This window comes from Crotalus tigris, unplaced genomic scaffold, assembly GCF_016545835.1.
Source record: "Crotalus tigris isolate CLP2741 ecotype Arizona unplaced genomic scaffold, ASM1654583v1 scf7180000024439.5362192, whole genome shotgun sequence".
Classification (NCBI taxonomy): domain Eukaryota; kingdom Metazoa; phylum Chordata; class Lepidosauria; order Squamata; family Viperidae; genus Crotalus; species Crotalus tigris.
Window position 1 is genome coordinate 4,330,282 of NW_024100609.1, and position 576,716 is coordinate 4,906,997.

At 39.4% G+C, this 576,716-nt stretch overlaps 6 protein-coding genes, 3 long non-coding RNA genes and 1 pseudogene across 23 annotated transcripts; 7 read left to right on the plus strand and 3 right to left on the minus strand.

Annotated features, from left to right (window-relative positions):
• Positions 1–8,633: 8,633 nt before the first annotated feature.
• CUNH2orf50 (chromosome unknown C2orf50 homolog) lies at positions 8,634–18,109 on the plus strand. Of its 3 annotated transcripts, XM_039331913.1 has the most exons (4): positions 8,634–8,768; positions 13,777–13,935; positions 15,310–15,349; positions 17,382–18,109. In XM_039331913.1, the coding sequence occupies exons 1-4, from the start codon at positions 8,707–8,709 to the stop codon at positions 17,571–17,573; spliced, it is 453 nt and encodes a 150-aa protein (XP_039187847.1). In that variant the 5' UTR covers positions 8,634–8,706; the 3' UTR covers positions 17,574–18,109. The 3 variants fall into 3 exon arrangements, with proteins under 3 accessions (XP_039187847.1, XP_039187846.1, XP_039187848.1); XM_039331912.1 differs by lacking the exon at positions 8,634–8,768 and having other exon boundaries at positions 13,633–13,935; XM_039331914.1 differs by lacking the exons at positions 8,634–8,768; positions 17,382–18,109 and adding an exon at positions 17,042–17,375 and having other exon boundaries at positions 13,633–13,935.
• LOC120302893 lies at positions 10,687–13,109 on the minus strand. The gene is made up of 3 exons (XR_005555261.1): positions 13,092–13,109; positions 12,771–12,869; positions 10,687–11,841 (listed from the first exon to the last, which is right to left on the minus strand). It is a non-coding gene; the product is annotated as an uncharacterized LOC120302893 (long non-coding RNA).
• Positions 18,110–20,626: 2,517 nt separating the features above from the next.
• Positions 20,627–39,961, plus strand: SLC66A3 (solute carrier family 66 member 3). The gene is made up of 7 exons (XM_039331911.1): positions 20,627–20,978; positions 24,984–25,066; positions 25,154–25,223; positions 27,064–27,121; positions 33,010–33,130; positions 33,942–33,983; positions 39,024–39,961. The coding sequence occupies exons 1-7, from the start codon at positions 20,830–20,832 to the stop codon at positions 39,110–39,112; spliced, it is 612 nt and encodes a 203-aa protein (XP_039187845.1). The 5' UTR covers positions 20,627–20,829; the 3' UTR covers positions 39,113–39,961.
• A 5,319-nt stretch (positions 39,962–45,280) lies between these two features.
• Positions 45,281–152,779, minus strand: ROCK2 (Rho associated coiled-coil containing protein kinase 2). 4 transcript variants are annotated; one of them, XM_039331839.1, is made up of 35 exons: positions 151,618–152,779; positions 104,790–104,871; positions 103,166–103,266; positions 101,562–101,699; positions 99,549–99,809; positions 90,949–91,093; positions 86,737–86,875; positions 85,086–85,177; positions 83,740–83,899; positions 82,268–82,355; positions 81,997–82,008; positions 81,014–81,102; positions 76,860–76,908; positions 74,180–74,315; positions 73,930–74,021; positions 73,498–73,744; positions 72,686–72,792; positions 70,850–71,009; positions 68,533–68,693; positions 66,868–67,052; positions 64,474–64,543; positions 63,431–63,534; positions 63,128–63,314; positions 62,284–62,377; positions 62,109–62,203; positions 61,785–61,964; positions 61,185–61,344; positions 60,697–60,879; positions 58,221–58,291; positions 56,881–56,969; positions 55,830–55,908; positions 55,097–55,358; positions 53,944–54,172; positions 50,024–50,158; positions 45,281–48,665 (listed from the first exon to the last, which is right to left on the minus strand). In XM_039331839.1, exons 1-35 carry the CDS (start codon positions 151,762–151,764, stop codon positions 48,662–48,664), a joined length of 4,533 nt encoding a protein of 1,510 aa, XP_039187773.1. In that variant the 5' UTR covers positions 151,765–152,779; the 3' UTR covers positions 45,281–48,661. The 4 variants fall into 4 exon arrangements, with proteins under 4 accessions (XP_039187773.1, XP_039187774.1, XP_039187776.1 ...); XM_039331840.1 differs by lacking the exon at positions 81,997–82,008; XM_039331842.1 differs by lacking the exon at positions 60,697–60,879 and having other exon boundaries at positions 151,618–152,777.
• Positions 152,780–183,120: 30,341 nt separating this feature from the next.
• Positions 183,121–189,432, minus strand: LOC120302873. Its single transcript, XR_005555251.1, has 6 exons — positions 189,300–189,432; positions 186,139–186,232; positions 185,942–186,027; positions 185,240–185,363; positions 185,098–185,144; positions 183,121–184,981 (listed from the first exon to the last, which is right to left on the minus strand). It is a non-coding gene; the product is annotated as an uncharacterized LOC120302873 (long non-coding RNA).
• E2F6 (E2F transcription factor 6) lies at positions 188,726–198,579 on the plus strand. 2 transcript variants are annotated; one of them, XM_039331887.1, is made up of 6 exons: positions 188,726–189,421; positions 192,174–192,390; positions 194,273–194,431; positions 194,591–194,705; positions 195,617–195,757; positions 197,810–198,574. In XM_039331887.1, exons 2-5 carry the CDS (start codon positions 192,179–192,181, stop codon positions 195,740–195,742), a joined length of 612 nt encoding a protein of 203 aa, XP_039187821.1. In that variant the 5' UTR covers positions 188,726–189,421; positions 192,174–192,178; the 3' UTR covers positions 195,743–195,757; positions 197,810–198,574. The 2 variants fall into 2 exon arrangements, with proteins under 2 accessions (XP_039187821.1, XP_039187822.1); XM_039331888.1 differs by lacking the exon at positions 188,726–189,421 and having other exon boundaries at positions 197,810–198,579.
• Positions 198,580–208,571: 9,992 nt separating this feature from the next.
• Positions 208,572–351,695, plus strand: GREB1 (growth regulating estrogen receptor binding 1). Of its 4 annotated transcripts, none has more exons than XM_039331931.1 (33): positions 208,572–208,648; positions 260,933–261,134; positions 271,728–271,853; positions 275,177–275,353; positions 284,458–284,640; positions 285,296–285,436; positions 288,927–289,040; positions 303,335–303,457; positions 306,992–307,132; positions 307,258–307,443; positions 308,629–308,979; positions 310,919–311,047; positions 312,023–312,148; positions 312,329–312,526; positions 312,608–312,788; positions 313,762–313,954; positions 317,354–317,490; positions 318,211–318,550; positions 320,678–320,793; positions 322,467–322,669; positions 324,239–324,328; positions 326,452–327,005; positions 328,930–329,032; positions 330,420–330,578; positions 331,334–331,476; positions 338,070–338,231; positions 340,864–341,068; positions 342,352–342,526; positions 342,717–342,935; positions 343,560–343,695; positions 345,090–345,290; positions 347,344–347,482; positions 349,051–351,695. In XM_039331931.1, the coding sequence occupies exons 2-33, from the start codon at positions 260,978–260,980 to the stop codon at positions 349,212–349,214; spliced, it is 5,772 nt and encodes a 1,923-aa protein (XP_039187865.1). In that variant the 5' UTR covers positions 208,572–208,648; positions 260,933–260,977; the 3' UTR covers positions 349,215–351,695. The 4 variants fall into 4 exon arrangements, with proteins under 4 accessions (XP_039187865.1, XP_039187866.1, XP_039187868.1 ...); XM_039331932.1 differs by having other exon boundaries at positions 349,078–351,695; XM_039331934.1 differs by lacking the exon at positions 312,329–312,526.
• A 273-nt stretch (positions 351,696–351,968) lies between these two features.
• On the plus strand, positions 351,969–461,534 carry LPIN1 (lipin 1). 6 transcript variants are annotated; one of them, XM_039331940.1, is made up of 23 exons: positions 351,969–352,334; positions 391,767–391,823; positions 420,399–420,599; positions 421,839–421,934; positions 422,680–423,011; positions 424,573–424,677; positions 425,481–425,588; positions 429,419–429,548; positions 430,856–431,171; positions 432,213–432,306; positions 433,158–433,348; positions 437,448–437,541; positions 439,745–439,814; positions 443,527–443,604; positions 443,755–443,847; positions 445,119–445,174; positions 445,822–445,942; positions 447,903–448,051; positions 450,860–450,946; positions 452,068–452,220; positions 452,871–452,985; positions 454,938–455,041; positions 456,804–461,534. In XM_039331940.1, exons 1-23 carry the CDS (start codon positions 352,275–352,277, stop codon positions 456,961–456,963), a joined length of 2,970 nt encoding a protein of 989 aa, XP_039187874.1. In that variant the 5' UTR covers positions 351,969–352,274; the 3' UTR covers positions 456,964–461,534. The 6 variants fall into 6 exon arrangements, with proteins under 6 accessions (XP_039187874.1, XP_039187869.1, XP_039187871.1 ...); XM_039331935.1 differs by lacking the exon at positions 443,527–443,604 and having other exon boundaries at positions 351,975–352,334; XM_039331936.1 differs by lacking the exons at positions 351,969–352,334; positions 443,527–443,604 and adding an exon at positions 370,240–370,259.
• On the plus strand, positions 392,216–392,329 carry LOC120302921 (annotated as a pseudogene).
• Positions 461,535–567,017: 105,483 nt separating the features above from the next.
• LOC120302862 lies at positions 567,018–574,423 on the plus strand. The gene is made up of 2 exons (XR_005555240.1): positions 567,018–567,163; positions 574,097–574,423. It is a non-coding gene; the product is annotated as an uncharacterized LOC120302862 (long non-coding RNA).
• The last annotated feature ends 2,293 nt before the right edge of the window (positions 574,424–576,716 follow it).

The following is a 576,716-nucleotide window of genomic DNA, read 5'->3' on the forward strand; positions in this document are numbered from 1 at the left end:
CCAGGTGAAGACCAAGTTCAGATTACTCACCACCTACAATCATCTTGTATGACTAATTTTGGAATGAACCCATTCCCAGCTTGCTTAGATTGCTTTGAAACAGCTAGCACAATGTTAATTATGTTATGATAATTATAGCTGGTCAAAGAGATCACTTCATCATCATGTTTCAAAGCTTATTAATATTGTTCTGATCATATCCTGCCACCTCACCCCCACTTAACATTCGAATTTTAAGCTTAAAGAAGTCCAAGCACATAACGGCGTTTAATTTCTCTGTCCAGTTCACAGTGATTTGCATATGTCCTCAAGCCCTGTTGATAGAAGGTTAACTGTGAAATACATTCCTCACAAAAAGAGAAATGAAAAGAGGAACAAAAATATCTTGCTGCCAGGTTAGTGTGTGCGTGTGTGTGTGTATTTTCCTCTTTGGTACCATTTTCCTTAGCCATTTTCAAAATAATTTCACATTTCAAAACAATTTCTCATCTCAAGCCATTGGCATATATCCTTTACAGCAGTGTTTTTCAACCCTGGCAACTTCAAATGTTTGGACTTCAGCTCCCAGAATTCCTCAGCTAGCATAGTAGGATAGGAGTCAGAATTCTGAAAGTTTCCAAGATTGAGAAACACTGCTTTGTAGAATGGGACTGTACAGCTTGTTCAGCTTTTATTCTGTGAAATCAGACCATTGACACAGATTGTACAGTAGATTTCTTGGTATAAATAGGAGAAAAGGGCCCACGTGATATCACAATTAAAGTGTAAGACTAGGATCAAGGACACCTTGGTTCATCTTAATCTACTTTGCAGGATTGTTTTAGAATAAACTGGGATTGTCTGTGGAGAGAGGCCTACGGAGCTTTCCCAGGATGGAACTGTACACAATTGTAAACAGTTTAATTTTTTATCTGTTTGAATTAAGAATGAAGGTAGACAACACACAAACTTTGGATAGTCCTGCTCCAATTTCTGATTTTATTTATTTAATTAAGCCGACTCTGGATCAACACCACTGAATGAATGAATGAAAGGGGAAGTCTAATCATAATTGTCAGACCCTTTGTCTTATGGGTGAAATTGTTCTTTTCTAAAAACTTTCAAATCAGGCCATATGTACTTACAATTACCTAAGTAAGAATCATGCACTATAGCAGAACAATCCACAATTATGTGATCATCTTAAAAAGTAACACCTCCCTTGTAATTGTTTGCAACTTCTTTGTCTTCTAGTTCTGCTTTTTCATGGTGAGGAGCAGATGAGACACTGATGAAATGAGATCCTTAGTTCCTAAACTTTGCAAATTTGCCTGGCCCAGCTTCTTGCCCAAGCACTAATTCTACAGAACTTTATCCTTACTTACGATAAATCATAACACAATGATTATATTCACTGTATTGCAGTGCTGGAAAAGCAAAAGTAACTGATTTACCACCATCACCCTCTTTGGGAGAGGCAGCTGAAATCCATGTACAATTGATTCACTAACAGAAATGCAATTAATAGAATACAAGCATTTCTTTTTGTAGTGCAATATACATAAATAATTAAAATTCCAAATGATTTGTTAAACTAGGTATGGTCATTAATTTTAATCAAGCCAACATGCCTAGAACAATTCTAGTGAATCTTTAATTGGTGTGAGTTCCCTGGGTTTATTATCTCCTTGATCAGCATTTGCTGGGAATCTCACATCACTTTTTTGACAGAAAAAATGACTGTGAAAGGAGACATTCTGTAAACATTTGAACTGCTGAAAGCAAATTGGGTGACCAACTCAATAATCAGTTGTCTTTTGGCCCAATGTTGACAGGGCTAAGAAATGTCATTTACTCCACAGTCTTAATTCAAGAAGGCAGAAAGGATAAGATTTCAAGAGCTTGGGTTGAAAAGTACTAAAGTCACCAACCAGCCAGACACAGTGATAATAAATCTGATGCTGAGCCTAAAGGCTTTGAAGTGATGAATATCCACTGCTTCCAGAGAGGAAATATTGAAATCCCAAGTTCAGGAATCAAAAGCGTAACATGGCAAGACCATTTCGTAAGTCACTATAATATGGTACTTAATTTAAATCTTTTAACTGTTTATAAATGTTTTCAAAGTGCTTTCCAGGAGGGTAAAACACAGGATAAAAATTAACAAAACATTTAACAATCTAATTTCCAGCCAAATAAATCCCCTCTCAGGCCTGACCAGTTTAGTGAATGATTGCTCGTTCTTTCAGCTTCATATTCCACACAAGGATTTTATGAGAATAAAATAGGCCATTGGTTTAACTTTTATTCTTCTTCCAAGAATTTGCCGCAGAATACATAAGTGTTCCACACCATTTGATTGTCTTAACCTGTGCAGCCCTGGAAGGGGGAATAACAACATATAGATCCTGATAGCGAACAAGTTGCATAAGTTGCACTCAGTGCAACTTACAGACTTGTGTCAGTTGTCACAACATGATTGACACAAATCACATAATTGTGATAATTGCCTGATGATATCACAATGGCCCGTCATTCTGATATCATGGCTTGTTTCAGATACCTATGCTTTTGTTCTGATAGTTTGGCTATGCATCAGTATAATGAATGATAAGGAGAGTATGTGGCTTATTATATCTATAAAGCCAAACATTAGTTATAAACCATAATTACAGGCTTATTGTAATGTATGAAATAGTCAACTTTTGTTTATTCACAATCCATGATTCAACAATCCATGGCACAGAAAAATCAGGTGAACATTACCACTGTCACTGTTGTAACATTAGTTAGCAAGCTTTGTGGCATAGTGGAAATATCAATCTAAGATTCCCTCATCTTCTGGCATATTAACCATTTATATCCATATTGTAACCCCATCTGACTCCTTCAGAGAAGAAGATGAACTAGGCAATCTCATTGAGGGTTCTGCAACAGAGCAGCCAAGCTTTTGTATAAGATCTGAACCAAAATTAGTCTTGCTTATCTATAATCATCTGGTTATAAGTTAATCTAAACTCACCAGTGTCACCACTTTACATTGTATCAGAAGATATCCTGATTGTCACTTTCTAGTTTTTGCTGTCTAGAATCTTGACTAGGATTTCTGCTGGTTGGATTTTTGGACTGACTTGTGGAATGTTCTTTTGCGTGTCACACCAGTAATAACCAATCACTGTTGTGTTAAGGCTCTGGATTGCAAGACTCTTGCCTTTCCTCATCCTTGAGATGACTCCCCCGGATGCATCCCCAGATACCTCTCCAGATGTCAGCTCAGAGGAGGATGAACCAGCCACTGAGTTGGTCAAAGGCTCCAGCAGCCATCTGAGAGGGAGTTGGTTGAAGCACAACTGCAGCAGGGCAACCCTGAGGCTTCAGGTGGGGAAAGCATGTAGCTGCAGCCAGTCAGTGACAAGGAGAAGGAACTGCCATCTGCACCTGATCCAAGAACATGTAGGGCAGAGAAAAGGCAGGAGTGGTGAAGGTCAGCCTGATTACTCATGAGGAGGCAGCCTCATTCTTATTGATGGGCTGCACCAGAAGCTGGCTATTTAGCACAACAGACAGATGGAGGTGATGCTGGGAACAACATGTTTATTTCCTAGCTGTGTATTTCCTGATCCTTGTGATTCCTGCCTTGCTTTAGATTGACACTCTGTCTTAACTTGGATCATGCCTTGTGAATTCTAGACTTTTCTTGCCTTGTGAACCCTCTTGTATCATGGATTTAAGTTTGCCTGATTGGTTTATCTTGTTTGGGAAAGGTCCAGAATGTATAATTAAGATGTTTGGATGCTTCCTTTTTCTGGATTTTGTTTGCACAAATACATGTGTGTGTTTTGCTTTTGCAGCAGTATGCATGCTTTACTTTATTTACTGTACAATAAACAATGATACAAAATACCAGGAAATCAGTCACCATCACAACATTGTCACTGGTTATCAAATGAACAAGAAGAATAAATTCTCCATCCTGGTTTAAGTTAAATGGGCATCTAATTCATCAGTACATCTATTATGGATTGAAATCTTTTACTCTGAAACCAGCTATATTTGTAAAAAAAAATATGAATTGCAGTAGTTATGAATTGTAATTCACAATACAGTTACTCTTTAAATAAGGACATACATTTAGTTTGTCAGATACAAAATACATTCCTGGTACAGCACAGTAAGATTTATTTCTCCTTAAAGAAGTACTTCCTGTTCAAATCATTTTTGGTTATTGGAATTCTTATTAGAGACAAAAATGTTCCTGTAAGAAAGGCATTCATTGTATTTTAATTTGCTCTAGCTTTAGTAAACGCTAGGTTTGTATCACAAAGCAGTTGTTTTATGTATGCCAAAAATCAGAAGTCTTGTAGCAGCTTTTCCAACTAGCAAATGTTATTAAAAGGCCTAACTTTCATGAGCTGCAGGTTATATGTGAGGCAGACAGATTCGATTAACAACTGTAATGTATTAAAATCTCATTGTTTGTTGAGACATACTGAGATAGTCTGAAACATTTTGATGAACACAAGTTCAGCCGTCTCTCATTTAATCATGCTGTTAAAGTCTCATTTTTTCAAAATGGTCACTTTGAGATCTTCACTGGGGTGTTCTGGGAAGCTGAAATGCTCTGATATAACTTTGTCCTTGTTTTGAGCCCTGGTGTCAAATTTGTATACATTCATTCTTTGTGCAAAGTTTGTCCCATCGATCCTATGTAGAATCTGGAAACATATAAGGATGCATGGCAATTGGTAGGTTACCTGTTGTGGGAAGTCAGCCCCCCAGAGAAGGAAATATTAAAAGGGCAGAAAAATATATTTCAGCAAAGGATCTTAAAGCGGAAGAAAAGCATGCCCAGTTTTTCTTAATAGCCCCAAGTCTCCCTCCCCCAAGCAGAAACCAGCTCTGTAGAAATGCAGATGTAAATCATTCAGGAAGGTTGGAGGCTCCCAGCTAGAAGATTAAGAAGACAAAGACACCTAAAATCTATATACCCCACCCAAACTCTAAGACAGGACATAATAGGATTAACCCACAGATGCCAAAGGGACAAAGGTCAAAATACATGACACAGGAAATACAAAGCCTCAAACAGGAACAGGAAACAACCTCAAGAGCCCCAGAGGGTATAAAAAAACTCCCTACATGTGCTCACTCTTTTCTTCCAGAGCCATCTTCCTGTCTGGCTCTCCTCTTCAATAAACTGCAACCTTCTACCTAAAGCAGTCACCATGTTGTTTATTCCTGGCTTGGACTGAACCATGATGAAGACTTTTCCCTCAACACTGTAAAAAGTGATGTGTAGGTCTCCATTGTGTAGTTTTACCATGATATCAAGATAGTAGACTTGTTCAATATGTCAACCTAAAGATGTTGACAAATTGTGGAAGCATGATGTATCCACAGGTATACTAGTGATTTGTAGGCATTTGTCATTGCCAAAAATGAAATAGTTCTGAGTGAGCACAGAGTCACACAGTTTAGTCCAAGGTGTGCTCTATAGGGATCAGCCATCATATTCTTGTTGGTTTCTCTGTATAGTGTCTCAATATTCACATTGAATACAATGGAATTATTAGGGAGACTGCACATGGAGTTCAATCTTCTTAGGAGGTCTATAGTGACTCTTGTGTAGCTAGGGAAACTTTTTGTAAGCATCAAGATTTTCCCCTTTGACTTTGTCCCAAACATTTAAGTTTTAGCTTTATTATTAGGAGGTCCAGTGAAGGCTCTTATGTTATGATTGGAGCATTGAATTTTTCTTCATTCAGTCTTTCTGATGATCCAGCTATCATAGTAAATAACATCTACTATGGCCTTGACAATATTTTACTCTGTTATCAGTGCAATGATTCTTCACCTTAATCTTTTATCTAGAGGAGTAGAAATGTACTCTATACTATATCATTATATTATAAAGATCAGCCTTTCTTTCCATCATGTGCTCTCACAATGTCTGTTTTGCAACTCTAATCATCCTTATCCAGCTGCTACAATTGATGTCAAATCTCTGCAGGTAGTACAGAGCAGCAAATGGCTCAGTGAAGATCTTGACACAATGGCTTTTAAGTTATCAAAAGACAGAAAAAGAATGCTCTTGGCTTTGAATTTTGTTATTATTTCAGCAATTTCAAAATCAGGCGGGGAGAAATTCCATAATTTTACTTACACTGAAATCATTTGACATTTGGGAAGTATGGATTACTTAGCATGGACTCAGCTCCAGTTCCTAAAGTCCTTCTCAGGGATAATTATAGAATGAAAGTGCTGAAGAATCCCGAGGCTGTTCTTCTTTTGGCTGTTACTTTTGTTACCTGTCCTAGATGTTATTCCTGAATGTCTCCCTTTGTGATACAGTATTTCATTTCTTTCAGTGTAGGATTGAGCTGCCCGACTCACTGACACATGCATGTAACTGTGGTTTAGTGAGTTTATTAATGTTCCCCAACAATTCCCTTCATCAAAAACTCAGAACTGTCCCAATTAAGTCCAGTCAGGAGCAGGCCAAGATTAGTCCACAGAACAATGGCTTACTAGTCCACAAAGCAATTGTAAATTGCTCAAATAAAATAAGTCCATCAGGCAAAACTTAAATCCACACACAAGAGAGCTCAAATAACAAGAAAAGTTCAGAGTCGTCAAGGTACAGTTCCAAACACGATATCCATCCAGAGTGAAGCAGGAGTCACGACAATCAAACAACTAGAAAACCAACACATTGTTCCCAGCAACGCCTCCATCTGTCTGCTGTGATAAATAGCCAAATTTCCAGTGCCGGCAGGGTTTTCTCCTCTTAAGTAGTCTGGCTGGCCTCCGCTGCTCCTGCCTTTTCTCTGCCCTTCATGTTCTCGGATCAGGTGCAGGAGGCAGTTCCTCCTCCTCTTCGCTGGCCGTCTGCCACTGCAAACTTTCCCCAGATGAAGCCTCCTCCACCAGTTCCTGATGTGCCAGGAATGGACTCAACCTCCCCTGAGCTGACATCTGAGGAGGAATCAGGGAGAGATCACAAGGATAACATTCTTCCAACAGGCTGAATTGTGGAGAACTTGGTGCTCTCTGTGCTTGGTTATTTGCTTGCAGATATTTCATTGCCCAAACTAGGTAACATCATCAGTTGTCTAATGAAACATGTGCAAATAATCAAGCTGAGAGAGCACCAAGTTCTCTAAACAAGTATTATTGTCTAAAGGCTGATAAACTCTGCCGAGATGCTTTCTCCAAGCATATATCAATAACTAATTTTATTGTGCTTCACCATACAAACAATTTTTGCCATATCTTAATTTTTTTAAAACATATGACTTTTACATCTAATTCCATAAAGGAATCTTCACTGTCGTCATATATAGAGAGAGAGAGCTTCTTTTTTTGCATCTTTACTTAATCATCTGCCTATTTGGAAAAGCCTGGAAAATAAACAAGCAAAGTACAGGAGAGGAAAGGAAAGGATACATTCTCTCCATCAGTTCATTTTTTTTCTGTCTTCCTTGAATATAAAGATTAATCTTCACTTTATTCTTGTAATATTATAAGACTGATAAAAGCCTGTAGAAGACAGACTCAAAAACAAAACATCAGACTCCCAATTCAGACAAAAGCAGTTATTTGTATGTATTTTTAGAATGCCTTCAAGGTGACCTACAACAGTAAAAATTAAAACGCTTATGTATTTTATCATTTACATAAAATATGGGAGCATATTAACAATATAGTGAAAAGAGATTTCACAGTGTTGAATTGTAGTTTTGAAAATAGTTTTGAATTATAAGCCGTCCAGAGTCATTGACTGGGGTGGTGGCTATAGCAATTGCATAAATGTGTAAATACATTCCAGAAAATGAAAGCAACATTCATTGTTGAAATCTCAGTGGAACGATACTATTTTGAGTAATCCCATTTTTTAGAAACAAAAAGGAAATAACTGAATGCCATAGACCAGGGTGAGGGCCCTTTGCTCTTAGTTTCTCTTGGGGTAATAAATAAATAAATATTGAGTTCTTGCTTTCCTAGTTAAGTTTGCTGTCACCAAAGAGCTCTGATTGTGTGGAAAGCTCAGCTCCCCTCTCATCCTTCCCCAAGATAGCCCCGATATAGGGAATGAGATTAGTCTTAAGGCATGGGTGTGAGAACCCTAATCTCCCTTTGAGAATCCTTCCCCCAATTTTAATTAATTAATTAATTAATTAATAATAATAATAATAATAATAATAATAATAATGTTGGAAGGGACCTTGGAGGTCATCTAGTCCAACCCCCTACTCAGGCAGGAAACCCTAGACCATTTCAGACAAATGGCTGTCCAGTCTCTTCTTAAAAACTTCCAGTGTTGGAGCATTCACAACTTCTGGAGGCAGGTTGTTCCACTGGTTAATATAAAGCAGCCCTTTCCTTCACGTAGGGAAAAAAAATAAATAACTGTCATGTACTAATGAACGTTGTAGTGCCTGCTGATTGCAATGTTTTTTGTTTGTTGTGTGACAATAGAAGTGGCTTATTAAGAAATATTGCATTGTCCCCATCTCAAGGGATTTGCATGTGAAGTAATTAGAAGACTTCCTGAAAGGTTCCCATTGATCCGTCAACCAATGGGGATGTATTTGAACTGTAAACAGAAGCTGAGGTTACCATGGCATACCCTTCTGCCAACCAGCAATTGATATTCTTGGCAAATAGTGTGTCTGGGGAAACACACTGTTTCTCTGACTCCTTGGAGCAAAGTAACTTTTCCTCAATATGGCTTTTCCAAGTCCTTTTTCCAAGGCAAAGGATTTGGATCCTCAAATTCACTCAAGGAGGTATGTTCCACAATTGGCTTCCATACATTGTTAGTGACTATGGGCGATGAGACTATTGATAGAATTTTGCTCAAAACGACCTCCCTACAGGATGTTCTCACAGGATGTAAGGCAGAGTTATAAACCTCTTGAGATGTATTTAATTTTTTTCAGATGTACTTGACTTACATCTTGAAGCCTAGAATTTGTCAGACTGTGTAATCTCAGATGTGCAACACAACTTGATGCTTCCAGTAGAAAAGCTGTCAAAAATAAACACAAAAAGAACATTGCAGGCCAGTAGGAAAGTCCTAAAAATGAATTTGTCATATTTTTGTGGTGCTATAATAGCTGCTGGGTTTTTTTTTATTTTTAGTATCTTTATATAACATGCTTGGTTTATTATCTCTGATCAGTTTGAATCTAATTATTGCGTAGCTTTATTTGGGCTTGTATTCTGAAAGGCAATCTAAAAGGATTCTTAAATACATGGTTGTTCAAATAACTCTGAACTTTAGAAATGGAATTTATAGTATATTTTATAGTCCCTGCTTCAGCTATCCTTAGAAATTCACTGGGCAGGATATGGAGATTCTCTGACTCAATAGCTCAGTGTCATAGTGTAGTTGAGCACACCAAGACTCTTATGAGATGGACATTATGAAAGACAATTACCTGCAAGAAAAATAGGAAGATAATACATGCCCATGAAATATCAGAAACAGGATCCCACTCCTATGAAGCTTCACAAAAACCACATATTTCCATGAAGGATTTGAGCCCATGTGCATACTTTAAGGCAGTATATTTACAAGACAATATAATGTTGAATTCAAGCTCTTTTAAAATGTGTTCTGCATTGTAATTTAGGCATTCCACAAACTAGTGCCTGTTAGATATATAAGGCCCACTCACACTTGACATCGTAGCTAAATCTATAATGGTTGGATATTTGTTTGTTTATTTATTTATTTCCCACCTTTATTGTTTTTACAAATAACTCAAAAATGGTAAACACACACTTTCTTTCTCCTTTTCAGCTGAGAGACAGTAACTAGCCCAAAGTCACCCAACTGGGTTTTATGGCTAGGGTGGGACTTGAACTCATAACCTCTAGCTTTCCCAGCCTAGTGCCTTAACCATTATACCAAACTGGCTGATGACAATTGTAGTCTTTCTCTGTTGGAGAGAGTTACTGTAACAGCTTTGCTATAGAAGTAACTTTATTTCAATTTGGGATTATTTGGAAGGGATATAACTGGATCATTCTTAAAGCTGACAGATAAATACAGGTACCCCTCAACTTACGACCACAATTGAACCCAAAAATTCTGTTGCTAAGGGAGACATTTGTTAAGTGATTTTTTTGCCCCATTTTACACCCTTTTTTGCCACAGCTGTCAGGTGAATCACTGCACTTGTTAAATTAGTAACACGGTTGTTAAGTGAATCTGGCCTCCCCGCTGATGTTGCTTGTTGATCACATGATCTCAAGACACTGCAGCTGTCATAAATATGAGTCAGTTGCCAAGCATCTGAATTTGGATCACATAACCACAGGGAAGCTGTAATGGAAAACCGGTCATAAGTCACATTTTTCAGTGACATTGTAACTTTGAACTGTCACTAAACGAACTATTGTAAGTTGAGGACTATCTGTAGATATAATAGATAAAACAATATAGAAGACAATCGAAATTTTTATTTAGTAAAGTAGCATTAAATAAAACATTGAAGTAATAAATTTTGACATTTATTTATTTATCAGTTCTTTAATAACATTGATACAGGTAGTCCTCGACTTATGACCACAACTGAGCCCAAAATGTCTGTTAAGTGAGACATTTATTAAATGAGTTTTGCCCCATTTTATGACTTTCCTTGCCACAACTGTTGAGTGAATCATTGCAATTGATAAGTTAGTAACATGGTTGTTAAGTGAATCTGGCTCCCCTATTGACTTTGCCTGTCAGGTTATAAAAAGGGATCACATGACCCCTAGACACTGAAACCATCATAAAAATGAGTCAGTTGCCAAGCATCTGAATTTTGATCGTGCAACTGTGGGGATCAGTCGTATTCTGAAAAACAGTCTTAAGTCACTTTTTCAGTGCTGCTCTAACTTTGAACGTTCACTAAACAAACTGTTGTAAGCCGAGGACTACCTGTAATTACAGAGCATCCCAAAGCGATTTACAAATTCTAAAAACCTTTTAAAATAAACCAGGTAAAAACAATGTATTAAAAGACAGTGTCAGCCATGTTCTGGAACATTTGGAAAACTGATTTATTCCCTCTGGTATTGGAGTGAATTCTGCTGTAGAGCTGTATAATGTCTTTTTGAAAAGCTTGGCACCATCGTTTAAATGTTGCTATTGTGGTTTTTATTGCAATTGCTATGTTGTATATGATGCTTTTTTAAGTGTTAGCTTTTCAGAAACAAGAGTGAGAGTGGAGAAAATCAGCATAGAATGGTGGTGTTACAAAAGTCTTGCAACTCTGTAATGGTATATGGCAGGGGTAGGCAACCTTGGCTCTTTTATGACTCGTGGACTTCAGCTCCCAGAATTCCTGAGCCAGCATGGCTCAGCTTGGAAACCTCTCCCTTTCCCCTCAGCATGGCTGGCTCAGGAATTCTGGGAGTTGAAGTCCACGAGTCAGAAAAGAGCCAAGGTTGCCTCTCCCTGGTATATGGGAAAGACCTTGGGAGATTGGGTGAGGAGACAATGCTAAGGGAGCAATCAGATAAGTTACAGCACAGCCCACAACTGCATAATGAGATGAGCAAGAAAATCAGAAGAGACCTTGCCTAGCTTCTCAGACGGTAAAGGAGATGGTGGGGGAAATTATACTTTGAGACTTGCAAGATTCTGTCAGTGTAGATTTACAATAATGTAGAATTAGCTCATCTAGCGATGATTCCTATCTGTTTTATCCCGCAAGACTGATAAAACCACACCAACATGGGCATGGGGCTTACTATCCTGCCGGAAGGCTATTCCAGGTGTCTTCATGTAGAAAGTTGCCCTTTGCCATTACCAAGAGGCAGCCTATGGCATGGGAGAACAGGAACTCCTCTGAAAAGTAAAAGTGCCTAGGAAAGAGATATAATTCAAGATGTTATAACACATATATTGATCCTGAATTAGTTAGGGCTTTACTTATGTCAACACTTTTAATCTGGCAGAGTCTAACCAATAGAAACCTGTTAACACTAGTATAACATATGGCGTTTTTTAGCTGTCCCCCCCCCACCCAAGGAGTAGCATAAACAACATAATTCAGCACTTAGTTGTAGCTTCCAGGCCAGACTCAAGACCATCATTGACTCATAATGTGAAATAGCATTAAATAAATCTGCAAATGTTTGGTATGAATCAGTGGTTCGCACCAGTTTGGCAGAACTGGTAGCTAATTTTTTGTTGCCAGGCCCAGAATGGACTTCCGGAAGCGGCATCCACACAGAGAATCGGTTGTTCCCATATTTGAATCCCACCACTGGTATGACTATAAAGTTAGCATTATAGAGATCTTTTGTAAAAGACACTGAGAAATTCATTCAGAGGTTAGCATGGATTGCTTTGTCCTACACCACCCTCTTTTGGCCAAGATCTGTCTCGCAGTTTGGGCTGTGCAATTAAAAGGAAGTTTATCTGAGTCTTTGTAAAAGAGGCTTTTGGGGACCCTCGTATGATTTTTCCCTTCATAAATGATTTTCAAAGTCTACATGAAACCGTCTCTCAATATCAACATGTTGGGAAAGATTTGGTGAGGATATGCTCTGGCAAATGCAGCTGCTTTTTTTCTATCCTAATCTCCATGTTTCAGACACTCACTTTCTCCAAATTGGTTCCCAGAAAACAACTGGACAGTGTGTTTTGGGAAAATTAAAATAAAAACTCTGTTTTTGTCCCTGTAATTCAGTCATGTTAAACTGCCGGCCCACAGGCCAGATGCGCCACGCCAAAACCGCGCCCACCTCATTGCCGGCAATGGGGAAAAAGTCACGATAGTTTGACATACCTTAATTCAGGGTAGAGTTGGGACGACTAGACGAAGCTTAGAGTTTATTGGCCAGATGTCCTTCCCGACGTCATGCAGCACATATTTTCTCTTTGTACCCTAGGAAAGAAACATCTAGGATTGAACTCTCAACCTCCCAAGAGGGAGGTGGGAGTCTTCACCATTAGGCCACCACGGCACTCAAACAGTGTTTCCCAATCTTGGCAACTTGAAGTCCAGGAGGAGGAGGAGGAAGAGGAGGAGGAGGAAATTAGGAGAAGATTAGCAGCAACTGAAAAAATTAGCCAAGCCCTCCAGCAGCTATCTTTATTGAATACACACCTTCTGTCCATGATGAATATTCATAGCAAGGAGTCTGGTCTCCAATGGAGACAGTAAACACACAGGGCTAATCTAGGCTCCCTGTGTCTTTTGTTTCAGCTCTGCAGGAAAGCTCAGAATTTTTTTTAAAAAAAATCCTTTTAGTAAAGGGTGAAATCCCTTTACCTGGCATTGTCTGTTATGTGTTCAGAAAGCTTTATGATGCGGTGTGGCTCTTAGAAACAACAAAGAAATACTACTTTTATTTCCGGAACACATACATATATACAGATTGCCAGTCACTGTTTCACAGCACCTGAGTCTTCTTTTTTTTAACACATTGAAACTTGTTTCAAGTCCTTGTGCAATGTGCACTGTCCAAAAATAGATTGCTGCGTCCTCTGACAAGTGTGATCCGAAACCGCTCAGGAAACTTCGGAATTAATCATGCATTTCTCTTGCTTATTTAACATTTATGTCAAAACATTGGGCAAGAAGTTGTTGAATTGGTGAACATACTGCATTCTGGCTAACACTTCCCCACATTTTTTTTCTGGGTTGATCCAATTTTAAGTAGTATAAACTTAATTTATACGATGGGAAGCGAAATAAACGGACTCAGAAGCACCACATCAGCAGGGACTCCGTTGCCGGCAACCAGCTCTGCTGGAGATTTAGCTTCATATTCTTCACTTTCATTGAGCAGCAGGTCTGGAAGAAGCCCAATTGTTATCTCCCAGAATCTGGTGAAGGCCTCAAGTAAACTCCATGGAGAAGAACAAGAAGCTCTCAAGAGGGACCAGGTCCAACAAGACAAGATCTGGAGAGAGGTTGTGGAGGCTGAAAGGAAGGCCACCAAATATTGGTGAGTAACTTGGTAGTGTCTCTCTCTTAAAAGCTTTGATGTGACTGTTCGTGTTTGATTATGCTTGGACTGACCTATGCAATGCGAGACTTGCCTGCGATTTTTATAGAATAAAAGCAATATAATCTTAGAAGAAAAGTTAAAAAAAGTAAAAGAGAAGAAAGAAAGAGAAGAGATAGAAAATAAGGGGGGGGGCGAAAAAAAGGCAGTAGTTATACAGGTACTCCTTGACTTACAACCACAATTGAGCCCAAAATTTCCATCGCTAAGCAAGGCAGTTTTTAAGTGAGTTATTTCCCATTCTATGACCTTTTCACCTGAGTTGTTAAGTGAATCTCTACAGTTGTTAAGTGAATCATGCAGTCATTAAGCTAAACTGGCTTCCACCACTGACTTTGCTTATCAGAAGCCAGCTGAGATGGTTACAGCTGGGGATCATATGATCCCGTCATAAATACATGCCTTTTGCTAAGGGCCCGAATTCTGATCACGTAACTGTGGGATGTTGCAATGGTTATAAATGTAAAAAACGGTTATGCCATTTTTTTCAGTGCCATTGTAACTTTGAAGGTCACTAAACAAATGGTTGTATGTCAAGGACTACCTGTAAATGCATCTATATCTTATCCTCTCTACTTAAAATTAGATCATAACTCCCCAGCTCCATTCTATCTTGAGGACTATGATTATCAATAATTTCCTACTGGTTGATGACATTTTGGAACAGAAACAAAGCAGGGGAAATTGAACTATTCCAGCCTAGATACACTTGGATATCTGTGCACGTACACTCACACACATATACATGCATATATACATATTTATATTCATTTTCAAACAAATATAAAATAAAAATGAATAATTCACCACATGCAAAAAACAAAAAGAAAACCCACATCAAATGAAAGCATAAAAAGGACAAAAAAATTATGTAATTACAAATATATGGCAAGTTCACCAGAATATACACACATAAATATACACACATAAATATACATATGTACTTATATATTCATTGAATGTGGGTGTTATGGTTATAAGGATTAAAATTTACCAGAATAAATGAATAGCAACATAAACTCTAATACAGTATGAGTGATTCACCTCTCACCCACTAGTTAAGAATTGAAGATTATCTGTCTAGTTATCTGCCTGCCTGCCTGTCTGTCTGTCTGTCTGTCTGTCTGTCTATCTATCTATCTATCTATCTATCTATCTATCTATCTATCTATCTATCTATCTATCTGGACTGGAATCAGTTTTAACACTGCATTTCTTTTAGCCCTTCAGATATCAGTTAAATTTTCATTTGTCTAGTTAGTACAATTATACTCACATATTAAATCATAAAAGATATTATCTTTTACATTGAAGGTATCAAAACTGGAGTTTCCTAAAGGACTATGATCCCCAGGTAAGTTAAAATCCAAACATGCATGTTAAAAATATACTGACATGTTTGAAACAGATTTTTTTCCCATATTTTTATATAATATATTCATCCTGAATTAACATAGTCATAGTTCAGAATGGTCAAGGATGAACAGTGATGATGCTTTACACTCATATATCATGTTAGACAGTGGCTTATTTTTACATGGAGAACAAGCTGCAATAGCTTGATTCACAAAAACAGCTTATGCTCTTATCCAGCGAAGGCTCAGCACAAAATATGGAGGGTTCTCTTGCCCTTTTTTGAATTGGGAAAGATGCTAAGAGAATCTCCCAAAACGCTATTCTAAAGGTAGGCAAAAATGAGGGATGCCAATTCAACAATGATAGACTTTATTGTCCTTATGCAGCCCCTTCTCATTTTTCATTTAAGCCTGCCTAGGATTTGGGCAGGGGCATTCTCAGAGAATTTTTTTTTAAAAAAGATACCAAGATGGTAGCCATTAACATGACAATGGAGCTCCACTCCTTTTTAAGGTTGCCATGACCTACTTTTTTAATGGGCTTTGATTGCATGGCTGTGGTCCCCATCTTCACTTTTTTCACCACCTCTGGGATTAGAAAAAATACAGAGTGGAAAACCCTTGTTCTTTCCTGAATAGGAAAAAACAAGATAATGTATTACCTCAGGAGATGGGAGCAAAAAGCCCTCCCCCCCCCCCAAGTTAATATCTCCATCAGGAAAAGTGGAAACAAAACGTGAGGACTTGCAAAACTGAAGAAAGTTGGAAAGGTAAGGAAAATATTTTCCTGGAGACTGAGGAAATGAAATCACTAACTTTGTCTTCAAATAGAGAGAGAGAAAAAAAAAAGTATTACAATAACGTTCCTGACATTTGAACAATGCTGCAAACACAGCATTTTTCTAAAGAAAATCAGGCAATTTATAGCTTGGAAAGAAATTGGTAGGGGTGGAGAGAACAGCATGATCTCAGCAGAATGTTGGTGATAACTGGAAGGTATTTTGGAATGTTCTTATCGCACAGTAAATTTACACTGAGATAGGCTCTTAAAATCTTAAAAGTTTTACAAAGTTAGAATGGTTCAGCTTTGAAATCAAGAATATGTCCTCTAGTCACTGCTAATGATTTCTTGTCATCCTATTTGGTTTCTACACATTAAGCCTAGTTTTATAGGAATATTTTAAATCTCAGATCAATATCATACTTGGTTTTTTGTTGGGTTAAAAGATCATCTGTGCTTCTATTCATGGACAGGACAAGGGAAACTCCCACTTCTGTACTGACCAGAAAGCAAGGCTTCCTTTTCTTTCCTCTGATTTCTGAAATTGTCACAAGATCTGGAAGCTGCCCACTATTGTTAAGGCTTAAAGAGAGGCAGGGTTTCTGTCTTTTTCCTGTCTCTCATCTCTAAAAACTAGCATCTACACAGCCTAAGAAGTGAATTCAATGTGCCCCAGCCAGTCATTCTGATTCTGACCAAATGACTTCTGCTTTAAGACAGGAGTAGATAATAAATAACCATGCATTAATAATATTTCAAAAGTATTTTAGACTATGAAAAATTGAATACTCTGATGCTATACAGACAACTAAATAAAAAGTATTGCATTAGAGTTGAGTGAACTGTGTTTTAAGATATTGCTAAAAGTCCCTTAAAAAGCAGGTACTTCATTGTATTATTTTTATTGCAGTGTTTAAGTTTTTTAATTAACTGGATTACCAGTTTGCTTACAGCCACGGAATTTTTCATACAAGATAAAACTGACACAAAAGCCATTAAAACAAGGTAATTTTCAGAATGATTGTAATTAATGCATGAAAGCCAGAACTATCAGTATGTTTTTGTTATGATAGCCAAATCCTGGAGTTATCAGAGCTTTGGTCTGCTCCAGTAAAATACTTCTAATGTTATTGTGTTCATTCTTGAAATCTTTCCTAATTCCCAATGGAATTGATTATGCATAATATGGCAATAGAAGCACTTCTTATTGAACTTTTATTCACATAAATAATTGATTTATATTTTTTTAGGGCAAGAAAAAAGTATCTGTCCAACTCCCTGAATATATACCAATATTTTCAGACAAAATTCCCAATACTACCAACCGTGTAATTGGGAGCAGAATGAACACTGATCTTGGTAAAACCCTGATAAAAATGGATTATTTCCTCAATTATGGAAGAAGAAAAACAAAAACTGAGCAAGAACTCCAGCCTTCCTAGAATCAAATAGAAATCTTGCTGTTAAAAAAGTGCTTATCTTTTTTGAAGATTATACTTTTTGAAATAGGATTAATGTCAAAAACTTTGTGCACCTACCCTTCCAGACTTAATTCTTCTGCAGACTAGTCAGCAATGATATTTAGCAAATTAAAGTTGATAGCAAAGTTTGCTAATATTATCCCTGAGAACGGTCACATGTAAACACCAGTCTTTACAATTTCCAACATTTAGAAAACAGTGGTGCTGCATCACATTCTACTTTTTTCACTAGTAGGAAAACTGTGTTTCTTCCACCAAATTAAGCCTGAAATTTCATTGCAGATGAGAGCGCTGGCCTGTTATACATTGCAAGACTCAGCTGGGGCATCAAAATATATGTAAGTGCCATAGTGGCACAGTGCTTAGAATGTAGTTTTGCAGGCTAATTTTGCATTCGCAATGCCAGGAGTTTGATCCTGACTATCTCAAGGTTGACTCAGCCTTCCATCCTTCTGAGGTCAGTAAAATAAGGACCCAGATTGTTGGGGAGAACATGCTGATTCTGTAAACCGCTGTAAACAAGGTGTAAACCACTGTGAAGCAGTATATAAGTATGGACAATATTTAATATTTATTTGCTATGTATATGTAGAGATGTGGGTTTATACATATGTTGTTCATAGTATGCTTAGATTTGTGTCATGTATGTGTTTCACTTTGAGAGCAGGCAACTAAATTTCATTTTTGATGTGTGCCATTGTGCCCACAGTATAAAAATGACAATAAAGGTTATCTTATCTTAATCTTATCTTATTTGGGTTTTGTGTGTAGTGCCAGCTACAACCAAGGGTTAGGGGCAGGGTAGGAGAAGGGACTGGACATCCAGGACACTCTGGAGATTGTCAGAGGCACTGCCTTGCAGATAGCCAGATGTGAGACCCTACTTGTGAAACTGAATGTTAGAATTCAGTTAGAATTGCTACAGCTATACCAGCCACCCTAGTTCAGAGCAGCTTCTTTGCCTGGGCTGCTTAATGCTGTGCCAATTGCACCTGTTCCTGGATTGGACAGGCCTGCTTGCAATCACTCATACCTTAATCAGACCCTGGTTCGATTGTTGTAACGTATTTTATATGGAGCAGCTCTTGAAGATTCTTCAGGAGCTGCAACTGGTCTAGAATGCAATGCTGTGTGAATTGATGAGCATACCTCAATACACTATACAGCACCATTTTATAAATTGCACTTGTTCCCAGGAGGCTTCCAGGATGTTGAGTATCATCTATAAAGGCTTACATGGCTCAGGACCGGATTATCTGCAACACTGCCTTTCTCCAATTATTTCTACCTGCCATGCTCTATTAAGATAGATACGCTTTAGGTCCCTTCCTTGAAACAATGCAACCTGAGGGGACCTAAAAGGCATGCCTTAGCTCAGCGGTTCTCAATCTATGGGGTCGATCGACCATTTTTCAGGGGTCGCCAAAGAAGGCGATCCGCCATTTTCTCCCCTCAGGGGGCGCCGCCGCGCATGCGCGCCACGCATGGGGGCAGCGCCGCGCATGCGCAGAACGTTTGTGTGACGGGGGTCGCCATCACACAAACGTTGAGAACCACTGCCTTAGCTGTTGCAGCACCTGACTTCTGGAATGATCTTCCCGCAATATATGGGCTGGTCATGTCCTTGAGTGCTTTTTGAAAAGCACTAAAAATGAATTCTTCTTTTAGTTGTTAGGGCTAGGATGTTAGAAGCAAATGTGATTCTCTAGATGTCCATTATTGTTGCAGTTTAATTATATTTGATTTTTTGTTGTTTTATATTATATACACTTCCCAGGGTCATATTTGTGTGAGTTGAGCAGTCTTATGCTGTACACTTCTATATAGATGCAGAACCATTGGAATAAATAAAAAATAAAACCCCATAACCAGCTTCATTAAATGCCTTTGAATGTTTGTCATCAAGGATCAATGTAGCTTTCAGAATAATTCAGAAATTTACTTTAAAGTAAGCCAATCTTTCCCCAAATATATTAAACTTTCAATGGTTTCCTGCAACAAAGAACAATTGTATTTATTAGAAAACTTGGCAATTGGCTTGAAATAAAATTCTCTTGTGCTTACTGACTTGGCCTTCTAGTCTGGTTTCTTCTTCTTTTTAGTTCATACATGCCAATCAAGATCAGAAATGTATCTGGCTTTGTATTGCCTATCTAACCAGAATGAGTATTTACATATAGGGCAATTCATTTGTTTGCTTGGCAATCTGGAAAAGCATATAGTTTACTCAGTTGAAATGCTCTGGACTAAAGTTATAGTCTTGAGCTTATAAAACCTGGATTAATGTAAGAGTATAGAAAACCAGGACTTTGGTAGCATCTTTTTTTACCAATTGTTTTTACCCATGTTGTCTAGCTGTAACATTATTATTATCCTTATCTTCTTTACTACAGATGTTGCTATGGAAACTTTCTACTGCAATAGCTCTTGGGCAACAAACCTCTTTTTGACCAGCATGGGGTACAATGCATATATTCCAAATGGCCAATTTCTCATTCTTTAATTTTGTCATTAGTTATGTTTTGTCCTGTGACCTGGGGGGGGGGCAGGAAAAGGAATATAAACCAATCGGCTTAAGCAGCAGACACAACATCCACCTACTGTTTACCAAAGAAGCCATCCGAAAACTTTTACTGCAAGACACCGGATGACAGGCGATTTCTGGGCATGCTCGATAGGCACACCGGAAACAGTAAAAAAGGCTTCCTTGCCGCAGATGTTAGTTTCGGGAATCGAAGCCGCTGTCTTAAGGAAACTGCTGAGGGCTGCAGATTTAAGCTAACCTAACGATGCCAGGAAATTGGAATAAAATTTAAATAAAATAAAATAGATCCTCCTTCTCTCCAACCAAAGAAAGTACAAGGCTTAATTTGGGGTTGGAACTCGGTCCAGAACCTGTCCTGGCACGTGCCGAGAGGGATTTTTAAAAAATGCCTCTGGGCATATGCAGAGTACAGCTGCTTCTGCCTCGAGTAAATAAGATCAAGAAGGGAGGAAATGGAGGAGGAAGAGAATAATTTCCCTAAATAAAGAGTTTTCATTGATTGAGGCGGCAAATAAACGGGCGCATCGAGGCTGGGCAGTGGTCCTCCACTCAGAACTCCGTCGTAACCATGGCAACCAAGCCTGCTCCTCCTACCGGCCATTGTTAACCCTCTCCCCGCCCTCGTCAGCTCCACTCCGGTCGCTCCCTCGCTGGAGGAAGCGGGAAGAAGCGATGGATGCGGGCCGGCTCTTGCTGGAGGCGGCGAACTGGAGCACCATCGCGGCGTGCCTGGTGCTCAAGTTGCCCCAGGGAGCCGCCTTGGTGGCCGCCAGATCCGCCCGAGGAGTCAGCCTGGAAAGTTTATTGCTGGAGCTTGGCGGGTAAGGACGGACTTCTCCGCCCAACGGCAGCAACAGCAGCAGCACCACCAACCTCCGCGCTCTTCCTCCCGCTTGCCCGGTCTTTGGGAAGGGGAAGGCTTCTTTTCTCGGTGTCCACGGAGGCGTTGAGACCCGCGGAGGGAATTGCGGGTCGGCTCTTCCCCGCGAGTCACCTCCCTGCTTGAGCCTGTGGCTGTTTTTGCTGGTCTTCTGAACCTGCCCCGCGGGCAAAGATACACCCATTTCGAGTCAGCTTCGGGTGCGGATACATAACGTACCCTCGAAGGAAGAAGTTGGCAAGCTCTGGCCGTCGTTTTTCGAAGAGGAGAGCCGGGCGAAGGGCCTGGGACACGAGGTGTCTTTGAGACTCCCCGGGCGCCTCATCTGGCCGTTTTTCCTTTCTTGCTTTGGCCGCTTTGCCTCGTTTCGTCTTCCCACAAGCGGTGCTTCTCTGCTTTCTTTCCGGGCGCCACTTCAAGCCACAGCTGCCCTGCCCTTTTATCTGGCTTGCTTGAGTTTGGCTTCGTCGTTGAACCCGAGTGCATTGTAGGCCTCTAAAGAGGAGGAGAAACTGGCAAAATAATCCATCGATTGGATTGTAAAGCCAAAGAAAAGAAATCAGCAGCAACTGCAACCAGGCTGATATCTAGTTCAGCCCTCAGTTGCCTCTCTGAAAAGGCTAAGATTGGACTCAAAATTCAGCCCCAAGCCCCTCCCTAGTTCATAAAATAAATACAATAAAAGGTAATCTCATGACTGCATTTCCCTTATGATCTCAAGAAACTTTCCTATCTCAGATACTTGAGGTTCCAGGCCAAAGCACTGTGAGTTCCCACATTGAAGCTCTTAGGAAACGAGTGTCTTTCTTTTCTTTAGAAGTGGACTTTACAACTTTTCCCAATCCGGTGTTGTTCAAGCATGTCAACCTCTTTCTCTATTTCTCCCGCCTAAGTAAGGTTGCTTTTCAGACTATTTACCTGGACAGCCACTCCTTTGGAATGGTATAGGGCAGGGGTGTCAAACTGCTGGCCTGCAGGCCAGTTGTATCATACAATGTGAAAAAAGTCACGATACATCGCAACACATCATGGTATAGGGTCTCCTGCTTGACACCCGTGGTATAGGGTCTCCTGCTTGAGCAGAGAGTTGGACTAGAAGACCTCCAAGGTCCCTTCCAACTCTGTTATTCCATTATTCTATAAGGCTGTTGCACTTCATGGATAGTTGTAGTGAAGCTTCCCCCATGGAAATGAAGAATTACATTTTATTGGGCTAATAGTGATAGTTCTGCAATTCCTAAGTGCCTTTATCAATACCTATCTATAAAGAAGCAAAGTGGGTTCTTGAGGCAGATAGTTGTGGCCAGAGAGCCTGTTCCTTTCATTAAGAAATGATTTTTATTCTGTCTTCTTTGTTCCTTACAGTTTTATAGCAATATTGCTACAAGTTTGTGAGTCAGTGACTCTGGGGGACTGGCATTTAAACCTCTCCAAAATGAAAGAAAGCCAAATCAAGCTACTGCGATGCCACAGGATAGGGGACTGATAGAAATCAGGGGACTGTGAAGGCCATTTAAATATCTTAACTTTGTTTCTATAAATACATGATAGTTGATTTGGAGGTATGTTTTAGAGTAGATCATTGTCTTGCTGAAATATAAATTCCAAAAGAAAGCCAAATCAAGCTACTGCGATGCCACAGGATAGGGGACTGATAGAAATCAGGGGACTGTTTAGGCCATTTAAATATCTTAACTTTGTTTCTATAAATACATGATAGTTGATTTGGAGGTATGTTTTAGAGTAGATCATTGTCTTGCTGAAATATAAATTCCATTTCCAGAGAAGTTTTTAATTTTTTATATGCCACTTAGTTTGGGGACAGTTGGCTCCTTATATTCTGATTTGAACAAGAAAAATCATCATTTTTCTGATCTCTTCCTTGCACACTTTACCAACTCAGCCAGTGTCCTCCAAATGGTTGATAAATAAGCTTTATTTCCCTCGTCCTGTGAATGCCAGATACCTTGAATTACATCTCCCATAATTCTCAGCCAGTTTTATTATTGACCTTGCTAGTTGAAAATTCTGTATATCCTGAAGATACTGGGTCGAAAAAGGCTAGCTACTACTTTTCATATGCAGATGACACCTTTGCCTTGTCCTTAGTGTTCTATGACATCCCTATTGTTGGCTTCCATAACTTTGGCATTGATATCTGCAGCAAGGAAACTTACATGTAGGTAGTTCTTAATATACGACCATAATGGAGCCTGCCCATTATGGTTGTTAAGTTGTGATGGTAAAGTGGCTCATCACATGACCCACCTGATTTTATGACCTTTTAATTGCAGCAGTTGTCATTTTAGTTATAGGAATTTTTGCCAAAAACTAGAAGTTAAACACTGGGTTTCAGCAAAAACATAAAAAAATGGTCAGATGATTGCAGGATACTGCAGATGGCCATAAATGCAGGAAAGTTATGTGGTTGAGATATGCATAATGAGATGCAAAGCGGATAAGATATTTTGGGTCCAGTGTGACCACTCATGTCCTCATTGGCACTCGTGGAAAACTACTTCTGGTCTCACGTACGAACTCTGCAGCTCAGGAAAGCATGCATTTGATATAAGGTGACAATGATTCTGTAAGATAAGATTCAAACAGGCATTTTCCCAAGTCTATGTTAGGTATTGCGCAGCTTCTTTAGGCACCGCAAGGGTCCTTCATAAGATAATGAAATATTTTCTCCTGTTTCATATCCAAGTTCTGCATGCCTCTGTTATATGGTATTGAAAGCAAGGTTGGCACGAAATAGGTTTTCTTCCTTTAAATTATATGGAACAGCCTTGTCTTGGAACTCTATTCCTGCGGCATATTTGGTGGGAATTTGGGGAATTGAACATCTGGAATTCTAGAGCTGTATCAGAATAGTGAAGTTTGAGGAAGAGCTTCTACCAGAATCAACCTAGAATGGGATCCAGATGAAGATTCCAGTTTTCTTTGAAAAGTTTCTTGAACAGAGGTATTCTAGCATTGAAATGGGTAGAATAGCATTCTTGAGAGATGAATGCCGCTAATGTTTATGCTTTGTTTTCAATATTTCCTGAGTTGATATTTTAAACAAGTGTTCCCTTTCAAAAGCTGTATTCCCAGGGCAGGCTGTACTTACATAAAAGTGGAGAAATTCTCTGAGACTTTTCTCACAAGATCAAAAACAACTGTATCCCAACGCTGCATATATTTCCAAGGGCATTTGAAGTATTCCCAGTCCAGGAGAAACCTCTCCCCACAAAAACTGTTTTTTGACAGGAAACCAGGCTTTCTTGTTATTTGTAAAGTAAATCCCAAGTGTAAACTAGAACCTTACAGAGGTTTGAATTTCTCCCCATGTGTTTTGTATAAAATGTACAGCTTCATTCCAAACATGGCACTGATTCCAAATGTGAAATCCAGCTGCCTCTCCTTTCTTGGCTCCTATTGTTTCCTGTTTTACAGGGCCATAATATCACAGTTAGTAAAACTCTCAATTGGTATAATTAGCCAATCTCAGCAGTGTATCAGTGTAAGATTCCAGGTGCTATAAATCCTGTGTCCCTGGCTTTTATTTGACAGCTCTTGGCCTGCTTTCTTTTCTGTCTCCTGCCTTGTTTTAAATGTTTAATGTTTTTAAATTTTATTATTTTAATTGTAAACCACCGAGAGTTGCCGTTCAAAGCGAGATAGGTGGCATATGAATTTAATAAATAAATAAATACAATACTTCTTCTTGGTTGCCCTGGGAAGATCAAATTCTGCCTTTATGCCTTGTTTTGGAGGTGCCTTTAAACTCATTGGCTTGGTCTGAATATCACGATAAATTATTTAAAACTTGAGGAATTATTTGATGTGAAATTAGGCACATGCAGAAATAGAAAGAGCAATAAAGCTTGCTCTCAGATTACTGGGTTGGATGGTTATGTCTGAACTGACCCCACTGACTGAAGTTACACTTTTTTCCCCCCAGTTTCCTTGTTTGCTTGAGATACATGAGTTACTACCGTTATCCTCAACTAACATATGTAGAATATCCCCTCATGATTCTGCAAGGTAGGATTTGTTCCTCATTTATTATTCCACCATTCTTTTGTTTTTCTCAATCATGCAGTAATGAACTTTGTTTTGTTTTTTTTTCAGATATCATTCTTTGCCTGCTTGTTCTGCATTTCAATGGCAAAATGAAGCATGCTTTGCCTTACACTGTCATGTATCCTTCACTTATGGATTTGTTCTTTTCCATTTATACAGCATTTCTGGAAGTTGTTTTTTTTTTTTGCATTCCATATTTAGAATAAGCTTCCCCCCCCCCCCATGTTTCTTGTTTGAGATTCACATGTCCAAACATTTTCTAATGTATTAATGTGCTTCATTGGCAAGTGAAGTTTCTTTAATGGGGTAGAAGGGCTTTGTGAGAAATTTTCAAGTGTAGCAGAATGGGCCTGCTTTTAATTCAGGGATAGAAGAAGTGGCTTTGCCAAGTTATTGGGCTATAAAATCTCTTATCAATTTAATTGTTGGGCATTCAGGCTGGGACTGGTGGATTTTGGAATCCAAAACTTCTAAAGAAGTTTGTATAGATGAATATGTATGTGATATTTTACATAACTTACAGTAGTGGCCAAAATTGTGGAAACCTTTTGGGGAAAGTATACAGTAGAAATGCCACCTTTGATTAAGTTTCCACCATTTTTTCTTCTAATTTCTTTATAACTGTAGCCTTGTTCACTTAACAGTACTATTTTACATCGCTTTCTGGGCAACCAGACAACTCTTTGCACCATTACTTTAATTTTATTACGTTTTACAAGCTCACTAAATGAAAGAACACAAAAAAACCAACCAACTTGATAGTGATCACATAACACACTGACAAATGTCCTCCTCTCAGCTTCAGTACATGACATCAATAACTGAATCCTACTGTGATCTGACTGGCTCATTGCCAAAACAAGATGACACCTGAACTGGCTCTGTAAACACTCATGCTTATTGGCTAAAATCAGATGAAGGAAAGCTACCTGATATCAACCTAAGCAAGTTGTGTTTCCTTTTTCTGGTTATTTGGCTATAACTTTTCATAGAATACAGTACAGATAATTGAACAAACTTTGTTGCATTACATTCTTGATTAAATTATCTTTCCATTGATACATAATTTTATGGTACTACTCCAAAAAAAGGGGTGTTATTAGCCATCAAACCTCGAAAATACACTTTTCCCAAAAGGTTTCCACAATTTGGCCACTACTATATTTAGGGTCACGCTTTTATAGGAAATTTGTATTCATTGGATTCTGAAATGAAACATTTTTTTTTCATTTTGCAGTTAGGATGCATGAGATCATAAAGACATTTCCCAAGTATCACCAGGGCCATTGCACAATAGTTTCTTAAATGGATCTGGCTAACAATGCAGTCTGAGGGTTAGAAATTTGGGGATCAGAGTATTGAGTGTGAAGTGAAAGCTAATATAAATTCATCTCTGCAAAATGTATGCAATGGAGCTATAGTGCTTTGGATTCAGATCCTTCACTACAAGTAGGGGCATGAGCGTAGCATTTGTCTGCAACTCTTTAAAGCAGCTACATCTTTTCCCAGGAGCAGGATGCAGCTGCATAAGCAGCCTTGGAACTCTGGGGAAAGGCAAACACAGATGCTTCATTTGTACACTCTGAAACCCTCCCCTGATCTCTTTCCGAACTGCTTCACAATCTTCATTTGTAATACACACTTGGATTTGCTAACCTACAGAGAGCTTTCCTGGGGATCCTGAGGGGCAGGTCGATGTCATTTTGCTGAACATACAAAGTAAAAGCAAATGGTCAGTGAATAATTCTAGACTTATTAGTTCAGTCATCTGCTCTTGATGAATAATTTAATGTAAGTGGATGTGAAGGTTAAAGATAATTGAAAGCAGCGGTATATCCAAAGGATTGCAAATAAGGAAAGGAGGAGAGCGCTGTAAAGTGACTGCATCAATTAAAATCAGATTTACAAGCGTCCTTTTCACCTGCACCTATATTATGTATCTTAACCTGAAAGGTTAGATTTGTAGCAGGATGGTATGCTATAACTCTGCAAGAATGGATATTGGACTTGAGTATGGTAAGGAGTTGAAAGAACAGGGTTATGTAATTAGTCATTCTAGATCAGTGGTTCTCAACCTGTGGGTCGGGACCCCATTTGGGGTCGAAGGACCATTTCACGGGGGTCGCCAAACAACGCAGTCCGCCATTTTTTCCCCCTTTTCCTTATCTGTGCTACTCCCTTTTATTCTATTGGCTTTTGAAAGCCAATAGAATAGACTCTCTTGAATAGAGTCTAATTCTATTGGCTTTCAAAAGCCAATAGGAATTGTCCAGGCTGTCTCTGCCCTGCTGAGCCCGCCAAAAGTCCCATTCTGCAAACGGTGCTGCACCAGTTGAGCAGTCCTTGACTTACGACCGGTTGAGTAGTCCTCGACTTACAACCGGTTGGGGGTCGCGGCATTAGAAAAGTTGAGAACCACTGGTCTAGATGTTGCGGTTTATAATGGGAAGCCACCATAAAATGTGTCGGGCAAGAACTTCACGGAAACGAAGAGTCAGAAGTTCATTGTTTTATCTTCTGCTTTCCTTCACTTGAGTTAAGATGCGTCATTACATGTGATGTGGCGTAGCTGTTGAAATCAAGTTCCTCTACATTTTGTGTTGGTTGGAAAGATAATGCTCTTTATGCCAGCGTGGGCCTCTGCAAGGGGGCAAATGGGGGGGGCAAGTGACACCATGTGGGTTTGGGACCCCAGTGTATTCCATGCTTACAAAATAGCTTGCTACTTCAAGCTCGAGAGACTATTAACAAAGAGAGCATCTAATTGTTTCCTTCAGTAATTTTGGTTTTCAATAAAAGTTTAGAAACGTTCTGTGGGTACACTGGTCAATATACAGTATATGTGTTGAAACACATTAGTATTTGCTTGTGTTGTTGGAAAGCCAGGCAGGCCAAAGTAGTCTAAAAACATGGAAATTTGGAAACCATAAGATGAATTAATTAGGGTAGAAGTTGTATCAGAAAATTCAAGTTCGTCTCGTTCTTAGCTTTGGGAAGAAATAAATATGTTAACGTGATCACTTGACCTCGGGAGTGATCACGCACTACTTCACTACACTGTTGATCAGCATGACTATTAATGAAGGCCATATCTTACGATACCGTAGAGCAGTGTTTCCCAACCTTAACAATTTTAAGGCATGAGGACTTCAACTCCCAGAATTCCACAGCCAGCAACGCTAGCTGTGGAATTCTGGGAGTTGAAGTCCACATGCCTTAAAATTGTCAAGTTTGGGAAACACTGCCATAGGGCAGACATCCTTCTGGGGGCTGGGCTGGGTATTTTTGCATGAGCCAAAGTGGGGAAGTGATACAAAACCGTGAGGATAGGCAATTTTTTCCTGAATTGGGAGAAAAATTCTTTTAAAAAATAAAACTACATCAAGTTTTATTTTATTATTTTATTTTAATCTTATTATTTTATGTATCTAAAGTAGTTGCCACCAATTTTTGCCAGTTATAGCTCTAATGGTGACTGGCATGCCCAGTGTAGTCCTAGGGTCTCAAGTTCTCCATCCCGAGGGCAGTAGAACACTAGCCTGCATCAGCTTATCAGTGTTAACTAAGTTCCTGGCTGACTAAATGGCAGCCTAGGCCAACATAGTCTGGCCCAGTTTAGGACCACCTGGTATCATGATAACTCCATATGTCTTGATTTCTTGTCAGCCCTTTTCTTATGTTGGGTCTGAAGTATGTCTTTAGGTATTACGTGAGAAATAAGATGCTTCTCATTTCTACAGTATTTGCTGCTTCTGCCATCAGATGCAAATTTCTGGAAAGGGGCTGCAAGTACTGTGGGGTTCTGTTTTTGAGCTACTGATTTTAGTTGCTGTTTTTACTGTTTTTTTTTTTTTTTAATTGTCTTGTCACTTGTATTATGTATACCACCTTGGAAGAGCCCCCAATTAAACAGGCTCTACAATAAAATATATTTGTTTAACCATGATTTGTTAACTAAGCCATGGTGGATGGATTATACCAGTGGTAGTCAACCTGGTCCCTACCGCCCACTAGTGGGCGTTCCAGCTTTTTTGGTGGGCAGTAGGGGTTCAATCGAGCCGTTTAAATTTTTGGATCCATTGAGCCCTCCGATCGGTTCACAGAGCTTTCCAGCAGGCGCGGGGTGTTAGCCACAGCTGTGCGACCCCCCACGGAGCTCTCGGAGGCCAGAGAGCCTCGCTGAAGCGCGCCATCATCACGAGGCTCCCGTCAACTTTCTTGACGATCCGGATCGCAGCAGAGGCTGTGCAATGAGATAAAACTGCAAGTGCCTCATTTTTGGCTTCGGGGGGTGGAAATTAAAGGCACAACGAACAACAAGCTTCCTCTTAGAGCCCCTCATGGCTGGGAAGGCCCAGCTGAAATACAAGCAGCCGCTAATTTTGGTGCGGCCGCCATTTTCAGAGCTGCACAGAGCCCTCAGTCATAGAGGTTTCAGGCATCTCTGAAACAAAAACAGGCTCTCTCTTCATCCTGCTGTGACAGGCACGGATCGGGGGCAAACCAGACTCCACTGGGCATTCCCTCAATACCAAGGTAGAGGCCATAAAGGCTTTCTCTTCATTCCTGCTTGCCCAGGACAGAAAGTCGGTGGCGCGGCCACCATTTTGAGAGCCACACAGAGCCCTCAGTCATAGAGGTTTCAGGCATCTCTGACAAGAACCAGGCTCTCTCTTAATCCTGCTGTGACAGGCACTGATCGGGGGCAAACCAGACTCCACTGGGCATTCCCTCAAGACCAAGGTAGAGGCCATGTCTCAAAAAAAGAAATACGCTCGTGGCTATTTGCCAGAGTATCTGAAGATGGGTTTCATAGAATCTGTTGTAAATAAACAACACCCAATGTGTTTATTGTGCCATAAAACATTATCCAATGAGGCAATGAAGCCAAGTCGATTGCGAGAACATCTTTCTACAAAGCATCCAAATGATGACAAGCCCATTGAATATTTTCAGGAAATATATAAAAAATTTCAAAATCGTTCAACAATCGTTGCATCATTTAAGAAACAACATGCAGTGAACGAAGATGGATTAATTTGCGCTTATCGCATTTCACAATTAATTGCAAAAAGTGGTAAAAGCTATAATATTGGAGAAACAGTAATAATACCCTCTATAAAAGAATTTATTTCAACAGTAATGCATCAGGATATACCTGAAAATTTAAAAACGTTGCCCCTAAGCGATAGCACAGTAAAGCGACGAATTGATGAAATGGCAGTTAATGTTGAAAAAAAACTGATAAGTATTCTCCAAAACACTTCATTTTCTATGCAACTGGACGAGTCTACCACTGCAGATAATAATGCTTTATTGATGGCATATGTACGTTATTTTGATGAAAACAATACATTACAAGAAGAAATGCTATTCGCAATAAATCTCATTACAGATACAAGAGAATTATCTATATTTAATACTGTGAAACAAAAAATAATATTCCTTTGAATAATATTGTTGCATGTGCTACTGATGGAGCACCATCAATGGTAGGTTGCTATTGTGGATTTGTTGCTTATTTGAAGGAAGAAGTGCCAAATGTTTTATGTATTCTTTGTGTGGTGCACAGACAACATCTTGTAGGAAAACATCTAAGTACAACTCTCCATTCATCATTAAATATAATAATTCGAGCCATAAACAAGATCAAATCCAAACCAAAAAATGATAGAATGTTTCGACAGCTTTGCCAGGACAATAATGAAGATTTTATTACGTTACTTTTGCACACAGAAGTTCGGTGGCTGTCAAAGGGTACATCTTTGGCTTGTTTTGTAGCATTATATGATAGTGTCATACAATTTTTTGAAAGTAATAATGAGACCAATTTGTGTCAACAGTTAAAAACAGTAAAGAATGATGCCTTTTATTTGGCAGATATTTTCAAGAGATTTCATGATGTCAATTTGCAGCTTCAGGGAGCTAATAAGACTCTTATAGGTTGCCAAAGTATTGTGTCATTATTTATTGACAAACTTGAACTACTTCGTTATAATCTATTGAAGAGAGAATTTCATCAGTTTCCTGAATTATCATCTATAAAAGATGATGTAACTCCAGAGGATATTGACAGATTTAGTAGCCACCTCAACGAACTTAAATTGGACGTGGAAAAACGATTTGAAGATATTTTGAAATTGAAGGTGTATGACTGGATGAAAAATCCTTTTACCGCAAATATTGAAGAGGCTGATATAACTTGCCAAGAAGAACTGTTAGAAATTAGATATGATGAAGAAAGTAAACATAAATTTGAAAGTGGTGGATATGAAAACCTATGGCAAAGTAAAAAAATGCCTGCCTTATATCCAAATATGTGGAAAATGATATTCAGTTTATTGATACCTTTCCCTACCTCATATCTTGTGGAATCAGGCTTTAGTGCTGTTAATCATATTATGACCAAAGAAAGAAACCGCCTGAATATTTCCGAAAGAGGAGACCTTCATTTGTTCCTTACAAAAATTAAGCCAGATATCCAGTATTTAGTTTCGCAGCATCAGCCTCAGGGATCTCATTAATAATTTAATTAATTAAATGTAATTTCATCAGACTTCCTGTTTCTACATTGGGGCAAAAACGTATTTAGTCAGCTACCCATTGTGCAAGTTCTCCCACTTAAAAAGATGAGAGAGGCCTGTAATTGTCATCATAGATAGACCTCAACTATGAGAGACAAAACGAGAAAACAAATCCAGACAATCACATTGTCTGATTTGGAAAGAATTTATTTGCAAATTATGGTGGAAAATAAGTATGTGGTCACCTACAAACAAGCAAGATTTCTGGCTCTCACAGACCTGTAACTTCTTCTTTAAGAGGCTCCTCTGTCCTCCACTCATTACCTGTATTAATGGCACCTGTTTGAACTTGTTATCAGTATAAAAGACACCTGTCCACAACCTCAGTCACACTCCAAACTCCACTATGGTGAAGACCAAAGAGCTGTCAAAGGACACCAGAAACAAAATTGTAGACCTGCACCAGGCTGGGAAGACTGAATCTGCAATAGGCAAGCAGCTTGGTGTGAAGAAATCAACTGTGGGAGCAATAATTAGAAAATGGAAGACATACAAGACCACTGATAATCTCCCTCGATCTGGGGCTCCACGCAAGATCTCACCCCGTGGGGTCAACATGATCACAAGAACGGTGAGCAAAAATCCCAGAACCACACAGGGGGACCTAGTGAATGACCTGCAGAGAGCTGGGACCAACGTAACAAAGGCAACCATCAGTAACACACTACGCTGCCAGGGACTCAGATCCTGCAGTGCCAGAAGTGTCCCCCTGCTTAAGCCAGTATATGTCCGGGCCCGTCTGAAGTTTGCTAGAGAGCATTTGGATGATCCAGAAGAGGATTGGGAGAATGTTATATGGTCAGATGAAACCAAAGTAGAACTGTTTGGTAGAAACACAACTCGTCGTGTTTGGTAAGTAATTATTATTATATGCTTTAACTTGCTATAACTCTGCTTTATAAATTTTATAAAGTAAAGTTATTTTCCTACTTTATAAATCACCATTACTGTGGAACCGGTGGGCGGTTAGAAAATTTTACTACTAACAGAGATACAAAAGTGGGCGGTAGGTATAAAAAGGTTGACTACCCCTGGATTATACAATAGCCTTAAGTCAAACAAATCTCAGTATGGCTTAACCTAGCTTGCAAAGGAATTACGTAATGCATCAGTGCAGACCCAAGCATTAAATGTCATCTTCATTAACTGGCAGCAGCTTTGTTAGATCTGAAGCCGAATCTGCCCTTTGGATCCTGGGACATGAAATAGGCAACATCAGTGATTCAGTATCTGCTTACAAAAAGAACTGAGTGATGGACACTTTCCACCTTTCAATGCAATCTTTACTTCAACAGTTTCATTCCTGTTCCCTCTCTGCAGATCTTGAGCACAGTGGTCAGTGCAGCAAGTAAACTTGCTCAGCTCCGGTGTCTTTGGCAGACTAAAGATTCTGAACAAGTGAGTGCCACAACTTGGGGATTAGCCACGTACACCTGTGCAGGTAAGTGATATCTATCCCATACTAACATGTTTGTGGAATTTCTCAGTATGTTTTTTTCCCCCTTCGGTTCAATTGTGTCTAATTCTCGGAGACTACCGTATATGCCGGTGTATAAGGCGACTTCCGCAAGCATTACAATCGGCGCCAAAGACGGGGGTCGTCTTATACGCCGGAAATACTGGTAGTTTCCGGCGTATAAGACGATGTTCTAGGAATGCGACTCGGCGCCAAAGATGGGGGTCGTCTTATACACCGGGTTGCCTTATACGCCGGCATATACGGTACCTGAAGTTTTTTTAAAAAAATGATTTGCCATTCCCTCTTTTTCTAGGTCTGAGAGAAAGTGCCTGGCCCAACATCACCCAGTTGGCTTTGTGCCTCAGCTAGGACTAGAACTCCTGACCTTTTGTGTGTAGCCTGATGCCTTAACCACTACACCAAATAAAATGAAATTTAAAATTATTGGAAGAATTGATAAGTTAACTTTTATGAACTACTGTTAAATGCAGTTTGCTGAAATAAGGCTTTGAGTCCTCTAAAAGTTGCTGATAAAACAAAAACAAGTGCTTGAAAGATGCTGTTCTTTGTTGAAAGATAATCTTTTGGGAGGATCAGGTGGATGCATACCAAAAGAAAAAAAAAAGGAAGATTTCAGGCAGATGCTTGACAAGATTTCTTTACCGGGCACGATAATAATTCTGCATATTTTGTTTACCAGGATTGAAAGGGAATGGAAATGAATTATCAGCTAAAATGTGAAACGGATTTATTTAAAATCTGCTAATTTTCATTCTTTCTCTCCCAAATAAAGCAAGAATATTTACAACATTGATGACTACAAAGGATACTACAGGTAATGTCACATTATTATTGGGGAGCCTTTTAGCAGGGATTCTAAACATATTCTGCAGAAAAAGTGCAAATGTAGAGGAAGGTAAATATAACATTGGCAAAGAACGCAAGAAATGTTAGCAGTCTCAGCTCTGGGAAAAGTGGGTGCCTCAGTCTCAAAGTAACCCTGCTTTGATCTTCTATGGGACAAGATGATTTCAGGTTCTGTTATTTATACTCTATAGCGGGTAGGCAACCTTGGCTCTTTTATGACTTGTGGACTTCATGGCTGGCTCAGGAATTCTGGGAGTTGAAGTCCATGAGTCATAAAAGAGCCAAGGTTGCCTACCCCTGCTCCATAACAATAAAATACTAGTACACAAAAGCAAACGGCACAACTCATAGTTAATGGGGGTTTATCAGAGGTGTTTTTAATAGAGAAGGGGACTAGACAGGGTTGTCCATTGTCACCATTGCTGTTTGTCTTAACTTTGGAAATTTTGTTGATTAAAATTCGAGAATCACAGCAAATAAAAGGAATAGAAGTTAATAAAAAAGAATATAAATTAAGGGCTTTTGCAGATGACTTAGTTGTTACTTTATCTCAACCTACTTATTCTGTAGTAGAGTTATTACAATTGATATATCAGTATGGACAGGTTTCGGGTTTTAAAATTAATAATAATAAGACTAAAATATTGCCTAAAAACATGACTAATTTGGATAAGGAGACCTTGGTTAAGTTGACAGATTTTGAGGTTGTCAATAAGGTAAAATATTTGGGGGTTATTTTATCTGTTTCTAATGCAAAATTGTATAAAAATAATTATGAAAGGCTGTGGGTTAAAATACAAAGAGATTTGGAAAATTGGGAGAAGCTGCAATTATCTCTTTTGGGAAGAATTGCGGCAATTAAAATGAATGTTCTGCCAAAGTTTCTTTTTTTATTTCAAATGATACCCATTTTAAAGAATGAGGTTAATTTAAATGAATGGCAGAAAGGTATCAATAAATTTATTTGGGCAGGGAAAAAACTAAGAGTAAAACTTAAAATTATACAAGATATTCGTGAGAGAGGTGGACTCAAGGTACCGAATTTGAAATTGTATTATGATGCTGTGGTTTTAACATTAATTAGTGATTGGGTTAATTTAACAAATGTAGAAATACTCCTCTTGGAAGGTTGGGATTTACTTTTTGGATGGCATGCCTATTTAATTTTTAATAAAAAGGTTGATAGGGTTTTTAAATCTCATATTATAAGGATTTCTTTACTTCGGGTTTGGAAGAAATATTATAGAAGTGATTTTAAAATTCCACTATGGGCCATACTGTGGCATGCGATAGAAGGGATAAGGAGAGGAGTCAAGATGGATAGTGTTTCTTATGCACAATTACTTAGATGGGATGGTAAAAACTGGCAATTAAAATCTTTGGAATATTTAACACAAGAAAATATTATTTATTCATGGTTTCATTATAGACAAATAGTGGAGAGGTGGAAGATAGATGTAATGTGGGTTTGCTTAGAGAAGATGAGAATTTGTTAAAACAAATAAAAGATCAAAGACGAATTCATATTAAGAGAATTTATGGGGTGTTAGTAGAATTGGATTCAGAAGCAGAATTAGTTAAAGAATGTATGGTTAAATGGGCACAAAATTTTGATGAACCGGTTTTATTAGATACCTGGGAAATTATTTGGGTGAGGAATGTTAAATTTACACAAGCCCAAAATTTAAGGGAAAATTTTTACAAAATGTTTTATAGATGGCACCTTGATCCACAAAAAATGTCTCGTATGTATCCTGACTTGCAGCCTAAATGTTGGAGATGTGGATGTTTGGATGCTACTTATTATCATATCTGGTGGTCATGTAAAAATATAAAAGCTTTTTGGATTAAGATATGGTGGAATATCCAAAGAATTTTTAGAAGAAGGGTAAAATTTACCCCACAATTGTTTTTGTTAGGTATCGTTTCTGATTGTGATAGTAAAGAGACTATATTGATGTTAAATTTAATTACAGCGGCCAGGTTGTTAGTAGGGCAATGTTGGAAGAAGGAATCTTTGCCTACCTTGCAAGAGTGGTTTCTTAAAGTTTCTTATTTGGCGGAAATGGCAAAGATTTCGGCTTTCTTGAAAGATCAATCGCAAGAGAAGTATTTTTTGGTATGGAAAAAGTGGATAGATTTTATACAATATAAGTTGGATATAAAAATATTATTTAGTTTTTGAATAATTTATATTTAAAATTTAAGATATTTTATAGACATTTTTTTCTTTTTTTTAATTTTCTTTTTATTTTTCTTTTTATCTGATTTCTTCTTTTTCTGTTTCTTTTTTCCTTCCTTCTTGTATTTTTTTTCTTTTTATATATATATATTGTTATTAACTATTTTATAATTTGTTTAATTAATGTATTTAGATTTGCTTATGGTTTATATGTGTTTTAGGATCTTTTTTAAAAATTTAATTAAGCCTGTATTCAGCTCTGGGAAGGTTGGGGGAGGGTTGGGAGGATTCGGGGAAGGGAACTGTTCTGTAAAACTTAAAAATTTTCAATACAATAAAAAAAATAAAATAAAATACTAGTACAGATAGTCCCAGATTAATGACCACTTCTTCAGCTATTGAAATTATCAATGGCGCTGAACGCATGGTAATTCCCACTGGTCCTTGAAGTCTCAGCCATTCCAGCACCCCCACACAGTCACAGTCACATAATCTCAATCTGGGCACTTGGCTGTCGGCTCACTCTTACAACAGTGGTAGCATCTCACAGTCACAGGGTTGCCGTTTGCAATCTTCCTGCTAGCTTCCCACAAGCAGAGTCAATTGCGAAGCCAGCAGGGAAGGTTGAAAGTCACTCTCACCTGGCAGTAGTTATCTCAACCCTTGCTGCACTCACAAAGAGCCATACCAGCCCACACACACACACACACACACACACACATGCCATCTCTCACCTGGCAGAAGCCACCCCAATCCTTGATGTGCTTGTAGCATGTGCCCTTCCCCACCTGCTAGGAGCCACATATCTGCTTTCCTAATCTCCTTGCCAGTTTACCAGCGCTTGCAACACCCTGCTGGCTTTCCCACTGACTGGTTGTTGGAAGCCAGCAGGAAATTGTGCTAGAGGTCCTTGCTTAATGACCTGTGAACGTCTCTTAAGGACAGCAGTGGGGACTGCCAAGATTGCCATCAGTAAGTGATGCAATCTCATATTGTTCTGCTTTATGTCCAAATCGCTTGGTGGACTACTATAGTACCTGCAGTTCTTGTAGTGTCTGTCTCCTCACCTGGCCTGCTTTGAAGGATGCCAATATTACCCCTATGTTCTTAATGGCTATGGAAAAAAAGAGAAGAATGAATAGGGAAGAAGTCTCATTAGAATAAAGGCTAAATAGAATAACACAAACTTTCCCATTCACAAGCCACTTTCTCTTCAAGAACCAAAAGGAAGATGTGAAGCAAGGCATCCTTGATTGCAAATTTTAGTCATGTTTGAGCAGTTGAAATAGGCAGTGAGAGGTATGGGGGAACACACTCCTTCCTCTTCATCATTCAGTCATCTGCTGCCCTTCATTCATTGGAAAATCAATGGAGGACCCTGGATTTCCACAGAGTGCTGTAAAGCCTGGGAAGGTGCTTCAGAGGATGGAGGATTCAACCCCAGTCTATGTCCTTCATAGGCGTCTAATCCTCCAAAGCTTTGAATAGGAGTGCTGAAGGGGTTCTCTTTGCAACTATGATCATACCTGGAAATTTGCCTTGCCTGTGCAGATTGAATTGTGTATGTTTACATGCAGACAAATATTGTATATTTTCTGGGAAGACAGGCTTTAAATTTACTATTAATTTGTATTTGAAAACAACAAAAATTAATTTTGCAAATGCCCCATCGAGACAGAAAAGATTTCTTTACCTTTATGTGCTGAAGCGATGATATAACTTTATGAGAGCTGACTTTAAATACTGCAATTGTGAGGGATTCTGTATAAGTCACACCAGATTCTACATAAGACGTGGGAATTCTTCTTATAATCTAGAGCAGGGGTGTCAAACTCGCAACATCAAGTGATGTGTCACGACGCATCACAACTTTTTTTGCCATTGCCAGCGATGGGGCGGGCACGGTTTCGCTATGATGCATCTAGCCCGCGAGCCGGCAGTTTGACACCCCTGATCTAGAGCATGTCAAAGGGTGGTGAGGTAAGCATCTGTCACAATGTCCTTCTGTTACTAGTTACATACTAATTGAGAGATGTGTGATTCTCAGTCTGCCCTTTGAAAGGAATCAGGCCATAAAATGGCCTAGGATCTTGGAATGTGCTTTTAATATGAGGAAGGTGTTGTAACAGAATCCTGAAAACCTGTCAGAAATTCTCTCTACTTCCACTTACACCTAGTCCAGGGATAGGCAACCTTGGCTCTTTTATGACTCGTGGACTTCAACTCCCAGAATTCATGGCTGGCTCAGGAATTCTGGGAGTTGAAGTCCACGAGTCATAAAAGAGCCAAAGTTGCCTACCCCTGAATCGCAATGTTATTTTGAATTTCTTTCTACTTCGCCCAGACTCAAAATTTATCTTTCTTTGTGATGGTTTAACATTGCCCTTCTCCTTTTCTAAGTCAAATTCATTTCTAAGAACAGACTTTACTTGACTGAAGGACTTGTTTTCAGTTTGTGACTGCTCTTGTGCCATTCTTGAAGCCCAAAGTTAAGTAGGACTGAAAGTTTTTTTTCATTTGTGGAGCTTCAGAGGCACAAGAAGGAATTCAGTTTATTCTATAAACCACCTCAAAATGTCACTTCTTTCAAAGGAACCCTGAAAGCGACAAATTTGGAGTTTGAAAGGAATCGGGGTGGGATGGGGAAAGGAACAACATAATGCGTTGGGATGAGGAGAAAGGTTCAGGAGTTTTCCTTCTACTAGCATGGATATTGCGCTATTAGTTTGAAAGCTACTGAAGCTATTTCCTAAATTTAAAATTGATTTGCTTGTTTTATTTTAAGATATGTAATTGCTAATGAATATTCTTCCCTCCTCTTCCTAGTTCTGATCCGTTTTGTAGTCATGATGGCTCTTAATGTTTGGGTCATCGCTACTATATTGAAATACCGGAAGACTAAGAAGCAAGATTAAGATGCAGATCCTGCTCCTTTTTAAATGACATGGATTAAAATGAGACATTCCATTAAATGAGAGCTAATGTTTACATACTGTACATGTACCTAACATTCAGTGCCCACATTTCAGTTACATTGTGATGGTTATACTTATTGTTTGTTAAAAAAAAGAATTGGCTAGATGTATGAAGTCTTTCATTTTATATTAGCAGATTGCATTATAGACTTCTACAACTGGTTGAGTCTTATTTGTTGGTTATCTCCATGGACAGTCCTACCCTTCTAGTGTGTACACACACCTCAGTAGGACCAACAACAGTTCAAGCCAACAAAAAACTAATGTTTTATATTGAATTGCTGGTTTTTCAGAACTGCGTTTCTGGCAACTCTTAAAGGTGAAATTTATCTTCTAAAGATTAATTAGCCTATATGAGGAAACCTTTCTCTGATTTCCTCATGCTAAATGGTCCTCTAAAAGTCTAAATCTTCAACTTAAAAAAGAACTGTGTATTTTATTTAGTTAAGGTTCAACTACCCAAAAAAAAAAATCTTGCATTTCAGTTCCTGCATTTTAAATATGTTAAACTTGATACTCTGTTTGGGTTTATGTGTCAGTCTATATTTTTTTGAACCAAATTTGTATCCTACTATTTTGAGTAGCTGTTAGCTGTAACAATGCTAACATTATACCTTTGGTTCCAAATATAAACAAATACTTAAAGAAACTTAAAGAACATCAATAATATTTCAACAATTCTGTGAACTTGGTTTAGTGGCCCCCTAGGTTTCAAGAACTATAAATGTATCATTAGTACTTAATTCTGAAAGTTATTTCAGCAATAAAGAATGGTGGCATTTCAAAAAACATTAGTAAAGCTTCTAAATCTATGTGTCTATTCTTTCTGCAGTTAAACTTAATTGAGAAAATAAAGTGCTTTTGTTTAATGTTAAGTGAAGGAGCTTAATTACGTTTTCAAAATTTCTTTAAGTCTTTGAATAATTGTGCATCTCACATGGGAATAAAAAAATATGGATGTGACCTGCTCTTATCGTGTGGGAAATTGTCAGCAGAGAAATTAAGTTCAACTTATCCTGAAGGATTTTTGTCAAATTAGAGATGCAACAGAATTTATTATAGGAGTGGGGCAAACTACATTTTGTTTAGCCTGGTTTGTCAGGATTTCTATAAGGATTAAAAGAGAAAAACATCTACATGCATTCCATCTGAGATGAAGAGGATGTTTATGTGTGTTTGTAAGTGCACCTTTGAGTCAATGTGGACTCCTAGCGACTATCTGGACTAGTCCCTGTAGTTTATTGGACAAAGTTTTGTGGAAGAGGTTTGCCTAGGGCTGAGGGAGTGACTGGCCCAAGGTCACTCAGCTGGCTTTGTGCCTAAGGTGGGACTAGAATTCAGAGTCTCCTGATTCTCACCTGGTGCCTTAACCAACTAGACCAGTGATGGCGAACCTTTTAGAGACCAAGTGCCCAAACTGCAACCCAAAACCCACTTATGTATTGTCGGGTGCCGGGTGGTTGTGGCCCATTGGGTGGGCAGGGCTGCGGTGGTAACAGCAGACAGGATGGGACTGAAAAGTTGAACCAATCAATTCCAATTTTGCAAGATCTTTTTTTTTCCCGTGAGAAGTTGAAATTGATTGATTGATTGAACTTTTTTTTTTTTTTTGCACACGGCAGCAGAGGCCTAAAGCAAAAAAGTTTTATAAAACCCAGCTGAAGGCCTAGGACTGGGGCGACGGCGCGCATGCCCACATAGAGGGCGCTGCGTGCCACAGATTTGCCACCATGGAACTAGACCAAACCGGCTGTGCATTTACATGCATTCATAAAAAATTCAGATCACCTTTACTTTTGTCAATTTTGTTATTGCTGCCACCTGATTCTACAGTTGTGGAAATTAATTCTTTTCTCATTAATCTACACTCAGTACCCAATAATGAGAAACTGAAAAGAGAAGCTTAGAAATATCTGTAAATTTATTAAAAAGAAAAAACTGAAATATCACATTGGCATTAAGTATTCAGACCCTTCACTCAGTATTTTGTTGAAACATCTTTGGCAGCGATTACAGCCTCGAGTCTTTTTGGGCATGACACGACAAGCTTTGCATGCCTAGATGGAGGGATTTTCTACCATTCTTCCTTGCAAATCCTCGCAAGCTCAGGTTGGATGGCAACAGTCGGTGGACAGCCATTTTCAGATCCCTCTAGAGATGTTTAATAGGGTTCAAGTCAAGGCTCTGGCTGGGCCACTTTAGGACATTCACAGAGTTGTCCCTAAGCCACTCCTTTGTTGTCTTGGCTGTGTGTCTAGGATCATTGTCATGTTGGAAAGTGAATCTTCAGCCCAGTCTGAGGTCCTGAATGCTGTGGAACAGGTTTTCATTGAGGATACCCCTAAACTTTATTCAGCTTTCCCTCAACCCTGATCAGTCTCCAGTCCCTGCTGCTGAAAACATCCCCACAGCATGATGTTGCCACCATGCTTCACTATTGGGATGATATTGGGCAGGTGATGAGTAGTGCCTGGTTTCCTACAGACACAACGTTTAGAATTGAAACCAAAGAGTTGAATCTTGGTTTCATCAGACCAGAGAATCTTGTTCCTCCCAGTCCAAGAGTACTTCAGATGTTTGTTTTTTTACAAACTTCCAAGTGGGCTTTCATGTGTTTTGCACTGAGGAGAGGCTTTATGTCATCTGTCTAGCCACTCTGCCATAAAGCCCAGATCAGTGGATAATTATCCTTCTAGAACTGTCCCATCTTCATACAGGATCTCTGGAGCTCAGAGTGACCACTGGGTTCTTGGTCACCTTCCTTAGTAAGGCTTCCTCCCCCCCCCCACCCCAGTTTGACCAGGAAACCAGGTCTTGGAAAATTCCTTGTTGTGCAAAACTTCTTTCATCTGAGAATTATGGAGGCCACTATGCTCTTAGGAACCTTCAGTGTAGCAGAAATTTTATTGTAGCCATCCCCAGATCTGTGCCTTGCAATAATCCTGTCTCTGAGCACTAAAGGCAGTTCCTTTGACCTCATGGCTTTTGCTCACTTGCAGTATACATTGTCAGCTGTGAGGCCTATAGAGAGGTGTGTTCCTTTCCAAATCATGTCCAATTTAATTTACCACAGGTAGATTCCAATCAAGATGTAGAAACATGTCAACAGTGATCAGGAGAAATGGGAGGCACCCGAGCTAAGTTTCAAGTATTGTTGCAAAGAGTCTGAATACTAATTCCAATTTGATATTTCAGTTTTTTCTTTTTAATAAATTTACAGACATTTCTAAAATTCTGGTTTCACTTTGTCATTATGGGGTACTCAGTGTACATTAATGAGAAATAACATGAATTTCAATACCTGTCGAATCAGGCTACAGCATAGTAAAACTGGCAAAAGTGAAGGTCTGAATACTTTCTGAATGCACTGTATGTCATTCTGTAAATGCATTCATTTCTTGAAGAAGTCAGAACAGGATACCTGAATACTATTGAGCAGGGCATAAAGAGAAAGCTCCACAGTTTTATTTATAGGACAAACTGTTATTTTCTGGTGGCTTTGTGTTCAAATGAAGAACAGATTTTTCTCAAATTTAGAGAAAGACTCTTTGTCACTTACTTATTTTGTTGTTGACACTTTCCTTAATACTGTCCTAGGAAGGTAATGAATCTTTAAGGGACAAAAGCCAGGATCCAACAGGCAAGACTTCTCCAAATTATGACTTATAGTAACAAATCCTACAGCTGAGTAAAATCCTATTAAATATTCAATATCCTACTAAAATCCTAATAAATCAGATTGGTCAGATTAAAATAAGACATAATCTTTGTTTAGTGATCACAATTAGGACTGTCATTAAGTGAAGCTGTCGCTGAGTGAGAAGTCACATGACTGTGACTGTTCCCTTTCCCCAACTACCCTGCCGTTTGGAATGTTCAGCCCAATACTGGGATAATTAGCAAGACAGGAATTGTTTGTATTTGGAGAGGAAGGGATTACAAGAGAGTTGGGAATATTCATCAAAAGAAATGTGGTTCCACAGCCGGGAAGGGGTCTGGGGGCCATGGGTTGTGAGCGCATTATACAAATAACTCCATTGTGTGTCTGCTCATTTTCTTGTAATCTCTGCTTTGGAGAAGGGAGAAAAAATGAGCCAGGCACAGGAGAGATTGCCTGCAGAAATCATGTATTTCTTTCCCCCTCGCAGAAAGCGAGAGATTACAAGAGATTAAGTGGGCTTCTAATATTTTCATCTAGACCTTCCAGAATCACTCTATATTTCAAACAGATGTCTTTCTCAATTCCTATAAATCTAAACCATCCAATTTTTCCAACTGTCTATCTTGGACCTCAGATTTACTCTAGAATTTTTGTTTTACATTGCCAGATATTTTTTCAATTTCCTGTCCTAATTTTACAAATCTTTCATCCATTCATTTCTCAAAATCATCAGTTTTTTCCCCTGGAGAGTTGCTTCTAGTGGGTAATGACATCCTGACTCATTCTAGAGCTCTCCAAAGTTTGGCAATATCTTTTATCTCTCTGGATCAAAGGAAGATTGTGGAATTAAATGTGTTCTAAACAGAAGTTCATTCTGATTAAATTGGAAAAAAATTGCAGATACTCTGAATTTTCTTCTGTTCTCAACTGCAACAGAGCTGATATGGACATTTAGTTTTGCTTTCTCCATCTCTTAACCTTTTAAGAAGCAATTAATTATACATGCAGAAAAGATAAGATTCCTTGCAGTGAGTTATACCTCCTTTTCAGATTATCAATAAGAGAGATGAGAGATTCAACTATTGGTGAGACCTAAAAAGTTTTTTAAATGGCTAAGAGCACAGAATTTTTCTGTTTCTATTTTTACTATGAAGTGAAAGTGGATGAAATAAGGGGAAAAGAAGAGAGGAGGTTTTTTTACTCTTACTCGGGAATTCTTCGGGGGGGGGGGGTTGCTTAAAAATAACTACTAGAAAAATGACCAAAGAAGACATTCATTGGAAGTACTTGCAATTACTCAAGATGTAATTTAGCAATTCTGAAAAAATGGTAAATTTGATCAAATATTCCTGCTTATTCTTTTATAACCCCTTTTTTCATTTTCTGCAAGGGGAAAAAATAAAAATGTCAGACCCAGACTATATACTGACTAATGATGATCATGTGACTTAAGAGACACTGTAGATGTCATAAATGAATGCATTGGTCATAATTATTTTTTTCAGCATCATCATAACTTTGAATAGTCACTGAATGAGGCAGTTAGTAAATTAGATCTCTTTACAGCTGATGCTAGCTTACCCAATCTAAAAATATACATCATCTCTCACTGAAGAATTTCACCCATCCATTTTTAAGATAGAACACTGGCTCATACTGAATTTAGTAATTACATGCTAGTGCTTAGATCTCATGATGGAATCTTAGATCAGATTGTTAAACTTATAATGGCAAAATATGAGGTTCTGAAGCAAAACAATTGGTCCTGGACGAAGCTTTAACTGAAGAAATCTTAAGATTTAGGTTTATACAGTTTCACATTAACTGATATGGTGAACCTTGCCAAGGTGGTTTGAATAGTTTGTGTCTATGGATGAATTACATCATTGTGTCTGGTAGAACTAAGTAAAGTTTAAAAACAAGAGTGCAACTTATGGTCAGTTTCAGAAGCAATGCGTACGTTGCACAGACAGCAAAGAATAATCCTGTATCTTTATTTTTTTTATCAGGTTTACTGTAAGTTCTTTGATTGTTATGATCTGCATGGTCCTTGAGAATTGGGTGGCTTTTAAATTTAATAATAATTATATGAACACTTAAGACCTAGACAGGTGTGAACATGAACAAAATAATGTTACATTTTTTTTAATTTTGGAATTGATGGAACACTTTTCTGACAGCAAACTTCATGCAGAATTCTCTTTATAAAAATCTTGATAAGCTTATCTAATTATTTTGGATAAAAAAGGAAATCATGATCAGGCTTCTTTCTAAAAGCAAAGTTCTGATCTGCATTTGAAAGCCTGAAAGGTACTAAGTAAAATTACTTTTTAAATATAGATTTTCCCATAACCATGTAAGAGCCAACTGAATCTATACAATGCCGGTTTCAAGTACAGTGTAGTTATTCACGTTATTTTTTTTAAAAAAAAATCAACTTGCTAATATTAATATCTTACTCAAATAGTTTATTTAAAAAAAATATATTTCTTCCAATTCAGATCATCCCACAAATAACAATTTATAATATAAAATATGTATGCCATTAGTGAATTGAAACAAGATTTATTGTTTACATTTTTAAAACAATAAGTTTTGTATGCAAAATATGCATTTCTTAAAATAATTTGTTGTACACTCACTGTTCAGAGCAAGCACATAAGACAATATTCTTTCACTGTGTCATGAAGTTGTAAAAATTAACCAAAATAGAAGTATATTTAAATGTGCAAGCCAGGATATGCACTATCAGACTAATTTATAGGTACATGATTTTCAGTCTGTGTCAGTGAAAACAGCCATGTTATAGGTCCAAGTGAATCACAATCTCTTGTGCATGATCTACTGAAGTGAACTCCTAACAAGTGAGGCTTGAATGAGAGACAATCTCAGTGTGTGATGAGTTCAGACGTAACTGCATACAACTGCACAAATAAATGGGTAATATGTAGGAGTTCTACACCAATTCCAATTTTTATGACAGTGGATACCAAATAGTTCCTGGTCCTCTTATTTTAAATACTTAATTTCTGTTACTGAAGCAAAAACAAAATCTAGTGAAATGTATCAGTCCCTTTGTTCAAATAATAGATTCTACATTCCACTGTTATTATCATACAACTGTGCATACATATGCATATTTTTTTAAAAAAAATCCCAAAGTAAAGTTTCCAATATTTCTTTTTTTTTTCTTTACTCTCATTGTGTTTAACATAGCATCCTGTAGTTTTATACAAAACATGCATTTGTGGGATAAATTATGGACAGGGCATGAATGAGTTTACAAATTATATTCTGTACAACATAAAAAAAATAGATTAAGTGCCTCCGTGGCCTTTTCCTTCCACAAGTTCTCAAAGACACACAACTGAGATTATTTTCCTGTTGCTAAAGCTATGTGCTTAGAGAATAGGACTGAAAGGTTTTTAAAATACATCTACAGTATTTTTCAGTTATTGTAAAATTCCTTGAACATTGTGCGATGAAAATGTAAAAATAGTTATATTTTTTCCAGAAATAAAACACACAGCTAGGGTAGTATGCAAAAAAAAAAAAAAAGTGAAAATCGTAGCACTTAGTAAAAATACAAAGTCAGTGTGACTAATACTGAGAATTGAACAAAGAACTGATTTCAAAATACCTATGCATGAAAGTTATATATTAGTTCTAATACTATCAGTTCATTGTTTCTGGAAGCAATGTTTAGCAGATTCCCCCCCCCCCTCCCCTCTCAAACCTATTAGGTACACATTCATATAGACTGACATTGATATAAACTATTACATGTAAACATAGTGCACTATTATTCTGCAACAAAGCAAAATTGCATTTAAGAGCTGGTAAACCTCTGCATTCTTTTATCTCTTAAATATCAGGAATGAGGATAAACTTTAAGGGAAAAAAATTAATTTAAGGCATTCACAACTGATAAAAGAGTAGGGACTGCTTGTTAGATAATAAGTACATACCTGGGACTTTTCATTATATTTAACTGCTGAGTGCAGACATGCTGAATAAACAAGTATGAATGATATAACTGTCAACATTATGGCTTTATACAAGTGCATAGTTGCAAACTGTATTAATGGAATATGAATAAATGTATAAAAATAAAATGGAAAAAAATTAAAAAAACACTTTTGCAGCATTACAATACAATGTATTTATTTAAACACCAAAATACATACAACACACAGTATAATGGTCACTTTTTAAGATGCAGTCTTCATCAATCTGATATGACCCTGCCACTCGCATTGCTTTCTTTTGGCAAAGTTGCTGGTGGCGTTTCTCTGCAAAAACTGAACAAGGATTGATTCTTCACGACTCCTCATCATTTTGATCCCTGTTGAGTCTTTGTGAAAAGAGCTTCAAGAGAATCCCCCCCCCCAGTGTTTAAATATATTTTTATTTCAAGAGGTCTACGAGTGAGACTTCATTGCTCGGGAGAACATTTTGGTGTTTTGGCTGCAGATGAGGAGTTGACGTTGACCAGAAGAAGCTGGATTTCCATACAAAGATGGTGATGGGGACATACATATTGGAGAAAAGAATAAGCCAAGACTTCTAGGTTTTTCACGGAAGCCAGATTTATATCTTTCTCGCATGAAAGAAGCCGACAAAAGGGACAGGTGAAGGTGGGGAGAGGAGGGGGGGAACAGGTGAAGGACAGCAAACATCACAGTAGCTCAGGCACAATATAGCAACAAAAGAGAGCAGATAATAAAACCAAAGCTCTGATTTTTATTAAGCATATAGTTGGAAACAAAGACCTGGCAGCTGCTCCTGTTTGGCCAGATGGAATATACTGACCTTGGCAGGCAAGGCCGCTGTCCAAAGCACACTTGATGTCTTCCTCCTGGGCATTCTTGAGGTTTTCTTTCTTACTGTTCCAGGCCTTCAGGGCAGAAGCTTGCAGGGCACGATGATCAGAGAAGGTCACGGCCCACGGCTTGTGCAGAGGGCACTGGTTGAGGGCATCCCAACTGATGGAAGTCTCTTCCTTGCTTTGACCTCCAGAAGGAAGGGGATGCCAGGCACTACTGGAGGCACAGGGAGGCGCGGAGCAGCACAGCGCAGCAACAGCGGTAAAAGGAATTTCTTCATATTTGGTGATACAGGAGAATCTTTGTAAATGCAGGTAGTCATCGAGTTACGACTGCAATTGGGAGAGGGACTGTGAGATTGGTAAAGCACAATGTCACATGATTGCTTGGTGACAACAATCCAGGCAGTCCTGGTTGTCCCTAGTAGTAGATAACCCAAGACGCAGCCTTACCGGTCATTAAGTGGGAAGCAGAGGGAATCCCAGGTAAGGAGTACAGAGGTGCTGGGGGGGGGAAGACCCTGGGTAACCCAGCGCAAGCCACGTGTGAGTTGGGGGAAGGAGAGCTCAGTGTGGTACAAGTTCAGAAGGCCAGGGAATGAGGGTGCAGGTTGTATGCAATCACAGGGAAGGAGGCCATGGAAACAGGGCACAGGGAGCCTGTGTGTATGTATGTGCGTGCACATGTACAAGTCAGGGAGGCCTGAGAGAATGGGCGCCGGGTGCACCTTTTCTTGGCCTCCCTGTGATTGCATGCAGCCTGTGCTTCTTTTCACAGCCTTCTTCCCATCACATGCCTTCCACACCCGCCTCCTACCCAACTGACTCCTGTGCCGGGCCTCCCCCTTGCAGCATATCCCCCATTCCTTTCCTGGGCCTCCTTCTGCTTCCCATGACTCCTGGGCTGCCTGATGCCAACTGCAGCCGTAACTCAAGGTATGATGTTTCAGTCTTGTTTCAGTGGGATGAAGATCACCTTGAAAACTGCATTCCCAGAAGGTGGTTAGCTGGAAAAAAAAAAAAAAAAGGAAAAGACCTCGGTCAGTTTAAATATAGTAAATTCAAATTCTTAATCTGTGGACTCTAAAGAAATAGAGGTAGGCAGCGAAGAAATGCTGGATCTCTCAGCCAGCCTGTTTCACATGAGCAAAGCAAAAGATTTCTTTGTCATCTTTGTTTGTGTATTTATTTAGAACTCGCAATCATAGATACTCTTTGTCACAAAACAGCCCAAGTACTAGTAGTACTAGTAGTGCTAGTAGTGCTGCTGCTGCTGCTGCTGCTACTACTACTACTACTACTACTACTAATAATAATAATAATAATAATAATAATAATAATAATAATAATAATAGAGTTGGAAGGGACCTTCGAGGTCATCTAGTCCAACCCCCTGCTCAGACAGGAAACCCTATACCATTTCAGACAAAAGGCTGTCAAGTCTCTTCTTAAAAATCTTCCAGAGTTGGAGCATTCACAACTTCTGGAGGCAAGTTGTTCCACTGATTAATTGTTCTAACTGTCAGGAAATTTCTCCTTAATTCCAGATTGCTTCTCTCCTCAAACAATTTCCATAGAACCTAGTGCACAATAGAAAGTCAGAAAATCTCTAGAGTTGTAGTGAAAAAAGTTACTTATTTTGGGTGATAGTGGGATGGGTATTAGAATAGAATCTAGTTTTTCTTTCTTTCTTTCTTTCTTTCTTTCTCTTTCTTTTTCTTCCTTCCTTCCTTCCTTCCTTTTCTTTCTTTCCATATCTATCTATCTATCTATCTATCTATCTATCTATCTATCTATCTATCTATCTATCTATCTATCTATCTATCTATCTATCTATCATATTTATATAGTTGACTATCTTTCTCCCAATCAAAAATGATTCAAAGGAAAGGTTATATTCCCTTCAAAGGTGATTTGGAAATTAGGAAATCCAGCCTAACTTTAAATAATTTGTTGGGGATGGAGATAAGAGGTTTCTTTCATTCCTATGCTGATTATCTAGTGTAATATATTTGCAAAGCAAGTTATACCACACTTTAGTACAAAGAAGGCACACCAAAGCACGGATAACCACGTTTTTACCTTTTCGCCTACATATAAGCTTGCAGCAACACATGACATAACAAAGAATAGATCTGAATGTTCAAAAGTGGATTTCCACAAAGGCAGCCATACATGAAAAGTCTACTAGCATGTGTAAATATAAGGGATTTTCACATTATAATTTCAAGGCAATAAAAATCATGCATGGATCAAATTATTATTATTAGATTTTAAGCTAGCACATATAGCTTTACTGGGGAAAACTGAAAATGCATGCTGTAATAAAACCAATGCATTCTCCTACAGATATTCATCCATTTACCTCTTTAGAATAAACACATTGTTATCATCATCGCTATCATCAAGATCGTCCTCAGCATCATCAATTTTAAAATCAACATCAAAATCAATATCATCAAATGACCAATCCCAGTCTCTACATGCCATATCAATCAATCTGGAAAATGAGGTTTTATTATGAGCCAAGTGAAGAACAATTCTGAATATAAAAACTACTGAAACATTCATTCCTTTTCTTGTGCATGTATTACCATTTCTGACACCGATTAAAATTTAAGAATCATATACACAAGGCTTGGGTGTATTCTTAAAATCGACTCCTGGATGTCAAAGTGTGTCTCATAAAGTATGGAAATATACACAAGAGTGCTTCCCAGCACAAACTGCCCAGGTTTTTCATTTATTGTCAGGGCTCACAAACTGGAATGATGAAGAATTGGCACTCGCAAATCTTACAGTCACCTCACCTTATTTCTGAAAGCATTTTGCTAGAGCTTCAGAATTTTTCCAAGGAGGAAGAACTGAGAAAAAAAGCAGCAGTTTCCCTGGAATACAACTTCCTAGCCATAAAATGTTAGACCATGGGTGTCAAACTTGCAACGTCACGTGATGTGACGTGTCATGATGTATCGCGACTTTTTTGCCATTGCCGGCAATGGGGTGGGCGTGGTTTCGCTATGATGCATCTGGCCTGCGGGCCGACAGCTTGACATCCCTGTGTTAGACAGATACTACCACTTAAAGCAGAGGTAGGCGACCTTGGCTCTTTTATGACTCGTAGATTTCAACTCCCAGAATTCCTGAGCCAGCCATGCTGGCTCAGGAATTCTGGAAGTTGAAGTCCACAAATCATAAAAGAGCCAAGGTTGCCTTCCTCTGACTTAAAGGCAAAAGTTTTGAGAGAAAAATACGATTTAACAACATGTGCTTTTATTTCCGTTGTAGAATGTATACAAGTTATAAAGCATATGCAAGTAAGGTTATGTACTTCATACTGAATTATCTCACTCTACAAATGTAGACTTGCTGCAATTTTAGGTGTCAAAATACAAAACAAAATTAAGATGCGGAAACAAATGGATGACTTGTGTAATTAAAACAACTGTGTGAATGTCATGTTAGGCTTGCATATCTGCATATCTCAGATGCAGTGCTAAACGGTTTGGATCTAAGTAAATGAATCTAAGGTTCAGTTAGTCCTGTGTGTTCTTCAAATTTTATTTTGATCACATAGAATTCCTCATAGTGGTTCTTCCTACAGTTACAGCTCAGTTGGGTATGTTATCTCTGCCCCTAGTCTCCACTGTGGCATCATGTGGTGACATCTCAATTCATTTGGGGCATCTGAGAGAAGCAGAACAAAACAAATGTCCATGCTGCCTGTTTTAAAGCTGAATATGTCCGAAGAAACCTCTCATGAGATTTTGATGGAAAGTTCAACAAAGGGGAATTCAGGTGCACCTCGGTAAATCGGAAGAACTTATTCAAGGATCAAGGGCATCCGTGATGACCTGACTCTGTAAATCTATCAATGAATTCTCCAACAGATATGTCATCCTCTTCAAAACTAAAGCCTACCCTTTTTCTATCTTTTGTAAGGATATTTCTGGTTTTGATTTTTGCTTTTTCAGATGCTGATTAGTTAACCAAAACTATTTGATTATGAATCAGAAGATTTTAAAATGTTGTTAAATCAATAGAGCTGTGCTGTCAAAACATATCAGCTGCCTTTGTAAGTTCTAGTACTGCAACGATAAACTAAAATACCATTTGGCAGTCAAAATGAAAGAACATCTCCATTATACCTTTTATCCACCTTTTTTAGAATAAGTTACATTGCTGTTTATCATATTAATCTATGAAGGAACAAGCTAAACCCAAAGCCTATTTTCTTAATAAGAAACATATATCTCCCAAACTTCGATATTTAAGTTGCAGTTGATAGCATTTATATTATGCACACCATGTATCAATTGTGTAACACTACATACATAGTATTCTATAGTTATGCATATACACACTTGCACACATATTGGAGTGCTATTGCAAATGGGAAAGCCCACCAATTACCCTGTGACCAAGATATGAGGTAAGTTAGATCTATTTGTAAGCATAAGGGTAGTGGGATAAACTGTGGACAGTGTGCCCTCTGATGCAAAATGTTAGGTGCAACCATTTAAGATGCTGCCAAATAACTGCTTCACTCACAGACTGTAGAATGATATGGTCCAGGAAAAGGTTCAGCATGACCCAGGAGGAAATGGAACTTTCCAGATTTCTCTGGAACTTTCTGTTCCTGGGTTGATTTTACACATCTCTACATCCTGTCTGAAACTTTAATTATGATTACTTGGAGAATACTGATTTTAGCACTAATAGTTTAAGTAAAACTAAAGGTTCGTATTTAAGAATTGTAGCACTTTAAAAGTATAGTTTTATCTGGATTAAACTAGAACACTTACTGCATTACGTTTATGTTTTTTTCCTGATATTAAAAGGAATTATCTATGATTCTGCAATTATAATTTATATGCAACAATTAAAAAAAACGAGGCAAAGCATGAAATGCACACAAAATGCTTTTCACGCCATTAAACATACTCAAAACTGATTTGTTATTAAATGACAATATTTTGGTTTTAGATTATAGCTCCCTAATGGAGTATGGACCATTACAGATAATAGCAGTTGGGCAATGCAAATTTAATACATTTTAAACTGCTTACTATTTTATATAAACTATTGAGCTAGTTATTATACAAATACTGTATATTTCAAAATATTGTCATTTACCCTTTATAGCCAAATTCTCACAGTTAGTTCTCACTTAACATGCATCTGTACTTGAACCATAATTCCCTATTACTTACTCTTGATATATTAATAAAAGAATATAGTACAGAAAAAACCCAATTCAGTGAAGAATAATTCGCAGGGCAGGCTCAGTACTAAAAAATAAAATAAAACTGTGGTGAAGTAGTGGAACTCAAAACACATCATGTCTTGATACACTTTTAACAAGTGAAAATGGCCAATATTTCCTATTGGGTTCAGATCTACAGGTAATTATTTATACCTTTCCATTGACTACTTATTCTATACTATTATCCTGAATTGAAAAAATGAGGAGGAAGGGGTGGCCCATCCAACAGGAATAAAACAAGCCAAAGAAAACTGTAAATCAGTTGGCCGGAGGGTACCTGGGGCATGATTTTAGAGAAAATGCAGCAGTTTCCATTTGTTGCAGGCAAGTGCTAATAGCTGCACTCCCAGGCCATTTAGATATTGCACATTGACTGTGCAGCCCTAAATCTGTATTCTGCAGGCTCCAAATAAGCAACCTAGTTCTTGCTAATAAAATTGATGCTTGTGTCAACCTTCCCTTGCATTATTGTTAACCTAGCATTCCATTGCTATTTTAACAAAGACATTTTAACACGTCTTCTTGACTGCATCAACAAAACTCCCATTTCTATCGCGCAGGTAAAAGAAGGTACCATGTAAAAAAAAAAATCCTAGATCCTATTTTAGTACAAACGCTAGGTGAAATGTTAATATATACTGCTACTCCACGTATAATATGCCACATGCTAAATAAATAAAATACAAATGCAGAACTGAAATATATTGTACGCCACATAATTTCCTAAGATTTAAGTTTCACTTTCTAAATCAAATAACCTTACTATAAAGGAGAGCTGTATAAACCAATAACTTTTCGTTCCCTCAGGCGCTGGATAAGAAAAGCAAAGGATCCATTGTTCCTAAGATCCCAATCCACAAGTCTGTAAGATTACACTATAAGAGACTAACTAAAGAGTGGAAGTAGAAGACTTTCGCAGGTGGATAGCTCTCATCAAATAAATACTTAGCATGACTCCCTCAAGCGCCCAGGGTAGTGCTCTAAAAAGTTATCACAATTTTGTACATATAACTTTTTACCTTGGAGGAAAGCCTTCTTTTTTATTTGGTGGAAGCTGTTTGCTTGGCCGCCTGAGAGACTGGCTTGGCTGGACCTTCATAGACGTTCTGGGTGAAGATCGTGCAAAAGGATCTGGTGCTGGAGGCTTTTTGGGAATTTTTTTTCCTAGACGGCTCACCCATTTTTGCTGCTCGTCTGTAGAATTGGCTAATAGTAATAGATTTTTTGCAGTCGAAATATCATAATTCACTGAAATATATTAAAAACAAGTAGTTTAGAACAGAATCGTATTAGTACAATACACTGTGTTTGAAGAGAAACCATATCTTATTTTAAAAAAATAAATGTGTTTAATTTTTCTTTTAAAAAACCCATACATTAAATTAGAGATTAAACAGTGTTTTTGTCCAGTCAAAACTAGCCAAGTTGAAAGAGGCAGTAGCTTTAAGCTAAAGTGTAACTTTCCAGCTGAAATTTGCAGGCAGAATTTTAGCAAGATTTTTCACAGCATTAGCCTTTGAATAATTTAGCCAAGTATAATAGCAATAGCAATAGCATTTAGACTTATATACCATTTCACAGTGCTTTACAGCCCTCTCTACGCAGTTTACAAAGTCAGCCTATTGCCCCCCCCCCAACAATCTGGGTCCTCATTTTACCAATCTTGGAAGGATGGAAGTCTGAGTCAGCCTTGAGCTGGTGAGAATCGAATGCCGAATTGCTGGCAGCCAGCAATCAGCCGAAGTAGCTTGCAGTACTGCATTCTAACCATTGCACCTCCATGGCTAATCAAGATAAACCATCTAAATTCTATTGCATTCTCTAATGCCGTGAGAAAGTGTATTTTGTCTAAAATCTCTTATTTTTTGCCTGAATGATACAGCCTAATTAAAGGACATCCTTGGCTCTTGCACATATCTGGGGTAGACTGCTACAGAATTTGAAAACTTGCATATTCTTCTGGGTCATTTTTGATTAATCTTAAGAAATTTTTAATCTAGCTATGGACTCACAAGTTTTCCAAGGATCAACTTACAATCAACTTGCATTTTATTTATTTATTATGTATAGCTGAGGGTTGATCATCACTGATGACGTTACCTAGTTTGGGTAATGAAACATCTGCAAGAAAATAACCAAGCTCAGAGAACACTAAGGACCTCTCAAGCTTACCTTTGCAAGGTGCTATTATTTCTTCTTTTTTATCCATGTGATCTTTATGGCATTTGATATGGCAACGGCGACATTCAAGAGCAGGAGGAGGTTTGAACATGTTCCACAAAGGCTTCATGCAAGCTTCACAGTTGGTTGGAAAATGATAAAGGGTGGGTATAAACTCATGTCCCTTGTGGCAAATATAATTTGATTTTTCCCCTGATGACTCTGCAGGAAACTCTTGTTCTTTTTTACTTTCACCTTCATTATCGTAGAGTATCTGGAATTGGGCGGGGGGGGAAGTCAGTAATACTGATAGAGAAAACCTATTTCTAATGATAAAAGATTAATTACGGGAAGGATTCAAATGCTTCTTAAATTTTGTCCTCCCCACAGTAATTCTTAGCAAGATTTTTTTTTCTCTTCTTAATTTGGGAAACCAATGATTTTCACCATTTAAATTGATAGCATGCATATGATAATTATTATAAAGTGATTATAAAATAACTTATTTCTGCTGAAGAAAAAGAATATTTCTCAATAAAAGATATGATGCCTCACAAAAACATCTGGAAAAATTGAGACAGAAAAGGCTTCTTCCACATTTTTCTTGGCAAGATTTTTTTTGGGGGGGGGGGGGAATCTATAGAACAATTGCCTCTCAGTGTATTTATTTCATGTTTGTCCAATAAACATGGTACCTCACTTTTGTCTACATTGGATTTGGTTAAAAGTTTTTAAATAGGGATACCTGGAAAATCCTGGGAATATCTTTAGAATCTGCTCTGTACACATCCGTTTGTGTGACAGGTCGAACATGGAAGAGTTTGCTGTGTAGTAGTAGAAATGCAGATATGAAACAAAAATGTAAGTTAATTAAGCATGAATCACTTAAACATGAAGCCTTAATCTGGAAACATTTCTAGTTTTCTCATTTACTTCATAGATGTCATCTTAGACTTTAAATAAGATTTCAATTGTATTCTTAATCCAAACTTTGATTTTTAAAGCTTTCTCAAGGTTCTCCCAAAGATGCTTTTTCACGAGGCAACTGGACTTTCTTGTTTTTCTTTGAAGACATTTCACTTCTCATCCAAGAAGTTTCTTCAGGTCTCAGACCTGAAGAAATTTCTTGGATGAGAAGTGAAATGTCTTCAAAGAAAAACAAGAAAGTCCAATTGCCTCATGAAAAAGCATCTTTGGGACAAATATGACCTGGATGACTGAGAATTTCCATAGACTTTCTTAAGGTTCCATCCACTTAGAATATATCTGTCTGTAGAATGGATTCTCCCACCTGCATCAATTTTGGACCAATGATCTAAATTTGATTAATGGAATAACCATTAAAATGTATTAAATTTATGACCATTTAAAATCATAAAACCCTAAAAACACTATTTTTAATGACACAAATTTCAAATTTGCTAAAGTTGCTCTGCATTTCTCAGTAGGTTGGCAGAATATGGAATACCGTAAATGCCGGCGTATAAGGCGACTTCCGCGAGCGCTGAAATCGGCGCCAAAGACGGGGGTCGTCTTATGCGCCGGAAATACTGGTAGTTTCCGGAGTATAAGACGGCGTTCTAGGAATGCGGCCCGGCTACAAAGACGGGGGTCGTCTTATACGCCGGGTCGCCTTGTACGCCGGCATTTACGGTACATACAAATTCATCAAAAGAGACCTAATTTATATTAACTAACTAACCCTACTAAAAGATAAGATTATGTTAACAGTGTTCCAGAATCACAAAAATATTGACCGTATTCAGAATGAAATCAAAACGTATTAAAATACTTACTCTATGTCCAGTACCATATATGGGTTGGATTGTTCTTTATCTTGTTCATTATGATAGAATAGTATCTTCTTGCTGCTGACTATTATATACTGTTAAACAATACAAATTTAAGTATAAGCTGCCAATTGATTTTATTTATACAATCAAATTGTGTATGGCAACTTTTTTACAGAATGAAAGTATGTAAAATGTTATTTTAATAAGGCAATTTAAGGACCAGGTATCTTCCAGATGGATAGTCAAAATATGAGAGTAGTCTCTCTTCCTACAAAACATATTTCATCTTAACTTGAAACACACAAAAAAAAAACCATCTTAGTCTCTAGTTATTTATTAAGCATATTTCTATACCACTGTAATAAAAACAACTATCAGCAGCTTACATAGAAAAAGATGAAACAAAACGAGTGCAGGCAGTTCTCGACTTACGACCATAATTGAGCCCCAGATTTCTGTTGTTAAGTGAGACATTGATTAACTGAGCTTTGCCCCATTTTATGACCTTTCTTAACACAGTTGTTAGGTGAATCACTGCAATTGATAAATTAGTAATCTGGTTGTTAAGTGAATCTGGCTTCCCCATTGACTTTGCTTGTCAGAGGGTCACTGAAGGAGATCACATGATCTAAGGACATTGCAACTGTCATAAATAGGAACCAGTTGCTAAGCGTCTGAATTTTGATCACATGATCATGGGGATGCTGCTAAGGTTGTAATTATGAAAAATGGTCGTGTCTCTTTTTTCAGTGCCGTTGTAACTTTGAAGGTCACTACATGAACTGTTGTAAGTTGAGAACCACCTGTACAAAAGATAAAAAACAGAACAACATGTGACACAAAAATGAAAGAAAAAAAATGGGAGGAGATAAGCAACTTGATACTTGCAGACGTTTTGGTCAACAATTGACATATTACTTTACCGCTGATCTCTGATCTGTGACAAACTAAAACTGAACATCTGGATGGAGGGCTATTGTGCACTCTTTTCTGCAGTACATCTTTTGAAAATTTTCTACACCTAGCACTCCCTGTGAAAAATTTACCCAAGTAAAAGAAAGCCAGCGAATAAAGATAAGGAACAACTCTCTGTGACTGTATAAGCTTATCTCATAGCACAATAGTATGGCATAATAGCTTCTTCACTAATAGCTTCTTATACTTATATTAGTGAATATATCTTATATTAGTGAAGCAGTCTCTTGATAATAATACATAGCCAGGCCCATAATTTCTCAAAAGCAGCGCAATAGCAGAAACAATGATTTGCTTTGTTTGTTTTTGAATAGTGCCTAATGATGCATATCATGTCAAAGTAATGTCCTAAAAATTATATTATTTACCTTTTTTACCCAACCAAATTTCTTTGTGTTATTTCTAGCTGGCAACGATAGCCATCCTTCAAGTCGTGACTCTGAAAGGGATTAAATTAATATTTTAAAACAGTATACACAGATATTCCATTGTTTTATTGTTATGTCTCATTAAGAAAAATGTATTGTATTAATCTATCTTTTAAGCAATAAAACAGCTGAAATTTACAAGCAAAACAAGCGAAGTTCTCTTACAGTTATACCACATCCTGTAACTATGTCACATTCTTATTAGTAAATATATTACATCCCAAAGCAGAAATACACAAAGCATTATTATTCCTGCCTTCCACTCATTTTTGTAAAAAATTAAACAGAGCACAGGTTTTGTACTGGAAGATATTCTGCAAGGGGTCTCAGTGCATCATCTGGCTGGCCTTCAGCTTGGGAGTTAGAATAGGGCCACCTGATTATTAGCTCAATACACAAAATTAAAAAACTTTTCTCTTTGGAACTGTGAAATTAGATTTCAGAATTGTGAGGAGCACCACATTTAATATACAGAATGTAGTGTGCTTTCTCCCGAAACCAATTACACCAATTTGTGTTTTGAATTATTATTTAGGAGGAAGTGCTTAAATTCAAATAAGCAAGCCCGTCTTCTTTAAAGAATTGTTATTTTTATAGATCTTTCTTAAAGTACAGCACTGGAAATAAAGGTGGAATTTAAAATTTATTGAATGTTAACTGGAGAAATATTAATATGTAAACTGGATAAGAAGTAGTTTGATTTTACCAATGAAAAAACAGGACTTATGTTTTGCATAATTATGTACTAATGACTATATTTGATTGCTAAGATGCATAAATTTAATGTTGCAAATGAATATAGAGGATGAATATGTCAAAGACTGTATGATCAAATGGACAAGATATTTAGGTAATAACATAATGCCTGATCAGTTGGAGAATATGTGGAGTAAAGGATTGAAATTTGCACTGAATTATAACTTGAAAGAGAATTTTTATAGGATGGTGTATCATATAAATGTATAAGAAAGTGTCAAATATATGTTGGAAATACAATCAATATGAAAGTACTTTTTATCATCTTTGGTGAATATGTAAGAAAGCTAAGAAATATCTAGACCAGATATTTACTTTATATATATATATCTTGATCAGATATATACTTTAGTTCAGAGAATTCTTAAATGTACAGTTGAAACCACAGGTTTTTCTTTTAAGCTTGATGGACAGACAAAAAACCCCCATCAACTCTTATACATGACAACAGCAAGATTTCACTATATGCAGAGATGGAAGGACTCAAATACACCTAATATATCCAGTACATGACTAAAAATTTATATATTTTTTTCAAAAAAACCAAAATCTTATTTTTTTCATCTGTCTTCCATGTGGTTAATTCAGACTTAGGGCTTTTGGAGAGAGTGAAATATTACAGAAAGTGTTTTTGAAAAGCACAAAGCTACAATTAGATGAACTAATTTAATCTGCATTTCTAATTGAAATTTCCCTTCACTAAATGGTCAGATCCCACCATTTCAGTGGAACAATTGAAGCTTGCAATAAGGGCCTCATTTATATAAGATACAATAGGTTAAAAATGTATTAGAAATATATATGTGTTTGAATAACATTTGTATTAGACCAATATAGAATTATAATTATTTATCGTTATAATGATATACCGTATTTTCCAGCGTATAAGGTGACTCAGTGTATAATACGACCCCCAACTTCGGCACCGATTTCCATGCCTAAAATGTCATCTTATACGCCGGAAACTACCGTAATTTCCGGCGTATAAGATGACTCGGCGTATAAGACAACCTCCGACTTCGGCGCCAATTTCCATGCCTAAAAAGTCGTCTTATACGCCGGAAACTACCGTAATTTCCGGCGTATAAGATGACTTGGTGTATAAGACAACCTTCGACTTCGGTGCGATTTCCATGGAAAGTCATCTTATATGCCGGAAAATACGTATTTCCGGCGTATAAGATGACTTGGTGTATAAGACAACCTTCGACTTCGGTGCTGATTTCCATGCTTTAGAAAGTCATCTTATATGCCGGAAAATACAGTATTATGTTTTTATTGTATTTTTCACGTTTTCATCAAAGCACTTTTTTTGTTTTGTTTATCTTTTTGTCAATGTATGTATTGATATCACTATTATTTTAATACTTTCCTGTTTTGTTTTTTATATTAAATAAATAGCAATAAAAATAAATTATTAAAAAGCTTGCAGTCCTAATTTTTTTCAGCAAACCAAATGCATAGAGGATCTGCAGATAAAGGGAAAACATGCATATCTCATGCACCTACATGAATGCAACAGCCACATTATTTAAGGTTAAAATTAGTTGCTGCTCCTTTCTCATGCGGGACATTCCTCCTTGGTATCTATTGCCCTCAGTGTTAGTAACGGGAAAAAAGGCAACAGCACTTTGTCACTACACATTTTCTGGAAGGTCACCTGGATCGTCAGGTTCTGAAGGGGTTTGTGAAGAGGACACTGCTTCTTCCTCAGAGTCAGAATCAGAGTCAGAATTGAGAAACACACAAGAGCTGGAAGGTTTAGTAGCAATACTGACAGAGGTGGAAGAGCGTTGATAGGTAAAAGACATAGATTCTGAAGTGTGGGACTGAGTGATACGAACTGAACACCCAACAGAAAGAGGGGGAGGGGGAAATGCAGAAAAGGATTAATGAAAAATAGATTTTTTTAAAAAAAAACATACACACAACTGCTTATTTTGAAATAAAACTATGCAACAGATCTGGATTTGCATAAGAACCATAGCCTACTTTTGACTTATTCAAAGGTAGCTTGATGCGAATGGATTAAAATTCTAGTGACAGAAGGATGAAGAAATGACATTTTCAATTGGAACTTCCCAAAATAGAGAGTCATCAATTGAAACATGTCTCTTTCTCTCCCCAAAAGAGAAGGACAAATCTTACCAGGGAAACCATCATCCGTTTCTACTTCACTAGGGCCACATATGCTGCTGTTGTCTATATGTATTGTTTGGAGCTGGGACCGAAGCTGTTCTATGTCGCTATCTTTGCTGTCCAGAGCCATTTGTAGTTCAATTCGTATCTGGCTCTCTTCTGCTATTTGCTGTAAAAAGAGATTGATGAAGCACAATCAGAATTAATCTTTAATGCATGATAAAATCTTGGTTACAGAGATGGTTCTAACAGCAATCTCTTAACTCAAACCACTAAAAGGAAATTAAATAACATAAAGACAATAAATAGATTGTCCTATTTCAGTACTGTTGGGTGAAGTAGTGAAATTAGGAGATTAGAAAGAGATGAGACAAAGTCTCCTCAGAAGTGTTATCACTAAAATTGTCATCAACCCCTGCCTTGTGACCACCAGTGAGTGTCCTGTCACTGGAGGGATACGAAATTGTGGGACGTTCTCTAATGATTTTCAATACAGGAAAAATTAAGATAAAGAATCACAATGTCAAATAAATGTGTAAATACCTGAAACTTCACGAACATCTTTCAACAACTATGCAATAGTTTCTTACTGTCACGGAAGGTACTTACAGCTTGCATTTCATTGATTTCTTTCTGATATTTAATCATCATCTGAGTTAATTTTTCCCGTTCGGTTTTCAACTCCATATGCAGTTTCCTGTTCTCCTTTTCTTTTCTTCGGACATCTGTGTCAGCTCCTCGTTGGATGGGATTTTTTCGATTCATTACTTCTGCCAACTTATTCACAGCCTGGAGGAAGGGAGCGTAAGAGAAGAATAAATGGGCAGCTATTTTATGTGATTAAAATTAAATACATTCCCTTCTCTCCTCCCTTATGTATAACACTGCAGGGATAACTGCAGTCGCTTTCCCATTACTTCATTTATGCGTTACCTGTGTTTTCATTGTTCTCTCATAAGCCAGCTGTTTTTCAAACTGAGTCCTTAGCAATCCAAGATCATTTTCTTCTTCATTCAGATGGGCTAGCCCTGTCAATACATAACAAAATAGGTAGCGTTTGTGAAGCTAGCATGAAATCAATCACTTTTACTTTTAAAATAATACTCACTTTCTTGAATTTCCTTCAGCTTGTTATTCAGCTCTTCCTTTTCATTTGCAAGGTTTGCCACATCACTAGTCAAAGTTCTATTTGCTTCTTCCAACTAAGACACAGAAATTATAAGAAGCGTAAGTCACAGAACAAAAAAAAAGCTAACCAAACATTTAAGTAGGAGTTGAGATTCCAAGTGAGGATGAGGGAGGAGGCAAAGAGACTCATGGCAACTGTGTGGGAAGCAGACAAAAACAGAAGGTTAAAAACAGGATTGTAAGGGAAACGTACCAAACAGTAGTAGGGTTTAAAGGTAAAACTAAGTAACAGGGTTGAAAAAAATTAGCACAGGTGGAATTTGGAAAGAGGAGTCACTTGCATCAGAAACTGTCATCATATCTGTGCTAGAAAAAAATGTTTCAACTAGAATCCTTCTAAACTACTTACAAATATATTGTACTCTCAAAACATTATTATACACTCTGATGATCATGTAACACAAGTACTGAAATCTATAAAAGGTCCTACTGTAAATTCTTGGACAAAGGAATTAAATTATGGTATGAAACATTTCTGATGCCATAATACATCTAGCCAAATTCAGAGCCAAAGCATTTAGTGACTGCAGTGTAACATTATACTTGGCATATTTATGGGACAGTGTCTAAATAAGTTTGGTCCTTGGAGGTTTTAAGTACTCTTGTCAGTTGCAATTTCTCATGCAGTTGTTTTTTTAAAAAAACAAAAACAAAACACCAAACAGGAATGTTTCATGTTCAAGGGACAAATTTGCACAGATCGACAAGCCTACGATCCAAGTTATATTGTCAAATCCCTTCGCTGTTTCGAGTGAATCACTTACTGAACCTATCGTGGCATCTTTTTCAGCAAGCTCCTGTTTGTGCCTTGCCATCATTTCTTTGATCTCCAGTTCTTTCATGATCTTCTCTTTTTCCAGGTCAGAATACTGTTCCTCAGCAATGGAGCGAGCCAACTGTTCGGAGTCTGCTTTTGTTAACGTGATCTCCAGTTGTGCTGCCAAGGAATCCCTGCAATAAATTAATATAAATTAAAATTGGCATCCTAATAAATTAGCACTATGGCCGATGATGCTATATAGGAGTTCTGTTACTGGCTACTATTATTTAAGCTAGCATCTTCTCACCTCTCTTCTTGTAACTCTTGTATCTTTTGTTGTATTTCCTTACACAGTTTGGCCTTTTCTTCACATTCTTCTTTAAGTTCCCGAACTTGTGTTTTATACAGCGTCTGAAATGTTTTAGAAGAGAAAAGCAATATACATATTATAGCATTGGAGCAACCAGATAAAATGGAAAAGAATTGTGTTAGAAAAACTGTCCGCTTTAAGATAAGGAATCTCTGTAACATTTTTGTCAGGATTAAAATATATGTAAAACACGGTTTTTTTTTTCAATATTACTTACAATGACCAGATAATTATCACTTGTCAATATGATAGCTATCAAATATTCTACCTGACTAAATTAATACATATATTAATATTTATTATTATAAAAGTAAAGGTAAAAGTTTCCCCTATCCAGTCGTTTCTAGGGGGCGGTGCTTATCTCCATTTCTTAGCCAAAGAAACCAGTGTTGTATAGAGACACTTTCTGTGGTTCTATGGCCAGCAGGACTATATGTACATTTATTATAAAATATATTAGGAATATGACAGCCAGTAAGATATAGTGATTAATGATCCAGACTAGGAATGGGAAGAACTTCATCTTTCAGTGTACTGATTTGGGCTAAGATGATAATAATAGGATTGTTACATTTTTCCTGTAAGCAATCATATTATAACCAATCATACCACTTAGCTGACTTTGATTTTCAAAAGTTAATCAGTGTTGGACCTGTCTAATATCTGGAGAGAATATTAGACTGATAAAAGGGCAATGTTTTATTATTGCCAAAGAAACAAACTGGATATGAAGTGAATCTTGTGGATATGAACTAAATCTTGTAACTTGAGGAGGGACACCACAGTAAGCCCATGCTGTTAATGGCGCTTTATGCACTCATGTAAAACAGTATGAGGTCAAACTTTTAGAAAAATATAATGCACAGTGACTAATAAATCAATAAAGCCCAGAATATTTATAACTGTTATGATAAATCCAGAAGATATGTAAGGCTTAACACTTAAGAACATAAAACTGAATATTCTGATATTCTACATACCGAAAAATATTGTTCTGCTTCAAGCTGATCTTGAATTTCTTTCATCTGCCCATCTGCATCTTGACGCTCTCTGACAGAGAATAAGATAAATGCAATTTTAAAATAATACTACTTCTATGACAAACGTTGCTGGAATGGACTATTATCTTTCTCCTTTACTTTTATCTGCCAATTGAGTGGATTAAGTCCATGAGTAGTATGTCAGCAATTTCTAAATAAAGACTGATATACTTTCAGAAACAATGTATAGAAAAAATGGTTAATTTATCTATATTTGGAAGAGAAAACATACTACTCATGGACTTAATTCACTCAATTGGCAGGACCGTGAAGGTTAGATAGAGGTGAATTGGGGACATACTGGGAGGAGATATTACTTCTGCCCTGATTGGAATGACTTTCACCGTCTTGATTGTCAAGGCTTAGTAGAAAATCCTTTCAATGTTTTGTCAGGTCACACTTCATTAAATGAGGAATTAGAATTCGAAGGAAGACAATGGGACTGTTGGATGCTTGTGGGGGGGAAGAGAATATTAGTCATGTCCTTTCTGATTCCTTGCTATATGATACCGGCCAAGATCAATGGTTGCAGGACTGTTTGACCCAAGCGCACAAATTATTTCTTTAAGACACTAAGTGAATAAAAAAAAAAAACCTGCTTTAACCTTGTCGATATTTTTGCACATTCTAGATTTTCTTATTTATTTGGACTAACTGAACGTACTGTTTCCTTTAGCAGAAAGGGTAGACAGGGCCTATTATGCTATTGCTTCATTATTATCCTCAGGGAGAAAAAAAAAACCCAGAAGTTAGCTCTGGAAAGAAGATTTTCCCTTTCACCCAGAACTGACTAAAGATAGTCCTTGCTTTACAACCAGAACTGAATCTGGCATTATGATTGTAAATCATTCTGGTTGTTAAGCAGGTCACCATAAGACTGCATCCAATTTTATGACTTCTTTAGCAGCAGTTATTGAGTAAATACCATGGTTGCTAAGCGAATATTTTGGTTGTTAAAGAGCGACTAAAATTTCTGACAAAAAGCATCATAAATTGCAGTCAAGAGAACTGCAAATAATATGATGTAGGCAATTTGCCAAGTACCAAAAATGTGACCATGTGACTAGCGGGGAGGAACAGACGGTCGAAACCCAGTCATAAGTAGCACTGGGGAGATACGTCATAACTTCAAAGCTTGAACAGGTTGCTAAGTGGCCAATCATAAGTCGAGGACTATTTGTATTTGGCCCCAGACTATTCCTTGTTCTTTTCTTGTACCTCTCTTGCTGTTTTGGCTGTATAGTAGATCTTGAGTCTCCATTTCTCTTTCTACCTAATCCTTATTGGGCTGAAAGACAAGAGGGAAACATAACAAATCCTATCTGTCTACCAAGCACAGTAATTCCTTAGTTTTTCCTGAATGGGATCAAGTGAAGTGATTTTCTGTCTGTTGCAGCGTGAAGAAAAGTGCTCTTTATGAGATGGAGTAAAAACACAAACACACACACACACACACACAGAGTTTTCCTATTTCGTTATACTTGGATGGATGTTCCCCAAGCAAGAATGGACAGGGAGACACCCTTTCCACCTGTTCCCACATAGGGAAACAAAAGACCTCAGAAACGTCCTTTGCTGTCCCAAATCTCCACCTCTGACTTTATCTGGCTTACAAGGCTGATGGGGGGGGAAACAAACCCAGATTCTTTTTTATTCCCTAAGCAGATGCGCAGCCACAAAACTGCCTGTGTTGATGAGGTTTTAAAGTGTACATTTTTCGAATAGCAATTTATGATACAGGTACATGCAAACTAGGCCTCAAGAGGGAGAAAAAGCAGTATATCAGAAAAATGCATTATTAACATTCAGTTATTTTTTTTTTTTGACTTATGGCTGTGAACAAAAGTAAAAATCAAGAACTCCCCAGTATGTGTAGAATGTCCCTTTGTCCCTGTGAAACACCCTATCATCCGAGGTGAGAATTGCTCTCGCCCTTTTGGTCTTCCAGAAGGGTATTAAAACTGGATTTTACCAATTGGATTGGGGCCCTGTACGTGCACTTTCCATTGGTGGTGGCTGATGGGGTAAGAAGACATTCCTATGCTGGCCACCTCTTGGCTCTAGTTTTTTTTCATAGTTTTGTTTTTAATTTGCATAGTTTAAATATTTTAATTGCTTTTATATTTATGTTTTTATGATCTGTAAGCACCCATTTGCCTGATAGCGGAGATGGACGGCATATAAATTTAAGAAAGAATGATAATAGTATCAACACTGCTGAAGAATTGATTGAAACCCTACGTGTTGGTACACCATAATGTAGCATTGCATAGCTCAGTTTTGAGTCACAATCAATTGTAATGGAATAGAACATTTATTCCTTACGGGACTTACTTGCGGAGCTCATTATTTTGCTTTTCTAGGCTTAGTTTAATTTCAATAAGATGGTTACTTTCTTGCTTTAGCTGCTTCTCTGACACCTTCAATGCATTCAATTGCTGAGTTTGCATTTTGAAATCATTCTGGATGAGGCAGCGCTTTTGCGTTTCTTGTTCAATTTTCAGAGTCAGGTTTTCCACCTGCAAAACAGATTGATACTTTGTAGACAGATTTTTACAATCACGCGCATGGGAAATAACGTATTTCATGCTCATGTAATTTAATTACACAACGTTAATCATGGACAATCTTTCTCCTCAAATCCCAGCTGCTTTGAAATAGAACTTAATGGTCCTATATAAAGAGCAGTTTTAATCAAGGAATTTTTTTCCAGTTTTTGTTCCAGCTGCAGAGTAGGATAAATTGTATCTAAACAGAAACTGTAAACAAAAGCTTTATAGCCATAATGAAGGGTTTCATTACAAAATTGATGTCCCATTCCTAATTGAAAGCCAGTCCCATTCTCCAGTCAAACTTCAAGAGTCCTATAAATGTACCCTTTCAGAACTACACTCTTACAGCCCAATTTTATAGATATTTACACAGAACTAATTGTCAATGTCCAGTGGGATTTATACCCAAGGCTAAGTTTAAGTCATTTTTATTATACATGGTTTGAAGCTAATATAATCAGTTATTGAACACTCTTCCTTGAATTGGAGAATTTTGAAACGAGTAAATGTGTATTCAAAATAACACATTTAATATCCAATAAAGCTCTTTAGCACTATAGGGAATGAAGATGGCAATTTTTAACATGTAGCCAAATATTTTGATTAATATTCCTGAAGTACAAATAGCTTTTGTTTTTCATTTAAAAATTTCACCATTTCAAGTGACTTGCAGAATGGAGAAATAAGAACCTAAAATATTCCGTACCGTTAGCTTATATCCTAGAATTCATATTCCTGATTTTTAAACTTTCCCTGTACTGCAACCTCTGAGCCCATGCTCAAGTACTATGATCATCAAAAGGTGTACCAATGGAGCATAATAGGCTGCTAGCATTTGACAAAGAAACATAGTAAAGGTAGTCCTCGACTTATAACCATTCATTTAGTGACCAGTCAAAGTTACAGACTTATGACTATTTTTCACACTTACAACCTTTGCATCACGTTATCAAAATTCAGGTGCTTGGGAACTGAATCATACTTATTATGGCTGCAGTAACCCGGGATCATGTGATCTCCTTTTGCCACCTTCGGACAAGCAAAGTCAATGCGGAAGCCAGATTCACTTAACAACTGCAGGGATTCACTTCACAACAGTGGCAAAAAAAAGAAAAAAAAAGATTGTAAAATGAAGAGAAATGACTTAACAACTGTCTCACTTGGCAACAGAAATTTTGGGTTCAATTGTGGTTGTAGGTCGAGGACTAACTGTACGTGCTCAAAATTACCTATATGACTCTTTGGATTCATTGATTCTCTCAATCTAGTCCACATTTAGTTTTGATTAAAAAAAGTTAAGCAAATATAAATTATAAAAGTGGAACAAAAACTTAGATCTTGATAGAGAATTGTTTTGTTGCAAATGTAATAAAAGAGGGGGAAAGCTGTAAGTAGATGTAGAGTAGCAAACATTAAAACTGATTTTTTTTTTAAAGTTTATACTTACATCTTCACTTAGTTTATCTTTCTGCTTAAGCAGCTCATTTATTTTCTGCTGGGATTGCTTCAGATCGCAGTCCAAAATAGAACACCGTTTTTCAACTTCCAGTAAGCAGTTTTCTACTTTTTGCTTTGTAGCTCTTTCTTCTGAAAGTTTCTTTTCCATTTCTGTGAAAGGAAAAAAAAACAGCTACTTTGTTATACGGAAATTCACATTTGCACATAATAAACAATTTTAAACAAACAATTCTTTGTTTAAAATATATACACGTTTTTGTAGAACTTGAGACTTAAGTAATATATTCAGGCACACAACCAAGGATGGAATAACTTTGAGAGGAAAATGATTAGAACTCAAGAAAGGATCTGCATATTAATAATAGTCCACAGAATCGATAAAAAGTTCTGTGAACTGTCCATTTTAGTCAAAAAGCTTGAAATGAACAATTATTTTAGTACTTTATTCAGGTCTCCCAAACCTTCCAATGCATAGTAAGCTTTTCTTTTTTTCCTCTAAAGACATTTTGTTCACTGTTTCAAGTATTCTCAATATTGCTTAAAAATATGATTCACTGTTTAACATATGATAAGCACACTTTCATTAAGCAAGCCCATAACCTTTTTGTGCAAACAAGTTAATATATATATACATTACTTGATCAAGAAATTTCATATATTATCTTTGTTACATAATTTAAGATTTTCATATACATTTAGAGCAGTATTATACAATTTATGAAATGGTTAGCAGCAGAATTCTCTGTATAACCCATGCAAGAATCAGTTCTACTGCTTGGTTTAAGTGTATACAGAAATCAAGCTCCAGTCAAGTGAGTCATATTTTGCCTAGATCTCTCCAATCCAATCCCCAATGTAGATGCAGACATATGTCTGAAACTAACTAAACACAGGCTAGAACACTTTTCAGAAGGCTTAGAGAAACTTCTGAAAAAAGTGATGTCAAAGCAAGAACATTCGAAGTTCTTTTGAAGACTTTCATCTGTCGGAACCATGACAAGTGATCCACGAAAGAAAGAGAGCGTGAACCAAGGAGCTCTGTTTGAAGGCCTTTATTGTGCTGATCATGTCAAGCTATAAGATATGCTTAGAATAGGAATCCCAGAGCCTTTCACTATCTTCATGCCAATCCTATATAGAGGTCAGGAAGCCATAGTATATAGAGAACACAGGAGAAGAGATGGGCTCCAGGATGGAAAACGAGTGAGACAAAACTGTATTTATTCAACCTTTACGCTGAATGTATTAAAGGAAGCTGGTTTGCAAATAGCCAAGAGTGGTTTTAAAATCAGAGAAAGAAGCATCAATAACTTGTTCCATGCTGGTGGTGCTATTCTGATGGCTGAAACGCAAAGGATCTGCAAGTTCTAGTAATAAAAGTTAAAGAACATGGTGAAAAAAAATGGGACTAAAATTAAATATAAAACCCACCAAGGAGGTAAAAGAACCAGCATTAGAATTGACAGTGAAGATACTTGTATTTTTGGACTGATGATAACTGTAAAGGCTCCATCAGTCAAGAAATGTATGCCACAGATTAGCACTTGGCAAAGCAGCCATGAAGGCCCTGGAAAAGACATTCAAATGTCTATACCTATAAAGATTATAATAGTGCAAGCAATGGTATTCTTTGTAACACTTTATGAAAGTGAAAGTTGGACTTTGAAGAAGCAGGATGGGAAAAGTATAGATGTTTTTCAACTCTGGTGTTGAAAAAGACTCCAAAGAACACCTTGGACAGACAAGAAAACAAACCAAGGGAGCACTGAACAAATCAACCCAGAGTTCTGACTTAAGGCACAAATGACCAGACTCAATTTATCCTACTTTGGACACATCATGTGAAGACTTAGGAAACTGGAGCAGACTCTAATGCTGGGAAAGGTGGCAGGAAAGAGAGGAAGGGGATGGCAGCAACCAACAGCAAGATGGATGGAGTCCATTGCTGTGGCATAGGTAGGCTGTTGGAAGACTTAAAGAACTAGATTGGGGCAGATTATCATGGAGAAAAATTATGTGGTCGTTAATAGTCTGACTGGACGGCACATAATCAAACAAACAAACAAACAAAATAAAGTTTTAAATTAAGATTAGCTTCTGAGTTACAACAGTGAAATATGTGGATTTATACACGTAGGTCTTTTTCAATCTTTCTTCTATTCCCGAACTGATAATATACCTTAATCAAATAATCATTTCTCTGTGAAGTCATCCTGAAGCTAAACTGTCACATTCATGTTTTTGAATAAGAGGCTGAATATAAATATGCTAAATGAAGTTACGAGCATGTGATATTAAATGCATACCTTTCATAGCTTCAGACTTAGCTTCCTCAATTGATTTATATATTTTGTTTTTGTCTGCTAGTCGGGCTTTTGTTGCTTTATGTTCAACCTCTTCTTGCTCCAGGTTTTGTTGCATGACTTTAAGCTTGTAAGTCATATCTATTTCCATGTTGCTCTTCTCCTGTTAGGCATAAATCAAAATATCTCATGATTAATATAAACCCCATGTAAAATGCTTTATTGGAACTGTTATAGAGAAGAAAAAAATGTAGGCTTTGACCTAGGTATTCAGTTTGCTACCTTAATTACTATGCAAGCAAACTGATATTAAAACTATGATGAAAAGCCTAACGTGAGATGATAGGAGCCACTGATCAAGGCAGCATGTTAAATTGAATAGAAACCAAAAGAGACAGTGATGTGTGAAAAGAGAATGAGGATACTATTCTGCCTGGTGCTGGTATTTTCTACTTGCATAAACTATAAACTGGTTAGGTGAAAGCTATATAAACCCATGTGCCCTCATCTCTGTAGCATGGAGAAGACTTATGATTCCTTTTTTAAAAAAAAATCTATATAGAAAAGAACACATCTAGTTACATATAAAATTTTGCTTTCCTAATAGTATTCTGGTGTGGACTTAATCTAGTTACAATAAATCCCTCCTAGCTTCTCCTTAAAATTTACAATCAAGATAGTTCATTAACATGGATGTGCACATTATTTTGCCCTCACAAAAACTGTTAAAAGCATTCTGAACATTTTATTTAAACCTCAATATAAAACTTAGATATTTCAAGTTTCCTAGTTTCTCTAGCAAATAAGGACATGTTGATATGAGAGTAAAATGTTAACAGGAAAGTTAACCAGATGGCCAAACAGAACATGACTGTTTACAGCTCTATGTATGCCATTCTGCCTCTTACATTTTTTTTTAATTGTTACAGGAAAAATAGAGAGAGTCTGTGGGTAGATTGCAGTTAAGAGTTCATATTGGCATGTTGTGCTAATTTTACTTTGCTGTTGGAAACTGCAAAGATGTGTACATGCTTTACTATGTTTTACAAGCACACAATGTTATTGCTATTGAGGTTTCATAAATGCTCAGACTATCACAATCTAGGCTTCGTTGATCTGTCTAGTCTTGGGACACAAATGCATTGTGTGCATGGACTTAGGCTTCAAGCCTGTTGCTGTTCTTTAACTTTATTTAAAAATACCAAGACAGAAAACAGTTCCTCTGAGATTTTTAGCGGATTCTACTCTTTCTGCTCTCCTTGTGCATTTCATTTTTGCTTTTATTTTGTTCCAAAGCAAAGGTGTAATTAACACAATATTCACTGAAAACTACCAACCAGTTCACTATGTATGGTTAGGACTCAAAATCTCGGCATTCGTGTAAGTTTTTAAGAAGAGACTGGAGAACCATTTGTCTGTAATGGTATAGGGTTTCCTGCGAACTTTATTATTATTATTATCGATCATCGCACAGTCAGCCAGATGTTCAGACTGGATTTGGCATTTTGTCTACCTATCGAGTCCTTACCCAGGACCTGGGATAGGCAGATGTGGATGTTTGATGGTATTACAGATATCGTCGCAGGATGGAAGCAGTTCATTATTATTATTATTATTATTATTATTATTATTATTATTATTATTATTATTTGTCAATAACTCTTTACAGAAGCTGCATCTTTTCCAGACTGGTATAGCTTGATTAAAGGAGCTGCTGACTCCGAATCATGCTTCCCCTTCAAATCTGGAGTGCTGCAGAGTTCTATTTGTAAGGCTATGAATAGGACCTTATTTTATCAGCTCAACTGAACAATATAGTTCTTTTTTTCTTAAGTTTACCTTTTCCAGGTCCGTCAATTTATCCTGTAATTGTCTTTTCTCTGCCTCCATTTTAGCTACTGTATTCTTCCCATTTTTTACTTCTTCTTCCAAATTAAGCACTCGGCCTGGGAATATTTAAAAGATTTCAACAAGGAAAAAAGCATTATCTACATATTAATTAAAGTGTAACACTTTGCATGCTTTGATTACAAAACCAAACCATTGATGACATATTCTGAAGGCAGAAGGAACATGAGAACAGCTGATTCCTGTGAATGTGGACATGTTGATAAATTATATATTTAATACCAATAAAAAATCCCAATTAAAATGGATAGTTACAATACCCTGCCCCTATGACGGTGATGGCGAACCTATGGCACGTGTGCCAGAGGCGGCACGCAGAGTCCTCTCTATGGGCACATGCCATTGCCCCAGCACACATGGTCTCTAAAAGTTCGCCATCACTGGCTTAAGGCCAGCCAGCCTGGAGCTGCCATTGGGGAGCCCACCATCCCACCCGCCAGAGACCCCCTGGATCTCCCCCAACCCTGCCCGGCTCCCACAGGTGTCCCTCCCCATAAGCAACATCAAGGTGGCCACGCCCACTCAATCTGCCATGACTACTGCAGCCACATCCATCCAGTGGCTACACCCACCCAGTCTGCCAAGCCCACTGTAGCTGCACCTGCCGAGTGGGCCACACCCACCAGGCACTTGGTGATACATAAGTGGGTTTTGGGTTGTAGTTTGGGCACTCGGTCTCTAAAAGGTTTGCCATCACTGCCCTATGATATGAAAATCACTTTTTAAGAGACTGGTTTCCATACCCTGTAGGTCATGGATAATTTCTGACCCATGAGTCCGATCTCTTCTTTCAGATTCTAGAGCTGACTGCAGATTCAGAAATTCCTTCTCCAGTCGGAGCTTAGTATTCTCTAAGCCACAGTTTTTATCCTGCAGATCTCTGTTGTTAGCTTCTAGCTGCTGAATTTGCTTTGTACTTTCTGTTTGGTTCTTTCTCAACCTGGTTGCTGTATCAGACTCTGTCCGCAGCAAGGCATTGGCTTCATCCAGCTATTCAAACACAAAAATGTATCACAGCATTACATACAAACTAAAAAAGTAAGCTTTTATAATGAATAGTATCATCCATTTACTGTAGCAATGCATAACATATAGCTTTTAATTACAAAGTTACTCAGAAATTAAAAGTCTTAGGTTCCACTGGGAGTCTAACTTAAAACAGAATGGTAACTTGCCTGTCTTTGTAGCTGAGTAATTTTTTCATTTGATATTTGGGAGTTTTGATTCCTCTTTTTCATATCCTCAAGTTGATCCTTTAAACTGTTCACTGAAAGAAAAACAAAGCACTAATTCCATCACACAGGTTTCATAACAATATGTCACAAGTTATTCCATGCAGCAAAGACAGAATGGGATTCATTAATGCTCTCCTCTTCTGGCACCACAAATAATGTAATTTTCCTTTATTGTTTTTGATGAACATACCGTCATTTTCTAGACTGCGTTTTCGATCTGCTTCGTGTTCTGCTTTTCGCTGATATTCTGCATTTTTATGCTGAAGAAGAGCTTTTTCCCTTTCCAACTGTCTGAATGAAGATTCTAGATGTTTCCTTGAAGATGTCTGGAAAAATCATGGAGGAAGAGAAACATGATGGGGACATTTTTCTAAAACAACAGTAAGGAATCGTACAAATTTTCTCAATGCAAAAATCAAAATCATTTCTCATTTGACTGCAGCAAATATACAATATAACGCTCAGTAGATGGGATTGTGCCAAATTGCTCCCAAACAGCAGAGCAGTCACAGAATTCCATGTGTTAGAGCAGTGGTGGCGAAATTATGGCACAGGTGCCAGAGGCGGCACTCGGGGCCCTCTCTGTGGGCACACGTGCTGTTGCCTCAGCCTCGCCTCCCCCCACAACCCCCTCCTCTCCAGCAGCCCCCATGAAGGAGAGTCATCCCTGAGTGTGGCCCACGCAGAGCAGCGCAGCCAAGGACATGGCCGCCAGGCAGCATAGACAAGACTCTGCCCTCACACCCCATCATGCACAGTTGATGCTACAGGGTGCGGGCAGAGGGTGTGACTGCCATAGCGCTGCTGGGCTGCCTGGGGCGATCTGAAGAGGGCCCTGGAGGCGGTGAGTGGCCCTGTGGGCAGGCGGGGTGGGGGATGGGGGATGGAGCAGAGGCGGACAGGTGGTGGAGCGGGGCGGGGCCAGTTTTTGGGCACTCGGTCTCTAAAAAGTTCACCATCACTGTGTTACAGCATTAGGGTTTGAAAGCATAAAGTAAGCAAAATGGATTTCTAGCTACACAAGCAATACAGGGGAGTCCTCACTTAAGAACAATACTTGGAATCAGAATTTCTATCGCTAAGTGACATGGTCATAAAGTGCAAGTTCATGCAAAAGCGCTGCTTAGCAACAGCAGTTCCGGCACTTTAAGTGAATTCTGCAATCATGTGAATGGGAATGTTAGATCATTTTAAGTACAAGGAGCGGTTATAAGTCCACCTATTCAGTACTGTTGTAAATTTGAATAGTTGCTGAATGAGTGATTGCTAAGTAATTGTCAGTTCTCTTAACAATTATCTCTGTTAATATAATGCCTCATGCCATTCTGAACTATCAGCCTCATTCTTAGAGGATGCAGGGGACGGATTTCTAGAAAGGGCTGTCAGGAAAGACCTCAACTTTCTCACACTGGTCTGGTTTGCACAGTATATGAAAATATAATCCATGATATATAAACTACAAAGACCAGAGTCAGGAAACATACTGAGCCAAAACCAAGCAATCCACAGCATAACAGAGCATGCTGTATGGACCTTGTGCTGCATTTTAAAAAACTTCAGATGATGGAGGTTTACTTGTACAAGCTATCTCTAGCACTAGTAACAAAAATCCCACTCTCCTTGTGCAACCTAGGTTCATTGACACAATGACTGAGGGTACCCAAGGTATAAAAGTTAGGGAGTAATCAATTTAGTGTACTTGATCTGCAGGATTGGCTACATCACTAAAACCAAAAGAGCTATTTGGCAGAATAAAAAATACCTCCTTTAAACTGACCTTCCCTACTGGAGGCTTTATAGGCAGGTTCATGAAACAAGAATGGTAAGAATGCAGAAAAGATCTGCCACTGCCTTGTTTTGCTATGTTTTTCGACTTCCTTGTGTAGCCATGGAGAATCCCATCCAAGCACTGGCCAGGGCCAACCCTGCTTAGTTTCTGAGTCCAGATAAGGCCAGCTAGTATAGCCATGGAGCTGAGAGATTGAACTGCCCCTTGGTACATTGCAAAGAGGACCTCTGATTTGTTCTCATTAGTAAGCAAGCGTCCAATAGCTAAATATCACATAAACGATTGGCATTTAGTTGACTTCCTACCAAAAGAAACAACAGATAAGCAACATATATCTTTTGCCTTTAAAAAGAATATATATATTCTGTATGCTTTTTCACTGACGCAGTGCCACTGCCTCAAATGTAAAGAAAACATGCTAAAGTAGATATGTAAATAAAATACATAGATAATCAAGGCTGAAATCAGTCCGCCTAAGTTCCAGAGGAGACTGCCCTTCCCTTCCCAGATACATTTCCTGTGGTATCAGGTGGCCCATTGCCTCACCAGATTGTTATTTATGCTTTTAAACTTTTTATTTATTTTTTGAAAAGAAAAGAGTTTAAAGTAATTTGATATACATTACCAATGTTCAGAAGACACTGCTATGTTTACACACTCTATTAAAGGCCAAATAAAGATAGTGTGACTTAGTCAATGAGTTGTGTGACTTTGGGGTTTTCCAAGTAAATGTTTTTACCCAAGATGCATCAAAGTGCATCAGTCAGAGTTAAACTGATTCCCCCCCCCCTCCAAAAAAAACAGGTCCTGCATTAATTCTGAAACCAAGTAGACATACCACTGAAAATTGTCATGGATGTAAATTCAAATGCTGGTTGTACAAAATAGTTTATTTTGTTTTCATAATCTTCCATAACAGTAATTTAATTGTTATTATTTATAACACTATTAGGTATCTCTATTTATTAACTTTTCATTAACTTTTTTTTGGAATACACTTGCAGCATCTCAAATTAAAATTCAAAAATTTCAAACAAGGTATTTAATTACACTCAAAATATAAAGCAAATTATTCATTTACCTCCTCATCCAATTCCTTCATTATTTTCTCTAGACGATTATTAATAGCTCTGTAGAACAATTAATGTGAGAGAGGGACAGAATTACAGATGGAAAAAAGATTTTCTTTAGTATAAAATCTTCTCCACAGTGAAAATGTAACCATTTATAAGTACAAGATCAAGGTCCTGGGCAGCAGGCTAAATTGCAAGTAATGCTTATCTAAATATGATTCCTACACACTTCTGTTTAGCAAGGTTTATTGAGATGGGTAGAGTCAGATTTCCAACAATTCTTATAAGAGCTGAAAAGTGAACTACAGTATTTCTAAGTTATAACCAATGTATACCCATATTATATGATTCTAACTGATACTTCTAGCTAATTCTAACAGCCTTTCCATAAAACCAACGAGATAGGTCTCTTCAACAATAATTGGCTAGTTTGCAGGTGGCTCTTTAAATAATGATCTCTTGAATCTCTATTAGTGCAGGAACCAACTCTTATATATGCAGCTGCTAAATTACAGATGGATCTAAACTTTCCAAATTCCCCTCAAAATTCACATTAGATACCCAAATTATAAGACATGAACAGTTGCAAAAAACTAAAGAAACAAGCAATGTAGTCTACAAAAGAATATTTATTTTGGATGCTTTTCTGTTCTCTATTTACTAATATTTGTTTACTTAACAACAACATATTTAGCTATAGAATAGCAGATGGAAGAATCTGAAAGAAGAGAAAGCATCCGTACTTAATACTTTGCTTTTGTTTGTTAAATTTGGAGATTTGGGTTAGAAGTAGTAGGATCTGCTAATTAAGCCAATCCCTATTAAACCTTATTTAATAAAGGATTATGTCCAATTTTAGACATATTTTCTTCAGGCCCCAGTATCCTCTTTGATCACCTCAGTATATTTTCCTGTCATTTTGTGTAAGTGTAAAAATAGGCTTTACAGAATTGAACTCCTCCACAAAAAATCATTCGCAATGCTACTGCCCCCCCAATCCTGGAAAACAAAGTCCAAGATCCAAAGAAGTGTCATATCCCTATCTACCGTAATCCCTCAACATCTCCCCCCATTTTATATGTTGTCCCCCAGCAAGCAGGACATTGCTTCAGCTTTGCTCTGTGTGAAACTTTCTATCCTCCAACTCAAAAATCACCACATACCAATACACAGTAGCGCTTAAAACTTGGGAACACTTTTGGATTTTTAGTATTTCTGCATAAATATGACCTAAAGAATGATATATTCTCCGCAAAAGTCCTAAAACTAGATAAAGAGAACTCAATTAAACAAATGAATTATACTTGTTCATTTATTTATTGAGGAAAATAATGCAAAACAATATCATGTGCAAAAGTATGTGAACCTCTAGGACAGGCATGTCAAACTCGCGACGTCACAGGACGTCGCGCAACGTATCAGAGCTTTTTCACCATTGCTGGCAATGAGGTGGGCGTGGCTACGGTATGATGAAACCAGCCCGCGGGCCGGCAGTTTGATACCCCTGCTCTAGGATTAACAGTTCATTTGAAGGAGAAATTAGAGCCAGGTGTTTCAATCAATGGGATGATAATCAGATGTGAATGTAGGCAATCCTGCCTTACTTAAAGAATTCTAGGTATTCACTATCACAGGCTGATCATTACAACCCAGGGATATAAAAGGATTTCATGACTAGAACAAAAGAGATTTCTTAGGGCTTCTGAAAAGCAATTTTGATATTCACCAGGCCAGAAAAAGTTACAAAATGGATTTGTAAAGATTTAAGACTCTACCAGTCCACTGCCAGGCAGGCTATGCACAAATAGAGGCAATTAAACACCATTATTACCCCCCAAAGTAGTGGTCAGCCAACCAATTTCATGTCAAAATCAAGGCATGGAATAGTCTGGGTGGCCTCAAAGAACCCCAGAGTAACATCTAAGGAACTAAAGGCCTCTCTTGCGCTGGCCAATGTCAATGTTTGTAAGACCATTACTAGGAGAATACTAAATACCAATAGTGTGCTTGGCAGAGTGTCAAAGAGAATGCCAATACTTTCCAAAAAGAACTCTGCTACCTCTCTGCAGTTTGTGAAAGACCACATGCATAAGCCAGAAAGTTACTGGAAGAATGTGAAGGGAAGAATTTAAAATAGAACACCCCCCTTTTTTTTTCTTGAATGAAAATGCTATCTTTAGCAAAAAGGCAAATCCTGCATTCTAGAGCAAAAATGTTGTGCCATCTGTGAAGCCTAGCACTATCTTGGCTTGGGCCAGCTTTGCTGCCTCTAGACCAGGCTGATTTGCTATTGTTGATAGAATGATGAAATTTTGAATTATACTAGCAAATTCTACAGGAAAATGCCAGGGTACCTGTCTATGAACTGAAGCTATGAGAAAACAGATCATGCAGTAAGACAATGACTTGAAACACACAATTTGCAAGAGCAAATAGCTAAAGCAGAAGAAAGTTAATGTTTTGGAAAGGCCAAACCAAAACCCTCACCTTAATCCTTCAGAAATGTTGAGGAAGGGCCTGAAGTGAGCGGTTCATGTAATGAAGTTCACCAAAACACATGAGGTGAAGCTGTTCTGTAAGAAGGAATGGGCTAAGCTCCCTCCAAGCCAATGCACGTGAATAATCGACAGCTATCAGAATCATTTAGTTGTACCTATTTCTGTCTAAGGGAGGCACACCAGTTATACTGAAAGCAAAAATTTATGTATTTTTGACACACACACAAGTATGTTTCTCTGGTTCGTTTTTCTCAAAGAATAAATGAACAATATAATGTTCTTAATTCAGCTGTTCTCTTCAATTTAGTTTTAGAGCTTGTATGGAGAACAGATTGCATTTTAGGTCAGATTTTTAGGTCATACTGCTCTTTCTGACTTCTCAGTGGCTTTCAATTCCATTGATCATGGTATCTGTTGGGACCAGTTCTGGAATTAAAGGTGGGCAACAAAGTATTATGTCGGTTCTCCTCTTTCATCCAGGGCTGGTTCCAGTTGGTAGATGGGCAAGAAAATCCAGTCCAAAGCCCCAAGTGCATGGGATGTAACAGGGCTGAACATTTTCTCCCCTCCTAACATCCACATGAGGCCACTAGGTAAGGTCATCCAATGGTTTGGTATGAGGTTATCACTAATATGCTTATGATACCCAGCTTCATCTCTCTACCCCAGGCTAGTTGAGTGACATCATGGACACCCTATCCCAATTTCTAGAGGCTGTGAGGGCCTGGATGTGGTGCTACAAGTTTTGACCCAGCCTGGCTCTATTGTTCTATGTTCAAGCAAGGTTGAAGAGCATTCAGAAAATTTAACTGGGGCAGAATGCAGCAGCATGGGCTCCAGTTACTTGGCACATGTAACACCACTACTCCATGAGCGCCATTGGTTGCCAATCTGCTTCTGGGTGCAATTTAAGGTGCTGGTTATCACCTTTAAACCCTTCACAGCTTATTAGGTGGGCCCTCAACTATGCACGGGGACCTGCTTCTTGGTTGTGTTAGTGAATTGTTCTTTTTCAACTGCCTCTCTTTTCAATTTTATAATGTTTTTGTTATTGTTTTTGTTCTATTTTAATTCTGTTTGTCACCCAGATTCGCTTGTTAAGATGGGCAGCCACATAAATTGGATGAGTAAACAAAAAAAAATATTCATGTGAATGTTAAAATAACTTGGATACGTATAAGCTAAAAATTATTGATAACTGTAAGAATGTTACTTTTATTCAATTGATATAATAAGAATTGTATTAGTTTAAATATGAGACAGTAAATGCTAAGGGGAAAAGAGAGGAAATATCTAATGTGGTACTTCAAGATTTCTGTTAAAGATATTTGTATGTTATCGAATTATCGGTTAACCCAGCTGCCATGTTGCTTTTTAAATAAATGTAAAATTAGGAAATTAATAAAAACTTTTTTTAAAAAAAATATATTTATGCAGAGATATTAAAAATTCAAAAGAATTCGCAAACTTTCAAACACCACTGTATATAAAATGTAACAGATGCAACTGCTTTTTGATATTACAGCTTTTAATACAGAAAAGATTCTTCATTTATACTACATATATTTTTAAGGAGTGCGTTTGGTCCATGTCTATACATTTTAACAAACTAAAATTATATTTTTAAGACTTTCTAAATTTTTATAAAGAAAATAAAGTTATACCTGTATTTTTGCTCGAGGTCATCTTTGGTTTGTATTTCATTACGGAGCTGATCTTCTAATTTGTTTATTTTTTCCTGAAACTGTATAAGCTGACAGAAAAAAATCCCCTGATTTTTAGGCATTTATAAGTGACAGAATTTACAGAAAATTAGCACATAAAAATACCTCTATTTATTTGGATTACATCAGAAGTTCCTAAACTGGGATGGCATAAAGAATTTGGGAGTGGTGGTGGTGGTGGGAGTATGTGAAATTTTTACAAAAGGTATAATTGTAGAAAGCAATGCAGTAACTTTCAAATGAAGGCCTAATCCAGGGATAGGCTGATGAGGTGATGGAAATGCTGAAGGTCGGTGGGTGAGTAACATAAACATCAGTGCTGTCAAGATGGTGGAAAGGGTGAGTTGGAGATCAATATGTACATTTACTTAGGCAAAATAAAGGACAGATCTAACATTATTCATCTAGAGGCACGATGTCTCCAAAATACAAAAAAGGCTTAAACATCTGGGAATTCCTGATTTATACTGATTGTTTCTTTACTAGTTATTTGCCAACATGAAAGTAAATTGTTTTTATGATTATATACAAAACATGCTGAACTTGCTGAAATACATATTAATGAATATATATTAACACTTCAATCAAAATCTTACAGATTTGTCTTATCATCGTTCTTAAATTTCCACAAGAGATTATGCTGTTACACTGTTAAATTTGATTTTAACTTTAAAAGCAGCAAAGTTTACAATACGTGTGAAGCCTCTTCCAGATCTCCTAAATTAAAACCAACCTAAATTTGCTGAAAAACTGCATACAGAAACAAGTCCTATGCTATGAAATGTCCATTTATAAAGTTTTTAAAAAAATTCTTAAAAACTGAGATATTTCATGAACAGAGAGAAAGAGAAAATTGTATGTGTGTTTGTATGTCGTGTAGCAATATATACTGATAAAAAAAATCTTCAGAATAATGTGCTTACCTCTTCATCATCCTGTAAAAAATAAAAATCAGATACATGCTTAAGAACAGGATACTTTTCCATCTTTTTTCTAATAACCTATATTGCTTGATTTAAATTATCCTTAAAAATCTACTTATCTAAAGCTTAAATCACATAATGATCAAAACACCTTTTTATTAAACTGGATCATTCACAAGATTCTAGATTTGTGCAATCAATTAACTATTGATGCACACATTTTCCATACATATGAAACAAATGTTTAGCACATTAAAATATGAGTACTTACCTCATTTTTCCTAAATTCATTTTTCTTTGTCCCATTGTTCTTACAAGGTTCAAGTTTCTTACTGAGCTCAGGAAAGTCACTTAGCAACCTGTTCAAAACAGAAGTTTTCAAAAACTCTAGCCACTGTGCCAATCAACTCATTTTAATCAATTTGCTCTAGTCCTAATCCCACTAGAATGTGCTCAGAATGAAGGCATTTATTTAGCGTTAGCTTTTTTAACAGACCCTGGAGCTTTTTGGTTAATGAGCCTAAGACACAGGTCGGCAACCTGCGGCTCCGGAGCCGCATGCGGCTCTTTGAGCCTTCCCCTGTGGCTCCCAGCCTCCTCTGCCTTTGCAGAGAAAGACAGAGACAGAGAGAGGCAATTGCACTTCCCTGCTTCTGTGTGTGTGTGTGTGTGTGTGTGTGTGTGTGTGTGTTTTGTGTGTGTGTGTTTTGTGTGTGTGTGTGTGTATGTGTAAAAGAGAGTGCACTCACAGTGTTCTCCGAGGAGCTGAAAAGCTTTCTGGGCGGAGCTCCTCCCTTTGCTGCGTCTCTGAAGGAAGCAGAAAGCAGGAAGGGCAGGAGAGAGCTAGCTAGCCCAGCTAGGCTGACTCAGGAATTCTGGGAGTTGAAGTCCATGAGTCATAAAAGAGACGAGGTTGCTTGTTGGACAACAGCTTGAAGCTGGCCAGGTGAGCAGCAGATAGGAGGGAGGGGAGAAAGAAAGAGAGAGAGAGAAAGAGAGAGAGAGGGAGGGAGAGAGAGAGAGGAAAGAGAGAGAGAGAGAGAGAGAAAGAAAGAAAGAGAGCGGGGGAAGAGGAGTGGCAGACCAAGGGCAGATAGAGAGGGAGGGAGGGAGAGAGAGAGAGAGAGAGAGACCCTTTAGACATCTAAAATGAAGATAACACTGCATATATCCTTTTTTTACCTGTGTGTGTATGTGTGTGTGTGTGTGTGTGTGTATACACATACATATATACACATACACACACAAACACACACAAACAAACACACACACACCTATAATAAAGGTAAAAAAGGATATATGCAGTGTTATCTTCATTTTAGATATCAAAAGGGTTTTGCGGCTCCCAGTGTTTTGTTTTTGGTGGGAAACGGGTCCAAGTGGCTCTTTAAGTGTTTTGGGTTGCCTACCCCTGGCCTAAGAGCCTAAGAGCTTCTTTTTGGTTAATGAGCCTAAGAGCCTAAGAGCTTCTTAAACCCATTTAAAATAGAAAGCTTCAAAAAAGGTCTATGCAAGTAGACATATTCAGATACAAAATGCAGGTCAGCATAACTGGTTATAAGAGCAATGCCTCTATTCTGTGTGTATTGTATTCTCCTTTCCCTGAAATAGTAGTAATAAATATTTTGGGAATTACAAAAACATAATCCAATGACATACATACATATATACACACACACAAGTAAGATCACTGCTGAAAAACAGATTAATTGGTATGTATAATTTTACATGTATGTTACATACAGGTTCTCTCTAAAGTAAGTAAATCCAATGAAAGGCAGTTGGTTTCCAACAAATGCTTTTGGGACTGGAAAGGTTTCAACATCTCCTTTGTCATCTTCAATATCATCAAAATTGCTGCTATCTATGTCACTACTCAGCTCAGGTACAACTGGTGCAGCAGCTAAAAAAAAGTATTAGAACAAAATTCAATGTTGTGATATTTAAACAGCATTTTTCTTTTGCCATTGACGTTTTAATTTTGTATCATTTTAATTCAATGTGTAATTAACACTATTTTACTTCAGAACAATCAAACAGCAAGGTTGCTTATTTCAAACTGGAACAAAATTTCAATTATTTCAGAACCCCTATTAAACAAATTAATCAATGTTATATATTAAGAATGTTTGACTATACAAAACTGACACAATAGAGGAGTAATTCCAAAAAGAATAATTGTATCTAAGATAAAATATGTAAGAGATTTAAGTTTCATTCAGGCTCCCATAATCTTTCCCCTTCAAAAAGCTTTCAAGTTGAAAGTTGGCTGCTTTATCCCGAAGGTGCTTTTCCAAAAGGCAACTGGAGTTTCTTTACTTTTATCCCAAAGGTGCTTTCCAAAAGGCAACTGGACTTCATTTCAAGAAAGCTACCTTTTGGAAAAGCACCTTTAAATCATCCATGATATGGATGATTGAGAATCTACGTAGACATTTGTTGCTTTAAGAATGAGACACATCACAATAGACTGTGAAAATGAAAAACTTCATAAAGAACCAAATATCTGCATTGTAGATTGTCCCTCTCCCTGAATCACATGGATATTAAGATGGTCTACAATAAATTTTGAAATCTCCTAATTTTTTATTTATGAGTTAGTACATTCCAGGGTCTCCACCTTTATAATCCCCCATCCCATCACTAGTCTCTTCTCCAATCCAACTCTTCTTTAAGCACAGAGAACATGGGAGTATTTATGGGGCTTTTCCTACCTCGTAAAGGGAAGGCCTCTGTGAATGTAATGGAAAAGCCTGCCCTTTCAAATGCATAAGACTGTGAGAAACGAGATTTCCATTAAATGAAATATTTACTTCAAGAAATATGCAAAAAATAACAAAACATTGAAGCTGATTTTAGGAGCATTTTAGCAACTTTCAATCTAGAAACTTTACTTTGGCATTTAGCTGGGAAAAAATGTAAGTAATCATAAACCTTTCACATTTGCAGAAAAGTATATATTTTTTTTAAAAAACTAATGTTTTTACACAGTAAATATCTTACATTTTAAATCCACATTAAACTAGTTTAGACACACACACATGCACACAAAAGGAAAAGGCATTTAAATTTTTTTAAAAGATACTTACTGTCTCGAATGTTATTCCAATCCCACTGGTCATTCTTAAAGAATAGATGAGATTTAATTTCTTCTACTCCACTCCTCCCTAGCCGCACCTCCCTAAACATGGCAATCAAGTCAAATTTTATTATAAGATCTACAATTTTCTATTCTGAAGCAACCTATTCACAGATTTTATTTCAATGCCACAGTTGCCTAAATGCATAAGATAAACAATAATGTTTAACTGTTCATTAACATTAACGTTGGAACCTGAATCCTCCCAGTGCATTTGCTACTAGATTTCTCAATACTCTCATATATACAAGATGAAATAACTGGAATTCTCAATATGCCACGTGTGGAGTAAGACATAATTCCAACTGCACTCAGTAGAAAAGGAATGCTGGAAAAAAGCTCTTTTTAAAAAAAAAAACTCACCCTACAAGTTTGCCAAACCACAGTGCAAATATTTCAACATAAGTGACAGAAGACCTGGCTTCCTAACACAGAAAGTTATTCAAACTTTACTGAAATAAGTATTTCAAAGATCACATCCTTTAAACTCACCCATACACGTATTCATATTTTCCTCAACAATGTATAATGGAATCATTATGTAAGCAGCAAACTCATTTCTTTTTAACATAACATTTTTGTGTTCCTAATTTCACCTAAGGAAATACTTTTCTATCAAAATTAGTCACATAACTAATAATAAGTATTACCTTGGTGACAAATATACATATATACACACACATACACACAAACATATAAACACACACAAACAGGCCTACATCATAGTAGAAAGGAATATAAACTCAAAGTCATTCTCTTTAACACTTCAAAATATTTCGTCGTGTATTTGTTTACTCCTTGCCCTCACATGGGGACAGAAAGTTATACAAAATGAAGGTCTTAAACTGCAGGTTTAAGTACAATAATTGGTTTAAAGTAATATGTGTAATTTCCTCCAATTCATATAGCCCTCAAAAAAATCAAGAAAATCTGGGTCATTAAACTGATTTTGAATATTAATAATAGTTAAGACAGAAGTTGAAGGAAATCAATTTTGTTTACATTACCAATATTTAAACTTGGTCTGAGTGGCCAGGACAAGTAGGAGGCAGCCTCTAGCACCAGAGGTGTCAAACTGCCAGCCTGCGGGCCGGATGCATCAGGGCGAAACCGCATCCATCCCATTGCCAGCAATGGAAAAAAGGTCGTGATACGTCGCGACACGTCATGTGACGTTGCGAGTTTGGCACTCCTGTTCTAGCACAAACAAGTAAGATGTATGTCTGGTGGAAGATTATGGCCAATGGGGGTTCTTTTTTACCTAAAATCTTTCCAAATTCAGTGACATATTTATAAGCTGGCAAACCTGATTGCTATTCTGTATGACTCCTAGGAAAACCTGATAAGTACTTCCTAGGAGTAAAGGACCTTGCCTAACCACGAGGGCTTGATCTCATGGAATTTCTCATAATTAAGCCAAGTTGAAATTACTGCCTGAAATAATGACAAATTTTAAAAATTAAGTTAGATTTTGTCTGCAAATGGAATCTCAAAGGTTGTATTCATAGATTGTATCGGTGAGATCTCCTAAATGCCTGTTTGGACAGAATAGTTTTCAATAACAAATCCACCCTAGTAAGGAAAAACATATGTTTGCAAACCTGTCTGTTAAAAAAGCACAGATGAGGTCCTTTGCCTGCTTTGAAATTTCTACATCTTCTGGGAAATGCAGTGAGTTCTTGTGATCCATTATTTTACTGTATGTTCCTACCAACGAATCAGCATAAAACGGAGTATCTCCTAAAAAGTCAAAATGTACAGACATTATTGTTGTAGTTGAATCTTAAAGATTAACATAGCATTTAAGATGGTAAATTGAGCATCCAGTGCTTAAAGATTCAAAACAAAGACTTGCTGGGTTTTTTTTTTTCCCCAGATTTGAACTGGGCCTCTATAATCTTCTTCCTCTCCTGTCTCTGCCTCTGCCAAGAATAAGTGACGTTAAAGGTTTTTCTTTCCCTTCTCATTTAAAAATTAAGTAGAAAAATGTCTGGAAAGCTCATAGTTTATACAGCTCTTATTTCAACAAATCCAGAATCGAATTATGGTTTACAATCCTGGTTTGTTCAAAACTGTAAGTTGAAATTAAATGTTTTGTTGGTCACATATCACAATGGTAGTTCTCCTTTTTTCCTTCCACCCAAAATACCTCAAATTCCCGTAATGTCCTTTGGAAAAGCAGATCTTGTAGAGGCATTGGAAAAAAAGAGGAAGAGGAAAAAAAGCATTCCATTCTATCAACAGAAACTGCTTCTCTTCATGCAGTGTAGCATTAAGTTCCAAGCTGTATTTCTGAGTCTGGGCATAAGGAGAAATCCTGGTTAGTTTTAGATCAGAAATTGTTTTTGAAACTGACTATTTCAATTGTTCAAGAGAAGAAGGGGGAAGAAACTGCAAGCTCTAGCTTCATGAAAACTGTACAGCCTTAACCCTAAACAAGATTTATCTTTTGCTGAAACTCACATGACAATTGTTTCTAGTATGCATAAATTGTATTTCCCCGTGCTTCAAAACAATGACTCTCACTGTATACAACATTCCTTATATTGGTTTATGTATTTAATTACAGTACCACTACCTTTTATACAAATGTTTAAAGGAAATACGTTACATCATAGACAGAAAAGAGAATTTGTCAAGGTTGAATTGCTAAGATGCCTGCTAACTTCTATCACTCAACTTGCCACAGAAATAGGGAGGAGGAGGGTAGAAAGTGGGAAGTTGGAGTCTAAGAAGCTGAGAATGAAAAACTTGCTATTGTGAATCTTCTATCTCAAAAAGTGCTTAGTGGGAGAGATTGTGCAATTTGTCTATGGGTATCTATAAGAATTTTTAAATAAGCAACAATTGTTTAAAAAATTTCCACCATATCAAAGGCATTTTCCACATCCGGAAAAATCACTGTGAACTTCAGTTTTTCTGAATATATACTTGGAATTACAATTAATAGTCTCATATTACTAGATACTTCTAAAAACAATGACATATAATTAAAGGTAATATCATATATAATGCATGTGACATTCTAAAATCTGAATGGTATTTGGTATAATCGATATAGAACACCAACGAATAAGATAACCATCTGGGCCGAAGGTTCTTATTTACATCGATTTAATGGTGTCAAATATTTCTCAGTGAGATAAAAGGGGCAACTAAGTCATGTACTGTATAATCTTGAGATATAATATATAAAAATGAATTAATTTGGTTCAGGATTAAATGTATCACAATATTATACAATCAAGAATTTAAACAGATTGTTGATTTACTGAGTCAGAACCACCATATATCTTAAACTGGATATCCTACATAGGAAATGTACTTATACTGTTGCAATGGTTTAAATCCGTAATTCATCAATTTTTTTTATCTCATTGTCAATATCTGTTCAGTGAATATTCTGCTTGGATAAAGTTCCTGTTTATCACACATAGATGCTTTTATATCCTAGTGGAAGTCATCTTTCGTGGTGAGCCATGGTTTGTGCAGTATTGCAGGCTACTTCTGCTGATTGCCAGCTGCTAGCAATTCGGCAGTTCGATTCTCACCAGCACAAGATTAACTCAGCCTTCCATCTTTCCAAGGTCGGTAAAACGAGGATCCAGATTATTGGGGGCAGTAGGCTGACTCTGTAAACCACTTAGAGAGGGCTGTAAAGCACTGTGAAGCAGTATATAAGTCTAAGTGCTATTGCTATCTTTCATACAGAATAACAGAGCTGAAAGGGACTTTCAAGGTTTTCTAGTCCAACCCCCTGCAGGAAACCCTATTCCATTTCTAAACCCTATACCAGGGATAGGCAACCTTGACTCTTTTATGACTTGTGGACTTCAACTCCCAGAATTCCTGAGCCAACCATAAAAGAGTCATAAAAGAGCCAAGGTTGCCTACCCCTGCCCTATACAAATTAAAAGTTTCTTTACCTTTTCCACCATTTTAATCTTTTGATTTTTCATGAAGCATAAACTATAATACAATATGTATTTAAAAAATATGCCAGTCAGGATGTAGAATGTCTACTTACTAAAAAAAAACTGTTCAAATTTTTGCAGAAAGTCTATTTGTAGAATGCCTTCACATTTTGGTTGTACCTTTTATAAATCATGGGTTCTTTTATAAAGATAATAAAGAAATACTTAAATACCATCAGTAAAAAAGGGGCAATACTTCCTATAGTAACTCTTAATTTTATTTGGGCACTGTCTGAGCTTGCTATCAAACCTATATTACATATATTAATACATTCATTTAGAATACTAGAAAACAAACTAGCTTAGAATAATTCTAATGTGAAACTTTAAAAAGGTATATAATCTTCTTGCAAAGGATTTAAAAGTTGTGATACATCGTGTCAAATAGTTCATAGATATTCTAGAAGCATCCTTAAAACAGGAGTATTTTCTGAAATGTGTAAATTAAAAAAAAATTAAATCATTATTTAGGATTCATCCTTTTGTATTTTGCCTGCCCTTCTCTTTCCTTATTCAATATGCAAGTTTGAAATATTTAGAAAAAATTAGATTGTAATGAATATTCCAATTGAAAAAGCTCATTTAATAAAATAACCTAATAAAAAGATGCCCAAAACATATATCTAAATTTCATAAATAAAAACTACATCTGAAAAGTTCCTGGTAGTAGAACCATTATAATTATTAAATTATTATTAAAGCACCTCCAGCACTAGTATTTAAAGCAACTTTCTGAAACATTTATTTCTTGCGCCACCATAAATTCTGAGCACATGTTATTCAAAGATACTCCACTCCTAATTTTTGACCAATCACCCCCTAATAATTTTCTTCCTCTTGAGAAAGAATGTGACTTCCTTCTAATTCAAAGGGGCCCACTTGCCATGACAAATGTAGATTATGGAACCACCACTCCCCTTCTATTTTAAGACTAGGTTTTTGGACCAAGTGAAATAGTAATCCTGATAAGTAGCTTCAATTTCAAAATTATGCAATGTTTGCAGAGATCAAAACCTCAGATATACATTTTTCCATCAAATCTGTTATAGGCTGCAAATATAATCTTTACCTAATATAATACATAAAGAAGAAATAGTGTTCTCTCTCTCTCTCTCTCTCTCTCTCTCTCTCTCTCTCTCTGTGTGTGTGTGTGTGTGTGTGTGTGTATTTGTGTGTAATTGCTATATAAACCCTGCAGTCAGATAATCTCGTCCTGAAGATCTTTGTTTTCAAAACATTTGCCATTGCTATGAAAAGTTGTTTTTTTGGAATTTTTAAGCTTGAGTAATTATTTCATTTGACTTTGTAACTAGCCTTTTTGGCTCTATTTTTTAAATCTAAAACATCAAATGTCTGACTTAAAAAGCTCTAATTTCTCCTTTCAATTATTTTAACAAGGATTTTATACGCATAAACTAGTCATTATAAAACTTTATATATAATTGGAAAAGAGCTTTTAACTGGTGAGAAACCTATTTTTGTTTTCTTTCCTTTTGGATTTGGGTTGTAGTCCAAAAAATAAAACTGTTTTGATTTAACTAAGAAATAATTAAAGTTGTAAATTCAGCATGTGGTCATGCCAAGTAGAAGCCCCAATTTTCCATAATATTTAGGGAAGGTCATTTTATAACAATCTAAAAAGCACTACTAAAAACCAGACTCATTTAGGGACCAGTATCATTAGCAGCAAGAGATACAGGCATGTGTGCATGCACACACACTCACAAATAGAGCAAATCTATATTATATATTTGCAGCAATTACATCACCAGAGCATATTAAGTACTATCAAGACAAAAATCTATATAGAAGCAAGGGGAGGGGGGGAACACTACTTACCAACAAGCATTTCAAACAGAAAAACTCCGACAGACCACCAGTCACATTCCCGTCCATAGCATCCATCACCGCCTTGTGATTTTAATACTTCAGGTGATATATAATCTGGTGTTCCAACAGCTGTATCACAACGCACCATGCCAGTCTATTCAACATAAACAATGACAATTAAACAAAATTTAGATATGATAGTTAACACTAAGCACCATGTTGTTGTTGTTTTTTCATTTTAATCATAATATTTTTTTCAAACCACCAATATGCCTTGTGCTTCTTTTTCATGAAGCTTAAGGCCTCAGTATAAAGAAATCTTGTTCAATGAAGTGAAGGAGTTGAACTTAAAGTTAAACAAAGTCAGACAAAGTAAACAAAAGCTGAGAATGTATGCTATGTCCATTTAATGGCTCACAGAATCAACTGGTTTGCAGTAAATTTCAAGAGAGTTTTGGAGCTGCTCCTAAAACAACAGAAAACAATATATAGTCACACCTCAATGTAAAGTAACTTGGTGGCTGAAAACATTCCAGTTATGGAATATAGCCCATATAAACTTATAAAGCAGCATATTTTTCTGATAGCATACCTATTAAATTGTACTACTAGTAATAAACTGTAGTGCAATAAAAGCTGTGAAAAAGAAGTTCCAGGTCCAATTCTTATATCTATTTGTCTGCTCGTTATCTGTGATATTTAACACTAAAAGAGTAACCAGTTATTAGTAGTGATCCACCCTGAAAGAAATATATATTTTGAAGACTGATAATTACAAGTAATGTGCAGCTGTTGCTTTGGACATTATTAAGACACAAGAATTACATAAATCAGATTTGTTCGTTGCTTCCACACTAGAACAATTAAAAACCACATTAATTCATAACTCAGAACTGTGCAAAGCAGCCTGTATCTGCAGCTGTCCTTGAAGAATATTTGGAAGCTTCAGATGGTGCAAAATGTGACATGGGCAGTTACGGTTGCTGGCCATTTAGCACATGTCATACCTCTGCTTTATGAACTGCATTATTACTATTATGCTTCTGGGTACAATTAAAGGAGTGATTGCTCACTTTTAAAACTCCACAAGGCCTGGGGCCAGATTACTTATAGGGCCGTCTCTCCTCAGGGTATCTACTCGTCTGGTATATATAACAGCAGGAGACATGCTCTGGGTCTCCTCTGTGAAAGAATGCCATCGAGAAGAGGGCCTTTTCTGCCATGGTTCCCACTCTTTGGAACACAATCGCTCTTTGAGATCAGAATTGTTCCAATCCTATTGGCTTATGCAAGGCATTAAAACTTTGGCTCTACCATTAAGCCTGGATCTCTAATAGTTTGGGTGCAACCGTTTGTGGTAGTCCTTGATATACAACCACAATGGAGACTGACCATTATGGTCGTATGTCAGAACAGTAGTAAACGGGTCAATCATGTGACCCACCCGATGTTGTGACCTTTTTTGTGGCAGTCGTTAAGCGAACAAAGTTTCGCTATGGCTGCAGTTTTATGTAAATGTGACCATGTTGCCAATATCTGACGTTCGGTCATGTAAGCGGAGAGATGGCCTGACTATTGGTTCTTCAAATATGGGACAAAACTCCCCCTTTTCAGGTTGACTATAGCTCAGGGATTACCTGTACTGATGGTGGGACACTATGAGTTTCTTGGTTTATATTTTTTATTATTTCTTTATTGCTTTTATCCTGTTTTAACTGTCGGGTATCTAGAATCACGTATAAGAGATGGGCAGCCACATATATTTCATAATAAATAAATAATTGCTCAAAAGCTCCAGTCTATCTCCAGCACACAAGATGAACTAACTGGAATACATTTGTTCATAGTTTACACTTTTGAATGTTCAATATTTCTGCATCAATCCAATCTAAAACAAGAACTGCTCTGTACAAATGAAACAGAAGCTAAAGATTGAGAAGTCTGTTCTTTAAATAAAGCAGGACTTCCCATACTCATACCTGATTACAATCCCGACTGAAACACCTGACTCTAATTTCCCCTTCAAATTAAGTGATAACCCTTGATGTTAGAATGGAATGGAACGGTACAGAACAGTGGTGGCGAACCTATGGCATGGGTGCCAGAGGCGGCACTCGGAGCCCTCTCTGTGGGCACACGTGCCGTTGCCCCAGCCTTGCCTTCCCCCGTGACCCCCCTCCTCTCCAGCAGCCCCCTGAAGAGATTCAACCTCGAGCATAGCCCACACGGAGCAGCACAGCCAAGGACACAGCAGCCAGGCAGCATAGACAAGACTCGGCCCTCACACCCCATCATGCAGTTGATGCTGCACGATGCAAGCAGAGAGTGTGGCTACCATAGCGCTGCTGGGCTGCCTGGGCAATCTGCGACGGGCCCTGGAGGTGCTGAGTGGTCCTGTGGGCAGGCGGGGCAGGGGATGGGGCAGCAGAGCGGGGGCGGGTAGGGGGTGGAGGAGGGGCAGGGCCAGTTTTTGGGCACTCGGTCTCTAAAAGGTTTGCCATCACTGGAATAGAATAACAGAGTTGGAAGGGACATTGGAGGTCTTCTAGTCCAACCTCCTGCTCAGGCAGGAAACCCTATACCATTTCAGACAAATGGCTGTCCATTCTCTTCTTAAAAATCTCCAGTGTTGGAGCATTCACAACTTCTAGAGGCAGGTTGTTCCACTGATTAATTGTTCTAACTGTCAGGAAATTTCTTCTTAGTGTTGAGAATCTGGAAGGGACCTTGGAGGTCTTCTAGTCCAGCCCCTTGCTCAAGCAGGAAGACATATACCGTCTCAGACAAGTGACTGTCTAGCCTCTTCTTAAAAATCTGCAGTGATGGAGCACCCATGATTTCTGGGGGTAAGCTGTTCCATTGGTTAATTATCTTCACTGGTGCTTTGGTGAATAACGTGACCCCCTCTTCTTTGTGCCAGCCCCTCGAATACTGGAAAACTGCTATCATGCCTCCTCTATTTCTTCTTTTCTTTAGACTAGCCAAACCCAAGTCCTGCAGCCGTTCTTCGCATGTTTAGAATCTGTGGCATTTTCTCCTCCAGGATCCACCTCTTTCATTAATTTCATTCACCTCTCTGGAGATGAAAAGGCTATAAAGGCTCTGAGCCTCAACACTGAAAAACCCACATGGAGAACCTTTCAGAATGTCAGTTTCCCCAGCGATTTTCTCTTCAGAGCAGAAAATGCTGGCAAATATCATCGTTTTCATGATAATTCGGAAGACTCCTCCGAATCACCCAAGAGATTTAAAAGAAGGAGCTTCCTGAACCATTATGGAATTCGGCCTGCACGCGGGATGGAGCGAGGCAATGAAAAGGTAAATGGATCCATGCGTGGTGGGGTAGTGAGAGAAGATCCAAGCGTTGGTGGGGCTAGTTTGCTGACGCATCTCAGTCCACTGCAGGTTTCCATGTGCCAGTGGGTACCGGACCTGTCAGGGACTCCCCCCAACCCGAGGCATGCATGCAATGGGAAGAGCTTGGATTGCTGTTGTTGAATAAAACAGTCATGTAGGTGCCTCATGTAATGACTGTAACAACTTAGAATCAAAATTCCAGCCTCCATTGTGGTCGTAAGTCAAGGACTACCTGTATTTGCACACATTAGCATCGCCTTACCAGCCATTATTAAATTAGTTAGAGGGAGGCTTATCTGAGAGGAGAGGTAAGATTCTGCATCATTTTACCACACTGTTTAGAAGAGTCTAGTGAAAAACCTGGAAAGAATTATTATGATTATAATCAAAACTTATCATAGCAGCCTTGTATGTATTTAGGGCTCTGCGAAAAGTATTTTAGGAAAATATGAAGCTTTAACAGTTGGCCATGAAAGGGATAGAACAAAAGAATTGTACGGGTCAGACAAAGAAAGGCTCAGGTGACAAGAAGTTGTACCTTTTAAATGAAGCAAGTTTGTTCATTTACACACACACACACACACACACACACACACACACACACACACACACACAGAGCTAGCTTTTCAAAGGAAGAATGAAGTCCAAGTCTAAACAAGTGTCAATTCTGTATGTTTTATTTTTCACCTAGAACTGTATCATGGAACAGCCTACGTAACAGAGTCAAAGGAAATGGTACAATGTATTCTGTTAGAGGCAGAGGGACTGCTTATATTTCTATCAATATGTTAACCATAATTTAGTTCAAAAGTTTAAAATAAGCTTGCAGAAAGAGGATCTTCTCTAATTAGGACTAACCAATTAACTGTCCAATGTACAAGTATCCTTATCTATTATTTTCAACCTGCTTTAGCAGTATTTTTTTTAATAAACCACTAACTGTACTAGTCATGACGTTTTTATGTACTGTACTTAGTTCATTTCAAAATCAGTATAAAAATATTTTTCCTCTGAAATTTTAATGCATGCATACTGTTCTCTGATCTGTGGAATCATAACTTCCTTTACAAGGTCAGTGATAAAGAACTATTAAGTATATAAAATGTTTGACGCGTTTATTGGAGATTAAACAACCTATTACTCACAGGGTCATCATTTGCCTTCAACAATGGCAGAGATTTTAATGTACTAGAAAGGTACTTCAAAAAATTCATGGAAATATTCAGAGGTGCATTTGCCCTGAAAGTAGTCCATGTTAAAATGTTTGTGCAAACAGGAGTTGACCACAGAAAATGTTTTATGGCATTTTCCAATGTGACATTTTATATCATGTTTTATAAAATTTTACTGTGTGAAATGTTTTATTCCACAGGGCTGCTCTACAATGCACAATTTCACCCAACTAAACATTATACACAGAGAACTATGGGAGATTAAAATTTAATGCATTCTCTCATAGGACAGGAAATGTTTTCACAGTTGACAGACATATTTCTGGCAACCTAGATATACACAAAGCCCAAAGGATGGGATTTCTGCTGATTTGGAGGGGGGAGGTGTTCATATTTTTAGATCTATTAAGCCTTTCCAAGTTTGTCTGTTCTTTTTTTTTTTTCCAAAAATGGCATGATTAAATATTTTAATAATTTATAAAAGCAAAAAAAGGGGGGGAAATCCATCCATTATATAAAGTTCCCTGATTGCTTTAGAACAATGATATCTACAAATCAAAACTTACATATTCTACTCTACCATAAAAAGATTTTTTTTAATTCAAAAAAAGACCTATTTGGTTAATTTTAAAATAAACCGAAAAGCCACTAGGGGATGCTAAGGGCTGCTTCTGAGTAGGAAATACATGATAGATACTGCTTTTATTAATACAAGCATTTATGAAAGAGATTTTTAAAATATTGAAATCAGGTCTCTGTATATTTTTCGATATCCTTTCTCAACCTTGTGTTCTTCCACACATACATGTAAGAACCTTGATAAAAAGATCATATCCATTCCACAGGAAGAAATCACGGATTGAAGAGAATTCTGAAAAGCAGAGCAGATAACCACAGAGGAATGAAGACCTAGCAAATACATCTTCGATAATTCCTCTGAGTAAGGAAAGGGCCTGAAATCACCCACAAGTACTTCAGACAGCTGCTCATCCTATGGCAACTGCCCATTTTTGATGAATTTAAGAGCTCTGGAGAAAGGGAATAGCCAACTTGCTCGAACTTCCTTTTCTAATCATCTTTAGCAAATGTTAATTGTTTTTCAGCTATTAGAAAGCTTTGAATGATCTCTGTTATTATTTTAGTGCTAGTTGTTAAAATGTTCGTTACATTATTTTCATATAAGGGCTCAATGAGCTGATAAATTTGGGATTCTGACCTATTAACAAAAAAGAATTTCTCTTATTTACAGGTGAGAGTTTGCTCTATATGAGAAATGTGTTATTGTTGCTTTAATCATCATGAGCAGCAATAACTGTTTCCCTTAAGTCAGTGGCCCCCAATCTTTTGAGTACCAAGGACCGGTTCTGTGGAGAAAAGATTTTCCACGGACCTGAAGAGGCATGGTTTTCCATGCTGCCTCCATCCCACAGATGGGGTTTCGCTTGTTTGTGCATGCTGGTTGCTGGCATGCCATGGCCCAGTGCCAGTCCACAGACCCGGGGATCTTGTTTTAAGTTATTGCTGCCTATAAAATACAACTGGGCATGAGCATGGGGAAATGACGTGTGTATCAATCCTTTTAAAGTGCCCACAGTACACAAACTATTGATGAGATTAAGATATTCTTACTAAATATTTATTTATTTATTTATTTATTTACAAATATTTATATGCCGCCCAATCCCAAAGGACTCAGGGCGGCGTACAAAATAACCCAATACCCAGGTGTTTTGAAGGCAATAGTAAAAATTCTATTTGTAGCTTTAGCTTATAGGAACCATTTGGACCCTTGTAGGCAGTTTTAACTTTATAGGGATTCTCAAATAAACAGAATGCTGCATTTTTTAAATTCTATGACTTAGTATTGGAGAGTAAATAAATATTTTTAAAGGAAAAAAAACATATTCATAATGATTCAATCAAAATACTATTCTAATTCATTAGTGCTACAAAAATTTAGTGACCACTAAAATGCTTTGTATCTTTTTGTGACAGCTAGTACTCTTCCTACATTTTGCAGTCCAAATAGGGTAGTCCTAAATTAACTGGTGAGGGTCCCATGTTAAATGTTCCTAAATGTGGAACTAATAAAATTTAACAGAATATAAAAAGATAGAGAATTTCCACTTCAGCTCCACACTGAATGACATCTTAGCTTTATCATCCTAGCAGCTTCTCTAAACTCACCCTGATTTGTGTTCTTGTAGGAATACATTTAAAAGGCTCACTGCCTGGCCAATTGTATTAATACAACTAAGGAAAGTGGGCAAGAAGAAAAGATGGGGCGGAATGGAAGAAAAAAAGAAAGAGACTACTGATGCCACAAACAATTTAGAAGGCAGAGACTCTACAACTCATCCAAATGCTGGCAAACTATCCATCTGTGTTTTTTTCCCCATGAATAGAAATATATATGTAATATGAATATATTTTTCCACATATATGGAGTGGCAGATATAAACATTTCTATTCTATCAGCTGCCAAATAATTCATCCTCACTACACTCTGAGGTAAGTTTGTATGGGAGAGAATGACTGTCTTCAGTTATCCCCTAATTTTATAGGTGACTAGACATTGCAATCTGCATCACTCTAACACAGACATGTCAAATTCAAGACGTCGCATGACGTATCGGACCTTCCTCCCCATTACCAGCAATGGGGTGGGCGCGATTTCCTGGTGACGCGTCTGGCCCATGGGCTGGCAGTTTGACACCCCTGCATCTAACACATCTAGACTAAGGTGTTAACTACTAGGCCACATTGGCTCTGAATATAATTTTTTAATCACTAGGATTAATCATTTCAAACCATTTCAATGTGTTGGCAATCCTAAACAGAAAACTTGTTCAGTAAGGAGCATAAACTATGGTTTCAAGGGCTATATATAATTTTTTTGTGTATTCTCCCCCTCCTCCTGCTTCCATCTCACTATACTGTAGAACTCCTTACATTTGACAGGTTCCTTCTGAAAATAAGGAAAGCCTAAAAAACAGCTACAGATCAAACAATTCTGAAAGAAACCTAAGTGAGAAGTAGTGTTATGTGCGATCACTGGATCATCACAGAAATACTGCCTCTTCTCAATGTCATTATTCTTTAGGATATTCTGAAAACTAGTAATAAAAGAAAGCAGACTATTTGATAAACCTTTCCTTACAATCAATACTGACAGCATAACACAGTTAGAACTTTACAGCATGGTACACTAGAGCATCCACCTTCCTTAAACAGATTAGGGTTACATCTCTATTACTTTTATTTTTTTACATCTTGTAATCCTGCATTTATTGTTCTTATAAATAACTTAAAGCAGGGAACATGCCTAATACCTCTTTGCTCTTCCTATTCTCCCCACAAAAACAAACCTGGAAGGCGGATTGGCCTGAGAGAGAGAGTGACTGGCCCAAATTCATCATGCTAGTTTTTCATGCCTAAGGCAAAACTATAACTCTCCATCTCCTGGCTTCTTCATCACTAGACCAAACTGGCTCTTTGGTTTTATAAACGTGAACCACAGAATTATGACCTAACTCATCAACTTTATACATCTTCCCATCAACTTCACTTCTCTTTTAATTTTCAAAATAGACGATTACATTATAATACACTTCAAATTTTCCAATCTCTCGAGAGCAGGTGTAAGACTGAATCGATTTGCAGTACAGAATGCTATTCCAAATCAGCAGTTCAATCTCAATTTTACAAAATAAAACAAACAAACAAGCAAATGGAATACTGAGCAAGTACCCTAAACCAATCCCAACATGTGTTAGAGACATACTCAAGAAACAGAAAAGTATAATTTTAATATAAAGAAGTTTAATTTACATACTACACATAGAAGGCAACAGCTGAGAAATAGTTGCTTGGTTGAAGAAACCAAGTTAATTCATGGCAATAGTAAGCACTGAATCACAAATCTTCACAGTAAGTATCTCAACCATTACGCTATGTTCAATATTAACCATGACATAATTAAAATCCTTTCACTAATATTCATATGCTGCTCAATTACAATGAGATTCTTTGGATGGTGCACACTGTTTTTGAAACAGACACAATGACCCAGATACTTACGTCATCCATTTTCATACAAGTACCAAAATCTGCAAGCTTCAGATGTCCGTATTTATCCAAAAGCATATTATCAGGTTTCACATCTCTGTGTATCAAGCCCATGGAATGAATTGCATCAAGAGCAAGGACCACTTCAGCTGTGTAAAATTTGGCCCACTTCTCAGGCACATCATAATTGCTCATGAGATTGACAAGATCACCACCTGGCATGTATTCCATTACCATGTATAGGTATCGGTCATCTTGAAAGGCACTAAAAAGCTGTTTCCAAAAGAAAGAACAATTCTAAAGACTGCCAACGTGTTAAACATTCAGCCAAATACACACACTGAATTTTAAGCTTTTCCCCTTAAGCCTCTAAAAAATCAGTTTTAATAAGGTATGCCCACTGTTATAACATTTTAGGCGTTCCAAAGTAATTTAGTTTAGTTTAGTTCAATGAAATAAAGGTTTTATGTGCCATTAAACATTTCAGTATAGCATTATCAACAAGTTTCTTCCCTCTATGTCAGGGGTGTCAAACTGCAGGCCAGTGGGCCGGACATGTCATGTGGAAGCCGTGCCCACCCCCTTGCCGGCAATGGCAAAACCGGCCCAATATGTTGCACAACGTCACATGACGTCGTGAGTTTGACATGTCTGCTCTATGTAAAGCAATAACTACATCTATCATTGCATAGGGTGGAAGGTGACAGCTATTTAGAGAATTATTACTGCATTTCTCCGAAATTAAGACCTATCCAAAAAATAAGCCCTAGCTTGATTTTTACACATACGCCCAATATAAGCCCTATCCCAAAAATAAGCTCTACTTAAGATCCCACCCATTCCATTGCACCTGGTTGTATGAGGTGGGGCGAGGCACATGGGTAAAAATCAAGTTAGGGGTGGGGATGGGGAGGAGCTGTACCACACAACCTGCGCCCACTTACTTTAGGGACAGTTGCAGCCAGCCTCCCATGCCCCGACCATCAGAGTCCTTCGGAAAGGCCTCTGCAGCCGAGAAGCGAGCTCCGGATTGATATGCACGATGCTCCCGGCCTCCATTTTACTGTCAGAGGCCCTTCCTGAGGGCCTCTAATGGCAAAACAGAGCCCGGGGGCAATGTGTGCGAGCTGCGGTGAGCAGCTGCAGAAGAAGTGGGCCGTTGAGACGAGGCAGATGTTGGGGCGTGGGAGGCCTGGCTACAGCAATCCCAAAGTAAGCGGGTAAGACATCCCCCCAAAATAAGACCTGGTGCCTCTTTTGGAGGCAAAAAAAGTATAAGACTAGGTCTTATTTTCGGGGAATAAGAATCCATATTATAATTATAGCTTTCAGCATTATGTTGTAATACAAGATTCTTATATATAGCAAAAATGTTAGATTTTTGCTTGTCCCAAGCCTTATTTTCTACTTTCCTAAGTAAAAATGTCACTTCCCAATTGACTTTACTTGTCAGAAGGTTACAAAAGACTCAGGACACTGAAACTAATAAATATGAGTCAATTGCCAAACATCTGGATTTTGATCAGATGACCATGGAGATGCTGCAACAGGCCTAAGTGTGAAAAACAGTCATAAATCACTTTGTCAGTGCCACTGTAACTTTGAACAGTCACTAAACGAACTGTTGTAAGTTGAGGACTACCTGCAATGGAAGGACTACCTGCATACAGAAATGTATGCATTTTAAATCAAAGAATTATATAAACAGCATACTACCTATTTATACCAAATTCTAAAGTCATCAGGTATCAAATACTGTCTAAATCTTTCTATTCTCCACCATCCAGTCAGAGCTGATGAAGCTTCTTGGGTGAGAAGCGAAACGTCTTCAAAGAAAAACAAGAAAGTCCAGTTGCCTCGTGAAAAAGCATCTTTGGGATAACTATGACCTGGATGGCTGAGAATCTCCAATAGACATCAGGTATCAAAACATAAAAATTGCTATTTCGCTTATTTATATTTTCCCCATTTATTTACATTTCCCTTCAATTACCATCGAAGTTTGCACACAAGAAATATTCATACCTGGACTACCCATGGACTGTTGGCAAAGGCCATTATATCTCTCTCTTCCCAGAAGAAAGCTGAATCTGACCTTTTGAGCATCTCAAATTTACTTAGCAGCTTCATGGCATAGGCTTTCTGCGTTATTTTATGGCGAACCTGTTAACAAAGTAGTAAGTTATTTTATAGCAGAATTTAAAATACCGAAAGTTGGATATGGAGAATCAATAATAAATACCAAAGAACGGTTATCTAAGCTTATCTGGATGCTGAAAATCAACAGCTTTCAAGAAATAGAATTAAGAGACCAGAAACCTGAAGGGTAGAACTCTTAGAAAGAAAGTATGATTAAATCATCAGCCAAAGGGATTCCACTTTTACAGGAGGATCAGCCATACACACATCACACACACACACACACACACACACCCTATTTCTTTTTAAAAAGCAGTTATTACAAAACAAAATAAATATCCATGATGAACAATCAGCGTTGGTACCATCATCAAGAAGTTAAGGACAGATCTAACATCTAATTGGCACAAAAACGAAAATTGTTTTTGTACCAATTCCTTCCATGCCTCCATAAGATGAAGAAAAGATGAGAGACAAAAAGACATTCTAGAAAAAATCCCATTCTTCAAGCTATTTATTATAAAACCACTGAAATGTTTCACACCTGTCTATATTGTATAACATTTATAATTCCTAAGCACCAATTGGGTTGGCACCATCTTTAGAACAGAAACACTTCTGATGTTAATAGTCAGAATTTGGTTCTTTTCTATGACCAATTAAATTAAAGTCCCAAAACAGCTTCAATACATATGCATCTTTCAGACCCATGATTAAAGCATGTGGTTCATTCTGAAGAATTCTGGCAATAACTGTGTTGTATTTATATCTCAAAAACCTGCTATGTCTAATAATATCACTATAATTTGCCAATCTTCTACATAAAAATATAAAAGAGCCTTGCTGAATTTGACCAGTCTTCTCTTGTCCAATAGTATTTTTTCAGAATAGTCAACAAAACTCCAACAGAAACTGCAAAACAAAACAGAATCACACAAACACACCAATACTCTCTCATAACTGGATTCAATAAACCAATGTGTCCATTACTGGAGATAATATGCAGTCATCATGACAAGAGACCACTAATTCCCTAATCATCCCACAATTTATCTAATATAGCAAGGTTGTTGGCCATTCTTAAATTTTGTAATGGATTCTATGTCAATGCACAACATGAAGCCATACTTTCTTTTATCTGCCTGTCTAATTATCTAGAAATGTGTTTTCTTTCTTTTTAAAAACATGACCATTCACTATTCTATAATCTTCACGAAGCTTTTTGTTAGCCCACTGGTAATCCATACTTAGTTCATACTTATCAGTGTAAATTAAATATGCACTTTTGTTCCAATGCACATTTTTTATATTTGCCTATGTTTTAATTTACTTTATGTATTCATAAGTTTAATTAAATTATTCTGAGATTACCCACTACCCCAAGGAACCTGCACCAAGTTAATATGAAACAGTGTGGTCATAAAGAAAAACATTTTTCTTAAGAAAATTAATGGAAACCCAGTAGCTTTATGTTGATATTACGTTCTTACCAATTGTACTTCACCAAATGCACCTCTTCCAATCACTTTAACAACATCATAATCTTCCACTTTCATTTGAAGATCACGAATTTTTTGTACAATTTTTTCATCTGAAAAAGTTTAAAGAGAAATATTTGTGCTATTAAAATATTCATAAAAGATAATACACAATTAAGCCACTAACAATACAGAAATTTAAGACTAGTAATTACAAATGGCATGGGCCATTTAATCTGCAGTGTCAGGTTGTATTTTCAGTGCAATGCACAAAGAAAACAGATCCTTTTAAAAGGTACAGTGCGAAGTATTTACCTTTATAAAATAAGAAAAAGCAAGTTTTAAATCCATAAATATAGGTAGCCCTCAACTTATGACCACAACTGACCCCAAGATTTATTTTGTTAAGCAAGACAATTAAGTGAGTCGTGCCCCATTTTGCAGCCTTTTTTGACAGTATTATTAAATGAATATGAAGCTGTGAAGTGAATCATATGGTGGTTAAGCGAACCTGGCTTTCCCCATTGACTTTGTTTGTCAGAAGTTCCCTATGAAGGTTGCAAATGACAATCCCAGAACCTCAGGGCGCTGCAACTATCATAAATACATGCCAATTGCTAAACATCCAAATTCTGATCCTGTGACTGTGGGAATGCTGCAATAGTCATAAGTGTGAAAATAGGTCATGTTATGGTTTTCAGTGCCGTTGTAACTCTGAATGGTCATTAAGTGAATGGTTGTACGTCAAACAGCAAAACAAAATAAAACCATATTTATTAAAACAGCATTTTACGCGCTAAAATCAGGGACACTTTAACTATGAAATTTAATTATAAGAAATGCTAAAGTACTGTACCTTAAAAAAATCATATTTTAACTTTTTTATCACTGACCCTTGAAATCAAATCATACTATTTTGGATTCCCCCTCCCGCCCCACTCTTCAAGTTAGTCTTGACTCCTGGCAACTGCCTAGACAAGTCAGTGCAGCTTTCTTGCCAAGATTACCTTTCAGAAGTGGTTTGTCACTGCATGTTTTTCAGAGCTGGCTGTGTGTGATGGCCCAAAGTCACCCAGCTGGCTTTGTGCCTGAGGGAAGACCAGAACTCACAATCTCCTGATTCCTAGCATAATACCTTTAACCACTACACCAAATGGTTTTCCCATTTTGTTGAGAACTAAATATATAGTTTCCAGAATATGATGATATTAAATTACTATTGACACAGTCCTTTATCATAATATTGTGACAGCAAATCTCTTTTAGAAATTAGGGGCAAGCTTATGTGGATTTTATGTGTGTGTGTGTGTGTGTGTGTGTGTGTGTGTATATGTAGGTCTTTGGTTGTTTTCAGCTTCGTGCTTGAGCAGCTGCTCAAAGCACGAAGCTGAAAACACCAGCCTGAAGATGACGAATGGGACTTCGTCGAAACGTCGCCAAGACACTTCCAATTTTACGCGGGAGAAAACCCGACCAACCAAAGACCTACATACAAATACCCGCGAAAACCTCAGAAAACATATATATATATAAAACCCACATAAGCTTGCCCCTAATTTCTAAAAGAGATTTGCTATATTATATAAATATAATATACTTCATCTACATAGAGATATTATACATAAGAAAAACTTACATCTGTTAAGGAAATTATCTATGTTTTTGTTCTTCCTCAGTGCTGGATAATCCAGATCAAGGACTAAGGACTTTAAACCATCCTAGAAAAAAAGAAAAGGGGGGGGGGGGGAAACAAAGGAAGATTATTTTAGAAATGTCACCTTTCCTTAACCCATGAATTATTTATTTATTTGTTTATTTGTTTGACTTATATACCGCTTTAAGTGCACTCTCTAAGCGGTGTACACCAGTAAGCAATGTATATATATATTTACATTGCCCCCAACAATCTGGGTCCTCATTTTACCTACTCCGGAAGGATGGAAGGCTGAGTCAACCTTGAGCCGGTGAGATTTGAACCGCTGACCTGCTGAACACAGTCAGCTAAAGTGGCCTGCAGTACTGCACTCTAACTGCTGCGCCACCTCAGCTCATATATTTGAACATATATAGAATCATGAGATGCCAAACACACAAGCTTCCCATTTGCATATGATGTTTATCCATACTTTATGAACAAATCTTTTAGAATTGTATTCATTTTCTTATATTTTACATAGTATTGTTTATTCTACATTTCACTCATTATAGTTCATATTATATATACTTTAGGCCAGTGATGGCGAACCTTTTAGAGACCAAGTGCCCAAACTGCAACTCAAAACCCACTTATGTATCGTTGGGTGCCGGGTGGGCATGGCCCATTGGGTGGGTGTGGCTGCGGTGGTAACGGCAGATTGGGTGGGACTAAAAAGTTCAGTCAATCAATTCCAATTTTGCGAGATCTTTTTTTTTCCCGTGAGAAGCTGAAATTGATTGATTGATTGATCCTTTTTTTTTTTTTTTTTGCACACGGCGGCAGAGGCCTAAACTGAAAAGGTTTTATAATATCCATCTGAAGGCCTAGGACTGAGGCGATGGTACGCATGCCCACAGAGAGGGCTCTGCGTGCCACCTGTGGCGCGCGTGCCATAGGTTCGCCACCACAGCTTTAGCTTATCAAAAAAACAAAATTAGTCAACTTCTGACTGCATAACAAAACATATTTTTCTTATCATCTTCATTGCTGCACCTTTTCAATTCTACCTCTGATGTATTCTGGCACAGATTTTGAAGGGCACTGGATGAGAATTGGGAATCAAATCTGCTGATGGACATCATTTCACTCCCACATAGACACCATCTGATATATTGTCATGTTTACTCAAAGGCAATTCCTGTAACATTTAATGGGATTTAATTAGAAAATATACCCTTGCTATAGATCAGGTTGGCCCTGACCCTGCTGGGTTTTTGTAAGTCTTTAAAGACCTGACTCTATATCTGGGGCTGGTCCCCAATGTGTGTAGGAACTGTTTTTTTAATTAATGATAATTAAATAATTTAATAATAACATATTTTCTCTGATGCTATGTATTTTAATTTTTGTATTATTGTATAGATTTTACTTTATTTTTTAACTTTTTTCACTATTCATAGTCACTTGTGGACGTGGGGAGTGGGTTCACAGAAACTGAATGAATAAATCAATAAATTTATTGCTGTGTTTTCAGCGTGACCCATTTCCAGTTAATGAGATTGTTTCAGATTATTAAAACTTCAAATTCCATCCCCATTCATTTCAGATGCACAGCTGAAGCCTGTCTACATATTTTTGAATCTTCTCACTTTCATCTAAACTATCAGCCACTTTTCAAGGCTTGTTCATCTGTACATTTTATAAGGCTCCCCAACAACTCCAACATTTGCATCACTGATAAAAAAAAATAAAAATGAAAAGCACAGAGCCTTCTGGCACTCCATGATGTCTGGATCATTCTAACAGTGCTGGCACCCAAACATCTATCATGAACTCATTTTGTAGGAGACCATCTTTTTTCATTACATTCTAGACTCCTCTTCACAAAAGGAAAATAAACTTCCAGATCCTTTTTGACCATGCCATTATCACTAAGCACCAGTGCAATGTCCTGTTTCTCTACTCAGACAACAGGAAGTTGATCCTAGTTCTTTTAAATCTGGATGTGAAATCATGCTATTTGTTACAAAGTTCACATTTTTTTCTTCCAAGTATCTAGCAGATTCGCATAAGGTAAAAGTAGAAAAAAAAATAGTAAAGACAATATAAATTGATTAAAGTATTTTTACTTATGACATTTGTCATATTCATCATGAACCGTAACAAATATTCTTCTAATCTCAGGTAAGTACATTAACTACTCTGATATAACACAAAAAAATAGAGAATTAAGTATCACCCAACTCAATCATTCTAAACTCTGCGCAGAGGTTTGCAAATTTTTTAAGATTTTCCAGAAACAGGAGGGTATCCATATTATTCTTTCAAAGCAAAAGTAAAAAACAACAAAAAAGAAAGGGATTTTAAATGCTATCAATTAATTTTCATCTAAATTTTCACTCATAACCTAATTAATACCTGGGAACCTTATAAACGTCTTCCCTACAAGACTGTGCATTCTTCTAATACTTGCATTTCTTTCCTGCAAATGAGCCATAAAATCCCAAATTCTTAGCTACACCACCTCCACAGAGAGCAAGGCATTCCGAGTTTTGTTAATAAACTATGTTGAAAGAGAACAGAATATTGTCCATTTTATGAGTCTTTATAATTAATTAATATCATTAGAAAAAAGCAAGGAAGTCCACATTCTAACAGCATACAACTGAAATGCTCATGTAATGCATCTTCTATTCATTTTGGTAATATTGTGGAGTGGTTGTTGTGAAGAAAGCAATTCATTCTAATCAATCTTACAAAATGTTTAACAGAATATATCCATGAACTGTTTGGAGTGCTATATCAAGAACCAGTTTATTAGTAATTTGCAATTAAATCATGAAGAAATAGAAGAACTATTACAAAACGATTACCAACGTGAGATCAAAACTTGCATATCTGATAACTATCCTAAAGCCTATTTCAGTGGCCTAAACAATTTACAGAAAAATAACTATTTTAGTTCTGACGCTGTTGAAATTTGGGAGAAAATGAGTACATCCTCAAAAAGACAAACAACACAAATTATACTACAAACACTACAAAATAAATTTAGCAAACCTTGTCTCCAGCTTATTTTTTTGCCAACATTCTCAGTTAAATGATCAATATCACGGCAAATCCTTACCTGCTAAAGAACAGGCGTTAGCTTTAAATGGGCCTATTAACAATCATCCTTCAAATAATGTCAAATGTTTTACCTATCTTTTTTTCCCACTGATGTACTGCTTTATCAGTCACAGACAGTCGTTAAATGAGTTTTGCCCCATTTTATGACCTTTCTTGCCACCGTTGTTAAGTGAACCACTGCAGTTGTTAAGTTAGTAACATGGTTGGTAAGTGAATCTGGCTTCCCCGTTGACTTTGCTTGCCAGAAGGTTTGCAAAGGTGATCACACGACCTCAGGACACCGCAACCTTCATAAATACATGCCAGTTGCCAAGCATCCAAATTCTGATCACATGACCATGGGGGTGCTGCAAAGGTCATAAGTGAAAAATGGTTTTAAGTTGCTTTTTTCAATGCTGTTGTAACGTCAAACGCCTACTAACCGAATGGTTGTAAGTTGAGACCTATATGTAGATCATAATAAAAGTGTAGGACAATGGCATTATAAATGGAACAAATTTAACAGTTAAACTTTAATTTTAAGAGGAAACTATTCCACGGGATGGGGGTTACAATGGAAAATCAGCACTTTGTGGCTTTAGTTCCTTTCAGTTTCTAGAAATGGTGTACAACAGTCAACTTTCTGGGATGAATATAATGAACAGGGTGTTTTGGTAGGAGAAGCAGGTCTTGTAAGTATCCAGGTATCAAGCCAGATGTGCCTTTATAAGTGAAAACCATCACTATGAATTATATCCAGAAACCAAGTGGTGACTAATGTAGGGCACTGAAATACAGGTGTAACATGCTCTTGGCAAGTTATACCTGCCAGGTATCAGGCTGTTGTGTTTCATACCAGTTGCAGTTTTTAGAAACATTCTTCAAATTTCAGAACCATGGGGAAAAATTTAAACCTTTAAAGGAAATTATAGTAGAAAATGCCCAAACTTTAACAGCAATACCTTGGTATAAAAAGAGTATTTTTATTTGGAGTAACTAAATTCATACGATATTAAGGATTTGGTAACAGAAAAAACAGGAAAGCCTCTTTGCTTTTCAACTATGAAAAAAATGGTGAAGACTGAACTGACCAGCCACCCAATGTTCAGGTTTTTTTGTGTAGACTGAAATTGCCTATCTCTAATTTAAAAGGTTTAAAAGTTTAAAACTCAATTAGCTGAAAATGCAGGCACTTGTTTTTTGTAAAGATACTACTTTTTACTTTGCTGAAGAAAACTACTAACAAAAAAACAATATTAATACCATTTTAAAATAACCTGGCAAAAATATATCTCCCAACCATCCATAACAACTAATTAAACTAGAGCTGATTTCATAAATGTGCACCTGTTTCCTTATTAAGATCATCATTCCATTTTTTGTTAAATTAACCTGGAAAAAAAATCTTAACAAATTGCTTTCTATGTTATATATTTTTCAAAAATGAACTTTCTCCTTCTCGCGAAGGACCACAGAATATGTATTCAGGTTATAATAAACAAGAATGCATTTAGAAATTATGACAGAAGCTTCTTCACTAGTGCATAAATCACTATTTAAATAATAAATTAAAATTCTATTTAAATAGCTAAATTTTGAAGACAAGAAAATCATATATATATTCCACTATAAATAGAGAATTATGGTCAAAACAATGATAAAGCAGAGAAATGGGGGGGGAGGTGCCCTTATTTGAGTGATTTGGGCACTGGTTTGTTTCCAGAGGACAATTCATGGTGTCTTCAAAGTTATAAATGGATTGTCGTCTGGGACTGAAGTATCTTGCAGATCATTTTCTTCTCTGTATCTATCATCATATGACCTATTCATTATGTAAGGCCCTGTTCCAAATTCCTCAGCAGTCAGAGGCTTGATGGGCAGCAACAACTTCGGCTTTTCCATAGGAAACACCCTATGGAATAACATTCATCATAGCTTGACAAAGACAACATTTTTCTTTTTCCAACTTTAGTCTATCATTTGGCTGTTTTTTGTTTTTAGTGTGGGATGAAGTTTTGGGTTTTCAGGGGATGTTAAGTATTTAAAAGCCTTTTAAATACATAAAGGGATGAATTATGAAACATTCAAAATGATACTAAGATAACTTCATCAGTAAACAAGAAGCAGGAAACCGTTCCAGTTAGAATTGTATAACATACAAATGTATGTCATTTTATAATTGCAGTCAAGATTACAGCCCACTTCTTTGCATGTTAATCATGAACCTTCTGGGTGGTTCATATTGTTCAAAAGACACTCTGCAAAGTGCCTTTGTACAAATTGACTGAAATTGCCTACCGCTCCTCCCTGAAACAGACACATCCTTTTCCAGAGGCAGTGAGGCTACCTCAAAGGATTTCCCAGATTGTTCACACATGTGTACAGATGCACAGGCAGTGCTTTCTGCCAGGACAAAATGAAGCAGCCATATGGGAATACGCATACACAAATGAACTCCTGAAGCCACCATACCTAGCAACCTGAAATGTGGCTACCTCAAAAAAGGGCACTGCACACTCACCAACATACTTTGCAAAATGACTCTGCAAGTACTTCAAAAAGCTCTAATAAGAGTTTATTATTATTATTATTTGATTTCCAGGATTGATCTCCTTTCTTTCTTTCTATGGGTCATACAATCATACTCAGATTGTACAGCATCCTTAAGAGAAAGAAGTGCTCATTCCTTCTGCATACTTCTTGTTTAATCCTATTCAAACGCATATTTGGAAGAATTTCCGTGATAAAAAGGAATATATTACTTAGAATAATGTTTTTGTTTAAAACTATCCCCCCTTTAAAAAAAATGATGTACCTTTTAAGCAATGGTTGAAAAGTTACTTTTTCATCACTGTTGCAAGATGAGTTAGTTAAATGAGACAACTGCTAAATGACGACTACCTGTAATTTTATGTAGATATCTTAACAATAAAAATTAAACAAAATTTGTTCATTATTTACTGCTATTTTTTCACATTCTATTATCAGCAGAGAATGTATAACCAAAAATTAACATTTAAACCTAAGTCCCACCTAGAAAAGATTTGACCAATCAGTATTAGCTACATAGTTGTTGCTTAAGAATCTCTAAGATTGCTTAATTCTCTTGACACCTAAGTGGTAAAAGAGGAAGTAAGGTAGAAGGAGCGTTGTCTTACCTGAATGCCTTTTCTCAGCATGATAATGGATAATCTACAGATGGGTTTCCTGTTGTCCTTTCTACCCAATAAACGAAGTCTGAGAGTTTGCCACGCCTCCCACTGGTCTATGCTGACCCAGTTCCGACGAAAGGTGAAGCAGCAGACGAAGTCTGACGCATTGGTTCCCCTACCCCTTACACAGGACCTGACGGCCACTAAAGGGGCAGGAGTGTATTATCCATCATCATGCTGAAAAAAGGTGTTCAGGTAAGATGCCCCTTCTCCAGCATGAGGATGGATAATCCACAGATGGGACATACCAAAGCCTGTTCTGTTCCTATGGGAGGGAAATAGTCAGGGCATGTGTCCCTCCAGACGACGCCACTCGTTGTAACACCATCCGGCCAAAGGAGGCGTCTGCAGAGGCAAATTTATCAATTTTGTAATGGCTTATAAACAGGGAGGGTGACGACCAAGTCGCCGTCCGACAAATCTCGTCAATGGGCGCTTGAGTCGCCCAAGCCGCTGAAGTTGCTGCACTGTGGGTGGAATGAGCAGTGATATGGGTAGGGATGGATAAAGACTGGGATTGATAAGCCGTGGAGATACAGGCCTTGATCCACCTGCCAATGGTGGACAATGAGACCTTCTGCCCCATGGAAGAGGGCTGGAAAGAAATGAAAAGCGCTTCTGATTTGCGGAAGACAGAAGTCCGCTTGATGTACTGTCTTAATGCCCTGCGTACATCCAAGGTGTGCCACTGGCGCTCCAGGTCATGAGACGGTCAAGGGCAAAAGCTCACTAGTATAAGTTCTTGTGATCTATGGAATAAGGTGTTTACCTTAGGAATGAACGATGGGTCCAATCTAAGGATCACACAATCCTTACAAAAGACGCATAGATCCTCCCTGACAGAGAGTGCTGCCAGTTCGGAAATGTGCCTGGCTGATATCACTGCTGCAAGAAAGGCCACCTTCATGGACAAGAGTCTCAAATCACAAGTCTTAAGGGGCTCGAATGGTGTCGCGATAAGATCCCATGAGGGGTATGTATGGACCGTGGGTGGTTTTGAGTTGACCGCTCCCTTGATGAAGGAGCGGATCATTGGGTAATGGGCCAAAGAAGAACCGTCACATGACAGCACCATAGCCAGGGCTGCTATTTGCCTTTTGATGGTATTTGGTGATAGGCCCTTGTCGAGTCTCTCCAGCAAATATTCTAAAATTCTAGGGATAGTGATGGATGAAATATCAATTTGGTTCCTGGTACAACAGGTGGAAAAGTTCTTCCAAGTGGAATCATAAATTCTGTTGGTAGAGGGGCATCTCGAAGCCTGGATCATGTTCATCACCCTCGTTGGGTAGGACTCCTGAGTTAGACGTTGCCGCTCAAATGCCAGGCGGTTAGCTGGAGCCATTGTGGGTCCGGATATTGAAGTGCGCCCTGACTGAGCGCAATGCGATCCGAAGGATCCTCCAAACAGTCAAGATGGAAAGACTCATGAGTTCGGCAAACCACGGATGCCTCGGCCAGTTCAGAGCAATTAGTATGATCTCCGTTCTCTCCTATAACAGTTTGTGTATGACCACTGACATTAGAGGGAGTGGAGGAACTGCATAAAGTAGATCCCTGGGCCATGGGCCGCGTAGGGCGTTCACCCTCTCTGCCCCCGGAGATGTATGGCTCTGAGCTCCAATCAGTTTATGTTGTGCTTCAGATCCCGTCGGGACCACCGTCCCTGAGCCCACTGGGATTGGAGATGAGCCCCCCATCCGAAGAGGCTGGCATCAGTGGTGAGGGTGAGTAGAGTCAGTTCCTTGAAATTGGAACTTCTGGCTGCCATTTGGGAGGTCCACCAGCGGAGCGATTTCAATATTTGAGATGGGACCTTTACTTTTCTGTTGGAAGAGCTGAGTTTCTGCCTTTGAAAGGGGAGAAGGAACCACTGCAGGGCCCTGGAGTGGAATCTGGCCCATGGCACTATGGAGATGCACGAGATCATCTTCCCTAAGAGTTGGGAGAGGGTGACTAGAGGAACAACCCGGTCATGTTGGACCTGACATATCAGGGTCCGGATACTGATCTGGCGGTCCGGGGACAAGTAGACCATGTACTGTTCCGTATCTATGACTGCCCCCAAATGAAGGAGACGAGTGGATGGAATTAACTGGCTCTTTAGGAAGTTTACAGAGAAACCATGGTTCTGAAGAACCTTGATGGTGAGTGCTACATCCGACCTTGCCGTTTGAACTGACTGGATTGTATAAGAATGTTGTCCAGGTAGCACTGGATCCGTATTGGAACCAGTCTCAGGTGGGCAGCCAGAACCGTCAGAATCTTTGTAAACACCCTCGGAGCAGATGACAGGCCAAATGGAAGAGCTCTGTATTGATAATAACAAGACTTGTAACAGAATCTGAGAAATCTGCGATGTTCAAGAAGTATTGGGACATGTAGGTACGCTTCCGTGAGGTCAACAGACGTCAGGAAGTTGCCCTTTCTGATGCTGGACAGAATAGATTGTAGCGTCTGCATCTTGAATTTTTTGTAAATTAGATAGGTATTTAGTCCTTTTAGATCGAGAATGACTCTCCATTCTCCCGAGGCTTTCGGCACTACAAAGAGGATGGAGTAGAAGCCTTTCCCTATCTGTTCGGCCAGGACTGGTTCCACGGCCTTTATCTCCAAGAGGTGATTTATGGCCTCATTCATGAGGTTTCTCTTGGTTGGGTTCAGGGGGGTTGGGCACGGCCTGAACTGATCTGGTTGTCTGGATAGGAATTCCAGCGATAGGCCATTCTCTATGGTGGATAGAACCCAAACATCTGTGGTGGTGGCTTCCCAGTTGTGAATAAAGAGGGAAAGCCTGCCACCAATGGGGGGTCCATCCCTAGAGTCGCTTATTCCTCCTAAAGGGACAGCCCCCGGAACCTTGAAAGGGCCGTTTGGACTGAAATTGCTGCCTGGGTTTGGATCCAAATCAGTCCGATTGACGATCGGCTCTGGGAGGGAAGGATTGGGGTTGTTGGGACCACTCCATCCCTGAAGTGCTGCGGAATGACTGTTTACGATAATATGGGCTAGTTTTCTTGTCCACCCGCCTGGTCTGGTGGACTAACACCTTCTTCTTATCCCGGTTCTCCACCAAGTAGGGATCGAGAGCTTCCCCAAACAAATGACTGCCAGTGTAAGCTGCTGTGGCCAGACGCCCCTTGGACTTTAAGTCCGTCGCCATTGTTTCAGCCAGAGCAGCCGGCAAGTTGATACATTAGTGGCAATTGCCCTGGCCGAAAATCTGGCTGCCGTGAAGTGTGGCATCAGCCGTGTATTCTGCCATCACGAGCAACTTACCCAAAGTTTGGTGAGCCCGTACCTGTTCCTGGGAATCATGGCCTGAAGCTCTCGAAGCCAAATGATGGAGGTCCTGGAAAAGAAAGATGCTGAAGTGGAAGCCTTCACTGCCCAGCCAGATGCTTGATGAGACCTGCGCAAAGAAAATTCTGATTTTCTTTCCTCTGGTCTCAAGGCTTCCTCCATATCGCCTGGTGGAGGGGGAAAAGATAGGAGTTAAGGATGTATCTACCGCCGGGACCTCTAGCAGATCTGTCAGTGATGGAGCAACTTTGAAAAGTTTTTTATCAGCGACCCCTGGGGCAGGGGGAGCACTGAGGCTAGCCCATTGTTTCTTTATGGTATTAAGGAAGAAGGGAGGGCACGGAATGTGTTTTTGGGTCACGGTTGGTTCGGAAAATAGAGGGTCTGGAGCTTGACTGGTGGAAGGGGTGGGTTGTGGTTCTTGGTCAGGTGCAATCTTGGCAGCTGTGGTGGCCTCAGATAGAAGGGATCTGAATAACGTGGGATCAAACAATCCCACAAAGGGAGAGGCTTCCTGGTGCGTTTCCTCGTCGTCTGACAAAGGTGGGTCCCGTGTTTCCTCAGCATCCAAATATGACTCTCTGTCTTGAGATGAATGATCAGAGGCAATGGAGTAGGCATATTCCGGGGGCTCGGAGTGGAAATGAGTGGAGGATGAAGGCTTGGGTCTCTGCAATGAAGCAATGCTCTGTGCTAACACCTGAGTGAGCATTGATTGGAGCTGTTCTGGCCATACCGCTTGAGGAACATCGGGACGGAGACCAGCAGCAGTGGGTATGAACGTAGCTGAAGGCCCTGGTTGAGTACTGGGCGAAGGGGCTACCCAATTGCTGTTTGGATCTGGAACCATAGGAATTATGGACCTCTGCCCGGTCTCTATGTCTGGGGACATTGGTCTGTGGCCTTGAATTGACATTGCTAGTTGAGGCCCGAAGAGGGAGCTGTCTGATGTAGCCATGGAAGGAAGGGGAATCTCCCTTGGAGTCTCCTTTTGGGCCTTCAGAAATTGTCTCTCTAGGGCCAGGTGTCTCCTTGTGGCCTCCTTTTCGGACGTTTTGGATGGGGCCTTGCTAGATAACACTTTGGCCTTAGCTTTCAGCTTCCCTGCCACCTCCAATTTGGAGGATTTCTGCCTCTTTTTACTTGGAGGGCTGGTAATAGACAAGGCAATCTGGAGTTGTTTGTCTTCAGCCATTTTGTTGGGAGATCCTTCAGTACAGGACTGAGAATGGACCTCAATGGGAATAGGAGCTGATGCCTGGACTGTTCACTGTTGAAAACTGGTAAAACCAGTGTAAGCTCCTGATAATTCTACTATGAATCACAGTGTATTATGAGACGCAAAATGTCCATTGGAATAGGAATATATTGGGCTGGATCACCCTGATGCAATTAAAGGCCTGAGATGCAAGGCAAGGATTGCAATTGGAGGAAGGATTTGAACTTCCAAATCGCCGAAAAAATTGCCAGAGGCAATGTTAAACCAATGTGGCCGGATATTTATGGGCCTGAGTGTTCTGGAAAGTAAAATTGAAGCTAAATAAAAATGGCGCCAAAAAAACCTGCTATTCAAAATGGCGACTGTCAATGTCTGAGGTGATAACAAGGCTTCCTTAAGGGACTCTAAATAGCCAATTTGCAGTTTGGTAAGCCCCCTATCAAAAGTCAGGCATTTATCCTGAATATCTCTCTCCCTCTCCGCTGTAAAAGCAGGCCAGAAGAAAAAACCTTTTGGATGGCTTCTATCAATGAAAGTGGCCATTTGCGGCTCCCAAAATAGCGGCTGCTATCCACGTGGCGGCCAGGGAATCCGAAAATCTTCGGGCCGAAGCCCAGCTGATAATCAGGCAATTTAGGGGCTCCGCGGAGGTCCGCCAATCAACTGAGTTGATTGGCAGAGCCGCGGCTCGGCTGCGCTGTCCTAAACTGCTGTTTGAGCTTGGGTAGCTCAGAAAGGCAGGGGGAGAGAAGAAAGAGGCAGATCTAAAATCGTAAGGGAAAGGAAAGAAATAGACTGGAGAAAACTAAAGCTTCTCAAGGAAAAGGAAACATAATTCACAGATAATATAACCTGTTGCCACTCAGAGGGAACCAATGCGTCCTGCTGGGTTATCAGACTAAGTCAGAACTGGGTCAGCAAAGACCAGTGGGAGGCATGGCAAACTCTCAGACTTAGTCTATTGGGTAGAAAGGACAATAGAAAACCCATCTGTGGATTATCCATCCTCATGCTGCAGAAGAGGCATTTTCCTAACCATAATCATGTACATCTTTTTCACACGTTTACACGACACTTAGTCCCATGTTATAAAACAGGTGTGTTCAACTCATAGTAGGGAAAGGGCCATGCTGTCCTATTTGCTGTCCTATTAAAAATAATCAAAGACCACAAAGGATTCAACAACAGTGTGGCAACAGTGATGGAATTACCAGGTTTGGTAAGATCTGGAAGCACTGGAAATGCTTGGCAGAGTGTCTTTTGAGGAGAAGCAGCTATGAAAACCTAGGCAGTGGTAGCAGATCCTTTCTAGCAGCAGTGATCTTTGGTAACAATGGATTGTTGAGTTTTCAAAAAAATGCTAGTGAACCACATAATGCTGTTTGGTGGACTACATGCAACCTGCAAACTGTATGTTGTATAGACACGTTATAGTGTATTTAAAATTATTGCCAAAACTTAGAAACCAATGCTTTTAGAATTATGGCTTCTTCTGTACTACAGTTCTGAACTCCTGATGAATGAATTGGGAGGGGCGGGGTGTCAAGAGAGTATATACCACAACAGGCCATCAATACTGAAAATAACTAATCCAGGAAATGACATATTCTCGGTCTAGGCCTCATAGATAGAAAATACTTCACGTAGAAAATATGTTATTAAAGTGATTTCACTGTTGACTTCCCCTTATCCCTTTTTGCAGTAGTTTGAAGTCTGCCAAAACTAAAAATAGCTTTATCTAACAAAACACATCTACAGGGTCAGCACAATTATATGCACAAGAATGTCCTTAGACCTCTCAGCCAAGGTGTCTTTTTTTTTTTTTTTTTTTTTTGTCCCCACAATATCTGAACTAGACTGTTCTGTTTATTTATGCTGCTGGAATCCCTTGTATTTGGGAGAGAAACCTTACGAGGTTTAGCCACAGTGTGAAAATATTTGCTGAGATTTAACAGCCCCAAGGGAGGGCCAACTCTAAATATTAAGTGTTTTCAGAAAAATCCTCAGTTCATTAGAAAATTTCACTAGGAACAAAAACCTGCACCCACCCTTCTTTCCAGCTTAATGTAAATTTTTGAGATGGCTAAACTAATAATAAATTTAACTGAAAGTTTATGTGGAAAGACTATCAAGCATTTCAACTTCAGATTACAAAATAAGAGTTAAGCTACTTGCCATCTTAGTATATTTACAGCCATCTATAATTTTGAATGTAGCCTAATTAACCTTATGTTATACTGAGATAGGCAGACATATATATCAACCCAAGCACATACTCTAGCATGTAGCACATCTGTTTCAACTTGTAATATATAAAAAGTATTAAATAAAGGCATGAATTTGCTGGGAGCTGCAGCCCAAAACTGGAGACTATTTCACATTAGAAGATGTTAGTTTACAATGGTTAGTACCAATCATCAGGGCTTTTTTTCTCATAGAACGCCCAGAATGGAGTTCCGGCACCTTTTTTGAATGGAACCTTATAGGGTAGGCAAGGTGGGTTGTATGACGTGTGTGAGTTCTGGCACCTTTTTTTTTTTTTTAGAAAAAAAGCACTGCCAATCATTAATATTTAAATGTATGTTCAATATATACTTATTTAGTCACCCGTCCCTGTGACTCTGGGTCATGCACCATAATTAAAAATATTAAAAACTCTAAAACATTCAAGCATAAATAAAACAGAAAAAGAAGAAACATAGAAAACCCAAATAGCAAGAGAACAACCATCAGATAACCACTTTGCCAGCTCTCCACAGGATTCCCAGAGTTGATGGAAAAACACATTTTAAGGACTTTCCAGAAGGCAAACAGGAATGAGGCCATCCTTATCTCAGAAATGAATAAATTAGAAAATATTCAAATCATATTGCAAGAATGTAATCCATAGTTGGCTGGCAAAACTTCCACCTGTTACAGAAATTAGATAAAAGTAAAATTTTAACATACTTCTATTTTTGTAGGCAACTGGAATAATTCAACCTATAGTATGTTCAACCATGAGTTCCATAAATCTCTTTACCAACAACCATGGTAGGTTGGGCTGATGGAAATTGTTTAGAACTATACTGGTTCTCAAATTGCTAATCAGGACATTGTTATCTTCAAGGCAGTAAGAAGTCAATCATTCTCCATTTATAATTTTCTTTCAGAAACTAATTGCAAAGGCTAGAAAACATTTTAAGTAATGTATCCATTTTTTGCTTCTGAGATCTTGCTATCATTAAATTAAAAATCTGAGATTTCAGAAGCATGCAGGCTTTCAAAGCAAAAGTGACACAGAAAAGCAAATGTATTTATATTTAGGCATTATGTGCATGGATTTGTTTTGGTCAATTTCATTATCCCATGTACACTGAAATTAGGCTTCTGATAAAAGCATCGAATAATGTTTTGTGTGTGTTGAGAAGTACTGGATAACAAACCTATTAAATCTATAAAAAATACCAATGATAATTGTAATGTAACTGTATATGTAAGTAGAAATAACTCTTGAGATTTTATTTCTTTTCATTTCTCACATCCCACAGTCCATCTGCTGTCTTTCTTCTTTTCACAGTCAAGAAACGTATGACATATTTTCTGTCTATGCTGCAGAAGTCACAAAGACTTAATTAGCTAATGTAATTTGCTCCAAGAAGCAAGTAACTATTTACAGATTCTCTAACTGTTTTTGATACTTGAAACAGTTTATTGTAAAATAAAAAGAGAAATAATTCCAAAAGAATTGCCCTAATTATCTGAAGTTTGAGATCTTGCCCTTACAAAATAGACTGAGAAGAACTGCACATTTATGGAGAATTATATTTTTGTTTTGAAAGGTGAAATATTTTTCTTCCATTTGCTACATTTCTCAAGAAGCCACATCTTACTCAGTAAGAATGGCCTTGCAGATCTGTATTCACTCTTCTTCAGTAAAATATGGGAGGTAACGTCTGCCTAAAAAATAGTTACATTCATCAAAGGTAGAACATGCTATAATTGTCTGATTACTGGGCCAAACTTCAGAATTCTCTCCTTAGGAATATAAACAAAATCTACAACAGATTTCTTAAAAAGTCTTATTTGTTAGTTCTAACTGTCATTGCACTGAAAGTTGTAAAACGTGCAGTCCATGGCATCTCTTGTTCTTTTTTCCAAGCTTCTATTCCAAATAGCATATTTTTGGGAAAATTCTAAATACATTAAGAAGTATGCAAGCAAGAGCAATCCTCAATGTGTCCTATACAAACATACTATCTTGCTCTTTTCCAAAACAGAATTGCAAAAGATGCCAACAATAATGTGCTGATATATCTCTGGATTCCTCTAATGGAAAATCAAGATGTCAACAACTGAAGTTATAGACATGTATGGGGTGCAAATCTGACGCCAGTTAGCATGAATCTGTAAGAAACCAGACTGAGTCTTCTATGGTTCTGACAGGAGAGTCAGTAGGAATCAAGATTATAAGGCAAATAGCATATCCTGGCAGTCAATGAACCCAAATTCCAAAAGATCTCTCTCTCTCTCTCTCTCTCTCTCTCTCTCTCTCTCCCTCTCCCTCTCTCTCTTCCCCCCCTCTCTCTCCTCCCTGCCCCCCTCTCTCTGTCAGTCATGGAGCTTCTCCCTTTCAAAAGAAAGGGGGAAAATCTTTACATCTGTTTCACTCTGCCACAAAGCCTGGAACTAAAAAAAAAAAATTGAAGAAAAGTGAGAGAAAGCAAAGCGGGCAAGACCCTCTTCTCCCCTGACCCTAGCAAGGATAAACAACTAACTAAGAGATAAGTGTGACAAAGGAGTTATGTAGGACATCAGACAGAAGAGTATGTGCTGGTTAGAACTGGTGGCTATGGTGAGAAAGTGCAGATGGATGGGGCATAAAGGAAGAAGCAGCCACGAGCAACAATGAAAAACTCTTCCTCTCCAATGTGAAAAGGCCTTGCACAAGCACAATTCTATTTACAGCTGCAACTTATCAAACAGAGGCTGCTCGCACATGCCTCCAAAATACCTTTCTTGACCTTTGGCTGCGCAGGACAAGTCTGGCCAAGGATAGGTCCTCCCTGCCCAACCTAGGGGAATATTTTCAGTGATGCCTCCAAAATTCAGCAAGAAATGTGATGGTTTTAGAAGCAATACCCAAGTGGCCTTGGGAAGTTTGCACGTGACTTATAGTCCATCTCTGCTCCCTGATATAAAAAACAATGTTTTCTGAGAAATTAACCCATGTTCCTCCTTTCTCTGGAAACACGATTAGTTGTACTTAAGTTTTAATTCTGCCATCAAGGTTTTTAAAATCAATTGAAGCATATTCCCATTTCCATAATAGCAGGAGGACATCAGGAAAGAATTTTAGCTCACTGATTTGTACCCAGTGTTTATTTTAGCTCAGAAGAAATGCTGTTTCATATTTGTGAACTTTCATTACTCTAATTTTTAAACATAAAAGTTTAGATAGAGATAATGTTACACAGTATACACTTTGGTTATATCAAACATTTGAAAAGGAAGAATATATTTGATTGTTTTGTTCATATATTAACAAGACTGCATATATTTTGTTCCTAATTTCTCAGATCTAGCTAGAAATGAGCCATCTAAAGTAAGCAGAATACATTTTTCGGTGCTTAAGCTTCAGTATAAAAATATGGATAACATGCAGTAGATGGAGAACATGTTACATATATAGACACACACAAACGATTAGTAGACACACACAAACGATTAGCTCACTTGCAAACTTTATATACAAACACACCAATATAAATATGCCAATGTGTAACCTTTCTTTCTTATATTTCATTATGCTTCACTAGATTATGCTTCCAGTGGCCAAAGCTATGCTATATTATGAATAGCCTCTCCCTTTGCTTGAGTCAATTCTAATTACAATGCTGGTGACAAAAGAAATGACAGATACTATTTGAAACAAACCAGGATCCTGGATTATTTTAAATCGTTCCAAAAATCACTGTTTTCTCATTTCATAGAAATTCACAAATACCCTTAATAATCAGAGTTATAAAGATTCAAGTGCTTATCAAAGGAACAGGTAGTGTCACAATCTGACCCAGAGGCCACAGATGGCCAAAAGATTTGGGATTCCCCACCCTTGATCCAGATTCTACCACACTCTGCATTACTCCTGCTAAGCAAGACATTTGTTAAGTGAATTTTGACCCATTTTATGATTTTTCTTGCCACAGTTATTAAGTGAATCATTGCAGTTAAGTTAGTGACACGGTTGTTAAGTGAATCTGGCTTTCCCACTGATTTTATTAGAAGGTCGCAAAAGGTGATTGCGTGGCCCCAGGGCACTGCAACCGTCATAAATATGAGTCAGTTGCCAAGCGTCTGAATTTTGATCACGTGACATGGGCATGCTGCAACGGTTATAAGTGTGAAAAAATGGTCATCAGTCACTTTTTTCAGTGCTGTTGTAACTGTTTTTTTTTTAAAAAAATTATTTTAGACCAACAAAACAAAACACAACAAAACATTACACACATACACACATAATATATTCCTTTTTTGTTGACAGCAATTTGTAACAATACTCTTCTATTCTTTACATTTCCCCCCTCATTCTTCTTTGAAATATTTGTCCTTATTGCCCCATTGTTTCTTATTTACGTTTTCCTTCTTTCATATTCTACTACTTACTAGGAATCCAACATTATTCATTGTAGTAACTCTCGGATTTTTTATAAGACTCGACCGGAATTCCATCTACGCCTGGTGATCATACAAATATTCTCATAGTTCAAATCCACTAGCTTCTTATATACCTTATTTTTTTAAAAAAGATTCACATTAATTATTATTTAGTGCATATACTGTTTTTACTCTAATACTATTTCCAACATTAAAATTCACCCCTTTTCATCCAAGTATATTGATTTTATTTTATTTTTTCTTTGACATATATAATAATTCCTCCTTTCTTGTTTTATGCTAATATTGTGTATAATGTTTCTAAATTTTACTTTCTCTAGTAATTTTCTATAATCCTATTTTATATAAACTTCCTAAAGATACATCACATCTCCATCCAATTTCCTTAAATTGTTAAACATTTAAACTCTTTTTCTTGATATATTTAATCCATTAATGTTTACACAAAAGAGCTTAATTACGTCTCCCATTTTTAACTTGATCTATTTTTTTGTTTTTATTTTGTTTTATGCTTCTTGTCTCTCTATAAGTCTTCCTTTTGCTTCTCTTTCTAACCTTTCTCTTTCTTGTAACTTTTGTATTTCTTGCTCTCGATAAACTTCCTCTAATAGATCTTCATCATAACTTTTACTCTCTGGCTCTTCCCTACTTTCTTGTTCTTCTCCTTGTGAAAAGTAACTCTCATAAAAGTCCTGTGCTTTCTCAAGTGTATCTATCTTGTATTTTTTTTTCCTGCCAAGTTAAAAGTATGCCTTCAGGTATTAATCAACGAAACATGACTTTATATTTAATTAATCGAGTTGTTAAAAATTGGTATTCTCGTCTCTGATTTCGTATACTACGTGGTATTTGTTTTAATACAATTATTTCTTTACCCTTATACATGACTGGTTCGTCTCTTGTTTTTTTATATATTTCATCCCTTATTGATCTTCTAGTAAACCTTATATGGACCTCTCTTGCCAATCTATGCCTTCATGCATAATTTGTGTATACTCTATATGTTTCATCTATGTCTCTTTTTACTTCCAGTTTTTCTTTGCCTAAAATCTCAGCCAACATCTCTGCCATCTTTTCTCCCAAATCTTCCTCCTTTTCCTCTACAATATTTTGAAATCTTAGAAAGAACAAAGCTTTGTTCATTTCCAGAAAAACAATAGATTCAGTCAGCTCAGATTTTTGTATCATCCCTTCTATTTTACTATCAACAATGCTGTTGTAACTTTGAACTATCACTAAATAAAGTGTTGTAAGTTGAGGATTATCTGTATTTACTATCGCTTTACGATTTGAACTGGCGGTAGCAGTACTTAGAAAATAAAATAAAATTCCCCTTGCTAATAATTCTTATACACCTGTTTCCTACAATCTTTCCCTGTCCTATAACTTTTGAAGAAAGTGATGAATTGAGAAATAATTGTTTAGAATTGTAAATCAGAACCTTACAGCAGTTCACTTAAAACCTGTGGCAATATCACCTTTACATACATTCAACCATCCTGGACTGGAAAGATGGTTTTAGCAACTGGCAGTCAGGAAGAAATACGTCCATCCTTGCAGATTTAAAGCTGAGTTTACTACTATATATAAAATTGGCATACTCATCATTTGCTAAAAATATAAGCACGAGTATTGTACAACATATCTTAGTGATTTAAAAAGTCACATCTTATTTTGGCAACGTATACTTAATCCAAAGTACATTTGTAATCAGCTACTTTAGATCATATAACCCTAGTAGAAATCCTTCTCCTGGATCCTTAAATAGGATTTCTAGAAATAAGTAATTAAACTGACTCATAACCTGAACCCTTCTTTGAAAGCAGATATTTATATCAATCACAGCCTCATGATGCAAGAATTTGATTTTCATCATCCAAAGCCCAGAACATTTTGTTTCAAAAACATTTGCTTCACCTATCTCCAGTCATCAAAATATGTAAGATAACTGTAATATCAATTGACCAGCATAGGGGTTGCTTTGCTGAATTTGCAACTTCTTTTAACTCATATGGGTTATTTGTGAGTTTGTGTACTGAAAACGTTTTACTGTCTAGCTAGCCAAATCTTTTAAGAGGAGACTTGGGAGTTTCATGCCTTCGGAAGAAGCTCATTTGCCCCCAGTCTTCTGTATGACTGCAAAGAACACACTACTTTATGTGGTTATAATCCAGCACTTTGCTTATGCTCTCAGCTTTTCCAAAGCACCCTTTGGAGCCTGAATTTGAAACCATGCACAGTCCTAGTAAGTGATCCAGTTTTCTTTCCTCTGAGGAAAGAATAGACTATTGCCCAGAGAGAGATGGAAACTAATGGCTGCCTAAGATGCATGCCTATCTATCTATCTATCTATCTATCTATCTATCTATCTATCTATCTATCTATCTATCTATCCATCCATCCATCCACCCACCCACCCACCCACCCACCCACCAATTTATATATAAACATCCTAACAAAATCTGCAGCTCCCCTTGTACCTTCAGAACAGAATTATTCACTAACACAAAAAGGAATAAATTATTTTGATTTTATAAATATTCCTACTACAAAGGGATGATACATTTTATGATTAGCATTTTTGTGTGTTACTTATGATTGCATTACTGCTTTTATAGTTTTTTTTTAAAAACAGGATTTTTATTAACTAAGAAAAATAATTATTAAAAAGCTGAACAAGGATCTATATTTATTTACATAAATCAATAAATTGAAGTCATCATTCACTAATTTTGATAAACTCATACTAGATGATTTGAGTTACTGAGTAGGCTGAAAAGGGAAAGTTGCCTTTTGAGTTGTGCTTGATTCCTGGTGACTTCATGAATATGCCCATGTTTTCTGCTATTCAGTTCAGTCTACAATTGTGGGATTTCCTGCTGGCCTCCTATCCACGTTCTAAGCAGGCACAATTCTGTTGCTTAGTCCTGTTAAAGGCCCATTACCTCAGCACTGTAAAACTTGATCTACTAGCATAGGAAACTTCAAGAACAGTAGGGAAAAGACTTAGCAAAGCATATCTCCCCCAAAAAGATACCCAATCTGTTTTTAAAAGGGGGAAATGCAACGCCCAAACTTCTAAAATAACAGGGTTCACACAACTAATGTTGCAGTATTTCTTCACACATTTCCAATTGCTTGGATTCTAAGATGAGAATTTCCATCCAATTTTCTTGTGCTCTCCTCTTCACTATAGCTTCCTACTATTCCACAAAAATTAACCCACTCAATAGTTATTGGATATTGGAAGTGGCAGTAGAAGAGGTTTTTGCAAGTGGCAGAAACACAGCAAACTGCAAAACTTAAGAAAAGTCCTGCTAGATCAAAGTCACTGCAGAGGACTCTATTTTCCAGTGACCAAGAATATGTCTCTAGGAAGCCCACCAACAGCATATGATGCCTTCTTCTCCTGTTCAGAGGCAATCTGTGACTGATCTGCAGTTGGTCTGCAGTCACAAAGATGACTTTGTGTAAACAGAAATGCTGTCTACCTCATTATAAGAAAATTCTGAGGTATAAACCTCTGTTTGCTTAGGGATAACTTAAAGAGCAAGACACAGAAGGAATTCTCATACAGCATTCTTCAATATTTTTTAAAAAATGTTTAAATGTCTTTAGATTTGCATTTCAAGTTCAACGTATGCAGGATTTCATTATGAGGGCATGGCACTGAATATATGCATTTTTCTTTAAAAATGTAGTCAGTTTGTTTAAAGTGGATTTTTGTGTGTGTGTTTAGAAGAGGTCACTTAAACTTCCATGCAACTAATCTCTGAAAGCATTTCTCAACTGAAGATCTTCTTTGGGAAAAGGCTACGTGGCAGCTATTGTTTTCATTTGTTCATGTTTTATTTGCACAACAAATACTGTAATATTACTTTTATCTGTTCACACACCTCACCCGTCTGTACATACTGTATCTCATACTCAAGACAGGATATAAAATATTATAAGAAAACAAAAATAAAGTATAACCATAAAGAAAAAGATTGCATAAAATATCTTCTATATAATGGAACAGATCTAAGTAATTTATTACCTCCTTGTATCGTGACAAAAGAAATAGCATGATTATTGATAATTAAATGTGGATTCCTACTTTAAAGGTTCTGGAAAGTAACAAAAATTCAAACAGTTTGATGGTGATATCAAAAGAGCTTTAAGACTTTACTTAGTAAGGCATTTGTTCATCTCTAACACATTCTCCAAATTTCTCAAGCAATTAGAACAACAATCCAAAAGAAGAACTTGTTCTGAAGTCTGTATACACTATTCTTGGGATAAAATGAAGCTTTTATCAGTAATCTGATCCCTAATAGAACATTTTAAAAATATCTTGAATCAATTTCCTTCTGTCTAAAGTTTTAAATACCTAAAGACTTTCAGGAATGGAATCTGCCTTAAACAAAGAGCTAAATACCACTAAATAACCCATGTTTTTCAAACTCATAAAATCGTAGACATTCCTATGCCCACCCCAACACCCCTTCCCCCATTCTATATAGTGGGAAACATGGTTGAAGTTCTTAGTCTTCATTAATAGATGTAATGGAAAATATTTTTTGCATTAGATACCAAAGTTAACTCATAGTCACAATTCCAGAAAGGAAGTTTGTCATTCCAATACTTTTAACAAAAGTGGATCATTTTTTAGAGCAAACAATTCCTTTCTTCAAAAACAGAAATATTTGTGGCTGGAAAGATCAACTATTTATATCACAGCAAGTCTCCAAAAACCTATACCTAATTCTAATAACTTTTCTCAAAATTAAGCCTCGTTGTTTTCACTTATCTCAAGGATGTAGCTGATGAAATTGTGATTACAGTACATTTCTTGATTACACACACAGATGTGCATGCACACTGAAAGCTAGATAGTGCCTTCCAGTCAATGTTGACTTCGGGAGACTTGCTTAGACTACTGGCAGTCCCTGAAGTTTTCTTGGCAACATTTTCTGAAGCGGTTTGCCTTTGCTTCCTAGGGCTGAGAGAGAAGACAGGCCCAAGCTCACCCAGATGGCTTCTCATCTAAGGTAGGATTTAGAAGTCACAGTTTCCCAGTTTCTAATCCACTGCCTAAAGTACTACACTACCTTTTTTGGCACACAATCACAGGATTTAGCAATCTTTTTGTAGCCATAAGCTGCATCTTTTAAAGAGCTCCAAGAGGAAGGATATTTGAAAAAAGTCACCCCAAAGGCTGCAGCCACTTTTTTTGTGCTGAGATGGACAAGATTAAAAAGAAGAATGTGACAACTCGCCATAGCCATCTTGTCATGGTCAGTTCATTGTGATCAACTCACCACGGCCAACTTGCCTCAGGACAACTCGTCATGGCCAACTCACCACAGGACAATTCAACAATTCAATTTAATTATTTAGGATGCATGATTTTGTTTTTTGTCATTCACATTTCATTTTGTTCGTTCTTTGGCATCCTTTAATGATTCTATTCCACCATTTCTTCGATATTAGAGTGTAACTCTTGTCCCACAGCAACTTTTCCTGAAACAAGTTGGCCAAGGCAAGTTGTCCTGCAGCGAGTTGGCTGTGACAACTTATCCAAGACTCAGATAAAAAGATGCACTGAGGTTGTTTTATTAAGGTGACCAACTTTTTACAATGAAAAGGAGGACACAAATAAATTAAAGAAAAAAATATCGTAAATAAAACAAACATTTTATTCATTGCAACAATAATACAGAATACACTATAATATGATAAATGCATAATAAAAAACATTTGTAACAATAACATTTTATATTGTAATTATACTTACATGCACGCCCCCCCCCCGCAACCGCCCTGCCAGCACTGCTGCCCCGCCGTGTAGAGCAGGCCCTGCAGCTCCCAAAGGACCAGCTGTGCTGGCTCCGGCCCCAGGGGGCAGCCTGCCGTCAACACATCCTGCCTGCAGCCGCCCCGCCAGCACCACCGCCCACCCTGCGCAGCCCCATGTAGAGCAGGCCCCGCGGCTCTCACAGCACGGGGGCAGTCGGCCACTGCTGCCCCTCCCACCCCCACCCACAGCAGCCCCACTGCCCCTGCCTCTTGCACCCGCAGCCATTATTGCCCTAGCAGGGCTGAAGATCAAGAGAAAGTTACCGTGGCATCGCCGCTCCAGTCTCCTCCAAGTATCTTCGGGACTAACTAGGAAATGGTGTAGTTGGGTAGCAGGGAGGGGTGCAAAGTTCCTGCCAATTCGCCTTCGCTGCAGACAACTTACATGTGCAAAGTTTGCTGGCCGGGTGTTTTGGCGGGCTCAGCAGCAATTCCTATTGGCTTTCGAAAGCCAATAGGGGGAGTAGCACAGCTCATGCAAAAGTTGAAAAAAAAAACCATCAAAAAAAGGTGCCAGAATGCCGTTCTGAGTGTTCTATGAGAAAAAAAAGCCCTGCAGATTAGTCTTCAAATATCGAAAAGGAGGACATGTAGGAGGACACTTTTCGAGGGAGGACAGAACTCACAAAAGGAGGACTGTCCTCCCTAAAGGAGGACAGTTGGTCACCTTAGTTTTATTATTTTGACAAACAGTGCCATCTTGACCTCACAGTTTGTGGCCCAATTTTAGTAGTACAATATCTTTGGAAATGCTGGGCCCAAAAGGAGGGGCCAAGAATAATAATGTGCAAACTGAGAGCTGACTGGGCCACCATGGGCGTGTAGTCATGCTGAAATCTGCCTGCAAGGGTTTCAGAACCTGCTGCAACTTTAATACTAAGACTGGACAGGTTACTGCGATAGTTCATGAAATATACATGGTGGGAGCAGGGCACCGCATGAGATTGGATGAAAGTTCCTGGGCATGGCGAGGCGCACGTTTACGATGTCATACGGTGGCCTGTAGCACAGCCATCACAGCCTAGCCTCCGAGGCCGCCCCCAGACGCCGAAGGGACACACAGTTGAGTCAGGAAGCATCCTGGAGTCAGGAAGCAGCGCAGAGACCGGGTGAGCCTGTTCCCTGAGTCCCTGTACAGATCGGCCTTGCCGGGCATGACACCACAAACAAGCAAAGCTCCATCTACAGGATGCAGGTAGCCTGTGAAACAAGGCCCCAACCGGTCTGTGGAAAAACCTCTCTCTACGGAACTGGTCCCTGCTGCCCAAAAGGTTGGGGACCTCTGACCTAGCTCCCCAGCAGCAATGTTACATGAGCTCTTGGACCTCTACTTCGGGGGGGGGGGTGGAGTTGAGTTTCATTAGGGACCAGCTCCAAATTTTCTTTCTACATTATACTAATCTCAAATATCTAAGTCAATCCAGGTGGTATAGAGAGCATGGAAGGTACTAAAAAGATTACCTTTGAGACTTAAATGCCTACAGGCCCTATTAGAAGCCTCTGTCTCAGTTCTTGTCAATTATTACTCAGAAGAGTATTCATTCTCTGTTGGCTGTGAATTCTAAGTACTGAAGCAACAACACACATAAAAGGCACAGGGTTGGGGAAAGCTTGCATTTTGCATGCTCCCATGTTATGCAGAAAAGTTGACTGAGGCACACAAATTTTAAAAATAAAAGATTTGGTTTTATTCATTAGAACAGTTATCTGTACAATCTATAATACAAAAATCAGGAGTTTATTAGAACAGTTAGATGCCCTGGATTTTTAAAGTTAGCTCTAATATTATTTTACTCCATTAGTGTTTGGTGCTTTGAGATCAGGTTAAGTGGAATCCCTAATGGGTGAACTATAGAAATTTTCAGCACTGTTACTTAGCATGTTTTAATGCACTGTGTTATTTTGCATTAATTATTATGATTTTTTTTTGTCTTTTGTCACCATCACATAATTTGAGCTGGACAGCCGTATAAACATATAAATAAAGAAAATAAATCTCCCAAGCTGAAATAAAATCCCTTATGTCTTTTAAAATTAAATGATACCATTCACAGATTTGTTGTTCAATCGCTAAGTTGTGTCCAACTCTTTGCGACCCCACGGACCACAGCATGCCAGGCCCCCTCTGTCCTCCACTGTCTCCTGGAACTTGCCCAAAATATTCACTGCTTCAATGACACTATCTAACCATCTCATCTTCTCTGATGCTGGGAAAGATAGACTTATTTTCCAATGAGCCCTGTCTTCTCAGTAGGTGGCCAAAGTCTTTGAGCTTTAGCTTCAGTATCTGTCCTTTCAAAGAACAGTCAGGGTTGATTTCTTTTAGGATTGACTGATTTGATATCCTTGCAGTCCAAGGGACTCTTGAGAGTCTTCTCTAACACCACAGTTCGAAAGCATTAATTCTTTAGCACTCAGCCTTCCTTATAGTCAAACTCTCATAGCCTCTTGACTTCCTACTTTAGCATTCCAGTCTCCTATACATTGTAGTCAGTTTGCAGATAAGTCTATTGCAACATACTATAGCATTTATTTGCCATTCTCAAATTGAAAGGGGGTAACATAAAATGTGTCTTGCTTTTCAAACGGTTTGCCTTTCTGTGGTATCCACTCAGCAAAGCTGCACCAGACTCTGGATTTTTTTTTTGTTATTATTATCAATAACAAAGTACTTTTCCAATTCTACAGCCTAAGTCAGGGCTTTTTAACCAGTGGTATACGTACACTGATGGTATGTCGGCACCTGGCAGGTGGTACGCTTATGATGGGTTGAAAAGCACTGTAAAAAAACCATGTAAAAATGTAAAAGTGTAGCATGGGGATGAACTGAAGCGGCGGCAGTGTAGCACAAGTCTGTGGGAGAGTCAGCTGGAGCCATGGATCTGTGCCGGGCTCCAGCTGACTGGCGCTTCCGGAAGCTGCATGTAGCCTGGGGAAAGGAGTCAGTTGCAGCTACACTGAAGACAAAAGGAGGAGGATGGGATAGATATGCCCGCGGGGTGTGTACATTTGGCCCAGGGCCGCCCTGAAGACAGCGAGGGGCCGGTTCCTGCCGCCTAGGGGCTGGCCCACTCTAGCCTACAACCAAAGAAAAACCCGAATCTAGCAGGCCAGAAGGTAGCCCAGCCACCACGTCCCTCCGTTTCCTTCTCCTCTGTCCCAGGGCACAGACGCAGTTAATGCTCCTCGCCATAGCTGGGGTGGGGCTTGCAAGTACCTCCATCCGCTTCGTCTTGAAAAGCGGCGCTTACCCGGCACTCCCACCTGCTGCCATGCCAGCAGCCCAACTAAAGGCCAAGCATTCCAGCCTCGCCCTGTCAAGGAAGGAGGCTATGTCCGATTTGCAACTTGTCAGGGACGCTCAAAGGCTGTCCAACTTTACTCTGGAATTTCAGGGTTGAAAAGCTGAGGGACAGCATTGCGTTTGCAAGTCAGGCGGCACCTGCTGGAAAGCCTCCTGCTTCCCCCTCCCCCCAGCTAACTTCTTCGGCGCCTTCCTGATCCCAACAGGCCTGCCAGCATGGGTCAGCTGTGTCCAGTGAGTGGCGTCGAGCAGGCCATGCCCACCTGCTAGGTGACTGGTGGTACATATCCTAAAAGTGGTACAATCTCTGAAAAGTTGAAAAGCCCTGGCCTAAGTATTGTATCTTAATTTTACCCTTCTAGTCTGCTTATCCCAACTAAGAGCCGAGGTGGCGCAGCAGTTAGAGTGCAGTACTGCAGGCCACTTTAGCTGACTGTGTTCAGCAGGTCAGCGGTTCAAATCTCACCGGCTCAAGGTTGACTCAGCCTTCCATCCTTCCAGGGTAGGTAAAATGAGGACCCAGATTGTTGGGGGCAATGTAAAATAATAATAATAATAATAATAACAACAACAACAATAATGGTGATGATGATAATATTGTATGTTCTGTCTTTAGGCCTGTTGGCCCTGCAGTCGCTTAATTTTTAGCTTTAAAAAAAATTTTTTTTAATTATTATTATTATTATTATTTTTAAAATTTATGTATCTATTTTTATTATTATTATATTTTGTCCTATTATTATATGTGTGTATCGGGGGTGGAGCGCTGGTTGTGTGCTCCTATTCCGCCTCTATCAGTGATTCCAGATATGATGTAGAGCTTCCTTAAGCTCGGTTTGCCTTTCTCTGGCAAGAGATGGCAGCCACAGCTCGTTTCTCCCTGAAAAAGGGCTTTGCGGATCCCAGGAAGGTTCTCTAGCCTCCGTTTCTTGGTTGGGGCTTACTCCCTTCCTGTGCTTCGTTTCCCTCTGAAAATAAGCTCCGCAGCCTCCCAGAAGCTGCTTGTGCCCGGGGATTTAAATTTGGAGCGCTGGTGACGTTTTAAGGGAATCCCAGTCAGGGATTGCCTTTATTGTCTGAAAACGGCAACTAAAATGGCGCCCGCGGTTGCCCTGGGCTGCTAGGGAATCTCCGATGATCCGAATTCAAGTTTGAATCCGGACCTGGAGATTGTTATTTTTTCCCCCAATTTGAGGAAAAAATCCCTTGGAAGGTTGGGGAGAAAAGCTCAGCAAGTGGTCTCTGCTGATGCCTTTCCCCCCCCCCTTTTCCACCTCCAGAGCCCTGGGGCTGACTGGGATCCGTGGGGAGTTTCCCCCCCCCCACGCCCCCTTTTTCAATTTTAATATAGGATCAGGGATGATCCCAAGGAAAACTTAGTGGTTGGGGAAAAGGTTCAGCAAGTAGTCTCTGCTGATGCCTTCTTCTCCCCCTTTTCACCCCCCAGAGCCCTGGGGCTGGCTGATATCTGTGGGGAAATTTCCCTCCCCACCAATCCCCTTTTTAATTTTAGGTTTGAGATCAGGACTGATCCCCAGAAAATTTTGTGGTTAAATTCCTATAGGTGGCAATTTTTTTTTTTTGGGAGGGGAAGCCAATTATCAAGGGATAATCAATCAATGGATTTCTTGTCTAACCTGATAAGCTGAGAGCCACGTCAAAACGAGTCTTCTTCGAGCAGAAACCAAGTTAAGAATGGACTCCACAGGAAGTGGGGGCGTGTCAAGCTTTGGCTACTTGGTCTCAAGAGCAGGCAGACAGAGAAAACCCATCCGTGGATTATCCATCTCCTGTACTGGAGAATATATATATACATTGCTTTCTGGTGTACACCGCTTAGAGAGTGCTTGCACTTAAAGCGGTATATAAGTCTCATAAATAAATAAATAAATAAATAAATAAATAAATAAATAAATAAATAAATGCTAATAAGTTTCATTCTGAGAGTACCAATATTATCACAATTTCATAATCTTTTATTGCCCTAAAATGTTTTATTTTAAAATACTTAATTTTAAAATACTTAAAATGTTTTAAGTATTTTGATACTACTTGCTAATTAATTGCATATTTTAAAAAGCCCCAAACGGATACCAACTTTGTTTGAACTGCTATAAATCTCCAGTAATCAACTACCAATATTTGGTTTACTTAAGTTCTGGGAGAGCTGTTTTCAAGAGGAAAGCAAACTACAAGTAGTTTATTTTTGTGTTTTCCTGCCCAAAGACTCAGGAACAAGCAGAAGGGAGAAAACTAAAAAAAGTCACATCCTGAAGCAGAATGAACAAATAAGGCTTTCTGGTTCTCTCAGACTTTCTCACATCACAACTGGAAGTAGTCCAGCGGTTTACATATAAATTTACAGTCAATATTCCTCTAATCCAACCCTAAATGAAATAAGCATAATATATCATGGTAAGGAATCAATGCCCTGTATTTAACTTAAAAGGCTATTAATTATTTACTTAAAGTTCAAAGACTATGCCACAGAAGATGCTTTCCACACATTAAAAAAATATTTGGTAGTGCAAAGTCAAACACACAAATCAATCACAGCTAAGACAGCTACGATTTCTGCAATCACAATACTGTTTTTTAAAACACCCAACCATGGAAATCGTTGCTAGATATGTTCACAATCAGCTACCTCATTACACTGAACACAAAATGTGCAACTTGATAGCCAAGGCCCACTTGTGTGTATAGGAAAGCTGAAACCTCAATTAACTAATCCCGACAGAATGACTAATCATTCAAATAACAAATTGAAATAATAGGTTTGGTGGTTCAATCAAGAACCAGTACAATCAAAATGGCCAAGCTAAAATAGAGAACATTTCCAAGGGAAAATCAACTTTCATTGAAAAGAGACTGCAATAGTCATGGCAGATTGGGCTGGCCATGGTCGGGGTGGGCGTGGCCATCTTGATGTTGCTTATGGGGAGGGACACCTGTGGGAGCCGGGCAGGGTTGGGGGAGATTCAGGGAGTCTCTGGCGGGTGAGATGGTGGGCTCCCCAATGGCGGCTCCAGGCTGGCTGGTCTTAGGCCAGTGATGGTGAACTTTTAGAGACCACGTGTGCTGGGGCCATGGCGCATGCCCATAGAGAGGGCTCCGCATGCCACCTCTGGCACGCGTGCCATAGGTTCGCCACCACTGCCATAGAAGGATCAAATGTCAGCCATCTATAACTCTGTAAGTCATTCTCCGAAAAATTAATTTATTTTTGCTTTAAAATAATCTTTCAATGATTGATTCCAACAGTACTTCCACAAAAACTGCTTTTAAAAATAAATGCCAAATTATTTTTTTTAATTGCTACTAATGGCACATTCCTAAGAAAGCAAATTAAAATAGGCTCTTTCACCAGTCATGATTTTTTTAAAGAGCAGGGTTGCCATGTAAATAATTATGAATAAACTTTTGTTTCCATATGACTCAGTTAAGTAGAGTATTTATTTATTTTATGTTTTATTTTATTGAAGAAGACAGGTCAATTAGGAAAGGTCATTATCAAATCATAGTCTTGGATCAGCAATATAATTATATTCTGGTGCGATGCAAAGTAATTGAATTCCAACTTTCATCTGATTATATCATCATTATGTTCAAGTGGTAAAACGTTTCCTAATTCTATCACTAAAGATGAGGGAGATAGGGGAAAAAAACTCCTAAAAATACAAAGGCAGGCAAGGCCGGCAGACAGGAAGGAAGAAAGGAAAGAAGGATTTTGCTACCCTTATTCCAAATATGGTACTTTAGACTTTGTTACCTTTAGAGATATTTCACTTCCAGAACAGCTGCATCTGTAAGGTTTGTTTTTAACCTAAGTGCCCTTAGAGAACACAAAATAAATTGTGTTTAATATTTGAATAGAACTGAGTAACTAAAACACTTAGGGAAAGAGCGCTTTTCATTTTGCTACCGTGATGTAGACAGGCAGAAAAATAAAACTTTAAAAAGGCATCTTTATTCTTGCATTGTATGGCAAATTATCTGCTTACCAGTGGCAAAAGTCTTTATGTAACTGAATAAACTGTCCTTTCCAAAGTTGAAAAACGCAGCCACATCTGTGGCTGCCTTAATTCTAGGCCAAGGGTATCAAACTGCCTGCCTGCGGGCCGGATGCATCATAGCGAAACTGTGCCCACTCCATTGCCAGCAATGCCAAAAAAGTCGCAATGCATCGTGACATGTCACATGATGTTGCGCGTTTGACACCCCTGTTCTAGGCTATATTTGGGACAGAGGCTTTCCTTGGGATTCAACATAAGTTTTCTACATACAACTAATTGTACATCATGCAGGCTTCATACGACAACTTTGTTTTCAGCAGAAATTCATAAAGAATATCCATGCAGCCCCCCCCCCCAGCCTAGCCTCACTCTGGTAGTAATTCCCAGCTCTTTAATTCTGGCAGTGTGTCTTGCTGGAAAGAATGGCAAAAGCATTGTGAGGCTTAAGCCAACAACTGTTTCACTCGTCACTGCTGCTTGTCCATGCTGCCATGTGGTCGCTATGGAATGTGAATAGCACTCTGCTTAATCAGCTGATACAAAGCAAGGTCACTCAGATATCTGGTAGCAAAGGGAATCTGACACGAACCACCTGGAGAAGAGAGAGAAAAATCCAGTGCTGGACTAATTCATTCTTTTTCCTTGAAAATAAAATAAAATATGATAGCATTTTGGAAACACCTCTGAAGTTGACCTTCAAAATCTTGGGTAGCTTTGGACAAGCGAATGGGGACAAGATACAGCATTCAGCCCTTTCTATTCCTGTCCTCCATATATTCACTAATTTGGAAGTTTGAAAAAAATCGTGTCCTTGCATTGAAATTCAAACATAGATCTCTGAAAATCTGAATCACATGGACCATTATATTCCCACTAATGTAAACATTATAACTTACTTTCGGACTTCAGGCTAAATGTATTACAATCAAGTAGATAGAGGATGAGGGCAGCTCTTCCCTATCTCGATCCCTTCACACATGAAGCTAAACATCTTGAGAAGGATATTCACCATGCGAACACTGGGTTTCTCTTTTCCTCATAGTAAGGACAGGTAGCAAAAAAAGAGTGTTTTATTTAGGAATGCAAGTCAAAATAAGCAAGAAAAAGGTAAAAGAACACCTAACCACTTTAGATGAATTCAAATCACCAGACCAGTTGGATCATACAACAATATTCTGAAGGAACTAGCAGACATGATCTCAGAACCACTGATCCAAATCTTTTGAAGATCTTGGAACACTGGGGAACTACCAGATAACTGGAAAAGGGCTGATGTAGTTGCCATCTTCAAAAAAGGGGGAAAGAATGGATCCAGGAAACTAAAACCTATCAGCCTGACATTAATATCTAGGAAGATTCTGGAAAAAAATCAAGCAACAAATCAGCGAACACCTAGATGCAAATATTGTCATAACCGGAAACCAACACAGGCTTGTCAAAAACAGGTCAGACAAATTTTATTACATTATTTGACAAAGTGACAAAATTACTGGACCAGAAAATGCTGTGGATATAATTTACTTGGATTTCAGTATGGCCTTTAATAAGGTAGACCATAACCTTATACTTGATAAGATAGAAAACTGTGGGTTAGACAGCATCACTACCAGATGGATTCGTGTTTGACCAACTGCACTCAACTTGTAGTCCTTAACAGAACTGCATCTACATGGAGAGAAATATGCAGTGGAGTACCTCAAGTTCTGTCTTAGGGCCAGTATTCTTCAATATCTTCATCAATGATTTAGACAAGGGGATAAACTCATCAAATTTGCAGACAACATCAAGCTGGCAGGAATAGCTAACACTACAGAACAGGGGTGTCAAACTCAATTTCATTGAGGGCCGCATCAGCATTGCGGTTGCCCTTGGGGGGCCAGGTGGGTGTGGCCAGGGTGGGTGTGTCCTATTGGGTGTGCATGGATGGAGTGGGTGTGGCCTATTGGGTGGGCGTGGCCTGTGGGGGTCTGGGCAGGAGTGGGACAGATCTGAGGGTCTCTGGCAGAAGGGGGTGGGACCAGGGCAAGTGCCAAGGCGTGGTCCACTGGAGAAGCCTCACCGTTCCTCTCAGGCCATGCGGGAGGCTAGATGGTGGTGCGGGCTGCCCAGAGCCCTGGGCAGCAGAGGTCAAATGCCCAGCCTGGCCTTCGAGCACCCGCAGCACCAAGCCCAGCCCCACTTCCCCAAGGGGGCGCCCAGCTGCACTTACCTCCTCCTCAAGGCTGCTACTACTGTGCTTGCTCTCCTTAGCCAGGTTACTCATGATGAGCACGAGGGCAAAGTCAGAGGGAGGCCCATTCCCTCTCCATGAGAGGAGACCTGGCTTTGTATCCAAAGCTTCCTTAGCAATAGGATGGGAGACCCCCAGGATAGGCAGGAGGAGGGAGTAAGGGGATGGTAAAAGGGCAGCAGGGCAGGACTAAGGCAGGACTTCCCTCAGACCCTCCTCTCCTTCTTTCCTTCTTTCCTTTCTTCCTTCCTAAGTACAGAGTGCTGGAAAAATATTTGAGACGAGGGAGGGAGAAAACAGACAAGAAATGCAGCTGGGGTGGTGTCATCCTTTGTGAGTAATGAAGAAATGCACCATTGCTTGGAAGTAGCCAGCACATGGCCCTCACCTACTTCACATATCTGGCTTGGTGGGCTCTGGGGGGAGGGGATGCTATGAGCAGCGTGAGAATCAACATTACCTGCACAATGCCGCCCAGGCGGCGCAAATCCAAAAACAAGTGCGATGCCACTCAGCCCCCAGCCTGCCCGGTTTCAGCAGGCAGCGGGATGCTCTCCTCACAGTGCCAAGAGGTTGAGCCAGGCAGTGCGAAGCTCACCAGCTTTGCATCTTGCCGCCTGCTGAAACTGGGCAGGCTGGGGGCTAGGCAGCATTGCACTTCTCATCAGTTTTGCGCCACCCAGCTTAGCTCTTGGCGCTGTGAGGAGAGTGCCCTGCTACCTGCCGAAACCGGGCAGGCTGGGGGCTGGGCGTCGTGGTGCTTCTTTTTGGATTTGTGCCACCTGGCTCAGCCTCTTGGCGCTGTGTGAATGCCTCGCTGCCTGCTGAAGCCCTTCCCCCAGAGCCCATCAAGCTGGATATGTGAAGTAGGCGAGGGCCATGTGCTGGCCACTTCCAGGTGATGGTGCATTGCTTCATTCCTCACAAAGAGTGACACTTCCCCAGCATGCACCCAGGGGGTGGGGCCAATGCGGCAGGGGCTGGTTCCTCGCTGTTTTCAGACGGTCTTCTGGAGCTAAGACTGAATGCGTTTCAGCATAGATGGCCACCACAAAATTGTATTGGCTCCCGGCCAGCCTGGGCCAGAGCCAAGGCAGCGGGGGCAGTTTCCTCACTGTTTCCAGGATGGCTTCACGGGCCACATGAAACCACTTCGCAGGCCGCATCCGGCCCCCCGGCCTTGTGTTTGACATGTCTGCTATAGAAGATAGGCTCAAGATACAGAAGAATCTCGACAGACCTGAACACTGGGCCTTATCTAACAAAATGAAATTCATTTTCTTGCCTACATTTAGGCAAGGAAAAAAACCAAATGCACAGCTATAGAATAGGTGGTATCTGGCTAAATAGTAGTAAGCAAGAGAGTCTTGGGATCCTAGTGGACAATCACTTAAATAGGAGCCAGCAATGTGGTGCAGCTGCCAAAAAAGCCAACACAGTCCTAGGCTGCATTAACAGAGAGATAGAATCAAAATCACGTGAAGTGTTAATACCACTGTATAATGCCTTGGTAAGACCACACTTAGAATACTGCATCCAGCTTTGGTCACCATAATGTAAAGTAAAAAAGATGTTGAGACTCTAGAAAGAATGAAGAGAAGAGCAACTAAGATGATTAGGGGACTGGAGATTAAAACATATGAAGAATGGTAGAAGGAATTTGGTATATCTACTGTAGTTTAATGAAAACAAGGACTACAGATGACATAATGGCAGTCTTCCAATATCTAAGGGGCTGCCACAAAGAAGAGGGGGTTAATCTATTTTCCAAGGCACCTGAAGGCAGGACAAGAAGCAATAGATAGAACCATCCTAGAACTAAGGAGAAATTTCCTGACAGTTAGAACAATTAATCAGTGGAATGACTTGCCTCCAGAGGTCATGAGTGCTTCAACACTGGAGGTTGTTAGGAAGAAATTGGACAACCTTTTGTTGAAATGGTATAGGGTTTTCTACTTGAGCAGGGGATTGGACTAGAAAACCTCCAAGGTCCCTTCCAACCCTGTTATTCTGTTTATTCTATAAACCCTTTCTTCTTATGGGGCAATGAGACATTCAGCACCTAGAAACAGAGCACATAGCATGTGACTAATTCTTATTGCTATGTTCCACTAGTAATGGATACTGATTTAGCCACAGCAGGTGACCATATTGCAGCCTAAGTTTTTAAAAACTCTTAGCAAGAGGAAACAGAAGCAAGAGGTTTCTGAGGGCATCTTGATTCTGAATTACAGAACAAGTTATATTTTTATTCTAATCTGACCGTACTAACACTACTCATTTATCCATTTTAGCAGACCCTCAATTTTCCAGTAGCCTTAAAAGTTTAACACAGTTAGACCTGGTTAGTATTCAGATAAGAGAATCAAGGAATGCCAGTTGCAGACAAAGGTAGAATAAGCTGAAAAATATTTCAAAACATGGCACTACCAAACCTCTCCCATACTGGTGATATCTCAATTGCTAAGCAGGTTTAGTCTGGTTAATACCTAATTGAGAGATTACCAGGAAATCCCATGGTTCTAGGCTAGACTGGGAAATCAAAATGTAGCCCTGAAGAAAGCAATGTTAAAGCATTTCTATAAAGTCACAAAGAAAACTGCAAGGGACCAGTGCTTTTTTTCTAAAAAAAAAAAAAAAGTGCCGGAACTCTCACACATCATACAACCGCCTTGCCTACCCTACGAGGTTCCATCCAAAAAAGGTGCCGGAACTCTGTTCTGGGTGTTCTATGAGAAAAAAAGCCCTGCATGGGACTATCCAAGAAATAATCAGGAACCAGGCTTAGCTTGAAGTAAATTTTACCTTTATCATCATGGGAACCATATTCATCAAATACAATTGAAAGCTAATTACTATGGCTTTAAAAGCATTAACCATCGTATAATAAATAAGACACTATTAGCTCTACTTTATATATATCATAAACTATGATTTACCAAGCACAATGATTACATTCAGATCATGGGCTAAGCCAAAACCGAATATCATATTAGGAAACAGTGTGATGTGTACATCAGGCAACCGTATCTTATTGCCCATGTTTTTATGCATTGGTGACTATAAGACGAGATTAAAACATAGGGCTTTCATTCAGATCTGCCCTCTGGTGAAGCCTTAGCAAATATCAGACTGCAGTTGTTACTCCCTTTTACATTTGTAAACACTTAATTACTAATAACTATAGTGCACTAAGCCCACTGGGAATATGAAACATTCTATCACTACTTAATACTATGTGCACTTGGCATGTTCTTTGTCTGAGGTTCCAAAATTAATATGTTTATTTTTTCTCTATCAGTGATCCAAAGCCGTAATGGAGAAAAGGATGGGATTCTTATCCCCAAGGCAAGTTACTTTTCATTATTTCAAACATAAAGCACTGACCTTAAATGTATCTACATTTCCAAGGAATTTTTTAAAAATATAGTAGAAAGCCATTGTTTCTTCAAAATCTGCACTGTTTGTTCATTTGAGTTTTCCAAAATTCCATATAGGGCCACTCTTCCTGATTGCCCGTGACTGCCTTAACTGTTCCGCCCTCTCTTTTTTGCACTCTAACATTGTATTTTCTTGCTTTGTCATCCTTGTACTGTCTCCCCCTCCAAGAAAATACAATGTTAGAGTGCAAAAAAGAGAGGGCGGAACAGTTAAGGCAGTCACGGGCAATCAGGAAGAGTGGCCCTGTCACGAGGGCAATGAGTAGGCAATTGGATCAGCAAGGGGATAAAAAGAACTTCCCACCCCCTAAGCCCCACTCTGAGGACGCTGGCAGAGGACCAGCGAAAGCTAAGTTGTTTTAATTCTTGTATATAACTGTTTTTATTGTTTTAAATGTGGTTTTAACAATAAATAACTGGAGTATACTCTTCCCGGAGATCGAAGATTGCATCATTGAACATACATATACATATACATATACATATACATATACATATACATATACATATACATATACATACATACATACATACATACATACATACATACATACATACATACATACATACATATATATATATATATATATATATATATATATATATATATATATACGGAATTTTAAACAGCTCTATACATATCCCTTAGAAACACCTCCACCTCTCGGTTAAGTTCTGTTTCCCTTAGAAACACCTCCACCTCTCTCGGTTAAGTGAATACAGAATTGCAGTCAACGCTTCATTTGAATGAGGAACTAGCTGATTTTTAAAATGTTTTTTACCAAACATTGGTAAAAAACATGAAGAGAAAATTAACAGATCAGATTTTCAAACTTTCTAACCAGGAACTGACCAAGCAGAATGTCTGATTAGAGATGAGGCATTTGCCTTCAGTTTGCTTACCTGTTCACATGGGGACTCCTTATCAACTATGGCTAGCAAACAAGATGTTAAATAAAGGCTTGCTTTCAAAGTCAAAGCCAAAAGAGTAACTCTGTCGTGTTCAGCTTAAAATAGTTCCACTCATGCAAATCAAACACTAATTTTAATAGAAAGCAGAATTGCTCTTGACCTTTTATTGCTTGTGACACAACTATGACACTAACCACTATGCGCTTCAAACCAGAGCTACTTTTAATGTTATGAAAATCGGACTTCTGGATTCTGAAGGTGCATTGCGTAATATATTTGACTAAAGATTTCATGCACGGTATACTAACTCAAATCCGACGATAAAACACACTCCTTACTAAAACAAATATTTGTCCTGAAACAACTTTAAATCTAGTGCTATGTTTTCATGTAATAAATCAAGATCACAATCTCATCTTTTGCACTAGCACAACAGCAGACCAGCACTAATGCATAATTTGAGAAAACTACTAACTTACTAAGTCAGTTAAGATTATGGAAAAATCCCACAGAATCCAGCAAATGTTAAAATAGATATCCCCAACCTGCTGTCCTTCTGATTTCTTAGACCAGGCATGTCAAACTTGCGACATCATGTGACGTCACGCAACGAATTGGGCCGGTTTTGCCAATGCCAGCAATGGGGTGGGCGTGGCTTCCACGTGATGCATCCAGCCCGCGGGCTGGCAATTTGACACTATCTTAGAGTAAATTATTTTATCAATTCTAACCTGTCTGTTCCTGGCCTTTCTGGTTACCCTTGACTGGCAGAGAAGCAGGCTGTAATTCAACATATCTAGACAATATTAGACAGAATGTAAGGTCTTATTTTTTTCCTATCTATATATTACTACAAAGGTTAGAAAAAATACTGAATAGAAGGCACAGAAGAACACCTTCTAAAAGGTATTTTTAGTAGCCATATCACATTGCTGACTAATATTCAGTTTGAAATGACTATTATAACATATTTTTCACAATCTCAAGTATTCCATATTATACACTAGCACGTTTGAGTTTTTCCTATGCATTCCTATTGACTTTTAAACAGTTTTATTAACTTCTCAAAATCATTTTCAATCATTAGCCATCCCACAGTTTTGTGTTATTTGTAAATATGAAAAGCAATATTTCTATTCCTTCATGCATATTGTTAATGAAAATGTTAAAAAGCACTGAACCCAAGAGTGAATGTTGTAGCATTCCATTCCATCCCTCTTTCCAGATTAATAAATAGTGATGAGGAATCTTTACATCAGCTGTATTTATGTCTCATTCTAACCCAAAATAAAGCATATCACATCATGGCTATGTATGAAATGAACACTTCAAAAAAAAAAAAAAGAAATGGAGATATTTTCTTTCTCTCTTTTGTTGCTATCCTGTTACTGACAACAAAAACTTTAAATATGGCTGTGGTTGCACAACATACACTTTAGCCTAACATATCAGCCTGTGTGATAAGTTTATGGCTCAATGTATTATGTAAATCTAGAAAATTGTACTGAGTAAGTCACTGTGAAATGAAACAGCTTATAATGCAAACGTAGCTTAACATATTGAGAAGAACACTGTACTAATAAAAGAGTAATCAGGTTATACACAGAATAAGACAGGCAACTCATAAATTGTCATTACATGATCACTAGAAATAAGTATTATGTATAAGTATTATAGTCCATCAATATTTGTCAGGCCCACTGTTGTGCAAGGCTGTGGTTGTGGGGATAAAAGTGGAACAAGAAATCCTAAGTGCCTTACTTCAAACCTCTTGAGAAAAGGCAGGATATAAGCCTATTGGTTAAATCAGCAATTTGATAAATTACATACTGTATAAGAGAGATGCAGATGCTGATGCTGATAGAATTATAATGCCATCCTGCTCTGCCAGAGGTGCCTTTGCTTTATCTTTACCAGAAGACAGAATAAAGGCAACCACTAAGCTGGAACAATCCACAGAGTTTTAAAGTGTTAGACTTGAGCATATCCTTTCATGTGTTTAACCACTCTGACTAATAACCATATATAATACTAATAATGATAAAGGGAAAGGTAAGTCACATACAGGAAAAAGTGTACAGTCCCTGTAACACTCCTATAACTAATTATTGTGAAGTTGGGAGGATTTCAATGAATATTTGAAATCATTAAAAATGCACAAAATTATCACCATTAATTTACTCCATTAAGTTAACATTCATTCTTGAAAGCACAAGCAGAACTAAATGCTGAATATTATTATTTCCAGCACTCTAATGATGTTCAGTAGAAAAATATTCCCACATATGGAGAAATTGGTAAAATTCTTCCCATTAAGGAAACTGATATAGAGCTCATTCATTAATTCCTGAACAAATGTGGATAAATACATATATAGGGAAAGCCCTGTTTCTGTTTAAACAAAATCCTATTCGCTGCTGTTTAATATTAATAACTAAACTGTATATTTTACAACTATTATTAATATGCCAAGCTATTTATGAATCGTGACTGTAATCACTACCTACTTTGTTGTAAAAACTGCTAATCACAATGAAATTTGAAATCTATCAACTTTTACAAACCTTTCACACATTAAATTGTCAAGTAACAATGAAAGGTCTTTTCTTTCTGGGGTCTGAGTAAAAGATACATTTAATTGTACCACAATGTCCATATTTGACTAGAAATCCATTTATTTTATATAGACTATGGGGACTCTCCACTTTAAACAAAGTTGTCTGAAATACTAACATACATGAAGCATGAAATTATTGTAAAGGACACATTCTCTTATGAACAAAACTGCAATAAAAATGAAAGTTATTTAAATTTTTCTTAAAATCAGTGCAGTTTTATATCAAGTAGATGATATTTATCATGTCTTCTGTCCTATGTATATCCAAAGAACTCAGTCACTGAAAAAATTAACTTATTTTATTTAAACAAGAGTTGTGCAATCATGCCTTCTGCTACAAAACCATGTAGTAAACTGAGCAAAGTATATTTTTCACAAAAGCACAAAAAAAAATCTGACACACTACCAGCTTTTCTTGGTGAAATTACTTCAAATCAATTGTACAGTACTAATATATAGCACAACTGTGCAGTTTAAAATGGTTCAAAATAAATACTTCAGACTTGCACAAGCATGCCATTTCTGCTAATCATTAAAACAGCTTTTTTTAAAGTCCCAAATCAGTCGGAAAACAATACCTCTGCTTTAAAGATCCAACTCATTAATACTTCTCTTAAAGCAGCTACAACTTTTTAGAGACTAAGGCAGAGGTCTGAATAAAATCAGACCGTTTTAAAGAACAGAAAAGACTTGTCATATTAATAAGAAATCATTCAAAATTAGTTTTTACTAAGAACAACTGAAAAGAAGCATCAGATCAGAATTACAGTAAGTATTTATTGGTTCTTTAAAGGGCAAAATGTTATAGTGCTTGTAATAGGGTTATTTTCTTCTGGGTACAAGCACTGAAATGTTTTGAAATATTTCTAACAATTATCCCTAGCAAAATACTTCAGTCTGATGTCTTCTAGGACTATCTAATTAGTTTTCCCAACCAAGACAATAACTGGCTATGGTGTAAGAAAGGATAAACCAAATCTAGGAAGAAGCCAGCATGATTCTCTTCTACTGTATGGGAAATTGTGTAATTCAAGTTAATGTCCTTCAAATGGAAAGCCCATCCTAATGATGAAAAAAGAAGCCAAATTCTTGTAGAAAAGCATGATAATAAGGGAAGAAGAGCATTACTACCATTACTAGAGGAGGGGTATATCTCCAAAACAGATTAAAGAGAAATGATAAAATCCTAAATTAAAACAAATTAGATAATTATATATCAAAGGACTGAAAGAGATGTTCAAGGAGGATATGAAGATAACAAAAAACTGGATGAATTATTTGTCTCTATAATAGAAAGATATCCCACTCACTTTGTATTAACTTTCTCAAGAGAAATTTGTATCAACTGAGAAAATGTGATTAACAGTCAACAATACCTTGAGTGATGACACAATAACAAATCATCAGATCATGATCACATCCATCTGAGAGTTCTTAAATACTCAAAGATGAAATTGCTGACAGTCTGGCAAAAATATGTGACTTGTCCGTCAGTCAGACTTAGTGCGAAATTGTATCCAATATGAAGCACAACTTTTTAAAAGATGATCCAAAGGAGATTTGGGAAATTATAGACCCCACTTAAGATCTGTTTTGTTCAAATGGACAGAAGTGATAAATAAAACACAAAACACATATATGGAAAAATATGCTGTGCTGAAAAAAATTAGCCTGGATTCTGCATAGATAAATTCTGCCTTACCATCCTTATAAGGATTTTTCAGAATATCAACATGCAAAAAACTGTTGAGGTGACTTTACTGGAATTGTTAAAGTCTTTTTGAAAATCAAATATGGGCCCTCTACAGATTGCTAATTGCAAATATAATTGCTAATATGTCCTGTAAGTAAATATATAAAATTGGTTAACAAAATAGAAATTAAGAGTAAGAATGCATAGTTTTTTCAATGAAGGAAAATAAGGAGTCCTTTAAGTACCTTGTCTGTAATGATGCTTTCTAACTTCATATTATTCACATGTAATCTTGACATAAAAGTAATCAGCTGTCAAATTTCCAGATAGGTGGTAAAATTCAAAAGTGATTGTAAAAAGTTCCAAAAAGAGCTCTTTCATCTGGAAGAATGGTGAATCAAACAGTAAATGCAGTTCTCCATGCTAGGGATTATTAGGAAAGCAACTGAAAATAAAATTGCCAATGCTGCAATGTCTTTCTACAAATGTATGTTATACTTGCATCTAGAATGTTGTATGCAGTTCTCGTTGCTGATTTTGAAAAAAATAAGTAACAGTTTTTAAAAATGCAAAATGAATAGAGGGTTTTATAACAGTTTCCTTTTGAAATAAAAACATAGTATCTAGAGCTGTTTGGCTTGGAAAAAGAGAGACTGAGCAGGGCTAATGATCAAAGTAGGTAAAGTGAAATTTGGCATGGATAAAGTGGAAGATTTTTCTCTTCTCTTACAATTCTAGGGTCAGGTGTTATCCAGCAAAGCTGAATGAAAGGATATTAAAAGAGGCAAGAAAATGTTTTTTTATACAGCACATTAATTAACCTGTGGAAATCAGTACAAGACATGGTGAAGGCTTTAACTTTAGATGATTTTAAGGAGGATTGGATAAATTCAAATCACCAGGACCAGATGGATTACACCCCAAGGTTCTCAAGGAACTGGCAGATGTGAACTCAGAACCACTGAACTATATTTTTCAAAGATCTTGGAGCACTGGGGAACTACCAGAGGACTGGAAAAGAGCTGATGTAGTTCCCATCTTCAAAAAAGGAAAAAAAATGGATCCAGGAAATTACAGACCTATCAGCCTGACCTCAAAACCTGGGAAGATTCTGGAAAAGATAATCAAACAATGAATCAGCGAACACCTAGAGGCAAACAAAATCACTACTAAAAGCCAATATGTGTTTGTCAAAAACAGATCATGCCAGACAAATCTTATTGCATTCTTTGACCAAGTGACAAAATTAGTGGATCAGAGGAATGCTATGGATATAATTTACTTGGACTTCAGTAAGGCATTTGATAAAGTAAATCACAATCTACTACTCGATAAGATAGAAAAACGTTGGTTAGACAGCATCACCACCAGATAGATTCGTAGCTGGCTGACTGGCCACACTCAGCGTGTGGTCCTCAATGGAACTGCATCTACATGGAGGGAAGTGTGTAGTGGGATGCCCCAGAGCTCTATTCTAGGCCCAGTGCTCTTCAACATCTTCATCAAAGATTTGGATGAGGGGATAGATGGGGAACTCATCAAATTTCGGATGACATCAAGCTGGCAGGAATAGCCAACATTCCAGAAGACAGGCTTAAGCTACAGGAGGACCTGGACAGACTTGAACACTGGGCGCTATCTAACAAAATGAAATTCAATGGTGAAAAAAGTATGGTTCTACATTTAGGCAAGAAAAACCAAATGTACAGGTATAGTATAGGGGGTACCTTGCTCAACAGTAGTAACTGTGAGACGGATCTCAGAGTCCTAGTGGACAATCACTTAAATATGAGCCAACAGTGTGCTGCAGCTGCCAAAAAAGCCAACTCAGTGCTGGGCTGCATTAACAGAGGGATAGAATCAAGATCACGTGAAGTATTAATACCACTTTACAATGCCTTGGTAAGGCCACACTTGGAATACTGCATCCAGTCTTGGTCACCACGATGTAAAAAAGATGCTGAGACTCTAGAACAGTGGTTCTCAACCTGTGGGTAGGGACCCCATTTGGGGTTGAACGACCATTTCACGGGGGTCACCAAACAATGCAGTCCACCATTTTTTTCCCCTTTTCCTTAGCTGTGCTACTCCCTTTTATTCTATTGGCTTTTGAAAGCCAATAGAATAGACTCTCTTGAATAGAGTCTAATTCTATTGGCTTTCAAAAGCCAATAGGAATTGTCCAGGCTGTCTCTGCCCTGCTGAGCCCGCCAAAAGTCCCATTCTGCAAACAGTGCTGCACCAGTTGAGTATCCTCGACTTACGACCGGTTGAGTAGTCCTCAACTTACGACCGGTTGGGGGTCGCGGCATTAAAAAGGTTGAGAACCACTGCTCTAGAAAGAGTACAGAGAAGAGCAACAAAGATGATTAGGGGACTGGAGGCTAAAACATATAAGTAACGGCTGCTGGGATTGGGTATGTTTAATGAAGAGAAGGATGAGGGGGGACATGATAGCAGCATTCCAGTATATCAGGGGCTGCCACAAAGAAGAGGGAGTCAAGCTATTCTCCAAAGTGCCTGAAGGTAGGACAAGAAGCAATGAATGGAAACTAATCAAGGAGAGAAGCAACCTGACTGTTAGAACAATTAACCAATGGAACAACCTGCCTCCAGAAGTGGTGAATGCTCCAACATTGGAAGTTTTTAAAAGACTGGACAGCCATTTGTCTGAAATGGTGTAGGGTTTCCTGCCTGAGCAGGGGGTTGGACTCGATGACCTCCAAGGTCCCTTCCAACTTTTTTATTTGTATTATTATTATTATTATTATTCAATCAAGACTTAGATCTTAAAGAGCCAGTATCAACTCTATGTTGGGAAAATATGCTTCTAAATGCCAGATGCAAGAAAACAAGGGAAGGAGAAAAATCTCCATTCTCCTGTTTCTAAGCACCCCAAAGGCATCTGAGAGGCCATTATGGAAAAGGAAATATTGGACTATGTGGGTTTTACCTTGATCCACAATCATTAGTATACTGTTGCTGAATACTGCACACCTGTATGGGGAATAAGTTGTCATACTAAAAAGATTGTTCACCTTAATGGCACAATGAGAATAATATCTGGAAGTCTTAAATCCACACCCTTCTCATGGCTAAATGTTCTAATATTGCCCCTCCTGATCTCAGGTGATAATCCAACAGTGGAATAAGATAAAATATTAGACAATCTACCTCTCACTAGGCTTAAGTCTAGGAAACCAATCTTATGATCGAGATGATTAAGATGGGAGACTTTTAATAACCATAACCAAACAAATCATGCAGATCCAACAAAACCACTTCCAGGAATGCAGCTGCCCCCCAAAATATGGAACCATCTGAATAGAATCAAGACAGGCCATGCCAGAACGAAGACAAAGCTCTTTAAATGGGGAATGGCCAAGAGCCTGTAATGTCACTGTGATGCTCTGGAACAAACTATAACACATATAGTTTAAGAATGTCTCCTCAGGAAATTTCAAGGCACCTGGGATGATCTCATCACAGCCACACCACAAACAGTTAGATCCTTAGATATCAAATTATATCTATCCCACTGCAGTTCTATGGCCCCATATTATGCTGCTTTTATTATGGTTTTATCTTAATTTAACGTTTTAATTCCTATGTTGTATTGCCTTTATTTAAACAAAATTTGTATGTCAGTGATGGCATGACCTTTGTAGATCTAATATGCTAAATAAATAAACTCTAATCCAGCATAGCTATTCTTAAACTGAGGCAGAGTAACAATTCTAAAACGTATCGTGCTAACATTACAGAAAAGAAACAGATTGGTAAATGCTATCCTGGAGGGTCTTTAATAAGCATATATTGCTGTAGCACAGAGATACCCATATTGTTTAGTCAATTCCTGTATTTGGGCCAAATAGAACTGAGTCATTTTTGCAGATGGCTCCAGCTGCTCCCCCCACCAAAAAATGCCTGCAGGAAAAAACTCTTTGGGGGGGGGGAACATTCTTTTTCTGCAACCTTGGTGTGAGGTCACTGCTATCTCAAAATATAGGCAGCAGACTGACTCTACTGCTCACGACTTCATGTTCAGAACTGGAAGAATTTCAAATGGTATTTCTTAATACGCTTTCTAGCAGAAATGAAGTGTTCTTTGTATACAAACATCTGTCATTAAAGTTTCTCTTCATTTTTTTGTGCAGCTAGTAAAGTTAATCATTCCTACTGAATCTACCTTCTCAAGATAACACTGGTTCATGAAGTATGACCATAATTTCTAAAGGGTCTTCATAGAGTAGGGGTGTCAAACTGCTGGCCCGCGGGCCGGTTTCATCATACCGGAGCCGCACCCACCCCACTGCCGGCAATGGCGAAAAAGCTCCAATTCGCACGACATCACGAGTTTGACATGCCTGTCATAGAGCATTCAACAAGTCCACATTAATTTCCCATTAACAGAAATCAAGTTCACTACAGCATCAATGAAAAAGATGACATTGAAAAGTTAGTGGCAAAGACTGACCTCCCAATTCAAGCAGCTTAAAAATGCACAATGTCTAAATAATTGAAAACTTCCATGATCGGAGTAAATTTTAAGAACTCTTATGTTGAGTTTTGACTCCCAAATAGCAAAATTCTGGGAAGAGGCAAGGGACACCCCTACACTGTGCAAATAATTATTTTTCACCACAGATAACGTTTTGTTCCAGAAATCTTATCTATACTCTCATTGGGAATTTATTTCGAGGATGGGGAAGGGAGGGGCAGAATCCTTCAGTAAGACCACCCCCTTCCCCTTTTCACCATGTCAACACACTTCCGTGAGAAAAAAAGTGTTCTTAATCATTGCCTCCTCCACTCAATCCAGATTCTCAAATAAAAATTCCTTCAGTGTTGAGCGTTTCGAGCGCAGGGAGGGAGTAGAGCACAGGATGGCCATTGTATTTTAGACACAAACGTCCACGAAATCGTTAAGTCTGCCCGGCCCTCCAGTCAGAAGTATTCAAACTCTCCATATTGAGAAACTGTACAGTACATCTTCCTCTCCCCGCCTAGCGCTTCCAACGCAAAAGTGCGAGCAGGCTCTGGTCTTCCCACCCAAGTCCTGAGCTATTCTCTCCTCTTTTCCCCAATCACGGAAAAGGCGGGAGCGGCATTCTTTTAAGTAATGTAGCTTAAAACATCCCAAAGGAGATACAGCTCTGCCCGCATCCTTGCTTGCCCTCAATCTGTTTTGGTTGGGTTTGGTTTTTTTTTTTTTTTTTTTTTTTTTGCACTTTCTGTAATCACACACTCACACCGCCGCCATCAGCTGAACTCACCAACAAACTTTCCACATTGACCGGAGATCTGGGGTCCCGGATCATGGACTCCAACTTCCTCTGCCGGCTCGTCAAATGCCCTTCCCCGGATACCGGCGGCGGGGAGGCAGACATTTTCGTTGCCTGTTGCGGCTGCTGATGGTTCATTTTCACGTCCTCGGCGGATCTTTCACCGCCTTTTTGTCCCTCTGGGTTTTCGGGCGCCAGACCAGATCCGGAGACCGTCGCCTGATTGGAAACGGAGCAGGAGGCGGCGGCGGCAGGAGCGGGCGGAGACTCTCTGCCGTCTCCAGTACCTCCGATTGCTCTCCACTTCGGGGTCTGCCGAGTTTGGGGTGAAGAAAGCAGAAAATCCGCCGGGCGGAGAAAAGCGGGGCTCAGTCCCGGCCTCACCCGGCCAGGCCTCTCTCCGGAGGAGAAGCCAGAGAGGAGCAAGCGGACGACCTCCTCCTCCTCCTCGCCTCCCAATTGGGGCGGGCACTGCTGCCGCTGCTCCACCCGCCCGCTTCCCAGGCATGAACAACCCAGAAAGGGGAAGGTGGGCGCCTAGAAGGAGAAGGAAAAGGGAAGCCTCCTAGGGAAGCCCCGCCGCGGCCTTCCTGTTTCTCCTTGGTCTCTTCGGCAGCGATAAGGCGGGAAGGCAAGTTACGACCGGGCCCCCCACGCTGCCTCAGCCATTTTGCACCAGGTCACTACCCGTCGGGGAGAAGACGAGGGAGGGAGGGAAGGCGGCGGCGGCGCCCGACTTCCTCCCTCCTCCTCTTCCTCTGTGGCTAGAAGGATGGGAGGGAGTGAGGCTGGGCCCGCCTCGCTGGGTCTCTCTCTGGAGGCGTTTCTCTCAAGGGAGCGGGCTGCCCCGCACTGACCTCTGCGAGTTGCAGCTTCATCGGCTAAACGAGGGATTGAAGCTGCTGCTGCTGCCGCCGCCTTCTCCCCCCCCCCCCTTTCTTTGCAATTACAAGCTTAATTATTGCGGCGGCGGCGGCGGCGGTTGCACGATTACTACTACCGCGATGGCTTCTTCCTCCTCTTTACCCACAAGCCTTCGCTGGTAGAAGGATCCCCACCAAGAGGTGGCCGAGGAGCAACGGGAAGGAAAGGACAGTACGGGGGAGTCTTCTGCCTCGCGTATCTGTGCGAGCTCTCGTCAGGGCTCACTAGAGCCCCTGAACTCGGGCGGGAAAGGCTGGCATTGGTGCTGCCGGGTGGGTGCGATTCGCTTTCGTTCCCTCTCCCCCCCCCCGTCCGCCCCCCCCCCAAGGGACTTGTTGACTGAGCTCCAGGAATGGCACGCGCGACAATCAGCTCAGGCGGATCTAGGTGCGTGCCTTTCTCTAGGTATAAGCTGCCCTCGGGCCATCCAAAATAAGCGGGTGACTCCTTGCGTGCTGCTCTCGCTCAGCCACCCTTCGCCTCCAATCGGCTGATAGCAAGGGCGGGGAGGGATAGCAACCGAGGTGGAACGTTTAGCCTCAGAGGCTGACCCGCCGGTGATGCTGGCGGGATGGCACGCAGACCATATAAAGCGCTGAGGGCGACTGAAGCGGGGGGGGGGGTGTGTGCTTAAAACTCCCGTCCGCATCCCTTGAATCAGCTGGCCTCTTCTTTTTTGGCCACGCAAGGGGGAAAAAAAAGCCGGCTTGGGTTCGTCATGGCAACAGTTAAGGTGCATGTGTGCAGCCCCATGAAGCAAAGTGCTTAGCCAGGTGAAGCCACTCTTAGTTGAAGTGACGCCATCAACTTATATCTTGATCGGAAAGACGGTGTTTATGACCTTTGTTATTGTAGATAAACGCTTATGAAGAAGCAGTCAAAACTTTCAGCCTTGATTATCCAAATAATTAGGCTCACAGTCCTGTACCTCTAGAGTCTAGAGGTACAGTACTGTGATTTAGACCAGGGGTAGGCAACCTTGGCTCTTTTATGACACATGGACTTCAACTCCCAGAATTCCTGAGCCAGCATAGCTGGCTCAGGAATTCTGGGAGTTGAAGTCCATGAGTCATAAAAGAGCCAAGGTTGCCTACCCCTGATCTAGACAATCTTCATTCCCTTTCTCTTCTGGCTGGGCTGGGGTTTGTTTTGTTTTGTTTTTCCTTATAGTATTTGCAGAACTGTAGCACAACATTTGCAATTCATGTGTTACAATATGTCTCAACATATCATGTGACATTGCGAGTTTGACACCCCTGCTCTACAGCAAGAAGCAGGCTCTGATCCAATGAGCCTTCAGTTTTATATCAATGTACAAGTATCATCCCGGTTGTCATTAATTCTCCCATTGAGCTGGCCAGCACATCCAAGCACGTATCACTCCAAAAGCACCCCAAAAAGACAACCACATATCACTCCACCATTGCCCTTATTTTTCTTTTATCAGCTTGATTTCTCCAGGGAACGAGAGTTGGACTGCCGGAACAATCAAGAGGAAGGATAGTGGCAAGATGCCACAGCATGTTGACTATAGGAGGGGGAAAATGCCAAAAAAGACAGGAGTTTCTATCAATGAGTTCTGCAGTTCCAAAACTGTCACCACTGCATTTCTTCTGGAGGAGGAGATGAGCTGATGGTTAATCAAATCAAGCTTCCAAGCTTTGCAGTGCTGCATCTATCACAGCACTGCATTAGTTGCATGTGAAAAGATGTTATAGCATTTTAAAAGACTGGTGGGTTTTGGAGGCAATTCATTATTGAATTCTGATTGTAAACTCAATTGTGGCTGTAACGTAACATGAGTCGCTTTACCCAAAGATATTATTGTGTCTCAGAGATATCTCCTTGCCATAGATATATATGCTTTATGGTGGCTTACAGCAATGAAAGTTCATGGTACTAGGTCTGCTTAAGCCTGGACATCTGAGATGAAAAAAAGAATGGCTGATTCCTTCATGCCACTGCAATTAAATTTCTCATCACAATTAAAAAAACCTTATATGGCACTGCATTTTAGGCCGAACTGGGAGGAGGTGGTGGGCCCAGAACTCCATGCTCTATCTCCATGCTGATGTTGGCCGGATCTAAAAATCTCATATATTTATTTATAGCTTGTTATCAGTGTGCATATTTTCCCCAACATCTTAAAGGGACTTTAGAGCCTTTATATCTCCCAAAGACTGCAATTCTTAAGTGGCCTGGGGTTTTCTTAAGAGGCTCTGCTCCATTTCCTTTCCTCCAAAATTTCAAGGCTTTTTAAAAAACAGGAAGGTCAAGTGTGGTGCAGAGGAAGGATTGCTCTTCTATCCCCACTCTTGCCCCAAATTCTCACACAAGGAAGATGGTTGGTTACTCACTATTCTCTTTTCTTTTAATTTCTGGAGACATCTGCCAAAAGAAGACATTTTGAACCCCTGGGGGAAACCAATTAAATGAGAGTACACTGATATTACAAACGGCAGTGTACTGTAGGTAGAAACCACATTGTCTCAAAACTCACTTTCAAAATAATATCTGAAAAACATTTACTTTCCAGATTCACAGGGCATAATTTGAAATACCAAACTGCCTTTGTCTCTTCCTGACATTTCCCAGTGTTGAATAGATCTTTATAAAGCTTTCTAATAACTCTGAAGTTTACTTCCCAAAAGAGTAATTAGATATAACTTATACAGATGAAATAATAGTGTAAAGCAGAATTGTATGTATTACCTCACAGGTGAATTTTCTAACAAAATAGAATATGAATCCTACAAGCATGACAATAATATAGCAATCTCTTTTATCAAAATTGAAACAAGTAATTCTAAAACTGCTGATTTGGAAAAGAAAAATTGCCAGAGAGATGAACATTTGCCAAGTTGTCAGGTAGTTGTCAACTACAGTAACAGAAAAATTAAGTTCATCTGTCTTTCAAAACTATTCAGCAAGCATGATATCGCACAATATTTACAAAGAGAAAGTCAATTTGTGATGGAGTGCTTGAAGTCTCAGTACACTGTAAACTTTGTAATCAAAGTATCTGCTTTGTGGAAGCAGCAGACCTGTGGATGTTGAACAGTAAGGGACCAGATAAACAACCTGGGCAGCTTTTGTTCCTTTAAAAGAAAATTAATATGCAGAAATCAACCCATTTGTTCTTGTATGAATTAACCCATTCTTGAACTATAGATCAAGTTTATTAAAGACAAAGCTACAAGACCTTTTTTCCCCAAAAGACAACCATTTCAAACATCAGTTCTGATCCCTGTAAAATATGTGTATGCATATGTATTAATGAGCATAATGTGAAAGCACGAACACAGATCAAACTTAACTATTTAATGCTCTTTGTGAGCCAAAATCACCAGTTTATGATGTACCATCCTCCCTGCCTATCTACCAAAAGGATTTTATGTTCATCTAGTTAAAATTCTCTCAATATAAGTTCCTCAATGAAAGATGCAAGCCTTCTTCAAGAATTCCATCAAAGGAAAACTCACCACCTTCTTGAGATTCCGCTCTTATGCTATTTTTATCATTAGAAAGTTTTTCCTAAGTTTGGCAAAACCAGCAGCTTTGCAGTCCAGCACATTTACTATAATCCAATCCTTTGGCGCCTACTCCTTTTTCTGCTAATATCCATCTGCATATTTGAAAACAGCTGTCAGGTTTTCTCTTAATCTGCAAGCTACATATATGCAATTTTAAATTTTTTTCATAGAAGTTTGATAGAGGCAGATCATGATGGAGAGAGCTTTATTCTTGGGTGGTGTCATACCATTGCAGTATGGTTTGGCTGCATTCTGCCCATTTGCTGTAAAGTATTTCACAATACAAGTAGTCCTTGACTTACAACAGTTCATTTAGTGATTGTTCAAAGTTACAACAGCACTGAAAAAAGTAATTTATGACTGTTTTTCACAGTGATGACCTTTCCAGCATCCCCATGGTTCATGTGATCAAAATGCAGATGCTTATCAACTGGTTCATATTTATGACTTGCTGTGTCCCAAGATCATGTGATCACCTTTTGTAACCTTCTGACAAGCAAAGTCAATGGGGAAGCCAGTTTCACTTAACAGCTGAGTTACTAACTTATCAACTGCAGTGATTCACTTAACCAACTGAGGCAAGAAAGGTTGTAAAATTGGGGGAAATTCATTTAACAAATGTCTCATTTAACAACAGAAATGTTGGGCTCAGTTATGGTAAGTTGCGGACTACCTTAGTTTGGAAAAATCTTTGGGCTATAAAGCCACATTTTGAAAAGGAACTATTATCAATTTACTTTGCAACATCTTTATGTACCAGTTTTTTTTACTAAATTCACACACTAATCAAAATCTATATTTTTAGTTGGGATAAAGGATGGTGAATTTAGATTTTAGTAGTAATCCTTAAACAGGCTGATTATAAATAAAACTACTGAGAATAATTTTGCTGCTCTTCCATCTATTTGTAAAAATCTGAAAGGAGTAAACATGTAATCCTTTAAGTAGAATTCTTAAAAACTATTAAGATATATAATCCATATAATTCTTCTAAAAAACTATAATATCTCAAAACTCTGATCTGGAAGGAACTTAACATTAAAATCTTATTTGAATTATGTGTGTGTGTGTGTGTGTGTGTGTGTGTGTGTGTGTGTGTGTATATATATATATATATATATATTTGTTTTCTGAGGTTTTCGCGGGTATTTGTATGTAGGTCTTTGGTTGTTCGGGTTTTCTCCCGCGTAAAATTGGAAGTGTCTTGGCAACGTTTCGACAAAGTCCCATTCATCATCTTCAGGCTGGTGTTTTCAGCTTCGTGCTTTGAGCAGCAATGTGTGGTCTTAGCTGTTTCTTCCTTTTAACTGCCAGTGGGGGTATGAACTGATTGGGTGGGAGCTTGGCTGTGTTCTGATTGGGTGGAGGTGTGTTCTGAATGGTTAGGGGCTTGGCTGTGCTCTGATTGGCTGGGGGAGTGTTCTGTTTGGTTGTGCTCAGGTTAGTCTGAGTTGCAGAGGGGTTTAAGATTTTGGGCTGCCTTGCTATTTTTTGGCTTCTCGTTCGTGGTCGTGCCTCCTCTTCATGGAGGGTGTCAGTTTGCTTCATGTATGGATTGGAGGGGTTTAAAGTGGCTAATGATGCAGCTGTGGTCTGGCTTCTGGTTTGTGGTCGTGCCTCGTCATCGGTGTGGCTTTGGGTTTGTTTTTTGCGTGGATGTGTGGTGGTGACCTCCTGTGTGGTTTTTGTGAGTGTGGGTCTGGTATCATTTTTTGTGTTAGGGAGTCGTTTGCTGGGTGGTGGTATGAGGTAGATGGTTCTTCTGGTAGATGGTGTGTCCTAGGGAGCCATTGGATTTCTTGTAGACTAAGATTTCTTGTAGACCATCTACCAGAAGAAAACACACACAAACCGCTATCTGCACGCTCTCTCACACCACCACCCAGCATAGATCAACTCCGTAGCCAAGACACTCATCTCCAGAACAAAATGCTTAGCTGACGAACAACACCTAAAAACCGAACTACACACTCTCACCAATGTACTAACATCCAATGGATTCCAAAGAAATAAGATTACAAACCTAATCCAAAAAGAAACCCCCACTAAAATCCAAGACAAAGAACAAGAAAACGGCAAAGCCCTCCTCCCATACATAAAAGGCACCACAGACAGAATCAGTAAGATCCTCCATAAACACAACATCAAAACAGCATTCTGCACAAACAGAAAAATATCCACCATCCTTAGAAACCCCAAAGATAAAATTGACTTAGAAAATCAAGGAGTATATGAAATCCCATGCACTGCTTGTCCCACCACATACATCGGACAAACCAACAGAAGAATAAGTGCACGCATTGAAGAACATAAGAACTCAGTCAAAAAAGAGGAACCAACATCTTCCCTGGTCCAACACCTTAAAGCCACAGGACATGAAATTGACTTTAAAAATACCAGAACCATTGCCAAAAGTGAACATTTTAATAACAGAATAATCAGAGAAGCCATCGAGATAGAAAAACGCCCACACAGCATGAACAAGCGAGATGATACCTCCCGCCTACCAGCCATTTGGAAACCCGCCCTTATTGACAAACGACTCCCTAACACAAAAAATGATACCAGACCCACACTCACAAAAACCACACAGGATGTCACCACCACACATCCACGCAAAAAGCAAACCCAAAGCCACACCGACAATGAGGCACGACCACAAACCAGAAGCCAGACCACAGCTGCATCATTAGCCACTTTAAACCCCTCCAATCCATACATGAAGCAAACTGACACCCTCCATGAAGATGAGGCACGACCACAAAGCCAAAAAATAGCAAGGCAGCCCAAAATCTTAAACCCCCCTGCAACTCAGACTAACCTGAGCACAACCAAACAGAACACTCCCCCAGCCAATCAGAGCACAGCCAACCCCCCAGCCAATCAGAGCACAGCCAACCCCCAGCCAATCAGAGCACAGCCAAGCCCCTAACCAATCAGAACACACCTCCACCCAATCAGAACACAGCCAAGCTCCCACCCAATCAGTTCATACCCCACTGGCAGTTAAAAGGAAGAAACAGCTAAGACCACACATTGCTGCTCGAAGCACGAAGCTGAAAACACCAGCCTGAAGATGACGAATGGGACTTCGTCGAAACGTCGCCAAGACACTTCCAATTTTATGTGGGAGAAAACCCGAACAACCAAAGACCTACATATATATATATATATATATATATATATATATATATATATATATATATATATACACACATACATATATATATATATATATATTTGTTTTTGTAGATTTTCACGGGTACAGGTATGCAGGTCTTGGTGTATTCAGGTCTTTTCCCGTGTAAGATTGAGAGTAACTTAATAAATAAAATTGATGAACTCCGGGATATAAAATAACCTTCTTTATTACTGAGCTTTCCTCAGCTAACTGTTGACATCATCAGAGTAAGGGCTGAAGATTAGGAGAACCTGTACATACACTTATATGACCCATTATAACAGTCAAGGTATAGAATGTACATATGGCATGCTCACAACCCGCTCACTCACATTTAGTCCCAATAGTTCTGGCTTCGATGTAAAAGTCGGCCTTTGGATGAGATTCAAAAATCCCACCTCTCAGCTGTTTAGCGCATAAGTCTCACTGTGCTGTGCGCAGTCGCACGTTGATTATTGGATTCCTCGTGCGATGTGTCAGGATGGATGCATAAGAACACTATTTAAAAGGGTTAGTACTCCTTGCAGCACAGAGATAGCAAAACCAAAGAAAAAGCATATCTCCACCATATATGGAAGCAAAATGGCTACCCAGCCAACTTTGTCTGGTGCTGTTGCAAAGATCGTGTGCCACGTTCAGACTGTGAGTTACCAACTACCACAACTTGGGCAACAATCCCATACATTAATGGGGTTTCTGAAGCAACTGTGAAAATTCTTATAACATCAACATTGCACACAGACGTAATCAAACCCTAAGTTCCAGGTTAATGCACCTCAAAGAACAGTTTACCCACAGGCGACATATCATCCATTATCTACAAAATCAACTGTAACAAATGCCATTGCAATTATGTTGATGAAACATCTAAACGACTCAAAACCAGAATATATGAACACATATTGGCAGTCAAAAGACAGGAACAACATTCCCAGGTGTGGGCGCACATGGCTGAACATTATATCCAATAAAGGTGAATGATGATGAGATCATGATCTCATTTGATGCAATATCCCTATTCACCTCTATTTCCCAAAATCTAGCTATCTCTGTTTTTAGAAATCTATTGCAGAAAGGAGAACTATGACATCCCAATTCTCCTAACACAGAGGACTACACCCAATTACTGGGTTTTTGCCTTCAAATCTGTTTTACTTTCAGACACAATATGTTGTTGTTGTTAATTGCGAAGTTGTGTCTGACCCATCGTGACCCCATGGACAACGTTCCTCCAAGTCTTTCTGTCCTCTACCATCTTCTGGAGTCCATTTAAGTTCACACCTACTGCTTCAGTGACTCCATCCAGCCATCTCATTCTCTGTCGTCCCCTTCTTCTATTGCCCTCAATCTTTCCCAGCATTAGGCCTTTCTCCAGTGAGTCCTTCCTTCTCATTAGGTGGCCAAAGTATTTGAGTTTCAACTTCAGGAATTGGCTTTCTAAAGAGCAGTCGGGGTTGATCTCCTCTAGGACTGACCGGTTTGAACGCCTTGCAGTCCAAGGGACTCGCAGGAGTCTTCTCCAGCACCATAGTTTAAAGGCCTCAATTCTTCGGCGCTCAGCCTTTCTTATGGTCCAACTTTCACAGCCATACATTGCAACTGGGAAAACCATGGCCTGGGCTATACGCATTTTTGTTGGCAGGGTGATGTCTCTGCTTTTTAGTATGCTGTCTAGATTTGCCATAGCTTTCCTCCCCAGGAGCAAGCGTCTTTTAATTTCTTGGCTGCAGTCCCCATCTGAGGTGATCTTGGAGCCCAGAAAAATAAAATCGGTCACTACCTCCATTTCTTCCCTATCTATTTGTCAGGAATTGAGAGGGCCAGATGCCATGATTTTGGTTTTCTTAATGTTGAGTTTCAAGCCAACTTTTGCACTCTCCTTCTTCACCCGCATCAAAAGGCTCTTTAGTTCCTCTTCACTTTCTGCCATTAGAGTGATATCATCTGCATATCGTAGGTTGTTGATATTTCTCCCGGCAATCTTAATTCCAACTTTTGTTTCATCTAGCCCTGCCTTTCTCATGATGTGCTCTGCATATAAGTTAAATAGGCAGGGCGACAGTATACAGCCTTGCCGGACTCCTTTTCCAATTTTGAACCAATCAATGGTTCCGTGTCCAGTTCTCACTGTTGCTTCTTGACCCGCATATAGGTTTCTCAAGAGACAAATGAGATGGTCTGGTACTCCCATCTCTTTAAGAACTAGCCACAATTTGTTGTGATCCACACAATCAAAGGCTTTAGCATAGTCAATGAAGCAGAAGTAGATGTTTTTCTGGAACTCCCTAGCTTTCTCCATGATCCAGCGTATGTTGGCAATTTGATCTCTAGTTCCTCTGCCTCTTCGAAATCCTGCCTGTACTTCTGGTAGTTCTCGATCCACATACTGCTGGAGTCTAGCTTGTAGGATTTTAAGCATAACTTTACTAGCATGTGAAATGAGTGCAATGGTGCGATAGTTTGAACATTCTTTGGCATTGCCTTTCTTTGGAATTGGAATGTAAACTGACCTTTTCCAATCCTGTGGCCACTGTTGAGTTTTCCAAATTTGCTGGCAAATTGAGTGTAGCACTTTTACTGCATCGTCTTTTATGCCTGTTATTCCGGTTATCTTTTGGCTTCCTACCTTAGCATTCCAATCCCCCATGATGATAAGGACATCATTTTTTGGTGTTAATTCTATAAGGTGCTGTAGGGGCTTCATAGAACCGGTCAATTTCATCCTCTTCAGCACCAGTGGTTGGGGCATAGATTTTGACTATTGTGATATTGAATGGTTTGCCTTGGATTCGAATTGAGATCATTCTGTCATTTTGGGGATTGTATCCCAGTATTGCTTTTCCTATTCTTTTATTGACTATGAAGGCTACTCCATTTCTTCTGAGGGATTCTTGCCCATAGTAGTATACCTGATGGTCATCTGAGTTAAATTCACCCATTCCTGTCCATTTTAGTTCGCCGATTCCTAAGATGTCCATGTTCAGTCTTGTCATCTCTTTTTTGACTACGTCTAACTTGCCTTGATTCATGGATCTTACATTCCAGGTTCCTCTGGAGAAAAAATCTTTACAGCATCGGACTTTCCTTTCACCACCAGATATATCCACAGCTGAGCATCCTTTTGGCTTTAGCCCAGTCGCTTCATTCTTTCTGGTGCTACTAGTACTAGCCCTCTGCTCTTCCCCAGTAGCATATTGGACACCTTCCGACCTGAGGGGCTTATCTTCCAGCATCATATCTTTTTGCCTTTTAGTACTGTCCATGGGGTTTTCATGGCAAAGATACTGGAGTGGTTTGCCATTTCCTTCTCCAGTGGATCACATTTTGTCAGAACTCTCTGCTATGACCTGTCCGTCTTGGGTGGCCCTACACGGCATAGCTTATAGCTTCATTGAGTTACGCAAGCCCCTTCGCCACGACAAGACAGTAATCCATAAAGGGGTCAGACACAATATATGAACAGGTAAAAGGCGCATCCATGGGGTCACCCATCTCAAGCATCATTGCTGAAATGGTATTACAGGATCTTGAGTGTGTGGTAATGTCTGATTATCAACCCAGTTTTTGGGTTAGGTATGACACCTTTGCAATCATCAAGCGATGTGACACCACTAAATTTTTACAAAAACTTAATCTATCCAGACATTCAATTTACAGCAGAAGAAGAGAGTAATAACACCTTACCCTTCCTGGATGTAATGGTCCACCGCCATCCAGATGGCAACCTGTCAACCATTGTCTATCGTAAAATCACTCACACCGATAGAATTCTTCACTATCAAAGCAACCATCCCATATCACATAAAACCAGCTGCATAAGAACACTATTTAAAAGAGTTAAGACCCACTGCAGCACAGAAACAGCCAAGTCTAAAGAGAAAGCATATCTCCACCGCATAGGCAAAGAGAATGGCTACCCATCAAGTTTCATCAGACATTGCTGCAAGGATAAGATACCACAATCAGACCATAATTCACCATCTACTACAACTTGGGCAACAATCCCATATATTAATGGGGTTTCAGAAGCAACCGCTAGGATTCTTGCACCATACAACATTAATGTTGCACACAAACCTAACCAAACATTACGTTCCAAGCTAATGCAAATTAAAGAACCATTGCCCACAGGCGATTTGTCTTCTATCGTCTACAACAGTGGTTCTCAACCTTTTTAAGGCTGTGACCCCCAACTGGTCGTAAGTCAAGGATTACTCAACTGGTCATAAGTCGAGGACTACTCAACTGGTGCAGCACCATTTGCAGAATGGGATTTTGGCAGGCTCAGCAGGGCAGAGACAGCCTGGACAATTCCTATTGGCTTTTGAAAGCCAACAGAATTAGACTCTATTCAAGAGAGTCTATTCTATTGGCTTTCAAAAGCCAATAGAATAAAAGAGAGTAGCACAGCTAAGGAAAAGGGGGAAAAAATGGCGGACTGTGTTGTTTGGTGACCCCTGTGAAATGGTCGTTTGACCCCAAATGGGGTCCCGACCCACAGGTTGAGAACCACTGGTCTACAAAATTAACTGCAACACATGCAAGTGCAACTACATTGGAGAGACATCTAAAAGACTTAAAACTAGAATACACAAACACATTTTAGCAGTAAAAAGACAAGAACAACACTCCCAAATCTGGACCCATATGGCTGAACATGGCCGCACCTTTGATTTCAAAGGAGCAAAAGTCATCGCTCAAAACTCCACTAAAGGTGGCTGTCTTTTAAAAGCTTGGTTTTCTGACCATCACTCTATCAACAGACGTATCGACTTACTACCTCCTTACCAAACTCTAAAAAGACATTTACAACAACACAGAATACCCAAACATCTCAATTTAGTCAACAAAGACACAAAAATACCACCCCACCCACAAGCCAAACCCCAAACCAACACAACAGATACCCTTACTTCAACACAATCTATTCCATTAAATCTAAATGAGAAACATAAGTCTAACACAACCATGATAGCTTGCATAACCAATACACTACCTTCTGACATTTTCACACACAGAAACACCACCACTTCTGACTACAACATCCAAGACACAAACCTCCAAAAAACAAATCCAACAACATCACAAGACATCCACATACAACAAAACAAGCAAACACAACACCCAAACAGCAATATAGTATTAAGACCAAGACCAAAACTGACCCTTACAAGGAAACCTAACTGACCACATTCAATGAAACAAGATATTATAGTCCAATTCTCACATTCCACAAAACCATCCACAGCTGACAAGCATAATAACTGGCCACACACAAACACACCAAGCTACCATACCCAACAAGACAGACACACACAACAATCTTACACTAAAAGAACTTTGCAATCCAAAAGACCGATTCTTACAGTGGAGAGGATTTCACAGCAACTGAAAAAGGGGGAGTGAGGGCGGGCGAGCCACTTACATGTCCCACGAGGGCATCTGCTTTCTCCACAGATCCAGTCCCACGGCACCTGCACACAATAGAGTGAGATGAACCTCCTGGCTGCACCTCGCACAAAGAATCCAGCTGGGACACAACTGCGGGCGGCACGATGTGACTCTCACGCCAAACAGCTGAAAGGCATGACGGAGCTTACACGCCAAACAGCTGATAGGCGCGACTTTTGAATTTCATCCGATACCATTGTGACTATATATATATATATATATATATATAATTTCCTTGATTTTCTCTTCTTCCCATATTGTTCTTTTTTGCAAATATTAGGTTAATACAGTTCTTAATATTTTAGTAACAAAGAGGTTAAATATAAACATTTTTCTAACATTTATCCAATTGGTAATAGCATCAATACAGAACTTCTTTTCTGTTAGTCCTCTTGGTTGAGTGATATGTCCAGTTTTCAACATTCTCGTTTAGACTTTTTCCCCTCAAAATTGAAATCATTTCTATCTGTTAAGATTTTCTCAAAATTGATTTATGGTTAAATATCTAAGCTGTTTCCCTTACAATAATCCTCCCAACAATTACATTTCTCATATCATAAAAAAATACAATACTACTCAGAAGAAGAAAGAAGAAAAAGAAAAACATATCTCTCTCAAACTAAAATTCATTTATATCCCCCATTTTTTCATTTTTAACTCTTCCGATATTTACTAATTAAGTAATCCATGTTTTATTTTAACCAAATTCAAACAGATACTTAATATTTAAAAATTGCGTCTGATAAGACAGTTACATTTCTCATATCATAAAAAAATATTTTAACTCTATTCCATTCAATAGTTACTGGTTGAATGGTCCATATTGTATTTTAACCATATTCAAACAAATGCTTAATCTTTAAAAATTGCTTCTGATAGGTCCAATCTTCTGATCCCGTGAATCTGATTTTAGTCTTTCACCAAATGACTTTTCTCATCCATCTATTCCACTTAGTTAAAAAGTCTTGCCATTTTCTTGTGAATGTTGTTAAGAATGGGAGAGGCAAATCAGATAAGATGTTGATTTCTTTTATCTTTTTTTGTCTCTCAAGTATCTCTGTGATCCATTTTTTCAGGCTTTTTTTCTTATGTTCGGCTTTGTTTTGTGATTCTGGGGTGTGCACTATCTCTTCCAGTTGCAGTGCTTCAATCATGTCTTGTATATTTTCCTCTATCTGCTTAACGCACAATCACAATCCCTTCCATTGGTAGATTCTTTCATTTTCTGAAAATTCTTATGTTGTGAGGTTAACGCAAAGATATGTCCATTTATGTCATCAAAGTTGTTTTTAATTTCATTGTGGTGTAGAGCCATTGTTGTTTGGATTAGTTGCAACATAGCAAGCATTTCCTCCTGGAAAGTATTTGTTTTTCTTGACAAGTTCTTTTTGCAAGTTCCATGATAGCTAAAACTCAAAAAAAATTCTTTCTCTGAAAATAGCTTTAAAGGCACAGTCAATAGGTGTTTATCATCCAGGAAGGTCAGTTATTTTTTTTTTGCAATTATAGTCTTTGCTTATTGTGGTTGGCCCAGAATGTTTTATTTAGCTCTTTTTAAAGATCAAAGAAGTAGGTTACCTCATTCTGGGCATCCTGCCAATACTTATAACAAAGCAGCTAGAGTTATATATTATCTTCCACCACTACATGTCAGCAACAGTGTGTTTCTGTCCCCCTTAATAATTGAATTTGCAGCTTCCTTCCGTAAGAGGGTGGGGCAAAGCTCTCCCTCCTTTTCACTTTTGAAAGCTTTTTTGCTTTTGGGGTATCTTTTCCAAAAGTTCAGGATATAGAGTAGGAGAGAGAAGATCAAATTTCTCACCCAGTTTCAGCACACTGTTCACCGATTTTCTGGTGAGTACTTGTGGACTTCGGCTGCAAGTAGCTTGGGCTGGTTACCGAGGTGGGACCAGCCTTTCTCCTGTCGGGTTAGAGGGAATTCCCAGATTGAATGGGATGACCGCCGTCATTCCCAGATCCCTGGGGCACCCCTCTTTCTTTGTCGCCTCTTCGGGGCAGCTTTAGATCCATTTAGGGTCCCCTAGCAGGACAAAAAGAGCCACGGGAAGCGGAGCTTCGTAATTCCGTGACCGTGCGCTACTGTGCAAAACTGGTGGTCCTTATTTGAATTCTAAACATGTATAATTTTTTGAAAATGTTTCTCCTTAGAAATAATCATAGCACAGGTCAATAAAACTGCTTGGTTTCACTTAGTGAAAAGGATTCATTTTTACCTGCTCAGTCTCTGCACCCAGCGGCACTTAATAGATTATTCTCTGTAAAGTACAGGGAGTCCTTGATTTACAACAACAATTAAGCCCAAAATTTCTGGTGCTAAATGAGACAGTTGTTAAATGAATTGTGACCCATTTTATAATCTTTCTTGTCAGCATTAACTGAATCACTGCAGTTAAGTTAGTAACATGGTTGTTAAGTAAATCTGGCTTCCCCATTGCTTGTCAGAAGGTTACAAAATGCGATCACAAGACCATGGGACACTTAAACCATCATAAATATGAACCAGTTGCCATGTATCTGAATTTTGATCACCTGACCATGGATGCTGCAATAGTTGTTAAGTGTGAAAAACAGTCATAAGTCACTTTTTTCAGTACCGTTGTAACTTCGAATGGTCACTGAATGAATTGTTGAAAGTCAAGATCTATCTGTATAAATCAGGCTGGTATGATAGGAGCTAAAAGTGGATTTGTTTGCATTTTTATTCATTCATTCATTTATTGGTGGGGGTGCCTATGTAGAAGTGGGAGTGAGAAAAAAAATAGTAGACTTTCACAGGCAACATAATTTTGCCAGATTGTACCATTTCTAGCCATCTACATAAAAGATCACAAAATAGAACTGTGATACTGAAATTTCTTTTCAATTTGCAGTACTGCATAAAATGAAAATGGAGCCAACACGTTAAAGAGATCGATGTCCTGGGATTAAGCTGTCAAAAAAGGTTACTGGCTTTGCTTACTTGCTTTCCCATCTTTCCAAAAGCCAAACTGACTAAAAATCAATATAACTCTTCAGTTATGTACAGGCAGTCCTCAGAATTACTATCTTTTGCTTAATGACGGTTCAAATTAATGATGGCCTTGGAAAGGTGCTTTATGGCCACAAAGCATCACATCATCACATCTTCGTCATGATCTGAGTGCTTGGCAATCGGTTTGCACTTACAATTGATTGTCAAACTCTCCGCAATCATGTGGTTGCTATTTGAAGATTTCTGTGCCAGCTTCCCCAGAAAGTTACTGGGAAAGCCAGCAGGGAAGTTGCTGCTCCTGCCAAGAGGATTCTTTCTCATCTCTGGGACTGGCAGAAAGAGCTGCCTGCCAAAGAGAGAGTTAACTGAAATCTAAGCTATTCACAGAGGTAGTGCTGTAAGGCAAGAAGCACAGGGTCCCTGGGGGGGGGGGGAGTTGGGGAGGTCCTGGAAGCAGGCAGCACATAAGTGTTTTTCGGTTCAGGAGTTGAAAATCCTGTTTGAATTTTGGCAGGGAGGATTTTCACTCCTGAGTGGAATGATAATGCATAAGGCTACACTAGGATTTCCAGGGCTTTTCTACCCATGTGAGGCACCCTGTGCTCTTTGCCTGTGATTCTGTTCACTTAATGGCCTGTGAGATTGCTCTGGGAGTGCAGGGATTGCAGTTGCTAAGCAAAACAATCACATGACATCTTTCTTAACCACCACTTCCTTCACTGACCAAGATTCTTGTCCCAATTGTGGTTGAAGGTTGAGGACTACTTGTAGAATGAAACATTTCACATTTGAATATAATAGGCTATATCTATATAATTGAACAATGAGAACTAGCAGCACATCCTGCAGCTTGCCTGTATTTCTGAGGAAATACAAAATATGCAGGCAGCGGTTTCAAAATGTGCTATAAGAAACCTGGCCTTACAGTTAACTACTCTCCCAATCCTATTTGTTTAAAATCATCCATACTGCTGCAGAAACATGCTTGAGTGGGAAGGACAATAATTTAGATGCAGAAAGGCAACCTTTATTCTACCCAGATTGCACAACATTTCTATAGCTGAAAACCACACATCACCCCATAATCCTTTTTCTTATAAAAAATATATCCTGAGGAAGGGATTTTAAGAAAGGTTTCTGAATTACACTCACATCTTCAAAGTGTACTGACTTCACTTATCTTAGCTTTCATTTCTATTATTTTCACCCTCTTTCCTTCCATTAGCTGCTTTTATTTTTAGCCTAATTTAGTTAGTGCAAAGGACTTAACGGGTTTTATAAACCATAGTGAGCCAGTTTGTACAGATATTCCTTGAGGTACAGCAGCTCACTTAACAAACATTCAAAGTTACCACAGATGCCCCCAAATCCCATGTGATCCTGTTTCAAAGTTGCAGTGGCTGCAGTGGTCATTCACACTTAACGACCAGCCACAGGGATGCTGTAGTGCTCCATATCTCTCACCCCTCACATCCCTCCAGGACCCACAAGCACTTGGGCCTGTTCCCCACACACCCATCACACTTACCTTTTGAAGTTTTTGTTGAGGAAGTAGGGCAGGCCATGTGTCCATGTCCCATGCAGCAGTAACCAGGACCCAGCCATCATTTTGTCCCTGCCCATTTCTGGCCAGGAACAAAATGGTAGACACCAGACAAACTTTTCTTTTGCTGCCTTAACCAGGTCTGCACAGCTGTGCAGAGTTTCTGAATGCTGCAGAAATTACTGAATAGACCTAATCAAGACAGCAAAACAAAGCTGTCTGATCCCAGGCCACACAATGATGACCCAAATGTGGCCACCATTTTGGAGGTGGGACAAAATGGAGGCTGCTTCTGGAATCGCCCTGGTCACACAAAGAAGCAACCCATTCCAGCACTTCGGAAGGCCTTGGAGGTCTTCAAAAACAAGGAGGAAGAGGAGGGTGTTTGGCCTGGTGGAGTGGGAATCAACCTAAGGGGGACCCAGTGGGAGTGGAAAAAGGCCTGTGGAACCCAAGGAGCTAGAAGCAGAACGTGGGGTGTCTTTGGGTGTAGGGAAACTTTGGGAGAGCCAGGGCAGGTGGGATTGAGCCTGTTCTAGGCCTCCAAGGGACTTCCCCACCCGAGGCATCCCATACTCTGCTTCACGACCAGGACATGCATTTAATGATTCATTGGGGAAAGCAGGTAAATGAGAACGCTTCACCTAATGACTGTCGCAACACGCAACCTTAATGTGCAGGGTCCATTACAGTCATATCTTGAGAACGACCTGCATAGCAACCTTGTGGTAGCCTAATTGCTCCTAATGCAGCCAATTTCATCATCTAGCTGGATGGAAAGAAATCTGTTTACCTGCCACTTTGCTTGGGATGCTCCTTTTGTATGACTGCTGTTGAGAAACCAGGATGCTGACAAATGACGAAAAGGTATGGTAAAGCACAGAAACCATTGTTTCCTGACCTTTCTTTCCTTCCCATTTTTGACTGTGCCTGTTTTTTCCATTTGAAAGTTTGAAATTTCTCTCTTTCCTTTGTTATTTGTCTATTTTTCTTTGGTTCTTCCTCATTTTTTTCACCCTGCTTTCCTTGCCATATGTCTTTTTACTTTCTCTTCTTTCTAATCTTCCTCTTTTTTTTTCTTGTCCATCTTCACCTTTTTTGGGGGTGATCTGGCAACACCTGGCTGATCTTGTCTAGACTGAGCACCAAGCAGAATTGGAGGAGAGACGTCCTACCAGAGCTGTTTGCTTGACTGAGCAATAAAAATAGAAAAAAGACAAATTTCAGAAGACAGTGGCAAGCCATTTTTGTACTATTGCCATGAAAATTACATGGATGTATCTGTGACACCCAACTGAAGGATAAATGGTTTTTATTTTATTTTCATTTTATTTTATTTATTTAAATCTGAGGAGGCAGAATAGTTTTATCAGCCCAGGAGCGAAGATGAGTGAGGATAAAGCAATTCTATTTAGATCTACTCAGAGATATCCCTGAATTGAGTGTACTTAATCCCAGGAAAATATTCATAAAATTGCAATTCTAAGACATGTGAGTGGAGGAGATGAAGACAGGACTTAAGTAGCATTCTGAATTAAAATATTTAATAAAGGTGGGATGTAAATAAATAAAATTGCTTTCAGATGTCCCCTCAAGCAGCAAAATATCTTGGATTGGTTAACTAACCCCTTATTGTTTCCTCACCTCTTCCAATTGGGATAGTGAACACGGGGCCTTTTTTGAGCCATTATGAAAAGAGTGCAGTGGCAAGACAAAAAATCCAGGTCGTCCTCAACTTATGACCACAGTTGCAACTAGAACTTCCATCACTAAACAATGCAATCATTAAGTAAGCACCTGATCTTATGACCTTTCTGCTGCTATCATTAAATTAATTACACATTTGTTAAATGAGTCCAGGCTTTTATTTGGGAGCCCCCCCCCCAGGCTTTTACTTGGAAGCCCCCTGGGAAGGTCACAGATGAAGATCATGTGACCTTGTGATGCTGCAACCATCATAAATGCATGTCAGTTGCCAAGTGCCCAAATTTTGATCACATGACTGTACAACACTGCAATGGTCACAAGTCTTTTTTCAATGCTGTTGTAACTCTGAATGATTGTTAAATGAATGGTTGTAAGTCGAGAACTATCTGTAACCTAAATACATGGTCTGCTGCTGAACTTTCTTAGGGCATCTCCAATGTACAGTTGGTATTTTACACTTTTTATTATTGTTATTGTCATTCTTGAAGGTTTTGGATTTTTTGAAATTATGGATTGGCACCATTGTGCTAAAATAGGATCAGGAAAGGCCCATCTGCAGATGTGCAGAAACAGAAGAGTGAAAGGATATCAGTTCTGGAGACAGTTTTGTTCCTGCACATAAGATGTACATGGCTCAACATTGGCAACTTTGAAGGCTTGTATACTTGTTTGATTATTTTTTAATATTCTCTTTCAAGATGTGCTTTTTCAATGTTTATCTGATGTAGAATTATATCTATTGGTGTCTCATATGACATTGAGCAAGTCAGGTGGTAACATATTTGGCACAGAATATTGAAATTAAAAACAAGTGCATTAATCTTTTGGCTGGAACTTCTAACAGGCATTCAGTGCCAGTTACATGTCACTCTGCATTTCTGTAGAGTTTTATTTGCCAGAAGGATAGTAATTTAATTAATCTTGTGCTTGATCTGATTCTCCTGACACAAGAATTAGATGGAGATATATTTGGCTCCCCAAATTTAGTGCCCCTAATTAATGGAGACGGAGGGAGGGAGGGAAACCCTCTAGTGACTACATGGATGCATATTTCCATTAATTCTTGTGATAGCACATCTGTCGATGGCTGGCCAATGTTTTCTTTCAGATGCCTTTTGAGTCCCCAACTCAGCCCAAAGTCCTAGTATTTCCTGAAGATTACCATCCAAATATAAATACTACCACATATATTGCATTGTCCACATGCAGATTCCCTCCTTCTTATCCCAGTCACGACCTCCAGTTCAAGCAATCCCTTGACACTGGGAGAAAAAGGTTTGGGACAGCAGAGCTGGAGACAAGAACTTGCTTAGCTCCAATTGGTTAGACAAGTGTGCTGTGGGATTGTCCCTTTCTGTCTGGTTCTGGGGCTTGGCACCTGTTCTGCAAGATGGGCTGGCTGCAAGGAAGACTGGCTTCTGCAGTCACCTTATCCTTTTTAACTGGGTTGACCACGTGACCTAGAAACAGACTGGCCCATCCCTGGCCTAAAGATGATAATTAGAAATGCAACTGAAAGGAGCAATTCTTGCATTTTCGTACATAGTAGGCAATTATCTTCACAGTCACTCTGATTCTTGACTTCATGCTTTCATATAACATCCATAGGATAGTGTATAGCTGTGGGGTCATTGGCGCTCTCTGAGCTCGGTGGTTTTCTTGAGGATATTTCATTATAGCACAATCCTTTCTCTATTTCCAGCTCTGCAACAAGACAGGTTCAAAGTTAGCAGCTAGCTGTGAATCTTTTGCACTTTTTTATTGTAATCATTAAACGATTTCAACAGCTTTTCTTCTTTTATGCTAGCACTGATGTTTTATTTTCTTGTTTTGAATGTGGATTAACTGCCAAGAAAAGTTAAGATATGTAAAAGAGCCTTGCGTGGTCTTCTACTTGACTGCAATGAGATTCTGTAGTACTATTCCAAGTCTAAGATCCTCATATTTTCCAAACACCCCATATCACCAAACTGGCAAATAGAAAAGCTCACCATCCAATAAGTCACAACCTTTAAATATGTAGGGATGGTTTTACAAGCTTCCAGAGCCGAAACTGCCCATCAGGATTAAGTATCTCAAAGGGCATAGAGAAGTCAGCAATGAAGAGCCTTTATTTTAATCCAGATGCACAGTTCATTCCAGCTGTTCTTAAGTTATTTACAATTTTGCCTAGTTCGGTTACATTTCTACCATGAGATGGCAACATGAAATAAAGTCCATTCCAAATTTTTGAGAAATATTTTCCAGGTCCTTTGCTGTGTCCCAAATATGAATCTGGATTATTATCTTTAATTTTGGGCTAAAATTATTACCTAGTCCATCTGGTGTACCCTTTAATTATAGTAGGCAATTCTGGTTCTACCTGGAAAAAGCCATTTCTGGAAAATTGCACTTCCAAGGCTTTTCTTGGAAAGGTCTTTTGCTGCTGGGGCCAAAGCAAACCAACTCAGTTTGGAAACAAACTATTCTAGACATAGAACACCAATTGGATTATGCAGCTGGCCCCCATGATAGAGTCATTAACAATCAATTTCTCAAATCCTAATCAGTCAGTTATCTGGAGAAGATCACAAGTTCAAAATTCAGAAGAGCTTTATCCTTGGCTCCTTTTAACCACAGTGTTAGAAGGAAAGTACAAGAAAATATTGTCAAACCATGGTGGAGGCAGGTGCAACCTCTACGATTCTATTATTTAAGAAAACCTACAGCCCATGTTTTGTTATGCAGCCAGTTCTACAGGAACATCCCTTTGCAGTTGATTTTCCTTCTTTTCTCAAAATTCCCAGGATATTCTTACTCATTTTACTCACATCACCTATTAAGCAACACAGACATGTTATCCTTAATTGCTGCTAAATTTTGTTATATGGTGTGTGAACTCCACCTATTATGAATCTTAATAGTTATACACTGCTTATTCATATACATTTTTCTGATTGTGATCATAATGAAGTCTAGCCTAGTCTAATCGTAGGATAGATGGCAATCTAAGCATATTTTAAGCAAATTTATATAAAGATATGATTATTTTTTATAATTACAGAACATCACACCTATGTGTCTTTCCAACTGTAGCCCCGAATTGTAAGAGAAACATGCTAGAAAGAAAAACAAACCTTTCTGTCTCTCCAGCTACATGCTGGAGAAGAGAATGATCAGCAGCAAGATGGAAGCTCAGTTACAGTGGCGAGGAGTGCACCGTAGGAGACTTGAAATAAGACTAGATTAGGGATAGGTTGTCATAGTTCAGAGTTTTTCCTTCTTTTTATGTTGTGCTAATATACCTCCTGGCTTTCAATTCCTGGCAAATTTTACATTCCCCTTCTCACACGTGGGCCCTGAATATGGAATTAAATGTAAGAAAATACCAAATGTTTACTTAATGGAAAATTATTGCATTATTCTCAGCAAATGGTAGATGCTTCCCTGGAGGTTTAAACAAATATATTCAGTTATATTAATAGAACATTCATGCTATAAATATCAGAAAGAAATATGGCAGAATTTCCCTGTTATAGAAAAGAATTATTACAGATAGCAATGTAAATAGATTAATAGGAACAGAAGTTCCATGGATCCCATATGCTAATTTTGTTTAGCCGTTTGAAATTAATCAAATCAGATTTAGACACTGAATCTCTTACTGTTTCAATAAGTCTCCAAAATCAAATGCACTGGAGTTTTATTTGCATATTAAAAACCTCAGCCTATCTATGTCTGCAGTGAGTTCCCATATGGGGAACTAATTCCGAGGTAAGAACAAAGAGTACTGTGTCTAAAATCAGTGCATCTACAAAATTATACTATTCTCCTTCAATGCTCCACTCTGTTGCAGAACAGATCACGTGCTAGTGCAATAGATCAAGGCTATACATGCTATTTGATGAGCAACCAGCCAAAGACTTTAAGCAAGATCAGAACAAAAATTAAATTTTGATTTAATTTAAATTAAACTCAAAAGGTTTTATATGACTCCTCTGTGTTTTAATGTACTGATCTCATAGTAAAAATTATAGTCGGTGGGACACCAGGTTTTGTGCACTTGCAAGTTCAGTGGTAATTTCTCATTCTGGGTAATTTTTAATTGTAATAGAGAAGTGGCAATGAAAAAACCTCCAATTTTAATTGCTTCAATTCTTCAATCTTATCACTAACCGAAATAATATCCATATGTATGAACACTGCATATATCGTGAACATGAAAATCACTTGCTGGTTCAGCTCCCTGGGCTAACATTGTATATACATATATCACTGAATCCTGACTCATCTAGGGCCTTTTGACTCCATGGGCCATATGTTGCCTCCCAACTTCAGGTTTCATCATGCCAAGTACAAGCATTACAGGCCAATGTTTGCAGTTCAGTCATTTCTGGGGGATAGAAAATCAAAATAATGGCCAGTGAGCAATTTCCCAGCCAACACATGATATTTGGAAAAGTAATACATATTGAGATATAACTATCTGCTTTTATAGGAAAAAGAAAAGTACAGTGGTTCAGTCTTAAGGAGCATTTGTTAGATGAGAATAATATAAAACCAAGGCCACATCAATAACAATAGCAAATTTGTGGATAATAGGACATTAATAAATAAGGAAACAGTGGTTCTTATCTTTTGGGATGAAGTGAATTACGTAACACCCCATTTGATATAAATGTGTTTATTCAAGTATTTTTTCTAGATCTGAATTTATTATTGGATTTAACTACACTTCTGCTTTGTATAATGTGCCACCCAAAAATTACCTTGTGCCCAAAACAGAAACATTTAGAAGTCTGAGAAAAAAGTAACACAAGTCTGCCACCTACAGTGGCACAGTAAAGTCTCCAATAAGGCCAAACAATGACTTTGATATCATGCAGTTGGATATATGTCACACTTTGCCACGTACATCAAAATCCTATGGTATATTTATGGACAAATCACATGGAGGCCAATGATTTTTTCCTCAAGCACCTTGTTTAATTTTTCAATGCAAAAGAAGAAAAAGGAGAAGTGTAGATCTCTGCCTAAAAGAATGGATGGATGAAGTGAATACTGTCTTAAAGGAAATCAGCTACAAGTAGTCCTTGACTTATGACCATAATTAAGCCCAAATTTTTGCTCCATTTTATGACCTTTCTTGCCACAATTGTTAAGTGAAACACTGCAGTTGTTAAATTAGTAACATGGTGGTTAAGTGAATCTGTTTTTGCCATTGACTTTGCTTGTCCGAAGGTCACAAAAGGTGATCACATGATCCCGGAACACTACAACAGTCATAAATGTGACTCAGTTCCCAAGCAGCTGAATTTTGATCACGTGACCACGGGGATGCTGCAACTGTCATGTGAAAAACAGTCATAAGTCATTTTTTTTCAGTGCTGTTGTAACTTTGAACAGTCACTAAATGAACTGTTGTACGTCAATGACTACCTGTACTTAATCTTTCTTTCATATTCAGAGGAGTTGTTCACGTTAACAATGCATTTGGTGTTGGCATTGTTCAGTCACTTTTCTCAGAAGGTGAACAGGATTCTACTTTGATGTTTTTGAAGGAGCTCTCTAGCTTCCTTGTAAATTAAGTATCTTTGAAGCTGCCACTTCTTCCTGCCAAATATATATATATATATATATATATATATATATATATATATATATATATATATATATATAGGTCTTTGGTTGTTCGGGTTTTCTCCCGCGTAAAATTGGAAGTGTCTTGGCGACGTTTCGACGAAGTCCCATTCGTCATCTTCAGGCTGGTGCTTTCAGCTTTTTGCTTTGAGCAGCAATTGCTGCTCAAAGCAAGAAGCTAAAAACACCAGCCTGAAGATGACGAATGTGACTTCGTCGAAACGTGCCAAGACACTTCCAATTTTACGCGGGAGAAAACCCGAACAACCAAAGACCATACAAATACCCGCGAAAACCTCAGAAAACATATATATATATATATATATATATATATATATATATATATATATATATATATGTATGTATATATATATTGCCCTGCCCTGAGCTCACGCAAAATACACTGACTGGACTGGAAATCAGTGCATCCCATGTGAAGCTCATGAGTTTTGGGAAGATGAGCTTTTAATTAGCAGCTCAGCTCCTACTCCCACTAGGACCACTCTTATTTTTTTCTGGATCTACAGTTTTCCATTGGAAGGAGGCCTCTCTTTCTCATCCTTCCTGGAATGTTCTCCTCCTTCCTGTAAGAAAGAGCCCTCCGTTTCTTTTAAGGAGCAGCTATGCTGCTTCCTCCGCACAGCAACTACAGGCAGTTCTCCACTTACCATCATTTGTTTAATAACACAAGTTACAATGACACTGAAAAAAGTGACGTGACCAGTTTTCACACGTGTGACTGTTGCACATCCCCATGGTAACATGATCAAAATTCAGATGCTTGGTAACAGGCATATATTTATGATAGTTTCAATGACCCAGGGTCTTGTGATCACCTTTTGTGACCACCTTCTGACAAGCAATGGGGAAGTCAAATTCTCTTAACAACCATGTTACTAACTTAACAACTGCAGTGATTAACTTAATAACTGTGGCAAGAAAGGTCATAAAATGGAGTAAAACTCACCTAATTGCCTTGCTTAGAAGTGGAAATTTGGGGCTCAGTTGTGGTCATAAGTAGAGAACTTCCTGTATCAGAAGGAAACTGGTGCATAAAGAATGAGGACCGGGGGAGGGGTACCACCTGGTGGCTGATTGTTTTGTGCGTGCATGCTTGCACATGTGCACACGCACACACACACAGCCATCTAGAGAAAGGCTGATCTGCTCGAAAGATGGAATTCCGAAGATGAGGATAATGGCTGTGTGGAAATATTAAAAACATTTAAAAAATTGTAACATTTAAAAGAGGCAAGTGATGTTAAAAAATAATTTAAAAGGCAGGGGAAGGAAGTTCAGGGTGCTAACCAGACCCACGATTGCTTGTTTTTTTTATGCACCCCAACCAAGGCTGCAGAGCTATGTCTTCATGCCTTTCTGGAAGGCTATGCTGTAGATATGTTTAAAATAGAATATATTAACAGAATTCACCAAGGAAAGGCCTGCAAGAATATGTATGTATGTATGTATGTATGTATGTATGTATGTATGTATGTATGTATGTATTTTTTTTAATAGTCAAGTTGAAAAGTCACAATTATGAAAAATTATTTTAAGGAAATTCTTATGTTGATTTGAGGCCTGCAGAAGAGCAAGAACCAAAACTTTGTATCTCCCTCCACATTGTCATTAACTGATCAACAAAATAATTCAAAATTGGCAGTAAACACAAACTATACATTATAAATTTTTAAACGTTGTGTAGTGGTGCTGTAAGCAAATTGGTACATATTAAGCACTCTAGTGAGATGATTCTTTTCTTTAGAAATTTTGAAAATCACCCAACATTTTATAATGAAGCCTAATGTTGGCTTGTTTTTAATAAAAAAAAATCTGTATGTACACAACACACATAGAAAATTGCTGAAAAAAAGTTTGAATATCCATAATGAAACACATTATTCTCAAATCTGGTCACCTTTATCATATTAACATTTCCTAACACAGAAATGTGTATGTATAAATGCCATTTTGAACAGAAATACGTTATTGTATATAGAAATTCAAAATGTTGACATTTCTCCCATTTATTCACATACATAGATTTGAAGAGAAGACAATTTGCTTCTTTTATATACTTATATTTTTGTTACTTTTTTAAAAAGAGAGAAAGAACGAGAACTATTTTTACTATTCATAAAATAAGCCAGTCATGATGATGCCTTTAATTCATACAGCACACTGAATCTTAATTATACAAGGTGGGTTCTCCTGGGTGGGCTGGGGCTTTTTTTTTTTTTTTGTAAACAACTCCCTCCCCCCCAAAAAAATTCGGCGCCTGCCTTGCTGTGCCGGAAGTGGTACATAAGGCAACCCTTCTTGCCCCACATTGGCTCAGCCTCTGCTGTGAATAGAGAGCCCCGTTTTTCCTTTCCTGCACATTCCCTCCAATTCTCGCCTTCCCATCTCGGATGGAGGGCAGAGTTCCTCTCCTCCAAGGCTGAGCCTGAGCGTTGCCGAAAGCAGAGCCTGCACAGCGGAGAAACAGCCGCTTTTGAGGCAGAAATCTTGGGAAAATCCCACTCGAAGAGTCCCGCGGGATGAGCGAGGGAGGCGGGGCAGCCAGTGCGTGGGTGGGTGGAATGGCTGGTGCGGATAGGATGGGCGGGCTGGCTGGCTACGCAGGCGAGCTGGGGGAAACAGGGCGGGCAGTGACGGGGGTGGGGGAAAAGGAACAGTTTGGCGCCTCCAGGTGGTGGCTGCGTTAGGTGCGTACAGCGGTTCAGATGAGGTGGGGAGCCTAAATGAACTCTTCATCACAGAAACAAAAATTTCCATTTATTCATTTATTTTTAATCTCCTCTCCTGCCTTTTCCTTACAATTTCTTACCCTGTTCTATACTTTTATAATATTACTCATCGGATTGAAACTAGCATGACATGTATCTATTTATTCCGGATTATTGCATTACTATGGCTAAATGGTTCTTCAGCATATTTTCCTATTCTAAAATAGTATATGTCTTAATTTTAACTTTTACAGTCAATCATATGAAGAGGGTTAATAAAAGTGAAGAATTTGATTTCTAAGCTTCAACTTCATGGATTTTTCAAGAGGTAAATTGCTGCATCAAGAGGTATTTGTCCTAAGTTTAAGATAAAAGAGAATGGAATCAGGGACCTCATGTTCAATACATGGAGGGGAAATGTTTTGTACTAGAAAACAAGTACAGGATATAAAGCTATAAAAACTATGCTCTACTTTATGTTGAGGCTCATAATAATCCAAGTAGTTCTTGATGTATGACTGTAATTGACTCCAAATTACAGTGGTAAAATCATGGCATTGGTTAAGTGGGTCACAGCCCCTTCTCGAATTTACGAATATGCAAAATGGCTTACAAGACTGAAAAAATTTTGTGGACCCCATCTATTCATTCAATCAATTTGTATAGCCACCCATCAATCAATTGTTTGTATGTATCATGTTTGTATGTATCAAATTTGGGAGACAGAACTGCACTCCTGCATCTGAACAGACTAAGGAATTGATATGCAAGCTGAAAAGCCATGTAAAGCAATATAGAGCTTCCTTTGTCAGCTGAGGTGCACTTGTGAGTCTGGTAAGTTGTATTTGCACCTACTGTAGTTTATATATAAGCAGGAGCAAGCATTTATTAATAGCAGAAACCATAAACTTTTCACACAAGATTTTGGAATCTAATCACATTCAAAATTAACAAATTCTGCATATAGATCCACTTGGGGTTTACTGGAATTTCTTTGTGGCATACATTATAAATAGCACTTAACTCCTGAATACAATTAGCCGTTTTTCTTAGGATTAAAACCCCTGATGGACCACAGACCTCCTTGCAGCTGCTCTTCAAGAGATTTAAAGAAACCCCCAGTGGTTGGATCATGGCGTCATCCAGCACTCAGTCCCAGATTGATCCATCAAGCATGGCCATGCACAGATCATATTCTAATTCAGATCATCCCACAAATAACAATTTATAATATAAATTACATGTGCCATTAGGGATTGAAAGAGTATTGCATGCAAAATATGTATTTCTTAAAATATTCTACTGTACACTTACTGTTAAGAGCAAGCACACAAAATAATATTCCTTTACTTGCCATGAAACTAAAAATGTACCAGAATAAGGGTGTATTTAAATATGTAAGCTACTATATGCATTTTAGATCAATATATAGGCATATTATGTTCCCACTCCCACTTTGCTGGTGGTTTTTCTCTGCAAAAGCTGAATAAGGATAGATTCTTCATAAATCCCCATCGTTTTGTTCCATATTGAATCTTTGTGGAAAGACCTGCAAGGTAAAAGTTTTTTTCCTCCCAATGTTTAAATGAAGAGCTTAAATAGGTTTTTATTTCAAAAAGTCTGTGAGTGCAGATGAGATTCATTCACCAGAAGAATCTAGATTTCACATACTATTCAAAGATGGTGATGGGGACAGGTTGGGGAGAGGAATAAGCTAGGACTTTTATGTTTTTCATGGCAGTAAAAAGATTCAAATCTTTCTCTTACAAGAGAAGACAGCAAGAACAGAAAGGTGAGGATAGGGAGAAGAAGAGAAGGTGAAAAAACAGACAGTATAGCATTAGTTCAGGCACAATGCTGTATAGCAACAAAAGAGAATAGACCAGGCATGTCATACTGCTGGCCTGTGTATCAGATGCGTTATGCCAAAACCGTGCCCACCCCATTGCTGGCAATGGGGAAAAAATCCCGATATGTCGCACAACATCATGTGACATCGCAAGTTTGACATGCCTGGACTAGACAATGTAATCAAGCCTATGATTGACATAAAGGCAATCTATTCTCTGCCCAATAAGATTGTGTGACATATTTCAATGGTTGGCCAATGTCTTCTTTCAGATTTATTTTGAGAAAAAGAAAAGGAGGCATTTCTGGGAAATTACACTTCCAAGGCTTTTCTTCAGATCAACTTTTGCTCTTAATCCTCTAGTTCTAAATAGATTTTTTAAATCAATATTAATCTTATGTGTAATCCATATAATCCTTATAAGAAACTATGATCTCTCAAAGCTGTGATCTGAAAGGAACTATTAAAACTTTATTTGAATTCTAAATATAAATAAATTTCTGGAAATGTTGCTACTTGGAAATAATCATAGCACAAGTCAAGAAAAACTGCTTGGTTATACATTAATGAAAAGGGTTCATTTTTATCTGCTCTGCCTCTGCAGCTAGCAGCACATAATAGATTGTTTTCTGTAAAGTTAAATCAGGCTCATAAGATAGGAGATAAAAATAAATTTGCTGGAGATTCTATTTATTTCTTTGTTCATTTATGGGGAGGGAGGATGTCTTTGTTGAAGTCAGTGTAAGAGAAAAATAGCAGATTTCCAAAGGCTGCACAGTTTGCCAGATTGAATGCATTTTAAAAGTATGTTATTTCTAACTCTATCTACATGATAGTTTAATAAATAGTACTGCAAAGAGTAATCCTGGAACTTGTTTTGCATTAAGAGAACATGATGGAGTCCATATGTTAAGAGATCAATGTCCTGGGATTAGGTTTTACAAAAAGCTGATCATCTTTGCTTACTTGCTTGGCTATCTTTCCAGAAGTTAAACTCACTAAAAATCAATATATATAACCTTTCATTTATATAGAACAAAATGTTTCAGATTTGAACATAACAGGCTATATCTATATAACAAGAAGTAGTTGCACATGCTGCCTCTGGCCTTCACCAAACACATCAACTCTGTGGATAGATACATTAAGTTCACACAAGAAGATATTAAGGAAAACAGTCTGGCTTTCCTGGACTGTGCAGTGCATATTAAAAAAGATAAAATCTTAACACTGAAGTTTGCAGGAAACCCACAGAGATCAGTATTTATATTTTGATTCTCATTACCCATTGGAATACAAAATGGGAGTGATCAGAACCTTACATGACAGGGCTGAAAGTAAAGAGGGAAAGGAAAAAGAACTAAAACATATCAAGGAATCTGTAAGAACTTGTGATTATCCTAACTGGGTCTTCATAAAATAAAATAAAATAAAATAAAATAAAATAAAATAAAATAAAATAAAAGACCCAGGATAAGCTCCTCCATTACAGACAAAGACGAGAATATAGCAACATTGTCACTGCATATGTTGCAGGAATATCTGAAAAGCTCAGGAGGATTTTCAACCAACACAAATACATACACACTTTAAACCAAAGGATACACTAAGTCAGAAGCTTGTCCACCTCAAGGATAAAACCCAGACACAAACTGAGCAATGTGATATATGCAATAAAATGCAGTGAAACGTATGGAGATCTGCACATTGGTGAAACAAAACCACTACTTCACAAGCGCATGGCACAAATAGGAGATCAAACCCAGATAAACAGATAAAGAAGACAAATTCCCAGGTGGCCTCAACAGCTCTCGGAGAGGGTGTTAACGACCAGTTACTGCAAAGAAATACAATCCTTCCATTCCCCCCCATCCAGCCTCAACTGTCAGTATCCCTTCCATTCCCCCCCCCCACATCCAGTCTCAACTGTCAGTATTTATTCTTCCATCCCCCCCCCCCATCCAGTCTCAACTGTCAGAACCTATCCTTCCATTCCCCCCAGTGTCACAGTTGATGACGCTTCTTGGATGAGAAGCGAAATGTCTTCTTCTTCTTCAAGGAAAAAGCACCTTGAGACAATTATGATGTGGATGACTGAGAATCCCCACATTTAGCCATACACTTTGCGATGAATGCCCTTCTTGAATGGTGCAGGAATATGAACGGATTTGCACTTCAATTTGAGATACAGATAACACAGACTCCAGCCTGCGCTTGTGTTCAACAGTGATAGGATACAGGACAGAAAACCTCCTACAGAAAGCACAGCTCCAACTTCTCAATGAAAGAATGACAGATTAATTTTACAATTGAGGTTTTGAAAGAGAGAGTAGAACACAAACTTCAAGAGCTGAAATAACTTATTCCAACAGAAATATTGGCGGAGGTCACAGAAGGCACAACTAGCACAACATTACAAGGGCAAAGAAAGAGAGAAAAGCAAATGTTCTACCCTACAGTTAGACAAGAAAAAGCACACAAAACAGAAGAATCAATCCAGATGAGGACAGTGACATGTCTTAGAGAACTGACTGATGGGTGAGAATGTTTTATCTAAAGGACTGAATTTTGCAGTAACACCAGAACAGCTACCAAATGCAGATCTCCTCACAGCCAGAGTCAGCCATCAAGAATACTAAACTGACAGAACTAGAGGCGGAACAGTTAAGGATGAAGGTATCAGCAACGCTTGCCAATGCCAAAACACTGCCCTCCAATGTGACAATTCAAGAAAGGAAAGCGTGGCATCCCTAGGAAGAGACCCAAAGTCACCATTTTGGCAGCTGATAAATGAAGATACACGGTTATCCTGAACACAGATGACTACAGTATCAAGATGGACCCTTTTCTGAAGGACACTGCTACATATAAGACTCTGAAGAGAGAATTATAAGAAAAAAGTCATCAATTTCCTGCAAAACAACTACTGAAGGACAATGCCGTTTACCCTAGGGAAGCCACTCCATGCATATATGGACTCCCCAAAATCCATAAAGACAGAACTCAGGCCAATTGTCAGCAGCATCAACTCTTGTCAACTACAAATTGGGAAATATTTAACCACCTTATTAGCTCTTCTGGTTGTCCACACCACCCATCACTTCAACAGTTCACAGGACTTTGTCAGCAAAGTTTGGAAACTAAAATTGGATCCAGATGAAACTATGGTTTCTTATGATGTGACTTCACTCTTCATCTGCATTCCAACAACTGAAGAAACGTCTGCTACAAGACAGCACATCCCCTCTCCCATAATCCTGTCAGAACCTATCCTTCCATTCTCCCATCTCAACTTATGATCCTTCTTGGATGATAAACGAAACATTTTCTTCTTCCTCTTCAACGAAAAACACTCTGGTTGCCTTTTGGAAAAGCACCTTTGAGACAACTATGACCTGGATAACTGAGAATCTCTACAGGCCTTCTGCCTCTGGCCTGTACACTCTGAGGAAATATGAAACGTACACAGGCAGCCCAGTTTTCAACAGAGGGGCCATGAGAAGTTTGGCCTTGCAGTCATTCTAAGTACTCTCCAAATCCTATTTTGTTTATGAATATCTATCATTCACTGCTGCTGAAAGTTACATTAGAAACATGCTTGAGCAGAAAGGACAGTAAAAATAATGGAGAAAATTTGTAGCTCAGGGTTGAAATGAGAGTTCTTGGTGCTCCCTGAGCTTGGTTGTTTTTTTGCAGACGTTTCATTGCCCAAACTAGGTAACATCATCAGTGCTAGTAAGGAGTGGGATCTCCACAACGATCCATGGTTGGGACTCGTCATTTTCTTGAGCGTGATGCAGAGTCACCTTGCATTTGACATCAAGATACTGTAAAAGCATAAACATTGTGTTGTGAAATTGATTTTATTTTTACTACCAAAGGGTTGTATGATAACTTTTCTACAGAAAAAAGAATCTAATGTCTTAAAAACTGTATCATTTACCTTTTACACACAGTCAGTTTTTTCTTCAGATTGGCTTCTCGCAGAGTCTGAAAAGTGTTAAACAAATATTTTAGAACAAAGTAGAGAATCTTTAATTGAAACATACCTATTTCTCTCCCAGAAACAAAAGGACAAATCTTACTGCCATGGTCAGTCATTTTTCTCCCAGAGAAGGGTAGAAACTGGAGGTGGGAGCAGAAGTTGTCGATCCCCTGCTCCTGAGCCATTATAAGGTCTCTGTTTCTGAGAGTCTCCTTTGAGACCTCCTGTAAAAAGAAATTGAGCAAGTACTAAAGTGGGAAAGAAATAGAATAACATAGAATAAAGAAGAATAAAGTATAATAATAATAATGATGATGAAAAATCACAAAAAGCAAAAATCATGTGTCTGCATAATCTCTGAAAGAAAGCTGTGTTAGCAAAAGCTGTATTAACAGTACGTGAATGACCTAATGCATATTTAGAAACATTGTATAAAAGTAAAAACTGCCTTCATTGTATTCCCATGAGAAATGGAGCTAACGTGTGAGAAACTATCTGAATGTTACACAAAAGTAGATTCCATATACAATGTAAGATTCCATCTATGCCTCCTTTGTTCCTGAGAAAAAGAAACCTATAAAGCTTTAGTTTAGACCCTCCCCCTTGTTCAGAAATTTGCTGATTGTTAAGTCACTTCTGAACCTTTTTGCGCAAAAATAAAATCTCTCTTTCACCTTCGGAATTTCGTGAAAGCCCTTTATTTTTTTAAGGCTTTATTTTTCCACAAGAGTACAGTTAGTACATTATAAAATCTGGCTTACAGAGGTTGTTCTAATTTCTTACTATCATGTAAGATACTTACAGCGATGAGTCGGCTGATTGCCTTCTGCTCCTTTTCCAATTTCTTCTTCAGTATTGCAACCTGCAACTCCTTTCGGTCAGCCTCTCCTGGCAAAAAAAGGAACAAAAAATTAAAACTCGTACAGCCAAGATGAATAAATCGCTTTTGTTTTTAAAATGAAAACAATTAAAATGTTGTTAAGTTAAAATAATACTCACTTTCTGGATCGAGTTTTAGTTTGTTCTCCAGCTCCTTATTCTCCTTTAGAAGCCGGGCCAGTTTGCTGGCTAAGCGCTCGTTCTCTTCTTCTAACTAAGACGCAGAAATTACAGGAAGCATGCATCAATCATCAAATATAAATATATTAAATATAATAAATAGATAAATAAATAATTAGATATATAAATAGGTAAATAGATAAATAGAGAAACAGATAAATATGTATAAACTAATCCAAATAAACAAATGTGATATTAAATAAGATAAATATGTATAAACTAATCCAAATAAACAAATGTGATATTAAATAAGATAAATAAGCAAATAAATACCGAAAAGTAAACAGAAGCTAAGCTATTGAAATGTTGTAAAATGCAACCAAAACCTGACTAAGCCACCAATACTCAACACCCACAAGAGCTTTCATTCAGCCCATCACAAGTTTTATTTACTTCTCCTTTGTGAGCAAATCTACCTGTCAGCACCATCACAAAGGAAAAGCAAAGCAAACTGATGGGCTGAATGGATGCTACTCAGAGTTTTATTTATTTTTGCAATATTTCAATATTTTTCAATATTGGGGAAAATGTAATTACAAAATCCCGTTGATGCATTTGATGGAATTGTAGGATGAAATAACAAGAAAAATACCTTAGAAAAATTAGTGCCACTGAAGAAAGCAGGGAGATTGCTGGAGAAATATGCACAATTTAAGCTGAAAATGTGGTGCAGAGGTGAAAGAGCAGAACTGGAGATATTCTTGCTCTTGATCCACCATACTGTACTTGCCTATCACTCTTGGGGAAAAAAATTCAAGACAAACACAGTATTCAAACTTAATTCAGCAACAGCCCTTTATTTTCTGCCTGAGCTGTCGGTATACATGCTGCAATATCTTGTGTGACCATTATTGCTGGGATTGTTTTCTTACTGTTTTTCCTGTCCACAGTAGAGCCTTTTTGATCAGAATAAATGACAAAAATCTATTACATTTAGAGAGGTTGTGTGTATTGAGTATTTGAACAGAAAACATTCCTACGATAAGCTGAGTCATGATGGGTGTGATTATTCAATCCATACAACACACTAAATCTTAATTACACAGGGTGGGTTTATGCAACAATCTGGACTTGTGTTTATTAACTAGTTTGTGGAACAGAATGTGATACCTATTCGTTGTGGTGAGACACAATAAAAATGCTGCCCAACCCACACCGAATTATGGAAATCTGGATGACCAATGATAGCTATTATTAACTGAATGTAAAAAAACAAAGAAACATACACAAAATTATAAAAGGGAGGGAAGAGTAAAATAGAAGAAACATACAAGATGTGTATTTTCAGACAATAAATTGATGCCATAATTCATTGCAGACATCCATAGCTGACCTATAGTAAACAAATTTTTTGGGAGTCATGTTTGTCTTTGTGGTGCTGAACAGTACATCTTTTGATTCTAAGTCCATTTTCTTTGTCCAAAAGTAAAAAAGAAAGTGTTAATTTCACTGCATTTTCAATTAACCTTTTGAACTCTCAAGCGTCATCCTTCCGTTATATATTCAAGATGGGCAGTATTTAATATTTATTTGTTATGTATATGTAGGGGTGTGGGTTTATACATATGTTGTACATAGTATGTTTAGGTGTGTCATGTATGTTTCACTTTGAGAGCGGGCAACTAAATTTCATTTTTGAGGTGTGCCATTGTGCCCACAGTAAAAAAGTGACAATAAAGGTTATCTTATCATTTGAAAACATTATGCTTGTTTGTGCCTCACTATGATGCGGTGACAGTCTGCCATGAGGAGGGGGAATGAAGGGAAGGGGTTGTTTAGGAGAAAACAAAAGTAGAAGCCACCTCAAGACCTCACTCAAAGGTCACCCAGCTGGGAGAATGAGGAGCCACAAACCAACCAGTTCAAAATGACCCTTATGGAAACATCTTGCAGTAACTTAGATTGATGGGCAGCAAGAGGCAGACAGAGGGGAAAAGTAGAACTTAGTGATTTTGGTGTGCGAATCTCAGTTTTGGCTTTGCATTATTGCTTTACACTTGATCTCTAATAAAATTATACCTTTCTCAACAAATGGAGACAAGGATTGTTTTTACTTAGCAATTTTTTAAGCTAGGACAGGTCTGACAGGATTCAAGAGCTGAGTGTGGTGCAATGGTTTGAGCACCCATTACTTGCCCCTGCTTCTACCAACCTAGCAGTTTGAAAGCATGCAAATGTGAGTAGATAAATAGGTACCACTTTGGTGGGAAAGTAACATGCACTTGTCGTATAGTCATGCTAGCCACAGAAGAGTCTTCTGACAACATTGGCTCCCTCAGTTAGGAAACGGAGATCACTTATCTAGCATGGGCAAATGAAATGTTTGCAAGAAAACAACCAAGCTCAGAGAGCACCAAGTACCCTGAGTTACAAGCATTCTCCTTTATTCAAAAGTCTTTTGATTTTAAGTCCATTTTCTTGGTCCAAAAGTCAAAACAAAACAAAACACTTCATCCCCAATAACAAATGAAATAAGGTCATTTCAAAACATCATTTGCTGTAATCTTTATTACCGGTTAAGACCTGTAAGCAAAGCAAAAAATATATATGCAAGTAACATATTTAAAGAATTTCTTTAAAAAATTGAAAACAAACAAAAGGAATTTTAAAACATAATAAAAAGGGCATTCTAGAAGCAATTCTCCCGTGAGAAACCTTGAAACCTCCAACTTGGAGAGTCCAGCAGGCAAAACGGGGAGGCGGCGGCCGCAGCCCCCAGACCCGAGCGGATCCTCCGGCCCATCGCATACCACCCTGAGCGGCTACTCGACGCCGCCTAGAGTCGAAGACCAAGGTCGAAAGAGGTGCCCTCAGCTCCTCCCGCTTTGCCCTGAACAAGACGGAGGCTCTGCGTCGCTCCGGGGTTCAAACTCCCAGCGGCGCATTTGCCCCCTTCGCGTTTTCGCCTGGAGAACCGGGACTTCCGCTCGGGATCCTGGAAGCGGCGCGGGGCCCAAGGAAGGCGCTATAAACCGGCTGCAGCACAGCCGGGGCGGTTCCCCGGAAGAGAACCGGGCGGCGCTTTGCTGTCTCTCCCTTCCACACACCCTCCCTTTCCCCCCCCCCAATTGAGGCTGAGAAAGAAGCGCTTTTTTTTCTACCGGGCCGCTGTAGAGGGAGAAGCTGGACCAAGATGGCCGCCCTGGCGTTGGGCCGGACCCGGGAGTGAGAGTAGGAGCAGCGGCAGCTGCGACTCCAGTCGCCGGCCTTGAATTTGCTGCCAGTGAGTGAGGCGGCGGGGATGGGCCAAAGCAGCCCGCGGGACTTCTGAAGGCCTCTATCTTGCCTTGCGCAGATAGGAGAAGGAACGGCGAAGGCGGCCTCTTCCGCTTCTCTTTAAAGGGCCTTGAGAATGAGATTGGGAGGTGGAGTTCCCCGGGAATTCAGGCGACCGTCTGAACTCCGTTCGCGCTTTCTGGGGGTTCCCCAGTTCGTCCCGAAGCTCGCAGTGGCCTGCGAGCTTTGGCGGTTCTGGGTGGGATAGGGCTCGCCTCGGGAAGATGCCGGTGAAATGCATGAAGAATTTCGGTTGGCGTTATTAGCCGGGCTTAATTCCCAGAGCTCCCAAAACGTTGACCGTGTTGCTACCCAGTACAGGTAGTCCTCGACTTACAACGGTTCGTTTAGTGACCGTTCATAGTTACAGCGGCGCTAAAAAAGTGACTTCTGACCGTTTTTCACATTTACCACCGTTGCAGCATTTTGATCACGGTGATCAAAATTGGGACACTTGGCAACTCACTTGTATTTATGAGGGTTGCAGTGTCCTGGGGTCATGTGACCTTCCGACAAGCAAAGTCAGTGGGGAAGCCAGATTCATTTAACAACCCTGCTATTAACAACTGTAATGGTTCACTTAATAACTCTGGTAAGAAAGGTTATAACAGGGACAAAACTAACTTAACGAATGCCTCACTTACCAACATAAATTTTAGGCTCAGTTGTGGTTATAAGCTGAGGACTACCTGTACTGGCTGCCAGGGTGCCAAATTTTGTGACTGGAGGGATGCTGCAATAGTTGTATGTCCAAGGACTGGTCCTAAGTCAGTTTTTTCAGTGCCATCCTTGCTATTGTAATGCTGTTGTGGAGCCTTCTAATGAATTTAATGGGTTGTGGGTGGTTTGTTTTTAACTGCCACTTACATCTTTAATACTATGGGAGATGCTGAGAGATGAAATCCTTTTTTTTTTTTTTTACTCCAAGCCCAGTTTTTAATTCCTGAGTTGCCTTCTATCAAGAGGTCAGCATTTTGTATTGAGATTAGTCTAGGATCTGCAAACCAATGCCTTTTTGTTTTTATATATTTTTTAATAATACATTTATATGGTCGCTTATCTCACTGAACATGACTGGGCTGTATACAACTAATGATTTATTGCTTATATCCTACTTTTCTGGAAGTTGTCCAATTAGAAAGAAATAAAATGAATGAATGGGACAGGTAATCTTTTGGGGGACATTAGATATTTAATCATATAGTGTTTTGAAGGGACGTTGGAGGACCTCTTACTTGGAGCTAATAACAATAATTAACAATAATTATGACATAATTATGTCAAGGGAAAATATTGTTATGCTGTTTTTAAAATCTCTCTTCTCACCAAACACATCACATTTGCTGTAAGATTATTCACATAGCCAGACTATCACAAGATCAGCAGTGTTTATTGAATTTGCATACAGCATCGTTCTTTTTTGCTCTTAAATACAGTACTATACTCTTCATAGGCACATATAAAAATTGAAGATGAAGTAAGTTGGGTTTTGCTAGCCATAAAATCGTGAAGGTGGAGCCTTTACAAAAGTTAAAAATTCTTATTTATTTTCTCATTAACATTTTCTGGAAACAACGTTTTTGAGTTGATAAATTTCATCTTATTTACACCAGCACATTCAGAATCCCATCCATGTAAAAGTAATTGTAAATATTTAAAAACAGAGGGAGAAGTGAATGTTGCTGCACTTGGCCAGTCTTGCACATAGAAATGCAGAGGTGGATGATGTGCTTGAATCCCAGCTAGCAAAACCCATTTTGCCTTCGTTCATTTCTTCCGTCAGGAGAAAAATATTCTGAGGAAGTAGAGAAACCGCTTTCCTTGTTTTGTCCTAAGCAGAGCAATTTTTTTTCTATAGGGCAAAGTGAGGTGTCTGGGTTGTCACTTTTTTCCTGGAGGGACCTGGAGCAGATAGCTAATAACACTGTGAGACTTCATCTTACATTAAACAATCTCAACCACCTCATGCTTTCTGTCAAGAGGGAATGTGCGGAGTACCTGAATCAAGACTGCCCTTGTAGCCATCCCTAGTAGAATACCCATCAAGAGTTTGTCCCATGCATTTCCCCCTCTGAAGAAGCAATGAGTGCCTGAGACACAGTCCTATTTCAGGAGTTCAAGCCACTCATAAGTTCACTTCTCAACTCAGAGAAATGAAAGAAGAACAGAGCCAAAGGGTAGAGGAGTCAAGATGAGGAATGGAATTCAAGTTAGGATCATATGAGTGGAATTTCCTCCTCCATGAACATGAGTTGAATCGTGCAGGAGTACTCCTATGCTATTCTTTACCCAGAGTAGGAAAGGAAACATGCACAGTATTTGAAAAAAATGCAGAATGAGCCAGTAAGGACAGTAGTGACCATTCCTGCCCATACTATAATATGGTAATATTGGATCAGGAATGTCAGTAAGCAACAGCTCTTTTTAGCACAGCACAAGTTTGAGTTTGCCAGTAATTGAAAGTATTTTATATATATGCCTCCATATGAATTTGGAGTTTTTTTAATCTGAAAGATAATGTATCTGGTTTAAGGAATGAACTTTTTAAAGGCAATGAAAATACGTTTCATTGTTGAACTGGTGCCTGTTAGATAGGGTGATTAGCTCAAAAGCTCTGGATGACAAATGTGAGAAGTTTTCCATGTTATACAACCCTGCTGCAATGGGTTAATCTGTACTTTTTATTTAAACCTATGCAGAATCAATGAAAGGCAGAAAGCCCCGTTATGATGGATCTCTGGTTCAGCTGACCAGAAGATTCATGGATCTTGTCAAAGCTGCTCCACATGGAGTCCTTGATTTGAATGAAGTATCTCGTTTGCTAGGAGTACGGAAACGAAGAGTATATGATATTACCAATGTATTGGATGGAATACATCTCGTTCAGAAAAGATCCAAGAATCATATCCAATGGGTGTAAGTTGACTGTTTTTTTTAACTTTTGTGCTTGAGATCCTAGATATTTAAACATGATGTAGCAAAAACACATTATTTCAAACTGTTAATTATTAAGAATGTGATACAACCTGGAAGGTTTCTTGGACAAAAATTCATTATTTTAAATGAATAGCCTCTGCTGTGGATAGAAGGATAGAAGAGCCGAGGTGGCGCAGCAGTTAGAGTGCAGTACTGCAGGCCGCTTTAGCTGACTGTGTTCAGCAGGTCAGCGGTTCAAATCACACCGGCTCAAGGTTGACTCAGCCTTCCATCCTTCCGAGGTAGGTAAAATGAGGACCCAGATTGTTGGGGGCAATGTAAATATATATATACATTGCTTACTGGTGTACACCGCTTAGAGAGTGCTTGCACTTAAAGCGGTATATAAGTCTCATAAATAAATAAATAAATAAATAAATAAATAAATGGGGTTGACCAAAGATTTCTACAATTATATATGTAAATATTTGAGCTTGGTCTAAGCATCATAATACTGTAATATGAGTGTCAAGCTATTGAGACAGAGACACTTCCTTGCTTCAGCTCTTACCACAATAGAATCTCAAGTAGAAAGAATCTGTAATAATGATGCAGAGCTTCTTATATATAAATATTATTAATGTAGTACTTGTAAAGATCTTGTATTGTAATGTAGACAACAATATATATACAACTTGATCTAATAAAAATGTCAGTTTACATTGCTTAAGTCTGTACAAGAATAGACTATTAGTATGTATCTTAGTGCGATGAAATGTGTAGCTGCCAGTGATACCTGATTTTAGAAGTTCAGACAACCTGTGCCCTGTTGGGTCATTGTTTCAGAGATATTTCATTACCTAATCAGTGAAATGACCAGGGGAAGGCAAAAAGCAGCAGGAGTGGGAATGATTACCGATTTCCTGATGGTTTCCTCATTGAGTTTCCTTTTGGGAAGCTGGCAGGAAGCACGGGACATTCTCCCCTTCCCTTTCTTTCCCTCCCTCCCTCCCTCCCTCCTTTCCTTCTTTCTTTTCTTCCCCTACTTCTCTCCCTCCCTATCATTGTTTCCCTTCCTTCCTTCCTTCCTTCCTTCCTTCCTTCCTTCCTTCCTTCCTTCCTTCCTTCCTTCCTTCCTTCTTCCTTCTCTTCTAGAATTCCTGCTGGTTTCCCCATTTACTTTGTTTCTGAGAATTTTGCAGTGAGAAAGTAGGGAAGCCAGCAGGAAATAGCAAGTCCAAGGCCAACAGACAGATAAGTGGTTGCTACCAGGTGGGGGAGAGAGCGAGAGAATGCACAGGGGTGAGGGTCGGGAATGATAGTAGGGAGGTGTAGGAGTCAGGGAGCTTGTGCAAGGGGAAAGTGCAGGTCAGGAAGGTGACTGGGGGGGTCGCAGGGAGCTGCATGGGTTAGGAGACGAGATTGGGAGGGCAGTTGAGGCCAGGAAGGGTGTGTGGGGTTCATTCCTCATTGTTCCTCCCACCCTTTCCTACTTCTTTTCCCAGAAGGCAGGTATGTAGGTTCTACTCAGTGAGGAAGGGAGCAAGGGATTACGTGAGTGTCTAGGAAGCTGTCACAGAACGTTGAAAATGAGGATTATGTGACCCCAGCAACCCGGCAGCACTGAAACAGCCATAGCTTTCCCAAATACCATTTCCTCAGGAGTAAAGAATCCCGGCGTTCTATAAGTTAGCCCATTTGAGGTATCTTTGTCGACAAAGTTGTGATGTACCATTTTGCCCAGTTCACGATTAGTAGTATATAGATATTTTTTTATGCTCTCATTAAAAATGATTTTGATATTGATAAATGATACAATGCTACCTATACCTTTAAACTTAAACCTTAAAACTTCTATCCTTTTTTAAAAAATTATCTTAAGGGGTTCAGATATTAAGCATATTACTAAACGAACACCAGAGCAACAGAAGTTAAGAGATGAACTCCGTGATTTGACAACAGTGGAAGCAGCAATGGATGAATTAATCAAAGACTGTGCTCATCAGTTGTTTGACTTAACAGACGATAAAGAAAATGCAAAATATCCTTTTTCCTTAATATTGGCAAATATTCTGAGTTGCTGGAATTGAGCAATATTAGCTTTTTGTGTAATTATAATATTTTAATAATCACATTGTATATATTAAAAGTAAGCAATACTTTCTACTACTGCTGTTAAAATTTCTTAACTGTTGCATACATTAGCTTACGTGAACTATCAAGATATCCATAACATTCAGACATTTCAAGAACAGATTATTATTGCAATTAAGGCTCCAGAAGGAACCAGAATGGAAATACCCCCTCCTAAAGAAGTAGGTACTTCCTGACTTGATTTGAAATTGCTGGGATTTGATTGGATGCATAGCTCTACAAAAGAGCTACCTACAAAGATCAACAGTGAAGTTTTCATTTTTATTTTAAATGTCACAGAAGGAGATTTGTCACATATACTGTACTTGTAAAGTAGCATAATGATTGAAAATTTAACTGTAGCTTAGGCTGCCAGTTTCTTCTACATGGAAATGAAATTACGGACATTTTTGGTTTCTCAGTCTAAAATACCTCATTCTAAAGTTTCAGAAGTATCTGAGCTAATTTCATTAGGATCAAACTGTAATGATTTGAAATGAAAATGACTTCGGCCCACTGATCTTAAGCAAAAATCCTTAACGAGAAGCTTATGAAGAGACTGGGAAACACATACATACCCACTGCTAGTTTCAGAGTTCAAAGCAGCATAAGATATTTGGGACTCTTCCTGAGCCGAGGTGACACAGCAGTTAGAGTGCAGTACTGCAGGCCACTTTAGCTGACTGTGTTCAGCAGGTCAGCGGTTCAAATCTCACCGGCTCAAGGTTGACTCAGCCTTCCATCCTTCCGAGGTTGGTAAAATGAGGACCCAGATTGTTGGGGGCAATGTAAATATATATATACATTGCTTACTGGTGTACACCGCTTAGAGAGTGCTTGCACTTAAAGCGGTATATAAGTCTCATAAATAAATAAATAAACAAACAAACAAACAAATAAATAAATAAATAAAGTGCTTACCTGGAAATTCTTGTTACATTTTACATTCTGGGGAATTCAAACACTTTCCTGTGAATATGCTGGCATCCTTTGAGTTTTGAAAACAACAAAAACTGTGCACCCTTCATCTATTAAAACATTTGCTATGCTTCAATTTGTTCCTTAATCTTTAAAACATATTGGTATTTTTCAGGACTGCATAGAAGTACACGTTAGAAGCACAAAAGGCCCCATTGACGTTTACATATGTGAGGTGTCGTTGGATAATCCAGACATTAAAGCTGAAAAGACAGATCAACTTTCATGCGAAAGACAATAGGCTGATTTGCCGGAGGTAAATACCATACTGGAAGACAGAAAGATTAAGGACTTGAAAGCAGAATAAAAGATGGCTCATATTAAACAGTGTAGGAAATGCTAAACAATAGAGTAGGGGAGAAAGTGTTGGTAATTAAAGAGAAGAAAGAAAAAAAGTACTGAACTGAAAAGAGATCAGCAGAGATGTGTGAAAAAAAGTAGGCTGAAGGTAAGGAGTCTAATGTCAAGAAATATTAAGAGTAGGTACAATTCCAAGGCCACATCCAATTCCCCTCTTTTTATTAAAATTAAGATGGGATTCACATTTTGATGGAAGTCTGACAAAAAAGCAAAATGTTTATATTAGCTTATAATTAGAGCATTTTGCTTTTTTCTTGAGAGTGTGTTGGAACTGCATGTTGCAATCTGATAGTATTCTGTCAGGATAAAAAAAAAATCCAAGTTGGAAACAGAGGCTGAGTGAACTTTTCTAGCCATTTATAACCTTATTACAAAAAAATATCACACTATAATTTATATCAGTGGTTCTCAGTCTGTGGTCTGTGGATCCATGGGGAGCTGCAATGCGAACGCTTAAAACAGTGGTTCTCAGCCTTTTACCCCCAACCGGTGGTAAATCGAGGACTACTCAACCGGTCGTAAGTCGAGGACTACTCAACTGGTGCAGCACCGTTTGCAGAATGGGACTTTTGGCGGCCTCAGCAGGGCAGAGACAGCCTGGACAATTCCTATTGGCTTTTGAAAGCCAATAGAATTAGACTCTATTCAAGAGAGTCTATTCTATTGGCTTTCAAAAGCCAATAGAATAAAAGGGAATAGCACAGCTAAGGAAAAGGGAAAAAAAATGGCGGACTGCGTTGTTTGGCGACCCCCGTGAAATGGTCGTTCAACCCCAAATGGGGTCCCAACCCACAGGTTGAGAACCACTGGCTTAAAAGAAATGTTATGATTTGAATCTTGAGTTAAGTCTTGGGCGGAAGGTCCGTGGTCATGATCTGTGGCTACAAAAGGTAATTAAAGGAGGTCCATGGTGAAGAAAACATTGATAACCACTGATTTCAGTGGCACCATTGAGTTGTTAATAGGTCTCCCCAAGGTCCATTGTTAAGGGAGGGTGGGAAAGTTTGCATTCTTGAACAGGTAGTCCTCAACTTATAATAGTGGTATTTATCTGAAATGCAGTCACAGGTCCACAGAGAAGGCAGTCATCAGAACTAGATTGTAAATGTCTTTTGGAGGGTCTATCATAACAGAGCAGTCACAAAATGACTGGTCATAAGTTAAGACTACTTGTTTTGGTATTGAGTTTTGGTGCTTCAAACAGATAAATTTTATGGCCATTAACTCTACAAATGAACTTGCTTTCTCTCATTCCCACCTAAGAAAAGAGTATCTTTATTCTTGAATATTGAATTTGTGGTGATTGCATTAAACGTTTTAATAAAGCTAGTGATTTGTTTGTTTGAAAGCATATGATACAGTTTAATTGTACGTTCATTGCTCATGCACATTATTTTAGTTGCATCTAAAGTAAGAGTTCCCTTATCCCATTTCTAAATATATGTATACAATTTATGAGGCAAACATATTGTGGGTAATAGTAGTTTCCTTCATTTAAAAAAGTGAGAGTATGTTATCAGGAGAAATATCAAAGGAAGTTGAATGCAATGGGAATGAGATACTTAAATAAAACAGAAAGAGAGAATATAAAATGAATGGAGAATGATTGGTTGGTTGATTGATTGATTGATTGAAGATTGTGTACAAAAGCGAATGAGCAAAATTTGTCTGGCCATATAGAGTGAATGAATGTGGATAAACAGGCAGTCATAGAAATTGAATTGATAATAATCACAGAAGAAGGAGAAATATTTTTTTGTTTATTTTTGTTAATCTCCTGCCTTTTTCTTACAACTTTTCACCTTGTTTTGTACTTTCATAACTTTGCTTTCCTACCATGATAGATATATATGCATGTATTGAGATTATTGCATTACTGTGGTTAAATACTTCTCCAGTATATGATCCTATTCTAAAATAATATATGTCTTAATTTTAACTTTTGCAGTGGGTCACACGAAGAATGGAAGAAAAATGAATGATTTGATTTCTAAGCTTCAGATTCAAGGATTTTCCAGGATTTAAATCATTATGGGCGAATGCAGGTGTTCCTTTTAATTTTGTTTTTTAAAAAGAATGAAATCGTGGACACTTCACCCGAGAACCTGCTTCCTGTTTCAGACCTTTCCAATGGCATAAAAGAGAAGAATTAAATGAACATCTTTCCTTTAACCCCCTATATCAGATTCAAGATTTATTTACCCTGGAAAAGTGACAGTTAACGTTAACACACAAATGCAGACACACATACTAAGGAATACAGTTTAAGTAAGTCAGGCTTAAGTTTTACAAAAGTGGCTTAGGTTTGTCTTCTGATACAAGGTTCATAAGTCCACATAGTAGCCGCCATAATTTATTTCATGTAAGTGGCTTTTTTTGCAGCTCAATGAATAATAGCATTTGGATTACTTTTATTGCTCTTTCAAAAGATATCTGTTTGGAATTGAAGAAATGTATTTACAGTTGCTGCACAATAGTTGCTCCAAAGTTGTTTTGAACATGGAATAAAATGTAAAAATCCAAAAGGGGAAATGTTTTGTACAAGAAAACTAGACTACATGAAATAAGGTTTTAAAAAACAAGTCCGTAGAAATTGAAATTGCATGGACCCAGCTTGCATACATCATGTTTAAATGGTCATTAAAAGAGAATTAGAGAGAACTGCACTCCTGAATTTGTACAGCAAATAATAAATGTGTAAATATGATAAGAATCAAATCCTTTTGTCTTCTGTAATTGAAAGTTTTTAAGTCAAAACTTAGCGTTTGTATTTACAGTACATTTATGCTGCAGTCTTACCAGTTAATAGCTTTAAAACTGAACTGAATTACCAACTCAGTTGTGAATGTCCATGCAGCTGCTGAAATCTTGGCTGTCTTGAGTGACAGTCAGGAGAGGCTATTGAATCCAACTCCTGCTTAATGTGGAAATCCAAAGAGATTGTGGGTTTCGACACATCTAGTAAAGGAGAATCTTGTGTGTGTGTGGGGGGGGGGAAATGATTCCACTGTGAACTGTTTTTGCAGGTCAGACATTTGTTTATTTGATCTGGAATGAGTGGGACCATGTTTTGATTTTCCACCTGACATCTTTTCAAGGAGTTGAAGAGTGTTGACATAATTGTAGACATTTTCAAAATTCTTTATGCAGTAATATATTTAATAGTTTATTAAAAATGACACAAAGCTAGTTAATACAGTTTGTTAAAAACGACACAAAAGAAAACCTGTACCACAAAAATAGTTGTTGGGGGCTTTTTTAATAGCAGTATAAATAATTTTATCATGTGGACCCCATCTTCCACGTCCACTTAACTGGCTCTCTCTTCTTGGATTTGACTTTTGGTTCAACACTCGCTAGCAGACTATCAAAGGAAAAATTGTCAGAATAAAATATCTGATATTCCCTTGAATGCTCAAAGTCTCCAATTGGACAGATTTTCTTTTCTGCAAATTGATTTTTACAACTTTTAAGATGGGTATTGAAAAACCAGCTGGGTATCTTTGGGCCACTTGTTCACTCTCAGCCCAGCCCACCTCATAGGTTTGTGGGGAAATGAAGAAGAAGAAGTATGAGATAGATTAGCCACCTTGAGTTACTCATGAAAAAAAATAAAGGAAGAATAAAATTAAACATAAAATCCATGCTGACATCCTGTTCAATGTACCGTTCAATGTATCAATTCATTAGTCTCAGTTCATGACTTTCATAAGAAATTGCACAAGTTTTACGGTGGCAAGGCAAACAGGTTCAGCTTGAAGTGGCTAAATCAGACTACTAGCCTCCTTGATAATGAGAAGCCAAAGATATATAAGGAAGGAATGATAAAAAAAATTGAGCTTGGCACAGCAGCTAGACTGCTTCCATGATGAAGAGAAACTATTGGCATAGTTTCAGTATCTGTATATGACAGAGGGCTCAGTGAATGGCCTGAAGCACCGTTAGAATGCATAGCATGCTAAACGTTCTTAGAATAATTGGAAATCTTGAATTTCTATGTTCAATTGAGGTTAGCAAAAAAAAAAAAATGATGTATCTATTCTGAAATAATTGGTAATGGGATGAAATCTACTGCCTTGCATCCTGACAGTTTGTCGAAAATATTTGCTGATTATACCTATGTCATAATTGTTAGGGATGGCATAGTTCCACTCACTCTGTGTATATGCTATTTGCATTATCCTAATGAGAGGTTAGACAGCTAGTTTAGTATAGAGCTTAAGGCATCATCGAACTAGAAACCAGGAGACTGAGTTCCAGTTGTACCTTAGACTAAAGCGAATTGGGTGATTTTGGGCCAGCCACTCTCTCTCAGCCCTAGGAAGGAGACAACAAATGAAAAACCTTGTGAAGAAAACTGAACACTTGTGCAGGAGACTCAAAATCAGGCAGAAAAAAAAGAGATCCAAGATGATAAATTTGCATTTTAATTTTAATTTCCCACTAGAGGGCAGTGATTACATTCCCTAACAACCTCTCAGGTCCTTATAGGGGACTCACAGAGCTGCTCACTTGCAATCTCAACATGTCAATTGACATCCGTGTCTCACTAAGCTCAGTAGATCCTATTCCCCAGTAGATCCCAACCAACTTGCATTTCCTCACTGTCAAGGGCGGGCTAAGCCCATGTAAATGCTATTTGTAACCCTTATTCAGGCATCATATTGACGCCAAGAAAAACATTTTTCTCATACGAAAAGTAGACAAAATTGTTTCTTAGAAGCATTCTGGACATGAGAGAGTTTTGTTCGTCCCTTATAGAACACAACAATCCAGGAAAAAAAAATGAGCTATTACAGATACTGTTTTTTAAAAAATCCATTTTATAGCTACCTTGAGGAAATATCAAAATAACTTTTCAGGCAAAATATAAATCATTATGCATATACAATCATACGTGTAAGTAATATGATTCACAATAAATTTACCACTTATCTTTGTCCAACTGGAAGAATTCACACATGATGTTAAGCCAAAATTGCTCCTAACTTCAATTCCAATTTCACATTCTGGCTCCTGCATTCTGAAAGGGCGCTGTTGCTTTCTGCCTAGTGGTTCTTGTACGGCAATGCTATAAGACAGTGAACTACTCAGTCCCTTACCAGGTTAATACACCAACTGAATCAAGATCCTAGCTTTTGTCTTCTTTACTAACTCAAGGGTTGGTGTTATCAGATCCAGTTACAGGAGCAAGCCATTATTCAGATTCAGATGTAAGATTTAAGTTTTTGTCCTTGTAAATTTCTGGTGAGTGTTTATGTTCATCTATGACTGTAATAAAGATTGGTTTTGATCTGGTTAGTTTTAACTGAATTGAAGTAGTATCTAAGAATGGCAGTTTGGGAGCAGGGTGGCATTCCATGGATGGAAAGAACCTGGGGTATGTTAAGCCTGAGAAAAGTGTAATATAAGTCTCTCTCTCTCTCTCTCTCTCTCTCTCTCTCTCTCTCTCTCTCTCTCTCTCTCTCTCTCTCTCTCACACACACACACACACACACACACACACATCAATTACTGATACCGATATTTTGCAGCAATACACTCTCAGCAAAATCATAAAAAAGAGATCATGAAAAAGAGGTAAACACAATTTGCCAGATGTCCATCCTAGCTAACAGCAATTTGTTTTTGACAACGAGCCAAAGAGAATGATTAGCTTATGAATGATTAGTCTATCAGACTATGTTTACTGGTCTTCACAAATCACAAATTCTTGGTAGTTCTCATGATTTTTTGTTTTGACTACACATCAGTGCAGGATAACAATGATGCATTTGTAGCTAGACTGTTTACAGACATTTGCAGGATGCTGTTTTGGGCTGGAAACTCATCATTTTCCCCAATGTAGTTTTGGAAGAAAAAACAACTCCTGATTATCCATCACTTGTTCTACATCAGGACTTCAGCAAGCCTAAACAATCAGAGGGGAATACCCCTCTGATCAGTGGTATGTTTATCTCTGGCGTAACTGGGAAACATTTCCTGAGGACAAATTTTAAGCAACTTAAAAATTAAAATGTAGGGGAAGACTGAAGAACTTTAGGAGAGACTGTCCCCAATACTTCTCCCTGGCTAATGGCTCATTATATAGCTTTTGCCCTTCGCAAAGTTTTGTTTTATTAGAATAATATTTTGCTGGTTTCCATTTTTCATTCAGTCTGAACATCCAGAATAGGAAGAGTTATTTATAGTCATTGGAAATGAATGAGCAATATGTTCTCAAAATTGTTGCATTGTTTTAATGAATGATACACAATTTACCTTCTAATTTATTAACAGCCATGACATATTTATGAGAATTGAGTACAATTTAGAAAGCCCACAAATGGCTTCAGGATTGATGATGGTTCGCCATCAATACGTAAGGTAGACATTCATTTAAAATATAGAGCAAGTAAAACTAAATATCGGTTCACTATCAAGATACTGATAATGGTACATCCAGAAATCTCTATTCTATCACTGGAAGAAAAAAAATTACAGGCCTTTGAAAGCATCGTTTAGCCTTGGGAATCACAAAATGCAAATCAGAAATTCCTCCTAGGTAAATTTTTCCCATTATTGTAATATATTGAGCACTTTTGATCCTCAACTTTTCTCTTCATGTTGTGGGGAAAAAAATAGTGATGTGTCTTACTGGATTGTTGGAAGCCACATTGAGCAATGTTCTTATAATTTCACTTTTTCCAACAATAGTAAAAATAGTCTGACTATTGGGATGCTTGAAGACAGAGATGCTATGCCTCAAAATAGCATATGAGGATTCCAGAGGCGTTTTTCTCTAAAACAGTGGTTCTCAACCTTTTTAATGCCGCGACCCCCAACCGGTCGTAAGTCGAGGACTACTCAGCTGGTGCAGCACCGTTTGCAGAATGGGACTTTTGGCGGGCTCAGCAGGGCAGAGATAGCCTGGACAATTCCTATTGGCTTTTGAAAGCCAATAGAATTAGACTCTATTCAAGAGAGTCTATTCTATTGGCTTTCAAAAGCCAATAGAATAAAAGGGAGTAGCACAGCTAAGGAAAAGGGGGAAAAAATGGTGGACTGCGTTATTTGGCGACCCCCGTGAAATGGTCGTTCGACCCCAAATGGGATCCTGACCCACAGGTTGAGAACCACTGCTCTAAAAGAACAATAGAGGGGGAGAAACATATAGGGGAACTTAGACAATTGTAAGAAAGAAGAACTGGATTTATTAAGGAAGGGAAAGGAGGGAAAAAATTCATAAAACAGAGTTGACTTCATGGACACATACATGTAATTATCTTGGCAAGATATGGAAGTGGCTTGTTGCTGTCTTCTTCTGGGATGTACTTTCAACTTCTTGGTATTTCTGAATGGTCCCCTATTGAAAAATTAATCACATCTGACCATTTTTTAGCTTTCCAAGATTGGTTAGATGCTTCCATTCTAGCTGATGAAGAAACAAACAGTACAATAAACACATTGACAGCAAACACATTGTTTTTTTAATATATTTTATTAGATTTTATATGGGTAGGGAAAAGGTGGGGTCGGTGCGGGTACAGGAAAATCAGGATAAAGGGGACAGGGTGTGGATAACTATAGTAAATACGTAATTCAGCGAACAAGCTGTCATCCGGGTCTTCATATTGAGTATTATTGTTTATATAATACTAGACATTTATAAGAATAAATCGGTATAGTTACAACTGACATTTGGTAAAACAGTAATATTCCTTTAAATAATTAACATAGTTGATAGCATAACAACTATTTCCAATCATCAACCTTAATACTTAATATAATAAAGCTCTAAAATCTCTTCTTATTTTAATGTGTTTCAAACCACTGATAGAATTTTCCCCAGGTTTTATAAAAGATTGAATCTTCTTTGTCCTTCATCTCTAACGTTAATCTGTCCATTTCTGCACAATCTAGGATTTTCAAAATTATAATCTGGTCTGATGGTAGGTTTTCATTTTTCCAAAATTGGGCAAATACTATTCTTGCAGCTGTTAATACATGTAATATTAAATAATCATTTTCTTTGCCATAATTAGGTCTTAATATACCTAACAGGAACAGTTCCGGTTTAAATTCTATCTGGATTTAAGGTGACCAACTGTCCTCCTTTTGTAAGTTCTGTCCTTCCTCGAAAAATGTCTTCCTACATGTCCTCCTTTTTGATATTTGAAGACTAATCTGCAGGGCTTTTTTTTCTCATAGAACGCTCAGAACGGCGTTCCGGCACCTTTTTTGATGTTTTTTTTTTTCAACCTTTGCATTAGCTATGCTACTCCCCCTATTGGCTTTCGAAAGCCAATAGGAATTGCTGCTGAGTGTGCCAAAACACCCAACCAGCAAACTTTGCACATGCAAGTTGTCTGCGACAAAGGCGAATTGGTAGGAACTTAGCACCTCTGCCTGCTCCCAACTACACCATCTCCTAGTTAGTTCTGAAGATAACATGCTGTGGGAGCCGCGGGGCCCTCTCTACACAAAGCTGCGCAGGGTGGGCGGTGGTGCTGGCGGGGCGGCTACATGCGGGTTGTGTTGACGGCAGGCTGCCCCCCAGGGCCGGAGTTGGCGTGGCTGGTGCTTTGGGAACTGCGGGGCCCGCTCTACATGGCAGGGCAGTGGTGCTGGCGGGGTGGCTGCGGGCGGGGGCACGGCAGGCGGTTGACCTTCCATGGGCCAAGCCAGTTTTTACGATATTTTTTCTTCAATTTATTTGTGTCCTCCTTTTCATTGTAAAAAAGTTGGTCACCTTATTTTCATCATCTTTTCTAACCATCTATGAATCTTAGACCAATATTTTTTTGCAATAGAACATGTCCACCAGGCATGATAATAAGTACCCGGTTTTTGCTTACATTTCCAACATGTATCCAATAAATTTTTAAACATTTTTGCTAAGCGAACTGGTGTCATATGCCATCTATAAAACATTTTATATACGTTTTCTTCGTATGTTACTGCTTTAGTAAGTTTGATATTTTTATCCCACAGTTTTTGCCAGTCTTCTAATTCTATAGAATATCCAAAGTTCTTCGCCCATACTATCATTGTCTCTTTTACTTTTTCTTCTTCCATCTTCCAATTTAATAAGTATTTATAAAGCTTCTTAATCAAATGTTAAAAGTATTTTATCAAGTGGAGTCAGCTCTTTATAAAATCCCATTATTTTTATGTCTTTTTCATATCTTGTTTGAATTTGCAAATAGGACCACCATGTTAAATCAATACCTTGTTGTTGAAGGGCTTGCCTGTCCTTGAGTTTTCCATCCTTGTCCAAAATGTCTTTATAACTAACAAGTTTATCATAATTAATCAGATTCGGATAAGCAAATGCTTCCATCGTTGAAAGCCACTCAGGAATTTTCATATACATTTTGTGTCTAACTTTCTCCCATTCAGAGAGTAAAACATTTCTTATAGCATGGTTCTGAAAGTATTTATGTATTTTAGCTTTCTCGTACCATAAAAAGGCATGCCAGCCTAGTTGAAGGTCATATCCCTCTAAATAGAGAATTCGCTTATTTCTCAGTGTAATCCATTCTTTAAGCCAAAGCAAAATAGCTGCTTGATAATAAAGTCTCCAATCCGGAAGTCCAAAACCCCCTCTATCTTTCGAGTCTTGTAGAAGTTTACATTTAATTCTTGCTTTCTTTCTTTGCCATATAAATCTTAATATCATTGCGTTTAAATCGTCAAAATATTCCTTACCCAGTTTTACAGGAACTGTTTGAAATAAAAAAATTAGCTTTGGTAAAATGTTCATTTTAACAGTTGCTATTCTTCCTAATAATGATAGTTGGAGATTTTCCCATTTTTCCAGGTCGATTTTTATTTGTAATATTAGTCTCTCATAGTTATCTTCTTTTAGTAATGAATATTTCGGCGTAAGATAGATACCTAAATATTTAACTTTTTTAGGTATTTGAAGATTTGTCTTTTTGGCGAGTTGAGTTTTCTGTTTATCAGTTAGATTTTTTGTTAACACTTTAGTTTTTTCCCTATTTATTTTCAATCCAGTACAGTACAATAAACACATTGACAGCAAACACATTGTTGGTAGGTGCTGGAAGGCCAAGTGTCCTTTTTTAGGACTGTGCAATGCTTTGGAGTAAAAGGTAAAAAACACTTTAAAGCAGCTGCATGTTTTCCTGAGAGGATCTGGCTCCCCCTTTGCAATGGCAGATCAATCTGACGGGCTTGGTTTAAGGCAGGGGTCTTCAAACTCTGCCCTTTTATAACTTGTGGACTTCAGCTCCCAGAATTCCTCAGCCAGGCACGCTGAGAATTCATATCCCTGAGTAGATGACAATTCAGCAAACACATTAGGGATTCTACATCCTTCCTCCAATGGCAGAAATGCTCTCTGCGTTGCTATTGGAGAACTGCAAACATTAACATTGGCACGGAAGGCATTATATAGGGACTTGGGACTTTCAGCCTCCATGACAACCATAGAGTTGCCTCAGTAAGGTTGACAAACCAGTATATTTTGTAGGACTTGTACTTGAGCTCCTGAAGGTCCAGACTTGGAGATATTTATTTTATGGCATCTATTTATTTATTATACTCATTTGCAATAAAAATCAACCCTCTGCTCCTCACATTTTGTAGTACTCCCTGACTGAGCAAGATTACAGATACGGGTTGCACAGCAAATTATTTCAATGAAGGTCAAGATGCCCTCAAAACATGCTTGCTATCTGTTGATTGAATCTTTCTCTTGGCAGTGTTAGAGATGTTTGTTATTGTCTTTTCCTAGATTGTTCTTCTCCCTTCCCAATCTGGCCAACACCCTGGAATTTCCTAACCAAAGCTTTTCCTACTTAATTACCAACATTGCCAAAGTCATTTGGATGTCGGCACCTGCCAATACAGCATTTTTAAAAAACCACAATAATCAAGCATGGGTATTGTCCACAATTACCATAGGAAATGCACCATAAATTCATTCTTGGATGCATATGCATATTTATTTAAAAATACTAGAGTGCACTCGTATCCATGTTTATACACAAGTACATTTGGCTTCTTAGCTCTAGGAAAAATGGCATAAGGAAATTGGCATAGAAGGTAGCTCTTTCCACACCATACTTCTATGTTGATAGAAGCACCATGCTTCTATGCTGAGGCTTTGTGCCATCACAGCAGAAGGTTGTTAGAAACTTGTGCAATAGTGAGTGGTTAATAAAACTTCCTGAGGAAATCTGAAATCCACTTATTTACATCTAAGGCTGAGGAGTTGCAAACACATTCCCATGGCAGGACAAACTGTAGGGACTGGATTCTGATTTCTCTGTAGTTTTCAAAGGGAGCCCCCACTCTCCTATCAACTTTCAGGAAAACGCATTGTGTTTTTCCAGCCCAGTAGTTCTCAACCTATGGTCCGTGGATTGCTGGGGGGGGGGGGCGTGATGTTGTCACAGACGGTCTGCGAAAGCTTGAACAAATGTTATGATTTCAATCTTGAGTTAAATCTTGGTGGTTCGCGGCCACGATTCATAGCCACAAAAGATATTTAAAGGGGGTCTGTGGTGAAGAAAAGGTTGAGAAACACTGTTCTGGTCTATTTCTAGAGCAGTGATGGTGAACCTTTCAGAGACTGAGTGCCCAAACTGCAACCCAAAGCCCACTTATGCATCGTCAAGTACTGGCTGGGTATGGCACTTTGGCTGGGTGTGGCCCATTGGGTGGGCGTGGCTGTGGTGGTAATGGCAGACTGAACTAAAAAGTTCAATTAATTTCAACTTTGCAAGATCTTTTTTTTTCCCCCAGCGAGTTGAAATTGACTGATTGAACCTTTTTTTTTTTTTGTACAGGGTGGCAGAGGCCTAAAGTGAAAAGGTTTTATAAAACCCAGCTGAAGGCCTAGGACTGGGGCAACGGTGCATGTGCCCACAGAGAGGGCTCTGAGTGCTGCCATAGGTTCTAGAGTCTGGAGAACCCGAGTAGCCCAAGCTGATAGAAAGTGCTGAATGCAAATAATGAATGGTCCAGAATTAGGATCAGATGTAACACGATTCCCAAAGGAAAATTATAATCCTTAAGAGGGGAAGGCAAGCCCGCCCCAAACCTCTCATCCTGCCCGCTTGCTCAGAATCTGACTTTTCCAGCAAGCCAAGTCTTCATCTCATCTCCATTACACTTAAATCGATCAGCCCGAGGAAATCCGCGAGCCTATTCGACTGAAATACACTGGCAGGAAACCATTCGTTAAATGGAGCTTTGAAATCCACTCGAAGTGGACTGACAGAAAAGGTCACCGACGCCGCCGGTTGCAAACCCGTCAGGAGCGGGGACCGGAGGCCTCGTGGGAAGAATTTGATCCCATGACCCAGAGAGCTCGGACTGACATTTTGCCCTCCCGGAGAATTCCTGGGAGGGTCTCGCTGTGAGAGATAAGCGAGGGAATAAATAAACAAACGTCCAGAGGTAACTGCTCAAACGGCGCGGGAGGCGGGCGGAGGGGCGAGCGGGTCAAGCCGGCGGGGGCGCGCCTCCGCGCGTGGCAGGGTTTGTCGGGATGCTGTAGCGTGGAGGGCGCGAGAAGCCTGCAAGTTGCACGGGCAAGCACAGCCTGGAAAGCAGGAGATCAATGGTAGTGACTTAGAGCAGAAGGTCAGCCTGCGCTTTCTTTCAGAGGATGGGTGGGAGGGAGCTGTCGAGGAGCAGAAGGAGGAGGGTCGGAGAGGAGGGAGGCGTGAGCATCCTTCTCCTTTTCTTTAGAGCACGCTGCTTTTAGGGAAAAGGAGGCGAATGCTTCCCTAACTAATTGTCATCTTTTCTGGTAACAAAGGCAGCCTCCGAGGTAAGATTTCTCTCCCTCTTCTTCCCCTTAGGAAAATCCCCATTCCCCCTTTGCAAAGCCTAAGCAAGCGAAGGAGAAGCTAGGGCTACAAAAAAAAGGAGAAAGAAATCGGAATATCCAGGAAGCAGGGGAGCGTGTAGTTCGTCTCCTCTGAACGGAGGCAGGAGCACCGTCCAGAAAGGAGTCTAAGTTAGAAAAAAAGTGAAGAAAAGGAGTGCATGTTACAGTTTCCAACAAGTTCACAGCAGAAAATACGGTCACCATCCAATGATTTGGCACTTCCAGAAGAAAAACGAATTGGCCCCCAATGGTTGTGAGGCTGACCTTCTTTTTGTAAGGGAGTTGTTGGATGGCTCCCCTTAACTTTGTCATACTGAAGTGTAAATTCTTGGGGACACTTAGGATGGGGTTTTTTTTTAGCAGCCTCTGGCATCTATCATTATTCAAACATTACTTGATGGGAAAGCTTGAGCAACCATTAAGGGATTTGAGCAGGGTGTACCGGGAAGGGTCTGCAAGTACAATGAATCATGCAGTGGTCTTTGTTCACTTTGGAACAAAGTTGTGGTTTAAGTGAGCAGAATTCATATCCTTTTGCTCAGAAGAGTTTTTACTCAGAAACCAAACCTTGAAAAAGAGGGGAACTTCCACAGGGTAAAGGAGGCATTTTGAAATTTCAGCAAGAGGAGTGGTAGAAGGCAGTTGTGGTTCAGCAGGCGAGGTTTGAGAGTTTAGGGTTTCAGAAGCTTTGTGGAGCTTTAGGTCCTTTTTCTTAACAAGAGGAAAAACATCTAAAGCCACTGCTATTATTTAATGCATGCATAAAAATCGTGTCAGAGTGTGCACTGGTTGTGGATCTTTTCCAGTCGTGTGTGAGCATCCTTAAAGAAATATATCCTTCTACTTGCTTTTTTTCCCTTCTCTTTGCAAGATTTTTTTCTAACATTAGTTGGGGCAGGGCTAAGATCATTGTCTCCTTTTTATGAAACCAGTGAGAGTTTTGAATTCATTCTGTAGAACAAGTCATAAAATCAAGCTCAAATATTGCCTTCTTGCTTATTCAACCTTAATGTGTCCTACTCGATCATATTTTGTTTATTTTACTTTTGTAAGTACAGGTAACACAAAGACATTCTTGGAAAACTATTTTATTTTCCTGCTTTAAATTATTTTTTCATGGAAGTATGTGCGTGTGTATAATATTTTACATAGAGTGAAAATAAATGAGGGAAGGAGTACCAGTTAATCTGCATTTGGTTTTTCTTTGTATTATTAATTTGAACACTGATATAACCTATCCATCTCCCCCTAACAACTTTTCCTGCTACTTTATTGTAAGACTACTGTTATTCCCAAGAAAGCTTTGATAAATATTTAATTATTGCAGATAATACTCTAATCCTAAATTCTGGTACAAGTGTTGTATGCTTATGATTTATTACATTTATTACATCGATTATATATAAAGTTTCTACATACCAGATGAACTTCAGAGCAAGACTGTGAAAAAGCTAAGCCAATAGTTGTTGGTGTAGTTACTGTGAGAGATATTTCAAGCTGAAATCAGAATTTAGACCTGAAAATTGTTTCATCTCAATTTCAGTCTTGTCACAAGGCTGGCTTGTACAGCAGGCCTTGGTTAAATATGCAATTATACTTTGAAAGAAGATGGGCACAATTTGTTCTTGCTGTGATCTTTTTCTTGTGCAATTCTGTTTGGACTTTACTGAGAAACTTCTTTGGAGGCAAGAGGATAATCTGTCTTTTCTATGTATGTCAAAGATTCTGCCTCCCTAGTTTACATAGTAGGGTACCATTTCTGAGATACCAGTTATTGTAAGAATTTGTGATATAACTTTGCCTTTTTATATAGGGGCCTATCCAGTAGGGAAAAACATAACAGTAATATATATTCAAAATCGCCATAAATACAGTTTCTGAAGTTATGAAAACACATAGCAGAACCATTTTGCTTGCTATACTTCAGTTCTTAAAAACTCTGGGGAATGGAAACTCTTCCCTTGATGGCAAAAAGCACTCAGAGGGACCTATACTTCCCTCTTGCATGCAAATGCAAGTAGATTAATAAGTATCACTTTGGTGGGAAAGTAACAGTGTGCCTTTGGCGAATAGCCACACTGGCTAAACAACCACAGAAATTATCTTTGGACAAAGCTAGGTCCTTGGGCCAAGAAACAGGATTGAGCATCGTGCCCTAGAGTCAGACATGAAAATCTTTAGCTTTAAAGATGTCACCATAGAAAGAGTCCTCCAGAGCTAATTTCATTTTACTTCTGGTAAATGAAAACATGAAACAAGGATATTTAAGAACTTCTTGAAATTTTCAGAGTCCAGATAACTAATAAATGAGACTTATTGGCTTTAAAAGATGCTGTCCAGAACAGAGGTCTCCAACCTATCCAGGCTTGTGGCCCGGAGGGAAGGAGAGCAGCTTCCAAATTGGTGCATGTGCACACCCAAACGTGGCCGTGCATGCTGGCATGGCACTAGCGGCCTCATTCATGCATACAGTATATGCTGAAGATGTGTGCCGCGCACCTCCCGCGGAGGCTAGCAGCCCTGTTTGCCCACAGCCACCCGCTCAGGGCTAGTGCCCCTGTTTGCATTCATGGGCATGTGCAAACAGGGCTGTGGGCATTAGCGCGAGTGGAGGGAGTGTACGTGCATATATGCGCGTGCATATGCGTGCGCACTGGCCAGTCATTTCCACAGCCCACTGGCCAAGAGGTTGCGGCCCGGTAGTGGGCCGTGGCCCATTGGTTGGGGACCCCTGGTCCAGAAGGTTAGTTGATAAACAGTTAAACTGATATGCTTTAGGCAACCCATCTTAAATTGGATCCTCCCTACTAGTAAGGAACATTATATGGCATTTAAAGTTAACAATAATCAAACTTTTTATTATGGTGCCCTTAATCTGGGTTGTGATGTTAAAAAAATATTTATTTATTACTTTTACCAGGATGTTGCCCAATATAATCCCCTTTGAATGAAATGAGGGGAAAAAAACATGAAGAATCTTTAAAAACATGAAGAATCTTTAAAAACATGAAAAATCTTTAAAATCATGAAAAATCTTTCATTCAATGGTGCTTGAAAGGTTATCAATAATCTTTATAGTGAATCTTGGTCTTCCTTTTCTGTTAGTCTTTATTAGTCTTTTTTCTTTTAGTTCCATGGTTAGCTCTTCTGCAGTTTTATTAATTTAAATCATATAGAAAAACATGCTTTTTGAATCCAAAGTGTATATATCTATATCCATTTTTCACTGGTATATTGTCAGTTACTGTCTTGAGCTTCTTAATATTTGATCTCCACTATGAAATTTAAAATTCCTAATGTAAAATAAAAAACATCCAACTATAATATGAAATTCCAATCAAAGCACATATCACTGTAAAACAAAACATGCTAAATCACAATTCTAAGCACAGGTAAAATTACTGTATATAGTGATGCATATTCCCCTGTAAATATATCTGGTATTGTGGTTTTGAATTACATTTATGCTTGGCATTCTGAAACAAAGAAACAACAACTTCAGATAAAAAAACTTGGAAAGAGAACACTATTATTATAGTAGGCAGAAGATTTGGAAGCAAAGTCATTGCTTTACTGATATGTTTTATCTTTAAGATTCCTTAACTTCTTTATATTGCTTTTGCCCCAGTAGATTAAAGGGGCCACTTTTCAAGAATTTACATCTTTGAAAAATGAGATTTTAAAATGCTTTCTAAGCAGCAGTGTCAGTGAGTCAAAATGCCTGAGGAGCTAAGCTAAAGAGACAAAGGATTGTCCTAGCTGTGAGACTGTGAGAAAAGAAGTAGCAATTTAGTGCAGTTATATAGTCTTAATTCTTGCAGGTAAAATGTGTATAGCTAGAATGGAAAGTTGCCTTCAAGAGATTAATCCTCTAGTGCACTAGTGACAGAAATAAATATCATTTTCTAATTTGTCCTCTTTCTGATGCTGTTTGGAATGAGCCCAAGTGAAGCCCGTGCATTGAATAGGTTCAACTTTCACTCTTTCTGCTGAAAAAGAGTTCAGATTCAAGGATGAGAAAGACCTGCACTTCAGCTCCTGGAGCTGTTAATGAACATGATAGTTCTTGGCCTCTATGAATCAACAAATGTTGCAAGGCCGCGACCTTGATCTTTTCCTTAGGATCAAAGGAATTGGGATTTTATTTTAATCCCTTTGAGAACTTTTGTTTTATAAACTGAACCTCCTGTTCTCCAGATTACATTTATGAGCTCTAAATCAACAGGTTATATTTTGTATTCCTTCAAACATTGTTAGCTTCTGTTTTCTATCCCTTGGCTTCCATGCTCTGCCTCCTTGCAATGGCTGGGCTCACATGTAAATCTTAACTGTGGTTACTATAGCTAGCCGAAATGAGCATATGAAAGTTATGCGAGTCACAAATCATCAATAACAAACCAGTCTAGCTGAGCATTCATATCACTTTAACTCAAATATGGTTGAAGTTACCAATTAAATGAAATATAATTCCAAATTCTGATGGAATCATTAGATGAACAAATCTTAATAGATATTCAAGGAAGCAGACCTGAAAGCAATCTCCATGGTCACTGTACCCCTAAAACCTCATGGATCTATTATCCTTTTTCTTTCTGCTGATCATCTACCTCAGAGGTCCCCAACCTTTTGGGCACCAGGGACCAGGTCCATGGAGAGATGTTTTTCCATGGACTGGAGGGGGCGTGGTTTCATGTACTGCCTGCATCCTGCGGATGGGGCTTTACTTGTTTGCGCAGACCGAATTCTGGTATGCCGCAACCTGGTGCCAGTCCACGGACCGGGGGTTGGAGACCCCTGATTTACCTTGCTTTCTCCTTTAGCTCAGCCAAGCAGAGGAAGGATCAAGGTGACCATGAAATGCCACTTAGTCACTGCCATCCAAACAAAAGTCAGCATTAAATGATGTTCTGGGCCCCAGCTGAGGGATAACAACATGGTTTCTGCACTTAAGAGAGCTCAGCTGTAATTTTTTCCAATAACCTGTAATACTTTAATAAAGACTTATTTATTGGAAGCTCTAATAGTATCAAAACTGATTAATGGAAGAATGAAAGATTACAGCAGAGGGCATGGGTTTTTTTTTTTTTTTTTGATAAAACAGGATTATTTTGAAGAAATAGCAGAAGCAGCATTTTAATCTAAATTTATGGCTAAATGGTAGAGATCCACTGTCTAATGAAGCTCAGGCAAAGTGTTTTTTACTGTTACTTCATGTGTTTTGAAAATTTTAAACATCCTTTTTGTAGCTCCAGATGTTTATTTTCTAATTATACAAATAAAGTTATAAAAGCGAGTCAAGTGAGACACAGAAGTGGGAGAGGTAGCTGGTTATTCTTGCTCAGCTCTGATTTTTGGTATCTTCGGATATAATTTTCAAATCGTACCACACAGTGCATTTGATGAGATTGTCATTGTATTTAAACTGGTACACTGTCATGATTTTATCATGTCAAAAATGATGTGGGGATCTCTGTATTTTTAAATGGATCAGAAATATAAAGATAAAACTTCAGAATTATAGAGTTGAAGTATAAGCTATGGAGGCAAGCAAATCTAAGACTGAGTAACTCAGTAGCAAACCCAGGACATTTCCTGATAAAGGAATTCTACTTCTGATTCTTAGAATCAGGAGACAGTGGGCAGCTATTTGTTTTTTGTCTCCTTAATGGATTTTCTGCGGTAAAAGGGATGGGAACACCTCTGCTCCATTCCCTCCTCACCTTTAAAACGAATAAAAAATGTATAACTGCCAGTAGAAAAATGGCAGGTAGTATGTAGTCCGTTGTAAGGAATATAATGTTTGTCCAAATAAATGAAAACGGCTATCTATGTTGTGAGCTTCTGCCACTTTGTTAAATAGTAGAGGAACTGGGTAAGTCAGGAGACACATAAAAATAAATTGGATGCAATGGAAATGGAGTTTGCCTGAAGAAGGAAAAAGAGACAGGATCGAGAACAAATGAGGATTCCATCCAATTTTTTTTTCACCAGTACAAAAGGAATATAGGTAGTCCTCATCTGACAACAGTTCATTTAGTGACCGTTTGAAGTTACAACAGCACTGAAAAAAGTGACTTACGATCATTTTTCACACTTACAACTGTTGCCTCATCCCCGTGGTCACATGATCCAAATTCAGATGCTTGGCAGCTGGTTCCTATTTATTAAGGTGACCAACTGTCCTCCTTTAGGGAGGACAGTCCTCCTTTTGTGAGTTCTGTCCTCCCTTGAAAAGTGTCCTCCTACATGTCCTCCTTTTCGATATTTGAAGACTAATCTGCAGGGCTTTTTTTTCCTCATAGAACGCTCAGAACGGCGTTCTGGCACCTTTTTTTGATGTTTTTTTTTTCAACTTTTGCATGAGCTGTGCTACTCCCCCTATTGGCTTTCGAAAGCCAATAGGAATTGCTGCTGAGCGCGCCAAAACACCGGCCAGCAAACTTTGCACATGTAAGTTGTCTGCAGCGAAGGCGAATTGGCAGGAACTTTGCACCTCTCCCTGCTACCTAACTACATCATCTCCTAGTTAGTTCCGAAGATATTTGGAGGAGACTGGAGCGGCGACGCCACGGTAACTTTCTCTTGATCTTTGGCCCTGCTAGGGCAATAATGGCTGCGGGTGCAAGAGGCAGGGGCAGCGGGGCTGCTGTGGGTGGGGGTGTGAGGGGCAGCAGTGGCCGCGGGACCTGCTCTACACGGGGCTGTGCAGGGTGGGCGGTGATGCTGGCGGGGCAGCTGCAGGCGGGGTGTGTTGACAGCGGGCTGCCCCCTGGGGCTGGAGCCAGCACAGCTGGTCCTTTGGGAGCTGCAGGGCCCGCTCTATACGGCGGGGCAGCAGTGCTGGTGGGGCGGTTGTGGGGGGGGGCACGCATGTAAGTATAATTACAATATAAAATGTTATTGTTACAAATGTTTTTTATTATGCATTTATCATATTATAGTGTATTCTGTATTGTTGTTGCAATGAATAAAATGTTTCTTTTATTTACGATATTTTTTTCTTCAATTTATTTGTGTCCTCCTTTTCATTGTAAAAAAGTTGATCACCTTATATTTATGACATTTGCAGTGTCCTGGGGTCATGTGATAAAATTTTGTGACCTCCTTACAAGCAAAGTCAATGGGGAAGCAAGAGACACTTTACAACTGTGTTATTTAACTTAACAACTGTAGCAATTCACTAAACAACCGTGGCAAAAAAAGTGGCAAAATGAGGGCAGACTCACTAAACAACTGTCTGGCTTAGCAACATAAATTTTGGGTTCAATTGTGGTCGTAAGTTGAGGACTACCTGTATGCTACGTTGTACTATATGGTCATATAGAGAAAATAAATGAAAATCAAACTGCAAAACCAATACGTGAAGGCAGAATGATTGTGTTGAGAGGAAGCAGAAGACTGAGGAAAATGGGTGGTTTTGAGGAGCTGGATGGAGTTAATGAAATCCTCAAAAAATATGAGAACTTACATGCTGTATATGAAGAAACATACAGAAGGGGTAAAAGAAAAGATGATTTTGTAAGGATAGGAAGTTATGGAAAGGTACCATGAAGGCTGTTCCTAGAAAGTAAAAACATAGACCTCAGAAGTCTTCTAGTCCAACCTCCATTTCAAGGCAAAAGACCTTATACCATCCTGGTGAAACGGTTTTGAAGTAAAATTTGATTTTAGTTCAATGTCTTATTTCTCATGTTTTGTCTTCATTTCATTTCGTCCACTCGTTTTCTGTGCTTTGAGTTGTATTGTTGACCTAAAAAAGCATAGTGTGATAGACATCTATATATGTAGATATGTACTGTATGCAGGTATGTGCTGAATATCCCACTACTGTACTAGCATGGAGGATCTTTGCTTGGGGTTTTGGTTGTTTCAGTAACTGAAACAACATATTGAAAAGAAAGGCCGTTTATACTTGCTCCGTCCTACAAGAAGCTTGGCTTATAGGAGATCGACCATTTTTTTCTTCAGCCTCTTTATGAAATAGATGTTGAACAGTAGCAACTCATCTGAGCTCATCAGATAAGTAGAAAGATGAGAAGATTACCTCATCTTTCTATAACACATTGATTCCCAAAGTCAAGGTTAATCTGACTTTCTTCTCCTTTTGTTTCTTTGGCTGCTCTAAATGAGACCTCTGGGAACATTCCTCCTTTCCCAATTTTCCTCCAAAGAAAGCTTTGTTCTTTTGCAGCTGCAACTTTTATAACTAGGAGTTGTCAGTTGTCATAGCCAGGAAAGTATTAAAATCCTTCCCTGAATCCTTCCCAGCTCTACTTATGAACTGGCACATAACCAGCCTGGCTGTCCTCCTGCTACTGTTTTGGCAATTATTTAAATAAATGTTATTGATTATAAGTTTAATAAAGTTCAGAATTGATTCTTGTCTGTGGGAAATGTTTGGTATGCAAATTAAAACAAGAAAATTGTACAACATCGAGATTGGGCGGTGCTTATGGACCAGAAATTTGTGCATGCGTAAGATATTTGTACTAGAATGTTTGATTGCATAATGTGCCACTAATGCACAAAGAAGACAATCCTACATGATTGGAAACTCTAAGGAAAAGATGCAGTTGTTGACTGCATATGGAAAGAAAGAGAGAGAGAGAGAGAAGGAGGGAGGAAGGAAGGAAGGAAGGAAGGAAGGAAGGGAGAAAAAGGAAGGAAGGAAAAAGAAGGAAGGAAGGAAGGAAGGAAAGAAGGAAGGAAGGAAGGAAGGAAGGAAGGAAGGAAGGAAGGAAGGAAGGAAGGAAGGAAAGGATGGAAGAAGAAAAAGGAAGGAAAGAAAGAAAAAGAGAAAAAGAAAGAAAGAAAGAAAGAGAAAGAAAGAAAAGAGAACATTTTGAAACCAAATGGCATTTTTTAAAAAAGAGTAGCAGTGTGAGAAAAGTAAAGAAATCCTTTGCTGGGTAGTTAGATTTGGAGAGTATTTTTGACATGGCCGATGGTTCTTCAAATGAGATCTTTGTGTCTCAGAGCAGAGGTCAGAGTATGGGAAGCTTTGGAGTATCAAAAGGCGGTGAGAAGAATGATGGGATTCCCAGCAACCCAAGAGCCTCTTTTGTATTCATTGGTCAGTTGCTGAGGATGATGCTTGTGGACATCAAAGTAACAGCTAAACGCTGTTATCTCATCCTCATCCTTTGCCCCCTGCCATGTAATTAGTCTCTTTTCAGGAGAAAAAAAAACCTGGGGAAAGCTGCGAAAGTTTCTTAGAGGTGTGACATTGTCCTCTTAATTTTTATAAGGAAACAGATAATAACATTTCTCCTCCCCAATAAAATAGTCTCTATTTTATTTTATTTATAAAATCAAAGAAGTCTCGGTGTGCAAAGAAACAAATAGAATATAATTTATTTATTTTATTTATTAGGCTTTCGTGCCACTTTGACTATGTTTATAAATAATTCAAGACAGCAAACACACACAATGCTCCTTTTTCTTCCTATTTTCCCCACAACAACAACCCTGTGAGGTGGATTGGGCTAAGAGAGAGTGGCTCAGCCAAAGTCACCCAACTGACTTTCATGCCTAAAACAGGACACTCAACGATCGCCAATACCTTCACCGTTACACCATAATGATTCTATTCTACCTGCAAGCTATTGCAACAATGGGAAAGTTTATGTTTGCAAATTATTTAATATAGATTTCTTCTACTCCACCTGAAATGGCAAGTATCTGGTGAACTAAGAATCATTCTCATCTAAGGTTCCCCTTCACATTTAGTTTGATAATTTTAAACACTTCTACTTGAATGGACACCCAGCATTTGGGGAATGTCCAAGCACAACATTGTCCTTTTTGTGGGGCGTGTCATGTATAAAAGGCACAAGATTTGGGCTGCAATGTTGAAGTCTGACCTCCTTCCACCCCTCTCCCCCCTCCTTCCAAAGCAGGATGATCTTGTCTGAATTGCAAAAACGCAGAGGTCTATTAGATAGCACCAAGAAGACTGACAAAAGTGTAGCTTTTCACTGCTGCCTGGTGCTTGTCCTGGTTTTTGCAACCCAAACCTGGTTGCCTTGGATCAGGGGTGTCAAACTCAATTTCATTGAGGGCCACATCAGCATTGCGGTTGCCTTAGGGGGGTGGGTGTGGCCAGGGTGGGTGCAGCCTACTGAGTTGGCGTGGATGGAGTGGGTATGGCCTACTGGGTGGGCGTGGCCAGCTCTACATCGTTCGCGCCAAGGGTACCTGTAGGGGCCTGGGCAGGAATGGGACAGATCTGAAAGTCTCTGGCAGAAGGGGAGGGGACCAGGGCAAGTACCAAGGCATGATCCACTGGAGGAGCCTCACCATTCCTCTCAAGCCACGCGGGGGGGGGCTGGATGGTGGCGCAGGCTGCCCGGAGCCCTGGGCAGCAGAGGTCAAATGCCCAGCCTGGCCCTCGAGCACCTACGGCACCAAGCGCAGCCCCACTTCCCCAAGGGGGCGCCCAGCTGCACTTGCCTCCTTCTCAAGGCTCCTGCTGCTGCTGTGCTTGCTCTCCTTAGCCAGGTTGCTCATGATGAGTACGAGGGCAAAGTCAGAGGGAGGCCCATTCCCTCTCCATGGGAGGAGACCCGGCTTTGTATCCAAAGCTTCCTTAACAATAGGATGGGAGACCCCAGGATAGGCCAGGAGGAGGGGGCAAGGGGATGGTGAAAGGACAGCAGGGCAGGACTAAGGCAGGACTTCCCTCAGACCCTCCCTCTCCTTCTTTCCTTCTTTCCTTCCTTCCTTCCTAAGTACAGAGTGGTGGGAAAATATTTGAGATTTGGGAGGGAGAAAAACAGGCAAGAAATGCAGCTGGAGTGGTGTTACCCTTCGTAAGGAATGAAGAAATGCACCATTGCCTGGAAGTGGCCAGCACATGGCCCTCACCTACTTCATATATCTGGCTTGGTCGGCTCTGGGGGAGGGGATGCCATGAGCAGCGAGAGAGTCAACGTTACCTGCACAATGCCGCCCAGCCTGCCCAGTTTCGGCAGGCAGCGAGGCACTCTACTCACAGCGCCATGAGACTGAGCCAGGCGGCGTGAATCTGAAAAGAACTGTGATGCTGCCCAGCCCCAGTCTGCCCAGTCTCGGCAGGCAGCGGGGCGCTCTCATAGCACCAAGAGGCTGAACCGGGTGACGCAAATCTGAAAACAAGCATGACACTGCCCAACCCCCAGCCTGCCATTCTCGGCAGGCAGCGGGGCACTTTCATCACAGTGCCAAGAGGTTGATCTGGGAGGTGTGAAGCTCATCAGCTTTGCACCTTGCTCTCTGCTGAAACTGGGCAAGCTGGGGGCTAGGAAGCATTGCACTTCTCATCAGATTCGCGCCACCCAGCTTAGCTCTTGGCACTGTGAGGAGAGCGCTTCGCTTCCTGACGAAACCGGGCAGGCTGGGGGCTGGGCGTCATCTGCTTCTTTTTGGATTCGCACCACTGGTTCAGACTCTTGACGCTGTGAGGAGAGTGCCCCGCTCCCTGCCAAAACCCCTCCCCTGGATATGTGAAGTAGGTGAGGGCCATTTGCTGGCCACTTCCAAGCGATGGTGCATTTCTTCATTCCTCACAAAGGTTGACACCTCCCCAGCATGCACCCAGGGGGCGGAGCCGATGCAGCAGGGGCTGGTTCCTTACTGTTTCCAGATGGCCTTGTGGAGCTAAGACTGAATACGTTTCAGCATAGATGGCCACCACAAAATTTTACATTGGCTCCTGGCTGGGCTGGGCCAGGGCCAAGGCAGCGGGGGCCGTTCCCTCACTGTTTCCAGGATGGCTTCACGGGCCACAAGAAACCATTTCGCGGCCGCATCCGGCCCCCGGATCTTGTGTTTGATATGTCTGCCTTAGATATTGAGATGATTGTCCCATGATAGTCTGCTACCTGAGGCATAAGGCAAGCTGCCATCTCTCCCATTACACATACAAATGGTCTTAATCTGGCTTCTTCAGCTATGGCTGAGTGGCAGTCAGATGTTCCTTCTAGCACTGGTACTAGCGCAGGACTGAGTGTCTGCCTCTCTGTGCTTAACAGCATTATTGACTCAAGAGGGTGATTTGGTGGCTCTGACTACATCTCATATTCCCTTACCAGCATCTTTAAGGTCATATATAAAGACTAGGAGGTTACCCTGGAAATCCTATGTCATAGCACACCAAAACAACTAGACACAAGGACAGTTTTTTCTGCCATTCTGCTAAACAACCAATTCCCACAACACTGTCTTAGGCCCCAGAATGTCAAACCACCTAGTAGGGCTGTATTACTATTATCCTTCTTATCCTTCCTATTACCTATTTCTTTAGCATCTTATGACTATAATTTTGTTGTTTCTTATTTATGTTGAATGTTTTTGTTCTGTATCCTATGACTATCAGTGACTATTGTACCTGATGATTTATGATGATTGTATTTTACGATTATGATCTACGACCTATCACTGTGCTGTTTGTATGTACCACCGGAGACAAATTCTTTATGTGCCCAATTCCACTTGGCCAATAAAGAATTCTATTTTATTCTAAAAGCCACATTTGACAATGTACTACTCCTAAGTTACATTACCTGCTATTCACAGGACAGCATTGTAAAACAGAAAGTGGTCAGCCACATAGATATTCAGTGTATTCAGACAATCCAGATTCTGCAAACTAAGATTCCAAAGTTGTTGTGTACGGCATGTGGTATTTTCCTGGCAGATTGACTGGAACAAGCACATGCTGTCATTAGGAAGATCAGCATTTGTCTTCTTCCAAGATATATGTGGTTTTCTTTTTTGCAATCTACCCACTTGGCTACCTTGGTAAATTCTTATTATTTAAGGTCAGCCTAACCCTTCCCATAAGTGATACAGTGATAATTTTTAAAAATCCAAATGGGTTTGTGAGCGCCTTTTTTTTTAAAGATGGACGTGTATTATCTGAGAATAAGCATTGTTCAGTTAGTTGGAAAGGGTAGGTATGAAAACCAATATATATTTTAATTAATTAAATTAATGTCTATGAAGGCATTATTAGTCATACTCATTGGATGTGAAGGACAGCATTAGCTAAAGAACTGGCAGTTGGGATTTTACATTGTTATGCATATAATAATAATAAAAGGGGCATATAATTGGGTCCATACTCACTGCCTGCCACCTGATTAGAAATATAGTTTGAAAATAAGAAGAAACAAAGGATACTGTGGTCAACAATGTCAGGCCAGCATCATACTGTGTTATATTGCAGCACTGCAGGGTAGTCAGACTAGAAAACCAAACATATAAAAACTAATATTACATTTATTATAAGGTTCAGTAAGAATATCTTGCAAATCTGAATGCGCTTCTCCCCTTTTCTCCATGAGAACTAAGGAGGGTCAAATCCAAAGTGCTTTCACAAATTACCTTTCTGCCAGGGACTTGAATTTTTTTTATCTGACCACTGTCTTGCTTGTGGCTCTTCTTCCTGTTTACTCTTACAAACCATGACACAGATCCAAATGTTGATATCGAGCCAATTGGATCCTACCATCTGCCAGTCCCTGTGTGTTTATTTATTTCCAGCCTGTGGGGTGCTGGGCTTCAATCCCAGGTCCAGCTCTGGGAGGGCCATTGTAAGATCAGAGGAATGTTTGGTCTCTCATGAATTAGGAAACACTTTGCAGTGGGGAGAAAAAGAATCTTTTGTCATTTTGGGAAGATTTCAAAATGATAAATAACTACCCCATCTGAGTCCTGGGGATTATTTGTTCCTTTCATACTGGGTCTTTATCCACAGGTAGGAAAGACTACCAAAAGACAGAGGACAACAGATATCAGCAAGGAGACAGAGAAAACATTTCATTTATTTTTATGCCATTTATTTATATCCTGCCTTTATTATTATTATTTCTATAAATAACTCAAAGTGATGAACATACCCAATAATACTCTTCTCCTATTTTCTCCACAACAACTCTGTGAGGTAGGTTGGACTGGGAGAAGGTGACTGGCCCAAGCTCACCCAGGCAGTTTTGGTGCCTAAGGCAGGACTAGAACTCACATTCTCCTGGTTTATAGCCCGATGCCTTAACCACTAGGCAAGGGGTAGGCAACCATGGCTCTTTTATGACTCATGGACTTCAACTCTCAGAATTCCTGAGCCAGCCTACCCCTGGACTAGGCCAAACTGGCTCTTAACTTTTAACTTTTCTTTTGTCTGTTTTAACTTTCCCATCTTCAGGCCCATGCTTGTGGGGTGATTTTCTTTCAGCCCGTGCTCTGTGAGATTTCCGTCATTCAGAATGACATTTTCTTCTTTTTGGTGTTGAAATCTGAAACTCTTTAGTCAGTACTCTTTCTAATGGACAGGATGAAGGGCTAAGCTTTGGTGTGCAAGGCAACACACTGTGCTGTACATGTTGTCTCTCCGTAACTCAATTTTGTTCTTGCCTCACACTGCTTTCTTGTATCCAAGAGACTGTTCTGTCCTAATTTGCTTCTCAGGCACAAGAAGTTTCCATTAAAATAAATGCTGTGGTGAATTTGAAGGCTTTCTTCAAGTTACCATTCAGTGACGATGCTTCATTAACAGAAGCCCAGGTCTTGAAGTCTCTGGTTGAGAATGCCGACTTGTCAGTAAGAAAAATTGCAATTCTGAAAACATATGACAAAAAGATGGGGCAAGAATCACAAATCTGGGATTCAGGCCTGTAATTTAGGAAAGCCTATAGAAGTGATTGACCAAAGTTCCTTGTGAAGCTTTTGTATCTTAATGATTTACTATATTCACATGTTATTATAACAACCATGCCATAATGTACTTACCTAAAAAAAAAAAGAATTTAAGACCTTCCCACCCCCTCAGAAGAGAAAAGTAGAAAAAAAAATCTTCTCCAGCAGGATGGCTGTAGAGTCCAAATGGATGGGTTCTATGACGGCCTTCCTGCCTGGCAGACTGGGTAAAAACTTCGGCCACACCCCTTCCTTTGGGCGTGACCCCAGTTTTGACTCAGTCTCGAAGCCTGGTAGAAGTGCGAGAGGCAGCTCTCAGAACAAAACTAATTTAACTCAAAAAAAAAAAAAAAAAAAGAGAGAGAGAAAAGGAATCCCCTCTTCTTCCAGTTGAAAGAAAAGTTTCCTGGCAGCTGATAAGACTTGAGAGATGCAGCCAGGATCGGCGGACTCGTGAGTGAGGCATCAGGGACTAACGGGAGGCTTGGAGCGGGGCCGGATCGCTCGCCGATTTCCGGTCCGCCGAGCAGCTGTTTGGCGCGGGGACCTCACACCGGGTTGCTCGTCGCCCTCCGGGTCCGCCAAACAGCTGAGTGGTTTGGCCGACAGAACGAGGCGCCGCTCAGCGCGAAACAGCTGAGCCGCGCGGGAAGCGGCAAACCGCGGCGCCGCTCGGCATAGATCAGCTGAGCGGCGCGAGAAGCAGCCCGACAAGAGCAGAACTAGCGCTAAATTTTCTTTCTCCTCAGAGGAGAGGCGCAGCCCTCTTAAGACTAAAGGAGTCTCCCTGATTGCTAAATTCAAAGATCCGCCATTGTTTTGAACCTCGTGGATTCCCGGGCTACCATTGGGAGGCGTGGCTTCTTCCCCATTCGCCATTTTGAACGAGCGGATCTACCCGCCGTTTTTTCCCTTGGGGGTGGGGCCACCACCCGGACTCCATTTCCCTGCAGACAAAGGGGGACCCCTCATGCTATGATCTGAGGTTATCTCAAGAAATTGAGACAAGAGGAAGGAAGAGGGAAAAGAAAGAGAACCGTTCTGATCGTGGTCTGTTGCCACAGCCACAGACTGGGGGAGAGAGAGATATAAACTGCACTTTGTCTGGACTAGGTGAGGAGGTGAGGAGGAGTATTTTTCCCTGACTGTTCCTATAGTGGCCTTTAGTCACTGCCTTGCAGGATCTTCTGTCCAAAGACTCCTGTCTGTCCGGCCATTGTTTGTATAGGCAGAGGAGGGCTCAGCCCCAAGCATCTGCATCTGATCTGCGTATCTTATTCCCCCACTCCAGGCATTACCTACTCGGGGTGTCTGGCACAATGGCAGACAATGTCTCGTATTCAGTCACGCAGGTCCCTCAATTGTCCCCCCCACAGCAACAACAAAAACGCAGATCTTCTGAATCAGAGGTGGGGGGGAAGAAGAAAGCTAAAACAAAGCACCTTTCTCAGAAGGGACAGTCTAAAACGGCTGAGCGAGAGGCTTTGAGGAGACATTTGGCTTTAGAAAGGCAAATTAGCAGGGCACAGAGAACCAATGCCAATGGGACAAATTTGGTTTCCCCTGTCCCAGCGGTGGCACCCAGCACAGAACCTACTGCCGAGGAAGTGCTCAAGACTTGGTCTCCTCCTGGGGAAACTGAACAGTTAGATTCCTCCAATCCCTCCTCACCAGCTTCTTCACCCGACCACTCTCCAGCGCCTCACCCCAGCGACAAGGCGCAGGAGAACATATGGTCGGCACAATTTCATGCATTCATGCAGGATGCATTCTCCCAGTTCATGGCTTCTAAGGGGCAAGTGGCCTTTCACACACCCCGTAAGGGACGGGCTAGGCCACCCCCTACCAGCACCTCTGAAACTTCCTCTCAACTGGGAGAGGGCGACTCAGTAGACCTTGACATGTCAGACATGCCCCTCTCGGAGGACGAGGAGACTGCACCTGAGCAGGCGACGAGCTCTGGCCTCTTTAACCCAGCGCTCCTAAAATCACTCCTGATAAAGGCAGTTTCCACAGTCAACCTAACATCAGTACAGGATGAGAAGCCCTCAACAAGCAAGGAGGCCAATCCTCTATTTGCCAAAAAGGTTCCACAAGATAAGTACATTCCATGTGCGGAGGTCTTTATGACCACGCTGGAGGAACAATGGTCCTCACTTGCAAGCCCACCGGCACCTAACAGCGCGGAAAGAAAGCTTTTCAACCTATCTCCCTCCTTCTCTAACATGTTAGAGGTTCCTACTGTAGATAACCCCTTGATTTCATTATTTTCTACCTCCGCGATTCCAGGAGACATGGCGGAGGTCTTGAGACCTGAGGAGAAGAAATTTGAACACTCCCTCCGGCGTTCCCATATGGCTGCAGCCTGGGCGGCCAGAGCAGCCACTTCATCATCATTCTTCGCGAGGGCCAGTATCATGTGGCTGAGGGAACTGCAAGGCACGGTGCCTCCAGACCAGGTCAGAGTACACCAAACATTGGCTAAGCTCCTCGCGGCCTCGCAATTCGTGTCTGACGCTTCACTGTACGCAACAAAGTATGCGGCAAGATCCATTGCGGCCACAGTGGCCTCGCGTAGGCTACTGTGGCTCAAAAATTGGAAGACAGACCTGAGGTCCAAATGGCGTCTTTCGACGTCCAAATACAGTGGAGTAGCCCTATTTGGTTCCATTCTGGACCCACATGTCAGCGAAGGCAGAGACAAGAAAAAAATCCTAGTACATCCATCAAAGAAGTTAGACAGGAGAGGCAGTCAGGACTTCCGGAGACAGGGCTCCCGCCCAGGAAGCCCCTGGGAATGGAGACAGCCCTTTAGATCAGGGCAATCCTGGGACTGGCCCAGAGGCTCACGATCCTTCTACCCGAGACAGGATCGAACCCAGGATCGCCAAAGCCCGGGAGCCAGGGGCCAGTTCCAGTCCAGACGCCCATATAGGGGAGCGGGAGGCAGATCCTTTAAGCGTACCAAGTGACGCCAAACAGGATACTCCCATTGGGGGTCGGTTAGGAAATTTCATCGAGGTCTGGGAGCAGACCACGACCGACGCCTGGGTTCTGGAAACGATCAGGCATGGCCTGACCTTAGACTTCTGTTCTCCCCCACCAAACCGGTTCATCAGATGTCCCATCTCCAGAAGAGTACACAAGACGAGGCTGATAACTTCGGCCATAGCCCACCTCCTGTCAATTCAGGCCATAGAGAGAGTACCAAAGGAAGAGGAGGGAAGAGGATTTTATTCTATCCTCTTCGTTATCCCAAAGACATCAGGAGGGTGGAGAGCAATCTTGGACCTGAAGGGCCTGAACTATTTCATAAAGTACAGGAGGTTCAAGATGCACTCCTTGAAATCCATCCTAGCCAGCGTCAGGGAAGACGATCTATTATCCTCAATAGATCTCACAGAGGCGTACCTACACATCCCCATCCATCCCAGCTACCGGAAATTCCTCAGATTTACCTACGCGGGTCGGCATTACCAATACAGGGCATTACCCTTCGGACTATCATCAGCACCAAGGGTATTCACCAAGATCCTAGCTGTAATAGCGGCCCATCTCAGGTTGATCCCGGTTCGCGTTCAGTTTTATCTGGACGACATCTTGATTCAATCCAGATCTCGGGAGCAAGCAAGGGCAGATCTCGAGACCACAATCCGAACCCTACAGGGGCACGGATTCTCGGTCAATCTAAACAAGAGCCACCTCATTCCCTCAAGGAGACTGCAACACCTGGGCGCGGTGATAGACACGTCACAGTGCAGGGTATACCTTTCCCAGGAGCGACTGATCAGCATATCCAAGCTAATTCACCAAATTCAAAAGATCAGGAGAGTGTCCTTGCTACAACTCTCGAAGCTCCTGGGGAAGATGATATCTTGCATGGGCATCATCCCATGGGCAAGGCTCCACTCGAGGGAGTTGCAGTGGTTCCTCCTACCCTACCAGAGGAGGAACCTCAGCACCTCCAACAAGAGTGTGCTGGTACCAGCACGGGTGATGAAATCACTAAAATGGTGGCTATCCCCCACGACACTCAAGGGGAGCATATTCAGGGAACCGAACAGGGTCACACTCACGACAGACGCGAGCCTGTTCGGATGGGGAGCCCACCTGGGAACCCAGATAGCACAGGGCCAGTGGGGACAGAAGGACCTGTCACACAGCATCAACTGGCTAGAGCTCCGGGCCATACACCTGGCCCTCCATCATTTCTCTCACCTAGTAACGAGGAGGCACGTCCTCGTGCTAACAGACAATGTAGCAGCCAAGGCACATGTAAACAAGGAGGGAGGAACGAGATCAGTGGAACTAATGAAGGAAGCATTGGCTCTGGCTCGGTGGGCAGAAACCAATGTGAGTTCCATCAGAGCGGAACACATCTCAGGGGAGACAAACACCCAGGCAGACTCCCTGAGCAGAGCCAAGGTGGACCAGTCGGAATGGCGTCTGGACCCGGCTCTCTTCGAGGAGATCTCCCGGAGGTTCGGACAACCGCACCTAGATCTATTTGCCAACCACAAGAACACACAACTCCCCAGGTTCTTCTCCAGATTCCCGTCCCCGGGATCGGAGGGAACGGATGCTCTCAGGTGCCGGTGGCCGGCGCAACTCCTGTACGCCTTCCCACCGCTGCCATTAATACCGGCGACCATACGCAAGATGATCCTGGAGGGCGCAGAGATGGTCTGCATTGCCCCTCACTGGCTACGGCGCCCGTGGTTTGCCGACCTCGTGGACCTTTCGATATCACCTCCGTGGAGGATTCCCCCGGACAGGGTAAAACTCAGTCAGGGCAAGCTTGTACACCCAGATCCCCAGTGGCTACATCTAGCCGCTTGGCATTTGAGCAGCAAAGCTTAACTAAACAATCTTATTCGGCAGGGGTGATATCGATCATACAGGCATCAAGAAGAGCGTCCACTAATAGGATTTACGACGCTACATGGAAGGGATTTTGTAGGTGGTGCGCTTCGCTTCACCTAGACCCGACCGCAGTATCTATCCCTAATATCCTAGATTACCTATTGGAGGGTCTTAATAAGGGCCTGTCAGTCAATACTATCCGCAGACAGATATCGGCCCTCTCAACTGTACTCTCCTGCGACAACTTAACTTCCCTAGCACAACATCCAGCGATTAGTGCCTTTTTAAAAGGGGCATCTAACACAAAGCCCCCAGTCATACACAGGTACCCGTCCTGGAACCTGCCTAAGGTCCTTCTAGCCTTGACATCAGCACCCTTCGAACCTCTTGAAACATGCTCACTCCATCACCTATCACTGAAGGTATCTTTCCTTGTGGCAATTACTTCAGCAAGGAGAATCTCAGAACTAGCAGCACTGTCAGTAAGGAAGGATCTGTGTACCTTTTTCAAAGATAGGGTCGTTCTTAGACCAGACCCGACCTTCATCCCGAAGGTAAATAGCATCTTTCACAGATCTCAGGAACTTACGCTTCCTGATTTCTGTCCAAGACCCAAACATAGGCTAGAACACAGATGGCACAAGCTAGACGTGCGGAGAGCGCTGTGTTTCTACGTGAAATGCACCTCGGCTTTCCAAAAGACTGAAGCATTATTTGTGTCCTTTCAACCAGCAACTATGGGAAAGAAGGTATCTCCTTCCACCATAGGCAGGTGGATCAGAGCCTGCATAGCACAGGCATACGTCTCACAGGATTTGCCAGCACCCACTCAGGTGACTGCCCACTCAACTCGGAGCGCAGCCACATCTGCGGCGTGGCTAACGCAAGCTCCGGTGGAAGAGATTTGCAGGGCCGCAACCTGGTCCTCACCTTCGGTTTTCATTCGACATTACCGTTTAGACTCCCTAGCAGCAGCAGACGCGGCTTTTGGCAGAAGAGTTCTTCAACAAGTCGTATCTGCTCAGAGTTCGGTAGCCTAGACATTCCCTCCCAGGGGGACATGAGGGCTTTGGTATGTCCCATCCATTTGGACTCTACAGCCATCCTGCTGGAGAAGGGGCGTTGTCTTACCTGAACGCCTTTTCTCAGCAGGATGATGTAGAGTCCAAGCCCACCCAGAGGATAGGTCTAGGCAGGGAGATAATAATGATATAATAAAGAGCTGCAATGTTAATTCCAACAAAGTTTCTCGCCTAAGTCAAAACTGGGGTCACGCCCAAAGGAAGGGGTGTGGCCGAAGTTTTTACCCAGTCTGCCAGGCAGGAAGGCCGTCATAGAACCCATCCATTTGGACTCTACATCATCCTGCTGAGAAAAGGCGTTCAGGTAAGACAACGCCCCTTCTCGTTACTGTATTCTCAGAAAATCTAAGATGGGCTTCAGATTTCAGAGGTGATTTATTACAGAAAAAAACCCTAACTATTAAAGTAATAAATACAGTAGGCATACTGATACACATTTAAAAAATGGCTCATTCCTTACCAGTATGTTGAACAATATTCCTGGCATATTTAACTGTATGAATTTCATTAGATTAAGGGATTACGTTCATATATCAACAAAAATAATACATTTCAATGAAAAAGGCATGCCTTATTTGCTTTTGTAGCTTTTTTTTAAAAAAGTGATTAATCTTATGTATACATATTTAGATAAGTATTAGCCCAGGGAATATAAATAAACTTCTTAGCAAATATATATACAATTGTGTTGCTGAAGTTTTATTACAAGATACGGTTAAAATGTACGTGCTGTTGCCTGCAGGTTCACAATCAAATTATTGTTTTGCTTTTTCTATGACTGATAACTAATACAATTGTAGGATGGGAGGTGGACAAAGAGGCATCATCTGCCAGTGTGGAAAAAAAGTAGCTGCCTCTTGCACTTCTTAATGTGGGGTGGGCCTATTGGTTGAGTATAGTCAAATGCTTGAAATAAAGTGTTTAGTTTAGCCGCTGGTTAAACTGCAGGAGCAGATTCCATCCCCTGCTTGCATCATCAAACAATTGTTGATGAAAAGTGCTAAATCATGTCTCTAACAAACATGGAGTTGGAAATGTTGCTTTGGAATAGCTAAAAGCAACTTAAAGCAACCTCATCTCTGGCCTGAGGGTGATATTGGCAATGCTAGGAAGATGTGTCATTTGAAAAAGATCACCAATGCATTTGAGTGGAGCAGTTCAAAAATGAGAGGAAGCACTAGACTAGGTGAATGTCTCAGTTCTTCCCTATAAGGCAGTGAATCTCAACCTTTTTAATGCCACGACCCTAACCGATCGTAAGTTGAGGACTACCCAACCGGTCGTAAGTCAAGGACTCCCTGCCTGGGAGCACCGCGCATGCGTGGTGCCTCCCCCTGTGCCGGCCGAGGTGTAGCTGGCAATTGGCAGAGACAGTGCAGGCCGACCACCGGCTGGGCCACCAGCTGGCCCAGCCCAAGGGAGGTAAGGCACCCGCCGGGCCCCACGCGCGCCCACCGGCCTCCCACCTCCCACCCCTGGCCCTCTTTTACTTACATTCTTAGTAGTTGCTCAGCAGGGAGGGGTGGAAACTTCCAGACAGCTCACTTTTGCTGCAGACAACTTGCAGCACCGTTTGCAGAATGGGACTTTTGGCAGGCTCAGCAGGGCAGAGACAGCCTGGACAATTCCTATTGGCTTTTGAAAGCCAATAGAATTAGACTCTGTTCAAGAGAGTCTAATAGAATAAAAGGAAGTAGCACAGCTAAGGAAAAGGGAGAAAAAATGGCGGACTGCGTTGTTTGGTGACCCCCGTGAAATAGTTGTTCGACCCCAAATGGGGTCCCGACCCACAGGTTGAGAACCGCTGCTATAAGGGATAGTCAACTTTCTTGTCCCCACAGTTGTATATAGATAGGGGCCTGCATATTTGTGGGTAAATCTACCTTTTCTCTTACACAGTTGAGATTTTAACTGCAGCAGATAAACAGGAATGCTGACCCCCACTCCTTTAACCTTTCCTCTCCATTGATTTTAGCTACATCAGGGTTGGTGGAGAATGAAGATTAAATCCTCAAAATCCCACTAGCCCTATAATTTCAGTACAACTGAGATTGCTGAGAGTGGGAGCTTTAGGTTTTTGTTTCCAGCAATCTTGGATGCATTAAGTTATTGAAGGCGATGGATTAAGCTGTTGAAAGGAAAGTAAGAATTGGAATAGGAATGTCACCAAGAAGGATTTTTCAGTTTATCAATGGGACAAACTGGAAGGGCTGGTCTTTACTGTTAAACAACAGAGGTTCCAACTGAATTTGATGCAAAAAAGCAAGATAATGTTTAGAGAAATTTAAAAAGGAAATAGAAGAAATGCAAAAAGAGGTGACAGTAGGGACTAAGCAAGAACGAAATTGAAGAAGAGGCTCATGGTATTGACTTTTCTAATTTTTTGATATAACTATGTAATTTAAATGCCTAACATGGAGCATAAAGGCTGGTTGTTCACTCCTGATTTACATACAGTGGGAATAATACAGAGTTTTAATGAAAGATTATGTGATCTGTGGCATTTGCTATACGTTTGGCTAGTAAATGAAATCATAATATACCATTGTGTTGTCTTCTATTAATGCTATTCTGTGTCTTCTTGTCATGACAAAGTTTATGAGGAGTACTTATGTATACACAAATGAAAGTTAAACCAGAAAGAAAATAGCACTCTGAATTACAGATCAGATTCAGCAGACTGTATGTTGAAAGTAGCTGTGGTTATTTGGTAGTGGTAGTAGGGGACACTAATTTGCCAAATTATGTCAAAAACAACTTGCTTTTGTAGGGGAAAATATTCAATTATAAATGTGGTCTTGAAAACAGGTTTTGGTATTTTGCCCACGGGTTTGGTACATGTACTTTATTTCTGCCTTGTTAGGCCATACTCCTACTCCTAATTTTTAGCCATGTATAGCAAATTTATGAGAGGCATATTTTTCATCTTGTGACTGAAACGACACTGTATTTTTAAGTTGTTCTTATTGATGCAAACTTTACATGAGTATAAGATGGATGTCTGTAGGGAAGCAAGGATGGAAAGAGGCACCAACTCAAGGTTGACACAGCCTTCCATCCTTCTGAGGTCGGTAAAATGAGGACCCAGATTGTTGGGGGGACAATATGCTGACTCTGTAAACCGCTTAGAGATGGCTCTAATGCACTGTGAAGTTGTATATAAGTCTAAGTGCTAATGCTATTTTGCAGTGCACACTTATACAAGTCATCCTCAACTTAGGACCACAATTGAACCCAAAATGTATGTTGCTAAGTGAGAAATTCGTTAAATGAATTTTTACGACTTTTCTTACATTTGTTAAGTGAATCACTGCGGTTGTTAAATTAGTAACACGGTTGTTAAGTGACTCTGGTTTCCCCATTAACTTTGCTTGTCAGAAGGTTGCAAAAGGTGATCACATGACCCTGGGCATGCATCCATCATAAATTGTCAAACATCCGAATGTAAATCATGTGACCATGGGAATGCCGCAATGGTCATAACTGAGGAAAATGGACATAAGTCAGTTTTTTCAATGTCTCTGTAACTTTGAACAGTCACTAAGCGAACTGTAGTAAGTCAAGGACTACCTGTAGTCTGAACCTTCAAGCAAGTAAGTATGCTGTGAATGGAACTTGTGTTGTGATATTATATTCATCATTCATCTCAGCTTGTTGCAGAAGTCTCAGGAGTGTGATGCTTGCTGGCAGCAGGTACCAGGAGCAACGATATTATCTTGGCACAATGATCAGATGGTCTTTTTGCAAGTATAATTATGCTGTGGACATTGGCTAGCCATGACCTCATTTTCATGTCACTGTAAGGAGCAATAATCAGAATAAACAAACAGAGAAATAGCAGTTCATGTAAGTGCTGAGACCACAGTGAACATTTTATTTAAAAATTGTTTTTCCAAAACCTTTCCTGTACCTTTTTTATTAAATACCAGCAAGGAAAAGGGAGAGGAGGAGGAAAAAGAAAAAATTTCTTGTGTACCTTATAACAGACAAAACAGATGTGGTGCCAAAGGTTTAAGAATGTTGATAGGATCCTGGCAGAGAGAAGTAAAATTGTTTTCCTGGTCCCTGATGGTTTGAGGCTACTTTCCAATTAATTATTATGGGTTTAGTAAAAACACATATATTGATTATCTAAGGTGCTAGTTTAACCTTGAGTGCAATTTATTAGTCATTGGGTGTAAATGTCTGTGGCAGCCGTCTATGTCTCTCTGTTATTTCTTATCTAGAAGTCATAATTCCACAAAGACCTTAGGAATGCAAATACACTCTTGAGTGCAGAAATATATGGTTGCAATTCAGAAACTAGATGCAGACATAGAGTACACTGGGTACATAGGATAGACAAATAGATAGATCTGAGAAGAACAGATTAATTGTTTTGTAGCTCTAAGCATTGCATGCCTTGATTAAAATTACCTATATTGTTACCTTACATTTATTTGGAAGAAATTTCAATTGGTTTAATATACATATAATTTTAAAACACTTTCTTTCTTTTAAATAAATTTTATTAGGATTTACAGATATAAGTATTAAAAAAAACTAATACAAACTAAGAAAAATGAAAAAGAAAAAAAGAAAATGCAGAAAAAAGAGAATGTTTTAGAAAAGAAAAATGTAATAAAGAAAATGTAACAAAGAACAAAGAAAAAAGACATATAAAGAAATGATTTCCTCCTTCACTAAGAGAAGTATAATACTTTCAATAACTTATCACGTTCTCTGATACTACAAGAAAAGATTTCCCCATATCTCATGTCTTATCTATAAAGAAATCTTAAAGCCTTGACATTTAGTCCTACTTAGCAAAGTCCACTAAAAGTTACTAGAATAGAATAGAATGGAATGGAATGGAGTAGAGTAGAGTAGAGTAGAGTAGAGTAGAGTAGAGTAGAGTAGAGTAGAGTAGAGTAGAGTAGAGCTGGAAGGGACCTTGGAGGTCTTCTAGTCTAGCCCCCTGCTTGAGCAGGAGAACCTATACCATTTCAGACAAGTGACTGTCTAGTCTCTTTCTAAAAATCTCCAGTGATGGAGTGCACACGATTTCTGAAGGCAAGCTGTTCCACTGGTTAATTGTCCTCACTGTTAGGAAGTTTGTCCTTAATTCCAGGTTGCTTCTCTCTTTGGTCAGTTTCCAACCATTGTTTCTTGTCTTACCCTCTGGTATTTTGGAGAATAATTTGACGCCCTCTTCTTTGACGCCCTCAAATATTGGAATACTGCTATCATGTCGCCACTGTTTCTTCTTTTCTTTAGACTAGCCAAACCCAAGCCCTGCAGCCATTCTTCGTATGTTTTAGTCTCCAGGCCTTTGATCATTTTAGTTGCTCTTCTCTGAACTTTTTCCAAGGTCTCAACATCTTTTTTGTAGTATGGTGACCAAAATTGGTTGCAGTATTCCAGTTGTGGTCTTACTAGGGTTTTATAAGGTGGTACGAATACTTCATGTGATCTTGATTCTATGCCTCTGTTTATACAACCCAGGATTGTATTAGCTTTTTTGGCTGCTGCTGCATACTGCTGGCTCATAGTCAAGTGATCATCCACTAGGACTCCAAGGTCCCTCTTACAGTTGCTGTTTTTGAGCCAGGTATTGCCTAATCTGTACTTAAACCTTTGATTTTTCCTGCCTAAATGTAAAACTTTGCTTTTCTCCACATTAAAACTCATTTTGTTGGATGGGGCCCATTGTTCAAGTTTGTCAAGATCTTTTTGGATCCTGAGCTTGTCTTCTGGAGTGTTGGCTATTCCTGCCAGTTTAGTGTCATCTTCAAATTTAATGAGTTCCCCTTCTATTTCCTCATCTAAGTCATTAATGAAGATACTGAAGAGTACTGGGGATAAGACACAACTTTATGGTACCCACTGCTTACTTCTCTCCATGTGGATGTAGTACCATTGAGAACTACTCACTGAGTACAGTTTGTCAGCCAGCTACAGATACATCTGATGGTGGTATTGTCTATCCCACCTTCTTCTAGGTTACTAAGCAGCAGGTTGTGATCTACTTTATCAAAATCTTTACTGAAGTCTAAATATACTATGTCCACAGTGTTTCGCTGGTCTTCTAATTTAATCACTTTATCAAAGAATGAAATAAGATTGGTTTGGCATGATCTGTTTTTGACAAACCCGTTTGGCTACTGATTATAATTTTGTTTGCTTCTATTGTTCGCAGATCTGTTTTTTGATTATCTTTTCCACGATCTTCCCAGGTGTTTGACTGATTGGTCTGTAGTTTCCTGGGTCTGTTTTTTTCATTTCTTGAAGATGGGAACCACATCAGCCCTTTTCCAATCATCAGATACTTCCCCAGTGCTCCATGATTTTTGAAAGATAAGGTGCAATGGTTCTGAGATAATATCTGCCAGCTCCTTCAGAACTCTGGTGTGCAAACTGTCAGGTCTCAGTGATTTATATTCATCAAGGTCGAATAGGTGTTCTCTTACCATTTTCTTGCTTATTTTAATTTTTGTTTCTAGTTTGCCTTTTGCAGTAATTTTTTTGGTATATTGGGCTATAATTTCTTTTTGTGTGAAGACTGAAATAGCAACATATATATTTTAACCATAATCAAATAAATCAGTTTTGTATTCCTTTCATTTTTTTAATAAAGTAATTTATCACTTTACAAGATATCTCTCCCTCCAATATCTTTTTTAAAAAACAAATCTTTAAAGCCTCATCATTCAGTCCTCATCAAGAAAAAAAACATTGAGCTACCAGATACAACTCTCTCTCTCTCCATAATCTTGTTCTCCTTCCCTTTACTTTTAAGAACTTTGATCTTCAATACTGTACCTTTAAATAGTGTGACAAAACTTGATTTTTGTTTTCCCCTTTTCTCTTCTCAGAAACTCCTTCATACATTTAACACATCCTTTCTATAAATCCAAGATAAGATAGTTATCCAAGTCACTTTCTACTTTGTTATTTGTACATTCCTTGTAATTATTATCAGTTGGTTTCTTTTGAAAATCCAGTAACATTGTTTTCAGTATTATTCTTGTAGTTTTGTCATTTTTAAATCCATATTCAAATCAATCTTGGGGTCAGTCTTGTCCTTGTCTATCACTTCTTTTAAATCCATTTTTTTAAAAAAATCTGTTTTTCCCAAATGTCCTTGATTCTTCCAAAGTCAGACTATTTTGCTCCATTCTATATTTAGACTCTTCATTTAATTATAATCTTTAGTTTTTTCTGGTTACCTCTAATGCCCAACCTTCAAAATCCCATTTTATTATGGGGTTTTTTTTTGGTTTTCTAATCAACAATTTTTCCTATGGGAAGATTTCTGATACTTAATTTCAAAATCTTCACTTTTTAAAATAGAATTTTCAAATTTTCCATTGCCTCCTTCCTGTAGCCGGAAGAGAATGACTGGTCCAATTAGATATATTATACAGGTAGTCCTCAAGTTACAACCACAACTGAACCTGCTACCCTGAGAAAGTTTATTTGAATGAGATCTTATGAATAGAGCTGGAATTTAGCATAGATTTGTGCTAAATTCATTCACCCATGCAGCTGTCTCAGTCTAACTGATTTTTATTAGTGACAGACTGAATTCGTTCTTGCTAATTTTTCACAATCTGTTTTGCTTCTAAGAACAAGGCAAAAATCTCATCCCAAAAACCATTGAACTTTATTCTTGACTACTAACTGAAGTATTCAACATAGTAAATTTCCACATTTTTAAAACCTATAATAAAACCAGATAATTTTATCAGAGTGAAGAAACAAAACAAAAAAATCAAGAAATAAGAGTAAAGAAAACATGAACGTCCATTTTGGAATAATATTATGTTACTGCATTATGACAAAAAGGATGACAACAGCAGTGACTAAGATGATAATGAAGGGAGAAAGAAGACCTTGTTACTGTGAAGTTACAGTATTCATTCCTAATAACATGGCTAAGATCATCTTAACTCTAGGGAGATCAGAACTTGTGATTCTCCAACTCTTATAAGAAGAACAATCATATGACCTTGTTGATACTCAGACTTTGGAGTTTGCACAAAGAATATTGGATACAGAACATTTTGTACATGTCAGATTTATCTAGTTAGCTACTTATTGTCAGGCCCCAAACCAAAAATGATACCTTGCAGTTCTTCCAAGCTGAGTTCTATTGTTTCACACGTATTGACAAAATCTCACCAGAGTAAAGATTCTACTATCTGCATCTACAATATACTCTGTAAACTATTGGGGTGTGTGTCTGTTTTCTCCCAGTTTTTCTGACACATCTGGACTAAGTTGCCTCTTACTCCTTTGAAATGTACGGTACCCATCTGTCCTAGGAATCCACTTCTCATTACATTCCATCACACTATACTAGAAATGGAGAACCAGTTTGGTGCAGTGTTGAAGGCATCAAGCTAGAAACCAGGAGACCGTGACATAAAGCCATAAACCCAGTCAGTGGTCTAGTCATTGTCTCCTAGCCCTAGGAAGGAGGCAATGGCAAAGTATTTCTGGAAAACATTTTAACATGTGCTTTTTATATAAATTATTTGGGGGCGGGCAGGGGGACAGACTGCATGTGTTAACTGTTCTATTGTTCTGTGGCTAGTGGAAGTCTGATCAACCTGAGAACTAGCTTTTATACTACTATAAATATTTAAATTTGCACATGGTATAACTGAACTACATACCAAATTGGTGATAGGAACATTCTGTCGTGAACTTAATAGTTTTCAGAGAATTTTATGTCCAGTATCTCTCTACAGTTTTGATAATTGTGCTTACTTTTGAAATATGTAATTTTTGCTTATGTTTCAGTTAATTTTCTTTTCTGCATGTCTTAAAATCTTCATACCTTTGCTGTTCCTGGTGTACGTTGAGGTATACATTGATTTATTTGGATTTGTTGGAAACATCAGATTGTACTGAAATACTTATATCCCATCTATAAATATTTTAATATATGGTTAATTTTAAAACAATAATATTAAAAGATAAAAGATGCCCTTGGCAACAACTAGTGTTGGCATTGTGCTTTACTGTTAGAAGTAGAATTGAAATAACCTCATTTCTCATTCTGCAATCCTATTAATCTTTCCAGATGAGGAATTGTATAATTGTCCTGTCTGTTTCATGGAATTTCCAAATAATTCTGTAATTCTGTTTTTCCACTGGTAATTTTCCAATGTTTATTCAGCACTTTTTTTAAAGCATCTTTCCAGAAAAAATAGAGAAGGCTTTGTCTTGAAGCAAAAAGAGGTCACTGCTAAATTCTATTGTGGAAGAACAGATCAAGTTAATTCTTTTATTATTCTTTTATTATTTATATTTATTATACTTCAGCTTTTCAGCTGAGTTGCCTGTGGGATTTTCTTTTGCTGGTGCCAAAATATCTCAGACAATCTGAAGGGAAAAATATGTTAGGGAGATGAAGTCTAACGGAGCATAAAGCCTTATTCACCACAGTAGCACAAATAACTGAATTTTTTCAAAAATTCTAAATAGATGGTAAAATTATATCTCTATTTGGACTATTGGTATGTAAGGTTCACAAAGTGAAGGATGAGCTTATGACATATACAGAATCTGTAAAACAATAGGCGAAGAGAAACAAGGGAAAATTATAACACAATATTCTGTGGCTTGTTTCCCCTCAAGATAGTATCTTGCAGACAAATCAATTAGGCTGAATTTTACCATGTGTGAAGGAGTTCATGTTACACAGAAGCAAGAACAGAAAAGCAAATAAAGGATTTTTTTTTGAGGGAGGAACAAACAAGAGTAAGGGAATGGGAGAGAGAAAGGATCATATAGGCTTTCAGGATCATTCTTTTGATACAATTTAAAGAATGATCTTATACTAAGATAAGTTAGAATAGTGATAGGCTCAAAAGCAGTTTTGAGGATTTTCTATTTTTGATCTTACTTTTTCCCTCCATTTTTTTTTTGCAGCCATCTCTCCAGATAGTTCTTAGGTTTAAGAAATCTGTGACTGAATCCAGAACTTTTTGCAAATTATGTTACAGGTAGTCTTCGACTTAACAACATTTAGTAACAGTTCAAAGTTACAACAGCACTGAAAAAAGTGACTTATGTTGGGTTTTTTTTTACATTTATGACCACTGCAGCATCCTTATGGTCATGTGATCAAAATTTGGACTCATATTTATGACGGTTGTAGTGTCCAGGAGTCATGGAATCCTTTTTTGCGACCTTCTGACAAGCAGAGTCAATGGGAAAGCCAGACTAGTTTAACACCATGTTACTAACTTGACAACTGCAGTGATTCACTTAACAACTGTTGCAAGAAAGGTTGTAAAATGGGGTAAAATTCACTTTACAAATGTCTCACTTAGCAACAAAAAGTTGGGCTCAATTGTGGTCGTATGTTGAGGACTACTTGTATTTAGTGCTATTTTTTATTAATTTTCCAGTTTTACATTCAAATATTTAGGAAGCAGCATGGTGATTGGGTAGTCAATAGTCCAGTAACAAAATCTTTCGTACATGTCTCAGGTTACATCATTAAAAATTCCCTCTCTATTTCCCTTGATTATTATATCGCATTCAAATTAATACATTTCTAATTATAACTCAATCAATTAGAGCATTTATCAATATATTTTAACTTATACATATCTGTGTCCTGTTTTTAAATTTTACCTAATTTCAATTGCAGTATTCCGGGGCAGCTTTTTCATTAACAAAAGCCATCTGGGTCTATCTTGAGATTAACTGTGACACAGTTTACACCTGGGGAAAAAAGAAGGCCAGATACGAGAAAAATCCTGTCAGTCTTAAAGATCTCACAACCTGTCTCAGGTCTGTCAGCTGAAGAACAGCAAAAGAAACCCCTGGACGTGATGCGAGCACTGTGGAGAGTGTTTCAGATCCTGAAGCAAAGGAAAGGGGAGGATTTGAGTAGAAAAAAATTGAGTAGGAGAAACATGGGTACTTTCACAGACAGCCTAATGAAGACGACTGGCTTTGTTAGCTAGCTAGAAATTACTGAAGTCCAACAATTTGGTCGGCACCAACTTGGTCTTATTCCTACATGTGACATTAGCTTTGGTATATAGCACTGTTCAGTTTAAAAGGGAGCATCTTTTTTCAAGTTATTGGTTCTGTAATGAATGTAGGCATGGATGGGGAAAACAAATCCCATTTCTGTCCTTGGCCTCCATTTTCACACCAGACTTTCCAAACTAGACATCTAATGGTGATGGTGTGTGGGCATTGCTTCACCTACACTTCCATCAGTTTCACCCAACACAGCTCGCAGGTGGGGGGCAGCCCTGGACCAACTTTATCAAGGGTTAGAAGTGAAGTATGGCTGACTGGTCATACATGGGTGGGAGACCACCAGGGAACTCTAGGGTTGACGCCTAAGTGGGAAAATTATGGAATCATTCTGGAAGAAGGCTATGGCAAATCACTTTCACATTGTTGCCAAGCCTGGGTGGGTCCTTATAATCACCAGAAGTCTGCATTTAATCCAGGCCTTGGCCTTTGCCTGATGCAATATGTTTTCTCAGGAAGACGTGCTCTGTTTTCCTGGCAAAGGCCCACTTCATTAGTTAAATAATCTGTCTAATTAATATTGCATGCTATTGGAAAGAACGAAAGAGCTTGCTTAAGTATGATTCATCCAGATCAGCCACCATAATTACATTTTTCTTGTTCCTTGGTCGAAGTGACCTTATATACATTTTTAAAATTAGCATTCAAATGTTCTGCTGAGAGTTTGAAAAATGAATTTAACAAATAAACAAAACCTATGTTCTGTAGACTTATGCAATAGCCTATATCCATGTTGGCGAACCTATGGCACATGTGCCACAGGTGGCACGCAGAGCCCTCTCTGTTGGCACGCGCACCATTGCCCCAATCCTAGGCCTTCAGCTGGGTTTTATAAAACCTTTTCGCTTTAGGCCTCTGCCACCATGTGCAAAAGAAAAAAAAGGTTCAATCAATCAATTTCAACTTCTCGCGGGGGAAAAAAAAAAGATCTCAGAAAGTTGGAATTGACTGATTGAATTTTTTAGTCCCACCCAGTCTGCCATTACCACTGAAGCCACGCCCACTGAATGGGCCATGCCCACCCAATGGGCCACACCCACTGAATGGGCCACGCCCACCCGGCACGCAATGAGTAGGTTTTGGGTTGCAGTTTGGGCACTCAGTCTTTGTGAATCTTGTCCCATTTTGTTGTTAAGTGAATCATTGTAGTTGATAAGTTAGTAACCTGATAGTGAAGTGAATCTTGCTTCCTTATTGACTTTGCTTATCAGAAGGTTGCAAAAGGTGTTCACATGACCTTGGGACACAGCAATGGTCATAAGTATGAACCAAATGCCAAGCATCTGAATTTTGATCACATGATCATAGGGGTACTAACTGTGAAAAATGGTCATAAATTACTTTTTTCAGTGCCGTTGTAACTTTGAACAGTCACTAAATGAACTGTTGTAAGTCGAGGACTAGCTGTACTCTACAGTGCAATCCTAAGTGAAATGGATTGGGTGGTTGACAGAGGGCTGTAGGCAAGTAGAGGATCTTCTGTTTCATTCAGTGCCCCATGAAATTAGACTGGATAGGATTGATGGTTTAGGTTCCATGCTTATAATTCCCTCTTGCTCTTCCTGTTAACACAAACCACAGACCCTGGAAGGAAGGGGATGGAACTTGACAAGCAGAATGTCAGAAAGATAGTCCTCAACTTACAGCTGAATTGAAGCTGGAATTACAATTGTTAAGTCATGCTGGTTATTAAGGGAGTCATCCTGCATCTGACTAGCTTTTATAACTTCTTTTTTTGTGACAGTCATTAAGCAAACATGGTGGTCATGAAGCAACCCATTGCTCATAATTGGCATCTTTTGCTGAAAGCCAAAAATAAACACTAGTTTTCAACAAAAAAAGTCATAAATCACAGTAATGTGACTGAGGATTCTACAAACAGCTATAAATACAGTAGCCAAAATGTGGTCATATGATCAGGAGAGGGGGAATGTTGGAACTCTGAATCCAGGTTGTAAATACCTTTGGGGGGGGGGTTTCATCATAACTTTAAACTAGTCATTAAGTAAGGACTACCTATATGGCGTAATCTGTTCTGATAGCCTTTTAATTTGCTGTATAGAACCTTAAATCCTTCAATTAAATAAATATTTGCCCAATACCTTTTCAACATCTTAATTATAAACATATATAATTATATGTAAGATATAATTAATTATAACTGCACTTTCTCTCTTTCTCGCTTTGGTGACCTATTCACCACTAGGGAAGCTCATCTTTATAACCAGTCTGTCTCTTCCTGCAGGGGCTCTGCATTAGAGATGGACAACTTTGAGAAAAGGCTATTTTTAATATTGCAAGACCATTTGTAGACTTCAGCCTTAGCGAGAGTTTAGGGAGGGTCTTTGTTTTTTAATTATAATATTTTTTGTAGGGCTTTCTGTACAGGTTTCATTTTCAGCAGTCATGGATAGAAAGGCTCTAGTCTAATCTGCTTGCTTCTCTTTTGACTTCAAGTGTTATTATGATTTTGAAAAGATTGGAAATAAAATGTAATTGCTATGGTATGAACTTTACACTAAAGCGAGGGTGAGAGTGAGAATTCAGAAGAGGAGATTTAATATACTGATTAAGAAAAATAAAAAAGGAGAGAAAAAAGTGTCTATAAGAAAAAGCTTCCAAGCAGCCTCCCCTTTTATTGTTTTTTTTCTTACTCCTTCCTCCACCCCCCTCAACCACTACTGCTACCTCAGTATTTTTATAGCATGCTTCAATTTTCTAAATCTTACAAAGGATGCATTTCAAGACATCTTCAGCTCCCAAATTTCAACTTGAATTGTACAGGGCGGCGGGGGGGGGGGATTCTCTAAAATCAATCTTTGCATGGAGCAGCCAGAACCCTCCAAAATCTCTACCGCTTTATAATTTTTTGTGATAGGATATAAAATGATTAAATATATAGCAACATCATCCAAAGGAAGCGGTGAAGTCACTTTTTTTGTAGAGTGCCTGAATAGCTTTTCTCCAGCATGATGAATGTAGAATCCACTGGATGGGTAGTTTCAGCTCTCTTGCTCAGCAAGAGACTAGGTCAGAACTTTGGCCACGCCTCCTTCTGGGTGTGTCCTCCCAGTTTTGACTTAGTCTCTGGCTCAGCTAGGTGCAAATTTCTTGGCTCTGTAGCTAGATTAGGTTAATAGATTTTATTTGTTTAGTTATTGAAGTTTATTGGATTTAATTGGCTTTTCATTCAATTGGTTACTATTCCAAATTGGTGTAAAATTTTGGATTGACAAATTGAGAGCTAGCTAGGACCATACTTGGTCTTTTTGGCCTCGAGCCACAGGCTCCTTTGTCAGAGGCTACTAGCCATTTACTCTTCAGACTAGAGGCTGCTAGGACACAATCAGCAGCACAGCGGAGCGGCGGACAGCCGAACAGCTGTTTTTCGGTGATTCGAGCTGCGGGCAACAAGGGCTGTTCGGAGGCTTCCCTTTGGCTTCATCGTCACAAGGCTTCTCTTCAATCGTTTCCCGGCGGAGGCGACAACCAAACAGCAAGTGTATTGAGGGGTTTTCTCTCTACTCCGGATTTCTCCCCAGAGTCAGTTTCTGACAGGGGGTTCCTTTCCGCTTCATTTTCCACCCTATTCTCCCTTCCAGAGCTGAACTTTCTTGGAGAAGCTTTTCAAAAGGGCGCAGTCACCATTTTGGCCGTGTGGTCTATAGGCAGTCACCATTTTGGGAGAGTAGCAACAACGGCCGCCATCTTGAGTGTGGCCTTGGGGCAGTCGCCAGTTTGAGAGTAGCTCCGGCACGGAGGTCATTGCGGGAGGGCTCTCATTGTGCCTTGCAGGTACGGAGACCTGACACTCTTTGCTGATCTGCCTTGTCAGCCCTATCATCAGGGGGGAAGCTCAGTTTTATCACTCAGAAGGCTGAGTTGGTCTGATTGAAGATTATTATTAATTTATCTACTTATTGTGCTTCTGCACTTATTTGTTATTTCTGGTGAGTTGAGCGAAGGGGAGTTGTTTATCCACCTGTTCAAATTAGGAAACTGCCTGACTGTCTTGCGCCATTGCTGTTGTGCAGAGTGAGGTTCGTCTTTTGTCCAATCTCTGTCAACTAGATCTGCATTCCTGGGTTCCCCCCCACCTCTGGATATTTCCTATTCGGTATATCCAGATAGCAATGGCAGACAGTGTCTCGCCTCAGGCATCACAGGGTTCCGGTATTCCCCCATCTCAACCAAAGCGCAGATCTACTGATTTGGCCACCGGGGGGGAGGAGAAAAAGGCCAAAACAAAGCATATTTCTCCCAGGGAGCCCTCAAAATCTGCCGAGCGAGAGGTCTCGAGGAGACATTTGGCACTGGAAAGGGAGTTTTCCAAAGCCCAAAGGCTCAGGTCCAATGAGGCTGAAGTGGCTTCCCCCGCTCCATTGGACATTACTTCTGAGCCTCATTTTACACCTCAAGACGTTACAAGGGCTTGGTCTCCTCAGGGAGAAACTGTGCAGGTTGGTCCCCCTCGCTCCTCATCTTCTTCTCCTCATCAAGGCCATGAGGCCACATTTATCCCAGCTGAGGCTGGCACTAATCATATGGAACAGGAGGAGAGGTGGTCTGCTGAATTTCAGTCCTTCATGGACAATGCGTTTAGGCAGTTCATGTCTTCTAAGGGCCAACGATCCTTCCATCCACCACAACCTCCTTCCATACCTCCTTCTCAAGCGGGACTCGCTAATGTCCCTGGTTCAGGGGTTTCTGAGATTTCTTCACAGCTAGGGGAGGAGGAGTCTGTTGACCTGGAGATAGCTGACACCCCCATGTCAGAGGACGAAGAGGCAGCGCCCGAACAGGCGTCAACCTCGGGACTATTTGACCCTTCTCTTTTCAGGTCTTTACTGTTAAAGGCCGTCACCACTGTCAACCTCACTTCGGTGCAGGAGTAGAAGCCTTCTACCTCCACCAGTCAGGAGTCCAACCCTTTGTTTGCGGAAAAGGTGGTGGAGGACATGCAGATTCCTTGTCCACAGGTTTTCCATACTTCAGTGGAAAAACAGTGGACTGCCCTTGCCACTCCGCCTTCCCCTAACAGTTCAGAGAGGAAATTGTTTAACGTTTCTCTTTCATTTGCCTCTCTCTTGGAGGTACCTTTGGTGGATACCCCATTGACTTCTCTATTCTCCACATCTGCTATTCCAGGGGACATGGCAGAGGCCCTGAGGCCGGAGGACAAGAAGTTTGAACTCTCTTTCCGTCGAGCGCACCTAGCCTCGGCTTGGGCGATCAAAGCCGCAACTTTGTCTTCTTTCTTCGCCAGGGCTTCTATCATGTGGCTTCGGGAGCTGCAAGCAATTGTCCCACCGGATCAGGTTCGAACACACCAGACCCTGGGAAAGCTAGTGGCCGTGGCTGAGTATGTGGCCGATGCTTCTCTGCATTCCATCAGATACTTTGCCAGGTCCATTACGGCCACAGTTGCCTCTCGTAAGCTTCTTTGGTTAAAACAGTGGAAAGCTGATTTGAAATCAAAGTGGCGCTTGTCCACATCCAAATATAGCGGGACACAGTTATTCGGATTGATCCTGGAACCACACATTATTGAGGGCAAAGACAAGCGCAAGATCCTTGCCCATCCTTCCAAATGGTCAGATAGGTGGCCCCAGCAGGAGTTCCGTAGGCAGGCCTTCCGTCCCAGTAGTTCCTGGGAGTGGAAACAGCCCTTTCAGGCGGGGCAGTCCTGGGATTGGTCAAGAGGCTCACGATCTTTCTCCCCCAGGCAGGATTGTCCACAGGACCGCTAGAACATTGGAGCCAAAGGCCAATTTCAATCTAAGCATCCCTTCAGGGGATCAGGCGGTCGCACGTATAGGTGGTCCAAGTGACGCCAGGGAGGGCTCTCCCATCGGGGGTCATCTGGAGCGGTTCAGCGACGTCTGGGAAAGGACCTCCGACGCTTGGGTACAGGAGACTGTCAAGTACGGTCTCACCCTGAAGTTTTACTCACACACCCCAAACTGCTTCATAAGGTGCCCGATATCAAGAAATGCAACCAAGGCAAACTTGGTAGCCACAGGCATCTCCCATCTGGAAGAAATTCAAGCCATAGAACCTGTACCAAGGGGTCAGGAAGGAAAGGGGTTCTACTCCATTCTGTTTGTGGTTCCCAAGACCTCAGGAGGATGGAGGGCGATACTGGACTTAAAGGGTCTGAATCACTTCTTGACATACAGAAGGTTCAAGATGCAGACCCTAAAGTCCATACTCGCCAGTATCAGAAAAGGTGATTTCCTCTCATCCATAGACCTCACAGAGGCGTACCTGCATATTCCCATACATCCAGAACATTGCAAGTTCCTCACGTTATGCTACGCACACCGGCATTACCAATACAGAGCACTTCCCTTCGATCTATCCTCAGCTCCAAGGGTCTTCACAAAGGTCTTGGCAGTCTTGGCGGTGCACCTCAGGCTGATACCAGAGCGAGTGCAGTGCTATCTAGATGACATTCTAGTCCAGTCCAGTTCCTTTCAGTCAGACCAGTCAGATCTACAGATCACGATACACACTCTTCAGAGGCACGGGTTCTCAGTGAACTTCAAAAAGAGCCACACTATCCCCACCAAATGACTTCTGCATTTTGGAGCAGTCATAGACTCGGATCTGTGCAAGGTGTATCTTTTCCAGGAGCGTCGGGTCAGAATCTGAAAGCTGGTACATCAGATTCGGAGAGACAAAACAGTACCCCTGGCACAGTTGTCAAAACTCCTGGGAAAGATGGTATCTTGCATGGGCATAGTTCCATGGGCCAGACTTCATTCAAGACTCCTATAATGGTTCCTCCTTCCCTTCCAGAAATAGAACCTCAGCGCCTCCAACAGGAGGGTCAGGGTTCCCCACCATACATTGTTATCTCTCCTATGGTGGACCTCATCTGCGATGACCAAGGGGACCATCTTCAAGGAGCCCCTCAGGCTCACCCTGACCATAGACGCCAGTCTATTCAGTTGGGGTGCCCATCTTCAAACCCATCTGATCCAGGGGCAGTGGTCCTGATCGGATCTAGCCCACAATATAAATTGGCTCGAACTCAGGGCTATACACCTAGCACTCCAAAAGTTCTTATCCCTGGAGAAGGGACAACATATCCTCATCCTGACAGACAACGTGGCTGCCAAGGCTCACGTCAACAAACAGGGAGGGACCTGGTCCTGGGCGCTCATGCAGGAGGCCTTGGATCTGTGGGCAGAGTCCAACTTGGGGTCCATCAGGACAGAACACATTTCGGGGGAGACAAATTGACAAGCAGATTCCCTGAGCAGGGCCACGGTGGATCACTCGGAATGGCGACTGGATCCGGCTCTGTTCAGGGACATCTCAATGAAGTTTGGGCTCCCTCATCTGGATCTGTTTGCCTCCCCGTCGAACACTCAACTTCCCAGGTTCTTTTCCAGGTTCCCGGCATGGGGAGCGGAGGGAACGGACACCCTCCGATGCCAGTGGCCGGTGAACCTGCTCTATGCCTTCCCTCCCTTTCCATTGTTACCGGCAACTATCCGCAAGATGATCCAGGAAAGAGCGAAGGTCATCTTGATTGCTCCACATTGGCCAAGGCATCCGTGGTTTGCCGACCTTGTGGATCTCTCAATCTCACCACCATGGAGGATTCCCCTGGACCAAGTGGCTCTCAGTCAGGGGAACCTTCAACATCCCGACCCTCAGTGGCTCCAGCTGGCCGCCTGGCACTTGAGCGGGAAGCTCTAGCTAAACAATCCTATTCGGACGGGGTGATCTCGTTGATTCAAGCTTCGAGGCGCCCTTCGACCAATAGGATCTATGATGCCACATGGAGAAACTTCTGCACGTGGTGTGCCAAACATAACCTCAACCAGTTTTCAGTTACGATTCCCAATATCCTAGATTACCTGTTAGAGGGTTTAAACCAGGGCTTAGCACCCAGTACTATTCTTAGGCAGATCGCGGCTCTCTCAACGGTCCTCTCCTGCGACAATTTGAGTCCATTGTCGCAACATCCAGCAGTTAGTGCCTTCCTAAAGGGGGCGGTCAATACCAGACCACCCGTGGTACACCATTATCCATCTTGGGATCTACCCAAGGTGTTGCAGGCCTTGACTTTTCCTCCTTTCGAACCTCTCAGTTCCTGTTCTCTTCACTTTGTGTCCTTAAAGGTGGCGTTCCTGGTAGCTATAACATCGGGTAGGCGAATATCGGAGTTGGCCGCACTTTCAGTTAGGAAGGATCTGTGTACCTTTTTTGAGGATAGGGTGGTTCTCAGATTGGATCCTTCCTTCGTTCCAAAAGTTAATACCTCATTTCATAGGTCACAGGAACTAGTTCTTCCCAACTTTTGCCCGAATCCCTCACATAGATTGGAATGGCCATGGCATAAATTGGATGTGCGCAGGGCTCTGCGCCACTATGTTAAGCGAACCTTGACCTTTCGCAAGTTGGAGGCTCTGTTTGTGTCATTCCAACCGTCTGCCATGGGTTGGAAGGTCTCATCTTCCACCATAGGTAGGTGGATAAGGGCATGCATTGCTCGGGCCTACATTTCCCAGTCGCTTCCAGTTCCCATGCAGATTACTGCTCACTTGACACGCAGAGCAGCGGCATCTGCTGCTTGGTCCAAGCAGGCATCGGTTGAGGAGATTTGTAGGGTGGCAATGTGGTCGTCTCCTTCCGCATTTGTTAAACATTATAAGATAGATAGTTTTGTAGCGGCATACGCTGCGTTTGGCAGGCGAGTCCTGCAACAGGTTGTTTCTTTTCAGGGGACACAAGCCTAGACTTCCCTCCCCGTGGGGACATGAGCGGCTTTGGTATGTCCCATCCAGTGGATTGTACATTCATCATGCTGGAGAAGGGGCGTTGTCTTACCAGAATGCTTTTCTCAGCATGATGATGTAGAATCCACACCCTCCTGTTATGATAGTCTAGGCAGGTGTCACAAAAATCGGAGCCATGTGCCGAACTTCGTCAGTGATGCTTCACCTCGTCAAAACTAGGAGGACACACCCAGAGGGAGGCATGGCCAAAGTTCTGACCTAGTCTCTTGTTGAGCAAGAGGGCTGAAACTACCCATCCAGTGGATTATACATCATCATGCTGAGAAAAGGCGTTCAGGTAAGACAATGCCCCTTCTCAGGAAAGTCTTTACATGGATTCCTGTGCTAAACAGGAAATTGACTTCGAAGGCCTAAGGCAGGAGTAGGCAACCTTGGCTCTTTTATGAGTCATAAAAGAGCCAAGGTTGCCTACCCCTGGACTAAGGGCTCCCTTCCAATTCTATGATAATTTTTAAGTAATGAACAGAAAAGGCTAGGCTCGCTTTTTGGAGGACAGCCCCAGACATGCCATTCAAGGACCAAATAGCAGGGTCTTCCACTTAGTTCCATTCTGTTTGGTTTGCCTCCTCAGTCTTTCCTTCTGTGTCCTCAAAAAGAGTTGTTTAAAACAGGCACATCTAAAGGGAGACCTTTAGCAAAATCTATAGGTTGTAGGGAGCTGGGAGTGGTTGACATTAACTTTGCTTTAGACTGACAGTCTGGTAAGCACCCGACCAGGAGCAAGATGACCCAGCGCAACACTTCAGTGTTAATAAGACATAAGCTGAGGTAAGGAAGCGTCGGTGGGGGAGGGGACACTGCTGTTTATTACCTAGCCCATCTTGAGGCCAAAAATTATTTGAGACCAAATTACTGAGTTGTGGCGCAGGCCTTATTTTGTTTCCGTTGCAAACGGAGATAACTGAATCCTTCCTCTGTTGTGCTGTCATAGAAGAATGTTTGTGTCAGGGTGACCTGACCAACACTTGCTGTTTCCAGCAGCTTACTCAGTCAAGCTGACAGCATCTCTGCTCTGAATCAAAGAGAGACAAACTCAGTGAAGCTAATGCTGGCACGGAGAGCAGCAGCAGCAGCTGGGATTAGCCGCCTTTGCAAAAGGCTAACTGGCAAGGCTTTGCCTGCTTGTGATGATTCAAACACAAGATTGACTTGCAAGCTTCACCTCTATAAGGTATAGTAGATTTTTACTTTGTGCAAGAGGAACCCATTAATGGCTCTTGTGATGATTCAAGCACAAGATTGACTTGCAAGCTTCACCTCTATAAGGTATAGTAGATTTTTACTTTGTGCAAGAGGAACCCATTAATGGCTCTTGAAGTGCCCCTAGTATTTTCAGGTCTAGCAAAGAGCAAAGTTACAAGATTAACTGGTCACCACTGTTAATCTTCACTAGACTGCCTGCAGGCACAATTTTCTTTTCTTAGTATACGTGGTCATTATTGTGTAAAATAGGGGTCTTCAACCCTGGCAACTTTAAGACTTGTGGACTTCTACTCCCAGAATTCCTCAGTCAGCACGGCTGGTTGAGGAATTCTGGGAATTGGAGTCCACAAGTCTTAAAGCTGACTTTAATAGGACTATAATAATTCAAAACGCACATGCATTGTTATACTGGCACAAGAAGCAGCATACTATTTAATTCCCCAACAATTTCTTTTAAAGATCTGTTATTAACAGTATTTATTTCACAATTACTCACAGAAATCTAGTCTGTTGCTTGGCTATATATACTAGGAAAAAACTGCAACATTTTAAGTCACAGGGCACTCCATTGTACTCAGAAAGTAATGTTTTTTTAATCTCATCCTTTTCTTTCATCCTGTGATTTAGTGGTTTAGATCCATTTAAAAGTAGATGAAATATGATTAAGGAAGTTTTTTTTCTGAGTCTCCCACTATTCTCTTTGTCTTTATACCATTTTATCTGCACGTTATCTGTATTAAATAATATTGAATTTGTGTGCAGACATGTTTTTTTCCACATTTAAAACTTTACTTTCAGGAAAAATTTGCACACTTTATACCTCTGTGATCCTGATAATTTTTTTTTTTCATTTGATAATTTGTCTTTTACTTACAGGGCAGAGCAGATACAGGGCAGAGCAGAATTTAATAATATGTCTCCCTTAAAGAATTAAGTTTAGTTTTCATGGTCCTTCACTTCATATATATATATAACCTCTTGGGTCTTTGGAGCCACAGAAGTACAATTCCCATGATCAAACTGACATTTTTATATTTTCCATGGCTCTTTGAGTATACGTGTGAAAAATTCAACAGACAAGCTAATGCACCCAGGTGAAATTCATTTTATGTAGAAGACTGTGTGATAGTTGGATCTTCAGCATACTTGTTCTGTGCTAAAAGTACAAGTAATAAAGGCAGCCTTGGAACACAAATTAATATCAGCATGTTTCTCATTTTGAATTATTTTTTGTCTGTGTGAAAGATTAGTTAAATGTAAGGAAAAAAAGACCAAAAAGTACCCAAAACTGAGTAACGTCTGGAATATACCAAATGAAGCATCTTAGGAATGTTATATTTGATTTATAACAGAATAATATTTTAATAATTTTTATTAGATCAGAGTTGTTTTATTCAAACAATTCTGTTTGCTGTGACTGCATTTAAGTCTTGCTTCCCATAAGTGCATTATGGTTCCAATCTAAATGTTGGCACATGAAATTGTAAGTCAGTTTCTTTTGCTTCAAGAATTTAGAAACTCAACAAGATAATTAAAAATGCCCATATTCGATATTTCAGTATTTAAAACAATATCATGGCTTGTAATTGTAAGTATTAATAACGTATACTTTATGATTATGGCTGACTAGTTTGTATTGATATGTTTTCTTTGGAGCCATCTTTTTCTGGTTAGTGTAACGTGTTACAATATAACATGGTTTGTTTGGTCTATTGCTTTGCATTTTATGTTAACCCAGGCAATTGTGCTTTATTTAATAAACCATATAGTAAACCACCACACCACTTAGTGTGATATATAAAATTTGTTTAATTATAATGTCTCTTACTTGGTTTTAACTGATTTGAGTTAAACAGAACTTATTCATGGAAAAATGAATGTAGGATTGTAGTCTCGTTTTACCCCACCCTGTTTAACCTTGTTTATAAATTGAACACAATTCTAATGGGGCTCATTCTAAAATGGTTTGCAGAATTGTAATTCCTATAGTGCATCCCTGGGTATAAAGTGCATTCTTGCAATACCCCTATAAGGCAAGATCATCAGCATTCTCCCACTTTTTTTTAATGAGTTTAAGAGATTCAGATTGAGAGGGACCTAAAAAAAACCCCACCACCATTTATGTAGACTCCGGGAAAGATATATTTGAAGGCATGTTGAAGTCTGCATAAACAAACCTGATAGCTCAAGAATTAAAATCGCTGTACTATTGTATCCCTTAATGCAGAAAAGCACCATCATTTAGGAGAAAGGAATTGGAAATGCTGCTTGAGATCTCACCAAACCTTGCTTGTGTTATATTGATTGCTTTTTGTCATATAGGGCTGGAAAAATACCAGGTTTTTCTGCTGGAAAATGATTCAAAAGTTCTGCCCCAAAGACTTGTATTTAAACTTAAATCTAAACAGCTATCTGTTAAAGCTAATTTAAAGCTAAGTGCATTGAGTTTGCATTAGATTTTATGGACAAACTTTGAACATGATACACTTTAAATTGCTCTCTGTTTTTTAAAAGCATGCTGGCCACTTTTCAAAGTGATAGTAAATCTTGTCAGTATAGAGGAGACAGTGATGTAAATACCGTGGAAAGAGTTAAGACCACCTCTCCTCTCAGGTATACAGATATATGTTTTATAACTTCCTTAAGTCCTTCCTTTCCAGATGTTTCTCTGCCATAATTTTAGATAACGGTGCTCATTTAGGGGTGATGGGAATTGTCCTCGATAAATCTGGAAAGGCACCAGTTTAGAAAGTCTACTGATTAATATAGAGATGGATTCATCTTTTATTTGCAATGAAGCAAAAAAGAAGTTTAATGCTTATAAAAACAACCTTGAGTTTAAATTCGGATGGAATGCAGTCCTTTGGTTAGTACCCACAGGATATGTCTGAGAGAGACAAAGCATTTTTCATTTTCTAAGATGGATTTAAAGTTTATGACTTCAGATATTTCCTCCTTGTCTTTATTGGCTATCATTTTCTACCCTGCTTAGGATTTCCGTAACTACTTCATAGTCTTTAAAGTGCACTGAGACTTTTAAATATAGTTTGAAGATAAATTTATTTGTTGTTTATCTAATAAAAATCTCCCAGGGGGATGGAGAAGATCAAAATAATATCCAGTATCCAGTTCGTGAATCTGGATTAACTAGATGCTGTTGACTCATGAACAGCAAACCATAGTATTTGAAGTTACACCTGCAGCTTTTATGAGATCCTGTAAGAAAAACCTATAAATCTGCATTGAAATACATTGTTTCCTGTAGGTGTTGAAAGACAAGGCCCTTACAGGATGTAATTCTACTGTCTAATGTATTTATTACCACATCGTATATTCCACTGTGGGCCACAGTGGTGTTTCACTACTTAATGGCCAATTGATTTGAAAAATGTTCTCCGGGACTCAAGGGATAAAATAAAGAACAAAGGCTAATATTAGAACGTCAGTGCTCATTTCTCAACAGAATTAATGCATCAACCTAGTTCAGTAATGCTTCTTACTGAAAATGTAATGCTAGAACGGGATACTGTTGAAAAGAAATGTTTCTGGACAGTTTTTTTCCCTTTCTGCAAGGGAAAGCAAATAGGAATTTTCTGTTACTGAAGCTTTCCAGCAGCCTAACACATATATTTTCTTTTGCAAACCAACATTTGGTGACATTTCATTTGGTCAGAATGTCTTTTAATCTGCAAGGGTCTCCAGTATGGTAGCTCTTCTGAGCTTTGTATAATAGCTCAAATTTGGAATGTCTTTAATTTCTAGATTGTTTAATGGAGATTATGGATTTTCATTGTTAACACTGTAGTAGACTGTTGTCGTCACTTTGTATTTTTTCCTCTTTGCATGCCCAGTTGATGTTTACTGCTTCATCTCCATATAGAGCAGAAAACTGAGGTACGGAGTGCTATATGATTTACTGATCCCTCCCACAATCACTGAAAGGCATCCTAACGTCTAATAATTTTACTTCTGCCTCCTGCTTCAGTTGCACTGCTGAATCATATAATCAACTTAAAACATATTTAACAGTTGAAGAATTTTTGTCTAAGCATGTTTGCCATGATCAGAATGGCAGTGAACTAGTGTGCCAGTTTCTTGATTTAGATCACCATATAAAGCACAATTGACAAGTTAAGCACAAAAAACATGCTTTGCAAACATAACATTCTACCTCCAAAGCAAATAAATAATATTACGGATTAATGACAAGGCCTTCAGCCTTAACTTTTATAACCGCATTTGCAACATGGGAGAATTAGTGCTACAGTAAAGATTTTGGTGATACCATGAAGCATTTTGAATACTTACCTATATCCATTATATGTTTTATACAGGCTGCTTATTATATACTGGCATTGAAAATACTGTTGTAACATCTTAATGTCAAATGTCTGCAAATGTGTAAATGATAAGCAATAATGAACCAATGTAGATGATCCCTTAGTTATATTTATGGTGAAAGTAAGCAATTTAAATTGAAGCTTCTTAAATATAGAGGGTGTTTCATATAATAGTAATTCTGTTTTATATATTAAAGTGATCAATGTGAATATTGTTCTGGAACTTCAGACTATTAGAAGTTTGATTCCCATTACTGAAAGGCTTTTTCTATCTGGTTCAAATATTTCAGCAGAATCTTATGCCTGTCTGCACCCAGTCAGAATGTCTAAGATCTCAACCTTAAAAGAGTTACCGTATACAGATTCTGTTGTTTTTTTGTGTAGGACTATAAGAATGTCCTTAAAAGTTAGTATAGTATGCATGAAATAAGCAACGGTGCCCCTTGCTTTGCTTATTTCATGCATACTATTTCACTTTGCTTATTTCATGCATACTCTCTGAAATACGAACATATTAAAACTCATCTAAAACTTTCAGCATTTTGTACAAGTGTATCTATAAGAAAAGCTACAAGTAGAGAGTTTATGTAATTGCACATGTACACTATATTCCCTTTATAGTAGTTGAGCCTAATCTTCTAAAGCTTCTTTTTTAAAAAAACAAAAAAACCCTCAATCCTCAATATGTAGATGCTTGCAAAGTTGAAATTCATCCTGGTGTGTATATTAAAGCAATATTGTGTGAATTTGAACAAACTAATGTTGCACAGTCCAGTTAGAGGTCAGTACTTAGCCAATCTTGGCTGATCTCAAAAATCTAAGCAGAAATGGACTTGGTTAATATTACAGATCTTCTGGAATAGGAAATATTGCAGATTTCCTGCCAGATCTCAGGAAATACCAGTCCTTTAAGCTAGATACGAAAGTTGAAAAAAAACTTTGTAGAAGAAACCATTTCTGTTTTGATGCAAAGGTAATAATATGGACATGTATAGAAGTCAAGTTCAACTAAAGCAGTGGTTCTCAACCTTTTTAATGCCACGACCCCAACCGGTCGTAAGTCAAGGACTACCCAACCAGTCGTAAGTCAAGGACTACCCAACCGGTCGTAAATCAAGGACTTTCCCTGCCCGGGAGTGCCGCGCATGCGTGGTGCCACCCCCTGCACCGGCCGAGGCATAGCTGGCAAGCAGCAGAGATGGCGCAGGCCGACCACTGGCTGGGCCACCAGTTCGCCCAGCCCAAGGGAGGTAAAGCACCTGCCGGGCCCCACACGTGCCAGCAACCCTCCCTGCGCCCGCCGGCATCCCACCTCCCACCCCTGGCCCTCTTTTACTTACATTTTTAGTAGTTGCTCAGCAGGGAGGGGTGGAAACTTCCAGACAGCTCTCCTTCGCTGCAGATAACTTGCAGCACCGTTTGCAGAATGGGACTTTTGGTGGGCTCAGCAGGGCAGAGACAGCCTGGACAATTCCTATTGGCTTTTGAAAGCCAATAGAATTAGACTCTATTCAAGAGAGTCTATTCTATTGGCTTGCAAAAGCCAATAGAATAAAAGGGAGTAGCACAGCTAAGGAAAAGGGGGAAAAAATGGCGGACTGCGTTGTTTGGCGACCCCCGTGAAATGGTCATTCGACCCCAAATGGGGTCCCGACCCACAGGTTGAGAACCACTGAACTAAAGGAAATTTCTCCATCTCTTTGAAAACCAGTGTTCTGCAGGAATTTGGGTGCTGTAACTAGGAGCAGGGAAAGCCAGGTTTTAGTCATTCTTTCAGCACAGAAGCCAGTGGGGTGACTTGGCCCTGTAATTCTCTCTCAACACTAAACTAGGACATTTAAAAAAAATCCATTTGCCTGACCCCCCCCCCTCCAGGACTAGCATAGTAGTTTACAGTCCATTACTGGAGCTTCACATAGAATTGTCAGCATTCTACAGCTTCATGCATGTTGATGTATTTTGAGGTTTTCATTTTGACAATATTCCCAAAATATTCGGTTTTTTTTTTTGCCAGTTTTGGGATTTACCCCCAAGCTTGCCAATGCTTCCCTCTTGTCAACTAATGGTGCTGGCTGTTTGGGCAGCATAAGGAACAGTATAGGTAGCTCAAACATTTGAAAGAGAAGGAATGGATTTACTTATAGCATTCTTCCTAGTGGCTCCATCATCCATTCAGGAGGAATAGGATCAGGTCCACCAGCCATTCATATGTCCACTGGCCTTGCTTTCCTTAGGAATGTGAAATGGACATGTGTATTTTGGTTTTTTTTCCCAACCCATCAGGAAATAAAACCTGTTCTATATACAGATAACTGTGTCCTTGCAGTGACTATTCTTGTTCACATAGGTGAAGATGCTGGAGATATGAGCTCAAGCCAGCTCTTGCTTATATTTGGTGAATGTGTGTTTATTTGAGGCAAAGTAGGAAAGAGGTCTTAAATAGCACTTTTGATACCCAAACTATAAGAGTAGTTCTCCCCCTCATTTGATGTTAATATGGACTTTGTGTGTTTTTATATTGAATAGGAATGGAACTGCTGTTTTCTTTATACAATTTTTTAATCACGTGAAGATTTTTAGCTCACTGATCTTAGAGGAGCTGAAAAGAGCAAGCTTGATTTTTCACTCCCAGTTTGGTTAGTTCAGGTTACAGAAGGAAGCCATCAGATTTTAAATTGCAGAGGATTAAGCAAAGAGGAATAAATTGAGATGTCTCCTTTTCTAACTTGAATAAAAATGAGGAGGGTGCTGTATGTTTTTTTAAAATTCAGATTTCTTTCCCATATAGTTCCCCTTCAAAAACCAAATTGAGTTGGCTAAGAATTGTGGTGGCTGAACTTGAAATTGGCTTCCATGCCTCAGTAAACGCACCACACCATAGTGACTCGCTTTACTTTATTATCTGTTTCTTCACTTTGCATACCATAAACATGGGGCCACAATAAACTAAATTTGCTGGAGTCTACTTCACTCTACCTCACATAATTCTAATTTGGGCACAGAAGAAAAACAAAGGACAGCACTTGGTATTTTCCCAATATGTTAGACTATAGCTTGGTAATTTCCTGTGAATGGGTTGTAACCCAAATCATCTGAATACCATCACAGTTGGGAAAAGCTGATCACCATATTTGTAAATTGCCATCCTGTCATCCTGGTATATTCTTCAACACGGAATCACCACCGTCTGCAGCAGGGATTAACTCTAGCGTGGCTTTCTTCTCCCTATCCTTTTATGATTGCGAAGTATTAGAAATATACTTCGTGTTCTCCTTAGCCCAAGTTTATAGAAGTCCTCCATAAGTCCTCTTGTTCTGCAGCAAGTAGTAAAATGCTGGGATTCCTTTCATCCATTGCTATGGGGAGATCAGCCTTTCTCTTGTCCCCACTTCCGGCTGGCTGGAGTTTTTTCAATAGAGATAGTCGGTTCTGATCATTGTTTGGAATTTCACAGACATTTGAAACAGCCTCCCCCATCTCCGCTTGTGTCTGAGAGCTCCTAAAAGACATAAATCTGATACAGAGTTCAATAGCGCAAGAAATCGGCCTGCCAAACTTCTGGGTGCCATTTTATGACCTAGCTGGCACATTCATGGCCACCAACATATATCTTTCTGCCTCTTGGACTGTTAAACAAGAGCTGTCCCAAATTTTTATATCGTGTAAGTGCAGGCAAATGCTTTGATGTTGTCATTAACACGGTTTGTGCTCCAGCCGGCTGCTTCCTGGGTCCGAAGTAGATGCAGACGATGTTGGATAATTACCGTGTCTGGAATTTATTTTAATTAGACCTTCTCCAAGCTTGGACATGGTAAAAGGTGAAATGAATCCAGTGAGCTCTTCATATCGAAGGGCTGCCCTGCATGCATCAGTTGCCTGATTGTTTTCCAATATCTCATTTATGGGTTATGAACTTGAATGTGAAGGTGGTAGATGGGTTTTGTTGGCAAACATGTTTGGGAAAAGGTTACCAAATGCCTTGAGGGAGGGAAGAGAGGTATAAATTTCAGAAATAGGTTTGCTTGCTTACTTGGTGTTTGGTGTAATGATGAAGAAACTTGTGGTTCTAGATCCATGAGTTCTAATCCTCCCTTAAAAGCTGGGGGTGAGTCACATTCTCTCAGTCCAACCCACCTCATCCAATGATTGTTGTAGAAAAATATAAGGAGGAAGTACTATGCAGGCTGCCTTGGGTTTTATTTTTAAAGATGAGATATAAATCTAATAAATACGTTTGTTTTTCCTCTAGGATTCAGAGTGACATGCCCACCCTTCCTTGCCATAACAACAATCCTGTGCGATAGCTTAGGATTAAAGTGACTGATGTGAGGTGAACCTCCAAGGTTGTGGCTGAACTTGAACCTGTGTCTGCTTAGTTCTAGTCCAGCACCTTAACCACCCTGGCTCAGTATTTAAAAGAAGTGATACCTCGTGCACTTGAGACCACATTAACAACACCTCTGTGTTAAGCAGATTGCCTCGAAAGTCTTTCCAGAGACTCCTTCCACTTGAATACACCTTTGCTTCCTCAACAAGAAGCAGTCTTGTTGTGCTGCTGTGACGTGCTTGGCAAGTGCCTCACCTTTACCTCCAGAAGGTAGCCAGGGCTTGTTCCAACTGTCCAAAGCATGAGCTAGCTGTGGCCATGCCCTTTCCTTATTCTTTCATTGTGCTTATTGGTCACTGCAAGAAAAAAAGTAAGCCACAAACTGGCTATCCATTCACAGCTTGGCAAAGATGCATTTCACAGCACTTGGAAAATAAATAGGTGGCCAAGTACCACAATGCCTTTATTTCAGGAGGGAAGGATAACCCCCAAGAGGGGAAGAGAACAGTGATGCTATGATTTCCACCAGTGGAAACTGACTTGGCAGTGGTTCCTCTAAGCCAGTGATGGGCTCAATGTGTCAAAAATTCAGAAAATTCATAAAATGCCTAACTTGACTTTGCTGGGGTACCCTCCCCTCTCCTCTCTTTCCTTCCTTCCTTCCTTCCTTCCTTCCTTCCTTCCTTCCTTCCTTCCTTCCTTCCTTCCTTCCTTCCTTCCTTCCTTCCTTCCTTCTGTCAAGAAATTCTTATATGTTCATTTATTTTAAAAAATACAGTCCAAGCATGTATGGTGCTATATATTATATAAAGAAATGTCAAATAATTGCAAAAATGAAATGTGAGTAAAACAAACTCATTTTCACAGGCTATGGAGGCCATACAAGAGCAGACCTTATTCTCACACGTCCTCTGCAGCCTCCGAAAATCATCTGAGAACGGGGTGTGCTTTTGAGAATAGTTGTGTGGGCGAATGCTGGCGTGTCACTCCAAACATCTTGGTATATCACCTCTGACCTCAGTGTCATAGATTCGCCATCACTGCTCTAAGCTGATGATCTTCTGAAGATGTGGCGAGGGGAGTGAATTCCGTTGGAAATCTGCCTGTATCGTGCAGATGGGCAGGGATGATTCTGATTCTTAGCATGGAAGATATAATGTTTTTAAATGGAAGATGTATTGCCTAAGGTGATATTTTAAAAGTATCAGTCACATATCCCCATCAGCTAAGGTTTGGCAGGTGATAATAGAGAGAGAACCCTCTTCATGGTACTAGCTGTAGAAATTGTCCCTCATAGAAATTAGTCTCATATTTATGGAGTTCAGGGAAGAATTTATTTTAAACAAAACTTCCAAAGTTACCTGCTTGCTTTCTGTTTAACTTTACAGCTATTCAGATGTATACTCTTATTCATTTCATATTTTAATATATCGTTTTGTTGCTTTATATGAATTACTCTAGAAATGTATTTGCAGGGCAGTATTTAAAATTAAATTTGTATTACTGAGGTAATAATTTGCCAAGAGACTATGACTATGTCCATTGTCATTTAATTTGATAGATAGTAAACAACATAATTGTATAATGCTTAAAAATACTGCTTTAAGAAGTGCTTTCCCCAGAGCCTAAAGGTAGACCAACAATTTGTTTTTATCAATATTAAGAATGCCTCTCTGATGAATTACAGAAACCTATTATCATAAGTTCCTAGCATGTACCGAGATCTATACAGTTCAAGCTGTCAGCTTTGCATCATGGTTTACTGGGTCAATTCACTGTTTTCTTAGAAGAAACACTTCTTTTGAAATTTCTAATGTTTCCAAATTTTATTAAAGCAAATGTTGATCTAGTGCCCTCTATTTTTTCCTGTTTAGGTAGAATAATTATAACCCACCCCTTCTGATTCATTCTTTAAGAAGATGGGAAATTCTTATGCGGGGCAACTTAACTCAACACGTTTTGAAGAAGTATTGCATAATTCTATCGAAGCTTCTCTCCGATCCAGTAATTTAGTCCCAAGGCCCATTTTTTCACAGCTATATTTAGAAGCCGAGCGGCAACTTTCGTCTCTAGATGGTAAGAAGTGTTTCTTTAAAGATAATATTTGTAGATCGGGGTTGGGTCCTTGGGTGACTTGTTCATTTTCTTGCAGATATTTCATTACCCAACTAGGATTGATGATGTTGCCTAGTTGGGTAATGAAATGTCTGCAAGAAAGCTATCAAGCTCAGAGAGCACTAGGGACCTCAAAGTGCTCCTTTGCTATTGCTACCTAAAAAACCCAGTTCTCAAGGGGATGGGCATCATCCAACAGTATGCCAGTGGGCTTTCAAACACAGAATGGAATGTTCCCTAGCTCTGTTCATCCTTCCGTTTTATGGAATGTGTCCCAATCCTCTAAAATAGATTTAGATATGGGTAAAGCTGTAAAATGGGCCTCCTAGTGAATATTTATTCACAAAAAATCGCTTTTAGAATACAATAGAATAGAGCTGGAAGGGACCTTGGAGGTCTTCTAGTCTAGCCCCTGCTCAAGCAGGAGAACCTATACCAGTGGTGGCGAACCTCTCTGTGGGCACGCATGCCGTGCCCTGAAGATAGTGAGGGACTGGCCCCCGCCACCCTGGCCCCACCCACCCAGTCTGCCATGACCACCATGGCCATGCCCACCTGGCACCGGTGGTAAATAAGTGGGTTTTGGGTTGCAATTTGGGCACTGGATCTCTAAAAGTTTCGCCATCACTGACCTATATCGTCTCAGACAGGTGAATGTCTAGTCTCTTCTTAAAAATCTCCAGTGATGGAGTGTCCACAATTTCTGGGGGTAAGCTGTTCCACTGGTTGATTGTCCTCACTGTCTGGAAGTTAATTCCAGATTGCTTCTCTCTTTGATCAGTTTCCAACCATTGTTTTTTGTCCTTCCCTCTGGTGCTTTGGTGAACAACCTGGCTCTCTTTGCCTTGTGGCAGCCCCACAGATACTGGAACACTGCTATCATATCTCCCCTATTTCTTCTTTTCCTTAGACTAGCCAAACCCAAGTCCTATAGCCATTCTTCGTATGTTTTAGTCTCCAGGCCTTTGATCATCTTTGTTGCTCTTTCTGAATATTTTCCAAACTCTCAACATCTTTTTTGTGATATGGTGACCAAAACTGGCTGCAGTATTCCAGGTGTGGTCTTACTAGGGTTTTATAAAGCAGTACTAATACTTTGCGTGATCTTGATTCTGTGCCTCTGTTTATACAACCCAGGATTGTATTAGCTTTTTTGGTTGCTGCTGCACATTGCTGGCTCATAGTCAAGTGATCGTCCACTAGTAGTCCAAGGTCCCTTTCACAGTTACTGTTTTTGCTTGTACCTAGAACAGTGGTGGCAAACCTATGGCACGGGTACCAGAGGCGGCACTCAGAGCCCTCTCTGTGGGCACGTGCGCCGTTGCCCCAGTCCTAGACCTTCAGCTGGGTTTTATAAAACATTTTCGCTTTAGGTCTCTGCGCCTGCGCCGTGTACAAAAAAAAAAAAAAAGTTCAATCAGTCAGTTTCAACTTCTCACGGGGAAAAAAAAGATCTTGCAAAGTTGAGATTGCCATGCCCACCAATTGGCCACACCTAGCCAAAGGGGCATGCCCACCCGGCACCCAACAATACATAAGTGGGTTTTGGGTTGCAGTTTGGACACTCGTTCTCTAAAAGTTTTGCCATCACTGACCTAGAAGATTAGTATAGGGAGATAAAAGCTTATCAAGAACCATTCTTCCAGATATAATTAGTGTATTCTTACAGGTTTTTTTGCTGATACAGGATTAGAATGTTGTACAGTCCTCCCTATGTTGATACATAGGCAAAAATTCTCACTGAGTTTTGTTTTCAACTAGTGAGAGCCAGAAAAAATGAATAAATAAAAAGGAAAACTTTACATGACCCATCAGTAAGACAAAAGCAAAGCCTCACCTCTATTTCCAAAGATCCCTTGTTTTTGTGATTATTGAACACATGGGAGCCTAGCCAATTTCAATTGGTCTCACCAGTATTATTCATTAATTCACCATATAGAAAGGGCTTTTGATACAGTATTAGATTTAAACTCGTCATCTGTATTAAGCCTGTAAATGTTATTGTTCAGAGTCTTTGAAATATGTCAGGGAGAAAGGATTCTATTTCTGTATGGAGATGTCTCCAACTGCCACTTTTTTTAAAAAAATAACTTCTACATATTTAACTGAGACTTATGCTGTATTGAGTGTATATCAGCTCACAGCTTTTTGGAGTTTGTAAATTTGATTTAGTGTAGTAAACCAGAAAGAAATATAACATTTGTGACTGGGATCCTACCATGCTTATGATAAAAATGAGCATAATTGGAACAAACAGGATTCAATATAATGAAATACATTGCAGATTGCAAACTTACCAATCAGTGTTTCAAACAACAATAATTTTGGTGATGAATAATATTGCTTAAGAGCTGATAATATTTTTAATATTATAATTTAATAATATTGCTTAAGAGCTGATAATATTTAAACACATTCTTATACTTCTTCATTTTGAACAAACAATATTGGGTTCTGGTTAAAGTCCAACCTATGAACTTCAAAAACATTAGAGTAGCTTAAAGTATCAGAAAATATACCATTTTATTTTACCTTAATAGACGGCACTTATATACAATATTTTGGGCCCTGTTATTATCCTATATTACTTCCTGTGAGGTGAAAATCTTAAGATAAAATGCGAATCCTGGGTATACTCATACTTAAAAGAAACAATCGAACACCAGGATAAAATACAAACAAACTGTTTAATACACTTAACTTTCGTCGGCTACCTACCGACATCATCAGAGTAAAATGCCGGTGTTTTGGGAGCTTGCTTATAAGGCCGGCCGTTTTTACGCTCTGCTCATGGCTGGCTAGTTCTGGTGGACACACCAGGGGAGAGAGGGGGGAGTGACAATGGAAGGAGACGCACAGTGTCGGATCGGGATACACAGCCCACAATGGTCACGGGAAGGGGAAGGTTGGAAGATAGATTGGCAGCAACACCATATGGCCGGGCGCAGGAAAGGCAGGCAGGGAAGACAAAGAAAGGGGGAGAGGGTCCCCCAGAACCGGCATACATGCCAGGAGATGAGATACAGCGAGGAGAGGCAGGACTGACCGGAGTGAGAAAGGCAAAGAAAGGAATGATGGGAGGAAAGAGAGCGACAGGACTAGAATGCGGACAAGGAGATGCGGGACAATTAGAGCAACTATGGTTAGTTAGAACAGGCGGCCCCATCACACGATCAATGGGTAGAGCACAGAGTCAATTGTGTTTATAAGCAAACTCCCCATTCCAAATGCTTACTCTGATGACACTGGCAGTGGACCAGTGAAAGCTAAGACAGTCAATTTTTAGGTTTTGTAAATAGTTGCTTTTATTGTTTTTATTGTTTTAACAATAAACAGTTGTTTCATACTTATCCCAGAGTTTGAGGACTTTATACCATTATACAAATATGCCTGGGATTCGCATTTTTAAAGTTATTAGGGACATATATATTACACCATTCAATGCTTTCTCTCTTCTTCCGGTAGTACACATTTTCCCACACTAGGTAAATACAATTCTTATTGTTATTAATAAATATACAATTGAATATCAACACCTTTGTTATATTTTCCTGATAATATCAATAATGTTCTTTTTTTTATTGAAAATTTTTTAAAAGTTTTACAAAAAACAAAAAAAACAACAACAAAAAATAAAACAACCCTCCCCAAAACCCTCCCAAACCACCCCCCTCCATCCCCCCCGAGCTTCCCAGAGCTGAATATAGGCTTAATTAAAATTTAAAAAATTCTAAAAAAAATTAATCAACTTATAAGGTAATTAACAATAAAATATATATAACAATAAAAACATATACATTAAAAAATACTTAGAAAAGAAAGAAAAAGAAAGAAAAAAAGAAATAAAGGAAAAGAAAAGAAAGAAAGAATACAATCTATAAAATATCAAATTTAAATACAAGTTATGAAAAAGCTAAATGGTATTTTTTTATAGCCAATTTATATTGTATGAAATTTATCCATTTTTCCCATACGGCAAAAAATTTCTCTTGTGATTGCTCCTTTAAAAAAGCCGAAATCTTTGCCATTTCCGCCAGATAAGAAACTTTAAAAAACCACTCTTGCAAGGTAGGCAAAGATTCCTTCTTCCAATATTGCCCTACTAACAGCCTTGCGGCTGTAATTAAATTTAACATCAATATAATCTCTTTAGTATCACAATCAGTAACAATACCTAACAAAAATAATTGTGGGGTAAATTTTACCCTCCTTCTAAAAATTCTTTGAATATTCCACCATATCTTAATCCAAAAAGCTTTTTATGTTTTTACACGACCACCAGATATGATAGTAAGTAGCATCTACATTTGTTAAGTTTACCCAATCACTAATTAATGTTAAAACCACAGCATCATAATATAATTTCAAATTCGGTACCTTGAGTCCACCTCTCTCACGGAAGTCCTGCAAAATTTTGAGCTTTACCCTTGGTTTCTTCCCTGCCCAAATAAATTTATTAATACCTTTCTGCCATTCATTTAAATTAACCTCATTCTTTAAAATGGGTAACATTTGAAACAAGAAAAGAAATTTTGGTAAAACATTCATTTTAATCACTGCAATTCTTCCCATAAGAGATAACTGTAACTTCTCCCAATTCTTCAAGTCTTTCTGTGCCCTGACCCACAGCCTTTCATAATTATAAAGCAAAATAATCCTTTAAACACTCCTTTAATTTTTCAACATTCCTTTCTTGTCTAAATAAGTTCTCATTCACCCTCCAGGATCTCCTCTCTTCTTTTTCATGAACTAGTTCCATCCAGACTGGACTATGATCTGTCAATGACCTAGGAAAGATTTTTACATTCTTTACCCTGTTATATAAATCAGTTGTAATCAAGAAAAAGTCAATTCTTGAAAAAGATTGATGTCTATCTGAGAAAAAGGTAAAATCTCTCTCCTCTTGGTTACGTTCACGCCAGTAATCCCTCAGCTCCCAGTCCTCTTTCAAATCAAAAAAAGCTTTGGGTAATTTAGCCTGTTTAAAAAAAATGGAAGAACCTTTTTTGTCCCTTTGTGTATCTAAAACACCATTCCAATCTCCCATTAATATCACAGATCTATAGTCCAATGAAATTATTTTCTGATGTAACAGTCTGTAAAATAGTTGCTGTTGTTGGTTTGGTGCATACAGTCCCACTATAAGTATTTTCTTACCATATAAACCCAGTTCAATCATAACATATCTTCCCTGAAGGTCTGATTCTACCAGACGAACTGGTAGATTTTGCTTAACATAAATAACCACACCCCCTTTTTTCCCAGGGGCAGGAGATACAAAGTGAGATCCCAAACGAGCATTGACTAAATATTTTTGATCTTTAAGTTGAATATGAGTTTCCTGCAAACAAATAATATCATTATTATGTTGCTTTAAATAGTAAAAGATTTTCTTTCTTTTCTGGGGGGAGTTAAGGCCGTTAACATTCCAGGTCAGGAACTTTGCCATCTCCCTTAACCAAAAGCCTGGAGAAGACTGCCTGAAGCTCTGCCATCGAGGAATGTGTTGCAGAACTCTTGGGTCTTGCTCCTCCCACCGGCATTGAGACACTTTCATGAGAAGATTCTTTAACTTCTTTCTTCTGTTGTTCCTTTTCCTTACGTCTATATGCTGCACGAGTCATTCTTTGCTCTTTGACCTCTGTTTGGCGCAGCCATTCCACCTGTGATTTTCCAGCAACCATCAAACCTAATCCTTCAGACTGCTGTTCCACCTCCTTGCCGCCCAGAGCTTTCTGAGTCATAGATGAAGATGAGCCTGCTCCCAGGACCGTATTATAGAACTCTTTGGCTTTAACAACTGTATTAAGTCTGTAACGTGTCCCCGCATGGCTCAAAACAATACCCATCGGGATCTCCCATCTGAATGGCATCAATCTTGTTTTAAGCTCATTAGCTAGAAAAGCGAAGTCTTTTCTATTTCTTAAAATTTTAGATGGGATTTCCTTTAAAATGATAACATCTTGGGCAGCAATCTGGAATCTCTTGTTATAAAAAGCTTGTATAATTTCATTACGCAGAGATCTCTTTGCAAAGTAGATCACCACATCTCTTGGCAGGTTCTTTTGTTTCGCAATCCAGGAATTAACTCTGTAAATTTTTTCCACTTCTCTACGTAATCCATCTTTATCCCTATTCAGAACAAGAGCTAGATCATTAATCACCATCTCCATCAGATCTTGATTCATGTCTTCTTTAAGACCCCTAATTCTCAAAGCATATTCCATTTGTCTATACTGAGACATAAGAATATCCTCTTGTGAAATTTCCATCTTTTTTTCCATATCTTGAAATTTGTCCTCAAGGAGGTCTACTTTTTCTGCAACCTCTTCCAGTCTGGAATCCAACTTCACAACCACGGAAGCCAAACCTGATAAAGCTGTAACTATGTCTTGCCTCAAAATAATATTATTCTCCACTAAAAGCTCCTTCATTTCCTCTTTAGTTTCAGATTTATTCTGTTCAAAAAGATCCTTCATTTCCTCTTTGCTTTCAGACTTGCTCTGTTCAAGAAGTTGCTTCATTTCCTCCCTGATTTGAGATACAGCATTTCCCATTATATCTTTAATGTCTTGTGCAGATAAGCCTGGCAAGGGAGGAGAAGGTGGAGGTGTAACCTTAGGTTGCAGCACTGGTAGTGTAGCTTTAAGTTGTTGTTGTACGGTTGCAATTGCAGGAGAGGAAACCACCTTAGAAACTATAGAAGCTGGTTGTCTCTTTGAAGCCATTTTTTAAAAATCTTATTCTCTCTTTCTTTCTTCTTAAAAAAAAGAAAAATACTAAAATCCTTAAAATTAAAAAAGAAAAACCAGGGAGAGTGCAAGAAAAGAACTTCAAAACCTCCAAAACACTTTAAAAGAAAAAGAAAACTTAAAAGAAAAAAGGACTGTGCTGTCCATACGTTTCATTTAAGTCCGTTCTTTCTTTCCGGAAAGAAAAAAAAAAAGCACTTTCAAAACGCCATCTTACTTTCACTCTCACTCTCCACCACAAAAAAAAAACAAAAGAAAAAGAATCTACATAAACTAAAAGAGAAATAAAAAGAAATAAAACTCTACACTCTAAGTAAAATCCTTTAAATAGTTCTGTCCGCTTTAAAAGTCACTCACCAGAAAACTTTAAGCGCGGAGATGGTAGCGGCGTTTCACTTTGTTTCCGAAGAAACAAAGACAGCTGGGAGGCGGAGAAAAATATCAATAATGTTCTTGATAAACTTTAGAATCTCCTACAATTCTGACCATCGCTGTGGGAATATTTCTTTCAATTCATTTCTGTTTTCCTTTATCAGTTTATGAAGTATTTCCTTCATATCCATTTGGCATGTACCTGTGATCTTCCAGATTATTGAAAGAATAAGTAATACCCTTATTTTAACATCCACTTATTTAGATATTTTCAGTGTGGAATACCTATGATCTTGGAACTTTGCACTAGCAATAAAATAAAGCGAATTGTGATATCAGATGGGGAAAGGCTGTTTCTGCAATTGTTCCAAGATGATGGGGTTGTCTCTTTTCATATGTGTGTAATATTTATTCGTTCGTTCGTTCGTTCATTCATTCATTCATTCATTTTATTCATTCAGTTTACTTATCATTGAATCAAAACAGACTCAGAGCAGATTACACAATAGTCAACACTAAAAGATTCATAAAAATATCCTTGGTACATATAACTAAAATTAAAATTATATAAAATATAAATGAAGTCACAATTCTGTTCAAATAGCCATAGCATTTAGATTTATATACTGCTTCACAGTGTTTACGGGCCTCTCTAAGTGGTTTACAGAGTCAGCATATTGCCACCCCCAACAATCTGGGTCCTCATTTTACCGACCTTGGGAAGATGGAAGTCTGAGTCAATCTTGAGCCGGTGAGACTCGAACTGCCAAATTGCTGTCAGCCAGGATTCAGCAGAAGTAGCCTGCAGTACTGCATTCTAACCACTGCGCCACCAGGACTCTTAGCTTTTAAAGCTTTTAAAAATCTTCAAAAAAAATATATAATCTTGGCAGCAGTATGAAAGTGGTTTGTCATTGCATTCTTCTGGATGTGGTTTAGGTAGCTCAGTCTAGCCTGTTTCCCAGGAATTAAAACACATAAACAAATAAATGTCCTTGAGGTCTTCCATCCAAGTATTTACTAGGCCTACTCTTATTTAGCTTGCAAACTCAGACAAGCAAATGAGGTGCCAAGTTCTTATTGGATAAATCAAACATCTGGAAAAAGTCCAGACAATTAAATCATTAGGGAACATGACTTTCTTTCATGGTCTGTTGGGTAAATGAAATTCTTTGTCTATTGATTCAGATACAATTTTTCTTAGGTGCCTAATTTTGGCTTAAGATGCTAAATATGCAATAGAAGAAATACTAAATATGATCTGGGTTTTTATTATTTGATTATTTTAAAAACTATCATAATTTTCAGTTTATTTATGTGCCCAGTTCAAAGTGCTGGCTTTGATAATGAAAGTTCTTAGTGTTTGAGACTAGGACTTGAAAAGATGCTTTCTTCTATAAATACCTATATGGACCTTGTTCCCAGAGGCCCTTATTCAGATGCCTTCATAGATCCCAGTAAGATTACTGGGTCTTGACATTTCAGTTGTGCCACCTTTATCTAGGTAGGTGAATTAATAAAAATATATTTGCTTCGGTATTTTCCCTTGTTAGCCTAAGTGCTGACTACTGTATATTGATTTTATTTTCTACTGCTCAAGTATCTACACAACCTTTTCCCCTTTGCATAAGTGGCTTATCCATAATTAGAGTAAAGAACAACTCATACAATTATTAGAAAATTTATTCATTTGATTTATAATGATCGATGTTTATTTTCTGGGTTTTACTTGGAGAGAGTTCACTCATGAATGTTTGTTACTCAAACACTGAAGCTTTGATGATTTCTTCCATGGATGAAGCAGCTGTCAGGGTTTGGAAGTTTTCCCAGGGGACTATATACCGTAGCTATGGATGTTCTGTGGTGTTTTGAGTGAGGAATGGATCAGGTGATATGATTGCTGCACATTGATTCTGTCTGTAAACTACAAAGATTGTTCTCAAAACGTATACCCCATGTATGCATGTTGTGCATTTTAATAATGTTCCCACTGTGCCATATACATTTGAAATTCTTTTTTTTATAACCATGTTTTATTAATTTTTTATAATCACAAATCCTTAATATTTTATCAGCAACATGTTGTCTGGGTTTGCAATATTTAGCTTACTAATACATGTTAAGCTCCTTTCTCTTTACCTCATTTTTCTAACCATTGATAAAATATATTCCATGTTCTAAAATATTCTGAATCTTCTTTCTCCTTCATTTTCAATGTAAGTCTGTCCATTTCTGCACAGTCCAAATTTTTCCTGATTATCTCTTTCTCCGCTGGTAATTCTTCATCTTTCCAATGTTGAGCAAATACAATTATCGCTGCCGTTTACATTTGAAATTCTTATTCAGTTTGATTTTTCATAATCAAGTGCCTTCAAAATATACAGGTCTAGTTTTCATTGATTCCAGCCTGTATGTATATGTATACTTCTGCATGTCTGGAAGGCGTCAAATGAGAAAATACTGAGTTTGCTCATGAAATGAATACAAATGTACTCCCCCCTCTCTCCCCCTCCCTCCCTCTCTCTTCTCTCTCTCTCACTATATCTATATCCATAGCCGTCTTGTCTGTCTGTCTGTCTCTCAACAGCTGTAAATATGGTACAGCTGTTACTAATACAGTAACTTGCTTGCTTATCAGAAAGTACAATTTATCTGAGTTCTAATGATAGTGCAACTATGAGAGGCATTTTGGAGTCCTAGTGGACAATCACTTAGATATGAGCCAGCAATGTGCTGCAGCTGCCAAAAAAGCCAACATAGTGCTAGGCTGCATTAACAGAGGAATAGAATCAAGATCATGTGAAGTATTAATACCACTTTACAATGCCATGGTAAGGCCACACTTGGAATACTGCATCCAGGTTTGGTCACCACAATGTAAAAAAGATGCTGAGATTCTAGAAAGAGTATAGAGAAGAGCAACAAAGATGATTAGGGGACTGGAGGCTAAAGCATATAAGGAACGGTTGCTGGAATTGGGTATGTCTAGTTTAATGAAGAGAAGGACGAGGGGGGACATGATAGCAGTGTTCCAATATCTCAGGGGCTGCCACAAAGAAGAGGGAGTCAAGCTATTCTCCAAAGTGCCTGAAGGCAGGACAAGAAGCAACGGGTGGAAACTAATCAAGGAGAGAAGCAACCTAGAACTAAAGAGAAACTTCCTGACAGTTAGAACAATTAACCAGTGGAACAACCTGCTTCCAGAAGCGGTGAATGCGCCAACACTGGAAGTTTTTAAGAAGAGACTGGACAGCCATTTGTCCGAAATGGTATAGGGTTACCTGCCTGAGCAGGGGGTTGGACTTGATGACCTCCAAGGTGCCTTCCAACTTTATTACTACTACTACTACTACTACTACTACTACTACTACTACTACTACTACCACCACCATCATCATCATCATCATCATCATCATCATCATCTCTTTAGCAGGCAATAGGGTAGATAATGAAGAGGAGGAGGAAGAAGAAGATGATGATGAAGGTTCAGAAACAAGTAGCCCTCCTGTTGCTTATCAGATGAAACCACCACCTGAAGGTTGTTGCACTACTGATGGTAAGAATTAATGCTATTTGGATGGTTAATTTATAGGCATACTATAGACCAGAATTCCCCAATCTTTCCGGCTCAGCAGATCTGCAGCGGTGGGGAAAGGAGGAGAGGGGAATGTTTCATGTGCTCACTCAGGCTGCAGACCAGGGATTGGGGACTCCTGTTATAGATGACTAAGATGTATTTTTTATATCAGCGACGTGGAATTATTTGTTTAGTATAAAATGGAACCAAATTGTAAAATCCAGCCAGAGCTTGATTTTACATGTAAAAATACATAATATTGATAAGGAGTGATTCCTTTTCACTGTTTCCATAAAATTTAAGGACTGGTTTTAGGTTTTATTATATTGTAGGTAAAGTTGTTTATTGTACTGCAGCACCCTAAGAGGCTCATATGATTTCTGCACACCAATTACCATATTATTTTTTTTAAAAGTAGTGGAGACTGCTTATAAGCTGATCTTTTTCCTACATTCCATTTTTTCCATTGTGAGGGAGTATATTTTCATTACTATTTCAGTTTTCACATAGCAGAGTATGTCCATTTTTTTAATAGTGGCCCAGTCATTAAGGAGTTCAGACTGAAATTCTGAAAATTTATCTTCAATAAAATTTATCCTTAATCAAAACCTTTTATATATTATGTCCACATATTTTATATCTTTTATTTATACACAATATGTGAAAATGTCTGTATATATTAAAAAATCATAGGAATAGAAAAATAGAATTTAGATCAAGTTTAATTTATGATCCATCTCCTCCCACACATTTTTCATGTTCTATCATGCCGATTATAAAAATGTTTTGTCAAATTATTGATTATAATCAAAATTCTTTTAGTTTGTAAATTCAAAATATTGGGGTATAACTGTAAGAAAAGAAGTATGTATATTGGCAGAATATATTCTAGATCATCTGTGAATGGTATCACTCATAGAAAGCGTACATCAAAGATTAATAATTGAGCCAGTTCCCATGATAGATTTTAAGGTCAAGTTTAGCGAATGATTGTGTGCTAATATTATTTGATCTGAAGCTCTTTATATTGATCAATGTCGTTATTTTTTTTTCCCTGGAAACCATTTGGAAATAGGTTATACTTGAGATTTGTATGTGCTGCTATATGGAAAGTGCATTTTTTATGTAAAGCTTTGTTTTATGTTTGGAAATGTCATGTTGGCACTTCTGTTGCCAGCATTAGCTTTAGGCATTAAAAATAATCTTATTTGTCACATTCTGTCACAATCTATTGTATAGTACAGCCTCTAATAAGCCCAGGCTGTCCACACACTGGGAGACAGCAATATATAGCTTTATACTAAGAAAGTTGGCAAGGCACCAGAGCCTGCATGTGGTATATGATTCAGCCTTCCATCCTTCTGAGGTAAAATGAAGACCTAGATTGTTGGGGGCAATTATGCTGACTCTGTAAATCCCTTAGAGAGGGCTGTAAAGCACTGTGAAGCGGTATATAAGTCTAAGTGCTATTTCTATATACCCAGGAAGACTTAGTGGTGTTCATGCTATTCACCCTAAATTTCATATAAGACTATACAAAACAAAGAGACTTTAAAGGTTTTTATGTATGCTAAGGGTGACTATGACAGAATCAAGCAATCATTCCTTATTGAGGAACAAAAGTTTGTTGTCAAATTTGTATCATCTACCCAATAAATGAAAATGTGTTTTTTTTAAAAAAGGAAATACCGTGCTAATGTGTTTCAAATAATAGATAAGTCCTTGACTTACGACTGTTCATTTAGTGACCATTTGAAGTTACAACAGCACTGAAAAAAGTGACTTATGACTGTTTTTCACACTTACGACCGTTGCAGCATCCCCACGGTCACGTGATCAGATTTTGGACATTTGGCAACTGGTTCATATTTATGATGGTTGCAGTGTCCCAGTGATTCCCTTTTGCAGCTTTCTGACAAAGTCAACAGGGAAGCTGTTGTCTAACTTAACAACTGCAGTGATTTACTGAACAACTATGGCAAGAAAGGTTGTAAATTGGGGCAAAACTAATTTAACAACTGCCTCACTTAGCAACAGAAATTTTGGGTTCAATTGTGATTGTAACTCAAAGACCAAAGTTCTGTGAACAGGGGCCCATTTGTCCCACTTTCTTCTACTGTTGCCAGTTGCTGAAAAGAATATATAAAACATGTAGGGCATAATTTTCTCAGGAAATTGCACGTTGCAGTCTTTGCACGTGGGATATGATAAAAACAATGATTGTGCAATATTTTGATGAGCAAATCTACACCCTTACGGAACATGGGAACACAAATACCCTATTATCCACTAAGAATGTTTTGACTCCAGTCCAAGGTTAAAATCATAGCCAGGTCATTTTGGCTTACCAATGCCTGAACTATACCTTGAATTACTAGATTATTTTTGCATATTTCCACTGCCAGTTTTTTTTTTTAAGTTGAACAGAGGTTTGCCAATAGATGCTGACTATCAGTATTTGAATTAAGGAGTTTTGCCCAAAGGTTAAAGAAAGGTAAAGACTTTCGAGCAAGTAAGTGAACCCTCCCTTTCTCTTTTTTAAATATTCCTTTTGTTTGTTTGTGCAGTTTTAAAAATGGTAAACAGAACTTTTGATAATGATGTGAGGAACAAATTTCTAAGCAGAATTTCCCTTTCATCTTCCCATTTTAAAGCAGATTTAATCATACCCAGCTATTTGTTACCTTTTCTTCGTTATTAGTTATTCTCCTGTTTACATTTTTTTTGGTAAACTTTCTATGCCAGTGGTTCTCAACCTATGTGTCGGGACCCCATTTGGGGTCGAACGACCATTTCACGGGAGTCGCCAAACAACACAGTCCGCCATTTTTTCCCCCTTTTCCTTAGCTGTGCTACTCCCTTTTATTCTATTGGCTTTTGAAAGCCAATAGAATAGACTCTCTTGAATAGAGTCTAATTCTATTGGCTTTCAAAAGCCAATAGGAATTGTCCAGGCTGTCTCTGCCCTGCTGAGCCCGCCAAAAGTCCCATTCTGCAAACGGTGCTGCACCAGTTGAGTAGTCCTCAACTTACGACCGGTTGAGTAGTCCTCGACTTACGACCGGTTGGGGGTCGCGGCATTCAAAAGGTTGAGAACCACTGTTCTATGCTGATTTCTTTTGCTCCTTTATGTTAATGCTTCTTTGCAATATATGCTGCTGCATGTTCCATTGTGGAATCTTATATCAAGCTAACTAAGTGGGTCTTACAGATAGATGAGAGCACTTTTCATACTCCCCAGCTTTAGTTTTGTTTTACTGGCAAACTTGATGACGCCTGTTGTCCTTTTTCTTCCTCTCCAGGTTTCTGTCAGACAGGTAAAGACCTCAGGCTAGCGTCTATATTAAATGAACCAATTGAAGTGCCTTCAGGATTTTTACTGGTTGGTGCAAAGTCACCAACCTTACCTGATCACCTTTTGGTGTGTGCTGTGGATAAGCGATTCTTGCCCGATGACTATGGGCACAATGCCTTACTAGGTAAGTGGGACTGGTAATTCCCTTTGTTGTCATTCAGCAACATTAGCTGAACAATCTAATCTTCTGCAGTTTGCTCTCTTATCCTTGAAAAAATACAATATGAGCATGAACACCAGTACAAATATCTTGACTCCAGTCTATGCTTAAAAACATAGTAAGGTCACTTTGGCTTACCAATGCCTGGATTATACCTTGAAATATTTTTGCATATTTCCACTGTCATTTTTTTTTTTAAGTTTGAAAGTTTAAAAAAGTTCCCTTTCTGCTGCCTTGGAATGATTTTATTTTAAGATATGATGTTGGTAAATTACTTATTGGTCAAGCTATGTTCTTAGGAATCCAGAAGTCATTGTACACTCTGAATATCATTTTAGCCTTAATTTTCATTACATTCTTTATATAGTTCATTGGTATGTTTGTTAACAACTGCTGTAAGTTACTCTAAATTCGGCCTCACCTTATTAGAAACTGCATCTCTTTAGTTTCAGTAGATCTTTTCAAATTTGGAATATACATGTCCTGCCAGGTAACCATATCCTTATGTTTAATGGATATTATTCTAAATAAATAATTAAGAAAATATATTTATTTTTATACAGCTATAAGACATACCAAGAGATACAATTTCCAAATCAGACTCATTTGTGATCATTTTAGGATGGATTAATAAGTCTTGTCTTTGTCACCTAAATCTACCCTACAAGTTGCCATTTGTGCATCTGACCTTGGAGGTTTAGTCAGTCTGACAGGAGCCAGTGGTTATAGATCTTAGAGTGGACTTGGACAGGGAAAAAAAGAAGGATGGCCTAGATCTAATTTGTGTCTTTCTCTCTTCTAGCTTGCTTTAGTTACAGAATTGCTGACTGGCAGGAAAAAAAAATGGGATAAATCAATCTCGAAGGAATGCAAAATAAAGATGGGATGAATAGATAGATGTTAGTCAAATTAATTTTGTGAGTGGACGAAGATGTCAATCCAGACTAAACTCTGAAAGAAACTAGGTTGGTGCTGAACAAATCGTTAATAAGACTTTTAACAGCTACAGCTCAGATTTAGTGTATAACTTCAGAGAAAACACAATTACTTCTCAAGTAAATTTACTCAAGTATATTTTGAAACTTTTGTTAGAAAGTTATTTTCCATACTGTATATAAGTCATCCTTTTACTGGACAGAAAAAGTGTTTGATGTTTGAATGGCCATTAGTCGTATTACTAGCAACAAAGATCTACAGAGGCCTGCCAATAAAAATAAAAGGAAAACCACAGTGAACCCATATAAATAAATTTAAGATTTTAGTTTATAGCCAGCTCTGTGGGAAGGGGCAGAGTAGATAACTTTGTCAAGCAATAATATGTTTTGCTGTAAGATCTTGCTGTCTTTGATGGGTTACAATACAATTGGGTAGCACTAGTAAAGGAATTAAAGGGACTATAAATTAGCAATGTGTTGTCATTTTAAAGATACAGGGAGTAGTGTTGAACCACTCAGCCCATTCATTGCTCCTGCTATTAACAGTTTAAAGTTCCTAGGGTTGTTAAATCAGAGGAAGTAGTATATGTGTTAATTGCATGCTAAACTACAGGAGAAAAGGATAATAAGAAACATTTGGTAATAATAACTAGTGCTACATTTGTATGTACATTTGTGAGTATGTTGAATTGAACACTGGTGCTGCAGTAACTATACATACCAACATTCTTCCTTACATCATGTACATATTCTTTACATTATTTACCCAGTGACCATTTTGAGTTCCCTTCAATTCAGTCTCTTTCTAAACTTTTGAATCTGTGATATCTGCAGCAAACCATGATGATACTAAAAGAACAACATCTACCCAGTGATGTTTTACTAGTGTTGCCCTGCATCTGATGTCTGATGCAAATTGTATCACTTGCATGATGAAACAGTCCCATGTTTTTCACCGTTTCCCTGTTAGCTCTGTCAATGCCCATGATTTAAAGAATTTGAAACAGAAGTTCATTTATTTACTTACAGGGCTTGTTGGGGGGGGGGCAGGGACTCCAATTAGATGTCTCTGAGACATATTCAATTCTCCCATCCATAACTGGAATTAAAACACTATAAAATCCAGTTTAAAAATAAATGATACCTTATAATAAATAATAACATAAAACTGAAAGATATACTCAGTTCCTTCTCAAGATTGATAGGTGTAGCAAATTGGCCCCTGTGCCTTGATGGAACAATTTTTTATTAATTTGTTGAAAGCCAGGAGGGAGGGAATTGTGCAAATGTTGGGGTTAATACTGTTCCATGCAGGGGGTTGGAAACTGCTTCTATGGTCTATGAGGATGGGAGTCCCTGAATGAGGAGACATATAAAGAGTTCTCCCTCCCCCCCCGGCCCTTTATTGGGTGGACAGTTGTTATTGGGAGACACTGGTTTTGCACATGTCTAAGTCAGACCCTGTAACACCCTGGCATCCTGAACTGCACCCAAAAACCAACTGGCAACCAGTGCAACTCTCAGAGTAGGAATGATACATGTGTGCCATGAGGTGCACCCAAAACAATTTAAGCTGCCGCATTTTGGACCACTTGTAACTTCTGAATGCTGAAGGTCCACCCCATTTAAAGTGCTTTGGAGTAGTCCAGTTGAGAGGTAGCCAAGGGGGAAAAAATGTCTTGCCTTCTGGTGTTTTCCAAAGACAGTAAGGAGAGGGTTGCTGAAACCTTTAAAAAATTAGACTGAGAGGAATAAGACATGAATGCAAAAAAATGGACAAATTATACAGAATGGACAAGTTGTACAGATTCAATGCAAAAAAAAAAAAATCAAAACATGTATCAAGAAATTTATTTGTGCACTTTGTCAGGAAGAAGACAAGGAACCAGGCCGAACAATAGTATCTTAGAATTTCTCCTCATGTTATGCCAGCAACACTCTAGGTGTCTTTTTGTTTGCTTCATTCCCCTGGAGCTAGGTTTGGAAAATGCATGACTTGCTTTAGTTATAGAGCTTAATGGTCACTTCTGTTTAACAGTGGTTTGTATAGAACTTGTGTAGAATTGCCACCTACACCCTTTCCAGCTCCATTAGTGAAGGTATCTTTTTTTTAACTAGCTCTAACATGCATCCATATCCACATCCCTGAACAGAATTTAGTTCTGAGTAATTCTAAGGATATGGCTAGGGCAGCTTCAGAGCCAACTTAAAAAGTGATATGTATAAGACCTTAAGTGATGCTGAGATGGAGTCACATTTTCCTATCTCCCCTGAACTCTTATTTTCAATATCAACATGCATGTTTCCTGAGGGAATTCTGCTTATTTGCTCTGGTTGAAAACTTTGAGGGATGATATTTGCAGTAGGAAACACGTGGGTTAGCCAAAAAAAAAGATCTTTGGAGCATTTCTTAATTGATTGCACTTTTGAGGGTGGATTTGCCTGGAGGCATCCAGGAGCTCTCAAACAAAATAACTCTGCATTTAGTAATTTCTTGAGCAATTTTTTGTCTTCCGGTTTCTATTTATGGCAAGCAATGATATGTCTGGAGGGCATAAATAAGGTTCATTTATTGCTTTTGTTTTGGTTACAGCTCACTGCCTCTGTGACTTGCAATGGTTATCTCTCTCTCTCTCTCTCTCTCTCTCTCTCTCTCTCCCTCTCCCTCCCTCCCTCCCTCCCTCCCTCCCTCTCTTTTTTCTGTTTGTATGTGTTCAAATGACTATTCTGGAGTTGGGTCTCCTGTTCGGCAAACCATATCCTATACTAATTTGTCTCTGAATCAATACACTCAAGTAGGTAAAGTATTGCAGTACGTGAAAATGGAATCTATCAAATGGCCTTTGTACACATCTCTTAAAATCGGAACAATTAGCACAAATAAAATTTTGAAGTTCTGCCTGTAGCATTTAAGACGTCATCATCACTTGTTTTCTTTATGTGTCATCTTCCAGGGCACTTAATTCATTATTTTTGCTGTTGTGACTCAAACACAGACATTTAAAACTTTTTAATATAATAAAAATAGCAATAAAAGAAGTAAAAAGTAAAATCAATAGTATTTGAAATTTGCTGTAAAAACCAGCCGAAGTATTAGAAGAATCATGAATGGAAATAATAGTTGTAAATAGCTGCCTGAATAAAGCTCATATTAATAGTTTTCTCACCTCTGCTACCATCAGTGATGATGCCCCAATAAGAGAAAAGTTTTCTTGACCTGTGAAAGTCTTCCAATTTCTCTTCAGTGTTTTTTTCTTTGTTTTTTTTTTCCCTTCTCCTTTTGGGTGCAAACAGCTCGACTTTTTCCTCCAATCCAAAAAGCTTCATTTTGATAGTTTACTTCCATTCTTCAGAAGACCTATTAATTTCTTAGGGCAAAATTAAGTACTGTAGTGGGAAAAGCTCGAGAGTATTTTCACATTGTGCATGGGGCATACTAGATGCTCATGCAAAACATACCCTCTTTAGTCAGTTTCTTGCTGTTTCTATTACGACTCCTAGCCTAATTGACCTTGGTTGATGTTGAAAAAGCTAAGTAGATTTGGACAAGATCAAGGAATCTTGGAACTGCAGACTAAACTGGCAAATTTAAAAACATCTTCAGAGGCAGTAGTAGTTGCAGATTTTTAAGGGAAAATAGGACTTGGCCTATCCTATGAAGGATTCATATAAAAGCAACTTTACCTTGTGTTGGTCTTTTAACTATCTCAGTAAAGGTAGCAGTAGATCATGTTACTTGTTCTTGTTAACCACAACAATAACATCTATTTCTGTATCATTTTTCTATCTAATTGTGAGTCCACATTGACTTTAACATCTGTAAAATTGATACAGATAAAGCCATAATGATGATTTAACAATAAAAATAATTTAGATTGCAATATAACGTAGCAGAGATCCTATTATATGATCAAAATGCCTGCTGTATTGATAAGTTATACATGTTCTCTGACTTTAAAGGTCATAATTTTAAATTTAATCTGTGAAGAAATTGATAACCAGGGCAAATGCAATATGAATTATTGTACCTAGTGCTAAATTAGAATCATGCATTTATGTTTTGGATCAACTGTTTTATCAAATTTAAGCTCATATGGAACACATTAAAAATATATAGTCTAAAAGATACATAAACAGTAGCTGATAAACTAGATTAAAAAAAAAAAAATCTGAGGTAGCAGCCAAAACTGAAAGAGTCAGTTAAATTGAAGCCACTAAAGCAATGATATTTGTCACATGGGGGAAAAAAATGGTGTGGCTTATTTCTGTGCATTTTGCACAATGTTAAGCTTTTCAGAGCATGAAGATATTTATTACTATCTATTAGACAAATAAATACACAGGCTGTAGACAAATCTCTGATTGATGTATAGAAGTGGACAATCAGTATGATTCCTCATGGTATGTTAAATATCTAAAATTAATTGAAGTTGCACATATGAAATAGTATTCATCCGTTCTTGGAATATAATAATAAAAAATATAATGATTCTCCCTAATCCAGGATCTGTTTTTTTCAGTGGGCATTTTAAGAAAAGTCATAAAGTAGGATTGTTTCTATTTACAAATGGGAGACTATTCATTAATCCTTTTTCACAAGTCTAAACAAGCATACAACATGCAAGCAGAAGGTGGGAAAGTATAGGTTTATGATGTAATATAAAGTAATCCTTTCCTACTTTCTCCCAAATTCTGGGGCCCTCTAAGTTGTGAACAGATTTGTTTGAGTAGAGTGATGTTATGTAAGGACATTAATTGCTTCCTATGTTTTCTTTGCTTAAAGGAGCTATTATTCACAGGTGTGCTGCCTCTGATCCTGGAGGTTCCATTTAGCTACTTAGTTAATTACACAATGTGTCCATAGAATGGACTTTTTAAGATTGTTGCTTATTGCCACATTCTAGCACAATCATTTCATCTGTTTTAAAAATATATTTTATTATATGCAAGAAATAAAAAGCCCACAAAAGCATATTTCTCCTAGGTGCTAGTCTTACATACATACTCATATCATATAGCACAGTTGAATTGGTAATACTTAAGTCATTTTACTTAAGAGGGGGAGAAAATAGGAAATTAAACATATCAATGGATAAATGCAGTCTGAGCGGTGTGGTGGCCTAGAGGTGGAGCTCTTGCCTCACAATATGGAGGTTGTCAGTTCGATCCTAGGTAGCAGCATATATTTCTCTCTTTCTGGACTCAGTGAGTAGTTGTGTGCTGCACACTCCACGTAGGTGGCAGGAAGGGCATCTGGCTAGTAAACTCAGTTCCAATCAGTCACCCTGACCTCATCTTGAAGCAAGGGTTTGCAGGGTCGTTAACTCCCCCCCAATAAATGCAGTCCAAATTTTGAATAGTTCTCCAAATGACATTCAAGTTTGTTCACATGTGTGGAGAGATGAATCCTTCACACTATTGTGTAATTGCCTTTCCAATATTGAACTATCTGGTTTTTAGATCATAAGATCCTAGTTTTAATGTCTTATATCAGCAGTTCTCAACCTGTGGGTCGCGACCATTTCACGGGGGTCGCCAAACAACACAGTCTGCCATTTCCCCCCCCCCTTTTCCTTAGCCTTTTATTCTGTTGGCTTTTGAAACCCAATAGAATAGACTCTCTTGAATAGTCTAATTCTATTGACTTTCAAAAGCCAATAGGAATTGTCCAGGCTGTCTCTGCCCTGCTGAGCCCGCCAAAAGCCCCAGTCTGCAAACGGTGCTGCAAGTTGTCTGCAGTGAAGGTGAGCTGTCTGGAAGCTTCCACCCCTCCCTGCTGAACAACTACTAAAAATGTAAGTAAAAGAGGGCCAGGGGTGGGAGGTGGGAAGCCGGCGGGTGCAGGGAAGGTTGCCGGCACATGTGGGGCCTGGCAGTGCCTTACCTCCCTTGGGCTGGGCCAGCTGGTGGCCCAGCGGGTGGTTGCCCTGCTCCATCTCTGCTGCTTGCCAGCTACGCCTCAGCCGGTGCAGGGGGCGGCACCACGCATGCGTGGCGCTCCTGGGCAGGGAAAGTCCTCGACTTACGACTAGTTGGGTAGTCCTCAACTTACAACTGGTTTAGTCCTCAACTTACGACCGGTTGAGTAGTCCTCGACTTACGACCAGTTGGGGGTCACGACATTAAAAAGGTTGAGAACCACTGTCTTGTTGTCAGGGCTGCCTCTGATCAATTCCTAGGAAAGAAAACCTTTGACTTCATAAATTCAGAGAAAAACTGCTTTTACTAAGAACAAACTGAAAGCAGCAAAAGTCAGGCAAAGTCTCAACCAAACATGTGTGAAAAAGACAGATTGAAAATTACTCCAGAGCCCACCCTCACGTAGTAAGGCAGATAAAGTCCAATCATTGGCCAGGATGATGTTTTGGGAACGTCTCTGGTCCAGGTGCTCCAGGCCGCCCTCGTGCATGCCTTTCCAAGGACAATTGGCTTTGAAGAAGTTAAACAACCCAAACTGGCCTCTCTGAATCCAAGCCTTCTCATCAGTTCTCAGCAATCCCACTCTCAAACCACCTGCACGCTTCCCCTCCGAAATGCCCATTGCTCCCTCCCTTCCCGTTTCCATGGCAGCTGGCAGCAGGCTTGAAGGAAAGTGATGATAGACAGGCTGACAATTGTTTTCCTGCTCATTTCAGAAGAGCATAAGCACCAAGACCCTTATAGTGCATGGCAGTTTCATAAGAACACAATATTTCCTGCAAAACTCAGCGGGGCAGTGAAATAGTAAAAGAGCCTGGGCACAGGTGGAGTACGTCTAAAACTAAAAGACTTATTTGGGTCTTTGGCCCTCCCTTGAAAGGTCATAGCACCAAGAGGAACCATAAGCCTCAGATGTGGTCTGGTAGAATTGGCCAAATAAAATTAACAGATTACTCAACCTTTGGTCAGGGTTGATATGGGCTGGTTTTGAACTGAAGACCTTGAGGTGAAAGGCCTTGATCAATCAGACTACAATATTGATTTCTAGTCACCTTGCCGGTCTCAGCCATATGACAGAGATAAATGGGAGCACCTTCTGGTTGGTTTGGCTTCAGTGACCTCTGATTTAACCACAATGCACATGGAAAATCTTTTTATTTAGTTTGCTTACAAGATGAGGCTATTCGTCTTGCCCTGTGCTAGTTCCAGATGCTTGTGTATAACTGGGCATGACGTAGGATTCACATTTACTTACTGAATTGCTTAAAAATGTCATTCCAGTACAAATTGGCTGTATAATAATTTTAGAAAGCGTCTGCAGACCCTCTAAACTGGGTCTGCAATTATTTGGCAGCATTTTTATTCTGCATGCAAGCTTGCAAAATAACAGTCCAAATGTGGGGAAAAAACCATTGTGCCGTTGTAGGAATTTTGGAAATGTACAGCATAATTCCACTTAGTTCTGCCTTTTAAGGCTTCTTTTAGGTGAACATTTTATAGGTCTATCCATTTGTTCTCATTAATTAAAAAAAACCCACTAGGTTCTTTGTGACATCACCTGACTGCCAGCCAGTCAGCTTTATTCACAGCCTGTCCTCTGTACAAATTTGCTTTTAAAATGTCTCAGCTTGTATAATAGGTGGTAAACAGATGAAATACCTGGAGTTAAACATAGAATCTATTTATCATGGAAATTATTTTAAATGGCTCCTGAACTCAAATTCTGTTTAGTATTTTTAAATTTTTGGCTGCAGTTGCATGTCTTTAAGAGAGTGTGTAAAAAATTCAAACAAATTAGTATCAAATCCTAGTAGTAAAAGAACTTTGGAGCAGCTGTATGTTGGCTATCTGCCAATGTCTAATAAGGTTTAATTCTCAAATTATCTACCTCGTAAACATCTAAAAAGTGTGATCAAACTAGTAGCAGTTTTGTGATATTAATTTCTTTCCTTTTCCATTTCCATTGATCTGCCTGGCTAGCCGTTTAAGAGACATGGTGTTTCCACCTGAATTTTATTTAAAAGCTAAATGAAAGAAATAAGATAGGCATTAAGTACATTTTTTTAATTTTGAAAAATCTGGTGTCTGTGTATGTTTCTGCTTGTGTTCAGAGCTACCATTCATTTTGTTAAAGCCATTCCAAACAGACTGAAGCACATTGTATGGACTATTTGATTTATTTTACCTCATCGTTGTTACTGTTTATTTCATCAGGTTTCTCTGGAAACTGTGTTGGCTGTGGGAAGAAAGGATTCTGCTACTTTACTGAGTTTTCTAATCATATCAATCTAAAACTCACCTCTCAGCCCAAGAAACAGAAACACTTAAAGTATTATCTGGTCAGGAATGCACAGGGCACACTTACCAAAGGCTCTGCAATCTGCTGGAAGGGGGCAGGTGAGATAATGTAGCTGTCCTTTTAAAAGGTCTGGAATATTTCTGGAAAGTTTAGAAGTTATTGACACAGAACTCCTTAGAAATAAATCTAAGATGCCAAAGATCATTGATATTTTGTTAAAAGCCCAATAAAACATTTAAAAAGTGTAAGTATCTACTACAGGGGTGTCAAACTGCCGGCCCGCGGGCTGGTTTCATCATACTGGAGCTGCGCACACCCCCTTGCTGGCAACGGCAAAAAAGCTCCGATACATTGCATGACGTTGCGAGTTTGACATGTCTGATCTACTATAAAGTCTCACATTTAAAAGTCCCTTAATAGATAGTGGGGAAGGCATAAACACCTATAGATTCCCAGTATGCCTTCAATATAAGTCTGAACCACAATGTATGAGCAGATGGTGCATCCAGTCTTCTGCCATTCTTGGAGGAGATAGGATTGGGCAAAATATTGATATGAAGACAAATTAGATGAAATAAATGATTCGAATAACATTTCTTCAGGAATGAATAATAACTCATGAGCTCCTTCTTTGAAGTAATAATGTAGAAATGTCTGACTATGTTAACATGTAAAATTCAATTTTTGTAGAAAAGGTTTGCAAAAACAAAGTGAACAGTTCTCACTGGATAACAAACATCTTGTTTTTTTTAGAATTCAGAAACCGACAATCCTCCCACAATTCTTCCCATACGTTGTTTCAGCCTCCAGAGAATACAGGTTCTTTGGCAACTGTTATGAATGAACCATTTCCAGCAGCACATCCGGTAGGTCAAGCCGGAATTCATCAAGCAAGTAAGTATTAAATTTTCTCTCAAATGTTCCGATCTGCATTTTCCTTTGCTTGGTATGTCAAATCATCTTGGCTGGATTGAAAAAATAGCATGCGTTAGCATTTTGTATGACCTTAAATTTCTTAGGGCAGTACATGAACCTTGCCTATTATTTATCACCACTGATTGAATAAATCTGATACTGAATTAATCCATTTTGGCAGCTTTGCAAAATATATTAAATCATAAACTAATCAAACTGGCTGGATTTGCACTTTAGGCAAGGGCAAAAATGAATAAATAAAACTAATAAAGGTTAACCAAAGCTAATGTGGTATCCCTATGTAGCTGGTGATTCTTTAAACCTAATTTAGCATATTATCTGAACGCAAACTAGAAGTGTTAAGAGGGTCAAACACGTGTGGGATGCATAATTCCCAGATTTCTGTTTCAGATAGTATTTATTGCCAGGAATAGTCTGATCTGCAATAATTTCTTTCAAATGTGAAATACTTCCACTTCCAATAATTTTTTTGACAGTTGGAAAGCAGTTGTTGATTTCTTTGGTCTTAATTTAAATCTAAATTAATTTCTAATTCTTTGGTTAGAATTGTAATTCTAACAAAGTTAGAGTGTTGAGTTAACGTATTTCTAGGTCAACCCTGCTATTGTTGAAGCTGCTTGAACCCAGGGCTTTTTGTATGCATATACGTATGAAAATGCTGTGACTTAGACTTTCGATCACCTCACAGCTTCATCTGACAGGAAGAAAAAGCCAAGCCAAACCAAGTCATGGCTGGTCCTATATTAAGGAGATGGGGACTAATTATATCTACATGAAAAAGAATTTTGTCCATTTTTTAAAATCAGGATCACCTTGACAAAATCTTGGCTAGTGGATTCTTTGATTTGAAGAATGATAATGGTGGTCGAGTATCAATTCTATAATTTCATAGCTGGGAAAGCCAGCTGGGTGATTTTGAGCCAGTCATTCTCTCTCAGTCCAACCCACCTCACAGAGTGGTGGTTGTGGGGGAAGTAGGAGGGGGAAGGAGCATTCTGTGTTTTTACCACTTTGAGTTATTTGTAAAAACAATAAAGGTGAGAAATAAATAAATAAATATTAAAATAAGTCCCATAGCTACTACCAGTGCTAAGGTTCTTTGGATCTGCACTGTGACGTGCCAATCACAGGACTGCTAGCTAAGAATTCTGGAAATGACAGTCCCAGGTTGCTAGATTGGAATAGGTATTATCAAATTTACATGGCACAGGTTGATAAAGACCACTTGGTTACTGGCCTGACAATGGGAATAATTATGGCGAGAACACTGTAAGCCAGGGGTCTTCAAACTTGGCCCTTTTATGACTTGTGGACTTCAACTCCTAGAATTCCTCAGCCAGGGCCAAGTTTGAAGACCCCTGCTGTAAGCCTTTCCACTGCATTTATTTTGACTGATGGCACCTTTTCTAGATAGCTACTTCACTTCTTAAAATACATTTTAAGTATTTATTCAGTCTTAGGAAAAGGTCTCCTGTCCTAGTAAGAGGTGCTTTCTTAGGTGACTGAAATAATCCTTGTCCATTCAGATGAAAGCCTCATAAAATTCAATGTGACCTTTTCACAAAGTGATTAAACAGGAGTGCAAGCCAAACTTTGATTGTGCTTTTAGCTAATCCATTCACTAAAGTATGATATTTAGACTTCATTACACCAATTGTGTTAAAGTTTAGAGAGTGGATTAAATAAAACATCACTTTTCCTGTTTTGTAGGGTTTTTTTTTTTAGAAATTTACAAATGTGAGAAAGTGTACAATTCTTTATTTATAGAAAGTGTATGATATTAAAATACAAAATAGTCTGCATCACTGTAGAATTAATGTTCGGTATTAAATGCAATAAAAACAGCATATAACAAAAGTGGAAACATCTGGGAGAATAAATTGGTGCTTAGTGAATGATTAACATTGGACAGAGAATGAACAAGAATGTAGGATGTTCTCTTGGTTGTTTAATATATTTACTAATAAAAAGTGGTGTTGTTAAAAGTTTATTGATTGGGTCTGTGAATGTTTATGTACCTTTGTGGGCAAATGCTGCATACGTTGCCTGAGAAACCTAATGATTTTCAATGAAATAAAATTGTATAATGCTGGAAGGAGTATGAATCTGAATCTGAGTAAACATAAAAATTAGTTAAATGCAGCATGAATGGATTATTAAGTAGATGTATTTTAAAACAAAAGCAAGGACTAGGGAGTGAGACTTGGATTGAATTCAAAAATGAACCACTAACATGGAAGAAATACATTGGTGATAGAATGAACGAGCATTGAAAAAGAAAATAAATATGGTGGAAGATGAAATGGCTGAGGGGAAAAGAAAATATGAAAAAATAAATGAATCATCCCTCATAAAAGAAAGATATGAGAAAACTAAAGAACAAGAGACAATATTTGAATCATGTACCAGACTGATGGAAACTAGAACATTTTTTGAAGCTATAGAAATATAATCGGGTACGATGAATGGTGCAATATATATTTAGCTACATTTCTCTTCCCTTTCTCTTATTTCACACTTTTAATTCTGTGGCTTACTGTTTCTTACAGCTATAATGTTTTTGTCCTGAAAGGGAATGTGGTACTTCTGTAAGTGATTATAATGAAAACAAAAGTCAAGTTAGATTATTAAAGATGGCTAAAATTAACCAAACTAACACTACTCTTATAAAATAATTCCCCATCTGTGGCTGTGGCCATTTTTTAATCTTTTTAACAGTTTTATTGTAATTTATTTGATTGTTGTGAGCCTCCCAGAGTTGTTTGGAGTCAATTGGCATACAGGTTTAATAAAATATTATTATTATTAACTAGCAGATTGTTACTGCTAATAAGAAAGAAAATCTTATCTTTTGCTACTTTTCTGAATTGGCTGGAGCAATGAACTTTTCTAAAAGCTCTAAAATATGAAGGAGAAAGTGCCATACATTATGTTGAAGACTTAGCTATGTATCCAAGTTCTTTAGCTATATGGGCATATAATAGTGGTTCCCTCAGCCAACTCACATTTCTTAGATGCCTGTAGTTTATAATCTGAAACTCTGAATGTCTGTTTAACAGATATAACTTTAGTGGATTTAGTACAAATGCACCATTGCATATTTCATAAGGTATGTTAAACACATGTTCTATCCATTTAGTTGTATAACTAGATGGGGTCTATATGACAACTCACCATGGCCAATTCACCAAGGCCAACTCGCCATGGGACAATTCAATGCGGGATTAGTTCTTTTTATTATTCATCAAAGCAGTACAAAAGCTGGTAGACACAGGAATGAGATACAATAATTTTGATGAAAATGTAGTCAACAAAAATAAAAGGAACTAAGTGAATCCTGTGGCGAGTTCGCTGCAGTGATTTGGCCGCGGCAAGTTCTCTCATTCTGACTTGATGTATGAAAAAGCACTAAACGGCTGACTGTTTTCTTTCCTTCACATTGATGCAGCTCCTGACCATCTCCCATCAGCTGCTTGCCATCCAGCCTACAATGGGAAAGACTCTTCCTATCAACTTTCGCTAAAAAGCAATTTACCTTCCACGACAAAACCATCAGCATTAGGTATTTTATTTTGTTTGTGCAATAATATGCTTGTCTATTCCAGGCACTGGACTTGTGTTCCGGCTAAACCGTGTGAACTTGCATTCACACAGTGGAATTTACCCCTTGCTCTATTAGAAGAAGAGGAAAAGCTATTTCTTCATCAAGGTCTTTTTCACCAGGAGACAAATATCTTTGGACTTAATATATAAATACTGTATATAAAAGTTATTCTGCTAGCCATCTGTTTTCAAGCACAGTTCAGTGAGAGCTTGCTTTTAAGACCCTATGTAAATTCCTACCCTTTTAGCCTTCTTTACGGCTGTGAAGACACGGCTCTTTTCCCAGTTGAACTGTGAAGATGCTTGGTCCTATGCTGGAGAAAATGGTACCTTTGTTTTTAACTATATTTTAAGCTGCCTAGAGTCATTGTATGAGATAGGCAGCCATATAGATCCTAGCCAATAAATTAATGAAAAATTGCTGTATAGTGTAAAAAAAAACCAACAACAATAGGCAATGTAAGGTCAGTATATTTAAATGTTAAATGCAAACATAAAAACTGCTCATCCTATATTCATGTTGGCAGTAGGATTTGCCAAGGAGTTAATATCATGTAACGAAGTTTCTAAAAACTTGCCACTGAACCGTAAAACTATTTCTCACTGCCTTTGATATTTTTTTTTCCTTTGGCCTATTTCATTTCCTTGCCTGCTCAGCCGTAGGTGCAAACAAAACTTTTGTTTACTTGAAAACTTATCTCAGATCATTTAATTATGAGTAAAAGTTTTTATGGAAACTTATTACTTCTAAACCAGCGGTTCTCAACCTGTGGGTCGCAACCCCTTTGGGGGTTGAACGACCGTTTCACAGGGGTCGCCAAAGACCAGGGCTTTTTTTTGCATAGAACGCTCAGAACGGCGTTCCGGCATCTTTTTTGATGGATTTTTTCAACTTTTCCATGAGCTGTGCTACTCCCTCTATTCTATTGGCTTTCGAATGCCAATAGAATAGACTCTTAATCTATTGGCTTTTGAAAGCCAATAGGAATTGTCCAGATCTGGCCATTAAAGACTGTTTCTGGAATGCTGAGCACACCAAAAGTCCCAGCCGGCAAATGTTGCTGCAAGTTGTCTGCAGCAAAGGCAAGTTTGCAGGAACTTTCCACCCATCCCTGCTGAGCAACTACGGAATGCCATCTTCTACTCTACTACTTGTAAGTAAAAGAGGACCAGGGGTGGGAGGTGGGCAGCAGTGCTTAACTCTGCCCTGCCGAAAAAGCATGCTCACCTCGTGCGGCATCGGTGTGGTGTGCGGGTGGTGCCGTGGGAGCCGCAGGGCCCGCTTCACACAGCAGGGCTATGCGGGACAGGCGGAGGTGGTTCTGGTGGGGCAGCAGCTGGCGCTGCATGTGAAAGTGGCGCGTGTGGGGTGCGGTGGATGGCTGAGCAGCTGGCTAGGTTCCATGTCATCCACGCCTGCAGCATTGGGGCTGCGGTCCTGGTGAGCTGGTGGCACAGGGCGGGCGCCCGGGAATCCCCGAGGGAGGAAGGCAGGCAGGCAAGTGCCGGGCCAAGGCAAGCTGGGTGTCCTGGGGCGCGAACAATAACTGGCCTCGGGCATCTCTAAGGGCAGCCCGGGGCAAATGGCACCGCTGACCCTAGAGAGAGGCCCCCTCGCTGAAGCCTCCGGGCTTTAAGGGTTTCGTCCAGACCCCTGAAGAGAGTGACGGGAGACTGGCCTAGCCGGTGCTGGACCTGCGCCGCCGCTGCCCCATCCTGAGCCTATGTGGCTGCCTGGGAGCGCCTGGCCCACAATGCTTGCTGCTGCCTGAGCCTGCCTGCCATCCGCACCCTCCCGCTGCCCCCCACTGATGTCCAGCTTGGGCGGCGAATTCAAGCGCTGCACCCATCAGTGTGGTGTGCAGGTGATGCCGTGGGACCCGCTTCACACAGCGGGGCTGCGTGGGACAGGTGGCAGCAGAGGTGGTTCTGGTGGGGCAGCGGCTGGTGCTGCATGCGAAAGTAGCAGCCGGCCAGGCTTTGTGTCATCCATGCCTGCAGCATTGGGGCCACGATCCTGGTGAGCTGACGGTGCAGGGCGGGCGCCCAGGAGTCTCCGAGGCATGCAGGCAGGCAGGCAAGCGCTGGGCCACAGTCCGCACCCTATAGGTGGAAAGGCTCTGCCGAAGAGTGGCGGCGATGCTGCTGCTGAGCAGCCACTGGCCATAGCTGGGGGGGCATCGAGGGGACCCCATCTGTGCCCCTCCCGGGCTGACAAAGCCGGATGGGGGTCCCCTCTCGGGAGCCCACCCGAGGCAACTGGGTGTCCCGGGGCACGAACAATAACCGGCTAACAATAACAATAACCCCCTCGCTAAAGCCTCCAGGCTTTAAGGGCTCCACCCAGACCCCTGAAAGGAGTGAGGGGAGGCTGAAGACCCCTGCGGGGCCAAGCCAAGCTTCCTGCAGGTGGCTGGGCGCTTCTCTGCTCCAGGGAGGTCCGAGGGGCTTCCGAGGCAGGCCTGGAGCAGACTTTGGCTTTCCTCAGTACAAGTTAAGATCAGGTTTCCTTGCAAGCAGAAGGGGAGGATATTTTAATTATGTTCAATTTGTAACAATGAAAATATATCCTGCATATCAGTTATTTACATTGCGATTCATAACAGTAGCAAAATTACAGTTATGAAATAGCAATGAAAGTAATTTTATGGTTGGGGGTCACCACAACATGAGGAACTGTATTAAGGAGTCGCGGCATTAGAAAGCTTGAGAACCACTGTTCTAAACTATCACATGAACTTTTCTGGCTTTTCTCTGTGAATTAGCTAGAAAAAGGCAAATGAATTCAATGAATTACAATATAAGCAGTGTATGCTGCCCTCATGAGGAAACGTTGTGAAATAAACAAAAGAGATTTCTTTTGTTTATGCAGGGAGCAAAACAACAGGGAAAATCTATGCTTGTGATGGAAGGTGTAATCTCCTGCTTTCTTCCCATTTAAATCAGAGGCTGGCAAATTAAATGACCCACCCAGCATCCTATTTGTTGCCTGAAGGCTCATTGAATGGATATGTCAAAAGTTTTGGAAACCTGCTGCCACTGCAAACTTTGGGCTGAAAGTTTAAGCCTCCTGATGTCATGACCTGACTGGCTGTGTCCCTTGTGAGTCTCAGGCAGGGACAACCCAAAACGATACTTATAAGCCCAAAAGTGATTACTTAAGAAGTTCTAGGTTGAACAGGATGTGCTTAAGCATTTTAAAAAATAGTTCTGGAAAGGCTGCAAATTTAAATGGCCTGTAGTCAAGGTGAAATTATTTTCAAAATTAAAAAGCATGGCTAGACAAAATCGTCTCCGCTCTCCTTTCTTTGGATTGGTGCTTGCAAAGCAGACATCAAAAGAGAAAAAGCTGGACTGCCCACTTGATGGAACAACCTGCCACAACCTGCCTCCAGAACTGGTGAATGTTCCAACACTGGAGGTTTTTAAGAAGAGACTCGACAGCCATTTGTCTGAAATGGTATAGAGTTTCCTGCCTGAGCAGGGGGTTGGACTAGATGACCTCCAAGGTCCCTTCCAACTTTATTATTATTATTATGGATCATCGCACAGTCAGCCAGATGTTCAGACTGGATTTGGCATTTTGTCTACCTATCGAGTCCTTACCCAGGACCTGGGATAGGCAGATGTGGATGTTTGATGGTATTACAGGTATCGTCGCAGGATGGAAGCAGTTCCTAATAAGGCCGCCTTTTGCAATTGACTAATAGCAAATTTGTCAATGCCAATGGTGTTCAAGTGGTGCTCCAGTTGTTTTGGGATTGCACCCAAGGAGCCTATGACTATTGGTACTACCCTTGCTTGCTTTTGCCACAGTCTTTCTATTTCTATTTGTAGGTCTTTGTATTTTGTTATCTTCTCCAGTTCTTTCTCTTCTATTCTGCTATCTCCAGGCACTGCCACGTCCACTATCCAGACTTTTTTGTCTTTCTTATCGACAATTGTTAAGTCTGGGGTGTTATGTTGCAGGTGCTTGTCTGTTTGAATTCTGAAGTCCCAGAGCAGTTTAATTTTATCATTTTCTATGACTTTCTCTATTTTATGATCCCACCAGTTTTTGCTTACAGGCAAATGATATTTTTTGCAGATCTTCCAATGCACCATTGTTGCTACTTTGTCATGCCGCTGCTTGTAATCAGTTTGTGCAATCTTCTTGCAACAGCTTACCAAGTGGTCCACTGTTTCTTCAGCTTCTTTGCAGAGGCGGCACTTACTGTCTGTTGCTGTCTTCTCAATTTTGACTTTGTATGCATTTGTCCTTAAGGCTTGGTCTTGTGCAGCCAGAATTAGTCCCTCGGTCTCTTTCTTCAATTTTCCTGCTCTTAGCCATTGCCAGGTTTATTATTATCTGCTTTCCCAGCTATTTTTTTCATGTATTGGCCATGTAGTGCTTTGTCTTCCCATGCCTCTATTCTGTTCTTCATTTGGTCTTTCTTGTAGGCCAGTTTGGTCTCTCCAGTAGTTAGTAAGCCTTCCTGATATACTAATTTCAGTGCATCTTCATCATTGTTCTTCAGATATTCTTCCAAAGCCATTTTTTCTTCTTCAACCATCTGATGTACTTGTAGCATTCCACGCCCACCTATTTGCCTTGGTAGATAAAGTCTATCAATGTCACTGCGTGGATGAAGGGCATGATTCATTGTCATTATTTTTCTGGTCTGCCTATCCATTGCTTTTAGTTCTGCTTGAGTCCAGTCCACTATTCCAGCTGTGTACCTAATGACTGGGATTGCCCAGGTGTTGATTGCCTTTATGGTATTTCCTCCATTGAGTTTGGACTTTAAGATCTTCTTCACTCTCTTGATGTATTCACCTCTAATCTTTTTCTTGACTTCAGTGTGCTTGATGTTGTCAGCTTGAAGGATACCCAAGTATTTGTAGTACTCTTCCTCATCCAGACTCTTAATGTTATTTTCGTGGGGCATCTTGATTCCTTCAGTTTTCACTATTTTTCCTTGTTTGATAGTAAGTGTGGCACATTTGTCCAAGCCAAACTCCATTACAATATCTTGGCTATATATACGGACAGTGTTGAGCAGCGATTCTATTTCAGATGATGTTTTTCCATACAGCTTCAGATCATCCATGTAAAGGAGGTGGGATAGTCTGGCAGATGTTTTTGATGTTTGATAGCCATGTCCTGAGTTATTCAGTATTGTTGACAGAGGAAACAGTGCAATAACAAATAGTAATGGTGATAATGAATCTCCTTGAAATATTCCTCTCTTGATATTAACCTCTCCCAGCCTCTCACCATTGATCTGCAACTGTGTCTTCCATTGTGCCATCGATCTTTGCACAAATTTTCTGATGTTTCTACTGACTCCTGTTATTTCTAGGCACTTTATTATCCAATCATGTGGCAGAGAGTCAAATGCCTTTTTGTAGTCAATCCATGCCACATTCAGGTTGGTCTTCCTTCTCTTGCAGTTTTCCAAGATCATTTTGTCTATTAGGAGTTGATCTTTTGTTCCTCTGCTATTGGGGCGGTTTCCTTTCTGCTCAGGTGGAAAGAGATTGTTTTCAACTAGATGCTGTTGTACTGCATCAGCTACCACACCAGTTAGTAATTTGAATGTTGTTGGTAAGCAGGTAATTGGCCTGTAGTTACCTGGTGTTGCCCCTTTTGCTGGATTTTTCATTATTAGGTAGGTTTTCCCAGTTGTTAGCCACTTTTCAATTTCTCCTCCTTGTAGTATATTGTTGAACTGTTTGGCAATGAGTGGGTGTATAACAGTTAGATGTTTCAACCAAAACCCATGCAGTTCATCTTCACCTGGTGCTGACCAATTTTTGATTTTCTTTGCTCTTTTTTCTACCATTTTTGTTGTTATTACTAGTTCTTTCATTTCAACTTCTGTTTTATTTGCATCCACCTCTTTTAACCAAGCCGCATCCTTGTTGTATTTCTTTGGGTTATCCCATATCTGCTTCCAGAACTGCACTGTTTCTTCCTTGTCAGGTACTGACTGATTCCTTGCAGTTTCTCCATTGATGGATTGGTAGAAACGTTTCTGATTGGATTGAAATTGGAGGTTCTGCCTATAGTTTGCAATTCGAGCTTCATATCTACTGATTTTCCTGGCTATAGCTGTTATTTGTTGCTTTATTATTTCCAGTGCTTCCTTGATCTTCCTTGTTTCTAAGTGGTATTTCTTGATTAGGTATTCTTTGGTCTTCTTGTTCTTCAGCTTCTTTTCTTTCATCTGTTCTAGCTTGCTTGCATGTGATCTTAACTTGCTGATCTTATTTTCTAGTCTAACCTTCCATTTTTCTGGTGCACTGTTTGTTTGTTTTTCTTCTTTGTTGATTTTGCATCCCAGGTATTCTGTTATAACTGCAGCTGTGCTGTACATTAGTTGGTTTGTTTCTTGCAGTGAATTGGTGCTTATACTTGATATTGCAGTATTTGCATCTTTTAATGCTTGTGCTAGCTGTTTCTTTGGAACAAGCTTCAATGCAGGTAGCCTTATTCTGTTGTTTTGTGCTGTTCTAGATGCTCAGTTATTCTTTGTTTCAATTCTTTTATTTCTTTAGTTAGAGGGTTTTGTTCTTCCTGAGGAAGAGGTGCCTGGTTTCCAAATGAGAACAGTTGTATATCTCTGCTGGATTCCTTCACTGCCAACTCCCCCTGGTTTGCCTCTACATTCTGAATTACTTCTGGTAAGGCTTTGATTTCTTTGCCCTGGGTAAACCTTTGCAGTTCGTCCAATTCTGTTTCTGTGAATACTTTATTTCGTGTGTTATAAATCGTTGTTCTTTCCAGAATTCGTGCATTCGTTTTAGATATCCTCGTCTTGTTGGACTTGATCTGTAGTAACAGATCATTATTTCTTTGTTTTCCATCCTGTGTATCTTCTGCGACGGGTAAAACACCTTTTCTTCAGTAGTTCTGCAGCTGCTGGCCCTGGTTGCTCAGGCACAGTCCCTGAGTCCTGTAACCCTTTTTCACCAGATATATCCAGGAACTCCCCTATCAGTGTGGGACCTTGTTAACCCGCGCGTCCCGAGGCCTGTATGGCATTCCTGAATTACGTCTCACCATTTTTTTATGGGAGAGCACTCTTTGTCTGACTCCGCGTGATGAGACCTGTCCAGTATGGTTTGAAAACCTCTGGCATAGCTCTCATCTTCCTCAGAGTACACAAGCCCCACAAACCACGTCAAAGGTAGTGCCTCACTGGGGGATTATTATTATTATTATTATTATTATTATTGATCCTCGCACAGTCAGCCAGATGTTCAGACTGGATTTGGCATTTTGTCTACCTATCGAGTCCTTACCCAGGACCTGGGATAGGCAGATGTGGATGTTTGATGGTATTACAGATATCGTCGCAGGATGGAAGCAGTTCCTAATAAGGCCGCCTTTTGCAATTGACTAATAGCGAATTTGTCAATGCCAATTGTGTTCAAGTGGTGCTTCAGTTTTGGGATTGCACCCAAGGAGCCTATGACTATTGGTACTACCCTTGCTTGCTTTTGCCACAGTCTTTCTATTTCTATTTGTAGGTCTTTGTATTTTGTTATCTTCTCCAGTTCTTTCTCTTCTATTCTGCTATCTCCAGGCACTGCCACGTCCACTATCCAGACTTTTTTGTCTTTCTTATCGACAATTGTTAAGTCTGGGGTGTTATGTTGCAGGTGCTTGTCTGTTTGAATTCTGAAGTCCCAGAGCAGTTTAATTTTATCATTTTCTATGACTTTCTCTATTTTATGATCCCACCAGTTTTTGCTTACAGGCAAATGATATTTTTTGCAGATCTTCCAATGCACCATTGTTGCTACTTTGTCATGCCGCTGCTTGTAATCAGTTTGTGCAATCTTCTTGCAACAGCTTACCAAGTGATCCACTGTTTCTTCAGCTTCTTTGCATAGGCGGCACTTACTGGCTGTTGCTGTCTTCTCAATTTTTTTTTCATTGAAATGTTTTTATTTTTTAAACATACAATCATTTATAAAAATACAATAAAATTTTAAAGTAGAGAAAAACCCCCCTTACCCTCCCTCCCACCCCCAACCCCCCTCCCTTCACTTCCCAGAGCAGAATACAGGGTTAATAAAAATATATATATATAATAATTAAGAAAAAAGAAAAAAAGAAAAAAAAATACATAATTAACCTTTAACTCCATAACCTATAAAACAATTCTCTGTAATATTTAATATTCATTCATAAAATAAATGAAACTTTTTAATTCCATACTTTTTCTGAATATAATCTATCCACCTTCCCCATACAGTAATATATCTTTCTTGTGTATGATCCTTTAAATAAGCAGAAATTTTTGCCATTTCTGCAAAACTAGATACTTTAAATATCCATTCTTCTAAAGTAGGCAAGGAATCTTTCTTCCAATATAAACCTATTAGTAACCTTGCTGCAGTTAATAAATTCAACATCAAAGTAGTTTCTTTTTCATTTAAGTCAACAAAAATACCAAGTAAAAATAGTTGAGGAGTAAACTTTATCTTTTTTCTAAAAATCTTTTGAATGTTCCACCAAATCATAATCCAAAAAGCCTTTACTTTTTTACAGTTCCACCAAATATGAAAGTATGTCGCATCATTGTTGCCACATCTCCAACATTTGGGCTGTATATTGGAATACATACAAGATAATTTTTTAGGATCTAAGTGCCATCTATAAAACATTTTATAAAAATTTTCTCTCAAATTTTGAGCTTGTGTAAATTTAACATTTCTTATCCAAATTGTCTCCCATAAATCCAATGAGATCGGCTCCTGTATATTCTGAGCCCATTTAATCATACAGTCTTTAACCAATTCTGTTTCCGAATCTAACTCTAATAAAACATTGTATATTCTTTTTATATGAGCCGGACCTTGGTTTTTAATCTGAATAACCAATTGTCTATCTTCTAGTGTTATCCCCTCTTTCTTGTCTACAGTCCATCTATCCATTATTTGTAAATATTGAAACCATGACTGTAGAATATTTTGCTGCCTTAATACATCTAGGGATTTCAAATGCCAATTCGAACCAGAGCAAATTAACAATTCTTTATACGAGATTTTGTCAAAATTTGTCCCCTTAGAAGTTCCCTCAATTGCATGTCTGGGAATCCCCCAGATAGGTATTTTATAATTTAATCTATAATAATACTTCTTCCAAACACAAAGTAAGGCATTCCTCAAAATATGTGATTTAAAAGTCTGATCAACTTTCTTACTAAAAATTAAATATGCATGCCAACCATATATTAAATCCCAACCTTCCAAAAAAAGAATATCCATATTTGTTAAATTAAGCCAATCACTTAACCAAGTTAGGGCGGCTGCATCATAATCTAATTTCAAATTAGGTGCCTTAAGTCCCCCTCTTTCTCGAGCATCCTGTAATATCTTAAATTTAACCCTTGGTTTCTTCCCGGCCCATATAAAATTATTGATACCCTTTTGCCATTCCTCCAAATTTGCCTCTTTTTTAAGAATAGGTATCATCTGAAACAAAAAAAGAAACTTTGGTAGAACATTCATTTTTACAGCTGAAATTCTCCCCAACAAGCTGTCTTCTCAATTTTGACTTTGTATGCATTTGTCCTTAAGGCTTGGTCTTGTGCAGCCAGAATTAGTCCCTCGGTCTCTTTCTTCAATTTTCCTGCTCTTAGCCATTGCCAGGTTTATTATTATCTGCTTTCCCAGCTATTTTTTTCATGTATTGGCCATGTAGTGCTTTGTCTTCCCATGCCTCTATTCTGTTCTTCATTTGGTCTTTCTTGTAGGCCAGTTTGGTCTCTCCAGTAGTTAGTAAGCCTTCCTGATATACTAATTTCAGTGCATCTTCATCATTGTTCTTCAGATATTCTTCCAAAGCCATTTTTTCTTCTTCAACCATCTGATGTACTTGTAGCATTCCACGCCCACCTATTTGCCTTGGTAGATAAAGTCTATCAATGTCACTGCGTGGATGAAGGGCATGATTCATTGTCATTATTTTTCTGGTCTTCCTATCCATTGCTTTTAGTTCTGCTTGAGTCCAGTCCACTATTCCAGCTGTGTACCTAATGACTGGGATTGCCCAGGTGTTGATTGCCTTTATGGTATTTCCTCCATTGAGTTTGGATTTTTAAGATTTATTTATTTATTTATTTATTTTCATTGTTTATATGCCGCCCAATCCCAAAGGACTCAGGGCGGCGTACAAAGTTAAAAATGATAAAACAATAAAATAAAGCAGTCATACGCGAGTCCGATCATATCCCGGCCCCCGGGGACATCAGCCCAGGCCTGCCGGAACAGGAGAGTTTTAATGGCTTTCTTAAAGGCCGGCATGGTGGGAGTAGTTCGAACCTCGGGGGGAAGTTGATTCCACCAGGTCGGAGCCACCACAGAAAAGGCCCTTTCCCGAGGGCCCGCCAGCCGACATTGTCTGGCCGACGGGACCTGAAGGAGGCCCAATCTATGGGACCTCACCGGTCTCTGGGAACTGTGCGGCAGAATGCGGTCCTGTAAGTAACCTGGCCCTATGCCATGAAAGGCTTTAAAGGTGATAACCAACACCTTGAATTGCGTCCGGAGACCCACAGGAAGCCAGTGCAGCTCGCGGAGGATAGGTGACACGTGGGCGCGCCTTGGCGCGCCCACAATCGCTCTTGCGGCTGCGTTCTGAACCAACTGCAGCCTCCGAACGCTCTTCAAGGGTAGCCCCATGTAGAGCGCGTTACAGTAATCCAGTCTTGAGGTGACAAGGGCATGAGTGACTTCACTCTGTTGATGTATTCATCTCTAATCTTTTTCTTGACTTCAGTGTGCTTGATGTTGTCAGCTTGAAGGATACCCAAGTATTTGTAGTACTCTTCCTCATCCAGACTCTTAATGTTATTTTCGTGGGGCATCTTGATTCCTTCAGTTTTCATTATTTTTCCTTGTTTGATAGTAAGTGTGGCACATTTGTCCAAGCCAAACTCCATTACAATATCTTGGCTATATATACGGACAGTGTTGAGCAGCGATTCTATTTCAGATGATGTTTTTCCATACAGCTTCAGATCATCCATGTAAAGGAGGTGGGATAGTCTGGCAGATGTTTTTGATGTTTGATAGCCATGTCCTGAGTTATTCAGTATTGTTGACAGAGGAAACAGTGCAATAACAAATAGTAATGGTGATAATGAATCTTCCTTGAAATATTCCTCTCTTGATATTAACCTCTCCCAGCTCTCACCATTGATCTGCAACTGTGTCTTCCATTGTGCCATCGATCTTTGCACAAATTTTCTGATGTTTCTATTGACTCCTGTTATTTCTAGGCACTTTATTATCCAATTCATGTGGCAGAGAGTCAAATGCCTTTTTGTAGTCAATCCATGCCACATTCAGGTTGGTCTTCCTTCTCTTGCAGTTTTCCAAGATCATTTTGTCTATTAGGAGTTGATCTTTTGTTCCTCTGCTATTGGGGCGGTTTCCTTTCTGCTCAGGTGGAAAGAGATTGTTTTCAACTAGATGCTGTTGCACTGCATCAGCTACTACACCAGTTAGTAATTTGAAAGTTGTTGGTAAACAGGTAATTGGCCTGTAGTTACCTGGTGTTGCCTCTTTTGCTGGATTTTTCATTATTAGGTAGATTTTCCCAGTTGTTAGCCACTTTTCAATTTCTCCTCCTTGTAGTATATTGTTGAACTGCTTGGCAATGAGTGGGTGTATAACAGTTAGATGTTTCAACCAAAACCCATGCAGTTCATCTTCACCTGGTGCTGACCAATTTTTGATTTTCTTTGCTCTTTTTTCTACCATTTTTGTTGTTATTACTAGTTCTTTCATTTCAACTTCTGTTTTATTTGCATCCACCTCTTTTAACCAAGCCGCATCCTTGTTGTATTTCTTTGGGTTATCCCATATCTGCTTCCAGAACTGCACTGTTTCTTCCTTGTCAGGTACTGACTGATTCCTTGCAGTTTCTCCATTGATGGATTGGTAGAAACGTTTCTGATTGGATTGAAATTGGAGGTTCTGCCTATAGTTTGCAATTCGAGCTTCATATCTACTGATTTTCCTGGCTATAGCTGTTATTTGTTGCTTTATTATTTCCAGTGCTTCCTTGATCTTCCTTGTTTCTAAGTGGTATTTCTTGATTAGGTATTCTTGTTCTTCAGCTTCTTTTCTTTCATCTGTTCTAGCTTGCTTGCATGTGATCTTAACTTGATGATCTTATTTTCTAGTCTAACCTTCCATTTTCTGGTGCACTGTTTGTTTGTTTTTCTTTTTTGTTGATTTTGCATCCCAGGTATTCTGTTATAACTGCAGCTGTGCTGTACATTAGTTGGTTTGTTTCTTGCAGTGAATTGGTGCTTATACTTGCTATTGCAGTATTTGCATCTTTTAATGCCTGTGCTAGCTATTTCTTTGGAACAAGCTTCAACGCAGGCAGCCTTATTCTGTTGTTTTTGTGCTGTTCTAGATGCTCAGTTATTCTTTGTTTCAATTCTTTTATTTCTTTAGTTAGAGGGTTTTGTTCTTCCTGAGGTAGAGGTGCCTGGTTTCCAAATGAGAACAGTTGTATATCTCTGCTAGATTCCTTCACTGCCAACTCACCCTGGTTTGCCTCTACATTCTGAATTACTTCTGGTAAGGCTTTGATTTCTTTGCCCTGGGTAAACCTTTGCAGTTCGTCCAATACTGTTTCTGTGAATACTTTATTTTGTGTTATAAATCGGCGTTGATCTACTAGTCTCTGTTCTGTTATTTCTGATTCTGGATGTTGTTCTTTCCAGAACTGGTGCATTCGTTTTAGATATCGTCTTCTTGTTGGACTTGATCTGTAGTAACAGATCATTATTTCTTTGTTTTCAATCACTGTGTATCTGCGACAGGTAAACATCTTTTCTTCCAGTGGTTCTGCAGCTGCTGGCCCTGGTTGCTCAGCCAACAGTCCTGAGTCCTGTAACCCATTTTTCACCAGATATCCAGGAACTCCGATATCTAGCGCGGACCTTGTTAATCCGGGCGACGTCCGAGCCGGTATGGCATTCTGCAATTTACGTCTCACCATATTTTTTATGGGAGAGACACTCTTTGTCTGACTCCTGATGAGACCTGTCCAGTATGGTTGAACCTCTGGCATAGCTCTCATCTTCCTCATAGTACACAAGCCCCACAACCACGTCAAGGTAGTGCCTCATTATTATTATTATTATTATTATTATTATTATTATTATTATTATGGATCATTGCACAGTCAGCCAGATGTTCAGACTGGATTTGGCATTTTGTCTACCTATTGAGTCCTTACCCAGGACCTGGGATAGGCAGATGTGGATGTTTGATGGTATTACAGATATCGTCGCAGGATGGAAGCAGTTCCTAGTAAGGCCGCCTTTTGCAATTGACTAATAGCGAATTTGTTTTTTATTATTATTATTATTATTATTATTATTATTATTATTATTATTATTATTATTATTACTGTTGTAACATAGTTCTGAAATCTCACCGGCTCAAGGTTGACTCAGCCTTCCATCCTTCCGGGGTAGGTAAAATGAGGACCCAGATTGTTGGGGGCAATGTAAATATATATATATATACATTGCTTACTGGTGTACACCGCTTAGAGAGTGCTTGCACTTAAAGCGGTATATAAGTCTCATAAATAAATAAATAAATAAATTATCAGTCCAAAGGCATTCTGCAGATGTTTTTCTGTTAAGAAAAAATAGAAGAAACAGTGAAAAAATAAAGGATGATTAGAGATTGAAAGTGATATCTTTTAGACTCCAATTAACATTACAGGAATAAATTTGGATAATTAAACCTCATTGAAAGCACCCTTATACTCAGCCTGAGGTAGAAATGAACTCTTATATATGAAGGAGGATAGATTTAAGAAGTATTATAACCGCTGTTATTTGGTTATTTATTATGGCACTTCTTTACTGCTGAAACTACATAGACTCCATATCATAAAACCATACCTCCATACCTATAACAAAAAAAACCTCCTATTAAAAATAGTATGATACAATCATTGTGCAGAATTTTAACATCTTACCTAATACTGTATGTGTTTGTAAATAGTCTTTTCTCTCTAGTATTTAAACTGTTTAAAATTGCTTGAAAGTCTTGAATTGATGTTGATTTTGTCTTTAATATGCCATTGTTTTTTACATACTCTCTTGTTCTTGTTGCGAAGGAGTTCAGAGGTTTTTAAGGTATGACATGCAAATTTTCAGCTATGTGCTTTCACCAAGGAAACAAAAAAAAAGTAGTTCTGGTTTTCTTATTGTTATCTAGGCACTTTAACAAACCCAGGACCTCCCAAAAAACGCCACAAAGGATGGTCCCCAGAGTCTCCCTCCTCCAACGAAGCCTGGAATTTGCAGTCCAACTCACAAATCCCAACTAGAAATAAAATTGGTAATCAAAGATATCTATATCTATATTTATATGTATATCTATATCTCTGTCTAGCTATATCTGTCAGTCTCTCTCTCTCTCCCTCCCTCTCTCCCTCCCTCCTTCCCTCCCTCCCTTCTTCCCTCTCTCTCTCTCTCTCTCTCTCTCTCTCCTTTAATATTCCACTACATACATACATTCTTATTGGATGCCTGTTTGAAAGTTAGCAAATTGTTCTGTAAAACTTCTTTACAAACCCTTACCTATATAATAAGCTGTGTGTACTATAGTCTCTGAGTGCAAACGAATAAAGATATGTATTGAATTGAAGTTCACTAAATTACACTCTGCAGTCCTTGGCGAAAAAATACATTATGTATCTGTTGCTTCTTCTTTTTTTGTTATACACATTTTATTGGTTTTTTTAATTTTAACATCAAAGTGCTCAGGAAAACACCATGGTGAAAGGGTAATCAATCATAGCAAAACAAGTCATATATTATAACTAAAATTAATACCTTAAAAATTCCCCCCTCTATTTCCTCACATGATATAACAAATTTAGTTTAATCTATTTCTTCTTAAAATTCAATCAATCCACAGAATCATCTCTACTATTACATATACAAAAATCACTCCTGCTTTTAAGCTCCACTAAGTTCAATTAAAATATTCCAATTGATCTTAAACAAACATATTAATAAAATTTTGGGTATCCCTTCTACAACATACATAAAATTCCAAGAATAACATTCTAATATTTTCACATATATTTCATCTCTTAATTTAATACATCATTTATTAATACCCTTTCTTCACTTATCATAGATCTTTCTAATTCTTATGCGATTACAAAATAGTTTTCTATATAAACAGAGTAAAAAAACAAAAAAGAATCATTTCGACCTGTTAAGTAAAATTTAACTCTCAACCAAATTAGCTATTGTATCTAAGACAAACATATTATTAAACCAATTATTATCTTACTGCTTTCATTTACTCAATTAGATTGTCAAATCAGTCCAAATCTCTAAAGCCTTTTTGACCCAATAATTAAGATTTTAAATTACATTTTTAATCTAACTGGCTTTTTTTCTATACCAGCTGGTTTCTGTAATGTCGCATCTATGTCATCAAATCTCAGTATTTGAGTACTAATGTTTATCAACAAATCAATCTGATCAAAATTCTCTTCCCCTTCTTCTAGTATCATGTAAGCAATATAGTCCATTTTATTCCATATTATAATTTCAGCTTGATTATCCAAGTTGTCATAACTTTTAATCAATCGCGTCTGGCTGTCAATTCCTGTTAATTTTAGCAATGGGAGAACTTCACTTATAGTCATTTTTTGATCTACAAAGTTCTCCGTTTGTACATAGACTTGTGAAATATCTACCTCTGTAGTAGTTAGTTGATTTATAAAATAGTTATTTAAGGTCCCCATCTGGAATTTTGAGTCCAGAATTTTTCTAAAGTTCAATTGATCAGTGAGTTCTTCCATCTCAAATTGTGTACACTGTTGCATATAAGCTTCTTGGCCTGTAGATTGGTCTTTTAAAATTTGGGACTCAGCTTGTGATTCTAGAAGATAGTTTTTCTCCATGACTTCATCTCCTCTGTCATTTCCAATATTTTTTCCAATATCAGCTCATAATGCAGTCCAGAATTCAGTTGATCAGTAACTTCTTCTTCTGTCTCAGATTGTGTATACTGTTGCATATGGGCTTCTTCTTGGCCTATAGGTTGATCTTTTAAAGTTTGAGGCTCAGCTTGTGGTTCTGCAAAATAACCTTTAGTTTTTCTCCATGACTTCATCTCCTCTGTCATTTCCAATATTTTTTCCAATATCAGCTCATAATCAAGCTGTGGGTAAAAGTCTTCTATTTCCATAATAAAAGAGTCTTTTAATCTTTTTGTGGAAACTATATTTATTAAGAGTCCATATACATCTGCCTCCACAATTTTTAAATCACAAACACAACCCACAGCTGTTTCCAAGCCTTTATCTTTTCTTCTTGTTAATTCCTGAAGGTCAAAAACATCTCCAAACACCAAAACAAAGAGATTAGAAGTGCAGTAAATATTTTCACCACAAGATGTCCTCAGTAAGCTATAAAAACTTTTTTCTTTGCATGTTAAAAGCCTTTATCTCATTAAGAATGACAAAGAAAGAGACAGAAAAAAGCAAATATCTTCAGTATAGTAAGTAAAATAATGCTCTAAATTACAAATCTTTCCAGGAATGCCCAATATCCAAAAGGTTCAAAATATAATAAGTAGTTTTGTTTGAAATATTTTTTTTCCATCAAACAGACAGCCGCTGCTTTCTTAGAACAGGGAAGTCATCCAAAAAGCAAGCTCCTTGCAGGAAAAATAGTTCAGGACGGAAAGAGGGAGGAAAGGTCTCACCCGGATTCACCATAGTGGTTCTTTATGCTTAGATGATTTTCTGACTTCAGCTGGCACAGCGAAGTGATCGGCCATTTTATTGACCAATCTTCTTCTCCATCGGCCCTACGGAGTTAGCTCGGACTGGAGGGGGAGCTGCCACTCCACCACAGCCAAGCAAAAGCCTCCTCATCGGTGTTCGCCCCTCCAGGGCGATTTAAGACCTGCATAAGGGTCTACCAGTAGAGAGAAAAACAGCCAACAAAGAGCGACAGCTCTTCGTATGGCGGAAGCTGCCGTGATCCGGAAGTGGAAGCCTATCTGTTGCTTCTTAAAGCTGAGCAAATGTCAGACTTTATTACAGGTAGTCCTCAACCTACAATCATTCGTTTAGTGACCATTCAAAGTTACAAAGGCGATTTTTTAAAAAAAATTGACTGTTGACTGTTGCGATGTCCCCCGTAGTCATGTGATCATGATCTGGGCACTTCCCAACCAGCAGTCACATGATCACCAATTGCAGCCTTTCCAGCCAGTTTCCAACAGGCAGTGCCAATAGGGAAGGTAGCAGAAAAAGTTGCAAGCCACGGCCACACGACCAGACCACTTAACAATGAATTTTCTTATCCCAGTGGTGGCTGTAAGTTGAGGACCACCTGTAAATGATACCTCAGGTAATTATCAGGCTGTCCCTGGCATTATCATATGTGATTTTTTTAAAAAAACAAGTTATTAAGAAATTCTTATTAATTAGTAAAATAATGTAATCATAATTAAAATGCATCAACTTTGCCTGGTCCTTCTGGTTGTTTCTCATCTTCTGTTGGGATAGAGACTGACAATGAATGCTATGTTAGGAGATCACAGAGCTGGGACTGAAGGTTGATAGAAGCCATATGGAATTGGTTGACTGGGATTTAAGAACAGGAGGAATGTAGTAGATACAGGAGAGAAGGAGGAAGATGATAGATTGCTAGGATCAAAGCTGATGACAAAGGCCTTAATTTTGTGTCCTCAATATGTGTGGGAACTGCATATTCCCAAACGATTCTAGTGCATGAATTCTGGAAAAATTAAAATACTTTTCTTTCCTCTCCTTGCTATTTTGTTTTGTTCTGTGTTTTTTGCCTATTCTTTTAAATCAAAGTTTAAACTGATTTTCAGATGGAGGAGGAGGGCTCTCCTATTTACCTCATGCTACTTTGGTAGGACCAGCATCTTCTCCAATAGTGGCTACTGGGGAGCCAGTTTCAGTTCCTGAAAATTTGCTTAAAATATATAAAGCAAAACCCGTCATATTTAAAGGTAAAACAATTATATGAAAAGGTCAATGCAATATCTGTTTTTTTTTTTAAAAAAAACTTGTAACACATTTATGCCTCTTTATATCGCACACTTGGGATCCACTATGTTATGTTTTGCTTCAACAGGGCATGGGAACTTCCCTTACCTTTGTGGGAACCTTAATGATGTCATAGTGAGCCCTCTTTTGTATACATGTTATAAGAATGCACAGTCTCTGTCTAGGTCTTATGAACAATATGGAGCCTCCACTGTACAGCCCATTTCAGAGGAAATGCAGCTCTTGTTAACAGTGTACTACCTTGTTCAGCTTGGTGAGTTTATTCAATCAACATCATATTTCAGATATTCTTAGAATTGTCAGTTCAAATTGTTAATGAAAAAGTGATTTCATAAACTGGCATAGAAACTTTTTTTTAATTATTTGAACTGGGTGCACATGTAATGAGTAGCCCCAATCAATATGACAGCCACCCTGTGCATGTACACTGATTGAATCCTTATCATTTCCTTTGATTTCCTGTCTACTGCATCCCTAATATTTTGGTTTAAAGTGTTGTGAAAAAGTGTAATTTATGGACTCTAATCTCATATTGCAAAAATTTAGTAGGATTTCCTTACTTAAGAAAATTCTGGGAAAATTTAACCATGGAGATACTCAATCATCCAGATCATGGTTGTCCCCGGTGGTGGGATTCAGCTGGTTCACACTACTTCAGCAGAACCGGTAGCTAATTTTTTGTTGCCCAGGCCCAGAATGGACTTCTGGAAGTGGCATCCACACAGAGAACTGGCAGCTCACATATTTGAATCCCACCTCTAGTTGTCCCATAGGTGCTTTTTCCAAAAGGCAACTGGACTTTCTTGGTTTTTTACTTTGAAAACTTTTAGCTTCCCACGCAAGAAGCTTCTTCAGTCTGGGAGAATGTGAAAAAAAGTAACCCAAATTATTTCATCAGCTTGAAGGACCATTTACACAGTTCATGTGTTAATAGTGAACTAATTTGTACACAAATAAGTGTGCTTCATTTATTGTGTATTATGTAATAAATATCATTTCATGGTAAGGGTAAAATAATCTTTTTATGCCAATAGTGTCTAATGTGAGTCTTGAAATAACTGCTCCCATAACTTCTGGAGATAAACAAGAAGTGTTCTCTCTAATGGTAAAGGTTCAAGTTAAAAATGCAATAATGCATTTATACTGTACATAAATTTATTTTTTTTATAACACTAGCCTTTTGCATGAGCAGTTTTTTCTTTTTTTTATTTGACAATATTTGTGTGTCTCATTAATTCATCTATGTTGGATGTAATTATAAGACTGTCAGTATTTTGATCATATGTAAAAACTGCAGCAATCTGCTGTTTGGAATACGTTTAGTGTAACCGTGATACCAGAGGAGAAGTGAGTAGCTTGGAATAGCAGATCAATCACTCCTGTTCATCATCATCATCATCTTTTTTTTTTTTTTTTTGCTTTTCTGATGTTTCCCTAGCTTCAGACCAGGTTCCTTTGATTGAGGATTTGGAACAGATCTTCATGCGTTCATGGCGGGAGATGTACCTCTCTGAAATCCGCCAGTATCAGCAGGCCATTCCCCAAGTTTTTCCTCACATTCCCGGCCCCATTGCCCCAGTCACCTCAGCTCAGCTCCCATGGCTAGCAGGCCTGGCAGCCAGCTCCTGCAATGACAGCGTCCACATCATTGAGTGCAGCTATTCGCTAGCTGAAGGGCTTTCAGAAATGTTCAAGATGCTCCTTGAAGGAAAGCTGGCAAAGACTAACTATGTGGTGATCATCTGTGCTTGTAGAAACAGAGCCATAGACTCTTGCATCGTGGTTACAGGTGAGCAAGGTAGAAATTGCTCCTTCTATCATCCCTTCTTCTTCTTCTTCTTCTTCTTCTTCTTCTTCTTCTTCTTCTTCTTCTTCTTCTTCTTCTTCTTCTTCTTCTTCTTCTTCTTCTTCTTCTTCTTCTTCTTCTTCGTCTTCTTCTTCTTCTTCTTCTTCTTCTTCTTCTTCTTCTTCTTCTTCTTCTTCTTCTTCTTCTTCTTCTTCTTCTTCTTCTTCTTCTCCTCCTCCTCCTCCTCCTCCTCCTCCTCCTCCTCCTCCTCCTCCTCCTCCTCCTCCTCCTCCTCCTCTTCCTTCTTCTTCTTCTTTTACTTTACATGCAGCCTCTCCAATCAGAGAACTTCATCTACATTCTCATCCAGCTACGCAAAGCAGCTGGCTTCAAGTGCATTCTGTCTTCTTGCCTTGAATTTCAGTGTTTGTCCTCTATCTAGATAAAAATAGGTATGACCTTTGAACAGTAGCCATGGAGGGATTTCATCCCTATTACCTAGGTTATGGATACACACAATATCAATTTTTTCTATTTTAGATAAGCGTAATCCTATAAGAATATTCTGTTTATCTCTCAGGTTCTCCTATAGCTGCATCTGCAGGCTCTTGCTACTTTCCACAAATGATGTGATGCATGCATTGTGGTTCAAGCTCTGTCTCTTATCGTTAGGTGCATGTGCAGTGTCACAATATACAGAGAAAATGGACACGGCTTGTATTATCACATGCTTGCATCAAGAGTTCTCCCTTGCTTATCTCCCCCACCCCAAAAGCATTGGTGCTCTCCCATAAAAAGGTCTTGGAAGCATTTCAGCTTAGCAGACAATCAATTGTTCTAAGACAGGGGTCTTCAAACTTGGCCCTTTTATGACTTGTGGACTTCAACTCCCAGAATTCCTCAGCCAGCATGCCTGGCTGAGGAATTCTGGGAGTTGAACTCCACAAGTCATAAAAGGGCCAAGTCTGAAGATCCCTGTCCTAAGATTTGTTTCAGAAGAGCTACAGAATGTAGATTTTCAGCATATACATGATGCAAAATACATCAACTACTGGCTTTTTATTGAAAGAACCATATTAATGCCCTGGGTGGTATTTCTTTTTTGGATAATTTGTCATGTTGTGAAGTCTCATTAAGATACATGCTAATAAATGTGACATATTATTTGATGGCTTTGTCATAAAATGAATTATTGACTGCATATTCACTTTGTAAGATTAGTGTGGCCAGAAGGTCATGCTACATACATATCTGGACATCAGAGTTCTTCCAAGGTAGAAATTTATCATGTCACCTTCTTGATGCATTCATAGTATTTTATGAATAAATTATCCTGTACAACACAGGACTAACTAAGTGGCATTTCTTTAGATTCACTAAAGAAGACAGTCTTTTCTGCAGAAATTAGATCCTAGGTTTATTTTTAGAAGCATTAAAATTGATTCAGGAACAGAGCAACACTATGAAGTAAACTATTTTTGTAAATTTACTGTTCCAAAATTAAACTGCAGATCTAAAGAGGCTTTTTTTTTTTTTTTGCTTTAAATACTCTTGGGCCTTGACCAACATAGATACTGCTGACCCAAATGTTAGTGAGAAAAAGAACTGGAGGGTTATTTACAATATATTCTGCCTTTCCTTCTTGGATATTTCTAATTTCTAGGTAATCACTATCCTATTATCAACCATATCCAGATCTATTTATTATCTGCATTTTTTTCACATTTTATTAGTTTTTTTTATTCCCCAAACCAGTATCCCTCCAATGCTTTGGACTACAATTTTGATTCTTACACATGAGAATATGGAAGTTATTCTTAGATCTGGAGGGTTTCCTGCTGCAGAAGGATATTTCATGCTCTTGGATCTGGGAAAAATAATCCTGATTTTGATTTAGTGGAATTGTGATTCAGAGATTTGTCTTCCTTTTTCTATCTTTTAGGGAAATATCAAGCAAGGATACTCTCTGAAAACATGCTCACTCCAGCAGAATATCAGAAAGAAGTTAGTTACGAGCTAGTTACTGGGAAAGGAGAAGTTCTTGGAGCATTTTTCAGTTCTCTCTGCCCAGGTATGCCATGGGACTTTTACACTGTCCTTGCAGGTAGATTTTTTTTTTTTCATGGTAAAAAGCAAATACGCTAAGAACAAAAGTAGATCTGGAGCTCTAATTGGCTGGCATTTTTTCGCACTTCCCATTAGCTGGCTGCAGGGGACACTGGCCAAGACAAAATATAGCAATGATTGTGGCACATACTAGTTGCCAGGGCTTTTTTTCTCATAGAACGCCCAGAATGGAGTTCCGGCACCTTTTTTGGATGCAACCTTGTAGGGTAGGCAAGGCGGGTTGTATGATGTGTGTGAGTTCCGGCACCTTTTTTTTTTTTTAGAAAAAAAAAAACCACTGCTAGTTGCCAAGAATTGCAAGTTTAAGGCCAGTAGTGGGAAGTGTTCCTTGGGATTTTTTTTTTTCAGTTCACATTAATCTTCTACTTACTGTGAGATAACATTATTTATTTGCCAGCTGATAGACAGGTGATAGTAAAGCCTGAAAGCCCTTTATATTTAGTTGCCATTTACAGGGCATCAGATTAAAGGCCAAGTAGCCTGTTATATTAAATGCCAAGCTGTCTGTCAGATTAAATGTCTGTCTTAAATGGGCATGTTTTCTTTTAAAATGCCTTCCTTCCTTCCTCCCTCCTCCCTCCCTCCCTCCCTCCCTCCCTCCCTCCCTTCCTTCCTTCCTTCCTTCCTTCCTTCCTTCCTTCCTTCCTTCCAATTGTTGGAACCAATTGGAAAGCATAAAATTAAAAATTAAAATAAAATGATTTTCTTTATGCAACATCCTAAGATAAATATCTGAATTTCAAATATTACACCCAGAAGCACCATTCTGTAATTGTACTCTATAGCGCCTTTCTTCCTTAAGAGTTGGAACGTTCATGAATATCCCACAGCTTTAATGCAACTCTGCTATTCCTGAAGCTCTATTACGGATCCATACAGCTTTAACACAAAAAAATTAAGATAATTTTTATTTCATTAGATGGTGACCTTGATGCTTTGTTGGATAAATATTATCAAGAAAACAGAGCCCACATATCATCATCTCTCTCTGCTTCTGCAAATAAACCGGCAACCCTCGAAGTAACTGGAGCAGCTGTGTGTACAAGTATGTGTGGTGCATATGTAACCAATAAAGATATCTTTTCATATACTGTATTTGTACCCCTTCCTACCATTTTTTCCAAGAGTCTTGACACTGAATGTTCACCTCACAATTTAGGAATCTTAAGTAAATAAAGAATTATATTTTTTCCCCTCACCATCTTTTTTGCTTTTTCCCCACTAGGTTATAACCTTGAGCGGCATCAGATTCATCCTTTCCAGCTCACTGTGGCCCAGAAATTGCTCTCTCACGTTTGCTCCATTGCAGATTCCAGTACCCAAAACCTTGACTTGGGCTCTTTTGAGAAAGTAGATTTCCTCATTTGTGTGCCACCTTCAGAAGTGACATATCAGCAAACCCTCTCCCACCTCTGGCATTCAGGTGCTGACTGGTGTCAATAGGTCGAAAAGAACCGCGACACAAATTTGTGTCAGTTAGCTAACACGCAATATCTTTCTTTAGGTGTTTTGTTAGAGCTTGGCTTGGAGAAGGAACACCTTACAAAAGAGAGGGTGGAGCAATATGTTGTCAAGCTTGACACCGATGCCCAGTTAAAGTTTAAAGCTTTTTTGCAAAACTCTTTGCAGAATCCACACACCCTGTTTGTACTCATCCATGACCATGCTCACCGGGACCTTATAAGGTAAGAAAAGTTGCACTTTTTAGTGAATGACAGTGCTGTTGTTGGGCAGTAGAGAACTACTGTGCTCTGCAAGCTCCTTAAGTATATCAATAAATATTCCTTCTGCACTGTTTGTATTAGCTCACCTAGAAGCTGCCGGTTCACTCATATTGGCATATAATATGAAAAAATAAGGAAGTACCAAGTCTTCATACCTGCACGATGGACTTAAGAGTTAAAGGCAGCAGGTTTAAGAATCAGTTGCTAGAAAATAGAGCTATTGTCTCTTGTACAATTTGATAGTTTTCTGGATGCAGTTGATAATCTACTACAGCTATCCCTCAACTTATATTCATTTGGCGATCATTTAAAATTACATAAGCATGGAAAACAGTGATTTACAATCAATCCTCACCCTTACAACTGTCACAGCATTGCCTGATCACACAATCAGATTTTGGGCATTTGGCAACCTGCATGTATTTTTGACAGTTGCAGCATCCTCGGATCATGTGATCGCTATTTGCAATCTTCTCAGCCACCTTCCGGCAACCAAAGTCAGTGGAGAAGCTGAATTTGTTTAACTACCACCTGGTTCATTTAACAACTGCAGTGATTTGCTTAATAACTGTGGCAAAAATATTGTAAAATTGGGTGCGCCTCATTTAACAGCCTTATCAGAATTTCTAGTTGCAGTTATAGTTGTAAATCAAGGACTACCTGTATAGGGCACAGAATATTGAATTGGACTCATCCAGCACTACTTGCCTGCCTGCCTACATGCGTGTGTGTGTGTGTGTATGTGTGTGTGTGTGTAAGTATATGTGTATGTGTGGATAGATAGAGATACCAATATATATATCATATATAGATATAGATATATCACATATATAGATATATGATATTTTAAATGTGTAAATAACAGATGGACATGCATCTATTTTACTCAGAGCATTTATATTCAACCCTTGACTGCACATTCTCTCTTTTACAGTGCAGTTCATAGCCTGTATCCTCAGTCAGATCCAGCTGTGGGACTCGTGGATAGACTGCTGAATTGTAGAGAGGTGAAGGAAGCTCCCAATATTGTCACTCTTCATGTGACTTCCTTTCCTTATGCACTGCAGACCCAATATACCCGCATTAGCCCTTACAATGAAATTCACTGGCCTTCGTTATACAACAATGTAAGAACTTACTTTTAGGATCAACATGAGCTTTTTTTTTTTTTTTTTACATTTAGTATGTCTGTAGTGATCGCATGACAGTTTAACAAAATAGATTTTCTTCTTGGTCCATCCATTCTTAGATTCTTCTGTCATATTTTCCTTGCTTTTTTGCATCAAAGGTGTGCAACAGGGCTAAGCAAAGCATTCAGAATAAAGCTGTTCAAAGTGAGTTGATGTGAGCAAACCACAGCTGTTGAGGCAAAAGGTTCTGCTTCAAAACTTTTTCCAAAGTGTCATTGCACATGATGCAGGCACATTGTACATGTGTGCAAGCTTCAGTTTGCCAGTAGTCACCCTGACAGTGTTGTCTATGGATGCATATCCATGTGCGAACAATTTGGGAAAGCTCTTGAAGTGACTACACTGAGCCTTCCAGAGGCCATGGCTGCTTCAAGACCTTGAGGAGGGATGCTTTACTTGTAACAGCATGATTTGCCCTTGGAACCGGGCCGCAGAAATGGCGTGCAAGTGTGCGCACATCCCCACTTGCATGAACAGTGGACGAGCGTGGGCGTGCATGCTCCATTTGTGTAAGCAGCAGTGGGCATGCTTGCCCATCACTCATGCAAATGGAGCTGCATGCACATGCATGCTCGGCTGCTGCTCTCGTCCCTCTTCCCCCTGCCCGCTGGTCCTCAAAGCCAGAAAGGTTGGGGAACTCTGCCTTATTGCTCCATTATTTATTGGCACTTTTATTTCAGGAGAAGTGAAATGGATGAGGTAAAGACATATTCTATGCTTGATTTGAAATAAATTCAATTCAGTTAGTTTATTTCATTGAATACCAATAATATGGTCAGTGCTAATATATATTAATACACTTTTTCATTTATTATATTAACATTTACGACTTCCGGTTCCGGAACGTGGTGACGTCGGTCGTGCCTGGAGACTTGTCTCCGTGCCGTCCGGAGTTTCCTTCGCCAGTAGACCCCCTAGGGGGTCGAAAGTCGCCCTGGAGGGGCGACCACCGAGGAGGAGGCTTACTGGTAGATAGGGGAGGGTGGCAGCTTCCCCCGAGTCTCCAGCTATCTGCTTAGGGCCTACGGAGCAAAGATCGGCCTGCAAGACGGCCAATCACCCTGGTGCACCAGCCGAAAGTCACACTGTCATCTAAGCATTAAAGATCCATCACAGATGATCTGGGTGAGACCTCTTTTGTTCCTCTCCACACCCCATGCTGTTTTTGCCTGTAGAAGCTGTTTGTGGTATTATTTCGCCGTCTGGAGAAAGCGGCTTTGGTAATCGTGGGAACAAATGCGTTTTACAAAAGAACAGAATAAATAAATAAATACCCATTTAAAGACTATATTCTATCTCTACTTAATTGAGCTTTAGAAAAAACTGTTTTTTGTGTTTTTTTGGAGCGGTATTATATCGGCAGAGTATTTCTTTTTCTATTCTTCCTTTAAAAAATAGAAAAAAGGAAAAAAAATGGTGTTTGAAGAAGTCTTTTTAGCTCACTGAGGACATTTACTGGTCAAAAATTAATATTGGATTGTTGTCTATCTGGAGATGAGATGTTTTGGCCTTCAAACTGTTTTTCAAGAGAAAGATAACTTGAGCTAGCTTTGTGATCTGTGGGGGTTGATAATGTTCAATTGTAACCTTCACTAAAAAGGAAAAGGATTTTTCTTCAACTATTGCTAAAATGGAGAAGCCACAATCACACTTAAACTGTAAACTTATACTGGAAAAGATCTATGAGGCTAAAGAAGAAATTTGTACTACAATAAAAGAGGCTACTGCAGAACTAAGAGCCAGAATCTCTATTTTAAAACTTAAAATTGACTCTCAGATTACACTTGGCTACTCCATAAAACAGATTATACAAGAAGAGGACTTAACTGAGGATAAAGAGAATTTTACTTTGCCCTACAAACAAGACCAGGAAAAAGCAAAGACTGAATTTTGAACTTCTGAAGCAACGAGGCTTTATGGACAAGAGAAACAGAGGACTAAATCAGAGATCAAGATGGTCTGTACCGAATCAAGTGACACTACAAGCAACAAAAAGAGACCCATCATCTGGAAGGGAAGCCTTGTTATGAAAACCTATCTGGCAAAAGAGGAAAGCTAGAATAAGATTGAAAAATGAAATTTAAAATTTCTTAAATTGGATTAAAGGCAACCTAGAATTACGGACTGATGTAAGGACTGAGATTCTGAGTTTGAAATAAAAAGATATCTTAGAATTGGAGTGAATTAATAGTAAATTGAATGTTAATTAAATAAGATGATTTGTTTGTTTTATAACATGGATGTTTAGCTATGATAATTAATTGGTTGAAATTTAAACTCTACTTAATGGATTGAAATGATTTAAGGTTTGATATTAATTTGTCAGCTCAAAGAGATTGATTAATTGAAGGATTAGATATCTATAGAATAGATTGATGAATACATACATTTAGATGTGTCTAGGATAGATTAATATTTTTGTTTAAAAATGAGATATTTTTTTATATAATGGATTAAAGACAATTTAGAATACTAAGAATGCTCCTTTTAGAATGTTAGGTTTATTTCTATGAAAATTATGATGTAATGGAATGACGAAAACTGAAGAGATGTTTCAGATTTGAAGTGAACTAGTCAACTGAAATTTAATATGATATGATTTTTTGACGATATGGATGTTATTAGTCATGATAATTAATTGGAGACTTGAATTCTGTTTAATGGAATGACATGATTTAAGGTATGATATTATCGTTTTTAGCTTGAAGAGATTGATTAATTGATGGATTTGATAGGTACAGGATAGATTAATATTTTACTCCAAATAAGGGAGATTAATGGAAGAAGAAGTAAACAAGATTTTGATAAAATTAAGAAAGTAGAACTTATGTGGAAGGGATATCTGAATTGAAAATGTTTTTTATTTAAAGTTAATTTGTTTATGGTATTGTAAATTAATGAAGCTTAAAAACAGGTTCAGGTTGAATAAATTCAAGCTAGAATTGGACATTTTAAATATACTATGCTATTTGAGGGAAAAAGAGAGGGAATACTTGATGTATTGATTGTATTATGTATATATGTCTTGTTTTATGATGTTTGATTACCCCAGCACCACAGTGTGTCCTGAATATGTTGCTTTAAGAAACTAAAAAACCAATAAAATTTGTTTTTTAAAAAAAAACATTTACAATTCAGTTGCACCTTTGGGAAAACTTCTGGAAGATGATCCCCAAATGTTTTCAGGGTACATGGAAGCTGTACACATTTACTTGAGAGATCCTTTTATGCCTTGTTTCTTTCTAAAGCTGTTGAACAATTAACTAATTGCTTGAATAGTTAGGGTAGTAAGGATCACAGGTGACTCAATACTGTAATCCATCTCATTTATTCTAGGGTATGGACTTATATCATGAAAACAAAAAGTACTATGGATTGCATGAATTCATTGAATCCACACTTTCTGGACACAGTCTTCCATTGCTTCGTTATGACAGCTCTTTTGAAGCAATGGTCATGGCTTTGGGGAAAAGGTAGAGTGAATGCTGTTTAATAATATTTAGTATTAAGCAGAGTTTGGAACTGCAGTGTTCCTTTTGTTTTTGTTATTGGCTTTAAAAAATAATAATATTCTTTTAGACTTACATATTTCCATATACCCGAAGGTTCCCTCAAATATACAAAAACCATTATTTTCTCTCTGGATCATGATGATAACTGCAGAAAAATTCCATCTTCCATTGATGTCAGATCTTTGTTTCCCATGGGAGTTGACAGAATTCAGCAGCATACATAGATGGTGGGAAAAATAATTTGACTTTTGAGAAAGGGATGGTACCTGAGGATTTTGTATTTTTTTTAAAAAAAAAAACTATGTACAGCAAGAGTTCCAGAATATATATGTTAATCAGTGGTAGTATTCAGTCAGTTCACATCGTAGCTAATTTTTTGTTGCCCAGGCCCAGAATGGACTTCCGGAAGCGGTATCCACACAGAGAACCGGTTGTTCACATATTTGAATCCCACCACTGATGTTAATCAGTCATGGGTTTTTTTTGTCGGACTTAAAAAAGCCAATTTGCTGTAGTATTAAAGGCCTGAGGAGACCTAGTAGCCAGCTGGGTGACTGGTTTAGTCACTCTTTTCCCTAGACTGGGAACTGAAAAATATTTTGGAAGAAGGCATTGGCAAACCTAGGGTTTAGGTATCTAAAGTATCCTCGTAAGATCATCTTGCTTTTTGTTTCCTTTCAGATTTCCTCGGCTGCATAGTGCAGTGATAAGGACATTTGTTCTTGTCCAGCACTACTCTGCAGCCATGATGGCAGTGTGCGGCTTATCTCAGATGAAAAATTACACTACTGTCGAAACTTTAGAGATCACGCAGAACCTCATCAATTCTTCCCAGCAGTGTCCCAGTGGACATGGGCTGATGGTGGTCTTAAGGATACCCTGCATGCCATTGGCCGCGGTGGCTTATGAACGCCTCAACCATGTGAGGGAAAGGCTTGCTTTGGAAGGCCGCTTTGAAATCATCTTGGGGAATCCCAACTCTGGAATGAACATAGGGAAGCACTTTGTGGAACAACTCAAGGTACCTTGTGGTGGAATTTCAGCTGCCGTAGCCTGGGCAGCTAACATCTGGTTAAAATAGTCGGCAGGATCAAAAAACATTTAGGATTAAATTTGACTAAAACATTGCCTTCATGACAGTAGTTGCATTCTTTAAATGGGAGAGGGCAACTTTTGGGAAACAGTACAGCACTTTCTTTAAAAAAGTGTAAATTTTAGTGGGCGATAACTGCAAGTGATTCTTTGTGTTTTTATAATGATAGTTCTACAAGATAGGGGAGAAGACTTTCAATCTCCCTTTTCATTCTCTTCAGTTCTTTCTCTCTAATTTCTAGGAGTATGAAAGGTATTTGAGGTCTATGTCTTTGCCAACAAAAATGGATGGATATTTGCCAGGGCTTTGACATTTTGCTTCTAATGTCAATAATCCAAAATCTCCTTTTTACATGAAAGATGATTCTGTTTATTTTAATTAGGATGACAAGCTTTCACCAATAAAAATATTTAAATCAGTGTAAATTTTAATCGTTTGAATTAAAATTTAAATAAGAGGGCTCAACAAGGCCTTCAAAGGAATTTCCATGTTTTCAGCCCAGCTTTTAATAATTTGTTAGTACCTTAAGTGGTTATGGATTTTATGAGGATTTTAATTTAATTTTATTTTACAATATTCAAATTAATCAGTTTTAAGATTAAACCACTCTAAATCATTTAAGAAAAATTAAAATAATCTAAGAGATAACAATAGAAATAACAACAAAATATATTTTTTAAATCTTTTAGGATATTTTGATTTGGTTAATGGGCACTTTTTTAAAAGAAAAATTGTAAATTTTATCACACCCTTTCCATAATTTAAAAAGAAAAGATAATCATGTTGACATTTTGATAATATGCAAATTGAGTCGAATGTAGCATCCAACTGTTATGAGTTAAATATTATTAATATTATTTAACAAAAATAATTTTAATTAATATTGAATTTGTTCTAGAATTACAAATTATACCTGTATTTTTCTAGAATGAGACACCCAGAATTTATTTGTACACACTCCCCTCATTTTATTTAGAACAGCCTTGTGAGTGAGGTGATCTTTCTGCTAATTTCCTGGCCAGCTTCCCCTGAGCTCTGAGGTTGATTGCAGGTGGGTCTGAAGCTGGATGTTGTGCTGGGCTAGAAAGCAGGAGATGGCTGTGTTCTAGGCTTCCCTCAGGCGAGAGAAAGCCCCTGGTGACTTTGGGCCAGTTGCTCTTTCTCTTCTTCACCCACCTCAGAGGGTTGTGCTTGGAGGAAAAGAGGAGGCAGGAGTATTAAGTATAGGTATTCCTTACCACAGTTCCCTTAGTGACCCTTTGAAGTTACAATGGCACTGAAAAGAAGCGACTTATGACCATTTTTCACACGACTGTTGCAGCATCCCCATGGTCATGTGATCAAAATTCAGACGCTTGGCAACTGACTCATATTTATGATGGTTGCTGGGTCCCCGGGGTCACGTGATCTCCTTTTGCAACCTTCTGACAGGAAAAGTCAATGGGGAAGCCAGATTCACTTGACAACTGTGTTGTTAACTTAACATCTGCAGTGATTCATCTAATGGCTGTGACAAGAAAGGTTTTTAAATGGGTCAAAATTCACTTTACAGCTGTCTCACTTAGCAACGGAAATTTTGTGTGTGATCAATTTGATTGTAAGTCAAGGATTACCTGTATATACACAGAATAAAATTATTATTATTATCATAGAGTGAAAAAATATAGTAATAACATCAGCAACGTTTAAGTCCACGTTCCAGATGACCTTAACAACTGTGTAAAGTATGCCACCACTTTTTTCTCTTCACCATGTTATAAATGAAGGCCGGAGTTGATTGACAGGAGCATGACCAGAATATTCTACATGCCCTCAGTTGAGCTGAGATCTGGAGCAGAAATTGATTGATTTGATTGATTGATTGATTTAAATCCCACCTTTTTATTTTTATACTTAAATATAACTCAAGGCGGCAAACATACTTTCCTCCTCCTATTTTCCCCACAACAATGAGGTGGGTTGGGCTGAGAGGGAGTCACCGGCCCAACACTTAACTCTCCCCCCTCTTGATTGGCTGGATATAGTCTAATTAGTTGTCTTAAATATGACTGACAGAACTGGCAGAAAATTGAAGATGCTGATTGGAGGCCCCAGACATATTTGGAACTGGAGGGTCTGCCTTGTATTTTGATTTTCACTGGAATGGATCCTCAAGGAGAATCCCTGCCAAGGTAATGAGTGTTATTAAAAATAAACAAACAAAAAAACCCCCCCAAAACCCAACCATGAAATAAAGCCTAGTAGCTTGTATTGACAATCTTTTCTTGTTTTTGCAATAATAATATGAAAATGACTGCATCTTAAAGCCCCCTTTTAACAACCTCTGCTTGTATTCTAAGTGCTGGATGTGAATTTTAGAATGTCACTCATTGTTTTATGTTTAATTTTTGGGAAGTCAAGGCCCAAAACCTTACTTGCTTTGTTGGTTGTGTTCAGCATGCTTACTGGCACAAAGTAGTCCACTCTACTCGTAGGAGCAGAAGGATTGAACTATAGTGCCTCCCTTCAGTTAAACAATTCAAAAGAGTATCATACTTGATGGCATCCAAAATCACCAGGAGCCCTCTGAAGGATCGTTGGAAGGAAGGATGTCCTCAACCTTTGGCAAACATTGAATAGTTAGAAAATAGGGATCTGAACCGGGTTGGTGCTTCGGATCTGATGTAGGTGTGCTTGCCTTATGTAGTCTTAATAGGTACAGCAAGTAGCCTCATGCTGTATCTGAAACATCTTTCCTGTTTTGGGTCAAACATTTGCACGTCTCTATTAGGAAAAAATGTGTTGGGAAGAGTACATTTCTCTCTTGTTTCTTATCCAGAAACAAATATTACCTTCCAGCAAAAGAGGTGCACTGCACACTGGGTCAGGGATACCTACCGGTTTGATAACTTTCACGTTTGGGATTTGGTCTAGATCAGTGGTTCTCAACCTGTGGGCCGGGACCCCATTTGGGGTCGAACGACCATTTCACAGGGGTCGCCAAACAACGCAGTCTGCCATTTTTTCCCCCTTTTCCTTAGCTGTGCTACTCCCTTTTATTCTATTGGCTTTTGAAAGCCAATAGAATAGACTCTCTTGAATAGAGTCTAATTCTATTGGCTTTCAAAAGCCAATAGGAATTGTCCAGGCTGTCTCTGCCCTGCTGAGCCCGCCAAAAGTCCCATTCTGCAAACGGTGCTGCAAGTTGTCTGCAGCGAAGGCGAGCTGTCTGGAAGTTTCCACCCCTCCCTGCTGAGCAACTACTAAAAATGTAAGTAAAAGAGGGCTAGGGGTGGGAGATGGGAGGCCGGCGGGCGCAGGGAGGGTTGCTGGCGCGCGTGGGGCCCGGCGGGTGCTTTACCTCCCTTGGGCTGGGCCAGCTGGTGGCCCAGCCGGTGGTCGGCCTGCGCCATCTCTGCCGCTTGCCAGCTATGCCTCGGCCGGCGCAGGGGGCGGCACCACGCATGCGTGGCGCTCCCGGGCAGGGAAAGTCCTTGACTTACGACCGGTTGGGTAGTCCTCGACTTACGACCGGTTGGGGTCACGGCATTAAAAAGGTTGAGAACCACTGGTCTAGATAATATATCTTAGGCTGAATTTTGGGACAAATTAAGCCCCACTTGTACATCATATATCAAGGAAAGGCAATGCATAAATAGTGTCTCGCAACCTTAGCAACTTTAAGATGTGTGGACTTTAAGTCCCAGAATTGCAACACACACAAAGTAGTTGAAATGCAATTCTCCATTAATGTTTATTATAGACAAACAATAGAAAGGGTAGGAATAGTTGGTAAATGGCATTTCTTCATTAATGTTACTGGCATGTTGATTTTGTTCGTTCTTTTTCTATCTACCTCTCCAAGATCCTTGAGATACTGTGATCTACGACTGATAAACTCCTCGTGCCTGGTGAGAACAGCTTTGGAGCAAGAACTTGGCTTGGCAGCCTATTTTGTCAATTCTGAAAGTACAGTAGAGAAAGGAGGAACCACAAACGATGTCTTGGAGAGTGACCCAGAGAAACTGAGCAGTACTGATAATGAGGATGAAGAAATAGTAACGGAAGGTAAAGGGACATCCTTTGGACCACAGCATTAAACCAATCTTCCCCACCCGTGGTCTTCCAATGTATTGAATACAATCCATTTTTATTTGTTAAACCTGCTTTCTATGAGTAGGATCAAGAGCTGACAAGGGCAGAAGTTCCTTCCAATCAATGACTATTGATAAATTTCAGTCACTGTTTTCTTTTAAACTTTCTTATATTGTAATATACTTCTGGAACTCTTTGGGAGGAAGAGTGGGACCTAAATAAATACATGTTTCTAACACCTTTCCTTGCTACTAATTTGCTCCCCTCCCCAAATTTCCCCTTTAAGATATACTAAATGTACATTCCTCCTCCTCCTCTTCCTCTTCCTCCTCCTCCTCCTCCCTTTTCCTTTTGTCAGGAAGCATTACAATCTGTGATAGGCACTGTTCCAAAGACATTACAATCTGTGATAGGCACTGTTCCAAAGGGATACATGGTTGAGGTTCATTCATTCATTCATTCATTCATTCGTTCATTCATTCATTCATTCAATCAATTTATATGCTGCCTAACAAGAGATTCTGGGAGGCTTGCAAACACATAGTCAGAGGTACAAACATTAGAAGATTTAAATATTAAATAAATGAAAAAAGTAAAAAACTACAATATTTATGGGGTGGAGGTGGGATTTTCTTCCACTAGCCCCCCCCAATATAGAACACCCCCACTGGGGCCCCTGACCTGTTGGCAGAGTCAATTTTTGAAGCTCTTATGGAAGGACAAAAGGGGGAGAGTTGTGGATCTCAAGGGACACAGTGTTCCACAGGGCGGGAGCTACGGCAGAAAAGGCCTCTCTCCTGGAACCCACCTGTTAGAATTCCTTAACTAATGGAGTATGCACCATGTCCCTTCCGCTGGTGTGGGTGGGGCAAGCCAATTCCATTGGGGTGAGATAGTTTTTCAGGTAGTATTTTCATAGTCATACCTTATCCTATTAATTTCATGTGTATATATGTATATGTGTGTGTGTGAGTGTGTGCGTGTACAGCAGTGGTTCTCAACCTGTCGGTCGGGACCCCATTTGGGGTCGAACGACCATTTCACGGGGGTCGCCAAACAATGCAGTCCGCCATTTTCCCCCCTTTTCCTTAGCTGTGCTACTCCCTTTTATTCTATTGGCTTTTGAAAGCCAATAGAATTAGACTCTATTCAAGAGAGTCTATTCTATTGGCTTTCAATAGGAATTGTCTAGGCTGTCTCTGCCCTGCTGAGCCTGCCAAAAGTCCCATTCTGCAAATGGTGCTGCATCAGTTGAGTAGTCCTCGACTTACGACCGGTTGGGGGTCGCGGCATTAAAAAGGTTGAGAACCACTGGTGTACAGTATATGTACATATGAATATAAGTATATATGGAAATGGTTCATGGCTTACTCCCATTGATCAAAACTACAAAAATATAATACCTATCATTTTACCATGTATTTTTGAGGGAATTGCTGAGAGGAACACTGATATCAAATAAAAGTCTATTTTGTATTTTAAGTTAGATCAGATTACGTCTATAAAAATATTAAATAAGATTTTCCTTCAATTATGGAGCAGGCTCAGCTTCCGAAAGAAGAAGCCCTGTGAATAGGGAGAGATCTGGCTCTTGTGATTCTGCCGATTCTTCTGTCTCTTCAAAAGCATCCAGTAAGACTTCCCACATGTTGGAATGTTATTTTATTTCTTGAAACCATTTATATCTCTCTTGTCCTTTCCATAGCAGTGTTTCTCAGCCTCCGCAACTTTATGATGAATGGACCTCAAATCCCAGCCAAGTGTGGGGATTTTCTGTGGGACGTCCAGATTCAGACAGGCACTAGCCCAGGGGTAGGCAACCTTGGCTGTTTTATGACTCGTGGACTTCAACTACCAGAATTCCTGAGGCAGCCATGCTGAGGGGAAAGAGAGGTTTCCAAGCTGAGCCATGCTGGCTCAGGAATTCTGGGAGTTGAAGTCCACGAGTCATAAAACAGCCAAGGTTGCCTACCCCTGCACTAGCCAATCAACCATGGTAGCAGATAATAATGGTGATAGATGTAGTAATGCAGCAACGTTAGGAAGAAGGATGTGAGAAACTGGAGGAGTGTTAGGAGGAATGAGGAGCTGAGGAATTCTGGAAGTTGAAGTCCACATACCTTAAAAGTTCCTGAGTTGTCAAACATTGTACTAGCATTTTAGTTCATGCTACTGTTGTTCTTAGGAAAAAAAGGAACAAAATGTCCATGTAAACCAGGGGTGTCAAACTGCTGGCTCTCGGGCTGGATGCGTCACGCAGAAGCCGCACCCACCCCAGCTCCGGCAAGGGGAAAAAAGTCACGATATATCGTGACATGTCACGTGACGCAGTAAGTTTGACACCTCTGATGTAAACTTTTAAAACCTATCTTTATAGAATTAGGTATATTTTTTTTATAATTTCTGATAGGAAAATATTTTCAACCAGTGCTGTTAAGAGTTTTGCAATTCATTTTGTTGGAATTAGTAATTTATAACATGGGAAGATATTTGGGCATGGAGACTTAAGCATGCATATAGGTAAAATCTCATGCTGAATAAATGATCTTTTTGTCCTAGAAATCCTTTCTTTACCTTCTACTGGTTAGTTATTATTAGAAAATGTTATACACTCTTAGAAGTGAGGAAAATAAAATAACATACGTTACCATATAACATACCATATAATATGGCTTCCAAATCTAAGGGACTGGTTTGGACAAAACTCAGCAGCACTTTTTCGTGCGGCTGCTGATTAAAAACAGGATTGACCAACATGATCACCAACGTCCGATAATGGATATGGCACAAAAGAAGAAGATAATATTACAATATATTTTTAACATCTTATTACATAGCAGTATTTCAATCTACTATATGTAGAATTCTTGTCTAAAAATAATGCATCATGAAGGAATTTAAATTTTGTCTGTCATTTTAAATATGTTCCAATAGTGTTCATTGTCATAATAAGTATAATTACGTTTTCTAGAACTGAAATAAACAACAGAGACAAACAAATATGACATCATTTGGAGAGTGGAGAAGAAATATAAATTTCGTCAGAATGCTTCCCCAATTTCCCAGCCCATGTACTCATAGGAAAATAAGCATTTGTTTCACATTTCACAAGCGATGGTACATAGATTAATCATCCTAATACACAAATACTCTTTCTTATAAGAAAGATCTGGAGGTGACCCTTAATATTTGTTCCTCAAGGGCTTCCTACTGGAATTTAAAATAAACCATGGCTCTTTTATGTGTATAAATATGTACATACATACATACATACATACATACATACATACATACATTCATACATACATACACACACATAAAAGAGCCATGGTTTATTTTAAACTCCAGTAGGAGTTTATATATACCGGTATATACTGTATATATTAGGGTAAGAGTTTGTGGATTGTAGAACAAGATTTTCATGTTGAATTTGTGCTGAGGCAACTGCTTTTTTTTTGCTTATATGAAACAACTGTTATACGTCACTGCATATTCAGTCAAGATTTTAAGATACTTTTGGCAATGTGATAAACTGAAATTGAGACATATGTCAAACAAATTCATTCTCATCTCTCATCATGACTCCACCCCATTGAAGGTCAGCCTTGCTTGTCTGTTTCTGCTTAATTTATTGTAGTCCAGGAATGATTTGTGGTGGCATTCTTATATGCGTGTGGGGAAGGGAGCAATATGATACTATGGAACTGGCACTAATCATTGCCATTTCACTGCTAAAGTATAGATTTTATCCACAGGCACACCGTTTTGCAGTGAAGCATCTGCAGGGGAGGTAGGAAAAAAATCCCCTCGTCAGATGTCCAACAGCAGTAATGAAGAGAGTGTGAACAGCACTGAAAAGCCAAGACCTAAAGTGGAGAAAGAGCCCAAACAGACCACGATAGCTGCTCAAGCTTCCATCTCTTCGTCGTCACCCTCTCCTTTCTCATCTTCCTTGGCCTCGTCTGCCCCCACCCATAGTTCCTTGCCTCTGCAGGGCTCTCAATGTTCCATGACTAAAGCATCCCAGCAACCTCCCATCGTTTACCTTCCCAAACTGATGTATGATATAGTGACCTCTGCAGACAGCACTGGCCTCCCCAAGTCCTCCTCCCTCTTGCCTTATCATTCAATAATGTGGGCAAGCTCTTTTCGTCCTCTCCTGAATAAAATGATGACCTGCACGGAGCAGTCCCTCTATTATCGCCAGTGGACCGTTCCCAAGCCAATCCACATGGACTACAACAATCGGAATGAAGGGAGGATGGATACTTTTCACCCAAGGAGGCTGCTGCTGAATGGGCCACCCCAGGTATGTCACAGGACCAAAAGTAATTTCTCCTAATATCCTCTGTTTATCATTTCCTTTTTACTCTCTCATTTTAAGAAAACAATTGTCTTGCAGGATAAAACTAGAAGTGGTCCCCGACTTAGTACAGTACTGATTTAATGACCTTTTGAATTATGATAGACAAAAAAAAGTTACTTACGATCAGTCCTCAAAGTTACATCTGCCGCACCACCCCCACGGTCAAGTGATTGCATTTCAGTTGCTGGCTCTCATTTATGACAGATTGCTGCATTTCATGGTTATATGATTGTGTTTTGAAGATGTTTTTTATCAGTGGTGGGATTCAGCCGGTTCGCACGACTTCGGCAGAACCGGTAGCTAATTTTTTGTTGCGCAGGGCCAGAATGGACTTCCGGAAGCAGCATCCACACAGAGAGCTGGTTGTTCACATATTTGAATCCCACCACTGGTTTTTATCATTTTCCAGCAAAACATACCCATTGGATAAGCTGATTTTGAACTTAAAATCATGGGATTTGTGTAATGAGCACTATGACTTACTTAATGATTGTCATAAAATTGAGTTCAGTCATATGAGGACCTGTGACCACAATGACCAAAATTCTGGGTTCATTTGTGGTCATAACCCTATAAAATGATTACCATAATTAATCACCAATTTATTATATAGTTCCAACATCAGCCCAAAGGCTCTGAAGATGGCCTTAAAATGCACTCCAATCTCTGCAGTCCTTTGAAATAATTTTTCTCCTTCAGGCTCTGGACATGGAAATAATCGATCCTTTTTTCCCTTCTTTTTCAAATGGTCTGCGAATTCCTGTTTCATGACCACAGTGGACAAATCCAGGGTTATAGATTATTTTAACTAGATTTAACTACAGTTTATCAAAATAATTTACTGTTCTTCCCCTTTGTCACTTTTGTGTTTCGGGATTCGAGGCATTGAAGCACGACACATCATAAAACAAGTTTCTTTATTTCACCTTAACTCCACTCCAAGCAACTGCAAAACGGGCACGCAGGCCTTTTATAGCTTTCCAACCCCTAGGCAGTCCAGCCAATAGGAATCCTTCTTTCTTCTTGCGCATGCGCAGTAGTCCGGTGCCAGCCAGTCTGGTCCCAGGCAGCTTTTAGATTGCCCGGGACCATTTGCAACATTTCTGGGCCTGCTGAGTTTCCTCATCAGGCCCAGGACACAACAGTCGCCATGCCTAATCAATGCCTTCTTCTCAGTTTCTGTGTGACTGAGTCTTGGAATAATAGTTGTAATAATAATCACCAGCACCACCATCACACAATGTAGCCAGTATATTTAATCCAATATGGGCTTATATCAGACCTGGACATTTTATGCCCTTCCCTTGGCCATATCTGACACTTTGTCTGGTCTGTGTGAGGACAATCTGAAATTAAATAAGCGCACCGCAGGGGACAAGAGAAGAAACCGAATCAGGTTCAGCTCTGCACAGTTGCGATGGGCTCCTTCAGTCAGCTAGTGGCTGCAGGAGGATGAGTAGAGAAAGCGCCTTCCTGCGCCTGCTCGTCCCTTGCCTGGAGCAGCCTGATGAGTTGAAGTTATGTAGTTTGAGGCCATCAGATCAGGTTATATTGATTCAGCCCTCCACAATGGTCTCAGTTTCTCATGTGGCCCCTTGCCTTATATATTTGCAGGATAATATTCTGAGTGCAGTAATGTGCAAGCTGTGAAAAACAGAAAACTAAAGATCAATAGGGACATAATGCTCCTTTGCATGCCGCCGAATTATAACTCCTAATGCTACAAGGCTGAGTCAGAGTAGGGCAGATTAGAGATTTTAGATTAATTTCAGATGAAATAGCAGTCATCATTTATATTGGCAGATTCTAAAATACCATATTTGAATCAAACATTGTTTGTTTACTATTCTGATTTATGTGTTTCCAGATAGGAAAGACTGGTGCTTATCTACAGTTTCTTAGCATTTTATCTCGAATGTTGATTCGGCTGACAGAAGTGGATGTTTATGATGAAGAGGAGATCAGTGTTGGTATGTCTCCCATACTTACTCTTTGGGAAACTATATTTAAGTTCCTTGTTATTTGATTTTCTTTTTTTTTTTTTGTATCCTTAAGCCTTATATTCCTTTTTTTCAGTATTTCATTAACAAGAGATCTTTTACAAATCCCTCTTTTTATTTTTTTAAGACTTTCACATTTACCACATTTTGCTCTTACTGTCCCTAATAACTATTGATTTCCCTTTGCCTTCTTTGCTGATTCAATTGTAGAATTGGAAACACCTCAATAAAAAATTACTTGTGGGAATATTCTTTTGAAACATTAATCTAGAAATGAACTTTTTCATGTTGTTTGGAAGCTGAGTGTTCAGACATGCTTTTCAATTAATTAAAAGCGTATCCAATGCTTGGGGAGCTTTCTACCATACCTGTGCACTGTTTTGGAGATTATCATCTGGATGTGTCCTAATTTCTACTACCTTTTTTGGATACTATAGAAATGACACGTATAGGTTGTCCTCATTTAGTGACTGTTTGCAGTTACAACAGTGATGAAAAAGTGTGTGACCAGTCCTTGCATTTAATGATCTTCACAGGTCTGTAAAATAAAGGAAGACTGAAGTAAGATAATAAGCAGAGTTGCAATTTTACTTATTGACTATTTCACTCAACGACCAAATTGGCGATTCGATTTGTGGTCACTAAAAAAGGACTGTCTATATCCTGAAACTGCAGGTTATAGTTTAAATTATAGGTTCCATGGCAGTGAGATCCAGTGAGTTCATTTATCAGAGCACTTTCCCTGACTTTCAAAATTTATGACTTGGGAAGTTCTCAACCTTTTATTTCAGCTGAATTAATTCATTGTTCCAATACTAGAACTTCTGAAGGGCTCAGAAGCCATTACTTCTCCCTTTTCAAACAGAAGATGTGAAACACAAAGCCAATTTCCATCTGGCTTAATTCTTTTGATGACAAAAGAATTTGTGTTTTGTTTACAGCCATCAAACAGATGGATGCTCTTCCTTCCATTGCAAGGGTAGTGATCTACAGAAAGAGAATAAAAAAAATTCACTGTTATTAGTTTGAACTAATCAATATTTGAGTTTCAGCAGGGGCTGCCCTGTGATATCAAGCATTGTAGTGAGCTATAGCTCAGGATGTTAAAAGTTGTACATGCTGATCCTCCCTAAAATATTTGATTTTTAAGTTGGATAGTGCTTGGAGGCATTCATGTAAAAACGGGGGTTTGGTCCCATCCTTCCTTCTACATTGAATAATTCATCATAAATGCCTGCATTCATTAAATGTGAAAAAGAATTACCTTGGTTGCGTTGTGTGAGTTTCTTCTGAAATCTAGCTTACCCCTTTTCTGTGTTTATATTTTTGGATTTCCTTTTTGTTGATAATACCACAGATCTGAAAGAAAATTCAGAACAATATTACCATCAGCCAGGAGATGTGTGGCCTGATTTAGAAACATTTAAAAAGATGCCTTTTGATTATACAATCCATGATCCAAAATATGAAGACGCAAGTCTCATTTGTTCAACGGTGCAGAAGACAAAGAGTGATGGTCAGGATATCTGTTTTCTTTATTTGAACAGCTTATTTTTGTACAATTTTTATAGAATAAAGTATTGCAGGAGAAATGGTTGCTCAGAATCTTGTTTTACATTCCAATCTTGGGAAGAAGTTTGGGTGGGATGGGGAAGGCAACACCACTCAATTTGGAAGGCAGTCAGTTATTTGTATTCTGGATTAAATAACGGTTAGCTTTAGTGACATAATTCATCTCTTGTTAATTCCTTTTCCCAATCTGACTTTGAGCATTTTACTCACACAGCTAATAGATGCTGTGTGTGAAAGATTGGGATCAAGAAAACAGAAAAATAGCTTGAAATTTTTGTTCATAGTTACTACTGAATTATTAAACCATTCACAATTACTTGCAACTAGCAGGTTATTAACTAAACCTGATACTAATTGAAATAAAACTGCATTATTTTAGTTCAGTTTTGGCAATAGTGTCCAGTATTTGGACATGTTGGCTTGGAAGTCTTTAAACAATATTCTGAACGCCTCTGAAAGACAGATAGATTGGATAACTATTCAGAACTATATTCTAAAAAGGCTTAGTATAGCATTAACAGAAGGTAATATTTTGACAGAATGGTTGACATTACTCTACTCCCATAAGGAAAATCCATTTTTAATCTTGTTTAATCTTGCTAGTATAGTTTTGCAGGAGCTAATGAACAAAGATGTGCTCATCCCTTTGTCGAAGTGGGTGCGCCTTTTAGCTGATACAGTCAAAATGCATTTGTGCAGATAGATCAACAAAGAGAAAATCGGAGGATCTGTACATGCGCCGTCAGACAACTCGGATGAGATTATCCAAATATGCTGCTTACAACACTTACCATCATTGTGAACAATGTCATCAATATATGGGCTTTAATCCCAGGTATCAGGTAAGATTTATAGAATCTGCAATTAGAAAATTCATTACATTTCAGGGACAGCAGAAATTACTGAAGTATTCATCAGATTAAAAAAACTGGGAAAAGAAGAAGCATGGTTTTATGCAATATTATATTGAATAGGATGGTCCATGTCCTTTTGTTGAGGACACAATATTATACCCGCTTTGCTAAAAATCTAGGAGTCAGCCTCATTAAACCAAATCACTTAGCAAATGAAAGCTTTTTTCAACTTCACAATGTAAGTCTAAAGCAGGGGTAGGCAACCTTGGCTACCAGGCTATGCTGGCTCAGGAATTCTGGGAGTTGAAGTCCACGAGTCATAAAAGAGCCAAGATTGCCTACCCCTGGTCTAGAGTGAAACCCCAGATTTCCTACTGGTATTATTTTCAAGTACTCAGTTCAGCCCTGCTTAACTTTTTCAAATACCTACCAACATGGACTTGGTCCTGCCATCGAATGAACTCATGAAACTGAAAGCATTTTTAAATACATACATACTATGGTGGGATTCAGCCAGTTTGCACCACTTCGGCAGAACCGGTAGCTAATTTTTTGTTGCCCTGGCCCAGAATGGACTTCCGGAAGCAGCATCCACACAGAGGACTGGTTGTTCATATATTTGAATCCCGTCACTGCATACGTATATATACAGCTAGTTTTTTAAAGAACTCATTCCTCAATAGCAATAGCACTCAGACTTATATACCGCTTCACAATGCTTTACAGCCCTCTCTAAGTAATTTACAGAGTCAGCGTAGTTGCCCCCGACAATCTGGTCCTCATTTTATCGACCTCGGAAGAATGGAAGGCTGAGTCAACCTTGAGCTGGTCAGGATCAAAGGAATCGAATGCCTGGCTATGGGGAGAGTTTGCCTGCAATACTGCAATTCTAACCAAAATCTGCATAAATTTCAAAATGCAGCAGATTCAGAAATGTATCAATTCTGATACCAGCTGAAGCTATTCTTCTTGATGTTCCATTTTATACCTTAAATAATCACCAGTTTAAGTAAGTGTATCTCTTGGAATCTGTTGAGTCCGTGGCGGGAAGCAGACACGAGAAGCAGTTGAAGTTCTCAGTTTTCTTTATTCTGCGTTCAGCTTACAAGTAGATGGCTTCTGCAGCTCCCAAAACCTCCCAACTTCTTATATAGACATTTCCCGGGTAAATGCGATACTTTTCCCGCGCCAGCACCCGCGCATGCGCACGGCGCTGGCGACAGCCTGTCTGGTCCCGGGCAGCTTTGCACCTGCCCGGGACTGCCTGCAAACGCCCGAGCCGTTTGCAAGGCTCGGGACATAACACCCCTTTCCCCCGGGCTAAAACTACTACCAACATATAATCATTTATTTTATGCAGTGTTCTGCTTCTCAGTGCTCCTATCGTTACCTGGCTTTTGTTTAGCCAGCAATGTTATGTAATCCTCTAAGTATTTAGGAGACTTCTTTGCTCTCTGTGACCTTCTCAGCTCTGGGTTACTAGCATGAGTTCCCTGACTGGAGGGAGATGTGAGCCTGTTCTCCTTATTTTGCCTTGGTGCCTTCCAAGGACTGTGCCCCGCTGCCTGGCCTGCTTGCTCGCCCACCGGGCTCGTCAGGCCAGGGCTTCTGTCACTTTGTGACCTGGTTGACCTGCCTAGCTGTAGACCCTCGGGCCCCTTGAAGTGATAGCCACTGCTGGGCGTCTCTGTTGAACCTCCTAGGTCCATCCAAGACCTGTCAGGAGGCTGTCCATTCCCTGAACCCCGTTCTGTGTCTGGGCTTGTGTGGGTTTCTGTACTTTCCCAAAACTCAGTTACTCCCTGATTTGGGCTAGAGGTGTTGTAGTCGGGACTTGGTTCCTCGACCACCTCCCTGTATGTTTGACCCCCTGTAGGATTTGGGGTAAGGTCAGGCCAACCTTGGGAATTGTGTGCCAGCTCTCTTGCGGGGAATGATTTGTTGGGATGCCCCCGGGTATCCTCCGTGACTGGAGTGCTGTGTGATGTGTGTGGAAGTGAGTATGCCCCCGGGGTGACTCCCTGGCTGGAGTAGGCGTGGATGCCTGGTAATTAGGTAGGCTCGTAGAATTCTTGTTCGGAGCTCTCGCGGAACCCTGGGATGGGCCGTTTGTAGCTCCATCAGTGGAGATGGGCAGCAGCTCGTGCCCTTCCCTTTGCTCCAAAGGGTCCCCCTCCCCCCCTGGAAAAGACCCAGGAGTCTCATCTGAAAAGTCCCGCCTAGGGCGGAGTTGGTCGATGTGCCGACGCAGGACACGACCGTTGTCCAGGGCAACCTCGTAGGAGAGAGGACCTGTGACCCTGGAAATAGAAGCGGGGACCCATGTATGACCAGGCCCGTAATTGCGAGCCCAAACCGGGGCACCTACAAGTAGTTGTCTAGGTGCCCTAGGATGTGAGGTAGATGAAGGCAGTCTGTCCGGATGCAACCGGTCAAGTTTAGTAGTAAGTTGACGCCCCCAGCGAAGTTCAGCTGGGCTTCTCCCTGTAGAAGTGGACGGTGTGGTGCGATAAGAAAGGAGAAAGTCAGCCAACCTGTGATGCCAGTCCCCGTAGGTGAGTCTTTTCAATGCGTCCTTTGTGATGCGCACCATACGTTCAGCCATACCGTTGGTGGACGGGTGGAAGGGTGCAGACGTGGCATGACGAATCATGTTTGCCTGTAAGAAAGCTTGGAATTCGGAGGAAGTGAATTGAGGGCCGTTGTCGGACACAATGACATCTGGCAGCCCGTGTGCAGCAAAAATCCCCCTCAGTACCTGAATAGTCTTTGCAGTGGTGGTGGATGAGACAGGTACAACCTCAAGCCATTTGAATGGCTGTCAACAAGGACCAAGAAGAACTGGCCCTGAAAGGGCCCAGCGTAGTCAATGTGCACCCTAGACCATGGGGACTGTGTTTCCTCCCATCTATGCACGGAAGCTTGGGGCATCTCTGGGCGAGATCGTTGGCACAGGTGGCATGCATGCACCTTAGCCTCAATATCTTTATCTAAACCAGGCCACCACAAGTGGCTGCGCGCAAGAGCCTTCATACGAACAATGCCAGGATGACCCTCGTGGAGGGATTCTAAGACCCTAGTCCTCATTGAGGTGGGAATGACAACTCTGTTTCCCCAAAGCAGACAACCCTGAGAAAGGGACAGCTCGTTCCTTTTGGACCAGAAACTCTGAAACTCAGGACTAGGGCAGTGCTCAGGCCAACCGGACAAAACCCAGGAACGGACACGTGAAAGTGTGTGATCTGTACCTGATTCAGCGGCAACATCCCTGGCACTAAGAGGGAGCTCGGGCAAGGCTTGGATTGATAGAATGTTGACAGCTGGCGCAGGGTCAGCTTCTACTACTGGCAGAGGCAATCTACTGAGGCCATCAGCATGGCCCATTTCTTTTCCAGGCTTGTGGAGTAAGGAAAAATCATATGCAGACAAAAAGATAGACCACCTAAGCATTCTAGGGGAAATGATTTGGGGAGTCTGCTTACGTGTGGTAAACAGTCCCAGCAGAGGCTTATGGTCAGTGAAGACCGTGAAGTGCCTGCCATATAGAAAGTCATGGAATTTTTTAATTCCAGCAACAACAGCCAGAGCCTCCCTGTCTATCTGAGCGTAGTTGCGCTCAGCAGAAGACAATGTTCTGGAGTAATATGCAACAGGAACCTGAGTTCCATCAGACCTGAGGTGGCTCAGGACAGCTCCAACCCCGTAAGGGGACGCATCACAAGCGATGCACACAGGAAGGGACTCGTTGAAATGTGCAAGTACACTGTTAGAAGTGAGCAAAGCCTTGACTTTGTTAAAACAACCCTCATGCGTTTGTGACCACTGCCACACTGCTTGCTTGTCTAGTAGCCTGTGAAGAGGCTCAGCTACACTAGCTTTTTGTGGAAGAAAAGAATTGTAGAAATTCAGGAGGCCCAGGAAGGCCTGAAGTTCGGCCTTGGACTTTGGCCTAGGTGCTTCTAAAATAGCAGTCAGTTTGGATTCAGCAGGGTGAATCCCAGCAGCATCAATTTTGAACCCCAGAAATTCAGTAGAAGGCACCCCAATCTTGCATTTGTGTTTTTTGAGCTTGAGGCCTGATTTCCTGAATCTTAACAGAACAGCTCTTAGCCTTTCAGCTAGAATGTGTGTGGAGTCTCCTGCAATTAAGACATCATCAAAGTAGGGGCAAACCCCCGGTATGCCCCGCAGTGTGTTTTCCATTACGCTTTGGAAAATCCCAGGAGCGACATTCACTCCAAACTGCAGCCTTTTTACCTTAAAGGCTCCCCTGTGGGTCACAATAGTCTGAGCTATAGCAGCATCATCATCAACAGGCAGCTGTTGATACGCTTGAGCTAGGTCAAGCTTTGCAAAAACGCACCCCCCTTGAGGGAGGCCAGAATATGACTGACCACAGGAACAGGATAGGCATGTTGCTGCAATGCCTTATTCAGAGTGCATTTGTAGTCAGCACAATGCGAATGTCCCCATTTGCCTTTAGAGGCGTGACAATGGGGGTCTCCCAAGGACTGGAATCAACAGGTTCTAGGATTCCCTGTTGGAATCAGTTTGTCTAACTCAGTGTCAATTTTACTCTTTAAAGCAAAAGGGACCCGTCTTGCTTTAATTCTAATGGGAGTGACAGTGGGGTCTAGCTTTAAGGACACAGGGGGTCCTTTGAATGTGCCCAGCGGGGGGCTGAAAACATCTGCAAATTCTTTGCAGACTTCCTGTAGGTCGAGTGTTTGTAAACTGTTGAGTCCTGTGACGTGTATCCCCAGGGCCTCAAACCAATCGAGTCCTATGAGACTCGTTCGTTCACCCCCTACTACTAATAAGTCTAGTGGACCTTCAAAACTCTTGTATTGCACGTTAAGGGTGGCCTCCCCCTTAACACACACTCTTGAATTTTGAAAATCTGTTAACACAATGTCAGAAGGCCTTAACTTGGCCTGAGTTCCACTACCGGAACAAATCTTCCTAAATGTATGCAAGGAGATAATTGAAAAGGCAGACCCTGTGTCTAGTTCCATAGATAATGGAACCCCTTGTAGCTTCACCTTGAGTGACAGCTTTTTCTTAATGGGCTTGTGTGTGCCTGTCCTAAGGATGTTTCTTCGCGAAGCGCAAAACCCTACCCTATTCTGGCTGGGGAATCTGGTACCTTTCAGGCGCAGTTCTTCCTGAGTTTGTACCTTTCGTCGGCCCAGACACACAGCTGCAATGTGTCCTTGTTTGCCGCATGCCCGGCAGGTAGCGGAGCGGAACTTGCAGTCGGTTCTCCTGTGGCGACCTCCACAGCCGATGCACTTGAGCGGAGCTGGAGAGCTTCCCTTCTGTTTTTCTTCCTTCGTGGGGTGGAGACGGTCGACTTCCTCGTCCGGATCCTCCTCGGAGTTTCTTTGGGACGTCTTCCTGGTGCACGGATGCAACCTCTGGACTGTTTCTGATCGGCCGCATGTTCTTGACAGCGCCGCCTGCTGCTTCTTCTGCGGTGACTTCCCTTAAGGCATCTTGGTAGGACAATTCTTCTTTAGCGAAAAGTCTCTGTTGTAGATCTCGATGCCTTAACCCGCACACGAATCGGTCCCTCAGTCGTTCTTCGAGGTCTTTGAACTCGCAGTGCTTGGCGGCCTTCCGTAATGCGGCGATGAATTCTTTGGCCGACTCACCGGGCCGTTGATCCCTCTGCTCGAAGGTGTGGCGCCATGCGATGACGGACATCTTGGGGTGGAAGTGCTCCTTCAGTAGCTTCTTCAGATCTGCGTAGCTTACAGACTCTACTGGAACAGGTGCTGCAAGGTTTTCTGCGATGTCGAAGGCGTCTTGGCCGCAAACACAAAGCAGGGTGGCAGCCTTCAAGCTCTCTTCCCTCACTTGGTTTGCCTTGAAGTAGTTCTCCACCCTGGCTACGTATGACTCCCACCGCTCTGGATGTGAGACGTCGAATTCCGAAAGCCTTCCGATTTTTGCCATCTTCAGGAGACGGGTCTATCAGCCAGCCTACCCCCGAATGCGCACTGGATTGGCGGGTAGCTGCCGAGTCGACGCCGTTCCGCCGCTCAGGACTCACTTGGGTAAGCTTACACTTCTTCCTTTCCAGGCGGTGTAAGGCGATCCCACCTTCGTCGCCAGTGTTGAGTCCGTGGCGGGAAGCAGACACGAGAAGCAGTTGAAGTTCTCAGTTTTCTTTATTCTGTGTTCAGCTTACAAGTAGATGGCTTCTGCAGCTCCCAAAACCTCCCAACTTCTTATATAGACATTTCCCGGGTAAATGCGATACTTTTCCCGCGCCAGCACCCGCGCATGCGCACGGCACTGGCGACAGCCTGTCTGGTCCCGGGCAGCTTTGCACTTGCCCGGGACTGCCTGCAAACGCCCGAGCCGTTTGCAAGGCTCAGGACATAACAGAATCTATTAAAAGATGTTGGGGGTTGGAACATAAAAATCTGTATTAATTAATGCAACCTGTTTATTGTATTAAGGTGTGGTTTGCTTTTCTGCCACTGTTATTATAGTCAACAGCATACAGTATATCAATATCCGCTGTCAAAAAGAGCAAATGTGGTATGTTGCACTTGTATTCTTTTTTTCCTCAGCTTTATGAATCTACCTTGCATGCCTTTGCCTTTTCCTATTCAATGCTTGGAGAAGAAATTCAGCTACACTTCATTATCCCTAAATCGAAGGAGCACCATTTTGTCTTTAGCCATCCAGGAAGGCAGCTGGAAAGTATGAGATTGCCTCTTGTCACAGATCAGGTAGATAAAGAACAATTTGCAAAACTGTTATTCTAGAGGATTAGAATTTAAACTGCTTCCAGATGATAGTATAGATGGATTGATTGATCTTATTATAGATGATAACCCCTAAACCAGAGGTCTTCAAACTTGGCCCTTTTATGACTTGTGGACTTCAACTCCCAGAATTCTGGGAGTTGAAGTCCACAAGTCATAAAAAGACCAAGTTTGAAGACCCCTGTCCTAAACTCTCCAGTAAGAAAACTAGAGTTGAACAGAGGTTTAAAATGGCCTTTCAAAATTTTCCATCATGTTTGGAAAGACATTCACATACACTCTGGGTTTTTCTTAAATAGTGCAAGAATGCTACTTTGCATCCATTAAAATGTCCTCGAAGCTCATTTTTCCTTTAAAATAATTCGTACAGCAAACTATCTTTTATCAAATAGAATGAACTTGTATACTTTGACAGAGTATTCAGGTATGATTTTATTTTACTTAAACATAGAAACAGCTGGCCTACTTTTTATCAAGTTTTTCATCATTTGGTTTATTGAGCTTAGTACTGTTGATTGCCAGTGGCTCGCCAAGGTTTTAGGCAGAGATTTTCTGTTTTACCTGTATCTGGAGATCCTAGGCCTTCAACATGAAAAGCATGTGCTCTGTCACTGAGTCCTTTCCCATCCTTAAATTTCCCATTATTAAATTTTACAGTCCAACTATAAAACAGTATGTACATACTTACGTATGTATATATTTTTGTTTATATATGTGTGTGCATATATGTATATGTGCACATCTTTGTGTGTGCATCTGTATGTATGTGTGTATGTGTGTGTTTGTATATATACCATGTTTCCCCAATAATAAGACTGGGTCTTATATTTACTTTTGCTCCAAAAGACCTAATAGGACTTATTTTTGGCTGATGTCTTATTTTTTCATATGCAGAAGGCAGGGAGCGTGCGGTGGGCACAGGCCCACCCTCCAAGCAGTAGATGGAGGCAGAGGCATGGGGGAGATATAGGCTAGACTGGAAGTCAAGAAAACGTGGCCAGCTCATCATTGCTCACGTCGGGGAGTGCCTGTGGGGGCCTGAGTGGGGCTGGGGAGGATCCATGGATTTCTGGCAGAGGAGGGTGGGATCAGGGCGGGTACCAGGGCCTGATCCACCAGCGGAGCCTCACCAACCCTCTCGGGCTGTGCCCAGCCTGGCCCTTGACCTCCCGGGGTGTTGGGACCCCACGGCTCAGCCTTGCTTCCCCAAAAGACCATCTGTCTTTGCCCGCAGCTGCCGCAGCTGGGACAAAGTAGGCAGCTGTGTGGTTGCCTGGCACATCTGGCAGGCTAGATCACATACCACCCCTGGTGTCTTTGCCTCCACCTACTGTATGGAGGGCCGGCCCAGCAGTCATGGCACTTGGACACACCTGTGCTGCATGGGCTGTGGATTCTAGAGGCAGCTGGGACTCCGCAGCCCGTGCAGCACAGGTATGTCCAAGTGCCACAACTGCTGGGCCGGCCCTCCCAGCAACAGGCAGAGGCAGAGAGGACACGCTATCTGGGCTGCCGGATACGGCAGGTGACAGTGTGACTGCCTGCCCCATCTCAGCCATGCAGTGGCGGGTAAAGACAGACAGTTTTGGGGGGAAACGGGGCTGTGCCGCAGGGTCCTGGTGTTCCAGGAACTGAAGGGCCAGGTGTCCACTGCCCACCGCCCAGAGCCCCAGGCAGCCCATGCTGCCGTTTGGGGACCCTGCATGACCTGAGAGGGTAGGCGAGGTCCTCCGGTGGATCAGGCCCTGGCACCCATCCTGGTCCCACTCCCTCTACCAGAAACCTCTGGATCTCTCCCAGCCCTGCCTGGGCCCCCACAGGTGCCCTCGATGCAAGCAATGTGAAGTGGCCGCACCCACCCACCACGCCCATGCACACCCGGTCACCTCTACTCACTACTTGCCTTGCCTCGCCTCTGAGGCTTATTTTTGGGGTAGGGCTTATATTAAGAGCATCCTGAAAAATCATGCTAGGGATTATTTTTTGGTTGGGTCTTATTTTGGGGGAAACAATATATATATATTTCTATGTATTTATCTATTTGTGTCTGTAGTTAATTGGCTAAGATATGAATGTGAGGATAATTATATAGTTATTATTTATTGTAATGCAAAATTAACAAAGATGCTAGTATGTTAATATATGGGTTCCCATCCCCATATCTTGTATGTTTGTCTTATATTAGCTAGTAGCAAGTACAATTCAGTAGATAGTTTTAATTATCCTCTTTATTATTTATTTTGGTTCTTATTCTCCCAAAGGAGAATTAGTTGCAATTACCACTCTCCAACTGAATAATTAATTGAACCAGGCTTTTTTTTCTTATCTAAAATATTTCTAATGTTTTCACTATAAACTTTAGACATACTAGACATTTGGCTTTATAGAGACTGGTGGAAACATGGAGCCCTGTCACTTTCTTCCTTTACATTTACTTTGACTTTGAGTAGAATAGTGCTTTTTCTTTTCCTCCTCTTCTTTCTAATCATTTACCAATACTGTTGATAGGCTTTTATAAATATTAGATTTACAATATGTTGTATTACAATGCATTATATTAAACCATATAATATCATATACATTCCTAATTTTACAGAGCCAGGACTACATAAAGAGCCCAACTTTTACTCCTACAACAGGACGCCATGAACATGGACTTTTTAATCTTTATCATGCAATGGATGGAGCCAACCATTTGCATGTTTTAGTTGTCAAAGAATATGAAATGGCAATATATAAAAAATATTGGCCCAATCACATCATGCTTGTTTTGCCAAGTATTTTCAACAGTGCTGGAGTCGGTAGGTACATGTTTTATTAGTTACTTCTGTGAATAAAATAACGGTATTAATTTTAGCTGGCAGCACTGGTAGAATCATTAAAGCAGGAAAAACTCTGGGGAAAATGTAATCCTGCTTGAGCCTCTTTTTGTGGCCTCCAAAAACATCCCACAATTATGCTGCCAATTTGTATAAAGCAGCAAAATAATCCGCTCTTTTCAATGATGTAATTTCAGCTTATCTTCTACTATAGCCCTTGGCCACCAACATCAATAAATCAATAAAATACAGATTTTGCCCACAAAAGGATTGAAACGCTCATTGTATAAACTGTTGATTAATTGGTGAGGAACAACTTTACTCTGATTATGTGCCATCAAATCAGTGTTGACTCTTAGTGGCTTCATGAATAGATTTTCTCCAAGATGATCTACCTTCAACCTGGCCTTTAATTCTTCCAACAGTGGTGCCATTGCCATTGTAATTGAGTTGTACATCTTGCTGCTAGTTATCCTCTTCTTCTCTTTCTGTATAAGCTTCAGTTTAAAATGACCAATAACAAACGAAGCCAAACACTTTTTATTTGTCAGCTTGGTGGCCATGATATTACCGTATAACACTCTGAATGAAAAAAAAAATGTTATAAATATGTATTTTCAAATTATGACCGTGGATGATTTTGTGACTTAAATTTAATGCACAACTCACAAAGGCTATTTTGATTTGGTTATTGTACAAATGTAGTCATGGGTAGTAGATCCCATTAATGCAGTGGTTCTCAACCTTTTTAATGCCGTGACCCCCAAACCGATCGTAAGTTGAGAACTACTCAACCGGTCGTAAGTCGAGGACTACTCAACTGGTGCAGCACCGTTTGCAGAATGGGACTTTTGGCGGGCTCAGCAGGGCAGAGACAGCCTGGACAATTCCTATTGGCTTTTGAAAGCCAATTGAATTAGACTCTATTCAAGAGAGTCTATTCTATTGGCTTTCAAAAGCCAATAGAATAAAAGGGAGTAGCACAGCTAAGGAAAAGGGGGAAAAAATGGCGGACTGCATTGTTTGGCGACCCCCGTGAAATGGTCGTTCGACCCCAAATGGGGTCCCGACCCACAGGTTGAGAACCACTGCATTAATGTATCTGCTACAAGTCAGGTGAACAACCATCTAAATATATTGAGCAGCCCAAGAAAATGTTGATTGTGCGAGAACAATCTTTTCATATAGCTAAAGACATTGAGCTAAAATGAAACTTCCACTTTCCCTTATTGACAGCTCACTTTGCTTCTCTGGCTTGGTTATAGGAGCTGCTCACTTCCTAATAAAAGAGCTGTCTTACCATAATTTGGAGCTGGAACGAAATCGGCAGGAAGAACTCGGCATAAAGCCTCAAGACATTTGGCCTTTCATTGTCATCTCCGATGACTCCTGTGTGATGTGGAATGCTGTTGAAATTGATTGTTCTGGTGACAGAAAAAGGTAAATGGCTATTGCTTTGGGGTGGTGAGGCTTTTTCCCCCCTTAAATAGCAATAGCACTTAGACTTATATACCGCTTTACAGTGCTTTACAGCCCTCTCTAAGCAGTTTACAGAGTCAGCATATCGTCCTCCAACAATCTGGGTCCTAATACCTAATCTGACTTGAAATTACTTCCTGATCTCTTGCAGTGAATATACCTGGAGAGAAAAGAATATTTCCCTAAAGCAAATTCTTCAGCACATTGAATCAACTCCCAGTGTCACGCACTATGCCTTGATTGGCATGAGGAAATGGTCCAGTAAAACTAGAAGTGGAGATATCAAGGAGCCATTCTCATGTTGCCATGTGCATGACTTCATCATGCTGAATGTGGAGCTAACCCAGAATGTCCAGTATAACCAGAATAGGTGAGCCAAGTCTGATTCAGGGAGCCAGCTCCTCCCGGCCAGGTGACATATAGATTACAGTTTCTAGCATTTGCACCTGGTGTGGCAGACAGTCCCAATGGTTGGGTAACTTTAAGGGCAATTTTAATACATACAGTGGACAACAGATGGGAAGAAACTGAGTTGTATTGTGGTAGCTCATTCCATTATGCTTATTGATTCAGAAGGATGATGAATATTGTCCATTTTATGATTCTTCTTTAATTTAGGGTCAAATCTTTACAACATACTAAAGACATGTATCTGGCATACATTTTTTTAAAGGAATAAAAATAAGCCAAGAAGAACTGGAAAAAAATCAATTAGCACATTGTTTTTCTGCTACAGTAGTTTGGATCTGCATGAAATTGTGTGAACCATTTAATATCAGGAACAGTTTTTTCTTCTTCTTAGATATATCCCTGTGATGTCAGACCATCTCAGTTCCCTTGGACAAATATCAATTTCATGCCTTTTAAACAGGTCCTGTTACTATCGGTGCCAACCTTGGCCCATACAGTACAGTATTTCTATTGTATTCATAGGGGCTTTCTTTTAAAATCCACACTGTTCTTTAAATACTGAATCTCCTGCTCTTCCCAACAGATTTGTGTGTGATGATGTGGATTTCAATCTACGTGTCCACAGTGCAGGCTTGAGCATCTGCCGATTCAATCAATTTAGTGTCATGAAGAAACAAATAACAGTAGGAGGGCAAAGGTCCTTTCATATTAAATCAAAGGTGAGACTTCAGGAATGGAGGACTTACTAACTGCAAAGTTACACATTCAGTAGATTCTGAGGTTAAGCGATAGGATGATATAAATGGAGTTCCGATTTTAGGATCAGCTCATGCCTCCAAAACTACAACGTGATCCAGCTGAAGGGAATTCCAGTCAGCTGTTGCTCAAAGAGCAGGTGGCAACTGTACTAAGCAAGCCTTTGTACAACTGCAGCTTGTGCACCAGTTCCACCTATTCCTGGTTTGGGAGACTTTGGTCATGGACATTCGTGGCTTAGTTGCCTTCTAATTAGACTATTGCAACACCCGCTTGCACAGCCATCTGAAATTTGATTCAGAATGCAGCAGTGCCGTTAGTTAGAGGTGCAGCTCATTATGCCTATGTAACATCACTATTCTGCTCCCAACAGATTTTGAGGTGAGATTCAAGATTCTGGTTACCACCTTTAAAGTCCCACTGCACATATTCTCACAAGGAGGGAATGCTCCAGGTTCCCTCTTTTGAAATTTGCCACCTCATGCAACTTAGAAGTATGTGTCTTTTTGATTGCTGTTCCTCTGTTCTGGAATGATCTCACCTCCCCCCAGGCCCCCAGATATACACCAAACACCAACTCGATTTGTCTTTCGAAAAACTGTTAACACTTGCCCTTTGGGGGTGGGATTCAGTTAAATCAAGTCCCTTTTGGTTATCTAACTATTCCTATTCCTAAAAATCTATTACATGGATTTTTAAATTTATTTTTTATTATTTATATTTATATATAATTTATTATATATATATTTGCTTTTTGTGCATAGCACCCAAAGCCAAATTGTTTGCGCTGGGGAGTCTTATAAATCAATTGAAGGGTACTTGTGCTTTGGATCACCATATCTTCAAGATCAGTTGGCCCCAGTCCTGCAGGGCTTTTGTAAAAAGCATTGAAGATCTTTTTAGAGGTTTTTGTTATTGTTTTGGTTTGGTTTATCCGGTGACCATTGTAGGTTTTTATTAGTTGATAATATTGTTTTTTATTGTTCTCACCGGTTAAGTCGCATTCGCAAGATGTGTGGCCACAAAAAGTAATAAATCTTTGAAAAGATTTTTGTGTTTATTTGGGAAACAAGCAGTCAAAAGGCCCAGACAATCACAATCATGTCCCTATGCCAGAGTGATATCTAAGCTCTCAACATGCTTCTGAAAATGTTTCTTCATATTTGTATCTATGTGCATGTTTACATACATACTCTCAAATATGTGAGACATCTGAATTTATTTTTTTCCCTCAGTCAGTTATATAATTGTATTGTTGTATGTGATTTTTATTCAGTCACACGTATTTTTAACCTGATTTTGAAAAACCAGTGCTAAAAAATATAAATCGCTATCACACTCATTGTTTTCTTTTCAGGTGTCTGATAATTTAGTGAGTATTGGTCCAGCTCAATATATATGTGCCCCTGACAGCAAGCATACATTCTTGGCAGCGCCTGCTCAGTTGTTGCTTGAAAAATACCTCCAGTATCACAGCTATCGCTTCTTCCCCCTTTCACTGAAGAATTACAGCCACCCAGTGCTATCTGTGGATTGTTACCTTAATTTAGGACCACAGGTAATTAACTTACGTATTAATTAAAATACTGTATATAAATATAAAATACATGCATGTACTGGAGAAAGCAGTTATGTATGGAAGAGTTAGAGGTAAAAGGAAACCGGGCTGTCAAAGAACACAGTGGCTGGACACCATCAAAGCTAACACCAGCCAGAGCATAGAAAAACTCAAGTAGTGCAAGATTGAAAGAGTTGGATACAACTGAATGGATAAGAACAACGTCATCATCATCATCATCATTGCCATCATCATCGTCACATGTGCACATGCCCTTCAAATGCACCGTGTTTTCCCCAAAATAAGACCCAGTCTTATTTTTTTTTGCCTCCAAAAGAGGCCCCAGGTCTTATTTTTTTTTGGGGGGGGGTGTCTTTTCCAAGGCCTCACCCCAAAACTAGGGCTTATTTTTGGGGTAGGTCTTACTTTCGGGGAAACACGGTAGTTGAGTCTCAATTCCCAGCATTGTTCTTTATTGCTCATCCTGCCTCTAGGATTGTTATTTCACAGTACCTGGATGGCTACAGGCTACCCATGTCTGATGTGGAATCTGAGAAGTGGACTCTGCCTGCTACTTGATATCTGAGCTATCGGTCTCTTAATTTATTTGGTTATTAAACGTGTATCCCGCCACAGTCACCAAAACATCTTGGAAGCTCATGAAGATAAGCAAATATTGTAGCACGACAAGAACATTTTATAAATGCAATTCCTTCCCACCCCGCTTTCCTCCAATACATTCTAGGAGTACTAAAAACCTTCTGGAAAAGCCTTGTTTTCAACATGTTCCAGAAGGCAGATAATATTGGAGACAAACAAGCATCTAAGAGGCCATTCCAGAAGGTTGGCCTGATTACCAATAAACAATGCTCCTGGGTTTTGGACCTCTTCACCTCCCAGAAACAGAGAGGAACCAACTGTTTTTCCTGGCATGATTGAAGTGGTTGGGCTTTGCCCCTTTTTTTTTTCAGAAAAAGCAAGTGTGCCATTCCAAGCGGAATAGCTGAATAGCAGTACCAGTGCAGCTACCTGCTATAATGGGTTTTTCCCACTTTTCCAGAATGAGGCAGCAACCAAGTGTTATGGAGTAACTTATCTATGGGTGCATTAGGATAGATCCCTCGCCAGTGACAAATGTTTGCTGCAAAGGAGTCTTCAAACTTGGCCATTTTCTGACTTGTGGACTTCAACTCCCAGAATTCCTCAGCCAGGCGTGCTGCAGAGGAAACAATAAAATAAGAGAAAGGCAGTGGCAAAAAAAGAAAAGGGGAGGCTATTGTTTTGATTACACATGATTAGGGATGATGCCAGGCTCCTAAGAGAGCCAGCCTCTGCAGTTTAGCTAAATTTAATTTAATGTTATTAAGTTAAATGAGAGGGGATTTGTATAACTTCTCTTTAAAGGCCATTCAGTCATGAAATGACTACATAAACCTAAGAAAAAAAAGAATTTATCCTAAGTGTAGCATGTCAAATTATTTATAAAATTAAAAAAGATACTGTACGTGCTAACTATAGGAGAGCAGTGATGAGAACAAGCATGTGCTAATTGATGTGGTTCCGGCTAATGAAACATTCCAAAGAACTTCCAGGCATTTATTTTCCTAAAAGTCTTTTATTGTTACAAAATGTCGGCACAGGCACAACGGAGGGATGCTAGGATCTAAGTTCTCTTCCTCTGAGCAGTTAAATTATCAGTATGTTCCCTCCCTAAATTAGCCATCATATCTCACATTACCCAATTAGTGTGGTCAAATGTTTTCTTCCTCTTTCTTTCCCATCCCAACCCCCCTTCTGCTCTGTATTAACCCCATATTTACCAGACAATTCTACATATTGTCAAAAGCAAGAATATACAATATTTGCAGCGTTGACATTAATATTTGGAAAAATGGATTCATTTATCCACAATAAATGGATTCCATAATACCCTGCACAATCTGAAACCACTGTCGATGTTTTCTGTGGCCATAACTGTTTAGTAAATGCTAACCTGAATTGTCTCTGGATGGGAGAGTAAACCATTCTTGCCGTTTTGTTCCTCTTGCAACAGATTGCAGTTTGTTATGTTAGTTCCCGGCCTCATTCTATGAATGTCAGCTGCTCTGAGATGATATTCAGTGGACTCTTGCTGTATCTCTGTGATTCCTTTGTTGTAGCCAGCTTCTTGAAGAAATTCCACTTTTTGAAAGGTAAGAGGTTGCTGTTGTGACTTGACATCTTTGAGGCAGGCAGACAGGAAGGACAAAAGCATTTGTGTTTCTGATACTTGAACTTTCCTATCTGAAAAACTACTCAGGGAAAAAAAAGAAGCCTTCCAGAAGAAACATCTATTCAGTGCAGGAATAGATTGGCTTCCTGGGAACAAGGAACCTGATCTGTTTTTAAAATAGCATTTTGACTAATCTAATTGCCGACAAGGAAATTAAATGTTCTACAAGGAATACTGTTATATACCCTAATTGTTCTGATGGTTCCTTCCTTCCTTCCTTCCTTCCTTCCTTCCTTCCTTCCTTCCTTCCTTCCTTCCTTCCTTCCTTCCTTCCTTCCTTCCTTCCTTCCTTCCTTCCTTCTTTCCTTTCTTCCTTCCTTCCTCCCTCCCTCCCTCCCTCCCTCCCTTCCCAAAAAATCTTTCTTATATTGGAAATTATTTTGGTTTTCTTCTCTTTTCTTTATTTCAACAAGAAACCAAATAAATATTTAATAATAATTGAAAATTGGTTGGAACCAGGTTTTCTTAATATTACCACATATCTATGATTGTCAGTTCTTGCTTCCTTGGTGCTAAATATGCAACCTTTTCCTTAAAGCTAAGGCTGTGACTTTTCCTCAGACCTCTCTTTTCATTTACATCTCCCAAATCTCTTTCCCTTTAGTTTCATACATCTCCCCACCTTCCCAGGAATGTAAACTGCAGGAGGTGCCCTGCATTGTATGTCTGGATTGACTGCTCTAATACCCACTCATTCCAAATACTATATTCAGCAAGTGGAAGGAGATAGGAATTATTTTGCCACCTATGAAAAGTATCCTATGAGGCAGAGAGGGCAAGAAAGCAGGAGACAAGCATATCTTTAAGACAGGGGTGTCAAACTGCCGGCCCGTGGGACAGTTGCACCCCAACTCCAGTATTGCAAAAAAAAAGTCACAATACATCACATGATGTGGCGAGTTTGACACCCGTCCTCTAAGAGATTGCTTGGTGCCTCTTGATTGCTAAAAAGTTGTCCTTTCAGCACTTCTCCTTTTGACTGATACTATCTTTTAAATGATTCCATAATTGAGAGCTGGGGTTTGGGTTCAGGGTGTTGTGTATGATTTTTTTTTAGCTCAGAAAGTTATATATATGTGGGGGTCCTTGGTGCTCTCTGAGCTTGGTTGTTTTCTTGCAGATGTTTCATTACCCAATTAGGTAACATAATCAGTGCTAGAAGAGAGTGGGGGGTTTTCTCTCTATTTATGTGGTTTATGGCTGGCCCTACCAGTGTTGGTGGGAGTGTTCTTAGTGGTTCCTTGATTAGGTTCCATAATTAATACTGACCAATACTGACTGGGCAAGCCTCTAATATATAAAAAGAGAACTAACCACATTCCCTTCTAGCACTGATGATATTACCTAGTTGGATAATGAAACATCTGCAAGAAAACAACCAAGCTCAGAGAGCACCAAGGACTCTATAGTTCAACCCTGAGCTACTAATATTTTCTTCTATTAGTTATGTATATGTAACACAAATGCTAATAACAATAATTCCCACAGGGGCCACCTTATGTGTCATTTGCCAAGACAGGAACTCCCTTCGCCAAACTGTTGTCCGGCTAGAACTGGAAGATGAGTGGCAATTCCGGCTAAGAGACGAGTTTCAAACCGCCAATGCCAAAGAAGACAGGCCCCTCTTTTTTTTAACAGGACGGCATATTTGATAAGAAATCATCCAACATCTTCAAGGAGACTCTTCCAACTAAAAATAAGTTGTGAAAATAGTGATGGTGGGGCAACTTAAATGTTCAGCTGAAGTTTCAAAAAAAAAAACAACAACAACAAAAAACCCACCATGTAGACAAAACATGTAGGCAAATTTGAAATATCTGTATTATAATTCTATTTTATTTGACACACTTGTGTTTATAATTTCAGACTATGTCAGTATCTTTTATAATTTAAGATGTTTAAGCTGTTCGTTCTGTGTCAGTAGCAGAGTGGAATTGCTGCTTGTTGTAGCTGAATTGCTTATAGGCTCTCCTTGCCTTTGTTTTGGTTGTATAAATTATAGAGATGATTTTGTCATGAAATATTTGGGGTGGTATAGTTCAACATTTAGAAGTAGATTGCCTTCTTAACCTTTTGTCGAATTAGAAGTCAGTAGACAAGAAAATGCTCCATTCTTAGTATACAATGCAGCTGATAAGTGAACAACTATGTGAAAAGATTTGGATAAAGTGCTAAAGGCAAAAATGAACTGGGCAGTTTTTCCCCTGCAAGCCCCAGTGAAATGAACGGGAAATGGGAAGAGCATGGCAGTGTGTATCAGACTTAGTAGGAATTGCAGAAAAGAACTGTCCAAGGGATTGTGCCTTATATTTCCATTTTAATGAAAATGGACGCTTAGCCCTTTACCCTTCTAGTAATTTTCCACAATCGCCCCTTGCTATTGCTGAGATGATGCAAAACCCGTCCTCATTACATTGGATAGGCCGCAAGACAGAGTGGATGATTCTAGAAGATTCTACTGTAATGATTTTCCTCATCCTTGTCTCAGAATCGTTGTTTGTTCAACATAATCTTTGAAGTGGAGGCATTTATAGGACACTGGTAAGGAGATAGTTCCTTTCCAGTTTCCTCAATGCCTTCAACAACGACAGGGCTTTTAATACCTAATCTCATTGGAAAAGAGACAGAGGGAAATATTCAGGGAGATATTCAGAGATGTGTCACCTTGAAAGTAGCCTATATTGAACTATATATCACAAATATCAACAGTTGACCACAGGACATGTTTTATGACATTTTGTATTATGTCACAAATGCTTTATGATAACTTTTATGTATAAAATGTTTTATAAAATTTGCCAGATTTCAAGTCCACAGGAGTCATGGGCCTAGATTTTGGACATATTTTATAAATTAGCTCTTTTGAAGTACCTTCATTCAATAACTGTTGCCTACAACACACTGTTTCATCCACTAAAGATACACAGACAAACAGGAGAGTTTTAGTAGTACTGAATGTTAGACAACTCATGACCTGTTGGATCTTTGTTTCAAAGATATTTGCTTTCCAGATTCCCTAAAAACCTTCAAAAATGGTAGAACTTCTAATGCAATGGAAAAGTGTTTAAAAATTCAGGGATATATTCAGAGATGTATCTGCCTTGAAAGTAGCCCATGTTGGACTGTACAGCACAAACATCAGCAGTTGGCCACAGAGATGTTTTCCTAGGGTTAAACCAGCAGAGGGGAACCACCTCCGCAGACGGTGCAATTTGAAGTTCAATTCTTTTTCTGCTTATAACAGTATTTACAATTATCAGCACTGGAATGAGGATAAGGAATCATCAGAAGGTTAAATGCTGGAAAACTTCATCTGTCAAAGGACTTGGCAATGAATCACAACAGGAAAAGGACAAATTGATTGTCCTATCTAACTCTTTGATGGGCAATGAGTTCTTCATTTTTTAAAAGTTTTAATTAAAATTAAAGTGTCTAATTTTCAGGAACATTCTTGTAAAGGAACATGACACTGCTTGTAATTCATGCTTGTAATTCAATTTCTTCAGTGGCAAAAAGTGTTAAGCACTTCATCTATATTGACTGAGATCTGTTCAGAGATAAGCACTTTTAAATCCCACTGTTTTAAAAAAAGAAAACCATGCCTGCACTACTTAAATTAAGGAGTCTGGTCATTGCCTTCTTTTTTTTTAGCAGAGCCCACATTGATTGTGCACCATAACCCAAAGATACACTTATGAAATCTGGCTCAGCGGAAGTTGGTGGATTCCCCCTCCCCTCCCAGTGAAATAAAATAATGCAAATGCAATGTCCCATATTTGATAATTTGGAGAATTTGATTATTTCTTTCGGGAACAAAACCACGAGAGCTTTGAACAATGTTAAAGAATAAATCTATTACAGAGAGTTACAATTGTGCAACCACAAAACAGTTCATAGCATCGTGTCTGAAACAACTTGTTATACAAGAAAGTTTGTTTGCTGCTGTTACTATTTTTAGTGGGTCAGGGCTATAGGAAATACATCACAATGTCCCATGCTAAATGGTATTTTTGCCAATTTCCATAACCAGATTCACATGACCTCCAAATGGCTTCTGCTGCCCTCTGGTTTATAAGGTTCATCTTGGATGAATAATCATATTTTTAAATATTAGAAATTTTTATCATAGTCTAGTACAGGGGTAGGCAACCTTGTCTCTTTTATGACTCGTGGACTTCAACTCCCAGAATTCCTGAGCCAGCCAAGCATGGCTGGCTCAGGAATTCTGGGAGTTGAAGTCCACGAGTCATAAAAGAGACAAGGTTGCCTACCCCTGGTCTAGTAGAACCCCAGTGGTTCTTTTTTTTTTTTTTTGAACAATACCACAGTTATCAACTTCCATCTTGCACCACATCCCCTTCCTCGCCCTTAATGAAAAAATAAATCTGAATTGTTCATCCTGATGCAAGACGTTGGTAGTTATTTTTCTCCGGACACGTAAACACCTTTTCCAGGAGGCTTATGACTTAACAGGGCTACTTGAAGAGTCAGCTGCCAAGCCAGCGGGTACCAGATTACAGAGCTCATGTTTCTCTTCCAGGCTAAGGTTCCAAAAACATGAGCAGGCTAAACTAGCAAGCAAACAGACGCGTTGGGGAAATTATTCTGTCTGCATCTTTGTTGTCAACGGCGTGTTGCTTTAAGGCAGGATTTTTGTTTCAGGTTGAAACTTAAATCAGTGCTAGCGTCCTTGGCAGCATAACCCTCTGGCAATGGAGGAAGAGAATCATCTCAAGATGCCATCGGAAGATACTGAGTCCCCTTGGTCCTGGGTAAGGCCTCCTGACCTAGAGCAGAAATTAGATGCTGGAATTAGAGGACAGCTTGGCTTTTCATTTGCAGATTACAGGCTCAGAGCGCAATCCTGGCCATACTGATTCAAAGCAAAGCTGTGTTGAATTGGTGCAAATGGGTAGAGGGGTTTCTTTGCTTCCTTTAGTTTTCAGCTGGGCAAAAGAATAGAAGTGCAGCAGAGAAGGGAGGAAAGATGCATCCTTATATATATTTGTTTCATTTTCTTTCAAATTGTTATTGGGTGCCATTCTACTAGACAAGCCTGTCTCTTGAAAAACTATTTTCCTCATCTTAACGTAGTTGGACTATAGAGAGACATTAGTTTGGAGGCATGTTTGGCCAGCTAAAGTATAATTTCATTCTCGGTGTTGCAATTTTTGTATACCTAAAAGACAGCAAAATGTTAAACACTGCTCTGAGATGGATCTTGCTTTCTGGAAAAAAAAAAAGTGAACTGCTACTCTTTTTGAAAAATAACAATAGGAATATTTTGCTTGGATGTTGTAAGCTTCATTCCATATCACTCCTACAAACCTTTATATTAGGGAAAGGCAGGAAGTTTGGATGACATTTGAAAGGTTTGCAAGGTTTTCTGACTCCTGGTGGTCTAATAATAGCAACTCCTAAAAAGCCTTGCCTCGTTCCTAAATACAATTATTGGAGGCGGCAGACTAGTTAGATTGAATTTTTATATGGGAAGAACTTGCAAGTTTGCATTTTGGATGCATCACAAATTTCTGGGGTGAGTTAAAATGCATCCTGCACCTTAATTCCTCCTGTTTTGTTGTCTATCTGAGCCACAGTTTGCCACTTAGCTCAGTTCATTAAGCCTCTGATAAATGAAATAGATTTTGTCAACAAAAAGTGTGTCCCAGTTGTCTACTTCTATTAAGATTTATGAAGGGGAAGTAAATACATGTAGGATTTTTTCTCTTGTTGGGAAATGCTTTTTCAATCTTTCTTGATGGGTCTGATCAGAACAGTACAGTCCATAATAGACAATGAAGACTTTTCTACAGATAGTGATGTGAATTTGACAGTCATGGTGTATGTGGAATATGAATAAAAGGATACCAAAGCTCTGTAATGCTTATTTTCAGGTGATAAATAAGTGATTCAGCACAAAAATAATATTGAGTCTTCTTCTGTTGGAGTTAGTCTTGCTAAATATCTTAATGATGGATGAACTTATACGTAAAGAGCAGCAATAAGGATTTGGTGAAGATATAAGATTTTTTTACCTTTGTGTGGTATGGTAGGTGAAAACTATAAATACACAATATCTTTAAAAACTATAAATACACAATATCTTTAAAGTAAAGATATAGGAATATGATAGATATTCCTATATCTTTACTCTCTCTCTCTCTCTCTCTCTCTCTCTCTCTCTCTCTCTCTCACTCACACACACACACACACAGACAAACACACATTTTTGGAACCACTCATTCACCTCACAGGCATTCGGGCTGGTGTACAGTAAAATAGTAAAACAGGAAAGAAAATTAAAATTTAAATGGAGGCAATGGTGATTAAAAACAATGAAAAAAATTAATTAAAAGACAAAGGGTCCCTACCAGCCTGATGGTGCCATTCTCCTCTGCATTTCCCAAGCAAGAGCGCAGTGTCACGTTTTCATACCTTTCAGGTATGAAGGCCACCTCCCAAGTTCACAGCAAGAAAGAACTTTCAACAGAGAAAACCGGCAGTCCTCAACGTTTGACCACAATTGAGCCCAAAACTTATGGTGCTAAGTGAAAAATTTGTTAAGTGAGTTTTGCCTCATTTTATGACCTTACTTGCCACAATTATTAAGTGAATCACTGCAGCTGTTAAATTAGTAACACAGTTAAGTGAATCACATGCCCCAGGGACAGTGCAACTGTCATAAATGTGAGTGAGTTGTCAAGCATCCGAATGTAAATCACGGGACCATGCGGGTGCATGGCCATAAGTGTGAAAAATGGTCATAAGTGTGAAAAATGGTCATAAGTCACTTTTTTTCAGAGCCACTGTAACTTTGAACTGTCACTAAGTGAACTCTTATAAATCGAGGACTACCTTTATAAGAAGCTCAGGGTTGAAATGTGCTGGTGCTTTCTGAGCTGGGTGTTTGCTTGCCAACAGTTCATTACCCAACTAGGCAGCCTTACCAGTGAGTTTGCACAGTGTCAGAGGATTCTGGGAGAGCGAAGAGCAGCTCACCACAACTTGCAGAGAGGGAACTAGGGCTTCATCTCATTGGATCAAACGAGTGGCCTGGAAACTACCTCACAAAGAACTTTTGCATACCACCAGAGGATTCTGGGAGGCTGAAGAAGGGGTCACCATGACTAACAGAAGTGGAGCTTTGCCTCATTGGCTCAAACTAGCAAAGTATAAACAATCCCAACGGGGAGATTTGTGTAACGTCAGAACGCTCTGGGAAACTAAAGAGGAATTTAGCATTACTCATTACTCTTGTTGGCTTGGGGTTATTGCATATTTTGATTTATTTAGCATGGTTTTGAGAGCTTTTGTTCATTTGTATACCTTGATTGTTACTGGGGTATATTTTGATGCAGGGCTGTGTTATCCTTTTCAGAACTTGTGTTGTAGTGAGTTACACCTCCCCCACCCCACTCAGTAGCATTGTTGTGATCTAGCTAGGCAAGGAAATGTCTGCAAACAAACAACCCAGCTCAGAGAGCACCAAGGACACCCCCCCACACACACACACAAGTACTTGAAGCACTTCAGATGTTCTTTAGATTTGGCACTATAAAGATAAATATAAGACAGAAATGTAAATAATGTCGGGGCTTGAAAATATTGCCAAAATGGAGCTGATGGGTCAGGTGAATCCTAATTTATGGCAGGAAATTGATATTTTCAGTAGGTAACCCTGACCCTCATGGCTGTAGATGGCCTGAGTCATTTTAGTGTATGTGACCCAGAATGGCAAAGAGAAGGAAAATTCAAATGATGCGGCCATGACATTGAACATTATAATCATAACTTCAGTAACCGATGACTTGCTATCTTTGGCATCTCAAACTGACAGCTGTGCCATAATATATTTGGCCTATTCACTTGCTTTTCACTGAAAGCCTGCATTTAATCTACTGTCTCCCTTTTGTGTTTTATCCCAGACATCAACAACGGTGATCACAGCAGCATCTGTTGCTGTATGTTTTATTTTATTTATTGTTAGATATTGCTTTCAGCTTTCCTTTCCTGTGACACCTTTTTGAAAAACAAAGCTTAGAATAATCCCAAAGCAGAAAGATAATAGACAATGTACAATGTATTAGTACACTAAGATGCAATTTGCAAAACAAAGTAAGAAAAAAATATTTTCCTTGGGAAAGACAGTAAATCTTTCCACTGGAAAGCTTAAGTAACATCTTTCAGAAGTCTGCCAGTCTTGAATTAGTGTGACAGGGGAATTAAATTATTCCTTTGGACTTGGGTTTCATCAGGTGATTCAATGGCACATAGATTTGGCTGCCTTGATTCTGCAAACTTGATATGGATCAGTAAATTCCTGGGAAGAATTTTTGGAAGCAGATTTTCTTCTACTCTATTTAAACCCTGTTAGACTGGACAAATATCCTGAAAGGCAGCACAATATTAGACAAAGTGAAAGAACCTCTAAATTCCTTCTATATCAATGCCCACATACAGATCTCTGAGTTGCGGGATGGAACAATGATAAACAGGTGTCATTTCACAACTTAGCAGTCTAAGAAAAAATTGTTTGGGTTGAGGTCTAGTTTCACAGCAACACTCAAGATGCTGTTCTAGATGGCACCAAACTGAAATAAAAAGCAATTTATTAATTGTTAATAAATAATTTATCCATTACATAGTTGTAAAAAAGTACTGAAGCGATTTACTTAATTTTATTTCTCATGACAATAATTCAGTGGAATTAGCTTGAAACAAACATTTCCCATACATTGTTCTTACTAAAAGATAGAACTGCCTGTTTATCCACCTAGAAATACTAATTTGTATGTCTGTGCGGACCGACACACACATAACAAAATCAGTCAGTTTTTACAACCATGCACTACAACAAAATACATATATAATTACACATCTTCCACTTATATATGCATTCCCCACATTATTTTTCTATTTACAATGCTTAAGTAAAAGATGTCCTGTGTTGAATATGATCCTAAGGCTATATAAATACCAAACGGAACAGGAGAAAATGGGGGTTATTTATCACAATATTTTTAAAAGTTGTATGTTTAGAATTTAAATTTAAATATTCCCAGCGATTACATTCTGAAAACCCATACTAGTTCTCATAGGTCTGGATTCATAGCTCCCTATGTTGCATTTTTCTAAAATGCACTTTTTAAAAATCTCATGAAACCTTAGATTTCTTGGTTTCAAATTGTGAGAAACAATGTTTTTAATCACTAAGCCAGGGGTAGGCAAGCTCGGCTCTTTTATGACTCATGGACTTCAATTGAAGTCAAGCAACCATCATTGTTTGTATGTGTGTGTCATTTTTTCATCATGGTTAAATTTGCTGAAGATGAAAAGTTGAAACTTGTCAAAGTAAACAGAGCAGACAAGAAGAAGGAAGAAAGTTTTGAACTGTCATGGATGACCAAATCAAAGGCTCTTCAGGATTATACAAGGTCCAGATTGCCCACTCTTGATCAAAAGAAAGGACAAATGTTCCTCATCTAGTGCCTTTTTTTATTTATTTTATCTGTTGCTGCTCTGTTGTATAGGTAGCCCTCGACTTACAATCACAATTGAGATTAGAATTTCCGTTTGCTAAGCAAGGTGGTTGTTAAGTAAGTCATGCTCCATTTTACAACTATTTTACAACTATTTTGATTCATTTTTGCTAAGTGAATATTACAACCCCTAAGTGAATCAGGCAGTTGTTAAGCAAATCCATCTTCCCCCATTGACTTTGCTTGTCAGAAGCAGGCTGGGAAAGTTGCAAATTGCAATCATATGACCCTGGGATGCTGCCAATGTCACAAATATGCTTGCCAAGTGCCTGAATTTAATTCTGTCACCATGGGAATGCTGCAATGGTTATAAGTGTGAGGGCCAATCATAAATCACTTTTTTTTCCAGTGTGGTTGTAATTTAAAATAGCCAGCAAACAAATGGTTGAAGGTACTGTAATGGTTCCTGGGGCCATGTCACAATTCAGTGATAGACATTCCTGAGAGAAATGGCTTCAGAGACTGCTGCCTACTCTACTGCCATTTTGGCAGCTGCTGCCACCCACAATAATTATAGCCAGCTTGGTTTAGTACAGTGATGGCAAACCTTTTAGAGACTGAGTGGGACAAAAGGTGTTCCAGCTGTTGCTGGAGGTCCAGATGTAGCAGCACCAATAAGCAGCTCTATAGGTCATAGAAGTAAGAGAGGTCTGCAGTCATTCCTGAACTGCCACGATCTGTTCACAAGTTATGATCATACTCGAACTTGCTCTTCTAGATTTTCGGTCAGGACACAGGATGTCCTCAGCTCACCTTCTGAGACCCCTATATAAGCAGACCCTTATTATTGCTAGATTTGGCAATTTGTAGGTGTTGTGTACTGGGCCTGCTGAAGCATTTCAGCAGGCCCAGAAATGTTGCAAACGGTCCCGGGCAACCGAAAAGCTGCCCGGGACCAGACTGGCTGGTGCCGGACTTGTGCGCATGCACAAGGCGTGAAAAAAGGTTCTTCCCTATTGGCTGGACTGCCTGGGTTTGGGAGACTATAAAAGGCCTGCGTGCCTGCTTCGTTGCGATTCGAGTTGAGGAATGAATAAAGAAGTACTTGATTATAACATGAGTCTTGCTTCAATGCCGCAAACTCCAAAACATAAAAATGGCTACGAGGATGGGATCGCTGCAAGGAAGAAGGCAAGAAAAAGAGGGTAAGCCTCATCTGAAGACCCTGAAGCCTGGGAAGTCAGCGTCCAGCTCTGCACTCACCTGCCAGTACAGCATCGCTGGAGGTGAGCTTGGCAAACGGGCTCTTCCCCCAACGAAGGCTTGCAGCGAGGCATTCCAAAGCTGAAGAAATCGAAGATAAGATGCTTGGCAGAATTGCTGAGTCAACATATTATATTTTTTGCCCTGGTTCTAGATCTAGGAATGTGACATCAAATCTCATTGACTCACAAAGTTGAGAGGATAGTCTTTTTCTCTGAAATTTAGGAATAACTCTTACATGAAAATGCCCGTGTGACTGTATAGCAAGTATTTTTTAGTAAATATCTTTTGCAACAGAAGGAACATCTCTCAAAAACTATGGGCAACCATGAGCGTCCTCAGAAATTGAAGCTGAGAATTCTATTTTGTGACTTCGTTAGAGCACCACTTTTCCACTTGAGTCCATTGTCAATGTAAGAGTCATTCTTACTTTTTCCTTGCATGTGGACCTTCATCATTTATATGAGGGACTATCATTTATAATGTAGACAGTACATCATAGAGAGTGTATCTTATACATCACATTGCATGAAATATATATTATATTTAGATGATATCATTATCGTAAAGCTGGAAAGGTACATTCTGCAAGCAGACAGAAACTTCATCCATAAGCTTCTAAAAAGCTCTTTCATAATGACTCTTTTATTTATTATTATTTCCATTTATGAAATTTATTTGATGCCCATCTTGTATCAAAACAACTCTGTTAACGATAAACTTGGAATTAAAACAACTTTGCCCATACTAGTATAATAGAGTTTCGACACTGCATTTTAAATGGAAGTAGTTCCTTTTCTGTCCATAATTCTCTCTGGAAAATTTCAAGATGTGGCAGCATAAAATACTAGTTCATTCTCTTCAAATAAATAGGTTCCAATATCATCCTTAATTGTATCAGTTTACAGACCAACTGACTTATGACTGTCAAAAGATATTGAATGATCAGGTCCTTGGTATACATTTCAGCTTCAATAGTCTGTATTGCACAACATCACAGCTTGCTGATGTTCTGGAGACCTTGAAGCTTGCTGTTTTTTACCACAAAATTCTGCAAAAGTACTGTCAATTTTACCTTTCTTGGAAGACTTTGGGATATTGCACAGAACCCCAACATCTAAAACATTTTATCTCTCTCATGGGAGTGCTATGTCTGATAAAAATCTTAAAGTGATCCTAATCAGACTAATAAAAATGTTAACTGTGATATTCAACAGAAACAATCTTGAACTGAACAGTTTGTTTTGTTATATTTAATCCTTTTAGCAGGAGCTGTTTCCAACACTTGACACTAAATATTATGTGTTTCTGGAATCTTGGCTGTGATAATATTATTTTCTCATTTTTCTATTGAAAAAAAAAACCCTACATTAAAGGATCTAAGCTCAAATGGCAAAAAATGAAAACAATTCCTTTCCACATTATATTAAATGATGATCTTCACATTTCAAGATCCATCCTTTTCATCCAAACAATTAAAAAAACCTCACATCTTAGTCTTGCTAGTGGTGGAGATAATGTAATACTATCTATATACAATCTTACTGAGATATTAAAAAACAAAGAGGTCCCTGTGGATTTTACTCCACTAATTGTTGCTGACTACAGGGAGCGGTGCTTGTCTACGTTTCAAGGCCACTGAGACAGCGCTCTCCAAAGACATTTCTGTGGTCATGTGGCCAATACTGTATGACATCACGGAGCACTGTTACTTTCCCCCTGAAATTGTACCTACTTATCTACTTGCATTTACATGCTTTTAAATTGCTAGGTTGGCAGGAGCTGGGGAGAGGATGGGAGCTCATCCTATCACATGGTGCTCGGGTCTCCAACCTGGGCTGCTGGCTTTCCAGCTAACAAACCCAGCGTCTTAACGGCTGAGCCACCGTGTCACCTTCACTGAGATAGTATGGGTCCAAGCATATTTTCAATTTTCCATTTTTGTTTTCTCTCATAGTTAGGCTACTTATTCATGGGTCTTATGTTTTTAGATATTGTTCCCATATTTTGCACACGACAGAAAATATCTCATTCTATTAAATTAAGAATACATCAAATTAAAAATATCTTTTAATTTACCAGACAGTTTTCTCTTCCTATGTGACAGGAATTACTACTAGAGCAAAAAGAATAGAGTGAAGTCCATTACCAAACCAACCACCATCTGAATATAAGCAATTATTGCTGTGTTAAAAGCCAGGTTAGTGACTACATATGCTGCCTTACTCTATTAGAAGTGAAGGAATAATCCATCATATACAATCGTAATTTAGTTGTTGATCTTGAAGCCTGATGTTCACTAACGATAGTACCTTAAGACTGTATCCAAGTTCTTTAAGCATTGGTAGAGAGCATAATTCTCACTTTGTACAGATAGTCCTCATTTAGAAATGATATTAGGGACTAGCAACTCAGTCATTAAATGAAGTAGTGACAATGAAACTGTGATTGTGCTTATGCTTTTTACTTCATCTTTTCCTTGCTTTACAGATCTGTGAAAGTTGTAAATGGGAGCACTGGTTGCAAAGTTACTTTCTCATCAATGTTATAACTGTGAATGATCACTAAGAAAAGCAATTGCTAAATGAGGACTACCTGTATATTTCAAGGCTTTAAGTTCTGAATAACACTAATAGGATACTGAAAAAAAGCCCAACTATATGGTTGAGGAAGACCCAGTATATATTTAGAACTATAGACTTCAGCCTTAGCATGCTAGAAACCTCTTCAACTGATGGAAATTTGTTGAGTTCCTTGAGCACGCAGGTTAAAGTCAATGAGAATCAAGCCAACACCTGAAATGATTGCTGCCTGATTGTCATACATTTCCTTTGTCACTAGGTGGCTGACTGATCATAGTTTAAGATTCATAATAGTATGCAGACGATCAAAAAGAGGAGTGACAAGGGCCTGGATAGAACTGGGAACAATTGTAGCATGAAGTGTGGAAGGAGGCAAAGGATTGCTTAATAGAAGGCAGATTTTGCTATACCAGTAGTTCAGGAGGCTCAGAAGCAATGCCAGATCAAGTTTCTGATTCAGTTCCAGTGGCACATGCTCAAAGGGTAATAGGTCAGAAGGGACGGGAGGGAACAATTTGTCCTACAGAATCAACACTGTGATTCTTTGTAAGGGAATAATCTTAGAGTGCAGTTCCAAACCTGAAACCCAATTAAGTCGAAAGGGCAAACAAGGGGCAGTCAGCGATACATCTAAATTGATTTATTGATAAATCTAAATTTCAGATGAAATATTTAAAAATATTTTTATCTTTCCATTTTGGCTATTTAAGACTGTAACTTTCAATGCTTGTGCTTCTACTCAGAAGTAAATTGCAAAGGGTTCAGTGGTTCTATTCCTAAGGAAGGGTACACAAGACTATATCCTTAATATTTAATATGTATTGTTTATAGTTTGCACCAAAACAAAATCTAGATTCTAGAAGAAACATTATCGTAGGAGCAGCACATATATCTTGCAAAAAATATTGTCGAGTTGCATTTAATTAGATCTACATAAAGCAAATAATATTTTAAGAAAAGAAGCTGTGATGATACAAAAAGTATCATCAAGCAATGCAAACAACAGCTGTGCTGTCCATCTCTCTCGCCCCCTCACTAAATCAGTGTTTGGGGTATGCAGTTCCCTATAATACATTGGACATTTGTTTCTAATACTGCCCCTGCACCATTAAAGCTGTGGTGCTGTTTATGCCATTTTAAACTCTCGTTGTTTGATTGGTCAAAGGTGAAGGCTAGGATTTATCTAAGTGGCACATTGTTCATATTCCTGCCAAAACTCTGTTTGTATCTGGATCCCAATATTTACCACGGGGAAAAACAATTTTATCTTCCCAGCTCATATAATAGACTGCTCTGCAAAGGCTACTGTTTTGAAACTCACCCAAGAGACTCTAATATAACTCATGACTGATTCAGTTAAAAGCAGCTGTTTTTGAGAACCTGTCATGGGTCTTATAAATCAGCTTTCATCATTTGCCCTCCTTGTCTCCCCTGCAGAGGCCACTCCACATGCATCTTTACAAGAAACGATGATTGGAAACTGAGCAAAGAGAGAAGCAACCTAGAATTAAGGAGAAACTTCCTGATAGTGAGAACAATTAACCAGTGGAACAGCTTTTGCCTCCAGAAATCGTGGGTGCTCCATCACTGGAGGTTTTTAAATAGAGGCTAGACCAGTGATGGAGAACCTTTTAGAGACCGAGTGCCCAAATTGCAGCACAAAACCCACTTATGTATCGTCGAGTGCCGGGTGGGTGTGGCCCATTGGGTAGATGTGGCCCATTGGCTGGGTGTGACCCATTGGGTGGGCGTGGTCCATTGGGTGGGCGTGGCTGTGGTGGTAATGGCAGACTGGGTGGGACTAAAAAGTTCAATCAATCAATTCCAACTTTGTGAGATCTTTTTTTCCCTGAGAGAAGTTGAAATTGATTGAACCTTTTTTTTTGTTTTACACACAGTGGTGGAGGTCCAAAGTGAAAAGGTTTTATAAAATCCAGCTGAAGGCCTAGGACTGGGGTGATGGTGCACGTGCCCACAGAGAGCGCTCTGCATGCCATCTGTGGCACGCGTGCTATAGGTTCGCCACCACGGGGCTAGACAGTCACTTGTCTGAGATGGCATAGGTTCTCCTGCTTAAGCAGGGGACTGGACTAGAAGACCTCCAAGGTCCCTTCAAGCTCAATTCTGTTTTATTCTATTCCTCTGTGTACACAGTCACAAATAAGCAAAGGCTTCAGTTAAAGTTCTCCTTATGCATAAATCCTCAAAAGTGAATCTAATGTAACCTCTTGTGGTTTATTGCAAGGGAAGCCTTTCTAAAAGCGCATCTTCTAGACAGAGACTTAAACAGTAAACTCATCCCCACGGCAATTCCTTCTAACTCCTTTCTCCACCACCACCCCCCATGCCAATACACAGTCATATATGGAAGCTATTTTGTTTCTGTCAAATGCAATGAACTTTTGATTTCCCAGACCATTTGGAGAAGTTAGTGTCTGTTATTCATATATGTCTGTTAAATACAAAAGTTTATCATCGCAGTGATTTATATAATTTACAGTGATACCTTGGTACTCATCATTAATTGATTCCAGGAGGCGCAGTGAATACTAAAAATGAGTACCAAAAGTAAACCATATGACTTACCACGTGGCCCTTTGTTTCAGCCGGGGAAGGACTTCCTGTCTATCCCTTTTCCTATGTCAGCCACCTTCCCATCATGGCTGATGTTCTGCCCGCCCTCTGCAATTGTCCCCTGCTTCCTTTTGCAGCAACTTTCCCAGCATGGCCAACTTCCTGTCCTTTCTCTACAGCCATTCCCCTCTTCCTATCACAGCACATCAAGCACCAAATGAACAATGAGTACCAGAACAACATTTTCATATCAAAATGCATTATCAAATTAGACGAGCTTTAAAGCAGTCAAATATTGCGATACCACTGTATGTGGTAACAAAATTAATCAAATAAAACAAATTATGTCATCATTACACAAATGATCACTGTGGATGTTTCGTCCAATCCGGGCAAAGTCTCTGTATTGAGATCTATTAACTGAAATTTCACAGTATTTGGGTAAGTTACTGTCAATGCAGTACAGTTTTGTACATACCTATAAAAGCCCATATGAGCTCAGTGACAGTCCCACAAAGAAAGTAAATAAAATTAAGCAAAATTGGGATAATCTCATATAGTGCTGCCTGTTTTCAGAAGATGCAATGCAGTAAGACTAGCTGTATTGTACCTTCAAGACATAATCCCTCAGGATCAAGATTATTGATTAAAATTTTCCATTTCAATCCAAATTCCTATGAGGCTCTGAGACTGAGCAATCTCTCATCCAAAGAACTGGTTGGCAGACTGTGATCTTAAGATAGGCTTGACTGCAATATTGACAGGTCAACTGGTCCAAAGGCAGCCCAGCAGCTGGGTATGCTGGGAACCTTCTAGACTAGAGATTTGAGAATGCCACTGTGTTCAAGAGATGGTAGAGATATGCAACTTTCTCACCAATGCTGGGAATTGTGGGACTTATAGTCTAAGACATATGGAGGTCACCAGACCAATAGGTCTGACACAGTGAGCTTCAAGATCAAACAATTTTTGATTCAAAAATCATCTGTATCCCAACCCAAATCGTTCTATCTTGGTCTCATTTGACTTATTATTTCTAATCTTTCTGCTTCTATCAGTGCTTAGCTGCATGAGGGAATAATAATAATATGCACCCACCTTAGGGAGATGCTGTAAGGTTGCAGTGGAGATGATCCACCAATCTGGGTTAAACATTCAAATGCTGTGTGCTTTCCCCGCCAAAGTCTTCCCAAAGAAAATTCTCCTTTTGGAACTTTTACAGGTCAGGAATTTCTGTAAATATACATATATTATTAATTATACATACCTTCTAGCATAAATGAACACTGCTTGATAGTTGTGATTGAAATGGCATAGAAGATGAAGAAGCGGGGAGGGGGGAGGGAGGGAGGAATTAAGAGAATAAAAAATTAGGGAGGGAAAGAAAGAAAAAAACCTAAAGCTCTTCTAAGGATAAAATTCTGTTGCCATTTAAGTTGTAAAATAGAAAATATAATGCTCTCCCATGAGTTTTTAAAAATGGGTCAATGAAACTTGATAGCTAATATCTAATTAATTTGCCCCAAATCATTCTCCTAAGTATTTGATTTGATATTTTTATTTCATAACTTGATATGACAGTATTTGGAGGGTTAACATAACCTGCTATTTGATATATGATATTATTCAATTCCTGGCATGCCGTATTTGACAGCTGTTGAAACTTTTAACTGTACCAATTTAAACTTGCCTTACAAATGTCACTCAGCTCATCCTGATTCTAAGCCATCTTCATAAGACAAATATTTTCTCCTGTTAGTCAGGCAACAAATACTTTTATCAACTTTTTGTGAACACCAAGAAACAATGAAGCCAAGGTATTGACCTGATTCCAGCATCTTCTGTTTTCTAGAGATGAAGCAGGAACAAATGATTTATTTCTAGGTTTTCTTTTTCTAAGGAGATCATTTGGCTGGGAGATGATCAGGATATCCTGGAGTTACAAGCTAAACTGGGAAGAAGGCAATGACTATACTATACCATACACCATATACCAAACTTCACACAACATGACACCACACAACACAATATACTGTATATAATATTATATAATATTATTATTGTTGACAGGAAAAATAAAGATTTGTCCAGAAAACCATTAGGAGTTATACTTAGAGAAACATCTTTTATTTTTACTTTGTACTATCAATATATTATAGGTTCACCTATAATGATTCTGATGCTTTTTTGAATCTACCAGTTTTGTCTGTCCTTAGCTTTAGGGTTACAAATTCAAAATCTGGAGTGGAGCAGTACCTTTAGTAGGATAAACCAAAACATTACAAGTGCATTTCTACAGGTAGTCCTTGACGTACGACCACAGTTGAGCTCAAAATTGCAGTTGTTAAGTGAGACATTTGTTAAGTGAGTTTTCTCCCATCTTATGACCTTTCTTGCCACAGTTATTATTGCAGCTGTTAAGTGAATCTGGCTTCCCCATTGACTTTGCTTGTCAGAAGGTCGCAAAATGTGATCACATGATGCTGGGACACAGCAAGGGTCATAAATATGAACCAGTTGCCAAGCGTTTGAATTTTGATCATACGATCATGGGGATGCTAAAAAAGGCGGTAACTGAGAAAAATGGTGGTGTCACTTTTTTTAGTACCGTACTGGTGTAAATTTAAACGGTCACTAAATGAACTGTACTATACATGCTAAAATTCCTTGTAATATTAGCTGGCCTTCCTATGCAACAAAAGCAAGTTGCTGAATGGTTGTCTGTCATCTTATTGACTCAATGTTGTGCTTGTAAATCTTAAATCTCAGCATAGGTGCTGTTCTTCAAATGCTTGATCTACAAAAGCCTAAAAAACCTCTCAGTATTGCTCTTTCCAGTTCAAATTGCTTATATGTCTTCCTTTGTCTAAGCCACAAGTATTTACTCTCATTCTGCATCTAATTATTGCACAAATATACCCTGGCAACCTTTTTTTTCTGCTGGGTCCCCCAGAAGGTGCTTTCATCTCATCTCCCCTTCCCAAGTGAAACATCCTTAAATTACCCTCATCTGTACTACTGTTACAGTATTTTCTCCTTATTCCAATACCATGCAAGGGCAATTTCAAAGCGTTTATAGAAATTTGTTAGGTTTTGTCACTTTTGGAGATGATTGTAAAGAACAGAGGAAAGAGAGGGAGGAAGGAGAAAGATCCCCAAAGCTCCATCAGCAAATCAATTTTATCCTAGTAATAGCTTCTGCCAACTCAAAGGATTCTCAGAACACTCTTCCACTCAGGAATGGGGAAAGAGTCCATTAGACTCCAGCAGCCATTGTACAGAAAGGGACCTCTTGCAAACTAGTTATTATGTGAATGTTCTTATAAATCAAAGATAATTCTATCGAAAACTAGGCATTATTGGAATAATTTCAGGACAATGTGATCGTCAGATAAGAAACCTGAAAATATTTGCTATGGAACCACTACAAATTGAATGACGTAGTAGGATGTAGTCTCAGCCAAGTTTACTTTTGCCCCCACCCCATCTTTCTGCATTTGCACATTTGCGTGTGTGAACTTTCTTCCAAAGTGTTTTCGAAACAGGCAGCCTCAAGGTAGGTGTGTAAACACACAGTGCAAAAAAAAAAAAAAAAAGCTTAGTGCAGAGGGACAGGCTTTTCTGCTCTGCTATTCTATTTCAAATAGCTCAGCAAAGCTGTGATGTGTTTTGATTGGTTCATGTGGGCCACCTCCCATTTCTCAGAAGCCGATCCCTGTAGTCTGTAGATACGTGGAAAGGATATATAAAATGTGCCTGGAAGATATCAAGTGGAGAGCTTTTGTTTTCACCAGGATCTGGGTGTGAAAGGACAGGGTGCCAACAAATAATAACAGCATCCATAAAAACAACCCAGTTATTTAAATGGCAGGAAAAATAGCACTATTTCAAAACCATGCTCTTGTTATTCACAGATTCTTGGAAAGCAGGCAAATTTTTTTCTTCTCTCTCCTGCATTGTTAAAAGCAAACTTTTTAATACTTAATTTTAGCAGGACTACCACAATTAGAAAAAATGTTTTTTTGTTAAAGTCAGGGATAACCCCAGACATTTCAATGCTCGAACTGTTAGCAATAGACCCTGCTCAAGGAGCAGCCAAATTATTTTAGCACTTGAAGCAGCAAAGCCTGCAAACACTTCTCCCTTTGCAAATTAAATAAATTAAGGAACATTTAGTTGCCCCACCATGCCACCCAAAATGAATTGCCAAAGGGAACCACCACATTTAGCAAATGGCCCATGTATATAAAGCTGGGCAGTGAAGGGAATGCTAATGGGACAATTTAGGCTGAAACCACTTTATTAATGTGGTCAAAATGATTGGAAAAGCGGTGTATTTGTCACTTGCAGAGTAACGTAAGCAATATATTCCTCAAGAAGAAATCTACATGGGAATCCATTCATCCAAATGTCCTCAACACCACTCAGATAGATCCATTCTCTCACTTATTACCTTAAGTGTATAGTTGGATCTGGCAGGGAAGGGGGGAGGCAAGAAAGTTATTGTTGTAGAGGAGGAATCTATGAAGAGGAGAGATGAACAGTCTCCTTTGAATGGGAAAAGTGAATGTGTGGTTTTGTTTCAGAAAGGATGAAGACCCAGAATTTAGAAGATTCTGAAATGAGATTTGAAGGAGAGACAAATGCCCCCACACAAAGGGCATTACGCTGGCATTCTTACTGAAAATATTTTTAGGGTACTAAGGGAAGGTGTGGGGAGAAAAATAATGCAGTTACTGCTAAGCCCCCCTCTCCTGTTCTTCCAGTTTTAAGGAACTGCTTTTTGGTGACTGCCTGGCAAGTCCCTGTACTTTTGGGGGGCAAGGTTTGTCAGAAGTGGTTTGCTTTTGCCTGCTTCCTTGTGCTGGGAGAGATGACTGGTCCAAGGCCATCCAGCTGTTTCATTCCTAAAATAGGACTAGAACTCACAGTCTCCCAGTTTCTAGCCTGGTGTCTTAACTACTGCACCAAACTCGCTCTAAGGAAGTGCAATAGGAAAGTACAATTTACAGCCCTTTGAATGTTATTAGGCTCCAAATTCTATCTTCCCAGGCAACTAAACTAATAAATCAGAAATGATGGGCATTATAATCCAACAACATCTGCAAGAATCCCTGTTGTAGCAACTTAAATTTGGCAAAGCTCCTGGATACCATTTACATAATATTAGAGGTAATCTGGAATAATCTAGAATGGTTGTCTCCAATTTTCCAGAAACATGGCAATAATATTGCCAATATTAAAAAAAAGTCAAAAGAAAGCTGCCCCCCAAATATAGATCTATCAGTCTGTTAAGTATAATTAGTAGATTAGACACCCAGTGTTTATATGAATGATAATTAGAAGGGATGGATTCTGAAAACATTCAGGTGGATGGACAACTTGATTCCTGATCAGGCCAAATTGTTAGACATTTCTTATTTATATTATACCAGCTGGAAGAAAAATATACTTTTAAAGCCAATCCAGATGTATGTTTTTCTTAAATATTTGATGATCTCAGATCTACATTCGATTTCATTTCAAGAGTGAAACCATGGTATAAATTATTATCAACATTAATTGATTGCTGTTTCCTTGACTTAATGTCTGGATGATATGAAAAAAAAATCAAATAAAACATTGTACTACAATGCCCAGAGGCACTTTACCAAAGAAATTCCATCTTAGACAGGATTGCATTCTGGGTATGCTTTTCTTCAGTTTTTATATCAACTCACTTTTAACTCTACTATCCATCCAAACTGGCACCTTGGCATATTCGTTTATGAGAAAGATACTGTAATTCTCTGTCAAAGTCCCAAAGATTAAAGAAATGGATACGTTGTCTTGTTTTCTACTAGCGCAATCCATCTTTAGAGATAAACTATAATAATAGAAAAATGGAATTTACAAAGGCCAAAGACATGGAATCTAAGCTGAGTGGGTGTATCTAGTCATAGGTGGCTTGGATAAAAATAAAGTTGAAATAAAGTCAGGGAGAAGGCACACCCATAAAAATTATGTGACACAAATCTGCATCTAGGATGCCCTGTTTATGCCTGCTGCAATAAACCTCCTTGCCTCAAAGGCTTGTGCATCCAGTTATCCATTTATCGTTATGAGTATCATTCAAGTCTATTTCACATTATCAGTGTATTTATTAATGAACTCTAACAACAGCAGCTTGCATATCTTATGCCAGTCATTATAAATCTACAGTTTTTATAATGTTGGTTGTGTTTGTTTCATTTTACTTTGTTTCTTTTTAATCTTATTTCTAACTTAGGCTACTTAAGGCTGGCCAATGACCAAAATAAAGTAATTTTATGTTATTTTATTTCACCAAAGCAACATTTTCATAAACTTTTCTTTAACTAGATTTATTGGAAAGAGCAAGGGAACAAGTTACAGAAAACTTGGCAAAAGGTGGGCTTCCTTTGACATCCAAATTATCTTTATATTGTTTAGGTAAAAGTTCCTGGATTCTCTTGTGATGCACCAGGGAAATGACTACCCATTTTAAACATGCAGATGTTCTGCTCTTTTAACATTATGCACGGCATCATCCTCTTTCCCAGGCTCTACAAAAATTATTGCTGTTCACATGATTAATATAAGGCATCTGAATATCAGTAATTCTTAAAGAATAGACTAGCAAAGGCTAAGTGATCTAAGCTCTTCTAACTGATATTTATTGCAGTGATAGTTCTCAAATGCCATCTCTCCTATCAGACATAAAGCCAGCAATGATATTGTTTTCATCGCTAATGACTCAACAAATGTCATCTGATTCTTGGCACCTTGGTTAACTTCAAATGTGAGTAATTACATTTTATCTTCTTTCTGCTTCTTATGACTGCATATAATTTTGCAATATTACATTTCCTTTGTAGTATTCATCTGTGAGTGAGCATTTCTGGTCATTGATGGCTTGGAGGAAAGTAAAATTGCAGTAAGGTCATTGAGGTCAGAATTTGTTCTAAATAAGTGGTTTGAGATGGACCTTACGGTAGCACAATCTATTGGTGCAGCATGAATTTTTCATAACAGAACAGAATCATGGAAGGGACCTCAGAGATCTTCTGTTCCAATCTCCTGCCCAAAACAGGAGACCTTATACTTAGGAAGAAACTTAGGAATTTATATAATATAATATAATATAATATAATATATATATTTCAGTAAAAAAATCGCTATTCTTCAATTTTTAATGTAATTTTTAATACACACACACACACACACACACACACACACACACACACACACACACACACATATATATATATATATATATATATATATATATATATATATATATATATATATATATTACCTTGAATGTGCACCCTGTCAGCCCAAGTATGGGAGAAAGAAATCTTCTTTCTTTTCTTTTCTTTTGCCTGTGTCAGCTCAATCCAGAGCCATCCACAAGCAGCAGTCGCCAACTGCGACATCATTTAGCAACCTAAATATATATATATATATATATATATATACACATGTGTGTGTGTGTGTGTGTGTGTGTGTGTGTGTGTGTGTGTGTGTTTTCTGAGGTTTTCACGGGTGTTTGTATGTAGGTCTTTGGTTATTCGGGTTTTCTCCTGCGTCAAATTGGAAGTGTCTTGGCGACGTTTCGACGAAGTCTCATTCGTCATCTTCAGGCTGGTGCTTTCGGCTTCATGCTTCTAGGAGCAATATTGCTGCTAGAAGCACGAAGCTGAAAGCACCAGCCTGAAGATGACGAATGAAACTTTGTCGAAACGTCGCTAAGACACTTCCACTCTCTTCAGCCAGACTTACTCTTCTGAGATTCGAACCTGGGCTTATCTGCATGCTATATATATATATATTCAATATTCACCCTAACCTCTGCTTCCAAAGAGAATTGAAAAATGATTTTATATGTAATGTTTATATAAACAAGATTTTATATTTGTATATTTCTATGTATGTTTTAAGGCACAGGTATCAAACTGCTAGCTCGTGGGCCGGTTGCATCATATGGAGGCCACGTCCACCCCAGCTCTGGCAATGTGAAAAAGTCACGATACATCACGAGACGTCAGCGAGTTTGACACCCATGTTTTAAGATAAATAGGCAAAATGAAGTTCAGAATTTTTCTGGGTTAATATAGCTTTAATATCCTGTTTCTCCTTATAGTTTCTGACTCTTCCTGTCATAAATGTATAATAATTTATAAAATTTACATAATAAATGTACATTAATTTGTAAAATTTATATAATAATTTCTTCCTCATACTCAGGAACAAACTTAGGAAGGACCCACCCTAATGGGCCTAGCACCTAAAAGTGGTGGGCAGGAAGTTTATGCTCTCAGTTTTGCAAGATTCTGTTAATGTAGCCTTATAGTAAAGAAGATTTTACCCATCTAACTGTGTTTCCTGTCTGGCTTACCCCAGAAGGCAGACAGGAAGGTGCTCTAAATCTAAACTACAGCGATCAGTTTCTCACTGTGGTGTAAAACTGTATTCAGATTTCAAATTATGAAAGGTTGTTCACACAAGAAATGCTCTCCTATATGAAAACTGTGTGAGATCATAGGTTTGCCATAGTAGGAATAATTTTGTTCGTGTTCTTTTATGTGATTTTGCTATGAGCAATATAGAAAGAAGAGAGCCAGTTGGATTTAATGATTAAGGCACGAGGTTAAAAACCAGGAGACTGGGAGACGAAGCTAGCTGGGTGAATTTGAGCCAGTCTCTCAGCCCTGGGAAGGATGCAATGGAAAGAGGCATCAAGCCTCAAAAGGACCAGGAAAGATAGCTATTGGTCATCTGTAAAAAAACAAACAAACAAAAAACCACAGGCTTCATTTGTCATTTATAGAGCAAAGGTTGCTAGAGATTTTGCAAGAAAATGCCCACCAAACTGGTTTAGGACAGTAAGAGGAATTCCAACTTCCTAGCAGATAATCACATATTAAAAAAGAATCATTAATTTGTTCCTAGGAATGGTCAGGTGACCATTTTGGAACTAACTATTTCTGGACAGAAAACAGCAGAGTCAGAAGCTGCAAGGAGAAACAGTGTATTAATCTATATTAGCCTGGAAAAATTCTGAACTTCTTTTTACCTTATTTACCCTGGAGCTGTAACTAGGTTTTAAGTTATGAAGTTGCCACAAAAAAAACAAACAAAGGAAAGGTAGCAAAATTGATCATTCCAAACTGAACAAGATATTTCCACAATGACCTTCACTGACACTTAATTATTGAGGGTAGGATTTCAGAATGTGCTGTATGGCTTGAAGCCAGATGTGTTCCCCAGTCTCCCTTCTGAGACCTTCTTCAGAGGGGGGTTGAGATTATGTGTGTGTGTGGGGGGGGGGGGTTGTAGTTTTTAAATGTCTGAGTGGAGCTTAAGGAGCAAAAGGTGTACCTTAAAGCTTGCAGATGTTGAAGGATTCTTTCTTCTCTCAACATTCTGGAAAACTCCTCCCAAAGTAGAAGATGCCAACTGGTGACAGTTGTGCACTCCTAAAATGGCTAGTCTGATATCAATTACATTTTAAGCTGTGCAGGATCTTCTAAAACTGTGGATCATTATAACCTGATTATTTCAAAAGAGTAAACCATTTACAGTTCCCTTTATTTAGGAAATTAGCCTGCTCCTAACTTCTGGAACATGGTTCCTCTCGAGATTTAGATGCCCTCACTCTGTTGTTGCTTAGAAGGGCTATGAAGACCTTTCTTTCTACCCTGGTCTTTGGCTTGGAAAGTTAGACCCCCCTTGCTTCAGCGTACCTGCCATCTTTTACAATATTTTTTTTTTACTTTTTATTGGTTTTATTGTAATTTCTTCAATTTATTATAAGCCACCCAGAGTTGCTGAGAATCAGGTGGCATACTGTTGTTATTATTACTGGACTAAGCTACAATGTCGTTTGTCTGATTTTGGTTCAAAGCGTCTTGTGAATCCAACCAAATGTAATGTATTCAGTAAAACATGCTTAAACCAAATAGTTGCGTAGCATAATGCAACTCAGTTGGAGAATTTGGAGCAAAACTGACAATGAAGAACATGCTCAGGAATAAGAAGCAAGGAAGGCTAATGCTAGGTGGCTGTATGCTCACCAAATAAGAGTAACAAACAGAAAAAAAGAAACTTAAGGTTCCTCTTCTCTGTTATCTAAAGGCAGCTCTTATAACTACCTTCCTATATTAAAAGAAAAGAAGATAGATGCTGGAAGAGCTATTTCTCCCTTGTACTTTTATTTACTGTACGTTCACTGTACTTGGGGTGGTGATGTGTTTAGCAAGTATGATAAGGGTTCTTGTCAGGCGCAAGGAACCAGGATGACACAGTACTTGACCAGAATGGTATGTTTGTTGCTACTCACTTATTGACAGGAATCTAACCGATTAGTTGTATTAACTAGATAAGGATTCCAAAGTTTAGGGAGGGTCTGCTTTCCATAGCTTACTCCCTCTCAGTGATTCCAAGCTACATTTAATCACATCTGTATTTTTAAGGCTTTTCTACTCAAAAGCGAAGGCTCCTGATTAGGCCAGAATTCCTCCTATGTGCAAGATCCATAACTGCAAGATCAATATCATGGCTATAAGACCCCACTTCACGTTCCCCCAGCCCACAGCAGCTCCTGCTGCTTTGCTCCCTGATTCATTGCACCGGCTGTTTTACATATGGTGTTGCTTTGTAGGATGAAATGTCACCCATGTGAATGTCCACCTGTAGTGTAATACAATCATGTATTGTACATGTACTGTATACAATTAGACAGAGATAGGGCATGGTTAATATGTCAGTAGTGGCAGCCCAGTTATGTAGTCTAAAAAAGGAGATTTGAAGAGGAACTGTCCCACATTACTCCCATCTTCCTAGATGCTACTCTGAATTAGCTATCCAAATTTGTCATCAATGAAACTTTAGGCTTTGGTTGAACTATGTCTTCAACCCATTAATGGGTGCTTTCCTAGAGATTCTGAGGGATGCTGTCAGATCTAGGTTGTGTGTAGGTCATTTGCCTTATGGATAATTTCAGGTGTTCAGAACTTCATGGATGGATTATTGTCTCTGTGATGCTTACAACTATGCAGTTACACAGGAGGCCATGAAATGAATTCCACCAACAGTCTTTCCAAAAGGTCAAGGACCACAGAGTATGTCAGTTTCAGCTCTGAATCTGAAGTCTCAGAGTGCTTCTCCTCTTTATTTTTTCTGTCTTTACTTCCTCACCTACAGTACTTGTGCCTACTTGGGTTGAATGGTTTGGAGTCTGGGCTAGCTCTTTCGAGCTGTTCCTCCTCCTTTGTGACCATCCCCAGCCCCTTCAGTGACATCCCTGCCAAGCAAAATGAGGCAGTTATCATACACATTCTCTAGGGGACATTAAGATCTGTTCAGGTTTTTTAGTCCTCAGGGAAGGACATTCCTCTTCTCCCAGGAAATGCTGTAATTCTGTTTTTGGTTTTTTTCCAATGTCCATCCTACATTGGAAAAATGAATTTATACCTTTGTTGTTTACTAGCTGCTTTTCACAGCTTGTTTTACTGTTGTTCTTTGAAAATGGTTTTAGGTACACAGATTTTTAAATGACAGTGCAAGTCATTCAGAGAAATTATGAATGACAAATTATCTTTGTCATCACTACTATACATTCTTGGGTAGAAAGAATTTCAAAGCCATTAGCTATCTTTTAAGATGAAATCAGACCCAGACATCTACTTTCCCCTGCCATAAAATTAGCAAGATTTCCACAAAATCTGCAAGATTTTATTAATTTGCTTGGTGTCCGGTTTACTGCCAAATATATATGGACTGAAACAGTTTACTGTGCATGTTCCTAGAACAAGACAAACAGAACATTGACATTGTCATGATATATGCATTTGTTCTGAGACTTCATGATGCCTGGAGCTGTTATATGTCTAGTTTCACATCTTAAATCCATTTTCCAAAGCTTGTAAACATGAAAACTGACCTGGGGTAAGTTCAACTGTTGGGTTTATTTGCCTGGTACGTATGTGCCTAGGCTACATAGTACAAATGTTATTTAGTGCCAACTCTTCCATGGTGTAAGAACAGATTTAGTCTAAGCATTGCTTCATATAAATTCAGGATATTAATAGCAGCAAAAGAAGGATGGTATATAAAGAAGGAAAATTGTACAGTGCAGTATAGTTCTGTGTAAACATCTGTGTAGAAGCGTGTAATGCTAGAGGCAGTAGTTCCCATAAATTCATAATCCACAATACTATTGTGTTTTTAATCAAGAATAAGCAGAAGATTCTCAGAGCATTCACTAATCAATACATGTATGCTTGTGTTTTATATGCTCTAAAACTTGTGAGGTTTCAGGAATTGAACACAAAAACAACAAGGAATAATGATTTATCTTCAGTCAGATGTATTGTAACTTTGAATTGAGGAGGAACCTTCTCTGTCTAAGTCTAAAGCAGTGTTTCTCAAACTTGGCAATTTGAAGATGTATGGATTTCAACTCCCAGAATTACCCAGTCAGCATAGCTGACTGAGGAATTCTGGGAGTTGAAGACCACACACTTTCAAGTCGCCAAGGTTGAGAAACACTGGTCTAAAGTCTTTAGGCTTTAACTCTCTTCCCCTTCCCTTGAAAGGAAGTCTTCAATAGTCTTCCATACAACATTCACTCTATTTCTTTTTTAAAAAAACTAAACGAAACACCAAGCCACATTGGCTTTGTTGGTTTTACTTGCTTTACTTAGATATATGTACTCAAATGCATCTATTACAAACCATAATGAGGAAGTGACATGTTGCAATGTCACAAGACAAGCTGCAGTCTTTTTCACTTGCATTCCAATGCAATATGTAAATTATGGGTGGCAACGTGATTCATGGAGTACATATACTCCCTTTTATCTTCCTTAAATATAGCATGCATATAGTTTAAACTACAGTAAAAAGCAAAATGAGAATACAATTGTCAAATGCGATCACTCCCTCAACTGCCTGGTTTCCTCTTGGGCATGCTGGCAACTGTCATGATAACTTGAAATTTCACATGATTTGATCCAGGGATCAGGATAACACAACCTACCTCCTGAGATAGTTTTTCCTCTCTTTTTTGGACGAAAAAAAATAAATCAGTGCAAGTTTCCATTTCAGTTTTAGTTTCAGTCAATTACAGCAGGTTAGCCAGCCAAATCAAATTCATTTCTCCTGCTTTCTTGTCCAGAAATGGCAATACATCTATAATTCAAGTTAAAATCAACAGAAAATAGACTATTTTACACAATGTTTGTCAAGCATTTTTTAGTAAAACAAAGTCCCTCATTTCTGGTAATGCCTATTATATGGTAATTGTTATGTTTGTGTTTTAGAGTGTTGATTAAATATGAGCATTGCTGATTCTGTGTCTTCCCCCTCTTTTCTTTACAAATTGTAAAGGTCTTCTTTTTCCCAAGTTGTCACTTCCCTGGCTAACTAGTTGAACATGTTCATCCCAGTCTTGTCTTCTTCAGCTTTCCATAAAAGTCATCTGCATTGAGCAGATTTGTCCTAAGGTGGTCCTCTTTTTCCTACAGTGGCTCTTCAAATCCTTCCCCAATTATAACTATTTACAGGAAATCATGGACAATAGCCAATTCTTCATTGGTCTACCAGCCATGAAATCATCATATCCTCCTCCTCCTCCGCCGCCTCCTCCTCCTCCTCCTCCTCCTCCTCCTCCTCCTCCTCCTCCTCCTCCTTTTAAAAACTTTTTAAATCCAACACATTCCCCTCCTACTTTTGTCTGCTCAGTAATAGCTTCCTTCTTTTCTATGGGAAATTTGTGAAAGCTTATGCTGTTTCTTCTCTGCTCAGGTTCTTTGTCAGCTAAAAAGAACAAGTTTAACAGGTTGTATAGGTGACTGGATACTAAAAAACCATGTGTGGTCCCAGGCTGTCAATAATTGTCTGAAAAGTTTGTGTAAGATTGAGCATAATTTTATACATTACTTATTTCAGACGATCTAATCTATTTGTGTCTGTTTACTGTGTCAGATATATAAAGCGAGTACACACAATAGGTTTTGGTGAAGGATCAGAACTTCAACAAGTATGATTTTTCCTGATACATGTAATAATTTATCTTTCCATCTTTTTAAAATTATAATTTTATAGCAACATCAGAAACTTTTGAGAGATATCTCCCAGGTGTTCAGTGGCCTTGAATACTTCTAGACATATAGATAAATGGGTATGGACTGGCCCAGATTGATAATAGAACTGTTCAAAGAATGTGAATGGCATAGTATGGGCAGTGATTAGGTGTTGATCTATTTTACTTCTAGTGTTTACTACATTGGCAATGACAAATGAAGTGGTTTACCCTGTAGTCATATGTCACTGTGCAGTCCCTACATCATTCTAAACTGAATTAACTGCATCATGAATCTTTCATTGAAAGAATGTCATTATGCAATGAAACCACCCGTTACTAAGGGAAAAGTCTATTGCCTAGAATCCATTGTTCATGAATCTTCTCAAACTCACACCTCATTTGGCATGTGGATATTCTAGATTGCTAATTCTGCAGCTTCTGTTATTATATCACCCTTATGTAAGGGCAAGCTATACCAAATGGGCACAGAAGATTTTATTCATTCTCTATCTTGTGATGAAGCAAACTGAAATGATATCATATTTATTCTAGTCTTTCTCCTCCCTCCCTCCCTCCCTCCCTCCCTCCCTCCCTCCCTCCTCAAGAAACTTATTGGTGTTATAAAATACTGTTCTATGGGATGTTCAGACATATAAAGATGCTTAAATATACTTCAATATTCCACAAAACAGCAAAAGCCCTCTGTTTTGGTATTAGGTTTGCCTGGAGAGAAGCCGATCTGCAAGTTCCTTTCTGTTTCTTCCTATAGCTGAAACATTCTCTCTCTCTCTTTTTTTTTCCCATACAGAGAATGTTTATTGTCTCTTCTTTAGCTAGAGAAGGGATCTGAATGAGTTCTATTTTCCATCACCTAGCTTTCTGTGGCAGCATTATCCAAAGTTTCTCTATGAGGGAGACGGAAGGTTTCTAAATATGACACACAGGTAGTCCTTGACTTACAACAATTCATCTAGTGAACATTCGAAGTTACAATGGCACAAGCGACTTATGACTGTTTTTCACACTTATGACTGTTGCAGCATCCCGGTGGTCATGTGATCAAAATTCAGACGCTTGGCAACTGACTCATGTTTATCACGGTTGCAGTTCAGACGGTTGGCAACTGACTCATATTTATAACAGTTGCAGTGTCCTAGAGTCATGTGATCCCCTTTTGCGACCTTCTGACCAGCAAAGTATATGGGAAAGCCAGATTCACTTAACAACCATGTTACTAACTTAACAACTACAGTGATTCACTTAACAACTGTGGCAAGAAAGGCCATAAAATGGGGCAAAATTCATTTACCAATGAAGGAGAATATTTGTAGCTCAGTGTTGAAATGAGTGGTCCTCTGAGCTTGGTTGTTTTCTTGCAGATGTTTCATTACCCAAACTAGGTAGTAGTAATAGGCTACTACCGAGTTAGTAATACTAATAATAATACTGATAATACTACTAATACTACTAATAATAATATTACTACTACTACTACTACTACTAATAATAATAATACAAAAGTTGGAAGGGACCTTGGAGGTCATCTAGTCCAACCCCTATACCAGTGGTGGTGAACCTATGGCACATGTGCCAGTGGCGGCACTCAGAGCCCTCTCTGTGGGCACGCACGCCATGCCCCAGAGATGGCAACCGTCCCTCTTCAACCAGCTGCCCGGTAACTCGCTGAGGTCCCACGTGGCTGGATGCATCTCAGCACCCATGTGCTCACTGGCCTCTGTATGTGGGGGCCGATGGTGTCAGGCAGCAGCCGCCCTGGCCTCTGCCTCGCTTTGCCCTGTGACAATGGCACCCCCGCCCAGCCTCACCTTGCCTTGCCTCATCCTGCAGGACGAGCCTCCTGCCCACCGTCCCACCTGCCAGAGACCCCCTGGATCTCCCCCAACCCTGCCCGGCACCCACAGGCATCCCTCCCCAAGAGCAACATCAAGGTGATCATGCCCACCTTGGCTATACCCACCCAGTCTGCCATGACCATCATAGCCAAGCCCACCCAGTGGGCCATGCCCACCTGGCACCCGGCGATAAATAAGTGAGTTTTGGGTTGCAGTTTGGGCACTCGGTCTCTAAAAGGTTCGCCATCACTGCCCTATACCATTTCGGACAAATGGCTGTCCAGTCTCTTCTTAAAAACTTCCAGTGTTGGAGCATTCACCACTTCTGGAGGCAGGTTGTTCAACTGGTTAATTGTTCTAACTGTCAGGAAGTTAATAAGGAGTGTGGCTTGCTGTCAAAATTCATTTAACAACTGTCCTGCTTAGGAACAGAAATTTTGGGCTCAATTATAGTCATAAGTCGATGACTATCTTTATTTATTTATTTATTTATTTATTTATTTATGAGACTTATATACCGCTTTAAGTGCAAGCACTCTCTAAGCGGTGTACACCAGTAAGCAATGTGTGTGTGTGTATATATATATATATATATATTTACATTGCCCCCAGCAATCTGGGTCCTCATTTTACCTACCCCGGAAGGATGGAAGGCTGAGTCAACCTTGAGCCACATAAATAAATATAAATTTAACTCTGAGGTAGATCATCATGGGCTTTCCCTTGTTAAGACCAAATAGAACAGGGATAGACAATTTCAGGCCAGAGTGGACAGGGTTTTTTTTTTTTTTTTTATCGATGGCTACATTCTTTAAGGAATAATTTGTTAGGGGGTCCATATCAATGGTGGGTGGAGCTGAAGGAAGCAGTGGGCAAACATGAGTATGGCCCTACATTCTATTTGATAATTCCATCTTTCTCCCAGAGATTCTAATTCCTCCTTCCCCATTTTTTCCAAATGTATTAGCCTTTTTTTCTCAGTCAGTTTTTTTTACAGTGGATGGGACAGTTTATTATACTTATAACGTCAGTCAAATATTCCACGTTGCTCATAAATAAAAATGTATGTTGTAGTCTATTCTTGATTATATAAGTCTACTGAAGATCTGTGAGGTAGCTTCTCATTTCCTTTATAAAAATGATCTGCTATTAAAATGTTAAATATTCCAGGCTCTGGGTTTCTATCTCTGAAAGGGAGACCATTTGGGTATTATTTTTAACTTTGCAGGGTAAAAAAAAAGTGCTTGTGTTCAACTCTGCCCTCGAATTCTTGGCAAGAGGCCCAGCCTGTCACAGGCTGATTATATCACTGCATGAAGAAAGTTGTTTGTGAAACTGAGCGTACAGTTTTTGTTTTCCCAGAATCAATATCTTTATGTCTTATGTTATCTGAAACATCTGCACAATTGCCTCATTTATTGTGAAACACCACTGCTGTTGTCAGCCTCAGACAGAAGGTGTTGTGTGCAATCACAGTTCCTGATCCTGGCCTTTAGAAATATACTGCAAGTGAGGAATGCAGGCCCTGCTTCATAATGTAATGTCTTTAAACAAGATCTAGGACTCTACAGCCTCAGCAGAATCAGTTGTGAGTCCTCCTCGACACTTCTTTAAAATACTATCACTCCTGATGATCTCTGTTGTCTCTCTGAAAATAAGACCTGTTTAAGAAATGGATTCCAGGAACAACTAGAAATGCTGTAGGGCAGGATTATTATTATCTGATCCAGCAAAAATCTGGAAAATCACTAAAAGGAAGCAAAAATCTTAATTCTTTATATCTCTTTAGTGTCATCTAATGGTCATCAGGATTTTTGAGGGCTAGACTTGGTAACCTCTCCTTTGGAGACAAGAAATACACCCATCAGTTAAAGAGACGGACTGAATCAAGAATAGGCTGAAGCTAAGTCAAGATGGAGTTTTCCTGTACAAAAACACAGGGGAAAAAATGCTTTGGAATTCAAAACCACTCTTTTCAGTGCTCCATCACTTCTTTCCTGCAGCATCCATGCTGAACATGGTAGAAAATGAAAATGGTGGTTCCCAGGCCCAGCACTTGGATCTTTCCCGCCAAATTGCTGTGGTTTCCTATAACAAGGATACCACCACTTTACTAGGAAGTCCCTTAAAAGAAGAGTTATAGGGCACTACTGTATGTTTGGTGTTTACTTCTTCTTGTATAAAAGAACGAGGCTTTTTAATACTTCTTACTTAAGCAAAGAGTGATGCCAACTGAACACAGGTAAGAGCCTATATTAGCCTCTACCTTATGGTAATAGGAGTGTAATTACTTCTCCAGCCTTATTAAATCTGCAGGTTGCCAACCAGCAGCCCGGGTTCAGGTAACCATGTCCTTCCTGGGTAAAAAGAAGTTGGATAAACTCTGGCAGGATCACTGTGAGGAATATTCTCAGCATCTGTCAGAGCTGGTCTTTGGCTGGGCAGATCCCTCTGATGTGATGGAAACACAGTATTGGGCTGAGCTGCTGCTCAATTTAGGAGTCCTGAATTCCTGGCTCCTGCTAAAGGAGCAGGTACTGGTAGCAACTGTGGCTAAGGGGGGGGGGGGGCTTTTCAGTTTCATCTAGTGCACCAATTGTGCCTTTTCCTGGACCTAGCTCACAGTTACTCATGCCTTGGTCACTTCCCATTTGGTTTACTGCAATGCACTCTGCATGGGGCTGTCTTTGAAGACCACCCCAAAATTTCAAATGGTCCAGAATGCTGCACCAGAGAGGCCTGTAAAGCACCATGAAGTGCTATATAAGTCTAAGTGCTATTGCTATTGCTATCATACTGTGCATGCTGCTACATTCTGGACCAGTTGAAGTTTTGGGGTGGCCTTAATAGACAGGCCCATGTAGAATGCATTGCAGTAACCCAACTGGAAGTGACCAAGGCATGAGTGAATCCTGACAATCACTAGATGACACTAAAGAGATACAAAAAACCTCTAAGATTTTTGCTTCCATCTAGTGCAGACATGTCAAACGCAAGGCCCGGGGGGCCGGATGTGGCCCACAAAGTGATTTCATGTGGCCAACAAAGCCATCCTGGAAACAGTGAGGGAACAGCCCCCTCTGCCTTGGCCCTGGCCCAGACCAGCCGGGAGCCAATGTACAATTTTGTTGTGGCCATCTATGCTGAAACGCATTCAGTCTTAGCTCCCTAAGCCCCCCCCCCCCCGCATAGCCTGAGAGGAACAGTGAGGCTCCTCCAGTGGACCATGCCTTGGCACTTGCCCTGGTCCCACCCCCTTCTGCCAGAGACCCTCAGATCTGTCCCACTCCTGCCCAGGCCCTCACAAGCATTCTTGACGCGAACGATGTAGAGCTGGCCACACCCACCCAGTAGGCCACACCCACTCCATCCACGCCCACCCAGTAGGCTGCACTTACCCTGGCCACACCCACGCGTCCCCCTGAGGGCAACCGCAATGCTGATGCGGCCCTCAATGAAATTGAGTTTGACACCCCTGATCAAGATTCTTACATTTGGCAATGTAACACCACTGATGCATGACTGTGCTGACTTCCAGCTTTTTTCTGGGTGCAGTTCAAGGTGGTGTTCGCTGTTAAAGCCCTATATAGTATAAGGCCTTTCCTTAAAGGATTGCCTTTCCTTAAAGACATTGACCTGTCCTACCTGGTCAGATAGGGTGGATATGCTCCTGTTTCCTTCCCCTAAATATTACCCATCCGGTGGGAGCTAGCAGCCTCTGCCCTATGGATCACTCTGCACCATTGAAGCCTCTGCCCTATGGATCACTCTGCACCATTGAAGTTAGGCAGACATCTACCCTCCAGACCAGAGTTTCCCAACCTTTCCAGGTTGGTGGTCCGGAGCAGGGGGAAGAAGGGATGGTTTATATCGGGAGATGAACGCATGTACATCCACGTGCACAAGCACCTGTTGCTCATGTGAGTAGGGCTGCGAATGCCCGCGATGCTCGCGACAATGCTGGCGTGAGTGAGGCTGTGTGCACGTGCACACTGGCCAGCCACTCATGTCGCCTGGTGGCCAATAGGTCATGGCCAGGTAGTGTGCCACGGTCCACAGGGGGACCCTGCTCCAGACTTTCCACAAAGCTTGGAAGATCTGGTTTTTCTTTCCCCATGTACTAGGGTACTGTTAGGTAACTGCACATCATAAGCTTCACTTGGTGCCAGGTTTTTGTTGGTTTTTAATGTCTTGGTGTTACAGTTTTATTATAGTTTTTACATTGTTTTTACTTTTGATTGGGAGCCACCCAGAGTTGGTTATGATGGCTGCTTATATAAATGTTATAAATAAATAAATAATAAATAAGTAGGTAGGTAGGTAGGTAGGTAAGTAAATAATGTACTTGCTGAAGCTTATATTATAGAGATTCCTGGCAGTTTATAGTTATTTATATTTCCTATTAAGTATTGCCATATTTAGTTTTGCCAAAATGATATTGGATGATTAAAGAACTATCTCTAGTTAGTGAGCCAACCATTATCTGAGGGCAAGAACAGATGACATCACTTTTCACACACCTCTCCCATTGCATCAGGAACCTTCAGGTACATTTTCCTGCTGCAAGGGTTGTTTTCTTCTTATGTTGCTTTTGTTGTTTTTGTGGGCAATATTTAACCTCCTTTCAGGTTAACCCAAGCACAGGATGGAATAACCCTCATTTTCCATGTCTTTCTTCTAAGAGGTCTTTTGTTATCTCTCTTATCTCCATGGCCCAGAGGTTAGGATGCTTGTTTCACGTAGAGAATATCCCTCGTTTCAAAGGCAAACGTTTCTTTTCTTGACTGTTATTTTCTCCTGGTTTTTTTTTTTTAAACTCCAGGCATTTTCCATTTCTTTTATCATTCCCTAGTCACCAATCACTTGAGGTAAAAGTGAGTTCAGCTTACTGAAAAATAGAGGTCAAGGCAGGAAAAATAGTAATTTTTTAAAAAAAGATTTCTGCTTGTTTTTGAACGGAGATTATTCTGAATGGAAAACAGGTATTTTTATTACTGAGTCACCTAAATAACTTGGCAATCTGGGCATCAAGAGATCTTCATGAAGAAATACTTTGGAAAAATAAGAAAGAAATTTGATTTTAAGCTGGTTATCGTGCTACCGGGTATGGGCATTTTGATGTTTTAACTTTGTGTATTTAAATGTAACTTTGAATAGTTACATACTGTACACAGGTAGTCCTCAACTTACAACAGTTCATTTAGTGACCGCTCAAAGTTACAACAGCACTGAAAAAAGTTACTCATGACTGTTTTTCACACCTATGACCGCTGCAGCATCCCCATGGTCACGTGATCAAAATTCAGACACCTGGCAACTGACTCATGTTTATGACGGTTGCAGTGTCCTGGAGTCATGTAATCACCTTTTTGCAACTGTCTGACAAGCAAAGTCAATGGGGAAGCCAGAATCATCTAACAACCTTTTACTAACTTAAAAATTGCAGTGGTTCACTTAAGGACGGTGGCAAGAAAGGTTATAAAATAGGGCAAAACTCACTTAACAAATGTCTCATTTAACAATATAAATTTTGGGCTAAATTGTGGTCACCTGTGTTTTATATATAGGTATGCATGCATATTACCAACTCAGGAAGGAAAATGATTGGCCATTGGACAGAAAGGTGGGAAGGACCAGCCGCTGAGAATTGCTCAGTGGAAGGTGATCGTAGCCAGCTCCTTTTCAAGGTGTAGCCAAACTATCTTAATCCAAATAGATTTTTCTTAACATAGTTTAGATTTAAACTATCACAAGGGCAGGACAGGAGCAGCTGCCAAGTACAGTGTGGATATGCCCTAAATAGCAATGCAGATTAGGGATAATCCTTTGCATACTTATTTGGAAGTATGTACATACTTTCAAATAAAGCTTTGTGTAAGAGAATGGCAGTAAAGGTAGGCCTCGCTTAATGATGGCAATTGGGACCGAAAACTCTGTTGCTAAGTGATGCAATCATAAAACGCAACATCCCGTCACCATGCTGACTTATGGCAGCAGTTGTGGAGAATCTGATAGGTGCTAGATGAATCCTGTGTGCTCACAGCATCTTGTGGTCATGTGATCACCATTTTCTGTCATCCTGACACTTTTCCCATTGACTTTGCTTTTTGGAAGCCAGCAGTGAAGGCTACAAATGGTGTAGATGATGCAATTCTGTGACTGCAGCAACTATGAGGAGTGGTCCTAAGTCCTCTTGTTCAGTACTATCATGACTTTGAATGTCACTAAATGAGGATTGCCTGTATTTAAAGCAGTAAGGAAAACAGATTTTGCTATTCATTACCATGATGCTAATTGTGTTGTGGCTATACATTAAATATATGTTTGTGTTTTGTAAGGAGCTAATGATACTTAGTTATTACCAATGGATCATTTTGAAACCTGGGTGGCATGGTGACAGTGTTTCCACTCCCTGCTTTAATTATTGTCTTGCTTACATTTGTTGTTTCCATCTTAACCTATTGGACTATTTCCTGAGTGTTCCAAGTCACGTCTGGAAGTTAAATAAAAAATTATCAGGCAGATCCTTTTAGGAGATGGGTGAGGCAATCCAAAATCTCTCTCCATAACCTATATACATTTATTTAGCACTGTGATTGCATTCTAGAAAGTTTGAGAAGAAGCCTGTCCTTTTGTCTGTGTTTTAATGGTAGCTATCATCATTTCAATTTTATTTTTCTGGGCTCCAAGATCACCTCAGATGGGGACTGCAGCCAAGAAATTAAAAGACGCTTGCTCATGGGGAGGAAAGCTATGGCAAATCTAGACAGCATACTAAAAAGCAGAGACATCACTTTGCCAACAAAAGTGCGTATAGTCCAGGCCATGGTGTTTCCAGTTGCAATGTATGGCTGTGAAAGTTGGACCATAAGAAAGGCTGAGCGCCAAAGAATTGAGGCCTTTGAACTATGGTGCTGGAGAAGACTCCTGCAAGTCCCTTGGACTGCAAGGCGTTCAAACTGGTCAGTCCTAGAAGAGATCAACCCTGACTGCTCTTTAGAAAGCCAGATCCTGAAGTTGAAACTCAAATACTTTGGTCACCTAATGAGAAGGAAGAACTCACTGGAGAAGGGCCTAATGCTGGGAAAGATTGAAGGCAATAGAAGAATGGGACGACAGAGAATGAGATGGCTGGATGGAGTCACTGAAGCAGTAGGTGTGAACTTAAAAGGACTCCAGAAGATGGTAGAGGACAGGAAGACCTGGAGGAACGTTGTCCATGGGGTCGCGATGGGTCGGACATGACTTCGCAATTAACAACAACAATCATCATTTCTCCCCGGAGACCTGCAGATTCTCACCTTTTTACACTTTCCCGAAAGCCCTAAAAGGAAGGCTTTCTCCCCCAGGCCTTGAGACAGTAAGGTTTGAATCTTGGGATTGTATGGGCCAGTGTTTCTTAAACGTTTTCTCTCAGAACCCTTCCTACTTTTAAAAATTATGGATGGCCTCAAAGAACTTCTGTTTGCATGGAGTACATTTATCAATATTTACCATATTTAAAATTAAAGATGATGCATTTGCTGCTCCTACTGCTTCTCACAAGGGTTTGATGGCGTTTTAATATTATGTATAATTTTTCAACTGAAGCTTGTAAATAATTTTGATTTCGCAGACCTCTGTCTGTGGTTTTATTTGATTTGTTTGTTTTAGGAAGTTTTTATTGTTACATGATTTATAAAGCGAAGATAATGAGGTTGGAAGAAAATGTGAGTGGCTAGTTTGATTGAAGTCATTTTCTTATCCTGCCTTGGGATTAAGCCTTAAATTGGTGTGGTCCAACTCTTGAAAGCAGTGGTGATAGAAAAAGTATGGAAGCTATTATTATTGTTATAATTGCTGTTATTTAAATTTATTTTGAACTTGGTATTAGAGAAGATTCCTGAGAATACTGTGGATAGCTAAGAACACAAGCAAATGGATTATAGAACAAATCAATCCAGAGTCTTTAGTGAAGTCACAAATGACTAGGTTAATCGTTTATTTTGTACATCTTAAACAAAGACCTAGTTCCCTTGAGGTCCATAATGCTGGGAAAAGTGGAAGAAAATAGAAGAAGAGAATAACCTGCAACAAGATTGATAGTCAATTATAGCATTAATTGGTGAGCTGTTGAGAGCCCTGAAAGGCCAGACTGGGGACAGATCATGCTGGAGAAGGTCTATCCTGCTGGTAGTTGCAAAGCATCAATGCCTACCTGAAGGCATTTAAGCAAATAATCAGTGAAACATAGTATATAAATTTGGTAATCAGTTGTGTAAAAATATTGGAACAAAATTAAATGTCAAACCCTGGGACTATTAGTGCTGATTTGAATATATATTAATTACACCTTTCATTCTAGATGGACTGTCTCACATTCAGAGTTGTCTTTGGACATGTACAAGTGAGACAGAGCTTACCCTGTAAAGGTGTAATGCAAACATCTCTACTGATTTTAAGATGACAATATTACTTAGGTCTGTTACTTTTTTTTTTTTTTTAGATTTTTATCCTGCCTTTTTTATATGCAACTCAAGGTGGCAAGCATAGTATTCCTTCTTCCTCTTATTATCCTCACAACAACAACCCTGTAAGACTTGGGCTGAGAGATAGCGGCTGGTTCAAAGTCACCCAACTGGTTTTTCATGTCTCAGGTGGGACTAGAACTCACAATCTTCTGGACTCTTGCCTGGTGTCTTAATCACTATACCAAACTGACTCTCATGTCACTGGTTTTAATTAAATAATATATACTCATCGGCCAAGCATATGCTAAATGGCAGCACTTACTTGACCTTATTTGATTTTGAAAAACTTAAGCAGTTGGATGTGATTATTATTTGGGAAATCATAAAACAACAATGGGTTTGTAAGCTAAACCGGAAAGAGAAAGAAAGAGAGGGGGAGAAAAAAACCCATTGCATAAGAAGGCTATGACAAACCAATTTTGATTTATTGTTATGAAAATAAAATGGGCACCAGGAGTCTAGTTCAATTTAAGGGATTGTTTAATGTTTGTGCATGAAATCAATAGGACTGAAAAATGTTTCATTTGTCAAACAATCCACTGTAGTAGGGAGGAGGTGGAGGTATCAGTCACAAACACAAACTTGTCAAACCTATGCCTAAATCACTATCCTTGAACTCTCCCAACTGAGGTCAGAGATATGGCTATTTCCCTGGGTGAAAGTATTGCACTCTGGAAGGAAGTTCTCTTAAATGGGGAGAACTGGAAATCTGTTTTCCCAAGAATAAGGTTTCAAATAAACAGCCCATTTTTTCCCCTTTTAATCAGACTAGCCCAGGGGTAGGCAACCTTGGCTCTTTTATGACTCGTGGACTTCAACTCCCAGAATTCTTGAGCCAGCCATGCTGGCTCAAGAAATTTTGGGAGTTGAAGTCCACAAGTCATAAAAGAGCCAAGGTTGCCTACCTCTGGACTAGCCAAACCCAAAAGTGTTTCGGAATGTATCATACTAGGAAAAGACCAATGCTGGATTAACCTGAAAATAAAGGATCTTTATTTTAAGAAGGCAACAAAGGATTGTTTTAGAAACGTATGTCATCTGTTTCAAGCTACATGAGGCTGAGAACTGCCTATTAAAACTAATTATCATTAATTTGAGCAAGCAAAATAAAGGAGGACAGAGGAAGGAAGAGTACAGATTAATGCTACACCAGAGAACACAAACAGCACTTAGAGTCTTAGAAGAAATTAGAAATTCTTTACACATTTGTCTATACTTTCCCTGACAAATTTATCTTACTTGTTTCAATCCCCTCAGGATTTCTAGACATTGGGCTTGAATTTCTAGGCCTAGTTCACGGGTAGGCAACCTTGGCTCTTTTATGACTCGTGGACTTCAACTCCCAGAATTCCTGAGCCAGCCATGCTGGCTCATGAATTCTGGGAGTTGAAGTCCACCAGTCATAAAGGAGCCAAGGTTGCCTACCCCTGGCCTAGTTAGACAAAATATATTTCCCAGCCAAGGCGCCCTGAAAACCATTTCCTTTCCCCTTGAATCCAATTCATTTTGTCTTCCCCTGGAAGAAGACAATGGCTATCTTTACAGAATATTTAAAAGTCCCCACCTAGCCAGCAGAAGACTTATCAATTACAGATAGTCCTTGGCTTACCACAAGTGAGCCCAAAGTTTCTGCTACCAAGGCAATTGTTAAGTGAGTTTTGCCCTGTTTTGTGACCTTTTTGCCACAGTTGTTAAGTGAATCACAGCAGTTGTTAAGTAAATCATGCAGTCATTTAGTGAATTTGCCTTCCCCCATTGATTTTGTCAGAAGCTGGCTAGGAAGGTTACAAATGGTGATCACATGACCCAGGACTCTGCAACTGTCATAAATACATACCAGTTGCCAGGCACCCAAATTTTGATCACATGACCATGGGAATGCTGCAATAGTCATAAGTGTGAAAACTGGTCATAAGTCACTTTTTTCAGTGCTGTTTTAACTTCAAACAGTCACTGAACAAATGGTAGTAAGTCCAGGACTGGAAGCCCCTGGCCTATTATGGTGACCTATTGATACTTCTGTCTCTGCATATTGTTGATATTTAGTATTTTATCTTATATATTTTAGTATAGTTTTGATAGTTCTTCAGAATGGCTCCCAGTAGTCTCCCATACTGTACTGTATTGCTGTAGGATTGTTAATTAAATGATGTTCAGATCAAATTACTTCCTGTACACTATTAAGGAAACAATTTCACATTGTGCTTACTTAAGGCTCTTGCTTTTAATTATAGGTTAGCAACCACTCAAAGATTGTGAAACTGTTACACTAATATTAAAAAACAATGTACTGTATATGTAATGGCTGGCCTAGAAATTGGGAAATCATGAGTTCTAGTTCTGCCTTAGGTATGAAAGCTGGCTGGGTGACTTTGAGCCAACCACTTTCTTTCAGCTCAACTCAATTCACAGGGTTTTTGTTGTGGGGAAAATAAGAGGAGAAAGGAGGATTATGTATGTTGGCTGCCTTGAGTAAATTATAAAGTAAGACAGGTGGGATAAACATGTAATAAATAAACAATCTGGAAGCCTCTGTAAAAAGTTATTGATAATGGCACTTTTAACCAGTATTCATTTTATTTTATGATAATTTAGAAGGCCTAATCTTCTTTCCTCTATTTCATAGTATAGAATAACATATGCATATACACTCAACTTCTGGATATCAACAGAACTTTATTACAAGCTTAGTTACAGGAGAGAGGGGCTCTTTCTCAAAGAGATAACATAGCTTAAAATCCTTGATATGTAGGAAGAGGGTGGAGGTGGACAGCACCTAGTTGTTTATTGAGTATATCTAATAGTTATGTAGATAAGTGGTTTAGTCTGGCAAGATTCTGTTTGTAGGTGAACAACAATAAAAACTTCTCTGAAGTTAACTTCTCATGTCATTCTTGGTTCCTGGGTCTGAAACATTAAATCTCTATTTACTACAAGTTGTAAGGCAACACTTCATTCTTTATGCAAACAATGTAGCTGGTGCAGTATGGATAACAATGTCTAGTCTATGGATAGAAATGTCATGAATGTAGAAAGCATAGCCATATAAAAATATGTGCATATATTGAGTCATATACTGAGGACAATGGCTACAAGGAATGGTGGTGGGGTCACTGTGAAATGGAAAGGCAATCCATATGATATAAAGACATTTGTAGTATTAACTGCAGAAAACTATCTTGGAAGGTTACAAATAGTCAGCTGTGTTGACTCAGTCAATACAGAACTATCACAGGGGAAAAATAAAATTCCAGGTCCATGCTTGTGCAGATATGTGATGGTCCTGGGTTATTATTTTTTTCTTTCTAAAGCATCCCTCTGTGCCATATCCCAACTGTTTAAAAGATCATTCTCAAAAGCACAGTAGGTTGCAAGAGACATGGAAGATTGCCAAAATAGGGGTGCTCCATCTTAAATAAGCAAAACTGATTTCCACCAGGATAAAACCACCAGTCTTTAAGCTCAGGATGTTTGCTTTTTTTTAAAAAAATCCATGGGATACCTCTATTGGCCAAGTAGAGAAATGGGACAATTTTGCTGTCCCCCCCCCCCTGCATGTTTTGAATATCAAGAGCCTTCAAATCAATGTTAAAGGTAACTTTGGAGTTCCAAATAGAAAACCATTCAGTAATTCACCTGGGAAACAAATCTGCAACCAACTCAGTGTTCTTATAGAGGAACTGAAAGCCTTTGGCAGACATCTCAGGAAATCTATTTCAATAGATTTTCACAAGGAAACCAATAAAGACGTGCAAGTACGGAAGACTTCACACTTCCATAGATCAGAGTGCTGCCCCTTTTAAATAATTACTGTGTCACTAGGGTGTTAATTAAATGTTTATCTTGAATTTTAGATTCCACTGATGAAAGATCCTGGCTGGATCAGAGATGTCTGGACTCGTAATGTCAATGTAAGTATGTTCTTTTTACATTTGTATTTACGTCAAATGTAAAAAAAAGAAAAGAAAAAAAGAAGTCCCTGGGGTTTTACTCCGCTAGTTGTTGCCAACTGTAGGGGGCGGTGCTCATCTCAGTTTCCAGGCCATTGTGCCAGTGCTGTCCAAAGACATTTCTGTGGTCATGTGGCCAGCATGACATCATGGAACACTGTTAACCTTCTCACTGAAGTGGTACCTATATATCTACTTGAATTTACATGCTTTCAAACTGCTAGGTTGGCAGGAGCTGGGGCAAGGACGGGAGCTCACCCTGTCACGTGGCACTTGGATCTTGAACCTGGGCTGCTAGACTTTCCAACTGACAAATCCGGCATCTTAATTGTTGAGCCATCGCATTGTCTCTTCTCGTTTCTTGGCCTTTTGGCTAAGATCATGTGTAGCATCTATTCTTATCAGTTTAATATCTGACTTCAAATGTAAGATTTTTAAAAAGTCATGGTGGAAGGATTTTACCATACTCATCATGCCTGGAGTGTCCTGATTCCCATAAAACTTTTCACAACTTGTCCTGCAATGTCATCACCTCACATTCACAAACAAGGGAGATTAAAATCTGAAAATCACATTGAGAAAACCATAAGTCTCAGTCTCCTACTCCTTCAATAAGTCAAAGTTATCTAAATGATTCATCTTAGTCACCTGATATAGTTCATCAGCACGGCCACAATTGTTTTGTCACAGGTCAGAAATAAAGGCTCTCAGAGAGGTAGTAGAAACATCTGTTCTTATGTTACACACTTCATCCTGAAGTACAGCCATAAAAATTTATGTAGATCAGTCCAAAGCTGATGTTGAAGTCCAGGCATTGTAACATTGTTGAAGTTGAGAAATATTGATGTGTATATCAGAAAGGAAAAACTTCATGTATCAGCAAATTTGTGCCTGTCTTAAAAGCTAATTAGAAGTCAACAATAATATTTTGAAAGAATCTTCTGGATCAAGCTTTAAGTTATATGTGAAGATTTATATTACAAGGTATTGAAAGAGAATTATCAGCAAGCAAAATTATATTTATTTCTTTGATTTATACTCTGTTTTTTTCCTAAAAGCTCAAAAAAGTTGGAATACATCTGACTTGTTTTATCTCCACAAAGACAGAATAACTACCAAAAGTCACCCAGTAAATGTCCAGGCTTAAAAGTGGAGTTAAATGTGGACCTAGTACCTTAACAGCGGTACCACATTGGATCTTATGGGTAACTTTTGACCATCATTGTTCAGTACCAGTAATAATTCTTCATCTTCAATATTGAAAAAGTAATTCAGCTAATATTTCACCCGATATATGGGTGCCAAATCTTTGCTGGACTTCTAAAAGATGCCTTCATACACCCCAACATTACTGAAATCACACAGGATTTCAGCAGTCTTCTTTCTGAATAGGGACTTGGGGGAGTGGAGAATCAGAAAAGATGCCCATTCCTTTAATAGAAATAGTAACTGAATAGTAACTGAAATTGAAAGTTCTTGCTTAAAATAGTAAGAGATTAGAACAGGCTGTCAAAATAGAACACTAACTGCAATCTGGGTTCTTTTATGCAGAATTGGATTTGGAGAGACAGAATTCTCTAATGTCATATTGTGTTTATTTTTTCTGAGGAAACTTTACAATGAATAAGATATAAGGGTTGAATTTGGAGAAACAGAGTGTTTTAGAATAAGAAGGGGAATGAAACAAGCAGGAATATTCTCTCTATGTATAATTTACACAGAGAATATATTGTTAGAAAGGCAAGAGCGAAGATTGGAATCAAACAGACCAAAATATGTTTCAGATATATGGAAAGTGCTGAAAGCGGGGAACAAGAGAAAAATTGTGAAAATAAAAATGGACATTGAACAATTCAAGTGGATGTTAAACATTAAGATGAAAATAACGTCAACCATCACAAAACTTGCAATAACAAGAAGCGGCTGATGGCTTTGAATTCTTGAACTCAAATAGGAAAGTAATCCTAATTTAGTGCTGTGTCCTTTACGTCAGGGCTCCCCAACTCCTGGTCCGTGGACCAGTACCGGGCTGTAGCATGCCAGCAACCAGGTCACACAAACAAGCAAAGCCCCATCCGTGAGATGCAGGCAGCACACTAAACCACGCCCCTCTGGTCCGTGGAAAAACCTCTCCTGGTGCCCCAAAAGTTGGGGACCTCTGCTTTACGTGGTAGCAGCTCTTCCGCGTCTCACATTGTAAATATGCAAAGTAACCATTTTAATGTGTAACAAACCATGAGACTAGAAGTCACCTTTCTGCAGGCTTTACTTTTTTCTGAAGTAAAGGCTGGTAGTTTAAAATCTGCTCTTGATAAACCAGGATAATCAAACATCTAGAGGGTTAGCAATCTACCTAGTAATACTGTGTGAGGATGCTCATGCAGTGTTATCCTGAACAATGCTAAAGGAAGCATTCTCTCTTCCCTCAGATGAGCAAGGGATGTGGCAATATGACACCCATATGACAACCTCTTGGAATGTTTGCTTGGCCCTACTTAGATTACAAAATGTGGAGGTACTGGAGGCAGAATGAAGAGGTCATCTGAGGAGCCAATATGTACACAGATATTATTTTCACAGATTTCTGGGTAGGACTTGTATATTCTTTTGCTAAACAGTTTACTCTTGAGAATGTAAATGGGTTCCAGGAAATTGGGGTGGTGTTGTGCGGAGCTTCCGTTGATTTTAAACTTGCTATGCTACTTAAAAGGTAGGATTTGGATCATAGAGACTTATGATCCCACTCAGAGTGAAGCTCATTGATGACTTTGTCTGTTGATCTTCTGCCAGTATAATCTATGCCTGAGGATTGCTGTGATGCTAAAATGGTAGAAGAAAGAACTTTGTAAATAGTTTCTAATTCCTTGGAAGTAAGATGTAGCAAAGACATCTGTTGCTTGCCAATTTGTCGGTATAGTATACTGGAAATGCCGGCTTACCACTTTAGGCTGGGCTTTTACAATCTTAAAGCAATAAATAACATTCCACAGGTTTTTTTTTAAAACATATAACTTTATTACAGAAACTGTGAACAGAATACAAACAATACTAACTTTGAACTGAAGAGAAAAAGAATAGGAAAAAGTACTAAGAAAGTGAAAAAGAAAGCCCAAATTCTTACTAGCAAAGTTATTTACCCTATACAGGCCTAGTGGTCTTGTGCAAGGTTTCTAGACAGATATAAACAAAGGATGCAACTGACAAAACATCTTGCATGGCAGAAAGGTGCTGTCTGAAATAGGGAGCTCCCTTGAATCAGTAACTGCTTTTGCACACAGTATGTCAAAAAGAATAGAATAGAATAGAGCTGGAAAGGACCTTAGAGGTCTTCTAGTCCAACCTCCTGCTCAGGCAGGAAACCCTATACAAGTTCAGACAAATGGTTGTCCAGACTCTTCTTAAAAACTTCCAGTGTTGGAGCATTCACAACTTCTGGAGTAGGTTGTTCCACTGGTTAATTGTTCCGTCAAGAAATTTCTCCTTAGTTCTAGGTTGCTTCTCTCCTTAATTAGTTTCCATCCGTTGCTTCTTGTCCTGCCCTCAGGCGCTTTGGAGAATAGCTTAACTCCCTCTTCTTTGTGGCAACCCCTGAGATATTGGAACACTACTTTCATGTCACCCTTTGTCCTTCTCTTCGTTAAATTAGACATACCGAATTCCAGCAACTGTTCTTTATACAAGAGTGAGTTCCGTAAATCTAGAAACTCATTTCTGAGGCAGTGGCAAAATATCTGAAGAGAACAAATTATGCAAGCATAATTTTGTGCAGCCTTACAAAGTGGCAGAAAGCATGTTAAACAAATTGTCCAGATGGATCGTATTGATCTCTGAATGAATTCTGAATATTCTCACTTATTCTGGACTCTGAATTCCCACTGAATTCTATGGGATATTTTCAGGGAGATGTGTACATAGGATCCCTATAATTCATTTGAGTGTTAGATATTACCACTTCACTTATATTAATAGATACCTATTCTTTGCTGTAATTTTAGATGTCACATTTAATATAATTTTAGTGTTTAATTAAAATTTAATATAGGCTGCATCCTGGCTTTCACATATTAGAAGCCGGTTAGATTGCTTTACAAATGTATTTTAACTCTGTCTTAAATTTTATTTAGTATCTGTACTTGTCTTTCACCTTGAATAAATTGATCTGAATTATTGATTGATGTACAAAGGATTATATCACAAAGCTGTATATCCTCTGTACACTCCAGCAGTAGTAGGCTTGAAATTGTGTTTCTAATCTTTGTGGCTTAGATAATTTGAAAATATGATTGTGCTATTATCATTGTAACAAGAAACCAAAAGATAATTGATGGGTGGTTTTGAGCACATATATAGATTTTCTTGCGGTAAATATGGTTGGGTAAAACACAGTAAATAAGGAGTGTCAAAACCTTTGTACATTTTATTTTCACTGTATCCCAAGTACATAAATAACAAAAAATAAGTGATAACCAAGTTGCTATGATTGATCTGAATAAGGACTAATATTTAATCCAAACTTCCTTGAAAATGAATCCTACTGAACTAAATAAGCCTTGCTTGCAAATTAGTATAGTATAGGAACTGACAACCTCTCTCTTTTCCAAAAAAACACTTCAACTGTTCTTGAATTGCTGTTAAAGTTATACATAAATGTATCTTTAAGTAAGTAAAACTGGGCTATCCAAGTAAATTAAATGGTATTACGAGATATATTCAGGAATTAATACAGCCATGTAATAGTTGGTTGAAATGGAGGACATTAAAGGATAAGGAAATTTTCAATAATGTTTCTGAAACATCGCAATGGCTTTAAAACGTTTCCTCCTATTCTGATTTTAATTATGTACTAGACCAGGGGTAGTGAACCTTGGCTCTTTTATGGTTAATTGTTCTGTCAAGAAATTTCTCCTTAGTTCTAGGTTGCTTCTCTCCTTGATTAGTTTCCATCCGTTGCTTCTTGTCCTGCCTTCAGGCGCTTTGGAGAATAGCTTAACTCCCTCTTCTTTGTGGCAACCCCTGAGATATTGGAACACTACTTTCATGTCACCCTTTGTCCTTCTCTTCATTAAATTAGACATACCGAATTCCAGCAACTGTTCTTTATACAAGAGTGGCTGGCTCAGGAATTCTGGGAGTTGAAGTCCACGAGTCATAAAAGAGCCAAGGTTGACTACCCCTGTACTAGACAATTTCCTCCCCAGATACCTCAATAACTTCAACAATAGCAGAACTTCTAATGTACTTGAATAGTTCTTAAACATTTAAGAAGATATAACACATTAGGAGTTGACCACAGCAAATATTTTAAGGTATTTTGTAGCATGTCATAAAATGTTATGATAATTTTATGTCATAAAATATTTTACAAAATTTGCTGAATTTCAATTCCATGGGAGTCATGGCTCCCAAAGTTTGGACACATTCTGTAAGTTAACCCATTTGAAGCACCTTGTTTGAAAAAGTTTTGCCCTATGATGCACTTTTGCCCAGTCAAAGTTACAGACAGAAGAGTTTTAGTAGTATATGGGTAGATTTAAAACATTTGTATGGCCACAAAACTCAGCCAAAGTGACTTTAGATGGCTTGCAGAAAATTCAACAAAACCTAATGAATAGAACAACCCCCCCTCCCAACATATAAATTGATAAGCAAGAGTAAAATAATAAAATGGTGATCCACACAAAAGTGACACCACATCCAGCAGGGCTCCAACATATCATGACCTCTTCATGGGAGAACCTTGACAGTCTTTTCAGAAGTCACTAGAGCCGCAAGAAAGTTTGTTCTATATGATACTTCTTCCACGACCAAAATGAAAGGACTGTAAGAATCTGAGAATAATTGAAGTCATATAGAAAACATGAACATTTTACAAATAAAATACAACTGCCATGTTAATGGAATATTATACTGCAGAGAAGATACCTTCCTTCCTTCCTTCCTTCCTTCCTTCCTTCCTTCCTTCCTTCCTTCCTTCCTTCCTTCCTTCCTTCCTTCCTTCCTTCCTTCCTTCCTTCCTTCCTTCCGATAAAAACTTATTCCATCATGCCTTAATGTTATTATTTTTCATAAAGATAATTTAGCTGTTTGCAAAACAAGTATCAAATGCAAATGACAGAAAGTAATAATCTACAGTGCAACTTAATTGGTGTTCTACCTTTGGCAATCCTCTCATGAGGATCAATTGGTATTAGAATTTCACAAACATAAACACAGGAGATGTGCTCTAATCAAAACAACGTTATCAGGTTTTAAAGCAATAATATATAACACTTATAGAAACCAAAGGAAATATTGTAGATTGCATATATCATTAACTTCATGAGTTGGTCCTTTTTTAGGAGGAGGGATAGGGCAGCAAGGCTTCGATTAGGATCCTTAATGCTTTTTCTTAGACTCCTATAAGTGATAACTTTGATGCTCAGTGAAAATCTCAAAGTCAGCTTCAAGGCTTTAAAAAGGATGGAAAAAGTTTTGCCTGGCAGATATTCTGGGAATCCTTCATTTCCTTTCCTGTGTTTGCTGTTCTGGTATGCCTTTTACCCAGTGCTTTTTTTGTAAAAAAAAAGAAAAAAAAAGGTGCCGGAACTCATGCATAGCTCCGGCTCCAGTCGAACCCTTTACAGAATGGGGGGGGGGGGGGAAGAGAAGAAACCGCTTTAGGGAGCTTCTGAGGCGCAGATCACGTGAGCAGCATCAGCTGATGGATGCCATTACCGCGGCTTTTGAGAGGGCGCTTGTTTGGAGCAGGCATGTGTTGTGCCACCTCGTCCTCCTCCACCTCTGATGACACAGAGGCTTCTTCTGGAGCCAGAGGGACCAAGGCGGCAGTGGCGCTGCTGCTTTGGGAGCGCCCCTAGTCCCTTGAAGAGATTCACTCCAGGAGCCAGTCTGGTCCCTGGTGGCCAACACAGGGGTGAGGACAGGGGGCGGTGGCAGGGGGAGCCCAATGAACCAAGGCAGAGAAGAGGGTCTGCTTTCAGGGCTGTGGAAGTGTTTCCGGGTCGACTTTCGATGCCCCCGATTTCCCCGGGCAGCTTCCTTTCACCGAGCCAGAGCTTTACAGGTAGTCCTCAAGTTACGAGTGTAATGGAGCCTGCTCATTCCACTCGTAACTCGAAAACTCATAGAATGAATCTTGTTCCTTTAGCGAGATCACTCTCTTCCTCATTAAAATGCACATGGTTTGTTAAGTAAACATGAGGTATCTCAGGGTGGGGAAGGCCATGGAGGGCTTATTGATGGAACAGACCCAAGGTCTCCCGGACCCACTAAGATACTTCATGCTTCCCCCTCCCTTCCTGCCGCACAGGATTCACCTGGAAAAGATCTGTCTCTTCTCTGCTGCGGTTCCTGCTGCCACTCCGATCTGAGGCCAGGCGATGCGTCCACAGCCCCCTGTGGCCCAATCTGGGCTCCGGAGGCCTGGAAAAGACTTCCGGAGCTTAAATCCATGGCCGCGGAGCGATTTTGCGCCCCCTCAGAGACCCAATCTGGGCTCTGGAGGTCTTTTCCAAGCCTCTGGAGCCTGGATCGGGCCACATGGCCCCCCCCACAAAATCACTCCACGGCCATGGATCCAGGCTCCGGAGATATTTTCCAGGCCTCTGGAGCCCAGATCAGGCTGCTGGGGGGGGGGGCACAAAATCATTCCACAGTCGTAGACCTGGGCTCTGGAGGTCTTTTCCAGGCCTCCGGAGCCCAGATTTGGCCACGGGGGGCTGTGGATGCATCCCCTGGCCTCAGATTGGAGCGGCCGCAGGAATTGTAGCAGAGAGGAGACAGATCTTTTTCAGGTGACTCCCACGTGGCAGGAAGGGAGGAGTAAGCATGAGAGCATTAAGTGAACGCTCATAATTTGGGGATTACCTGTACTCACGCTGGCAGCTTAAAAGGAACAGGTTTTTCCGTTAAAAAAAGGTGTCGGAACGCTGTTCTGTGCGTTCTATGACAAAAAAAGCATTGCTTTTACCTAAGAAAACAACCAAATCAAAACCCAAATCTACAGGCAAATGACAGAATGAATGTGATTTGACTGAAGAAAAATCTTACTGGATGAAACTGCCATAAATTCCCAATGTTAAAATTTTTCATGGTAGTTTAGCTTTAACCAGAGTTTGAAGTATATAGCAGCATTTTATTAACCATATGCACATTATGGACCTCTCTTTTAATGGATATAGCTTGGCCAAATCATTAAAAAAAAGTCTAAATAATTAAACCAAGCCTTTCTTATTAAGCAACCAGATACAGGTCCTTAGCTTTGTTTTGTTTTGTTTTTAAGCACAAATATTGAACAGCTCTCAATAATATTTTTTTTATTGGAAAGCAGGATTATAATGAATCTCTATTGCTTCACCACTCATAAAATACAGTGCCCCTCGCTTAACAATCACTCATTTATTTATTTATGAGACTTATATACCGCTTTAAGTGCAAGCACTCTCTAAGCGGTGTACACCAGTAAGCAATGTATATATATATATATATTTACATTGCCCCCAACAATCTGGGTCCTCATTTTACCTACCCTGGAAGGATGGAAGGCTGAGTCAACCTTGAGCCAGTGAGATTTGAACCGCTGACCTGCTGAACACAGTCAGCTAAAGTGGCCTGCAGTACTGCACTCTAACTGCTGAGCAGTAACCATCTGGCCTTGTTGACAGTATTGAAGGAGTGACAGGATTTCTCCTCAAAATTCCAACCCCTAAGGGTCCTGCAGTCACAAGGTCGCCATTTGCAACTTTCTTTGCCGGCTTCTTACAAGCAAAGTCAGTGGGAAAGCCAGCAGGAGGTCTCAAATGGAGATCAGGTGACATCCTTGCTTAACAACCCATGATGATTTGCTTAGCAATGGAAGTCAGGAAGTCTCAGGTCAGCTGTTGCTAAGTGATGTGTTTTACTACTGTGTAGCTTAGCGATGGAAATTCCAACCCCGACTGCTGTCATCAACCGAGAACTACCTGTACAACATTTCTATAACCTGAACAAGGGAACATTTGGGTTACTCATTGCATGCCAGCCAAATCCCAGATTCAGTCTTGCTGAGGGCCTAACACAAAAAGGAAGAACAGAATAGCTGGAGAGCAATACTTGCCTACCTGATAATACTCTCCAGACAGTTCCCCCCCCCCATTACTATTATCCTTCTCTTTCCCATTACCCATTTCCTAGCTTCTTATAATTATAACTTTGTTGTTTGTATCTCATGATTTATGTTTGTTTTTATTTAGTATCCTATTATGATGTATGTTGATTATTTTGTATCCTATGACTATCACTGACTGTTGTATCTTATGATTTATGATTGTAATTTATGATTAAGAGCATGATTTGTCAATTGTTGCCTGGATGTACACTGAGAGCTTATGCATCAGAAACAAATTCCTTGTGTGTCCAATCACACTTGGCCAATAAAGAATTCTATTCTATTTAATGAAGCAAAAGCATTACATGGGTATAGTGAGATATGCCAAAAACTACCCATGCCTCTGCATTCTGGAGCAGTTGCAGACGTCCTACCACCAAAGCCAGCAAGGGATGATCTGTTTATGATAAGGGATTGATGGTAACTCCACACCACTCCTCTTCCAACTCCATATCACATTGCCATGGCTGTAGGATAAAAACCAGGTCTAATGTGTGCTTGCATTTTGGGCCAGAGATAACTTGGATCATGGTTACCAGATGCCTCTCAGTTTTATTTATTTTACATGCCACCCACCTCACTATCCAAAGTAACCAATGGATAGCTGACTGAATTCCCACAACCCAGGAATTAATTCCATTACCAATCTTGGCACAGATTCAAGCAGCTTAGGCAGAGAGGTTGCTATGCAGCCAGGAAACTCTAACATACAGTTAAGTAACAGTTCTTTCAAATCCCAACAGCTCAAATTCACGAAAAAGGCCTCATATCCAGTGCCCCCGGAATCTCCCACTAGAATTTGTTGAATAACAACTGCCCTGCCATCATCCTGATCCTAAGTCCATGCTAATGCCGTACTTGAAAACTACCTTGGGAAACCTCAAAGAAGGGAAGTGCCCCCTCCCCAGTCATATTTCAGTAATGCAAACATTACTGAATTCCCAGTTAAGTCATGGACAAGGCAGATTTGTTATAGAAGCAGCTGCTAGAAACCAAGTTCTCCGGAGCCCTAGTTACCAGACTTTGGAGCAGAGCCCAAAAGATTGGAATGCAACAATGATATTAAACATTGATGCCACCTTCCCTGAAAGTGGTTCACCCCAATCACCACCCTAATAGGTTTGCCAGTCCATTATCCCCAGCCAATTTGAAAGAGACTTCCAAAAAGAGATTGGATAACCCTTTGTTTGAAATGATACAGGGTCTCTGGCTTGAGCAGAGGGTTGAACTAGAAGACCTTCAAGATTTCTATTCTATTCTATTCTATTCTATTCTATTCTATTCTATTCTATTCTATTCTATTCTATTCTATTCTATTCTATTCTATTCTATTCTATTCTATTCTGTTCTGTTCTGTTCTGTTCTATTCTACTCTAAATTCTATTCTATTCTTTATATCTTGCCTTTCTTGTTTTTATAAATAACTCAACATATGAACATACCTAATATTCCTTCTCCTCCTATTTTCTCCACAACAGCAGCCTTGGGAGGTGGGTGGACTGAGAGAAACTGATTGGCCCAGGGTCATCCAATCAGCTTTCAAATTTCAGGTGGGACTGGAACTATCAGTCTCCTGGTTTCTAGCCAGGTGCTTTTACCACTTGACCAAACCAGTAAGATGCTAGAAAGGAGCACCTGAGTGGGGAGGAGCTTGACAAAAGCACAGCCTGAAGCCTTGGTAACTTAGAACATTCCGTCTTCAGACAGTGACAGCCATTGATCAGGGTGAAGGAGTGGAATAGTTTGGACCAATTTGGTCATTTTAATTTGTCAAGGTGTAGGTGAAAACTCCAACCAAACTGTGGCTTAGGTTGTACATGATGGACACAAGTGGTTTTCAAAAGTCTGTCGTGAGACATGCAACTCTGCTGCCTGTTGTTTGCTTCTTTTCACTGACCTCTGCATCTATAAATAAAACTCTCATGAAAAGGTTACTGTAAATCATCAGTGCTGACTCATTCAAAGAAAACTAAAGCCTGTAACATTACCCTGGGACTTTGTCACTTTTTGAGGAAGCAAAGAACTAACTACTGCAATGCAATCTCTTACTCTGATCCTTTAGCTATTCTTACTTGATAATTCCTTTACCCTTTAACTGGAGCAGAAGTTAAAACTGGGTTCATCCAACCAAACCCTGGTTTTTTCTTTCATCTTTTCTTGTCCTCTTGTAACTCAGTACTTTTGATATTATCAGAATCTGCCTGGAAATGATGCTCCCCCTTTAACAATTTTGTTGTTGTTTTTAGTTGCGAAGTCGTGTCCGACCCATCACGACCCCATGGACAACATTCATCCAGGCCTTCCTGTCCTCTACCATCTTCTGGAGTCCGTTTAAGCTCACGCCTACAGCTTCAGTGACTCCATCCAGTCACCTCATTCTCTGTCGTCCCCTTCTTCTATTGCCCTCAATCTTTTCCAGCATTAGGCTCTTCTCCAGTGAGTCCTCATTAGGTGGCCAAAGTACTTGAGTTTCAACTTCAGGATCTGGCCTTCTAAAGAGCAGTCCGGGTTTAACAATAGCCTCTTCCTAAGATATAGGAAGTCAGGATTGGTGGAGGGAAATCCAATTCTTGGGATTTAAGGAGAAGGATGTAGGAACCAAGGTAAGAACATTAAATGTCTGAAAAGAAAACAGGATCATCACGCAAATGAGGAAAACTTCAGTAGATAACTCAGGGAGTGACTAATCTACTCTACTGTATATACTGTATATACATGTTAGTCAAGATTTTGAATATAGACAAGCCCTACCAATTAACCAGTCTGCAGTAGGAATTCCAGAAACAAGTTAATACTTCAACAAAATATGGACTAAGGAATACCTACCATTTCTTAAGATTCCCACCTAAGAAATCAAGCGAGAGAACTACTGTATTTAAATATCTGTTTATATATCCTCGATTTTTATAATAAACAAAGCTAGATAGCTTTGGGAGATGTGTGGCAGAGAGAATTTGTTTTCTGGATTTAAATGATTTGCAAGTGAAAATGGATAGGCCAATTGTGAAAGGGCGAAGGACTAAGTGCATTTGCATCCTGTTTAGCTAAGGTTGACTATGTATTTCAATGTATTGAAAAGGTCGCTTTTTAAAAACCGTATATATGTGAAAATTGTTATACAGGTCGTCCTTGACTTACGGCCACAACTGAGCCCAAATATTCCGTTGGTAAGCAAGGCACTTGTTAAGTGAGTTTTGCCCCATTTTACTATTTTTTTTGTCACGATTAAGCAAATATTGCAGTTGTTAAGTGAATTATGCAGTCATTGAATGAATTTGGCTTTTCCCATTGACTTTGCTTGTGGAAAGTTGGCTGGGAAGGTTACAAATGGTGATCACATGACCCCAGGACAGTGTTACTGTCATAAATATATGCCAGTTGCCAAGTGCCCAAATTTTTTTTTTTTTATTGAAAATTTTTAAATTTTTACAAAAACAAATCCCCTTCCCATACCCCCCCCAACCCTACCTCACCCCCCTCCTCCCCAACCTCCCAAACCCTCCCTTGGACTTCCCAGAGCTAAGTACAGGCTTAATTGAGAAAAAAACTTAAAACACTTTTAAAACCTAAACAAATTTAAATACAATCATCATTCTATATAAACTCCCTCCAAAAACGCAAATTTAAACATTACTTTCTTTGAATATCTATGCCTATAATATAAAATCTAATTTCTCCCTCTTTCTTTATCCTAATACAAAAAAATAAACATATAAACCTTTGTTATACCATTAAAACTAAATACTCTTAGAAAACTTAAAGTAAATACATATTTCCTTCAATCTTCATAATCTTCTCACCTATCCAAAAAAAAAAAAACTTAAAAATCCTAAACAAATCTAGACACATTTAGTTAAACAAATTATTTTCTCTTAAAAATATTAATAATAATATTTAAAAACTTGAAACACTTTTGAATCCTAAACAAATCTAAATACAATCATCATTCTATATAGACTTCCTCCAAAAACACCCAAGTGCCCAAATTTTGATCACGTGACCATGGGGATGCCGAATTGGTCGCAAGTGTGAAAATCAGTCATAAGTCATTTTTTTCAGTGCTGTTGTAACTTTGAATGGTTACTAAATGAATGTTTATAAATCGAGGACTACCTGTACAAAATGTTACAATGCATGCTATAAGCGCTAAATAGTTAAAGGTTCTAAAACTCAAATGTTTGGGAATGAATATTCCTAGAACACTAGGAGGATCTGTTACTTAAGATCCTGATATTCTTTTTTATGGGTTCACTCAATTCCTGCCCATTCTCTTCCTATAATAACATGCCAGCAATAGGTTTTGTTGCTTTTTACTTGTTTCTTTTGCTGCTGCTGTTGCAATCCATCAATAACAGGAAAGGTCAGATTAAGAAACCACTTTCCTGAATTAGTAACAGGAATCATACAAAAGATGTGATCGGAGCTATACCAAATCTATAGTGCTAGAACAGCCAAACTGTAACTTGGGGCAATAAGTATATTCGCCAATCCTAATTCACTTTGAAAAGTAAAATTTTAAATTGGAGTTATGCTTACTAAACTGTATTAATGTATCCAGAGCTGAACAGGTATTTTGGGCAATTAAGTAAACATGAATTCTGTATGGTCAGAGTGATGCTTAAAATAAAGTGCATGTATAGACCTTCAACTGAATAAGTAGCCATATTATGTTGTCTCAATACCATGTTTTCAGGATATTCAAATTTTTAAACTGTAGGCTGGAATTATAATACAGGAAGTCTAAGGACTGTGGTTGATAGTAAGTGAAAACTACTCTACTGTGAAAAGTGAACTATTCTATGAAACCTCAATTAAATGTGGAGGGGGCCAAAACCCGTGGTTCTGCAGGTTTTGATGGACTTCAGCTTCCATCTGCTTAGCCAGTATGACCTCTCACTGGGAATTATAGTCATTATGAACTTGAATCACAGACTCTTGCAGCAGGTCTGAGATAAACACTCACTATCTTTGGAAGCTTCTAGCAGTCCTATCAAGATAGAGAAGAATGGTCTCATGTAGCAAGAACATATACAACCAGTGAATCACTCTAGAAAGGCCATGACTTTTACAGCAGGAAAAATCAATAATTGATTGTACGTGCAGATAAAGAAAATTCCTCTTGGCATTGGGGCCCAGAGGCGCTGGTGTGTTTGTGTCCCACAGATTGAGAATGTGTCAGGGACCTCTGTTCATAGCCTAGAGTTCCTTTGATAGATGAGTATTATTAAATTACTCCTGCCAATTATTGAACACAATTAAGAGTGGATTATATACACTGGAGTGTCTCAAAAGGCAGCTACTTTTTCTGTTGTGAAACATAGAACATTTGTGATACCCTTGTACATAGATATCATAAGCAAAAACTGTGAAACAGCCAATACATAAATTATTAGTTGTCTAATATGTTTAACAGCATCTTTTTTTTTCATCTTGCTTTTGACCTGGAGATGTTCGAGTGAATCCATTCTTCTCCATTCATTTTAATCACTAAGTTACTACCCAAGCAATTTATCTAGAATTGCTGCTTCAACCAAGTTAGTTTTCTAGGGAGTATCTGATGTCAGATCACCCAAACAGGGCCTTCGGTTGCTTCCCTTTACATCAGACTAGAGAGAAAGATTGCTTAAGCAGCAAATACCACGGTTTTTAATGCTCAACGGAAAGAGTAGCTTTGTAAAATTACGAGATCGGGTTCAACAACGCCGTTCTCCACACCTGGGTATAAGATTTATTAAATTGAAAATGCAGAGAAATCTGCCTCTCTCCCCCCCCCCACCATTCCGCCCGGGCAGGATGGAGGAATTCATTTGCTATTTTTAAAGGTATCGTGATTTTCTTTTTCCCGAGCAGCACAAATAAGCACCGTGTGATCCACGGCGTAATTGACTGGCACTATCGTCACCTCGTCCTTTTTTATTAGACATGCTAATAAATCACCTCCTTTTCTAACGTGTGTATATGAAATCCTTTCGGTTCCGCCTGCCCATTAAGCCAGCGCCTCCGACGATCCTAGCAATGTTTTTCACGGCAGCCTCCGGATAATGGTATTTACATGACACGTGCCTGAAAGGCTCCGGCAAACAACATTCCAAAGCGCCACCCAAATACTCACATTATGCGCATCCGCCCCCTTCCTGAAGGCTGTCTGTTCGGCTGAGGCCAGGCGGGCCCTCTGATTGGCTGAAGGGATCACCTCAGTTCTCCTCCTCCTGGCGCTGAGTCACAATGCAACGGCCAAGCGCAGATCAACTTCAAAAGCAAAGGGCCCTGCCGAGGGGGGATCCCGACGGCCGAACGGGACCCGCCAAATTAAAACCAGGTGGTTCCTCTCCCGCCTTTCGCGTTGCCATTCCTCTTAGATTTAGAGGAAGCGCTTCGTCTTTGCAGAGGGAGGAGGTGGGCGCGGGTTAGCGGAAGCCTCCTGGCATAAAGTCCCCAGACCCAGGGTAGAGTTTAAATATGGACAGGGTTTCTGCCTCACCATTGATAGCCCTGTCAGTTTCCAGGTTTCCAGGGTTCAAAAGAGTTGTGCAAAGTAAGAGATTTAGAAGGGTTATCTTTTTTTTTTTTTTTTTAAAGACCTGGAATATTGTCCCAGGAAGCCCTGTTTTGGGAAATTTATTCTTCCAGCAGCATTTAAAACTAACAATCTTTTTGCTGTTGCTACGTATGGAAAAAAAATACCAAATAAGATTATAGTTTCATTCTAATCTAATGAAATTCTGAAATATTACCTGGATATCTGTCTGTCTGTCTGTCATCTCTGGTATTCAAGATTACCACCCTGTAATTTGAAAATAATGGGTATTCTTTTTTCCAAAGCACAAAATTGCGTGGCATCTTAGAAAACCAAAATATTTTGTCCTGATCACATTTGGCAATTGTTACGTACATTGTACAGTATGGATGGATGGTACAGAAGTGGCTTTTTTTGTATGCTGAAATTATTTCTGCTCCAATGCATTTGAATGCACAGGGCTGATTTTGTGACTATTTCAGATCAGATTGTTCAAATCATTCAAAAAAAGTTATTTTGTGTAACTTAATTCAGTTCAATCAATGGCAAAAAATATATTAATGGAGACATTCATTTTTTATAATTTGAATGCATATTTAATCAAGTTACCTTGCAGATTTCCAACAAGATACAGAAAATCAATTTATTCCAGAAAGTAGCACCACAGGGCCTGGAAACTAAGGAGGGGTTGGATTTGGTTAATACTTGAACGGGAGGCTGTCATTGACTGTCCTAAGGGCTTAATTGGGAAGCTGAAAAAAATGCCAGCGGGCTGTGATAAACAACTTCCACATAGCTGCAAACCATAATGATATGGATGTATCATTTTATTTTATTACTGGTTTATTTTTTGTCAGTTCCAAGTGGTATGCATATCTAATGCTCCTATTTCTTATTTTTCCCATAAGAACAATCCTGGGAGGTGGTCTGTGGACTGAGTGAGAGCGACTGGGCCAAAGGCATCCAGCCACCATTCATCTCTAAGAGAAGACTAGAACTCAAAGTTTCCTGGTTTCTAGCCTAGCTCAGCACTTTAGTCGCGACTGATTCTTAAGTTGCTTGGAACTGAGCTTTACTTGAAAGAAACTTTACCATATGAAAGAATCCCCATCTTATTAATTTACTTCTGATTTTGGCCCTTCTTAATTTTGAATATGATGACCACTTTCCAGGTTTTACAAAACTCCAATGACGTGCATTGCACCCCCTTGTCTCAGCAGCCAATGATGTTTTTACATTCCCTAGATCCATTTTTAGTGATTTGGGGGCTCTTATCTCCCATTGACCTACATCTGTAGAGCAGAGCAATCAGAGAAGCAGGAACAGTTAAAGGGGAGCCCCACCATTAATCCTGTACTTCCCTTTGTAATCTCAGTTCGAGTCATTCCCCTTAATTCCCCCCCTTGGCCTCCTGTCTGTTTTCACTAGCTCCCTCCTCCAGGGCGGGTTCGAGAAGCAGTGATGTGGGATGAATTGACATCCCTGCAGTAGCCTCTGTAAGACACAGAAGCAAGCGAAGCGCTGGTTCTGAGCTACTGTGCCTCTACTGTATCCCGGTCTGCAGTCATTCATTGCTCTGGAGTAAGAGAGCCTCAGGAGAGATAGCTGTTTTTTTTTTTTTGCTTCCCTGGGAGAAATTGCTGATGTGTTCTACAGTGGAGAAGAGAAATCACGCAAGGTATGAAATAGCTGGAAGACACTTTGGGCAGCAGGTCACGGATCCTACTGGAGGTGGAATGTCAAAGAAGTCAGAGATTGCTGAATTTTTCCTGCTTGGCTTAAGATGCTTACAATGTTTATCTTAAGGCAAGGGTATAGTTTTGCTTTGGGTCTAATGTATGGTTTTTTGTTTTTAATCTGGATGAGTGTTTCATATATTTTCTAGAAAAGTACTGAACTTCAGGGATTCCCTTCCTGCCCTTATCCAAAGATAAGCTGGGTTTTAATAATAGTTGGTGACACAGTACCATTGCTTAGCCTTAGGAGGAAGAATAATGTCTTTGTCTAGAATTTTCTAGTTGATTTAAGAAGCAGACTGTGGGGAACATATGCAGCAAAGGTTGAGATAGCTGGGCCTAGGTGGTAACAAAAGGAAAAGGTTTGTGGGCCTGTGGTAGAACGATATGTACTGATTTTTGTCTATAAGAGCTGTTTTGAGATAAGAAGAAAGCACTTACTGGTTTCTCAAGATGGCAAGAAATGATAGCAGTTTTAGATGCTTTAGATCATGGGTCCCCAACCCCTGGTCCGTGGATCCATACCGGGCGGCGGCATGCCAGAAACCGGGCCGTGCAAACAAACGAAACCCCATCCGTGGGTTGCAGACAGCATGCAAAAACCATGCCCCTTGCGGTCCACAGAAAAACCTCTCTCCATGGAACCGGTCCCTGGTGTCCAAAAGGTTGGGGGCCGCTGCTTTAGATGTTTTAGAGAGAGTTGAACTTTTCTGGATCTTCTGCATCTGCAAGTAGTGTTTTCTGTTTGATTGTATAGTTGCCTAATGTGTGATGAGAAATGGCCCTTTGATATTGTTAGATATATGTAGATTGTGTCAATAGCCCAAATAGTGTTAGTGAGTTCTATATCTCTGGATGACATATTTATATCAGTTAACATTTTAAATGATGTTTCTATTGCCTAATACTCCTGTAGGGGAATCCAGGCTTTGTTGGCATGGAAGAAAGTACAATTTAGCCTTTATAAACTATTTACCTGAGGAATTGTTAGCATTTCTGGTATAAAGCCAGATAGAATGAGTGTGAGCTAAAACTGTTCCAGCAATTTCAATAGGCAAACATTAAGTGTAAATTTAATTCTGCCTGTAAAATGTATAGTCACAGTGTTTTTGAAAAGGCCTGTTTTCTTTCACTGGAATAGTTTCCTTTGCTTAGGGAAATCAATGTAAACCTTCAGGGAAATTGTATTAACATACTATTCATTGTATTAACATACTATTTATTTCTCTGAGTTCACCTTGATTGTAAGTCTGTGGTAGAAAAAGTTATGCAATATTATTTGAATTTTAGCCTCTAAATCATGATATGTTTGTGGTTTTGCATTTTAAAGCCCTGTAGTATGCTTGATTTTATTGAGAGGAATCCAGTTTCATATCTCTGCTCAGCCACAAAGCTCTCTGGAGAATATTGGTCTATAACTTTCCTAATAGTTTTGTTGTAAGGATTAAAGGGGAAGTATTATGTGTGTTGCCCTTGAATGAAACATCAGATATAGTGTAATCAAAAGAAGTAGTTATGACTAGATTTAAGTATAAAGAATTTTGGACTCAAAATTACATGGTATTCAGACAGATTTTTTTTGTGATGCCCAGTAATTTCATTATATTTAAGATTAAAAACATGCATTCAATTACAACCTTAATATGAAAGCATATTATGAAAATAAAATCCACAACTTTCTAAAATTCTGTGCAGCTGGGCCACAGTCTTCCCTCAAACTGGTACCCTCTAAGCCAGAGGTCCCCAACCTTTTGGGCACCAGGGACTGGTTCCGTGGAGAAAACTTTTTCCATGGACCTGAGAGTGCATGGTTTTGTGTGTTGCCTGCATCCCACAAATGGGGCTTTGCTTGTTTGTGCGGACAGGTTGTTGGCATGCCGCAGCCCGGTACCGGTCCACGGACCAGGGGTTGGGGATCCCTGCTCTAAGCAGTTTTGGGACTTCAACATGGCTTGCTGGAAGGGGAATTTTAAGAAGTGTAGTCTCCAGATAGTTGGAGGGCACCTGATTGGAGATAGGTATGAAACAGATATTTATCTAAAATACTACTACTAATAATAATAACAATCACCCTATCCCAGGTTCTTGGGAAGGAGTGGATAAGAGGATAAAAATGCCAGATCTAGTCTAAATACTTGGCTGATTGTGTGAACAATATAATTCTAGATGAGATGGGATGAGATGCAGTTATTCACTCTCTCAATAGCTATGATTCAGTAATGGTTTACATTTGATTTCATCAGCATCAGTGGAATGATTCAGGTCAAGCTGAAACCTAGCCCTCATTTTTGCAAAGTGCTTTCAGACCCAGAAGGTGAATTTATGCTCTAAATGGAGAGTCTCATAGCTAGTTCATTGCGTGGGCTTTTAAAGCATTCCTGCAGAAACATTATTAACAACAATGGGCTGTGTATTGTATTTCCACTTTCAGTGCATTTGCAGCTTTTCTGGTTTGGGAACATTTGGTTTTCAAGCCTTCTTTGCACAGTTAAATAGGACAAAATATTTTTCCAAGCTTATTAGAAGCAGTTAGGGGAGTATGTCATGATGGTAGTCTCACGCGTGTCTATACATATTAGCATTTGTTTTTCTTCATAAACAAAGCTTAAGTATTTCAACAAAGCCATTCTGGTTTGGTAGGTTATGTTAGTTTAAAAAGTGGGTCAGTACGGAAGTGTTCAGGTTTATTTTTGTGCCAAGACTACATTGGTGTAACTGAAATATTCAGTTGTTCTCAAAGCAATTCTGAGCTGCAAACTCTGGGGAGCCTCCAATTTTCTGCTGAGGGTTATCTTTAGACCATGCTGGAAAAACCTGACTTCCTCAGTGCTGATCTTTTAAAGCTATATATAACAATCAATTGGCCCTTCTCCCCATGAGTGAATGTAGAAACATTGGTGGGCTTATTTATACTGATCAAAGATGTTAGGAAAGTGGTTGTGGTAAGAAGATGGAGGAAAGGCATGAAGGGTTTCTTCTTGGTGGTTATTCCATGAGTTATGCTTTTAAAGACAAGGCTTATCTCCTTGTACAGAGCTTGGTGGCGATGGTGGTTAAAAGGATATTGACTCAGCAATAAAAAGGGATGAATTTTTAGATGGTCAAAGCTAGAAATTAGACTGAAGACAACTACTGTAGTGCTCTAGTTCCCCAAACCCCAAATCAGTACTTAGTCTTATATAAGAATTAGGTTTGAGTCTCTCTTCCCCCCTCCCCCCCATGAATACAGAAAGTACTTACTTTCCACTTACAATAATACTTCTAATTCTAGGTAGCCACCTGACGTCCATTGCATCCTTGGCTTTTAGAGGATTAATGGTTTGCTTTTGTATAACTAAGGCTAGTTTTGGACCTGAAAAGAGGCAGGGTTGTTTTCATAGCTATGTGAAGTTTCAGTTTTGGGCATTCAACTTGAAAACAGTTTGATCAAATCTCTAATCTGTATGATTTTTATGCTTCTCTACATGTGCAGAAATGGATTTTCCCCATTTGATTTTGAGAAACCAGAATTGAACAGAGGGTCTAAAGGTTTGCATCAGTTTTCCAAACTTATTGTATCTTGAATTATTGAACTGGATTACTTTTCTGAATCAAGTCGGATCAGTGCTGATTTGATAATCCTAATTTGTGGTTGTGGTGAAACAACAGTATAGACCAGAAGCTGAGAGGCTGCAAGTTCTAATTCTTCCTTAGACTATTTGGGCCTATTATTCTCTTTCAATTTAATCCACATGCACAGTTGTTGAGAAGAAAATAGGAAGGAACATTATGCATGATGGTTTGAGTTACACAAAATTAAACTAAGATATAAATTGAATAAGTAAATATCCCTTGGGAATTTTATACGGTAAAGGTAAAATGCATGAATACATGAAATTTTCCATGCCACTCATTGCTTTCCATTACATGGCATCTATTAAACTATAGTGCATCAGAACCAGAATTATAAACATGGTTTGCAAGTCTAGGTATGACAGCGAACAATTATCTGTACCAATGGAATAGGTAAACAAACATAGACCGGAATTGATTTTTAGCCTTTATAAACTGCAGTTTGCTGCCATGTAACATACGAAAAAATAGGAAATGCTTTTTTGGGGAAATAACCTACAGGTAGTCCTCAACTTACAACTGTAATTGAGCATGGAGTTATGATTGTAAGTCATTATGGTTGTAAGTCGAGGCATTATGTGACCAGATTCAAAGTTACAATTGTTTCTATGATAATTATTAGGCAAACACAGTGATCATTAAGCAAACACTAAGTGAACATGGCAGCCATTAAATGAATCCATTTTCCCCAATGGCTGTTTTTTGCTAGAAACCAGAAGTAAACACCAGAAACGGGGGGAAAAAAACCCATAGGAAATCGTGGTCACATGACTGTAGGATTCTGCAAAGGTCTGTAAAGTGAACTAGGTGTCATGCAATCACATGACCATGGGTGTGTGTGCAGTTGCCATAATTCTGAAAACATGTTTAAGTAGCTGGGGGGGGGGTTATCAGTCATAATTTGGAATGGTCATTAAGCAAACAGTCATTAAGCAAGCAGTCATAAATCTAGGAATGCCTAAATATGACTAATAAAGCATATTCCTTGCCTGCAAATCTTCACAGATTGAAATCCATGCTGTTTTAGTTAAATGGATTGATAAGCAGGAGATTAAGAAAATAGGCATCTGTATGAAACTAATATCTGCTGCTCTTTCTGTGAATAAAAAAATACAGTAGTTAGAAAAGAGTTTGATTTCTTTGCTAAATGAGAATTAGCAGTTTTGCAAAGTAAATCCATGCATTTTCCAATACAGTATGCTCCTGACTTCCTGTTGCACTTTTCAAAAGTAGCTTTACTTTTTATCCCACTTCAATTCTTTGAAATGAGTAGCCTTTTTTAATTTAATTGTAGACTGTGGAAATTGATTTCTCTAAAGCTTGGTTGCAATCTTCATTTTTGACAGCAAAGCCTTTCCTTTTGATGTCTTTCAATCTCTGTTGTGCAATTTCATTTAAGGGGTTCTGTTTGTTTAGCTTTTAGTGCATTGTATTATTTAGGTTATGTTAGGTTTTTAAATAAAGATGTAAGCTAGTTTGGAGGCTGAAAGTTGGTTAGATTCAGGAACTCTTTGTAGATAAGTTTTGTAATCATTTTCTGATTATCCTATGATATTTATTCTAAAATGTGAGAAAGTAGGAAGCCATAAAAGAGAATTATGAAAATGAAAATGAAATTGTATTTGGTTGGTTTTCATTTTATTAAATTACTGCAGAAGAACTGGAAGAGTTCAATATAGTATGGTCCAGAAGGCTTTGCTTTTCGTATTGTGCTCAAATATTGGAGACTAAGCCATGCTTGCTGTCTTTTTGCCTTGTTTTAATAACAATGCCCACTAGAGATATGGACTGAATTTCAGTAATCAAACTTTTCTAATAACCTGTTTCCAACTCTGTAAGTTGAATTATTCAATGGAGGATTCTTTCAAGAAATCGTTAAATCGTTGTTTCGAAAATAATTATCCAGGTTGTTACCAAAATGAAATGTTCTCCTCTCTTCTGTGTTATCTGAGTTATCTTTCTGAGTTATCTTTCTCTGCTTGATAACTTTATGGTTTATCATCAGTTGGCAAAGAAAAACCTATGGAAAAATGTCATCTCATAGGCTTGTATGGCAGTCCCTGTTCAACAATGCAAGCAATATTGATTTTGCGAAAAGAAAACTGAGAAAGGAAATAAAAGGCCAGCACAGATGACTACTTTTTGGTTCTGACCACTGTTACTTCTGCCCACAAGGCTAAATCTATGCCCAGTTTCATAGAGTGGACTTCTTAGGGCATCCTAGCCATACCATGAAAAGGAGAGGAGTACAGGAGATGATATCCCAAGCTGTTTATCTATTTATAATTTCAGTGTCTAATGCTGCCCACTTGAGAATTAATCTGTTGCAGAGTACCTGACTCCTCTCTTCCTTTCTGGTTTTTGTGTGCCTCATAGGTTATATGGGACTGGTCACGTTGAAAATGCTGTATCTCTTTTAATTTAATTCTTTTAGTTTAATCTGTTGCCAGTGAGAGGGGGACTGGTAGTCCTCGACTGTTTGTTTAGCAACGGTTTGAAATTACAATGACACCTTGAAAAAGTGACTTACAATAAAATTGGTCCTTTCACTTATCATCATTGCAGCATCCCCACAGTCACATGATTAAAATTTGGGAGCTTGCCAACCAGTATTGATAATAACTCAGGGTCAAGGGATTGTGATTTGCAACCTTCCCAGCCGGCTTCCAACCAGCAAAGTCAATAGGGGGAGGAGCCAGAGTCATTTAATGACCATATGATTCACTTAAGAACTGCAGTGATTTGCTTAGCGACCATGACAAACGGGTTGTAAAACAACCTCCTTATTTAGCCACGGAAATTCTGGTCTCAACTATAGTTATAAGACAAGGACTATACCGATGTAGGTATCAATCAATCAATCAATTTATTATTACAGCCAAAGGCCAACACATAAATTAAACAAAACTAAACAGAACCAACACAAGAAGACAGCAATTTATTACAATTAATGATGTAATCAATGGGTGACCAAGGCCTGCCTACTTTTACAGACAGTATAACAAAAACTAGCTAGCTTCAGAAAAACTGAATCGTACTGACCTGACAATAAAAATACATTGAGTATAGTCTAATGCTGGATAAAAACACATAATAACATTAATTATAAAAGATCATTAAAAAGATCTAAAATGTTTATTTATGTTTCTGGCGAATCCCCAATGCTGGTGCACAGAATCTAGCCACCTGCACTGTGATCACTGCCTGCTCATCCTTAAGCAGCCACTGGAGATAAATACTTTCCGAACAACCAGGATGCCTATCAATTATGGAGGGGATATGGTTTTTCCGAATAGCTCTAGAGAAGGAACATCGAAGGAGTATGTGTCCAATGGTCTCCACCTCTCCTGAACCACAGGAGCAGAGTCTTTCAGCCAATGGTGACTTTTACCCATGTAGGTAGTCCTTAATTTACAACAGTTCATTTAGTGGCTGTTCAAAATTACAGCGGCACTGAGAAAAGTGACTTATGACCATTTTTCACACTTACGACCATTGCAGCATCCCCATGGTCATGTGATCAAAATTCAGGCTCTTGGCAACTGAGTCATATTTATGACGGTTGCATTATCCCAGGGTCATGTGATCACCTTTTGCAGCCTTCTGGCAAGCAGTGCCAGCGGGGAAGCCAGATTCCCTTAACAAACTGTGTTACTAACTTAACAACTGCAATGATTCACTTAACAACTATGGTAAGAAATGTCGTAAAATGGGGCAAAATTCACATAACAAATGTCTCACTTAGCAACAGAAATGTTGGGTTCAATTGTGGCCATAATCCGAGGACTACCTGTACGTACCACACATGATCAGCTTTCTTTTTTCCCTTCTTCACTCTCAGGTAGCGTCTTGTACTAGGTGGACACGAAGGTGTCTTAGAGCAGGGCTTTTGAACCTTTTCACCCATTGTACCACCTTTAGGATATGGCAACATCTGAGTACCGCCAGTCGCCTAGCAAGGTGTCAAAAACTTGATGACCCCCCCCCAAAAAAGGAAAAAGTGATAAAGTACAGGTAATTCTCAACTTACAACAGTTCGCTTAGTGACTGTTCAAAGCTACAATGGCACTGAAAAAAGTGCCCCCCTAAGCCACAGCCTGCCCGCCCGGTGGCGCTCTTCCTCCTGTCTAAGGTTTTCATTGTTGTGAGCATTTCTGTTGAGGATTGGCAATGGGAGTGGGGTGGGGGGATTTTTGTTTTTATTCCCCCCCCCCGTCTGCTGGGCGGTTGCAGCAGGTTTTAGTCACTTCACATGACCCTGGGACACTGTGACTATCATAAATGTGAATCAGTTGCCAAGCATCTGAATGTAAATCCCAAGACCCTGGAGATGCTGCAACATTCCAGCTGATCGGTGCTTCTTCCAGCTAATTGATGCAGAGCTCCAGCTGGAGCCTGGTGCTGATCCTGGTGCTTCCACTGAGCCCTGACATCCTGGAACAAGTGCCGATCAGCTGGAAAGTGGTACTGATTCTGGTGCTTCCGCTCAGCCCTGACAGCCCTGCAGCTCCAGCCATCTCTCGCTCAGGCTTGTGCGTTGCTACCACCGGTTCAGCTCATTCCCCTCCCCCGCTACTTTTCTAGGATGGTCGCGTACCACCTGCCAGGTGCCAATGTACCACAGGTGGTACCCGTACCACTGGTTGAAAAACCCTGTCTTAGAGTTATCAGAAAGGGTTCCTTAATCATGCTAGTAACATATAATATTTTGGACCTGCCTGCTGAAATAAAAAGAGATTGAGGGGAAGTCTATTTTTGTGCTGCTTGAGGAGACTTTTGTAGCCCAAGAAGGCTATGAGAGAAACATAGGAGCTCTTCAGTAGATTGTGGTTTTAGAATGCTTCTGTGTCCTTTCAGCCTATTTCCTAGTTCTTAGTATTCTAGAAAATCTGGCTTTAATACACTTGACAGTGGCTCGGCAGGATGTTTTCTGCTGCATCCTGGCTGGGCAGAAGAGGTCATGCCGAAGAGGAAAAATGGAAATAACTAAAGATAGCTTTGTGGCTGAAGATAGCCTTTCCACCGTTGGTTTCCCCCCCCTCCGGCCCTCCCTGTCTGTTTTGAATGATATGAAAGAAATCTGCTTTCTTGTCCTGGAGTGCTTTTCCAGTTGACCTCTGTTATTGTTACTCATTGTGCCAATGCTCTGCAGTTTTGGAGTCCAGTTTATACTTGTTCTTTTTTTTTTTTTGCAGCAGTTGGATTCCTGTTCAAAAGAGGGATGCCCGCATGTAGATGTGGTACAAATTGAAGAAAAAGCAGTCTTTAAGCATGTGCTCAGCCCAAGAATTTGTGAAACATAGGAGAATCAATCATTTCATGCAAAATTTATTTTTGGTTTCCCCCCAAGCATTCTTGATTAGCAATCTGATGAGTTAACACACAATTTTTGAATTATTCTATTTTTTATTGAATTTAAACAACGAATGCTTCTGATCTATTGGAGATTATTCAGGCAAGAGTCAATAGGTCACGATTTAGCTTTTGCCCTTCTTCTAATCCTTTTTATAGGAGTCACAACTCTTTCTGCTCCTTTTCTGTTATCCCATCATCACTGATTTTGGTTGTTGTGAGAATTAGTTTTCACACAGTCTACATCAGTGGTTCTCAACCTTTCTAATGCCGTGACCCCATAATACAGTTCCCCATGTTGTGGTGACCCCCAAGTGGGTGTGGCCACCAATAAGAGGGAGTAGGACAGCTAGGGAAAAGGGAAAAAAATGGCGGACAGTGTGGTTTGGTGACCCCCATGAAATGGTCGTTTGACCCCAAATGGGGTCCCGACCCACAGGTTGAGAACCACTGGTCTACATAAACACAAAAGAACAGGCTGCTACCAAAACAAGAAGCAAGTACATCTTCTGCCAAGAAAAGAGAATTGCTTTTAGACTTATGTGTAGAGCAGGCACAAGCAAGCAGTGCAAGAAACTGAAGGCTGGCGGTATAAACAGAGCTTGCAGTCACAGGAATTCTTTCATAATGGTTTCATAGTTTGACTACGACAAGCCGGCTTATCTGAGTCTTCATGTCCTGCAAAATATATTGTTAGCAGAATTTTGTCTTGCTAGATGAGAGAGGCCCGTTAGTTGTTTTCAGCACGGAGATCTTCCTGTCTACTTACAGTACAGTACAGTACATGCTGGTTGGGGAATTCTGGGAGTTGAAGTCCATATATCTTAAAGTCGCCACACTGATTTAAAGGGAAGACTTTCAAGTATTTTATAAACAATACCAACTATCTCAGTTGCTATGTCAGAGAAAAGGGCTAAGGGATTATTTGTGTGTCACTGTTCCTCTGAAAAGGAGTCAAAAGCAGCATCGATAAATATATTATCCCACTCATAATGGTAATATGTTAGACTGAGAAATATGGCTGGTCATCCAAAATTTCAGTAAAACTTTGAATTCAAGTTTAATATTTACAGCACACTGATTTACCAAGGCCTAACTTTTGTTCATCACAAGTAGGATAAACTCAGGACATCAAAGGATAAAGAAACTTTTTCAGCCTGAAGAATAGCAGCTGGTAATGCTGATGACATGAAATCACTGAAGCAGGGCTTTCTGGCTTGGGCAGAATTTAAGGGGCAAAAATCATCATTTTTGCCTCTTAATGCCCGATGAGAAAAATTAGTTCAATTTTCAGGAATTGTTCAGGGTCCTGAAATGGGTGACTTAAGATATTGCCAGCCTTAAGAAACCTGTTTTTTTTTGTCACTTAATGATCTTCCATATCCCCAAGAGTCATCAAAGAGTATTGTGGAGCCTGATGATGGAGTCTGGAGTGATCTATTGATCTATGATTCTAAACTTTTCTAAATTACTCTTTTGCTTATTCCCTGGGGGATTCTGTCTACCTTTGAGACTCATGGGTGTTATTTCCTGCTGTTTAAAAAAAATCACTGAAAAAAAGTGCTTTGCATTTAATCTGCTCATTTTATTCCCTGCCTTCTCAGTGGAGAGTACCCATCTTTGATGGCTCTCCTCTTCCTTCTTACCTGGGGACATGTTGCATTAACTTGGCCAGACTCCTATAAGGTCATATGTTAATGCACAATGTTTAATAGGATGGTTTTATAAGGTTGGTTATCACATATTTCCGAATATATACTTGTATGTCTTATCAGCATGTTATCTGGGGCTTGCTCCATTGATATGGCTACTTCAGTGATTCAGTCTCGCTTGCAATGGGTGTAAGTCAAATGAATATAAAAGCTCATAATAGCATGAACTGGAGAATGAAATCAGTGATAAATGCAAATGCCTGGATCTAAGAGTGAGGGGATTAAGTTTTATTGTTGTAGTATCCTTTTTCCCCACTCATTTTCTTCTTGAAGGCCAGGTCATATTCTTTATTTGATTAGATCTGGCCTGAAGAAATATGGTCAATTCTACTGAAGACTGATTTTTTTTTTTTAAATGCTCTTTTGCAGAATTGCTTTGGCTTTGCAGGGGTTTTCTGCAGCTGTTGTGGGAATGCAAATCAGCAAATCTAATGATAATTTGCTTTTGTTTTTTATCTCCAGGCACAAACCATGAATTACGTTGGACAATTAGCAGGGCAAGTCTTTGTGACAGTGAAGGAGCTCTATAGAGGATTAAATCCAGCCACGTTGTCTGGATGCATTGATATCATTGTTATCCGCCAGCCTAATGGAAACCTCCAATGTTCACCTTTCCATGTACGCTTTGGAAAGATGGGAGTTCTGCGTTCTAAGGAAAAAGTGGTAAGAAACAGAGAACTTCAGCTTGACTTTTCTTTGTCAGCTGTACGCCCTTTGCCCAGAATATTGCAAAAGGAAAGATTTGCGTTTGTTAAATAGGTAAGATGTCGAATGTCAGGTTGCATATGGGCACAAGGATTGGAACAGTTGAAACCTTTCCTTTCTACCCAAAGGTGCTTTTTAAAAAGGCAATTGGACTTTCTTTTTTCCTTGAAGACATTTAGCTTCTCATCCAAGAAGCTTCTTCAGTTCTGAAGAAACGTCTTGGATGAGAAGCGAAACATTTTCAAAGAAAAAACAAAGTCCAGTTGCCTTTTAAAAAGGCATCTTTGGGATAAGCATGACCTGGATGACGGAGAATCTCAGTAGACTTTCCTTTCTATCATTTTCCCTGAAAATTTCGCACTCTTCTATTTCATTTGCTTCCCAAAGGGGATGGTGGCAATAGCCATAAATAACAATTTTCATCCTAGCATATGGCGGTCACAAGGAGAGCTCAGGTGTGTGTCTGACAGCCAGTTAATCTTTTTTAAAAATGTGCTTGATTCTATTCCTACCACACTTGAAGGAGAACAAATGACAATGAGTCCAAATAAAGAGACAATGCCTGTGGATTTCTTAAAAAAATAATCATCCGCCTTTTCAGCAAGTGACAGAACTATGTGTTATAACTGCTGTGAGTCAGACTAATTGTGTTCTCAGGAATTATTTGCTCTGCATAAGTGCTTTTGTCACCTATCTAGCAATGAAAGCTTATTTAGTTACTCACCTCAGCCTATCCCTTGATAAATGGCTGCTTCAAGCTCTTTTATGAACTTTATATTATGTGGTTTTAACCACATATTCCAGAACTTGTATTGAAACAAGAGAGATTTAAAAGATCTTAAATCAGATGTTACCTGGACTAAGTAAATAATTCTTAATTTTTGCTAGATTATGGTCTTCACTCCTAATGTTACTTGGTGTAGTATAATAACTAATAAGGATATCTGGGATGTTCTGGATTCAGACAGTATCATCTATTATGAGTTTGTTCACAGAACTTAAGGCAGCCTCAGTTATTCTAATACAACCGATCAGTCTTAATAGAAACTGCTGATGTAACGTGAAGTGCTTTAACTACTTGGATCCTGTTGCTATAAAATGGGTAAAAAGTTCTTTCACTTAAGGAATGAACATGTCATATTTTCTTGAGGTATTTTGTTTAATCTGTGGGTTGTTTTGTTTTGTATTCTCTCTAAGGTTGACATAGAAATTAATGGAGAATCTGTGGATTTGCACATGAAATTAGGAGACAATGGAGAAGCATTTTTTGTAGAGGAAACAGATGACAAAGAGGTGAGACCAGCCCACCATATGTATTTGTTTGTCATATTTTATAGTGTCCAAGGGGACATAGAAAACAATAACAAATCAAGGAATTGGTGTTTGTTTTAAGAGATCAGTTGTGATAGGATTATCTACTATATCAAGCTTTTTTTTCTCATCACATTTTATTTGTCATGAAGGACTAGGTTTATGTCTAAAATAGCCACTAGTTCTCATGATCACATTCTTCAAATTATTTCAAAGAACTGTGCCAGGTAGTAGCTAAACATTATGGAATAAAATGAGGGGTTTTTACCATTTTCTTTAGTTACAGAAAAGCCATTAGCGGAGAAAAACTGGCATACAATATAATGTGTGTATAAGGTGAATACATTAAATCATTATAATTTACTGAGTTTGCAAAGTGGTTAGCATTTATAATCAAGGATTATTAGGGGTCACTTATTGGCAAGTCACAGTTCTTAAGTTTGAGATGTTTTCTTGATTTGTACATTTTTCTGAGTTTGTTTTTTTCCAAAAGAGTTTCTGTCAAGAGGGCTTTTTTCAAAGGATGGACATGTGTGTATATGTGTGTATTAGTAGTTATATTTATGCTTCTGTTTATATACACATACCCATATTCTGCTGGCCTTGAAAGATTCACTGGCGCAGGACAGATTTGGAGTGTGTAGATTCACTGTTGTTACGTTTGAGTTGACAGCACATCTTTTGCACAAATATTAGATGCCAACAGGCTTGTGTTTCCTTTCTTTAGGAGGCAATTCCATACCACTTGGCTACATCCCCCATTTTGTCCGAGGGATCTTCTCTCATGGAATTACAGCTGAAGAGAAATTCTGTTGATAGGTTAAGGAGCATGGACACTGCTGGTCCTTCACAGTTACCAATCCCTACTTCTCCTTCGGCAACTGAATCCATGACTGCAAGTTGTTCTGTCAAGAAAAGGAGGAAGAGGAGAAGGAAATCTGCCCATAAAATAGACATTTCAAAAAGAGATGAAAATGCAGATACCACGGAAGATGAAAACATGTTCCCGATAGAAATGAGTTCTGACGAAGAAAATGAGCTCCTAGATACGACTTCCAGGTATTAATTTAGAGCAGGCATGTCAAACTTGTGACATATCGCGACTTTCCCCCCATTGCTGACAATGAGGTGGGCGCAGTTTCGGCATGAAGCATCCGGCCCGTGGGCTGGCAGTTTGATATGCCTGATCTAAAGGTCTAATGCATTCAAAGTGTTAATTTTTTTCAAGTCAAATAATACTTTAATATTTAAGTGTTTTAAACAGATTTTTTTTCTGCTTCTTTTGTAGTACAAGAAATATAGAATGCTCATTGATTGTAGCTTTTATTTTGATTAAAGTTACAGGATTATAGTAACCTAGTTACCTTGTGAAGTTTAGTTGAAAAGTTAAAGGTTATGTTCAAATGCAAGCTGTCATTTATGTTGTATTGTTTTTTTTAAAAGGATGTGTGCATGAATTGCAGCATAGCATCCAAACAATTCATTCTTGTTAAATCCTTTCCTCATAGATAGGTTAATGCCTATGGATTCTCTCCTAGTTGTTCTTGCTATTGCAGTTTCCTAGCCTTCCTCTGTTTACTACTGTCCTTTATTTCATAAAACGGAACTAAAAAAAAAAAAAAAGTATAGTGAAAAGATAAAGGGATTACGTTTTCCTGTCCACATGCCCAGAGATATTTCATTCATTCATATAGACATCTTACTGAAAAATTAGCTGGAAGTTTCAAAACACTCCCAAAACACTCATTCAGCTTCTGTGGTTCTGTTCTCTGACATTTGTGTTTTGTAACAGTAAAAGGATTTTATATTTGAAACAAATATAAAGGAATTCATGAGATCAGATAAAACTGATGAATGTGTAAAAATATTGTGTCTAGAGAACAGTGAATAACTGGATATTATCAACTAGCAGTTGACAGTTGTTTGATCCATATTTCTTCAGAATTCTTACCAATATATATATTTTAAAAGAATACATATTTGCATATAGATGTGGATAGATAGAATATTTATTATATACTGCCCAGAAAAGAAGGGGAAAGGCAAAGATGAATTTGTAATATTTTGAAATTCTATTTTTTTTAAATGGCATGCACGCATAATCAAAATGTCTAAGTGAAGTTGCCTATTTCTTTTACCCTTCCCCCAGCTGATGGTGTTGTGGTGCATCTGTAATTTTGAAGCAGCATACTCCTGTACTCTTTCAAAATAAATTACTGTGTCCTCATTAAATGAAAACAAGATTAAAAACAAAAAAAAGTAAATTAGATAATAACACCATCTGTTTGCTCCACTGAATTTGTAATAAACAATTACTAGAACATTTTAAAGGACCCATCCAGAAAGAACCTCAGATGTTATATATGGTACAATAGGATATATATTGTAACATAATAGGTTTTACCAGTAATTCCTAATTCAGGTGGTTATGGAAAATTTAGAAAATATATTTTTTTTTGCCAGAAAATAGAATCCATTTTTTTAAATTGCACAATTTCTAAAAGTATCTAGATTTTTAACAACATCTATGAGTTTAAAATGTGTTTTTATATTGCATTCAATGCTAGATATGGGCATTTAAAACAAATCCCTTCTTTTTGTATGTATTGTTTATATTCAGAACATCTGTCCTTGATTTGTCAAGGGATGAAGAGATCGAGGCAGTTTCTTCTATAAATGCACTTGCTCATCCCCACTCAGATGGAGAATGGACACCCAGACAGAGGTACAGTGCATGTTACCAGGATAAGTTAAATACTCTCCAGTCTGTGTGATGAACCCTTTTCATGCAATCTCCCTTTTCAGACCTATTCAGCAGTTAAAGAAAAGACAAGGCTTTTCATGCTTCTGGCCTTAATGCTACGAGTATCCCTCTCTGGTTTCAACTCCGTTTCAACCATTTAAATTCCAGTTCAGTAGTTCCAGCTTCAGTGATACATTGAGGGCTCAGCTACTGTATATGTTATATGTGAATGTGTATAAGCAAATTACTTTCATTTCAAAGCTGCAGGAAGATGAATTGTTTGGAACAGTTTTTATGTGGGGAGTCGAGAATGATTAGTTCAAGCGTTGTCTTTCCAAAATAGTTAGAATAGAGATTTTCTGTATATTTTGTATATAATAGGAATGATTCGATCTCTATCTTGTTAGGCTTAATTTCAGAAAACTGTTGGTCTTAAGTATCCATTTTTAGGTATAATGTTCTGTTCATTGGTATAAACATACACAAAGCCTTTATGTCTCCTTAGGATTGAGTGCTGCTTGATTTGATGTGATTATACTACCACAAAGTGTAATGGTGCCTATGCTGTTTGCAGCTTCTTGTTAAGCATTTGTGTAGAGTGGTTTAGTGGTTTCCTGAACTGTGTTCTGCCTTCCTGTGTCTTGTTTAAACCTTTCGTTTAACCCCATATGGCTGTTTTCCAAGGGGCAGATGACAGCCTCAGCAACATGGGTTGATTTGAAACATATTGCAGGATAATGTGGCCTAATCTTTTTCTTTTTCCCCTGCTATATTATACTATCCAGTAAACCTAGAACATGCACAGGGAGGTCCTCTCATCTCACTGTTCCAGCAGAGGGAAGCTTATCTAGTTCTTGTCCTGACCTGACCTCTCACTGTCCTGCTGAAGACAGGTAGAACAGCCAATTGCATTTTTGGACGGGTGATTAACCATTTAATATTGTTAACAATATACAAGATTGGCAGATCTTATCAAACTGGTATTATTTACTAACTCATGGCAGGAAACCGGGAAGTCGTTCATAAAGTTTTTGTCTGGGATTTTTAAATCATAGTATTAATTGTACAAAAGTATAAATCTCCCATCAAACTGAGTGGCATTCATTCATTCATTCATTCATTCATTCATTCATTCATTCATTCACTCACTCATTTCTCTAGATCCTGCACATGGGTGTCATGGCACTCGTTTTCTATCCCTTTTCCTTTCTTCAGAACTTTTTTTACTGTTCTTCCTTTCACCTCGCCTGTCTTAGAATTCATTGATTACTGCCTTACGTTCTTGGTTTTTGTCTTTCCAAAGTTGGATTCTTAAACTGCAGGCTCCTGTTTGCTAGACCAGGCCTCTGCGCTAGCAAAGAAGAGGGTAGTTTTTGATAACAAGTCAGAAGAATTCCTCAGTTGCACAATAAAATTGACACAGCATTTTGTTAACCATGCTATATTTTATATATATGGGACATATCTCCAATCATCCTTGCCAACAGAGGGATTTGGATGCAGAAATGAAACTTTTCTCATTCCAAGGGCTTTTTCATTCCCTCCGTGAAAAGCACCAATTTTGCACATACCATTTTCATGCCAAAAGAACTGTCCATTGACAAGGAAGTATAGCTCTTGGATAGGAAAATGCCAGGATCTACTCCCTATATTTTCATTAAAACCAATCTAATTCAAAATTACAGTTACAGGCTCTTTCAGTTTACAAATCTTAAAAATGTATCCATCCGGTTTATAAGTTTATGAATATATATAGTAATGAATTATTCTAGACCTCCAAAACATCTGGGTGACTTTGAACCGGTCACTCCGACTCCAGGCTCATCTCACAGGCCTGTTTTTGTGGAAAAAATAAGAGCATTACCTATCTTTGCTGCCTGGAGTTTTATATGTGCATGAAATAGGTTTTAGAAATGCATGAAATACGTGATACAATTCTAGAATAAGAATCCATTTCAAAAGAAAGTTAATTTAAAAGTGATTCATGATGGTGCAGGACTTCACTCCAATGCAAACTATAGTCATCATGTTCAGCAAAGAAAAGTTTAGCTTGATCTTGCAGCTTCTGGTAGTTCTACAGGCTTTCCATATCCTGAAGCTTACTGTCCCAAAAACGTTTTAAGGAAGCAAAAAGTAAGAGGTTTGCATGAAAAAAAAAAAAAGTATAACGTGGGAATCAGCAATTAGAAACTGAAATTGTTCTGAAGCAAGAGACATCCCTTGTTAATGGCTTACATGCCCTTTAGGGTGTGGGAAATCTGTAGACTGGCTGACGCTACAAAGAGGTTTTTTGGCTTGGGGGGGTTTCCTTTACACTCACTGGCCTTTGTGCTTTTATAGATTCATAACTTCCTTCCTTCAGAGAGCATTTGCTTGTGCTTTTTTTCCCCTGTGTATGACGGAGAAAAAAAAAATACAGTTCCCATTTCTGTAGTTGTTGAGTTTCTTATTGCAAGTGACATTTGAGAGCAGCCGGTCATCAGCACCCTGAAAAAGGTTTCTTTCTCTTTTGTTGTTGCATCAGGTTCACTGCATATGTACACGAGCTGCTCATCCGTATGTTTTCTACGTTATGAATAAGACTATATTTTAATCCATATTTAGACAACGGTATTAAAATTTAGATGCCTATTTTAAAGGATATAATTCTATATTCTGGAACATCAGTACATTTCACAACTAGGAAAGTTTCTGTAATTTTCAGATTGTATCTGGAGTTTGTAAAAGTAAAACCCAACTTATAATAAAAGTCTGGTTTTCTCCTTCTCCAACTAGGGAAGGTGAAAACATGTTCTAATCATTTTTTCCCCCCTTGCAATTCAAATTGTTGATTTTTTTTGAAAGCAGCATTTAAAGGCTAGCACTGATGATGTTATCTAGTTTGGGTAACGTCTGCAAGAAAACAACCAAACTCAGAGAGCACCAAGGACCCCTCAGCATTTGTTCTAAGATAGGCTATAAGAAAGGGATAGTTTTCTTACTGGGGATTATTACTGCAACAGAAATGAATGGAGCCTGTAAATAAATATTTACAGCGTGCTTTCACTTAGAGGTCTACACCTTCCAGATTTTATTTTTTGTTCTGTATTTTTTTTCTGGATTGGGATAGTGGATAGTTGCTTAGCCTAGTCCCAGCAACATTAAGATTTTTTTTTTTAAATTTTACTCATGCAATTGATTTCAATGAGCAATTTCCATTCTACCTCCTGGGTCATTTTATAGTGACTTTCCTATTGCGCTAATGAAGTTGTTTATTTTTTCTGTTTTTCTTCTTGATGATTACATACCTCTGGTTATCAGTGTTCTCCAGCCTTAATTTATACTATGTGCCATTGAATCACCATCATACTTTTTTTTGGAAATAGAGAGGATCAGTGTTTGTAAAGCCTATCAGTGCTTGTTCCTTATGTATGGATAATTTTGACTACATTTCTACTAGCATTAATAATGATTCCTTCCCTCCCTTTGGTTATGTTATCTTTGCGTGCACACTTTAAGAATTAAATATAGGCACCAATTTCTTCCTTCCTCCTCAATAATTGACTAATGGTGCTATAACTGAGCAGTGCCAAAATTATACATACTTTAAACATATAATTTATTTACTCAACTTGCTCTTTGTACTTCAAGACTTCTGCTTTGTGTCAGCAATTTTATTCCTAAGTGGGAAAAATACCCTCACTGTGTGAAGGGTTCTGCATGGATTTCACCAGGGAGGACAACATGTTTTGATTTTGAAATAGTTTGAGCTTAAAATACCCCCATTTCAAGTTCAAACGGATTGTATGGCATTGAAATGTGCTGTTTTAACAATACCAGTGTCGTTCTGAACTCGAAACAAGTTTATTTTGATCTCAGAAACCTGTTTCAAACTTGAGACAGAGCTGTTTGGGGTTCTGAATGTTCCAGTAAGATTCTGACAGCGTGTTTCAAATTTGAATCACCTGTTTGGAATTTAAAATGGATATTTTTTAGCTGGAAACCTTTTGCACAGTTATCCAAAGTCATGTGCAGGTCTGAGCTTAGAGGATAAAAGTCACGATATGCATACCCTTGTGCTGCTTTTCCTGTTTCAGGAGCCACTGTCTCTGTTTGTGCACATTGCAGTTCCCATATGTCTCTTCCTTTGTGTGGGCATATACAGTATAGTCAGAATTATCTTTTGTTGACCTTGTCCTATCCAAGAAAGAAGGAGAAGAAATCTTTTTGTTTTTTTCTGGAGGATAGGGGCTTGGCCCTAAAGCTTTATTTTGCTGCGATCTCTGGCAACTTCCTTTAAAGTGTGCATCCTGTTGAAACTAATACAATCTACCTTTGTATAAAACTGATTATTTGAAAACATATATTGTATCCATTTGGCAAATCATCTGTTAAAAGGGAAAAGCACAGTGAGTTTGCTATTTGTGCACTTGTACATGTTTCAAGGGCTATGGTGTGGTCATAGGTATGACTGAAATCCTAAAGGAAGTATTTGGAAATCTCTTTTCTTTGTCAAACAGAAGAATAGGACTGTTAGCTCTTTGTTTAGCTTCAGGATGTTGTATCTCACTTTAACACCATATTAATCTCCTCATCTGGCCAGCAGTTTAGGTTGCTTCTTGATCAAGACTTAATATCCAAATTGAATTAGTAGGCTTAAGTCCTTACATTGGCATTCAGAATAGAAAACTAAACATCCTGCCTTATCTCATGCTCTTCCCATTTTTCCTTGTTCTTCCTGCAGCCCTTTAGATTCACGATCGCTCACTCCTAAAAGTGATTCTGAATTAGTCAGTAAGCCTCTGGAAAGAAGTGTTAAGAACAACAATCCTCAGATGCATTGGGACTGGGGAGAACTACCTCAAGCCACAAAGGTATGTGAAAAGAAACAAGAATGAGACATTTCCAGATTTTTTAATAGAATACTTGAGGTTTTTCTTCTGTCTGAATGGGATATAGAACTCTGAAGTGGTTAACAGATACACAGGGAAGATATAGTTATTAGCTTATCATTAGTAGTATTAGGAATATTGAACTCTTAGCCCAGTCTTCAACTGGTGTTTTGCCATGGCTTTGTAGAGAGGGCAAGAATCTATTTCTCTTTTAGACACATTTGAATTAGCTTTAACTGTGGTTTGTCCTAACAACCAAGTATTGAATATGGTTTAAATACTTGCTTCTTCAGTTAAGCTAGAGTTAAAACTAAGAACAATTTCTGGTTGATACAAAAATGATGGAAGTGTAGCTCGAAAGCTGATGGTGATGCTTCCTTATGTTTTCTTAGCAGTAGTACATGGGGAGAGGAGACAGGTGGGAATCAAATGTATGCATGCAAAACTAAGGCATGGCACTGTATTGACATTGTCATTTTTCCTCTGTCACTTTCTGGAAAACGCAATAATTGAATATGTGGAAGGAAGCAAAACTGTTGCCTTTTAACTTATGAGTGGGTTTTTGACTGATTTCCAATATCTCAATATTGAGCAGAATTTGAGATACCGAATTCGCTTAAAACAATTTTACACATATTTAGGAGTGTTCCTTTGACCCCAGATGCCTGATGATGACTAAATGACCTCCCCGTAACAACTGTAAAACTTGATTTCTGCAACAGAGTGGGAAGAATTGTTCCTACTCTTCTAGTGTTAAAAATGTAGACTGAATTACAAGTAGAGGATTGCTTCTCTGTAATATAGAAATCTAATCCCTTACTCTACTTTTTAATTATTTCATACATGGTCCAGAAGAAGGAGCTGAAGTCATGTTTTGTTTCGGATCCTGACAAAAGTTTTGTCATCTTCTCATTAAGAACTGGGATTTCTCAGTATTGTTCCTTCATAGATTTCAGCGCAAAGATTATCCCCTAGTGGCCTTCCATCCTGCCGCTGCCCAGACTAAGGTTGTGTAGTTCTGGCAAGATCAGGTTATCACGAGACTATACCCCAGAATAGTAGCCAACAAAGGTCTCAAAACGTATCATCTTTGACTTTGGAGAGTATATACTTGCGGGCAAATCCAGATTGTTTCAATGTATTTATGAAATAATCCTAACCATTAACAGGGATTTTGCCCTGTGATATGAGTGCAACGAAGTTGCTTTTATTTCTCACGCGTTGTGTCACTCTGTGTTCTTTTTTCAGGAACCTTTTTTGAATTAGGCGCTTTTCTTTTTCCTTTCTAGACTGCTACCCCACACAAGCCAAAAGAATCCAGCACCTCAGTGACTGTGAATCTTTCTGAAAGCACTCACTTCCGAGTCATCCAGAGTACCGATACGGAAGAGGTTCAGCACCTCTCTTCCCTACCTGACCCTGAACAGGATGAGACTGTGCTGGTTGTGGAAGAAGCAGAGCTCCTGGCACCCGAAACATCCCAAATGGATATAGAGACTTTAGGGGCAGCAGCCCCTTCACCTCCGGCCGGTGAAGAATTAAAGCCAGCCACCACCGGCTTGATGCAGCCAGCCAGCAAAACAGATTCTCCCTCGAAAAAAAAGGGTACGGCAAACTTTTGCAACCAAGTATTATTGTCAACAGCTTGTTATCAGTGAAATTAACTGGCCTTTCCAAGAAATGAGATAATGAAAGGAAAGAGGAAAAAGCGATTTGCCTCTTAGGTCAACAGGAGTGGAATATAGTCACCTTGCATGCAAAGAGGCTTTTTCTGCTTTCCCTTCCTTAAATAGGTGCAGCAAATTCCTTAAAACTGGGGGAGCAAGAACAAAGATAACAGCTCAATGAACAGTGCAGTTTTCTAAACCCTTAAAATGGAAAACACAGTGCAGGCAGTCCTCGACTTACGACCACAATTGAGCCCCAATTTTTTTTTTGTTGCTAACTGGAATATTTGTTAAGTGAATTTTGCCCCATTTTTACAACCTTTCGTGCCATATTTGTTAGGTGGATCATTGCAGATGTTAAGCTAGTAACCCAGCTGTTAAGTGAATCTGGCTTCCCTATGGACTTTGTTTGTCAGAAAGTCGCAAATGGGGATCACAAGTCCCCTGGGACACTGCAGCTGTCCTGAATATGAGTCTGTTGCCAAGCATCTGAATTTTGATCACGTGACTATGGGGATACTGCAACGGTCGTAAGTGTGAAAAATAGTCATCAGCCACTTTTTTCAGTGCCACTGTAATTTTGAACGGTCATTAAATGAACTGTTGTAAGTCGAGGACTGCCTGTAAACTGTACTATGAACTGTAGCTTTGCTATAATGGAGGAAAGCCTAAATAAGAAAGCAACCACAAAATTCCCTGCTTGAGATACGACTTCACGTACTTAATCTCATTTGCCTGTCCATTTCGGCACCCACAAAAACTTATTCTGAGTCTGTTATTCCACTGTTATTCTGTGCCACGAATTTTATTCTCCTACTCTTTTTAATGGATTATTATTTGTTTCTTTTGTATCATAAGCTCCTGGTAAAAGCTTTGTTAAATGGATCAAATAAGTTCTCGCACATTTTTGTTTCCTCAAAGGAGACAAGTGTACTTGCTTAAAAAGTACTGTATGATAATAAAATTTTGCATTTTACAGATAAGCGGAGCCGACATCTTGGTGCTGATGGTGTATATTTAGATGATCTGACTGACATGGAGCCAGAGGTTGCTGCACTCTATTTTCCTAAAAAGTATGCATGCTATAAACTGACATTTACCATTTATGGAAATAGCTTTCTCAGGATCTTGTGTCCCCACATACAAAATTATGTCCCTTGTGCTTTTGAAGGAAATCTGTACTTGGTTGAAGTTTGTCTAAAAGCACAAAGCCAAAACTTCTTTTTTTCTCTGTTAATGCTTTTTAAGACAAATTAGTTTTTTTTAAAAGTGACAAGTAGAAGAAGTAAAATGAAAGGATCATGCAAAAAAAAAAAAATTGCTGGAGCATTATCATACCTCTTTAGGTCTGGTGCTAGAAGGGCATCTTTTTTGAACAAACATCAAACATCAAACTCCCAGGGCTGTTTTGCTATTTTTATAAAAATTAGTGCCCATCCAAAAGACGCATTGGGAATCTTTGGACTGTACATTGGCTGTTTTTTTTTTTAAAAAAAAAATATCTAAGGTACCAGAGTAAGATTAGAAGCATGCATTGGGAGTAAATTTTTTTCCCTGTACCTGTCCAAATATATTACCTAGAAGCTCCTTTGTTTGAAGGCTTTAATAAGCCTTTTGAAGGCTTTAATCGCTCGACAAGAGAGATTCCCTGTAGCGATTGCTTAACCCAGGGGTAGGCAACCTTGGCTCTTTTATGACTTGTGGACTTCAACTCCCAGAATTCCTGAGCCAGCATGGCTCAGCTTGGAAACTCCCTTTCCCCTCAGGAATTTTGGGAGCTGAAGTCCACGAGTCATAAAAGAGCCAAAATTGCCTACCCCTGGCTTAACCTATCAAGGCTGAGAAGTAGGCTAGATGAATCAGATGATGAAATCCATGAGTTTTAGGAAAGAGTGGAGGGCACTAACTCTCCTTCTCTTCTCAGTGGCGATCATCTTGCTCTCTCAAAGAACGCCAGTGATAATATTCCCCGCTCAGCCAATCAATCTCCTCAATCGGTCGGAAGCTCAGGGGTGGACAGTGGTGTGGAGAGCACTTCGGATGGAATCCGAGACCTGCCCTCCATTGCCATTTCACTTTGCGGCGGACTTAACGACAATAAAGAAATATCCAAAGGTACGCTCAACACCTCCGCTACTCCTGCGGTATTGTAAAATACAGTAATGTCTGGTTTGAATGCTCCAACCCCTCTGTGGAAAAAGTGTATAGTGGCCTCTTGTAGATATTGTGCACTAAGGCATATGTGACAGAAGGATGTACAAATGTCCATCCTTTAAAGAATTTGGGTATAATGTGGTATTCTTCATTACTAGTATTCCTCGGCTTACGGCCACTTGTTCAGCAGCTGCTAAAAATTACGACAATGCTGAATGAAAGGGCTTATGACCCGTTCCTGAAGTTACGGGTGTTGTAGCACCCTTGAAATTAGAAGAATGAAAATAATGAATCGGATAATGGAAACTTGGGTGCTTGGCACTCCACCTGCCCTTATGATCAATTGCAGGGGTGCTGCAATTCCTTCCACCTCCTATCTTCCCCATCTATGCCTGTAAACTCTGGGGAAGGGCCAGCGTGAAGCAGCCACCCCTCCCCTTCACAAAGGACCAAATGTCTGGGGAGTCCCAGCCCAGTCTTTCTCTAAGGTTATGCAAGAGACACTGCTCCTAGCATCCTGGGGACAGGAAAGCAGGAAGCAGGTAGGCCCCATCTTGCTTCCAGTCAATTGTTTATTAAAATGGATGCATTACCCAAGATAAATTATCTATTTCAAATAGCGCTGCTCAGAATTTCTGAGAAAACTTTACAAGGATGGCGAGACACTGTTAATAAATTCATATGGAAGGGGGTGGTGTGTGTGTGTGGGGGGAAACCCACAGTTAAGCAAAAAGTTCTGCAGGACTCCAAAGAGAGATGTGGTCTTGCCTTTCCAAATTTTAAATTGTACTGTGAAGATGTACCGATTAGAGTTACCATCTGAGTCTGGCCAAGGGCCTTAGTAGCTTCAGTGATGCTGAGAGTGAGAGTAGGATGCTTTAGTATCGTTCCCTTGCCAGATAAGTCAAAAGGGTGGTGGTGATGGTGGTAATGAAGGTAACAGTAATTCTCGGTGTGGGAGTCAACTAACACAATCCAGAGCCATTTCTGTCACGATGCCCACCCTCAGGAATGTCATTCTCCCAGAGATTAAAGTTGCCCTGACCCTACTAGCTTTCCATAAGGCCCTAAAGATCGGGTTCTGTTACTGAGCCAGGGATGTATGGTTGAGCCCATAGCAAGGTTATGCTGATTATTCTGGCTAGTTTATTTCATCTGCTATATATGTTATTTATTAAGATAAAGATAAGATAAGATAACCTTTATTGTCATTTTTTTACTGCGGGCACAACAACAGCACACATCAGAAATGAAATTTAGGTGTCCGCTCTCAAAATGAAACACATACATGACACACACCTAAACATACTATATACAACATATTTGTTATTTGTTGTGTTGGTTATGATGTTTTTACTTGTTTTTATCCCTTGTTAACCACCCTGAGTCATGTTTGAGATGGATGGCAATGTAAATTGAATAAAAATTCAATTAGCACAGTGAGGAATAAGAGCTTGAAAATCAAACTGGAAGAAAAGCAATGAGAAACTGTGTCTGTATTGTTGTAAGGCTATCTCTATTAGCTTAATAACCCAGTGAGCACTAATGTTTTACAAGTGTTACACCTACTAAGTGGTGGACAACGTGAGTATTTGACAAATTATAAGAGGGGGTAATATAATAACATTCTTATATTAGTTTTACCAATAGGTTTTGAAGTGCAAAATGTGAAGAAATGAGGGAATTTAAAATTATAGAAAGATAAGATAGTTTTACAAAACTTTGTGAAGAGAATCTCTGTTTCCTGCATCTGCTTCGAGGATAAAAATAGCCTCTACACATGGACATCATCAGATACAAAACAACAGAATCATGCTAACTAGATAATAGGAAACAAAGAAGAGAAGTGCAGTGCAGTAAGCCAGAAATTTCAGTGTTCAGATTGTGAAACAGACCATAAACTTGGTGCCATGTTTGCATAAATTAAATTTAGACCATTGGAGAGAACAAGATTTGGTCCAGTTAATTAGAATGTAAAATCAACTTAAATATGTGAAAGAGAACTAGAAGAACTATACAGAGGAGTTGAGACACATAGTGAAAACCAAATTGCAAAAAATATTCCTAAAATTTAAAAGAAAAAAAAAGTTTTAAATGGCTTTTAGAGCAAGCAAGTTTAAATAACCAGAAAAAGATGAAGGATGAAAGTCTTGGAAGGATACAGGACAACTAAATGCACTTTTCTGGCATCAAGCAGCAAAAAACAAGGGAAACATTCAATCCCTGGTCAACAACTAAAAAAAATATCAAGAAAAAGAAAATGAGATAAGTTTTTAAGAAGTTCGGGGAAAAGCAGGAAATGTATGGCTAATACTGGAGTAAACACAGAAGAAATCTAATAGAAGTAAAGGACTATACTAATATTCCTTTTATAGCTAAGATTTCAGAGTGACAAATGTTTTTTTTTTAAAAAAAGAATACACTCAGGAAGTTACTCCATGAAAAAGTGATCTATGGCAGGTAGTAGGAAGGTAAGTGCAGATGAAATTGCCAGTGAACGATTCACAGTTGCAGACGAAGATGCATTTTAAGTGCTAAAGCACATGTAAATATGAAACAATATTCATTTGGCTCAGATACTGGAAAATACCAGTATAATAACTAAATCAGAGAAAGGGGACATAAGCGCACGTGTAAATGACCAAACAATTGCAGGGATTTCTCAAATGAAGTTTTTTACTTAAGATCTTACAAGGAAGAAGAAAGCCAAGTGTGGAAAGATGTTTGTCTGATGAGTACATAGATTTTGTAAAAGAGAAATAAGCAAAATAAGAGGGAAGGAGCAAGCGAGCCCAAGAAGGAAGTTTACCTTTTGGTTTATCAACAGCAAAAACTGACTTACAGCAGATTAGTAAATCTTCCTGGAAATCTGTTTTATTTTTCTGAGGAATCTATAGTATATGAGAAGAGCTGAGTTTGGAGGAGCAGAATAAAATAGTAATGGAAAGACAGATGTGGGGAAGATGATGAAATATAAGACATTTCAATGACAGCAACAGTCAGAGCAGCTAAAGCAATGATCTTATGGTAGGATCAGTTGTGAAACCTGGCTATTGAGAAACAGCAAATTATGGATTTGGAAATCATTACTAAGAGAAAAATAAACCCAAGGAGAACCAATTAATCAAATTTAGATAAAATAAATACAGCTCTCCCGGAGTGCTGATCAGCAAGGAGAAATTCACAGAGTTTGAGCTTGTGATATAAGCAGAAAAACTGGCACAGCCAAATAAAATAAAAGATGGGAAGTTGATAAAATAGGTTCAAGGAGATTGCAGAACCGTGGGTAGAAGAGCTGTTGCTTATTACAGGTTGAGGTAGCTGAGCTTGATTCATTTGTATATGACTAATCAATTAGCAATAACATGCTACTCTAAGATGTTTATCTCGGTTCTTGCCTAACCTTAAGTCATGCTGTAAATATTGTTTTCAGTGCTGCTTTAAAGGGCACCATTCATGTTTATTCAGATTAGTCTATGCAAGGTGACTTTATTTTTTTATTAACCTATAAACGCACAACATAGGCGGAAGGCAGGTTTGGTTGCAACCACCATCCAGGAGTTGGTGTCAGGTAAATTATATATTGCAGGAGTCTTATTGCCAAAGCTACATGACTGGTTATAGCCTGTATACGGGTGTCTTTTTTTTCAAAGAAGATTCATATTTCAGCATTACAGTTGTCTGAACACAAATTTATTCAGATCTGTGATTCAGTCTAACGTGGCCCACGTTCAGTTTGAGGTTTTCTCAAGAATAATCAGGACAGACTATTCTTAAAGCTGAATATGTGAATTTATCTGCTGGAATTCCTACAAATAGAACCAAGGTGGTTAGAGTCTACTTCAAGCAGCATTCTCTGCTTCAGTTTTGATGGGAGTCTTCAAATAACAGGCTTTATATTCCTTTTCTCCTAAAACTATGCTGTGCTGGCTACCTGAGATCACAGGCTCTGGAACTGCTTTTATAGTCCTGTGGTTTCCTAAAGAGGCTAATTCTACAATATATCCCAAGTGCTATTTTAACTAGAGGTTCATTCATGGTTTTTTTCCCTTCCAAACAGAAAAGTTTTTAGAACAAGAAGTCTCTTATCAGCAGTTTGTGGACAACCCAGCTATTATCGACCACCCTAACCTTGTGGTGAAGATTGGAAACAAGTGAGTACAGCTTAGCACAATAAAATGTGTGCATTTTGTTAAAAACAACAACAACAAACCAGAATCCTTCAGAGTGAACAGATTCAAAAAGATCCGAAAAGACTGAACAGCCATTTGTCCAAAATGGTATAGGGTTTCCTGCCTGAGCAGGGGGTTGGACTAGATGACCTCCAAGGTCCCTTCCAACTTTATTATTATTATTATCATCATTATTGTTGTTATTATTATTATTATTATTATTATTATCTAGAGCGGCTAAAGCAATCGGTTGAAATTAACAAGATGGAACTTAAAGTGAGAAGTTAAAGGTTCTGCACCTGGGTAAAAAAATGCTGGGCATAGTCTAAAGCTTAATGACCATTTGTTTAGTGACCAAAATTCAACTATTACTGAAAGAGTTATAGTTATGGTCAGTGTTTGAAGTTACAACTATTTCAGCACCCCCTTGGCCATGTGATCCAAATTTGGGCACTTGGCACTCTGCCCATATTTATGTCTGCAAAACATGCTTCAATTCTCCCCACCACCTATCCCTCCTCATCTCTGCCCTTTTAGATGTCCTGCGCTCCGCCACCTCTGCTGTCCCTGCTGACCTTTGCCATCTTCTTAGCAATAGCATTTAGATTTAGATCCACAGTGCTTTACAGACCTCTCTAAGCAGTTTCCAGAGCCAGCCTATTGCCCCCAACAATCTGGGTCCTCATTTTATCGATCTCGGAACGATGGAAGGCTGGGTCAACCTTGAGCTGGTGAGGTTCAAGGTTGAGTTATTGCTAAAAGGGAAGAGATGGGTTGCAGGGAGTTGAAGCAGAGACAAGTATGCCGTGGCACAAGAAGCATGAGATTTTCACCGAACAACAGCACGGTTCTGGCCTAATGACCGCAACCAGGAGTATTAGAACTGCTATCATTAAGTGGTGCAATTGTGAGGTTTTATGTAATGACTGCTTCACTTAATGATGAAAAATTCCAGTCCCAATTTGGATTGTTAAGTGAGGACTATCTGTAGGACTTGCGGTAATTCATGTGAAAGGGATCTGGTCAACTTCAAGCCAGCAGTGTGATGCAGCTGCTAAAAAGGCAAATGCTACATAGGATTGATTCACAGAGTTATAGAGTCCAGATCATCGGAAGTAATTGCCTTGGTTGGACTCCCTATAGAGTACTGTGTTCAGTTTTGTTCAGTGGCAAACTGGAATGAGTTAAGAGAGAAGCCACCAAGATTAGTAAATAGTTCAGAAACCAAGCCACTTGAGCAATATGTTTAACCTGCCGAAAAGATGTCTAAGGGAAGATAGGATAGTACTCTTCAAAATTTGAAAAGCTCTTACACAGAAGAGGGAATAGAGTTGGGTTCTATAGCATTAAAGGACAAGGTCAAAGCCAATTAATTAAAAATATACAAGAAGGAAGATCAGACTAGATATCAGATAGAACTTCCTAGTTGTATGAACTATGGAAATAAGAAGCTGCAAGAAATGGTCAATTCCCATTTGCTTAGTGGTTTTCACTTATAAGCTAGATTGTCATCTATCAGAGATGATGTAGTGTAGCCTGCATTGTACAAAGAAGTGTTGATCTGGTCTCTTCCAGTTCTGGGATGCTGTTTCCATAATAGCATACATAGTGAATGAATTTCCTTCAGTGAAATAAAACTTGACCTGGAATTGGTTTCCTTTGCATTTTAATCTTAATTCACCTACCTGCACCAAAATGCACATCCATGTTAGAAAAATATTCTTGCGAGTTTTATATTAGAAAAATAAGCTGCAGAAGTGCTTGTTCTGGGGAAAATACACATTAAAAATGGATGAAATTAATTGAAAGTTTGGAAAAAAAATACTAAGTGAAACCTAATTTGATATCCCTATATAGGAACATTTATATGCAGCGTATTGAAATTAAAATTAATGTAATGCCTGAAATGTTTTAATTAAATGCCTCTGGTGCCAACCTTTTTAATAGAAATAGTTGCTTTAAGTTCTGTGATAATTTATGTATGTATTTATTTACATCTTTTATTATTATTATAAACATCTCAAGGTGGCAAACATATTCATGCCTAAGGCAGGATTGGAACTCAACAGTTTTCTGGTTTCTAGGCCAGCACCTTAACCACTAGACCAAACCGGCTCTAATTTGCATGTTTAAATAATAATTATTAAATAATTGGTGTGTTTCAAGGATTGTTTTGCTCTCTTAGGTACTACAACTGGACAACTGCAGCTCCGCTCCTGCTGGCAATGCAGGCATTCCAGAAACCTTTGCCAAAGGTGAGATTGACCATGCCAGCCTTGTGGGTAAAGATCCTTGCTCTTTCTGTCTAGCCCAGGGGTCTCAAACTTGGCAACTTTAAGACTTGTGGACTTCCTCAGGGCTAGCTGAGGAATTCTGGGAGTTGAAGTCCACAAGTCTTAAAATTGCCAAGTTTGAAGACCCCTGGGCTAGCCAGACTCTGTAGGTTGTAGTGTTACCCCTCCCACCACACCACATCCCGGGGACTTCTGGCTTCTTCTATCCCTGACTAATACACAATTGTAATTCATTGTGGGGCAAGGTAACCTTTTTGCTTTTTTTTTCTAGCAGTCTTTTTATTCTTGGTTTAGAAGGACTACAGAGTTAGAGATTCAGACTGTTTTTTTAAAAAAATAACAGTGTTTCCAAGATAACATTTAGCCATTTCCTCCTTAGTTCAGTCATATTGGAAAGTAAAATTATGTTTGTGTGACATTTCTTCTAGTTTACCTAGTTAAAAATAGATAAGAAATATTTAAGTCGCTCAATAATTATATTAATTTTGGCCATGAATTGGCACTTCATAGATTTTCTAGATTTTGCAATTTTGTTTTCAAAGCCATTGTTTGTGATGGATTAGATAATTTGCCTTCAGAATTGTCTCTTTGAAAAGAGAAAGACAACCTAGATTGATAGCGCTCTATTGATATCTATCTATCTATCTATCTATCTATCTATCTATCTATCTATCTATCTATCTATCTATCACAGTGGTTCTCAACCTGTGGGTCGGGACCCTATTTGGGGTCGAACGACCATTTCACGGGGGTCGCCAAACAATGCAGTCCGCCATTTTTTTCCCCTTTTCCTTAGCTGTGCTACTCCCTTTTATTCTATTGGCTTTTGAAAGACAATAGAATAGACTCTCTTGAATAGAGTCTAATTCTATTGGCTTTCAAAAGCCAATAGGAATTGTCCAGGCTGTCTCTGCCCTGCTGAGCCCACCAAAAGTCCCATTCTGCAAACGGTGCTGCACCAGTTGAGTAGTCCTCGATTTACAACCGGTTGAGTAGTCCTCGACTTACGACCGGTTGGGGGTCGTGGCATTAAAAAGGTTGAGAACCACTGATCTATCATCTATCTATCTATCTATCTATCTATCTATCTATCTATCTATCTATCTATCTATCTATCTATCTATCTATCTATCTATCTATCTAATGAAGCTTGGAGCTGCATAATCTTTTGTTGTATGTTATCCCCATGTCTGGATGTATGCTATCATGGGAAGAAACTCAGAGTTTATTGTCAGCCTTTCTGGGTTAACCTGACAGGAAACAGAAGTAGATGGCCCAAATCTACTTCATTATAAGGTTATATTAATGGAAACTTGTAAGTCTGAAGGCCCAGACTTCCCACTATCACTCTGACCCATCTGATCAGTTAGGACAGATTCTTCCTAAGTTTCTTTCTCTGATCATTTAACTCTTGGGGGCTCCTCCTCCTCCTCTTGTCTGATTGTTTCCTAGACAGTATCTCTTTCTTTCATCCCCCAAGGTCATCTACACACTCCATTAGGCCTAGCTCTTGCATATAAAGTCTCTTACCCACTTCTGAACGAATTGATTTCATTAGACACACTTATGTCCAGTTAGAAGTCTATTGAGGTCTTTCCTGTAGACTGATAGTGACATAAAAATCTATCCCAAGATAGCCCTTAATTTGTTTAATGTTTGATGAAATAATGGACTCAGTAGCATCCTTTTGTCTAGCTGAGGATTGATTGATTGATTGATTTATCTGTCCAGTCAGTAAAGTTGCAGCAGATAAATTCAAGCCAGGATTTGCTATCTGCTTTCACTTTTTCCTTACAAGGTCAAATGGCATGAAAAGAGCAAAGATCCTTGACAGCTCACACCAGCTACAGTAGTTTCATGCTATTTCCATTACTGAATTCAAATTCACTAGAAATTCACGCTTAGTCCTCTTCCAAACCAATATGCCATACAGGTAGTCCTTTCTTACTGACCCACTTGTTCAGCAATCATTTGAAATTGCGATGGTGCTGAACTAGGGAAACTTACAACTGTTCGTAGAAGTTCCAGCCATCACACAATCCCCTTGTCATGTGACTGCGTCTTGGGCACTTGGCAGTTGGCTCCTACTGTGGACCGTTGCAGTGCCTGGTGGTCAGATGATCCTCATTTGCAACCTTCCCTGCCAGCTTCCTACAAGCAAAGCCAACAGGGAAACCAACAGGGAAGGCTTAACAAATCGCTCTGCTGAGTCTTCCCCTGCCTTCCTAGGCTTGCCTGGCGTGGTGCCCTGCCTCGCCCCCCTCCCTTTGTTTGCCTGCTTCCCCAGGCCTCCCTTCACTCATGCGGCATACAAGTAGTCCTTGACTTACGACCACAACTGAGCCCAACATTTCTGTTGTTAAGCGAGAAGTTTGTTAAGTGAGTTTTGTCCCATTTTACGACCTTTCTTCCCACGGTTGTTAAGTGAATCACTGCAGTTGATAAGCTAATAACCCGGCTGTGAAGTGAATCTGGCTTCCTCATTGACTTTGCTTGTCACATGACCTTGGGACACAGCAACGGCCATAAGTATGAACCGGTTGCCAAGCATCTGAACTTTGATCCCATGATTGTGGGGCTGCTACAAAAATGGCCATAAGTCACATTTTTCAGTGCCGTGTAACTCTGAACGGTCACTAAATGAACTGTTGTAAGTCAACGACTGCCTGTCCTGCTTTGCCCAGCCTCCTGTGCTTGAGTGACACCACACCCTCTTCCTTCCAGCCTCCCTGCACATGGAGATGTCCCCCTCTGCTTAATCACCCACATTTCTTGGGGTTACTGTGGCATCTGGGACTACCGGGATTGTTGCCGCTAAGAGTTGCGGTCCCTTGACATCGTGCTTTATGCCCGCATCACTTAAGTGTCAGTAATTCTGGTCCCAGTTGCTTTTGTAACCTGAGGAAAGCATTTCCTGCCCCATTGATCACATAAAATCTCTATTTTACTGCTAAAAGCCGGAGAGTGAGACCCAGTTGCTGCTCTTCAAGCCCCATTGACTGTAGCCAGTCCTCAGAGATGATAGGTTTTGCAGTCCAGCTTCTGGTTCCCCCACTGCTGCAGCCTTCATGTGGACTGTGCATCTGAACTGATGTAAAGCTGTGGTCTTTGTGGTAAAGGAGAGATAGGAAAACAATTGTTGCCTTTTTTTAATGGCTCGTTCACAAGGGGAGATTGTAACTTTCATTAGGCAACTAGAATCTGGTGAATTATTCAAGGTATTTTAATGCATTTTAGGATTGATCCTTCTCTACTGAATATTGAATTGTATTTTATTGGACTGGATGTTAATTTTATCTTGGCCTAAGGAGAAAATATTTGTTTTGGTTAGAATAAGAAATCACCTATATTTATATGCATGCAGTTGTAAGACAGTATCTTTCTCTTCAGCAGTTTGCAGCTATTGGATTGCCATGTTAATGCTAAAGTTTCGTTCAGCCATTATCGTTTAAGCCTATTCTAATAATTATTAGAAGATAATAAAACATCCAGCTATTTATTATTTTTATGAAAGGCAACCGTGCTGAATTCCTTGCCAATAAAATGTCTTTATAATTTATACTAAACAAAATTAGTATTTCTTTCTCCCCACCTTTTGTGCATTACACTAAACTTATTATCCCTTTTTGTTCCCATTTTTCTTTCCCAATTATTCTTTTTTGAATTTTTGAAGTGTTCTTGTTTAAGTTCTTTCCGTGCACTTGTGGATACCATTAGGTTTTGCTTTAACAAGATTTGTAGCCCACGGATAGTATGTTTCTTTTGACTTGCTTTGCCTCAGTTTAAATTGTCTCTGTGTTCTTTTTTTTTTGTGTTGTTCTTTAAGAAAACCTTTAGTTTGCATGAATTCAATTACTTTTTGTTTAGTTCCATTATTTATGTTACCATCCATTTATCACAGGCCACTGTGGATTCTATAATGAGGGATAAGATGCCCAAAAAAGGTGGAAGATGGTGGTTTTCATGGAGAGGGAGGAATAACTCTATCAAAGAGGTAAATCTGGAACTACCCTGAATTTTTCTTCTAGGCTTCTACACACACACACACACACACACACACACACACACACACCTGCATGAAATCTGTGAATTATTGACTCTCCTTAAAGAATCCAAATTTAACAAAATGAACTGTTGAATGCTAAACACTGGCATTGCTTTGCTTGTTTGTTTGGGATCCTATTTAGATGATAACAGAATGTAAAGATTACAGGTAGTCCTTTACTTAACAAACAGTTTGTTTAGTGACTGTTCAAAGTTACAGCAGGATTGAAAAAAGTGCCTTCTTATCATTTTTCACATTTACGACCATTGCACCATCCCCTTGATCACGTGATCAAAATTCAGATGCTTAGCAACCGACTCATGTTTATGACTGTTGCAGTGTCATATGATCACCCTTTGTGAAATTCTGAGAAAGCCAATAATGGGGAAGCCAGATTCACTTAACAATCATGTTATTAACTTAACAACTGTAGTGATTCACTTAACAACTGCGGTAAGAAAGGTGGTAAAACGGGGCAAAATTTACTTAACAAATTTCACTTAGCCACACAAATTTTGGGCTCAGTGGAGGACTATCTGTATTTGCAGATTCTTAAGCTATATAAGCTGCCACAAGAAAGGTTTCCGAGAAGCTGATTATTGTAATTCTTGGTACGATATTTCACATTCTTTCTTCAGCATCTCAAACCTAGCCATATTATTTTCCTGAATAGTAATCAAGGTCACTGTCAATAATTGAAAAACTCATTTGCTGGTTTGGGTCATGAGCCATCTGATTAAGCATTTTAGCTCCTGCAGGGATTGCCGAAATGGTTATGGGAGATCTTGAAGAAAGGCATATGATTAGCATGGCCAGGCCCTTTTATTATTCTCTAGTAGAAAGACAGTAGACGTAGCTGTTCCGTTCAGCTAATGGTATACAATGATTACCCAGAATAATGCAATTGCAATTCACTTCTGTATTGCTGCCAAGGAGACCCCATGGATGTATCCATGAAGTCATCAATAAGTCGAGTTACATTCAGTCTTACCTTTACTTTTTACTTGTCATTAATATTCTCCATTAAACTTTAGAAGTAGGTCCATGAAGAAATTGTTAATCATAATAAAGCTGCTTATGTGAATCACCCGAATAAATGTTTCCCTCATAGCTGGATAAAACAGAACTATGGAGGCCCATAAGAATGGATTTTGCAATAGTGCCACAATTGTATTAATTTTTGCTGTAGCTCTGTTTTCTTACTTACATTTTACCCACAGGAAGCAAAGCCAGTGCAAAGTCTCAGTGGAGAAGAAGAGAAGAGTATTGCAGACAGGTATTGGACATTTCTATCCTATTATTTTTTAATTTTTAAACATTATCTCATTTATCTATTCAAAATAGTAAGAAAACATCTTCTGAGTTTCATAAATGAATAAGATTTGAATCCAAATCTGTTGGACATTATGTTATGGTGTCGCTTTCTAAATTGTTTCAAATTTATTTCACTGAAAAATTTATTTTGGGGTTTTGCAAGACGAAAATCCTTTTTTTTTTTTTAGTTCTGATAGCATAGTCGTGACAAATGGCTCTGTTTGTCTCTGCTGCTACCTTAAGGTATTATTTTATTACTTTTATATTAAGATGGCAGTTCTGGGAGCTTCAACAAATACTGAATTATGAATAATCAGAGGCAGAGATAAATGGTTGTGGATTATATCAGTATGATTACAGCCTGTATGGTTTAAATTGAGGGGAGTAACAGATTAGGATTGCTGAGACTGCTGTCCATATCAGGAAAGAAAGAAATCCACTGGGTGATCCTGAGCCAGTCACTCTTTCTTGGCTTAGCTTCCCAAAGAGAGTTCACTTGCCATAAATAAAATAATCAAAAATGGCTGAGGAATACATATTTACAAACATGTCTTCCCCACTGAGATGATACAGAAAAAAAATGGGGGCATTCTGTGTCTGATGTTTCAGAATCAAAGATGATTCTTCCTCAAGTGATGAAGACCATCGAACTAAAAGTGAAACCACTCACCTTCCACTGTTGACTGGAATAGGTTATAAAAAGAGTCTTCGACTCAGTTCAGAACAGCTGGTAAGTAACATTTGTCATCAGGATTCCTCCCCGTGATCATCATACAGAATCCATCTGTGATAATAAGAGAGTTCCCAGTATCAAGTAAAGGATATCCTGGGGCATCACTTGCTTACAAGAGAAGAGGAGGTTATTGATTGGTAGTCCAGCTGGTCCAGTTATGTCCATGGTCATGGGAAAGGAAGCCTGCTAATTGAACTGTAGCAGAACAAAACAGTCAAATAATATCCATTAAGAGTAGAGTAAAAATGGTATATTATTTGAGGAAACTAGAGAGGGAATTTTTAACGAGTTAACCTGAGCTATATACAAATGTCTTGGTTTTTGGATAATTGATTATCCCATCACCACGCTGTTTCCTAAGCACCTTGTTGTAAAAATTGGAAAACTTAATAAAATTTGTATTAAAAAAAAAGAGTAGAGTAAAAGGGAAAAAATTGACGGGTTGAGAAAAATCAGTAAAATGTATGGGACCATTCATAAATAAATTTATTTTTCTGGTTATGGAGATTCTTCGTTCATCCAGATCATGCTTGTCCTAAAGGTGCTGTTCAAAAAGCAACTGGAATTTCTTGGGTTGTTTTTTTTTTTGAAAATGTTTCACTTGTCATCCAAGAAGCGTCTTCAGTTCTGAAGAAGCTTCTTGGATAGAAACAAAATGTTTTCAAGGAAAAAAATTAAGGAAGTCCAGCTGCCTTTTGAAAAGCACCTTTGGGGTTTCCTTCTCTGGGTCCTGGTAATTTGTTTTCTTTTTCTTTGAGGTATGCTACAGTGACATATCTTTACTATGGTGTAGAGCAGTGGTTCTCAACCTTTCTAATGCCGTGACCCCATAATACAGTTCCCCATGTTGTGGTGACCCCCAACCACTTATACATCACCGGGTGCCAGGGGCGTGGCCAAAGAAAAGGGGGGGAAAATGGCAGACAGCCTTGTTTGGTGACCCCCGTGAAATGGTCGTTCGACCCCAAATGGGGTCCCGACCCACAGGTTGAGAACCACTGGTGTAGAGTCTGTTCCCCTTCTTGAAAGAAAGCATACTGGTTTCTAGTGGCTGAGGTGCTAGAAAATGCTTCAAAGATGCCACTTTGATCTTGCCAAGAATATGCTCGGTCACTGAGCCATGGACCTTCTGCTTTTACCAAGTCATTGGAAGATTTTGTCTAGTCACCATGCCAAAAAATGGCACCTGAGCAAACCCTGAGGGGTCATCTGTGGAATCTTTTGCCGCTTTGTGAAGCAAAATCTGGAATTTAGAGTAGAATAGAATTCTTTATTGGCCATGTGTGATTGGACTCACAAGGAATTTGCCTCCGGTACATAAGCTGTCAGTGTATATGCAAGCAACAAGTAATAAATCATCATAATCATAAATAATTTAGGCCTGTCTGAATAATTTTTATAAAAGGAGAAAAGAGAAGCTGAGTGTTTGCATTGTAATTCTGACTGACAAGAAGAGATTCTTGATTGGTGATGGAGATGGGGCATAACTTTTAGAAGTCCAGTTTGAGTCTTCACATCTTTTTGGCTAACGGGGCTTCTTTGATAACATAGCATTTCATTCTATAGGCTCAGCTTTGAATACAAGCGAAGGAGGCATCTTGCTTTAACCAAAGTTGATGTTTAAGTGTCTATAAAATTATTTTGGGAAAGCTTAACGTGATTACTGTCTGTATATGCCAAAATTACCTATAGCATTAATGAGATTTTCCTAAGGAATTTTATGTGTCATGGCTTTGTACACTAGTGGACTTCCCCCTTGTAGGTTTTCTTAAGGCCAAAACAAAATGATTCATTAGTTGGTGTGAAATGAAATATTTCCCTAATATTAAATCTATGAGCATAAATTGTTAGCTTGGAAGCTGTAAGTATAATTTCAACTTCATTTGAACTACAATTCCATATATATTTCCTTCAAATAAGTTTACATTCTAGACTGTGTGTATTTTTTTTTTAACAGAAAAATCTCAATCTTAAAAATGGTCCCAATGATGTCACTTTTAGTGTCACAACACAATATCAAGGAACATGTCGCTGTGAAGGTACCATTTATTTATGGAACTGGGATGACAAAGTCATTATTTCTGACATTGATGGCACCATCACAAGGTGAGTTTTTAGCCAGACACAGAATGACACATGTCTGTTCAGGGAATACTATGTTCTGCTCTCTTTGATAAGATAAACCAATAGTGATGTTTTTACTTTAAACTGAGCAGCAAATACTAAAAGGTGGGCTATTTCATGATTTGTGAAAGAGCAAACCTAAGTCCTACAGAAACAATGTTAAAAGATTTCCTTTGAAGTGTCTTTTCGGTTTAGTGTGGTGGAGTTGTGTATACATTTCACTTAAGGACCAAACTACCGTACTCCAAGCAACACATTGATGGCACAGTCTGTGTGTTATACAGCATATAAAAGCACTGGGCCATTTTTAAACACAGTGCCACATCAGACAAAGTGGGGATGCCAGCTATTTGCTTCTGTTATGTGATACAAGAGTGACCCACAAAAAATATAGTGGTTTTCTGCCGGTCTGACTGAAAGAGATAGGAGAATGTACTTTCCTGTTCTTTTATGTGCTAGACAGTGGCCAGCTGCAGGAGATACTCTTCCTGACCACAATATGGGTAAAATGTTGCAGGAGGTACAGGTAGATGTTTCTTGGTTTTTCATAGCCCAGGAAGTCAGTGGTTGCAGTTCTTCTGTATCCTCTTGTTTGGTTTGTTAATTTTAGTAACCATTTTAAAGTGTTCTTTGATCATTCCTATATATGTGAATAATATTTATATGTAGGGTGTAGGTCTATGTTGTATATAGTATGTTTTAAATGTGTTATGTATGTGTACACTGAGAGAAAGCAACTAAATTTCATTTTTAATGTGTGCCATTGTGCCCACAGGAAAAAATGACAAGGTTATCTATCTATCTATCTATCTATCTATCTATCTATCTATCTATCTATCTATCTATCTATCTATCTCTATCCATCCATCCATCTAATCTATCTATGTTTTTATTGCTGAAGTCAGAGATCTGATTTTTTTTGTCATGCTAAGTCACAGTTTGTATAAATGTGGCTTATTGAATTAAGCACAATTAGCTGAATTGACACATTATGGTTTATAAATGGCAGTGGATAGGTCTATACAGTATGCAAAAAGAAATGCCCCCTCCCCTCTCCAAAATGCCAAAATGTAGAATGACCTATGTGGGAAGCGTGAACCCATTGCTGCTTTTTATAGCACGTCCAACATGATGATTTTTTAAAATCTACATTAACCTTAACTTTATCGTATTGCAATTATCCATGCCACCCAAATCTCAGGTTGTGTCATTACAATTCCAAAAACATTCTGTTTCTCAGCAGCACCCACTCTTTCATCCAAATCAAACATCAAGCTGCAAAATATAGTTTCTTCTTTTCTTTGTACTTTGCAACACCTTATATTTAACTTGTATTTTTTTCCCATCACACAAATTTAGATATATTCTTCTGGATTGTTTAATTGGTGTATCAGTTGATGTTTTGATGAACTGATGTTTTGTTTTGCCTGAAATAAACACAATATTCTAGGCCAGTGATGGCGAACCTTTTAGAGACCCAGTGCCCAAACTGCAACCCAAAACCCACTTATGCATTGTTGGGTGCCGGGTGGGTGTGGCCCATTGAGTGGGCATGGCTACAGCGGTAACAGCAGACTGGGTGGGACTAAAAAGTTCAATCAATCAATTCCAACTTTGCAAGATCTTTTTTTTCCCACGAGAAGTTGAAATTGACTGATTAATTGAATCTTTTTTTTCGCCTAAAGCGAAAAGATTTTATAAAATCCAGTGATGGTCCGCGTGCCCACAGAGAGGGCTCTAAGTGCCGCCTCTGGCACCTGTGCCATAGGTTTGCCACCACTGTTCTAGGCAAAACATTCATCTTAATCATAGAAATTCTTCCCAGCAATATCAATTGTAACATTTTAACATATCTTTTCTAACTTCATTCTATGTCTTAACATAGTTATTTGGAAGTAATATATAATCCATATTTGTCATATGATGACAAATATTTTATCTTCTCCTCAATTTTAAACCTTTTATTCATCAATTCTGCTTTATCTTGCATTTTTTATATTTTTTATTACAATCTTTAGCTTTTGTTTATTAATCTTAAATCCTACTAATGCATCAAATTCTGCTATATGTGCCATACTAAAAATAGGGAATAGATACAAACCCAGTTTGTGCCCAAAACACCTTTGTTGCTATTAGAACAAGTAAATGGATGTGCAATAGTAAGCAAACATAAATAGCTTACTTATCGTGAGTTATTAGAATTCTGTCAAGGGAAATGTAAAATAAAACCAACAGAAGAACTAGTGATAGAGGGATATACTTATCAATGTTTTTTTATTTACAATTATTATAAAATGTTAAAGTAGATAAAAGAATTCATGGTTCTGAACATTGTAGGATTGAGTTTGAAATAGAATTGTGTACAAATAGGAACACATAATTGCTAAAATGTATAAATGTTTATTGAAATTTGAAACAGAAGTGAAAGAGTGTATGATAAAGTGGCTTAAAATAACTGCTGCTTCTAATATACAATTTACTTATGGAAGGATATTGATAATAATACTATTACCAAGTCAGTAGAGTCAAAATTAGAATATTTCCAACACTCCCACTGTAAAATGAAGATAATTGTTTGGAAAATAAAAAAAGTGAGTGATATTTCTAAATATATTCCTGCATTGCTAGACATCATTAAAGTAATTATTCTGACCAACAAGATGGAAAATAGTTAGTAAAATTAATTGACAGTATATTAATGTTAACTGCCAAAAGTGTTTTCTGTATTCCACAAATACAGGTTGTTATTGTATATTTCTTGTTGGTTTCAAATATCTTCTGTTTTTTCAGATCAGATACTTTAGGTCATATTTTGCCTACCCTTGGCAAGGACTGGACACATCAAGGCATTGCTAAATTGTATCACAAAGTGAGCCAGTAAGTATATTAACTATTCTGCAAAATCACATTTCTTCCTTTTTAAATGTCAGTTTCCACTGCCTATGAGTTGTCATATAAAAACAAATGCCATTTATTAAGCTAAGAATATTTCTAATATTGAGAACTGAGCATCCATCCTTTAGGAAGAAGGATGGGCAGCTTTGGAATGATAAATAGCATGGCTGCCTAACAAGAGGCAGCTCTTACCATTTTTGCCCTCTCCTGGAACATCCCTGAATGTGATCTTTCAGAAATCATAGTGTAGCACAGGGGCCTCCAAATTTGGCAACTTTAAGACTTGTGGACTTCAATTCCTAGAATTCTTCAACCAGCCATACTGACTAGGAAATTCTGGGAGTTGAAATCCAGAACTCTGGAAGTTATTAAGTTAGCATAAAAAAAGACATTTGTTTCAGTGGTCCACCCAACTTACTTAAGAGCCATTTTTTTTCTCCTTCTTTAATGAATATGCAGAACTCATGGACATGAACTATGCTCAATTTTCTTGCATATCTGTATTTGGACTTGTATACCTTTTGAGGTACAAAGGTAGTCCTCAATTCACAGCCACAATTGTAACCAGAATTTCCATTGCTAAGTGAAGGGGTTGTTAAGTGAGTCACACTCATTTTAATGGCCTTTTGTCCCCTGAAGTTGTTAAGTGAATTCCTGCAGTTGTTAAATGAATCATGTGATAGTTAAGCAAATCTGGCTTCCTCCATTGACTTTGCTTGTTGGAGTCTGGCTAGGAAAGTCACAAATGTTTTATGTATGTATGTATATGTATATGTATATGTATATGCAGGTCTTGGTGTATTCGGGTCTTTTCCTGTGTAAGATTGAGAGTATCTTGGCGACGTTTTGACGAGGTCCCACTCGTCATCTTCAGGCTGGGGTCTTCGGCTTCATGCTTGTGCGAGCAAAGTGTGATCAGAGCTGCCATCTCTCTCTATATATTGGTGTGGGGGGGTGGTGGAGTGCTGGAATACACCAAGACCTGCATACCTACACCCGTGAAAATCTAGTACGTAACTATAATAATCTCCGTAGGCCGCAAAAACGATTTAAATAAATGTGTGATGATGATGGTGGCATGTTTTCTCTCTTTAAAACCACAGAAATGGATATAAGTTCCTGTACTGTTCAGCCCGGGCTATTGGGATGGCAGATATGACTCGAGGTTACTTGCATTGGGTGAATGAGCGGGGAACGGTGTTACCACAAGGGCCTGTGCTATTGAGTCCCAGCAGTTTGTTCTCAGCTTTTCACAGGTATCACAGCGCTTGGTCTTGCCACCTTAGACCAGTGTTTCTCAGTTTTGGCCCTTTTTAAAAGGTGTGGATATCAACTCCCGGAATTCTGGTAGTTGAAGCTCACACCTCTTAAAAGGCCCAAAACTGAGAAACCCTGCCGTAAACAAGGTGTTATTTTTTCCATTCCTGAAATGGTTCAGGGGTTAGATTTATTACCAATAAGATTAGGGTGTCAACAGTTACGTATGGTTGCAAAGGTATCATATATGAAACATTGTAGTAAAATATTGTGGTCCAGTAATGCATGTTGTTGAATTCAGTATTTATGAATCAACTCTAAAGAAAGATAATTATGTGAGTCTGATGAAAAAGCAGTGAGATTTAAGCTATTTCAGGCAAAAATGAACACAGCTCTCACATTGCCAAAATCAGCAGGCTTATAGCAATGCAATTGGCCTTCTTTGTGTACATAGAATGAGTCTTCACATTTAATTTTAAACAGCCCTATGGAGCATGAAATATTTCTGAAAACCTTGAGAGATTATTAGTCAGAAGTCTTCATCAATTGAAACTGTTTACATAGCTGAAAGAACATAAAAGCATTATCATCTAATATTTATCTTCTTTTATTTTTTTTTACCTAATTTTATTTTCTTCTTTTATTTCAGGGAAGTGATAGAGAAAAAGCCAGAGAAATTTAAAGTTCAGTGTTTAACTGACATAAAAAACTTATTTCATCCTAACACAGAACCTTTTTATGCTGCTTTTGGCAACAGGCCTGCTGTAAGTACCAACTGGGATGATTGTTCCCAAAGAGCTCTTCCACAGCATTGGCACTGTGGATTTATTGTTCAGTTCAAAATTATTCTCCAGATTCTGTTAAAGTACAATTCCCACTGCCCCAGTTGGCCATGCTGGCTTGGGCCATTTCGATCTGTTTCCGACCACCCTAGATCTGGTTTGGAAGGATGCCATCGTTCGTCTCAGTGCTACATATGGTTTGAGACTGGACTAAAGGAGTCCAAAGAATCTGTTTCTTCCAGGAGTGCCCATTGAAACTCTAATTTTCCAATGTTGCTGGATCCTGCAATGGTTTCTTGAGGCAGGATCAAACCATCTCCTCCAGAGTCAGTAGAACCATCCCCTCGCTCAAGGATGAGTTCACCACTATATAGATCCAACCATACCACCTCCTGAGAGAACTTGACCAACCTAAATGGACATAGATCTGAAACACAAGTGGCCACACTTACAGCCCCTCACAAACCCTGGCCCTTATTTCAGAACTAACAGATTCAAACCCTTCCCAGATAATGGAACTGGACTGTGCCTCAATCACCTGCAAAGAACTTGCACGGCTGACATTCAGCTCAAAGTAGATCAGACCCAACAGATAATGAAAATAGCCCTCAATGACCTTGTAGGTATTCCACTGGTCCCTCCCTAGGTGTAATTGAATCAGCTTAAATTTGCAGATGGACAGTCAGTAGACACAGCAACAGCAGAGAAATGCACACACTGCTCTTATCTTCTCAAGATAATCCTTAACAAAGGTTCTTATCTGTGCTCAGATACACCCTTCTATATTGCTTCCATTCCCTAAGCAGCCAGATCAAGCAATCACTGAATGTTTGTGAAACTTTGCTGCTAGTTTTTAATGGTGATCGTGACTAGGAAATGTTTAAAATAATTGTTGTAAAACAATGGTGGCAAATCATTTCTGTGTTATTACGGTGAAAACTACTGCCCCAGAAATTCTGATCAACTTGAAAGAATAGCCAACACTCCAGAGGACAGGCTTAAGATACAGAAGGATCTGGACAGACTTGAACACTGGGCACTATCTAACAAAATGAAATTCAATGGTGAAAAAAGCAAGGTTCTACATTTAGGCAAGAAAAACCAAATGTACAGGTATAGAATAGAGGGTACCTTGCTCAATAGTAGTAACTGTGACAGGGATCTCGGAGTCCTAGTGAACAATCATTTAAATATGAGCCAGCAGTGTGCTGCAACTGCCAAAAAAGCCAATACAGTGCTAGGCTGTATTAACAGAGGGATAGAATCAAGATTACATGAAGTATTAATACCACTTTACAATGCCTTGGTAAGGCCACACTTGGAATACTGCATCCAGTTTTGGTCACCACGATGTAAAAAAGATGTTGAGACTCTAGAAAGAGTACAGAGAAGAGCAACAAAGATGATTAGGGGACTGGAGGCTAAAATATATAAGGAGCAGTTGCTAGAATTGGGTATGTTTAGTTTAACGAAGAGAAGGACAAGGGGGACATGATAGCAGTGTTCCAATATCTCAGGGGCTGCCACAAAGAAGAGGGAGTCAAGCTATTCTCCAAGGCGCCTGAAGACAGGACAAGAAGCAACGGGTGGAAACTAACCAAGGAGAGAAGCAACCTAGAACTAAGGAGAAACTTCCTGACAGTTAGAACAATTAACCAGTGCAACAACCTGCCTCCAGAAGCAGTAAATGCTCCAACACTGGAAGTTTACAAGAAGAAACTGGACAGCCATTTGTCTGAAATGATATAGGATTTCCTGCCTAAGCAAGGGGTTGGACTAGATGACCTCCAAGGTCCCTTCCAACTTTACTGTTGTTATTATTAGTAGTAGTAGTACTTGGAATATATTTTTGTAACTGTGCCTGTAATATATACACCTAAAACTATTTGTGGGTTATTTTGATGAGATTCATATATTTTTGTTATTTTGTCCAGGATGTGTACTCGTACAAGCAAGTTGGAGTTTCACTAAACAGAATATTCACTGTTAATCCAAAAGGAGAACTAATTCAAGAGCATGCTAAGACCAACATTTCATCGTGAGTATTTTTCTGTTGCTTTATGTAGTGCTGATTTTCTTCTTAAGTCCTTGATGTTGGAAGTTATAACAGGAATTAAATGAATTGACTTGAAATAAAAATTCAGTGATATGATGCACATTCCCAACATTCACTTTGGTTGTGTAGAGATAAAAAAGTACTGGATTCAGCGCTTTCTTTATTTAAACAATCTCTTTGTTAAAGGACACTCGCTTTTGGTTTAAAAATACACTTGCAGGGATTTAAAAAATGCCCTCTTAAGATTTCAATAAGATGAGGGTATTTTGTGCATACAACAGAATAATCAAGTAAACATCTCTAAGAAAGAGAATGACTGAGTCCTGTTGTAGGTAAAATCCATTAACAACTTCTCTCCTTTCCAAACTTTTGTTTTCTGCCGTCTCATAAGCTGTCTGTATGTCTACCCTGGTGGTTGTGTTTGATAGGTTTTCTGAAGTTGAAATTCTGGTGGGAAAAAATGATTATACAGGGAAATGTAAAGCTTGGATACAGATGGAGTTTCCCTAAAGTTAATAAATTTGATTAGGAAAAATAAGATCTTGTTGCTTTCATCTAGATCAGGGGTAGGCAACCTTGGCTCTTTTATGACTTGTGAACTTCAACTCCCAGAATTCCTGAGCCAGCATGGCTCAGCTTGGAAACCTCTCCCTTTCCCCTCAGCATGGCTGACACAGGATTTCTGGAAGTTGAAATCCATAAGTCATAAAAGAGCCAAGGTTGCCTACCCCTGACCTAGATCTCTATCCTGCTCTTTCCAATCTACAAAATCCGAACATCAGGATAATTTCAGTTTAGCCATTGAAAGCCTCACTCTTAAAAACGCCTTACTTGTTCACCTGTTCATTTCCGTAAGCTGCAGGAAATGCTATTGTAGCTGTTTTTACTTCAGTGGGTTTGGTAAAACTGTTATGGGTTAGTTTCTTACAAGTCTTTTGCTGTAAGGCTGACTAACTGCTGTTTACAAATCTTCAGCAGCATCTCAACTCCTAGCACTATTTTAGAAAATCACACCAGTATGCCTAATGTTCAGAGATAAGTTCAAAGGCTGTAGGGATGTTATGTTTTTCTAATTATTTTGCCTGAGTTGTGTTCATGCAATTCATGACATCAGTAATAATGGTCTATTTTCCACCTTTTTACTGTTTTTATGAGCTGTCTAAAGTTGCCTTATTGGTGAGAAGGGCAGCATGTAAATTAAACAAATAAACAAAATAGTTTAGATCAGAGGTCCCCAACTTTTTTAGGGAAAGAAAGGGGCAGGCATGTGGCCGCATGTATGCAAATGGGGCTGGTGCGAGTGTGTTCACGATGCTGAGGGCAGAGCGAGCACCTGCATAATGCTGCGGATGTGGTGAATGCTCATGCAAAGCTGGGGGTGGGGCAAGAGCCCATGTGAAGCTGGGGATGGGGTGAGTGCCTATGTGACGATGGGAGCAAGGCTAGCACCTGCGTGATGCTGGGGGCAGGGCTAGCACCCATATGTGCTGAGCTCGGGGCTAGCGCCTGTACAATGGACGGGGCTAGTCCCCGTGTGACACTCAAGACAGCGCTAGCGCGAGTGGGGGGAATGCACACAGAGCACACGTGCACGCACTGGTCAGCCATTCACACGGTCCAGTGGCCAAGAGGCCATGGCTGCGGCCCACAGGTTGGGGACCCCTGGTTTAGATAATATCTCATATGTTTCTCTCTCTCTCTCTCTCTTCCCCCCCCCATCCCCCCATTCTCTCTTCCCTTACAGGTATGTGAGACTTTGCGAAGTGGTGGATCATGTATTTCCCTTGTTGAAAAGAAGGCATTCTTCAGATTTCCCCTGTTCTGACACCTACAGTCAGTTCACATATTGGAGGGAGCCACTGCCACCTTTTGAAAATCAAGATGTTCATTCTAGTTTACCATAACTCTTTTGAAACATCTTGGCAGCATCTCAACATCTCAGCTCTTCTGTGCTTCAGTTGTTCAACTGCATTTTGCACCTCAAACAGAATTTGGGATGTGGTTTAAAAAAAAAATCAGTTCAGAAATCACCGTTGTTCTTTAAAATAACATTTCTCAAGGTTGCCCATCCAGCTCTTCACCAGCACAATGCTTAAAGAGGTACCCAGTGCAATATATTCTTTTTAAAGGGACAGTTCTGGGTACCGTGGTAGTGGAAATTTCAAAATTGAAGTCCTCTACAGCCTTCAGTGTTTCCATGTGAGCTTTGAAAGCACAGTGTCATGTTTGCCCCTTGAACCACTACCGGAGCCATTCCATCTCCTACTTCTCAGTAGAGGAAGAGGAAATAACTCTAAGCCTTCGAGGTGTAACACGTGCATTTTTTATACTCCCCCCCAAAATGGTCGTCAACGAAATACGTTGAGATCAAGTGAACAAAATTCAGTCGGTTGATAAGCTTAACACAGCATGGCTGTGATCACTAGCACTGTACTAGTTTGTATTGATAGGGGTATGATTCTAGCCTCCAATTCTGTCAATATGTACCATTGCCAAATTGTTCTTTCAATTTCATTTTATGATGAATTTTTTTTTAAGGAATTGAATGCACTTCGATTATCAGTTGCACGAGGTTAATTGGCTCTACTAAGTTTTAGCCAAATCTTGAACCTGCTACTATTACTTTACGCTGTGTTTCATCTTAATCCTGCTAGAAGGTTTGGGCCCACCAGAGGTCCCACAGTGCAATATTTTTATGGTCATAGTTAGAGTTTACTACTATGACCTATGCTTTTCAAATAGTGTGTCTTAGAAGGATAATTGGCAGTGGAGACCTCTGCCTTTCCTCTTTTCTTTTCCATGAAGAGTGTTGCCATTTAAATAGATGTGGCTCTTCCCATCTAACATAGTACGCAAAGGTTTCTGCTTCCAACGGCAAGGGAAACACGTCTGGAAGTATTTTTAGTGAATTTTCTTGAATTGTTTTGTTGCTGGTTCAGCATATTTTATTTGCACTATGTGAACTAGATGTGAAGGGTTAAGGAGCTGGCTGATTTTAAACCCTCTGAAGATATTTCCTTCAGTATTCTTTTTATTTTAACACACAATGTTGAGATTAATACGATGTGGGGCGCCCTATATTATAGACAGCCATTACTGAGAGTTTTTCCTTTACATTTCATTTTTTTCTTGATGCAATTAGGAGAAATCATTATCTTCCCTTTTTTTGTTACATTTGACTGTCTTGAGGTTCAACATTATAAATGAACCTTTTAGATTGTTTTTGAGAGAAGTTGCTTTTTACAAGTTGCTGGCCTTCTTTAAAATGCAGATTTCCATTGTTTACTGTATATCAAATAATCTTTTAAAAAAACAAAATCCTTGCTTTTATTAAACTATTTCCTTTTAATATTTGTTGGAAGGTTGCTAGGTGATCAGTTTAAGACTAGACATAAAGACAATAGGTTTGAGGCCTGTAAGTTTTTTTAAAGTGAGAGACTGGGCAAAATTAAATGCTGTTGAGATGGTTAGAACATATGTTAAAAGATCTTTCTCACTATGTTAAAATTTAAATCTAATATTTTTCTCTTGTTGATTTCTGAGTAAATAATACCCCTTAGGAGAAATTGTTTGGAATCCTTCTCATATCAATTTTAGATATACCTCACTTGCCATTATATAAATTCTGCTTCTTTTAAAAGGGAACTCAGAATTCTGCCTATTTGCGTTTTCATAATTGCACTTTAGCAGCTCCCAAACACAGTGGCCAAAGTTAATTACAATAAAGTTAAATTAGTTTCAGTCCCAATAAAGTCATTGAGCCTAACTTCTGAAAAAATATAATGGATTGGGTATTATAAAAATATAATTAGATTAGGTCCAAAGCCATAAGCCAATTTTAAGTAAGATACAAACTATTTTAGGAAATTTGTTTGCCATTAACTCAGTGGCACTTTTACAACTGATAGTGAAAGTTACATTCAGTATGATAGCTTGTCACTCTTTATATTTAATGAATTAATTTCACACGCTGGCTCCTGCAATGCACATTCCGCCAAATAATTATGTCATTAGCTTTATAGCGCAACTGATACACCTACTCAGAAATAAGCCCCATCAGTACAGTTGAATTTTGTCATACATTAATTGTGTTTAAAATTTGCAATTTTAATCCTGTAAGACAGCCCACATGATTAAATCATATGTTCTCAACAATCTTTGGAATGAAGATCGATTCAAATCAGGACTGTGGGTGACTATAGCCATGGCCCAGCTAGAAATTGGTTTTATGTTCACATTTAATTCCTTCTGTGCTGTTAATTTTTGTGTGAATACACAGCCCTTTCTGAAGCAGCATCACTGTTTCCTCTGATTACTGTTCTTGGCAGTCCAAAGCAGCATATATAAAATAATTTAAAATCAATACAAAAGCTAAAGAGGAGCATGTAAAACCAGAAGTGCTCAACCCCAAAGTCATTTTGCTTGATAGGGAAGGAGAAATGGGGTTGAGATTTGAATCAGTTTCTCTTTCAAACTCTATTAATCAGCTTTTTGGAAAAAACAACAACTTCCCATGTCTAAAGCCCAAGCTGTTGAAATTGAAGAGGGATTATGTGTGCACAACCATATTTCTACATGTTTCGCTTTAAGAGGCATACAAGCATGTTCTTTTGTATTCCAGTAGCTGAATTAGGGTATCGATAGCTGTAAGGAATATCTATAATGAAACATCTATTTATTTCCTTTTGCTTACAATTGCAAAAAAAAGAGGACTAAACATTATGTCTCCAGTCTAAAGTTATGATGCAAATCCAGTAACTGAAATGAAAGTAATTTGCCATGGCAATTCTTATCAGCAGGTAGTGGATAAAGATGGAGTCGGATGCGTAGGACTAGATCACACATTCCATTTCATTCCCTTGAAGGGGATTTTGTTATTTTCCTTGCCTGTGACATCCTATATATAGTATGATTGGACACCATACCTTACTGGGATTAGTAAAGTGTTTTTTTCTCCTCAATTATTTCTGAATGTACATTGATTCCTATATGTGGGCAATATCACAGTACATAAAGAAATACAGGTACTGATCCAAAACCAGGACAGTTTTAAGGTCTTTAAAATTGCTAGTTGAGCAACATGAAATCTACTTCTCAGGTCCAAGAACACAATTATGGATTTAGCAACATTTTATAATCCAAAAGTCTAGCCTGGGGAACAGAAAGCCATGGGAAAAACTTGTTTCAATATTATCGCTTTTGGGGCATGTTTCTCTTGTTGCAGAATGCTTCTCTTGCTCGTTCCTCTTAATGCACATTACAGCCAGGACATGTGTTTGCCATTTTGAATTTGTATTTGAATTCTCAGAACAAAATGTGCACAATCCAGCCAAGGTTAAACAATAGTGTTGTGTAGCACTTTGGATCTTGCTTTGGTGCAGCTGCTTTACAGTTGCAGAGAGATGTTATACCTCCTGTTTTGCTCTGAACACATTTGGGGGTATTGAATGTAAAACTCTGCCCAGTCCTATTAAACAGGTTTCATTCCCGTTTACTTAAATTACAAGAGCACAGCTAAAAATTAGTGGGATTCACTACTTGGTACATGCAGATTGTTTTCTTATTCTAGTTTTTAAAGGATGAAAAAATTGCCTTATAAACAGGAATTTTAAGGAATTGTTCATAAACCAACAGTAAATATTTTCAGGAATTGGACTCACCAAGGTTAAACTGAGAATTCTTGAGTGGGTCTGTCCTGATCACCCAACACATACTCTACTGCAATAATACTTGAGGCAAACTCTGAATTTCTATAGTAATACGTGAAATCACTTGAGAAACCAGGGCAAATTTATTTTGTTCTTATTTGCTGATTTTAATATACCGGGCGTCAAATTTATTTTTTAAAAACTTGCCTAAACTTTGTTAGAAATGCTATTGTAGTGTTGAATGGAGTTGCTGAGAAGGATTTCAGCTGATAGTTATGGCACTGGTAGGGAAGGAATATTTTTTTAAAGCATTTTTAAGCTTTATTGTTAAAAATTAAAATTGGTGGCAGATATAGTTTCTAAATAGTTTTTAATTTGGCTAGGTAGTTCTGCATACATTAAAATGGCATTGCTGAATTTGCACAATAAACATGGTATGGATGAATTAATTCTTTCTGTGAAAGAAAAAAAAGACCCTCTTCACTTCTGGTGTATTGATGGTTTTCTATTACAGAAAAGATACCTTTTCTAAATAGAAAGTCAATATATGCGCTGTTTATATGGTCTCCCATATATTAAACTAAAATATGCAAGGTGGATCCCTGTTTATTTTGATACATTTTATGGCTATTCAGTTCCATATGTTGAAAATCAAATAATGGCGATGGAATTTGAGGGCAAGTGGGAGAATTATTAATGGATATATATTTGAGGGAAATATTTTCTCTGTGTATGTGTGCAGTAATGCTGGGACTCTATTAAAAATCATTTTGATGGTCAACAAAATGCAAATAAATATATTGTAATAAATTCAATCCATTGAAAAATGTCATGTGGGTCGTGATTTCAAAAGATGCACACAGAACAAATTTCAGCCCAAGATAAGTTCTTTAGAATGTTTTTGGAGGTTAATAGGAAAGTTTAAGCACAGAGTGAACGTCTCCTTGGGTTGAATCACAACATTTGACTCTGTAATCCTAACCGTGTCTATTCAAAAGTCATGGATAGTCCTTAGGAACCATCTTTAAGGTTGCATCGTAGCTCTAGCTCAGGACTTTTCAACCTTTTCACCCATTGTACCACTTTTAGGATTTGGCAACATCCGAGTACCACCAGTCGCCAAGCAAGGTGTCAAAAACTTGATGACCCCCCAAAAAAGGAAAAAAGTGATAAAGTACAAGTAGTCCTCGACTTACAACAGTTTGCTTAGTGACTGTTAGAAGTTACAATGGCCCTGAAAAAAGTGCCCCCCCCAAGCCACAGCCGAGCAAGACGCCTGCCTGCCCGGCAGCGCTCTTCCTCCTGTCCCAGGTTTTCATTGTTGTGAGCATTTCTGTTGAGATTTGGTAGCAGGGGTGGGGTGGGGGGTGTTTGGTTTTTATTCCCCCCATCTGCTGGGTGGTTGCAACAGGTTTTGGTCGTTTCACATGACCCTGGGACACCATGACCATCATAAATATGAATAGTTGCCAAGCATCTGAATGTAAATCACAAGACCCTGGAAATGCTGCAAAAGCAAGTCATGCACTTGCCATGGCTCTTAGACGATGCAAAATTGAATGGAAGAAAAAAATGCAATTTTAACTTTTTGATTGTTTTGATGACCCTATCTCAAAAGGAGTAGATATGCATCAAATAAATGTTGAGCACCATTTTTAGATTTCTTTCCATATTTTGCCAATAGCTCTGAATCTGTTCATTTGGGGTGGAGTTGATTAATGTGGTCATCTGGGAATGAACTTCAATGGGAAGTATTTCCCAGTAAATACGTGGAATACTGAACTGCATTTCACATTGATCCATTTTCAAAGGGTTGCCTTTTCTTCTGGAGATTCCTGCAATGGCCACACAACACACAGCACTGTATATTATGTGGGTAATTCAAGGAAAGCTAACAAGAAAAGAATGTCCTTGTATTTTCTGTGGAGAAAGCTTGGTTTTGCTGTTACTCTCCTGGACTTTCTAAACAAGAAAACCAACTGGTAAAAAGCCTAAACACCTTGTATAATTTAAAAAGTAAGAACAATTTCTTTATCCTTTTGAAGCATTTTCTTTTGAGGAAGGGGAGGTTAACTAAATTGTGTTTTGAAATAGTTCTTGCACAGATTCCTTGGAATTTATTTATTTATTTATAAGACTTATATACCGCTTTAAGTGCAAGCACTCTCTAAGCGGTGTACACCAGTAAGCAATGTATATATATATTTACATTGCCCCCAACAATCTGGGTCCTCATTTTACCTACCCCGGAAGGATGGAAGGCTGAGTCAACCTTGAGCCGGTGAGATTTGAACCGCTGACCTGCTGAACACAGTCAGCTAAAGTGGCCTGCAGTACTGCACTCTAACTGCTGTGCCACCTCGGCTCTTAATTACAGATCCCAGATTTGATTCCAGAGAAACTGCACACTAACATCTTTTGTATCCCTGATGATAGAATTCTTTATTGGCCAAATGTGATCGGACACACACAAGGAATTTGTCTCCGCTGCATAAGCTCTCAGTGTACATTCAAGCAATAATCATGATAATCGTAATCTAAAAATACAATCATCCTAAATCATAGATACAACATTCAGTGATAGTCGTAGGATACTAAAGCAATCAACATAAATCATAATAGGATACTAATATGATTACAGCTCCCAGAATTCCCAGACCAGATTGGGAAAGGCCTGTTTTTAAAATGCTTTGAAAAAAAATATTTCAAAAGATGTAATCATCTACGTTGTCAAGCTTCATATTTTTCAAAACAATGCAGACGGACAAGCTTTGTAGTAGCTCAGAAAAACTGGGTGCTGTTCATTACCTCAGCAGAGTTAACTTGCCAGGGGAAAATAATAAAAGTAAGTGCAAAATAAAATATCCACAGAGTCAAATAAGCTCAAGCCAACAGGATGACTTAATTTGACTGTTTATGAACTTTACTTCATCTTAATCCAAGATTTTTCATTGCCAAGTGAGTAAAAATCTAAAAAGAGATTTGAATCAGCCAGGCTTCATTACTTGTTTGGCTATGATATTTGCTCCATGGAACATTTGCCAGCTGATCCTGTGACTTGGCGTCCAAGGTTTTAAAAATCCCAAAGCCTGTCATTTCTAAAAACAGATATCAGGCTTAATTCATCCCAATTGTATCTAGGAGAGAGGAACGTGCTTTCAATCCCTCCGTTCTTTCAGCACTGCTGTATTGGTTTCTCTAGCCAAATAGGAAGAATAAAAGGGGGCGTTTTAAACAACTACAGCAACATCTGCATCCAAAGTGGGAGGCACTTACTCTGCGAGACAAAAGAGGGGATCATCAATCACCTGAGCCTGGAGTTAAAATCATCTGGCTTCTTTGCAACAACACCAGGTGTTAGCAGCAAAGACAAACTTCTTGTGTTACAACACTGGCTCAGAGCAACAAGTATGTGGCAGGCAGAGCAATGTGGAGAGGGATAAACCATTAACTATTGGGTATCCATACCTGTGTGGGAATGTAAGTCCTGTTCTTTTTCAGTGTGTTAAACTATAGAAAGTCACAATTCCTTGTCTATTTGAATAGATGCAAGTAAAGAAATGTAGCTTGAGAATTTGGGTTGCAGACAGGGAATGGGAAGGCTGATGCTGATAGCTCACAAGACTAAGCTAATGCTACCAAGAGATAGAATAGCTAAGGGTTGAACTGTGGGATCCTTGATGCGCTTGATGTTTTCTTGCAGATGTTTCATTACCCAACTAAGTAACTTCATCAGGGCTAGAAGGTAGGGGAGATTTGCTTTTATTTTATTTGTTTATACTAGTGCTTGCTCTATCAGTATTAGTGGAAATGTTCTTGGTTCACCCAGCTCCAGTGGATTCTGGATGATGTACCAAACTAGAAAAAATATACAAACAGCTAAAACTGTTAAAGCAGATAGATAGCCGAGACTAAAATGATCTAATAAACAACATTTTGCCATATTAGGATTTTTTAAAAAAATAATCCTGGAATTGGCATGTTGCTTCAACACTGCAGGCTAGTTACTTCCCAATCTGAGAAAGCATTTCTATATTGTGGAACAGAGACTTCAACTGAGGAATTCTTTTATGTAAGAACATTCATAAGATTCTGCCTACTTCCGACATGTTTCAGAGAAATGTGGGTAAAGACCTCTTTGCTATTGAGTAGGTCTGGGCAACAATCCCTATTCAAAAGATAAAAGGAGAATTGAGGTCTGGGTATATACATTCCATCTATTGGCTGCACCTTAAAGAAGCTGTTTTTCCCTGGGCTCGTGTTTTATTTTAAGGAGACCGCAGCCTACCGTTCCAGAGAGAAAACCCATCATTTTTAGGAATCTGTGCAAGATTGAAAACTAAAAGGCCCTGTTTAAGAGTAACACTGACCTTAATCTGCCGAGTCCTTGAAGTAACAGCATTTCTCAGACTTAACACACAAACGGAAAGCTCTTAAGCTGTTTTTATTCATGAGTGGAGAGGTATAAAACTTTCATATACACAAACATCCAAAGCCCTTGTTCTGAATCATTTCTGAAGCACAGGAGGACCTTGACATTTCTATAGAAAATGACACGTTTCTCTCCTTATAACTATCAAAAATATAGAAACTCCATCCTTCCCTGCAGCTGGGTGCTCTCTTCATTGCCAAGAATAATACGGCACTGTGCCATTGACACTCGCAACAAAATATTACAGTCAAAAGCAGAGAGATGTGCATGAGAATACGTTGATGTACCTTGGTCTAATCTTATACTAGATTGCTATTATTAGCATGTTCAACCAACATCTCCTGAATAGGCTTACTCTGTGGTTGTTTTTACATCTTCAAAAACCAACAGGATAATTTTCATTTCTACAGCATACTAATATGGCTATAAAGAATAACAGGACAAAAGAATAGAGTTGGAAGGGACCTTAGAGGTCTTCCAGTCCAACCCCTTGCTCAAGCAGGAGGCCCTATACGATTTCAGACAAATGCTTGTCCAATCTCTTCTTATGAATAATAAACAACAATTGTTGATAAGAAAAACAAAAAAACTATGGATACTGGGTGCTGCAGTATTTGGTGAGAGTGGAATAGAAGAGAAAGAACAGGGGGGGGGGGAATCACAAAATACAAAGACCTACAAATAGAAGTAGAATGACTGTGGCAAAAGAAAACAAAGGCAGTACCAATAGCAATAGCTGCCTTGGGTGCAATTCCAAAGTACTACTTGAACACCACTGGCATTGACTAAATAACCATCAGTTAGTTGCAAAAGGCAACATGGAGCAGCTTATGTTCCTCAAAGCTACCTTTAGCATCATCAGAGACCAACAGCTCTGAAAGTGCCACATCCAGTCTGAACATTTAACTGACTCTGCAGCCATCCATAATAGTACAGTACTGGTTTAATTTGCTGAGTAAATCTAAGAAGCAACGGCCATTTAAAGAACCTCAGGATTTCAAATCAAGGTGAAACGCAAATAACTCAAGACAAGACTGTGCAGCAGATATTTCCTTTTTCCTCCCCCCCCCCCAGCTCCCCTGGTTTCCTTTCCCCCTGCAGTCCATCTAGTAATGCAGTGTTTCCCAAACTTGACAATTTTAAGGCATGTGGACTTCAACTCCCAGAATTCCACAGCCAGCGTTGCTGGCTGTGGAATTCTGGGAATTGAAGTCCTCATGCCTTAAAATTGTCAAGTTTGGGAAACACTGTAGTAATGCCTCTCTAGCAACAAAGAACTATGGAACAACAGGCATTTTGTACACTCAGAAAACAGACTCATCTGTACTGGGAATATGACATGCCATTTTCTCTGCCTGGTTATAAGAACTTTTCCCTCTCACCGTAGCTCAATCAAAATATTCTTGAAATATTCTGGAAGGGCTATTCTGAGGGTAGGGGGATGACTGGAAGGAAAAGACTCATGGTAATCATAGTCTTCCAGTTGCTTAATACCGGTTTTTACAAAAGAGGTATTCCACAATCCTCTGAAACATTTCTTCAGGTGTATGTAAGGTGAATAGATGTATCAAAAATATATTAAATTACAGGTAGTCCTCGACTGAGAACAGTTCATTTAGTGATGTTTTTGAAGTTACAATGGCACTGGAAAAATTGGCTTATGACCATTTTTTTCACCCAACTGTTGCAGCAACCCCTTGGCCACATGATCAAAATTCTGATGTTTGGCAACTGGCATGTACGTATGACGGTTGCCGTTTCCTGAGGTCATGGGATCATCTTTCGTGACCTTCTGACCAACAAAGTCAATGGGGAAAAATTGCCTTAGCAACCGTGTTACTAAATTAACAAGTGTGGCAAGAAGGGTCGTAAAATGGGGCAAAACTCATTTAACAACTGTATCACTTAGCAACCGAAATGTTGGGCTCAACTGTAGTCATAAGTCAAGGAATACCTGTACTTTGTCAAATGACAACTTAAATTACCTCTGGAACCGACTGTCTCGCTACTAATGGAACAACAACAACTCTGATTGCATGTATAATGACTGAAGGGGTAGCACTTAATTAAGCAGCCATGCCATTTGTCCAAACCAATCTGTGCAATTGTTTTGATCACCTATTAACACTGAAGAATGGGGTCACATTAGTCATGGATTAATCAGCTCAAATACTCCACTAACAGCAAAGCTTTTGTTATGAAATCTATTGTCTTAATTTTGTTCTTGCTCTTTATTTGGTTCCAATTTTTTTTGTTTACTTCTTCTTTGTTTAGTCTCTGATTATTCATATTTTATTAAAGTTACACTGTGAGGTGTCCGGAGTTGTCGGGAGTGGGGCGGCACCTAACTTGAATACATTAAATTAAATTAAACCAAATTAAACTATTTCTGTATCACAAATTTTAAGATCAATGGGAACGTTTTCATGCACTGTACATTAGAACTATTTATTTGTCAGTTTCATTTAACCACTAGATGCCGCTGCGTAACATTGAAAACGGCATCCTTTCTGTTCTCTGATTCAGCCAGCCTCCAAACGTTTCAGACTGACTTATGTATCATTTTTTTTACATTTTTCTGACCATTATTCCAATCTTCTTTTGACAATGATTTTTCAGGACAATCTAAGGAAAAGGCAAACGAAGGAACATTCATTTCTTTAAGGAGCCTCCCTGTCCAATACAATCTAACCAAGTGATGTCACTTTAGGGAGAATTTTGCAGTTGCACTATTCCAACATGGATTAAGTGGCTTCCGTCACACATCCCTCTGGCTGGTGGACATGTGACAGGCCAGATGCTGTCACTTAATATGGAGTCATGCCTGGGAAAATCCATTTTGCTCCCATCCTGCTCTCTTTTCTCTCAGAGCTGAAGACCTTTGGCGGTTCTCACAGGCCTTTGGCCTGCTGGATGTTTGGTTTAAGTTTATTTTTTCCTGATTTCCTGATGTTAATTTGGATTTTGATATGAACTGCTGTTTCCTGCTGGCTGTGATATGTGCGCATGTATTTTAAAATTACCTTTGATTGTTGTTGTGAAACCCTCGTAATTGCTTCTTTTGAGGCAGAATGGTGAACTATAATAACATTTTAATAAAGACATGGATTGCAATGGAGTTTGGGCACTGCAATGTATATACAAAATGTGTAAACACACAGTGATGCTATTAGTGTATTGGTGTGTAGGAAATCACCTAATCATTCAGTCAATATATAATGACATTTGGCTGATCTTGTTTAGGATTGGAAGCTAAATAGGACTGGCACCAATTAGTATCTGGAAGGAAGATGACCCAAGAATCCCAGTACTGTAAGATTGGGAAATTTTTTTTTTTTTAAAAAAAGCATCCCAGATGTCATGGTAAGAGGGACGCAGGGAAGCAGAGCTCTGCCTCCCGCACCCGATTTCTTCCTGGTGGGGGCCCAAAAAGGGCCTGAAGTTGCCCCGGGGGGAGGTGACAAAGTAAGAGGGGACCCTTGTAGATCGCAGGGAGAAAGACTGGCGACACCCAGATTATTTTCCTTCCTCTACAATTTTAAAGCCTGTTCGTGGAAAAAAAAAAAGCGACCTGAAACCAAGAAAACTCCTAGAACTAAAGGGAGGGGTTCCCCCCCTTTTTTACCCCTTCTCCCAGAATAAAAGCAGTGGTTTAAGCTTTCTTGAGGGAAAATAGAGAAGACCATAAAATTAATTTGGACACAACAGAGAGACGCAATGTTGGAAAAGTTTGGGGAGTTATAATACTTTTATTTTTTTTTTTTTACCTTCCTTGGAGAGTATCGGCATAAAGCTTTAAGAAAAAAAAATCTTGGTTGGAAAGTTATGAAATGGAACCTAATGACATCTAGTGGTGAAAGAAAGAACTACACTATGTTCTGTTTATACTGTGTTTTCCCAAAAGTAAACATGCCCCCGAAAGTAAGCCCCAGCTGATTTTCAGGGGGTGAGCCTAATATAAGAAAGTAGAGGATTTGGGCTGCCAGATTGGGCTTTATACTATGAAGCATCTATGTTAACATGGTTAAAAGAATGGATAACCCTTAGGCATAAAAGATTACTATACCTAGAAAGGCATGACCTATAACTTGGATGGCATGCTTTTCTATGGTATGGGAAGAATAAAATACATAGATACTTTCAAAACCACTATATAAGAAACACACTTCTTCTAGAATGAGAAAAGATAAAAGTGAAAATTTATATGAAAATACCTGGATGGCTTTCAACAATGGAAGTGTTTGTTCACCCAAACCCAATTAACTATGAGAAAATTGTGACTTATAAAGATATTTTGAATATTGAAGGGAAACTAAAATCTAGACAAGAACTGGAAGAACAGGGCATTGACCTATCAAATTCAAATGAGATCTGAAAAAGATGCTAAAACATCTGGATTTTATAAAGAACAGACAGAATTTGACTAGATACTATTGACATCAGATGAAAAATTGATTAAGAAACTGTATAAGTATATGTAAAGTTTAAAGATGGAAGAGGAACAAGTCAAAGAAATAATAATAATATGGGCAAAAAACTTTGGGCATAACATAGAGTTAGAAAACTGGCAAAGTCTTTGGGAAAGAAATTCTAAAATAAAAGACAACCTATATAAAATGTTTTATAGATGGCACTTACCACCTGGGAGGTTAGCAAAAATGTTTAAAAATATGTCTAGCAATTGTTGGAAATATAGACAAAAACCAAGCACATATTATCATCTTTGGGGGACATGCCCTAAAGCCAAAAGATTGTGGTCAAGAATACATATATGGTTAGACAAAATGATAAACATGTAGATTTTAAGCTAGATTTTGTTTTGTTTTGTATAATTGTAGGAAATTATGAGAAAGAATGTGTATCTTTAATGTTACATGTACTATTTGCTCAACATTAGAAAGATGAAGAATTACCTGCCGAGGAAGAGATAATCAAGAGAATTTTAGACTGTGCAGGAATGGATAGACTTACATTGAAAATGAAAAAGAAAGAAGATTCAGAATACTTCAGAACATGGGATACATTTTATCAATGGCTAGAAAAACAAGGTAGAAAGAAAGGAGTTTAGCATGTATTAGTAAGCTAAATATTGGAACCCAGACAACATGCTGCTTATAAAATATTAAGGATTTGTGATTCTAAAACATTAATAAAAGATTGTTAAAAAAGCATCCCAAAATTAAAGCAATAACAAATGATGTCCAGATTGCTCTTAAAACAAGGGGTTGAGCTCAAAATGGTATACCATTAAAGTCCTTTTTTTTTTGTTTCTTTACGAATGGTGCTTTTATTTCAAGTAACAGATCAACCTCTTGAGCTCTTTCAAATCATGCCCCCATATATTTTTTTCTCTTAAAATTCTATTGTAATCGCAACATCTTGCAGTTCCCTCCACTCACCTCTGTTAATCCCTCATGCCAGGAATAATAATATTTGCCAAACTACAGGAAAAGTTGCATTTGGATTCTTCGGGGTTACTTTTGTGAAGATCATGCCAAGATCTGATCTGCTGCTTAAAGATAGCTAAATATCCACTATTTATTTATTTTCAAGATTCAACATAGAGTTGGGTTTGTATTCCCATAAAAATCCTCACATAATTCCTCTCACAGGGCTATGCAAACAATTTGTGTTATGAGCTTATTTTAGGAAAAGCGAGAATAAAAGGAAAGATCTGTCTGGGCCATGGTCTGCTGCCAAGGGAGGGAGGGAGGGAGGGAGGGAGGAAGGAAGGAAGATCTCTGCCCAAGTGCCTTCTAAATATAGAGGATGAAGCATCTCAGGCAACAGGATGGTTTGGCCCAATCATGGCTTCTCTTCAGTCCCTAGCTTGGTAGTGGTTAAGGCACCAGCCTAGAAAGCAGGAGATTGTTGAGTTCAAGACCCACCTTAGCCATGAAATCCAGCTGGATTTCTTTGGGCCAGCCATTCTCCCTCAGTTGAACCCACTTGACAGGGTTTTTGTTGTGGGGAAAATGGGAGGAGGAAGGTATGTTAGATATGTTCACCACCTTGAGTAATTTGTAAACATAACAAAGCTGGGATACACATAAATGAAATGAATGGGTCTGTTTTGCTGGGCAGCCCAGAGCTGTTCCTCTAGCCTTCCAGAAGATGGTGCCTGCTGCTAAGGAAACACCCTGCAAGCAGCCGTCATTCCAGTTCCCTGGCAGAAAGTCATACAGAGCGCTTTGTGTCTGTCAGCACATTCCTGGAAGGTCACAGCCAATGATGAATGCTCCAGTGTAGGAGCTGGAGAAAGAAAGAGGATTTTTTTTCCTCATGAGTTGCATCACTTAGCGGCCTTTTGGCTTCCTTCCCTCGATTCCTGCGGTTAGAAACCTTTCCCAATTGTTATTTGGCGGCTTCCTCCACAGACCTTCTGTGGCCAAAGCAGGATATTGATGACTGGCTGGCCCCGGGGAAGCTTGGAGAAGCTCCAGCTCTTTTTCATACCATGGTTGCTCTTTTTCCTCTCTGCTCTTCCCGCCCGCCCCGTTCCCTCCCAAAAAAGACTGAAATAGCCCGTGGTTCTGGTTAGCGTTCTCTCCGGAAATGCCGCCACCGAAAGCATATGCATCATCAAGTGATACCTACGGCTCGTTCAGCATAGCTAATTATGACAGGGGCTTTATTTAGAAGGAGACAAGTGAAGCAGCTGGCTGTGGAGTCCAGCCGTTTCTTTGACTCGGTGCCTGGTTTCCCAAATGGAAAGAGAAGATTTCCTCTGACAATGGCTGCTCCTAAGCTTTGCATATGTTTAAATATCCTGAATTACTGCTTCATCTTGCAAGTTTAATTGCCATTTCTCTAAGGCGGGGGTTCCCAGCGTTAGCAACTTTAAGACATGTGGACTTCAACTCCCAGAATTCAGCTCCCTCAGAAGCTGGCTGGGGAATTCTGGGAGATGTGGTCTACGGGTCTTAAAAGTTGTCAAAGTTGAGAAACTCTGCTTTGATGAGTTTATTTTTAGACCTTGTTGTGAGTTTGTCCGTGCTTTTCTTTTGGAGTGGACATAACTGAGTGTGAACTGGCAACTTCATTTCTTTTTTAAAAAAACTTCCTACTATCCTATGTCCAGTTCTGATCCATCTGATTGTGCCACAGGTTTGCTCTTATTTACATTTGGCAGGATACTTTCTCCTCTTTTTCAGAACTGCTTTGATTGATAGCAGAGTTGTCTCTGTGTGTATGTGCGTGTACATGTATGTGTATGTGGTTGTGTGTGTTCACCTTATAGACTTCATTTTCTATTTCCTTCTAGATCCAGGCTAAATCGCCATCCCATGTGCTTGAACTGTAGATGACCACCTACCTGGATGGCCATAAATCTCTGGGCTCTCAAAGTTAAATGTTGGAATATTTCCAAGGAAACCCATTCTGAGAATCAGGAAGCATGTGCTCTTTCATCCAATAAATAAATTAATACATCCGAGAGTTTCTTTGTTTCTGCAGATCAGCCTGGTTTTTCACTTAAGGATCTTTTACTCATGCTATTGCAATGAGATAAAGTAAGCTACCTGAACAATATTCCTTGAGACTAAATATCATCTTTTGAGGGTCTGCTTGAGACACTAGATATGCTGTAATGAAAAGCATGTTGTGTAAAGTATGTGTCTCCTTCATTATGGATCTTTCATAATTATAATTTGATTTGCATTCCTGACAAGCTGTAAATTACTTAATGCTTTTGGTAGATTTTGCAGATTTCTGTTACTCATTTACGCCATATTTTCTATAGTTGTAGGAACAAATGTTATAGAATCAGATAGGAAAAAAATGTGTATGTATGTGTGTGTGTATGTGTGAAGTGTCTGTGTAATTATACCCATCAAGCCAATATATCTCTAGAAAGAGTTTCATTAGCTGGAAGCTTGCATCTAAAGTACACATTTGATGTTCCTTCAAGCTCTCTGCCAAAGGAGAGTAAAAGTAAAAACACATGACATATATCCTGTTTACACTCCCACAATTATAATAATTTCAAACTCTGAAGAAGAATTATGAAACAGCTTTCCATTTTAAGATTTTATATTCACACAGATACTGTTTGTCACTCATTTACTGTGCCACCGCTGTTACTAAATTGTACCATGTGTTCCTTTGATACTTGGAGGAGGATGCATCAAAGGCCATAAACACAAGCTAGATCTAACGGAATACATGCCAACTAGTGGTTATACAGGTAGTCCTTGACTTACAACGGTTTGTTTAGTGACTGCTCAAAGTTACAATGGCACTGAAAAAAGTGACTTATGACTGTTTTTCACACTTACGACCATTGCGGCATCCCCATGGTCACATGATCAAAATTCAGATGCTTGGCAACTGACTCATGTTTATGACAGTCACAGTGTCCCGGGGTCATGTGATCCCTTTCTGTGACCTTCTGACAAGCAAAGTCAATGGAGAAGCCAGATTCACTTAACAACCGCATTATGAGCTTAACAACTCTAGTGATCCACTTAACAACTGTGGCAAGAAAAGTTGTAAAATGGAGTAAAATTCACTTAACAAATGTCTCACTTAGCAGCAGAAATTTTGGGCTCAATTGTGGTTGTAAGTTGAGGACTACCTATACCAGTGGTTCTCAATCTTTTTATACCGGCGACCCCGGTCATAAGGAGGTGGCGCACATACGTGGCGCCGCCCCCCTGCGCGCCGCGCATGCGTGGCACCGCCCCCTGTGCGGCCTCCTGTGTGGTGCACATGCACGGTGCCACCCCATGCGCTGCCCCCTGCGTGGTGCACATGCGCTGTGGCGCCCCCTGCGCGGCACGCATGCGCGGCGCTGCCCCATGCGCCGGCTGAGGGAAAAAATGGCAGATCGTGTTGTTTGGCGACCCCCGTGAAATGGTCGTTCGACCCCAAATGGGGTCGCGACCCACAGGTTGAGAACCGCTGACCTATACAGTGTTTGCTTTTCACATATATTGTTCAATCTCAGATGTTCAAGCAGAAAACAACAGCTCTGCTTGGGACTCTGGAGAGCTATTGACAGTTTGGGTTATTTTGCTCCTATCTGAGTCTCCTCAGAGATGTTTTCCCCCTTTCTCTTTGTTATTTAAGGGCTTGGGGCTATGCAGTCTAACCAACCAGGGGATCATATAGTCATCCAGATTATTCAGTTAATGAAGCTTCAATATACCAGCAATGAGGAAGCAGTTATTATCAAATGGGGGGGGGGAATACTATTTATTCATGGAAATGTCTTTTTGAATCTATTTTTGCTTAAGCATATTTAAAATCTAGAAGGGTGGAATTTATGAACACAATTATTTTACATCCTGACTTACGATTTTTCTTTTACATTTCCTGAATAAACCTTCTGATAGATAGCAAGATAAATCTCCCAATACATACCAAAATTAATTCAATTCATCTTCCCTAGAATATATGAAGCCAGAATCCAACAAATGTCACCATATTTTCTTGAAATCAAAAGGAGGTACACCTAAAACTAATCATTGTATTTATCTTAGAGATGAAGGAACTCCAATTATGGACATCTGTGAGAATAGGACAATCTAAAGAAGGCTTCCTTCAATGCCATTAATGTCTGAATCCAAAGTTAACTCACTGTATTTACTAATCTTGCAATAGTCCCATGCAAATTGTAATCTAGCTGAGCTGGGAGCAGATTCACATCCAATTCATAATGTCTATCATGGATTCACATCCACTCAGAAAGTGAATTGAACTCTCCCATCCAGCCATAAAAAGCATAATGTCCTTCCATCAAGCCATTCCCAGATCTAGTGAAATGGAAAGTAACCAACAATGCTATTGATTTATCACTTTCTGAGCAATAGAGATCTGGTAAATACCTTTTGTTATCATAGCGACACAATCTGTTATTTTCTTTGACAGAGAAAGTGAAATGTTAATCTTAGAGACAATCTAAAGAGGTGCTCCATACCTTGACACTGGTAATGAAGGAATTATTTCCAGGGACTATATTATATATTGATTATATTCTGCCCTCATACACACAAACTTGCATATATATATGCACACACACACACACACACACACACACACACACACACAGAGGCACACAACCTGCTGTGTTTGTGGTTTGAAAGCACAGGCAATTGAGTGAGTCAAAATATATTTTCAACACAAGTGTGTCCCTTTTACAGAGTACATGTTGGAGAACAACCATCCAGCCAAGAGGAGGGATCAAATGGGCAATTAGTATGGACTCATTATATAAACACAACAGGGCAAGATCTGACTCCCCCAGGATGCCTTTGAGCCTTGTCTTTCCCAGGCAAATTTGCCATCTGGGAAGATTCCTGTGAAATAGGCACAGAACAATAAAGTAGCTAGTTTGAACTCTAGACATGTGAGCCTGGTTGTTCATGCCTAACAGTATCCACACACTTTCCAGTGTGTTGAAATAAGAGAGGAGCATTGGAGGTATTTCAGGGTCACATTGTATCAGGCTCATAAATCGTTGTGTTATTTTATGAATCAGTTAGAATAAGTATAGCACTCAGGCTAGAGTAACATCAAGCTTACGTTGCCAAACTCCATATATTCTTTACCAGCTGTTTTGTGCTTCAGAGAACAAATTGTATTTCCTGCACTTGGTCATTTTTCTCATTTATTTCTTAAGGTTTCACAATATTAGATCATCATGACTTTAATACGAAGAGATAACTAATTCAAGAAAAGTACTGAATCCAATGAAACAACCCATTGTGCTACCAGAATAGCCACATTTCCTAAATGATATGTTTCAATAGCAGACTTTTGGGTTGTTGTTGGCATGGCAACTTATCGGGTCTGAACCAGATAAGCTCATATGCTTTTCCCTGCTTTTCTCTCCAAGGTATTCACAGCAGGAATTCCTGTTCCGTAACTGAAAATGCACATTATTATTGATATGTAATGTTGGTGCCAGTTTTGATTGCACTAACTAAAACTACATTAGCATTTTGCAGCTAGAAGAATGAAAATGGGGTCGGTAGTTGTGCTCTAAATACATAATGACCCATTAGTGCTTGCTCATGTTGAAAAATGGCCAGGCTGTTTCAAAATTAAAGACACTGTCTCCACAAAACCGACAGACACATTTATGATCACATTTATTTGTGACAAAAACCCCAATATTCCCTATTCCTTCTAGTAGGGCAGCGGTTCTCAACCTATGGGTCGCGACCCCATTTGGGGTCGATCGACCATTTCTCGGGGGTCACCAAACAAGGCGATCCGCCATTTTTCCCCCTCAGGGGGCGGCACCGCGCATGTGCGCCGCGCATGGGGGCGCCGCCGCGCATGTGCGCCACGCATGGGGTGGCTCTGCGCATCCGCGCCACGCATGGGGCGCCGCCGCGCATCTGTGCTGTGGATGGGGGCGGCACCGCGCATCCACGCCGCGCATGTGCGGCACGTTTGTGTGACAGGGGTCGCTGTCACACAAACGTTGAGAACAACTGTAGTAGGGTATTGCTTTGGAGGAATAAAAGCTCCACAATATCCACCATCAAAACTAAATAACTTTTCAGGTAACTTCCTGTGATCATATATTATGCTAAACTGAGGCTGGCGGAATGACCTCCAAGGGACTGAATCAGATGAGTTCATCCCAGATATTAGTTTGATTTTTTTTTCTCTCCTTGGGAGTTAGTCCAATCCTATCCTATACTTTGAAAATAAAATTGTGGCAAGGCTTCTACTGGCTACCATATCTGGGCTGCAAAGATGATTATGACTAGAGAGAGAGTTTTAACTTAGTGCTGCCATTCAGAGGTTGTGTGGATATTTGCAGTCCTGATTGGTAGACCTAAAAGAGTTGAGGTCAGAGGACTTGCTCTGGGAAGAGTCCATGGCAATGAGTCTCTTTACAAAAGCCCATAGTAAGATTAAAAAAAAAAAAAACCACTAGATAAGTTGCAGTTAGTTCAGTCCTGTCAAAGTCTAGTTCAATCATGGCAGCCTTACTGCTGACATATACAAGCAAGGCTCTTTTGGCAGCCTCGTTACCTTGTAAAGTAAGACTATGGCTGCAAGCAAAGGCCTGCCTGTCAATATACAGCCTCACGTATTCCTTTCTTTTACTTCAGCTTTTCCGTTTTCTCTCTGCTGTGAGACATTTCATTCTGCCTCTTTAAGGGCCAAGTTGGGAAGCCCTGTTGGCAAAGACTGTGTGCTATAGAGACCGAAGAAAGCTGTTGGTTTTGATATACTGTAGGTTAGGTTCATACTAGCTAGTTTGATTGCTGATGGCTTTTTGTGTGAATCCAGCCAACTGTTATTTTGTAAACACTGTCGGTCATTGTGTGATCTGAAGCCAATTGTAGTTACAATAGCAAAGATTTGCCATGACATGTTACTCCACAATCACATTTAGCAAGTTTGCATAATTTGTAATCCGCCAAGCTGAAGAGAGTACCTCAGTCATCTGAGCACAAAAAGTCTTCTGCTTCACTTCTAGCCTGAGGAACCAAGATAGTAGGGAGCTTCTCATAAAGAGATCTCAGTCATGTCTAATCACAGGCAGTAACTATTTACCAGGATCTACTGAAAGGGCAATGGATTACATTTGACTTGGAGTTATAGAAGCTGTTCAGAACTGTTTCAGTTATCACAGGGGTGTCAAACTGCAGCCCACAGGAGTCGCGATATGTCGTGACACAACACATGACGTTGCGAGTTTTGACACCCCTGAGTTACCACATCACACTGGCTGTAGTTAGATCACTCTGAAACTCTTTTTCCCCTCAGTATTTCACTTTCTAGGGGTTTTTTTGTTGTCGTTCCCAGTCTGTAGCAAGTGTAGAGAATGGCCTTGAAGGATAATAGGAAGAGTCACTTCCAATGTAGTGTTCAGATAAGAGGGGCTTGAGCCTGTCCTAAGAAAATATCCTGAGAAAACATCTCAGATAAACCTTTCCCTAGTTCACATGAAGATAAAGTGAGCAAAGGGAAACGTATTGAGACTTCCAAGACTTTGTTAGACCGACTACATAGACCAGATTAAGAAACCAAGGCTATATAGGAGCAGTTATAACTGTAGAATCTTGCCAGTCTGTAAAGAAAGAATAAATAAATAAATAAATAAATAAATAAAAAAGGAAGGAAGGACTTGGGAAATGAAAAAAGTCAAATGGAAATAATCAATAATCTACTATAATGCAATACAGTACACAAACAATTTGGGGATTCGTCTCTACATTAATGCTTGTTCTTCTTGGCCACCTTACTGAAAAGAAATATATCTGATTCTTCTGGTACATACAGAGTGTAATCCAAATACCTGGTGAAATAGAGATAAATCAACTATTTAAGTAGAAGTCAAGTTTTTCAAATGACTACAAATGACTAAAACATTAAAAAAAAACATCTTCCATGGAGTGGAATGTCTCTGCATGGCACTTACCTTAAACTGCACATTTATGAATATGCTTCTAAAACCAGCAACCAAAATCTGGCCTAGCCCAAGGTTTTCTGTTCTACCAAAAATGCCTGACAGCAAAGATCCAGTAAGATACTTTGGATTTAAGCAGATACTGTATTCCATGTGGCATTAAATATGTGTTCTATTTCATGTAGAAATTTATGTAATTGCAGTTTGAGGTTAGTCCACTTCATTGTTTCTTATTTTAACTATTTTTCTCTACCTTGGTGCTCAACAACACTTTGAAGGCACTGACCTTATGCCCCGAATACATCGTTTTCTGTAAGGTTTGAAAGAAGCATGGGATTGCTCAGACTTCAACAAACTAAGCGATTTTGACAAGTAAATTTCCCCTTAAATATGTTTCAAACTTCCCCCATATATATCCCTGAGTCAGTCTGACAGGTTTAATTTGTCTTGAAAAATGAATGTGTTAAACTCATTAGCCATTCAGTTTGTAAAGATTGTAAGCAGTACATTGATTACTTTTCTGTGTGCCTGCTGTATAGGATAGGCCTACAAAGGTAAGAAATACTTAGCCAGCAGAAATGCCTACCACTTAGGGGATGGGAAATTAACCTCAGATCAGCTTTCTTCTGCTGATTTGATGTTTCCTTGTTACCTAATTTGCTCAAAATGCCCATGTGAATCATGCTGATGCCTTGGGCACCACATTTATGGCACAACTCCTTCTTTTCGAACAAGAAAATAAGCAATACATGAAAGTTGTATTTCCTTGGTCCCTAAAGGACATTCCAGGAACTGTAGGGTATTTCAGTTCCCTGCTTTGAAACTGGAGAAAAAGCTCCAAACTCTGAGGGGGAAAACGTGATGTCTGAGACCAATTCTCATGTGAATCGGCTTCTAATTTATTTATTTTTTTTGTAATCCTTAGACTTAGAAAAACTTATTCTGCAGTGCTGAAAGTCCGGAGGGGGGGGGGCATGATGGCAGGGTTTTATATCCACTAGATCCAAAGGGCTCTTTCCCCCTCTGAAATTCTCACTAATCAATAGGTTTTTATCCTAGCCATAAGGGTTCACTTCGTGAGGGAAGATTTTCGTTTTGAAAAACCAAGTATTCAGCGTGGGAGGAAAACAGCACAGCAAACATTTCTCTCTCTCATGTCTACCTTGACAGCAGAATCAAATGTTTGCTTTCCGCATTATATGCTGTACTTTCATGCTTTCTGCCAAGGCAGGCTTATCATAGAGAACCAAAGGGCCAGAGAGGACCTCGGCAGTCCAGGCTGGGTGTCTGGTGCTCCTAGAACAGAGGTAGGCAACCTTGGCTCTTTTATGACTCATGGACTTCAACTCCCAGAATTCCTGAGCCAGCTGTGCTGTGTTGGCTCAGGAATTCTGGGAATTGAAGTCCACGAGTCATAAAAGAGCCAAGGTCGCCTACCCCTGTCCTAGAACTAAAGATTTTAATTGTCTAAACTTATGTTCTCCCCTTGTCTGGGAGCATGGATTTACCATCTCCCAAAATCTGTCTGAGCTGCTTGAAAAGATGGCAAGCCTGTGGCAAGATCATTTGCATGGATGCTACTGTATTGAGGACCTCTTTTCTGCAAAATGGTTCCTATGTATTTAAGGCCCCACCAGAAACGTTTCTTTCTGGCGTAGATCTTCTCTTTCTAAAAGCACAAAAATGAATGAAAGAGATTGGACTTGAATGAACCTCATTGGTCAGATCTGGTGCTGCGTTAATCCTGTACTTCAAGCCAAGCAACTATGCCAATGAACTGAAGACTTATAATACAAGAGGGGGCCTCAAAGTATGGAATTTAGAAAAGATTACTCATTTAATACAGTTTGTATTGAACACAGCCTTGAGATATTTCACAATGTTTTCTGCCACATTGGTATAGTGGTAATTGGAGACTTGGCATTGTTCAATTGGTGTATCCTGTGGTATAAATAATGGGGAAGAAGAATATCTACTTAGAAATTATGGAAGGATTTGGGCTCTTATTATGGCAAAGTGGTTTGCCTGGGGCATGTACAGGACGATTTTATAATATGAACAATGTACAAATACACAGACACCCTAATAATTCTATTCAGGGTTTGGTAAAATGAAAGGAGAAAAATATTTCGGCATCACTGCTCAGGAAATGTTGAAATCCTTGTTATGGAAACTTTTAAAACTTCAGTCTATTTAGAATTTCTAAGGGAGGAAGGTCAGAGGAGGGAAATCATCATTAGAGGAGTTTCTCACAATATTAAATCAAGATAAATGGTGGTCTTTTGTGCAATAAAGAATGGAAAATATTTTCCTCCCAAAAGACATTCCTGGAGAAAAATATTCACACATGGAAATGATTTCCTAAACATTTTGCAATATGAAACAAAGGACGTGCTGAACACTTTGATACCAGAGATAAAATTCCAGCTGATCACCCTAGCAATCCCACTTGATGGAAATTTCATTTGACCAATGGTACCTTAATCTGGGGACCTGCAAATTTGTTTTTTCACCCCATCATTGATTGTAGTTTATAATCCTAATGGTGATACAGAGAAGAATGACAAATTGTAATTGCTTATATAGTGCATAATATTCAACAGAGCAAGCACTGGGCAAAAACTAAATCAGGCAGGCCTCCAACAGACTTGCTTATAATGTGATATGGAGAGATAAGCTGGGAGGGAAAGCATGTGGTTTGTATAGAAGAGATTGAAGGTTTGTTCCCCACAGTCTCTAGGGAAGATTGGGAAACTCCTGAGAGACATCCTGAAAAACCACTACAATTCATAAAGACACAACGAAGCTACCTTGGCTTTATAGTTTTTTTTTTCATTTTCTTTGTGTATTAACTCTGTAGAGTCTTTGGTGACCGAGGTACTCCTTGGCCATATTATATGGGACTCCTTTGGGCTTCTAAACTGTATGAAAATAGATAGGTGCTATACTAGCCATTGAGAGAAAAGGTAGAGAGGTAACCACTTGGGTCCAGGACGATTATTCAGAAGCTACAACTGGTCCAAAATACAGTGTACTGCTTACTCACTGACATTTGATGTTGGGATATTGTCAATACCTCTCTGCAGAAGGAGAAATTACTAGCAGTTTTTTTTTAAAAAAAACATTTTATTAAGATGTAAAGTAAAACACAAAACAGAAAGCAGATAGTAGGACACAATGGGGAGGAAAAAGGGAGAAGAAAGTGAGGAAAAGAAAAAAAAAGGAGATTGACTTCTGACTTCCCCTGTTGCAGTAGAATAGAGCATTAATGTTGAGCCTTGACTTTTTACTTTTTCACAATAGTAAAAACTAGCCATTTCTGTAACAGCAAATCAATCTAATCAGTGAAACCCAAAATCAAAGTTTCATTTTTTTCCACTTCAAGCACAAAGTCCAGAAGCGGTCTCCATGTAGAAACGAAGGTACTTGTATTCTTTTCTTTAATCAAAATAGTCAATTTTGCCATCTCTGCCAACTCTGTTAGCTTCTGTAACCATTTGTCCATAGTGGGAATTGAAATGTCCTTCCATTTTTGTGCATACAGTAGTTTTGCTGCCGTCAACATATACAGGATCAAAGTTCTGAATTTTTTTCCCAAGTCTTTTTCCATTAAACCCAAAAGAAAAGTTTCTGATTTCATGTTTATTTTTACTTTAAGGATTTTCTTTATCAAAATGTGAATCCTTCTCCAATATTTCTTTGCTTTATCAGATGTCCATTATAAATGACAAAAAGTCCCTTCTTTACATTTACATTTCCAACATTCATTTGAAATACCTTTATACTTTCTAGATAATTTGTCTGGTGTTAAATACCAACGATATATCATCTTGTAGAAATTTTCTTTTAAGTTGCAATTCAGTGTAAATTTTAAACTTTTCATCTTATATGCTCGCTTTTCAAATTCAATTTCAATAGCATTTTATAAGCCTTAGCAATAATATGTTTGTCACTGCCACACAATAATGTATACTCTTGCTTTTGACAATATGCAGAACTGTCTGATATTTATGGGATTAATATAGAGCAGAAGGGGGGTGGGGGTAAAGCCCAGGAAAGAAAGAGGAAGAAAACCTTTGACCTTCACACTAATTGGATAATGTGATATATGACGGCTAATTTAGGGAGGGAACATGCTGATAATTTAAGTGCTCAGAGGAAGAGAACTTAGATCCTAGCATCCCTCCGTTGTGCCTGTGCCGACATTTTGTAACAATAAAAGACTTTTAAGAAAATAAATGTGTGGAAGTTCTTTGAAATGTTTCATTAGCCGGAACCATAACATTCAATTCATTTTTAATGAAGTCAAACCCAAAACACTTTTTATTTAGTTTAAATCTTTCTTTCAGTTGTTGGCATGTAAACCAATGACAAGTAGAACCCTCTAATTCTAACTCTTCCCTTGATTTAAGAATAGGGTCACCTGAGTTGAAAAATATTATTTTACCATAGGTCCACCAGTCCGATTTCACAACCATTTCTTTTCTAAAAAAAAAAAAAAAGCTTCCTGTGGGGATACCCAAAGAGGCAACTTTGTGGAGATTCTTCTTTTGTACTTGTTCCATACTCGTAATATGGCACGTCTAACAAAGTGATTATTAAAATAAACATTAACTTTAACTTTATCATACCATAAATAACTGTGCCATCCAACCTTAGTTCATGACCTTCCAAATCAAGTAGCCTCTTATTCTGGAGGTTCACCCACTCTTTTAACCAGGCCAGGCAACCTGCATCAAAATACAGTTTCAAATCTGGTAAACCCCAACCCCTTCTTTCTTTAGCATCTTGCAATAACTTATATCTAATTCTGGGTTTCTTCCCTTGCCATATGAACTTGGAAATATACCTTTGCCACTGTTTGAATGGGACATCAGTTGCTAGTATTGGTAATGTCTGGAACAGAAAAAGCATGTTTGGTAAAACTTCATCTTGATTACAGAGATCCTTCCCAATAACGATAGACGTAATTTATCCCATCTTTGTAAATCCTTTTTGATATCATTCCAAAGAGGCACATAGTTATTTTGAAACAATTTTATATTTGTAGCAGTCTTGATGGAGACTTTGGGCAGGGTACCTTCTGAAGAGGTCATCCCAGGATCCAGCAGTTTTCATTAATTATAATCCAGTCTTTAATCTGCCCTTTTTTAATGGAGGCTTGTTGAAACAGTGATGGTGGACTAACCCCAGAAGAAGTGGATTATTTGGATATTTTTCAATCAGGGTTCAGATCCAACTATAGGACAGGGGTAGTCTTAGTCATTCTCTTGGGGTAACCTGTATAGGGACCTGAATAAGGGTAGTATGCTCCTTCTGGTCCTGTTGGACCTCTCAGTTTGGGGCATCATCTCTGGGGAAGATGGTCCCAGGCAGATCGAGCCCAGAGTGGTTGTGTTCAAACATCTGTCACCACAGATGGCTGCTTCTTCTCTTCTGCCCAGCGAGGCCACTACCAATATCTGCCTAGTCCCTGCTGGTCCAAGAGGACATTTTCCCTTTATGACAAGTGAAAGGGACTCTGAACTGAGCCAAGCCATGGCATGGATTAACTTTGCAAGAGTAAAAAAGGATTTTTAGGAGACTTAATGACATTGATTTTCTGTGCTCACTAAAACCGTGAATCCATTGGCTTTCTAGATAATAAAATGTTGGATGTTCAAGTTGCTTTCATTACAGCATGTGCCTTAATTTTGAAAACAGTATTAATATTTGCTTAATTTGCCGATCAAAACAATACCTTCCATATGGAGCGGGGGGGGGGGGTGAACGGAGGGAGTTCTTTTGCTTTAATTGTTATTTAAGAGTAAAGCAAAGTCTGCTGCTTGAGTGAAATGTATCCAAAAGGCATCAGAACTGACAGGAATAGGTCTGTCTCTTAATCTGTGTTTATGAAAGCAGTGTCGGTTAATGGAAGATGCTAGCCAGGCATTTCCTATTGGTACCTTAAGAAAAGGACAGAGGTCATCTTCTCCTTCTCTCCTATCCTCTTTCCCTCCCCATGTCCTCACAGCAAACAGAAAGCAGATGCATCTAAAATATGACCAGATGAGTTTTTGTTTTGACTTGTTCGAAAGAAGGACGAACACAGGCAAGCTAATGCACACTTCCTCTTCAGCTGGCCACCAGCTAGTCATCTTGATGATACAATGGTGTCCTGTTCTAACACTGACAATGAAAAGCCAGTTTTAGGGAGCACTTCTCTTCAAATGGGGAAAGTAATAGGAAAGAGGAGCTAGGAAGGAATAATCCTCAAATGATTTGCTGTGTTGCAAAACATCCCAGCTTGAGGACAACTTTATATGTTGCTGAAATGTAATTCTGGATTTGCTGTTGCTAAGGGAGCACTTAAGATTAGGAGCAAGGAGAGTGTCTTGATACCTCATCAGAGTATTTATCCACTTAGTGGATGCAATCCTAAGTAACAGAGCTTCAAACAGAGCTTACCCTGTTCCCAGCAGAGGGAAGTTTCAGCTGTTTCAGCAGGAGGGTTCCTTTCCTCCCCAAAAGATGTGTGCCTCCACCCTGCATGTGACTAAGTAACTTGACTAGATGGGTACTCTATACTTAACTTGGGTGGGCAATGGTGAGGGTGGAGACATTAATTACTGCATCTCACGATGCCGCATTTCTGAGGTAACTCTGTTGTTAGATATACCATAATACATCTGCAAAAGAAAAAAAAATCCAGGTGACTGATAGATAGTAGGAAAGAATGGCTAGTTCTACTTCTTTTGTTCCCATCTAACAACTGTCTGGAGTTTTACTGCCCTGATATGTATGCTTAGTGTTTGTAAGCAATAATAAGAGGTGAATGGGAGATTATGTAGAACTAAGAGAAATTTTTGCTTGGACTCCTAAAGAACTGCGCCTGTCAAATATAAACAATCTTAAGAATCATATATCATTACTAAGTCAAAGCCAAATAAGGGGCTGCCACAAAGAAGAGGAGGGGGTCAGTCTATTTTCCAAAGCACCAGAAGGCAAAATAAGAAGCAATGTTTGGAAGCTAACCAAGGAGAGAAGCAACCTAGAACGAAGGAGAAATTTCTTGACAGTGAAAAGAATTAACCAGTGGAACAGCTTGCCTTTAGAAGTTGTGGGAGCTCCATCATTGAAGGCTTTCAAAAAGAGACTGGGAAGTGTACAACCGTTTGCTTGAAATAGTATAGGGCAGTGATGGCGAACCTTTTAGAGACCAAGTGCCCAAACTGCAACCCAAAACCCACTAATGTATCGTCCGGTGCTGGGTGGGTGTGGCCCCCCTCTCTCTCCCTCCCTCTCTCTCTCTCTCTCTCTCTTCCCATCCTCTCTTTTCTGAGCACCCCTCCCAGAGCGAGCCAGAAGCCTCAACTCCAGCCTCCCGCAGCAGGCTGAGATAGGCGAGCCCGAGCGGCCGTCTGCTGCCGCCTCGGAAGATTCACCACAGCAGCTCTTTCTCCCCATCGGCCTCCTCTGCCACTCCCTTGGAACCTTCACACCAAAAGGCGGAAAGAAGAAAGTCCCAGAGAGGGAGAGCGCGGGGCGGGGGGAAAGCAATCTTTTCCGAAGGGAGGAGAAGCCAGGACGGCAGAGCCATCCATACCAGAGCTGGATGGGGGGCAGGGCCAGCGCACGTCTCACCTTAAGCTCCACTTTTTAATCAAGCCCTGTGTTCTGTGCACATGTTTTGCGGCTCCCAGTTTTTTCGTTTGCAAGGGAAACGGGTCCAAGTGGCTCTTTCATTGTTGCAGGTTGCCGACCTCTGTGTTAAGGGTAAGGATGGAAATGGGAGATTGTAGAGGCAAAAGACACCCATTTCCAGTTTTACGATGGGTAAAATGTAATAGTAATATGGCATAATTCTGGCAGGGATGGATGGAACATAATAAAAGTGAAAATCTGAATGGATACAGAAGCTAGAGGTTTTTTTTTTTTTTGTTCTATTCACACTGCTGTTGATTTGGGTTTTTTTGTAGGGGAGGGGAGAAGAAGAATAAAATTGTACCAACAAGATTAAGTATTTTGCTAATATGTTTCAGCAGTGCAATCTCAAGATGTTGGTGGACGGCAAATGAAATGCCAGGGACCATGCCAACCATAATTTGAAGGGTCTTTGATACTCTCTGAGCTTGGTTGTTTTCCTGCAGGCATTTCACTATCCAACCTAGGTAACATCATCACTGCATCAGAGAGCACCAAGGACTCCTCATTTCAACCCGGAGGTACAAATATTCCCCTTTATTCAACTACGGATTTCCCATATCAGATGCTGATGGATGTGGCTTCTAGTGTTTCTAGAAAAAATACAACAGTAACAGAGGTGAAGAATTCATATTGAGCAATTTCTCCCCAATATTTTGACCATACATGAAACCAATCATTTAAGAGGCAGAATGTTTTTCCCCCAAAAAATAAAAATATATATTTGGAGTACTAGTCATATCTATCCTTCAGTAAGAAGTAGATACCTACGTACTAATTTTATCTTTAAAATCTTGTTTGGTATAGACAGTAAAAACCTTTGAGTGGGAGCAGAATAGACAGATACTGTAATAGGTTATTTCCCAGTTGCCAAGCCAACACATGTGACAAAAATACACATGTTCCCTTTTAAAAGTTTCAAAACTGTTCTGTTTCTCTAGGATAGTCTTTAATACCAAGTTTTGTGTGTATCATAAGTAGCAAAATAATTAGTGTAGTGTGTATAAATGCCTTGATAATTCTAGGCCTTGATAATTCTAATGTTATGCTTGATGCCATTAACATAATGCTTAATTAGATAAGTGTTCATGCTTTTATGCAAATATGACCAGTTAAGAAACACTTTGCCAAAGAAATGAATATATAAGTTTGATGAGGAATTTGTGAGTGACATATTCTGAACTGGAAATAAACATGAAGACACTCTCCGTATGCAAATGCGAGCCATTAACTTCAGTAGCCATGTCCATGTCCAAATGAGAAGAAAATATGATTTTCAGAATGAAGCAATTGGATAATCAGTAGTCTTATTAGACTGCCACTTTAAAATTTAATGATTCAAAACGCATAATAGATTCCTTGTTCAATTACAGCGGAGATCAGCCTCTCCTCTTACAATGAAATGTGGATGAAAAAGAATGAAAAACAGAGCATCTGCTTTGCCTTGGAAGCAAAAGTATTTTAGACTCTTTCTTTGAATCAGGTCTAGGACAATTTGCCCTGGCCAACTTGCCATAGTCAACTTGCAGCAGCCAACTCAGCATGGGACAACTCGCAATGACCAACTTGCCCTTGGACAACTGGCCATGGGCAGTGGTGGGATTCAAACATATGAACAACTGGTTCTCTGTGTGAATGCCACTTCTGGAAGTCCATTCTGGGCCTGGGCAACAAAAAATTAGCTACTGGTTCTGCTGAAGTGGTGGGAACCGGCTGAATCCCACCACTGGGCATGGGGCAAGAGTTACACTAATATAGAAGAAATGGGGGAATAGAATTCTTAAAGAAAGGATGCCGAAGGAGGGACAAAATGAAATGTGAATGACAAAAATTAAATTATTTTTTAAATTATTTTAAATTAAATTGAAGTATTGAATTATCCTGCGGTGAGTTGTCCTGCAGCAAGTTGTCCCGTGGTGAGTTGGCCATGGTGATTTGGCTGTGGTGAGCTGGCCATCGCCAGTTGTCCCATTCCACTTTGAATCAGGGAGAAGCAACCTACAATTCCATAAATACTGCTGAATCAGCAGTCCCAGCAACACCAGCCAGCATGGACAGTAACAAAGAACGCTGGGAACTGTCATGTATTCATCAACCCCAGGAGATGCGTGTCATCTCAGTTTACATGCTAAAACTTTTTTTCTATCTAGTTCCTTCTAGTATCATTTGGCATGGCAGGTGTTCCCAAGCTGATGCCGTTCATATGTAAAGATCTACACCTCGAAGAAGGTCTAGCAGTCAATTCAAGGATTTTGAAAAGCTATCAAGAAAGGAAAGTTGAATGATGAGCTTGTGTAGCCAAAGAAAATAATAGATTTTTTTTAAAATTGAAGAATGCATTGGATTGAAAATGAGGGGTTGATTCTTATTTAATACATTTGAAGGAGAGACCCATAACTCACTTTTCTAAGGAATTCAAAGTATTCACTTCATCAAAACTCTTGTGTAACATTTCTAACGTAGCCCAGAGAGCTCCCTGTATTTTCTTAAATGCATGTTAAACCCTTCCAGATTTCATTCTCTTTTCTTCTTTCCTGCTCTAATATCATCTATCCAGGATAATCAGAGCACAAGGACCAATTAAGCACAGCACGGGCCAGCAGAGAGAGGCCACGAACGGATAAATGGCAGCTATTAAAGCAGTGAGTAAATTTAAATCAAGTGACAGCTTGTGAGATGTGGTTAGCTTCATACTGACAATTGATTATGTATCAAATGTATTGGGGACTGTAAATGCATGTTTATTAGGAATACAATAGCAATTTATTTTCCACATGAGATTTTTGCCAAAATACCAAGAAAACGCTTTTAAAATCTTCAGGGGAATTTTTTCAAGAGAATCAGTCTTGGTGGGACATTTGAATTAGTTATCCAGTTCAAACAATGTCTTCCTAGATTAAAATGCCATCAATTCAGAAGGAATGTATTTTAAAATAAATATGCTTGATTGTTGCTTAATCTTTCCATCCTGTTCTGTTTTTTTTATTGAGGTCATTAAGAGATCTTCCAGACAACCCCCTAGTTTATTGACATTTAAAGTGGTGTAATTGGTTTTGTTGTTTCCCCAACATGAATTTTAACAATTGTAATGTTATCTGCCTGTTTTTTCTTGCTGTGCTGTTGTTTTAAACCTAACAATTTATGCATTGTAAGTTACCTACTGTAATGCTGCTTTTGCAGTAGAGGTAGCCGGCTCAATTGATAAAGTAAAATATAACATTTTACCATGTCCTACAATTCCACATTTGCACAGAACTGATTGGCTGTTCTGATCATGCTGATATCATTCAGCGTTGCTGTTTATATATGTTCTTTATATGTGCAAAACTATCTAGAGATAAGTTATAAAATATTTGGCCCCCAAAACTGTTCTCTTCCTACATGTTCCAGATGACTTTTAGTTACACGGCATATGCTTCTTTAACTTTACCCCCATCTGGTTTTTCTAGCTACTTTTCCTCCACTAGAATCATGGTACTTAAAACGAAAACTAAGAGGATAGAGGCAAGGAAAGTGTTCTGTGTAGCTATGGGAAGATGTCAACAAACCATCATTCAAAGAGGCTTCCTTTTCAATGTGACCTTGATGGCATAGTAGTAAGCCTGCAAACATAAATTCTTCTCAGGAGTAGCAGTGGTTGAGGTGAATGAGAATGAGTACTTAGTAAAAAGCCCACACAGACAGCAGTCCACGATTAAGACATTAAACCTCTATTGGGCAGGGAAAGGGGACAATAGAATAAGAGGCCTTCCTGGTTTCAGATGAAAATGGAACTGGAAAGAGGGGAGACTGCAGAGATGGGAGGAGAGGAGTCTGGGTCCAGAAATCCCTGTCACTGAAAATTGCTTGCCTTATGGCCTGAAAAAGTAAAGCTGAGATTCCTGAAATAAAAGTAGTGCTGGCACCATAATTTTGCTTTGGAAAAATGCTAAGGGAGGAGGGAACCTACACTGACCTCAAAGGAGGAAGATTTATGTGTCATGAATACTACCAATAGGTCAGTGGTTCTCAACCTGTGGGTTGGGACCCCATTTGGGGTCGAACAACCATTTCACGGGGGTCGCCAAACAACGCAGTCCGCCATTTTTCCCCCTTTTCCTTGGCTGTGCTATTCCCTTTTATTCTATTGGCTTTTGAAAGCCAATAGAATAGACTCTCTTGAATAGAGTCTAATTCTATTGGCTTTCAAAAGCCAATAGGAATTGTCCAGGCTGTCTCTGCCCTGCTGAGCCCACCAAAAGTCCCATTCTGCAAACGGTGCTGCAAGTTGTCTGCAGCGAAGGCGAGCTGTCTGGAAGTTTCCACCCCTCCCTGCTGAGCGACTACTAAAAATGTAAGTAAAAGAGGGCCAGGGGTGGGAGGTGGGAGGCTGGCGGGCACAGGGAGGGTTGCTGGTGCGCGTGAGGCCTGGCGGGTGCCTTACCTCCCTTGGGCTGGGCCAGCTGGTGGCCCAGCCGGTGGTCGGCCTGCGCCATCTCTGCCACTTGCCAGCTATGCCTCGGCCGGCGCAGGGGGCAGCACCACGCATGCGTGGTGCTCTCGGGCAGGGAAAGTCCTCGACTTACGACCGGTTGGGTAGTCCTCAACTTACGACCGGTTGGGTAGTCCTCGACTTACGACCGGTTGAGGTTGCGGCATTAAAAAGGTTGAGAACCACTGCAATAGGTGAAAAAATGTCTAAAAGGCATCTTGAAATGTCCTTTATTGCAGGCCAGCAGTACAATCCCACACATGCATATTCAAAAAAACTTCAGCAAGATCCACTGAATATATATCCACTGAATATAGACCCAGCATCACTTTTAAATGGAAATTAAGACAGGAGTCCTTTGCATACTTTCCAGAGATTTCCACTCATCTGTTTATGATTTATTTCTTAATTGGTATGTATGAGATAGTCTTGTTAGTCTTCTTGAACTTCAATGGCAGGTCCTTACAGATAAGTGCTTGTTTAGCAACACAATTCAGACCAATTTGGTCATTAAGAGAAGCAGTCACTAATGGAAACAGTGGCTGTCCTTAGGACAGCTTTCCTTTTCTTTATAGATTTGTGAAGATTGTAAATGAGAGGATTGGTTGTTAAGATTACTTTTTCAACACTGTCATAATTGCAAATAGTCACTAAATGAGGCAGTTGCTAAACAAGGACTACCTGTATTTCAGGTAATCTAATATTCTCTGTGTGCTGTATAAAATGTTCTTCTAGATTTTAGTTGACCCTCAACATATGTTAAACCCAGAATGCAATTAATGTAGAAGTGATAGAAGTCTGAAAGAAGGCAAATTGCTTCCATACTTTAACTAAAAAAATCCTATGGCCCATGAATTCACCGTATATAAAGCTTGATTGAAAGAAGTCTTCACCATTGTAATTCTCTTGGCAAAAGAGCTGTGGTGGTGCAGTGGTTAGAATGCAGTATTGCAGGCTGACTCTGCCCACTGCCTGCAGTTTGATCCTGATCAAAGTCAGTAAAATGAGGACCCAGATTTTTGGGGGCAATATGCTGACATTGTAAACCATTTACAGAGGGCTGTAAAACAGGAGTCCCCAATCCCCTGTCCGTGGACCAGTATCGATCCATGGCATGCTAGAAACTGGGCCATGCAAATAAGTGAAGCCCCGCCCACGGAATGCAGGCAGCACATGAAACCATGCCCCCTCCGGTCCCTGAAGCCCAAAAGGTTGGGGGCTTCTGGTGTAAAGCACCATTATACAAGTCTAAGTACTGTTGCTATTGCTAAAAAAAGGGGCATGTCAGGATGAGATTTGAAGGCTCTGGATTGTCATTTAGACAGTACCCTCCTTCTCTAGTCATTACCTCAAGGAGGGAGAGCGGGAGGAACAATAATAATGACTTTTCTGTCATTTATTAATACTGTAACTTGCAATAAGACAAAATAGGTGATAGGTGTAATATTTGTTCCTTCCTTTTTATGCACTAGTTTGTGTGAGTTTGCAAGTAGTGATTCTTTCATTACAAATTCTCTTTTTTTCTCAACTCCCATAGCAAGATGACGCTTGGATGGCCTGTGCTTGAATAGTCTGATGCTAGCTTATATTCCACTAACTCCTAATACTTTAAACTCCATTAGGTCTCCCAGACACACAGGGGACTGAAAGTGACTTAGTGATTCATACGTAAGTTGATGCTGATCAGGGAGGAGCCTGAACGCAGTCTGCACCCACTGCTTTATTGCAACTGGAGCAAATAAAAATGAAGTAATAAAGGACTGACTCCTATAGATAAAAATGATAGGAAAAAGATTCTGGAGAACAGAAGGAAAATCATAATTCAGATTTACGTAGTCTAAAACACTAGGTTGCAAGCTGTCCCTCCGTGAATAATAACAAATAGAGGCTTTGGAATTATCATGCTAGATCCTATGAATGTAGATTATGATGTTGCGCTGAATAGTTTTCAGTTATAAAAAAATAAGACAACAGGGCATCAAATCCAGAAGAGTCTTATTAAAAACAATGTGAAGAATGAAATGGGCTGCCTGATCAGACATCTGGATTCAATAAGTGTAACAACCACAATAGCAACTGAAATCATTATTGCTATTATTCATGCACAGAGTAAAAGCTACACAATTGTCTTTGAGAATTGACTAAGGGAAGAAATTGGAGGCAAGGCATGGAGGCAGGGAACGATATGAAATCATTGCTGTGTGGTCTTGCTCCCTGCGTTTACTTTAATTGTGTGTTTTATTCACTGTGCCCGTTAGCACTGCAGTGGCAGTCAGAAAGTGGACATGGTTTCCATCTATCATCCTGATTCAAAAAGAAAAGGAAGCAGACCATTTTAGTTACAGCACATTAATGATCATTACTTCTCTAATGAAGATTTGTGTTGCTTTTTCAGGAACCTTGAAGCTAATTTGTAACTTATTTGTGGCAGTACAAATTATTCCAGAGCTTCTGCCTGCTTGAATTTAGCTCATAGGATTGCTCATGCTAAATCCTAGGAGAAAAAAAATCCATGTGTGATGGATCAATGGATATACATATAGACACTGTACTTGGTATTTCTCAACCTTGACAATTTTAAGATATGTGGACTTCAACTCCCAGAATTCCCCAGCCAGCATGGCTGGCTGGGCAATTCTGAGAGTTGAAGTCCACATACCTTAAGGTTGCCAAGGTTGAGAAACATTGCTCTTTTCCATCCAATGGCCCTAGCAGAATTGACAAAGGATGGGTATGTGTTCAAACTAGGCAATATTCATATGTGCACTCAGCATCATATTGAATGGGCATGCTGTTGCTTCCTATAAATATTACTGGGATTTTTTTTTAAAAAATAAATAAATAACAATCTAAACTAAACTTTCAAACCTTCCATTTAATCCTTCCCAGAACAAACGGTATTTAACCTTAAACCTTTTGGTCTTTCATTCTGAATTGTGTTCTTCCTTAATTTTTTTGCTAATGGCTAGTTATTATAATTGAGAAATAGGATGTCAGGTGGCTTACCGTAAGAAAGGAGAAGGAAAAAGAAGCAGTTTATTTTGGTATAAAAATTGGGTAGAGGCCTATAAGAAGGTTTGTAGCCCTGTTTTATAGGACCACTAAAATCACATCTGAGTGTAATTTTTGAATGTTTATAGCCTATTTTCCAGTACTTTGAGGTGGCAATAATACAATCACTAGATTTCCATGCCATAGGTATAAAATACACTGCCCTTCCAAAATCCTACTTCTACACATACAGGTGATATTGTCCAACTTGCTTGGCAGACTTCAGCTTTCCTAAAATTTCTAAGTGTTACCTTGTTCACCCAAAGTTTGCTCACTCCTAGGCTAAAGTTTTTACCTATAGATAATCATGAGGGCTGCATTGTGAGCTCAACATTTCTACAAAAATCCTCCCTATCTGTTTCAAGCATCTAGGAGAATCTTCTTTTACAGATGTTAACATCATAGTGCTTGGAGGAATAAGTGGTAATATGCAAAATGTTTATAAAAAGAAAAGAGAAGAAATGGGCAAAAGTCATGCCATTTTAATAAATGCTACGTTCCTAGCATGCTAATTCTTACCTGTCCTCTTTTACTTACTCTGTGTGTCTGGGGAAAGAGGTTGAAAATCAAGGTTTAGTTCATATACTGGTGACTTTTCCCAAGATGTACAAATCCAGTTCTAAGATAATTTTATATTGGTTGTAATAAAATATATGACTGAACATTACACTGTGCTGTTTTACTTTGTAATATACATCTTTTTCTTTAAGTAATTCTTTGCCTTCCTTTCCTAATTATACCATTATACATTGTGTAGTAACACCTTACTAATTATTTTGATCTAAGTTAATCCTTGTAAAACCTGAAGTTTGAACAGCATTACTGTTTGAGCATTATTTTTGTATTTCTTTTTTATGTATATTCATCTGCAGTGGAAGTTATCTGTTTTATTTCATGATAATTATTATTGTAGGGACTAGCAGTCACAGGGAATCAAAATGGACTTGAAGGCACCAAAAGAACAACAACAACAATAACCAGTCGTTATTAAAGAGAAACCTCATGTTCAACCAGGAAAACATTTTTTTTTAAACAATCAGTTGATGCCTGTGGGGTTTTTTGGTCAAAAATGTTTAACAATTTCCTGTGTTCTGGAAAGAAACAAAGAGGAGGATCCAAAAATAAATACCGAAGGTAAGCCAATATACTTTGTTGTGGCAGCTTTTAAAGCATTTAGCCATAGCTTCTTGAAATTTAAGGAGCCATTTAGACTTGGAACAAGCCTTACAAAACAGCTCTCTTCTTGAAAGATGTAACAAAATACCTCAATACCCTGTGCTTCCATCAGCCTCAAGGAAGAGATGAATTCCGGACCAAACTGTGTTTTGACTCAAGTCTATTCTCTTGATGGAAATCATGGTTTTAGACGTACAGAGATACATGATGTCTTCGTTCAGGGAAAAAAAAGACATTAAGCCAAATCTCTGCAATGTCTTGAGAAATCAAGAGTACTTGATTTCATTTTTGTTTTGCAGCATTTTCTCCCTCACTCTGGCTCTTAAGCAAAACAGAGGCTGGCAGCCAAGTGCAGCTTCTGCATCCATGGCTCAGTCTTGGGGCTGATGCTTTACAAAACACATAGGAGTTTGCTGCTGGCTAGAAGAAAGATTGCAAGCCTCTGCTTTTGGAGGGAGGACTGATGCTCACTACTAGATGACTTAAAGCTAGCATAGCTGCACACTGCTGGCTTGCTAACTTAAACAAGCTCTTAAGCCAAGTTTTTAATGTTTATGGGTTTTTTTAAATTTATGTATTATGGTGTTTTTATTGATATTGTATTGCTGAATTGGAGCCATCTAGAATTTGACATAAGATGGGCAGCTATATAAATGTTTTCAATAAATAAAATCACCATCCTTCTGGAGACATCATCTGTGGCCTTCAGCTTATTGGGGACTGATTATAGGAGCTGGCTTTGGGCTCACTGTGTGTATGTGCCATGAATCTCTTTCCTCACTGTAATTCTAAATGGAGCATGTTTTCAGTTGCTTTGAAGATGAGAAGCACAATATAATTTGCCTCCGTTGAGAAGTAATATATATTATATTGTGCAGTTAATCGGTCACTAAAAAGACAGGCGGGACGAAAAGTAAAGCAAAACCTGGTATAAGTAGCACTCTCCCCATTCCTCCAAAAATACCTCTGATTAACACTAGACCAACAATCAAGCAGTAAATAACACTCCGGTCAAGGAACTACCAACTCTGACAAACAATTAAACAGCAAACCTCAGCCTAATCAAGGAACCACTAAGAACACTTCCACAACACAACATTTCTACCACATTGAAATGCAAGCCACTTATACGTAAACAGAGAGAACTCCCCTCTAGCACTGATGATGTTACCTAGCTGGGTATTGAAACATCTGCAAGAAAACAACAAAGCTCAGAGAGAACCAAGAACTCCACAATTCATCCCTGAGCTACAAATATTCTTCTTCTTTTTTTAAAACAACAACAACTGGTAGCTGAACTACAAAACAGCCTCCCTAATCTCTTCCAGCTATTCTACTTGCATTGGTATTGTATGCACACAGAAACCTCAGCTACATTTCAAACTGCTACAGTAGTTGCGACTTCAGGTTGATGCCAGGCATCTTTCCAAAGTGAATCATGTCACTTGTGCATCTTGACGAGGTGAGGCCAGGTGCTTTGTGTGAATCTGCTTTTGCTTACCATGATGATCTGTAATGGAATCTCTACAGGAGGATCATTTTGAAGAAGGCTCCTTAGAGATTTTGAATGGCTTATATAAATAATATGGCTCTTTTCCAGGCCAATGGCTCAGATCTAGTCTACGGTAATAACCACTGCCAAGTTTTAAAATCCATGACCTAGGGCTATACAGCTTGGCTTCCTTGTTGAAGCCTACTGCAGAATTTAACCTATAACTTTTAAAAAAATTCTACAGATAATGATAAAATAATTGTCCATGCATCCAGGATTAACGAGGGCTTCAAATGTCGCCTTTAGATCTGAATCCAGTGAAAGAGTGATGAGATATTACTAGGACCATAAAGGTGGCAAACATTTGTCCATACAGACACAAGAAATTGAACCCAGCTTAATGGGCTCAAAGTTACTCTCTGACATATAGTCGTTTTTATAAATAATATCACGGTATAGGCAGTGGTTTTTAATCACTGTGTTTTCTTCTTTGCTTTTCAATTATTTTGCTATTACAGACAAGGAGACATACTAAGTGAGAGAAAAAGGAGAAGGCAATTGACCACATCTGGGGAACATATATAAATGTTCACATGGAAGGAGCTTTTTCCCACAAGTTCCCACTTCTTCTGGGGCTGCATGTAAGCTTTGCTTTTCTAAACTCTCAAGAGGCATCTGATCAGATTGGTAGTCCTACTACCTGTTGCACCTTTTCTGAGATCCAGTTGCACATTTAGCAACCAATATCTCACAAAAACAGAAAGTAGTAAGTGCTACCATGCTTAGCAAATCAAGAATCAGAGAGGAATGCACATTTGCAAATATGTAAAACATAAAAAAGTGTTCAAAAACACTCCAGTTATCATTTGAACAATTTCCAAAATATGGCCATATTATGAAAGTTACAGTTGGGAACAGGAATTGGAAGGAATGAGGCAAGAGGTTAGATTACTATATTCCCCTAATAGCAGAAACAGGCAAGGGAGTCAGAAATGGGTGTGTGGGAAAATGTATTCTAGAAAGGAATTTATAATCCTCTTTTATAACCCCCCCCTGTTTCTAGTGTAAAGGTATAGACTTCCTTGAGACAAGTTTGATTGCTGATGTCTACATTTATGCAATTTTCTTGGCAATATTACAAAAGCGAATTGTCCTTGCTTTTTGTCAGGATGTTTTTTTGACTCCCCACTCTGTTCTACAGTCCTGGGATTTTTGATGCTGTCCTATCCAAGAACTAATCAGGCTTCTCTGTGCTTAGCTTTTTCCAAGAAAAATCAAGGTCAGCTAGGCGTTGATACTTATTGGAGCATTTCTGATACAGAAAAGCAAAATGCATGACTGAATTTAATATGGCTCTTAATGGTATGTGCATAATAAAAATAATATTTGAAAACATCGCCCACCCTTCTGTAAATGCAATATTGACATTCAAGATACATGGATTCAAAGTATTTACAATTCCTTTGTGAGTTTACTGTTTATAATGCATATTAGCATAAATCCCAGCTCTGCTAGTTCTGAAGCATTAGCGTTGAACTTTGAGAGTGGACCCATATTTTTGTTTAAGCTCTTCAATAATAAATAATAAAACTGAAGTCTTAGATCCCAAAATCCTGAAGGGAAACAGATTCTCTTGAAAAATTATAAATGTAAAGTTTCAAATGGAAGGTGGAGAGCCAGTTTGTTTAATGGTTAAGGCATCAGGCTAGAAACCAGAAGATTGTGAGTTCTATCTTAGATACAAAACCAGCTGGGTGGCCTTGGGCCAGTTAGTTTATCTCAGCCCTAGGAAGCAGGCAATGGCAAACCATTTCTGAAAAACCTTGCCAGGAAAACTCTAGGGAGGCAACATCCAAGAATCAGACATTGAACAGAAAGGAAGAAAAGAAAGGAAGGTAATTGAAGGTGCTTGTTCTGCATGACTCTGACAACATGTTGTTTGGAAAGCATTTACGGATGTGTGCCACAAGATATATATATATATATTTTCAGTAGAAATGGAAAATGAAATCAAATGCTCTGATGGAGCATGAGTCATGCAGAAATGCGAGCTTCAGTAGACTTTGGCCTTCCAAGAACTGTTATCGTCTTAAATGCATTACTTGGAAGTAAGTTCCACTTGCCTGTAATTGTCCTGACTTTAAAAATTGGGAAATATTACATTCACGCAGCTCAGTTTTATTATACTGGAGAGCAACTTCTTACACACACACAAAAAAAGAAGAAACCTGTTATGTCCTGAGCCTCTGCAAGCAGGCTCGGGGCATTGCAAACGGTCCCGGGCAGGTGCAAGTTGCCCGGGACCAGACAGGCTGTCGCCAGTACTTGTGCGCATGCGCAAGTGCTGGCGTGCCAAAAGTTGCAGATTGACCCGGGAATGGCCTATATAAGAGGCCAAGAGTTTTGGGCGTTGTTGGCGTCTTGTACCTTGTATGCTGAAATGAATAAAGAAGTTTCCTGAGAACTACAACTGCTTCTCGTGTCTTGCCATTTCGCGAAGGATGCAACACTGGCGACAAAGGTGGGATGCCTTACATCGACAGAAGAAAGGTGTAAGCTTACCCGAGTGAGTCCTGAGCGGCAGGAACGGCGTTGACTCGGCAGCTACCCGCCAATCCAGCAAGTATCGGGGGTAGGCTGGCTGATAGACCCTTCCTTTCTACAAAATGGCAAAAATTGGAAGGCTTTCGGAATTCGACATCTCACATCCGGAGAGGTGGGAGTCCTACGCAGCCAGGGTGGAAAACTATCTCAAGGTAAATCAAGCAAAGGAAGATAGTTTAAAGGCTGCCACCCTGCTGTGCGTTTGCGGTCAAGACGCATTCGAAATCGCTGAGAACATTGCAGCACCTGTTCCTCTAGACTCTGTCAGCTACGCAGATCTAAAAAAGCTACTAAAAGAGCACTTCCAGCTCAAGTTGTCCGTCATCGCATGGCGCCACACCTTCGAACAGAGGGATCAACAACCCAGAGAATCGGCCAAAGAATACATTGCTGCGCTGAGAAAAGCCACTAAACACTGCGAGTTCAAGGATCTCGAAGAACGACTGAGAGACAGAATTGTATGCGGACTAAGGCATAGAGAGATACAGCAGAGACTTTTTGCCAAAGAAGACTTATCATTCCAAGATGCCTTGAGAGAGGTCACTGCAGAAGAAGCAGCGGGTGGCGCCATCAAGAACATGCGGCCGATCAGAAGCATTCCAGATGCTGCGTCCGTGCACCAGGAAGGAGTCCAAAGGAACTCTGAGGAGGATCCTGATGATGAAGTGGACCGTCTCTACCCCACGAAGGAAGGGAAACAGAAAGGAAGCTCTTCAGCTCTCCCCAAGTGCCTCGGTTGTGGAGGTCGCCACAAGAGAACCGACTGCAGGTTCTGCTCCGCTATCTGCAGAGCATGCGGAAAACAAGGACACATTGCAGCTGTGTGCCTGGGCCGTCATAAAGTACAACCTCAGGAAGAATTGCACCTGAAAGGTACCAGGGTTCCCAGCCAAAACAGGGTGGGGTTTTGCGCTTCGCGAAGAAGCATCTATAGGACAGGCACACACAAGCCCATTAAGAAAAAGCTGTCACTTAAGGTGAAGCTACAAGGGGTTCCATTGGCTATGGAACTGGATACGGGGTCTGCACTTTCAATCATTTCCATGCAAACGTTTAGGAAGATTTGTTCCGGTAGTGGAACTCAGGCCAAGCTGAGGCCTTCTGACATTGTGTTAACAGACTTTCAAAACTCCAGAGTGTGTGTTAAGGGGGAGGCCACCCTTAATGTACAGTATAAGGATTTTGAAGGTCCACTAGATCTAATAGTAGTAGGGGGTGAACGAATGAGTCTCATAGGACTTGATTGGTTTGAGGCCTTGGGAATACACATCACAGGGCTCAATAGTCTGCAAACACTTGACCTACAAGAAGTCTGCAAAGAATTTGCAGATGTTTTCAGCCCCCAGCTGGGCACATAAAAAGGACTCCCTGTTGTCATTAAAACTAGACCCCACTGTCACTCCCATTAGAATTAAAGCAAGAAGGGTCCCTTTTGCTTTAAAAAGTAAAATTGACACTGAGTTGGACAAACTGATTCAGCAAGGAGTTCTAGAACCTGTTGACTCCAGTCCCTGGGAAACCCCCATTGTCACGCCTCTCAAGGCAAATGGGGACATTCTCATCTGTGCTGATTACAAATGCACTCTGAATAAGGCATTGCAGCAACATGCCTATCCTGTTCCTGTGGTCAGTCATATTCTGGCCTCCCTCAAGGGGGGGCGCGTTTTTGCAAAGCTTGACCTAGCTCAGGCATATCAACAGCTGCCTGTTGATGATGATGCTGCTGTAGCGCAGACCATTGTGACCCACAGAGGAGCATTCAAGGTGAAGAGGCTAAAATTTGGAGTAAATGTCGCTCCTGGAATTTTCCAAAGCGTAATGGAAAACACACTACGGGGTATACCAGGGGTTTGCCCCTATTTTGATGATGTCTTAATTGCAGGAGATTCTACACACAATTTAGCTGAGAGATTAAGGGCTGTCCTGTTAAGGTTCAGGAAAACGTGCCTCAAGCTTAAGAAGGACAAATGTAAAATTGGGGTGCCTTCTACTGATTTTCTGGGATTCAAAATTGATGCTACTGGGATTCATCCTGCTGAATCCAAACTGAAAGCTATTATGCATGCTCCCAGGTCAAAGTCTAAGGCCGAACTACAGGCTTTCCTGGGCCTTCTGAATTTCTACAATTCCTTTCTTCCACATAAGGCTAGTGTAGCTGAGCCTCTTCACAGGCTATTAGACAAACAGGCAGTGTGGCAGTGGTCACAAAAACATGAGGCAAGTTTCAATGAGGTCAAAGCCTTACTCACTTCTAACAGTGTACTCGCACATTTCAATGAATCCCTTCCTGTGTGCATCGCTTGTGATGCTTCTCCTTATGGGGTAGGAGCTGTACTAAGCCACCTCAGGGCAGATGGAACTCAGGTTCCTGTTGCATACTACTCCAGAACCTTGTCTTCTGCTGAGCGTAATTATGCTCAAATAGACAGGGAGGCTTTAGCTGTGGTTGCTGGAATTAAAAAATTCCATGATTTTTTATATGGCAGGCATTTCACGGTCTTCACTGACCATAAGCCTTTGTTGGGACTGTTTACCACATGTAAGCAAACTCCCCAAATCATCTCCCCCAGAATGCTAAGATGGTCTATCTTTCTTTCTGCCTATGATTTCTCCCTATTTCATAAACCTGGGAAGGAAATGGGCCATGCTGATGGCCTCAGTAGGTTACCCCTGCCAGTAATAGAAGCTGACCCTGCACCAGCTATCAATCTTCTCTCCATTCAGGCCTTGCCCGAGTCTCCTTTGACTGCCAGAGATGTAGCCGCTGAATCAGGCACAGATCACACACTTTCACGTGTCCTTTCTTGGGTTTTATCTGGATGGCCAGAGAGCTGTCCTAGTCCTGAGTTTCAGAGTTTCTGGTCTAAAAGGAACGAGTTGTCCACTTTCCAGGGTTGTCTGCTTTGGGGAAGCAGAGTTGTCATTCCTACCTCAATGAGGACTAGGCCTGGGTTAGATAGTGACATTGAAGCTAAGGTGCACGCATGCCACCTTTGCCAACACTTGCGCCCCAAAATGCCCCAAGCTCCTGTACATAGATGGGAGGAAACACAGTCTCCATGGTCTAGGGTGCACATTGACTATGCTGGGCCCTTTCAGGGTCAATTCTTCTTGGTCCTAGTTGACAGCCATTCAAAATGGCTTGAGGTTGTACCTGTCTCTTCCACCACCGCTGCAAAGACTATTCAAGTACTGAGGGGGATTTTTGCTGCACACGGGCTTCCAGATGTCCTCGTGTCTGACAACGGCCCTCAATTCACTTCTTCCGAATTCCAAGCTTTCTTACAGGCTAACATGATTCGTCATGCCACCTCTGCACCTTTCCACCCGTCCACCAACGGTATGGCTGAACGCATGGTTCGCATCACCAAGGACGCCTTGAAGAAAATTACCTACGGAGACTGGCATCACAGGTTGGCTGACTTCCTCCTTTCTTATCGCACTACACCGTCCACTTCTATGGGGAGGAGCCGAGCTGAACTTCGTTGGGGGCGCAAACTGACTACCAAGCTTGACCGGTTGCATCCGGATAGACTGCCTTCTTCTTACACACACTCCAGGGCACCTAGACAACTCCTTGTGGGTGCCCCGGTTTGGACTCGTAATTACGGGCCTGGTCATTCATGGGTCCCCGCTGCTATATCCAGGGTCACAGGTCCTCTGTCTTACAAGGTGTCCCTGGACAACGGTCGTGTCCTGCGTCGACACATCGACCAGCTTCGCCCTAGACGGGACCTTCCTGCTGAGACTCCTGGGTCTTCTCCGGGGGGGAGGGGGACCCCTTTGGGCAAAGGGAAGGGCAGGGGTTGCTGCCCATCACTAATGAGGAAGCTACAAACAGCTCATCTCAAGGTTCCGCAAGTGCTCCCAACAGGAAGTCATGGAGCCCAATTAGAACCCAGGCATCAGTGCCTACTCCAGCCAGGGAGTCACCCCGGGGGCATAATCACTACTCACCCGCATCACACAGTACTCCAGTCAGGGAGGAAACCCGGGAGCATCCCAATAAACCATTTCCCACAAGAGAGCTGGCACACACTCCTTCTAGTTGGCCCAACACTACCCCTGTCCCTAGAAGGGGGCAAACACACAGGGAGGTGGTCGTGGAACCAAATCCCGACTACAACACCTCTGACTTCACTCAGGGGACAACTGAGTTTTGGGACAGTACTGAAAACCCCACAAGCCTGGGGACAGAACGGGAACCAGGGGACAGACAACCTCCTGACAGGTCTTGGACGGACCTTGGAGGTTCTACAGAATCGCCCAACAGTGACAGTCACTTAGAGGGGCCAGAGAGCCTGCAGCAAGGCAGGACAACCAGGTCAAACAAAGAAAGAAGCCCTGGCCTGACGAGCCCGGTGGGCAAGCAAGCAGGCCAGGCATTGGAGCACAGTCCTTGGGAACCTCCAGGGTGTAATAGGGGGGACAGATACGCATCACCCCTCAGTCAAGGGGTACTTGGCAGGTACCCAGAAGTTAGGAGGTCACAGAGAGCCAGGAAATCTCCTAAGTATTTAGAAGATTTTGTAACTCTATTGGCAAAACAGAGTTAACAGAGGGAACAGAACACTTAGACTAATGGAAGCAAAAGTAATACCTGGCATTGGGTAGTATGGCACTACACTCGCAATGGGTTATGTGTTACTATGGCATGGTTAATAGTTTTAACCCGGGGGGAAGGGGTGTTATGTCCTGAGCCTGTGCAAGCAGGCTCTGGGCATTGCAAACGGTCCCGGGCAGGTGCAAGTTGCCCGGGACCAGACAGGCTGTCGCCAGTACTTGTGCGCATGCGCAAGTACTGGCGTGCCAAAAGTTGCAGATTGACCCGGGAACGGTCTATATAAGAGGCCAAGAGTTTTGGGCGTTGTCGGCGTCTTGTACCTTATATGCTGAAATGAATAAAGAAGTTTTCTGAGAACTACAACTGCTTCTCGTGTCTTGCCATTTCGCGAAGGACGCAACAAAACACAAGGCAGCCACTGTGTTCATAGGAGCTCTACAGAGAAAGAAAAGTTTCCTCTCTGAAGACTACAAGAATGAAAAATCTTTGGAATTCCCTTAACAATACTTGAATAAATAGCAGCAAAAAGGCGCTTGTATCCTATGTTAAAGGAGAACTTTCCCACCTCCTTTGCAGGACTGTGAAAAGCTGGTCTTGAAGGCTGAGAAACATCTGAAACAACCTCAGAAAAGTACAGTGGAGGAGTATCAGGAGACTTTGGTAAAAGTGAAAATAAATTGAACCCAAAGCACTTATCACATTATCCATTAATTATTGAATACTGAAAATGGGTTAATATTATTAATCATGATAGTAAGGTGTTTTTTTTTATGAAACAGTGCTGAACCTTGAAGGAAGAACAGGTTTTTTTTTTTAAAAAAAAAAAACTATTAAACTATTCATTTTAAATTAGAATCTCTCTTAATGATATATTTTAACCTTATGCAATGAAACAAATTATCAGTGTATTGGGACAAAAAAAAAAATAAGGTAGCATTTCTTTGCCAAATCAATTGAAAGAATCTGCTGCTGGAAGCAATGGTTCTAATCTATAGATTGAGGCGGGATAAGTCTCTCAGTCAATATTAACTACAGATTGTCCTTGACTTTGGACCATAACTGAGCCCAACATTTCTGTTGCTAAGTTAGACATTTGTTCCATTTTACGACCTTCCTTCCTTCCTTGTTAAGTGAATGATTGCAGTTATTAAATTAATAACACGGTTATTATTAAATTATTATTAAATGAATCTGGCTTCCCCATTGACTGCTTGTACAGAAGGTTGCAAAAGGTGATCACATGACTCTGGGAAACCGCAAACGCCATAAATATGAGTCAGTGGCCAGAAATCTGAATTTTGATCACGTAACCATGGGGATGCTGCAAAGTGTGAAAAATGGTTATAAGTCACTTTCTTCAGTGCTGTTGTGAACAGTTATTAAACAGACTGTTGTAAGTCAAAGACTACCTGTATTAACCCTGTTGCCTTAACTGAGCTTCCTTCGTCAAAGGTAGGAATCCTTTGGAATGCAAGTGGAGGAAAGCCTCTTACTGGCACGCCGTGTTTATGAAAAATGGGAACCAGAGATTTTCCCCCACACTTTGTCTCCTCCATCAATTGTTCATTTTCTCTGTCTAATATCTCCAGCGGATGATAGTGTGTGGGCAGGGCAAGGGAGAAAATTGATGTGGCTGAAACCAAAAGGAGGCAGGACCACAGCAAAGCCCACACCAATCTATTGTTTCCTCTAAATTGTTTTCCCTCTTTGATTTAAAGCTTTGATGGATCTTAAGCAACCAGAAATCTGAAAAGGGGACTGCAGACTGACAGAAGGACAGGGGGATTCTATGCTTGTATAATTGATCTACTCCAGGGGTCTTCAAACTTGGCCCTTTTATGACTTGTGGATTTCAACTCCCAGAATTCCTCAGCCAGGCAGGCTGGCTGAGGAATTCTGGGAGTTGAAGTCCACAAGTCATAAAAGGGCCAAGTCTGAAGACCCCTGGCCTACTCGTATAGTTGGCCTACTTTTATGTAAGAGACATGACTTTTGTATTGGATATCATGTCCAGATGAATCATTAAGACTTTAGGCTGAAGAGTGATGAGGTAGATAGATCTGCTGCCATTGAGAGAAAGAATATAAAATGCAGTTGGCCCCACTGTTGTTTTGCAGGGACAAGCATTGGGAGGTCTCTTAGGACAGGGGTCTCCAACCTCCAGGCTGTGGCCCATTCAGAACTGGGCTGCGAAAGTGGAGGGCAAGTGGGCAAGCATGTACAGCTCCATCTGTGGGAGCGGTGGGCTCTTGTGCTTGCACAGGAAGCTCCATTTCTGCAAGTGGCAGGTGCTGAACCATCCCCTCTTCTCCCCCTCTGTTCCGCAAAGTTGGAAAGGTTGAAGACCCCTGTCTTAGGAAGAAGCTTAATAGATGCCTGAAGATGCAGACTTCTAAAGTCAGTGTTTGCAGCAGGTATAACTTCAGAGGTTCCCTCAACCCTCAAGGGTGGTTTGTAGCAGGGATGGTAATCAGTGGTGGGATTCAGCCAGTTTGCACCACTTCGGCAGAACTGGTAGCTAATTTTTTGTTGCCCAGGCCCAGAATGGACTTCCGAAAGCAGCATCCACACAGAGAATCAGTTGTTCACATATTTGAACCCCATCACTGATGATAATACACAGCACAAAGGCCTGTGCACAATCCTTTCTCCTTTGGCTGAAAGAAAATACATCTGCCTCCAGGAATGAAGCAAAGAATAGTTATACTAGCCATTCAGATAATTGATTTGCTGCCTCAAGGACACTGCTTGTCAGGCCCCTAAAGTCATTAAAGCTGCACAACTTCCTTGTCCTGGATATCCTTTCTAGACATAGATATTGCTGCCAATCTTCCATTCATCATTTATTTACAGACTGCCCTAATCCACGGATTTTACAATCAAGAACGTTTAAAAGATGAAATGAAGGCATTTGTTATGCTGACAACATTGTGCAGCAGTTAAAACACAGGAAGATAAAAATCAATAGCAAATTTTATATGTCATCTTGAAAGTTCTCCTCACATCCGCTCTGTTGGCTTAATATATTTGCACAAATCTCTATCATCATAACAAACAAAGCAGTTTCACCATAGAATCATAGGGCTGGAAGGGACTCTAAAGGTCTTCTAGTCCAACCCCTTGCCCAAAGCAGGAGTTCTTATACCATCCTGGACAAATGGATGTCTAATCTTTTATTGAAAACCTCTGGCAATGGAGCATCCACAATTCTGGGATGCAAGCTGTTCCATGATTTTATTATGATCTCTGTGAGGCTGGCACAATGATGGCAGATAACAACAATTGTTGTACATTTATTCCGCGACCTGGGATATTTGGTAAAATATGCAGTATGCAATAGACATGCATACCAACCTGATTTCAAATGAGTGAAGTTTAATCATTTATATTTAAAGATTTTGACAGAGTTTATTTTTGACAGAAATTGTGAATATTTATTAAAATTTAACTTCAGGATTCCATATACTGTATATCCTTTGAAGAAGTGGAAGAAATTAGCTTTTTGGATTTGTTGTATACAGGTAGTTCTCAACTTACGACCACAACTGAGCCAGAAATTTCTGTTGTTAAGTGAAACATTTGTTAAGTGAGTTTTGCCCCATTTTACAACTTTTCTTGCCACAGCGGTAAGTGAATCATTGAAATTGTTAAGTTAGTAACACGTTTGTTAAGTGAATCTGGCTTCCCCATTGACTTTGCTTGTCAGAAGGTCACAGAAGGTGATCACGTGACCGCCAGGACACTGCAGCTGTCATAAACAGGAATCAGTGACCAAGCATCCAAATTTTGATCACATGACCACGGGGATGCTGCAACGGTCATAAGTGTGAAAAACGATCATAAGTCACTTTTTTCAATCCCGTTTTAACTTGAAATGGTCACTAAATAAACTGTTGTAAGTCAAGGACTACCTACATTGTTTCTTTTTAATTCTGTATTATTACTGATATTTTATTTATTTTTGTTTTTGCCTCTCCTTGCCAAAAAGACACAATTTGATTAACAGCCATTAGGGTGGGAAATAGTTTTTGAAGTCTTGTTAGCTTCCTTATGTAGATCTTTATTTCCACTATGAAATTATTCTAAGCAATAAAATAATATATTTTACTGGCTGAGGAATTCTAGGAGTTGAAGTCCACAAGTCTTAAAGTTGCCAAGTTTGAAGACTCCTGTTTTAGACAAATCAACAGGATTGTTAAAATGACTTTTGATCAATCTCTATGTTCTTTGGACGTTCAATTCCTTTATATTTGGAATTTATGAACTTATTTGTGGGCCTGGGGCCTGGTTCCTAGTAGAACATGCAATACCAGACAGAGATATCAATACCTAGTTTATGGCACTGGATTGTTGCTGTGTTTTTTGTCAAAATCTGAGTAAGATTTTTTTTCTTTGACAAAAGGGCAAGGGAAAAACGTTTTCAAGCAATCACAACTGAGTTGTTGCTTGTTTGTTTTTATTAATTAGTTCATTTATATAAACATTTGTATGCTTCTCCATCAAAATATTCTAAGCAGTTTATCATTCATAAAAACAACACAATCCTGTAATAAACTCACATCTGTACATGACATTATCATAGAAATTACAGCCAGCCATCATCAAATGCCTCTGGCACTATCTTCAAAACAATATCATAACAGTTTTTCCTCAATATTAATATAATGATGACATTTCCTCTTTCTTTTTTTAATTATAATTAGTTTTTAGGTTACATTACATGAATGTGTAGGTAAGTGTATGTGTATGCATTAATGCTATCTATTATTTTATCTTCTCTTTCTCTCTCTCTTCTAGCTACCTATCTGAGGTGCGATGGCTCAGTGGCTTAAAAGGCGCTGGAGAAGGTCTATGCTCTAATGATTTGAGCCCTACTGCAGTGTGATAGAATGAGCTCCTGTTATTCACCTCAGCTCCTGCCAACCTAGCAGTTTGAAAACATGTAAATGTGAGTAGATAAATAGGTACCGCTTCAGTGGGAAGGTAAGAACATTCCAGGTTTCACTGTACACTCTGCGCTCCAGCGTGTTGTCATGCTGGCCACATGATCACGGAAAAATCTTTCGATGGGACAGTGGCTTAAAGACACAGAGATGAGCACTGCCTCCTAAAGTCAATTACAACTAGCAGTGTAAAACCCTCAGGGACACCTTTTTTTAAAATCTACCTACCTACCTATCATCCATCCATCCATTCATCCATCTCAACTATTTGAAAATCTTTTGGGGGAGCTAGACTCATTCCATTTTGCCCAAACTCTAGGGCTGTGGAATTAATTTCTCAATCCAGCCCACTATACAAATACAGAGAGAAGCTAAAGAAGTCTCTAGCTTGCTTACAAATCTCTGCCAAATAAAATTATGATGATGTCTCTGACCCTCCCTCTCTTCTTAAATACAATATAAGGAAAGGGCTAAAAGAATTGGAGTTATTCTCAGTCTGTACTGAATTGCTTCTGCCCTGTTAAGTCCTTAGCTAGACCACCTCCAAATGTATGTTTAACAATGCAACATGTAGACATTAGCTGAGTTTTTATATGCCTATCTGAAGAAGCAGAAAATGAAAGCCAAGCATTACTAGAATTTGATAAGTAAGCAAAAAATGAACTAATGTGTTTCTTTTGAACAGATATATATTTTATCTGCTTATCAAGAGCACATTATACTGTATAACAGTGCATTTTCATACAGGAGGGAATCCAGAAGGAGAGCAGTACTGCTTGTCCATATGCAATTCATTTGAAACTGGCTTCCCAGTCATACAAAAACAGAAACACTAGTCAGTTAAAAATACCCTTGCACTATACTACATGGAATTTTAATCAATCCATGATGAGCCATGGGATTGAAAATGAAAAGTAATTTCAGCCTGAGGTAGCTTGCACCTGAAGTAGAAAAATAAAACTAAACAATGCCACACATACACTAGATCAGTGGTTCTCAACCTTTCTAATGCCGCGACCCCATAATACAGTTCCCCATGTTGTGGTGACCCCCAACCATTTATACATCACCGGGTGCCAGGGACATGGCCAAAGAAAAGGGGGAAAAATGGCTGACAGCCTTGTTTGGCGACCCCCGTCAAATGGTCGTTCGACCCCAAATGGGGTCCCGACCCACAGGTTGAGAACCACTGCACTAGATGTACACTGAGTAATTAAAAAAAAAAAAGCTCACAAGACAGAAACAAGAAAGTGCCCTTCATTTTTGTGATGTTACTAGTACCAAGGTAATCACTTTACAGCATTCAGTGAGACCATATAATTATCACTGAGTAGAAAGAGCTATGGATACTTACCAAACAAGAACATGGACCATGATCTTCTGTCTGGGATATATAGTGTTGAGGTCAAATGAGTATGTTTTTGAGGTCAAGGGCCATTTTTGTAGGTGTTTCTGACATGCCAGGAGTCAATCTAAAATAACTGGACAAGATCAATATAAGAACTTAATGAAATTAATTGTAAATTCTATTTACATATATTGATTATTAGGCTTGCACAAAGCTAAAAAGTAATGCTTTGCTTGTACTTGGCTTCAGACAAAGCAGCATTCCAAAATTGCTTCACAAACCAACCTCCTGCCTCTAAACAGGAAAAATAAGAAATTAATAAATATAATAGAATAATAATTATTTTATATTTACTTTATATAAATATCATCATTCTAGCCATTGTCTATTCACTGTAGGATGAAGGCCTCTTCTGCATGTTTCCAACCTATATGGTCCTGAGCTTTCTTTTGCCAATTGCAATCAGCAATACTTGCTGATGTCAATCCATCTTGTTTTATATATAAATATATAAAACTCTATATTATAAATATCTTATGTACAATATTATTATAATAAATATTACATACATCTATATCTATATCTATATCTATATCCAGGGTTTTTTTTTTGTCATAGAACGCTCAGAATGGAGTTCTGGCACCTTTTTTGGATGGAACCTTGTAGGGTAGGCAAGATGGGTTGTATGACATGTATGAGTTCCGGCACCCCCCTTTTTTTTTTTTTTTACAAAAAAAGCACTATCTAGATCTATATCTGTATCTATATCTATATCTATCTATTCACAATCATAATAATTTCTTCCACCACACTGAAAATTACTGTTTGTCAATCTCTGTAGAAACTGGATGATGGGAGAGAGATGCAGCTCTGGGACTGTGCATTTCCCATTTGAAGACATGTGTGATCATGAATGGAGGCTGGACATTCCATTTCCTGGCCTATGACTTTCAGCTCACTTAGCCATGCTAAATGTGGATTACAAGTGCAGCCAGAAACACTGCTCAAGCTCTCTGAGAACTTCTTACACTATGAAATAGACTACTGAAAAATGAATCTATATTTAAAAAAGAACATATAATGGAACCATTTGTGGTTGATTTCACATGAGGTCCTAAAGAAAACAAGACTCAAAGGAAAAACCCCTTGGGAAACATTCTTGCATATGGTAAGGTCCTTCTAGAGTCCAATATTGTCTTTGCACTTATCTAAATGTTGCTAAGAGAAAAGCGAAAGAGGAATGAATCTGTGTTATTAATATTGTTTTTCCTTGATTTATTTTTTTTAGCTGCCTTCTGGATTCTACCAGAGACAGTTTACATAAGCAAAACCAAATTTGGTTGAATGATATGTATTTTCCTTTCTCTGAGTATTTTGGAATAGTACCACATGCATTTATATGTAAAACTTTTAAATTTAAAAGAACCATGTGCTTGGAATTCTAAAGATTAACTTTGGCCTAGACTTTTAAGTGGAATTGTAGCATTGGAAAGTGAATGGATTTTCCAAGATTACTCATTAGCCTTTGTGAATTTCTTCCTTAATGTCACCACCTTAGGCTTAATTAAAAGCAGACACTGATAGAAAACTAAACTGGAAGAAACTATAACGCAAGGTATGGGTTGAGCTGGCAGAGAAAATATGAAGTAAACCTCACATTGCTCAAATGCAATCCAGGTGAGCCTTATGATTTATGAGGCTTCTGCCCACTATAAAACAGTGAATAATAGAAGTGCAGATAAGGAGGGTCTTTGGTCTTCTTTTTCCTCACAAGGACACTTCCTCTTCCTCTCATAGGGGGATCTGCACATTCAATCTGTATTTGCTTCCCTTTCTTGTTCATTTGCTAGATCTTGCTGGATGGTCCATATGAATTCCTTCTGGCAACTGAATGCCTTCTTTGGCTGATAACATGGGGAGCTGTGACTTAAGCTGGAGCCTTTAAACCCGGCTGATCCCACTACATTTGCAGTATCTGAGCAAGGAGAAAATGTAGATATGTGGTTCAGATCACGCTTCCCTTTAAAAAAATTGCTACCTATATATTTGTAAAAATCTGGGGGGGGGGCATTTTATCCATGTGTACAGTGTAACCAATGTAAAAAAAAAAATGAATTCTAAATATATGCTGAGAATAGGTCACTAACAAGTATAGATGTGTCAGACCACAGATGAGAGAACAAGGAATACCAATGATAAAGTAACGCAACACTTGGTATTTGGGAAATGGGATGTGACTTTTGGTTGAGTCACATCCAATGTTTCAACGGACTGCAATTTTTAAGGTTTATTAGTTAGAGACCAAATAACTCCTTAGTTGTTTCCTGTTCAGACAAAAATGGCATTGTTTATCAAAAGTATTTTAGGCTGTCTCACATGCACATTATTTCTAGAAGCTATGTGGAATATTACAATGCAATCTCACATTACATAGTGATATGATATTTGGTTAATGACACACTATTTTCCATCTGAACTCCCAATGTATTTATTTGGAAAGAAGAACAGCCCAAGGCATCTCATAGGAAGACTTTGCATCACTTTCAAATCAGGTCAGATGATACAGGCTTGTTTTGAGAACTGGCATTTTTCTGGCTCTCTTGTCAGCCAAAAATCAGCACAAAGGTGACCTTTTCTTATGCAAAGCTGATACTTGTGAGACTCTGTTTTCCAAGCAGTGGGAACTCTTCCCTTTCTCAACATGCCACCCTTGGCAAGGCAATAAATATCTTGAACACTCATTTTTTAGCAGCAGAAGATTCCAAGATGAAGCTTAGATGAGCTACTTTTCTTGTATATGCAAAAGAAATTCTTAATAAAGATTATCACCTGCTGCAAACTCTAGGGATCTAACCGTCATTGTATGTCAGCTTTAGGTTTTAGATTCTGATTTCTTTCTCCTACCCTTATAGTGGAACAGGTTTTTTTGCTACCTGTGTCTCAGCCTTGACTGTTGAGAACATCTTCATAGTGCTTTGATAACTGCCTGTTTTGGTCCCTGATTCTTAACTTCAAGCCTTGCTAACTTTAGCTTTTAGACCCTCTACTGGACTCAAGCAAGCCATTCTGTGTCAAAACAGTGTGTGTGTGTGTGTGTGTGTGTGTGAGAGAGAGAGAGAGAGAGAGAGCAAACAGACAGCATAATGTCTGAGGAGAAACAGACAGCACTTTGTAAGCTGTCTATTTACCCTGTGTATGTACAGTATATGCATATGGGAAGAACTGCAAAGATCAGCAGTCAAGAAGCCACATCAACTCCAGTTGAGTCTCAGTGTGGAATTTGAGGAGCTTGTCTGGATTGTTTGATATTTCTTTCTGACTCTCCCTAACTCCTCCCATTATAGTAGGAGTCAACTTCAGTTGAAAGATACTAGAAAAAGCAGGTGAACATGAAGTTATCTGCAAGGTATCAGAAATTAATGATGATGCAATACAACGAGAGTCACAAGGTAATAGGATGTTTCCTTTTTTTCCCTTCTTCTTTTTAAACAATTGTCCATTGTGTTACTCCCTGTTATAGAACTTGTGATTTTGTGTAGTAGCAATTAATTTTATTTCCTTAATCGTCCCTTGAGATTTTTTTTCAGGGACTAAGGAGAGGGATTTTTTGGGGGTTTGTTTCTCCATGCCTGTTCAGAAGAGACAACACTGATGGAATGATAGTATTTTTACCGAGGTGGAAAAAAAATCAGTATGACTTATGGTGACTCCACTGTGTTCTCTGTGTCCAAGGCAACCTAGTGAAGATAATTCTGGGGTTAGTTTTAGCTGTGTCGGAGGGATTTGGGGAATGAAAACGATGGTAGGGCGGAAGTGTCATGAACAGGAACATAATTCAAAGCAGGAACATAGCATTCATGGAAATAAGGCAAAAACTTATTGTTCATTATGCATTAAACCAGAATAGAAAATATTTTAATATGGAAAGAACATTTCCATATTAAAAGGGGCAGAGTTTCATTATAAGCACCCATTTCTTGGTGGGCACACACTAATGGACTAATTTGTTACTTATTCCTGTGTTCAAGTGGAAATAACTGAAGGAATACATACAAGCTGGGCACAACAAGCTTTTATGAATCAACTGAAGAAAATTTTTAAAAAGCTAATGAAACTCCACCCAACAACGCAGGTCTTTCAAACTACATAAGTTGCAGTGAGGGCCCAAGGGGTGTTTAATAATAGACACGTAACACTTACACATAGCACAAAGGACCATTTTTATCCCACATAACATGCTGCCAAGAAGCAACCAATATAAACAAAGTTGCAGCCTTTCATACATTATTTCCTCTATTGTACTGAACATATTTTCAAGACAACTTCAGATCAAATTAATATTTCAGGTGGTTTCTGTAACGTATTCTCCTAAAGTCAAGTCCTGTTCTGAAAATCCCTTACCACCTTAATTACTGTATTGTCCTAAGAGTGGGTTTGCTGGCATGTGTCATATAATAAGAATTGTGAAAAAAATCTTTATTATCTGGGAGTTCACCATGGGTTTTCTTGGCTAGCATATTCAGGTGTATTGCAAAAGAGACTTCTGTAAAATGCATACACATTAAAAAAATAAATGTAATGAGAAATCTTCACACAACCCAGTTTTGGTTAACGCCACTCATAATGGCCTACCCTAGAACCTTTTTCCCATGCTGAACAGAGATCCCAATTACCCACCACTGAATTGCTAGAAATCCATTGCTGATCTCTCTTCAGCTGCTACTGCCTGTTTCAATTCACCTGGCATTTTTGTCAAGAAAAATGCCAAAGCTTAATAGATTTTGCACACTGTTTGACTATCATTGGATGGCAACAGAATTGGGAGCTGGAGGAATTCCACATTAACAGTGGTAAAGCTAAAGACCACTTAAACCTGTATTAACATGTGTTAGATGAAAAGATGAAGGCAGAAAAAAGATGTTGGGAAGAAGAATGAGTACACAAACTGGAATGTGGAAAAGAAGGTTGCTGTTTTGTTTCCTTTTTCTTACTGTTTTCTTTGTTCAGTTTTATTAAATAAAGCCAAGAGAGAGCGATAACATCTTATTGTGTCAACTTTGAGATTGTGACCCTGAGGAAGTAGACAGGATCCTATGTGCAACAAGTTATTACATTTATGTCTCTTCTGACTAATATATGCAGCCAGGGAGGGGATGGCAGCATAGGTAATGAAAGTGATACCGGTAATTACTTTGGCTGATCCACTTTCCTGCAGCAGGAGGCTGTGAAGGCAGAGATTCATATCCTTATCTTCTTCTTGCTTATTTGTTTGTTGCCTTTGAATGAGTCTTGATTCTTGATGACTGCCTTTATTTATTTATTAAATTTATATGCTGCCCATTTCACTGCTGCAGCGACTGAGTGGCTTACATATTGATAAAAAGGTAATTCAGAATGATTAAAAATTAAGAAAGATTAAATGAAGACTAAAAACCAAGAATATAGACAACATCAGGATGGGGTTCTTCTCTCTATTCCATCAGCCACCCCCAGTATAGAGACCCCTATTGGAGTCCCAGGCCAGCAATCAGTTTTAAGACTCTTCCAGAAAGCCAGGAGGATAAGGGCCTTGTAAATGTACAAGCCCATGTGGTTTTCTTGGCAACATTTTTGGGAAGTGGTTTAGTATTACCTTCTTCCTAGGGCTGAATCTAGTCAATTTGCCCTTCATGGGGTTATCCTTGAAGATAACCTGAAAACTTCAGCTGGCAAATAATGTAATGGCCTCCCTCCCGACTAGTGTATCAAAACCAGTGTATCAAAACAACTTCCATTTTGTGGCAGCTGCACTGCCTGCCAGTAGACTTTCCAGGTCTAAATCAATCTGCCGGTAATTACTTATTAAGTCCTATTGAACTCTTACTATCTTCTGGACCATTCTTCCAAGTGGAACCACCCCACCTGGTGCAGTCTACTAGTTGGGCACATAGGTCTGATCCTCTGAAATAAGATCTGTGGGACAGAGGTTCATAGGACAGTATCTTATAGCAGTCCCCTGCTTAGAACACTCTTTTTCCTGAGGTCAGGATATCCTTAACTAGGAAGAGTATGAAAGTCTTTTTCACAGAGACTTTGAAATGGGGATTCCCAGCAATGGTAACCAGTGGAGGAAGATGAGGTTGTTTGTATGTGGTTTTAGTGTCAAATTGTGCTTTTATGCTTTTAGTACAGTAATCTGGCTAATGTGCAATGAATGGGTGGCTTACAAGTTTGCAGTCTATCAGTGAGTCAATCAAACACATTTTAAAGTCATTATTGTAACCACCTAGTCATTAGCTTATGTCCTCTACAATGCTCCAGACTCCATTTCACTCTAATGAGTGCACTCTCTTTTACACACACACACACACAAACACACACACACACACACACACAGAGAGAGAGAGAGAGAGAGAAAGAGAGAGAGAGAGAGAGAGAAGCGCAATTGCCTCTCTCTGTCTCTCTCTGCAAAGGCAGAGGAGGCTGGGAGCCACAGAGGAAGGCTCAAAGAGCCGCATGCGGCTCCGGAGCCGCAGGTTGCCGACCTGTGGTCTAGCAGTTAGGGTGTTGCCCTAGAAACTAGGAGACTGTGAGTTCTTGTCCCCACTTAGACTTGAAAGTCAGCTGGATGACTTTGAGCCAGTCACTCTCTCTCCATCAACCCACCTCACAAGGTTGTTGTTGTGAGGAATATAGGAGGAGGAAGAAGTACTATGTATATTTGCTGCCTTGAATTATTTATAAAGTAATAAAGGTGGGGTGAAAATATAATACATTTAAAACGTGGTAACTCTTTCCTTTTCCTTTCTTCTGGATTCCAAGGTTCAAAAGGGCCAGGCTTCTGGGCTTTCCTTCCTTCCTTCCTTCCTTCCTTCCTTCCTTCCTTCCTTCCTTCCTTCCTTCCTTCCTTCCTTCCTTCCTTCCTTCCTTCCTTCCTTCCCTTTTTCATGGAATTGTGATTGTAATTGTGATTATTTGTTGCAGGATCATAGTGACTCAGGGACAGCAGTGATTTTTTTCCTCTTTGTTCTCAGAATTGTATGTTGACAGGAGTGTAGACAATTGCTGATTGCTGTCAGATGGAGCAATTTAGGGAGTGTGAATGGTGGCAGTACGGAAATGGCCTGAAAAACATTTTAGGTCATTGTGGGCTGGGCTGAAGGGCGGGGGTGGATAAATGTCTGTGGCCATGAAAGAAAGGAAAGAAGTGCTTTGTTATTTTTCTCTGCGATTAAGCAACGAAGCATTTGAGAAATGTTCTCAGAAAAATATCTTCTGAGAAATTTCAATTCAGCTCTGCTCAAATTGGCTCTGGGAAAAAAAAAAAGACACTATAGGAAAAAATGATGGCACTCTACAGCAATTTCTCAATCTGCTAACATGCTGAACTTGGAAAGCTGGCTGGAGAAACCAGTCTTTGGACAAGCCTGTTTTGACAGGACTTTCAGCAACATGAGACTAGACCAGGAGTAGGCAACCTTGGCTCTTTTATAACTCGTGGACTTCAACTCTCAGAATTCCTCAGCCAGCCAGGGCTGGCTCAGGAATTCTGGGAGTTGAAGTCCACGAGTCATAAAAGAGCCAAGGTTGCCTACCCTTGGACTAGACCAATATTGGTAATGCTGCAAGGGCAATAATATAAATATTTGATTTGTAGGCGGTTTCTCCGGGCCATAATCTGTTCTACCTGCTTCCAGTTTCTTTAAAACTCCATTGGTTCAGAGCAATGAAGTTTGCATTCCTTTATTGATGTTCTGTTTTTCTGCCTCATTATGGTTTCAACAAGCTGATTTTTTAATGTAAGTAGAAAACAATATTCCTAACAAATTTAATTGATGGTGGGTAGATGAAAACAACCCCAGAAGTTGTGGTTTCCTTTCTCTTTTGAGAAACAATGTCTGGCCTGCTTATTCCTGTCTTTTACAAGATGGCGGCTGAAGCACAGATCATAAACCTCCGGGATGAGAGGTTTAAGCAGGAAGGTTAATTAATAGACAAGTTGGTAATTTATTTCTATATTCTGTTGCAGGACCAGAGTGCCACCGCCCAACAACCATGGTATAGTGGTTATGGTACTGGCCTAGAACCAGTTTGCTCTAGTGCAGGGGTATCAAACTTGCAACATCATGTGACGTATTGCGACTTTTTTGCCATTGCCGGCAATGGGGTGGGCGTGGTTTCACTATGATGCATCCGGTCCACGGGCTGGCAGTTTGACACCCCTGCTCCAGTGGTTAACTAAAATGACCTTTTTTTTTTTTGCCACAGCTATTAAGTGAATCACTGCAGTTGTTAAGAGAATCAAGGAAGTCATTAAAGAAAACTGGCTTCCCCGCTGACTTTGCTTGTTGGAAGCCTGTTGGGAAGGTTACAAATGGTGATCACATGACCTGGGACAGTGCAACTGTCAGAAAATATATGCTAGTTGCCAAATACCTGAATTTTGATCACATGACCGTGGGGATGTTGCAGTGGTCATAAGTAGGAAAACAGTCATAAATCTCTTTTTTCAGTGCCATTTGAATGATTACTAAATGAATGATTATAATCAAGGACTAACTGTACTTATCCAATCCCAGTGGTGGGATTCAGCCTGTTCTACCGGTTCGCAGAACTGGTAGCTAATTTTTTGTTGCCCAGGCCCAGAATGGACTTCAGGAAGTGGCATTTGCACAGAGAACCGGTTGTTCACATATTTGAATCCCACCACTGTCCAATCCCACCCACTTGAAGTTAAGAATTGTCATTGGTGGCTGCTTTTCTCATTGGCAGGTAAGCTAAGATGGAAAACAAAGCCAAGAAATTCCACCAAGATCTTTCCTTAGCTAATCTCACATTAAAATGGAAAAGATACCATCCCTGTCTCTGATCTTGTTACAGTACTGAAGCAGAATAAGGCTGGGCCACAATGGCAGCAGTGCCATTGTGCCAATGTTCCAGACTGCTGACTCAAGGCCTAGGAGAAATGCACTTTAACATTGCTTTGCAAGCCAAATGAATACACAATTTTAAATATTTCAACCGGCTGTTGAATGGAAAAGCTATCGTTCGTGCTGCAAACAACCTTACTGGAGGGGAAGGCAGTGCAAACCAAATGGCAATATTTTAAGAAAACTCTGTTTTCATGCGACATTTATTAGCAACTCATTCTTCCCTCTCCCCATCACAGGGAGGCTTAGAAACTAAACAAGGAAGATGAAATCATAGGAAAATAAACAATCCTTGCAATGAGGCTTTGCTAAGCTTCCAAATCTAAACCCTCAACTTGCTTTTCTGAGTAGCACTTCTGAGTGCCCTAAAGATGAAAAAACAGAAACCAAAAAAAAAACCCCAGAAAAAAATGAACAGTGAGATGCTGATGCAAAAAAACAGACCTAAGTCATCACTTTTTAACAAAAACTAGCAAAGAATTGGGGAAAAATCTTCATCATATTGCTTCAACCCTCAAAAGAAAATCACAGGTGTATCTACAAAAGAAACATCTGAAGTGCCAATGCAGATTTTATTCAGGTGCATTAAGAGAAAATACAGCAATTCGCTCATATTATTGAAAGCTCCAGATCTGGGCTGAAAAGCAGACTAGCTTATTCTGCTTCTTCATGGCTTTTTGGAATCAAAAGATACAAATTAGTTCAATTCTGGGGTTCAGCTTTGAAATGACACCACAATCTTTGACTAGGTTTCAGAATTTCAGAAAATACCAATTAAAGTATTATAATTTATTAAGTTAGATGATTATGGCTATGAGGACAGAGTTACTGCAACACTGGAAAAAAGGCATAATACTGATGATAGATGATTGGAATAATATTCAGTAATGGCAAAATTAAAGGTATATACACACAACCCTAAACCTAAATTTAACCAAGAATGGCTTCCATATATACTATACATTACAAGGTAAGATAAATACAAGCACTTAAGATATGGTTTCTAAGGGTTACACTTATAGGTGCTGTAAATTGGTTGGAATGTAAGGAAGGGTGAAGTAATGTAAATTAAATATTTATATTTTAGCATTTTGTTAACATTTATAAACAATAAAAATCTTGATTTCAGCATTAACCTCAAAAATGTATACTTTTATATAATAAAACAACTGTACGTTGCTTAGTATTCTTTATCTTTTATGAATGTTATATTGAGCATTAATTGTGTAACTTCACTAATTCTTTGTCCTTTTATCGGTATTACCTTTTTTTAAAATGTATTTTTGTTTGAAATAAAATAGGAAAAAAAGATGCAAATTAGTCCAAAATCATTTGAGGGGATCCTCCCTGACACACACAGAGGTTAATCATACTGCAAGCTCTTACAAAATAATAAGGGCACGCTCAATAAATGGTAGTTACCCAGTTATGTTTGCTTGGCTTTACAATTTCAAATTTAAGGAACTACTTTTATAAGTAGTTCATAAAAATATATAACGCAAAGTCAAAGGACTAAAAATCCAAATCTGTCAAGATAGAAGAACATAATTTTTACTGATCATGAGCCTCTTAAAGGACAATGGGATCCTCTGTTAATGTATTTTCCTTGCAAAATATTAATGTGAGGGAAAGATGAATACTTTTCTGCATCAAATTCCAACCAAGGCCCAAAGCTGCCAATTCTAATGAGCCATTAAAGTGCTAGGTCATTAGTTATCCAGAATGTGCCTTCTTATTTCTATCCTCATCCCCAACTACTGGGCGCAAAGCCAAAGAACAGTATCATGACTTAGTGTGGTGAGATCAATTTCAGTATCTGTACTAAATGTCCATGTATGACCTAAGATCTTCTTTGAAAATATATTCCTGTTATAGACTCCTATTTTTGGTAGAACAAATAGGTCTTTGTAAAGTTCTGATGGGGTGGTGAGTTGATTTAAAGGTGATTCACTTGAACCCATCTGCAAAGTAAAGAAACACTAAGATCAGAACAGCTGCATCGCTTCACTTCAGCTTCTTTTGCTTCAGTGAACTTCAGAGTATTTGCAGAAATATGTAATAGCCATCTGCTACTCCAAGTAAAGTCAGCAACTTCTATAACAAACCAAAGTGATGCCAAAGTAATGATATATCTGGAACAACATTATGGAGATGATATGATTATATATGTGCAGCATGGCTTTTGATGCTAATATTTGTTGCAGCCTTTGCATGATGACATCAACATGCCCATGTCATCATTCCCTTCCAAGGAGTTTTCCAGACATGGCCATTTCACTGGAGAAGAGCTTTTAAAAACTTTAATAGGGTTGCTTGATTTCTCTGCCTGGGACATCAGCTGCCTTTTGCCTCAATATACAGCCTGAATGTTAATCAATCCCCAAATACTAGGCTAACTGTTCCATTTTACACAGGAAAAGTTCCTATTATCTAGACCACAAGTGTCAAACTTGATTGCGTCATGTGATGTATCATGACATATCATGACTTTTTTGCCTTTGTGGAGCTGGGATGGGCGTGCCTGCATGTGATGCATCTGGCCCATGGGCCACCAGTTTGACACCCCTGATCTAGACTCTTGTGAAAGGCCAAATTTCAGGCTTAACTGGAGGGTTATGACAGATACCAAAATGTCAGGGAACAAGCTACTGAAGGAAAAATTCATCACCTAGGACTTAACAGCTTGTAAAACAGAAATTATACTTTTTATTCTCGTAAGTAAAATGCCTCATTTTGAGTACATTATGTTTAAATTTCAGATTCTGTGTGGCAGTGGATAAAGAATAGCATAATAAAATGATGCACAGTTTCTGTTCAGTCCTTGTACATGCTACAGATAATGATAAATGACCAAATTTTGAAGTTACCTTCTTGGAGACATAATCCATTGTTAGCTGATATCAAAAAAAGGAGAAAGAAGGGGAATTAAACCAGGATTGTAAAAAAAATATTATATAGCCATACAAATCTACCCACTGTATCGATTTTGCTTTCTGAATTCATGGAGATGTAATGCTAAGCCTAAGTGGATTTTCTCCCTAGGGGATTTCCCCAAGTATTTTGCAAGGAAATGTAGATAAGGTGGGCTAGAAAATTCAGTCCTAAGCATCCAGATGTGCCACAAATCTATTGGGGATGTCTGTTTTGTTTTCTGAATTCATGGAGACCTATCACTAAGTGAATTTGTCCCCCCAATGGGATTTTCCCCTGGAATTTACCAAGAAATGTAAATAAGGCACACTTGAAAAGTCAGTGCCCTTCTAAGCATACAGATCTTTTATGAATGCATTGTTGATGCGTGTTTTGCTCTCCGAATTCCTGGAGACCTAACCATAACCCTAAGTGAATTTTCTTCCTATGGGATTTTCTCATATATTTTAATGTAGATAAATATAGATAAGAAGTCTCAAACAGTGAGCCCTCTCCTAAGCATACCAGCCGTCTACAAATCCATTGGTAATGTTAATTTTGCACTCCAAATTCAAGGAGACCTCAGCCTAACCCTAAATGGATTGCCCCTATTTTTTTTCCACATGTATTTTATCAGGAAATGTAGATAGGGTATGCTTAAAAAATCATTGCTCACCTAAGCCATACTGACCTGCTATGAATCCATTGGCGATGTCCATTTTGCTGTCCAAATTCATGGAGACCTAATCTTAACCCTAAATGGATTTGCCCTCCAGTGGGATTTTTTCATGCATTTTACCAGGAAAGGTAGATAAGGTGGACTCAAAAAGTAAACTCCTATTCATGATGTCTAACCCTAATCCTATTTGCCCCAAAATGAGACTTTCACATGTATTTTATTACAAGACCATGGAACTCAAAGAGGATATATTTTCTTTTTCACATGATTGTATCAGTTTTACTCAAAAATTAATGACTTTTTCAGTCCTTCCAAATTTGTATCCCTAATGAAAATAAGGTTTGATAAATATATAAGTAAATAGTGTAAAAACACATGCTATAATAAGCATGTTAGTAATGTGTTTAGACATTCAGCTTATAATCATGCATTTATATTAAATCCTGTAAGATGCAAGGCTTTCAAAATTAGTCAGGATCTGATCAACACTGGCATTAGAGCAGGGGTGGGGAACAACAGCCCTTTCATGACTTGTGGCCTTCAACATACTGGCTCAGGAATTCTGGGAGTTGAAGTCCACAAGTCATAAAAGAGCCATCGTTCCCTACCCCTGCATTAGAGGGATATAAGGATATTGTTAATAACATCATTCCACACATATTACATTTTCAAACCATGTTTTAAACAGGTGCATCCTGTCGTAATGCATTTTGTTTTGTACCCATACATCACTAGCTGCAGGGAGTGGGCCCAGAAGGCATATTTGTGCAAACATTACTCCTTTTTTCCCACACAAAGGAATGCTCATGGATAACACTATCTGTAAACATAAGCATCAGAATATTGCCAGCCTCAATCTTTTCACACATGCAAAACCAGGTTTCATTGGAAGTAATGCATAGAGTGTAGCTTTAAGATTATTTAAATTGCCTTCATCTTTCAGGGCAACCAGGCATTTCAGATCCTGTGACTTGTCCTAATCCAAAACCTTTCAAAAGTTGATCATTGATTGATAATTCAGTATGAAACCATAGCTTCCATTGTGTTGCTTGAAGATTTGATTTGTCCTTAAAGCTGTATGATTATTTTTAAGGAAGTTGACACAAAATCATGAAACTGACATAAAAAACCTCCAAGCTCATAAATCTATTTTAATAATACATTGAATGAGAAATTGCTGAAGTCACATACATCAAAAGGTGTCAGGCCATCTCTGAAGGTCTCAACAAGCAGGAGTTTTTAACATAATTGTTAATTAATAAGGTGACTTTTAATCTGTCTCACATGTAACCTAGAATTCTCCCTCCCCCCCAATTTAAATTCCACATCACTCTAGCTCAGTGGTTCTCAACCTTTTTAATGCCGCGACCCCCAACCGGTCGTAAGTCGAGGACTAAACCAGTCGTAAGTCGAGGACTAAACCGGTCATAAGTTGAGGACTACCCAACCGATCATAAGTCGAGGACTTTCCCTGCCCGAGAGCGCCATGCATGCATGGTGCCGCCCCCTGCGCCAGCCAAGGCGTAGCTGGCAAGCGGCAGAGACGGAGCAGGCCGACCACCGGCTGGGCCATCAGCTGGCCCAGCCCAAGGGAGGTAAGGCACCCACCGGAAAAGGGGAAAAAAATGGCGGACAGCCTTGCTTGGTGACCCCTGTGAAATGGTCGATTGACCCCAAATGGGGTCGCGATCCATAGGTTGAGAACCGCTGCTCTAGCTACTCTAAACTGATCTGCAGCTCATGAAAGCTTATGCCGTTTGATACAATTTATGAGAAAAGATGCTATCAGACTGCTGGGTTTTTTGTTTTCTTTTTGCTTCCATCACATGGTGTCTTGAGTTGATACATATTCACATATCCAGGAGGCATCCAAGCCAGCTTTCTGTATATGCCAGTTCATTGACTGCGAATATAATATGGTTGTTTTGCCATAATTTGGGGGAATAGGATGATAACTTCCACCTTCTCCATTCAAGACAAACTATTACTACTATAGGTAGTTCTCAACTTACAACAGTTTGTTTAGTGACCGTTCAAAGTTGCAGCACTTAGGACAGTTTTTCACTGTGGCAGCATCCCCATGCTCATGTGATCAACATTTGGACGCTTGACAATTGGTTCATAGCTATGCCTTTGCCATGTTCAAGGGTCATGTGATCCGCTTTTGCGACCTTCTGACAAGCAAAGTCAATGGGAAAGCTAGATTCACTTAACAACCATGTTACTCACTTAACAGCTGCAATGATTCACTCAACGACGGTGGCAAGAAAGGTCGTACGGTGGGGCAAAACTTACTTAACAAATGTCTCACTTAACACCGTACATTTTGGGCTCAACTGTGGTTGTAAAAACTCGAGGACTACCTGTATTCTGTTTCACTGCTTACCTTACTTACAGTGTACTGTAATGCATGCTGAAATGGCATAGGAAGCTGCCTTATGTGGAATCAAGCAATGGTGCATTAACTTACCTTTGCTGATATTGATTGACAATAGTTCTGCAGGAAAATCAGCAGATTTCCCCCCCCCCCCAGCCTTGTCTGCAAATACTTAGGATTGAACCTTTGAACTTCTGCAAACAGATCTGCTGTGTCTCATTGAGCTATGGTTGCATCCCCTTCATTACAGTGAGAACTCTAAGAATTTTCTTCAAAGCAGCTCATACCGAGAAATGATATATGACCTTGAAAATTACCCGCAGTGTTAGTTTGGATGATGGCTTCTACCCTCACTCCCATCTTTATTATCGCTTTATGTACTATGATCCAAGTGTTTTGAAGACAAACACACAAGGGTGGTATGAGTCAAAAAGTAAAATTGGGCCTAGCCAAGTAGTATATCTCAGATCCCCTTCCCCATTTTGTTGTATTCTTAACAATCTGTATTTAGAGACTGATGAAAAAGGAATCTTTTTTTTCTTCTTTTTTTACTTTCCATTCGCCATGGAAGCCAAGGGCAAGAGGAAGTAATGCAGCTCAGGAAACATTCGGCTTCTCACCGCACATAACATTTGTGTTGGAAAAGTTACCATATGGCAGAGGATGTGGGAAAGCAGTTCAGTATAAAGAAACCCACAAAAATAAGTAGTTCCTTTTATTCTACTTCTATAATTATAGCCTGAAATGTACACACTTCCTAAACTACACAATATATATCATTTTACATCAACCTCACAGGTTTAAAATGGGAAGCAGAGCAAGATATGCAGGCATTTGTTCAAGTGTGTTTTTAGGCTATTTGCATTTAGAAATGGAAAATCTGCCTTCAAAATCACACGGGGAGAAACTTTTGAAGAGCATATATTTTTTGTTTTAGAGCTGTTGTTATGAGTTGGTATCAATGGACATCTGTCAAGACCCAGATCTTATGGAAGGACCTGTCTAAACACAGAAGGTGTGCACAATGATCTTCCTACAACACTGGTTGCCCACTTGCGCATCCTTTTGCACTTCCAGAAGGACACCCATGTGCAGCTTCAGATGCTCTCCCTCTCTCCCTCTCTCCCTCTCTCCCTCCCTCTCTCTCTCTCTCTCTCTCTCTCTGTCTCTCTCTCTGTCTCTGTCTCTGTCTCTCTCTCTCTCTCTCTCTCTCTCTCGTCTATCTATCATCTGTGTATCATCTCTGTTGTCTGGGACGCTACACATCCTCTTCATGACCTGTTTTTCTTGTTATCTTCTGGGAGGAGGCTTTGTGTATATGAAGCAGAACTTCGAAATTCAGTCACAGTTTTGTTCTCAACCTTGAGAACTCTGGTTTCCTCTTTCTGCTATCTATTCAAAATGGCAATTTCATTTTTAATGTGTGCCAGTGTGCTCACAGTAAAAAATGACAATAAAGGTTATCTTACCTTATCTTAGCTTATCTTATCTTAGCTTAGCTTGCCTTATTATCCTATCCTATCCTATCCTATCCTATCCTATCCTATCCTATCCTATCCTATCCTATCCTATCCTATCCCATCCCATCCCATCCCATCCCATCCCATCCATCCATCCATCCATCCATCCATCCATCCATCCATCATCTATCTATCTATCTATCTATCTATCTATCTATCTATCTATCTATCTATCTATCTATCTATCTATCTATCATCTGTCTACCATCTATCTACCTCTATGAGTATTGATGTTTTGAATTTTGGTGCTGGAGAAGAAGCCTGAGAACCAGGCTCAAAATAGTCTGCTTTGGACCCATTATGCAAAGACTCACTTCTCTGGAGAAGTCTCTAATGCTGGGAAAAGAAGAAGGAAGAGGAAGAGGACAACTAAGAGCAAGATGGATGGACTTGGTTTCAGTGGTGATTGATGGACTGCTGAAAGACCTGAAAGAGCAGTTTAGGGAAACTTTGTCATAAAGAAAATCTATTTATATGGTCAAATTGATGGGACATAATCAATTAATCAATCAACCTACTCAAATACTTTCAAGCCATGTGACTACACATAGAGGCAAAAGTAGTAATAGGGAGGGATACTAGAAGGGAATCCAGATCCAGTCAGAGAAAAATGCCTCAGTACATCCTGGACATAACAAGACAAAGTTTTTGTGTCGTGGGGATGTGTTACACTGTATATGGAAACAGAAGCCAAATCAGCCATCCATGCCCCACTTTCCTCATTTTGCCAAATTACTCAAGAGGAAAATTTGCAACCTTTTGTCAGCCTTTTGCTGTGTCTGCAAGTTCACATTTCATTTGCAATGCCATAGAGAACAAGTGGAGGAAAAAATTGGAGTCTTTCATCCAAGAAGGAACATCTAAATTACTACAGAATTGGGAGTGGTCTGTTTTCCTTGAAACCCATGAAACGTTCATAAATAAGAGGGTGCATTTTCATTTACCTAAAACAGCCTGTTCAATTCCCCTTTCTCTCTTCAATCAGAATAGAGCTGTAAGGGACCTTGGAGGTCTTCTAGTCCAACCCCCTGCTCAAGCAGGAAACTTATACCATTTCAGACAAGTGGCTGTCCAGTCTTTTCTTAAAAACCACCAGTGATGAGGCAAGCTGAAGGCAAGCTGTTCCACTGGTTATCCTCTCACATCACATCTAGAATTTGGCTGAAAGACTTTGTATATTTAGCTTTCAATTTTAAATCCTGCATGGTAGAAGTGTGATTTTTATGTGTGTGTGTGTGTGTGTGTGTGTGTGCGTTTTAAATTATATCCAACTTGAGCTACTTATAAATGCAGTTTATTAGTTTTTACAGTTTTTAATATCCATCCAAATAACACTGAGGTTTGGATAATGCTAGATCAGGGGTGTCAAACTGCCAGCCTATGGGCCGGACACGTCATGTGGAAGCCGCGCCCACCCCATTGCCAGCAATGGCAAAACAATCCTGATACGTCACGTGATGTCACGTGACATCGCAAGTTTGACATGTCTGTGCTAGACGATAATGATAATGAAGTTAATAAGGCTGATGATCATTACCAATGTGTCTTCCTAGACTTTTTTATTTGAGTGTTGCTACATAGAAGTCACTTTCACCATCAAGAAGAAGTTTCATGGGATCTATGAAGGATGTGAATTCCTTGGAGGAAAATGCCTTGGAGATGCAAGATGTGAAGTTAAATTCACATGATGTAAAATGTGCAGAAAGCAAATAACCCTACATTAGATATTTTTTAAAGAAAGGACCTTCTACCAGCTGGTATTTTATCTTTAAGCTGACTTGTCTTTTTTCAGCTTTTATCTTTGTTCCCCAACTGCTCCATTTGTTCCTGCATGTTCAGCCCTCAAACACTTCACATCACCCTGAAATGCATGATTTTTCAATCTCCATTCAGAAATTCTCAATATTCTCAGCTGTCACCTAGGAATGAGCTCTATCAAGAGAGCTGAACTGCAACTCTTGAGACAATAAAAAGCAATCAGACTATTTGATCTACATACGCAGAGGCTTTCCAGGCATTTCATTAAGATACCCTTTCACAACAGTTTCTTCAAACTGATATTTCCTGGATTCTCTGTCACTTGAGCATTTTTCTATCATTTTGGCATTTCTTTACTGGTGACACTCATCTACTTGCATCTACCAGACAATAAACATTGTCAAATTGACAAAGCTAGAGAGATTCTGCATTGCTTTGTGACTGGCAGGTCCTAAAACCTTGGAAAGTTTCACTTTGTTTATGTACTTAAAACGTTTTAGTTTAATGAATAAAATCAAGGGTGTGTATGTGCATGCATGCATGCATGCGTGTATATAATAAAATTAACTTTGGGAAGCTGAAAAAATTAGCATATTAACCTGGAAGAGGGCAATGGCAAAATTATTTCCATTGCTACAATGAAGAGTGCATGGATGCATTTCTCTTTCCCTCTCCCTCTCCCTCTTCCTCTTATCTCCCTCTCTTTCTCTTTCTCTTTCATCTGCTAAAACAGTGGCTCTCAACCTTTTTAATGCTGTGACCCCCAGCGGTCATAAGTCGAGGACTACTCAACCGGTCGTAAGTCAAAGACTACTCAACTGGTGTAGCACCGTTTGCAGAAGGGACTTTTGGCGGGTTCAGCAGGGCAGAGACAGCCCGGACAATTCCTACTGGCTTTTGAATGCCAATAGAATTAGACTCACCTCAGTTATGGTGGTAGGTCAAGGACAGGGGTCTTCAAACTTGGCAACTTGAAGACTTGTGGAATTCAACTTCCAGAATTTATTCAAAAGCCAATAGAATAAAAGGGAGTAGCACAGCTAAGGAAAAGGGGAAAAAAATGGCGGACTGCATTGTTTGGTGATGCTCGTGAAATGGTCCCGACCCACAGGTTGAGAACCACTGTGCTAAAAGATTGTTTTGCTAAGTAAGTACACACCGTGACCATTATCTCTTTTGTTAGAAAATAAAAGTCAGATTGATTGCTATGCTAAGAAAATTGAACCATTAGCATTTTTCTTAGGCTGTTGAAAGTGGAGAATAGGATTGATCCTCCCTCAGCCATCCTGGCCTCTTTTATGTCCCCACCAATTGCTTCTAGGAAGAAGCCCAGTTGAAAGAATTTCCATGGATGAAACTTGGCCCTGCTGAGTTAACTGGAGATCTCTCGATCTTAGCCCGACTCCTGATTTCTTTGAATTGCTGTTAAGGTTGTCATATTCTGTGTTTGCCCGTATTTGCCTGTTAACAATTCATCACTAATGTAGTTGGCAAAATGTTTCAAAAGAATTTATTAATGAATTTAACTATGCCTAGTCATCCTTGCATAAACATTAAATAATTCAGGCCCTGCTTAAATGCTAATAGTCTGCTGCAAACCCGCAAACTGAAATGGCTTCATTCAAGACGATTAGACTTTCATCTTTCACCAAAGAGAAAGAAAGCAAGCACTCATTTGCTACATTGCTACTCAGTGAGGTGAGAGATGGGAATGGAAAGTTAAGTTAATTTAAACCTAATCCTCTGAGTAGACAATCATCTCAATTTATGCATCCCAAATCATTTCCCTAAAATAGTAAGGGAAACACATTAAGATCTTTGCAATGCACAACCAAACCGACATGGAATGCACGGAAGTTTGTTCTCTTTCAAGCAGTGCAACCTTTTTGCAAAATGTATTTATTTATTTATTTGCATTTTAGCAGTCTGTATAGCGATCTTATCCCTGTGTTCATACATGTTTTGAAACTTCAATTTGAAAAATTCTCCAGGCTCCTGGGAAGAGGCTTCCTGTGTCAATAAGTGGCTAGGTCAGGCATGTCAAATTGCCGGCCCGCGGGCCAGATGCATCATGCCAAAACCACACCCACCCCATTGTCGGCAATGGGGGAAAAGTCGCGATACATTGACTTTGACATTGACAAAGTTTTACATGACATTGCGAGTTTTACATGCCTGGGCTAAGTGATTAACTGGATGGGGCTTCCTGAAAAAGCAAGGCAATATATGGTAAATTACTCTCAGCCAAGTAGACCAATAGTTAATCTGTGATAAGGCAGATTCCTATAATATGGAAAATACAGATAGTCCTCGTCTTAAACCACTCAAAGTTAAGATGGCATTGAAAAAAAAGTTGTCTTATGACCTTTTTTTACACAATCGTCATGGCATCTCCCATGGTCACACGATCAAAATTTGGATGCTCAGCAATTGATTCATATTTATGACGGCTGCAGCATCCCAGGGACATGTGATCCCCTTTTGTGATTTTTCTGAGAAGCAAAATCAATGGGGTAAGCCAGATTCACTTAACCACCATATTGCTAACTTAACAACTGCAATGGTTCACTTAACAACTTTGGCAAAAATATGAAATTGTATTATGATGCTGTAGTATTGACATTGATTAGCGATTGGGTGAATTTAACAAATACAGAAATACTTCATTTGGAAGGCTGGGACCTATTTTTTGGATGGCATGCCTATTTAATATTTAATAAAAAAGTGGATTGGGTTTTTAAGTCTCATATTATAAGAAACTCTTTGCTAAGAGTGTGGAGAAAGTATTATAAAAGTGACTTCAAAATACCATTATGGGCTATACCTCGGCATGCCATAGAAGGTATAAGGAAAGGGGTAAATATGGACAAGGTCTCTTACGTACAGTTATTAAGATGGGATGGCCAAGACTGGCAGTTAAAATCTTTGGAAGAGTTAACACATGAAAACTTAACTTATTCATGGTTCCAATATAGACAAATAGTGGATAGATGGAAGATGGATTGTAAAATGGGCTGGCTTAGAGAAGATGAAATTTTTTTAAAACAAGTAAGAGATCAAAGGCCAACCCATATTAAGAGAGTTTATGGGGTTTTAGTGGAATTAGATTCAGAACTTGAACTAGTTAAAGATTGTATGATTAAATGGGCACAGAATATTGGTGAAACGATTTCAATGGATACTTGGGAACTTATTTGGATAAGAAATGTTAAATTCACACAAGCGCAAAACTTAAGAGAGAATTTTTATAAGATGTTTTATAGATGGCACCTTGACCCAAAGAAAATGTCCATTATGTACCCTAATCTACAGCCGAAATGCTGGAGATGTGGATATTTGGATGCTACTTATTACCATATTTGGTGGACGTGTAAGCATATAAAAGCTTTTTGGATTAAGATATGGTGGAATATTCAAAGAATTTTTAAAAGGAGGGTAAAATTTACTCCGCAATTATTTTTACTAGGTATTGTTATTGACTGTGATGCTAAGGAGGTTATATTGATGTTAAATTTGATTACAGCCGCTAGGTTGTTAATAGGACAATATTGGAAGAAGGAATCTTTGCCTACTTTACAAGAATGGTTTCATAAAGTTTCGTATTTGGCAGAAATGGCAAAGATTTCGGCTTTCTTAAAGGAGCAATCTCAAGAAAAATTTTTTGCGGTATGGGAAAAATGGATAAATTTTATACAACATAATTTGGATATGGAAAAATATTATTTAGCCTTTTTATAATTTGTAATGATTGTTTTTTCTTTCTTTCTTTCTTCTTTTTCTTTTTTATATATATACATTTTTTATGTATTATTATTCATATATTTTTTTTTTTTATATATATATATGCTTTATTCTTCGTCTACTTTCTTCTTTCTTCTTTCTCTCTCTCTCTTCTCTTTTTATTTTTATTTTTTTTTTCTTTTTTAGTATATATTATTCATTTTAAGGTTTATGTTATGTATATTATTATTATATATATTATTACTGTGATTTTTATTATTATTATTAATTATTTTATAAATTGCAAATGTTATTTTTAAAATATTTGTTAAATAATCCTATATTCAGTTCTGGGAAGTCGGGGGGGGGGTGGGGTGGTTGGGGAGGGGGGGGTGGATTTTTATTTGTAAAACTTTTGAAAAATTTCAATAAAAAAAAAAAAAACAACTTTGGCAAGATAGGTTGTAAAATTCATTTGAGAAATCTCTGGCTTAGCAAAATAAATTTTGGGCTCAGTTGTGGTGGTAGGTCAAGGACAGGGGTCTTCAAACTTGGCAACTTGAAGACTTGTGGAGTTCAACTTCCAGAATTCCTCAGCCAGCCAGGGCTACTGGTTCTGCTGAACCAGCTGAATTCCACCACTGAATACAGCTCTACTTCATATAAGAATGGCAATTGTACATGTTCTGGTGAATAGGAATGATCAACCAGCATCACCATTAGTAAAATTTCACGTTATACTACTGCTAATTACCTCACTCCAAGATTTTCAGTGCAACTAGCATTTGTTACGAAGTGTTATTAAACAATGTGTTTTACTATCGCTCAGATTATTTATGCACACTATAGTGATTTATCCTTTATTAAATTAATGAAAGGTTAAAAAGTCAAGAAAAAAAAGCCACACAGGTTTTTTTTTCTTTCCTTCCTTAGACGTAAATAAGATATTCCAGGTAAGAGATGAAATAACATAATGGATTTTCCTCTCCCCCCCCTTTTCTGATAGTAATAATAAAAGGTTGTTATACTGTTGACATTTGGTGACAGGCTCAAAGATGCTAAGCACATTTTCTAGGCCAAGTAGGAATTTAAACTTGAATCTCCTAATTTTATTCTAGTACAACTAAAGAGGCAGCTTGGTGTAGTGGTTAAGGCACCAACCTAGAAAGTAGGAGACTGTGAGTTTTAGTTCTGCTGTAGACACAAAGCATGCTGGGTGACCGAGGGTCAGCCATTGGCTCTCAGCCTTGGGAAAGTGGCAACAGCAAACCACTTCTGAAACCTTGCCAAGAAAATTTCAGCGATTTGTCCAGGCAGTCACTAGGAGTCAAGACTGACTTGAAGTCACTCACCACTCCACACCCCATCCAATAACTGCTATATCACACTGAGGGCTATTCTCCAGTTGCACTTAATTAGAGCAAAAACATTGCCTGGCAAGATCTGCCTTCTGTTATATCCCATAGCATCTCCATGGTGGCACAGTGATTGAGATGTATTTATTGCAGTCCAATTTTGCCCACAGGAGTTTGATCTTCACTAGCTCAAGGTTCCAGCCTTCCGAGATCAGTGAAATTAGGACCTGGATTGTTGGGGGCAATATGTTGACTCTGTAAACTGCTTAGAGAGGGCTGTAAAGCACTGTGAAGTGGTATTTATATCTAAGTGCTATTGCTATTGGCATCACCATGGTGGTGCTGTGATTAGAATGTAGTTATTGCAGTCCCACTTTGCCCACAGCCAGGAGTTTGATCTTCACTGGCTCAAGATTCCATCAGTAAAATTAGGCCCCAGATTGTTGGGGGCAATATGTTGACTCTGTAAACCACTTAGAGAAGGCTGTAAAACACTGTGAAGTGGTATATAAGTCTAAGTGCCATTGCTATTGCCTTAATTTTATTTTCCCCCATCCCCTTTGTTAGGCTTAAGTCATCGTCAACATCGTCATCATCATCGTCATCACCACCACCACCATCATCATCATCATTGTTGGAAGTCTTCTAATCCATCCCCCTTCTCAAGGGAGCGACCCTATACCATTTCAGACAAATGGATGTCCAGTCTCTTCTTAAAAGCCTCCAATGATGGAGCATCATCAATAGCTGAAGTATAATCTTTATTTGGGCATCCTGAAAATATTGCCTCCAGGTGTGTCAACTCTGTTAGGCTTTTTCACTGTGTAAGAGGGAAGCAGGTGACCAGGAACAGAAGGAGGGCAAAGATCAACAATAGGGACAGCCAACTTCAAACTGATACAGTTTTCTATTGATGCAGGGATTTATGGAGCAATTCAACTGATTGAGAAATCAATTCAGCAATGCAAAACGGCCCTGATCCCTGCTCATAGTCATTCATGGCTTGCTGTACTTTATGGGGGGGGGATTTCTGAGCTCAACTTCCACATCGAAAAGCAAACAGAAGTGAGCAGCCACTTTTTTTTTGTTGTTGTTGTTGTATACATGCATGGCATGCATTTTCCCTTTGGCTACAGGGAACCTGCTTCTTTGTGGAGCAAATTTAATAACTGCTGTATCAATTTGATTTTTATTACAGGAGATGAATGCCAAGAGGATGGCCTGTTGGTCTATAATTGAGATGGTAGAAATTAAATAGCAGGTGATTAATCTGCGGTTTTTAACTAAAATCAGATTTTTGTTTCCAGTTTAAGGAGTCTTTCCCCACTAGCAACCTCTCTCTTCACGCATGCACACATATACATCTGCATGTGTGCACGTGCGCATACACACACACACACACACACACACACACACTTTCATATCAGACATGGGTGACTGATTTCAGTTGCTATTCATTTGAGTGTTAAAATTCAATTTACAGTTCCACAGATGTTCTAGGATTTTTTGAATTTAATGAAGATGACTCCGAGGGATAAAAATGGACTTGGAGACCTCTAATGCCTTTGGAGATCAATGGATTCTGGATGAAACCCATCCAGCTTGATCACAGCTTTGATTAGGACTCTTCCATTATCTTCTTTGCCTTCCTTGTTTGTTTTGCTGCGTGAAACGCAGTACATGTCAGAAACCAGGAGGGGAGGGACTGGGGGAAGCGGTGGGGGGGAATGTTTTCCAGGAATATTTACCTTCATTCACCGCAAAGCATTCACCTTGCTTTGTTTCTGAATTGCACAGTAAATGCACGATACATTTTGCAGCACCTTTTTGCAAATATTTAATCAGCAGAAAAGAAACAGGATGCTTTTTTTTAATTTCAACTACTGGCTGCAGATTAGAAATATTGGTGAGACAGGAATCATCATAATCTTTTTAACAACAACAAACACCTGGTCTTAAAAGTAGAACCAGGTATCTTTCAACATTGTCTGCTGAAAATGGCTGGATGAATTCTGCCAGTTTTTAAAAGGGCAGGGGGAAGAATTCTCCAACCATTTCTCAAGGACAAGATTAATTCACCCTTAACAGACAGCATAACGCTGCCTTTGAAAAGGCCCCAGCAGAATTGCATCTTTTAATGCCTTCTTTGGTGATTTAACTGAGGCTGGAGAGCCAAGGAGATTGATGAGCTGATTGTATACAGGTTGTCCTTGTTTAGTGACCACAATTTGGACCAGCAGCTTGGCCATTAAGTGGAACTTTTGCTAAGTGAAACTATGACTGTACTTAAAATCTTACTTCAGTTTTCCTTTGCTTTACAAATCTGCAAACGTCATAAATGTGACGATTAATCATGAAGTTAGTTTTTCATCACCACTGTAACTACAAACCAAGGCAGTTGCTAAAGAAGGACAACCTGTAATGAAGACAGAACATTCACATACATGAATGTTGTATGTACAGGTTGTCCTCAGACACCAATTGGGACTGGAATGTCTGACACTAAGTGATATGGTTATAAAGTGCACTGTCATGTGACTGCATTACTTACCAACACTAACCCTGGAAGTCCTGGTTGCCATCATGATCCCAGGACTATGCGGGTCTAAGTGGGAAGAGGTGGGAGTCCCAGGCAAGGAGCAGGGGAGGAGGAGAGTAATCTGGTTCTGTGGGGAAGGGGACTGCCGTGGCCAGGTATCATAGTGTGTGGAGGGTGCATGGATGCTGAGGGGGATTGTAATAGGCAGGCATTATGGAATGTGGATAATTTGGGATGGAACACACAGGTTAGTGGGGACAATGGATAGGTGCTTCTCAGTATGGGTAGGCCAGTAGGGTACACAGGTTTGTGGGGGCCACAGGCAGGTGCTACAGAGTGTGGGTGGGTTGCTATGGTTCATGGGTGAGTGGGGATGCTGTGGAGTACAGAGCTCCTTGGGAGCCCATAATAGGACTCTTTGGAAGAAAAAGGGGTAGGAATGTCTTATGGAAACAAGACCTTCTCTGTTGGCTTCCCTATTGACCCGCTTTGTGGGAAGTCAGCAAGGAAGGTTGCATATGTGTAGGAGAAGGAGAGGCAGAGTCTGGGATAGGAGTCAAAAGAGGAGTCAGCCTGGAATCATTACGTTCCCACAAGCAGTCCAAGTCCAACCCCTCTTGAATTCTGTTAATTGTTATCTAGTGCCAATTTAGTGCTGACTGCTAGTTGACTAGGTTCTTGTGTATAGACAAGAGCAATAAATTGACTTAGCTGTAACTCTATGGTCCTGATTTTCCGTACCTGGCAAAATGTCACTCATGTAACCATGGCTTGATATGACATTGTAGTTGTGAGCTGGGCCTACCTAAGTACCTCTATTGAGATCACATGACCATAGGGATGCTACAATAGCCACAACTTTATAAGTCTCTCGTTCAGCACCATCATAATTTTGAACAGTCACTGAACCAATGTTGAGGGCTACCTTTAAGGAAACATACACCATAGATTCACGCAGTCATGCAAATTTCTCTTAAATCCTTAAAGAAAAATGAGAACCAGACAAGCTTTCATCTGAGAACTAGTAAAGAAGGCAAGAACATTTACTTTCCAGGCTAATGATATAAACTATACTCAAAAATACAGCATTCCTCATATGTTTCTTGTCATACAAGATGTCTGCCTTCTGTCAGTCTTTAAGCGTTCTATTTTGAGCATCTTCTACTTCTAGTCAGGATCTCCCAACTAAGAGAGGGTGATTGGCTGAGCTGGGAGAACTGCAGGCAGCAATTACCTACACGGCAACATCTGAGTCTCCCAGATGAAAAAAAAAAGCTTCACCAGTGCTGACAGATGTTTTGGTCCCCACACCTGAGAGTCATCTGATTAAAAAATACATGTAATTCCTGAAGAAATAGATAACGCTATATATTTTTTTCCAAGCTACAACTCCTCTTTTTTTAAAAAAAAAAAAAGAAAAAAGAAAAAAAGACAGGCTTAGACAATGGAATAAAAATAACATTGCAGCTTTTTTTTTTTTTTTTTTTAAAAAAAAGCATATCTGTTATTTGAAATGCTCAGCTATACAGAACTTTTCTGGCTCCCTAAGTTTCATCCCCGCATTAAGTGAAATACGTGTTGTCAGCCATGGCCGTATTACAAGAAAGCTGCTTCTTTATTACATTTTCACCAAAAGATAATTGTTGCCCATGTCCCCAGTTTCCATCTCTTTTTCTCCATGCCTGCATTCTTCAGGCCCAGCATGCTATCCATTCTAAAAAGAAAAAAAGAAAAAAACTGAAACTGGCGCTGAATGGATTTTAGCTTCAGGTTGGTGAAATGTTTATCGATATTCCATTCAGTTTTTACTGCATTCATTGTCACTGAAATGTGAGAGAGAAAAAAGCAGGAGATATCCACTGAATATACAAAGAGAAAGCTTTCTAGGGGTGCTGTTTTCTAAAAAAAAAAAAAAAAAGCTTAGGGATTTGGCCCTCTCCAGCTCCCTGCTGAAATAATAAAAGAATATTTGACTTTGGAATGACAGGGTGGTTTTTTTTTTTTGTACTGGTTTCTCTACAATTATCTTTCTGAAATGGCCGCCCTCAACTCCATTATAATTCAAGTGGAATAACCTCCAATCAACATAGTCAATAAACAGCCTGGTTGAACGTGTAGGAAGGAGAAGCCTTCCCTATAGCGAGTTTTCAAACTTTGTGGTGCTGTGGCTTCCTAAAAAGATAAGTATTCATAAGGAGTCAGCAAGGAATAAATGGACCAGTTATTTTTTTTTAATAATTAAATGTTCATTTATATGTCAAATAAAACAAAGGACCTTGAAACTTTATACACACAAAACTTTTTCACTGGAAATAATAACATTATATTTAAAGCTATAACTGTTGGAATGGGAAGGATGATCTTGCTTTGTTTTACAACATTTCTGAAATTGAGAGGGGTGTTTGGGACAATCACATTCATTTTCTGTTCAATATTTAGCTTTGATGATATTTATTTTTTATAATGGCAATTGTAGAAAACTCTAACCTTGCTGCTGACTTTTCCAGGCAAAGCAGCAGCAAATTCTTTTAGGGTAGGGCACCCAAGCTGGAACCCTGTTAAGACTGGAATATAGTTTCACAGAGCAACATCATTATTGGACGTCATTCCTGTTCTGCCTGGACAAGATGTCCTGGATAGCTAGCTCATCCAGGCAGAATGAGAGTAAGTTCTAATAGTAATCCTGCAATAATTTGCATGGATTCTTCTTTGCCCAGAAAGTAGCAGGTGAATAGGATAGAAACAGAACTCATGGCATGAGGAACCAGGAAGAAAACAATAATGGGAAAAAAAAGTCAAGACACAACATGGAATCCTTCTATGTTACCACTCTCCCCAGTATACATAAAGCTCCTTAAGAAGTCCTTCCCCTCCTGTCCCCGCTCCCCCATTTAGGATGCCTGTTGTGTCCTGAGCCTGCAAATGCAGGCTCGGGACATTGCAAGGTTCCCGGGCAATTGCAAAAGCTGCCTGGGACCAGACTGAGTGGCGCCGACCAAGTGCGCATGTGCAAGGTGCGAAAAGTGCCTAGTGATGTTGCCATCTTGTCCGGGGAATGGGGACGTATAAAAGGAGGCCTGCGTGCCTTTGCTCGTTGTTGGAGTTTGAAATAAGCACAATAAAGAGCTGTTCCAGAAACATGTGTATTCTTCATTCGCCATCGCTCCTAGGACTTAACAATGCCAGTCACATTTTTTTTATTGCAATCTACTAAGAATAGCAACTTGGTTTATTACTCTTCAAAACTCAAGCACAGTGAAGCTGCCATCAAACAATCCAAATAAAGGCCAAAAAAGCAACTCCTGGGGAAGCAGGGAAAGGCAGACAGTTCCTGAATTTGAATGCCTTTCTTCCTTCTTTTCCCATTACCTCTTTCTTTCTTCCTTCCTTCCTTTCTTCCTTCCTTCCTTCCTTCCTTCCTTCCTTCCTTCCTTCCTTCCTTCCTTCCTTCCTTCCTTCCTTTCTTTCTTTCTTTCTTTCTTTCTTTCTTTCTTTCTTCCTCCCTTCCTCCACCTCCTCCTCCTCCTCCTCCTTCTCTGTCTATCTCTCTCCCTCCCTCCTTCCCTCCCTTCCTTGATTCCCTGGTGTGTGTGTGAGATTTGCAATATTTACCTTTTATGAGTTAATGGTGGTGACCTTGGAGAGTGAGATTGTTTGAGAAAATGTGTGTGGAATGTTTGTGTGAAGAAATGAGGAACTTGCAATATCTAGAGGAGATTCTCTTCCTTAGTTAATTTGCTGGTATTTGCCAATTTTGCCTGTGTAAAGGTAGTGCTTTGTTAACTTTAGCCTAGGTGTTAAAACTCTTAAGCAGTCTTTGTTTTACTATTCGGGGTTCATTGGAAGGTAAAGTAAGGAGCATAGTAAAGATGGGATGGTCTTCCTACAATCTTCTTACCAAATAATCCTGTTTTGAAATTATTTAGATATTCATTGCTATGGCAAGCAGTAACCAAAGCCCATAAGAAAATGCTCTGGCCATTGAAGATTTATGGGTCTTGAAGGACAAATGTTTCCATCCTGGGACCTGGATTTCCAAAAGGAAAATATATGAAATGTGTCATAGGCTACCAACAAGGGTTGCTTCTCACAAGAATTTGAGCGGAGCTGCTTCTGATTCTTGTTCCTCACTTCTGTTGAGATGCCTTGTTCCTCCCCTCTGTTGGAAGGAAAAAGTAGGGGAATAGAACCCTCTGTTGGTTACTGGCCTATGGATGATGGGAAGTGTATCCCAATATTTGAGGGACTGCCACAAAGAAGAGGGGGGGCCAACCTATTTTTCAAAGCACCTGAAGGCAGGACAAAAAGCAATGGAGGGAAACTAATCAAGGGGAGAACCAACCTAGAACTAAGGAGAAATTTCCTGACAGAACAATTAACGGAAGTTGTGCATGCTCCATCACTGAGGGTTTAAGAAGAGACTGGGCAACCATTTGTCTGAAATGGTATAGTGCCTTCTGCTGGAGCTGGGGTTGGACTAGAAGACCTCTAAGATCCTTTCCAACTCTGTTATTCTTCTGATCTACATAAGATAAACCCAAACATTAGGCACATAAATATGTCTGTTTCACTCATTTCTTCTTGTTTTTCTTTTGCTTGTGGTCTCTTGAACTAGCCTTTTCTTTAAAAACATCTACAACAAGCTCTTGGCGCCATATTGCTTTGCATGTCTTTGATTTACTGGCCCTGTTAAGTTGGAGGAAAGGGAAGGGGACCCAGTTATGTCAGCTGTTATGAGGAAGAATCATTCATGTCAGAGCAAAGCAAAATGTTTTGAACTGGAACTGTTTCAAATTCAAAATGTCCTATTTGGAATGCCAAATGGACTGTTTTGATCGTTTAGGAAATGATTCGAACTCCAAACATTTCCCACATGATTAAGGCAACCTATTTTGCACTTGAAATAGGATATTTCCAACTCCAAAGGGGTGTTTTGAATTCATGATGGTTCAAATTCAAAACGTTTTGCAAAACCCCTAGTTAACACTTACCATGTCCTCACTGCTGAAAATAGGGCCTATAATGGTCCCAGAGGTGATGGTAGGGAGATGAAGGATAACTTTCATCTGTAGCTGGAAGTTATTTTCGTCAGAGACTGTGGCTTCAGAGCATACCTGCAATTTATAAATGAAGGAATTTAACATCATCCCCCTAGCCCCACCCCTGGCCTCAATCTATGTGGACACTGCAGAGGTGTACAAAAGGATTCAATATCACAAAGAATTTTTTTTCTTAATTTCTAAATAATATTATTAGCACTAGCACTTAGCACTAGCATTTAGACTTATAGATCACTTCACAGTGTTTTACAGCCCTCTCTAAGGGGCTTACAGAGTCAGCATATTGCCCCCAACAATCTGGCCCTCATTTTACCGACCTCGGAAGGATGGAAGTCTGAGTCAACCTTGATCTGGTGAGAATTGAACTGCCAAACTACTGGCAGTCAGGAGTAGCCTGCGGTACTGTATTCGAACCACTACACCATCATTATTCCCAATATTCTTTTGGCAAAAGCTATGACAATTGAACTGATACAATTATATAGGCCAGGGGTAGGCACCCTTGGCTCTTTTATGACTCGTGGATTTCAACTCCCAGAATTCCTGGCTCTTGTAATTGTGGAAATGCCTACCCCTGACATAGGTGCTATAGGTAATTTAGCAGCCACAGGACTCTTTCACATCAATGGTTTGCATTCTCTTGGGGACAACTCCTGACCTGACAAAATGGTGGCAATTCTCTATACCCTTCTAAGTGAGGATTGCACAGGTTAATGTTTGTGTTGTTCTCTCATATACTGCAGTTCTGTTTTCCTACACTGAACGTTTCCACCTTTACTGATCCCGATTCTTTTCAGATGAGGTATTTCTTATGATACTCCATTGATTTTTTTTATTTAAGCTATATAACTACAATAGAATATTCAGCTACCTAGGTACATACCATAAATGTTGAGTCCTTGGTGGGAAGCAGACACGAGAAGCAGTTGAAGTTCTCAGTTTCCTTTATTCTGCGTTCAGCTTACAAGTAGATGGCTTCAGCAGCTCCCAAAACCTCCCAGCTTCTTATATAGACGTTTCCCGGGTAAATGCGATACTTTTCCCGCGCCAGCACCCGCGCATGCGCACGGCGCTGGCGACAGCCTGTCTGGTCCCGGGCAGCTTTGCACCTGCCCGGGACTGCCTGCAAACGCCCGAGCCGTTTGCAAGGCTCGGGACATAACACCCCTTTCCCCCGGGCTAAAACTACTACCAACATATAATCATTTATTTTATGCAGTGTTCTGCTTCTCAGTGCTCCTATCGTTACCTGGCTTTTGTTTAGCCAGCAATGTTATGTAATCCTCTAAGTATTTAGGAGACTTCTTTGCTCTCTGTGACCTTCTCAGCTCTGGGTTACTAGCATGAGTTCCCTGACTGGAGGGAGATGTGAGCCTGTTCTCCTTATTTTGCCTTGGTGCCTTCCAAGGACTGTGCCCCTATGCCTGGCCTGCTTGCTTGCCCACCGGGCTCGTCAGGCCAGGGCTTCTGTCACTTTGTGACCTGGTTGACCTGCCTAGCTGTAGACCCTCGGGCCCCTTGAAGTGATAGCCACTGCTGGGCGTCTCTGTTGAACCTCCTAGGTCCGTCCAAGACCTGTCAGGAGGCTGACCATTCCCTGAACCCCGTTCTGTGTCCGGGCTTGTGTGGGTTTCTGTACTTTCCCAAAACTCAGTTACTCCCTGATTTGGGCTAGAGGTGTTGTAGTCGGGACTTGGTTCCTCGACCACCTCCCTGTATGTTTGACCCCCTGTAGGATTTGGGGTAAAGTCAGGCCAACCTTGGGGATTGTGTGCCAGCTCTCTTGCGGGGAATGATTTGTTGGGATTCCCCCGGGTATCCTCCGTGACTGGAGTGCTGTGTGATGTGTGTGGAAAGTGAGTATGCCCCCGGGGTGACTCCCTGGCTGGAGTAGGCGTGGATGCCTGGTAATTAGGTAGGCTCATAGAATTCTTGTTCGGAGCTCTCGCGGAACCCTGGGATGGGCCGTTTGTGGCTCCATCAGTGGAGATGGGCAGCAGCTCGTGCCCTTCCCTTTGCTCCAAAGGGTCCCCCTCCCCCCCTGGAAAAGACCCAGGAGTCTCATCTGAAAAGTCCCGCCGAGGGCGGAGTTGGTCGATGTGCCGACGCAGGACACGACCGTTGTCCAGGGCTACCTCGTAGGAGAGAGGACCTGTGACCCTGGAAATAGAAGCGGGGACCCATGTATGACCAGGCCCGTAATTGCGAGCCCAAACCGGGGCACCCACAAGTAGTTGTCTAGGTGCCCTAGGATGTGAGGTAGATGAAGGCAGTCTGTCCGGATGCAACCGGTCAAGTTTAGTAGTAAGTTGACGCCCCCAACGAAGTTCAGCTGGGCTTCTCCCTGTAGAAGTGGATGGTGTGGTGCGATAAGAAAGGAGAAAGTCAGCCAACCTGTGATGCCAGTCCCCGTAGGTGAGTCTTTTCAATGCGTCCTTTGTGATGCGCACCATACGTTCAGCCATACCGTTGGTGGACGGGTGGAAGGGTGCAGACGTGGCATGACGAATCATGTTTGCCTGTAAGAAAGCTTGGAATTTGGAGGAAGTGAATTGAGGGCCGTTGTCGGACACAATGACATCTGGCAGCCCGTGTGCAGCAAAAATCCCCCTCAGTGGTGGTGGATGAGACAGGTACAACCTCAAGCCATTTCGAATGGCTGTCAACAAGGACCAAGAAGAACTGGCCCTGAAAGGGCCCAGCGTAGTCAATGTGCACCCTAGACCATGGGGACTGTGTTTCCTCCCATCTATGCACGGGAGCTTGGGGCATCTCTGGGCGAGATCGTTGGCACAGGTGGCATGCATGCACCTTAGCCTCAATATCTTTATCTAAACTAGGCCACCACAAGTGGCTGCGCGCAAGAGCCTTCATACGAACAATGCCAGGATGACCCTCGTGGAGGGATTCTAAGACCCTAGTCCTCATTGAGGTGGGAATGACAACTCTGTTTCCCCAAAGCAGACAACCCTGAGAAAGGGACAGCTCGTTCCTTTTGGACCAGAAACTCTGAAACTCAGGACTAGGGCAGTGCTCAGGCCAACCAGACAAAACCCAGGAACGGACACGTGAAAGTGTGTGATCTGTACCTGTTTCAGCGGCAACATCCCTGGCACTAAGAGGGAGCTCGGGCAAGGCTTGGATTGATAGAATGTTGACAGCTGGCGCAGGGTCAGCTTCTACTACTGGCAGAGGCAATCTACTGAGGCCATCAGCATGGCCCATTTCTTTTCCAGGCTTGTGGAGTAAAGAAAAATCATATGCAGACAAAAAAATAGACCACCTAAGCATTCTAGGGGAAATGATTTGGGGAGTCTGCTTACGTGTGGTAAACAGGCCCAGCAGAGGCTTATGGTCAGTGAAGACTGTGAAGTGCCTGCCATATAGAAAGTCATGGAATTTTTTAATTCCAGCAACAACAGCCAGAGCCTCCCTGTCTATCTGAGCGTAGTTGCGCTCAGCAGAAGACAATGTTCTGGAGTAATATGCAACAGGAACCTGAGTTCCATCAGACCTGAGGTGGCTCAGGACAGCTCCAACCCCGTAAGGGGACGCATCACAAGCGATGCACACAGGAAGGGACTCGTTGAAATGTGCAAGTACACTGTTAGAAGTGAGCAAAGCCTTGACTTTGTTAAAACAACCCTCATGCGTTTGTGACCACTGCCACACTGCTTGCTTGTCTAGTAGCCTGTGAAGAGGCTCAGCTACACTAGCTTTTTGTGGAAGAAAAGAATTGTAGAAATTCAGGAGGCCCAGGAAGGCCTGAAGTTCGGCCTTGGACTTTGGCCTAGGTGCTTCTAAAATGGCAGTTAGTTTGGATTCAGCAGGGTGAATCCCAGCAGCATCAATTTTGAACCCCAGAAATTCAGTAGAAGGCACCCCAATCTTGCATTTGTCTTTTTTGAGCTTGAGGCCTGATTTCCTGAATCTTAACAGAACAGCCCTTAGCCTTTCAGCTAGAATGTGTGTGGAGTCTCCTGCAATTAAGACATCATCAAAGTAGGGGCAAACCCCCGGTATGCCCCCAGTGTGTTTTCCATTACGCTTTGGAAAATCCCAGGAGCGACATTCACTCCAAACTGCAGCCTTTTTACCTTAAAGGCTCCCCTGTGGGTCACAATAGTCTGAGCTATAGCAGCATCATCATCAACAGGCAGCTGTTGATACGCTTGAGCTAGGTCAAGCTTTGCAAAAATGCGCCCCCCCCCTTGAGGGAGGCCAGAATATGACTGACCACAGGAACAGCATAGGCATGTTGCTGCAATGCCTTATTCAGAGTGCATTTGTAGTCAGCACAAATGCGAATGTCCCCATTTGCCTTTAGAGGCGTGACAATGGGGGTCTCCCCAGGACTGGAATCAACAGGTTCTAGGATTCCCTGTTGAATCAGTTTGTCTAACTCAGTGTCAATTTTACTCTTTAAAGCAAAAGGGACCCTTCTTGCCTTAATTCTAATGGGAGTGACAGTGGGGTCTAGCTTTAATGACACAGGGGGTCCTTTGAATGTGCCCAGCTGGGGGCTGAAAACATCTGCAAATTCTTTGCAGACTTCCTGTAGGTCGAGTGTTTGTAAACTGTTGAGTCCTGTGACGTGTATCCTCAGGGCCTCAAACCAATCGAGTCCTATGAGACTCGTTCGTTCACCCCCTACTACTAATAAGTCTAGTGGACCTTCAAAACTCTTGTATTACACGTTAAGGGTGGCCTCCCCCTTAACACACACTCTTGAATTTTGAAAATCTGTTAACACAATGTCAGAAGGCCTTAGCTTGGCCTGAGTTCCACTACCGGAACAAATCTTCCTAAATGTATGCAAGGAGATAATTGAAAAGGCAGACCCTGTGTCTAGTTCCATAGATAATGGAACCCCTTGTAGCTTCATCTTGAGTGACAGCTTTTTCTTAATTGGCTTGTGTGTGCCTGTCCTAAGGATGCTTCTTTGCGAAGCGCAAAACCCTACCCTATTCTGGCTGGGGAATCTGGTACCTTTCAGGCGCGATTCTTCCTGAGGTTGTACCTTTCGTCGGCCCAGACACACAGCTGCAATGTGTCCTTGTTTGCCGCATGCCCGGCAGGTAGCGGAGAGGAACTTGCAGTCGGTTCTCCTGTGGCGACCTCCACAGCCGATGCACTTGAGCGGAGCTGAAGAGCTTCCCTTCTGTTTTTCTTCCTCCGTGGGGTGGAGACGGTCGACTTCCTCGTCCGGATCCTCCTCGGAGTTTCTTTGGACGTCTTCCTGGTGCACGGATGCAACCTCTGGACTGTTTCTGATCGGCCGCATGTTCTTGACAGCGCCGCCTGCTGCTTCTTCTGCGGTGACTTCCCTTAAGGCATCTTGGTAGGACAATTCTTCTTGAGCGAAAAGTCTCTGTTGTAGATCTCGATGCCTTAACCCGCACACGAATCGGTCCCTCAGTCGTTCTTCGAGGTCTTTGAACTCGCAGTGCTTGGCGGCCTTCCGTAATGCGGCTATGAATTCTTTGGCCGACTCACCGGGCCGTTGATCCCTCTGCTCGAAGGTGTGGCGCCATGCAATGACGGACATCTTGGGGTGGAAGTGCTCCTGCAGTAGCTTCTTCAGATCTGCGTAGCTTACAGACTCTACTGGAACAGTAAGGTTCCAGTAGAGTCTGCAAGGTTTTCTGCGATGTCGAAGGCGTCTTGGCCGCAAACACAAAGCAGGGTGGCAGCCTTCAAGCTCTCTTCCCTCACTTGGTTTGCCTTGAAGTAGTTCTCCACCCTGGCTACGTATGACTCCCACCGCTCTGGATGTGAGACGTCGAATTCCGAAAGCCTTCCGATTTTCGCCATCTTCAGAAGACGGGTCTATCAGCCAGCCTACCCCCGAATGCGCACGGGATTGGCGGGTAGCTGCCGAGTCGACGCCGTTCCGCCGCTCAGGACTCACTTGGGTAAGCTTACACTTCTTCCTGTCCAGGCGGTGTAAGGCGATCCCATCCTCGTCGCCAGTGTTGAGTCCTTGGCGGGAAGCAGACACGAGAAGCAGTTGAAGTTCTCAGTTTCCTTTATTCTGCGTTCAGCTTACAAGTAGATGGCTTCAGCAGCTCCCAAAACCTCCCAGCTTCTTATATAGACGTTTCCCGGGTAAATGCGATACTTTTCCCGCGCCAGCACCCGCGCATGCGCACGGCGCTGGCGACAGCCTGTCTGGTCCCGGGCAGCTTTGCACCTGCCCGGGACTGCCTGCAAACGCCCGAGCCGTTTGCAAGGCTCGGGACATAACAATAAATATCTATTTTCTGAAGAAGAATTAGTTGGTGGGGTTTTATAAAGAGTTACTATAATGTTTTAGTCAGTACATTCAAAAATTGTATTTTAAAAAAAGTACTTCAGATGTGACTGAATAGTGTTGAAAGTTGATCTTGAATTATACATTTAATCTCAGCCTTGGGCAGCATTCATCCTTTTGTGCTGAAAACACCCGTATAAAGAAAGTTGACATATTTTGGATGTGTCTTCTACAGGAAGACTATTTCTATACTGTAAAGAATGGCTGGATTCTAAAATCTTCAAAAAAAAAGAGGTAATTCCTAGCCTGCATTTTACACAATCATAATATTTTCTGAGAGAGCTATACAGTACATGAAAGGGGGTGGGGATTTCCTTCCTTCCCCTGCTCTATTTTAATTTTTCATACATAGACAGAGAGAGAGAAACACACAAACACACGCACACCCTCACCCTCATCTCCACCCTCACTCTCACTTTACAGCTTGGTTTTCTCTTATATTTCCCCCACTTCCAAGTATTATCTCTAAATAGTCAGCATTTATCAGAAGGACGAGGGCTTCAGCATAAGAACTCTGCTCCAGGTTGAAGCAGCTGTGCTCCTCTGATCCCAAGAAATTGGCTATGTTTGAGAATGGAGGCAATTTATTTCTGGCTCAACTTCACGTATTTGAAATAATGGTGCTGTAAAAGATTAAGGAACAAACATTTCCTTCATTCGACCATTTTGTAAGCTGTCCAGCACTGTAGGAGATTGGAGCAGCCACCCACTTTGTGAGTGGCCCATTTCCACAATTACAAGAGTTCTTTCCTTACTTCCAGGAAAGGTGACGACAGCTTTTTAGCAATTCCTGCTGGGAACCAGTCAGTTTTGGTGTGTGAACCATCAAACAAATGCATACAACTTGAAGTAAGGACATGGCTGAGGAGATACATGCATTTTTCCCCCATTTTCCATTTTGTATGGAATGAGGATAAGGGAGTTTGTTCTAGAACTTTATGGCACCTCAGGAGAGGGTAGTGATTTTTTTTTTTTGTTGTTGTTGTTCCTTGATCTTGGTGTTTGGAAGACAGTCATGGGCTGTGTTCAAACTACCTCTGAGAGAGAGCAAGCAGTGGCCTGTGGAAATGTCCAACAATTACTGATTTGCTGGCCAGTGGCTTACAGTATATAAATAAATAAGGAAATAGCAAACTGAAATTTATTTCTCTCTGCTTCAGGCAAAACTTTCTATGAGACTATTCCTGGGAATCCATGTAAAAGGAGACTTTTTTCACAGATACTCTAAAATAACTTTCCCTTTCCTTTCATCCTTCTGATACCACCTTTCCTGCCATTCCAAGACAGTGGTTGAAAATAAAAAGGTAAGTAGATTCCCAAGAGAGGAGGCATGTGGAAGAGATTTTAGATCAGTGGTTCTCAATCTTTTTAATGCTGCAACCCCCAACCGGTCGTAAGTCGAGGACTACCCAACCAGTCGTAAGTCGAGGACTTTCCCTGCCCTGGAGCGCTGCGCATGCGTGGTTCCGCCACCTGCGCTGGCCGAGGCGTAGCTGGCAAGTGGCAGAGACGGTGCAGGCCGACCACTGGCTGGGCCACCAGCTGGCCCAGCCCAAGGGAGGTAAGGCACCCGCTGGGCCCCATGTGCACCAGCAACCCTCCCTGTGCCCGCCGGCCTCCCACCCCTGGCCCTCTTTTACTTACATTTTTAGTAGTTGCTCAGCAGGGAGGGGTGGAAACTTCCAGACAGCTCGCCTTCGCTGCAGACCACTTGCAGCACAGTTTGCAGAATGGGACTTTTGGCGGGCTCAGCAGGGCAGAGACAGCCTGGACAATTCCTATTGGCTTTTGAAAGCCAATAGAATTAGACGCTATTCAAGAGAGTCTATTCTATTGGCTTTCAAAAGCCAATAGAATAAAAGGGAGTAGCACAGCTAAGGAAAAGGGGAAAAATGGCAGACTGTGTTGTTTGGTGACCCCCGTGAAATGGTCATTCGACCCCAAATGGGGTCCCAACCCACAGGTTGAGAACCACTGTTTTAGATCATGGTAAAGGAATCTTAATCAACCCAGAGATGTCATTTGAGGTACAAATGACCAGGCTCAAATTACCCTATATGGACACATTATGTGACGACGTAGCTCTCTAGAGAAGTCTCTAATCCTGAGAAAGGTAGAAGGGAAGAGAAGAAGAGGACAACCAGCAGCAAAATGGATGGACTCACTTACAGTAGCAATGCATGTATCAAAGGAAGGCCTGATGGACCACTTTAGGAGTAGATCGTCATGGAGAAACCCATATCTGTGTGGTTGCTAAGAGTTGACAATGATTTGATGATCCTGACTGACTGACTGACTCAATTAATCAATCAATCAATCAAAAAAAAATTAAAATGAATGAACCTATCTTCCTATACCTACCATCTATCAACAATGTGTGCTTAAGCAGGATCTTGCTGAAGGACAGATCTGTGCTGCCTACTAAAGGCTGGAGCTTAAAGTCTCTTCCTTGCCATAAATAACATCAGGGGAAATCAAGTACAACTTCCTGATAAACCAGTAAATGTTGTGTAAAAGACAGGCACTTGCTTGTTTGCTCAAAATATTAAGCTGTCAAATGACATGGATGTTTGTTCTTGCAGGCTTGCTTCCAGTGATTGATGTAGGTCATGCCTTTGTTGGAGAAAGCCCTGGGTTAGTCAGTCACAGGAAAGTGCTCTTTACAGTTGCCTCTTTGAAATCAGTGTGTGAGGTCAGTAAGGAAAAAATGAGTCCCAACACACTTAGCCTGCAATTATTTCTGCATCTCTCTTTTAGAGCAGCTCCATTTAAAAGGAAAGAAGTCTGCCAAGGTAGAAATATAAATGCACACAGCATGCCTCTGAACACATTACAGCTGCTAGAATATCAAGCAAAATATTACAGCTTAGCTTTTCTGCCTATAAATGTTCTAACATCATTTCTTTTCTAAATGAAGACTTTTTACCAAGAGATAATAATTCCAAATTTCTCTCAAAGTGGCTTACATCCTGTTGAATTTCTAAAAAAAAAAAAAAAACCAAGTTCCAATTTTTAGCCACGCCCAATCCTTGATAGAAGAGCCATGTGCGAGAATTCTTTGTCAAACATTGCAAGGAATAAGCCTAAAAAGCTTTGAAGTGCTTAATGTCTATGGAGATTCTCAGTCATCCAGGTCACGGTTGTCCCAAAGATGTTTTTTTTCAAAAGGCAACTGGACTTTTTTGGTTTTTCCTTGAAGGCATTTCTCTTCTCATCCAGTCAGAAATGAAGAAGCTTCTTGGATGAGAAGTGAAATGTCTTCGAGGAGAAACAAAGAAAATTCAGTTGCCTTTTGAAAAAGCACCTTTGGGAGTCTGAAGGACTCCTTTGCTTTGATAACATTTCAAAAGAAGTATCCTTTGAAGCTTTGTGAAGCAGCACCGCCTCCCTGCTTCTAAAGAAGCAACTGAGGATGCTGGATTGTTTCTGGGACTATTCCAGAAGTTGCAGGAGATGGACAAGGCCCTCAGGGCGAAGCAAAGGACATGGATCAGCCAAACTTTGACACTGTGACATCTCAACAAGGCAAGTGGCATCATAACACTAAGGCCGAGGCCAGCCCCCTCGCCTAGATGAAGGTGGAGCTGTATTGCTTATATGGAATGTAAAGGAATCACGTCTACCTTTAATTGCATGACCAAGAATCATGAAAAATGAGGACACGCAATGGGGCAGAAGAGTAAAAGCCAGCTAAAGACAGGTTGGTCATATTAATAAATCATTTTCAGAGCCGAGAGAAAAAAAAATGCTGTGTCATTTTCAAGAATGAAATAGAGGGGAAGCTATTTTGTCCATTCTATAGATCCCAAAGTTTCTCAAAGTTATGAAGGGATCAGTTCTTTGTGACTTTTCCTGTCCCGGCCAGTGATTGCAAAATTTCTCATAGGACCATATTTGCCCTTCCTTCCTTGATTTCCCTTGCAACTTCCAAAAATCACTGCAGGGAAGATCAAATGCACAAAAGATTTTTCCTTTGACATGGTGTAATGGAAGCACCATTCGCTGGATGGATTACGCTTAGATCCCTGTAGAACAGATGTCTGTCTAATTCAGCGGTTCTCAACCTGTGGGTCGGGACCCCATTTGGGGTCAAATGACCATTTCACGGGGGTCACCAAACCATGCTGTCTGCCATTTTCCCCTTTTCCCTAGCTGTCCTACTCCCTCTTATTGGTGGCCACACCCACTTGGGGGTCACCACAACATGGGGAACTGTATTATGGGGTCACGGCATTAGAAAGGTTGAGAATCACTGGTCTAATTGGTGAACTGCAGCTTTCGGCATCCTTCCCCATACCATCTGAGCTGTAGCTTCTGGGGGAATCCCACATTTCCCATCTGGCCCTAGGAGGTGACAGGGACAGCAGTGATAAACTGAAGAAGGCTCTGTGAAAACCTTGGCACAAAGAGAAGCTGGTGAATGGATCAACATCTCGGTACTTCTCTCCAGATTAAAGAAAGGACAAGGGTCAGCCATGTTTGTTCTCTGCAGAATGTTCCAGTGAAGAGATGGTAAATTCAGCAGTCTCCAGTGGATTTGAGAGTTTTGGGAGCCAGGAGGAAAACCATCTTGCCTAAGCTGTGGTTTGGCACTTTCCAATTGGGCATTGAGTTTACCCGTTTCTAAAGCTGCTCATGATTTCTTTTCTATCTGATAAAAACTTCTGAAGGGCAGGATTCATTGCACCAGGAGAATTTCCTTCTGCCCTGGGTTAAAGAACTTTCATGTAAGGGTAAGGACTGAAAAGAAAAAGTTTGATTTTTTGAGAAACAGTAAAAGAGGACTAGAATGTTGATTTTGGAAAGTTAAGAGACTAGATGGACTTGAAAGAAAATTTCCTGTGGGACCTTTAACATTTTATAAAAGAATATATGAAGATTTTGAAATTAACTGTAAGAAATCCTCCAGTGGCAAAGTTTTGTGGATTGGAAAATAAACAGATGATAAGAGGGGACTTTGAAAGTTGACTAGAGGGAGCCAGAAGCAACAAAGGATCACAATTAAAGGAGACGTGACTCATTAATACAATGGAGCAATATAGTACAATTTGACTATAGAAGAAATTAAGATTGTTTGGGAACTATGTACTCAGAAATTACAAGATTATCTGATTTTATTGCCTAAAACAGGGACTGATGCTGATTGGAATATGGATTTGGATTTTTTAAAAAAACACTACCTTATATAAATGATATGGAAAAAAATGCTGTGGATCTGAAAATATATATATCTTTTTTTTTACAAATTTTATTTATAATACAATTAAAAACAAACAAATATTGGATCTGACGTGACATTCCAGTATATACATTCTTATCAGATTATTCCACTTTTTACAATCAATTCTTCATCTCTACATATACATCTAAGTTTTATATACAATACTTGTTTTAAAATAACATATATTTCTATCTTATTCATCTTTAATCCTGACTGTCTTCTTCAAATTCTTCCAGCGGTAAAATTTATCCCAGGTTTCATAATAAACTGATCCACATTTATCTTTTAATATCATTGTGAGTCTGTCCATTTCTGCACATGCTAATATTTTATGTATTAACTCTTCTTCTGTGGGAATTTCCTTGCTCTTCCATTTTTGCGCTAAAGCAAGCCTAGCTGCAGTCAGGATGTGTAGCAGCAGGTAGATTGTTCCCTTGTCGTATTTTTCTGTCATTATTCACAACAAGAAGAGTTCAGGTTTTAACTCTAAGTCCAGTGTTAATATATCCCTCAACCAGTTTCGTGTCCTGTTCCAATACTCACGGATCTTTGGGCATTCCCACCACATATAGTAGTATGAACCTAATGCTGTTTTACATTTCCAGCATAGGGGTAAAATGTTTGAACCCATTTTGGCTAACCTTATGGGTGGGAAATACCATCTATAGAACATCTTGTAAAGACTTTCCTTATATGAGGTAGCTAAAGTGAGTTTCCTATTCCTTTCCCACAGTTCTTGCCAAATATGTAGGTCGACACTAAAACCAAAATCCCTACTCCAAATTAACATGGTCTCCTTAATCTGTTCTTCATACATTGTCTGATCTAAAAGAAAATGATATATTTTTAAAATCATTTTATCCTCGGGACCTAATAAAATTTTATCTAGTTCTGTCGGTTCTATCTTTATACCCCACTCTTTTTTATCTTGCCTATATCTTGCTTGTAGTTGGAGGTATGCCCACCATTCTAATTCTATCCCTGCATCTTGGAGATTCTTCCTTGATTTTAATTCTCCTCTCTCGTCTAGTATGTTTTTATAGGTTATTACTTTCCCCAACTGAATAAACCTTGAGTGTATGTACATTTCTAATGTTGAGATCCAATTGGGGACCTGCCTGTAGTTCTGTCATCGAATTTTGATCCATACATCTATTAGTGCCCGTCTGATGTAGTGTCTCCGGAAGTACTGGTGAACTTTATGCTTCTCATCCTACAACATGGCATGCCATCCCGTCTGCATGTCACGACCTTCCAGTTTTAATAATCTCCGATTTTCCAGTCGAATCCAATCCCGCACCCACAGTAGAATTGTAGATTGATAGTATTTTTCCAGATTGGGGAGGCCGAGACTCCTCCTTTCCTTAACATCCTGTAATAATTTTAATTTAATCCTTGGTTTTTTCCCTTGTCAAATGAATTTAAGTATGGTTTGGTTAAAATTTCGAAAGAATTCTTTTTCTAATCTAATTGGTATACATTGAAATAGAAATAATATTTTAGGTAATATGCTCATTTTAATTATGGCAATTCTACCCATGAAAGAAAGCTGAAGATTTGTCCAGGTGTCCAAGTCTGTTTTAATCTGATCCATTAATTTATCATAATTGTCTCTTTTAATTGTTACATACCTAGCTAGATGTATCCTAAGTATCTTATTTTCTTTGTGATCTGAATACCTAATTTATCAGCTAGTTTGTTTTTCTGTGATCTAATCATATTCTTCACAAGTATTTTGTTTTTTTCCTTATTTATCTTTAGGCTTGCCATTTCACCATATTCAGCCACTACTTCCATTAGCCTTGTCCCTGATTGTAAAGGTTCTTCGAGTATGAAAACAAGATCATCAGCAAAAGCTTGCAATTTAAAAATTTCTCTCTTAATCTCTAAACCTTTAATATACTCATCCTTCTGAATTATTCTATTTAGTACCTCCAGGGATAGTATAAACAGTAGGGGAGATAGTGGGCAACCTTGCCTTGTGCCTTTTTGAATTTGGAAGTTTTTTGTAGTTTCTCCATTAATTATCACTTTAGCTACCTGTTTGGAGTAAATCGCTTTGAACATGTTTATGAAATTCTCCCCAAAGTCCATGTATTCCAATTGATTTAACATAAAGTCCCATTTCACATTATCAAATGCCTTTTGTGCGTCAAGAAAGATTAGTCCCATTTGTTTTTCATTGTGGACCGTATTATTCCAATACATCCAATATAATCCTAACATTATTTCTTATATATCTTTTAGATAGAAAACCATTTTGATCCATATGTATGAATTTTACTAAGCATCTTTCAAGACGTTTAACCATTATGGCCATGAAAATTTTATAGTCCGAATTTAATAATGAAATGGGCCTGTAATTTTTAATGAATGCCAAATCTGAGTTGTCCTTGGGGATCAAAGTGATAGTTGCTTCTTCCCTTGAGATCGGAATCTTTGCATACTTCAGAACCTCATTAAATAGGTCTATTAACACTGGACTTAGAGATTCTTGCATTATTTTGTATATTTCTGTTGGTAAACCATCCAGACCTGGGGCTTTATTATTTTTTTGTTTCTTGATTGCCTCAAATAGTTCCAAAGGTGTTATCTCTTTGTTTAACATATTTTTAGACTCCTCTGGAACTTTTGGTAGATCAGCTAATTGTAAATATTTTAATATGTCATCCTTGTTTTTCCGTTCTACATCCTCATATAAATTCTTATAAAACTCATAGGCCACCATTTTCTTCCTTTCATTCTGGTAAACCATCTCTCCTTTTTCATTGTATAGTTTGTTAATCCTCTTTTTATTGTTATGTTTCTTTATCCTGTAAGCCAACCATCTACCTGGTTTATTGGCATTGAATATATATATATATATATCTTGTGGGGCATTATTTAATAGGATTAAAGTTCAAAAAAGGTAAAGGAATTCAAAGTGGGCTTATTTGATTAGAGCTAATATATACTGCTCACAAAAATAAAGGGAACACAAATGTATAGAATCCTATACGTTTGTGTTCCCTTTATTTTTTTGAGCAGTATATATAGAGTGTAGTTTCTGATAGCTGTTAATGGAACTTCTTTTAGGTTTAAAGATCTGTTTATAAATGTGGAGGGAATACTTTTGCTTTATTTCTTAGAGAAAGTGATATATTAGAATATAAAATGGATTGATTATATTAATATTAAAATATACATGCCATTATTTCTGGTAGCTCTTAATAAACTTTTGCTGATTAGGATGGAATGATGTTTTTTTTATAATTTGATTATTGATAAGGGATGTGATACGGGACGAAGAGTTTTTTTATTGTAATATTAGAAAAGGTGTTAAGTTACAGAAGTTGTTTATACTTGCCTGGAGAAATGGGGGAGTAATCTCAAATATATCTTTTTTTCTTTTTCTATCTCTTTGCACTTCATTTTTTTCTTTCTTTTTTATATTTTCCTTAGTTTTATTAGTCTTTTATCTTTGTATTTGTAAACTCCAATAAAATAATTACAAAAAGAAAAGGAGGTGATTGTCCTGGCTGCAGTGGGGCACAGGGGAAAAGAAGCAAAAAGCCATTACTGCTTCAGTGACAACAATAACTGCTTCTGAGGTTGAAAACCAATTTTGTACTTTGAATCACATCTTTTCCATCTCCCCATTTCACCTTACCCCTCCCTATTTGAACTGACCCTTTGCGAATCAAATCTCTAGTTCAGACAAACTTCAAATCAACACCTGCTTCTTGAGCATTATCACTTCTCTCTACTTTGTGTGGCTGTTTTTTGTGTTGCTATAGTTTCTACGCCCATCTTTTTTGTTTTTAGCATTTAAGGCATGCTGATTCCTGGAATCTCAATGGTCTATTGAGGTCACCGCAATATGTCACAGAGCACCTTGACCACATTTCAATTGTTCATTAGTGAACAATTTGGGGGCTGCAATTCTATGAATATCCACATAGAAATAAGCCCCACCGAACCAAACGGAACAGCGCTGTTAACATGTATTCCATGTCTTTGGTGAATTCAAAAGGCTTTGCATATATTACCTGACTATATTATTATTCTTGCATTGCAGCTGAGACAGAGGACAGCACAAGCCTGGGATTATACATTGCCACTTTGCAGCTGAAATAAAATGTGAAGGGTAGCTTCTCAGCTTATCAATGTTATAGCCTTACATTTATTTAATCGTCACTCCTTTTTCTCAGGAAACCATTGAAATTGTAAATAGAGAGAAAGATGATCCAGCAGAAGATTGCCAACCCTTCTCTTAAGTCCTCATTTGGGGAGAAGCTATGGCAGCTAACACTAAGAGTATAGCATCCCCCTCCAGGCCATTGCCTTCCAGAAATGTTGGAACTACAATTTCCAGAATTCCCAGCCAATGAAGTCAAAGACTGCAAGTTTTGTGCTAATTGAGAATTCTGGTTCTGACCAGTTCTGAGAAAGATGTTTCACAGGATGGCTATATATATCTACATTGAATCAGTAGGGAAAAGGAAAGACTTCTTTGGGCTAAACTTCTGATGAACACATGGACATCAATGTGTTGTTTTGTTGGTGACAATGTGAAAGTGGATTTTGGTCAGCACCCCCTAGGTAGGCCAGACCAGAAAATCAACTCCACAGGAAGAGTAGAACTATACTTTCTACAGCAGACATGTCAAACACAAGGCCTGGGGGCCGGATGCGGCCTGCGAAGTGGTTTCATGTGGCCCATGAAGCCATCCTGGAAACAGTGAGGGAAAGGCCCCCACTGCCTTGGCCCTGGCCCAGGCCAGCCGGGAGCCAATGTACAATTTTGTGGTGGCCATCTTGGCACTTGCCCTGGTGGACCATGCCTTGGCATTTGCCCCGGTCCCACCCCCTTCTGCCAGAGACCCTCAGATCTGTCCCACTCCTGCCCAGGCCCCACAGGCACCCTTGATGCAAATGATGTAGGACTGGCCACGCCCACCCAGTAGGCCACACCCACTCCATCCACACCCACCCAGTAGGCTGCACCTACTCTGGCCACACCCACCCGGCTCCCTAAGGGCAACTGCAATGCTGATGCGGCCCTCAGTGAAATTAAGTTTGACACCCCTGCTCTAGAGATTGAGTGTAAAAATAGGATCTTGCAACTTGATTGTGCTCTCCCTTCTCCTCCTTATAATTCTGTGAATCAGAGAGGAACCTGCCTTGCTTCTGAAGGCTATTTTGCTTCTCAGAATTTACAGGATGTTCTAGCCCTTCTTGCTCATGTAATGGTTCTTGTATATTTCTCTCACGATTGTCTCCCTTATTGTCTATGTTTTTTATCGTCTTTTTCTGGATTTTTTTTTTTAATATCCTACTCCACAGTGTTTCACAAAGTTTCCTCATCCCGGTAGTTACCAAATCAAACCAGGCTTACCTTTTTCAAGGTGTTCGCTAAATGCTGCCAATTGCCATGATAATACTATAGGAATATTCTTTATTGGCCAAATATGATTGGACACACAAGGAATTTGTCTCTGGTGCATAGGTTCTCAGTGTATATATAAACAACAAAGTGATAAGTCATAGATCACAAATCATAAGATACAATCATAAATCATAAGATACAAACAAATGCTAAATCATAAGATGCCAATAGAAGAAGGTAGTAGGAAAGATGAGAAGATGAGAACGTGAGAAGAATAATAGCAATACAGCCCTACTACATTAAATAAGAAAAACAATTACCTAAAAAGAGGCACCCAATTTGAGATTACCCCAGGATTTCCAAAATATGCCCTTTAGAAACCTCCAAAAGTAGTTATCAGATTAGAACTTGTAATAGGCCAGAAAAGGACAATATTTCAATAAAGACTGGAGAATCATCACATGAACTATAATGGATTTTTAATTAAAGTCAGCTATAGTTCATATGATAATTCTCCAGTCTGATTTTCATATGAAAAAGTTATTTTTTAATGAAAATGAAATAAAAAGTAATTGTCTGTTTTGGAGTGTGGCCCTCAAATTCCAAGTAAAATCTTTAACCCAGAAAATACTGAGTACTGCTTAGCTGTAAATGTGCATTAATGCACATCCTTCTGAATTTAAGTAGGTCTAAGTTTGCCCAGCCTTCTCAACTGCTTTCAGTTCATAGAAGCTTCCATCCCTATGAACTTTTACAAGCCTACTTCTGGATATTGTCCAACTGTGTCCTGGAAGAGGTTCTGCATGATTGAGAGGAGGAATGAAATATTCCAGAGTTCTCCAGAAAGTTCTACTCATAAGTCAGTGAGTTTTGCAGATGCCTATGCTGTTGTCATCGTTGTCATCACCATTTAGTTATGTCTGACCCTTGGCCACTCAATGGAATCAGCACTTTCCATGCCCAAAATATGAGAGCCTCTGGTGATCTTGGCTTTGAGTCATATTTTTGGTGAGGTTCCAGAGCTTGTCATGGTTAACACCAGGGCTTTTTTTGTCATAGAACGCCCAGAATGGAGTTCTGGCACCTTTTTTGGATGGAACCTTGTAGGGTAGGCAAGGCAAGTTGTATGACGTGTGTGAGTTCCGGCACCTTTTTTTTTAAAGAAAAAAAACACTGGTTAACACAGTCGAAGACTTTTGTATAGTCAATCAAGCAAATGCAGAGGTCTTTTTCCACCATCCAGCGTAGATTAGCAATATGATCACGTGTTCCACTTCCTTTCCAAAATCCTGCTTGTGCATCAGATAGTTCCCTATTGACAGCTGGATTCAAATGTTGCTGGATTATCTTCAAGAGAATTTTACTCACATGTGATATCAAAGCTATGGTTCAGTGGCTGGAACAGTGTTTCCTACCATCTTTCTTTGGTACTGGGAGATATAACTCACATTTGGTAGGTTATTGGATCATATTCAAATCAGCTGCTTCACAACATAAGTTTCCATTGGCATTATTCCTAAGAGAAAAGGCATCGTAAAGGACCAAACAGATTCATGAGTGTGTGTGCATTTCCTGGGTCAATGTCACCCAATGGGTCTCTCCAGCCTGACTGTGCAATGGGGGGAAAATGACATCCTATTCCAAGTCTCCTTTGGCTCCTTTGACATTCCTTGGCTTTATATAGAACTGTTTCCAAAAGAGTGAAATCAGAAAAGCTGAAATTCTATCACTGTCTTTAAAAATAATCAGGCTGAATAATGGGAATTCTTTCTAAAGCTTTGTGCTGCCTCAGAGGAAAAAAAGTACAGATCCATCAAGAAGTTTCAGAGCTGCCGATAGGAAGGAAGCAATTGGAGGGAAGTAGCTGTTTTGGGATTTCCAAAGTTCAATTGGTATTAGAATGAATGTCTTGCTTAAGTAAAATTTGATCAATCTCTGGTTTTAAAATTGAGCAGACCACATCTGGAAGGATGGAAGCAGAATTTAATATTTTCTTAAGAGGGAGAAGGTTGGAGAGATATGGGTTTTTGTTTGTTTCCAAACCTTTCCAGAGTTTAGGGAGAGAAAATTTGTTTTCTTTTTCTTGTCAGTGATAATACGTATTTTAAGGCTTACATTACTGTTGTTAAGCTTCTTACCTCAAAATCATTGGACATCTGCTATCAATGTCCACTGGATTTGGTATGAAGGGAATCAAAGGGCTGCAGGAAAAACAAGAGAATTGGAGACTCCATTCAGCCTTAGAGTTTGGATTTCCCACTCAACTTTAAACAATTATTTCAAGGCTGCTTGGGTGGATAATGGTTCTCAAACAATAGTTCTGAAACAATAATATACTCTTTTAGAGGAACCCTCCTTAGAAAGACTAGGTGTTTTGGCTGAATTCCTCTTTCACTCTTCTCATTGTTATTTGCCCACTTATTGTGATTTTCTAAAATAGAGAATGTCTGAAAAGAGAAAGCTCTCAAATGTATCACTGCTAGAATGGAATGTCTTCCAGTTCCCTGATGTGGATCAACAAGTGTCAGCCTTGTGAGGTACTCAAGAAGCACACCGAGAAATACTAGCTCTAATTTTATTGTAAGGTTCTCTGTGTGGATACCACTTCCGTAAGTTAATTCTGGGCCTGGGCAACAAAAAATTAGCTATCGGTTCTGCCGAAGTGGTTCGAACTGGCTGAATCCCATCATTGGGATTCATAGAAGTTTGCTATGCTCCCATTCCTTCTTTGCCTCTGACCACTATCTAGTCTGCAGGGCTTTCTCCTGACTCCAAAGGTCAATCCCACATAATTTACATTGGAAGACATATCTCTGTCTTCTCTCTCTCTCTCTCTCTCTCTCTCTCTCTCTCTCTCTCTCTCTCTCTCTCTCTCTCTCTCTCTCTCTCTCTCTCTCTCTCTCTCTCTCTCTCGTTCTTGGCTCTTATTCTATTTTAGGCAATATGTGTAAACTCAGTCCAATTTCCATACTGTGATTCTGGCAGCTCCCTAACACATCAAAAAAAATCATTTTAGGAATACAGAAACCCCACAAACTTTCTCCAAAAAGTACCTGCTATCCCACCATCCCCTACATTAGGCACATATTGGCTTGGCTTCCGGACTCGCCATTTCTCCACTGACCAGTCAAGTAGACCTGGCTTGATCGCTGCAGGCAATTGGTGCTTGGGTAGTGTCTTTTCTCTGTCTGACTTTGTCAATGAGATCTACACAGAGATGTTTGCTGTTTCCTTGGCAATTTACTAAGTATGCAAAATTTGAGTGTAGGTGATCCCCTACTGTGACTGATTGAGTGGAGCTAATTTAACCCTGTGCATGGTGGATTTATGCTCTTTTAAATTTAGCATCCTAATCAATTCATTACCAGCCTCCCTTTCACCTAGTGAAGGTGGTTGTGGGACCAGAATGGCAGTTTAATACTTAACATGTAGAGCAATATGTTACTGGCCTGAAGAAATTGGATAGAGGAAATAAACACGGGGACTTACTGTTTTGCACCATTAACTAAGAAATGGGACAGATTAGTCTTTTTATTTTTAAGCAACAAAAATTAGAAAACCATATTCTTTTCTATCCTTTTCCTAGAGGCAATGGCCCTTCTAATGGCTGCCCTGATACGAAGCATCTCCATCTCCCAATGTCATATGAGTAGTTCATTTATTTCCAAGAAGAAATGAAGTATTAGTGTCAGGTTATAATCAGGGGTACTTTAGAATATTAGCATTACACCATACAAGGTACACCCAGCCAAGATCTGTTCTGCAGTTTTTTAAAAGGTTGGAGCAGTTGGAAACATTACATCAAGTCAAATCTACGTCAAGAGTCAAGGTGTCACTTTGTCACACTGGCCTTTTCTGTAACGAGAGATCCATATAGTTTACATTCCAGCATAACATTCTTTTCTATAGAAATTGAATGAATGAATGAATGAATGAATGCTTTCTTTTTTGTTAATCCTGTGTGCCAACTTTAATCTCCCCTGACCTCTATTTGCTATTGGTTCAGCCAGATGAACCCTCACAATCTTTAAATTTACCACATTGTATTTGAATTTCCTCATCTAAATTTATTTAATTGTTATAACATAGCTTGCTTACTTCTATCTAAAATGCATAGAAACACTCAGTGCTTTTTTTGTAAAAAAAAAAAAAAAAAGGTGCCAGAATTCACACACGTCATACAACCCGCCTTACCTACCCTACAAGGTTCCATCCAAAAAAGGTGCTGGAATTCCGTTCTGGGCATTCTATGACCAAAAAAAAAAAAAGCCCTGGAAACACTACAAACATGCTTAGTTATTACTCCCAAGTGAACACTGAAATTTGTCCAAGAGTATTTGATCTCAAGTCACTCTGATCATTCAATATGAATGTAATGAAGGATATTCAAAGAGTTTCATATGGTTATTTTGCTATTTGATATTAAACAGGTCTTTATTTTCGTTATGCTAGTACTGTTGACATGCTTGGATTGCAGTAACTATTGGATCTGAAGCAAAAACAATGTTAATAAGTAGCATTTGATGAGCTGTTTTAATTTTTTATTTTAATTATGAATATATTAAATATTCACCAACTATTGCAATTTGACATGTAGTATCTTTTGAAACCCCTAGGCCTAAGAAGAATTCTGCCAGATCAAAAGAGAGGGCTCTATTATATAGGCAGAATCCAGATTCTTACTGAAGCCAATTGGATGCTTGTAGGAAGCCCACAAGTAAGGTATGAAAGAAAAGGTACTCTGCTACTCATGCTCCCTAGAAAATATTGTAAGATTATATTTGTTCTGACAATGGTATATAGCAGACATGTCAAACACAAGGCCTGGGGGCCGGATGCGGCCTGCAAAATGGTTTCATGTGGCCCACGAAGCCATCCTGGAAACAGTGAGGGAACGGCCCTCGCTGCCTTGGCCCTGGCCCAGGCCAGCCAGGAGCCACTGTACAATTTTGTGGTGGTCATCTATGCTGAAACGCATTCAGTCTTAGCTCCACAAGGCCGTCTGCAAACAGCGAGGAACCAGCCCCTGCCGCATCGGCCCCGTCCCCTGGGTGCATGCTGGGGAGGTGTCACCCATTGTGAGGAATGAAGAAATGGACCATACCTTGGCGCTTGCCCCGATCCCACCCCCTTCTGCCAGAGACCCTCAGATCTGTCCCACTCCTGCCAAGGCCCCCACAGGCACCCTTAATGCAAACGATGTAGAGCTGGCCATGCCCACCCAGTAGGCCGCACTCACCCTGGCCACACCCTCCTGGCCCCCCGAGGGCAACTGCAATGCTGATGTGGCCCTCAAAGAAATTGAGTTTGACAGCCCTGGTATATAGCCATCACGACTAGAACCTTTTGGTAAAGCATTATGTCTCATGAATTTTCCTAGTTTTTTTGTGGGAGTTTTTTATGAGTTCTTTTAGGCTGGTGGCCGTCACTGCACCTTATGATAGAACATTCCATAGTTTAGTTGGATATGGATATCATTGGGTGTGAAGCAAAATCAATATGGTCAAGTAGGGTTTGATGAGCTCTCTAATTTTTCATTTAAATTATGAATGGATTAAGTATTTGCCTGTTGTAAATTATACTGTCAAAAGAGAACTTAAATTTACATTGTCTAAGGAAGAGCCTCCTTTGGGGAGTCTTGAAATAGTCTATAACTCAGCTTGGTTAGACGATTCTGAGTTCAATCAATCAATCCAATCCAATTCATAAGATTATGAGAAAAGAACAAAAATACTTTTTAAAAAAATATTTTATTAATTTTCTAGTTTTGCAATCGTAAGTACTTAATAAACAACATGTTGTCTGAGTCCATTAGTAATTCAGTGGTACATATTCATTTCCTCAATCTACTGTAGATCCAATACTACACCATCCAGTGCTTCCTCTCTTCTTCCGGTGGTACAAATTTTTCCACACTAGGCAAATGCAATTCTTATTGCTGTTAATACATATACAATTGAATATCAACATCTTTATCACATTTTTCTAATATTATACATATTAATAGTATCAGTTTAAAATATCTTTTCTAATCAAAACATCTCAACTGCATTTGCACTTAAAATCTATTTGTTCAATCAATATCCTGTTTTTCCTACTTTTTTAAAATTTTGATTTCCCATCAATGTTCAAAGTCTTTCTATAGCTTATAATTTTCTCATAACAAATTATATTTGGGTAACCAAAAACTTCCCATATTCAGACCCTCTTAGCATTTTCATATTTCCCTTCTCATACCAAAATATAGTATTCTAGTTGCAGATCCTATCTTTCTAGTTATAATAATACTTTTATTTCCAAAAATTATCTATTCTCTTAGCCATGTTCAAACATCTATTTAATAATATAATATTCCATCTACTGGGTCAAAATCTCTATTTTCTTCAGTCTTACTCCAGCTTTCTTCCTTTGCCAACTAACTTTCCAAGTCAAAGCATTTGAATCATCAGAGGGTTCTTCTATTTTTGTGTATATTGTTTGGAATAAGAAAGACAATTTGATTAAAGTATTTTTGGAAGAATGATCAGCCAATTTATATTCATTAAACAGCCTCCCTCCTTCTCCAATTTTCCACAATTCTCCTAATAGCTTTATCTTCCGTTCAATCAGTTCTTCTTCCTTATCGTCAAATGTGTTCTGAGATCATGATGAGTAAGATATTTTTTCTTTTCCAGTATTATCGCTACGTCTTCTAATTCTTCATTTGTCTGAGTCTGTCTGTTGATTCCTTCCTTTAGGTCCTCCATCTTTGGATGCGCTTCCTCTAATTTTTCTTCTATTTTCTGAGTTACTAGTTCCTTCTTTGTAGTCATTTTCTGAATTTGTAGGTTTAGATTAGAAAATTGTTCTTTTATCTCCTTTGCATTATTTTTAGTCTCATCATGAGCTAAGGCAATTGTCTCTTGTATTGATTTCAACATAGAATTTCTTTCTGAGATTCATCAAAATTTTCTTGTTGGTATATCAAGCTGGGGGCTTTGAAGACAAGTGTTAGGGATGTTTTTTACCATTTAAGGCTAAGTATGGAATATCCATTTTGTTTTTATATGTGGTGTTTATATTCCAATCTATTTAGGGATTTAAAAAGTTTCAGTCAATTGTCATTTGAACTCCAAATTATTGAGCCAGCCTATCAGTCCATCCTTAAGGCTCCCCTAAACAAATGTAAGCAAAATTCAAGTTTTTGTGTCCAATGAAAAACATATCCTTTCTATCCAGAGAGAAAAAAGCAATTAAAAGTTGTTAATCAATCAATCAAAGGTTTATAATCCAAAGTATTCTATCATCTCAATCAGTAATGCATGTTTCTTCTATAGGGAAATAGCTCCATGACATAGCTCTAAAAGTCAGTATTTGTATTTGTAATCCAGGCAGGACAGATTCAAAATAGTTTATTGTCTCTGCCACACAGAAAAGTAACTGAAGGGGTTTTTTCCCCTTTCCCAGCTGCAACTTTTAAAAGTGAAAGTTTTCAAGGATAACAAAAGTCTTATTTGAGTTTGGACTTCAAGCCAAGTTTGCTTTAAACATAATAAATTGTAATGCCATGGTTTGCCACTAGATGTTGTTGATGCAATCTTCCAGCTTTTTAAATCCAAACTTTTATTGCAAGCTTTTCAAGTCTCTTTTCTAAAAAAGTCTCAAAAGCACTTTTGGTCCCCAAATTTCAAAGCTATATATCTGTATTTATTCAAAATTAATCTTGTAATTTTCTCTGTTTTCCCCCAAGCAATTAGTTCGCCGCTTTTCTTTTCCTGAGGGAATGGGGCGAAAATTCCCCCTTTCTCTCTCATCGGGGGGATTCTTTGCTTTGGGCAGTTTTTTCCAGGAAAAAGTCTTAAAGTCATAAAGAGAAGATAAAGTCTCCAGTTCCAGCCACGTTCCTCAAAAGTTGCTTATTAGTGCTTATTTTCTTCGGTTGTCAGCAGCTTCTGACTGGCCACACAAATGTGATCAACAAGGGTCCCCTCCTTCTTCGCTGCCTCTCTGGGGTGACTTTCAACCCTTTTTAGAGTCCTCAGCAGGGCGAAATCGAACGTGGAAGACAGAGCCCCATCTTCCTGAACCTGTTACACTATGATGCCTAACCGGAAGCCCAAAACAAAAATACTTTTTAAAATTCACAACCTTCATACCTTGGGAATAAAAAAAAAATCAAATAAAGCTTCGCACTTTGCATTAGAAAGAAAGCCTACAACTAATATTTATTTTCCCTCAATTAATGATATATTTCAATTGCAAACTATCCAAAAGTAATTGTGAAAATATTTTTTTATTAATGAAGCTTCAGAGCAAATATGAGGATGTTCTATTTGAAATTGACTTAACATTCTCCAGTTCTTTTTCTTTCTTTCCTGTGGATCTTAGTTTTACCCAAAGCTTTCCCAAAATATCTCTGAAGTGATAATTTAAATAATTTAAAAAAAAAAATCAGGGAGGATGCCGGGTGGCTGGTTTATGGAACCTTAACACATCTTTCACAATTCCTAAATTCCTCATTACAAATGAAAATGTGATCTTTTCTTAGAAATCCTGCTGATTGACATTGGACATATTTCTGTGAAATACAAATTTGTGTAACATTTGAGTGATTTATTATTTCAAATTGTAGTGTCCAGCAATGTTAAGATTTAACTCATCTATAGATTTGGTCTTCGTGAGAGGCAAAATGAACCTGTCATCTCAGATGGATGAACATATCTCATAGAGATTCTTCAGAGATACCTATATATTCTTGCCTGGCACTGCCTGTCTATCATGGAATGCCAGTGCCTGCTGACCAATAGTCTTATCCTTTCAGAAGGATCCCTGAAAACAAAAACAGCTGGTTGCTCAAGCAAACAGTGATGGGTACTTTCCGGCAGATAGAGTGCCATTGTTGAAAAGTGATTGATTGGCAGTACAATGGGTGCCCAGAAAAGCTCCAAGGATAGTCTTCTTGTTCAATGCAAACTGAGCAGGATAGTAGCTAGTAAGTTTCTTGTTGTGCAGGATAGTAACTAGTAAGTTTCTTGTTGTGAGAAAGGACTCCTTGAAGCATATGTGTTGCCTCGTCTTGACTTCACAACCAACAGACACAGAGTCACCACGTCAGGAACGAAGAACTTCAACTTTATTACAGAAAAATAATGGTTTAAAGTCAGCACTAACAACCATTACAGTCATGGTTCTTTTATACAATTCAAAGAGACCCCGCCTAGCCCACAACCACGCTAACACCCATGCACCTCCACCCTCTGCCGGACCACCTAGTTTCCCATATATGGTCATCCATCCCGATTATGCTAGCCTTCAGTTGCCGCCTCCCGACGCTTCCCGACGCTTCGACAGCTTCCTGATGCTTCGGCAGCTTGTAATGCTTCAATTACTGTCATTAGATTCATCCCGGTGTCCGCGCATGGGTACTGGGCATTTCTAGCCCTTCCGACCGTCTGCGCGTGTGCTGTAGTATCCTGGCCGTCGTCCGCACATGTGCAGAGCCAGCGAGGCCAGCTGGCTGTTGGAGCGTCTTCTGCGCATGCCCGCCAATCAGCTGAATGTCGGGCAGTCGAGACGCGCGCCTGGAGAGTCGGGGCGCCTTCAGAACAGGTAACCGGGGCAGCCTCTGCTATGGCCCGACAATATGTTGATGGGTGAGACTGCTTTTGGCTGTGGGATCAAAAAATTAAAATCCAAAGCAATAAGAAAAGCAGGAAGAAAATATTTGTCTTCCCAGTACTGGCTGTGAAATACCTTGTATCCACCAATATGCAGTGCAAAGACTGGGAAATCATTAAGTGTTTCTAAAAAATATTTTCTTAATGAAAAGGAGCCTGCCATTTTGGATGGAAACATTAGAATTGGCAAGGCCAGTCCTTTCCCTAGTTACAGGACTGTTCTCTTCCTCACTTTCTGCAGCCGATGTGAACTGACGTCACCTCTTGAGCCATTGACAAATTCTTTTGTGTGGCTTGAATGAAGAAGTAAATTGATCCCAGCAGAGACTTACTGCGCTCACAAGGAGCAGAAGCCGCTGCTCAGCCAGCTTAGAGGGGGCATTAGCTATCCTTTGCTATTGCACACATCTTGACATCCAAATCATTAACAGCCAGGAATTGTTCACACCCAGCAAGATTTCTTTTGCTCTTGACTCGGTGCCCTGAGGCCTTTTAAATTAGCAGCTAAACATTAATTAAGAACATTGATAAAACCAATATTTTCTCAAGGAAGCTCAAAAGAATTGTGCAGAGATTGGAAAATCGCTGTAGTTTCCAAACACAGAAGGGCATTTTTTCATTGATGAAAGAAGAAAAGAAATCCTGCATAGTCATTGGAGGATGTGGGGCAAAGATTTTGATACAACTAAGTGAGAATGCAATCGCCAATTTCCATTATTGCCTGTCTATTTAAGCTGTTTTTTTCTTAGTCTATCAACAACGCTGTTTAAAAAGACTGGGGATGCTTGAAGTTCCTGGTAGTCACTGATAAGATGATTCTCTGGACCAGTGTTTCTCATAGCTTCTTATAAGAAGTCCACACATCTGAAAGTTGCTGAGGTTGAGAATCACTGCTCTGGACATTAATCAGCTGTCAAGACAGCAGCAAAGTGGGAAGTTGGGGCCCAATATCTTGTTTATACATACTGCAAAATATGGGCAGGACTGTTTACCCATCAGGGGGTAATAACAAGACTCCAGAGCATGGGTGTCAAACTTGACCATGTCATGTGACAAATCGTGATGTATTGTGACATTTTTTGCCTTTGCAGAGCAGGGGTGGCTGCTCTGCAAAGGCAGCCACCCCACAGGGTGCATCCGGCCCACAGGGTGCATCCGGCCCACAGGCCACCAGTTTGACACCTCTGCCCCAGAGCATACACACAATACACAAAACCCGCAAGGCCTGGAATTCAATACCTCTGGAACTAAGCAAAAGTTGCTAAGAGGAAACTTACTAATTACACAAAGAATGTGACACTAATAAGCATTTAACTGAAATGCAAAACATTTTGATGCTGACCCCGCTCATTTCAAAGGTCTTGAATGTGACAGTGTGACTAGGATCAGATGCATTTCCAGTATGCCATGTAACACCACTACTGTATGAATTGCACCTGTTACCAGTGCTCTTTCAGATGCAATTCAAAGGGCCAGTGGTCGCTTGTAAAATTCCTCCTGGCACAAAACTTGGATATTTGGAGGACCATGGACCTCCAATTGCCTGCCCTACAAGAACAGATAGGCATGTTCTATGTCCCATTAAACATTAATTTTATGGAATCCAGAAGAGGTGACTTTTCTTTGCATGACTTGCCCTGTGGGACATTGTTTCCCTTGAGATTCAGATCGAAGAAGAAGAAGAAGAAGAAGAAGAAGAAGAAGAAGAAGAAGAAGAAGAAGAAGAAGAAGAAGAAGAAGAAGAAGAAGAAGAAGAAGAAGAAGAAGAAGAAGAAGAAGAGGAGGAGGAGGAGGAGGAGGAGGAGGAGGAGGAGGAGGAGGAGGAGGAGGAGGAGGAGGAGGAGGAGGAAGAACCAACTTTGCTTTACAGAATTTGTTCAACTTGGTTTATGGACTTTTAGGGGATGCATAAGACACTAACCTAATAAAATGGGCTTGGTTGGCACAATGTACTCAGCTTCCAAAGTTAAAGAACTTAGCTTTAACCAAGTTTAGCATGTTGTATGCTACACCTGTTTGGCCTTCTCCTGATTTTGAGAAGTGTGCTACTGTATATGAATACAACCACTGTGCTGTCTGTGGAGAGTGGCTTTCTCACTTGTTTGAATCCCTTTTCTTCAATGTACTTGAGGTATATTGGTTTATTTATTTTTTTGGTTTCCTCCCTTTGCTCCCAATATAATTCACTCTTGGGAGGTGGGGAGATAGCATAACATTGTACATGGAAGGATGTGTTCCCTTTCTTAAACACATTCATGTCAGTATGGCATTATCAATTTTGCTCAATATCAGAAAAGCCAAATGAATTTTGAAAGAGAGCAAATCTTTCCATTAAACTCTTCTTAATGAAAAAGTGATTGGTTTGTCTGAATTAATTTAATCACAGCAAAATATTTCTTTTTGTTTCCCTGGCCATATAACACGAGGACCCTTTGGTGGAAAAGAACACACCAGTGCAGTCTTTAAAAAGAGTTTATCAGTGACCACAGAAGGATTGTTTTTAGAGAAGTAATCATATCAATCTATTGTCACAAAAGAATCTTGTAGCACTTTAAAGACTACCAGATCTATTAGGATATAATTTTTCATGTTCTACAATCTATCCATCATTGTGGTTTTTAATAACACTATGTTCTTTTGTATGGTAATTACTCCCAGCTTTCTGTTGGCATGCTATTTATCTAATACACCTCTGGAAAACCTAATAAAGTAAAAGGCTGTTTCTCTAATTGCAACGTTTGACATAGTTTGTGGGAAACTTAAAGCTGTCACTAACTGTCATAAAGCTTATACTAGATTTCACAATAAGGATGATAGAGATGATGGGTCAGAGACAAAGGAATGTGGCTGAGAACCAAATCTGCCAGCAGAAGGACTAATGAAAAGGTGTATAGACCATATTTTTGATTTCTTACTATTAAAAGCAGGAAGGCAATCCAAAAGGTTACAAAAACAGAATATTTTACTGCCTTAATGGAAAGAGCAACTTTCCTTCTTAATCAAGAACACTGATAAGAACTTAAAGATTTATAAAAGCCTTTAATCTAGCATAATTAAGACACTGAAAACCAACACTAAGGTGACTGGGAATATGCTTCCATGGCATTTGGAAAATTTCCCCAAGAAAATAATTCTATAAACAAAGCTCTCTTACCTGAGAAGAGATTCTTCCTTGTGGGCACATTCTATTGCTATTTAACAAAAGCATCCAGACTTCACCGTGGATATGAATTTTTCCAGATGCAGTGAGTGACAATGCGGATAATTCTGCAACTGAAATTCCATAGCAAAATAGTTTACCAACAATTAACTCCTGAGGCCCAATTTGGAGGCCTGTTTGAACATTGCAAATAGGCAATTTAAGATGCTTTCCCAGCTTTGGGTCCAATTTGGGTTGTATCTGGCCAGTTGCATACTTTACTTTTCATCTGCATCCTGATGCAGTTGCATTATTCTTAGCATGTGATGTTTCTTTTCATTCCCATGAGTTGATGTCTGTTTTTGCAACTTTCCTTCCTTGTCTGAGTTTGGGATTGGCTGTAGTTGCCTGTAGTTGGTGAGAAACATGCAAAGGGTTTTGGCTTTGCAGGAGATTACATAACCTCTAAAGTATTATGAGCTTCCAACCAGTCTCAAATCAATTAGTAGTTCTACCACTGTCAGAAACAATAAAAATGTACAGAAGTGTAGCAGAAGTAAACATGAACAAGGCAAAAGACTAATAAAAAAAAGAGCCAATTTGGTCTACTGGTTAAAGCACCAGACTAGAAATCAGGAGACAGTGAATTCTAGTCTTACCCTAGACATGAAAGCCAGCTGGATAACCTTGGATCAGCCACTCATTCACAGACCAACTCACCTCACAGGGTTGTTGTTGTAGGGAAAATAAGAGGAGAAAGGTGTGTTGAATATATTCGCCACCTTGAGTTATTTGTAAAAATAATAAAGGCAGGATACAAATTAGTTAACTGATTAGTTCACTAAAATAAAAGACCAATTTTCTACACCATTACAAATGAGCCTGGATTCACTGCTGCTGTGAAAATTAATCCTGATTCATGGCCACAGAGGGAACTAATATTGATCTAAATGCCCGTATTGGTAACAACCAACAAGGCTGGGGAAATATCCTGGCAAATTTGGTGCTGGAAAGATGAATGACAGTGGCCTGTGTCTGGCATCATTTGCAGGAACAAATGTGCTAACACATGGAAACAGCTTATTTCAATATCCACTAAAACATTAATTAACATGGTGTTTTTGCTGACAAAAGGGCACAGCAGTCCTCAACTATTTCTTAATTGCAGTCATTTCTGAACATCCCTCATGGATGTCAGATTAATGAGAGACACCAACTGTGGTTCTGACCATTTTGTAAGTGGAATCCCTGAACTCTCATTGAAATGAATTGCTCGTAGTGTAGCCTCACTGAACTATTACGGATGGATGAAGTTACAAGACTTTGCTTGCAAATAACAGATCCAATCGATGCTCATCAACCAATACGCTGTCCTCAAATATCTGGAAAATATAAATGATTAAATGTTACAATTCTCAGAAATAATTAACAAATGTGCTAAGGAAATTTGTTCTGTAGCATGATGAAGAACACAACTCTGGATTGTGTTCGCCATCTGTAGTAAATGAATGAAGACAGTGCAGACTCAATACAGTTAACATGTGTTAATATCGTAAGTCCATATTCATGTCAGAGCAAAATGGAATGTTTACAGCATTGGAATAGCATTGCAAAAAAGCTTGAAGAAGCTACAAGTTGTCAAAAATATCTCAGCCTCATTACTAACTCAGAGATAACTTTCAATACACGAATGAGAACATCAGAAAGGCAGATGGCACTTTTGTATGATCTGGAATGGAATAACTATTTTTTTTTTTTTTTTTGCTGCAAGTATTTCCATCTTTTTTTTTACAGCTATCTTTTTCTTGGAAGACAATAGAATCACCAGTTGTCAATAGTCCAGATGGAACTGTTGAAGAATGTGAGCCCAGGATCTCTGAAACAATAGCTGCTATCTATCGGTTAAAAAGTGGGAAAACTGCTGGGATAGATAAGATCATTGCAGAAGCACTTAAGAATATATTGCAAGCTCCATTCCTTCAAATAATCTGACAGTCTGAGAAAATACCAAATTCATGGAAACTGGGAATAATAAGTACCAATTTTCAAGAAAGGAAACATTCATGACTGAAAAATCACCATAGGATTAGCCTGTTGTCAACTATGTGCAAGGTATTTATTTATTTAGAGATTAAATAAATTAAACTTTCCAGTTGAGACTCTAGAAAGAGTGCAGAGAAGAGTAACAAAAATGATTAGGGGGTTGGAGGCTAAAACATATGAAGAACAGTTACAGGAACTGGGTATGTCTAGTCAAATGAAAAGAAGAACAAGGGGTGACATGATAGCAATGTTCCAAAACTTGAGGCGTTCCTACAAAAACGAGGGGTTCAAACTATTTTCCAAAACATCAAAAGGCAAGATAAGAAACAATAATTGAAAACTAACCAAGGAGAGAAGCAACCTAGAACTAAGGAGAAATTTCCTAACGGTGAGAGCAATAAACCAATGGAACAGCTTGTTATCTTTAAATCCAGGCATTGCAATGGAGTCATGATGCTAAGCAAGTGGGTTACTTTGGTTTTTTAAAGACATTGATTTGGTGCGAAGGCAATTCTGGTGGCCAAGAATGAAAAAAGACATTGAGAGTTATGTTAAGAATTGTGCCACTTGTGCTGCCATGAAGAGGCATCCTGGAAAATCACCAGGTTTATTGCAGCAGGCGTCTGATCCCTCTCAACCTTGGGAGGAGATAGCCATTGATTTTATAGTGGAATTACCTGAGAGCAAGGAAAACACTGCAATATGGACTGTGATTGATCTATTTTCCAAACAGGCATATTTCATTGCTTGCTCGGGACTTCCCTCTGCCCAGAAGCTAATCAAACTATTTTTGAAGCACATATACCGACTCCATGGTGCCCCATAGTGGATTATCTCTAACAGAGGGGTACAGTTTACTGCAAAATTTTGGAGGGTCCTCCCAGGGGCTATCATCAGCTTTTCATCTGAATACTAATGGAGCTGCTGAGAAGGCTAAAACAATGGTGGAACAGTACCTCAGATGCTATGTAGATTACCAGCAGGCTAATTGGGCTGACCTCCTGCCTTTTGCAGAGGTAGCCTACAACAATATGGTGCACAGTAGCACTGGATTCACCCCATTTAAAATAGTAACGGGTCGAAGCCTCCTACTTCCCAGACTCTGGACCAATGGGTGACATCCTTCCAGGGGGTTTGGGTGAATGTGAAGAAGGCATTGATCAAAGCTATCAAGGTTTACAAAGAGCAAGCAGACAAATGATGCTCTCCTCAGAAACCTTTTCAGGTTGGACAATTAGTTTATCTTTCAATGAAATATTTAAGGTTAAAATTACCCAGTAGAAAATTGGGGCCAAAATTCCTTGGTCCTTTTCCTATTGCTAAAATCATTAACCTTGTCACAGTGGAACTGAAACTACCACAATTGTTGGGGAAAGTTCACCCTGTGTTTCAATGCAGTCTATTGAAATCTGTGTCAGAATCCTCTTTGAGACAGGCCTCAAAGAAGCCACTGGGTCCAATGGTGGTGGAGGGGGAGACACATTATGAAATAAAATGTATTCTCAATTCTAGGTTGTACAAGGGAAAGTTACAATACCTTGTTCAGTGGAAAGGTTACCCCCTTTTGGAAGCTACCTGGGTGAAATGTACAAATGTGAAGCAGATTGATTGATAAAAATGTTTTATGATAAATACCCTCACAAGCCTGGAGGGAATGCTTAACCTGCTTTTTTTTTCCTGCAGGAGACTCTTTCTTTCTGATGGGGAGCCGACAGTCAACTTTAAAAATGAGCATGGCTGCAACCATCTTCCTTATTCATTTTCGGTTGACATATTGATTGCTAGGTGGTTCACAAGTCTAAATAACTCTTTGTCCCAAGGGAACCAAGGTCATCGGCTGCTCCTGAGACTGCAGGCTGGGCGTTTTGTGAAAAGCCCACCAACAAGATGTATTGGGAAACATAGTTGCTTGCATAGCCTTAGGGGTGGAATTGTTATGTGTGTCTTCAGACTTGGTTTCACTTTTGACATACTGATACTTTGTAACTAATAAACATGTTCTTTGAGGAATTTGCAAGCCTTGGAGTTCTGCTTTATTTGTTTCTGTTGGAACCATGACAGCTGCTCCATCACTGGAGGCTTTCAAAAAGAGACTGGACAATCATTTGTCTGAAATGGTATAGGATTTCCTGCTCAAGCAAGGGGTTGGATTAGAAGACTTCCAAGGTCTCTTCCAACTCTATTATTCTATGTTCTAGAATTTATAAGATGACCCACTCACATTCAATAACTCTAGGAGACTTACAAAAAATTAAAACTCAGAAAACAGAGTTAAAACAGTAACCCCCTACCCAGTGATGGGATTCAGCCAGTTTGCACTGGTTCATCAGAACTGGTACCTAATTTTTTGTTGAGTTCGGCAAACCAGTTATGATAAATCTGAGTTCTTCTGCAGCCGCTTGTGGCTGCACGCCATGTGGTGTATCATGCTGCTGCCGCTGCTCATGGTAGGAATCTGCGTGGCTCTTTGCGCTGATTGCACTGCTGCTGCTGCTTGTGGCAGGATGCTGCAAGGCTCTTTGTGTCAATTGCACTGGTGCCACTGCTTATGGCAGGATGTTGCATTGGTCTTTGCGCTGACTGTGCCACTGCCACTGCTCATGGCAAGTGGCCATGCAATGCATCATGCTGATCGTGTTGCTGTTGTTGCTTGCAGCAGGACGCAGTGTGGCTCTTTATGCTGATTGTGCCAGTGCTGCCGCTTGTGGCAAGAGGCCATGCAGTGCATCATGCTGATTGTGCCATTGCAGCTGCTTGCAGCAAGACGCTGTATGGCTCTTTGCACCGATTGTGCCGGTGCTGCTACTTGCTGCAGGAGGCCACAAGGCTTGTTGCACCAGTCGCTGCATGATTGGTGTGACAAGCCTCGCAGCCTCCTGCCTCATGGCCTCTTGCCGCAGTGAGAAGATGATTAAGGATAAATGACACAGCCGATGATGCTCGGATAAAAGTGAAGAAAATTGCAATTGAGGATGCCAATCAAGAAGCAATAGGGAAATATCTTAAATAACAGTATTATTGTTTTTTGTCAAGTATTATTTAATATTTTTTCATTAATATTTAAAACTCTTATAACATAATCTAGTTTTGTGTACCTCTTTTATTTTTCTTATTTAAGTATTAAATGCATGAAATAGTAAACTACCTTTCGGTATATCAATTTTTTTATACTTAAAATGGTCATTAGGGCACAGAACCGGTTGTTAAATTATTTGGCTCCCACCACTGCCTGCACCCGGCCCTGGAAATTATTTTATGAAAGTAATCCAACAAAGACTTCAACTGACCCAAAAAGAACAGGCCAGTTTCTGATCTGGATGATAGTGCTGTGACTAAATATTAGTGTTAAGAAACACCTCAGCTGAGGAAAGAAGCTCTGTTCATTGACCTTGCAGCAGTATTTGACAGGATGGGGCCGACACTCTGAAAGGAATTCATTGAAGATGTGCCTATTGAAATAGTATCCTTTCTGTATGCACGTTTATGAGGAATCACATCATTCTGTTTCTGTTATTGGTGGGATGTCGAAATGTAGATACTGGTGTGAGATAAGGCTGCATTATCCTTCACTTGCTATTCAACATTGTGATGGATGCAGTCATGTAGAAAGTTGGCACAGTGTCAAATTTGGACATGCTTGCTGATGGCAGGGTGATTTTTGTAGATAATGAAAGAGACATCCCATTTAAAGTTATATTTAAAAAAACACACATGTAATTAGAGCAGAAAATAGCTACCTCAACCAATATCAATAATCACATTGGCCAAGCTGTTGCAGTTTTTGGAGTATGAGCATTTTGCCCTTGGTGAAAAAGGCAGCATAAGCACATATGTACATCTATTAAAACTACTGATCTTATTGTACAATACATAATTTGAAAAAGCTCAATATTTTCTAAATGGGTTGCCTACCCCAAATATTAGAATTTCAGTCTACGAGAAAGTACAGAATGAAGCGATTAAATAGTGAGGCTGTGATCAACCTATGTCAGCCGATGAAATTCAGAAGCATCATGTTCAATCATTTGGACACATTTCTCACATAGCCCCATCCTGACTTCAATTGCTCTGCAAATCACAATCTATAGGCTGGAAAACATACTAATCTGCTTCCCGAAACTTGGCTGGGCCTGACAATGCCAGTGCAATTGCACTCTTTGAAAATGCCTCATGTCTAATTAACTACAGTTTATATGCTTGGTTGTAGGTGTATTTGGGGTTTTCACCTGAGAATATTACTTAATATGTCCTTGTGTGTTTGACCACATCTCTACAATCTTTTAAAGCTGTGGAGATTTTAATC

What these genes read in the sequence shown, in the direction of transcription:
- CUNH2orf50 (XM_039331912.1), top strand. Translation starts at nt 13,667, where the DNA reads ATGGGAAGCGAAATAAACGGACTCAGAAGCACCACATCAGCAGGGACT. An exon ending in AGGAAGGCCACCAAATATTG is followed by an intron (nt 13,936 to 15,309) that starts GTGAGTAACTTG and finishes TTTACATTGAAG; the next exon opens with GTATCAAAACTGGAGTTTCC. An exon ending in TAAAGGACTATGATCCCCAG is followed by an intron (nt 15,350 to 17,381) that starts GTAAGTTAAAAT and finishes ATATTTTTTTAG; the next exon opens with GGCAAGAAAAAAGTATCTGT.
- SLC66A3 (XM_039331911.1), top strand. Translation starts at nt 20,830, where the DNA reads ATGGATGCGGGCCGGCTCTTGCTGGAGGCGGCGAACTGGAGCACCATC. An exon ending in TCCCCTCATGATTCTGCAAG is followed by an intron (nt 25,067 to 25,153) that starts GTAGGATTTGTT and finishes TTTTTTTTTCAG; the next exon opens with ATATCATTCTTTGCCTGCTT. An exon ending in GACTACAAAGGATACTACAG is followed by an intron (nt 33,984 to 39,023) that starts GTAATGTCACAT and finishes TCCTCTTCCTAG; the next exon opens with TTCTGATCCGTTTTGTAGTC.
- ROCK2 (XM_039331839.1), bottom strand. Translation starts at nt 151,764, where the DNA reads ATGAACCATCAGCAGCCGCAACAGGCAACGAAAATGTCTGCCTCCCCG. An exon ending in TTGGAATAACATTCGAGACA is followed by an intron (nt 83,900 to 85,085) that starts GTAAGTATCTTT and finishes ACTTTTTTTTAG; the next exon opens with CTGCTGCACCAGTTGTACCT. An exon ending in AAGCAGAACAATATTTTTCG is followed by an intron (nt 63,535 to 64,473) that starts GTATGTAGAATA and finishes AAAACATTTCAG; the next exon opens with ACGCTGTATAAAACACAAGT.
- E2F6 (XM_039331887.1), top strand. Translation starts at nt 192,179, where the DNA reads ATGAAAGGCAGAAAGCCCCGTTATGATGGATCTCTGGTTCAGCTGACC. An exon ending in AAGAATCATATCCAATGGGT is followed by an intron (nt 192,391 to 194,272) that starts GTAAGTTGACTG and finishes AATTATCTTAAG; the next exon opens with GGGTTCAGATATTAAGCATA. An exon ending in GACGATAAAGAAAATGCAAA is followed by an intron (nt 194,432 to 194,590) that starts ATATCCTTTTTC and finishes ACTGTTGCATAC; the next exon opens with ATTAGCTTACGTGAACTATC.
- GREB1 (XM_039331931.1), top strand. Translation starts at nt 260,978, where the DNA reads ATGGGAAATTCTTATGCGGGGCAACTTAACTCAACACGTTTTGAAGAA. An exon ending in AATCTGCTGGAAGGGGGCAG is followed by an intron (nt 284,641 to 285,295) that starts GTGAGATAATGT and finishes TGTTTTTTTTAG; the next exon opens with AATTCAGAAACCGACAATCC. An exon ending in TGTCTCTTCAAAAGCATCCA is followed by an intron (nt 324,329 to 326,451) that starts GTAAGACTTCCC and finishes TTTTATCCACAG; the next exon opens with GCACACCGTTTTGCAGTGAA.
- LPIN1 (XM_039331940.1), top strand. Translation starts at nt 352,275, where the DNA reads ATGGAGGAAGAGAATCATCTCAAGATGCCATCGGAAGATACTGAGTCC. An exon ending in ATTGATGGCACCATCACAAG is followed by an intron (nt 448,052 to 450,859) that starts GTGAGTTTTTAG and finishes CTGTTTTTTCAG; the next exon opens with ATCAGATACTTTAGGTCATA. An exon ending in TTGTTCTCAGCTTTTCACAG is followed by an intron (nt 452,221 to 452,870) that starts GTATCACAGCGC and finishes CTTTTATTTCAG; the next exon opens with GGAAGTGATAGAGAAAAAGC.